General features: G+C 47.4%; 5 protein-coding genes across 6 annotated transcripts; 2 read left to right on the top strand and 3 right to left on the bottom strand.

Moving 5' to 3' along the window:
* The first annotated feature begins 18,012 nt into the window (after window positions 1–18,012).
* On the top strand, window positions 18,013–29,102 carry CSRP2 (cysteine and glycine rich protein 2). 2 transcript variants are annotated; one of them, XM_054173914.1, is made up of 6 exons: window positions 18,013–18,120; window positions 22,302–22,420; window positions 25,428–25,596; window positions 26,594–26,726; window positions 27,669–27,762; window positions 28,814–29,100. In XM_054173914.1, the coding sequence occupies exons 2-6, from the start codon at window positions 22,309–22,311 to the stop codon at window positions 28,888–28,890; spliced, it is 585 nt and encodes a 194-aa protein (XP_054029889.1). In that variant the 5' UTR covers window positions 18,013–18,120; window positions 22,302–22,308; the 3' UTR covers window positions 28,891–29,100. The 2 variants fall into 2 exon arrangements, with proteins under 2 accessions (XP_054029889.1, XP_054029890.1); XM_054173915.1 differs by lacking the exon at window positions 18,013–18,120 and adding an exon at window positions 20,594–20,652 and having other exon boundaries at window positions 28,814–29,102.
* Window positions 29,103–38,586: 9,484 nt separating this feature from the next.
* Window positions 38,587–128,112, bottom strand: ZDHHC17 (zinc finger DHHC-type palmitoyltransferase 17). Its single transcript, XM_054173849.1, has 17 exons — window positions 127,998–128,112; window positions 108,069–108,172; window positions 95,003–95,125; window positions 89,190–89,267; window positions 87,557–87,701; window positions 81,279–81,343; window positions 79,426–79,588; window positions 75,552–75,677; window positions 73,282–73,424; window positions 68,611–68,711; window positions 57,382–57,506; window positions 53,823–53,885; window positions 50,494–50,587; window positions 46,249–46,332; window positions 45,713–45,870; window positions 42,311–42,405; window positions 38,587–39,019 (listed from the first exon to the last, which is right to left on the bottom strand). The coding sequence occupies exons 1-17, from the start codon at window positions 128,058–128,060 to the stop codon at window positions 38,881–38,883; spliced, it is 1,869 nt and encodes a 622-aa protein (XP_054029824.1). The 5' UTR covers window positions 128,061–128,112; the 3' UTR covers window positions 38,587–38,880.
* An 81,505-nt stretch (window positions 128,113–209,617) lies between these two features.
* Window positions 209,618–295,511, bottom strand: PAWR (pro-apoptotic WT1 regulator). Its single transcript, XM_054173916.1, has 7 exons — window positions 295,481–295,511; window positions 294,688–295,345; window positions 247,740–247,868; window positions 224,410–224,444; window positions 214,200–214,347; window positions 211,642–211,746; window positions 209,618–209,887 (listed from the first exon to the last, which is right to left on the bottom strand). Exons 2-7 carry the CDS (start codon window positions 295,192–295,194, stop codon window positions 209,801–209,803), a joined length of 1,011 nt encoding a protein of 336 aa, XP_054029891.1. The 5' UTR covers window positions 295,195–295,345; window positions 295,481–295,511; the 3' UTR covers window positions 209,618–209,800.
* Window positions 295,512–319,291: 23,780 nt separating this feature from the next.
* PPP1R12A (protein phosphatase 1 regulatory subunit 12A) lies at window positions 319,292–471,711 on the bottom strand. The gene is made up of 25 exons (XM_054173838.1): window positions 471,368–471,711; window positions 411,267–411,397; window positions 387,358–387,476; window positions 376,711–376,870; window positions 373,086–373,230; window positions 369,922–369,996; window positions 368,842–368,930; window positions 368,552–368,709; window positions 363,316–363,443; window positions 359,886–360,101; window positions 358,455–358,549; window positions 356,212–356,334; window positions 353,730–353,891; window positions 353,080–353,256; window positions 348,173–348,263; window positions 346,215–346,412; window positions 345,181–345,343; window positions 341,738–341,856; window positions 340,658–340,723; window positions 336,505–336,521; window positions 334,336–334,444; window positions 333,275–333,379; window positions 332,406–332,453; window positions 328,962–329,012; window positions 319,292–319,820 (listed from the first exon to the last, which is right to left on the bottom strand). The coding sequence occupies exons 1-25, from the start codon at window positions 471,602–471,604 to the stop codon at window positions 319,734–319,736; spliced, it is 3,069 nt and encodes a 1,022-aa protein (XP_054029813.1). The 5' UTR covers window positions 471,605–471,711; the 3' UTR covers window positions 319,292–319,733.
* Window positions 471,712–567,538: 95,827 nt separating this feature from the next.
* RPS16 (ribosomal protein S16) lies at window positions 567,539–571,181 on the top strand. The gene is made up of 5 exons (XM_009910503.2): window positions 567,539–567,643; window positions 568,353–568,454; window positions 569,200–569,296; window positions 570,790–570,837; window positions 570,963–571,181. Exons 1-5 carry the CDS (start codon window positions 567,596–567,598, stop codon window positions 571,106–571,108), a joined length of 441 nt encoding a protein of 146 aa, XP_009908805.1. The 5' UTR covers window positions 567,539–567,595; the 3' UTR covers window positions 571,109–571,181.
* Window positions 571,182–576,716: the final 5,535 nt, after the last annotated feature.

Genomic DNA, 576,716 nt, shown 5'->3' with positions numbered 1-576,716 from the left:
GGCTCTCAGTCTTTCTTCACAGGGGAGATGCTCAAGTCCCCTAAGCATCCTCCTGCCTCTCCCTTGGACTCTCTCCAGCAGGTCTCTGTCTCTCTTCAGCTGGGGAGCCCAGAACTGGACACAGGATTGCAGCTGTGGTCTGAGCAGGGCAGAGCAGAGGGGGAGCAGAACCTCCCTAGCCCTGCTGGCCACACTTTTCTTGCTGCCCCCCAGGATCCCATTGTCTCTCTTGGCCACCAGGGCACATTGCTGTCCCATACAGAACTTGCTGCCCACCAGCACTCCAAGGTCTTTCCCTGTGGAGCTGCTCTCCAGCAGGGCAGCTCCTAACCTGTCCTGGTGCCTGCTGTTATTCCTCCCCAGATGCAGGCCCCTGCCCTTGTCCTTGTTGAACTCCATGAGGTTTGCCTGCAGCCAGCTCTCAGCCTGTGCAGCTCTGGCTGGATGGCAGCACAGCCTGGCAGGTGTCAGCCACCCCCCAGTTTTGTGTCATCAGCAGCTTGCTGAGGGTACTCTCAGTGCCCTCAGCCAGGTTGTTGATCACTTTATAGAATTTCATATTTTGGTCACTTTTTGTAAATAGAGCTTCATTTGGTTTCCAAAGCTTTCTGAGCTAATCTGATGATTTATGCTGGAGGTAACTCTCCCTCCTAGGGGTGAATCTCTAGTTGCTGGGGAGGGGAAATCCTAACCCTACACCATCATGGCAGGAGAGTACAGAAAGGCAGCAGTGCTGTTTCTGGGCTGTACAGCCAAATGGGTGACCATGGGGAATCCATGACTTCCATGGAGAACCTCAGACTGAAATCCTCACTCACTGAGACCTAAGCCACAGTGTGGCAATGCCAGCCTGTCCAGCCCACCAGCTGGTGCCTGAGCAGGGACGGCGAATCAAGTCCTGAGGCCACAGCTCTGCTGTGCAAAGCCGCTAAGAGGAATCTACTGAGGATTCATTCCACCTGCTGGGACTTAAGGCGTGCCCTTAAGTGTGCATTTCACCAGGAGGCTTAATTCAACCTTGAGCAAACAAAAGACCACAAACAAACAAAAATCCTACCAAACAAACCAAACCAAACAAACAAACCCACACAAACCAAAACAACCAAACAAACCCAAACAAAACAAACCAACCAACAAACCCAAACAAACCAAAACAACCAAACAAACCCAAACAAAACATCCAAACAAACCCAAACAAACCAAACCAACCAACCAAACCCAAACAAACCAAACCACCAAACAAACCCAAACAAAACAAAACAACCAAACAAACCCAAACAAACCAACCAAACCCAAACAAACCAAACCACCAAACAAACCCAAACAAACCAACCAAACCCAAACAAACCAAACCACCAAACAAACCCAAACAAACCAAACCAACCAAAAAACCCAAACAACACAAAACAAACAAACAAACCCAAACAAACCAAACCAACCAAACAAACCCAAACAAACCAAACCACCAATCAAACCCAAATGAAACAAACTAACCAACAAACCCAAACAAACCAAACCACCAAACAAACCCAAACAAACCAAACCACCAAACAAACCCAAACAAAACAAACCAACCAACAAACCCAAACAAACCAAACCAACCAACCAAACCCAAACAAACCAAACCAACCAACAAGCCCAAACAAACCAAACCAACCAACAAGCCCAAACAAATCAAACCAACCAACAAACCCAAACAAACCAAACCACCAAACAAACCCAAACAAAACAAACCAACCAACAAACCCAAACAAACCAAAACAACCAAACAAATCCAACCAAACCAAACCAACCAACAAACCCAAACAAACCAAAACAACCAACCAAACCCAAACAAACCAAACCACCAAACAAACCCAAACAAACCAAACCACCAAACAAACCCAAACAAAACAAACCAACCAACAAACCCAAACAAACCAAACCAACCAACCAAACCCAAACAAACCAAACCAACCAACAAGCCCAAACAAACCAAACCAACCAACAAGCCCAAACAAATCAAACCAACCAACAAACCCAAACAAACCAAACCACCAAACAAACCCAAACAAAACAAACCAACCAACAAACCCAAACAAACCAAACCAACCAACCAAACCCAACCAAACCAAACCAACCAACAAACCCAAACAAACCAAAACAACCAACCAAACCCAAACAAACCAAACCACCAAACAAACCCAAACAAACCAAAACAACCAAACAAACCCAAACAAACCAAACCAACCAACAAACCCAAACAAACCAAACCAACCAAACAAACCCAAACAAAACAAACCACCAAACAAACCCAGACAAACCAAAACAACCAAACAAACCCAAACAAACCAAAACAACCAACAAACCCAAACAAACCAAAGCAACCAACAAACCCAAACAAACCAAAACAACCAACAAACCCAAACAAACCAAACCACCAAACAAACCCAAACAAACCAAAACAACCAACAAACCCAAACAAACCAAAGCAACCAACAAACCCAAACAAACCAAACCAACCAACCAAACCCAAACAAACCAAACCAACCAACAAGCCCAAACAAATCAAACCAACCAACAAACCCAAACAACACAAAACAAACAAACAAACCCAAACAAACCAAACCAACCAACAAACCCAAACAAACCAAACCACCAAACAAACCCAAACAAACCAAACCAACCAAACAAATCCAACCAAACCAAACCAACCAACAAACCCAAACAAAACAAACCAACCAAACAAACCCAAACAAAACAAACCAGCAAACAAACACAACCCACAACATTATTTGGCAACTCTTTAATAAAAAGGCTGTAAGTAGAGAGCCCAAGGTCAGCAAACTGCTCCAGGCTGTTAATCAGTGGAGCCCACTGAGCTCCTGAGCTGCACTACAGCCTGTCCTAGGTGTGTGACAGGATGCAAGCTGGGATCAAGCCTACAGACCTGGGACTGGGCCCCTGTGTCACTGGGTGGGAGTTGAGGCATAGAAGTTCCACGGATACAGGAGGAAGAATTCTTTCCCTGTGAGGGTGACAGAGCCCTGGAAGAGGCTGCCCAGGGCGGGTGTGGAGTCTCCCTCTGGAGATATTCCAGCCCTGCCTGGATGTGTTCCTGTGTGATCTGCTCTAGGTGATGCTGCCCTGGCAGGGGCGTTGGACTGGATGTACTTCTGAGGTCCCTTCCAGCCCCTGAAATTCCATGATCCTGTAATTCTGTGAAGAGGTGGATGTGCAACAGCTGACACAGGAACTGCTCAGAGCCCTTGCTCAGGACTCCCAGGGCACAAAAGCCTGCTTCTCTGGTCAGAACCCAAGGAAATGGTCCAGACTGGGCTCCTGCAGAGCAAGTTCATGGAGGAGAGCAGATGGAGGAGCCGGGAGGAGCTGTGTGTTTGTGCTGCCCCAGGGTCAGATGTCTCTAATGAGGAAGCCCTGGGCAATTTGTTTGCTGGGGTAACTGCTAGGGTGCTCTTACAGGGAGTAGTCCCTAAGTGATGAACTAAAGTAGCCCTGGGCATAAGGAAGATCTGGGGGGAATAACCCCTCACCCCAACAACATGGGCTCTCCTGCTCTTCTGTGCCCACACCTGCTGCCCTCTCCCAGGACAGCTTGGAGCCTGGTGAGGGGCACAATCCCCTGGGAGCAGTGGCATTCACACTGCCTGGAAACAGAGCTGTAGCTGAGTTTCCCACACTCCTGTTGACTGCTCTAATTGCAAGGTTATCATGCACAATAGCACTGCAAGTTGCCTTCAGGGAAGCTGGCAAAGGTAGTCCTGTGAGAACAATCCTCCCTGTGTACTAAGTGCAGCAATGGCTTTTGGGCAGGAACATTTTGCTTAGGATCCAGCCGCCCTTGGGCATCCTCCAGCTGGCTGAACATGAGCCAGCAGTGTGCCCAGGTGGCCAGAAAGGCCAAGGGCATCCTGGCCTGCATTAGCAATAGTGTAGCCAACAGGAGCAGGGAAGTCATTCTGCCCTGGACTCAGCACTGGTTAGGCCACACCCTGAGTCTTGTGTCCAGTTCTGGGCTCCTCAGTTTAAGAAGGACATTGAGACACTTGAAGGTGTCCAGAGAAGGGCAACGAGGCTGGGGAGGGGTCTGGAGCACAGCCCTGTGAGGAGAGGCTGAGGGAGCTGGGGCTGCTTAGGCTGGAGAAGAGAAGGCTCAGGGGAGACCTTCTTGCTGTCTACAGCCACCTGAAGGGAGGTTGTAGCCAGGTGGGGGTTGGTCTCTTCTCCCAGGCACCCAGCACCAGAACAAGAGGACACAGTCTCAAGCTGTGCCAGAGGAAGTTTAGGCTGGAGGTTAGGAAGAAATTCTTCCCAGAAAGAGTAATTGGCCATTGGAATGTGCTGCCCAGGGAGGTGGTGGGGTCAATGTCCCTGGAGGTGTTTAAGCAAAGCCTGGATGAGGCACTTAGTGCCATGGTTTAGTTGATTAGTTACAGTTGGGTGATTGATTGGACTTGGAGGTGTTCAAAAAGGGATGGGATGTGGCACTTGAAGCCATGGTTTAGTTAGTCATGAGGTGTTGGGTGACAGGTTGGACTTGATGACCTCAGAGGTCTTTTCCAACCTTACTGATTCTGTGATTCCACACCCCGAGGTGCCAGCCATGCCAGAGCTGGGGCAGCTCTGGGGCTGCATACACATGCAGGTCCAGCAACCTTGAAGTCAGGCACTAAAGCAGCTTTGCACTCAGGTACAAACATGCTTTTCCTTTAACTGCCCAAGCTGTCTGCTGGATTTGACTCCAAGCTGAACACAATGAGGTAATACTTATGCATGGAAAAAAAGATGACTCAAGTTCTCCAGGTGCTGTGGCACGATATGAGAATCCTATCTGACATCTCCTGAACGTCAGCAAGAGTGACAGCTGTTGCTCTCAGATGGAGGCAGGAATGCTGACACTGCAATGCCACAGTAAAACATTGCACATTATCAGCATGTGCCCCCCCTCCCACCCACCTGAAATGAAGCCTTCTGGGAAAACATCCAAGAAAGAGCACACCTAATACTCTGGCCCCTTGTCTCCTGAGACAAAGCCCCACCGAGCAGGGCAGACTTAAGAGCAACAGACAACCTGAGGCCAAACAAAGAAAACCATTTTGTAAGAGCTACACTGACTGCCAGAAGGCTAAACAAAGACTTCATCTGCTCCCAGAATAATAAACTGGTGCACTGCCACCAGCAGTCTAGCAGTTCTGGAAAGCACACCCCTTAATGCCAACAACAACAGACACCTTGGGTCAGATGTGAGCCCTGCACAGAAATTCATCATACATGACTAATTCAGACAGAGCCCAGTAAATCCAAAGCCTGTTCCTCATCTCTGCATGAAACTATCTATAGCACAGTGAAATTCTTAACATCAGAGTGTTGCATTGCCCACTCTTCTTTCCTGAAGTATAATTGAAGTGGGGAGAAGAGAATCAAACTACAGGATACTACATGAATTCAGCTGTGAAGTGTGCTGCTAAGATAGGCTAAAATAACACTGAAACTCGACATGAGTCAGTTGAAAAGGTGAGGGCAACAGATGTGGGCTGATGGAAACCAGGCTGTCCTCCCAGTGCACATAAAAATAATGCATTTATACATTTGTGCATAGAATCATGGAATTGTCAGGGCTGGAAGGGACCTCAAGGAGCATCCAGTTCCAACCTCCCTGCCGCAGCCAGGGACACCTCACATTACAGCAGGTTGCTCACAGCCACATCCAGCCTGGCTGCAAAAGCCTCCAGGCATGAGGCTTCCACCACCTCCCTGGGCAACCTGTGCCAGTCTCTCACCATCCTCATGGGGAACAACTTCTTCCTCACATCCGATCTCAAACTGCCCACTTCTAGTTTTGCTCCATTCCCCCCAGTCCTATCACTCCCTGACACCCTAGAAAGTCCCTCCCCAGCTTTCTTCAGATCCTGGAAGGCCACAAGAAGGTCTCCTTGGAGCCTTCTCCTCTCCAGACTGAACAGCCCCAACTCCCTCAGTCTGTCTCCAGAGCAGAGCAGCTCCAGCCCTCTGCTCATCCTTGTGGCCCTTCTCTGGACACCTTCCAGCATGCATGTGCCTGCTCACCTCTGTGCACTCTGTGCCCAGGCAGGAGTAAAATAAGCCAGACAAAGGTTCTGAGGTGGAGGCAGCCAAAAAAAAAAGACAACTGCTAGGCAAAGGGGGAAATAAAGGAACAGGCACCATGGTATACCCTGCACTGTCCATTCCGTGAGCTCAGGAGGAGTGGAGAGGAATGGAAACGAAGGGAGTATCAGGAAGTGTTTGTATAAGCAAGCAAGTCACCCTTAGAAACTACTGCCATACACATTACTCAGGTGATTGGTGAGGAAAGCACCAGAAAAGGTTTACATTTACCCAGATTTGAGCACCAGATGAAGCTGTAGCAGTTACAATAAACAGCTCAGGATCACTGATTCTCCTCACTTGGAAAGGGGCATTGCGTGGTTGTACGAGCCTAGAGCAGCAAGAGCATTGCCTTGTAACAGTCAAACTGCAAACTGCCTCCACCTGCAGGACCAGGAAAAGCCATCATTTCCCCAATGACAAAGGTTCATTTCAAACAGCAAGGCTCTAATGAAGTGCTGACCCCTAACAAACCTACACACACACACAAGTGCAGGGTGTCCAACCTCGGCGCTGAAAGCCTCGCTCAGCTGGCACAGGGTCTGCTCAAGCACATACAATTTCAGGCCTGAGACATCAGCACAGGGAACAAAATGTGGGTGGCCAAGGGTGGAAAACCTCTGGCCAAGTGCCTTGCCAGCATCCAGTTCTGGGCTCCCCAGTTCAAGAGGGACAGGGATCTGCTGGAGAGTCCAACGGAGAGCTCCAAGGATGCTAAAGGGACTGGAACACTGCCTGGTTAGGAGAGGCTCTGAGCCCTGGGGCTGATCAGTCTGAAGAAGAGAAGACTGGGAGGGGATTTAATCAATGTCTATAAGTATCTGAGGGCTGGGGGTCAAGAGGGAGGGCACAGGCTCTGCTCACTTGCACCCTGAGATAGGATGAGAGGCAATGGATAGAAACTCCAGCACAGGAGGCTCCACCTCAACATGAGGAGGAACTTCTCCACTGGGAGGGTCACAGAGCACTGGAGCAGGCTGCCCAGAGAGGTTGTGGAGTCTCCTCTGGAGACTTTCAGTCCCCATCTGGATGTGTTCCTGTGTGACCTGTGCTGGATTCTATGGTCCTGCTCTGGCAGAGGGATTGGACTGGATGATCTCCCAAGGTCCCTTCCAACCTCTTAAGAGCCTTGCACTTATCACCCAGCTGTGAACCAGCAGGCTGGGGCAAGGAAAGCAACTGTCAGAAGTCCCCAACCCCTCCAAGCCCCCGAGGTATGCAGGCACCCTCCAATTACTGGGATTTGATGTCTAATCTGCACGACCAAACCCAAATGTGGTGCTCAGCTGGCCTGGCTGTTCACGTCTCCCAAGGAGAGCTGTGCTCCTGAAGTACACCAGCACTCTGGGAACATTCTTCTGAAATATTTAGGTGGGTGAGGGCAGCCCAAGTGTGGTGACAGGGGAGACAATTTGCACCAGAGACCTTTTGCTGTGTGCCCTGAATTTGGCATGGGCTTCCTGAAAGCAAAACAGCCACAGGCTGTGGGTAAGTACCAGCATTCATTATCCTGAACACATAATTATCAGCAATTATCTCTCCCAATGGATGATTCTTCCTCTCTCAGCTGGTTTTGGCACCAGACTCCAAATGAAGCACAGGCAACAGAAACACCCCATTCCCTTCTCTGATTTTTAGAGAAGACCATGGAGACTATCACCAAATGGTAACCTGCAAAGTCACTTCACCTTGCTTTTCCAAGGACTAAAACAAACCCCCCCTCATCCTCTTCTGTTTTGCATGAAAGGGACATCCAGGAGAGCTAACTTTGCTTTCTGTTAACCTTTCTGCTGGCAACATATGTCAAATTGAAACCAGGATCTGGCTGCAATGGCATGTAAACAAAACAAACCCCCAGTTTTAGTTGTGCATTTTAAGCCCACAGAAAATGATTCTTGTGGCACTAAAAGCTGCATCATGCCCCTGGACTCTGCACTGGTTAGGCCACACCTTGAGTCCTGTGTCCAGTTCTGGACCCCTCAGTTTAGGAAGGACATTGAGACACTTGAACGTGTCCAGAGAAGGGCAACAAGGAACACAAGCCCTAGGAGGAGAGGCTGAGGGAGCTGGGGCTGCTTAGCCTGGAGAAGAGGAGGCTCAGGGGAGACCTTATTGCTACCTGAAGGGACGTTGTAGCCAGGCAGAGGTTGGTCTCTTCTGCCAGGCACCCAGCACCAGAACAAGAGGACACAGTCTCAAGCTGTGCCAGGGGAGGTTTAGGCTGGAGGTTAGGAAGAAATTCTACAGAGAGAGAGTGATTGCCCATTGGAATGGGCTGCCCAGGGAGGTGGTGGAGTCACCATCATTGGAGGTGTTGAGGAGGAGACTTAATGGGGTGCTTGGTTGCATGGTTTAGTTGATTAGGTGGTGCTGGATGATAGGTTGGATGTGATGATCTCAAAGGTCTCTTCCAACCTGGTCTATTCTATTCTATTCTATTCTATTCTATTCTATTCTAGGGATGATAATATGCAGGGGAAAAGGTCTCTGGATGAGGACAAAGCATTGACACTCAGTGCTCTCTGAGGCATGAAGGCTGAACAAGGGAGGCAGAGTCATCAGCATAAGAGATTTCTAGATGAGGTTGAAAACAAAATGGTATTTAAATGTGGAAGTTTATTTAGCTGTGAGCTGGCTACCAGAAATCTGGGTAATTCCTAGATTCCTTGGGCAGTAAGACTTATTTCTGATTTTTTTTATCTTTTTCTGTCCTGAGATTGCTTTCCTGCAGCAGACCAGAGGTGCTGGGTGGGATTGTGCATTGTTCTTGTGCTCCTCTGACCAGAGAATGAGCGCTGGACTCCTGTTTGCAACTGTCTGTAGCAGCTTCATAATAAACAGTTTCACAGTATCACAGAATCACCAAGGTTGGAAGAGACCTCGAGGATCATCGAGTCCAACCTGTCACCACAGACCTCATGACTAAACCACGGCACCAAGTGCCACATCCAATCCCCTCTTGAACACCTCCAGGGATGGGGACTCCACCACCTCCCTGGGCAGCACATTCCAATGGTGAACGACTCTCTCAGTGTACATATAGAATAGAATTAACCAGGTTGGAAGAGACCTTCAAGAACTTTCTCCTCACCTGCAGCCTAAACTTCCCCTGGCGCAGCTTGAGACTGTGTCCTCTTGTTCTGGTGCTGGTTGCTAGAGAGAAGAGACCAACCCCTTCCTGTCTACAACCACCCTTCAGGTAGTTGTAGAGAGCAATAAGGTCCCCCCTGAGTCTCCTCCTCTCCAGGCTAAGCAACCCCAGCTCCCTCAGCCTCTCCTCATAGGGCTTGTGTTCCAAGCCCCTCACCAACTTTGTTGCCCTTCTCTGGAGACCTTCCAGCAAGTCAACCTCCTTCCTAAACTGGGGGGCCCAGAACTGGACACAGGACTCAAGGTGTGGTCTAACCAGTGCAGTGTACAGGGGCAGAATGACCTCCCTGCTCCTGCTGGCCACACTGTTCCTGACGCAGGCCAGGATGCCATTGGCCCTCTTGGCTGCCTGGGCACACTGCAGGCTCATGTTCAGCCTACCATCAACCAGTACCCCCAGGTCCCTCTCTGCCTGGCTGTTCTCCAGCCACTCTGACCCCCAGCCTGTAGCTCTGCATGGGGTTGCTGTGGCCAATGTGCAGAACCTGGCACTTGGGTGTGTTCAATCTCATGCCCTTGGAGCTCCATATCTCACAGGTGCTGCTGTATCTCGGCAGACCGGGGGGTGTGCTGGTACAGAGCGGATGTTGTGTGACAATGACATCATTTGAGTGCAAGCATTGGAAATAATGCACAAACCAAGCAATGAAATCTGACCATCAGCATCTGGTTTTGTGCCAGGGAAAAGGGAGTGCTGCCGAGACTGTGAGAGAATAGAATAGGATAGGATAGGATAGGATAGGATAGGATAGGATAGGATAGGATAGGATAGGATAGAATAGAATAGAGAATAGAGTAGAGTAGAGTAGAGTAGAGTAGAGTAGAGTAGAATAGAATAGAATAGAATAGAATAGAATAGAATAGAATAGAATAGAATAGAATAGAGAGTAGAGTAGAGTAGAATAGAATAGAATAGAGTAGAATAGAGAATAGAGTAGAGTAGAGTCGAATAGCATAGAATAGAATAGAATGGAATAGAATAGAATAGAATGGAATAGAATAGAATGGAATAGAGTAGAGTAGAGTAGAGTAGAATAGAATAGAGAATAGAGTAGAGTAGAATAGAATAGAATAGAATGGAATAGAGTAGAATAGAATGGAGTAGAGTAGAGTAGAGTAGAGTAGAGTAGAGTAGAATAGAGAATAGAGTAGAGTAGAGTAGAGTAGAATAGAATAGAATAGAATGGAAGATAGTAGAATAGAATGGAATAGAGTAGAATAGAATAGAGAATAGAGTAGAATAGAATAGAGAATAGAGTAGAATAGAATAGAGAAGAGAAGAGAGTAGAGTAGAATAGAATGGAATAGAGTAGAATAGAACGGAATAGAGTAGAATAGAACGGAATAGAGTAGAATAGAATAGAGAATAGAGTAGAATAGAATAGAGAAGAGAGTAGAGTAGAGTAGAGTAGAGTAGAGTAGAGTAGAGTAGAGTAGAATAGAATAGACCAGACCAGGTTGGAAAAGACCTTTGTGATCATCGAGTCCAACCTATCATCCAACACCATCTAATCTATTCCTGATGCAGGCCAGGATGCCATTGGCCTTCTTGACCACCTGGGCACGCTGCTGGCATACCACTAAGGCAGTGCCCTGTGCCACCTGTTTCCCTCCAAGGCACTATTAATGAAATATAAACATGTTGATGGAGAGTGTTGCCTTTCTGCCACCAGCAGACTCCATGTCAGATGAGGTAAACTTACTCTATCCTTTTCTGCCTCTGAAAAAACAGGAGACTTCAGAGCATGCTCATGCACTCTCCTGTGACATGTGCTTGCCATTGGTGCTACAGTCAGTTGCAAACTAGGAGTCCAATGCTCAGTACTTTTCTTTGTTCAGATGAGAGCAGGAACAACTCACAATCCCACCCAGCACCTCTGATGACAACCAGGGTACACAAAACTCTGCTGGCTACAAGGAAATCAGCTGGAAGCTACAGCCCAACCACGCTCAATAGCTTAGTTCCCTTGAGGCTGGGTAGGTTTCCTGCCAAAACTTCCACTCCCTCTCCCTAGTTCCTACCCTGGGAAAGGTGAGGCATCATAGCATCTCAGCATGTTGTGCTGCCAGGGGGAGGGGCACCAAAGAGATATTTGGTAGGCATGGTTTCCAGCAGGCATCAGCATGTTGCTGGTTTACTGCTGATCACCTGCCAGCTGTTTCTATGGAGTCTGAAGTGTAAGGATTTGATGTAAGGATGCAGGAAGCTTCATGCAATGGCAGCACAATAAAAGCTGGAAACTATCCACCCTCTTCCTCAGGACAGACTGAGGGAGCTGAGAGCTCTTCAGCTTGGAGAGGAGGAGCCTGAGGGGTGACCTCCTTCACATTGATGAAGATGTGCAGGGTGAGTGCCCAGAGGCTGGAGCCAGGCTCTGCTGGGTGATGCCCAATGCCAGCACAAGGGGCAGTGGTGGAAGCTGAGGCATAGAAACTTCCATGGAAACATGAGGAAGAATTTTTTCCCTGTGAGGGTGACAGAACACTGGAAGAGGCTGCTCAGGGGGGCTTGTGGAGTCTCCCTCTCTGGAGACATTCAAGCCCTGCCTGGATGTGTCCCTATGTGACCATACTCCTGCTCTGGCAGGGGGGTTGGACTGGATGATCTCTCAAGGTCCATTCCAGCAGCTAACATCCTGTGATTTTCTCTCACAACACCCAGCAGGGAGCCCCAGCCTAAAACTACCTTTGGCTCTGACAAGAGATACAAGGAAGCCTCAAACAGAGCTCCATGGCAGGCAGGCAACAGCACCGTCACCACCCCGCCCTGGCAGGACACACCTTGGAGCTTCCTCTTCTTATCAGGACATGAAGCTACATGCAGTGTTGCCAGGGTGGTGTAGATTGCCTTAGGGTCCTAACCATTTCCTGGAAAGGCACCTATAGACAAAAAAAACCACCCAAAGACCAACCCAAACACCTGGACTCTCTGCCAGCCCAGCCACTACTTTGCCCTGTAATGGATTTAGCGAGACTGCTATCTGCGTAGTGCCTTCCCAGCAACTCCCTTGGCAGCTGGTCACCACTTAAGATTTTGGGGGCCAAAAAACCCCACAGGACAGACTTTAGATTACCCCTCCCCCCACTCAGGGAAAAGCTAGGCAGGGGGATTAAGGGGTAAACAAAAAGACTTGCACGGAACTGGAAGTTAAGAAAGTAATTTTAACCAACAATAAAAGGTACTGAGGAGGAAGGGATGGACAGAGAGATGGAGGGGAGGAAGGTACACAGATGTACACTAAACCCAAGGTTGGATGGCAGTGGATTCCCCCACAACACATGGCAGCAGCTCCCAGCCAGCAAACAGCTGCCCACCAGGCAGGAAGGTGAAAAGGAAGAGAGAAAGACCACCAGAACTTCCTGCCCCCTTAAACAGAGGATAGGCAGGAAAGGGGAGGGAATAACATGACCCAGTGACTGCCACCTGTGAGCCATTAAACCACAACACAGCCTGATGGACATGGGAGGCTTTCTGCAGACAGCAGTCAGGCCATTTCACCTTGCTTTCCCCTCTGTGCCTGCTATCTAATATTAAACACATTTCCCTGCTGTTCTCAAGAGTCAGTAACAGTGTGATTGGAACAAGCTGTGTGTGGTTCCTCAGATTTTGTCCTGGGCTGATGAACTCCTGTCAGTCAGCAGCAGAGCTTGTACGTGGCTGAGGTTACTGAAGCTCTTGTCCATGGGTTTTTCCACGGCACAAGGCAAGGGATAATGGAATCATAGACTTGTTAGGGTTGGAAGGGACCTCAAGGATCAGCCAGTTCCAACCCCCATGCCATGGGCAGGGACACCTCACACTACAGCAGGTTGCTCACAGCCACATCCAGCCTGGCTGCAAAGACCTCCAGGCATGAGGCTTCCACCACCTCCCTGGGCAACCTGTGCCAGTCTCTCACCACCCTCATGGGGAACAACTTCTTCCTAACATCCAATCTCAATTTACACACTCCAATTTTTTTTCCCATCCCCCCAGTCCTATCACTCCCTGACCCCCTCAAAAGTCCCTCCTCAGCTTTCTTGGAGCCCCTTTCAGATCCTGGAAGGCCACAATTAGGTCTCCTGGGAGCCTTCTCTTCTCCAGACTGAACAGCTCCAATTCTCTCAGTCTGTCTCCATAGCACAGCAGCTCCAGCCCTGGCCTTGTGAGTGTATGGTGAATAAATAGAGCTTTATTAAAGAAATCAATCCTTCCAGCCTAAATTATGCCTCCTGCCAGGGAGGTGACATTATTACTAGAGCAGGTATTAGTATTCTGCTGAGCTGGCACCTGAAATAGAGCTCATGTTTTGTTAGGCACTTCAGAAACCTCTGCTGAAACTGCTCGGAACTTGAACACAGTAACTTCAGTGTTTGCTGGGCTTTCACTGTGCCCTTGTCTGATAAGATCAACACTGGCAGCCTACACTGTGCTTTACCTCACAAAAACGTATTTAGGATTAGATGCAAACCATGTGGCTGTTTGGTTTTTTTCCTCTTTATGGGGTTTAGGTAAAACCTCACATCAGGCTGAAGTGCTGCACGCAAGACCCTGGAAACAAATGGGAGCTCTCTGCAGAAGTCCAAACCCATCTCCATAGAGGACTCAGGGAGACATTTGGTCTAGAAAGCTTTGCTGAGCTGGAGAGGGGTCTGAGAGCCTCTGAATCAAAACCCTCTGCTGTGTCCCCTTAAAATCCCACCAGTACCCAAACTTCCAGCAGTGGGAAACTTCACAACTGCCACCATTCCTGCTCAGAGACCCTAAAGCAAAGCCCACAGGGAATTGAGACCCTGGAAGACAGATATTGCTCTGTGCCCACTGTGGCACATGCCAGGCATGAGAGGGCATGTGTGTCTCCATCTCCTGAAGGACTTCTTATTTGCAGCACTGGTGCTGGCCACATTAAAACCAGGTACATTAAATCCTTGGGCTGTAACAGGAGTTTGAGTTGCAGCCTCTAGTGTGGTGGGAGACAGCCCTGGCTATCAGGAGTGTGGCTCCCTGGAAGCCTCTCCCCATGGCAGTGTTAGAGAAATAACATGGATTCACAGCAAGGAAAATGATGATGATGATGATGATGATGATGATGATGATGATGATGATAATAATAATAATAATAATAATAAATTCTTATAATAAATAATAACACATTAGAATAATAATACATTATTAGAATAAATAATAATTATTATTACTACTACTACTATTTCATTTAATTAAATAATAGGATTACCAGCAGAACAAGAAGGCCAGTGGGAACCTGGGGTGTATTAAGGGGAGTGTGTCCAGCAGATCCAGGGAGGTTCTCCTCCCCCTCTACTCTGCCCTGCTGAGACCTCCCCTGGAATATTGCAGCCAGTTCTGAGCTCCCCAGTTCAGGAGGGACAGGGATCTGCTGGACAGTCCAACTGAGAGCTACCAGGATGCTGAAGGGACTGGAGCACTGCCTGATGAGGACAGGCTGAGAGCCCTGGGGCTGTTCAGTCTGGAAAGGAGAAGACTGAGAGGGGATTTAATAAATGTTTATCAATATCTGAGGGCTGGGGGGCAAGAGGGAGGGCACAGGCTCTGCTCACTTGCACCCTGGGATAAGACAAGGGGTAATGGATATAAACTCCAGCACAGGAGGTTCCACCTCAACAGGAGGAGGAACTTCTTCACTGGGAGGGTCCCAGAGCACTGGAACAGGCTGCCCAGAGAGGTTGTGGAGTCTCCTTCTCTGGAGACTTTCAGTCCCCATCTGGCTGTGTTCCTGTGTGACCTGTGCTGGATTCCATGGTCCTGCTCTGGCAGCGGGGTTGGACTCGATGATGTCCAGAGGTCCCTTCCAGCCCCTAACATCCTATGACCTTATGATCCTGTGAACAAGCAGATTGACTCTCCCCTAAGCAGACGTGTGGGACTATGTTTACAAGATCAAAGGAGGATAAGATAATCCCAGATGCGTGGAAGGTGCTTAGTGGATGTGAAAGGCCTGAGGCCAGTGATGTGGGACAAGCCTTTTGAGGAGTAACTAGGTCAGAGAAGCAGCATGGGAACGTGGAAAATGACTTCTACAGAACACTATGCCATGGTTAGAACCTCGAGCATTTTGTTCTGAGGTGAGCAACGTGCTTTGGGTCAAGTTTACAAATGGAGAGAACAGGTTTTTTGTAGAGCCTGTGGGCCCTCCCCTGGCCAAGAAAGCAGAAGATAACGGAGGCACACCTGTCCTCTCACAGAGCTCTCAAATCTGCAGTGGGGGAGGAACAAGAGTTGTTAATGCAGCTGAATGGTGCTGCTCAGAAATAAACTGTCCTAATTACAAGCTGCTGATCTCAAAATGGGAGAAGCTGGCAGGCTGCAGGAGTCCAGCTGCCTGCCAGGACCCAGCATGGCAGTGAGGTGGGAGCTCCTCCCCAGGCTCATGAGAAGAGGCAAGATCTTGGGCAGCTGAGCTTGAAACAGGGATTTACATCAGGTTTTCAGGAGGAGCATATGGGAGGATGGGGTTGTGTAAGGAGGATGGGGATAAGGGTGAAGGGGGCAGTGTGGATGCTCAGGCAGTAACAGGGTTAAGGAGTGCAGGACAGCAAGGAGGAATGCAGCAGGGCCAGATGCAGGCTTTACCTTTAAAAAATGCCCTCAGGAAGGATGGAGCAGAAGAGATGTGCTGAGGAGATAGAATATGAATTCTTATAAACAAAGTAAGTCTTTACAGATAATGACTATCTATGTGCATAGAATTGTTGGAAGGGACCTCAAGGATCATCTAGCTCCACCCCCTATACCCACGTTTATACATGGTATTGACAGAAATGGACTTTATCAATAGAAATCAGCACGTGGTGAAGGTTTTCATTCTTGCTGTTGTTTCCCTTCATTATAAATTACTACTCCTCTGTGTTGCAGTAATGTATCCTTTAATATTGTTCCTACAGCAATGGACTTGCCAACATATTTATGCTTCCCTCATTGCTGCTCTGCTTCTGAAAGACATAATAAAATCCATTCTTGCATGCCAGATTGTCTTCTAGCTCACTTAGCAGTGCCTCACCATTGAAGAGTGTTCTGTTTCAAACCAGCAGGGCCCCTTAGGAAAGTGAAAATTGTCTTTTCCTTTGGGAACAGTCAGACCTCCATAGAACCCTTTGGGATCTCTTCATAGGGAGGCTGTAGGAAATGTTATTGAAATGGAAAATCTAATAGCTGTGAAATCTACCTGAGGAGACATAGTAAACAACTTAGCATCATCACATGTTAGCTCCAGCATAGCTGGAAGCAGGACAGGTTGGACAAGAGAGCACAGGCATCTCGCGCAACAGATGGAGCCAGCCTGCTCTGACTCATACGCCTCTTACTTGTCTGACTTGGAGAGATCCTCCCCCTTCATGGAACCTTCCAGTGGTGAAACAATTGCTACCAGTTCTGCTTCTCATTGTGCTCCCTTCCCTCAAAACCTAGACTAAAAGTTTTGCTACGATGCTTTGAGGTCAGCCTCTTGATTTCGCTCACAGCAGCCCCCACCTTGCTCCTCAGGAGCTGACACCTGCTTTGCTCACCGAGCAGGGCTCTGAGATCTGCAACAGCCACGCACAGCCTGGTCGTTCACTGCTCACGGCAAACAAAAAGAGAAAACGAGAAAAGGAAAGGAAAACAAAAGCCCTCAGCGGGTTGTGGCTGTCAGCACGCCGGTCCCAGTACGCTAGGAGCAGGTTTGTGGCGAGAGGACAGCTAGCCCTTGTCGTTCGCATGCCTGACGTGCAGGTCATGCTCAGTCTCGTGGTACAGGCCACCTGGCCTCCAACCCCAACCGCTGGGGAAACACAGAGTGCAATGCCACCTGCCCATCTGTGCTAACAGTCCCACAGGACACGTTTCACACCCAGGCTGCAGACTCCGGGCGGTGCTTGTGCCGAAGCTTTCGCAAGGAGGTGCCTACCCGCGGCTCGCTGGGGTTCGTTTCTGGAGTGCATGAAGTCACTCTGCTGTTGAAACAGAGCAACCTAGCACTTCTATGGGTAATGAGTAGCTGATTTGGTATCTGATTAATAAAGAGCAGGAGTTAAACCTGCATCTCCCTCTAAGCACAAGAAGCCCGGTGAATAATCCTGGAGCGATCCAGCCGGTGCATGACAGCCCTTTGGACTTGGGACCGTGTTTAGAGAGCAGCTCAAGCACTGAGCTGTTTCCTGCAGCAGGAGTGAGCTGGTGCAGACAGGCCTCACTGCTGGCCTTCTGTGAAAACCATTCAAGCCCCTCCTAACCCGCCTCTGCTGGAGCAATGGCTCGGCAGGCAGCCGCAGTGCCGCTTCCTCCCCCAGGGGTGCCCGCAGACGCCCGTGCAAGGCAGCAGCTCCCATCCCAACTTTCTGATGTGCGGAGAAATATATCTCGGAGCGCCTCACTTGTCCTCGCTTGTGGATGGTGGTAAATTTGGAGCTGAAGGAAAAATCCTAAACGTGAATAACAACACAGGTTGCAGTCCTCTCTGAGGCTGCAGTTGGGATACCTCCTGCTGCCTTCCCGCAGGGTCGCACCCTCGCACCTGGACACCCCAGAGACCGTCTCACGGACAGGGTGCCCCGGGGCTCGGGGCTCGTCTCCAGCAGGCATGGATAGCGTCAGGCCAGCGGCGAGCGCACTGCTGCCCGGTGGGGCCGGGGCTGCGCTGCGGGAGCGGGGCGGTCAGGGCTGGAGCCGGACATGGGCTTCAGGAGCCGGGACGGCGGAGCCGGGGCTGGGAGGCGGGAGCGGAGCCAGCGGGGCCGGGGCTGTGGAGGTGGGAGCGGGGCCGGACCGCCATAGCTCCGCCCCGGCTCTTTAAGCCGCCGCGGGGCTGCGCTGGGCTGAGACGCGCCAGGTCGAAGACGAGAGCCGTGGTGAGTGCCGGGGCGGGCAGCGGGGCGGGAGGGCTCGGTGGGAAGGGGCATCGGCTGGGGCTCCTATGCGGCCTGCCGCGGTCCCGGTGGGGGACGGGGAGGCGGTGATCGCTATTGCCGCCGCCCGTGGGGTCCGTCCCGCCCCACCCGTGCGGTCTGCAAGGTGGTCCCGTGGCGGCGGCGGACCGGGAGGAGCGCTGGGCGCCACCGCTCCCTGCTGCTGGTGCTCGACCCTTCTCCCGGAGCACAGCGGCGGCGCGGCCGGGGCGGCAGCCAAGTGCGCGGAGCGGCGGATTCCCGAGAGCAGCTCGGCTTGCTCCACACACTTGGCTCCCAACGGGGCGCTGGGAAAGCGATCCGGGAGCAGTGGATAGCCTGAAATTCCTGTGTCCGTCTCGGGGCTGGTTTAGGTTTCTTGCAGCATTGAAGCACGCTGTCGGCAAACGGGTCGGAAAGGACTTTGCTGTTGCAGTGGCTTGTCACTGGCATTTTGGAGAACACTTACCCAAGTAACACGCTCCCCTCTTGAAACTTAAGTACCAGCTTCGCAGGAGTCGGAGCTTCTTGCTGAATGGGAGCAGTACGTGCCAACAAACCCGCAACCAAAACTCAGAGTTGTTGGTACTAGTAGTGAGATCGTCCGGATGTTTAATTACTGCTCTTAACTCCCTGAAGACCTGCCTGAACGAGATAAAAAGCCTTGAGAGCGGGGCAGGCTTAACACAAGACTGGAAGTCTGAATCTGCTACCTGTGGAGCTCTCAAAGGAGACCTGGGCAGCATTAAGTTCCAGGGTGGTAGTAGGAGAGTGGCTTGTGGGCTTGTAGGCTCTCCTACATGCAGAGCTCCTTCCAGCTGCCAGCCCTTTCCCCCTTCGGTGCCTTCTGAGCACTGCTGATCTTCCCACGTAAGCCATGATGGGAACAGTGTGGGGAGGATAAATGGAAAAATCTTTTGTGGAGGAGACCCAGGTCACCTTGAAGTACAGACTTCAGTGGCTTTTTGCCTTTCTTGTAATGCATTCCCAAAGCCCTTATCAGCAGATTTGAATCAGCTAAAGGCTGCCAATTCATCGAATACTTTGTCTCCCTCGAGAAGAAGGGGTGGAGCTGCACCCCGTGCTGCCCAATATTGCAGTGGAAATCTGGGGCAAAGCTGGAAACCCGACCCAGGTCCTGAGGTCTAGGGTGCATGGAAACGATCTAGTTGTTGACTAAGGAGAAGATTAAAATCCTTTAGACCCGTGTGAATGCACAGAGGAGCACGGGGTCGGTGAGAGGAAAAGACAGAGGTAGTCCTTGTACCCAGTACCATTTACACTTTGGAAAGCATACAAACTGTAAAGGAATCTTGTCTCTCTTGGGTGGTTTTTTTCCCCTCTTGTCTCTCTTTTGCACCTCCCCTTCCCCCACCCCTCCCCCCCCCCCCATCCATGGATTCCTTTTCCAAAGCTTTATGCAGCCTATATTCCCTTTAACTAAGGATGCTCTTTGCCATGATTGATGTCAGCTGCTGTGCAGTAGCACAGCCAAGCACTTGAATAAAAGAAATGGAATCTTAGTTTTTAGGCTCTGCGGAGGGCTGTGCCAAGAATGACAAAGTGGGAAATGTCATAAAACTAATTTTATGAGCTCAGCCAGGGTTTTACTGCTAAACCATGGAGCAGTCCTGGTGTTAATCCCATGGAAGTATTAAACAAAGGGATCTCTCAGTAATTAGTGTCACTGTGCAAATGGCACTGCTCAGCCACTCGAGGAAGTTTCCTAAGCCTTTGCTCAGGAATGTACCTAAGGTGCCCCAATCTAGGTTAATAAACTAATCTTATTTTCCCACATGCCCTGAATAGCCAGGAATATGCTTGTCTTGGACAAAGATCTTCTAGCAGCTACTTGGCAGAGCGTCTTGCTTTGGAGCCATGCAGCCTTCCCTGCATCCCTAGAACTGCTGAGCTTCTGGCCAGGCTGCTTTAGCTGGAGGCTTGTTTCAGCAGCCTTAGCAAGATGGGCCACTTAATCCAGGCTTAGCTAAAACTTCTGCTCCGAGATGTGCTTTGTGAGTCTGCTTTGCTTTGCCTGGGGAGTGCAAGGCAGTCAGACACCCATGAGACCCCTCAGTTTGCACTGAGGTCTCTCCCACATGTTGGTGAGAGCCCCTTTGAGGAAGGGGGATCCTCTGTCTCCCTGATCCACTTGCACTCATGCTCTGTTGGCTAGAGGGACAGCTGGAGACTGGCAGTCCTCTGCTTCTGCCTCAGCTGACTGAAGGCAGCAGGTTGTGGGGATGCTGTCGTGTCTCTCTGCTCCCTATCTTGACAGTATAGGGCAGCTTCTAAGAGTAAATGAAGGCGAGTTGTCCTGAGAGAAGTCAGAAGTTCCTAACAGGTTTCTTCTTCCCCTCCACCATAGCTGAGCTGCGGTGCTGCAGGGAGCCTGCTGAGAGGAAATGATGTTGCTGGTGGCGTAGGGTGGCAGGAGAGTCGACTTGAGACAATCCTTCAACAAACACTGCTTCAAATCCTTCAACAAACCACCAAGTTAGGTTAGCTCGTGGTGGTGGTGGGAGGAAAGTCCCACAACAGCCAGAGTTGGGCAGTGCTCTGCTTTAGTACTTAAACCCAGGGCAGTTAATGGGAGGAGCAGGTAAAGCTCCCAGTTGAGCTGAGTGGGAACTGGCGATGGTGTTTGGCACAGGGGAGCTGGGGAGGGGGCAGCTCAACCTGAGATGAGATGGTTGCTGCTCCTGGCTTAATGCAGGAGATTGTTCCCAAGGCTGTAGTGTGACCTGACGACTGCTGGTGCCAGTCCCACCCCACCAGCCTTCTGAGTGCCCTTTGAGCTAATGCATGAGAGGGAGTTATACTTTATTTTAAGCAGCTGTGACTGTTGGAGCGGTTGCATTTGGTTCCTATACCTGTCTGTTCAAGGCACTGTTCATGTAATAGCAGTGGAGTCCCTGGGAAATAATCCCCCTTAAACTTCTTTGAAGTGCAGGCATGATCTCAAATGAGTTCAGAACGTCCCCACAGCCCTGAGGAGTGGCTCTCTGGTGAGGTGAACTTTGGCTTGTGCTGCATTCCAAGTGGTAGGCCCTGCAGCAGAGCAAAATGCTGTTGTTGGCACAGTTGCTGTGCTTCTATCAGATGAGAGGCCCAGTGTTAACAAAGCATGGAAAGTGAGATTATATCCATCTGGGGGGGGTGCAATTTGCTCAAGGTACAGTAAAGCCCTTGTGCATGAAACTGATTTGTGCCTATCCAATGTATGCAACACTCCAAACATGGGGCAGGGACGGGAGGGCGTCTCGTGAAGGCTGTCTCTCTCTTTTGCTTGCTGTTTGGCAGCAGCAGGCTCTGTGCCCCTTGCCAGTCCATCTGCTTGTACAAATAGCCGTAGAGAGCCTGCCTAAGCCTTTAAACCTGCTCTGGGATCTGTGTGGTGGGTTGGAAATCCCCCTCCCCCCCCCCCCCCCCCCATTAAATTTTGCCCAGCTGGAAGCAAATGAAGCTGTATTTGTAAGCAAAACTACAATCTACAATGGAATGCAATGAATGTGTGCAAATACACAACATCTACACACATTTACTTGTGTTTACAGTTGATAAACAGCACAAGAACCACCCCCTGGCCAAAGAGCAGGGGAGCTGCTAATATCTTTCCACTCCCTACCCCACTGTCCACAAAAGGGAAAAGAGAAAGAGCAGAGAAGTTGTGGTTGATGCCATTCACAGCAGAAGCGATGCATGAGGTCAGCAAAACCAGGAGGAGCATCGGGCAGAGCTGAAGAAGTGAAAAGGGAGAGAGAGAGTGCTCACGTTACCAGCTTCAGTCCTTTATCTCTTCCAGTGGGGGTGTTTGGGGTTATGGTTACTTTCCTTCTCACACCCAGCAGTGATTTGTTTACATTTTGCCACTTTCTGCTCAAGACCTCTGGAAAACTTTTAAAGGTACAGCCTAAAACTGCCCCAGATCTGAAGGGGTGAGAAGTTGGTGATGGAAAACCTCTCTCCTGGGGGCAGAGTGAGGTGTTCAAACAGTGGGTGAGGCTGCAGGCCTGTGCTCAGGAACAGGAACACCGTGGATGAGATTTAAAGGGGCCTGGGACCCAAACGGTCCTTGAGCTGAGGTGGCAGCAGAGGATGCTGTGCTTAACAAACCTCTCCCTTTCTCTCTCCTGGGCATACAGAGCCACCATGCCCAACTGGGGAGGCGGCAACAAGTGCGGCGCCTGCGGGCGCACCGTCTACCATGCTGAGGAGGTGCAGTGCGACGGGAGGAGCTTCCACCGCTGCTGCTTCCTCTGCAGTAAGTATTCCTCCTCTGGCCCCCTGCAGCATCTCCCCCAGCACAGCTGGAGGAGGAGGGGGAATGTCACAACAGCGAGATCCTGGTCCGCAGGCTCAGCTGGCACCAATGACTCTCATGGCCAAGAAGGCCAGTGGCATCCTGGGGTGGATTAGAAGAGCTGTGGTCAGTAAGGTGAGAGAGGGTCTCTTCTCCCTCTGCTCTTCCCTGCTGAGGCTGCATCTGGAGTATTGTGTCCAGTTCTGGGCTCCTCAGTTCAGGCAGGACCTCAGGGAACTGCTTGAAAGAGTCCAGCACAGAGACACAAAGATGATGAAGGCAGTGGAAGATCTTCCTTGGGAGCTGGGGGCTATGTAGCTTGGAGAGGAACAGCCTGAGAGGTGACCTCATTGCTGTTGAAGATGTGCAGGGTGAGTGCCCAGAGGCTGGAGCCAGGCTCTGCTGGGTGATGCCTAATGCCAGCACAAGGGGCAGTGGTGGAAGCTGAGGCAGAGGAAGTTCCATGGAAACAGGAGGAAGAATTTTTTCCCTGTGAGGGTGACAGAACCCTGGAAGAGGCACCCCGGGGGGCTTGTGGAGTCTTCCTCTCTGGGGATATTCAAGCTTTGCCTGGATGTGTTCCTGTGTGATCTGCTCTAGGTGTTCCTGCTCTGGCAGGGGGTTGGACTGAATGATCTCTCAAGGTCCCTTCCAGCCCCTAGCATTCAGTGATTCTGGAACACACAAGAACAGTGCTGGCTTTGTCCATCACATGTTGAGCACCTGGGTCTGGTGGTGCAGAACAGGGAGCTTGTTACCCAACCTGTCCAGTGTGGGAGGCATTGGAGTCGCCTCCCAAGGCTGTTTGTCACCCCCAGTCTTCTCCTCAGGAGTCTAAGGGGGTTTTAGGATGGAAATCTGGCTTAAGCATTGTTCATGCAGGGGAAAATGCCTAGTGGCAGAGCCCCATGGACACTGATTGGAGGTCAGCTGAACTTCTGGTGGTCCCAGGGCTGGCAGCAGCTTAAGTAACAGTTATCAGACCCCTGTCCTGAAGTCCCATGCAGACCAGGACACCAGAATGCCTGAGCACAGCCAAATTGCTGATGCTTTAGGCCAGCCAAAAGCCCAGACTTTCTTGGCACAGGGTGCTGTGGTTTATTGCAGATGAAAGGAGTCCAAAGCATTATTTTCCAGTCCATCCAACAAGCCCAGTGAGGCACTGAAAATCTCTTTCTCTGTTGAAAAGAACTCCGCTTAGATGAAGGGAACAAAGGGTCGCTGTGAATCGGAGGCTCCTGCTTTGCAGACAGCCTGGCTGGCTGAGCCAGAACTTTACCTCATTACAAACACGAGGTCCTGTTTGGTCCCACTTGCTGGTGTTCAATACCTGCAGGCAGAGCTGGGCTTCAGGTCTCCAGACCAGTTACACGTGGCCTCCTCACACTGGCGTGCTGTGTGCAGCACATCAGCGTGCCGTGCTGGTGTGTGGGCCTGGGAGCACCTATGCTCCCATCTCTTAGCTCCACAGCATTCACAGAGAGGGTTGGATGTCTCAGCTGCCCCATTTTCAGCCTTTTATGGGAGTTTCTATTAAAGGAAACCTGGAAGTTGGAGGCAAGCAGTGGCTCTAGTGTCTGTGAGCATTTGCTGTTCCTTAGTGCCTAGTTCTGTTTGGGCTGCAGACTGTAGACTTAACAAACCTGCACGAGTTGAGTTGCTTACTTCATATTTATGTCTTAGAAAAAGAGCTTTGGAGCAAATGGATGTCATAAGCAAAGCTCTCCCTGTGTTTTCAAGACCTTAACATTCTTTCTAAACAAAACATTCATAAGGCTGCTTTTTGGTTGTGGTTTTTTTTGCCCCCCTCCCTTTCCCAAGTTCTTTATCACAGCCATAATGCTGCTGCAGACAGAAGGAGCATGCCAATCAGGACACAAAGGAAGGTTTAAGAAGGAAATAGTTCTGCCTTCCACTGTAACCTTGAGCAGTGCACTTGCATTGTGCTGAAGGACAATGTAGGGATGCCAGAAAAGCACAGTCCCTCCAGTGACAGCTGTGAAACAGTCCCAGCTCTGCCCCAAACCGCTGCCAAGGCCAGGGCAAAACCTTGAGGGTTGTTTTCTTTCCCAGCCTCCCCCTGGCCAAAAGGGCAGGAGAGGGAATCTTCTGCACTGAGGGACTTTTGCTTCATGCTGTATAGCATCTGTCAAGGGAAACTGCTGACTTCACTATCTGGGCTTCTGAGCAGCTTCATTCATCAAACAGCAAGTTTCCAGGCTTTAAGTGTCACAGTCATGAAGAGGTAGGAGGGAATGGAGCTAAGCATAATTCACCAATTCAAATGACAGGCTGCTTCCTCTCATCTCTGGTGGTCCCACAGCCTGAAAGGAAGAGTTATGGATTCTGTGATTCTGTGAGGGAGACAAAGGTCTGCAAGTACTGTCATGGGCAGAGTTGAAGTTGCACCAGGGGTGGTTTAGGTTGGGTATCCCTGAAAGGATTCTCAAAGACTGGCCCAGGCTGCCCAGGGAGGTGGCTGAATCCCCATCCCTGGAGGTGTTTCAAAGAGGCAGAGATGTGGTGCTGAGGGACAAGGTTTAGCATCAGCTTTGGTAGGGCTAGAGAATTGTTGGGCTGGATGATCTTTAAGGGCTTTTCCAACCAAAACAGCACAAGGGGCAGTGGTGGAAGCTGAGGCAGAGGAAGTTCCATGGAAACAGGAGGAAGAAGTTTTTCCCTGTGAGGATGACAGAGCCCTGGAAGAGGCTGCCCAAGGGGGTTGTGGAGTCTCCCTCTCTGGAGATATTCAAGCCCTGCCTGGATGTGTTCCTGTGTGATCTGCTCTAGGTGCTCCTGCTCTGGGAGCGGGGTTGGACTGGGTGATCTCTCGAGGTCTTTTCCCTCCCCTAACATTCAGTGATCCTGTGATGAGGGAACCCAGAGCATCACTTCTGACTCGCTGTTGATGGCCATGGTCCCTTAAAGCAGTTTTGCTGCGTTGTTTTTTGTGTGTCTTCCCCTCCAGTGGTCTGCCGGAAAAACTTGGACAGCACGACTGTAGCCATTCATGATGCTGAAGTCTACTGCAAGTCTTGCTATGGGAAAAAGTATGGCCCCAAAGGTTATGGATATGGCCAAGGGGCAGGCACACTGAACATGGACAGGGGAGAGAGGCTGGGCATCAAGCCTGAAAGGTGAGCAAAATGGGGTTGGGTGGGGGAGCAGCCTTCAGTACTGTTCTCAGAGAAGTCTTTCAGGCTGGGTTTTGTTCAGTTCATGTTGCCTGAAATAGAAATGCTGCAAAATACCCCGGAACAACTGAATACAGAGCATGTAACCTACAGGGCACAAACCTCCCACTGGTGACTGTGAGCAGGAATTAGTGCAGGTGAAAAGGTCCTGACTGTGCATTGGCCATAGGGCACTGGGTGGCACAGGTGGCATGAGCCTGCAGAGGTGACTCTGAGTCTCAGGTTGCTTTCCTAGATAAGCTGCAAGCACAGATGCTCTACAGGGATGGGTTTGGAGAGCTGAGAATCTGGGGCTACAAGAAGAATGATTTATTGGTTTGTTTTAACTGGCAAATGAAGAACCATTTGTGCTTCATCCTAGCCCGAGGCAAAAGGCCTCTTAAACAGTGAGTGTTCCTAGCTGCAGCTGCAAAGCAGAGCCTGTGGAGAGGAGCTGAGCTATGCCTCATACTTGCTTCATCCAGGTTCCCAAATTACTGCTTGACATTTAGATGATGTGTGCTCTCCAGCCAGGTTCAGTGATCAGTTCAGGTGCCAGACCATGATCAGCACACAGGAATTTAACAGCCTTTTTGGTAGCTTGCTGTGTGCTGAATCCATGCATGCCCTGATGCAAAACTCACTTCTCAAGAAGTTAAAAGGTGAAGGCTCCTCAGAAAAGTGGCTTTTAAAGTAGCTTCCTTCTGCCCTCTGGAGCATGGCCTTTCTCTAGGCTGTGTGAGTTTGGCTTTGGTTTTTCTTTTGTTGCTTTTTGGGGGAGGTTGGTTGGTTGGTTGTACCAAGTGTAAGGGGACAGCTTTGCTGGCAATTTGCTCCTCAAGTTTTGCAAAGGTAGTGTTCTCTGTGCTGTGTGTTGGGTGCTGCCCTGGTAGTAGCGCTAAGAAGAGCAAAAAGTCACTTAGGAAGAGAGTAAAGACAGGAACTGTGCCCTTCCTTTCAGCACTCCCTCTCCCCATCGACCTACGACAAGTCCAAACACTTCAAAGTTCGCTCAGAAGTTCGGAGGGGCAGAGAAGTGCTCGAGGTGTGGGGATTCTGTCTATGCAGCAGAGAAAGTAATAGGAGCTGGAAAGGTAAGGAACCCTTGAGTGCCATTTTGTACCTGCTATGTGGACTTCAAAGTGAGCAGGGCATGCAACCACGGGGAGAGCTGCCTTAAAATTGCATTTCTCGGCGCTGGAAATAGTCAGCTCAATCAACTCAATGGAGCAAAAAGCACTTGAAATGCAAGGTGATCACTGGAGGTTTTCAGGAGAAGACTTGACGGGGTGCTTGGTGCCATGGGTTAGTTGTTTGGGTGGTGTTGGATTGGTTGATGGGTTGGACGCGATGATCTTGAGGGTCTCTTCCAACCTGGTTTATTCTATGTGATGAGAGCTCACCTTGGATTCCAGGGGTGAAGCTTCGATATCATCCCATGCCAGAGGTTGAAGCACAGACTAGAGGAGTACTCCTCTCAGAAGAGTGAAGAGTCTTTGTGGTGTGCAGCTTATGGTGGAGGCTGAATGCTTGGGCAGAAGGGGGATACTCTCTGGAAATAGCCTGTATGTGCCAGTCTGCCAGCTGTCTGACTCGCTACAGAGCCACAGTCTGCTCTGAATTGATTAGAGAAAGCTGCCCACCCACGGGAGCAAGGGGATAACAAAGCTCTATGGAGCAGCTTTTGATTTCAGAAGCAATGAAATTAGTCCAAGATAGATTTACTTGATTCTTCCCCTCTACTCCACCCTGGTGAAACCCCACCTGGAGCAGTGTGTCCAGTTCTGGAGCCCCTGTTGCAGGGAAGGATCTGGAGGTGTGGACACTGTGTGGGCCACTCACAGGAATGCAGACACTCTTGTCTGCTACTGGTGCACTTGAACTGCTCTTTCTTGCCCCAGTCATCTATAAACAATGCTGACCCTGGCACAGTTAATGCATTTCTTTTTACCAACTTGGGCGTTCTCTCCTGCTGTGTATTTAAACTATCTCGTTGTGTTTTGTTTTGTTTTATATCCCTCCTTTCCCACCCCCAGCCATGGCACAAGAATTGCTTCCGGTGTGCCAAGTGTGGAAAAAGCCTAGAATCTACAACCCTAACTGAAAAAGAGGGAGAAATCTATTGTAAAGGTGAGGGGGGAAAAAAGCAAAGCTCATCTGTTTGTTGTTCAGGGTGTAATGTGTTGTAAGGACAGACGCTGAGTTTATGCCTGGATATAAGAAACTTCCAAGCTCCTCTCAAGATGGAAGTGCTCTGTAAGTCACAGGAAGAGAGCTGAGAAACGAAATAAACATTACTGAAGCTGCTGCAGCTTACATCTGTGTTAAGCAAAACATTACATACTGCAGCAGTAATGCAGGGAAATGCAGCAGCAGCCTGTGCCCTCTGCCTCAGAGCAGATCAGAGTAAGGTCCTAGGCTAGCAAGCATCCTGCCATGGCTTCCTGCAGCTGGGTCAGGGCAATCCTAAACTCTAATATAGGCTGGGCAGGGACTGGCTTGAGAGCAGCCCTGAAGAAAAGACCTTGGGGGTGCTGGTGGATGAGAAGCTCAACAGGAGCCAGCAGTGAGCACTTGCAGCCCAGAGAGCTGAACAGAGCCTGGGCTGCAGCAAGAGAAGTGTGGCCAGCAGGGCCAGGGAGGTGATGCTCCCGCTCTGCTCCACTCTGCTGAGACCACAGCTGGAGCTCTGTGTCCAGTTCTGGAGCCTCTGTTCCAGGAAGGATCTGGAGGTGCTGGAAGGTGTCCAGAGAAGACCCACGAGGATGAGCAGAGGGCTGGAGCTGCTCTGCTATGGAGACAGACTGAGGGTGTTGGGGCTGTGCAGTCTGGAGAGGAGAAGGCTCCCAGGAGACATTCTTGTGGCCTTCCAGTATCTGAAGGGGGCTCCAAGAAAGCTGGGGAGGGACTTTTGAGGGTGTCAGGGAGTGATAGGACTGGGGGGAATGGAGCAAAACTAGAAATGGGTAGATTGAGATTGGATGTGAGGAAGAAGTTTGGAAGAATGCTTTTAAGCATTGCTTCTGAATGGCTGAGGGGATGTTGTGGTGACTCAGGGGAAGCACTGAGGGGTGCCCAGCCTCAGCTACTGCATGTTCATCCCACCTGGAAGCCTTCCTGTGTGACCTGGTCTAGGTGGTCCTGCTCCTACCCTTCTGTGACTCTGTGCTCTTTCTTTCAGGTTGTTACGCGAAGAACTTCGGCCCCAAGGGGTTTGGGTACGGCCAGGGAGCAGGTGCCCTCGTTCATGCCCAGTGAGGGGTCATGGCTGAAAACCTGTCACAGCTCTGCTGAGCTCCTGCTGGAAGAAAGAGGAGAGCTTCCTATTTGTCACTAACTACTGTGAAACAGAGTAGTTGCTGTAGTGCTTAGGCATCCCTCCAGCAGACCATTATTTTTTGTTAAAGAGGAGCACTGCTTTTCTCCCCCTTGCTTTGTGTATCACACTGTACCACCTCTGACACCGAGTTTTGATTCAATAAAGCTTTGCTTGTGGATGTATCTTAAACCCTAAGTGTCACATGCTTTTGACAGCAATACAAAGAAAGGGAAGAGAGAGGCTGGTGCAGCCTTTCAGCGAGAGGGAAAGGTTACAGCCTTCAGAGAGGTGGATGACTGTCCTGTAACCTCACACCATTGTGAGCTTATGCAAGGCAGGCTGCTGCAGGCTCTGTGCTGCCTTGCACACAACCACAGAAACATTCAGGGTGGAAAAGACCCTCAGGATCACCAAGTCCAACCCAGAGCCTTCCTCTACGAGGCTCACCCCTAAACCATATCCCCAAGCACTATATCCAAACTACCTTTAAACACAACCAGGCTTAGTGACTCCACCACCTCCCTGGGCAGCACATTCCAGTCCCTGACCACTCTTGCCATGAAAAAATGTTTCCTAATGCCCAGTCTAAACCTATCCAGTGGCAGCTTGAGGCTGTTCCCTCTTGTTCTGTCACTAATGACCTGTGAGAAGAGACCAGCAGCAGCCTTTCCACAAGGTCCTTTCAGGTAGTTGTAGACAACAATGAGGTCTCCCCTCAGCCTCCTCTGTTTCACTCTAACCATCCCCAGCTCCTTCAGTCACTCTTCATCAGATTTATTCTCCAGGCCCCTCACAGCTCCCTTGCCCTCCTCTGCCCTGCCTCCAGCACCTCCACATCTCTCTTGGATTGAGGTGCCCAAAACTGGACACAACACTCCAGGTGTGGCCTCCCCAGAGCTGAGTCCCAGGGGACAATCCCCTCCCTGCTCCTGCTGGACAGAGCATTGCTGATCCCAGCCAGGATGCCTTTGGCTTTCTTGGCCACCTGGCCACACTGCTGGCTCACACTCACTGAGAGCCCAACATGACAGAGCACAGGTTATAGCCTTCAGAGGGGGGTGTCTGTCCTTCAATACCACACCACTGTGCCCATGCAAGGCAGCTAGCTGCTCAGTGTGCAGAAATAGCAAATCTTAATCTACCGCTCTGTGCAGCAACAGAGCTCTGAAAGTGATCGGTAAGAAGCTGTGTCCTTAACGGCTGCCTGCCTCTGCCAGAGCTAGTGAATGGACAACAAACCTTCTTCACCATGGTGTTTTGTGGAGCTCCACCTGCTCTGGGACTGAGGTGTTCTTACACACAGGCCTTGCAGTGCAGCACCAAGATAGAATCACAGAATGTTAAGGGCTGGAAGGGACCCTGAGAGATCATCCAGTCCAACCCCCCCTGCCAGAGCAGCATCACCTATAGCAGGTCACACAGGAACTCATCCAGGAGAGCCCTGAACATCTCCAGAGAGGGAGACTCCACAACCCCCCTGGGCAGCCTCTTCCAGTGTTCTGTCACCCTCACAGGGAAATCATTTTTCTTCCTGTTTCCCTGGAACTTCCTATGTGTCACCTTCCATGCATTGCCCCCGGTGCTGTCACTGGGCATTGCCCACAGCTGCAGATGATCACAGTCCTGCTCAGCAGCTGATCAAGCTCTGGGCTGGCACATCAAACTCGGGTTTAAGAGCAGCTTTTGACCTTTTCTTGGCAGTGCTAGGACCCTTAGGTCTCCCGTTGAAGATGGTGGAAGGTTTCAGCCTTGTGAGGAGGGCATCTGACAGGGTGCAGCAGCAACAGAGTGGAACAAAGCACTCTGGTAGCAAACGTGACTTGAACTCAGATTGATGAAGAGTAATGGCAATTAAACACATCCAATGTAGTGGTGATCTGCTCCTTGTGAACACCCCAGCTGGGGGAAAGCTGTAACAGTCAGGGGCCTTGACTCCTGTTAACATAAGGCTTTAGGAACTGCTGCTCATAAAGGTCTTACAATTAGGGGACAATTAATTTGCCTTAAGAGTGATAGGATTAAGGAGGTCAGTGTCTTCACAAAGCAAGAGTGGGCTAGAGGAAGGTGAGACCTGGACCTGAGCAAAGCCTTCGACACTGTCCCACACCACATCCTGGTCTCCAAGCTGGTGACACATGGGTTTGATGGGTGGACCACTAGATGGATAAAGAACTGGCTTGATGGCTGCACCCAAAGAGTGGCTGTCAATGGCTCCAAGTCCCAGTGCAGGCCAGGGACAAGCAGAGTCCCTCAGGGATCAGTCCTGGGACCAGGCTTGTTCAACATCTTTGTGGGTGCCATGGACAGTGGCACTGAGTGCACCCTCAGCAAGTTTGCTGATGACACCAAGCTGTGTGGTGCAGCAGACACGCTGGAGGGAAGGGAAAGGGATGCCATCCAGAGGGACCTGGACAGGCTGCAGAGGTGGGCACAAGCCAACCTCATGAGGTTCAACAAGACCAAGGGCAGGGTCCTGCATCTGGGTTGAGGCAATCTCAGGCACAAATCCAGGCTGGGCAGGGACTGGCTGGAAAGCAGCCCTGAGGAGAGAGACTTGGGGGTGCTGGTGGACGAGAAGCTCAACAGGAGCTCTCAATGTGCACTTGCAGCCCGGAAAGCCAATCAGATCCTGGGCTGGAGCAAGAGAAGTGTGGCCAGCAGGTCAAGGGAGGTGATTCTCCCCCTCTACTCAGCTCTGGTGAGACCCCACCTGGAGTACTGCCTCCAGTTCTGGAGCCCCTATTCCAAGAGGGATCTGGAGGTGCTGGAAGGTGTCCAGAGAAGGGCCACGAGGATGATCAGAGGGCTGGAGCACCTCTCCTATGAGGACAGACTGAAGGAGACTTGATAGGGTGCTTGGTGCCATGGTTTAGTTGATTAGGTGGTGTTGGATGGTGGTGTTGAGGTGTTGATTGGACACAATGATCTTGAGCGTCTCTTCCAACCTATTCTATTCTATTCTATTCTATTCTATTCTATTCTATTCTATTCTGTTCTGTTCTGTTCTGTTCTGTTCTGTTCTATTCTACTTGTCCTTGGCTGCATTGTTTTGGCTAAGTCTAACAAAATACCTCTCTGCTCTTTTCTCCTGTCCCTTCTGTGTACAAGGGAGGAAGGTGAGACAGGGATTAGGAAGCTATTAGCAGCTCCCCTGGTCTTTGACCAGAGGGGTCCTTGTGCTGTTCATTAAGTGTAAATCCCTGTCAATATTGTAACTCCTGGTTATTTTGTACACATTCATTGCATTCCATTGCAGAGTGTAGTTTTGCTTGTAAATACAGCTTCCATTTGCTTCCAGCTGGGCTGGGCTGGCAAAGTGAATGTTGGGGAGGAGTTTTCAACCCATCACAATCACAAAGAGCCTCTGCTAGTGCCTCTCCAGGGGTCTGGCTGTAAATCAGCAGGGTGCACCCCAAGGATAGCAGACACTGAACACAGCCTTGAAGTGAACAGCTTTGAGTGCAGGCTCCAGAGGCTGCCGAATAGTAACTTCTCCACGCAGAGAAGCGAGGAACCTAATTTAAATGAACATAGGAATATGAGCAACCTGCTGTAGTGTGAGATGTCCCTGCCCATGGGAGGGGGGTTGGAACTGGCTGATCCTTGAGGTCCCTTCCAACCCTGACAGTTCTCTAACTCACACAGTGTTCTAGGGTGCAGACAGAGGTTCTGTTTCAACTCTCGTTGTGCCCAGCAGAAGTTAGTTAAAGATGAGATCTGAAACTCCCTCTGGTTTAGGATGCAAGCTCGTGCATTCCGGGGAGGGGGGGAGAGGGAGGGGAAATATCTGCCTGGAGACACATACGAGAATGGGAATGCTGCAATCAAGTAGTAAGCAAATGTGTCAATGGAGTCTAATGTGGAGTTTCAAGCCACGTCTATGACTGTGGTCTGAGGCAGTGAAACAGGGCAAGCCAAAAGCCTAATTAGACAAATATGTACGAGGCAGAACAATGCACAAAGGGCATTTTGTGCAGGGCACAAAGGAACAATGTGGGTGCGAGGAGGAACAGACAGGCGGCTCAAAATGTGAGCCAAGGGCTGCTGCACTTCTCAGAGAGGGAAAGGTCACAAGTGACAAAGACAACAGTGAGGCAGAAGCAGTACACTTCAGCAAGCAATTGCACAGCCCAGGCAGCCTGGGCAGAAACCTATGGTCACAGTATCATAGTATCAGTCAGGGTTGGAAGGGACCACAAGGATCATCTAGTTCCAACCCCCCTGCCATGGGCAGGGACACCCCACACTAGATCAGGCTGGCCACAGCCTCGTCCAGCCTGGGCTTAAACACCTCCAGGGATGGGGCCTCAACCACCTCCCTGGACAACCCATCCCAGGGCTTCACCACTCTCATGCTGAAGAACTTCCTCCTCACATCCAGCCTGAATCTCCCCACCTCCAGCTTCATTCCATTCGCCCTAGTCCTATCACTACCTGAGATCCTGCAGGCCCCCTTCAGATACTGGAAGGCCACAATTAGGTCTCCTGGGAGCCTTCTCTTCTCCAGACTGAACAGCCCCAACTCCTTCATTCTGTCCTCATAGGAGAGGTGCTCCAGCCCTCTGATCATCCTTGTGGCCCTTCTCTGGACACCTTCCAGCACCTCCAGATCCCTCTTGTAATAGGGGCTCCAGAACTGGATGCAGTACTGCAGGTGGGGTCTCACCAGAGCTGAGTAGAGGGGGAGAATCACCTCCCTTGACCTGCTGGCCACACTTCTCTTGCTGCAGCCCAGGATCTGATTGGCTTTCCGGGCTGCAAGTGCACACTGAGAGCTCCTGTTGAGCTTCTCGTCCACCAGCACCCCCAAGTCTCTCTCCTCAGGGCTGCTTTCCAGCCAGTCACTGCCCAGCCTGTATTGGTACCTGGGATTGCCTCAACCCAGATGCAGGACCCTGCACTTGGTCTTGTTGAACCTCAGGAGGTTGGCTTGTGCCCACTCAGGAGAGCTGAGTTACTCTGTCACCTGTGACTGCCACCCAGAGAAGCACTCCTCTTGGACACAACTCCTAGCCTTGTGCTTGCTCTTAGAACAACTCAAGAATTATTGAAGATGTACATGTGGCCACCTGAAGTGCCCCCTAGAAGGAACATGTGCTGGAAGGTGTCCAGAGAAGGGCCACGAGGATGAGCAAAGGGCTGGAGCTGCTCTGCTATGAGGACAGACTGAGAGAGTCGGGTTTGTTCAGTCTGGAGAAGAGAAGGCTCCCAGGAGATCTAATTGTGGCCTTCCAGTATCTGCAGGGGGCTACAAGAAAGCTGGGGAGGGACTTTTGAGGGTGTCAGGGAGTGATAGGAGTGGGGGGAATGGAGCAGAACTAGAAATGGGGAGATTGAGATTGGATGTGAGGAAGAAGTTGTTCCCCATGAGGGTGGTGAGAGACTGGCAGAGGTTGCCCAGGGAGGTGGTGGAAGCCTCATGCCTGGAGGTTTTTGCAGCCAGGCTGGATGTGGCTGTGAGCAACCTGCTGTAGTGTGAGGTGTCCCTGGCCATGGCAGGGGGGTTGGAACTGGCTGGTCCTTGAGGTCCCTTCCAACCCTGACAGTTCTATGGTTCTGTGAATTCTCCCTTAAGGAACACAACCTTGGTAGCATTCTTTGCTCAGAAGACAGGAGTGCCTCATCAGTGAATGGTAGCTCCAACTGGCAGTACAGAGGTGTGCTTCACCAAAAGCTGGTGCAGTGATTCACCAGACACTCAGAGGAATTTTACTAAAACAAGAGGCAAGATAGCCTGGGGCAGTGTGGCTGGAAAGCTGATGGCAGAAAGGGACCTGGGGGTGCTAATGGACAAGCAGCTGAAGAGGAGCCAGCAGTGTGCCCAGGTGGGCCAAGAAAGCCAAAGGCATCCTGGCTGGGATCAGCAATGCTGTGTCCAGCAGGAGCAGGGAGGGGATTGTCCCCTGGGACTCAGCTCTGGGGACACCACACCTGGAGTATTGTGTCCAGCTTAGGTCCCCTCAATCCAAGAGAGATGTGGAGGTGCTGGAGCCAGGGCAGAGGAGGGCAAGGGAGCTGTGAAGGGCCTGGAGAATAAACCTGATAGAGAGCGACTGAAGGAGCTGGGGATGGTTAGTGTGAAACAGAGGAGGCTGAGGGGAGAACTCATTGCTGTCTACAACTACCTGAAAGGAGATTGTGGAGAGGCTGCTGCTGGTCTGACAGGTAATTAGTGACAGAACAAGAGGGAATGGCCTCAAGCTGCCACTGGGTAGCTTTAGACTGGACAGTAGGAAACATTTTTTGAGGGCAAGAGTGGTCAGGGACTGGAATGTGCTGCCCAGGGAGGTGGTGGAGTCCCCGAGCCTGGCTGTGTTTCAAGGTGGTTTGGATGTGCTGCTTGGGGGTGAGCCTTGCAGAGGAGGGTTTCTGGGGTGGGTTTGCTGACCCTGAGGCTCTTTTCCACCCTGAACGCTTCTGTGATTCCGACAGCAGCTATCCTCTCGCGGCACGGCTTCTAAAAGCGGCCAGGACCACCGCTGCGCGAAATCACAGCCCGAGTCAAGACAGACACTGCCGCTAGGAGTCAATATTTATTCGATTAATAACTTACAAAATTTAACAGGTTTTAATTTATGTCAGGAGAGCTAATTTATTAAACATTGTACATATCTGTTTTGTTCACCATGTAACACAGCAAGATCTCGACAGTATTAAAATAAGACTTGGCACAGTTATAAATAAAGAACATACCCCCCACCTCCATCCCCCCCCCCCAAAAAAAAACCCCACCCCAAAACAACCCCCCCCCCCCCAAAAAAAAAAAGAAGTATTAATTCCATAGCTTAAAATGTAGTGATGCTATTTTACACATTAATTGGTGGGAAAAAACAACAAACACCCAAAACCAACCCAAACATAATAATAATAATTTGGTGGACATCAAAGAATACAGAAACCTGCCCCCAAAAAAAACCCAGCACATGTTTAGGGCCAAGACAAAATTCCCATTGCAGATGGAAGTTGTTCTGTACCTGCTGTAGGTCTGGCTCATCTTGGGTAAGTTTCAGAAGCAATGCAGGTTTGGTTCCACAAGTGAATTCTAAGTTTTGATAACTTGACAGAAGAATGCTGCATAGTTGGCTCCCCTCCCCCCCCCCCCCCCCCAGCTTGAGTTGATGGTTTCACATCCAACAATTCAGTGTCACTCCAGACAAGTCATGTTTTGCACTGGGAACTTCATACATCCCACATCTGTGTGTGTGACTGCGCATTCACAACTGCCTGCCGCTGCTCAGGCTCTGCAGGTGGCAATAAAGCTGTCCCCAGAGAGCAATGAACGAGCAAATAGGGCAGAACTGCTGACATGCCAGCAAAGGCCACCTCCTCTCTTGGCACACATCTCTGACCTGGGCTGCAGGACACGATGGATTCATAGCAGCTAATGCCTACTGGGCAACTAAACCCCAAACTTGTATCACACACTGAACTGCTCTCCTGGTGCTAGGTGGCTAGTTCATACAGGGGACTGAAAACTCTTCAAGTCAACCGACCCCCAGCAGAGATGTGGGGGAAAAAAGAAAGAAACACTAAAAAAAAGGGGGGGGTGGGGGGGTGGAATTCCACAGACCAGGGACTGGTGATTAAAATCAACACCACTGTGAAGCCTTCATGCTTTCCCCTTAGTTGAGTTAAAAAAAAACCCAACAACAAAGAAAAGAAAAGGTGAAGAATGACCAACATCAGCTGTTTTCACTGGAACAGAATGCTTCTGTGTTAGGATCACAAGTTTTGTCTGACAAAAATAGCAGAAGCTTCGTGCCACCCCTCCACCCCAACCTCTCCCCTTACAACTGTGTCCAAGGTGATGTTGGGATTTTTTTTTCCTTTCCAGTGGTAGAACATTCAAGTACTCTTAACGCTGCACCCCTGTAAATCCTGATCTCTGGTGCTTGCAAAACTCAAGTGCGTGTCTTGAGATCAATGAACGGCTACGGGAAAAAAAAGGCTTACTTGCAAATACTGAACATCAACTATTTACAGTTTCACTGCTCCTCTTACTAAGGCAAGGGCTGGGAATACCACTAGATTGCTTCATGACCTGTAATCTGCATATTACAGAGAACTCTAATTTTGCCAAGCAGCAAACATGCAGTGACTTTGCAGGGCGGAATGCCTATTAACAGCAATATTGAACATCACTAAAAGCTCATTAGGTATCTTCCTACACTGGGGTTTGTGGGCTTGGGGTTGGTGGGTTTTCTTTTTGGGGGGGGGGGGGGGGGGGGGGTTGGGGGTTGGTTTTTTTTGGTTGAATAAAATGAAAATGAGCAGCTTTCAATACACTAAACACACACTCACAGAGAGAAAAAACTAGTTGATAAATTATTTATATACAGATACACATTCTTTTTACACTGGTCTCGGACATCTGCTTTCAGGTCCCTCCCCAGACTCCCCCCTCCTCACAGATTTCTCGAACCACTGGGGTTGCTACAGCACTTAGAAGAGAACTAACCTGAATCTCTCTGTAAACAATAGTTAAGGAAGCAGTGAACAACTCGCTGGGAGTTTAGGAGAACACCGTAACGAAAACAAAACCCAAACCCAAAGCAAACAAACGAAAGGAATCAGTGCATCACGTTCAAGAAAAGCCCCTTTGGAATGCAATTTCAGGTCCTTCCTTACCTTCCAAACAGATCTGCAGCATGAGAACTTAAACCAAGAAATGAAGGGTGATTTCCACGTGCCAGTGCCCCATCCGCTTCGGAAGGCTGCGGTACCTTCTCTGTTGGGGGGGGGGTGTGGGTGTGCTGTTATGGGCATTTTTATTCCTGTTTACCTTTGGCTTCCAAACAAAATAAGCACTTCAGACTGATTTAGGTTCTTCTGCAGTTGCATTCAACTTCAAAGTATATTGCCTTACCATAACTGAGCTTTTTTTGCTGTCACATCGGGGGTTTCCCCCCCTCCCCGTGCAATTTGTCTTCCAAGAGGTCCTCAATTACACTGCACCGAGAAAGACCAAACCTAACGTTTGAAACATTGCCAGTTCCAAGCTGCTTATGCAATTACTTCAAAGATAAGTAATTTGTCTCAGTTTTTTTTACCTTCCCTCCCCCCTGAACATTATATACTGTGATCTACTTGTACAGGTGTTTCATGCATTTACAGCAGGGCTTTAACTCTGGCAGAAGAGCTTTCCTTATCTGCACAGCTGGGGTTTTTTTCCAGGCTGTGCAAGCCCTGGGACGAGGTTCTCACAAGGATGTCGCCGTGCTGGTGGCAAAAACAATCACCCAAAAGAAAAGAAAATACATGTGGGCCATGCTTTGTCGTGTGTTGCTTCTTCTTTCTTGTCATCTGGCGTGCCCTACTGCTCTCCCTTCAGGGGATTCCCACCACATGATGCTTCTAACGGCGTTGAAAAGCACACGTTTCAACGGGTGTAATGCTACAGAAAACCTGTACTGACAAAAAAAAACACCAATATCACATTCCAGGAACTCTTAACACAGCAATTGGTGAGCTCTGCATCAGGAAGTTTAGTTGTAGAGTCTAGATGCCTGTTTCAGTGGAATCATTCATACCGAGAAAGCGGGTTTCCCTGTCCAGCACAACGTAGCTACTTTAGGTCAATGCTTCAGCAACCTCATGCTCCACTGTGAAAGACCTCAAAGGAAAAACCAACCCAACCAACAGAAAAAAAACCCAACAACAAATACTGTGAATATGCTGTCACGAATAATTCTCATGTTAAGAACTGTTAAAATCCCTTTTGTGTTGATCTTCCTCCTCTTCCTTCTCAGGTGTGGCAGTTTATTCTGTCCCCTTTTTACTTCTGTTAATAAAATTCTGACGAAGAGAAGGCGCCTCCTAATTCATCGCCGGCCCTACACATAGCATGCTACTCTTCAAGGGATGCGGAGGAGAGAGCACATTTTCCAGGCACCACTCAGATGGGATATGCTCAGAGGATGAAGGTGGTGCTACACCAGCTGGTAGCCTGATCCTGAAGTCTGGTCGTATTCTATCGTGTACTGCCTCGTCCAGTCCACGATAACAGGCCGGAACAGACCACAGCATCTGAATTCAAAGAAGTCTATAACGTTCCGTATGCACCCGTGGCTGCAAACAGAACAAACACACGTCAGTAGAGTAGAGTAGAGTAGAGTAGAGTAGAGTAGAGTAGAGTAGAGTAGAGTAGAATAGAATAGAATAGAACAGAACAGAACAGAACAGGTTGGAAGAGACCTTCAAAATCATCGTGTCCAACCTATCAACTAATCCAACCCACCTAAACAACTAAACCATGCAACCAAGCACCCCATCAAGTCTCCTCCTGAACACCTCCAATGATGGTGACTCCACTACCTCCCTGGGCAGCCCATTCCAATGGCCAATCACTCTCTCTGTGTAGAACTTCTTCCTAACCTCCAGCCTAAACCTCCCCTGGTGCAGCTTGAGACTGTGTCCTCTTGTTCTGGTGCTGGGTGCCTGGGAGAAGAGACCTGTCTACAACCACCCTTCAGGTAGTTGTAGAGAGCAATAAGGTCACCCCTGAGTCTCCTCCTCTCCAGGCTAAGCAACCCAGCTCCCTCAGCCTCTCCTCATAGGGTTTGTGTTCCAAACCCCTCCCCAGCTTTGTTGCCCTTCTCTGGACACCTTCCAGCAAGTCAACCTCCTTCCTAAACTGAGGGGCCCAGAACAGGACACAGCACTCAAGGTGTGGCCTAACCAGTGCAGTGTACAGGGGCAGAATCACCTCCCTGCTCCTGCTGGCCACACTGTTCCTGATACAGGCCAGGATGCCATTGGCCCTCTTGGCCCATTGGGCACACTGCAGGCTCATGTTCAGCCTACCATCGACCAGTACCCCCAGGTCCCTCTCTGCCTGGCCGCTCTCACCCCAGCCTGTAGCACTGCATGGGGTTGCTGTGGCCAAGTGCAGAACCCGGCACTTGGATGTGTTCAATCTCATGCCCTTGGACTCTGCCCATCTGTCCAGCCTGTCGAGGTCCCTCTGCAGAGCCTCTCTACCCTCCAGCAGATCAACTCCTGCCCCCAGCTTGGTGTTGTCTGTAGCAGCATCACACTCACCTGGCAAAGTGCAGCCTCCTGGGGCTACCTACAGATTTGACTCACAGGATTAACCAAGTTGGAAGAGACCTCCAAGATCATCAAGTCCAACAGATCACCCAATCCTGTCTAATCAACCAGACTATGGCACCAAGTCAGAGAGTCTTCACTCTTTAAGTTCTTAACTACAGAAAACTGTTTCTCTAACACTGGTGCAGGAAAGAGTGAGAAAGACATTGCTCATCTGTGTGAGTACACAGTGCAGAAAATGATCAAGGGAGGCAAGTAGAGGTTTTCATAGTTGCTGTCCATGATGTGATCAATGCATTGTAGGCTGCACTCATTAATGCTTAGCAACAGCTAAAGGGCAAGTGTCAGGAGGTGGAGCCAGACTCTTTTCAGGAGGTTCCACATAAAGAGAAGGAAAACATTCTTCACTTGAAGGCTGGAAGGGCACTGGAACAGGATACCCAGAGGAGCTGTGGAATCTCCATCTCTGGAAGCACTTCCCATCTGCCTGGCTGTATGTTTTACTCTAGGTGATCCTGCTCTAGCAGGGGAGCTGGACTAGATGATCTTCAGAGGTCCCTTCCAACCCCTACCATTCTGCAATTCTGTTAAACCTATTGAGGTCAGAAGAATTCTATCAGTGCCTGCTGATGAGCAAGTCCTGATACAAGCAGCAGTCACCAGACTGGTGAATGTTTGACCAGTCAACACAAGACACTGCCTTTCTTCTACTGCCTACCAGAACTGTACAGACAGATGTACCAAAGTGTTGGCAGTGTACCACCATGTAGCAAAGCATGGTAACTCACACCCCTTTCAAGGGGAAAGCTGCTTCATATGGATGGAGACAAGGGAAGTCAGCACAAAGTGAATGCTGTCCTAGAAAAGCTTCCATCTGGGTAAGTCTCTCCTTTGTCATGCCTCCTGTCTCACCAGTGGCAGGTCTGATTCAGTCCTTAGACAACACACAAACTAAGAAAGCATTACCTGAATTAAATGAACTCTCCCAGTGCTTTCTGCTGCTGAATCAATTAGCTGTCAAATATTGAACACCTCTACATCAACATTTCAGCACAGTGGGTGGGGTTTTTTTGGAACTTAACTACACATGTAGTGTGTAGTTAGCTGAACAGATCACAGCTTTTGGGAACAGAAGTTTGTGTCACATGCAAGGATAGGCCTACACAACAAGGAGATGACAACTACTTGGTATCAATGCTTCATCTGACAGGTGATGCCAAGTCAGTTATTTTAGACATCTGAGGTTACTTTCAGGAGTCATTTTTAATAACAGCCAGCTGTTTCAGTTTAAATTGTTTTCTGAATGTGAGATTAATCTGGGGATAAACACAGTAGTTTATTTTACTCCCCTGTGCAGTACCCTGGGCCCTTCAGGCAAACCAATGGTATGGTTTTGTTACAATTCTACATCTGTAGGAAGCCTGCAGCCATACAGAGATGCTCACGTGCTTCTGACTACATATTTTGTATGGTGAGATAATTAAAAAGGATCACATCTTCCTCTTCTAGCACAAAACTCAAATTGCAGCAATAACTCCTATCTCCTGCTCCCCTGGGTACCACCTGAAAAAGCAGCGGCTCCCACAGGAGACACAGCATACAAGGCAGAATAAGACATGCTTCTGTCCTTTTGCTGCTGCTTCTGCAATGTGCCCTCAACTCACCAGCCTCATGCTGCTTCATTTATTTCCTGCTTGGGCTCCACAAATTGCTCCTTGCCCCCATGTGAGCACCCCGATGCTATTTCATCCCTGGGTCTCTCTTTTCCAGTTTGCACCCTCATCGCTACAGGAACCAGAATCCCTTTACATCCTGATACCAATGTCTCACCCATGTAACACTTCAGTTCCTGAGACATTCTGCTCCCTTCCCCACAAACAGCTTTGCCCATGCTCTTCCTCCTGAGGAGGAAAGAAGTGCTGAGTCTTTTCTCACAGTGAAGAGAGCAAGGGGAGCTACTGCACAGAGCACATTAACTATGAATCAGAACAAAGTGCCTGGTGCAGAAGTGAAGACTCAGGTCCACACCGAGCACACCTGATTTATAAAGAGGATATTTATTTCCCCATAAACTCTACAGTTTGACCATGTGACCATTACTGGACAGTAGTCTTATCTCTTGATTATGCATCCATGTCTAGAGTCACTGCAAAACATTTATTACTTCCTTAAACCGGATAGAATGTGCTAGTGTAAAAACAGCTGACAGATTCAGCATTCCAAGTAGTGGAAACACCGTAGAAGTATTTAGCTATGCTCTGCTCCAACCAGCTGCACAAACCAGAAATATGTTTACACTTTAAAACTTACTTGAATGGGCTTTCAATAGATGTGGTTGTAACTTTAAAGTGCTTGTATCTTCTTGCATTCATTCTTTCGTTTGTCGTGATCCCCAAGCAAGATATCTGAGGGCAGGAAGAAGAGGGAGAGACTTCATTCACGTGAGAACATGCCAACCAGCCCTGCATGAGTGTGATGGTTTGAGGCTGATGCTTTAGCCTCGTGTCTTAGCTATAAACAAGAACAGAGACTTTCTGGACATCTTTGAGTAATGGGTAAATAAATTACCACTGGATACAGAAGAATAACAACTGCTTTATCTACACCATTCCACTGGCTCGCTGACTGGGAGAGAGTTTGCTGCACAAACTATCCTGTGCTCATTTTTCACTTCTGCTCTGCATTGCTCTCTTATCTCTTCCCTGACCTTCTGCTGGCACAATATTGTGTCTGGGAGGTTAAGGGGAGGAGGCTGCTGACGGTTCCCCTGGGCCCTCCAGGGGCACAATTCTGTACAAGGGGATCCTTGCATCTGTGGTTTTCTGCATGGTAAAGACATGCAAATGCATTCTGAACATAACCATTGCATTTTACACTGCTAGATTTGAGTTTACCTTCTGTAAATATAGCTTTCATTTTGCTTCCAAGTTCTGAGTTGGTTTTTGTTTGAGGGGTTTTTTTTTGGGGGGGGGGGAGGAATTTACTCTGGGAGTAGGTTCCAATTAGCTGGAGGGGAATTTCAACCCACCCCCATGTGCCAGACTGAAAAAGCAGGAAGAAATTTACTGGGTTTATAGTCCTCCTTTGGAAGAGTGAATCTTTGTCTGGGGAAATTATTGGGTCCCAGCATAAAGCACCATACAACAGCCGTGCCAGACTGTGCAAAAGGTTTACCTTTGAAAGCCTTCATAAGTAAGTAACAATCACTGAATAAACTGTGACTCCTTAGCTCCTAACAAAGAGATACCTTTCCTGTATTGTCAGTTGAAGTGTACTGCAAACAATAGGCTCAGGAGTTACTTCACACAGCATTTGCATGGCTTTCTTTTCCTCCTGAGATTCGGGTTATAGCTCCGGTAATATGCTTCCCCATTATAAATCTGGGGCAGTATTGTAACTCTTCCTGTCCACAAGACAAAAAGATGTCCAAAAATGATGGTGGTTTGCTGCTGCTGCTTCCTTTTTTTCCCTTTTTACAGAATCATTTGGCTCAAAGGCTGTGGTTTTCTGTAACACCTTTCTAACTACAGTAGCCTAAAAGAGTCCCTTACATAGAACTGGAGCATACTGCAAGCTGATGTAATTGGAAACACAAACGTCAAGAGCTCCCTTAGCAGCCTTAGACTACAGGAAGATAAAATATTTTAATTCATAGTGAAATACAAGAAGTCAGCTCTTCTGCATGTGCATGTTACACAAGCAAGAACATTCAGACAGTTAAATTTGGACTGTCTTGCCTCAATTGGATGTAACATCTGGAGCCTTTTCTTCGCCTTCCTGAACCCCAGTGAAGTTTCAGGGCTGTGTAAATAAATGGGCTTGCAAGAGCCTCATGAACCCCAGTGAAGTTTCAGGGCTGTGTAAATAAATGGGCTTGCAAGAGCCAAGTAGCCAGTAAAGCTGTAAAATAATTTTTCTAAGATAGTAGGTAGTGTGTTGACAACAACCCTGGCTAGTTAGTATCATAGTATAGTAGTATAGTATCATAGTATCAGTCAGGGTTGGAAGGGACCACAAGGATCATCTAGTTCCAACCCCCCTGCCATGGGCAGGGACACCTCACACTAGATCAGCCTGGCCACAGCCTCATCCAGCCTGGGCTTAAACACCTCCAGGGACAGGGCCTCAACCACCTCCCTGGAGAACCCATTCCAGGGATTCACCACTCGAAGAACTTCCTCCTCACATCCAGCCTGAATGTCCCCACCTCCAGCTTCATTCCATTCCCCCTAGTCTTATCACTACCTGATCTCCTGAGAAGTCCCTCCCCAGCCTTCTTGTAGCCCCCTTCAGATCCTGGAAGGCCACAATTAGGTCACCTCGGAGCCTTCTCTTCTCCAGACTGAACAGCCCCAACTCCTTCAGTCTGTCCTTATAGGAGAGGTGCTCCAGCCCTCTGCTCATCCTCATGGCACTTCTCTGGATACCTTCCAGCACCTCCAGATCCCTCTTGTAATAGGGGCTCCAGAACTGGATGCAGTACTCCAGGTGGGGTCTCAATGAGGACAAATAGTTCAATAAGGACAAATCCAAACTTAAAAATGGAGAGGGGGGAAAAAAACCCACCCCAAAACCAAAAAACCCAAAGCCCAGGAAGAGCAGGAGCTGTGCAGCTGCTAATCAAAAGTTGACTCTTAAGAGAATGTTTTTGTTCATTTCATAATTATGGCAAACTCCACAGAGGTTTTTCAGGAACAAACCTAAGTTCTCTATGCACAAACCTGTAGTAACAGGACCATGTGTTTTTCATTTTCCCAGAATTATTACAGAAGTCAAATGCTAAAAACATTTTGCTTGACTACATCCCATAGTATTTTGTACCATTAGTGCATTCTTCCAAGTGGCAGAGTTCAAAGATTCACCTGTATGTTAGCTGTATTAACAGGAATCCTCAGTGAGGAATGCAGCGGATTATGATATAAACATGATGGAAGGCTCTCTGGAAAGTTACATGCTTGTTCTGCTGGAAGCCTGGGGGGGTTGGACTGCTTTGAAAGCCACCTGAAACACACCCAGTTACCTCTGCTCATCTGTCAGGGGCAGGAAAGTCCTTTCAAAGACTGACACACAAGATTTTTAAATTGGTATATGTTGTAACTGATGAATATGGTAGAGAAAGGAGGATGAAACTTCAATCTTACTGCAAAAAGTTTTACCTAAGCCTTAGGGCATTATTTTTATTTCCAGGATGCCTTCAAGATGAAATCAGGAAGTCTCACAGCTCATTAATGACAAGTAATACCAAAAGACTTTCAAGTCCTATTTAGAGGCTCTCAGTATGACTTGTCTTACCTTCAAAAGAATACAGGAACAGTAGGTACAGTAATGTCACACTGAAGCAGTGCAAGAGATGGTTGCATCTCCTTTTAAGTTATCACCCTCTTTCTGCTAATGGCGTGCTACATGATAATCCCATGCTAGAGCCACAGATCTTATCCCCTATTAGTCTTTACTGCCATTCTCTCATCTGTTTTGCCATTTTGTCATTCAGAAGATGAAGAACAGGAGACAGGCATTCTAATCTCTTGCAGAAAAAGAAAAGAGAGAAGTGAATGATGCTTAATATCCAGAGACCACAGCTGCCTGTCTCCTCCAACGTGGCTGCAAGACTGAACTCTTACTCTTGCATGATGAACATCAAAGCCTAAATGGCAGAACCATTTGCTATTCTTATGTCACTCCCAGTATTACAAATGAAGTGCTCTTCCATACCTGATACATCTGACACATGAGTAATACAGCCACCCACATGAAGTGAAAAACACTGTTTAGAAACATCCAAAACATCCAGGGAGAACAGGTAGCAATCTGGGTAATATAGGTCCAAAAGCCGTCCTTGGCGTAACTCGTCTCACAGTGGAACCCCCAGTCTAGAGAAAGGAAACAAGTGTCAGAAATCATACAGAAGATGTAAGGGATGTTTGCTCTACACCAACCTAATGCCCACATTAGCCTTTAGTAAATTAAATGGGGAAATGACAAGTTTTACTTGCTCTCTCCTCTCCCAACTCCACAAACGCAAGACACACGCTCATATTCGGCTGTGATGCAGAAGGAATCTAGGACAAGAACAACATCACCTTCTAACTTAAAACACCCAATATAGCTAAAAACTAGTATGCAGTTCAGTTCCAGGAGGAAAAAAAAAGGGGCAGAAATCTGCAAAAATCCAAAGCAAGGAGATAAACAAAGTAGTGACAAGCAATTAAAAACAACCAGAAGCAGCCAAACCCCATTCATTTACTCACAAGAGATACATCCATAAATCATCCAGCAGATCATAAAGAGCAGGAAGAACAGGTATCCCATGAAATAGCGGTGGTTCCCTGCTCCTAAAGTTGCACAACAACAGACACCAAATTACTACACTTTCAGAAAGTTAATTACTTGCTTGGAAGTTCTGCTTCTTATTGTACACAGAAACATTCCCCTCCAATATTCGGCCACCACAACGGCAGGACAGGGCCATTAGCTGGTTCGTCTATTTTTGCTTCTCAGACAACAAAGCAATGTTTTATTTGGTTCAATTTCTGTCCCATTACAGCTGCAATTCACACAAATGCACTCCATCTGTGATCTTTTTGATGAGCTAGTGAGAGCACTGATAAACAACATTTAGAACAGTGTTGGTGGCAGGTGTTGAACAGCCAGGAATTCCACATCAATAAATCCTTGGGTTTTAAAAATGCCATTAAAAAAATTGCCAGACTGCAGAGTTTTCTTTCTTAAAAGAAACCTTCCTTGGTAATAAGCTAACTCACTACTTCATTAAGCAGATTTAAACCTAACTAATGATACTATGAACCTGTAAACCAAATACAAGCGCCCGAGCAGAGGAGGTCTAACAACCTCCCTACAGTTATGAATGGGATAAAACTCATTCTGCTTAAGCCAGTTACTGAAGGACTGATCTATTTTTAACACTAATAGAGCTAAAAATGTCTGTGATGCGAGCACATCATAATTCTGAAGTGCTCAGCCTTCCTTTTGTTTGTAAAACATGTCCCATGTTGCAACCTTCCAACAGCTCGAGGCTGCAAATTAAACCCGCAGAGATGATAATGGGCTACAAAAGACTTGGCTGTCATTATCTACCAGCACAGCATTTACTTCTTCATTATGTCATATGTTTGGTGTGCTAAAACAAGAGCATCCTCTGGAGGCAGAAAATAATCAAGTGCTTTCAGCAAGCCAGCTGAAAGACCACATAAATAAGAGATAAGGAAAAATACACACACAAGGCAAGCTAGACTAAACACAAGGCATTTCCTTGAAAAAAATCAAACAAACTCCTTCAGACATAAAATATGTGGTGACACTGCCTTCAATCATCTAAGCACGTGTGAGAAACACTGGGAAAGTCCCCAAGGTATCACTTTCTAAATGTCTGAACTGTTAAGTTGCATAAAAGGCATTAAAAAACAAACAGACCAAGAGAAGTTAAACTGCGACCTAGAGGTCCATCTGAGAGGCATCTGGTAAGATGCTTCTTTCAGCATCTTCAGAGATGCTAAACCAAATTCTGCTTAAGGGGAAACCTGTCTGCACGTGGTGCAGACGTGAATGTGGCCTTCAGAACTCTGAATGAGACAGGCCCAGGCTCAGGTCACAGTTAAAATGACAGATTTGGGGGAAACAAAGCGGAGAAAGAGCTTGTTTTCTGTGCCTTAACAAAGACTGGGCAAACCACAGCACTGCTCTATACAGTTTCACCCTGGACTGGCAGGAACAGCCAGCTATCCTAATTTCTTTTATATGGTTGTGCTTGTATTGTACATAAGCATACATAAGAGAACTGTTTTTTTAATTACTGGAGCCCTATCACATGATGGAGAAGAATTTTTATTGAGGGGGAAACAGTGATCACTGCTCTAAATCATTAAATAGCTTCTCAGATACACCAGACCTGCCTTCTGAGTCACTGCTGTAAGAACGACTCAGTACATTCTCAGTGTAATCCTTGCCACAGAATGGTTCAAAATTTGCCTCCAACTCCTTTCAGGCTATTACTTGGAAACTGAATTTCTGCTGCAAGTCTGAAGTCTGTGTTTGAAAAGTAACTATGAGTTTAAGAAAAATCTGTTAAGCGTTCATTTTCAACCAACCAGTTGTAAAAAACCTTAAGGCCACTTGGACCCTCTGCTAAAAAACAGAGAATCACTTTTAGACATGGGGACATTAAATAACATTTTGCAGGTATGATGAAAATATTTGCCCCCCATGGCCAATTTCTTTGGTTTTTTTCAAACAGTCTATACTTTCTGTCAACCTCTTCAGAATGGTTAAAATATTCTCTCTCTCAATCTCTATGTGCCAGGTTTGATCCCCAAAGGATGGATTTTAGAGTGTCTGTACACACTCTTAAAATATTTCCCAGCCCTATCTTTAGCAAAATTCTTATCCTTCTAACACATCCAAATTCCACCTTTCCAGAGAGGCATGACTCATGTTTCCCTTTTTAGCAAGAAAAGGGAAACACGTGGTTTGCCAAAAATGCTGCTTGAGGAACGGACTCTGCTCGGAAACCCTCTGCTCCAAGCAGCCAGCCAAGAGCCAGAGAAGCCATATAAGGTCATTCAGACCATCAGTTCCTCCATTTCGGGGGTGTGACTTCCAGTGTGACTTCTAATACATTTTTCCTCAGCAAACTTTCAGGTTCCTAACATTTATATCCTTTTACCTCCAGCTATCCCAGCACTAGATTCTGCTTTTTCATCACCACTGCTTTTGGGAAACCATTTTCTTCACCTCACCCAACGTCACTGCTCAGATAATCTCACTGCACACAGACTAACAGCCTTCATAGTATCATAGTATCAGTCAGGGTTGGAAGGGACCACAAGGATCATCTAGTTCCAACCCCCCTGCCATGGGCAGGGACACCTCACACTACATCAGGCTGGCCACAGCCTCATCCAGCCTGGGCTTAAACACCTCCAGGCATGGCACCCCAACCACCTCCCTGGACAACCCATGCCAGGGATTCACCACTCTCATGCTGAAGAACTTCCTCCTCATGTCCAGCCTGAATCTCCCCACCTCCAGCTTCATTCCATTCCCCTTAGTCCTATCACTACCTGAGATCCTGAGTAGTCCCTCCCCAGCCTTCTTGTAGGCCCCTTTCAGATACTGGAAGGCTACCATTAGGTCACCTAGGAGCCTTCTCTTCTCTTCTCCACACTGAACAGCCCCAACTCTTTCAGTCTGTCCTCATAGGAGAGGTGCTCCAGCCCTCTGATCATCCTCATGGCCCTTCTCTGGACACCTTCCAGCACCTCCAGATCCCTCTTGTACTAGGGGCTCCAGAACTGGACTTCCTCCATCTGTTTTTTATGCTTTTCCAGTTACTGATTAAAATATGGAATCTTGCTCTCCCAATAGCAAGCACTCCTCAGCACTCTTACAAAACAGTGACTAAACAGCCTCTAAGGCCTAGGTCCATGCTCTCCTGCCTGTTTTCATTAAAAATGTCTTAGCTCTTAGTTGTAAAGCATCTCATACATACACCAAAAGTAGGCCAGGTAGTAATAACAGCAGGAAATACAGAACAGAAGGTTATGAAGTAAGTCCATCTTACTGAGACTTCACTGGTGCTCTATTGCAAGTCAAATGCCAGCATTGACTATTTCATTCTGAAGACCAAACTACCGTGGGCTATCCCTTATTATATATATTTGGATGGACTACAATGAAACATTTATTGGCTGCCAGCTGTCAACAATTCCAGGTCCCAATTATTCCCCAGGATTAAAGTTCCCTCTGCTTGTGTCCTAAAAAAATAAACAAGTGAAGCAAGCTGCACTGATTTCCTAGCTGTGGAGTCTTCAGTGCTCCCTGCACAGCAAAGGCTTTCAAGCAAGTTTCACAGAAAGTATGACAGGGAATAACAGCATTGAGAGACTTTATTCCTGCTCTGTATCTGTTCCTTTCATCATCACTGGGGAGAATAAATGACTACCCAGGGCATCCATAAGAGGAGAATAACTCAGTAAGAAGTCATTCTGTGTCTAACTGCTATAATCATAACATTTTTAATACATATACTTCCACATTCAATTACTGAAAATTATTAGCAAACACTAATTTATCTTAGGTAATGGGTATTAGTCAGTTGTTGAATCTGCACATGCCTTTAGTATAGACATTAAAAAGCAGCTAAGCTTTGCCTCCTCTAATTACTAGCATTTACAGTAATAAAAAAATATATGCAAGGGAAACCGAATTAGACACAGGATGGTTTTGAGGATGGGCACAGAATTGAAAATACAGATGTGAATTATGCAGGGAACTGTGTGTAGACAACAAAATGTAAGCTCCACACTGAAAATGCTTCTCCTTCTAGCAAAAGTCCTCAATGCTTTTTCTCAGACGTTGGCAGAAGCCAAGTCCCTTTCACAGTGAACAGAGACCAGACAAAACCCTGCACAACATCCAGAGTGGCCTTCCCCTCCTTTATCTGTCAAGGCAAGATTGTATTTCAGCAAACTACTCACCTACACAGTTACCCACCCACGGACAGTGGTGATCAAACTTCGCTATACATCGATTGCACACACCACAGTGCTTGGACCTCACTGGCTTTCGTATCTGCAATGGGGATAAACACTTGTTCAGAAAAGAGAAACATCCAGACATACCCCCCCCAAATACAAAAAAACCTCAATCCTAAATAGAAATGAAAACTTTGCTAATTTTTAAAGCAATTCTAGCTGTGAAGCTTAACCTATGCACTGTTTAACACAAGCATCTACACAACTGCACTGACGCTAGTTTGGCTATCGAAAGGGTCTTTTTTCCATGCACAGTTCTCCTACCCGATGGACAGACTGGGCAGAGAGGAACCTAATGAGGTTCAACAAGGACAAGAGCAGGGTCCTGCACGTGGGAAGGAAGAATAAACTGCAGCAGGACAGGTTGGGAGGGGATCTGCTAGAGAGCAGCCCTCTGGAGAAGCACCTGGGAGTGCTGGGGATAAGAGTTCTGCACGGGACAGCAATGTGCCCTGGGGGCCAAGAAGGCCAATGGGATCCTGGGGTGCATTCAGAGGAGTGTGTCCAGCAGATCCAGGGAGGTTCTTCTCCCCCTCTACTCTGCCCTAGTGAGACCTCATCTGGAATACTGCATCCAGTTCTGGGCTCCCCAGTTCAGGAGGGAGAGGGATCTTCTGGAGAGAGTCCAAGGGAGGGCTACCAGGATGATGAAGGGACTGCAGCACTGCCTGGGGAGGAGAGGCTGAGAGCCCTGAGGCTGTTTAGTCTGGAGAGGAGAAGATTGAGAGGGGATTTAATAAATGTCTGTAAGTACCTGAGGGAGGGGACAGGCTCTGCTCACTTGCACCCTGTGATAGGACAAGGGGCAATGGAGAGAAACTACAGCACCTCAACATAAGGAGGAACTTCTTTACTGTGAGGGTCACAGAGCACTGGCTCCCCCAGAGAGGTTGTGGAGTCTCCTTCTCTGGAGACTTTCAAGCCTCATCTGGATGCATTCCTGTGTGACCAGCACTAGATTCTATGGTCCTGCTCTGGCGGGGGGTTGGATTCAATGATCCCTGGAGCTCCCCTTCCAACCCCCAACAGCCTGGGATCTCCAGCTCCTGAGCTCTGCATAGCCACCAGTTTCATTTAAGCTTTTTAACAATGAAAGCAACAGAATTAGTTTGACTTCCAAGATTCTGTCACTATCATTCATAACTGAGCTCTAACACAAACTCTTCCAGCTTGTTTTCTAAATACAGGAATATGACTCAGTGAGAGAGACTGAGTGGGACTTAAAATGCTGAATTACTCCTGATTTATTTTTAGAAGGTTGTTTTAAAAGAAATATAAAACAGCAATAAAAGAAGAGTTGGTATTAAAGTGTACAGAGACCTACATGGATAATTCTTCAAGGTGCCACCTTTCCATGTGACTTTCCAGATGAGCATTATTCATGTTCTGTGCAGGTCAGTGTGCACCACTGGTAACCCTGATCATTGTATATTTGCCAGCTCACTGGTTAAACCAGAAGCACATTACATTTCCTGTGCTTACTCTTTTTCCTTAAGCAGTGATTTGCTTTTAAATTTTCTGTGGTGAAACCAGTTATTAACTGGTCCAAGAAAAGTATTTGCTTGCAGTTTGGCAAGCTTTACAGAAATTAAGATTCTTTGGGGTTTTTTTCAGAATACAGAATATAGAATTAACCAGGTTGGAAAAAGACCTTTGAGATCATTGAGTCCAAGATATCACGTAACACCATCTAATCAACCACATCATGGCACCAAGTGCCTCATCCAGGCTCTTCTTAAACACCTCCAGTGATGGTGACTCCACCACCTCCCTGGACAGTACATTCCAATGGCCAATCTATCTTTGAAGAACTTCTTCCTAACATCCAGCCCAAACCTGCCCTGGCACAGCTTAAGACTGTGTCCTCTTGTTCTGGTGCTGGTTGCCTGGGAGAAGAGACCGACTCCCACCTGGCTACAACCTCCCTTCAAGGAGTTGTAGAGAGCAAGAAGGTCTCCCCTGAGCCTCCTCTTTTCCCTCAGCCTCTCCTCACAGGGCTGTGCTCCAGACCCCTCTCCAGCCTCATTGCCCTTCTCTGGACACCTTCCAGCAACTCAACAGTTGGCTGTTTCCCTCCCAGTTGCTGCCAAATTAAAAACCAAATTTACTCTTTTGAGGGAGTGGATGGTGAGGAAGGAAATAAAATCTTACTAGAAGCACCACATAATATTTTAAGCTACAGGGGTGTGGAATGACACTTGTTATAACAGTGTGGGCAGCAGAAGCAAGGAGGTGATTCTCCCCCTATACACTGCACACTCAAAGTGTGGTTAGGCCACACCTTGAGTCCTGTGTCCAGTTCTGGGCCCCTCAGTTTAGGAAGGAGGTTGAGTTGCTGGAGCGTGTCCACAGAAAAGCAACAAAGCTGGGGAGGGGTTTGGAGCACAAGCCCTGTGAGGAGAGGCTGAGGGAGCTGGGGTTGCTTAGCCTGGAGAAGAGGAGGCTCAGGGGAGACCTTATTGCTCTCTACAACTACCTGAAGGGAGGCTGTAGCCAGGTGGGGGTTGGTCTCTTCTCCCAGGCACCCAGCACCAGAACAAGAGGACACAGTCTCAAGCTGGTTTAGGCTGGTTTAGGCTGGAGGTGAGGAAGAAATTCTACACAAAGAGAGTGATTGCCCATTGGAATGGGCTGCCTGGGGACGTGGTGGAGTCACCATCATTGGAGGTGTTCAGGAGGAGACTTGATAGGGTGCTTGGTGCCATGGGTTAGTTGATTAGGTGATGTTGGACGATGGGTTGGACGCAATGATCTTGAAGGTCTCTTCCAACCTACTCTACTCTACTCCATTTCCATAGCATGTTAGGTGTATAACCACCCAGCCACCTTGGTAGGCACGCTGGACAGCTGGACTTCAATCCTGGCCACTTATTTCACTTATTTCCACAACAAGTATTTTTTTTCTTTTCTTTTTATTGTTGCAGAGTTTTTGCATACAGATATATTATTATATTACATTCTTATGTTACCCATTTATATGCATGGATGTGGTGGTTTCTTCTTCACATAACTACCTTATTAATGATTTAGTTCTTGTTCAATGGTATTTATTGAACACCACTCACATTAAAGAGTGTAAGTAAATCCTGCCCTTGAAGTTGCATTATTAAGGTATAAAAATGTGTTCAGCCTAGGAGCATCTAATTTTGGCCTAACATTAAGGGGGGGTTGGGGAGGAAGAAAAAAAACCAAACAACAACAACAAATCCACAAAACACCAACTAATCAAAAACAAAGAGTGATGCAACTGATGGAGAAAAAAAATACCCTACCAAGCAGGTACTGCAGAATATACTGAGGTCCAGACTTCCTGTCTCTGCAAGCTCTACTATTGTCTGCAGAAAAAGACAAAATGAAAGCCAAATTAGAATCCAATATATAAACATATGATGACAACCAGTGTAATTGCTGCTTTTCAGTAAATGGCTGTGGACTCAGTCATTTGAGGTACTTTTTACACACAGGAACTACTTAAATTCATCTGGAATGGATTTAATATCTACTTTGTTAATCCAATACGCACATCTGAGCCTAAATTAATTCTAGTTTCTATTTACTCCTAGTGGAGAAGAGAAGTATAGGAAAAAATCAAGCTCACATTAATTTTGATACACCCACAGAGTGATTAGCATCAGTTTGATTAACCTGTTGTTAAATCTGTTAAAATTACTGCAGCCAAATTTCCAAGCAGAAACACAAATAAACCTAGCTAGCAGGATCTGCCAGTCTAAAAAGCAGACTTTTTTAACCCTAGGTATACCATCACAACCTTCACATCTATATTCACCTCTTTCCTCACATGCTAAAGCTTCAAGAAAGAACAGACATAATGCAAACCAAACCTCCTCTTACAGATAATGCTCCACTTCGGTGTGAAGTGATACACAGAAGCAGCTGCCGCTTAAAGCATGCCTATATCCTCACACTCAATGATAACTTCACTCCTTCAGTACTGCATTGTTGGAATAGAAGGAACCTATTTTGCCATCAAATAGTTCCCATAGCTTAAATAGTTTAAAATTCAGCAGCTGCCATCATGCCAGGTGAGACTTCAATGACATTTGCAACATATGGAAAATATCCTGAAAACCTTTATTGTGCCAGAATAGCTTTGCCTGGACCAGAAGGAATTCACTTTAGCAAAAACAGCCTAATGGCAAATAGAGGAAATCTATTGCTCCCTTTCAAACCACATATAGCATATGCACCAAGGGAGCTTCTAACTACAGAAGCAAAAACCAAAAACTAGTCTTCAGAACTATTTTCTCATCACAGAAGCATGAACCTAATTTCCTTAATGACATGATGACCACGAAAGTGGGTATCTTGACTGAAGCCATTGAACTTTTCCTCCACAATACTGCACTCATAACTGCCTAGGAAAAAAATGATGGAAACTTTTCTTCAAAGAAATCACCAAAAGCTACAGTCAACAGTTTGGGGGTCAATCAGCCTTGAGGATTTCCCTGCTGGTCTCAGGTAAGTGAGGAGCGATCTTCAGGTTTCTAGCACTTCTAAACTCGAAAGTTTGTGCTGTTTTCCCTCCTTGCTTGTTGTAATTCCATTTGCTATTGACCTTTGTTTGCACCACTGTAACCTTTCAGATCCCCTAACCAGCCACTGCCACACATAAGGCTTTCCACAGCCCTCTTGCAGCTTGCTAACTTCAGTATCAAACAGCCCTTCTGCACTGCAACACTGCCCAACACAGGCCTCGAGACTCAAGGGCCTGCCTCACAGGTTGGTAAACAAATTCCCTCACTTTTGTAAATAAACCAGATGAACCCAACCACTACCAACAACTGCCATGATTTCAACACTGTGGTTTTTGACACCTTGAACAATTTAATTCATTTGATTTTGGACAATTTCATAAATAGCTCCCCTGTCTTCAGAGGAACTATGCTACAGACTAATGAAAGGATGCACAAAGGATGCTCAACACCATGGAAACTCAGTTCAGTATTGCCCACAAGCAGGATCCCAAAGCTCAACAGAACAGAACCAAACAAGAACAGAGAAGCACCTCTAACATAACTCTTCTTAGAGATGATAGATTTGAGACTCACATTGAAGCCACATTTTTATGGTTTGTAAACACTGACTCTATTTTCTGTGCTTCTGAACTGTTAACATTCTGGTCTGAACACTTAAAATTGTTTAATTATCATTAATTTACTTATTTTGAGAGTCACTTGGGTTATTTTGTGACACAGGAGAAAGGAAATGGCACATAAGCAGAATAAACATCTGAAATGGTTGCTTGCTACACATTTCCAAACATACTTAGCCTGGTCATCTGGAATGAAAAGAAATTTTTGGGTTGCTTATTCCAAAGCCTAATTCAACAGGAAACATTTGGAGACAAAGCAATAAAGCATAAGGAAGGAGTACACTGCACAAAGGGAAGACATGCAGCCTACAGTGGTTCCTGCCCCTGATAATAGATCACTTCACAATCTGATTAGCTGCAATGGAAACCAACCAAAACATTCTTAGCCATGCACATCTGACTGAAGAAGCTGCATTTTACAACTCCCATCCAGATCAGCAAGGCTTTGGTAACCACACTTAAGTGTCTAAGCAAGAAGATCCAATGAACTCCACATTTCTGCAGTTAGCTGAATCCGTACCAAAGTGCAGTGGCTGACTCTTCCACTTAAGTAATTTAGTCCAGCTGAAGAGAATTTAGCATGGGCCTTACAGTGACAAATTTGCAGTAACAGAAAGGCAATTTGCAAAAGCAAAGCTGCACATTGACTACCTACAAACTCAGTAATCATCTATCACAGAAAGCAAAAATCACTAAAGCTGATCTAGTTGAAGATGCTCCTGCAGAGGGGGTTGGACTAGGTGACCTTCAGAGGTCCCTTCTGACCCAGACCATTCTATGATTTCCTCACAATCACCTTTTAAAGGCTTTTATATGTTTATCCCTGCATAAGGCTGTAATTCCAAGCGTGCCATGTCAATCCAAACAGGTGTATTCACAAATGAGCACGAAATAGGAGCACAAAACTGGGTTTTGGCAGGATGGGAGCCTCTAGGAAACTTGCCCAAAACCAACCAAAATGTTTCTGTTGCTTGTATGACATTCAAATATGCAACACTGAGTTTGGCCGCTGAGGATAATGTGCTTTAAAAAAGAAGCAACATTAGGATGCTAAGAGCAGTGCTGGGCTTATAAAGAAATTGTTAGCTCTTTCCTATTTCCACTAATATTTAAATAAAATTAAAAAAAAAAAAAAAAAAAAACACAAAAAACCCCACAAAACAAACCAACATTCCAACCCTATTTTCATATTTTTAGACACAAAGTTACAGCAAACTAGAGGTGCTCTAAAGTCTGAGCATTACAAACCACGGACCCTTAAACCATGGTGTTTAAGCCCAGGCTGGATGAGGCTGTGGCCAGCCTGATCTAGTATGGGGTGTCCCTGCCCATGGCAGGGGGGTTGGAACTAGATGATCCTTGTGGTCCCTTCCAACCCTGACTGATACTGTGACACTGATACTATGACCCCATAATGGACCATTTGTTTCAGTCAGTCAAAACTATGCAACTTCTCATTTCCATTTTCACACAATGTGAGTGGTGATTTTGTTCCTCAGAATGACCTAACTTTGGACCAGTGAGTATTTGAACATACATCCCAAAGAATAATAAAAGAAACAAAGCCAACACCCTGGATGGAAAACTGTTCAGCATTTTAGGGCTTTTTGCTATACAATGGTTTGTTAAAAACCTCACGTAGCGAACAGCAAATCGCTCTGACCCAAACTGGTGGCAGGCTGCTGAAGATCGAGCTTCACATTATCCCGTGGCTTTACCTTTTTCTTTTGTTCTTCTGTGGCTTTGATGATCCCTGGATCAGACTTCCAGGATTTTCCAAAATTGTAGAAAAGTGCAATGCTATTAGCAAGGAATGGAAGATGTATAAAGAAAAAATTGAGATGTGTTTGAAGTCAAGGAATCTAACATTTGAACCCAAACTTGCTCTTGAGAACACTCGTTGATGATGCTGACAGAAAATCTAAACACATTTCTTTTCTATTCAATGTCTTTGAGCCACTGTCTCCTGATTTTTACACAACTCAGTGCCGCTGTAAGAACGAGCTAGGCAGTCAGGACTGGCTGTTGATGGAGACTGGAAACTTTTTAACTTCTCAATGAGGCAGTTCTTACCCTTCTAAAGGATGAATAATGATAGTCCAGGTTTTGCACTTATTTTCTCTTTACATGAATTCCATGAAATTTATCTTCTGAAAGGTATTTCCTGTTTTCACAGTAAACATTTCAGAGCTCTATTTATAAGGCAGCCATTTGATTGCCTAGGTCTTCAGTGGCCTGAAATTCCTGTTAGATTACAGAAAGAACTCTTTCTAGCCATAGAAGGAGCCGTGCTGCAATGAGCACTGGTGCATGGCAATCACATCTCGACACTACTTATCTCCAAGAAGGGCACTGTCTGAGACCTGCTCCTATTGGAAGTCGACACCCACATTTTAGCTCAATGAAAGTTATTTTTAACATCCTAATGCATCCAATACTTACAGACTCACAGCTTCTGTGGAAGTGTTTGTAAAAGCAGTTACCATATCAAGACAGAAAGCAGCCCTGAGTTTTAAAACACGTTTCCTGTGTTGAAGTACTTGCCATAAGGCACGCCTAGGCTTACAACACTTGACATTTCTTCACAGAAGAAAAAAACACCATTTCTTAGCAGTGGTGCTGAAAAAAACCAAGCTGTAGTCGTTTTAGGCTATGCCTTTAAAAATTTTTCACAGATCTGGAACAGAAAATGTAAGTAAATCACCACTGGGTGTAGAAAGGAAAACAAAGATAATTCTAACCAATCCCATTTAGTTCCCCAAACACTTTTTGACTCTTCTCACTTCCTCAGGCTGGGAGATACCTACTTGCTTCTGCTTGACCCTGGCTGCACTGCTTTTGTGACTGGTATTAACTTCTCTGCTTCTGTCTCTTGTCCTTTTTGTACAGAGGAGTAAGGGAGAGGCAGGGAGGAAGAAGCTAGTAGCTTCCCCTGGGCCTCAGCCTGGGGGGGTTCTTCTGCTGTTTATTAATTGTACAAATATGCAGTATTTACAGTATTTACAGATATTTACATATTCCTTGCATTGCATTGTAGATTGTAGTTTTGCTTGTAAATACAGCTTTCATTTGCCTCCAACTAAGCTGGTCTGGCAAACTGAATGTTGGGGGGGAAATTTCAGCCCACCACGTTACAGCATTAATCGGCGCCGATTCAACGTGGGGCATCGCCTGATTGGTTAATTCCTGCTCACAAGCACTTCAGACATGGCTCTGCCACAACATGTGGAAAATGACTTGCCCTGATAAACCTACAAAAGACTTAACCAACCTGACCAAATATATCTGTCAGCTGTTAGTCGTAACTGCATGGAGAGAGAAGCCATATTTCACAAAGCTGTGGTGGCAGGGGCTTCTATCCTGGCTAAAAGGATGCTTATTACTCAGGCACAAATCACTGCACACCCAAATTACACCACAGCTTGAGTCACTTCAATAAATACTTCTCTCTTCTTTGGTAGTCATTAGAACCTCTAATGTAATTGAAGTTTAATATATTGCACCACAAAGCCGTGCATACAGGACTTATACCCAAGCAATTCAGGGCAAGCTGTATTGAACCGGTACAGAGCACTTGAAAGACAACAATAAAACCACTCCAAAAGCAAAACAAAACACTGCCCACCACACACCCCCCCCCAAAAAAAAACCATAGAAACACAACCCCCCCCCAAAAAAAAAAAACCAAACACCTTTTTGCCATGCTTTTGACTTTGAAATTAGAATAGATATGCAAATATATTCTACTATATATCAACAAATATTATTCTGTTCTCTTTAACTGTTCTTGGAGAAAATGTTGATTGAAAGCATTGGACAGTATGACGAAAAATAACACATAAAACCATTAATAAGCAAAACTATATGGTACATATTCAAGAAAATATTAAATGACACACACACACCCCTCCAAAAACAAAAATTCCCAACCACTAGTTCTATAGAATAAGAATCTCAAATCCTTCTACACTGGCAACCAGCCACAGAACAAGAGGACAGAGTCTCAAGCTGTGCCAGGGGAAGTTTAGGCTGGATGTTAGGAAGAAATTCTTCCCAGAAAGAGAGATTGGCCATTGGAATGTGCTGCCCAGGGAGGTGGTGGAGTCACCATCACTGAAGGTGTTTAAAGAGAGGCTGGATGAGGCACTTGGTGCCATGGTTTAGTTGATCAGATGGTGCTGGGTGATAGGTTGGACTCAATGATCTCAAAGGTCTTTTCTAAGCTGGTTAATCCTGTTTTATTCTATTCTACACTGCTCTTCTGATGAGAAAGAACCCTAAAGTATGAAGGGCTCTTTTAACTACAGCAGTGGTGACACAGTCCATTGTTCATTGAAGCAAATCCCAAATAACTTTTGTTTTCCTTCCCCTAGGGGAAGGAATTGGCTGTGAATTTTTAATAAAAACATATAGGCAAGTTAAGTGAAAGCTTTAATCATGCTTCTTATATAGCAACAAATCTTTCCTCTAACCAGCTCTTTCCAGCAAGTTTATAATAGCAAGGAAAAACCCACCAGCTATGCTAGAACCTAAATACTCACTTGATACAGCGCAGAGGAACAGTTTTGACTTCAATATTTATACAATCTAATTTCTTCTTATTTTTCTCCTAAAATTACCTGATGCCAAGAATAAGCTGGTTCAAGTTATTTGTATAGCTAGAGAGATTACTTTTTTTTCTGGATACTGGAAGTATCATCATAGGTTTTTAGCCACAATAATGAAAACTGGGTTTTTGTTTGTCCTTTTTTCTTTTTTCTCCCCACTAAAAATACCTTAATCAGACATCTGTTACAAACACTAAAGGTACAACTAAAGGTAGAGGGATCAGTTCCAGGACCAGGCTTGCTCAACATCTTTGTGGGTGCCATGGACAGTGGCATTTAGTGCACCCTCAGCAAGTTTGCTGATGACACCAAGCTGTGTGGTGCAGCAGACACACTGGAAGGAAGGGATGCCATCCAGAGGGACCTGGACAGGCTGGAGAGGTGGGAACAAGCCAACCCCATGAGGTTCAACAGGACCAAGTGCAGGGTACTGGGTCAAGGTAATCCCAGGCACAAATCCAGGCTGGGCAGGGACTGGCTGGAAAGCAGCCCTGAGGAGAGAGACTTGCGGGTGCTGGTGGACGAGAAGCTCAACAGGAGCTCTCAGTGTGCACTTGCAGCCCAGAAAGCCAATCAGAGCCTGGGCTGCATCAAGAGAAGTGTGGCCAGCAGGTCAAGGGAGGGGATTCTCCCCCTCTGCTCAGCTCTGGTGAGACCCCACCTGGAGTACTGCATCCAGTTCTGGAGCCCCTATTGCAAGAGGGATCTGGAGGTGCTGGAAGGTGTCCAGAGAAGGGCCACGAGGATGAGCAGAGGGCTGGAGCACCTCTCCTATGAGGACAGACTGAAAGAGTTGGGGCTGTTCAGTCTGGAGAAGAGAAGGCTCCCAGGAGACCTAATTGTGGCCTTCCAGTATCTGAAGGGGGCCTACAAGAAGGCTGGGGAGGGACTTCTCAGGATCTCAGGGAGTGATAGGACTAGGGGGAATGGAATGAAGCTGGAGGTGGGGAGATTCAAGCTGGAGGTGAGGAGGAAGTTCTTCCCCATGAGAGTGGTGAAGCCCTGGAATGGGTTCTCCAGGGAGGTGGTTGAGGCCCCATCCCTGGAGGTGTTTAAGCCCAGGCTGGATGAGGCTGTGGTCAGCCTGATCTAGTGTGAGGTGTCCCTGCCCATGGCAGGGGGGTTGGAACTAGATGATCCTTGTGGTCCCTTCCATCCCTGACTGATACTATGATAACCTATTTCAAATTACTGTATGTCATGCCCAGACTGTTAAAGAAGGTAGTGGAAAAGACAGTTTATTTTCTATCCAGTAAAAGGAGGTTTTATAACCATCAAGTTTTCAAACTGTCTTTTCTTACTGGCTAAAATTTGTCAACCTGTGTGCCAGAGAAGCTGTCCTCAGATCCAAGCCACCTGAGAAAAATTCTGCAGGCAGAGTTTTTCCGAACTTAACTCTTCTCCCATTTTACTCCATAAAATACACAAGAAACCTCATGTGACTCAACATTTGCAAGCCAATCTCCCTTTTCACTCAGTGGAAGCTTTGCAAAAGCTCTCCCTCCAGTTCTGCCCAACATAAAAAAAATAATATTAAAAAAAAATCCCTTAGCTTGCAAAAAATATTCTTTCACTGCCACATTCCCTACTCCACAGGTTTTTCTTTGGGGGGTTTTATTGAATTCAGAAAAATTACTTGGACATGGAACAGAAGGTCTGGGTAGCCAGGCCTGGGGTTTCAATTCTTTGGGTCTTTGGCTCTTCTAGAAAGCTGTCTGCCAGCTTCATTCTTTCTGCAGGCACAGCTTTTGTTTTTTTTTTTGCTGTTTTCCTGAAGCTAATTTTGGAGTGTGTGGGCATTAAAAAAAACCCAGGTTTTTAACTGCTTAACTGCACTAATGGGCTTGTTTCAGTTTTTAAAACTGCTGTGGTAATGGCTTTGGGAAAGCCTGGAAAACCACCGTGAATTCTCTCGCACAGAGTTTTTTCACATGATCTTTAATTGAAAAAGTGTGCAGTGCTTGTTTCCTTTCACCTCAACCCCACCATTACAGGAAGGCTAACTGAAATAAAACAATCAAGACAGCATTATAATTTGAGAAATAATTTATCCTTGGCTAAACTGGCTCATATCACCTCATAATCTCAGCACTGCAAGGAGAGCCAAAAAAAAAAAGTTTAATTAATGAAAACTGCATACTCCCATTTGCAGCAAATGGAAGTGGTAGAACAAAATGCAGTGCTACAGGCTGGGGTTGGAGTGGCTGGAGAGCAGCCAGGCAGAAAGGGACCTGGGGGTACTGGTTGACAACACCTGAACATGAGCCAGCAGTGTGCCCAGGTGGCCAAAAAGGCCGATGGCATTCTGGCCTGCATCAGGAATAGTGTGGGCAACAGGAGCAGGGAGGTAATTCTGTCCTGTACTCTGCACTGGTTAGTCCACACCTTGAGTCCTGTGTCCAGTTCTGGGCCCCTCAGTTTAAGAAGGACATTGAGACTCTTGAATGTGTCCAGAGAAGTGCAATGAGGCTGGGGAGAGGCCTTGAGCGCAAGCCCTATGAGGAGAGGCTGAGGGAGCTGGGATTGTTTAGCCTGGAGAAGGGAAGGCTCAGGGGAGACCTCATTGCTCTCTACAACTACCTGAAAGGAGGTTGTAGCTAGGTGGGGGTTGGTCTCTTCTCCCAGGCAACCAGCACCAGAACAAGAGGACTTAGTCTCAAGCTGTGCCAGGGGAGGTTTAGGCTGGAGTTGAGGAGAAAGTTCTTCCCAGAAAGAGTAATTGGCCATTGGAATGTGCTACCCAGGGAGGTGGTGGAGTCACCATCCCTGGAGGTGTTAAAAAAGGGATTGGACATGGCACTTGGAGCCATGGTTTAGTAGTCACGAGGTATTGGGGCATAGGTTGGACTTGATGATCTCTGAGGTATTTTCTAACCTTATTGATTAGAAACCAAAATGATAATCCACTGAGTATTTTGAGTTACAGCAGACTCTGTTGGAAAAACAGAGCAGTGTAAGAACTTTCTGACATAAGAGGCAGTATTTGCTCAGCTGGAACTGAACAGACTGTGTGAACCACTGAGATGTAAACTCAGTACATGTATCCGGAACCTTCACAGGACACAGGAGAATGCTCTACCTATAAATGTAAATGAAAAAGAAGGAAATGTGAAGTTCTTGTTTCATATTATTAATGTTCTTTTAAATAGCAATTCCTGTCCCCCCCTCCCCTTTAAAATTTCAATTAAAACATGGTGATTTAGTGTGTAGGGGTTTTGAGGGTATTTTCCTCCTACTCTGCAAACAGCAGAAGTTAAAAACTAACAGAGAAAGGCAGATCCTTTGCTATGGGTGAAACACAGCTAAAAGGGGAGCAGCAGAACAGTGGTTGGGAAGCACAGGAGCATCAATTCCTATCCATAAATACAGAGATCATAACTTCCTCATTCCCAGCAAAAATAGGATTCCTTTTTAACACATGCACCAGACTCAGAAGCTGCTGAGAAAAAAATACAATGGAAACATTCACACACCAAAAAAAAAGCCTCAGTAAACCAGATCCATCTAAACTGCTGCAATCTACTTTCAGGAATGGTCTTTTAGAAGACACACCATGAAGCCTTAAGACTTATTTTTCACGTGAACATCCTGAAATCAAAAGCAAACAAACAACAAAAAACACCCCACTGCTACCCTTCAGTTTTGTTTGTTCTTGACTGCCCTTTTCTGTCTCATAAGGATTGAGTCTAGAAGACCAGATGGTCTTCCAGACACCTTCAACATGTCTACAAGAAAAGGAAATTCTTACCCAACACCTGAATATTAAAGTAACACTTGCAGCAGTTAAGACCTTCATATTATTTCTGTGATAGAGCTGCAGTGAGGAGATTCATGGCAGGTTTTTTTCTTAGGATTAGAAACTTCTCCCTGAGCAAAAGATGGTCAGGATTTGTGAAAATGACTAGGATGGGTTTCATCACTTGCACATTACAGGGTACATTCTGGCCTGCTCTAAGGAATCACAGAAAGCTGTAAAACTACAAGAATCCTTTCTCCAACCACAATGCTGTGCTTCATGCTATAAAAATAGAGCAGGCAGACAATTTTCTTTCTTTTTTTTTCCCCCCAATAATGCTACAGGGCAATTTTCCAGATGATGAATTAATTTGGAATCTTATTACAAAGCCTTCCAATTAAAAATCACCAATTAAAGGAAGACGGCCTCAAGCACTAAGTATCTAAAACTGCTTGTCAGCTCTAATGACAGCAATTAGTAACTGAAGTTTTAGACTAATACTTCTGCATACAAAAGGATTGTAGCAAAGGTTTTGAGGCACCTACCATAAAGAACAGAAGCAGCACAGTATTTTTGTTGACATTCAGAATTCAGACTTCTCATCAGGGTAACTATTTGTCTATAGTTACTATTTCTAGTGGACAATGAATGTCATTCTGTGACCTCAAAACCCCTCAAACTTCATGTCAATCAAAATGGCTTAAAAAAACCTGAGCAAGTTAGTACAAACAGGAAGAAAACATGAGCTTTGGGATAAAAATCTCACCACTAGGCAGCCTTAAGGGACAGTGCTGTACATCAAGAGAGAGGCTGTCATCAAGGTGTGTTGGCTGTGCAGTCATTTATTTTAGTATGGTCTACGATTTCAGCTGCACATAGTTTTAGCTGATTCAAGCTGATGTTTCTAAAGAAAACCTACAAGGTATGAGGGGCTGAGATTGTCTAGTTGGAATAGAATAGACCAGACCAAACCAGACCAGACCAGGTTGGAAGAGACCTTCAAGATCATCGAATCCAACCCATCATCCAACACCACCTAATCAACTAAACCATGCAACCAAAGCACCCTATCAAGTCTCCTCCTGAACACCTCCAATGATGGTGACTCTACCACCTCCCTGGGCAGCCCATTCCAATGGGCAATCACTCTCTCTGTGTAGAATTTCTTCCTCACCTCCAGCCTAAACCTCCCCTGGTGCAGCTTGAGACTGTGTCCTCTTGTTCTGGTGCTGGGTGCCTGGGAGAAGAGACCAGCCCTCACCTGGCTACAACCTCCCTTAAGGTAGCTTTAGAGAGTAATAAGGTCTCCCCTGAGCCTCCTCTTCTCCAGGCTAAGCAAGCCCAGCTCCCTCAGCCTCTCCTCATAGGGCTTGTGTTCCAAACCCCTCAGCAACTTCGTTGCCCTTCTCTGGACACCTTCCAGCAACTCAACATCCTTTCTAAACTGAGGGGCCCAGAACTGGACACAGGACTCAAGGTGTGCCCTAACCAGTGCAGTGTACAGGGGCAGAATGACCTCCCTGCTCCTGCTGGCCACGCTGTTCCTGATGCAGGCCAGGATGCCACTGGCCCTCTTGGCTGCCCGGGCACACTGCAAGCTCATGTTCAGCCTACCTGCTTCTGAAACTTGTATTTTACTATTTGCCAAAAGTCACGGTTTCTAAACAAAAAAAGAACAGAAAAGCCCCTTCAGTCCCAAAGGCATGACATATTTAGATAGTTCTACTCCATTCCATAAAGACTGGCAAAGTCTACCTCAGTTTTTAAGAGCTGCTTTGTAAAGCGTGTTCCATATGCATTCTGTACTCTCCTCTCCTTAGCCAGTTACTAGTAAATTCAATTGAGTAGAAACCACAGAAAGTCAGGCTAGGCAGAGAGACTGGTAGTGAGACCAGCAAGTCTAAATAACTTCAAGATACACTTGTGTCAATATTGATAACAATATTTTCATGTTTACATAAAGCTCCTAGATTTTAGGGGTTTTAAACATGAAATAGCAGTCCCCTCCAGTCACAGAGAACTGCTGTTATTAACAGCAGCACCTTTGCAAACAATGTCAGCATGCAAGCCAAAGGCAGCATGGAAGCAGGGTCTTCCCTCTGTTCTCAATCCAAAAGTGTGAGGCTTGTTTAGCTAAAGGCTGGAGAACAGACTGACAAGATGATAAAAGGGCTGCACTGCTGCTCTCTTGTTTCGTGGTAATTCCTTTGAGGATGGAAAGAAAACCAGCTTCCAGGAGAAGTCATAGAATCATAGAATCAGTAAGGTTGGAAAAGACCTCAGAGATCAAGTCCAACCTATCACCCAACACCTCGTGACTAACTAAACCATGGCTTCGACTGCCACATCCATCCCCTTTTTGAACACCTCCAGGGACAGGGACTCCACCAACATCCATTAGAAATATTAAGTTTCCAGCTGTAAGAACTTTGTGTCCATGCTGAAGTAGATGAAGGTTGAATCTCTATTTTAGTTTCCTTGTTTATTGCAACTACAATACCTAAGACAGTTGTTTAAAAACATGAATGCCCTTCTCCAAGGTAAACGACCTGCAATGTTCAGGGAACTCTGAATGAGTTTCTACCCTTGTGAGTAAAGAAGGCTTCCTGTCTAGACAGAAAGTCAAAAACATAAAGAGATGGGCATTTGTTGAATCTCCATAATCTAGTGGTGTTAACACATTGTTATAGTTTAAAGGTGGAACTTTAGCCTAGTTCCTAATTGCAAAATAAAAGTAGGGCTTTTCCATAGGCTTAGAGTAAAAAAAAAAGGTAAACCAATTACCACTGGACATGGAATAACAACTACTGATAGGTACAGATCATTCCATTTGCTCCCTGAATAGCTTATACTTGGCTGCACAGCTAGCTCTTGCTGCTTTCTTCTGTTGCTTCTGCTTGCAATTTTTCTCTCTCTCTCTGTCACCTTGCTGGGATTATAATCTTCATTTTGACTACTGTGTGTGAGGTACCAGGAAAGCAAGGAAGAGAAGGGAGGAGGTTGCTAACCCTTGGACTACCCATGAGGCTACTTCTGATGCAGTTGTGTTTCTCTGAGTTGTAAATATAGGTAAATACATTTTGCACACCTTCATTGCATTTTATACTGCTAGATTGTAGTTTACCTTTTTATCAATATAGCTTTCCTTCTGCTTTCTGAGTTCTGAGTTTGTTAGAATAGAACAGAACAGAACAGAATAGACCAGACCAGGTAGGAAGAGACCTTCGAGATCATTGTGTCCAACCTATCATCCAACGCCATCTAATCAACTAAACCATCACAGTATCACCAAGGTTGGGAGAGACCTCAAAGATCATCAAGTCCAACCTATCACCCAACACCTCATGACTAGACCATGACACCAAGTGCCACGCCCAATCCCCTCTTGAACACCTCCAGGGATGGTGACTCCACCACCTCCCTGGGCAGCACATTCCAATGGCAAACAACTCTCGGTGAAGAACTTTCTCCTCACCTCCAGCCTAAACCTCCCCTGGCAGGGGAGGTCCTCTTGTTCTGGTGCTGGTTGCCTGGCAGAAGAGACCAACTCCCTCCTGGCTACAACCTCCCTTCAGGTAGTTGTAGAGAGCAATGAGGTCTCCCCTGAGCCTCCTCTTCTCCAGGCTTAGCAACCCCAGCTCCCTTAGCCTCTCCTCACAGGGCTGTGCTCAAGGCCTCTCCCCAGCCTCGTTGCCCTTCTCTGGACATGTTCAAGTGTCTCAATATCCTTCTTAAACTGAGAGGCTCAGAACTGGACACAGGACTCAAGGTGTGGCCTAACCAGTGCAGAGTCCAGGGCAGAATGACTTCCCTGCTCCTGCTGGCCACACTATTGATGCAGGCCAGGATGCCATTGGTCTTCTTGGCCACCTGGGCACACTGCTGGCTCATGTTTAGGCAGCTGTCAATCAGCACCCCCAGGTCCCTTTCTGTTTGGCAGCTCTCCAGCCACTCTGACCCCAGTCTGTAGCTCTGCATGGGGTTGTTGTGGCCAAAGTGCAGTACCTGGCACTTGGATTTGTTGGTTTTTGGGGGGGGAAATTTTCTCTGAGGGTAAATTCCAGTTAGCTGGGGGAGGGGATGGCGATTTCAACCCACCACATGCATACACCTTTGAAGACTGAAAATGCATTTCAAAAATCTATCTGAAGTTTGTTTGAAGTGGAATGTGCAAAACCTTTGGAGAGAACTACCTGCAAAGCTAATTCCTCTGGAACAGATCGATGCCATGAAATGATCTACTGCTTTTCATAAAAGCACTGTCTATAAAAATACAGGCAATTACACATGGTGCATCACAACCAGGGTGCATTTTACTGTCTGGCTTACCTTTCCACCACTTAGGAAGCTGGTAAAGCAGAGGACAATTTACAGACTACTGAAAGCCAGTTTCAAGGCAAATCTTTCAGACACTGAAGCAAAGAAATAGCAAGTAGGGTTTTCAAAGTGATAAAATAATTTCCATTGGTAAAGTTTAATGGAGACAGCCACTTAACAAATGTCAGTAAGTTTAATTAGCCTTATCTGTAGCACATATCTGGGTATTATCTCATATTGCTACCATGAAGAAAGCATGGTTTAATACTGCACAAGAAAAAGGATATCATTCCAAAACCAGAAGAACCATGTCACATACATCCAGAATTTCGTCGCCAAGTATATTCCGAGAGGCAGTGCGCTGTGCATGGAGTGATCAAAGAATGACCTGTAAAGAAGGAGCAAGGTTACATGGTTAGGGTTCCACTCAAAGTGACAATCCCAAGCTACCATTTCTGTGGAAATAGGTACTAGATGGGGATATTGCAAATCATATCGTAAGAACATTTTCCTCACTTCTATCTTCAAGGTTCACAAGGAATCCCATTTTCAATGGTCCAAATGAGGGGGTCGTGACTGGAAGATAAATGTATACACCAACTCCTGAAATGAATGTCAAGAATTGGACAAGAAAGGTAGAGTGAGCAAGTGTCTTGCTCAGCTGCAGAGATGCACACACTAGAGGTTTAGTGTGAGAAGATCAGTATATTCTATACTATTCTACTCTATTCTATTCTACGCTATTCTATTCTACTCTACTCTACTCTATTCTATCACCTCTTTCTTATAAACTTTCCAAACCAGACAAATTTTGATGTAGCTTAAACAAGCTTGGGATAAAATAACATCATGAGAAGAGTAGCTGTACAGAATCACAGAATGTTAGGGGGTGGAAGAGACCGCCAAAGCTCATCCAGTCCAACCTCCCTGCCAGAGCAGGATCCACCTATACCAGGTCACACAGGAACACATCCAGGCAGGGCTTGAATTATCTCCAGAGAGGGAGACTCCACAACCCCCCTGGACAGCCTCTTCCAGTTTTCCATCACCCTCACAGTGACAAAATTCTTCCTCCTGTTTCCATGGAATTTCCTATGCCTCGGCTTCCACCACTGCCCCTTCTGCTGGCATTGGGCATCACCCAGCAGAGCCTGGCTCCAGCCTCTGGGCACTCACCCTGCACATCTTTATCAACAGCAATGAGGTCACCTCTCAGGCTCCTCCTCTCCAAGCTACAGAGCCCTCAGCTCCCTCAGGCTCTCCTCCTAAGGAAGATCTTCCACTGCCTTCATCATCTTTGTGTCTCTGTGCTGGACTCTTTCAAGCAGTTCCCTGAGGTCCTGCTTGAACTGAGGAGCCCAGAACTGGACACAATACTCCAGATGCAGCCTCACCGGGGAAGAGCAGAGGGGGAGGAGAACCAATCTTGACCTACTGACCACAGCCCTTCTAATCCACCCCAAAATGGCATTTGCCTTCTGGGCCACAAGGGTACACTTCTGGCTCATGGTCAACCTCCCATGCACTGGGACCCCCAGGTCCTTTTCCCCTTCACTGCCCTCCAGCAGGTCAGTCCCCAACCTATACTGCTCCATGAGGTTGTTCTTTCCCAGGTGCAAGATTCTATCCTTGCCCTTTCTGAACTTCATTAAATTTCTCCCTGCCCAACTCTCCAGCCTGGCTAAGTCAGGCTGAAGGCAGCACAGCCTGAGGGGTGTCTCAGTCACTCCAGCCAGTTTGGTGTCCTCAGCAAACTTGCTGGCACTGCACTCTGTGCCCTCATCCAGGTTGTTGATGAATATACTGAACAGCACTGTTCCCAGTAGTGACCCCTGAGGGCCTCCACTAAACACAGGCTTCCAACTAGACTCTGTCCCATTGACCACAGTTCCCTGACTTCTTTCCTTCAACCACTTCACATCCAACTCACTCCCTGACCATCCAGACCACACTACCTCAGTTTAGCTGCAAGGATGCTGTGGCAGACAGTGTCAAATACTTTACCGAGATCAAGCTAAACCACATCCACTGCTCTACCATCATCTATCCACCAGCTTATGTCCTCATAAAAGGCCATCTGGTTAGTCAAACATGACTTACCTTTGGTAAAACCATGCTGACTGCTCCTAATGACTCTTTTGTCCTTGATATGCGACCTGATCTAGTGGAGGATGTCCCTGCTCACTGCAGAGGGGTTCAACTCAATGACCTTTGGAGGTCCCTTCCAACCTAAACCCTTCAATGATTCAACACTTATGATTCTGTGATTCTACACTGTGAAAGTAGCTAGAAATCTGTGAGACTCCTAGCCTGCAGCATGGATACTGGTTGCAAGCTACATTTACTTATGAAATTTCAGGGCTAAACATACTTTGGAAAACCATACAATGAGGATTCCATGTTAAAATCACTTTGGTAAGGATAAAAGTTAAAGCGATCTTGGTGTTATCAGCCTACGTAACTGAAGTATTTCAGACTCTGTTCTGTTATGGCTGCCAATGGAAAGCCAGGGAAAAGCCCAGGTTAATTAGTTTCCCATGGAACTAGATTTGCAAGGATCCAAGATGGAATGCTGCTACTACAAATTTGGAAGGAAAAAACCAACTAACACATTGGAATTATTTTCACCTTCTTATACTCTTGCACTTGAAAGCAAAATCTGAGTACAGTTGAATTAGTTGACACAAACTAGGTCAGTGACTAAGGAACTCCATATTCAAGAAAAACCTGCTAAACACACCAAAAGTCACACTTTAAACTGCTAAGCTCCTTGAAATAAAGCTTCTTATGTCATCTGCCTCAACATCCTCACATTGCTGCATTTTACTTTTTATCCTGGTGGTGCCTTCAGGCCTGCCATGGGCAAATGCCTGCACGAAGTAGTTTTCACTCTACTCCTTTACACCCTTACAGCACTGGCTGCTTCTCCAATGGAGCTTTCTCAAGTCCTCTAAGAAAATCTTGAACAAATGTTGTCCTAGCTAATAGGAGGCATGGTTAAGGATTCACACTGCTGAATAAACTGCCTGTGAGAGGAGGTCAGCAGATTTCATAGCCTCAGAGATGACAAAAAGACTAAAATAGAGCATCTCCAAGATCCTGGAGAGACAACAGCCTGCTATATCACTTCACCATCCTCCCAGTCTACTACATTCATTAGACTTCAAGAAATGGGTTTAATGAGGGAACAGAAGTATATTCTTTTGCTCTTTAAATAGAAGAGTGGTTCTAACAGGAATAAAAAAGCAGAAAGCTCCTGAGGATGGAGATATGTTCACTTCTTCTATGTATGCCACACATGACAACGAAAAGCAAAGCACAGATGAAGTAACCTACAGATCTTGACAATCTCTTTAAGCATGCCTGCCTCTGTGCATAATTACAGATACCTCATCACAAAGGCATCGAAAGTTCTTTATGAGCAGGTAACACATGAAAAGCATTTGGAAAAAAGACTCCTTTCTAGTAAGTCACCCCTTGCCCCAACACAAAACCCAACTTGGACTTCATTGCTTTCTGCAAGCCTCTCCATATGCCTTTGCATCTCTAATTCTGGAATTCTGGGCTTTAAAGCAAACCTACACATACAATTTTTTTTCTTCTGCTCCTTTCTAGTAACTTTTCCCTTGACTGTTTTCTTCAAAGCTCAGGATGGTAACTCTTTGTAGACAGACATTCAGCACCCTCCTCTGGAGAAGGACTGAATTTCTGTCCGGCTGGTAGCTTCTATTAGCTTAGTGATATTCATCCCAGGTAATTCCGTTTCGAGACAACAGAGCCTTACAGGAGCTAAAGCTGCACAGGATCTTGCACAGAAACAGCCAGGAAAACAACTCCAAACAAAAAAATGAATGTTTCATGTCAAAACCCACACACACAAAATACAAAGTTAGTCAGGACTGCCCGCCCGAGGCGGAAGGCAGGCCAGGACTGCCCGCCCGGGGCGGAAGGCAGGCCAGGACTGCCCGAGGCGGAAGGCAGGCCAGGACTGCCCGCCTGGGGCGGAAGGCAGGCCAGGACTGCCCGAGGCGGAAGGCAGGCCAGGACTGCCCGCCCGGGGCGGAAGGCAGGCCAGGACTGCCCGCCCGGGGCGGAAGGCAGGCCAGGACTGCCCGAGGCGGAAGGCAGGCCAGGACTGCCCGCCCGGGGCAGAAGGCAGGCCAGGACTGCCCACCCGGGGCGGAAGGCAGGCCAGGACTGCCCGAGGCGGAAGGCAGGCCAGGACTGCCCGTCCGGGGCGGAAGGCAGGCCAGGACTGCCCGCCTGAGGCGGAAGGCAGGCCAGGACTGCCCGCCTGGGGCGGAAGGCAGGCCAGGACTGCCCTCCTGGGGCGGAAGGCAGGCCAGGACTGCCCGAGGCGGAAGGCAGGCCAGGACTGCCCGGGGCGGAAGGCAGGCCAGGACTGCCCGAGGCGGAAGGCAGGCAAGGACTGCCCGCCCGGGGCGGAAGGCAGGCCAGGACTGCCCGAGGCGGAAGGCAGGCCAGGACTGCCCGCCCGGGGCAGAAGGCAGGCCAGGACTGCCCGAGGCGGAAGGCAGGCCAGGACTGCCCGCCCGGGGCGGAAGGCAGGCCAGGACTGCCCGAGGCGGAAGGCAGGCCAGGACTGCCCGCCCGGGGCAGAAGGCAGGCCAGGACTGCCCGCCCGAGGCAGAAGGCAGGCCAGGACTGCCTGCCCAAGGCGGAAGGCAGGCCAGGACTGCCCGCCCGAGGCAGAAGGCAGGCCAGGACTGCCTGCCCAAGGCGGAAGGCAGGCCAGGACTGCCCGCCCGAGGCAGAAGGCAGGCCAGGACTGCCTGCCCAAGGCGGAAGGCAGGCCAGGACTGCCCGCCCGAGGCAGAAGGCAGGCCAGGACTGCCCGTCCGAGGCGGAAGGCAGGCCAGGACTGCCCATCTGAGGCATATGCCAGTAAAACACTCTATATGCACATTAAACAGACAGTGTCCTGATAAAACACTTACTTGGAAAGAAACTGCACCATAGCCCAAACACCACCATACATCAGCCCCTTAATGAGCCAAGAATCAATGTCCAGGTCTGCTATAAACCCAACCAGCCAAATTACTAGGAAAGGAGTACCCAGCATCACCTTCTGACGGAATTCCTACGGAAAAACAAACAGCAGTAAGTAATTCCACTTTTAGGAACTGGTTGTGCAACAATATTCTACAGCAACTATGGGAGTCACAAAACTTAAACTAGACTTTCAGGAAGCTTGATGTAGGGTGTCTCGGTCCGGAGAGGGAAGGAGACTAGTTCTTTTGAATATTCCCGTGCTGTGAAATTAATCGGCACAAACGAGGCCAAAATATCAACAGCTAGACTATTTATTACATAAATAAAATGGAAATAAGAAGGGGAGAGGGAGAAGATAGAGAGGGAGAGAGATAAGAGAGAGAGAGAAGAGGAAAGGAATCATATTACCACACCCCTCACCCCCCCCAAGGCAGTTTGAGCCTGTGGAGGAGAGGTGCTGCATGAGGTGCTGGGTTTGTGCTGAGGCTTTGGCTGGAGATGTGATGTGATCCCTCTGGGCAGCCTGGGTCTGTAGAGAAAGGGTGCTGAGGCTTTGGCTGGAGAAGAGATGAGGTCCCTCTGGGCAGCGTGGGTCAGCTCCATGAGTAGAGGACATGGAGAGAGGATTCAGTCTGCTTCCTTCCTTCTCAGCGGCATGGTCCTCCTTCAGCGTTTTTCTCTCTGCATTTTTCTTCCCTCCATTGCGGTTTTCTTCCCACTGAGCCAGTAGTGGTCAAGTCTTTTATACAGTTTTTAGTCCTTAGGTATGTGTCCAAGCATTGTCCCTCAGGAATTCAGGAGCCAGGAAATCATAAGTATCCTGATATCGTTCCCCAGGAAGTCTTTCTGTGTATTCATGTGAGTTTGGACAGTGGTCTGGATGGAGGGGGGGCGGGCCTCCGCCTCCTTCCTCTCCATCTCCCTGCCTACCCACTTATCACACATCAGGAGACAGGTGGAGAGTCCATTGACTCATCACCCTCCCTTTCTGGGGGTATCTGATAGCTGTCTGGAAGGCGTGATGGCTGGGTCCTTGGGTCATTGTTATAGGCCAGCTGCAGTCCAGTGTTATCACGATGCAATCGCAAGGTGATTTGCATCCAGGATTGGTACTGTCTGGGCAAGCAGCAAGTGATTTTATCTTTGTTGAGTCACACCAGGAGTAGACTCTTACATAGGGGAAGGACTCTTAAGACAATTTTGTCATCACCTGTATTTATATATCCCTACTATACAGGTAAAAAAACAACCCAAGCTTCCTACAGTTTCATAGCTAATGTTACTAATTCATTTTATTTAGCATAATGGACTTTCAGAGAGATTAGCAGCGTGAAGGCAACAGCCCAATCTGCCCAAGTATATCAAGTACTGCACAGCACACTGCACTTCAAAAACTGAAGTTACAGATGTAATAGAGTCACACTGAAGCACTAATGAAGAAAGGACCTGTTTTGTCTTACACTGTGTGGGTACAGTTCCTGCTGAAGGCGCTGAACTCTACAGATACTAAAAGCACAGTCGCAGTGCACTGCACAAATCACTTAAAGGGCTGTAACCAAGGCTTGACTCATCAAAATACAATCAAGAAGCTGTAACATATCAGTGCCAGCAATACTTAATATCCATCACAAAACTCTGCCTGGTAAGAAAATATGAGTTATCAAACTATAGGCAGGTAGACACTTCCACATGCTAAAGGAATATGCTTCCCTTTATGCCATCATCACTTGCCTCCTACTCTCTGAGCATTAAATAGCCTGAGAAGAAAAAGGCCTCCATATTGGAGATTAGTGTAGGACATTATCCTGCCAAGACTGACAGCTTCTTTCATTAAATACACGATACTACATACTCAGAGGAGATCAGAGTTCAGGGTATCTAAAATGATTCTTTCCTTAGATATCAGAAAGTCAGCTCTGTGAAATACTTGGCTGTCCCCAACAACATCAGACCACTTGGTACTTCCCCAGCATTTAGTATAAGAACTAAAACCAGATGTGTGGAGGCTCTGTGTTTTCTCTTCAGCTGCCCTGAAGAAAGTTTGGTTGTTCTGGTTTTTAATTTTGCAATCATTTTTGTCATAACCAAAAGATGTTTCCTAACACTGAAACAAGGAGAAACCACAATACTGAACTGCTTGCTTTATAGAAACACATGAGCCCAAGCCAACAGCAACAGGAACATTAACACACAGAAGTGCTACACTACTTCTTACCTTATCAGCTTTCAGTTTTCTCAGAAAAGATGGACTGTCATACCCCTTTGCCTGTCTTGCTTCTTGTAGATGATTGATCATCCAAACATTTTTCCTCTGTTTTGCTAGATCAAGTGGTGATTCTCCCTGCCAGGAGCATAGAAGTGGGAAACCCCCAATTCAAAATTGGCAGATAAAAAATAATGCAGTTATAATCAGTTTAAGCTACAGTCTGGCATACATTTTGCTCTGCAGCTTACTTGACACCAAACATCATTCATTCTTTTGGTCTTTAACTCTCTTGTAACAATACATGCACAGACAAATAGAACATTAAATGTGTGATCCTGACAGTACATCCTAACATAGCAGTGATTGTTGCCTTTGGCATAACACATCTGTGCTTCACTCTTCTATACACACAGCCTGCTAGTCTGAAAATGAAGACTGTGCTTCTCCTCCAGCTATTGACAGGCAGCAGAAATCAAGCAAAGAATAAGAACTCGTGACCCACTGGATCATGGAAACTCTCCCAGTCTAAAGTCTGACTTCTCAGTTAGTTCTGTGCCATTTGGGCAGAGTGAAGTTACTCTATCATGGAATGTTTCTATAAGAATCCTTTTCCACAACACTGTTGTTCTTATATTCATCTCAGTTATTGAAATCCTAGCAAGAAAAGAGGAAAGAGGAAACTGATTGCTCCTGTCCAACTTATTCAAGAACTCTTTTATGCTTAGCTTGTGCTAAGCCAGCAGTGGTTCATGCTTTCACCTTTCCTACTCTTCAGAGGTCTGACACAAAGCAAAAGAGAGACAGAGAGAGAGATTCAGCGTCCAAAGGTGCCTACCAAACTGATTCGATTTTATGGCTTTTTAAACATTTAGGAAGAGAGCTAAATGAAAGTGACTGACTGGCTCTAAAATTATAGAGGAGGCAAGAGACAACCAATTGCAGGTACCTCCAGCTTCAGTTTTGCATTTGACTCCTCCTCTCTTCTACTGGAGTTAACTCCCCTCCTAAACAAACCATTCATGGAGGCTTGAAAAATGGCTGTATCCTCCATCGCTCGGCCCCCTCCTAAAAAAAAAGTGAGACAGGTACCAGAAACTGCAATTACCCAGGAAGGGCAATAATAACTACAGACAGATGAGAGTTCAAAGTTCAAAAAGCACAGTTAGCTACCTATGTCCCACAGAAAGATAATGGGAATGGAGTACTTAGCTGCCATTTTTTTGCCTTTCAAATCTTGCTCCAAATCTCTAAGAAGAGTAAACAGCACAGACTACAGATTAGGAGGTGAAGCTTTTTGCTACTTAACAAGATCTTGCAGCTCCTTTTGTGCAAGAAGCCTAATTAGCAAAGTAAGTTAAAAAAAAGTAACTTTTGGACTTGGCTTCAGAGTTGTTTAGCCAGATGTTTAAGAAACACATTAGGTTAATTTCAGCCTCAATAGAAATGCCTGAAATCAAACTACTGTGCCTGCTTCATCACAACTTTAATAGAACCCTGAACTGATAATATCTGGAAAACTCCAGAGATGCTGCTGCTTTACCATCACCTTATATATCCAGGCTGTAAAGGTTACCTGTAGACAAGCAATCCCCTCTGGGGGATCTCCCAAGTAAATCCTGACGTTGTCTTGGGATCCAGCTGAGCATCCCTTCCACTAGAGGGCCATGAGACACCTAGGAACTGCCTAGATGAAAAGATTGAGGGAGCTTTAAAGAAGTCTTTGACTATGCTTCTGACCAGCTGGCCATTTTAATAGTTTTCTGGTGGTCACAGAAGCGGTGAATCCCTGATTTCCTCAGAAAGAAAAAAACAAACCACACCAAATAATCCAGGGACTTAATCTAGTATCACACTTAGCTTGCAGTAAGGCTTCACTAGTACACATTAAAAGCCTTTAGACAGAAAGACTAATCTGAAGAGTCATTACCATAGAGAAATTTCTAAGCAGAATTCCATAGACAAGCCTCTAAACACACTGCCTAATGCAGAAACTATGTCTGAAGTCCATCCAGTGATTAACAGGTTTTGGGTTTTTTTAATTTAAAAATTGTCCTTAAGCCATAAAAGCTCTTTGAGGTCTCTACCACTGTCTAGTAAAAAAGGAACTTCGGTTTACATTTCAATAAAGTGCACGTTTCCCTTCAGCTCCCAGTTTTAAGTTGGCTCCTTGTGAAACCCTGTCCTCATCTGCCTGTTCTGGCTGATGGTGTGGTAAGGTAATGTCCTTAAAAGATGAACCAAGCAAAAAAAACCACGCCATGAAAAAGCAGCTTCCACCTCCAACTGCAATCCACTTCTCAAAAAGGTAAAAGAAAGTACCTTACTACCAAGGCAAAAGCATTATTTTTCCCATACAGCACAACATAAAGAGGATAAATAATGCAGACAGGACAAACTCCCTGCTTGTATCAAGCTTTGTTCTACAGTAAGAGAGCTTTTGTTCAGATACTGAAACTGTCACACAAAGAGAGCACCTTACGGAGATGGCTGGCTCCAATTTGTTCCAAACCTGAGCAGCCAGCAGCACACACCTAAGAGCTGTGTGCAAGGAGATGTCAGACTGTGGTTGGATTCAACAGTCTTGAGGTGTTTTTCAACCAGACAATTCTCACTGGTTAGGCAGACTCCCTAGAGCTTGTAACAAGGTCAAAGCTCACACTGAGTATTTCAGCCTCTTCATAATTCAACAAAGATAGGCAGCTTTCAGACAATACATTGCTTTAACCTTAGCTGCTTTACTACTGGTCTTGTTCAATTCCACAGGCTACCTGAGAAAAGAACTTCACTAGACAGTGCTACAGAAGTCTGAAAGCAACTGCATCATAAAGGATTTTCACTGTTCTTTTTCTTTCTGGGGAAAGCTGAGCCAAACCACTTAGTTTTGGCTCAACAGAAAAACTTCTTTTGCTGAACAAACACAAACCTGAGTTTCTATGTATAGAGGTTTTATGGGAAACCCAAGCAGATTCTTATGCTTTCTATAGGTGTAGTATCACTCAAATCAGCATCTGCTACAAAGCCACTGGCAGGATGGCAAAACTGCCACTGCTAGAATGATCTTCATCCTCTGAAGATCCTAGAAACTTGTGAAGGCAGGCAAGAAGCCTCAGCTCCACTGCAAAGGACAGGCAGTGGCTAATGAAACCAGGCACCTGTCTTCTGGTATGACTGAAAGATACCGTGATCCAGCAGGTTTAAAAACCTATTTTTCTACTGACTGCTGCTGTCTGTCAATAAATAAGGAGAGACCATGAACTCCTTCAGGCTAGTAGCTACTGGTATTTTTAGGCCTACAACTTCCTTTCTGCCACTGGGCAACATACTAGAACATGTCATCTCTCTGGAAGAGAGCAAAGATGTCTCACATCTCACTCCAACAAACAGACAGTCATGTCAGACCTTCACTAGAAGGCACTCAGTCAGATTTGCAATTGTGCATCCAAATGCATGGGTCTTCACTCAGCCAGTTTAATTGCACAGGCCACTTCCACATGCTTGCACACAACCACTGGTAAAGGGTTTGCATGAGTCCTTTTGAAGGTGCAGATTTAGTAGCTATGCATCACAGTCAGGAGAAACCCAAATTAAACATAGTATCATAGTATCATTCAGGGTTGGAAGGGACCACAAGGATCATCTAGTTCCAACCCCCCTGCCATGGGCAGGGACACCCCACACTAGATCAGGCTGGACAGAGCCTCATCCAGCCTGGTCTTAAACACCTCCAGGGACAGGGCCTTGGAGGTCCACATGAGTGGCATGGCTTTTGCTCCATCTTCATGATCCCATCATACACACAATAATCATCTCTCCTGAAGTTTTATCACAGACTCTGTTACTTCTGCCTCAAACCACTCACAACAGAAACAGACCGAGAGTTTACCTTTATGTTTTGAGCATCAACATTAGCTCCAGCTTCTAACAGAAGACTAATAACTGTAGTATTTCCTGCTAGCACAGCCCAGTGCAGTGCTGTGTTTTTGTGGTATTTGTCTCCCAGGTTAACAGAAACATTAAATGTGAGTAGCAATCGAGTTGGATCCACACTAGAAAAGAAAATTCTGGTTAGATCTATGAAAGATGAACTCAAGGATGTACCAACTCACTGTCAATGAGATCAATTTCTGCAAAGAACATTGTCATAGAAAAGTGACATTTTTTTGCTAATGATTCTGAATGGCTTAAATTCCCTTCCCACCCAAAAAAGCAGCCACAGCTCTGTTGACTTTTAAAGGAGCTCAGTCAGACAGCTTGTTCGGGGATGTCATGAAACACATCTGTTAAACGAGCCTGGTTCCACCTTTACCCAAACATAATGGTATTAAACTTGTAAAAACATGCAGATGATGAGGATGATATACTTGGCAGATAACAATCCAGCTTTGAAACACGTTGTATTGCCACCTTAAGCTCCAAACAAAATAGGCTGACAATGTTGGTAGTGACAGGTATTTGTGAAAGCCAGTCTATGCTCCTCTCAAACATCCATAGAGAATAGGCCCTCCTGAGCAGGCATCAAATTCAGACTGACTTGCTCTTGGGAGAAATGTTATTTCACATCTTTTCTTCCTTCCCCCCCCCAATCACCTCCACAGGAAGATGTACTCAAATTCCATATTAATGAGTACTTCTGTGTAATAGCCTCTCCCTTGAATAGGTTGTTGTACTGGCTTTGGATGATATCAAGTTAATCTTCTTCGTAATAGCTCTCATGGTGCTGTGCTTTGGATTTGTGACCAAAGCAGTGTGGATGAAACACCCATGTTCTGACTATTACTAAACAGGGCTTACACAGCATCAAGGCCTTTGCTGTTTCTCATGCTGCCCCGCTGCAGATAGGCTGGGGATGCACAGGAAGCTGAGAAGGGACAGCTGACCTCAACCCAAAGGCATATTGCAGACAATATAATGTGATGCTCAGCAATAAATGCTGAGGAAAATGAGGAGGAAAGGAAGGACATTCAAAGTTACAGTGTTTTGTCTTCCCAAGTAACCATTATGCATGATGAAGTCTTGCTGACCTGGAAATGGCTAAGCATCTGCCTGCCAGTGGGAAGGAGTGAATTAATTCCTTGGTTTGGTTTGCTTGGAGGCACTTTATCTGTGAAACTGTCCTTATCTCAACCCACAATTTTTCTCTTTCACCCCTCCAGTTCTCCTCCCCATCACACTGTGGGAGGACTCAGCAAATGGCTGTGTGGGGCTGAGCTGTCTGCTAGGGTTAACTCACCACTACCATGAATGAAAAAAGATGAAGTGCCAGTTGTGTACAAAACATTGAGTGGTTAAAAAACCCCCAAACAAACAACTGGCTAAACCCCCAACCCAGACACTGCTACTGTGGCAGGTACAGCTGCCCTGAAAAACACAAAAGCCTGACAGACATCTAGCAAACAGCCAAGGGTTGCTAGGAGCTGATAAAGACCAGCTAGAGTCTTGGAAGGCTCTCAGAATCTCTCACCCTATTTTTGTGGCACTTGCTGATTAGAAACTGACCACAGTGCATCCTTATGAGTGAATGCACATTTTAGGTCATCTCTCTAGAAAGCTGAATTGATTGTGCAGTTGGATATTCCCCACTGATATCCAAAACTGGAACTGAATTGTGTCAGCAATAAGTAATACATCCACTTTTTTGGGGGGTGGCTGAAGCTGTCTGTTTTGTGGGGGTCTCTGTGACAACCACATGCTGCTGAGTTAACACCAGGAGAAAGGTAAAAACTGCAGTGAGGTTACCTATGTGTTCTGTATGCTGCCCACATTAAAGGTGTCATTCCATTTTGATCCATCATATCTACATCCTACAAAAGGACAAAAGGACAAAAATAAGCTGGTGAGTTAAGTAAGCATGCTCAAGATGCAGGAGAGGCAAGGGTGCAATCAGGAACAGAGTTTTAGGACTAGTCAATTGATTTAGAAAAAACTGTCAAGCTTGCAGCACCTAATAAGACAGTATTTGAAAAATGAAACCAGATTTACAGAGTCACAGAATCAACCAGGTTGGAAAAGACCTCAGGGATCATCAAGTCCAACCTAATACCTAACACCTCCTGACAACGAAACCATGGCTCCAAGTGCCACGTCCAATCCTTTTTTTGAACACCTCCTGGGATGGGGACTCCACCACCTCCCTGGGCAGCACATCCCAATGGCCAGTTACTCTTTCTGGGAAGAACTTTCTCCTCACCTCCAGCCTAAACCTCCCCTGGAACAGCTTGAGGCTGTGTCCTCTTGTTCTGGTGCTGGGTGCCTGGGAGAAGAGGCCAACCTTCACCTGGCTACAACCTCCCTTCAGGTAGTTGTAGAGAGCAATAAGGTCTCCCCTGATCCTCCTGTTCTGCAGGCTAAGCAACCCCAGCTCCCTCAGCCTCTCCTCACAGGGCTGTGCTCCAGACCCTTCCCCAGCTTTGTTGTCCTTCTGTGGACACCTTCCAGCATCTCAACATCTTTCCTGAACTGAGGGGCCCAGAACTGGACACAGGACTCAAGGTGTGGCCTAACCAGTGCTGAGCACAGGGCAGAATGACTTCCCTGCTCCTGCTGGCCACACTATTCCTGATGCAGGCCAGGATGCCATTGGCCTTCTTGGCTACCTGGGCACATTGCTGGCTCAGGTTCATGAAAGACAGCTACAAGAGAGACAGTTTCAAATTTAAACTGCTTGGACAGTTGGTGCCAGCTCAGCAACTTAACCACATCCTTGGTGCTGAAGGTCACACAAAATCATAGAATGTTAGGGGATGGAAGGGACCTCAAAAGCTCATCCAGTCTAACCCCCCTGCCAGAGCAGGAGCACCTAGAGCAGATCACACAGGAACACATCCAGGCAGGTCTTGAGTATCTCCACAGAGGGAGACTCCACAACCCCCTTGGGTAGCCTGTTCCAGTGTTATGTCACCCTCACAGGGAAAAAATTCTTCCTCCTGTTTCCATGGAGCTTCCTCTGCCTCAGCTTCCACCACTGCCCCTTGTGCTGGCACTGGGCATCACCCAGCAGAGCCTGGCTCCAGCCCCTTGGCACTCACCATTTAGATATGTTTAAACATGAATGAGGTTACCCCTCAGGCTCCTCTTCTCAAAGCTAGAGAGCCTCATCTCCCTCAATCTCTCCTCATAAGGAGTATTTTCCATTCCCTTAATCATCTTTGTGGCTCTGTGGTGGACACTCTCTAGTAGCTCCCTGTCTCTGTGGAATGGCGGGGCCCAGAACATACAACTTCCTGCAACTAAGCAAGAGTCCTTCAAAACCAGTGTGAACCAGATGATGTGGTCAAGGACCTGAGAAACAAAGTGAGGAGCTAACTTACGACTACATAAGGAAGAAGTCAAAGGTTCAAACAAAAATAAAAAGCTCAAGAAAAGTTCCTTTCTTGAAAACCACCAGAGACCACTAAAGACTGTCAAAGACCCATGTGGAAGCCCCTCCCATACCCAGGCTGCATGCATAATGACTATGTATATATGGTAATTAGTGGCAGGAAACAGAATGAATATCTTCAATCATTCCATATGTATGGAACAGAAGGATATGATGCAACACACGATGGACACGTTAGGTGGGAGGATGCCCTCATGCCCCTGCCCAAATGAAGGAATGCCTGTCCCTTTTGTATAGGGGGTAAGGGGTAAGGCAGGGAGGGAGAAGCTGGTAGCATCCCCTGGTCCTTGGCCAGGGGGGTCCTTGTGCTGTTTATTAATTGTAAGTATCTGTCAATATTGTAACTCCTGGATATTTTGTACACATCCATTGCCTTCCACCACTGCAGAGTGTAGATTGTGCTTGTAAATACAGCTTCATTTGCTTCTAACTGACTTGTCTGGCAAAGTTAATGCTGGGGGGAAACTTCAACCCACCACAAGGACACTTAACTTGCAAGGGTCAAACTGGTCCTGTGATACAATATGACCTTTTCAAAACCTCAAGAAGAATCAAGAGATCCCACTCAGAAGTGCATTAAACTGCACAGAAGGGCATCAGAAATGTGGTGCTCTTTAAAACTGTCACTGGTCATTTCACAAAACACAGACCTTCACAGAAAGGCCTGCCTCACCCTTCTTCAGAATCCTGCTCTTCATAAGCAAAAGATCTCTTCCACGTGGGCTGCTGCCCTGGGAACAGGAAACAGGCTTCTGAAGAGACCATGTATTTAAAAGCATACAAAGATTTATCAGGAAGGGAGATGAAACCCTAAAAACACTTCCTAATAAAGGAAAGATGTGCTGATTGTTCACTAGAAGCACAGATTTTACAGGACTCTTCTGGAATTAACCAAGTGCAGACTGACAGACAAGGCATCAAGCAAGGTACCACAGAAGTGAGGTTCACTACAGAAGTGAACCTACCTTGCTCTTTCAAATAACAAAAGCTCTGTTCTGAATACTCTGACCAAACCAACACAGAGTTGGTTCTGTAAGTATTGTGCTGCAGATTTGGTCTAGGAAAATAAACACTTGGTTCAGTGTCTTACCCTGGCCTAAGCTCAGTGGTGAGAATGATCCTCAGTACTCACAGAGCTAACAACGATTAGCAGCACTCATCACAGACCGCAGCACCAAAGTAACCAGGGCTGCTGGTACCATTATTGGCATCTCCTAACCCAGATGCCAGCTACTTTTAAGCCATAGCTGAGAAGGTGGCAATATGTAGCTCAGGGACAGTATCTAAGACATAAAGTGCTAATTCTGAGAATAAAAAGAAATACAGATTTGAAGACTACATGATAGCCAAACTATGAGCATGACAGTTAAAACAGGAAGTATGCAATAGTTTAACTATCATTTTAGCTCCAAATTACTTTTCACAACATGACTTTACCCTACCAGGAGCCTTACAGTCACCCATGAGCCGTGACTGAGGTCACAGGATGAGCACACATCATTCAACCATCCACCATACTGTATCTTATCCTGGGGTGACACGTTTGTGTATGCTAGACCCTGATATGCCTTTGGCATTTTAAGTAGCAAAAGCAGAGTGTCAAGCAGTCAAATAGTACAAGCATCAGCTCTGACCATGTTTCTTAACATTTTAAAGTACCTTCAAGCTCTTTTCTGTTACTTCCTACGTGACTACATTTACATTTACCTGCCCCAGGCTTGACTCTGACCTAAGCAACCTACTGACATAAACAACATGAGCAAAGTATGATACAGTAGTCCTTCAAAATTCAGTGAGAGACACAACTAAATAAAAAGCAACAGTTATTGGCCACTGCTGCCCCTTGGCTGAGTAGTACTTGCTGGCATGGAAATAGATTCACTTCCCACCAAGGCCAAGATGCCTTAAGCTACACTCCAGAAGCTGAAGGACTGGCTGTTAACATTGGCTGCTCCAGAGCAGGAAAAGAGTGGAGCAGTAACACTGAAACTGGTTTCCAGCTCTGTCTCAAAAAGGAGCACAAAACAATTCGGAGCAACTTTTTTATCCACCTATGGATTAAGCAGTTATAAAAGCTGATCCTCCTCTGATCATGCAGGTCCACAAAGGCATCAGGATCAGAACTAACCAAGCAGAACAGCCTACACTGACCTTTATTTCGACATTTATTTAGTTTAGTTTATTTAGGTACTACAACTAGGTTTAGCAGAAGGGTAAGACTACTCTTTGGATCTAAGGCTTGGCCTCTGAAAAGAAAAAAGGCAGAAAAAGAAGAAAAAAATTCCACATAGTATTTAAAGGCCACCTAAGCAAAAGCAGTTCAAGTTTCCAAACCCAACCCATGGCATCACAGATGGGGGGGGGGGGGGAAACAAACCAAAACCAAAACAAAACAGCCCAACGGGATTAATGACCTCATATGTACTTACTGAAGGAGAATAAGAAGCAGAAGCATGAGGTTTTCATGACTACTCCAGAAAACATGTAACATGTAGTATAGCTAGAGGACTAGGAGTTTAGGGATTGTTCTCCTTATCATGGAGGAGGTTCATTCTTGTAGCCCTCGCTACAAGAAAGAGGTTCTGAACCAGGTGCAGAGGAAGGGCTACCAAGTTGGTGAAGGGTTTGGAGAAGAGATCTTCTGAGGAGTAGCTGAGAAAACTGGGGTTGTTTAGTCTGGAAGAAAGAAGGCTGAGGAGAAACCTTATCACTCCCTACAACTACCTGAAGAAGGATTGTAGCAATGCACATGTTAAGTCTCTTCTTCCCAGGAGCATGTGATAGCAAGAGAGAAAATAGCCTCAAGCTGTGCAGGGGAGGTTTAGATTGGCTATCAGAAGAAACTTCTTCACTGGAAGAGTTATCAAAGACTGGAACAGGCTCCCCAGAGAAGTGGTTGAATCACCATCCCTGGAGGTGTTGAAAAGGTGCACAGATGTTGTGCTGAGGGACGTGGTTTAGCACTACACTTGGCGGAGTTACACAGTGGTGTGACTCAATGATCTGAACGGTCTTTTCCCACCTACATGACTCCATGATTCCATTACAGTGCAATTGATACTGTTAGATTTTAAACATATAAACCAACACACAATGCTGAAGCTGAACTTCCTGAAGTGTTTCCAAAAAGTGTTAAAATCCATTCAAACTTATGGCCTGGGGCAGGTGACAAAATCATACTTGATAGCATTTGGAGGATTTAATAAGAGTCATCCATTTAACATCTGTTGATAAGGAGAGCAATTTCCAAGGCAGTAGGTTTTAAAATGTAAAGCAAATGGGGGGGGTGTGGGTGTGGATATGTACACATGCAAAGACACACAGCTTCTTTTGGGCTGCAGCACTACATGTTCAGATAAATAGGACAAGTCCAGATACAAACATGAGGACAAACAAACATTTACAGGCAGATTCCCTAATCACAGTAGAACATTTCAAAGGCCATTTATACATCATTAATGCTATGCTTTAAACAAGTTAGCATTTGTGTAACCTCTGCAAGACTTTTCTGGTATCACAAACCCCACATCTAATTACCCATAAGTTGTGAGCAGAACACAAAACTCATTCCTGATGACAAAGCATTTCTCTCCAGCCACAAGCTCTTGCAAAACAGCGATGGTGTTTGATCAGTCCCTTGACTGATCAAATATCATCACTGTTTTGTAAGAAATCAATCAATCTCTTGATTGATCAAATAGCTTACTCTCTATCATACACTAAACACTGTTTTACCAAAGTTCTCAGATACAAGCTCAATACTGCATGGAGCAATCGTTTATTTTTCACATGCATAGGCACAAATTATTCTCTGCAGCAAACATAGCATTTGTTTCACACAGATCAATCCCACTGACTACATAAGTCACATTCTACCTGACCCATTGGATCAAATCTTACTTGCTGTTTGAAAGAATAAACTGCATACACAGGTGTGAACTGCATTAGCAAGACCGTAAAGTGAGAAGAGAGCCTTGGCTTTTCTATAGGGCTTACACAGTAAACCAAATTTGTGCTTCAGGCACATATCTGTAGGTGATGGAACCTACAAATTACAATGTGGGGCGAGAAGCAAAACATGCTTTTCATCATACAGAATGAAGGATGGGAGACAATGAGAACAGTAATGAATACACAGGCTACATATACACACTTTACATACCCAGCAGGAATGTAAGAAGCTAGCAAGGAGATTTGGGATTGTTTATTCATATTTATTTATACATGCAAGTGATTAACAACAGCAATAAATAAAAGCTGTGGACTAGCAACTCTTTGTCGTTGGATTCTTTACCCCTGAATAACTAGATGATTCTGTGAAGAAGTCTGAAGTATTTGCTGTCATTCTTCACATTTAAAGATTAAATTAGTTAGAAATACAGAATGCTGAAAGAGTAACTGGTAGACTCTCCAAATGCTACCCTCAACCGGCATGAATTAAAGCCAAAGTACACAGAGCACTCTTACAGGCAGTTAAGTCAGCAGATGCCACATTAATACTGTAGTCCACAATAAAAGACATTGCATTACTTTCATGTTTAGACAAGCAATTTGCATTTCCTGAATGACAGGGAGAGATGTCAACTGCTTTTCTACTCTGAGTAGAAGCCATTTAAAAATATTGCTGAACATTTACCTGTCCCTTTGCTATCAGGTAAGCAACAATCGAAGTATGCCCAAACTGGGCAGCCAAATGAATACAGCTGCATCCTTCTCCATCAATTAGCGACGGATCTGCCCCGTATTTCATCAGCTGTACGACCATGGACAAGTGACCCTGCCTAAATGTAACAAAACACACAAAAAAAACCACCAAACAACTGAATAACTAGATGCAGAAAAGCCATTCAAATATGACTATAACAAACACGTTTAGCAGTTAGTTGCAGCAGTGGAGTTGCCACCCTGAGTCCTACTTTGACAGCAACAATTGTCATGACCTGAGTTTTGCCACTTGAATAAGCAAAATTCGTTCACAGGAGCAAATTCTCTGCAGGCAATACATTCATCACATGCAATTCACTTCAGCAAGGGGTATAACAAGAAGTCAGTTAACAAAAATAACTGAGCTATTAGTTTAGAAATCAAGCCTACTGGGACTGTTTTGAATCCAAGTCTGAAATGTGCTATTTTAGGAGATCACAAACTGGCTATCTCCTCACACTTTTTTGTGGGGCATATGGTTTGGGCTTTCCACTATTAAAAACAGCAGTGAAATAAAAATAGGGACAAAAGAGGAAAACTTAAGGCCTACACTTCCTCCACACTATATTAAAAGCCTAAGCACCCTTTTGGTGAAATAAGCACAAGCATATTCCTGCTGTAGACAGAGTGTCTGTTTAGTACAGAGTTTCTGTCATGAGAAAAAAGACTTTTTCCATCAGGCAGAAGCAGCTTTGGACAATGCTCTGCAGAACAATAGATTACATCTGTGACCACTAGGATATTTAATCAAGCTTTTGTGCTGTTAACACTTTTGTGCTGTTAATCATGTGGTTTGTAATAAGAAGAAATATACCAGCTAAAATCTTTCACAAGGGATAACCAATAAGTCCTCATCTTTAGTTAAAAAAAATAATATGTTGATACACTAAATGGTCTAAAAGCTGATTTTCTACATCTCCTTTTGCTGTCTATAGTCAAAAATATTTATATGGGCAGTGTTCCTTTCCTGCCTATCTCCAGGTGGTTGTCTGAAGGAGCAGCTTCTATGCAAAGGCTGTCCTCAGTTTCCCCCCAGCCATTCACTGTTCTCTGCTACACCATAAACCTGATTCTAAGTACATCTTAAAAAACAACAACTCCACAAACATAATAGAACCCTGCAAAGATAATGACACAGAAAATCATCCCAAGCCCAAGTGTTGCTGAACTGCAGCAGGCAGACAAACACAAGATCTCAAAAGTAAGAGAAAGCCAAGGTGAGTATAGAGTCTAATTTTACTTTGCTCCTTTTGCCACCATGGCAACCATCTTCCCCTATGTCAGGAAGAGGCAAGACAAAAAAACCTGAACTATATGCTGAAAGCCACTCCAGCTCAGACACACCACATGCACAGTGTGCCCATTTATGAGTGACTGAATTCATTCTTTTACAAAGCATTCCCATAAAATAGAGCAATTTCATAAATCACTCAGTAGCAGAACCCAATTTAAGAGACAAACCCACAAACCCCAAAACCAAACACAAACACACACACACACACCCCCAAACCAACAAAAAAGCCCCACAACAAACCACAGGACCATGTCAGAAGACTTTTCCCCACCTTGTTGCCCAGTGAAGAGGGGTAGAATTTAGATCTCCTCCAAGCTGATCAACAATAGCACCTTTTGATATATAGTATCTGGAATAAAAGAAATAGTAAACATTATTGCTTGTCTTGGTTGAGTATAAAGGACACACAGTAAGCAGTTTTGATGCTAAGCAAAACAGGCAATTACAGACCAGAACCCTTCCTTGCTTTCATCTAACTTTCCCATTCAGAGGTCACACACATACATTCCATTTTTCACCTCTTACAGGTGGGTTGGGAGAGCATAGCTGCTTCCTACCGTTTTAAACATGCTGCTATTTCCCAGTTTGGTTCTAAGGTAAAACAGAATTAATTGCTATAGATACCAGCACAAGCTGTGCTACCACGAAGTGTCTGATAAAATTAATTCTTCTGCTATATTTAGGGGTTGCTGCCTTAGAAAGAATTCTAAGTATCTGGTAATAGAACATGACACCAGAAAGCTACCACATTTCAAGACTTTTGGCTGCATAGGGAAAAAAATAAGAGAAGATCCAATTCAGACAAACACAGCAATGGCCCTGCTGAATTGTCATTGTTCCAAGACCTCACACTTCAGTTATGCATTTAGCCAAGTCCTAAGATTTTTACATACTTCTCAGTTGATATTACTCCAAGTGCAAACACAATTGAGTATTTAAAAATACTTCTAAATGATGGGCTATAAATTACTTTTCCCTCAAGAAGATCTATGAAGAGATGAGCTCTGTGTGGGAACAAAACAAGTTATCCACATTTAACCCTGGCAACTCATGTACACAGTTTCTATTCCTTTCTTCACAGTACTGTTTCTTCTGCTGTTTTATGTGGGACACTAAACCAGCTATATGACTTTTCCTGTGTGAAAGAAAATGCACATCCTATAAAGAAATAAATGGTTTACAAAAGAGGCCTTCTGAAGAGGCTTCACTACTGTGTAAGTCAAGGGACCTTTGAAAAATACTATGTAGCCACAGATTCCTAAGTGCCTGTGCCTGCAGAGCCTTTGCTTGTTAGTTTAATTTTGTTAGTGGTGATCTGTGGAACTTGTACAAGTAAGCTTGAGTGCCTGATCTGTCTCAATGTAGTTAGGAATTACCAACTTCCATGTCAATGAGGCAGGAGACTAGAACAGGAAAAAATGCTGTTGGTATCAGATCCTCTCAGATACATCTAAGAGAACTGCCTGGATGGTGCTGCTATGTCATTCTGTGGTTATGTTCTGGTAAATGCAATAATTCAATTTTTTATTTCTTTTTAGACATCAGATTAGAGATCAATTGTATTTCTGGCTAGGTTGGTTTTGGTCTCTTCTCCCAGGCAACCAGCACCAGAACAAGAGGGCACAGTCTCAAGCTGCGCCAGGGGAGGTTTAGGCTGGAAGAAGTTCTTCATAGAAAGAGTGATTGGCCATTGGAATGGGCTGCCCAGGGAGGTGGTGGAGTCACCATCATTGGAGATAGAATAGAACAGAACAGAATAGAACAGAAGTTTAGGAAGAGACTTGATGGGGTGCTTGGTGCCATGGTTTAGTTGCTTAGATGGTGTTGGGTGATAGGTTGGACTCAATGATCTCAAAGGTCTCTTCCAACCTGGTTTATTCTATTCTATTATTAATGACTTCTGTTTAAACTTAGTTTTCTAGCACCCATTAACGTGATTTTCAGATATGTAAATGCCTTTGGAACTTGAATGAACTAAGGAAAATAGCTTTGCAACTGTCTGTCAGGTGTATATGAAGGGTGCTTTCCCACCCACAAAAGCTGTCCTTCAGATCTGCAGCACTAAGTTTCTGGCCGCTCAATTTCCCCTAACTGTTTCAAGGCTTGGCAAGAAGAAGGGCAACAAACAGAAGAAACATTACACTAATGATCTCCCCTTTCTTCAGTGCTTATTCAATCAGTGAGAGAAACTTCAAAACCAGCCCAGAAGTTACTCTCAGGAACAGAAAAATGCATTATGTGTCCATGCTAAAAACATCTAAAGGTAAAGCCCTTTTACACAGCTGCTTTAGAGCCATCAGACACAATGAACGACTCCCGCAGACTTGCCAACGACATACAATCTCTGGTTTGTATAACAAACAAGATCTGCTCTGATAGAGGACAGTTCACTCTGGTGCTTTCCAACACCAAAGGAACAAAACTGCAACATCTCTGCTTAAAGTGAAGCTTTTGGATTTCTCAGCGAGGATAACCAGAGATTTGGTGGAAGTCCTGGTTCCATGCAGGTGAAAAGACAAGGTGTATATCAGCTAAAGGGACAACACAGTTTTGTAACTGTGAAGTGAAGTATCAGCCACTAAAGAACAAATTTGAAAAAGACACTGAGAAGCTATTTAATCCCCCTTGGGAAGGAGTTCCCAAGGAAATCTTGTCTAGAAGAAACACAGTACAAAGAAATTCACAGTTAGAGCTTGGATCCATCTCACTGATGTGACAACCACTCATGGGGGAGATGAACACTAAACAGATTGTCTTTGTTCAAACACTGGTCCCCACAGAAACACAGAATATGTTCAGATTCTAGTGAGGAGCAGCACTGCTTACTGCTCAGTGCATTGTATTCAGTAGGAAGAACTTAGTTTGACAACTGGGAATAAACAAGGTGATGATCTCCTGCCAGGTGGCACACTGAAATAACATTTTATGTTTCCTTAAGGGTGTCCTTAGACTAAGTTGAGATTTATCACTGCATTTCAGTTTCAGTACACAAATAGTGAGATTTTTCTGCAAAACCAGACTGAGAACCTCATAAAGGTTGACCTTGCAGATGGAATTTTGTGCTTGGTGAGAATGCCCCTGGAGAAAGGAAGAACAGGGCAACTCTCCTCCGAATGACCTAGAAGATGCAAGGTGTGCAAGTCCTATTTGGGCAATCTACTTATATTCAAAGCAAGCAAATCTGAAAAGAGAAAATAGTGCCAGTGATCTCCACATCAAGATCCCTAGCCATTGCCAGCCATTTGAAAACTGCTCCAGCTTGCCTTCAGTGCACACAGTCACTGTTTCCTGAAAGAGGCAAAGCACAACAGAAATCCTGGTCTGGAGAACATTCAGCAAAAGAGAATGGAGAAATGCAGGCAGAAGGAAGAGATGTAGAGATACAAGCACAATGTTTGCATTTTTACAGAACTGAAATGAAAAGAGACCAACAGATCAGTGTCATAATGAAAAAAAATCATTACATTGTGGACATATCCACATTACATTGTGGATGTATCCCTGAGCCTACACAAATAAGAATAGGTTCTCTTCAGTGTTATCTACACTGAACCTCAAGTCTCACAACAGACAGCATGAGGAAGTACTAAAAACAGGAGAAGTCTAATTGTAATGGCATCCTGGCCTGCATCAGGAACAGTGTGGCCAGCAGGAGCAGGGAGGTCATTCTGCCCCTGTACACTGCACTGGTTAGGCTACACCTTCAGTCCTGTGTCCAGTTCTGGGCCCCTCAGTTTAGGAAGGAGGTTGACTTGCTGGAGCGTGTCCAGAGAAGGGCAACAAAGTTGGTGAGGGGTTTGGAACACAAACCCTATGAGGAGAGACTGAGGGAGCTGGGGTTGCTTAGCCTGGACAGGAGGAGGCTCAGGGGAGACCTTATTGCTCTCTACAACTACCTTAAGGGAGGTTGTAGACAGGCGGAGGTTGGCCTCTTCTTCCAGGCAACCAGCACCAGAACAAGAGGACACAGTCTCAAGCTGTGCCAGGGGAGGATTAGGCTGGAGGTTAGGAGGAAGTTCTACAGAGAGAGTGATTGCCCATTGGAATGGGCTGCCTAGGGAGGTGGTGGAGTCACCATCATTGGAGGTGTTTAGGAGGAGGCTTGATAGGTTGCTTGGCTGCATGGTTTAGTTGATTAGGTGGTGTTGGATAATAGGTTGGACACGATGATCTTGAAGATCTCTTCTAACCTGGTTTATTCTATTCTATTCTAAGCCTGCACTCTCCACAGATGAGATGCTATGCTACTTCATAAGACAGACATTATACAGTCATTGCCTACTAGGCAAGACACTGAGATTTGCTATCACAAGAAATGACCATAGAGACTCCATCTCTGTGATACCAAACTTACCAACCCATGTATTTCATGAAATTATCCACTGCACAAAATGGGCAGAAAGAGTGGACACTTGAGGAAAGAAGGGATACAGTCAAACAAGAAGAAAAACACAGCATCATTTCACTCTACAGAAGCAGAATAAAACAGTGCCTCACAAAAGAGAGAGTGAGAGTGCACAGTACACTGGGAGATATAAATCAAGCCTCCCTAAAGACAGAAGAACTTCAGAGCTTAAGAACTGCATCAGAAGGAATGGATTTTAGATACAGTTAAACACATTAGTAGTCACATGCACACAAGTAAGCAGCAGGAAGAAAATGCAATGCAGCATGTCACAGTGGGAGAGATGCATCAAAATGGGGCAAGAGCTTTGACACTCTTGAGCAACAAGCAAGCATTAAGGAACATTCAGTTGTCAGGGCTTGTACTAAAATAAACTGAAAGGGATATGGCTGGAAATGCTATGTTGAACCAAAATTCTCAGAACAACTTTTCAGCACTCAAATGAGGGTGGGAGAGATCGACCTAACATATAATGAAGGCCTAACTGGAAATTTCAGATAAAAATTTAAGCACAGTCTTCCACTGACCTGAGCCTAACGTTTTGCTTTTGAGCCACCTCTACGTTCAATAGAATTGCTATAGCAGGAAATTGTTAGCAACACACCTGAGGGGGAAAAGAAGGTAAAACAAACCAAAAGATTTGCTTGCTAAATCTAAACATGAGGCAGCAGAGTGCTCAGGTGGCCAAGAAGGCCAATGGCATCCTGGCCTGCATTAGGAATAGTGTGGCCAGCAGGAGCAGGGAAGTCATTGTGCCCTTGGACTCTGCACTGGTTAGGCCACACCTTGAGTCCTGTGTCCAGTTCTGGGCCCCTCAGTTTAGGAAGGACATTGAGACACTTGAATGTGTCCAGAGAAGGGCAACAAGGCTGGGGAGAGGCCTTGAGCACAAGCCCTATGAGGAGAGGCTGAGGGAGCTGGGATTGTTTAGCCTGGAGAAGAGGAGGCTCAGGGGAGACCTTCTTGCTGTCCACAACTACCTGAAGGGAGGTTGTAGCCAGGAGGAGGGGTTGGTCTCTTCTCCCAGGCACCCAGCACCAGAACAAGGGGACAAAGTCTCAAGCTGTACCAGGGGAGGTTTAGGCTGGAGATGAGGAGAAAGTTCTTCACTGAGAGAGTCGTTCGCCATTGGAATGTGCTGCCCAGGGAGGTGGTGGAGTCACCGTCCCTGGAGGGGTTCAAGAGGGGACTGGACGTGGCGCTTGGAGCCATGGTCTAGTCATGAGGTTTGTGGTGACAGGTTGGACTTGATGATCTTTGAGGTCTCTTCCAACCTTGGAGATTCTGTGAATTGCCCTCTTGCATCATATTAATTTTGCTTACTCAAAAATATTTACAGTCATCTAGCATCAAATTTCCTCCCCAAAAAGGGTATCTGGTATTTCAACAAGTATTACCACACTACAGGTAAACTGAATAGCTCTTCTACAGGTGTATCTCATCAGAGATCAACCTGAGTTTGTCTTCTGGACACACATCAACTTTGATTTCTGCTAAGTGTCATCAAACCATTGATGCCAAAATGCAAATTAGGTCTTTAGCTTCTCCTTTCTCCCCCCACATTTCAAGACCAGAAACTGAGATTTTCAGAGAGACTTCAGCTTATTCAACAATGTAAAGAAATCAACGTTTTTAGGGAGGTGAGGAGTCTGTTTCTTAACCTGAAGTGCAATACATACTTCACCAGATCTATTCTGTTGTTGATTGCAGCCCAGTGGAGGAGGGTCACGTTTTCTTTGTCCGGTTGTCGCACATCATAACCTGCTTCCACCAGCTCTCTACACCGTTCGTAGATCCCATACCTTCGAGAAGAACACAGGATTTTACCAAGCTTGCACCTCAGGTCAAAATGCAAACATCACACTTAATGGTCACAATTGCAATACAAAGGCTTAAATGGAAGAGAAATGAAGAAGAAACTTTACTGTCTGGTTCTATCTGACTGCAGATCTCTTGAAGCAAGAAGCTTCCACTGGCAGAAGTTACGTTAGTCATAACGAGATCTTACAGAAAACATGTCTCCTCAGCAAACCATACAGCAGAGCATGGTGAAATATCAGTAGCATACCATGTTTAAATAAAACTCCACAACAACCCCATGCAGAGCTACAGGCTGGGGACAGAGTGGCTGGAGAGCTCCCAAACAGAAAGGGTCCTGGGGGTGCTGATTGACAGCTGCCTAAACATGAGCCAGCAGTGTGCCCAGCTGGCCAAGAAGGCCAATGGCATCCTGGCCTGCATTAAGAATAGGGTGGCCAGCAGGAGCAGGAAAGTCATTGTGCCCCTGTACACTGCATTGGTTAGGCCACACCTTGAGTCCTGTGTCCAGTTCTAGGTCCCTCAGTTTAAGAAGGACATTGAGACACTTGAACATGTCCAGAGAAGGGCAGCGAGGCTGGGGAGAGGCCTTGAGCACAGCCCTGTGAGGAGAGGCTGAGGGAGCTGGGGTTGTTTAGCCTGGAGAAGAGGAGGCTCAGGGGAGACCTCATTGCTATCTACAGCTACCTGAAAGGTGGTTGTAGCCAGGAAGGGGTTGGTCTCTTCTCCCAGGCAACCAGCACCAGAACAAGGGGACACAGTCTCAAGCTGCACCAGGGGAAGTTTAGGCTGAAGGTGAGGAGAAAGTTCTTCACTGAGAGAGTCGTTCATCATTGGAATGTGCTGCCCAGGGAGGTGGTAGAGTCGCCGTCCCTGGAGGTGTACACGAAGGGATTGGACGTGGCACTTGGTGCCATGGTCTAGTCATGAGGTGTGTGGTGACACGTTGGACTTGATAATCTTTGAGGTCTCTTCCAACCTTGGTGATACTGTGATACTGTGACTCCACTCCATTTTCTCCTACCTCTCTTCTCCTTCCTTTCCATCTCTTGAAAACCAAAAGAGCTTAGCCAACTGATCTGACAGTACCTTCCCAGAACCCAGCAGCTGACAAGACCATCAGGTCAATTACAAACACTAAAACCTTACCTACTTACCATTCTCCTTCTCAGATAACAAACAGCAATTTCCCACACATAAGTTAGCAGCATTTTCTTTTTCACACCACTTCAGAATTCTATGCTTTTATAGGACTGCCTATCATCCTCATAAAAGATTTACTATTCAATGGGATCTGCCTGCCTTGAGAGGGGAAAAAAAACACAACAAAAAAATTCTGGGAAGTATAAACATCACTTCCACATCTAATGTAAGAGTGACTCTAGCATTAAATAATGCTTGTTGTGATGCTTGCATTGCTTTACCACCTATTTTAAGCTGCAATAAAAGCAATGCAGAAAGGCAGATAAATGTTACCTTTCAAAGGCTGTACAATCCATAGGGATTTCTCAAGCCTCAAGGACAAGACAGATGTGTGGGTAGTTACCTGTGGTGGTTTAAGCCTTAACTGGGAGTTAAGAGCTCAGATGGGGGCAAGGCTGAGAATCTCTCCCCCGATCTCCCCTCCTCCCTCCCAATAGAGGGGGGGGGGGGGGAAAGGGAAGGAGCAAACAATAATTTGGAGTTGGCTTGAAAGTAGAGAGGTAAAGAGTTTTCTTCAAACAATAACAATAACAGGTAAGGTTCACAAGTGCAAGGAACAAGGATGGATGGGAGGGGGACAAAGAAGAATAATACAAAAACAGTCTCTCTCTGAAGAGGCGTGGAGGCAGCAGGGAGAAGGATCAGGCCCAACTATGTGGCAGAGGAGCAGGAAAGCAGCTCTCATCCAGGAGAGGCAAGAGCCAAAAGGAGAACTAATAGCTGCAATGCCCTGCTTTTTCTACCCTAGCTGGGTAGGGAGGGGGGAGTGGAACAGACTCAGCTTCCCAGGCAGGGAAAAATGCCCTGCAGGGACGGCAATGCACCCGCAAGCCCTCCCCCCTTTGTTTTCAGAATGGGCGTTAACCCACGACATTACCATCCCTACTTTCTCTTTCATGTATTTCACTGGAACCTCAGTCTGGCCAAGGCTCCCACAGTGAAGCCTCAAATGACTCAAATCAAAAAGCCTCGGGGAGGTTTTCCAAGCCCGCCGCAGGTCTGAAGCACGTAAATCAATTTGGCACTGCTGAAAAATAAGTACTGGGCCTAACACCCTACCCAGAGCGTGTGGTTCCCAATTTCTTAGGAAATCTGCACCAGGAACTATGGAAAACGGCAGACATTGCAGTCATAGCCATCACCTTCCCAAACACCCCGAAAATCTCAAAACAAAGACAACTGGAGCAGAACGTGCAACTGGCAACAAGTCAGTCGGTTGGTGGCAGCTGTGAAGAGAAGAGGTTTGGTTAACAAAGACTTAAAAATATAGATGGACAAGTCCTGCATGAGACAGCAATGTGCCTTTGTGGCCAAGAAGGCCAGCAGGTTCCTGGGGTGCATGAAGAGGAGTGTGGCCATTAGATCCAGGGTGGTTCTCCTCCCCTTCTACTCTGCCCTGGCGAGACCTCACCTGGAATATCGTGCCCAGTGCTGGGCTCTCCAGTTCAAGAGGAGCAGGGATCTGCTGGAGAGAGTCCAACGGAGAGCTGCCAGGATGATGAAGGGACTGGAGTATGTGCACTGTGAGGACAGGCTGAGAGCCCTGGGGCTGTTTAGTCTGGAGATGAGTAGGCTGAGAGGGGATTAACAAGTGACTTGCACAGCATCAAGGCCTTTTCTCTTTCTCAGACTGTCCTGCCAGTTAGAAGGCTGAAGGTGCACAGGAAGCTAGGAGTGGACACCACTGGGACAGCTGATTCCAGATGACCAAAGAGACAGCCCATTTCATGTGACACTGCTCAGCATAAATGCTGGGAGAAGGAGGAAAAAGGACAACATTTGGAATTATGGTGTTTGTCTCCCCAAATGTACTGGATTCAGATGGATCGAAGTAAATTTTCTTTCTAGTAGCTGGTACAGTGCTGTGTTTTGGATTTATGCTGAGAACAATGTTGATAACACACTGATATTTTAATTGTTGCTCAGCTGTGTTTATATTAAATCCAGAACTTTTCAGTTCCTCATGACCTCATGCCCTGTGTATAATCAGGAGGCAGTGGGCCTGGAGGCACCATGGCTCAGGGATTGCCTGGGCATCAGTCAGCAGGTGGTGAGCACTTGTATTGTGCATCACTCGTTCTGTATATCACTGTTATCCTTTCCCCTTCCTTTTCTGTTCTATTAAACTATCTTTACCTCAGCCCAAGAGTTCTGTGTTGTTGGGCTTTCCCCCTACCCCAAATTCCCTCCACCATCCCTCTGTGGAGGAGTGAGCAAGCAGCTGTGTGCTGCTCCATTATCATCAGAGATTAAACCTCATCAAGCAATTGCTGGGTGTGATGGGGCATTGCTATCCTCAAGATAGTTGAACACCTGACTGCCAATAGGAAGTAGTAAGGTAAGTCCTTATTTTGCTTGCTTGCAAACACAGCAGTTGTTTTCCCTGTTAAACCATAATGTTTCATTTTCACCCTTCCAGTTCATTTCCCCATCCCACTGGAGGGAACTGAGTGAGCAGCTGTGTGGGGCTCAGCAGTCTACTGCAGTCTGCATGGATGAACAAGATGCTCCTGGACTTACTTGGGCAAAAAAGAAGAGTCAATAAGGAATGGAAGCAAGAGCAGTCTACATGGGAGGACTACAAAGAAGCTGTCCAAGCAGCCAGGGATTCAGGTTAGGAAATCAAAAGTACAGATAGAATTAAGTTTGGCAAGGGGCATAAGGAACAAGAATTTCTTCAGACACAACAGCGACAAAAAGCCTAGGGAAGATGTGGGGCTCCATGGAAGGAAAACTGAGACCTTGTCATGTGGGATACAGAGAATGACTACTTTGCCTCCGTCTTCACCAGCAAAGGCTCTAGCTGCACCACCCAGGTTCCAGAAGGCAAAGGCAGGGAATGGGAAAATAAAGATCTGCCCACTGGAAGTGTAAGTCAGGTTCAAGACCATCTGAAGGTGCACAAGTGCATGGGTCCTGAAGGAACTGGTAGACGAAGTTGCCTGGGCAGAGACTACAGCATGGGTTCAGATACCAACAGAAACAGTAAAAATGGACTCCTTCACCAGGCTTGGCATTGTAGATTTCCCCTCCTCCTCACTGCAAAGCAAACTGCAACTCACACGTACATCCTACTACTTGGCCACAAAACAAGTAATGAAGTCCTGCAATACATCAGAAGAGCTTTCCTAGGAGAACAAAACACTTTGCAGAAGCTAAACAGAGAATGGGCTACACAGCAATTTTAAGTCACCATCACTTTGTCCCTAGCCATTTATTCTGGTATCCTGAACTCAGTCATAACTTAGTACAAAAGATGTAACTCAGAAGATTTATGAAATGATACCTTGTATGTATTAAATACTTACAAGAGGACTTAAGAATCCAGACAGACTCTGCCTGAAAGAAATGTTAAGAATTTATGACAATTTGCTTCTCCTCCTGGAAACAGCAGGTTCTCTACAATTAAATAAAGCCCTGAACCTGACATAGTTATTCTTTCTTGAGCTCTGTCCTAGAAATGCAGCAATTCTTCTCTCACATCCTAGCTACAGCCTTCTTCCATCACTCTGCCGCAGCTGACTTCACCTTGTCTTCTCCAAAGGCTCATGACGCAGTCAGACTACAAAATGAGCAAGTGATATATTGCAGACACTCAGCACAACTGTGTTCAGGATGCTGCTACACAGGGCTCTGTGCCCTTCAAAGAAGAGGAATGGAGGAAAACATTCAAGTTCTCACAAGAGACTGATGTAGTAACCTAACCAATTTTTAGTATCTGGGTGAATTCTAGAGGGTGATGCTGTGAACATCAAGTATAATTAAAGCATACTGTTGAGCTGTCCTTGCAAGATAAAATTTGGCCATGCTGCTAGGAAGGAATCTTCACTGAACACACATCACCATGCTAACAAACAGTAGGCAAGCCAGGAGCTCACTTCCTCATCTCGCTCTCATTGTGTCTCAAATCAAAGCTGGTTTAGCTACAACTGCAATTAGCAGGAAAATTATTGGCTTTTTTTCATCTCTTGAAGTCTCATTCCCCTGAATAATGGTGGTTAAATACCAACAAAACCTTTCATACATTCTCACAGTTTTTTTGTATTAAACAGTATGACAGTTTAGTTTTCAACAGCAAAGGGACAACTCAAGAGCTGTTTAATGAACCTGTAACAGTGAAGCTGAGAAACAAGACAAATCCAGCTCCTACATTGTTCCAAAGCCTCGAACTGCCTGAACAGTTATGGCTATATTGCTAGTGTGGCTACAGAAATCCCACTGTTCCATGTGAGCTTCAGAGACTTTTCAGTGCTGGGCCCAATGCTGTTTAATATCTTTGTAAATGATCACAGAATCAACCATGTTGGAAGAGACCTCCAAGATCATCAAGTCCAGCCCATCACCTTACCCTAATTAATCAACTAGACCATGACACTAAGTGCCATGATCTGGATGGTGAGATCAAGAGCACCCTGTTGAAGTTTGCAGACAACACCAAAATAACTGGGGAGATTGACACTCCAGAAGGGAGAGCCACTCTCTTGGAAGACCTGTTCAGGCTGAATGAGCTACAAGAACCTTAGGAAGTTCAACAGGAACAAGTATAGGGTCTTGCACCTGGTAATACATAACCCAGGAGCACAGTTCAGCCTGGGATCTATCTGGCTGAAGAGCTGCGCTGCGGAAAGGGCCCTAGGGGGTCTTGGCAAACAAGCTCAACATGTGTGAACAGTGTGCTGCAGTGGCAAAGGCAGACAAGAGGATGCTGGGTTGCACCAACAAAGGCATCACCATCAGAGATAAAGGAGTCATTATCCCATTTGGTGCTTGTCAGACCACAGTTAGAATACTGCCATGAAGTTTTGGTCCCTGCTGTACAAAAAAAGATGTGGACAGGCTGAGAAGGGTCCAGAGGAGAGCCAGGAGAATGATGAGAACACTGGAAGACCTGCCACATAAGGAAAGGCTGAGAGAACTGGGTTTGTTCAGCCTTGAGAAGAGAAGGCTTAGAGAAGACCTTATTACCACGTACCAGTATATAAAGGGTGGCTACCAGGAGAATGGAGACTCCCTTTTTACAAGGGATCACATCGAACAGACAAGGGGTAATGGGTGTAAGTTACTCCTGGGGAGATTCCAACTGGACTCCAGAAAAAAAATTTTCAACAGTTAAAAGACTGGAACAGCCTCCCAAGAGAAGGAGTGAATTCACCTACAAAGGTCAGTTTTAAGACTTAGCTTGACATGGTGCTGGGCCATCTCATTTCAACTATACTATTACGTAGATCATCTGGTCCAACCTTTCCCTGGCGTCTCTTCCAACCTGGCAGTCTGCCCCGTGCTCTTTAACATCTTTATTGATGATCTGGATGAGGGCACTGAGTCCATCATCAGTACATTTGCAGACGACACCAAGCTGGGGGCAGGAGTTGATCTGCTGGAGGGTTGAGAGGCTCTGCAGAGGGACCTTGACAGGCTGGGCAGATGGGCAGAGTCCAAGGGCATGAGATTGAACACATCCAAGTGCCAGGTTCTGCACATTGGCCACAACAACCCCATGCAGTGCTACAGGCTGGAGGCAGAGTGGCTGGAGGGCAGCCAGGCAGAGAGGGACCTAGAGGTACTGGCCAATGGTAGGCTGAACATGAGCCTGCAGTGTGCCCAAGCAGCCAGGAGGGCCAATGGCATCCTGGCCTGCATCAGGAAGAGTGTGGCCAGCAGGAGCAGGGAGGTCATTCTGCCCCTGTACACTGCACTGGTTAGGGCACACCTTGAGTCCTGTGTCCAGTTCTGGGCCCCTCAGTTTAGGAAGGAGGTTGACTTGCTGGAAGGTGTCCAGAGAAGGGCAACAAAGTTGGTGAGGGGTTTGGAACACAAGCCCTATGAGGAGAGGCTGAGGGAGCTGGGCTTGCTTAGCCTGGAGAAAAGGAGACTCAGGGGTGACCTTCTTGCTCTCTACAACTACCTGAAGGGAGGTTGGAGACAGGCAGAGGTTGGTCTCTTCTCCCAGGCAGCCATCACCAGAACAAGAGGACAGTCTCAGGTTGTGCCAGGGGAGGTTTAGGCGGGAGGTTAGGAGGAAGTTTTACACAGAGAGAGTGATTGCCCATTGGAATGGGCTGCCTGGGGAGGTGGTGGAGTCACCATCATTGGAGGTGTTCAGGAGGAGACTTGATAGGGTGCTTGGTGCCATGGTTTAGTTGATTAGGTGGGTTGGATTGGTTGATGGGTTGGACACGATGATCTTGAAGGTCTCTTCCAACCTGGTTTATTCTATTTTATTCTAGTCTAGTCTAGTCTAGTCTATGCTATTCTATTCATTTTCACCAATACAATCAAACTCCCTGGGCACCAATCACCAGGCATACAGAGAGTGTGCCCGTGGCAGTCTGCACACCCTCTCCTTTTAATAGCTGAAAAAAAGCCAGGAGTACCATTTAGGCCAGCCCTCACCAAGCTGAATTGTTCCAGGGTTTGGGTTTTTTATTAGCAGTTACCCTATGAATGATGAGAAATAGTGAGGAAAAAAAAGAAGCATGTTCTCAAATGTCTTCAACAGTATTTTTCCCAAGCAAGATCTAGCATGTTTCATATTTCATGCTGCACTGTTTCACAAGCACATGGCTTCATTTTGAAAGATCTCAGTGATTAAAACTAACAGAGAAATTAATCTTTCAATAATGAAATCATAACACTTGAGTACAAGGAATCAATCTTCCAGGAGTCACAAAAGCACTTGCTAATATCATTAATGTTTAATATCCATGTTCATAATGGTTATTTAATGTGCTTCCTGCATAGGTGGAATATGCCTGATTTCTCTACAAGCAGAAGGTGTCTACTGATGCCCAGCTGAACTGAAAATGCTGCAAGCACTTGTGCCTCAGATTGTTCTCTTCATCACAACCTATCACACACTCCTCCATCCTTGAATATTTGCTATTTTCTTAGTTTGATGCATCAAGAGAAGTGTGGCCAGCAGGTTGAGGGAGGGGATTCTCCCCCTCTGCTCCACTCTGCTGAGAAAACACCTGGAGCTCTGTGTCCAGTTCTGGAGTTTCTGTTCCAGGAAGGATCTGGAGGTGCTGGAAGGTGTCCAGAGAAGGGCCACGAGGATGAGCAGAGGGCTGGAGCTGCTCTGCTATGAGGACAGACTGAGGGAGTTGGGGCTGTTCAGTCTGGAGAAGAGAAGGCTCCCAGGAGACCTAATTGTGGCCTTCCAGGATCTGAAGGGGGCTACAAGAAAGCTGGAGAGGGACTTATGAGGGTTTCAGGGAGTGATAGGACTGGGGGGAATGGAAAAAAAACTGTAAGTGGGTAGATTCAGACTGGATGTTAGGAAGAAGTTGTTCCCCATGAGGGTGGTGAGAGACTGGCACAGGTTGCCCAGGGAGGTGGTGGAAGCCTCGTCCCTGGAGGTTTTGGAGGCCAGGCTGGATGTGGCTGTGAGCAACCTGCTGTAGTGTGAGATGTCCCTGCCCACGGCAGGGCGGTTGGAAGTAGATGATTCTTGAGGTCCCTTCCAACCCTGACAATTCTATGATTCTAAAAGATATAAACTAAGACAAAGGCAGCAACTTTAGGCTGTTATGTGTACATAGTTCTCTTCTCAAGGCATTGTACTCAAAGCTGACTCCAGCCTTGGATGACACAGAACTACTAGTGCCACACCAGGCAGAAACATCCAATATGTCTCTATTCAATTTCACTTTTAAATCACTTACGACCTTTTCTTTTTTTCTCACAAGACACCATTCTCTTGCAGCTCTAGTGAGGAGATGCTATCACAGAGGAAGGAAAAAAAGGACACAACCCACTCTTTAATTTTGTAGAGGCAGAAGAAATTAAAATACTTTCTACAGAGTTAGAAGTCAAGTACTTGTTATGCAGTAGTATGCAATGTTCCTCCACTGCAATAGCAAAGGCAAGAATGGATTCACTTTATACTCCTCCTTTGAAAACTGGTTTTCAAATACCTGAGTGGCCTGTTTCCGCTTTCAGAACCAGTGAATCAAACAGTTTTGCTTGATTCCAAGATGCCAAGAGATTACACACATATTGTAACCACTGCAAGATGAAGGGTTAAGAAACCACTCTTTTTAATGCTGCCTAGATACCCTCGGAACTGTTTATAACAAAGCCAGTGAATAGTGGCTTTATATCAATAGAAACTAATCCCAAACATTACGAGTTTTATTCCAGCACAAGTTTCTGCAAAATAAAAAAGACTCCTGGGGGTACCAAGCATGACCAGGCCCAGATGTCTATGGGAGAATTTATCAGGCACATCACAGGGCAAACACTTGGCAATGAGAACCATCAGCTGATTTTCTCTACACCATGTCTTAATCTGATTGTGAGAGGGTATTAGACTGGAGCTCATACTGTATGAGCATGCTAATTCAATAAGTGTCCAATCTACAAATTAAGAAGAAAAAGCACACAAGCACTCAACAAGATAGGAAACAGCAAACAAATATTTGTGGAAAAACTTGTGGAGCTTGCAAGCTCTTATTTTCCCTTGCTGAAAAACATGAAAGGCATTATTTTATTAACACTGTTCTACTGCTCTGTAATCAAGTGTCAGTACACTCAGCATCTCCAAATGGAATCCTACAGTCAAACAGCACATATCAAGTATGTGGACTTGATGATCTTTGAGGTCTTTTCCAACCTTGCTGATTCTATGATTCTATAACTACCTAGTGACACAGAAAAGTACTGTGTCCGGTTCTGGGCCCCTCAGTTTAGGAAGGATGTTGACTTACTGGAGCATGTCCAGAGAAGGGCAACAAAGCTGGGGAGGGGTCTGGAGCACAGCCCTGTGAGGAGAGGCTGGGGGAGCTGGGCTTGCTTAGCCTGGAGAAGAGGAGGCTCAGGGGAGACCTTATTGCTCTCTACAACTACCTTAAGGGAGGTTGTGGACAGGCAGAGGTTGGTCTCTTCTCCCAGGCAACCAGCACCAGAACAAGAGGACACAGTCTCAGGCTGCACCAGGGGAGGTTTAGGCTGGATGTTAGGAAGAAGTTCTACACAGAGAGAGTGATTGCCCATTGGAATGGGCTGCCTGGGGAGGTGGTGGAGTCACCATCATTGGAGGTGTTCAGGAGAAGACTTGATAGGGTGCTTGGTTGCATGGTTTAGTTGATTAGGTGGGTTGGATTGGTTGATGGGTTGGACACAATGATCTTGAAAGTCTCTTCCAACCTGGTCTATTCTATTCTATTCTATTCTATTCTATTCTATCAGCAAACAATTCTGTTCTACAGAGAAATGTACCTTCTACCCAGTAAGAAGCCAGCAATTTTAACTGGCCTTACATGAAATGCTAAATAATTTTGGATAACAGACCAGCTTGACCTGACAGCTTCAGTATCATAATTACCCATCAGATCATTCTCAAGACCACCAGAATTTCCTTTAACTAATGGTAATCATTTTGACTGCATCACACTGAAAATAAAAACAACTTAATAATATTCTCTTGTGGAAGTTTTGAGGTGTTCTGGGGAAAAAAGTAACTGTGCTACCAATGTCATGCTGGGTGCTACATGTCTGGACTTAGGAAAAAAAAAAATCCCACCCAAACAAAGACATGGAAAAGAATTCTTATTCTATTTTGCTACATTTTGCTTGAATTTACTGAAATGCTCAGGGAGGGGACCTCTAGGAGAAGATGAGCAGCTCTTTTTTCTTCTAGAACTTCCCGAGGCATCTTACCCTAGCACTTAGCTAAAAAGTAAACCAAGTCAGCAGGTATTTTAATCTCAGGGAGTGTTGAATTTTTGAGGAAAAGTGGTAGAGGATCAGGTCACCTACTTTAGGCATAAATATATACATCATTGAGGTTATCTCTCTACAAATGTGATTAACTACATAATAGGAACTTTACATTCTTTTAATAACGTTGAATTAATGTTAACAGCATTACATAACCTATTGCAAGTCTTAGGATATTTGGTGGGTTTACCTTCTGCTTTAAATAAAACCCTTTAAAGGCAGGTGTTTTGTATTGCATGGCCTTTGAATCCTAGTAAATTATTAAAATAAAGGGGAGTTCTCCCCCTAGTCATGGAAATGCTCTCTGCATACTACAACTCTCATCATGCTGACAGGCCCTCTTTCCTGTGATATTACCCAGCAGGGCTGTGATAGTATCATAGTATCAGTCAGGGTTGGAAGGGACCACAAGGATCATCTACTTCCAACACCCTTGCCATGGGCAGGGGCACTTCACACTAGATCAGGCTGGACACAGCTTCGTCCAGCCTGGGCTTAAACACCTCCAGGGACGGGGCCTCAACCACCTCCCTGGACAACCCATTCCAGGGCTTCACCACTCTCATGCTGAAGAACTTCCTCCTCACGTCCAGCCTGAATCTCTCCACCTTCAGCTTCATTCCATTCCCCCTAGGCCTATCACTCCCTGATCTCCTGAGAAGTCCCTCCCCAGCCTTCTTGTAGGCCCCCTTCAGATCCTGGAAGGCCACAATTAGGTCACCTCAGAGCCTTCTCTTCTCCAGACTGAACAGCCCCATATATGATATGAAATTACAGTCCTCTTCAGTGAGATGTCATCCTCTCTAAATCACAGTTCACCATGACTGGGCAAAAGCATAACAGGTAACTCACTGCCCTGTGGAATTTTTGTTTGGGGAGACCAGAAAGAAATTATAATTCAGTGGCAAGCATAAATAAGCCTAAATTTAAGGGCTAGCAGTAACAAACATGTTTTAGGGTTTCAAACATGCAATGAGCATAAAAGAATGGAAGTTACTAGCTTGCAAAACAACTTGTGCTGTCACACTTCCATGCTTTTCAGCAGCAGCTAGACTGATGCTATGCCAATATTTCAATTTCTAAAAATACCCTAACACAAGGATTCTAGGCTGGACTAGTACTAGTATTGAAAGCAACAATTGCAGAGTCAGGCAGCATCGATTTCAGGAGCTTAAAACTCTTCACAACTCAGAAAGTGGAAGAAAGTACTTCCTTCCTAAACCTAAATGGGGCCTGTGCCACATGCAGGAGGTGCCTTTTAATTAAAAAGAGGAAAGAAAATTTTCCTCTTCAGAAGAAAAAAGGCAAATAGCTCAGCTAGACACATAACAGTTTAAACATTCAAATTAACAACTGGAGAAAGATAAAACTCTTTAAAAATATAATTGCAGCTCACTGCAATGAAAAATGACAGTGGTTTAGGTTTCTGAATAGTAAAAAGAGCAAGATAAACAGCATCATGACAACTGCTCTAAAAGTCCTGTCAGTTAGTATGTACTACAGGACTGTGTAGAAGACAAATGTGTGTAATAATTCCATTATTAATGCAGATGAATTAACTTTGCACACAGGACAGCAGGAGTAAACTTTCTCAGCAATAAAATTCTGTTTTATAGCAGCCCTGAAACTGCAGAATCAGAAACAATGGACAAAGTCACACTGAGACGTTCCCTCTAAATTATAAATGATGCCAACAATTCAAGGAAACACAATTGTGTTTCAATGTTGCCCACTTCTTTATCATTGCCTAACAGAAACTAAACACCAGTAACAACAGGGAGAAAGCCATACTACTTCAATCTCTCCAGCAACCACCTATATTTACAGCTTACCATGATACCTCCTGCGTGTTTGCATACAGTGCTCTTAAAGTTCTCTCAAGAGTAATTTTTGTAGTGCTCACTATTCTATCTAGAAATACAGTGAGCCTCCCACTTTATGCAAATCCATCCATTTCACTGTTGGCCTAAAACAGAGAAATCTAATCCTCAAAAATAAACTTACTGTGTGGCTTTGACGATGTCCCAAGTGCTGTAATCGTCAATGTGGCTTTTCCGTCCAAGAGATTCACTGTAGCCATGGTTGTAATGGCTCTGAGGCTTTATTTCCTGAAACAGACAAACCTGCTATTAGAACACCAAAAATCAGCATTACTAAAGTAACTAAGAAAACAAGAAAGAAGAATATGGCAACAAGGCTGGGGAGAGGTCTGGAGCACAGCCCTGTGAGGAGAGGCTGAGGGAGCTGGAGGTGTTTAGCCTGGAGAAGAGGAGGCTCCGAGGAGACCTCATTGCTCTCTACAACTACCTGAAGGGAGGTTGTAGCCAGGTGGGGGTTGGTCTCTTCTCCCAGGCAACCAGCACCAGAACAAGAGAACACAGTCTCAAGCTGTGCCAGGGGGAAGTTTAGGCTGGAGGTGAGAAAGTTCTTCCCAGCAAGAGTAATTGGCCACTGGAATGTGCTGCCCAGGGAGGTGGTGAAATCCCTGTCCCTGGGGGTGTTCAAAAAGGGATTGGCACTTGGAGACATGGTTCAGTTAGTGAGGAGGTATTGGGAGATAGGTTGGTCTTGATGATCTTGAAGGTCTTTTCCAACCTTGTTGTTGACTCTATGATATACAAGCAAATCCAACACTAGTATCCAATTCAATACACTGCAAAACTACTCAAGCATGGTAAACTGGCCACGTTTCTTCATTTTGCAAAGCAAGCCAGAACAGACTTCAAACATACTCCAGAAAACACCACATGTGAAGGCAGAGTTCAGCCAAATCCCACACCAGGCTATTTTTATATAAGGTTAATAAAAAGTAGCATCCATTTTAATTTTGCTAGTTCTTTACTTTCAGCAATGCAACACCGCATATCTAAAAAGAAGCTGTTGGCCATAAAGTGCCAATTAGAATAGAATAGAATAGAATAGAATAGAATAGAATAGAATAGAATAGAATAGAATAGAACAGAACAGAACAGAACAGAACAGGTTGGAAGAGACCTTCAAGATCATCGTGTCCAACCTATCATCCAACGCCACCTAATCAACTAAACCATGCAACCAAGCACCCTATCAAGTCTCCTCCTGAACACCTCCCAATGATGGTGACTCCACCACCTCCCTGGGCAGCCCATTCCAATGGGCAATCACTCTCTCTGTGTAAAACTTCTTTCTAACCTCCAGCCTAAACCTCCCCTGGTGCAGCTTGAGACTGTGTCCTCTTGTTCTGGTGCTGGCTGCCTGGGAGAAGAGACCAACCTCTGCATGTCCACAGCCTCCCTTCAGGGAGTTGCAGAGAGCAATGAGGTCTCCCCTGAGCCCCCTCCTCTCCAGGCTAAACAACCCCAGCTCCCTCAGCCTCTCCTCACAGGGCTGTGCTCCAGACCCCTCCCCAGCCTCATTGCCCTTCTCTGGACACATTCAAGTGTATCAATGTCCTTCTTAAATTGAGGGGCCCAGAACTGGACACAGTCCTCAAGGTGTGGCCTAACCAGCGCTGAGCACAGGGCAGAATGACCTCCCTGCTCCTGTTGGCCACACTATTCCCGATGCAGGCCAGGATTCTGCCACTCAGTGAGTTGATGTCTAATCTCTGAGGAACAGTGAAAAAAATTAACTACAGAACTGAAGAGTTGTTTCTCCAAAGTCAGTGTCCATAATCAAATTGACTTCAGTAATTTTCTGACAGAGATCCCATTTTTCTTTACAAAATGCATGCATCTGAAGTCAGCTCAGCAAGCAGAAAGTGAAGGCTGGATTTCATACAGTTTCTAGACAATCTCCCGTTTGTTACAAATACTACTCTCTCATTGCCTGGGTGTATCAACCTTGCAATTCAGCAGCTACACAAAAAAAGTGTGAGAACTGCAACAGTGAAGCAAAAAAAAAAGAACCAAAAAAACCCCAAGCTCTCAAAGGTCTAAAAATGCATTTCAATTGATTGTCATTAAAATGTGCCCTTTACTGTTACCATTTTCTCTAACATTCTCCACAATGAGAAATTTTCTTTCTTTCCTTCTATACCTGGCAACACTTTTAAACACCTCACAAAAAGTGCTTATCAAGATTTCAACTTCCACTTAGTTATTAAAATGAGTGCTCAACTTCATGATTACGCTAGAGCTATTTTTGCTTTTGAAAAGAGAAGTATAGCCTGAGTCCAGGCAACCTTGGCATAACACATGTGGTGGTTTAAGCCTTAACTGGGAGTTAAGAGCTCAGATGGGGGCAACGCTGAGAATCTCTCCCCCACTGCCCCCTCCTCCTTCCCAACAGAGAGGGGGGTGGGAAAAAAAAAGGAAGGAGCAAATCCACCAAACAATAATTTGGAGTCAGCTTGGAAGTAGAGAGGTAAAGAGTTTTCTTTAAACAAAATACATATACATATATATCAATAACAGGTAAGGTTCACAAGGGCAAGGAACAAGGCTGGATGGGAGGGGGACAAAGAAGAAGAATACAAAACCAGTCTCTGAGGAGGTGCAAAGGCAGCAGGAAGAAGGATCAGGCCCGACCACATGGAATAGAATAGAATAGAATAGAATAGAACACAATAGAACACAATAGAACACAATAGAATAGACCAGGTTAGAAGAGACCTTCAAGATCATCATGTCCAACCTATCATCCAACACCACCTAATCAACTAAACCACGCAACCAAGCACCCTATCAAGTCTCCTCCTGAACACCTCCAGTGATGGTGACTCCACCACCTCCCCAGGCAGCCCATTCCAATGGGCAATCACTCTCTCTGTATAGAACTTCTTCCTAACCTCCAGCCTCCACCCCCTCCCCCCCCCCCCCGGCACAGCCTGAGACTGTGTCCTCTTGTTCTGGTGCTGGTTGCCGGGCAGAAGAGACCAACCTCCACCTGCCTACAACCTCCCTTCAGAGAGATGTAGCCTCCTCTTCTCCAGGCTAAGCAAGCCCAGCTCCCTCAGTCTCTCCTCATAGGGCTTGTGTTCCAAACCCCTCACCAACTTTGTTGCTCTTCTCTGGACACCTTCCAGCAAGTCAACCTCCTTCCTAAACTGAGGGGCCCAGAACTGGACACAGGACTCAAGGTGTGGCCTAACCAGTGCAGTGTACAGGGGCAGAATGACCTCCCTGCTCCTGCTGGCCACACTGTTCCTGATGCAGGCCAGGATGCCATTGGCCTTCTTGGCTGACTGGGCACACTGCAGGCTCGTGTTCAGCCTACCATCGACCAGCATCCCCAGGTCCCTCCCTGCCTGGCCGCTCTCCAGCCACTCTGACCCCAGCCCGTAGCACTGCATGGGGTTGCTGTGGCCAATGTGCACAACCTGGCAGGAATCACAAGCACGACATTCAGACAGCATCTGCCTTTGGAGCCTAACAAAACTCAAGATCACTTCCTCCAACCTGTTGGAGAGAAGAGAAAGATCTGCTTCAAAATCCTGTACTGCTCTAGATCATCTGCCCAACATTAACAAGAGAACAGGAATAAACATACAAAAAAGTGAACAACCACAACAAATCACATCACGTTGACATCGTGCCTTTCACAGAACTTTGTGTATTTGTCAACTTAAAAGGCATATGGAGACATTGAAGCTTCCACCTAAAACAGTAAAGAATCTCCCCTACATTCATATGCCCATACATAAATGTTAGGGAAACAGTTAACATTCTTGAAACTGCTATGGTATTTTAAACATATGGCAGACTGATAATGAAGTAACATAACATTTTGAGCCTATATCACACTCATAAATGCCTTCAGCAATATTCCTGAGTGTTAAAATATTTTTCCTTTCATGATGACAATATTTATTCCAGGAAAAAAAAAATTTACAGTTATGATCTCTTGTTTAAAAACACTAACAGCTAATTTGGAGATGAGAAACTGGAATCTAAACATTTATTCTTTGATATTGATCCCTACTGACAATGGCTCCTCCCCAGCTGCAAGTCAGGAACACTAAATACAAGGTAGCAGAGCAAAGGCTTGGTTTCATGCGTGGCAAGCACTAAATCTCTGCTTACTTCATCCTGTTTCAAGAAGTCATTTCCAAGCATGACTTGATCCAAATTAGCAGTTTACCATTGTTAAAAGAGAAGGCCACTTCTCTGCCCAGTCTCCCCCATTGCTCTAGGCTCCACGCTCTGGCTGCCTAACTCAAGCTAGCTTTGGTACTCAGAGCTGTGGCTGCAGTGAGCCCACTCAATTCATTAGAGGAGTAAAACAAAAACCCCAAAACAACAACAACAAAAAGGTTAAATAACAAACAGAAAAGAAATCTTTTCCTAGTACAACAACTTGAATCTTCCTCCTGTGAAAAGACAGGATCCAGAGCCACCGACAGAGGGAAAGCAACCCAAAACCAAAAACACAACACATAGCAGGCACATTTTGGCAGCACTCAATTGTTCATTTGACTAAGTAACCACAGAACAACATACTCCGGCTTTTGAACATTCAAGGAAGTCAGCTGACAGGAGGCAGAAAATGATGCTGCTTCTAGAAACTGGTGGAGCTGGCTGCCTTTAAAAACTGCAGGACAACCAGATTTTACTTATGCATAAAAATCTAATTCAGTTCCCCAAGTACTACCAAGGGTCACTCTTTGTAGACGAGCATCCCCCCTCGGTGACTATCCCCTGACAGTGCCCTAATCACTCAAATGCATCTGTGACTAGTTCACCATTACTCATGAGTCATAAAATGTGCAGATTGCTTCCACAGCTGAGCAAAGTAATGTAGTTAGGGAAAACTCAAGAGTGTGAGAATAAGACTGTAGAAAAAAAAAGGTGTTTTGGCAAAGAGAAATGACTTGGTAAAGGAGAAAAGAGAATCTCTCTCTTCAGGGAAACAAAAAGGACCAATAAGACAGGGAAAGAGAAGATCAAGTGTAACATGAAAAATAAGGAAGTACAGGGGAGTGGGGGGGGAAGTAAGCAGAGCTGCCAAGAAAGAGCACTACTTGCACTCCCCATTAGTTCTCCTCATCACCAAATGCACAACTCAAGACATGCTCATTTCCAAGCAGCACTCAAATCTTTTAATCTTTTCCACTAAAAGAAAAGCCAAAATAAAATAAGCTTTAGGAGAATTTCAAGAACAGTATTGTTAAAAACTAAAAAGAAAAATCAAACCAAAACAAAAAAAGGGGGGTGGGTGGGCTTAAGAAAGAATGAGGCAACCAAGACTGAATTATTCCAAGGCAGAAATTTAGTAATTCACAATTATATCTAGCAGGAGGATATGAATAGGTCAATAGGCCTGCTTGGACATAAGGATGGGAGGAAAATACTGCTGCTTACAGCTGCTACACACGGCTCTAGCAGGCACTAACAGATGGCTAGGACTGCTTCTCCTTTGAACGTTATGCAATAGCACTGCAAGGAAGCAATACTGTCAGACACTACTCCAGTTCTGAGTGGTGACCAAGATGTTTGACACTCAAGAGAAACACTAGCAAGTACAAATAAAAGCATTACCTTATAGAAAATACTGCACAGTATTGCCTTTGTTTCTTAATGAAAACAGAAGGAATTATGATAGTACAGTAGTCAAGGAAATACTGTTTCTGTATGTGGCTACAGCACTGGAAGCCAGTACCTAAAGGATTCCTTCCCTGGAATTTGTTCAAATTCTCCCTTCCTTGTTTGTCAAGAGCACAGTGCTTTTTAGTAAGCTTTCCCAGTTGTCCTTCTACTTCTAAAAAAGTGCAACAATCTACACAGACAAATGTACTTATGGCAACCTGCAGATTAGAAGTACTCAGTTTATCCACACAAAAAGACAAGCCACTCATGCACTGGCATGAATAGAGAAAAGCTCACAAAGCAATTACCAACAAATCAATTCACTGCATTCCTAAAAATAAAGATGCTCTGGGTATTTATTTTAATGGAAGTTCTTCTCCTGGAGTCTATGGTAACTTTCCTGTCCCTACTCCCTCACCAAATTCTGCAACACAGACTGAAGTGTTCATGCCCTACTCTTCGAGATAATCATACTCGGTTCTTCACAGACATAAAATGAGTATCAGAGAATCATAGAATCAATAAGGTTGGAAAAGACCTCAGAGATCATCAAGTCCAACCTGTCACCCAACACCTCATGACTAACTAAACCATGGCTTTAAGTGCCACATCCAATCTTTTTTGAACCCCTCCAGGGATGGTGGCTCCACCACCTCCCTGGGGCCACCTCATTGTGTGCTATGGAGTGCTCAGAAGTATCACAGTATCACTAAGGTTGGAAGGGACCTCGAGGAACAGAACACTCCTGAACACCTCCAGGGATGGTGACTCCACCACCTCCCTGGGCAGCACATTCCAATGATGAACAACTCTCTCTGTGTAGAACCTCCTCCTAACCTCCAGCCTAAACCTCCCCAGGTGCAGCTTGAGACTGTGTCCTCTTGTTCTGGTGCTGGATGCCTGGGAGAAGAGGCCAACCTTTGCCTGTCTACAACCTCCCTTCAGGTAGTTGTAGAGAGCAATAGGGCCACCCCTGAGTCTCCTTTTCCCCAGGCTAAGCAACCCCAGCTCCCTCAGCCTCTCCTCATAGGGCTTGTGTTCCAAACCCCTCACCAACTTTGTTGCCCTTCTCTGGACACCTTCAGTATGCATTTGTTTTAAAGAGTAGGTGATGTGGCCAGATTTGAAAACTGAATGAAGAATCCTAATCTCAGAAAAAGAATTCCCAAACTGTCCTTTTCTGAGAATTTTTGTAAATGAAGTCGTGCTGGGTTGCTTTTTGTTTGTTGAGGGTCAGGATAGAGCTAGGTAGATGCTTAGGTGCATTCTTTTAAGTTCAGAAGTGTGACATTTGTAATGAGTTTTAAATTACTTTCATGAGGACTGACAGTTAGTGCTAGTTCCCAGGGATTATGCTTTTTTTTCTTGTCCTTGTTGAGAGGTGTGCAAGCTCATATTCTGAGAACTAGGCCTGTTAAAATCCCTTGGGGGGGGTGGGGAAAAAGTTTGGTTTCTGTTGAAAACTGAACACTTTGGCTGAGAACACAATGCAACACTCCTTGAAAAGAAAGCCAGAAAAAAAAAGTAGTATGTGCATGTAAGCTGCTGAGTAACCCAAGACTTTAAGCTTTGGACCATAGTATTTAAAGGTTTTATTGTTTGTTTTTAACCTTCTCAAATACAAGGACTCTGAAACACCTATCTGTGAGGATACTGCATCCTGAAGTTTAGCACTGCTCAGTTTAGGAGGATCTCTCAGAAAATTGCTAAAGTCAATTTGATTATGGACACTGACTTTGGAGAAACAACACTTCAATTCTGTATTTAATTTTTTCACTGTTCCTCAGAGATTAGACATCAACTGACTGAGTGGCAGAATCCTGGCCTGCATCGGGAATAGTGCGGCCAACAGGAGCAGGGAAGTCATTCTGCCCCTGGACTCTGCCCCTGGTTAGGCCACACCTTGAGGACTGTGTCCAGTTCTGGGCCCCTCAATTTAAGAAAGACATTGATACACTTGAATGTGTCCAGAGAAGGCCAATGAGGCTGGGGAAGGGTCTGGAGCACAGCCCTGTGAGGAGAGGCTGAGGGAGCTGGGGTTGCTTAGCCTGCAGAAGAGGAGGCTCAGGGGAGACCTTATTGCTGTCTACAGCTACCTGAAGGGAGGTTGTAGCCAGGTGGGGGTTGGTCTCTTCTGCCAGGCACCTAGCACCAGAATAAGAGGACACAGCTTCAAGCTGCACCAGGGGAAGTTTAGGCTGGAGGTGAGGAGAAAGTTCTTCCCAGAAAGAGTAATTGGCCATTGGAATGTGCTGCCTAGGGGGGTGGTGGAGTCACCATCACTGGAGGTGTTCTAAAAAGGATTAGATGTGGCACTTGGAGCCATGGTTTAGTTGTCAGGAGGTGTTGGGTGATAGGTTGGACTTGATGACCTCTGAGGTCTTTTCCAACCTGATTGATTCTATGATTCTCCAGGAGTTTTCATAAATGCATCTTTTCTATTGTGTGTCAAGAAACCACAAAAATCATCCAAAAATTTGAGGGAAAAGCAAACAAGAAATTCTACACAGAGAGAGTGATTGCCCATTGGAATGGGCTGCACGGGGAGGTGGTGGAGTCACCATCATTGGAGGTGTTCAGGAGGAGACTTGATAGGGTGCTTGGTTTAGTTGATTAGGTGGTGTTGGATGATAGGTTGGACACGATGATCTTGAAGGTCTCTTCCAACCTGGTTTATTCTATTGTATTCCACTTTATTCAGCAACTGTTTGCCAAAGCCACTTAGTGAGTTTGTGTCTTGTGTCTGAGGAACAGCTGAAAAAATGAAACAAAGAATTGAAGCTCTGGCAAGTGGGTATCTCAGACTAGTTACTGAACCCTCTTTTGTCTTTGGAAGATAAAGAAAAATAAGTTAACACAAATTGTACTCAGTCCTCACGAAAAACTTCAATTCACCATTCCCACCACAACCTCTGCCCAGAAAAGGGAGCTGTGCATCACCAGTGAACTAAGCAAACTTCCATCCCACTTATGATAAACGTGGGCTGGTTCAGCTGCCACAACTGGGAAGTGCATGAAAGGTGCTACTTATGCTGATAGTCTTCTGCAGCATGAGAGACAGCTTAGTAAGTCTGTGGTTAAAAATAGTCCCACTCCATCTAACACCCAATATTTCAAACTGGTCATGCCAGCTCACCCTCTGCCTTCTGTCAGTACTGTGGTACATTTGATCCTGCAATGCACAGATTTGCTGAAAAATTTATTTGGTTGGGTTTTGGTTTGGGTGGGTTTTTTGTATGGGGTGAATTTTCTACTGCTTTACTTCCAGGACTAGCTCAGCCCAGGGCCAGAGAAGCATCACTGGCAAATGTATATACCTGTTTACAGGTAGGTTTTGCAATCAGCTTAAGTCAAGCTAAAACTGGCTCACCCAGACCTGGCTGCACATTCTCCATTACCTCTTAGCAGTTTTCATAACAGCACAGTAATGACTTCAGTTAGATCAGGTGACATACTCATGAAGCAAGAAGCATCCCAATTTACCTACTGGCCACACAACTGCGAGAGCTAATCCCAGAAAGGGTAAGGAGCTATGCTGGGGTTCCACTTTGGCTTTAGACCTGTTGGCAAAATCACATCCTTCAAAGCCAGCAAGACAAGTGTTTTCAAAGGCCATTCTGGTGTCCTCCTCCTCTTGCTACTGTGCTGCTTCCTTCTTGAGACATCTTCATCTTACCTTGGTCTTGAACAGCCTTACTAGCTCTGACCACACCATTTCCACTGGACCCCATTTTTGGTATCTCTCCTCTTAAAAGACACCATAAAGAAAACACTTCAAGACCTCAGGGCATCCTACAAGCGTAGGAAGAAATTACTAGATTTCAAAATTGCACAAGACAAATTGTAGTCTAATGTTACACCACGCACTGGGCACGGCAAGCCTGAGGGTTCAATTCAGCCAGGCTCTCTCTGACTTCAGAAAAAGCTTTCAGGTTATTGTAACACACCCCAGTGTTTCTCTCCACTACAAGGATGCACATTCCAATGGTGAACAACTCTCTCAGTGAAGAACTTTCTCCTCACCTCCAGCCTAAGCTTCCCCTGGTGCAGCTTGAGACTGTGTCCCCTTGTTCTGGCGCTGGTTGCCTGGGAGAAAAGACCAACCCTCTCCTGGCTACAACCACCTTTCAGGTAGTTGTAGAGAGCAATGAGGTCACCCCTAAGCCTCCTCTTCTCCAGGCTAAGCAACCCCAGCTCCCTCAGCCTCTCCTCACAGGGCTGTGCTCAAGGCCTCTCCCCAGCCTCGTTGCCCTTCTCTGGACACATTCAAGTGTCTCAATGTCCTTCTTCAACTGAGGGGCCCAGAACTGGACACAGTACTCAAGGTCATAGAAGTACCAATAAAAACCAGAGAAGTTGAAAATGTTCAATGTCCAATAAATGCAAAACAAAAACAGTTGAGGAAAAAGGCAGGAAACCTAAGTTATATCCTGTTGCCATGATGAAATGGTTGCTAACATTAACAATGAGCATGATTAAACTTCTCCAGAGTACAAGTTGTATAGGTCATCAATACAGTCCAAAACATAGGAAGACTGGGGTTGTTTTTTCATTAAGCTGAAGAAACTTCAGTGGTCTGGACAGAAGATTGTGGTGGGTTGATAACAGGAGTTATAAACAGCTCCCATTTGAAGTTATTGCTAGCTTTCTCGATTTGATACAGAATTAGCAATAAAGCTGAGCAGTGATGCTAAGTGCCATGGCTTCACAGAAAAATCAACCCAGCGCTTTCAGTTGAGAAAGGAGCAATAATGGTCAAGCAGTTAATGTTCAAAGGGATGGCTTAGTGCTAGCTGATATTTTGACTAAGAAACTGGAATATAAAGAAAGTACAATGTGGGCTATCTTGCATGTTTCAAGAACTAGAGATGTGCAAGCTCTATTCTTATGATTCATTTCGTGACTATTATACATACTGTCTTAATTAAAGATGATGCTGGTCAAAAAAAGGCCCTTTTTATAGTAACTCACATTTTTAAAACCTCAGGGGAGTGCCAATATGAAAATAAACCCTATTCCCTGGCTGCCTGCAACCTAGGAATAAGTAACAGAGGCAAGATTCATAGTTGGGGGAGAGGAGGATAAATAATACTCTGTTTCTGATACAATGTGGCTTATATTACTTGAATAAGGTTGGGGCAAGCCAGAATAAGGTTTTTAGAATACCAACAAAAGCAAAGTCATAACTAAAGATAAAAACCCATCTAGTAAATTACCCAGAGAGCTCTGGAGAGGCTTGGGAGGTAGATACTCAACTGAGCACAAGCTTCCGGGGTGATGCAGTTCCCGACAAGACTGGTACAATGGTCTCTACAAATGTGGAATATGCTGAGTAAGAAAGTGGAAGTTGCTTTACTACCACAACTGACCCTGCTGCAGCTGCCCAGTTCTCAGGTTCACTACTGTGACAGCTACTGTGCTCAGAGCAATGCCATGAAAACAGTTAAAGAATGAAAGTCACCAGTGGCATCCCCCAGGGATCAGTGCTGGGCCCTACCCTCTTTAATATCTTCATTGATGATCTGGATGAGGGGATTGAGTCAGTCATCAGCAAACTTGCAGATGACACCAAGTTAGGAGCAGATGTTGGTCAGTCAGAGGGCAGAAGGGCTCTGCAGAGGGACCTCGACCGACTGGACAGATGGGTGGAGTCCAATTTGATGGCATTCAACAAGTCCAAGTTCCAGGTGCTGCACTTTGGCCACAACAGCCCCATGCAGAGCTACAGGCTGGGGTCAGAGTGGCTGCAGAGCTGCCAAACAGAGAGGGACCTGGGGGTGCTGATTGACAGCTGCCTAAACATGAGCCAGCAGTGTGCCCAGCTGGCCAAGAAGACCAATGGCATCCTGGCCTGCATCAAGAATAGTGTGGCCAGCAGGAGCAGGGAAGTCTTTGTGCCCCTGGACTCTGCACTGGTTAGGCCACACCTTGAGTCCTGTGTCCAGTTCTGGGCCCCTCAGTTTAAGAAGGACATCGAAACACTTGAACGTGTCCAGAGCAGGGCAACGAGGCTGGGGAGAGGCCTTGAGCATAGCCCTATGAGGAGAGGCTGAGGGAGCTAGGATTGTTTAGCCTGGAGAAGAGGAGGCTCAGGGGTGACCTCATTGCCCTCTACAACTACCTGAAAGGTGGTTGTAGCCAGGAAGGGGTTGGTCTCTTCTTCCAGGCAGCCAGCACCAGAACAAGAGGACACAGTCTCAAGCTGTGCCAGGAGAGGTTTAGACTCGAGGTGAGGAGAAAGTTCTTCCCTGAGCGAGTCATTCGCCATTGGAATGTGCTGCCCAGGGAGGTGGTGGAGTCACCGTCCCTGGAGGTGTTCAAGAGGAGATTGGACGTGGCACTTGGTGCCATGGTCTAGTCATGAGGTCTGTGGTGACAGGTTGGACTCAATGATCTTTGAGGTCTCTTCCAACCTTAGTGATACTGTGATAGAACACATCTTAGGGAACGCCTCAAAAGGGTCAGTAGGACTGCAGCCCATGATACAGTGTAGGGATCTAATAATCATCAGCATACTACATAAACACAGACAGGTCTCCACTTGGATAGACATCTATCAAGATGCAAAGAACAAATTAAATTCAGGCTCCAAACAGGTTTAAGACTCAGACTAATTAGAATTTGGAGGCAACTTGCCCAGCTGTACAGTATTATCTGTTATTGTAAGATTTTGATTAGCTTCTCTTATTTTTTACTTTATAAGTAGTATGCTGGCTACAAAAAAACCCACAAAACCAAAACCAAACCCTCATTAAAAACCCCTCAATACCTGCATTAGAAGGTTAGATGAGATTTGCAGCCCCCTCTGGTCTTAAACTATGGAGCTAACCACGATCCACACAGCAAGATTCAACTTGCAACATTAAGCTTGCTAACTTGTCTGAGACCTCCCAGTTCTGTCCTCCTTTTCCAGTAGTACAATAAACAATAACTGATCTTTGAATGAACTCAGAAATATGAGCTTAGCCCCTGGAGTGATCCTGACTAAACTGCAGTCTAAGTCCCATACCTTTACAGACAATTAAGAACAATCTGTACCCCAAGCCAAGCCAAAGAGTATCAACAGAAACCCATAGGGAATAGAGTCAGATGGTAAAATCAGACTTCTCACTGGCATTATAAACAGCAGAAATTAGAGCCAAAGCTATCTACAGTCAGTTAAGCAGCACCAAGGAACACAAGGAGGTACCATGCTTCTTCAAACTTCCCAGGTAATTACAAATTGAACCACAGGAAGGGAGAGAAACAAAGATAAAATGAAGGCCTGCAGCTGGACTAATTCTTGCTAGAGCCCAAAACTCCCAAAAATTTTCTTTCAATTTAGCAGGAAGACTTCTCTCTGACTCGAAAGAAAAAAGAGGGGCAAAAAAAGGAGCAACCCAACTTTCACAGCCAAGACTTTTTTAACAAACAAAAGATCTCTGCAATAACCAGTAGCTCCCATCTTTTTAAACACCTCCACGGATGGTGACTCCACCACCTCCCTGAGCAGCACATCCCAATGGCTAATTACTCTTTCTGGGAAGAACTTTCTCCTCACCTCCAGCCTAAACTTCCTCTGGCACAGCTTGAGACTGTGTCCTCTTGTTCTGGTGCTGGTTGCCTGGCAGAAGAGACCAACCCCCACCTGGCTACAGCCTCCCTTCAGGAAGTTGTAGACAGCAATAAGGTCTCCCCTGAGCCTCTTCTCCAGGCTAAACAATCCCAGCTCCCTCAGCTTCTCCTCACAGGGCTGTGCTCTTTCAAACATATCCCAGACAATGTAATGACACTGGAGGATGCACTACATAGCAGTAACAAACCAGATTTTCCTTCCCTGTCATAGATCTTACCATTTAAGAAGAGCTGCAGCTCTGAACAGATTAAATACCTTTGGCAGTTCAGGCCATACAAGGCCACACATCAAGAATATTTTCCAAACAAAAAAGGAGTGGTACAAACAAAATCAATATGCTAAAGATCTCCCACTTGGATTGCAAATTAAAACATCCAAGCCCATCACAAAACAGCCTGCAAGCCTTCTTGTTTAGAAGATCCAAGGAATTTAAAGCCAGAGGGTCCACTGAAGTCATTTAACCAAAGGGCAACAAGTGCAAACAATATGAGTATGAGCAGCACTCCCATGATAGGGCTACACTGTATAAATGGAAGCAGAGCTTTCCATTGTATCCCTGGCATAAACCAAAACAGTGGAAGAAGGAAACAAACTAGCAAGGTCCAGTGTTCCTAGGCCACCCTAGGGTGCTCTGCATCTCTCATAGTGGAGCTACCATAGCACACTGTAAGACAGCCACTTTCACGTCCACCAAGACCTACACCCACAGGACTTCCTCTCTTTGGTTATCTATGTGCTTCACAAATGTGCTGAGGAACTCATGTGTGTGAAAGAGGTAGTACATCACTCAGGACTCGGAGACTTCTCAACATAGTATCACAGTATCACCAAGGTTGGAAGAGACCTCAAAGATCATCAAGTCCAACCTGTCACCACAGACATCATGACTAGACCATTGCACCAAATGCCACATCCAATCCCATCTTGAACACCTCCAGGGACGGTGACTCCACCACCTCCCTGGGCAGCACATTCCAATGGCCAACGACTCGCTCGGTGAAGAACTTTCTCCTCACCTCGAGTCTAAACCTCCCCTGGTGCAGCTTGAGACTGTGTCTTCTTGTTCTGGTGCTGGTTGCCTGGGAGAAGAGACCAACCCCTTCCTGGCTACAACCACCTTTCAGGTAGTTGTAGAGGGCAATGAGGTCACCCCTGAGCCTCCTCTTCTCCAGGCTAAACTATCCCAGCTGCTTCAGCCTCTCCTCGTAGGGCTTGTGCTCAAGGCCTCTCCCCAGCCTTGTTGCCCTTCTCTGGACACGTTCAAGTGTCTCAATGTCCTTCTTAAACTGAGGGGCCCAGATCTGAACACAATAATCTACACTTCTCTCTGTTCACAGATGTGAAACACCATGCAGTTATCCATACATGGAATTCAAAAGCTTGTATTTGGTCTCTGGAAAGACATTCAACTCAAGATGAAAACATCAACAGCTAGATAATCCACCATTGCCCTCCTTTTTTCATTACCATGATTCCTCACCCTCACCATTTACCACTTGTGCCTTTCAATATGACCCCATTCAGCTTCAATTCCCAGCCACTGGATCTTGCCATGTATAAACTGAATAAAGCACTGTATCTTGGTATAAGAATGGGATAGAGTAAGAATAAAATGGGATAGAGTAAGAATAAAATGGGATAGAGTAAGAATAAAATGGGATAGAGTAAGAATAAAATGGGATAGAGTAAGAATAAAATAGAATTAACCAGGTTGGAAAAGACCTTCAAGATCATCATGTCCAACCTATTCCCCAACACCATCTAATCAACTAAACCATGGCACTAAGTGGCTCATCCAGTCTCTTCTTAAACACTTCCAGTGATGGTGACTCCACCACCTCCCTGGGCAGCACATTCCAATGGCCAATCTCTCTTTCTGGGAAGAACTTCTTCCTAACATCCAGCCTAAACCTCTCCTGGTGCAGCTTGAGACTCTGTCCTCTTTACATTTACAGAAGGAATGACAGCAATAGTAGAAAACAGCGGGATCTGCACTGTCATACCAAACCAAACTCGTGATAAGGAGACAGAATAAATACCCTTTGAGACAAGAGTCTATCATGCAAGTTCAGCTTGCTTTCACATGGGAGTGAGGGAAGCCCACAAACTCAGTCTGGAAGACACAACACAAAACCTACCCAAAGCAGCCCCCCGCTTCATCAGTTTCCTAAAGCATTCATATTTTCAGCAGTGTTTCTGCCTCTTCTTACCAAAGTTATCTGAATCACTTCAGGCTGGGCCTTTCACAAATAAACAGGTCTTCAAGCACTCCAGTACTTCAGTAAGTTTTCACTATTACCAAGACCATCTGTCCTGAAACATTGACACTGTGTTCACATCTCATGGCACAACGCAAAGATGTAGAGCAAGAAACACTCCCCCTTCCAAAAAAGGGCCTCAAAAAACCCCAAACAAACAAAAAAACAACCACAGTTGAAAGCAATCCAAATTACTCAAAAAGACAGTAAGAAGCAAAAGTATCATTTAGAGTAAACTTCACAGTATCACCAAGGTTGGAAGAGACCTCAAAGATCATCAAGTCCAACCTGTCACAACAGACCTCACAGCTAAACCATGGGACCAAGTGCCACAACTGTGATAGCTACTTTCTCCTCACCTCGGGCTTAAACTTCCCCTGGCACAGCTTGAGACTGTGTGCTCTTGTTCTGGTGCTGGTTGCTTGAGAAAAGTATGGAAGGGGTTGGTCTCTTCTCCCAGGCAACCAGCACCAGAACAAGAGGACACAGTCTCAAGCTGCACCAGGGGAAGTTTAGGCTGGAGGTGAGGAGAAAGTTCTTCACCGAGAGAGTCGTTCGTCATTGGAATGTGCTGCCCAGGGAGGTGGTGGAGTCACCGTCCCTGGACAAGAGGAGATTGGACCTGGCACTTGGTGCCATGGTCTAGACATGAGGTCTGTGGTGACAGGTTGGACTCGATGATCTTTGAGGTCTCTTCCAACCTTAGTGATACTGTGATACTGTAACTAGAGCTGGAATGGGGCACTACCAGCAACTCAGGATCTCCATGAATTCAGTCCAAATGTATCTGCCACACTTTGCTGTTGTAGACAAGCAGAAAATGGCCTGAAAAATTTAACCCCCAACCCAAAAAAAAAAAATAAAAAAAAATTAAAAATTCAGATAGACTCAGAGAATTACTTTGGGTGGAAAAGACCTCTAAAATTGAGTCCAACCACTGACATGACAGCACAGCCATTAACCACATCTGTGCATTTCTGGTGCACCTCCAGGGATGGGGATTCCACCGTCTCCATGCCTGCCTGCTCCGACGCCTGATGTCAGGACTCTCGCAGCAAAGAAATTGTTCTAATATCCAGCCTAAAACACTGCTGGAATACTTTGGGACCATTTCCTCTTGCCCTCTCACCTGATACTAGGGAGAAGAGACCAATAATGATTAAAAAAAGAAGGCACCAAAATAAATCTAGGAAGATGCATGACATGGATAACAGTAGCACGGAACACAGGCAACTGGGAAAGACTGTGAGAGTCCTATAAAAAGCCTCAGGTTTATATGTATACAAATGGAAGGACAGATTATAGGCTCCAACGTCACCACTTACATAAGGATATGGTGCTATTTGCTTTAAAAAAATGGAAATCACTGAGTATTAAATGCCTCTGACCTTCAAACGTGACTGCAAACAGATGCACGACATTGTTCAGTGGGCAGGTCTCTGACAGCACAGCTCTGCTATAATGCAGAGTCCTCAAGCTTTTAACAGACACTCCAGAAACACTCCTTTAACAGCTTGTCTCACCACTAACATTAGAAACATCCTTCTCCTTTACAGCTTATCTGCACAAAGGGATTTTAAAAACTAAGGGAACAGCCACTAAAATCATAGAATCATGGAATCAATAAGGTTGGAAAAGACCTCAGAGTCCATCAAGTCCAACCTATCACCCAACATCTCCTGACAACTAAACTAATGGTTCCATGTGCCACATACAAGCCTTTGTTGAACACCTCCAGGGATGGGGACTCCACCACCTCCCTGGGCAGCACATCCCAATAGCCAATTACTCTTGCTGGGAAGAACTTTCTCCTCACCTCCAGCCTAAACCTCCCCTGATGCAGCTTGAGACTGTGTCCTCTTGTTCTGGTGCTGGTTGCCTGGCAGAAGAGACCAACCCCCACCTGGCTACAACCTCCCTTCAGGTATCTACCATGTGAATAGGATACAGGCAGATACTCAACATTTCCAAGAAAACAAACAAATTAAAAACACTTCTCAAGACCATAGTTAGAAAAAAGATATTTATTAGATATTAAACATTTAGGGTGGTGTTACAGCACACAATATATATGAACTTCCTTCCCCGTCTTCTGTTCACAAACTCAACTTCATACTCCACAGTAACAGCATAACATTGCACCAGATAGCTTAACTCCTGAAAAGTCAACATAAACGGTGACATTTTTGTTCACTATGTAGCACCCAAAGTCAGTTTGAATGAATAATAGTCCTCAATCTTTACAACATAAATAATGGGCCCCTCAGTTTAGGAAGGATGTTGACTTGCTGGAACGAGTCCAGAGAAGGGCAACAAAGTTGGTGAGGGGCTTGGAACACAAGCCCTATGAGGAGAGACTGAGGGAGCTGGGGTTGCTTAGCCTGGAGAGAAGGAGACTCAGGGGGGACCTTATCACTCTCTACAACTACCTGAAGGGAGGTTGTAGACAGATGGATGATGGTCTCTTCTCCCAGGCAGCCAGTACCAGAACAAGAGGACACAGTCTCAGGCTGCACCAGGGGAGGTTTAGGCTGGAGGTCAGGAAGAAGTTCTACACAGAGAGAGTGATTGCCCATTGGAATGGGCTGCCTGGGGAGGTGGTAGAGTCACCATCGTTGGAGGCTTTCAGGAGGAGACTTGATGGGGTGCTTGGTGCCATGGTTAGTTGTTTAGGTGGGTTGGATTGGTTCTTGGGTGGGACATGATGATCTTGAAGGTCTCTTCCAACCCAGTTTATTCTATTCTAATGTTTTTTTTCTAACAGACTGTAGATGTTCTTCATTCTGTTTTATAGTTTTAGATGGCCCACCTAAAATTCCCACCAGTTAAGAACATTTTCAAAGAGCATCAACATCCAAGGCTGGATCATGACTGAAAACCTCTGTCACTTCTGAAAAACATCAAGCTTGAGTCTCAAGCTTTAGCCTGGAGAAGAGGAGGCTCAGGGGAGACCTTATTGCTGTCTACAACTACCTGAAGGGAGGTTGTTGCCAGGTGGGGGTTGGTCTCTTCTCCCAGGCAACCAGCAACAGAACAAGAGGACACAGTCTCAAGCTGTGCCAGAAGAAGTTTAGGCTGGAGGTGAGGAGAAAGTTCTTCCCAGAAAGAATAATTGGCCATTACGATGTGCTGCCCAGGGAGGTGGTAGAGTCACCATCCCTGGAGGTGTTCAAATAAGGATTGGATGTGGCACTTGAAGCCATGGTTTAGTAACTCATGAGGTGTTGGGTAATAGGTTGGACTTGATGATCTCTGAGGCCTTTTCTAACCTTATTGATTCTATGATTCAAGAAACATGTGGCATCATTTAAAAAAGGAGAAAATCATTTTAAAAAGATCATTTTTAAAAAAGAGACAATTTTTTAAATCCCAGCAACAATTACAAACAAACAAGCAAGCAACAACAACAACAAAAACAACCACCCCAATCAAGCACCACAAATCCCCAGCCACTTCTTTGGGGCACCTTACTTTGCTACTTAACCTTCAGAATAGATGGGTCTGTTTTAAAGTCCTAAGTGAGCAGAGTTGGGAAAGAGAAAAGAGTGGGTAGTAGATGCAATCACATAGAGAGGCCTATAAAGTCTCTCCAGTCCCCAAGAAAACTAAAAGTGTTTTAAAGATGTTGTTTAAGGAAAAAGAGTACCATCTGTCTAGCAAAAACTGGAGTCTGGCATATGCACTGATCTTTTTCGTAGGCTGAAAAATCAATTCTCAAAATCTTTAATGTATCAGGTGACAAGTCCACATGTAAAAGGTTTCCAAAACAACCATACCCGTCCGCAGGAGCTCACGCATGCCGTTGACAAGAGGAGCGATTGGTACAAGGGCAAAAATACGACGGGAATTTACATGTTGCCGGTAAACATTCCTCCCACCGCCTGACCAACACATCAGAAAAGGCAAACCCTTTCCTTTCAAAATAAACCCCACGCCACTCAGGGAGCACTGAGCTGGACCGGACCAGGCCCGACCTGCAGGCGAACCGCAGGCCGGTACCAGCCAAATGAAAAGCAGAAACGTTTACTCCTCCTCCGCCGAGCCGCTTTCCCCGGGCTGCCGGGCCGCAGCCCCCTGGGGCGGCGGGGGCGGGCGCCGAGCCCGGCGATGCACAGAGCACCGCTGCTCAGGGACACCGGTGTCGCGGGCAGCACTCCCGGGAGGCTCTTCCCGCGGAGGAGCGGCTGGGCCGGGGGCAGGCAGGCCCCCACAGCCTTGCTCACCCCCAAACCCAGTACGGGGCGAGACCGCCTCTGGGAAGGACGACACAGGAGGACCCGAGGCAGACTGCCCTCCCTCGTCGCCACCGACACCCGCATCGTCCTCGTCGTCCCCTTACTCCAGTTCAGATCGGATCGGTTCGGCCCTGCCCTGCCCGCCCCGGCCCATCGCCGCTGCTCACACCCAGGCCGGCAGCGGGGGGCGGCGGCGCACCTCCCGCGCACCGCGCCCGCTGGCCTCATAGCCCCCTTCTCCCTCCGGCGGCGGAGCGTCGTCCCGGCCGCGCCCCGAGCCCGCACGTCGCGGCAGGCGGCGCCCGGCGGGGTGGCCTCACCTCGGGGTGCAGGATGGGGACACAACCCGCTTCTTTCTCGTACTCCTCCAGCGGCGCCGCCATCTTGGTGCGAGCCCGCCACCCGCTGCATGCCGGGTAGTGCGCGCGCGCCCGCCGCCCCTCCTCCCCATGCCCCTTGCGCGCTCGCGTGCACGCGCGCCCCCGGCACCGAGCCGGGGACCCGGGCGGAGTGCGGCGCCTGCGGCCTCGGCGCCTCCGGCTCGAGCCGCCCGGGCGCGGCCGCTCCCCAGCGGCTTCGGCAAGGGCGGTGCCAGAGAGCCGCCTCCGCCGGGAGCGGCGCACGCAGACGGGGCCGAGAGCTGCAGCAGCGGCCTGGCGACGAGCCTGCGGGCGGTTTTCAGGGCGGAGAGCTGGCACGGCAGGGCAGCCGCCCTCCCTCCTCCTCTCCCCGGGAGGCTCAGGGCTTTTTTGCCGGCTCTGTAGCAGCTCTCTGCTTCTCTGTCCGCCTGCCTCCCCGAAACAAGGCAGTGCCCGCACCGGCCGAGGGCCCGGCTTGACCCCGGGGCTGCGACCTGCAGGCAGCCGCCAGCCGAAGAGAAAACTTGTTTCTTTCTGGCAGCTTTATTGCCTGGAGGGCATGTTACTTTCTGAAGATATCGGTATCACTGATTCTGAAATGATTTATCTTTTTTTGGTTGGTTGGTTTTGGTTTTGGTTTGGTTGTTGTTTTTTTTAAAGTATATTTATTTAGGTTAAGTAGTTTAGAAGGACCAGGCTGAATCTTGCCTACCCTGTTTTCCGTGGAAGTTGTCTTCACGCCTACCAGGTAGAACAGAGAGCACAGGAAGAAGTCAAAGAAGTTTTTCCTCAGGGTTTTCACTCTCAGCTGCGAGAATGTTGGTAACCCCTAATGGTTCTGAGGACGTCTGGGAGGGATTCCTTCCGACCATCTGTACCCAGCCGATCTGGTGCCGTCTTGCACCCTGCCGCACGCTGTCCAGATGGCCAGGCTGGCTGCTGCGCTTTCGGGGGGCCGCGGTACATCGTGCGGGGAAAATAGGTTTGGTTCTGTTGAGTTTAGCATTGCTGTTCTTAGAAGTTGTGCGACAAGCGTACAGCCAAGATTTTGAATCCCAAAGCTCTTTGTTTCGCTGGGGTGGGTGGGTTGGTTGGTTTTATAAATGACATTTTTATTAAAGACGTTCAAATAAAATTTGCAGCTACAGAGTGTTATCACTGGTTGGACTGCTGCTTTATATTGCCATGTCTGTGGTGCATTCGTTTGCCTTTGTGAGGAAAGGACCTCTAGATAACACATTTTGTTGTATCATAATACATGAAGCTCAAAAGCCTAAAGCCCCACAACGATACTCTCTTCGCTGTTCTTTCCAGTCTCATACAAAATGCCAAAGAGAAGCACTAATACAATCTGACTAGAGCTGTATTACAGTGTTTAACCATAAATATCTTTTAGCATGTAAATATATTTAAGTTTTGAGATTGTTGAGAGGAAGAATGGCACAGGGTTTGGAAACTGGGGGTGTGAAACAGGTCTAAAAGCACAGACTTGAAACCATAACATACCGAAGTGCTAAAGGAACAGAACAAGACAGGGAATATACAGGAGAGGATCTTTTTTTAGCTGTGTGTATTATTAAATGTACCAAGGCTTGGATCTAATTTGCAATCTGAAGAAGAGCATTTTCAATCCCCTGCAAACTCCAGAAATAGAAATTGTGTCAATCACCACAGTTCCTCACTCATATTTATAATGAAAGTCAGGGTGATAAAATAACCAACAATCTTTGTAGTATTTTTTTACCACACAGATTATTTTTCCATGTAAGTCTAAAGATCTACAGACCTCAGATCCATGGGCTCTGAGGTGCATTGTAAATGCATACCCTGACATGTGTCTAGATATTTATACCCTGTTCTTCACAGGTCTGCACATTTTGACACCAGTTCTATTCTCAGAAGCTTCTGTACAGAGAATTTTGGCCATTAAACTTCGGGGCTCATCTGTGTCTCTAGCTCATGTGCAGCCTATCACATCCTCCTTCAGAACCAAGCGTCCCTTTTACCACCAAGTAACAGCAGAACTAGAATATGTGAATGTGCTAAGGTGTCTCTGCATTAGACCTCTTCATTCAAAAGCTAATAGTGATTCAGAAGTTAACCCACACACACACTATGTCTCCACACGTTAAGCACTCCCTGTCCTCTCCTAATCTGTAAGGAAACATGGTTCACCTTGCAAGGACAGACAAGTTAACTTCTATTCAGAGTAAGTGAACAGCAGATTCTTTCTGGGAAGAACTTTCTCCTCACCTCCAGCCTAAACTTCCCCTGGTGCAGCTTGAGACTGTGTCCTCTTGTTCTGGTGCTGGGTGCCTGGGAGAAGAGACCAACCTCCACCTGCCTACAACCTCCCTTCAAGGAGTTGTAGAGAGCAATGAGGTCTCCCCTGATGCCTCTTCTCCAGGCTAAGTAACTCCAGCTCCTTCAGCCTCTCCTTACAGGGCTATGCTCCAGACCCTTCCCCAGCCTTGTTGCCTTTCTCTGGACACGTTCCAGCATCTCAACGTCTTTCCTAAACTGATGGGCCCAAAATTGGACACAGGACTCAAGGTGTGGCCTAACCAGTGCAGTGTACAGGGCAGAATGACTTCTCTGCTCCTGCTACCCACACTAGTCCTGATCCAGGCCAGGATGGCATTGGCCTTCTTGGCCACCGGGACACACTGCAGGCTCATGTTCAGCCTACCATCAACCAGCACCCCCAGGTCCCTCTCTGCCTGGCTGCTCTCCAGCCACTCTGACCCCAGCCTGTAGCACTGCATGGGGTTGTTGTGGCCAATGTGCAGAACCCAGCACTTGGACGTGTTCAATCTCCTGCCCTTGGACTCTGCCCCTCTGTGCAGCCTGTCGAGGTCAGGCAGCACTTTGCTGCACAGCTGATGCAGAGTAATAGCCACAATGGCTATGTTACATAGTTTCTGAGGGTCACATCCAAGAGCCCAACAATGCTCTTACACCAGTTTTAAAGCCAGGTGTTTCTGAATTTCAGTGTCTATTTATACCATCCTTTACTATTTCTCAAATCATAGAATGGCTTGAGTTGGAAGGGACCTTAAAATCATCTAGTTCCAACCCTCCTGCCATGGGCAGAGACCAGGTTGCTCATAGCCTCATCCAGCCTGGTCTTAAACACTTCCAGGCATGAGCCATTCATAGCTTGTCTGGGCAACCTGTTTCAGTGTCTCACTAGTCTCACAGTAAAGAACTTCTTTGTGATGTCCAATTTGACTCTACCCTGCTCTAGGTTTAAAACCATTGCCTCTTGTCCTATCACCACATAGCTTTATGAAAAGTCCCTTTCCAGCTTTCTTGTAGGCTCCTTTCAGGTACTGGAAGGCTGCTAAAAGGTCTTCCCAGAGCATTCTCTTCTCTAGGCTGAACAGACCCAACTCTCGCAGCCTGTTCTCATAGGAGAGGTGCTCCAGCTCTCTGACACAGCACTGTCTATCATGCCAAGCTGTTTTAAAGACCATACAGTAGGAGTGATCCTCCTGAAAGAGGGGAAAAGAAGTATCTGAAGGGAGCCTGGAGGAAGGATGGAGAGAGACTGTTTACAAAGGCCTGCAGTGACAGAACAAGGGGCAAGGGCTTAAAAGAAAAGTAGATCCTTATGTACACATAGAACCTCCTCTGCTCCAGCTGGCACCCATTGCCCCCTGTCCTATCATTGGACACCACTGAGAAGAGCCTGGCTCTGTCCTCCAGGCACTCTCCCTTCACATATTTATAAACATTAATGAGTTAGCAACTATTTGAAGATACAGAGGTGAGCACTAAAGGTAGGCTCCTCCTAAGCACAGCACCCCTGCTCTTCGGGTTTTGGTGATTTTTGTCATTTCACTGCATATTTCTTTTCTGCCAGGATAATGTTGCTAGAAGCAGATGTATACAGCCCTTGAATGGCATAAAGCAAACATCTCCCTAGGGGATTAATTACCTTTGCTGAAGCAGTCCCACAAGCTCACAAATTCTGCACTGATTGGTAGAGTTAAAAGCACAGACAATGAGTGGGTTCATCCCACTTGATCACTATTTTTGATCTAGATGTGCCCACTTTTTCTTTCCCTTTAAGGTGATGCAATTCCATTTCCCACTCATCAAGTGCTGAATATCTGATGCTGAAATTGTACCATACTCACAGATTACTTTGCTGCTGTCTTTAACGTCGAAGCATCAGCTCCCCTTTCTTTGTTCATTGTACTCAAAATTGCTGTTACTTAGTGTTCTTGCTACTCAAAGTGAATGTATGTAGTCGGTCTAAAGAAATATTTTTAACTTACCTGAGTCTGTTAGACTCTTTTGAGTTCTCCCCTAGAACAGTTGGAGAGCAGTGAAGGGGAAAAGGACCTGGGGGTCCTAGTGGGTGGAAGGTTGACCGTGAGCCAGCAATGTGCTCTTGTGACCAAGAAGGCCAATGGCATCCTGGGGTGGATTAGAAGGACTGTGGTCAGAAGGTCGAGGGAGGTTCTTCTCCCTCTCTACTCTGCCCTGGTGAGGCTGCATCTGGAATATTGTGTCCAGTTCTGGGCCCCTCAGTTCAGAAAGAACCTCAGGGAACTGCTTAAAGGAGTCCAGCACAGAGCCACAAAAATGATGAAGGCAGTGGGAGATCTTCCTTAGGAGGAGAGCCTGAGGGAGCTGAGGGCTCTGTAGCTTGGAGAGGAGCAGCCTAAGAGGTGACCTCATTGCTGTTGATAAAGATGTGCAGGGTGAGTGCCCAGAGGCTGGAGCCAGGCTCTGCTGGGTGATGCCCAATGGCAGCACAAGGGGCAGTGGTGGAAGCTGAGGCAGAGGAAGTTCCATGGAAACAGGAGGAAGAATTTTTCCCCTGTGATGGTGACAGAGGCCTGGAAGAGGCTGCCCAGGGGGGTTGTGGAGTCTCCCTCTGTGGAGATATTCAAGCCCTGCCTGGATGTATTCCTGTGTGATCTGCTCTAGGTGTTCCTGGTCTGGCAGGGGGGTTGGACTGGATGATCTCTCAAGGTCCCTTCCAGCCCCTAACATTCTGTGATTCTGTGATTAGCATATCCAGGAGCATGCCATTCATACCAGTTTGTCCTGCTAACATGTCTGCATGAGCTCATTCTTTAGGAAAACCTGGGTCTGCTCTGATACAGCTCTGTACAACAGCTGGTACTGCTCCACATTTGTAAGGGAGACTTGAAACTGGAGACTAGATTGCACTTCATGAACTTTTTTTTTCTTCTCTGTCTTTTGTTATTCATTGTCCCTATGTCCCCTGGACCTGTCTTTGTATCCACTGGTCTGATTTTTCCAGCTGTCTTTGGAGAAGGTGCAGAAACATCCAAAGAATGGATTTTTTGAAACCCAGGCAGCTGCAGAGGTAGGAGAACACTGCCAAAATATCAGGAGCTATTGCACTACTATGGAAAAGGACTTGGGGGTGCTGGTGGATGAGAAGCTGGCCAGGAGCAGGCAGTGTGAGCTTGCAGCACAGAAGGCAAATCACAGCCTGGGCTGCATCCAAAGCAGCATTGCCAGCAGAGCCAGAGAGGTGATTCTGCCACTTTGCTCTGCTCTGCTGAGACCTCACCTGGAGTGCTGTGTGCAGGTCTGGAGCCCTCAGTATAGGAAGGACATGGAGCTGATGGAGAGAGGCCAGAGGAGGGACATGAGAATGATCAGGGGGTTGGAGCAGCTCTGCTACAAGGACAGGCTGAGGGAGCTGGGGGTGTTCAGCCTGGAGAAGAGGAGGCTCCTAAGAGCAGCCTGCCAGGACCTGAAGGGGGCTACAGGAAGGATGGAGAGAGACTGTTTGCAAAGGCCTGCAGGGACAGGACATGGGGCAATGGCTTCAAACTAGAGCAGAGCAGATTTAGATTAGGAACAAGTTCATTCCTATGAGGGTGGTGAAACACTGGCACAGGTTGCCCAGGGAGGTGGTTGAGGTTCCTTCCCTGGAGATCTTCCAGGTGAGGCTGGAGGATGCCCTGGGCAGCCTGATCCAGCTGGGCATGTCCCTGCTAACTGCAGGGAGGTCAGACTGGATGAGCTTTGGAGGTCCCTTCCTTCCTATTTCCCTATAGGGTTTTTGGTAGAAAACAGTTGATTGGCTGTTTAAAGATTTAAATCATACCATGCAGGTATTTTAGATGTGCTGCATTAGTGGCATTAGAGGCAGACAATTTAAGCCAACACCACTCCTGCTAAGCTTTCAAAATTATGACAGAAAATGTTGCATGAATTACCATCTTATTTAGACTTTTTTTTCCCTGATTTTATGATGAATTATTAATCCTTACACACAGGCAAGTACTCTTTGCATAGGTGCTGATATGCACTAGGTTGTGCTTCAGGGGAAGGAGTGGTAGCACCGAATTATCTGCCCTTGACTAACCAAGGATCTGTATAAAACAGCAGCATGTCTTAATGACTCAGTGATACATTTAAGGGGGGGGGGGGGGGGAGGAAGAAGGTTTTAGAGCATTATGCAATTCATATAATGACTGCCAGAATACTAAAGCTGCTAAATGAAAAAATAATCCTCACAGACAGGCTTTAGAATAATAACTAAAAAGTGGGGTAGTGTTCATAGAATTGTCAGGGTTGGAAGGGATCAGCCAGTTCCAACCCCCCTGCCATGGGCAGGGACACCTCACACTACAGCAGGTTGCTCACAGCCACATCCAGCCTGGCTGCAAAAACCTCCAGGCATGAGGCTTCTACCACCTCCCTGGGCAACCTGTGCCAGTCTCTCACCACCCTCATGGGGAACAACTTCTTCCTCACATCCAATCTCAATCTCCCCATTTCTAGTTTTGCTCCATCCCCCCCAGTCCTATCACTCCCTGACACCCTCATAAGTCTCTCCCTAGCTTTCTTGGAGCCCCCTTCAGATCCTGGAAGGCCACAATTAGGTCTCCTGGGAGCCTCCTCTTCTCCAGACTGAATTGCCCCAAGTCTCTCTTGGATGAAAATGGCCAATCTGGAATGCAAAGATTTATCATTACTATTCAGTGCAAGATATTAACCATCATGCTCCATGACTCAATTTTAATTAAAAAAAAAGGGGGGGGATGTTAAAAAATGTGTATGTTTAGATGTTGTCCTTTGTAATCACTGAAGACAGTACAATCAAGTCCAGGAGCTGTAGGAAGTGAACCAGTGGCACTGTTTTTAGAATAACTGCAGGAGAGCTGAGCTGTCACATTGAAGCTGACAGCCCTGCTACGCAGCTCTGATCTGCTGCGCAAAGATTTGGGTTAGGAGAGGATGGAAATCTACAGCTGCACTCTTGCAAGTCTGCCTTGCTGAGCTTGCAGGTGGAAACCCAAACCCATGCCTGTTGAGGAGCACCATGAAACATGGGTAATGTAGATAATTCCAGCAGGAGGAGGAGGATTTAACCTTCTTTCCCAGTTCTTTTCCCGAAAAAAAAAATACTCTCTAGATGCTAAGACACTTTCTCTGCAATGACTGCTCTGTCTCCCTTCATGTGCTGAAGCAACACAGCCAAAATAGCATCGATGATTCCTACAGCTTGATGAGACAGGCTTCCCTTGAACTCATTCAGCCCCTGTTCTCCAGAGTGCCACCACCTGAGAGATTTCACAGCTCTTTAACTGCACATCCCGATGGTGAGGGGAAGTGTGAACACTTGGCAGCTTTTAGGATCAGGACCTTGATCACCTTGGGCATCACCTACTGCTGAAGCTTTTAAGGGCCCTAAGAAAAGGAGAAGAGAAAACAAGAGGAATGGAAAAGAGGAGGCGAGGAAAAAAGGAAAAAGAAGGGAAGGGAAGGTTTGGGAAGGTTTGGGAAGGGAAGGTTTGGGAGGGGAAGGTTTGGGAAGGGAAGGTTTGGGAAGGGAAGGGAAGGGAAGGTTTGGGAAGGGAAGGGAAGGTTTGGGAAGGTTTGGGAAGGGAAGGTTTGGGAAGGGAAGGGAAGGTTTGGGAAGGGAAGGGAAGGTTTGGGAAGGGAAGGGAAGGGAAGGTTTGGGAAGGGAAGGGAAGGTTTGGGAAGGTTTGGGAAGGGAAGGTTTGGGAAGGGAAGGTTTGGGAAGGGAAGGTTTGGGAAGGTTTGGGAAGGGAAGGTTTGGGAAGGGAAGGTTTGGGAAGGGAAGGGAAGGGAAGGGGAAGAGAGGAGAAGAGAGGAGAAGAGAGGAGAAGAGAGGAGAAGAGAGGAGAAGAAAAAAGAAAAGAAAAGAAAAAGGAAAAGAAAGGAAAGTAAAAGAAAAGAAAGGAAAAGAAAAGAAAAGAAAAGAAAAGAAAAGAAAAGAAAAGAAAAGAAAAGAAAAGAAAAGAAAAGAAAAGAAAAGAAAAGAAAAGAAAAGAAAAGAAAAGAAAAGAAAAGAAAAGAAAAAAGAAAAGAAGAGAAAAGAGAAAAGAAGATGAAAACAAGAGAAAAGAGAAAAGAAGATGAAATGAAAAGAAAAGAAACGAGAAAAGATGAGAAAAGAAAAAAGAGAAAAGATGAGAAAAGAAAAAAGAGAAAAGATGAGAAAAGAGAAAAGAAAAGATATACAAGAAAAGAAAGATGGTTCACTCAAACTTTAATGCAGTGGAACTAAAAGGTTTGGCTCACAGAATGGTATTTAATAGATAAGTATATGGCTTGGTTTTGAAACTGTTACAAATGGTCTCATATGGTATCGTAGAAGCAAGCAGTTTATTATGCTGCAGCCTGCTGCTGCTAATTTCTGAGCTATTTCGCTTAGGTTTCAGCATTTGCTGGAATCACGTACATGCTTCCAGCATGTCTTGGAAACGAAGTAACAAAACATGTCCATAGGGACTGCTGCACCATAAAATTCCATTTTAATAGAGCAGGAGGGGGCTGACAGCAAAAATAATCAGTTTCATCTGCAGAGGTACAGGTTGGCGTCTTGCAGCTGAGAATATCCTGGCTGTTGTGTAGCTGTGAGCTCCCCCGTGCAACGCTGAACCAATCCCTGTCAGACTCAGAAGGAGAGGAGGTAATGCTGTGAAGGGGAAATGAAATGTAGTACAGACCTAGTAGCCATGTGTTTACTTTCTTCTGAATATCTTCATTTTTCCTGACAGCCTGTGTCTCAGTTTTTAACCCATTAGTTACAGAATTATCCAGGTTGGAAAAGACCTTCGAGATCACCGAGTCCAACCTATCACCCAGCACCATCTAATCAACTAAACCATGGCACCAAGTGCCTCATCCAGGCTCTTCTTAAACACCTCCAGTGACAATGACTCCACCACCTCCCTGGGCAGCACATTCCAAAGGCCAATCTCTCTTTCTGCAGCCGGGTGGGGGGGGTGGTCTCTTCTCCCAGGGAACCAGTGACAGAACAAGAGGACGCAGCCTCAAGCTGCACCAGGGCAGGTTTAGGCTGGAGGTTAGGAAGAAATTCTTCCTAGAAATAGAGATTGGTTAGATGGTGTTGGGTGATAGGTTGGACTTGATGATCTCTGAAGTCTTTTGCAACCTGGTTAATTCTGTGAGATGAGGAGCTGCCACACAGAAGCACACCTTGTAGCAAGCTGCATTGTAAAACCACTGTGCTGTTTGGTTGAAACCTCACTCTGTGCTCGTAGCTTGCCCTTCTCAAATGTTGGGTTCCTGTGCTGGACTCTGGGTAGATACAACCAGAAGGCAGAGCAGCAATGCAAACTGCAGCAAATGGAGGCAGCTGCAGCTGTGTTATTCTTCAAAAGAAGGAACACAGGAAAACTGCCAACGTGCCTTGTAGTCATCTGAAGCTGAAGGCAGCTCTCATCAGGCTTGAGCACCTCAAACCTGTGCTTGTGAATGATTTTTTTACCAAGACATGGGTTTTCCCACACAGAGGCAGTTGCCAAAACTGGGAAGCAGAGAGCTGCAAACCCTTGCAAGGCACTGGGTGGAAAATCCCCCCCCAGTAAATTGGGAGCATGACTTTTTTTCCCCTGCTCACCACAAATAATTCTGTCCTCCTCAAATTTGTCACCTGGCAAGAATGAAGCCTTTGAAGTCTTTCACTGGGGACATAGGTGGTTGATGGAGGAGCTGGTTAAACTTCTCCCATGAGCCCTAAGAGATAAAAGACAGTTTCTCTAGCTGATGGGAAAGACTCTGTAGACATCCTGCCTGTGAAAGGCATGGCACGGTGCAGGCATCAGCTCAACGAGCACTGCGGAGGATGGGAGACTATGTGAGTGGCTCCAGCTGAGGCTGCTGCCTCTGGTGCTCCTCACTGCATCTTCTCACTCCTCTGAATGACATCTTATAAAAATTGCCTTGGCTCCCAAACAGTGTAGATGCTTCTGAAGATAATGTGTTCGTGTAAGAGGATGCTTGTGGCCAAGAAGGCCAGTGGGATCCTGGGGCGCATTCGGAGGTGTGTGTCCAGCAGAGACAGGGAGGTTCTCCTCCCCCTCTACTCTGCCCTGCTGAGACCTCACCTGGAATATTGTGCCCAGTTTGGGGCTCCCCAGTTCAGGAGGGACAAGGATCTGCTGGAGAGAATGCAACAGAGGTCTATGAGGATGATGGACTGGAGCACTGCCTGGTGAGGAGAGGCTGAGAGCCCTGGTGCTGTTTAGTCTGAAGTCTGAGAGGGGATCTAATCAATGTTTGTCAATATCTGAGGGCTGAGTATAAAGAGGGAGGGCACAGGCTCTGCTCACTTGCACCCTGGGATAGGACAAGGGGCAATGGATAGAAACCCCAGCACAGGAGGTTCCACCTCAACATGAGGAGGAACTTCTGCACTGGGAGGGTCACAGAGCCCTGGAGCAGGCTGCCCAGAGAGGTTGTGGAGTCTCCTTCTCTGGAGACTTTCAAGCCCCATCTGGATGTGTTCCTGTGTGACCTGTGCTGGATTCTACGGTCCTGCTCTGTCAGGGGGGTTGGACTCAATGATCTTTGGAGATCCCTTCCAACCCCTAACCTCCTGTGATCCCATGATGCAGGCATGAATTTGTGTGCATTTGTTTTGTAGCAGCATGTCAAGTACTTGTCAGCTGCATGGGGAAGAAGGTGCTCAGAATGACAGAAACAAGAAGTGGGATAAACTTGGTAGCAATAGCTTCAAGCTGTGGGGCTTTTGCAGGCAGAAACCCAGTACTTTTTTCACTAGAATCAGAAAAATCCTTGCAGTGATCAGCCTTTAAGTGAAAAACCTAAAGCTACTCTCTCACATGTTTGAGTAAGGGCCCACCGGAATTATGATAAGAAAGTCTGTTTTGGCAGTTTTGCCACTTAATTTCTCAATCTGTTGTTGTTTTCCAGGCTCTCAATCTTCTCCTTTGATCCCAAAGTATGCCAGCAGTCTGTGCTGTACTCTTGGCAAGTTGGCTACTTCATGGCAGCCAGCTGGTGGGACAGCTCCCAACCACTGAAACTGAGAAATCTACTCTGGCTTCTCCACGTGCTGTCCATTTAATTCAGTCTTTAAAAGAGCTGCTTGGGAATGTCCACTCTGGGGATGAGGTATATTGTGTGCAATGCTTCTGAGAAATCTCACATGGCTATGACACTGCCACAGCAGTGGCTGGAGGAAAGACAAGTACTCCCTGCCCTATTGTCAGGATCCCTGCTTTCAGTTACAGTCTTAAGAATAATAGAAAGTGAGGGTTGAAGTGGAAGGCTTAATGTAAATTAGAAAGTTAATTGATACACTTGACACATTTGGTGCTGTCCATATGGCAGAGGGACAGGATGGCATCCAGAGGGACCTGGACAGGCTGGAGAGGTGGTGCCCAGGTGAACCTCATGAGGTTCAACAAGAGCAAGTGCAGGGTCCTGTACCTGGGCTGGAACAATCCTCACTGTCAGTACAGACTGGGGGAGGAGGTGAAAGAAAGCAGTCCTAAGGAAAAGGGCTTGGGGGTGCTGATGGATGAGAAGCTGGACAGGAGCAGGCAGTGTGAGCTTGCAGCACAGAAAGCAAATCACAGCCTGGGCTGCATCCAAAGCAGCATTGCCAGCAGAGCCAGAGAGGTGATTCTGTCACTTTGCTCTGCTCTGCTGAGAGCTCACCTGCAGTGCTGTGTGCAGCTCTAGAGCCCTCAGCACAGGAAGGACATGGAGCTGATGAAGAGGGTCCAGAGGAGGCCATGAGAATGATCAGGGGGTTGAAGCAGCTCTGCTGCAAGGACAGGCTGAGGGAGCTGGGGGTGTTCAGCCTGGAGAAGAGAAGGCTCCAGGGAGAACTAAGAGCAGCCTGCCAGGACCTGAAGGGGGCTACAGGAAGGATGGAGAGAGACTGTTTGCAAAGGCCTGCAGGGACAGGACCAGGGGCAATGGCTTCAAAATAGAGCAGAGCAGATTTAGATTGGATGTTAGGAACAAGTTCTTTCCTATGAGGGTGGTGAAACACTGGCACAGGTTACTCCTTCCCTGAAGATCTTCAAGGTGGGGCTGGAGGAGGCCCTGGGCAGCCTGATCTAGTTGGGGATGCCCCTGCTGACTGCAGGGAGGTTGGACTGGATGAGCTTTGGAGGTCCCTTCCAACCCAGACCATTCTATGATTCTATGACCCCTTTGTCTGAAAGTTGAGAATATATTCCTGTGTCATTTTGCTGTGGAAAATGCAGAACACAACATATGGTTATGAAGCATCATAATCTGTGCAAAAAAGCATTAACATACCTTCACAGAATCACAGTGTCACAGCATATTAGAGGTTGGAAGGGACCGCAAGAAATCATCAGGTCCAACCTCCCTGCCAAAGCAGGATCACCCAGGGCAGTCTGCACAGGAATGCATCCAGGTAGGTTTGGAAAGTCTCCAGAGAAGGAGACTCCACAATCTCTCTGGGCAGCCTGCTCCAGCATGCTGTCACCCTCACTCTAAAGAACTTTCTCCTCATGCTGAGCTGAAACCTTCTCTGTTCAAGTTTGTCTCTGTTGTTCCTTGGCTTATTCCTATGCACTATTGAAAAGAGCTTGGCCCCCTCCACTTGACCCCCACCCCTCAGCTATTGGTAGACATTGATCAGATTCCTCTCAGCCTTCTCTTCTCCAGACTAAACAGCCCCAGGGCTCTCAGCCTCTCTTCCCAGGGGAGATGCTCAAGTCCCCTAAGCATCCTCGTGGCTCTCTGTTGGACCTTCTCCAGCAGGTCTCTGTCTCTCTTCAACTGGAGAGCATTTATGATATTTTGGAGGGTTAAGACCACCTGTCTGCCATCCTGTAGCCTGCTGTTCTGCAGTAAAGAGGCTGTTTAAGACATGAGCCTGGCCTCTCTGCTTCATCATAACAGAGGGGGAATAGATAGGTGTTCTGTTTATCTACCATGAATCAACAAGGAGCAGGTCAGCAGGACTGTCTTGGGTGGCAGATTGGACTTGATGATCTTTGAGGTCTTTTCCAACCATATTGATGCTGTGACTCAATGATTCTAACATGAAGTGCATTTTTATGAGAGTGTTGGACATCCAAACCTGCTGTCTCTTGCCTGGATTATCACTCCAGCTGTGCTTTCTGTATTTATGTTTTTGACTTCTAGTGGGAACAATTAAGAAGAAACAATGGGATTCTGCTGTCCTGACATAAAAGCTGCAATAAAATCTAGCCTCTGGAAGAAAAGCTTAGAATCCATCAGGGAGAGAATGCATCTTCCTGGTAATTGTTCAGCCACGGCAGAGCACTGAGGACACTCTGAGGATAGGAAGCATGTGATTACAGATCTAATCAAAATGCCTGTGAAATGGAGAGTAATTGAGATGTTTTAGAACACATTCAGTAGCCATGAACTGATACAATAGGAGAAAAAAAATTACCCTGTCTGTCTGCTTGAAAGAACAGAAGAACCAGCAGCCTTGAAGGGTTCCCTTCAAGGACATCAGTGGTGGGTTTTGATGGGTTGTGTTTATTTTGCACTATACCTTGGAGGAGTTTCCAGTTTTTAAAGCACAGTAATGCTGGAGCAGTTCTGTCAAACATGAATAATTGAATTTGAGTGGAAATGCAGAGACTCTTAAAATACAACTGAAGACTTTGGAAAGCAGTCAGAAAGTACATGGGTGAGGGTTTTTTTGCTGCTTCTGGTCTTATTTACATCACCACATTTGCCCTGTCTCCACTGGGATCAGCCAAGCTCTGCTTATGCAAAACTTCAGCAAAAATAGCTCTGAACCAGGTCCAGTATTTGCAGGCATCACCTCTTAAGAGAAAGGAGCAGTGGGTACCTTTGCAAGCACTGACACAGGCAGTATGAGTCCATGAATATCAATGGAATTACTTCAGACTTCCAGTTGGTTATAGTCTGAGATCAGAATCTGCTGTTCCCTTTCGCTTCAGTGACAGACCATTACTCTGTGTTTGTGCTTATTGCATTAGACACTAATGAACCTCAACACTGTCTCCGAGGGCACGGTGCAGATTACTGAAGCCTGATGACTTCCCAAATTGCTTGTTCCTTGAAAAGCTCAGCTGAAGATGAGCAGATCCAGGTCCTGTTCCCTGCCAGCAGCCTTGTCTTAAGTTGGCAGCAGTTTCAATAAATAGGTTGAGAAATAAACAGAGGAACAGACTAAGCCAGTGTGCAAAATGAAGGGGTGGGCTACAGGGGGTGGGGGCTCTTGAGAAACCAGATAAAGTCCCCCGAGTAGAAAGGAAAGAATACAAACCAGTAAAGCTTTGGAAGGAGAGAGAGAAAATGACAGAGAAACAAAACAGACAGGGAAAGATAGAGAAAGGAGACTAGAAAAGAAGCAAAAGAAGCAAAAGGTAGAGAAAGGAAGCAAAGAGAAGCAAAAGTCAGCAAAGCTTTGGAAGAAGAGAGAGAAAATGACAGAGAAACAATTAAAACAGGCAGGAAAAGATAGAGAAAGGAGGCTAGAAAAGAAGCAAAAGAGAGAAAAAGGAAGCAAAGAGAAGCAAAAGTCAGCAAAGCTTTGGAAGAAGAGGGAGAAAATGACAGAGAAACAAAACAGTCAGGGAAAGATAGAGAAAGGAGGCTAGAAAAGAAGCAAAAGAAGTAAAAGATAGAGAAAGGAAGCAAAGAGAAGCAAAAGTCAGCAAAGCTTTGGAAGAAGAGAGAGAAAATGACAGAGAAACAATTAAAACAGGCAGGAAAAGATAGAGAAAGGAGGCTAGAAAAGAAGCCAAAGGAGGCTGGGGAAAGAATAGGGACACTCCCTACCACCTTTTGAAACCCAGCGTTTGTTTTCATTGAGTGTTAGTCATCAGGGCACCACACTTGAATTTTTGAGTTGTGCTAAATCTTCTCCCACTGAACGTACACAGCCTGTGGGCTAAGGCCAGGGAACAAGGAAGCCACAGAATTTCATGCCTCTGGAGTAGAGTACCAGCTACAACCTTTTCTTCCTCTGTCATTGAGCAGTGTTTGACTTGCGGCGTAGCTGACTTGGAAACGCCACGAACAACATCAAGGCTTTGGCCTGTTCCTAGCATTCACATATCCCAAGCTCTCAAAAAAATGGAATTTACTTTCTTCCCCAGGGCTTTGCACGAAGAGGGTGTTTCCAAAACGAATGTGTGCAAAACTGGAAAACCAGGCGACAGAACCTTCCTTTTTTTGCCCCGAGCAGCTGCTCTTATTAACGCCGCGGGCTGGGCACGCCGTGTGCCTTCAGTGCCATCGCCTGAGATGTGCATGGTTAAGAGCAGCTTTGCACTCCCCCATGGAAAGCCTTTGCAAAAGAAGCCCTCGTGCAGACAGCTCCTCTTCTACGCTTCTGTATTCTGCATCTCTTACTCTCCCACCCCAGGAGAAGAAAAGCTGTTTATTTAAAATCCTGTTTACTCCTGCTGCCTAGTCTGTTCCACCAGGGCCTGGAAGAGAGCCAGGAAACAGTTCAAGGCACTTAAGATGCAGAAAACATCCTGTCCTGTCCAGAAAAAAATGGCCTGTGTGTTTGCTTGCCTGGCTTGAAAAACCATTGCCTATTGATGACTCAGAATCACCAAGAGCAGAAATCAATGCTGCGTGCCACTAGAAGGCTTCTCATCCAGTCCAGCCTTGCAAAGATGCACAGCAGTTTGCTTCCTAGGCTCGGTGGTTCATGAGATTTAGAAGATAAACAGCACATTACTTACCCTAACGTCCTCTCTGCTTGCACTGATTCACTGGTTCTGACCCAATTTAAGTTGCTGCTGCCTTCGAGTGATTTATGCTTGAAACAATAGAATAGAGTGGAATGGAATGGAATGGAATGGAATGGAATGGAATGGAATGGAATGGAATGGAATAGAATAGAATAGAATAGAATAGAATAGAATAGAATAGAATAGAATAGAATAGAATAGAATAGAATAGAATAGAATAGAATGGAATGGAAACTACAGAACCATAGAATCACAGAATCAATAAGGTTGGAAGAGACCTTCAAGATCATCGCATCCAACATATCATCCAACACCACCTAATCAACTAAACCATGCAACCAAGCACCCTGTCAAGTCTCCTCCTGAACACCTCCAATGATGGTGACTCCACCACCTCCCCAGGAAGCCCATTCCAATGGCCAATCACTCTCTCTGTGTAGAACTTCTTCCTCACCTTCAGCCGAAACCTCCCCTGGCACAGCCTGAGACTGTGTCCTCTTGTTCTGGTGCTGGTTGCCTGGGAGAAGAGACCAACATCCGCCTGTCCACAACCTCCCTTCAGGTAGTTGTAGAGAGCAATAAGGTCTCCCCTGAGCCTCCTCTTCTCCAGGCTAAGCAACCCCAGCTCCCTCACTCTCTCCTCACAGGGCTGTGCTCCAAACCCCTCACCAACTTTGTTGTCCTTCTCTGGACTCGTTCCAGCAAGTCAACCTCCTTCCTAAACTGAGGGGCCCAGAACTGGACACAGAACTCAAGGTGTGGCCTAACCAGTGCAGTGTACAGGGGCAGAATGACCTCCCTGCTCCTGCTGGCCACACTGTTCCTGATGCAGGCCAGGATGCCATTGGCCCTCTTGGCTGACTGGGCACACTTCAGGCTCATGTTCAGCCTACCATCGACCAGTACCCCCAGGTCCCTCTCTGCCTGGCCGCTCTCCAGCCGCTCTGACCCCAGCCTGTAGCACTGCATGGGGTTGTTGTGGCCAATGTGCAGAACCCAGCACTTGGATGTGTTCAGTCTCATGCCCTTGGACTCTGCCCATAGTGCCGTGGTCACAGAATCATAGCTTCCAAGCTATGTGAAGTATTCTCCTCAAGCCCCAGCACTTGGTGGAAATACTGGCCCCAAAGTTATTGCAGGAATTGAAAGATGTGGGTGAAAGTCATCAGAATAATATAGTAAACCATAATCCATTCTTTTAGAACTGTTCTGTTTAGACTGCTAGGTAGGCTCATAAGCAGATAGAGAAGCATGTGTCTGAAGAAGAGAAAACTGAAATGCAGCAGATAAACAGGAAAAGAAGACAGAAAGGGGGGACACATGATCTCTCTGAGCTCACAGCAGGTGAGGCAGAGGGTGGAACTGGAATGGAGCCTCTGGGTCACTGCATTCAGTTCCCTGCAATCACACTGTGATGGCATCAACAGCAGGCTGAGAGGGATGCTCACAGTGTCTGCTCCCCACCTACATCTCATCCAAAAAAGCAGTCTCTGGTACCAAGTAACAATTGCAAGACCATTAGCACAGAAGGCAAAAAGAAAAGCCTCAAAAATCACACTATGGGATCACTTTAAAGAGAACAGGAGAGATGCCATTATCTAAAACATCCCTGGAGAATCCTAGCAGATGGCCCTGCACCATTCCCCACAGGAAGGCAAAAGCTGCTCAGCCTTTGCCAACAGCACATGAAGGGAAAACTTAATCCTCAGATAAACATCAAAGCTGGCAACTGGTTTAGACCTAGAAATGTAAGCAAGATAAGGCAGCCAGCAACCTGAGAAATGTGTCAGACTGTGGTTTTCACCTAACTCTAATTGTGGCCAGTCTAATAGATTTCAGAGAAAGCTGCCCACAGATCTCTCTCTCTGCCCATCCCTGGCAGTGCAATTGCCAAATAGCATCAGGAATCATAGAATTGTCAGGGTTGGAAGGGACCTCAAGGATCAGCCAGTTCCAACCCCCCTGCCATGGGCAGGGACACCTCACACTACAGCGGGCTGCTCACAGCCACATCCAGCCTGGCTGCAAAAACCTCCAGGCATGAGGCTTCCACCACCTCCCTGGGCAACCTGTGCCAGTCTCTCACCACCCTCATGGGGAACAACTTCTTCCTCACATCCAGTCTCAATCTCCCCATTTCTAGTTTTTTCCACAGGCAAGGATAATGCTGTAGAAGAGGTTGGGTTTGTTATGAGGACTTGAGAAGTTTGTTTTTCATCTCACCGAATCAGAATCACAGAATCAACCAGGTTGGAAAAGACCTCAGAGATCATCAAGTCCAACCTATTACTAATCCCTAACACCTTGGCTCCAAGTGCCATACCCAATCCCTTTTTGAACACCTCCAGGGATGGGGACTCCACCACCTCCCTGGGCAGCACATCCCAATGGCCAATTACTCTTTCTGGGAAGAACTTTCTCCTCACCTCCAGCCTAAACCTCCCCTGGTGCAGCTTAAGACTGTGTCCTCTTGTTCTGGTGCTGGGTGTCTGGGAGAAGCGACCAACCCCCACTTGGCAACAACCTCCCTTCAGGTAGTTGTAGACAGCAAGAAGGTCTCCTCTGAGCCTCCTCTTCTCCAGGCTAAGCAACCCCAGCTCCCTCAGCCTCTCCTCACAGGGCTGTGCTCCAGACCTCTCCCCAGCCTCACTGCCCTTCTCTGGACACATTCCAGCATCTCAGCATCTTTCTTGAATTGAGGAGCCCAGAACTGGACAGGGAAGAACCTGGGCTGCCCAGGGAGGTGTGGATCTCTACAAGGGGGACTTTGTATTGTTGACAAGTTGTAAACATATGTCAATATATTTTGTATATGTCTTACCACTTTATATAATTTCATATTTAGCTCACTGTTTTTTGGGGGGAGGGGGTAATAATAATAATAATAATAATAATAATAATAATAATAATAATAATAATAATAATAATAATAATAATAATAATAATAATAATAATAATAATAATAATAATAACAACCACCAGGTTGGAAGAGACCTTCAAGATCATCGTGTCCAACCCATCAACCAATCCAACACCACCTAAACAACTAAACCATGGCACCAAGCACCCTGTCAAGTCTCCTCCTGGCCACCTCCAATGATGGTGACTCCACCACCTCCCCGGGCTGCCCATTCCAATGGGCAATCACTCTCTCTGTGTAGAACTTCTTCCTAACATCCAACCTAAACATTACAGCTTCATTTTGCTTCCAAACCTTTCTGAGCTAGTCTGGTTGTTTATTCTGGAGGTAACTCTCCATCCTGGGGGTGAATCTCTGATGGCTGAGGGCAGGGGGAGGCAGATCCTAACCCTACAACTATAGCCAATGGGGACTCAGTCCTGTGTTACCCCATTGGGAAGCAGTGCATAGCATCAGCAGATATTTCATAGCAGATGTGTATCTAATAAATCTCCCAGCCCAGGTTGGAAGTATGGGGCCAGTTGCACCAGTTCTGAGTTTAATGGGACTGGTATGTTTGCTTAGGGGAAGGGGAGCAAGGCATAACTGATGGGATGAACAAAAGAGCTGATGCCACACTTCCTCAAAGGCTTTTGTGACTGACTCCCCCCCAGACAATGACCTACTCAGAAGGACCACAGAAAGAAATCTACATTGGAAAGCCTGATAGATATACTGCCCTGTCATGAATGAAGACAACCATAGCAATACAACAGGAGAAGAATGGGGTTGAATGTGGAATAAGGAAGTTGTAGCCTGAAAGTGAAACTCTCCATCTTAATACACTCTGGAGGACTACAATAAGTGCTGTCTAATTAGCTTGTGTTTCACTTGGCATATTTATGGATGTTGCTGCATGAGCAGGCCAATATACAAGGCTTTTTATCAAAGGGTCTCCAGAGAGAAGCATCCAAACATGCAAGCCACTGTGTTCCAGAGGTTTAACCTCTCTAACCTTTATGGTTCAGTTAAAGTTCCTCCTCTACACGTGCCAAATACGTCGTCCTGCTGAGGCAGCTGGAAGTCTGACCTAGGCAGATGCCTGCTCTATTTAACATGCAATTGCATTGCTTTCTATATGTGGTTATCTTGTACCTGATTTGCTCATACAATTTTTCTGCTTAGAAAAAAGACCTGATGGCAGAAATGCTAAATCTACCTTCTGAGTCACAGAAACCACAGAGCCATAGAATCATGGAATCAATAAGGTTGGAAAAGACCTGAGAGATCATCAAGTCCAACCTATCACCCAACACCTCCTGACAACTAAACCATGGCTCCAAGTGCCACATCCAATCCTTTGTTGAACACCTCCAGGGATGGTGACTCCACCACCTCCCTGGGCAGCACATTCCAATGGCCAATCTCTCTTGCTGGGAAGAGCTTTCTCCTCACTTCCAGCCTAAACCTCCCCTGGCACAGCTTGAGACTGTGTCCTCTTGTTCTGGTGCTGGGTGTCTGGGAGAAGAGACCAACCCCCACTTGGCAACAACCTCCCTTCAGGTAGTTGTAGACAGCAAGAAGGTCTCCCCTGAGCCTCCTCTTCTCCAGGCTAAGCAACCCCAGCTCCCTCAGCCTCTCCTCAGAGGGCTGTGCTCCAGACCTCTCCCCAGCCTTGCTGCCCTTCTCTGGACACATTCAAGTGTCTCAATGTCCTTCTGTAAGAGTCTACTCCTGGTGTGACTCAACAAAGATAAAATCACTTGCTGCTTGCCCAGACAGTACCAATCCTGGATGCAAATCACCTTGTGATTGCATCGTGATAACACTGGACTGCAGCTGGCCTATAACAATGACCCAAGGACCCAGCCATCACGCCTTCAAGACAGCTATCAGATACCCCCAGGAAGGGAGGGTGATGAGTCAATGGACTCTCCACCTGTTTCCTGATGTGTAATGGGTGTGTGGACAGGTTAGATGGAGAAGGGAAGGCGGAGGCCCTCCCCCCCCCCTCCATCTAGACCCCTGCCTAAACACACAGGATTACACAGAAAGACTTCCTGGGGAACGATATCTGGATACTTATGATTTCCTGGCTCCTGAATTCCTGAGGGACAATGCTTGGACACATACCTAAGGACTAAAAACTGTATAAAAGACTTGACCACTACTGGCTCAGGGGAAAGAAAACCGCAGAGGAAGAAAACCGCAATGGAGGGAAGAAAAACGCAGAGAGAAAAACGCTGAAGGAGGACCATGCCGCTGAGAAGGAAGGAAGCAGACTGAACCCTCTCTCCATGTCCTCTACTCATGGAGCTGACCCATGCTGCCCAGAGGGACCTCATCTGTTCTCCAGCCAAAGCCTCAGCACCCTTTCTCTACAGACCCAGGCTGCCCAGAGGGATCACATCGCATCTCCAGCCAAAGCCTCAGCACAAACCCAGCACCTCATGCAGCACCTCTCCTCCACAGACTCAAACTGTCTTGGGGTGGGTGAGGGGTGTGGTAATATAACTCCTTTCCTCTTCTCTCTCTCTCTTCTCTCTTTCCCTCTCTATCTTCTCGCTCTCCCCTTCTTATTTCCACTTTCTCTATGTAATAAATAGTCTAGCTGTTGATATTTTGGCCTCGTTTGTGCCGATTAATTTCACAGCACGGGAATATTCAAAAGAACTAGTCTCCTTCCCTCTCCGGACCGAGACATTTAATTGGCGTAGTCGGCAGGATTCCCGTGCAGTGAAAGTATCACAGCAAAACTCCTGTATTTCTGAGAACCCCGAAATGTGTGTGTGTGTCTGAGACGTACTCTGAGTACGAAGTGAGTGCGGAGTCCAGATTCGCGTTTTCACTCTCCCGCGAGGGAAGTGGCCGGAGAAGGACGAAGCGAAATTTTCAGAGAGACTGTGTGGGAGTTCTCAAAAGCTTTCTATGTGTGTGCTTTCTCGAGGAAGATTATCTGGGGTACAAATGTTGAATTTATAGTGTGACCTCCTTGAGAATCCTCTGTACCCTGCTTTACGTGTGTGTGCTTTCCCGGGGAAGATTAACTGGGGTACAATCGTTGATTTTATAGTGTGGCCTCCCCGAGGATTCTCAGTACCCTGTTTTGGTAAACCCAGTTTTTTGTGATATTTGTAAAGTGTGTGTTCTCTCAGGGAAACAGAGATTCTTCCTTAAGAATCACAGGTTTCTTGTCCCGGTGTAACAGAAAATTTGAGGTACAAAAGCCGAGAAGCTTTTGCAAGTGTGGGTTCTCTCAGGGAAATTGTGTTACCTCCTTGAGAAGCCCAGGTTGGTTGGTTGTTTTTTCTTGTGTGTGACCTCTCCTGAAAAATCTATTGTGCATTTTTCCTGGAGAAGATTAGTTTGGAGTAAGCTTTTAAAGGTGTACGTTTTCCAGGGAAGATTTTGTTGGTACAAACAGTGTTTTTGATCTGACTCCCTGTGAAACTTAGTGCCCTGTTAAGAAATGCTTTGTGAAACAAAAGAGATGGCCCGGAGTGAGAGGCTTTTTAACCTTTTAGAAGCTCACGGTGCCCGCCCATCTGTACAGGTACTTGACTGGGCCCGTGAAAATTGGCATAATTTCCAGAGTGTGGCTGATAGAATTGTGGCTCTGCAGAAAGATGCAAGAGCAAAAGCCGGAAAAGGCAAAGGTTTTATTTGTGCGGTTTTAGGCGCCTGTTTAGCTGCTTCAGTGAAGGAGAAAGAGGAATGGCATGAGCGGGACAATACAACTATTTCCTCTTTGCAGGACTTAGTTTCGTCACTACAAAGCCATGTTGCCACTTTGAAAGACGTAGTGGCAGACCTTAAAATTCGATTGGAAAAGGAGAGGAGGCAAAATTCGTATTTGGACTCAAAACAGGGTGTGAATTACCTGGAGTCTGCCCCTGTGTACCCTCGGGCAGAATTGGCAACTGCTAAGGAAGCTGCTGTGCATGTGAGACCTCTCATTAAAACTGAAGTATTATATGAGGATGGGGAAACTACCCCCACTGTCACAACTAAAGATGCACCTTTCTCCTACACTGTGCTGGCCAAAATTCGTAAAGAATTTGCACGCTCTGCTGTGGAATCTGAGGTGGAATATGTGTGGCGAGTTTCACAAACTGGAGGTGATCAGATTATGTTAACAGAAGCTGAAGCCATGGGCTATTGGGGTGATAATGTTTTTCTAACCACGAAAAACAGGAGTGGACCCTGGAGCCTTACCCAGCGAGCTGCCTATTGGGCAGGGGGGTTTGATCCAAAGGAGAGAGGAGAACCTGTAGTTCTGCAGGGAGGGATGAATCAGATAATGGAGAATGTGCAAAAGGCTGCATGCCTGCAAATGATATATGAAAGAGAACTAAAACATCATTTTGAATCCCCCCTTTCTCTTCTGGTGGATGCAAACAGAATGACTCCTTTGATCAGGGGTCTCCCTGACTCGCTTAAAATAAGAGGTATCCAGCTCCAAAAGGAAATAGCTAATACCCCACTTTCTTCCAGGACATGGGAAGATTTGGGAAGGGAGTTATTAGATTATGCCAGGCAGTATAATATTCCTGAGGAAAGTAAAAAACCTCAAACTAGAGGCTTGAGACATGTGAAAATGATTCACCCACCAAGCCCCCAGGGCCAGTCGCGCCGTATTCCTAGTAGGCACCTGGCCAGGGGCAGGGAACACTTGAATACCCGGCAATATTGGTGGGGGGTGGGTCAGACGAAAGGTATTCCAAAAGAAGTGGTTGATGGGGTACCCACGAGGCAATTAGAAATCATTGTGAAATGCTGGCCTGAGCCTAAAAAGAGGGCTGAGGCCACTGCTCCTCTCTTTGTGAAACCATTTGGTGAGGGGAGGGGTATGCCCCCCAGGGCAACTAAGGGCTTCACTTCTCAGTGGTGAGTCGGGGGTGAAGCATGAGTCAGAAGATCACCAAAAAAATTGTACTTGGTTCGGGTAAAAGCTTTTGTTCGTGTTTAACTTGGCTTTGAGAGAACCTGAAACAATCAACGATACTTACAGGCCCATTCAAAGTAAATAAGCGAACTCTTTCAGGGACATCACCTGAGAGGGTGTCTGTATGGGAACCTCTGTATGGGAACCTGAAAATACCAGTTTTGTATGTTTTAAGGTTGTGTTTCTTATTTAAGTTCTAATGCTAAATATTACCTGTTATTTAAATTATAATGCTGAAGACTACCTGATGTATTGTCAGAAGGACTTGTCTTGTTACAATATAGAAGACCTCTCAAGTTTTGCATCACAGAAGACATCTCTTCAAAGACTGTACTTTCCATAGCCCCGCAGACATTCAGATCTGGAAGGAAGCTCTCACTTCAATTCCAAACTGAAGGACTGACGGGGTGGGGGGGGTATGGGTTTGTTCTCTTGGCTTCCAGGAGGAACAAGGATGCTTTCACCTTGTGTAATTACCTGTTTAAATTTTGTTCTATTTTGCTAGTATTGTTAATCTTTCACCTTGTGTAGTGTCCAATATGCAATTTGTGTCTAATGATGGTGTACAACATATTTGTGCCATTAGCCAACCAAAACTTATGTCCATTGAAAAATTGTTTAAAACTTCTTTCCTTTCCTTTCTTTTCTTTCTTTCTTTCTTGCTTTTATCTTTGATTGACGGGGTGGTGTAAGAGTCTACTCCTGGTGTGACTCAACAAAGATAAAATCACTTGCTGCTTGCCCAGACAGTACCAATCCTGGATGCAAATCACCTTGTGATTGCATCGTGATAACACTGGACTGCAGCTGGCCTATAACAATGACCCAAGGACCCAGCCATCACGCCTTCAAGACAGCTATCAGATACCCCCAGGAAGGGAGGGTGATGAGTCAATGGACTCTCCACCTGTTTCCTGATGTGTAATGGGTGTGTGGACAGGTTAGATGGAGAAGGGAAGGCGGAGGCCCTCCCCCCCCCCTCCATCTAGACCCCTGCCTAAACACACAGGATTACACAGAAAGACTTCCTGGGGAACGATATCTGGATACTTATGATTTCCTGGCTCCTGAATTCCTGAGGGACAATGCTTGGACACGTACCTAAGGACTAAAAACTGTATAAAAGACTTGACCACTACTGGCTCAGGGGAAAGAAAACCGCAGAGGAAGAAAACCGCAATGGAGGGAAGAAAAACGCAGAGAGAAAAACGCTGAAGGAGGACCATGCCGCTGAGAAGGAAGGAAGCAGACTGAACCCTCTCTCCATGTCCTCTACTCATGGAGCTGACCCATGCTGCCCAGAGGGACCTCATCTGTTCTCCAGCCAAAGCCTCAGCACCCTTTCTCTACAGACCCAGGCTGCCCAGAGGGATCACATCGCATCTCCAGCCAAAGCCTCAGCACAAACCCAGCACCTCATGCAGCACCTCTCCTCCACAGACTCAAACTGTCTTGGGGTGGGTGAGGGGTGTGGTAATATAACTCCTTTCCTCTTCTCTCTCTCTCTTCTCTCTTTCCCTCTCTATCTTCTCGCTCTCCCCTTCTTATTTCCACTTTCTCTATGTAATAAATAGTCTAGCTGTTGATATTTTGGCCTCGTTTGTGCCGATTAATTTCACAGCACGGGAATATTCAAAAGAACTAGTCTCCTTCCCTCTCCGGACCGAGACACCTTCTTCAACTGAGGAGCCCAGAACTGGACACAGTCCTCAAAGTGTGGCCTAACCAGCACTGGAACAGGCTGCACAGAGAGGTTGTGGAGTCTCCTTCTCTGGAGACTTTCAAGCCCCATCTGGATGCATTCCTGTGTGACCTGCACTAGGTTCTATGGTCCTGCTGTGGCAGGGGGGTTGGACTCAATGACCTTCAGAGGTCCCTTCCAACCCCTAACATCCTGTGAGCCTGTGATTCTGTGATCCTGTGTATCGTTGTTCCATTAGCTTTCCTGCCAAAGGCTGCTCAGTCAGACTGGAAAAGGTGTATCTTGCTTTAAAGGCTTCTTCCTCATCAAATGGGAGTACCATCCAGTTTGACTTCCACACATGAAGGCTTTTGTTTGCCTTGTTCCCTCCAGTACAGGTAGTTGAGATTGGCAATGCAACCCTTAGATAAATACCTATTTATAGATAGATAGAGAGATAGAGAGATAGATAGATAGATCACTGACCTCCTGGCCACCCAGCCAAGTCCTTTCCTGACAGAGTGTTGCTTCTTCATGAATGTCTACCTTGGTCAGTCAAGGGCTTCTTGAGCACTGCCTAGCTACTAAACAAATGAGATAGCTGCTCACCATGGACACCTCTCAGCCTCTTTGTTTTCCTGTTCTCCACTGAACTGGAATACACAGATGTTAGACATTTGTATCTGGCACTAATTAACAAGTGCCAGCCATCAGAGTTACTAAGCATAACTTCATTTCCATCCTGTGGAGGCATTCTGTGGTTTTGTTCTGTGTAGGTGCTGTGCCTTCCTTTCAGATTGTTCCTTCACATTCTCCTGTGGTAGAGCAGCATCTTTTTTTATCATTTGCTTTCAGCCAGAGATTCCCTAAAGGAGTCCTTCAGATCAGACATCTCCCTCATGCCTGCAAAGCACAACAGAGCGTGAGGCACCGATGCTGGCATGGAATCAGCTGCACAGAGCACAGCTCAGCTCCCTTCCTGATGGGGCTTGCTCAGATAATTAGCTCTGCTGAGAAACCAGACATTAGAGCCCAGGCAAGTGGCACAGTGCTGCTGCTGCTTTGTTCCTAACACCTAAACCTGCCTTGTGCAGGGGCTTGTTTCCCCTAGGCTCCTCCCTCCTTTTTCCTGTTTGCACATCCAGTTTGAGCAACGACTTACCGAAACTTGTTTGGAGTACTGTCACCGTGCTAGTTGTTTCCAAACCTCTCTTTCTACCCTGGCCACCTCTTTCTCCAAAATAAAATCTTGCTTGGTTGGACTTACCCAAAGCAGCAAACACTTTTGCTTGGTTGGACTTACCCAAAGCAGCAAACACTCCTCCTCTCATGCATGTCCCCTCGAGGAACATTCCGAGTTATCTGACAAGAAGGCTAAGAAAGATCATCAACTTTGTTTCTCCTGCCTATGTTCAAGCCAAGGGGAAATGACAAGGCTATAGGATTAATGTAACAACAATCTCAAATGAGAGCTTTGTTCAGTGGTGATTCAATCAAAAAGAAATGACAAGAGAAGTATGATAAGGGGGGGAAAGTGGAAGACAGTGACTGTAATCAAAATGAGCATGCTCAGGATCCATATGTTATTAATATGGCATTAATCACAGAGTAAATTAGTGGGGGGTTTTCTGAGACAAGAAGCTTCAGCATTTCATTGCAAGAACTGGGTAAAAGCCAAATTGCTTATTGACAAGCTGTAGCAACTGTGTGCAAACAAGAGATGAAAGATTGTAGCTTGTCATTCCTGATCTGTTCTGAAGACACATCGCGAATCGTTCTCAAGCCCTGTGCTGGATAAAGCAAAAAAGGGGAACCATGGAATTGTCAGGGCTGGAAGGGACCTCAAGGATCAGCCAGTTCCAACACCCCTGCCATGGGCAGGGACACCTCACACTACAGCAGGTTGCTCACAGCCACATCCAGCCTGGCCTCCAAAACCTCCAGGCATGAGGCTTCCACCACCTCCCTGGGCAACCTGTGCCAGTCTCTCACCACCCTCCTGGGGAACAATTTCTTCCTTCACATCCAATCTCAATCTCCCCATTTCTAGTTTTGCCCCATTTCTCCCAGTCCTATCACTCCCTGACACCCTGGAGAGGGACTGTTTCCAAAGGCCTGCAGTGAGAGCAAAAGGATAGTGGTTTGAAAACAGAGAACAGCAGAGTGCTGGAGGTTAGGCTGGATGTTAGGAGCAAGATCTTTACCATGAGGGTGGAGGAGCACTGGAACAGGTTGCCAGGGAGGTAGTTGAGGCCCTATCCTTGGAGATATTCAAGGTCAGGCTCAACAAGCCTCTGAGCCACCTGATCTAGTTGGAGATATCCCTGCTAACTGCAGGGGAGTTGGAGTGGATGAGCTTTGGTGGTCCCTTCCAACCCAAACCATTCTGTGATTCTATGTTTCTCAGTCACCACTAAAAGGTCCCCAGTGGGGCCAGAGAGAATAGATCTGTTATTGAGAGTTACAGTTACAAGAAGTCACCTGAATTTCTAACAAATGAAGTAAATCAAAGTGTCTCCTATGAATATCTACAAGTAATCTAGATTTCTACCTATGTTCAAGACAGCTCATGCCAAGATCATAAGAGTAACTCAAGCTAGAAGGGACCTCTCACTCAGCCCAGTTACCTGTTTAAAGAAGGTATGGCTAGGGAAGATTTCTCAAAGTCCCATCGAGTTCTGAGTATCTGCAAGGATGGAGAGTCCATAACCCCTGAGGACAGCCCCATCTTGAGTCTGTGATAGGTGTGACCACCTCCTATTCCCCCTTGACTTGATAGAAGCTGAGAAAGATCAGCAGGATGCCCCCAGGTATTAGTTGTCACCTCCAGGACCAGAAGTCCTTTTATTACTTGGAGAACTCTGTCCTCCTACTAATGAAGACATTGACCACAACCAGACTTGGCAAGGGTGTAAATGGAGTTCTGCTCTGGAGAGAGTTAGGCTGAGGGAGCTGGGGTTGTGCAGCCTGGAGTGGAGGAGGCTCAGAGGAGACCTCATTGCTCTCTACAACTACCTGAAGGGAGGTTGTAGCCAGGTGGGGGGTTGGTCTCTTCTGCCAGGCAACCAATACCAGAACAAGAGGACACAGTCTCAAGCTGTGCCAGGGGAGGTTTAGGCTGGATGTCAGGAAGAAATTCTTCCCAGAAAGAGAGATTGGAGCATATTGGAATGTGCTGCCCAGGGAGGTGGTGGGGTCAGCACCCCTGGAGGTGTTTAAGCAAAGCCTGGATGAGGCACTCGTTGCCATGGTCTGGTCGATTAGTTAGGGTTGGGTGATTGGTTGGACTTGGTGACCTTGGAGGTCTCTTCCAGCCTGGCTGATTCTGTGATTCTGAGATCTCTCCATTTAGCAGCAGCCTGGCACTCAGATCTGCTCCCCTTAGAACAGGACTTCCTCACGTGTCCCTGGTGAGCATATCTGAGTACCTGTGGGGAGTGAACGTGTGCACCTCTTGGTTCATCTCTCTAAACAGTTTGCCTGGTTGGGCAACAGTATTTTCCCAGCTGACTTCTGAATCTGTAATTTTATGGTGTCAGAAGGATGAATTGCAATAATTCCACAGTTTCCAGGTGGCTGTGGCTGGCTGCTTTGTGGGTGCCAGCACCACAGAGTGTCAGAACCAAGCTTTTCAAAGCCTCTGGGTGACTGTAGTCTTTTTATGTTACTGTCCTAGTGTGAGGAACTCTGAATGTCATTCTACACCCACTGGTCCCTACAAAACCAGAGAAGTCCCCAAGGATGCAGTGAGTGGAGCTGGCTCGATCCTGCACCACCTGTCTCAGCAGTGCTCCAACTGCTGATGCAGCATTTTGAGGCTCTAGGTAGCTGCTGTAGTTTAGTTTAACGGCTAAGTCTATTCCTGAGGAAGGCAGATGCAGAGACAATGCACAGGATCACAGGCTCACAGGATGTTAGGTGTTGGAAGGGACCTCCAAAGATCATTGAGTCCAACCCCCCTGAGAGAGCAGGACCGTAGAATCCAGCACAGGTCACACAGAAGCACATCGAGATGGGGCTTGAAAGTCTCCAGAGAAGGAGACTCCACAACCTCTCTGGGCAGCCTGCTCCAGGGCTCTGTGACCCTCCCAGTGAAGAAGTTCCTCCTCATGTTGAGGTGGAACCTCCTGTGCTGGAGTTTCTATCCATTGCCCCTTGTTCTATCCCAGGGTGCAAGTGAGCAGAGTCTGTCCCCTCCCTCTTTATACTCAGCCCTCAGATATTGACAAACATTGATTAGATCCCCTCTCAGTCTTCTCCAGATTAAACATCCCCAGGGCTCTCAGCCTCTCCTCACCAGGCAGTGCTGCAGTCCCTTCAGCATCCTTGTAGCCCTCCCTTGGACTCTCCCCAGCAGATCCCTGTCCCTCCTGAACTGGGGAGCCCAGAGCTGGATGCAATATTCCAGGGGAGGTCTCAGCAGTGCAGAGTAGAGGGGGGAGGAGAAGCTCCCTGGCTCTGCTGGACACACTCCTCTGAATGCACCCCAGGATCCCATTGGCTTTCCTGGCCCCCAGGGCACATTGCTGACTCCAAGGGCCACCATTGTCCCCACATCCTTTTCTAACAAGATTCAGAAGATAAAAATGAAAGCAGAGATTTCTAATGGAGATCTTAATTAAAAGGAGGGGGGGAAAGTAAAGAAAGCTTTAAGAAAAATGATAACTTTCCAACCTTCTTTGGAGCACAAAAATGCACCTCTATAGGGTTTGGAAATAGCCTGATATTTACATTGATGCAGTGTCTTAATATTGAGATCCAAACACAGGGCTTATAAGTACATAGATAGAAGAGGTAAATATAAATAATAGATAAGTACTGTGTTTAATATTTATATGGTGCTTTTCATTCTCAAGAATTTCATCTTGGCTCCTTAGCCTCAGCACACACAGAGAAGGAAAAACCTTAATAAAATGAAGCAAACTCCCAACCAACCATTTCTGCTAAGGATGTGAGGTGCTAAGCATTCATTCACCTGCAGGCAGCATGACAATCTCATTATCATGGCCCTTTAGAGATAAGAAATCCTTTCTGTCCTGGCATACATTTCACAAGGAAGATGGCATCCCCTGATCAGGCAGGGGCAGAGGACCCACACAAGGGCTTTCTGAGACGTCATTCCTCTATGCCTAGAGCAGACCTGTTGATTCCACAACTGTTTTTCAAAAGCTGATAAGAGTAGATCTCTTCCATGGCTTCCCAGAGCAGCCCTTTTCCTCTTGGGCCTGAGTGCTGACAAGCCTCATCCCTGGAGGTTTTTAAGATCAGGCTGGATGTGGCTCCAAGCAACCTGTGGCAGGGGGTTGGAAGTGGATGATCCTTGAGGTCCCTTGCAACCTGTGGTGAGGGCACATTATGCCCAGATATCAAATCTTGTCCCAGCATGTGGACAATTTCCCCCTCCTTCAGGAGGAAGACAAAAGCCAAGGCATTAGCCAGGCCAGCACACACCCAGCACATGCAGTGCTCGTGCAAATACCAGGTATGGGCATACTTCAAGCTTCACACGTTCTATAGGATGAAGCCTGTTGTTTATGAGAGTGCCCATTGGTCAAACCCAGCCTCGAGGAATCTGTAAGTATTGCCCCAGCTGGTAAACAAGTTGCCCCCTCTTTCACTTTGTCTCTGTGCTTGCTTGAGAGAGCAACTCTCGAGCCATAGCCTCTGCCATGGAGCTCATTGTTGTTAGCTTCTGTCATACATGCACGCATACTGAAAGCATCGTGAGAAGCAATCGTGAGGATCATCTCCAGAGGGAGGACCTTTGCTGAGCCCGCGGAGCCCAGCGTCGCCACAGCCAGTCGTACCGACCGGGAGAGCCCACCGTGCCACCGGAGGACTGAACCAGCCCCCGAGGGTAAGATCTGCACAGTTGCCGGGGAGAAGGGACTTGATGGAGACTGAGTCCACATCTGCCTAGTCCCCGCTGTAGCAGGAGAGGAGCCGCCACGTGTGCCGCTCTGTAAACCTGAGGAAAGACTAAAGCACCGTTTGTGCCTATACTGCACCGAACCCAGGACCGCTCTGAGAGTCCTGCTGTTCCTTTAAGCCAAGTAGACGAGAAGCCGCCGCCCGATGCAGCTGCACTCTCTCCCCGAGGCCGGTTAGATCAGCCCCGAGAATCGTCGTAGCGGGGCCGACCCTGCAGCCCTGCCTGCTGCCGCGTCCGATCGGAAACCTCCGAGCCCGCCTACCGGCAACCATCACCCTGCCCTGCCGTGTGAGCCGACTCCGAGGGCTGACCCCATGGGCCGACCCCGACCAGGACCGATCCCTATTGTCTGGAGGGAATCAGCTGTGTCCTGAAGGGAACCGTGCTTATGGGCTAAGCCCAGGTTCCATTATTCCCTCTCCGCTGCTGCAGAGAGGGGAGACAGTAACCCAACACCGCCATCCAGATCGACTAGGAACCAGTCATAGTATCATAGTATCAGTCAGGGTTGGAAGGGACCACAAGGATCATCTAGTTCCAACCTCCCTGCCATGGGCAGGGACACCCCACACTACATCAGGATGGCCACAGCCTCATCCAGCCTGGGCTTAAACACCTCCAGGGATGGGGCCTCAACCACCTCCCTGGACAACCCATGCCAGGGCTTCACCACTCTCATGCTGAAGAACTTCCTCCTCACGTCCAGCCTGAATCTCCCCACCTCCAGCTTCATTCCATTCCCCCTAGTCCTATCACTACCTGAGATCCTGAGAAGTCCCTCCCCAGCCTTCTTGTAGCCCCTTTCAGATACTGGAAGGCCACAATTAGGTCACCTGGGAGCCTTTTCTTCTCCAGACTGAACAGCCCCAACTCCTTCAGTCTGTCCTCATAGGAGAGGTGCTCCAGCCCTCTGCTCATCCTCATGGCCCTTCTCTGGACACCTTCCAGCACCTCCAGATCCCTCTTGTAACAGGGGCTCCAGCGCAGCGACAGCAGTCTGCCGGAACCCAACCTTGCCACAATCAACAGCTACAGAGTATCTCCCACGTGCTTTCCTTCCACTAGCACTCAGTCCAAAGGACCCGCGTCTAGCAGAGTAATCTCTGACGCATAGAAACAGTGTAAGAGCGCTGGATGGAGCCACAAGCCGCCCGCGTCCCGCCGAGTCGCCGTCTAGTGGCCAAGCGGCGGAACTGCACCCTCCGTTCTATAGATAAAAGTCTGTAGAGGGTTCAATTAAGTTCTAATCATAACACTAAGCCACTTACGGAATGTGTTTCACGAGCGTGCACTACAACATGTCTGTAAGTTAGTGATTCATCGGTTGTTAATAATTTTGATAATAAAAATGATGTTTTCATAATTCATATTTCATCTCTATCAATTTAATCACCTCTTCACCACACAACCCTAACAATTCTGTGATTCTCATTTGCTGATTTGGGGGAGGAACTCAGCTCCTGGCACAAGGACTTAAACAGGGCTTTCTCTGCCAGTTATCCTATGCAACTGACTCACCAGCTGCAGTACTAGTCCCAGTCCCAATGGCTCCTCTTGATATGGCTTTGATCTGGAGAATGGAAGCAGTGCAAACAGCTCAGTGCAAACTTTCCCTGTGTATTAAGCACCTCCACCCAGCACAAAGTCCTGAGAAGACTAAGAGGGGATCTGATCAATCTCTATCAATAGCTGAGGGGTGGGTGTCAAGTGGAGGGGGCCAAGCTCTTTTCAGTGGTGCACCATAATAAGCCAAGGAACAACAGGTACAAGCATGAACAGAGAAGGTTTCAGCTCAACATGAGGAGAAACTTCTTTGCAGTGAGGCTGACAGAGCCCTGGAGCAGGCTGCCCAGAGAGGTTGTGGAGTCTCCTGCTCTGGAGACTTTCCAAACCCACCTGGATGCATTCCTGTGCAGACTGCCCTGTGATCCTGCCCTGGCAGGGAGGTTGGACCTGATGTTCTCTGGAGGTCCCTTCCACCCTCTAAAGTACTGTGGCACTGTGATACTGTGAAACCTCTTATGCTTTCCCTATGTATTCAGCATCTCCATCCAGCACAAACTCTCATGCTTTCCCTATGCATTAAGCATCTCCATGCAGCACAAACTCTCATGCTTTCCCTATGCATTAAGCATCTCCATCCAGCACAAACTCTCATGCTTTCCCTATGTATTCAGCATCTCCATCCAGCACAAACTCTCATGCTTTCCCTATGCATTAAGCATCTCCATCCAGCACAAACCTCGCATGCTTTCTCTCCCTATGAAGCAACTCCAGCCATCCCTCAGAATGGTTTTGTACCCAGCACACACCTATCTGTCTCCAGCTCAGGGTGTAGGAGTGGGCTGTGGCAGGCCTCAGTGTAATTACTGTTGAGCAACATCACGAACTGTAGTGTCACCTGAGTGCTGAGCAGTCACTGACCTGGGCGCTGGTTCTTTTTTAGTGTGTGCTGGTCTGATCACAGGATGAGCATGAGTCAGCAAAGACATGAGTGCAGCATCTGCTGCAGAGGCCAAGGGCAAGAAAGAGCAAAGGGCTGTGGGAAACTATCGCACCACAGCAGTGGTGGGGAATTGTGCCTAGGAGAAGCAAGCAGCCTGTCCCACCCAGATCACCCACCTCAGCCTCACCACCTGGCTCAGGAGTGAAGGCTTGCTCCCTGGGCTGGACATCAAACCCAATCCAGACAAGAGCAGCCTTGATTCTTTCCTTCTTTCTGCTGCCCTGAACTGTTTTATTATTGCATCCCACTGCCTTGCTAGACTTCTCCAAATGGCTGCTTCTCTGCTGTGCTAAAGCAGCACCACTGACAGCCTTGTGTCAGTCGCTGTGCAGAAGCTGCTTTCCTGCCTGCTGCGTCAGGACAGGTGGCAGGAGGGAACACATCAAAGAAGCTAGGGAGCCTGGGGACCAGAGGGAGGACAAAAGACTCAGTGGCTTAAAAAGATCCAATTAATATTTTAAGAAAGGGAGGTAGTGTTTGTGAATTGAAGAGGGCTATTTGATTTCTTCCAGCTTTCCTACCCATTTCAGTAGAGCAGAGTAGAACAGAATGGAATGGAATGGAATGGAATGGAATGGAATGGAATGGAATGGAATGGAATAGAATAGAATAGAATAGAATAGAATAGAATAGAATAGAATAGAATAGAATAGAATAGAACAGAACAGAATTAACCAGGTTGGAAAAGACCTTCAAGATCATCGAGTCCAACCTATCACCCAACACCATCTAATCAACTAAACCATGGCACCAAGTGCCTCACCCAGGCTCTTCTTAAACACCTCCAGTGATGGGGACTCCACCACCTCCCTCATTCTCCATATCTATCTCATGCCTTCATAGTAAAGAAGGGAAGAGAACAAAAAGAAGGTACAAGTACAAAACAAAGTCACCTCATCTGAGCCTGTCCTGGGATAAATGCTCTCTGAGAGAACTTCTCACACGCTTCCCCTGCTTCCACAGTGGGCTCTGGGCACTCCCCTCTCCCCAGTGCATGACCCTTGTAGTCTCTGGTGGGCTGGCTCCCTGGAATCTCACACCACAACTGCTCCCTTTGGGATCTTCTCTTTCCTGCCACTGGAGCATCATGTGGCCTCTGGTAAGGAGCAGGTTACAAGAGCCTCCTCTTACAAGCACAATGAGCCCTTTTCATCCCCCTGCCCCTGCAGGATAATGTCCCTGCATTATCCTCTGCTCTTTGGCACAAGTGAACATCTGCTCCTTTTCTGTAAGGGATTTTTTCCCAGCAAATTAGAGCAACCTTTCTTGCACAGATCTAGCAGCCAAAGGGCTGGGGGGGGACAGTGAAATGTGGCAAGGAAACATCCCTCAGTGAAAAGCTGCCTTTTAGCTGGCTGAATTATCAGACTGTGTTTAACAGCAACATGTGATATTTGTGGTAGACAGGAGGGTATGGAGCAGATACTCTTGCAGCAGAATAGTTTGCATATGATATTTTATGAATGAATGCAAAGTCTCCAATCAGTTCTCCACCAGCTAAAAGAGTGGATCAAGACTAAAAGCCATCACTGTAATAATGTTCACAGGCTCACAGGGTGTTAGGTGTTGGAAGGGACATCCAAATATCATCAAGTCCAAACCCCTGCCAGAGCAGGACCATGGAATCCAGCACAGGTCACACAGGAACACAGCCAGATGGGGCTTGAAAGTCTCCAGAGAAGGAGACTCCACAACCTCTCTGGGCAGCCTGTTCCAGGGCTCTGTGACCCTCCCAGTGAAGAAGTTCCTCCTCATGTTGAGGTGGAACCTCCTGTGCTGGAGTTTCTATCCGTTGCCCCTTGTCCTATCCCAGGGTGCAAGTGAGCAGAGCCTGTGCCCTCCCTCTTGAACCCCAGCCTCCAGATATTGATAGACATTGGTCAGATCCCCTCTCAGTCTTCTCTTCTCCAGACTAAACAGCCCCAGGGCTCTCAGCCTTTCCTCCCCAGGCAGTGTTCCAGTCCCTTCAGCATTTTCATAGCCCTCCCTTGGACTCTCTCCAGCAGATCCCTGTCCCTCCTGAACTGGGGACCCCAGAGCTGGATGCAATATTCCAGGTGAGGTCTCACCAGGGCAGAGTAGAGGATGAGGAGAACCTCCCTGGCTCTGCTGGACACACTCCTCTGAATGCACCCCAGGATCCCATTGGCCTTCTTGGCCCCCAGGGCACATTGCTGTCCCATGCAGAACCTGTTGCCCACCAGCACTCCCAGGTCCTTCTCCACAGGGCTGCTCTGCAGCAGATCCCCTCCCAGCCTGTACTGCTGCAGTTTATTCTTCCTGCCCAGGTGCAGGACCCTGCTCTTGTCCTTGTTGAACCTCATTAGGTTCCTCTGTGCCTAGTTCTTCATCTGTCTAAGCCTCACTGAATGGCCACACAGCCTTCAGGTGTCTCAGCCAAGCCTCCCAGTTTGGTATCATCAGCAAATCTGCTGAGCAGACTCTGTCCCCTCATCAATGTCACTGATGTTGTCTCCCAGGCTGCCTTTAAAAATCTTCCAGAAGAGGTTCAGGAGTCACCTCACACCAAGTGACTTCTCTGCCACATTAACCACCTAATGCATGACTTCTCCTTCTCCAATCCCTTCCTGTTTGTTGATATTAATTCAGTTTCTCCACTCTTGTCTACCTTAGTGTCTCCCAGAGCAAGGAAGCTGTGAAGAGAGAAAAGTTAGCTTACGTTACCAGCCTTATGTTTATTATCTCTCCAATGGCACTGTTTAGAACTTATCCTTATTTTCCCCTTTGCACCCAGTGGGGATTTATTTACATTCACAGTCTCACAGTATCACCAAGGTTGGAACAGACCTCAGAGATCAAGTCCAACCTGTCACCACACACCTCGTGACTTGACCATGGCACCAAGTGCCACATCCAATCCCCTCTTGAACCCCTCCAGGGATGGTGACTCCACCACCTCCCTGGGCAGCACATCCCAATGGCGAACGACTCTCTCAGTGAAGAACTTTCTCCTCACCTTGAGACTAAACTTCCCCTGGTGCAGCTTGAGACTGTGTCCTCTTGTTCTGGTGCTGGTTGCTTGAGAGAAGAGACCAACTCCCTCCTGGCTACAACCACCCTTCAGGTAGTTGTAGAGAGCAATGAGATCCCCCCTGAGCCTCCTCTTGTACCTCTTTCTGTTCCAGATCTGTGGAAAATTTTCTAGGCATACCCTGAAACTGCCACAGACTGCCACAGGCGATCCTGCCAAGCTCACATTACTTCTCTGTGTAATTACAGCTTTTTAGTTCAGTGGGGTGTGATTAGCTCAAGCTGTAACTCATTTAGTGCTCTATAATTACAATGCACTCAGCTCTCTCGGTTGGTTTTGACCTAGAAAGGTTTCGTTCCTGGGGTTGGTCTGTAACGTTCTGCTGGCAGTGCTCAAAGGTATTACCAAGCCTCACAGCAAAAAACATCTGAAATTTGACAGGCACTTGACAGTCTTGTTGGAGACTGCCATGGCCAAATATGGTTTAGATATTCACAGGGCCACAGAATCACAGAGTGTTAGGGGCTGGAAGGGACCTCGAGAGGTCATCCAGTCCAGCTCCCTGCCAGAGCAGGAGCACCTAGAGCAGGTCACACAGGAACACATCCAGGCAGGGCTTGGATATCTCAAGAGAGGGAGACTCTACAACCTTACCTGGGCAGCCTCTTCCAGGCCTCTGTCACCCTCAGGGGAAAAAAAAAAATTCCTCCTCCTGTTTCCATGGAACTTCCTCTGCCTCAGCTTCCACCACTGCCCCTTGTGCTGGCATTGGGCATCACCCAGCAGAGCCTGGCTCCAGCCTCTGGGCACTCACCCTGCACATCTTTATCAACATGAAGGAGGTCACCTCTCAGGCTGCTCTTCTCCAAGCTATAGAGCCCTCAGCTCCCTCAGGCTCTCCTCATAAGGAAGATCTTCCACTGCCTTCATCATCTTTGTGGGTCTACAATGGACTCTCTCTAGTATCATCCTGTCCCTCCCGAACTGAGGGGCTCAGAACTGGACACAATACTCCAGATGCAGCCTCACCAGGGCAGAGCAGAGAGGGAGAAGAACCTCTCTCACCCTACTGACCACAGCCCTTCCACAATCCACCCCAGGATGCCATTGGCCTTCTTGGCCACCAGAGCACATTGCTGGCTCCTGGTCAGCCTCCCATCCACCAGGACCCTCACGTCCTTTCCCCCTTCACTGCTCTCCAGCAGCTCAGTGCCCAGCCTGTACTGCTCCATGGGGTTGTTCTTTCCCAAGTGCAAGACTCTCCCCTTGCCCTTGTTGAGCTTCATTCAGTGTCTCCCTGCCCAGCTCTCAGCCTGTCTCAGTCTGGCTGAATGGCAGCACAACACTCCAGTGTGTCCCGAGTATTCTGCATGTGGCTCTCACTTGTATTCCTTTACCTGCCATTGCAGGGCTGCTTTTCCTTTAGCAACAGACACCCAGTGAAATAAGTCTCAGGTAAGTGGTCTGGTGGAGCAAAATGGCTGCAAAGGGTTCTGCTTCAAAATGGGAAGGGAAGGTTTGGGAAGGGAAGGTTAGGGAAGGGAAGGTTTGAGAAGGTTTGGGAAGGTTTGGGAAGGGAAGGTTTGGGAAGGGAAGGGAAGGTTTGGGAAGGGAAGGTTTGGGAAGGTTTGGGAAGGGAAGGTTTGGGAAGGGAAGGTTTGGGAAGGTTTGGGAAGGGAAGGTTTGGGAAGGGAAGGGGGAAAGAAAGGGGAGGTTTGGGAAGGTTTGGGAAGGGAAGGTTTGGGAAGGTTTGGGAAGGGAAGGTTTGGGAAGGGAAGGTTTGGGAAGGTTTGGGAAGGTTTGGGAAGGTTTGGGAAGGGAAGGTTTGGGAAGGGAAGGTTTGGGAAGGGAAGGTTTGGGAAGGGAAGGTTTGGGAAGGGAAGGGAAGGTTTGGGAAGGGAAGGGAAGGTTTGGGAAGGGAAGGGAAGGTTTGGGAAGGGAAGGGAAGGGAAGGTTTGGGAAGGGAAGGGAAGGGAAGGTTTGGGAAGGGAAGGGAAGGGAAGGTTTGGGAAGGGAAGGGAAGGGAAGGTTTGGGAAGGGAAGGGAAGGTTTGGGAAGGGAAGGGAAGGTTTGGGAAGGGAAGGGAAGGGAAGGTTTGGGAAGGGAAGGGAAGGGAAGGGAAGGGAAGGGAAGGTTTGGGAAGGGAAGGGAAGGTTTGGGAAGGGAAGGGAAGGGAAGGGAAGGGAAGGGAAGGGAAGGGAAGGGAAGGGAAGGGAAGGGAAGGGAAGGGAAGGGAAGGGAAGGGAAGGGAAGGGAAGGGAAGGGAAGGGAAGGGAAGGGAAGGGAAGGGAAGGGAAGGGAAGGGAAGGGAAGGGGGAAAGAAAGGGAAAGGAAGGGAAGGGCAAAAGAAAGGGAAAGAAAAGAAAGGGAAGTAAAGAAAGGGAAGGGAAAGAAAAGAAAACCAAGAAGAGTATTTATTCACTGTGAGATTGTTAATTTCTCATTAGCATTATCAAAAAGATGAAACTGCAGGAGCTGCTGGAGTGGTAAAAGGCAGTTAAAAACTACAAGCTGTGCACAGGAAAAGTGTCACTTTATGGTGGGCAATTATACCTTGGAGCAATTAGGGCAGCAGATGCTTAATGCCTGGCATGGAAAGAAAAAGTGAAAATAACTGTAGCTTTCACCAAAAATTGTCATGATAGTTGCATATAAAAGAGTGAGCAACAGTACAGCCTCCCTCTTCTTTGCCCTTCCATTTTATGGTATGTGTGTAAAAGAAGAGTTTATTTGCATCAATAGTGCAAGGTATTACTGCATGGGTTCCACCATCCCTGCCTAGAAGAGCTGCCAATTCACTTGCATCATGGGGATGGCTTGGTGACACACAGAATAAGCTCCCCTTTTCCTCCCTGTGTTTAAAACACAAGTCTTACTGAAAGACTCTCTCCTCTGTGTTGCTCTCACCAGGTCTTTGTGGATGTAAGAATGTTGACAAACTACTTCTGGAGGACTGGAACTGCTTTTCACCCAGCTCCATTCTGCTGAGACCACACCTGGAGCTCTGTGTCCAGTTCTGGAGCCTCTGTTCCAGGAAGGATCTGGAGGTGCTGGAAGGTGTCCAGAGAAGGGCCACGAGGAGGAGCAGAGGGCTGGAGCTGCTCTGCTATGGAGACAGACTGAGAGAGTTGGGGCTGTTCAGTCTGGAGAAGAGAAGGCTCCCAGGAGACCTAATTGTGCCCTTCCAAGATCTGAAGGAGGCTACAAGAGAGCTGGGGAGGGATTTTTGAGGGTGTCAGGGAGTGATAGGACTGGGGGGGATGGAGCAAAACTAGAAATGGGTAGATTGAGATTGGATGTGAGGAAGAAGTTGTTCCCCATGAGGGTGGTGAGAGACTGGCACAGGTTGCCCAGGGAGGTGGTGGAAGCCTCATGCCTGGAGGTTTTTCAGGCCAGGCTGGATGTGGCTGTGAGCAACCTGCTGTAGTGTGAGGTGTCCCTGCCCATGGCAGGGGGCTTGGAACTGGCTGATCCTTGAGGTCCCTTCCAACCCTGACAGTTCTCTGATTCTCTGATTCTATGAATTCCAGAGTTAACCCAAAACTAAATTGGGTATTTCTTCCCAAGGGACCTGGGGGTGCTGATTGACAGCTGCCTAAACATGAGCCAGCAGTGTGCCCAGGTGGCCAAGAAGGCCAATGGCATCCTGGCCTGCAACAGGATTAGTGTGGCCAGCAGGAGCAGGGAAGTCATTGTGCCCTGTGCTCAGCACTGGTTAGGTCACACCTTGAGTCCTGTGTCCAGTTCTGGGCCCCTCAGTTTAAGAAGGACATTGAGACACTTGAAGGTGTCCAGAGAAGGGCAATGAGGCTGGGGAGGGGTCTGGAGCACAGCCCTCACCTGGCACAAGCACTGCTCTGCTCATCTTCTGAGACACCTTGTGAGGAGAGGCTGAGGGAGCTGGGGTTGTTTAGCCTGGAGAAGAGGAGGCGCAGGGGAGACCTCATTGCTCTCTACAGCAACCTGAAGGGTAGTTTTAGCCAGGAAGGGTTTGGCCTCTTCTCCCAGGCATCCAGCACCAGAACAAGAGGACACAGTCTCAAGCTGCACCAGGGGAGGTTTAGGGTGGAAGTGAGGAGAAAGCTCTTCCCAGCAAGAGAGATTGGCCATTGGAATGTGCTGCCCAGGGAGGTGGTAGAGTCCAAGTCCCTGGAGGTGTTCAAAAGAGGATTGGTTGTGGCACTTAAAGCCATGATTTAGTTGTCAGGAGGTATTAGGTGTTAGGTAATAGAATCAATAAGGTTGGAAAAGACCTCAGAGATCATCAAGTCCAACCTATCACCCAACACCATCTAATTAACTCAACCATGGCACCAAGTGCCTCATCCAGGCTCTTCCTAAACAACTCCAGTGACAATGACTCCACCACCTCCCTGGGCAGCACATTCCAATGGCCAATATCTCTTTCTGGAAATAATTTCTTCCTCACTTCCAGCCTAAACCTCCCCTGGTGCAGCTTGAGACTGTGTCCTCTCCTTCTGTCATTGGTTGCCTGGGAGAAGAGACCAACCCCCACCTGGCTGCAACCTCCCTTCAGGGAGTTGTAGACAGCAATAAGGTCTCCCCTGAGCCTCCTCTTCTCCAGGCTGCACAACCCCAGCTCCCTCAGCCTCTCCTCACAAGGTGTCTCAGAAGATGAGCAGAGCAGTGCTTGTGCCAGGTGAGATCTGTGTGAACCACAGAGTACAAAGCCAAGGCACTGCACTTTCCTGCACAGAGAAATGGAAAGAAAACAATCAGCCAGGCCTGCTGAAGGAGCCTGAAGGAGGTGAAACCCCAGGACCTCTAGGAACTCCATTTCTTCAGCCTCTACATGCCTGTGTGCATTGTACAGCCCCTGCAGCTCATGCACAGAACCCACACTGGTTAAAAGAGGAGACTAAAGCAATCCTTCTAAAGTGACATTATTACAGATGGTGGCTGTGGGAAGGCCATTTACCATCCATGATAAATAGAGGGGCTGCTCTTTACACATAATGATGCTGTTCTCACACATCCCAGGGGGCTGCACAGTTCTAGCAGAAAGCTTCTGCTTCTCTAGCCCAGGCTGGGTGGCATTGGAGAGGGTTTTTATGAGCTCTCCTGTGGTTTAATGTGCATATTATTAAGAGCTCAAGTCTGCCACTGGTTTGCCACACTGAGAGATGTTGTGGGCAGTCAGAATCACAGAATGAACCAGGTTGGAAAAGACCTCAGAGATCATCAAGTCCAACCGACCACCCAACCCTAGCTAGTCAACCAGACCATGGCACTGTGTGACTCATTCAATCTCTTCTTAAACACCTCCAGGGATGTTGAGCCCCCTGCCTCCCTGGGCAGCACATTCCAATGGCCAGACTCTCTTTCTGTGAAGAACTTCTTTCTAAGATCAAGCCTAAACTTCCCCCTGGTGCAGCTTGAGACTGTGTCCTCTTGTTCTGGTGCTGGCTGCCTGGGAGAAGAGACCAACCCCCACCTGGCTACAACCTCCCTTCAGGTAGCTGTGGAGAGCAATAAGGTCAAGAGAAAGGAGAGTTGGTAACAGAATTCTTAACACTTGACAGACTTGACTCAAAGTCAAAATATGTTTCCCCTCTCTTTTTGTCCTCTCTGCATACTGGGTGCTTTTAGCTTCCCCCCCTGTCTCTTTTCTAAGCCATTACTTCACAAATTCAGTTTCAGAAGAAGAAAAAGAGAATAAACCAGGTTGGAAGAGACCTTCAAGATCGTGTCCAACCCACCAACCAATCCAACCCACCTAAACAACTAACCCATGGCACCAAGCACCCCATCCAGTCTCCTCCTGAACACCTCCAGTGATGGTGACTCCACCACCAGGACCATAAATTCCTGCTTATAGAAGCAGTTACTTCTTTATGAAGCGTTGCCCAGCTGGTTTTATTACTCAGGGTCCTCCTAAAATGAACCTTTAACTGTGCAGAGCAGGAGTGTTCCTTCCCAGCAGAGGGCAGAGAATATGTCACGAGCTAGTTATTAACACATCCTGTGCGCTGACAGGGAGCTATTCCCCCCTTGGGGGACACTTTGATGGCAGTGGCATTGCAGTGACTTCCTTAAAGCTCCAACTTTCACTTTATCTCGTGGGTTAGTTCCCAAAATGAGAGACACTGAGCTTAAAAAAAATCAGGAGATTGTAATTCCAAAGTTGTACTTTGCAGGGAAAAACCATTTCAATAGGGTCATCCCTTCCCACGAGGTGGTGCACTGAAGTCAGCAGCAGCTTTGCAAGAGCGAGATCTGCCCTCAGATGCTTTGGGGTCTCAAATGCTTAGCATGCTTCTGGAGAAGTGCTCTCTGCTACTCAGCTGCTGGGGTAGCAGAGCAGAATCTATGCAACCTGACTTTAGGCTCTGCTGTTGTCCAGAGCAAACAACCTTCCTCTCTAGCACTGTTCATCTGTGTGCCAGGGCAATGACAGCAAAGAAAAAAGGGAGGGGGAAGGGAAAAAAAAGAAAAAGGGAAAGGGGAAAGGGGAAAGGGGGGAGGGGAAAAGGGGAAAAGGGGAAAAGGGGAAAAGGGGAAAAGGGGAAAAGGGGAAAAGGGGAAAAGGGGAAGGGGAAGGGGAAGGGGAAGGGGAAGGGGAAGGGGAAGGGGAAGGGGAAGGGGAAGGGGAAGGGGAAGGGGAAGGGGAAGGGGAAGGGGAAGGGGAAGGGGAAGGGGAAGGGGAAGGGGGAAGGGGGAAGGGGGAAGGGGAAAGGGGGAAGGGGAAAGGGGGAAGGGGGAAGGGGAAAGGGGAAAGGGGAAAGGGGAAAGGGGAAAGGGGAAAGGGGGAAGGGGGGGAAGGGGAAGGGGGAAAAGGGAAAGGGGGAAGGGGGGGAAGGGGAAGGGGGAAAAGGGAAAGGGGAAGGGGAAGGGGAAGGGGAAGGGGAAGGGGAAAGGGGAAAGGGAGAAAGGGGAAAGGGAAAGGGAGAAAGGGGAAAGGGGAAAGGGTTAGGGAAGCTATTGATAGACATTGATCAGATCCCCTCTCAGCCTTCTCTTCTCCACACTGAACAGCCCCAGGGCTCTCAGTCTCTCTTCACAGGGCAGATGCTCAAGTCCCCTAAGCATCCTCATGGCTCTCCCTTGGACTCTCTCCAGCAGGTCTCTGTCTCTCTTCAACTGGGGAGCCCAGAACTGGACACAGGATTGCAGCTGTGGTCTGAGCAGGGCAGAGCAGAGGGGGAGCAGAACCTCCCTAGCCCTGCTGGCCACACTTTTCTTGCTGACCCCCAGGATCCCATTGTCTCTCTTGGCCACCAGGGCACATTGCTGTCCCATGCAGAACTTGCTGTCCACCAGCACTCCAAGGTCTTTCCCCATGGAACTGCTCTCCAGGAGGGCAGCCTCTAACCTGTCCTGGTGCCTGCTGTTATTCCTCCCCATGTGCAGGACCCTGCCCTTGTCACAGTATCACAGTATCACAGTATAACCAAGGTTGGAAGAGACCCCAAGGATCATCAAGTCCAACCTGTCCCAACAGACCTCACAACTAGACCATGACTCCAAGTGCCATGTCCAATCTCCTCTTGAACACCTCCAGGGACGGTGACTCCACCACCTCCCTGGGCAGCACATTCCAATGACGAATGACTCGCTCAGTGAAGAACTTTTTCCTCACCTCGAGTCTAAACCTCCCCTGGCACAGCTTGAGACTGTGTCCCCTTGTTCTGGTGCTGGTTGCCTGGGAGAAGAGACCATCCCCTTCCTGTCTACAACCACCTTTCAGGTAGTTGTAGAGGGCTATGAGGTCACCCCTGATCCTTCTCTTCTCCAGGCAGCCTGGCAGCTGTCAGCCACCCCCCAGTTTTGTGTCATCAGCCACTTGCTGAGGGTACTCTCAATGCCCTCAGCCAGGTTGCTGATATAAATATTGAACAAAACTGGGCCCAGCACTGATCCCTGGGGAGCACAGAGCAATGACCCACAGCAACTCCTGCACACCTAAGAGCAGAGAATCCTCTCAGACCACCCCAGCCTCCTCGATTTCCCCCATTCTTGTTTCAGCATGTATCTGTGTATTACCCTTAGGAGGGAGGAAGAGCCTGGCACAGCTGCTCTCATGCCTGTTCCTTTTTCTTTGCCATTCTGGCACAGAATACACTCCAGCTCCTCATCTTGCTTGAAGTCACTGGAGTAATGAGCAGTCTTATTCCACATCCCAGCTGTTCCCTGCCTTGAGTTTGCTTCTCAGTGAGAGCAAAGGGTTCGATTTATTAGCATGACCTTGCTCTGGTGGCTGGTCTGACTTTAAAGCACTGCTTCCCTCCTGGTGCCAGTTACAGACATCCTTCTCATTTACTTGTCCTTGCCAGGGTGTGCCCCGCTGCCTGGTGGCTTTTTACACAGTTTCCATGAATATTTCCCCCTCCAGCAGTTTTGACCCAAGTGTGCCCTCATCTTTAGGAGGGTTCAAACATCTTCATCACATCACTGTGATCATCCTCTGGCTTCCTGCAGCATAAGGCACTCCATCTCTTTCTTCATCATACAGGTCAGAGAGTGTGAGATGAGTGACCCCTTTCTCTGGCTCTTCCCTGATGAGGGGAAGTGCAGATGCCTGTGGCACAGGTCAGACACATTTGCTGACCACAGGGATCAAACAATTAATTCTGAGAGAAGGTGAGGTAATAAACTGCCCTCCCCCAGATTAAGAATCACAAATGCTGAGGGACTTCTGAGGGTGTCAGGGAGTGATAGGACTCAGGGGGGAATGGAGCAAAACTAGAAATGGGTAGATTAAGATTGGGTGTTAGGAAGAAGTTGTTCCCCATGAGGGTGGTGAGAGACTGGCACAGGTTGCCCAGGGAGGTGGTGGAAGCCTCATGCCTGGAAGTTTTTGCAGCCAGGCTGGATGTGGCTGTGAGCAACCTGCTGTAGTGTGAGGTGTCCCTGGCCATGGCAGGGGGGTTGGAACTGGCTGATCCTTGAGGTCCCTTCCAACCCTGACAGTTCTGTGATTCTATGTAGGGCAATTAAAAGACCAAAGGCCCCCTCCTTACTTACAGAGTAGAATAACAACATCATCCAGTCAATTTCAACCCGTTTCTGTGGTGTTAGGTTAACAGTAGATGCTGGGGAACAAATAAGCACACAAAAATTAAGAGAGACATTTTCATACAGTTCTGCAACCTAACAAAAATGATTTTGACTAGGGAGTTGGGAGCTAGGAATATTGTACAGATACAACTTCCTCTGCTTGAGTCACTTGGTCTTTAGTTTTCAGTGAAGGAGAAAATATTAGTAGAAGATGATGCTGCTGAACCACAACAAAAGATGTTGAGATGCTGGAAGGTGTCCAGAGAAGGGCAACGAGGCTGGGGAGGGGTCTGGAGCACAGCCCTGTGAGGAGAGGCTGAGGGAGCTGGGGTTGCTTAGCCTGGAGAAGAGGAGGCTCAGGGGAGACCTCATTGCTGTCTACAACTACCTGAAGGGAGGTTGTAGCCAGGTGGGGGTTGGTCTCTTCTCCCAGGCACCCAGCACGAGAACAAGAGGACACAGTCTCAAGCTGTGCCAGGGGAGGTTTAGGCTTGAGGTGAGGAAGAAATTCTTCCCAGCAAGAGAGGTTTGCCATTGGAATGTGCTGCCCAGGGAGGTGGTGGAGTCACCCTCAGTGGAAGTGTTTAAGAGGAGCCTGAAGTAGGCACTTGGTGCCATGGTTTAGTTGATTAGTGATATTGAATATTGAATTGAATTAGATGCTGTTGGGTGATAGGTTGGACTCAGTCTTGAAGGTCTTTTCCAACCTGGTTAATTCTGTGATTCTGTGAAGTGGAGGGGGCCAAGCTCTTTTGGGTGGTGCACAGCAATAAGCCAAGGAACAATGGAGACAAACTTGAACAGAGAAGGTTTCAGCTCAACAAGAGGAGAAACGTCTTTGCTGTGAGGGTGAGAGAGCCCTGGAGCAGGCTGCCCAGAGAGGTTGTGGAGTCTCCTTCTCTGGACACATTCCAACCCCACCTGGATGCATTCCTGTGCAGACTGCCCTGAACAATGCTGCTCTGGCAGGGAGGTTGGACCTGATGATCTCTGGAGGTCCCTTCCAACCTCTAATATACTGTGGTGGTGTAACAGGACCAATTCCTCTCCACTGCCAAAGCAATCAGAGGCATAACTGTCCTACAGCAACAATCAGTGCAGGAAGCTGGAGGGCAAATTCTTCTAGAAAGAACAATTGTATGAGAGAAGATTGATCTGTGGTACAGGCTTGTGGATGTGTAGGAAGTTGCTGTTTCTGGTTTCAAGCCTGGTCTGTAAAGCTCCATGACAGCTCTTGTCATCTCCCTGTTTTGCTTTGTTTATCCACCATCAGCCTCATTTTGAAAGCTACTTTCCTGTTCTGTTCCTTCTGCCCCCTCAGTACCCAAATGTTTTGAGCAACATCTTGGCAGGTTTAGTTCCCTGATACTCCCCCTTCTGGTTCTGGTCTCCTCTACTCTCTGTGTTCCATTACTAGCTAACTGCTGAGAGTTTTGCTTCCATTCTCTTTGGAAGGTGATCAGTGGGCATTCCTAGTGTGAAGTGGCAGGTGGGTCGGAACTGGATGATCCTTGAGGTCCCTTCCAACCCTGACAATTCTATGATGCTGTGACAGTGAAGTTTCTTTTTCCCCAGGAGAAGCTTGTTTTTCTTGCAGTTCAGAGCCTTTTCTCAGAGTACCTGAAGGAGCAAAATGTTTTGTCCTTAGCCAGCATTATATAAGTCCCAGGGTCTGGCCTTTTCCAACGATGCCCTGCTCCAGTTTTCTTTCTAGGCACCTTGCCCCTTTTCACTGCTCCCCAGCACTCCTTCCTGTACTCCAGTTCATTTCTCATTGCTGCCAGGACTGGTGCAATAGGAGGAGCTCTGAAAATCCCCAAGAGCCAGGCTGATTGCTCTCAGCTGTTTGGTCAAGTACCATAAAGTCTGCATCAGGCAGAAGCAGCCACTGCAGGGCTTTCAGTGCCTACATCTCATCTTGGGCAACATATGTGCTTACTGCAGATCAGATTTCCTGAGAAAATGGCCTCTGGCAAGTCCCTGTGGAGTGCACATTAACTGAGCCACCACAGAGATTTATAACCTGGTCCAAAATGGTCTATTGTCAGGGGACAAGAAAATAGCAAGCTTCTGACATAAGGGCATCGCCCTGCCAAGTATCAGCTTCCATCTCTAAAGCCAGAACAGGATAGAATAGAATTAACCAGGTTGGAAAAGACCACAGAGATCATCCAGTCCAACCTATCACCCAACACCATCTGATCAACTGAACCATGGCACCAAGGGCCTCATCCAGGCTCTTTTTAAACACTTCCAGTGGCAGTGATTCCACCACCTCCCTGGGCAGCACAATCCCAATGGCCAATCTCTCTGTCTGGGAAGGATTCCTTCCTAACATCCAGCCTAAACTTCCCCTGGTGCAGCTTGAGACTGTGTCCTCTTGTTCTGGTGCTGGTTGCCTGGCAGAAGAGACCAACCCCCACCTGGCTACAACCTCCCTTCAGGTAGTTGTAGAGAGCAAGAAGGTCTCCCCTGAGCCTCCTCTTCTGCAGGCTAAGCAACCCCAGCTCCCTCAGCCTCTCCTCACAGGGCTGTGCTCCAGACCCCTCCCCAGCCTTGCTGCCCTTCTCTGGACACCTTCAAGTCTCTCAATGTCCTTGAACTGAGGAGCCCAGAACTGAACACAGGACTCAAGGTGTGGCCTAACCAGTGCTGAGCACAGGGCACAATGACTTCCCTGCTCCTGCTGGCCACACTATTCCTGTTGCAGGCCAGGATGCCATTGGTCTTCTTGGCCAGCTGGGCACACTGCTGGCTCATGTTCAGCCTACTATCAACCAGAACCCCCAGGACCTTTTCCGCCTGGCCAGAAGGCAGCAGAGAACATTTGTAGTGTGGACCCAAACTGTATTCTCCATCATTCTTACTCTCAGAAATTTATCTTGCTGATTTTTGAAGGACTGATGAATTCTGCAGATGCTTGTGGTTCTTTGGCACACAAAATTAATAAACCCAGTGACCTCCCTAGGTCTTCAAGCAGTTTTAAACAGCTCCTGTGACCCCAGCTGGTCACACCAAATGCTCTTCACACACTGTTGGTTGCTGGTTGACACCCACTAGTTTGTTGAGGCTGGTGCCAGCCTACCTAATTTAAGTTGTTATATATTTCCATTAAGTTGTTATATATTTCAATACTGCCTCCAGCTGAGAAATGCAGAGAGAACAACTTTTTTTCCCCCCCTTTTTTTTAAGGGTAGCCCAGGAAGCTACTCTAGGCTAGATCATCTCCCTGCTTACCTTCACCTTCAGGCTCTCTCTCACAACATTTCAGGAAGCACTGCCACATTCACCAGGAGGGGTAGAAACAGAGAAGCATGGAGCCAAGTGAGATTTCCAGGATGGGGAACTTCTGTGTGACCAGAAAGTTGGCAGCAGCAGAGTGTCTGTGCCTTCTTGGCACTGCCAGCTGCTCTTCCTAAGTCCATCTGAATGGAGGGGTCCCTTCAACTGAGCACATGCTAACCTGCACATCTGTTGCTTTTAGCCAAAGGAGGCTCTTGAGATCACTGTGAAGGGCCAGAGTGTGACCCAGAGTGGTACTGAATCAAACTGGGGTGGCAGCATCCACTGCTGTGTCACTGCAGCACAAGATTCACAATGCATCCCCAGCACACCACTTGAAGCCCTGAGTTTTGCTCTGCCCTGCTGCTGCTTTTTAGTCCTTTTGGTTTCTGAAGCTGGTGATGGGTGTCTCTCTCTCTTCCTTTCACAGTCTCACAGTACATTGGAGGTTGGAAGGGACCTCCAGAGATCATCCAGTCCAACCCCCCTGCCAGAGCAGGGCAGTCTACACAGGAATGCATCCAGGTGGGGTTGGAATGTGTCCAGAGCAGGAGACTCCACAACCTCTCTGGGCAGCCTGCTCCAGGGTTCTGTCACCTTCACTGGAAAGAAGTTTCTCCTTGTGCTGAGCTGAAACCTTCTCTGGTCAAGTTTGTCTCCATTGTTCCTTGCCTTATTGCTGTGCACCACCCAAAAGAGCTTGGCCCCCTCCATTTGACCCCCACCCCTCAGCTATTGATAGACATTGATCAGATCCCCTCTCAGCCTTCTCTTCTCCACACTAAACAGCCCCGTAAGCATCCTCCTGCCTCTCCCTTGGACTTTCTCCAGCAGGTCTCTGTCTCTCTTCAACTGGGGAGCCCAGAACTGGACACAGGATTGCAGCTGTGGTCTGAGCAGGGCAGAGCAGAGGGAGAGCAGAACCTCCCTAGCTCTGCTGGCCACACTTTCCTTGCTGCCCCCCAGGATCCCATTGCCTCTCTTGGCCACCAGGGCACATTGCTGTCCCATGCAGAACTTGCTGCCCACCAGCACTCCAAGGTCTTTCCCCATGGAGCTGCTCTCCATCAGGGCAGCCTCTAACCTGTCCTGGTGCCTGCTGTTATTCCTCCCCAGGTGCAGGACCCTGCCCTTGTCCTTATTGAACTCCATGAGGTTTGCCTGCAGCCAGCTCTCAGCCTGTGCAGCTCTGGCTGGATGGCAGCACAGCCTGCAGGTGTCAGCCACCCCCCAGTTTTGTGTCATCAGCAACTTGCTGAGGGTACTCTCAGTGCCCTCAGCCAGGTTGTTGGTAAAGATACTGAACAAAACTGGGCCCAGTACTGATCCCTGGGGAACACCACAGGCCTCCAAGCTGACTCTGTGCCACTGATGACACCCTCTGAACTCTGTTGTGGAGCCAGTTTGCAACCCATCTCACAGAGCAGCCATCTGTGCCACATTTCCTAAGCTTTTCTATGAGGATGTTATGGGAGGCAGTCATTAGACTCTATCAGCCTCTTGAACTCAATTACAGAGCATCTCTCCCCCTTACAGAGATATCCTGATGAGATACCATCACTCCAGCACAATCACATCATATCCCAACTCCTGCAGTCATTTCACAGAGAAAAGTTACATTAGGACATGATTGTCTGGCTGTCTGTTGATGCACCTTAATACCTGAGGAGACATAAGCACGAGCACTCCAGTGCTGCTTTCTGTGTGCCAGCCACAATTTCTTGGTGAAATCTGGATACATGACTCTGGCTGTGACAAAGAAGCAGGTGTGAAAAGCAAGTGTGCTGACATCCTTCAGGGTCCCACCATAGGGCTGCTGTAGAGCTCACAAGGTGAAGCACTGAGGAAGGGAGTGCCTGTATGGAAACCATGAGCTACCCACAGCTGGAGGCTGTGTCTCAGGCCTCAGAAAATGTCACTGAATCAATAGCTATTATCTCTTTTTTTGGGGGGGATATTATTCCCAAGACACTTCTGCTAGCTCTGAAAGCTTCTTTCTGTCTCAAATCTTATTCCACCCACCCTCCAGCACATCTACCCTCCCCCCAGCCCTCCCCTCTCTCTGCACCTTGCAGAGAGCTCAGCTGTGCTTGCTGACTTGTTTCCAAGCAGCAGAGAGAGTGGCTGGCCATCTTGCAGATGCCCATGGCCTTTCCCAAGACATGGCAAATTCACTTTCCTCCTCCTCCTTATTCCCAGCTTGCACAGCAGCAAATTGCTTTTCATTTGCTGGGTCAGCTGCTCCTGGTCAGAAAGCAGATCCAAATGGAATCGAGGCTCTGCCCTCTGCCCACCCCAATATGGTGAAGAGACTCGGCTTAACAGCTCTGAGCCTTCTGCTGCCAAGTCCCAGTAGCACCCTTCAGGTTGTGTGTGAGCTTCCCATTTCCCAGGACAAATACATAACTCTGACCATGACCTAACTCTCAGCCTCACCCTGTTCTTCAGGGCTCTGAAGCTGTCAATGCATGCTGCCTGCCTGCCAGCTCCCAGCAGCACCAGCACGCAGCAGAAGGCTCCAAATGTTGCTCTTGCTGTCAGTGAAAGCCAATAAACCTACTGGGGCATATTAGTGCTGCTGGAGGTGAGAAGGCAACAGATGGGAAATAGGTTTAGAAGCTCTGGGGACATCCTTGGTGCTCCAGGGACTGCAGATGGCTGGGAATTACCACAGTAACAGCAAGAGCAAAATTATTCAGGGCCCCTTACCTTACTAGAGTTGAAGTGGTGACTTGGCCACCTTGCAAGCAATGCCCATGACAGATGGGTGAGTGTCCATCTATTCAGATATTGCTAGTAGAGAGAGCTAGCATGGCAAATCCTGAGTTTTGCTAGCCCCTGGATTCTAAACCTGCACAGGACATGAACAATAAAAGCTCAGTCTGAAACCAGAGAGCATAAAAAAACCAACCCTACACATCTGTAGAGATGAAGTAGGATTTCCCTACCTTTGCCTAATCTGGCTCATTGGGAGAACAAGAACAATGAACGGTGACACATCCAGCTGGTGGCCAGGCACTAGCAGTGTGCCCCAGGGATCAGTGCTGGGCTCTTTAACATCTTTATTGATGATCTGGATGAGGGCATTGAGTCCATCATTAGTAACTTTGCAGATGACACCAAGCTGGGGGCAGGAGTTGATCTGCTGGAGGGTAGAGAGGCTCTGCAGAGGGACCTCGACAGGCTGGACAGATGGGCAGAGTCCAAGGGCATGAGATTGAACACATCCAAGTGCTGGGTTCTGCACATTGGCCACAGCAACCCCATGCAGAGCTACAGGCTGGGGTCAGAGTGGCTGGAGAGCAGCCAGGCAGAGGGGGACCTAGGGGTGCTGGTTGATGGTAGCCTGAACATGAGCCTGCAGTGTGCCCAGGCAGCCAAGAGGGCCAATGGCATCCTGGCCTGTATCAGGAACAGTGTGGCCAGCAGGAGCAGGGAGGTCTTCCTTCAAGATCATTGTGTCCAACCTATCATCCAACACCACCTAATCAACTAAACCATGGCACCAAGCACCCCATCAAGTCTCTTCCTGAACACCTCCAGTGATGGTGACTCCACCACCTCCCTGGGCAGCACATTCCAATGGCAAATCTCTCTTGCTGGGAAGAATTTCTTCCTCACCTCAAGCCTAAACCTCCCCTGGCACAGCTTGAGACTGTGTCCTCTTGTTCTGGTGCTGGTTGCCTGGCAGAAGAGACCAACCCCCACCTGCCTACAACCTCCCTTAAGGTAGTTGTAGAGAACAAGAAGGTCTCCCCTGAGCCTCCTCTTCTCCAGGCTAAACAACCCCAGCTCCCTCAGCCTCTCCTCACAGGGCTGTGTTCCAAACCCCTCCACAGCTTTGTTGCCCTTCTCTGGACACCTTCCAGAAAGTCAACATCCTTCCTAAACTGAGGGGCCCAGAACTGGACACAGGACTCAAGGTGAATTCTCCACACACACACTCAAACCACAACTAACTCAGGGAAGCAAAATGGAAGAGAGCTGTATTTTCACAAGCAGGATGAAATGCAATGAATATATATACACAATATACAGTATTTACAGTATATACAAAAATAGACAGGAAAGAATGTAACACAGAAACCTCCCCCCCACCTCAATGGAGGAGGGTGCCCCTCAAAACCCCCTTTTCCCCCCAAAAAGGATTAGAGAGAAAAATGGAGATTAAGGGAAATTTTGTTAGCTCAAAGCAGTTGTTAAGCAAAGAACAGAATGAGTTTCTTATCTCATGAGTCCAAGGGCAGAACTGCCAGGAACACAAGAGAGATTGGCCATTGGAATGTGCTGCCCAGGGAGGTGGTGGAGTCACCATCCCTGGAGGTGCTTAGGAAGAGCCTGGATGAGGCACTTGGTGCCATGGTTTAGTTGATCAGATGGTGTTGGGTGAGAGGTTGGACTCGATGATCTTGAAGGTCTTTTCCAACCTGGTTAATTCTATTCTATTCTTATGGCACTCAGTCTCTTTCTTCATCACACAGATCAGAGAGAGTGAGACAAGGGACTCGGTTCTCTTGCTCTTCCCTAATGAGGGAAGTGCAGATTCCCGTGGCAGAGTTCAGACACCTTCTAAAAGGTCAGACTCAGAAGCTGAAGCATGCTCCTACTTGGCACATCTTGTCTCATCTCCTTAACTGCATGTCCAAGCTATATCAACAACAGTGTCTCTGGACAGGCTATGACAACTCAGCTGTAGTTCAAACCTGAACTATGTGGACTGCTTCTAGCAATCCTGCCAGGTAGGGTCCCAATCTCTTCCAGCAGCTTTCCTTAGTTACTGAACACCACCAGATTCTTTAGGAATCTGCATGTCAAAACAAGCTGGATTGCTTCTTCGGGTTTCCAGGGATCCCTCCTGCTGTTTCCTATCGCTGAGAAAATCCTACCATCTGCTGGAGAGAAGGAAATCTGCTCTGGCTCCTGCAGCTGGAACTGTACCTCCTGTCTCTTGCCTCATTTTTCTTTCAGTAGTGTTTGTTTGCTTGCTTAGTTTAAGGTGGTTTAGTTAGCCTCTGTGCTCAGTGATTTGACTAAGTCACTTTGTGGCACCTTGGACGTTTGCTCTATTGTTTAACTCCCACAGCTGCTTCACAGTGAGGCAAAGAGAGCCTCACTCCATTCATAGCAATTAGAAGCTTCACATGGAGGGGGAAAAAAAGGAAAAAGCCTACTCCTGCACATTTATTTGTCTTCTTTCCTTCTCGAGGTATAAGGTGACTGGATCCAGGGTGTTTCTGGAAAGCAGGCTGGTCACACTGACTAGAAAAGAATAGAAATCAACACAATGGAATCACAGAATCAATCAGGTTGGAAAAGACCTCAGCGATCATCAAGTCCAACCTGTCACCCAACACCTCCTCACAACTAAACCACGGCTCCAAGTGCCACATCCAATCCCCTCTTGAACACCTCCAGTGATGGTGACTCCACCACCTCCCTGGGCAGCACATCCCAATGGCCAATTACTCATTGTGGGGAGAACTTTCTCCTCACCTCCAGCCTAAAATAGCAGCACTCCAATCCAGGACAGCTCTCTACTTAAGACTTTGCAGTTGCCCACTAGGTCACTGCTAGGAAGCAAGGCCAACAGTTCCACTTGTGCCTTTACCTGGGAACAGAAGTGGCTTGAGTCAGCCCTTCACATCCTGGGCAGTACTGCAGAGGGGTTGAGCTGCTTGAGTAAAGCACTCACCACATGGCTTTTATTCTCAGAAGCCATGTTTAGGGACATGGTTTGGTGTTGACCCTTCAGTGCTGGGTCAAGGGTTGGACTGGATGATCTTAGAGGCCTGTGGCCAGTGGTGTTCCCCAGGGATCAGTGCTGGGTTCAGTTTTGTTCAATGTATTTATCAACAACCTGGCTGAGGGCACTGAGAGTACCCTCAGCAAGCTGCTGATGACACAAAACTGGGGGGTGGCTGACACCTGCCAGGCTGTGCTGCCATCCAGCCAGAGCTGCACAGGCTGAGAGCTGGCTGCAGGCAAACCTCATGGAGTTCAGTAAGGACAAGGGCAGGGTCCTGCACCTGGGGGGGAATAACAGCAGGCACCAGGACCGGTTAGGGGCTTCCCTGCTGGAAAGCAGCTGATGGAGAAAGATCTTGGAGTGCTGCTGTTCTGAAGGAACAAAAGCCTCAAAAATGCCCTGAACCAGAGCATGGGGCAGGAGCCAGCAGGTCTGGGTTTTCAGGAGATTGCCCACATGGGCCAAGCTTGCCTGCACGTGCCCTGGGGTCCAAGTGGGCCAGGTGTGTGTGCCTTTGGCCACACTTCAGGTTAAAGTGCCAGGTTTCTCTCTCTTAATCTTTGTTGTTACTGGCCATGGTTGTCTCAGGAAATCTATAAATACCAGCCCACAGAGTGAGTGCTTTGCCTTGCCTTGTCCAAGATCTGGGAGAAGCCACAAGCCTTAACCTTGCCAGTCCTAGAAGCCAAGCCTTGCTTGCCTTGCAATTCGGAATCCAAGCTGTGCTTCACTTTGCCAGAAAGACTGCAAGGCCCCTCACAATAACACAATGTAAAGCCCAGGAGGCAGCAGACAGATGTGTCTTGCTGGGCCAAGAGAAGAGCCCTGGAAGAACCAAGACCCCAGGACAGCTTGGTTTTATTGGAAGAAGCAACGAGAACCGCTGCAAATATTGCAGCTGAGGAACCTCTCCTGGAGAAGAGTAGAGAGCAATAAGGTCTCCCCTGAGCCTCCGACTACCTGAAGGGAGGTTGTAGCCAGGTGGGGGTTGGTCTCTTCTCCCAGGCACCCAGCACCAGAACAAGAGGACACAGTCTCAAGCTGTGCCAGGGGAGGTTTAGGCTGGAGGTGAGGAAGAAATTCTTCCCAGACAGAGAGATTGGCCATTGGAATGTGCTGCCCAGGGAGGTGGTGGAGTCCCCATCCCTGGAGGTGTTCAAAAGAGGACTGGATGTGACACTTGGAGCCATGGTTTAGTTGTGAGGAGGTGTTGGTTGATAGGTTGGACTCAATGATCTCCGAGGTCTTTCCCAGCTGTATTGATTTTATGACTCTATGATCCTGAAACAGTAAATAGGTTTTATTACTATTTTTATTAATGAAGTTATTAACACTTTTATCATTCCACCTATTAAACAGTAATAACCACCCTGCATTCCTAACAGATCCCTGGGCAGGGCTATATTGTGATGATCACATTTTACTCCTGACTGGCTTGGCTTTTTCAGGGTGTCTTATGCCATTTGCTTCACATTTCTGCTACCTCTGTTTCCATGTGTGTAGCTAGGAAAGAAGAACCTTCTTCTCTTGGAGACTGAGAGTTGCATGGGTAGTGTGTAACAGAGCTGCATATTAACAATGCCATTAACAATACCAGCAATTTCCTAGTTAGAAACTTCTGCTACTCTTTGTCAGTGTGCTCTACCCTCCTTGCCTGTCACATCTGAAGGGTTATTTTTAAGTGGTAAGCATTTTCACTCTTCTTCTGTAGGCAGAAATTCAATGCCACCTGCTTGACTTCACGTCAGCAGCATGCCAGACAGGGCTGCAGCAGCGATTAAAGCTTGGGTGCTGACACAGCTCAGACCTCAGGAATATCTGGGCACTGTCACTCGGGCAGAAAGCATCACTGTAAGAGTCCCTAGAGATGTCACAAAGCTGCTCCTGCAGTACCTTGCGGTGAGTCACAGCAGAGACTGGTCAAGGCTCCCTGGTGGTGTGGTGCCCTCCACCAGCTATTTCTGCCTGTAAACTAAACCACTGTTTTGAAAGGCAGCCCTTGCCTCCCAGGAGGAACACATCCTACCCCCCTCTGGTAAGCTTTGTGCCAGGGTAAAGAGGGCATATGTCTTGTGCAAGCAGTACACACACTGCATTGCTGACTCAAGATGAGAAGCCTCTATGATTTCTGGATCTGGGGCACTGCAAGGCTGGATTGATGAATTCTCTCCCCTCCACTGTCAAGCCTCCAAGCATTTTTTTCAGTACAGGGTATTATTTCCTTAGACTCCCACCATTTTTTTCAGTGTGTGTTCCCCATCCCCCACCCCCCTCATTCTTTACTCTCAGTGCAGCTCCAGCTCCACTTTGTGGAAGGGGACAGCAGGGAGTGACCCAAGTATGTTAACTGCAGGATCATGTAGAGAGTCTGAGCCTGGCAGGTGTATAAGAGATGTGGATCTTCAAAGCGAGTCAAAAATGATTAGGCAGGACCATTTCTCATTCTTTTTCAATTTGAAAGGCACCCAAATCAGCACCTTGCTCTGTTTCTGCCTCCTATCTACAAAAAACACCCCAACTGTGAAGTACAGCATGCAAAAACCTGAAGGGAAATGTATATCCACATCTGCAGCCATGGGAACTGCCTGGCCACAGCTTCATTTTCCATAGAGGAGGAGGAAGGGCTTTTGCAACCTGGGCAGTACCCTCTGGAATGTCCTGAGGGAAATTAATTTCAGCAAGACTTGGGCACACTGAGAGCTGGGCAGAGAGGAACCTGATGAGATTCAACAAGGCTCAGTGCAGAGTCCTGAACCTGGAAAGGAAGAATGAACTGCAGCAGGACAGGTTGGGAGGGGATCTGCTGCAGAGCAGCCCTGTGGAGAAGGACCTGGGAGTGCTGGTGGGCAACAAGGTCTGCATGGGACAGCAATGTGCCCTGGGGGCCAAGAAGGCCAATGGGGTCCTGGGCTGCATTCAGAGGAGTGTGTCCAGCAGATGCGGGGAGGTCTCCTCCCCCTCTACTCTGCTCTGCTGAGACCTCACCTGGAATACTGCATCCAGTTCTGGGATCCCCAGTTCAGGAGGGACAGGGATCTGCTGGAGAGAGTCCAGGGGAGGGCTATGAGGATGCTGAAGGGACTGCAGCACTGCCTGGTGAGGAGAGGCTGAGAGACCTGGTGCTGTTTAGTCTGGAGAGGAGAAGACTGAGAGGGGATCTGATCAATGCCTAGCAATATCTGAGGGCTGGGGGACAGTAGGAGGGCACAGGCTCTGCTCACTTGCACCCTGGAATAGGACAAGAAATGCCAGCACAGGAGGTTCCACCTCAGCATGAGGAGGAACTTCACTGTAAGGGTCACAGAGCCCTGGAACAGGCTGTCCAGAGAGGTTGTGGAATCTCCCTCTCTGGAGACTTTCAAGCCCCGTCTGGATGGGTTCCTCTGTGATCTGCACTGGATTCTGTGGTCCTGCTCTGGCAGTGGGTTGGACTGGATGATCTCACAAGGTTCCTTCCAGCCTTAACATCCTGTGATACTGCAGGGGAGCGTTGGTGCTGATGGAAACATGAAGTTCAAGGAGTCAGAGTTGGGAGGGGAAACTGTTTGACAGTATTTTGTCCAAAGAAATTCAAGGAATGAACACAGCTGGTAAGCTACAGCCTGCCCCAGCCCCAAGACACCACGTCCTCAACCACATTAAGATGTAAGCAGGCATTCAGAGCTCAAGCCAAAGCCTTTGCTTCAGGAGTGCTGCCAAACTCCCCATGCCAGCACGGAGAGTTTCAGCCTTTAAATTCCCATCAGCTCTCCACACAGACCATTCATCTGGGGGTTGTTTCCCAAGCAGGCTTCTTTGGAGAGACTGTCTTTCCTTCCAGGACTTCGCTTAACACCAGGGAAGTGAACCATGTAAACAAGTCTGAGCCTCTGAATGAAAGGAATGCAGAGAGGAATGGAGAGGAAGGACTAGAAAGTAATTCCAGTAAACAAAACCATCAGCTCCTTCTAAATTAAACACATACCTATCCTGCCACTGCTTTGTGTGCATCCACACACAGCAGCTCACTGAATTCCTGAGAAATATGAGAGGCAGTGGTCTAGCATCCAAAGAAACATTGCTTGGAGCTTCACTTAAGGAAATGAAACTCCTGAGAGCCCAAAGCCTGCAATGCCATGAGGCTTTGCTGCTACGTGACAGGACTCCCAAAGCTGCAAACACTGTGTTAAAAAAAAGCAGGAATAAAGGGGGGGAATAAAAAGGAGAGTTTTCAGGGTTGCTAAAAGCCACCTCACCTGCTCGATGTTTGTTTCTAAAAGGGCTGCTTCTTTCCCTCCTTTCTTTAAAAAAAACACCCATAAGGCCTTTAAAAACAATGTCATTAAAAACCACCACCTCTGCCAAGGAAACCCAGAGCAGTGGCTGCAGATGTGAGGTGTTTGCACATGGGAATAGGGTGATGAAGCTGAGGTGGATGATGGGGCTGTTCAGACTGGAGAAGAGAAGGCTCCCAGGTGACCTCATTGTGGCCTTCCAGGATCTGAAGGGGGCTACAAGAAGGCTGGGGAGGGACTTCTCAGGAGATCAGGGAGTGATAGGACTAGGGGGAATGGAATGAAGCTGGAGGTGGGGAGATTCAGGCTGGAGGTGAGGAGGAAGTTCTTCAGCATGAGAGTGGTGAAGCCCTGGAATGGGTTGTCCAGGGAGGTGGTTGGGGCCCCGTCCCTGGAGGTGATTAAGCCCAGGCTGGATGAGGCTGTGGCCAGCCTGATGTAGTGTGAGGTGTCCCTGCCCATGGCAGGGGGGTTGGAACTAGATGATCCTTGTGGTGCCCTCCAACCCTGACTGATACTATGATGGCAAGAGTTCTGAGGGTTATGAATCCCTCACATGACAATTTCACAAATCAATTTCTGCTTTTAACAACAAAAATTTAAATTAATATTTGTATTAAAAAAAAAAAAAAAAGCTGTGAGACCCCAGAGCATTCCTGGTTCGCTCCCACCCAGGCTCCGGTGCAGTAGGGAACTGCCACCAGAAGATGTCAGGCACGGAGCGTGGAATGCCTCAACAAGCCCAGGTGCAAGGTCCTGCAGCTGGGGCAGGGCAATCCCAGGCACTGATGCAGGATGAGCAGGGCCTGGCTTGAGAGCAGCCACGAAGAAAAGACCTTGGGGGTGCTGGGGGAGGAGAAGCTCAACAGGAGCCAGCAGTGAGCACTTGCAGCCCAGAGAGCCAAGCAGAGCCTGGGCTGCAGCAAGAGAAGTGTGGCCAGCAGGGACAGGGAAGTGATGCTCCCCCTCTGCTGCACTCTGATGAGACCACACCTGGAGCTCTGTGTCCAGTTCTGGAGCCTCTGTTCCAGGAAGGATCTGGAGGTGCTGGAAGGGGTCCAGAGAAGGGCCACGAGGAGGAGCAGAGGGATGGAGCTGCTCTGCTATGGAGACAGACTGAGAGAGTTGGGGTTGTTCAGTCTGGAGAGAAGGCTCCCAGGAGACCTTCTTGTGGCCTTCCAGGATCTGAAGGGGGCTCCAAGAAAGCTGGGGAGGGACTTTTGAGGGTGTCAGGGAGTGATAGGACTGGGGAGAATGGAGCAAAACTAGAGATGGGGAGATACAGATTGGATGTGAGGAAGAAGTTGTTCCCCATGAGGGTGGTGAGAGACTGGCACAGGTTGCCCAGGGAGGCGGTGGGAGCCTCATGCCTGGGGGTTTTTGCAGCCAGGCTGGATGTGGCTGTGAGCAACCTGCTGTAGTGTGAGGTGTCCCTGCCCATGGCAGGGGGGTTGGAACTGGAGGCTCCTTGAGGTCCCTTCCAACCCTGACTGTTCTTTGACTCTATGGCTCTAATCCCAACCCACAGAGACAGGCACTGGGTTGAGAAGCACAGGATAGGCACAGATGTTGTTGCTAGCAGTCTGTCATTACTTTATACTTCAGGACAATGCTGATTTGGGGAAAACAGAAACCAGTTTCTGATGCTCTTGTACATAATTTTAAACTAAAAGTAAAAACACCTTCCTTGTCTACTCTTACTAGCTCTTGTAATACTTCAGAAGAACAATTCATAGAATCACAGAACAGTCCAGGCTGGAAGGGACCTCCAAAGCTCATCCAGTCCAACCTCCCCTGGATCAGGCTGCCCAGGACCTCCTCCAGCCTCTCCTTGAATGTCTCCAGGGAAGGAGCCTCAACCACCTCCCTGGGCAACCTGTGCCAGTCTTCCACCACCCTCATGGTGCAGAGCCTGTTCCTAACATCCAAGTTAAACACACAGAGATTTTTTTTCCTCAGCTGCAGTGAGGGGGAATGACAAATATTTTAACCTCACCTCATGCAGTGCTACCAGCAATGGTTTCCTGTGCTGTGGTCCCTGTTTCACATGGGCATCCTTCTCTTACAGCCTCCTGTCTAACCTAAACCCTGGTGGTCTCCAATCCTTTCTGTATATTCCAAACCTGTCCTTCCAGCATCTAATCAAAGGAAATATAAAAGTTTGAAGTTCTAGGGGGTGTAAATCAGCCTCTGGCTTCCAGAGGTCAGGAGTCACAACTAAAGGGAAGGAGGAGAGCAATTCTCCAGTGCTGTTTGAGTGCTGGCATTCTGCCTTTCCCTGGCATTAGCTGCTCTCAGAGCAGAGGCTTGGAGTAGATGGTTCTGGGCTTAACCAGGCCTGGCTGCTCTGCTTCCAGCCTATTTATCTGTTTCCATTTTCCACACACAACATCAATCAACTCTCTGCCTACCTAGCCGGGGGGCCACCAGGCCCCCCGGCCTTTGTTGTCACCACCACCATCACCCAGTGTGCACCAGGGGCACTCACCAAGGATGAGAGGAGGATCCTCAGCCCAGATGGGCTCAGCTTAGGGCTGCTGCCCGTCCTGGGGGGGGATTAAATAGGGCAGTGGGTGGGGAGGGCCAAGTGGCCACACCTGGGGTGGGAGGAGACTCCAACAGAGCCCAGGTGCTTTGGGTTTGAGGGGAAAAAGGGGGGAAATGGGGTGGCAAAGGGGCAGATATGGTGGGAAAGGAGAGGTGGTGATGAAAGAAGGGAGTTCTAAAATAACTTTATTTTCCTTCAATCTTCCATAATGCACAGCTGCAGCTCATGGTTTGCTTTGCCTCCATGCAAAAGGAGCAAACCCATCAGTGCTTCATAAAATGAAGCACAGTGGTGGCTACTACAATGAGATCTTTCCAGCAGTACCATTCTGCCTGGGGGGAAAATCTGTGCTTTGCAGATCAGAATAACAAGTTTTAACAACAACAACAAAGTTCTCCAAGAGTGAATGTTCTCCCTGGATACCAGCAGAAAACACCAGGATGCTGAAGGGACTATGAGCATGTGCCCTGTGAGGAGAGGCTGAGGGACCTGGGGCTTTTCAGTCTGGAGAAGAGAAGACTGAGAGGGGATTTAGTAAATGTCTATCAATGTCTGAGGGCTGGGGGTCAGGAGGGAGGTGACTTGCACCCTGGGATAGGACAAGGGGCAGTGGATGGAAATTCCAGCACAGGAGGTTCCACCTCAACATGAGGAGGAACTTCTCCACTGTGAGGGTCACAGAGCCCTGGAACAGGCTGCCCAAAGAGGTTGTGGAGTCTCCTGCTCTGGAGCCTATCAAGATCCACCTGGATGCATTCCTGTGTGACCTGTGCTGGATTGTGTGGTCCTGCTCTGGCAGGAGAGTTGGACTCTGAAGGTCCCTTCCAACCCCTCACATCCTGTGATCCTGTGGAGTCAGAAGCATGCAAGTTTCTGATGCTCCTGTATATAATTTTAAATTAAAAGTAAAAATACCTTCCTTGTCTACTCTTACTAGCTCTTGTAATACTTCAGAAGAACAATTCATAGAATCACAGAATGGTCCAGGCTGGTAGGGACCTCCAAAGCTCACCCAGTCCAACCTCCCTGCAGTCAGCAGGGACAACTGAAACCTGAACATTTGTTCTAACCAACATAGCTGCACACTTGCCTGTGCACCCCCATGCAGACACACTACCAACACCACCCCACCCCAGAGCTCTGGGATCAAGCCTACCAAGTTTGAAATGCACTGGAATGACTTTCAGAGGGGAAGGTTTGTGTACTAGACATGACAAAGTCTGAAATGATGGAATAGGTTGAGGCGCAATCCATTAGCTCTGTATTACCCAGGGGTAAGACACAGAGCACACTGTGTCTGACTTGCACTTTTTATGCCTGCAGATTCCCTTTCAGGGTACTGGAGAGAAGATATTGATTCCTAAGAACAGAACTGAGTTCAGTGTATTCTAAATCTAAAGGCTTATGACATTTCAGATTACAGCAGATAATTCCTCGGCTTTGCTCCCACTGCAAAAGGTTTTACTCCAGTAGGTTTTTGTAACTCCTCTCCTATTTCCCTCTACACATCCACAATCTTTACAGAGTACTGGGATGACAAATGGAGCAGTAACAGCCCACTCCTGTGGATTCATTTCTGCCCAGTGGCTGGGTCCAGGCAGGCAGCAACGAGTCATCTGTCCAAAGACATTCTGCACCAAGGGTACCTGCCAAGTTTTCAGACACCAGATTGCAAGCCACAGGTTTTAAGCTTTAAATCATAAGTGGTCCTGCAGAAGCAGCAAGTGCTTTGCCAGGCTTAGCTTCATATAGATCTGAGAACATGGAATGGGACAGAGTGTCTCACTTTTCCAGCTGGCAAGCCCCAGGTGGCTCAGGTTCACACGAAAAACAAGGAACAGAAGGGTCTGGATTTCAAACGTAGCACCAGAGGCCTTTTGCAGCTCCCCAGGACAGAAAAGGTTTGCTGTCCCAGCCTTCAGCAGAAGTCAGGGCAAGGGTAAAAACATTTTTGCTTCAACTGTTCTTTACAAATGTAGAGCTGAAGAGTTTCTCTCTGTTACAGTTTGAAAGGGGAACTTTAGCCCACCACAATCTCCAGCATCAGAAACGCAAAGTCTACCTCACGTTAAGAAACTACAGTCTGGAAAGTGTTGACAGCCTTAGAAATAAGCAACAGCTCCTGCTTAGCAATGGATCATGAAAACCATTTTCAAATGTAAAATAGTTCAATTACCTTGGAAATTACTGCTCACTGTGTCCAGTTCTGGAGCCTCTGTTCCAGGAAGGATCTGGAGGGGCTGGAAGGTGTCCAGAGAAGGGCCATGAGGATGAGCAGAGGGCTGGAGCTGCTCTGCTATGGAGAGACTGAGGGAGTTGGGGTTGTTCAGTCTGGAGAGGAGAAGGCTCCCAGGAGACCTAATTGTGGCCTTACAGGATCTGAAGGGGGCTCCAAGAAAGCTGGGGAGGGACTTTTGAGGGTGTCAGGGAGTGACAGGACTAGAGGTAATGGAGCAAAACTAGAAGTGGGTAGACTGAGATTGGATGTTAGGAAGAAGTTGTTCCCCATGAGGGTGGTGAGAGACTGGCACAGGTTGCCCAGGGAGGTGGTGGAAGCCTCATGCCCGGAGGTTTTTGCAGCCAGGCTGGATGTGGCTGTGAGCAACCTGCTGTAGTGTGAGGTGTCCCTGCCCATGGCAAGGGGGTTGGAACTGGCTGATCCTTCAGGTCCCTTCCAGCCCTGTCAATTCCATGATGCTCTATTAGGATGGCTTCCTTTGTCCTTTTATTTCACTGCACTTGAGGGAGCTCAAGATAAGCCACACCTAACTTGAGTTTGATTCAGTCACACTCCCCTGTCTACCCTATGCCTAACCAGCCTGGAATTACTTAAAACCTCCACTCCATCCACAGACCTGCACCACTGGAATTTGTAGTGGAGTTCATAAACTAACACTGCAGGTCAAGAGAAGAATGTTGAAAGTGGGAGACAGTAAACAGACCAAGCCAAGAGACACGACTTCATCCAAACTCTGGGTCCTGAGGAATTTGGAGGCTGGGAAAGCAGCATCTAGTATCCTCACACACCTTCAGTGCTCAGCTTTATGAGGACTAGATAGAGCTGTTCCACTTTCTTTATCCCTGTTTTGGGGTTCAGATTTGCCTCTTCCCACCAAAAACAATGAGGTTCACCCCTAGGATCAAAAGTTACTTCCAGAACAAATCAGCAGACTAGCTCTGAAAGCATGGAAGCAAAAAGCAGTTCTGTTTACAAAATAAACTAAACATAAAACTCTATAAGGTGATAAGACATACACAGAATATGTATTTGCATATATTTACAACTCAACAACCAGAACTCCTCCCCCCCTGCCCCTGGGCAGCCCAGGGGGACTGCTAGCAGCCTCCTTCCCCCTTCCCTTCTCCTGGGTACCTCACTCACAGTAGTCAAAACAGAGATTACATCCTGGCAAAGCCACGGAGAGAGAGAGAAGCTGCAAGCAGAACTGAGAGAAAAGCAGCAAGAGCTAGCTGTGCAGCCCAGGACAAGCCATCCAGCAAACAAATGGGATGATATAGACCTAGCAGCTGTTATGGTTCAGCTTCCAATCCCTAATTTTATTTACCTTTTTACACAAAGTCTATGGAAAATCCCTGCTCTTATTTTTCAACTAGGAACTGGGTTTCAAAGCATAACAATCCCTCAGTTAAAAAGCAGTTTGCTGTGAAGACAGCGCTAGAGCCCTTCAGCTCACAGAATCACAGAAATATTCAGGTTGGAAAAGACCCTCAGGGTCACCAAGGCCAACCCAGAACCCTACTCTACCAGGCTCACCCCTAAACCACAGCCCCAAGCACCACATCCAAACCACCTTCACAATATCACTAAGGTTGGAAGAGACCTCAAAGATCATCGAGTCCAACCTGTCACCACAGACCTCATGACTAGACCATGGCACCAAGTGCCACGTCCAATCCCCTCTTGAACACCTCCAGGGATGGTGACTCCACCACCTCCCTGGGCAGCACATTCCAGTCCCTGACCACTCTTGCCATGAAAAAATGTTTCCTACAGTCCAGTCTAAAGCTACCCAGCGGCAGCTTGAGGTCATTCCCTCTTGTTCTGTCACTAATGACCTGTGAGAAGAGACCAGCAGCAGCCTCTCCACAAGGTCCTTTCAGGTATTGGTAGACAGCCATGAGGTCTCCCCTCAGCCTCCTCTCTTTCACACTAACCATCCCCAGCTCCTTCAGTTGCTCTTCATCAGATTTATTCTCCAGGCCCTTCACAGCTTCCTTGCCCTCCTCTGCCCTGGCTCCAGCACCTCCACATCTCTCTTGTACTGAGGTGCCCCAAACTGGACACTCCAGGTGTGGCCTCCCCAGAGCTGAGTCCCAGGGCACAATCCCCTCCCTGCTCCTGCTGGAAGTTTGCTTTTGTTTTGCTGTCTTTCTTTTTTCCCCCTTTCTTTTTTCCCTTTTCACATAGCTCTAGTAGTTAGTAGTTCTTCAAATCTGATGTCAGGGCAGCTCTTATGCCTGCAGAAATACATCTGAAATAAACAACAAATGATCCTGAACAGCAATTCCAAGAGACACGAGAGGCTGGATCGGGATGGGGGCAGCTATGGGTGTGTGATTGAATCAAACATGGCAGGAAATAACCTGGAACCACCACAGGACATTTGGCCTCTTTAAGCCTAGTGATGTGGCCTGGCCTTCAGCAAAAGAAGTCTTTCTTTCCCATTTCAGAATGAGAATTCAAATGGGAAAAAAATCACTACAGATAGAGCTGGGCAGCTGTACCTCACCACGTGGCCTTGACCTCTTCCCATGCCAAGGCAGGGAAGCCCTTCACACCTCGGTACACAGCTCCTCTTTTTACCTCACCTTCACCAAAGGCAGCCACAAGAGTTTGTCTGTTGGATCCCTTTCCCCTTACATAGGGACAGGGCTTTTCACACCACCCCCCCATTTAGGCATGTCATAGAAGCATAGACTTGGAAGGGTTCCAAGCCCTGCTGCCATGGCCAGGGACACCTCACACTACAGCAGGTTGCTCACAGCCACATCCAGCCTGGCTGCAAAAACCTCCAGGGAAGAGGCTTCCACCACCTCCCTGGGCAACCTGTGCCAGTCTCTCACCACCCTCATGGGGAACAACTTCTTCCTAACATCCAAGCTGAATCTCCCCATTTCTAGTTTTGCTCCATTCCCCCAGTTCTATCACTCCCTGACACCCTCAAAAGTCCCTCCCCAGCTTTCTTGTAGCCCCCTTCAGATACTGGAAGGCCACAATTAGGTCTCCTGGGAGCCTTCTCCTCTCCAGACTGAACAGCCCCAACTCTCTCAGTCTGTCTCCATAGCAGAGCAGCTCCAGCCCTCTGCTCATCCTCATGGCCCTTCTCTGGACACCTTCCAGCACCTCCAGATCCTTCCTGGAACAGAGGCTCCAGAACTGGACACAGAGCTCCAGCTGTGGTCTCAGCAGAGTGAAGCAGAGGGGCAGAATCCCCTCCCTGGCCCTGCTGGCCACAGTTCTCTTGCTGCAGCCCAGGCTCTGCTTGGCTCTCCGGGCTGCAAGTGCTCACTGCTGGCTCCTGTTGAGCTTCTCCTCCCCCAGCACCCCCAAGGCTTTTTTGGGGTGGGGTGTTTGGGAAAATCAAGATAACTGCATGTTAATAATTCCCACCTTGTTAGCTTAATCCCAGTAAAAACCCCAAACAGCTGGCTACGGGATTTCTCTTTCCCTGACTCTTCAGCACTGCACCAGTCCTGGCTGCTCCCAAGAGCTTCTTTAGTCACTGTGCTGCTGAAGTAGATTTCACCGACAACTTGATGCCAGTGGTTTCCCTGCCATGGGCCACCACTCACATGCCCTTGATCTGCAGAGAGCTGGCTAGCTCTGCCGAGCTGACTCCACTCATTTTCACTGAGGAAGAGAAACACAAAGCCCTGCAAATGGATTGGGCATTTGTGTCTGTGTTAAATTAACAGAAAAGGAGAGAAAATTGAGAGAGCTTAGGAGCACAGATGCTTTCCCACTGTTGCTTTCCCAGGGAGGCATTTTCTGTGATCCCCACAGCAGGAGTTTTGCAATCCTGCAAGGATCCTCTCTCCTCAGCGTGGTTCTGTTTGGGAGGAAACTGGGGAATTGGGGTTTTTGTTCTTGTACAATGACATTGCTTGTGGTGAGGCTGCCCTCTTCCTGCCTGCCTGGCACACAGCTCTCACAGGAGACCTGCAACATGATGAGGGAAAGTACATGGAGGCTAATTCAGCTTGTGTTGCAGCTGCTTTTAATTCCTGAAGGAGAAATGGATCAAAACCAGATTCTAGAGTGGCCATCCAATGTTCTGGGCATGTTTTCCAACATACCCAGCTCTCCAGTCACACTGGACCCCACTGAGTCTTAGCAATGATTTGAAGGAGCTGAGGTTGCTTAGCCAGGAGAAGAGGAGGCTCAGGGGAGACCTTCTTGCTCTCTGCAACTCCCTGAAGGGAGGTTGTAGCCAGGTGGGGGTTGGTCTCTTCTCCCAGGCACCCAGCACCAGAACAAGAGGACACAGTCTCAAGCTGTGCCAGGGGAGGTTTGGCCTGGAGGTTAGGAGGAAGTTCTTCACAGATAAATTGGCCATTGGAATGTGCTGCCCAGGGAGGTGGTGGAGTCACCATCGCTGTAAATGTTTAACAAGAGCCTGGATGAGGCAGTTGGAGCCATGGTTTAGTTGGTGTTGGGTGATGGGCTGGACTGGATGGTCTCTGAGGCCTTTTCCAACCTGATTAATTCTGTATTCTGTATTCTGATTGAATCTATCTCTCTACTTTTAAGGGAAGTTATTTCCTACTTGAAAGACAGGGGAAGGAATGAGAAGTGCTGTCAGTGTCTGGATAACTAGATTGACAGTGTTCTCTTGAGTACTAAACACAAGTCATAAGGCACACAAAATTCCAGTGGAGGAGTTCTTGTGCCAAACCTTACAGTAGCAGATCTTTACAGGAAAAACACCCCTCAAGTAAAATTAGGATCCTGCTGGAGTGGGTCAGAAGTGAAAAAGGCAATCTTCACTTCCTTCAAACACAGCTGGCACTCAGAAGGACATGATGGTATTCCTCCTTCCTTTCAAAGGCTCTTTTCCAAGGACTACACACAGCTCCTGCTCTTCTTTAGCTTCTCTCACAGGCCCTACCTTTACTTTGCTGTGATTCAGAGGAACAGCTTGTTACTGCTAGTGACACTGTTCTGTAGAGGTTGCAGTGCTTTGTCCTTACCACCACTGCCCACAGCCATATTCCTCATTTCCTCCATGAAGGAAGTCTCACAGAATCATAGAATAGTTTGGGTTGGAAAGGACTTCCAAAGGCCAGCCAGTCCAATCCCCCCTGCAGTAAACAGGGACATCCTCAACTACATCAGGTTGTCCAGAGCCCTGTTGAGCCTCTCCTTGAATATCTCCAGGGATGGGGACCCAACCACTTCTCTGGCCAACCTGGTCCAGTCTTCCACCACCCTCATGGGGAAGAACTTCTTCCTAACATCCAACCTAGATCTGCTCTGCTCTAATTTCAAACCATTGCCCCCCATCCTGTGACTTTGTAAACAGTCTCTCTCCATCCTTCTTATAGGCCTGCTTTGGGTACTGGAAGGTCACCATTAGGTCTCCCCAGAGCCTTCTCTTTGCTGCTACTCTGTTATCTCTTCAGGAACTAGCTTTTAAATCCTGCCTGGTACTTTCAGAGCTTGTAAACTCCCGGCTTTCTCTGTACCTCCACCAAACCTCGCTGCCAGCCAGTATCAGAGACTCACCCACAAGGTAATTCAAGGAAAGACCTAACAGGTTACACAGCACAGTACACACAACTCTCAGAAGCAGAGAATTCTGCTGCCCAGAATTAGCTTCTGCTTCTGCTGAGCCATCCTCATTGCCTGCAGCACCTACAGAATCACAGAATTGTCAGGGTTGGAAGGGACCTCAAGGATCAGCCAGTTCCAACCCCCCTGCCATGGCCAGGGACACCTCACACTACAGCAGGTTGCTCACAGCCACATCCAGCCTGGCTGCAAAAACCTCCAGGCATGAGGCTTCCACCACCTCCCTGGGCAACCTGTGCCAGTCTCTCACCACCCTCCTGGGGAACAACTTCTTCCTCACATCCAATCTCAATCTGTCCATTTCTAGTTTTGCTCCATTCCCCCAGTCCTATCACTCCCTGACACCCTCAAAAGTCCCTCCCCAGCTTTCTTGGAGCCCCCTGCAGATACTGGAAGGCCACAAGTAGGTCTCTGGGAGCCTTCTCTCCAACTGAACAACCCTAACTCCCTCAGTCTGTCTCCACAGCAGAGCAGCTCCAGCCCTCTGCTCATCCTCATGGCCCTTCTCTGGACACCTTCCAGCACCTCCAGATCCTTCCTGGAACAGAGGCTCCAGAACTGGACACAGAGCTCCAGCTGTGGTCTCAGCAGAGTGCAGCAGAGGGGGAGCATCACCTCCCTGTCCCTGCTGGCCACACTTCTCTTGCTGCAGCCCAGGCTCTGTTTGGCTCTCTGGGCTGCAAGTGCTCACTGCTGGCTCCTGTTGAGCTTCTCATCCCCCAGCATCCCCAGGTCCTTTTCTTCATGGCTGCTCTCAAGTCAGTCCCTGCCCAGCCCATATCAGTGCCTGGGATTGCCCTGCCCCAGCTGCAGGACCTTGCACTTGGTCTTGTTGAACCTCATGAGGTTGTCACGGACCCATCTCTGCAGCCTATCCAGGTGCCTCTGGATGGATCCCTTCCCTCCAGCTGTCAGCTGCACCACACAGCTTGGTGTCATCAGCAAACCTGCTGAGGGAGCCTCAGTGCCACTGTCCATGGCACCCACAAAGATGTTAACCGAGCCTGGACTCATGTCTCTTTTTATTGCAGGCCACTGAGGCAATTTTGAAGAGGCCATGTGCCAAACATGCTATCACAATAGAGCTGGAAATCTGGAGTGTGATGTTTACCAAAGATCCTGCAGGCTTAACAGCAGCACACAGACTTCTCATCAGCTAAAAACCCACAAAAGCAGCAGCCTTTAAAAGCTTAGCTGCTTGAAAAGGAAGCACCTCCCGGCTCTCACCTTTCACAGCCCACAGTCTGGATGCCTTTCTAAGTTGACTGGATGCCTTTCTGGTTGACTGCTGTTATTTTGCTGAGCGCTGGGACAGGCTGTCTGCTGGCAGGAGGACTCCAGCCGCCCTCCTCTCGCGTTTGACTTGCCTGTGCCCGTTTTGCTTTAAAGGCTTTTTGCAGCGTCCTGCTCTTTCACACCCCGACCACTCTTTTGTCCCTTTCTGCTTCCTCTGCACCCCAGGCTATTGCTCTCTATTGTGCTAAAGGAATAAAACCCCCAATCAGGACACGGGAGGACTTTTAATAAGAAGAGTGTTTTCCACGGGCTCAGCACAGCCTGGCTACCACTTCCATGCCAACACATCAACCAAACAGCATTGTCTTATCCCCTCCCAAGTCAAATACCATCATCTCCTACAAATATACTCCTTGCAGGTGTACTTACCAGCGCTTCAATCCCTGCCTGCCACCCAGCCTGACCTTTGCTCATGTTCCAGCCTCTTGCTGACACACCCTGACTTCTCCCTGTGACACACAGACCAAAAGCACCGTGGCAGACATGCAATGAGGTCAAGCATCATTAAAAAGTGCAGCGAGTGTAACACAGCCAACAAGCAGAGGCTCGTTTCTCCTGACCTTGCAGCTTCCCATCCTAGGTTTGGGATCCCAGGACCATATCAGGAAGAGGTGCAGCAGTACACATATATATTCTTTCCTATGAGGGTGGTGGAAGACTGGCACAGGTTGCCCAGGGAGGTGGTTAAGGCTCCTTTCCTTGTGATATTCCAGGTGAGGCTGGAGGAGGCCCTGGGCAGCCTGATCTAGTTGGGGATATCCCTGCTGACTGCAGGGAGGTTGGACTGGATGAGCTTTAGGAGGTCCCTTCCAGCCTGGACCGTTCTGTGTCTCTATGATATGGTCTCTGCAAGACCAGGCAGAACAGGACTCACTCCCAACCTGTGCTAAAGAGAAGTGTTGCCTTGTTTATTTCATTTTGGGAAAAGGCCTAACATGTAGTTATATTCTCTGCTCGCTGGGACATTATTTTGTAGAGATGTGAAAGTTCTCAATAAAGATCACAGGATCACAGCATGTGAGGGGTTGGAAGGGACCTCTGGAGAGCATCGAGTCCAACCCCCCTGCCAGAGCAGGACCATGGAATCCAGCACAGGGCACACAGGAACACATCCAGACAGGGCTGGAAAGGCTCCAGAGAAGGAGACTCCACAACCTCTCTGGGCAGCCTGCTCCAGGGCTCTGTGACCCTCCCAGTGAAGAAGTTCCTCCTGAGGTTTATGTGGAACCTCCTGTGCTGGAGTTTCTATCCATAAGACCTCTATAAAGAGAAATACCCTCTAGAATCACAGAATGGTAGAGGATAGAATATCATTTTGTCTCTTTTTGCAAGTGCCAAGAGTGCCTAACAAGTTCAACATTACACAGGGGACTAGATAGTGGGGGGGGAAATTCTGCCCATGATTTCAAATTTGGAGGGTTTATTCCAAGTGATTTAATTGTTTCTTCTCCTAAGAGATGATTACAGTTCATTAGAATCCAAAGGAACTGGCTGGAGGGCTGAGCCCAGAGAGTGGTGGTGAATGGTGCCACATCCAGCTGGCAGTCAGGCACCAGTGGCATCCCCCAGGGATCAGTGCTGGGCCCCATGCTCTTTAGCATCTTCATTGATGATCTGGATGAGGGGGTTGAGTCAGTCGTCAGCAAATTTGCAGATGAGACCAAGCTGGGAGCAGATGTTGATCTGTTAGAGGGTGGAAGGACTCTGCAGAGGGACCTCAACTGACTGGGCAGATGGGCAGAGTCCAACAGGATGGCATTCAACAAATCCAAGTGCCAGGTGCTGCACTTTGGCCACAACAACCCCATGCAGAGCTACAGGCTGGGGTCAGAGTGGCTGGAGAGCTGCCAAACAGAAAGGGACCTGGGGGTGCTGATTGACAGCTGCCTAAACATGAGCCAGCAGTGTGCCCAGGTGGCCAAGAAGGCCATGGGCATCCTGGCCTGCATCAGGAATAGTGTGGCCAGCAGGAGCAGGGAAGTCATTCTGCCCTTGGACTCTGCATTGGTTAGGCCACACCTTGAGTCCTGTGTCCAGTTCTGGGCCCCTCAGTTTAAGAAGGACATCGAGACTTGAACGTGTCCAGAGAAGGGCAATGAGGCTGGGGAGAGGCCTTGAGCACAGCCCTGTGAGAAGAGGCTGAGGGAGCTGGGATTGCTTAGCCTGGAGAAGAGGAGGCTCAGGGGAGACCTTCTTGCTGTCTACAACTACCTGAAGGGTGGTTGTAGCCAACTGGGGGTTGATCTCTTCTCTCAGGCAACCAGAGCCAGAACAAGAGGACACAGTCTCAAGCTGTGCCAGGGGAAGTTTAGGCAGTGAGGTGAGGAGAAAGTTCTTCACAGAGAGAGTCATTTGTCATTGGAATGTGCTGCCCAGGGAGGTGGTGGAGTCACCATCCCTGGAGGTGTTCAAGAGGGGATTGGATGTGGCACTTGGTGCCATGGTTTAGTCATGAGGTCTGTGGTGACAGGTTGGACTTGATGATCTTTGAGGTCTCTCCCAACCTTGGTGATTCTGTGAAGGCTTGCCAAGATCTCAGAGCAGTTCATTGTTTCAATCCTTGCATAGTGATGAGGCAGAATGTTTTGCCCCTCTATCTTTGGGGGCCCTCTGCCAGGAGGGAAAGATCTCCTCAGTGCCGGCGCTTGGGGAACTGCATCCTGTGGCTCACTGCCTCAGTGCTGGAGAGGGCAACTGACAGATTAATAGGTGACCTGCAGTAAAAGCTCCCTGCTTCTGAGCCTCAGGATGTGCTTTGATTTGCAGGGGGAAAGAGGGCTCAAAGATTTCAGAGGAGGGGCACTACATGTTTGCCAATTTGCAAATAAATGGAAGGTGATTCATCCTGCCCTGAGGGTTTCCATATCAGCACTGTTACTGATACTGAAATATGTTTGGTCAGCTGTCTAGCTGCAGCAGCTTAGTGGGGAGCACAGTTATCCAGTGCATGGCCTGAGAGAGGGAAAAAACCAAACAGGAAGGGCTTACCTGTAACTCCTGCTCTCAGTGAGGCACTCCAGTTGTTTACATTGATCCCTGTGTGATCTCAGTACATCAGGAGCTGGAAGGGACCTCCAGAGACCATCAGATCCAACCCCCCTGCCAAAGCAGCATCAGCCAGGGTAGGCTGCACAGGAATGCATCCAGGTGGCTTTGGAATGTGTCCAGAGAAGGAGGAGGGCCAGGAAAATGATAAGGGGTTGGAGCAGCTCTGCTACAAGGACAGGCTGAGGGAGCTGGGGGTGTTCAGCCTGGAGTAGAGGCTGATAGCCTCCTAATAGCAGCCTGCCAGTACCTGAAGGGGGTTACAGGAAGGATGGAGAGAGACTGTTTGCAAAGGCCTGCAGGGACAGGACCATGGCCAATAGCTTCAAACTAGAGCAGATTTAGATTGGATGTGAGGAACAAGTTCTTTCCTATGAGGGTGGTGGAAGACTGGCACAGGTTGCCCAGGGAGGTGGTTGAGGCTCCTTCCCTGGAGATCTTCAGGGTAAGGTTGGAGGAGGCCCTGGGCAGCCTGATCTAGTTGGGGATGTCCCTGCTGAGTGCAGGGGATTGGACTGGATGACCTTTGGAGGTCTCTTCCAACTCAAACTAGTCTATGACTCTACTCAAGCAAATCAGAAGTCCTCCATGTGGTTCTGGCTCTTTAGCAAGGGGCTCCCAACACGTTCTGGGAGTCAGCTCTGTCACATTTCTGCTAAAGATCTAAATGGCTGGGGCTAGCCCTACACATTCCTCAAGCATCCAACACCCTCACCTGTATTACCACAGCAGTACCACCAATTAGGTCATGTTTGGAAAGCAATGTTGGCAATTTCTGCCTACTCACCTCCAGCCCTAGGATGGTCTGGGAACGATACAGTCAAAGCTGTGATTTGAAAGAGTAATTTGGATGTCTTGAAGGGTGGGCAGTCACATTCTTATAAATGTTTGTGCAAAGGGGGAGCAAATGGGGGGCTGGAGAGAAGTCTGGGGTTTTTTCCCCCCCTCATAAAAAACTATATTGCAGTGATAACCAGAACCATCTTTTCACAGAATCACAGAAACACTCAGGTTGGAAAAGACCCTCAGGATCACCAGGTCCAACCCAGAACCCTACTCTACCAGGCTCACCCCTAAACCACAGCCCCAAGCACCACATCCAAACCACCTTCAAAGTATCACTAAGGTTGGAAGAGACCTCAAAGATCATCAAGTCCAAGCTGTCACCACAGACCTCATGACTAGACCATGGCACCAAGTGCCACATCCAATCCCCTCTTGAACACCTCCAGGGATGGTGACTCCACCACCTCCCTGGGCAGCACATTCCAGTCCCTGACCACTCTTGCCATGAAAAAATGTTTCCTACAGTCCAGTCTAAAGCTACCCAGTGGCAGTTTGAGGCCATTCCCTCTTGTTCTGCCACTAATTACCTGTCAGACCAGCAGCAGCCTCTCCACAAGGTCCTTCCAGGTAGTTGTAGACAGCCATGAGGTCTCCCCTCAGCCTCCTCTGTTTCACACTAACCATCCCCAGCTCCTTCAGTCGCTCTCCATCAGATTTATTCCCCAGGCCCTTCACAGCTTCCTTGCCCTCCTCTGCCCTGCCTCCAGCAGAATCAAATAAATTAACTCAGTTTCCAACAAGGATGACACACTATGTGGGAAAAAAAGAGAAAGGAGAAAATCTAGATCTTCCCCATCCTCACACACCTATTTCTCTCCCTAACATTCCATCCTCCACAGCCTCACTCCATATATTTCCTCCTCATTTTCTCCCAGCTTTTAGGCACCCTCATAAACCTGAGACATGAAACTGGCCACTCTCCTTCAGATGGCACTTCTCACACGCAGCCCAGGCAGCTGAAGTGGTAGTTTATTACAAACTCCAGTGAGAAGCAGTTGAACAGGAAGAATGAGTGATTCACTGGGGAGCAATTAGCATTTTCTGTGCAATTGCTTCACAGAGAAATATGAGAGTTATTTCTAGAGAGTCTCAACTTGCAAAGCTGCACTGCTTCCATTGTCCCCACCCACTGAACATAACTCAGCAGCTGGCTGTAACCACGCTTAACACTGTTGCAATCAGAACCCTAAACTCCCCAAAATGCATCATTGTTATGACAAAGCCTTCAGGCAGAGATTAACATTTCTGAGGCAGAGGGAAAAAACCAGACCTCAAAGGTTTCATTCCACAGGTTCTGGGTGTAGAAAATTCCATTTCCAGAGAGAAATACTAATGGAGAACGCAGCAAGATAGAATCATGGAATTGTCAGGGCTGGAAGGGAACTCAAGGACTCATCCAGCTCCAACCCCCTGCCAAGGGCAGGGACACCTCACACTCCCCCTCTACTCCGCTCCGGTGAGACCACACCTGGAGCACTGCATCCAGTTCTGGAGCCTCTGTTCCAGGAAGGATCTGGAGGGGCTGGAAGGTGTCCAGAGAAGGGCCACGAGGATGAGCAGAGGGCTGGAGCTGCTCTGCTGTGGAGACAGACTGAGGGAGTTGGGGTTGTTCAGTCTGGAGAGAAGGCTCCTAGGAGACCTACTTGTGGCCTTCCAGGATCTGAAGGGGGCTGCAAGAAACCTGGGGAGGGACTTTTGAGGGTGTTAGGGAGTGAGAGGACTGGGGGGAATAGAGAAAAACTAGAAATGGATAGATTGAGATTGGATGTGAGGAAGAAGTTGTTCCCCAGGAGGGTGGTGAGAGACTGGCACAGGTTGCCCAGGGAGGTGGTGGAAGCCTCATGCCTGGAGGTTTTTGCAGCCAGGTTGGATGTGGCTGTGAGCAACTTGCTGTAGTGTGAGGTGTCCCTGCCCATGGCAGGGGATTGGAACTGGCTGATCCTTGAGGTCCCTTGCAGCCCTAACAATTCCATGATCCTATGAAAGTAAGTCTACTGTGAAGCCAATTCACTGTGTGGGGAAACAGCACTGTAAGTAACATCCTTCATTACCTTTTCCAGGGAAGGCCTATACTTCAACTCTGACATATGGGAAAAGGGCAGTTCTGTCTAATCCATAGAAGGACATTCACAACAGCCCCCAGAATAGTGGAAAGGAACTCTGTCTCCATAGCAGAGGAGCTCCAGTCCTCTCATCATCCTTGTGGCCCTTCTCTGAACACATTCCTGCACCTCCAGGTCCTTATAGTGTAAATATGCCAATTTCTCTTGTGTGTGTGTGCAAACCTATGCACTGGATGGGCTGAATCTGGATGTAAAACATAATCCTGGCAGCTCATGCTAGGGCAGTTCCCAGTATGGGTGACAAACCCAGTTGGAATGTTAGCCAGACAATAACTCTTCTCCTTTAAACACAATCAGCAGTCAGCCAGGATTAAAAGGAATTGTGTTTTTATTTTGGACAAAGGCACACACACACAGCTTTTATTGTTAGGTTTACACACATCATCTTTTACCTGCAGTGCTCAGATCGTCACCATCATCTTCAATCTGGTACTATCACAACTACCCAATGCTCAAAACTAAAATGGATGTCCAGCCACTCACATCTTAATGATGCTTCCTTGTTGTTTTTAAAGGTAGGAAAGGGATATTTTAAAGCCATTTCTCCTCACTATGACTACAGGACTCTTTTCAGAGCAAAACTCAACCATCACCATGTTCCCCAGAACAGGAAAAACCACAACTGGCCCTGAAGGAGAGCAGTTGCAGCAGCAATCAGAAGCTGAAGGATTAAATTAACCAGGTCATGTACATCTGCTACTGCACAAGAAGTGGTAGGAGGAGATTTGCTACACAGCTGGAGGAAGATGAATGCTACTAGAATGCATAGCAGAGTCCTTTTTTGTCTTGCATACATGTAAGTAAAGAAAAGCTTGATAAGATAGGCAGAAATGGTTCTAGAGATGCTGGTGGCAATACCTTTTGCACCTCCCGATGCCAGAATGACTGGCACAAGACAGACAGGTCATCCAGTCCAACCCCCTGCACTCAGCAGGGACATCCCCAACTAGATCAGGCTGCCCAGGGCCTCCTCCAGCCTCACCCTGAAGATCTCCAGGGAAGGAGCCTCAACCACCTCCCTGGGCAACCTGTGCCAGTCTTCCACCACCCTCATAAGAAAGAACTTGTTCCTAACATCCAATCTAAATCTGCTCTGCTCTAGTTTGAAGCTATTGGCCCCGGTCCTGTCCCTGCAGGCCTTTGCAAACAGTCTCTCTCCTTCCTTCTTGTAGCCCCCTTCAGGTCCTGGCAGGCTGCTCTTAGGTCTTCCTGGAGCCTCCTCTTCTCCAGGCTGAACACCCCCAGCTCCCTCAGCCTGTCCTCATAGCAGAGCTGCTCCAACCCCCTGATCATTCTCATGGCCCTCCTCTGGACCCTCTCCATCAGCTCCATGTCCTTCCTGTCCTTTGAGGACAGAAAATCCCCACTAATTTCCAAACACAGGCTGGATCCTTACAGTGCATACACACATCTGCCCTGAAACAAGATTGCTTCATTACTTACAAAATGAAAAATGAACCATTTTGAATAGCCTGTGCAAGCCACCAACACTGATACAGGACTGAATTCCTTTAGGGCATAAATCATCATAGAATCAGTAAGGTTGGAAAACACCTCAGAGATCATCCAGTCCAACCTTTCACCCAACACCATCTAATCAACTCAACCATGGCACTAAGTGCCTCATCCTGGCTCTTCTTAAACACCTCCAGGGATGGTGACTCCACCACCTCCCTGGGCAGCACATTCCAGTGGCCAAGAGACTTTGAAGATCTTCTTCCTAACCTCCAGCCTAAACCTCCCCAGGCACAGCTTGAGACTGTGTCCTCTTGTTCTGGTGCTGCTTGCCTAGGAGAAGAGACCAACCCCCACCTGGCTACAACCTCCCTTCAGGGAGTTGTAGACAGCAATGAGGTCTCCCCTGAGTCTCCTCTTCTCCAGGCTAAGCAACCCCAGCTCCCTCAGCCTCTCCTCACAGGGCTGTGCTCCAGACCCTTCCCCAGCCTCGTTGCCCTTCTCTGGCCACCTTCAAGTGTACAGGCATTAGTGCATATTATCAATGATCAATATATTTCCACATCTTTCAGCCGTGTGTGCAGTAAAAGTTTTCTGTTCTGTGACCAAGGTACAATCAATCTGTGGGCATTTTTAAGTCCATGAAGAGCTTTACATTCCTATAATAATACACAACAATAATAATAAATGTTCCTGAGGGACTTCATCTGTGAGCTCCAAAAGTTCCTTTGAAGGAAGAGGGACAGGGAGAGGGAGAGGGAGAGGGAGAGGGAGAGGGAAAAGGAAAAGGAAAAGGAAAAGGAAAAGGAAAAGGAAAAGGAAAAGGAAAAGGAAAAGGAAAAGGAAAAGGAAAAGGAAAAGGAAAAGGAAAAGGAAAAGGAAAAGGAAAAGGAAAAGGAAAAGGAAAAGGAAAAGGAAAAGGAAAAGGAAAAGGAAAGAAAATTGTCAGTGTTGGAAGGGACCTCAAGGATCAGCCAGTTCCAAGCCCCCTGCCATGGCCAGGGACACCTCACACTGCAGCAGGTTGCTCACAGCCACAGCCAGCCTGGCCTTAAACACCTCCAGGCACGAGGCTTCCACCACCTCCCTGGGCAACCTGTGCCAGTCTCTCACCACCCTCACGGGGCACAACTTCTTCCTGACATCCAATCAATCCATCAATTCAACACACAATAAAATAAAGAAAACAAACCCAGAAGAAATAAACTAAAACAAACCAGAATAAACAATTCTCCTTTTGGTGCTCCTGCTGCTCAGCTTCAGTCAATACAGCTGCGAACCGAGAGGCCATACGAAGAGAAGCAGTTCTGGTTGATGTCCTTCGTCACTCCTTGTTCTTTGGTTTCACATGCATGTGAAAAGGTTATGAAAGATCACCTTTACAGCTGTGTATCAGCAGCTGTGTGCTCTGCATTCACTCTGCTGGTGCTGCAGCATGAGTGCCATCCCACACTGTCAATCCCTAGGTGTCTTTCCCACCCGGTACACAGAGAAGGAGATGCAGATGTTCTTCCAGACAATGTTTCGTATTTATTCAGAAGGCATACATCTCAACTGGTATTTTTATTAGAACTTTAATCACACTGATCAAATAAGGGACTTCTTCCTGTTTGAACAACATTAAAAGCAACGTTGACAGGTGTGTATTGCAGTTCAGACCATGGAAACCCCATGGGAAAGGCTTTAAAACCGGTGTCCACTGTGAAGGAAAACCATCATGGTGTCCCAGAGTGCGCCTTGAACAGCTTGGAGCCGCTCCTCCTCAGTAGAACACACAACTGCAAAGTAACCTATCCTATGGCCACACCAATCCAAGGTGAAACAGCCAATACTTGGATGTGGAACTCAGGAAGCTCTCAGAGTCATTCAATGCACATCATGAAACCAAGTGGCAGATCTGAGTGGGTGACCGTTAGCAGGTATTAAGGTTGTCTTACAGTTTTAAGGTAACGAGCACTACACGCACGCAGTTTCATCCAGAGACAGCCTGGACTCCCGGGAATGTTTCCATTTCTGGTGGAAATGCTGACTCAAAAGACATGCTGAGAGGGACTGAAAAGTGTGCTGCACTGAGATGAAATGAAGTACAGCAAATTTCAGCCCGACAGAAACTTCAGGAGCATTGCTAACCGAGGCCTGCGGCTAATGCCGAGTGAACGCTTTGTCCACCATCAGGTGAGAGAAGGATCAACAGGCAGACTTCAGTGGATCTGAACATCTAAATAGCCACTTTTTAAACATGTTGTTAAGTTTAAAAAAAAGGGATAGGTGGGGTTTCAAAACCACCTGATGTTTCAAGAGGGCAGGAACTGCTGGTCTCCCCTCTGCTTGGTGCACAAAAAAACCTGTTAATCCAGCTCCGTAAAATGAAACGTCCAAAAACTTCTATGGGTTATGATCACCACAAAGTAAAAGTGACAGCATGAAGAAGAGCCTTGCAAAAAGGTCCTTGCTGAAATGAAAGCTCCAGGCTTTGTCTGCATGCTCAACACAGCAGACAAACTCCCTGAGAAGCAAGCTTGCAGAACCCCCTTGCTGAAGCAAAAGCTTTAAAGCGAAACTGCAGCGCCCAGCTTTGGTATGACTCTTAAGGGCTCATTCACGTCGATGCCACGGGTGGACTCATTCATGTTGCAGCCACAGGTGATTGCCTGGGGTTTTGCTGGTTTTGTTTGTTGGGTTCCTGTCAGAAAACCTCCCCCTCCTGCCAGCACACTGGCACACAGAAAGAAAAAGTTGCTACTCTATGCTATCGTCAGTCTCTCAGATACAGTAAAAAGCCTCAAAGATACAAAAGTTTTACAGCAAATCAGTAAACTGTTCTACCTAAGGCAATAAGGCATCCACTTTACAGCTCTTCCAACAACAAGGAAATCATTTCCCCCCAAAAGAGATTATTCTGGATCAGTGTAAACAAAGCTTGCAGGGATTGCTTCCCATTCCTTTCAAAACCAGGCACCCACGTGGACCGGGAAGGGCTCTTGCCGCTATGGATTCTAAATGACTGCCATTGATCCAAGTGCAGGCTGAAGAGATAACACCAAAACACCTCCCCCTCCCCACCCCCCCCAAAAAATCCAAACAGTTTTGGAACTTTGCATTTCAAAATACATTAAAAAAACACCAAAATCTTGTATTATTCATATGTGAAAGCTTACAAATATACCCCACCCCCCCACCCCCCCCAAATTTGATGCCATTTCATCAAACGAAGCAGAAAACTACTATGAAAATAAACATTCCTCTGGTTTCCTAAACAATAAATATAAAGACAGTTATTATAACATACTGCAACACAGGCAATAGTACTATCTTGACCTCAGTGTTCAATCAGTAGTTTTTAAATCTCTCCTCATTGAGGCTTCAATCTTCTACCTTGTCAGCTGTCCAACAACTTTTAAGAGGGTTTTGTTTTCTTGCTTCAGTTGCTCGTTTTCGTCTTCGATATCATCTAGGTCCTGGGAGGGAAAAAGAGGTAAGGCAAACCCAAACGTTTCACAAGGCATAAATCACAGTATCCCCAAGGCTGGAAGAGACCTCAAAGATCACCAAGTCCAACCTGTCACCACAGACCTCGTGATTAAACCATGGCACCAAGTGCCACATCCAATCCTCTCTTGAACACCTCCAGGGACGGTGACTCCACCACCTCCCTGGGCAGCACATTCCAATGGCCAATGACTCTCTCAGGGAAGAACTTTCTCCTCACCTCACCACCTAAACTTCCCCTGGCACAGCTTGAGACTGTGTCCTCTTGTTCTGGTGCTGGTTGCTTGGGAGAAGAGACCAACTCCCTCCTGGCTACAACCCGCCTCCAGGTAGTTGTAGACAGCAATAAGGTCTCCCTTGAGCTGCCTCTTCTCCAGGCTGCATTGTTTTGGCTAAGTCTAACTTCTCTGCTCCTTTCTCTTGTTCCTTTTGTACAGGGGAGTAAGGGGGAGGCAAGGAGGGAGATGCTAGTAGTCACCATGAGCCACCAATGTGCACTTGCAGCCCAGAAAGCCAACCAGAGCCTGGGCTGCAGCAAGAGAAGTGTGGCCAGCAGGGCAAGAGAGGTGATTCTCCCCCTCTGCTCCACTCTGCTGAGACCACAGCTGGAGCTCTGTGTCCAGTTCTGGAGCCTCTGTTCCAGGAAGGATCTGGAGGTGCTGGAAGGTGTCCAGAGAAGGGCCATGAGGATGAGCAGAGGGCTGGAGCTGCTCTGCTAGGGAGACAGACTGAGAGAGTTGGGGCTGTTCAGTCTGGAGAGGAGAAGGCTCCCAGGAGACCTAATTGTGCCCTTCCAAGATCTGAAGGAGGCTACAAGAGAGCTGGGGAGGGATGTTTTAGGGTGTCAGGGAGTGATAGGACTGGGGGGAATGGAGCAAACCTAGAAATGGGTAGATTGAGATTGGATGTTAGGAAGAAGTTGCTCCCCATGAGGGTGGTGAGAGACTGGCACAGGTTGCCCAGGGAGGTGGTGGAAGCCTCACTCCTGGAGGTTTTTGCAGTGAGGCTGGATGTGGCTGTGAGCAACCTGCTGTAGTGTGAGGTGTCCCTGGCCATAGCAGGGGGCTTGGAACTGGCTGATCCTTGAGGTCCCTTCCAACCCTGACAATTCCATGATTCCCATGGTCCTTGTCCAGGAGGGTCCTTGTGCTGTTTATGAACTGTAAATACCTGTAAATATTGCACTCCTGGATATTTGTACATATTCCTTGCATTCCATTGTCGATTGTAGTCTTGCTTGTAAATACAACTTTCATTTGCTTCCAACTGAGCTGGTCTGGCAAATTTACTGTTGGGGGTGTGTGGAATTTTCAGCCCACCACAACACAAAGGAACTGATAAATACCAACTGAATTGTAGATCCTCACTTGTCTGACCAAAGTCCTGGGTAATAATTGGAGACCACTGTCAGAAACCCAGCACAGCTATTTCTTGGTATGCTACGTGTTGGCTTTGGGAAGAAGAGGCAGAGGCTTTTGTAACCTTTTGTTGCTAACCATTCACAGCAAGGAGAAACTCAGATATTCCCATACCAGACATCAGGAAGGTAACTGTGACAAACAGAAGTCACCTGGAAAAAATAACTTACTGACCTGCCCCCCTGAAAAACTAAACACAACTCTCTTCTGCCCTTGCCTAGTGGATGAGAGTGCCTGAAACACAGTAGAGACAATGCAGACTTTTAGCCCCTCTTTGAGCAGCATGTAAGAAAGTAACTGCTTACTCTGTTTAATAAATCAATTTCTTCCTTCAGCTTCCCAATGAGTTCCTCTTTGTCCTGTGCCATCTTCACCAGTCTCGCGTTCTCCTGTCTCTCCTTCGCCAGCTCCTAAAACCAGAACAGAAAATGAAGTTGGAAAGGTGCTCTTTGGCTTACAGAGACAGGTGGAAGATGCTGCCACTTGAAACAAAGAAAGAACACACACACACACACACACATGCACTTACCTGTGATTCCTTTTCTACAAGTCAAATCTGTGTCCTCAACACCTCACATCTCACAGAATTGTCAGGGGTGGAGAGGGCCTCAAGGATCATCCAGTCCCAGCCCCCCTGCCATGGGCAGGGACACAGACTCACAGAATCACCAAGGTTGGAAGAGACCTCAAAGATCATCAAGCCCAACTTGTCACCACAGACCTCACGACTAGACCATGGCACCAAGTGCCACATCCAGTCCCCTCTTGAACACCTCCAGGGATGGTGACTCCACCACCTCCCTGGGCAGCACATTCCAATGGTGAATGACTCTCTCAGTGAAGAACTTTCTCCTCACCTCCAGCCTAAACCTCCCCTGGTGCAGCTTGAGACTGTGTCCTCTTGTTCTGGTGCTGCTTGCCTGGGAGAAGAGACCAACTCCCTCCTGGCTACAACAACCTTTCAGGTAGTTGTAGAGAGCAATGAGGTCTCCCCTGAGCCTCCTCTTCTCCAGGCTAAACAACCCCAGCTCCCTCAGCCTCTCCTCACAGGGCTGTGCTCCAGACCCCTCCCCAGCCTTGTTGCCCTTCTCTGGACACGTTCAAGTGTCTCAATGTCCTTCTTAAACTGAGGGGCCCAGAACTGGACACAGGACTCAAGGTGTGGCCTAACCAGTGCAGAGTTCAGGGGCACAATGACTTCCCTGCTCCTGCTGGCCACACTATTCCTGATGCAGGCCAGGATGCCGTATCTCTGCTTTTGGAGATAATGTTTTAATAACTATGTAACTTAAGCATGACTCCAAAGTGAGATGGGGGCCCAAACCAGAAGGAAATTAATGTAAAGCATCACCTTCCAAATTTGTTATATTGGGAGGGTCATTCCTTTTTCTGTTTGTTTGGGTTTTGAGGGGCAGGGGAGATGGGGGGTGCTTGCTTGGAGGTGTGGGGGGGAAGGTGTGGAGGTGTTCAAACTACCATTAAGAAGGAATGTAGACTGACTGCTAGATCTGCAGCCCTGCATGTGAGACAAGATTAAAAAGTCCATTAGGAATTCAGAATTGTTTGCATAGAATAGAATAGAATTAACCAGGTTGGAAAAGACCTCAGAGATCATGCAGTCCATCCTACCACCAACACCATCCAATCAACTAAACCATGGCACCAAGTGCCTCGTCCAGGCTCCTCCTAAACACCTCCAGGGATGGTGACTCCACCACCTCCCTGGGCAGCACATTCCAATGGCCAATCTTTCTATGAAGAACTTCTTCCTCACATGCAGCCTCAACCTCCCCTGGTGCAGCTTGAGACTGCATGAAGAATGTATGAAACAACAACCCTTTTGCTTTCAATGTGCATTTAAAATGTTTAAAACTCTACCAACCAACCATTAACAAAGTTTGTATTTCAGGATGTTAAGAAAGAAACCCAAACTGAGAAGTAGAGCAGCAGCAGGCTTGCTGATTTTCTGAACAGCCAGGGAATCCCTTCCTCACCCAAGCTATTTGCCCTGCATTGGTGTCATGAGGTACAGACAGAGAGCAGAGCTCTGTGCAGTTAAGTGTATTAGAGGATCACACAGGATCCTAGGATGCTAGGCACTGGAAGGGAACTCCAAAGGTCATTGAGTCCAAACCCCCCTGCCAGAGCAGGACCATAGCACAGGTCACACAGGAACACATCCAGATGGGGCTGGAAAGTCTCCAGAGAAGGAGACTCCACAGCCTCTCTGGGCAGCCTGTTCCAGTGCACTGGAAGCCTCACAATGAAGAAGTTCTTCCTCATGTTGAGGTGGAACCTCCTGTGCTGGAGTTTCTATCCATTGCCCCTTGTCCTATCCCAGGGTGCAAGTGAGCAGAGCCTGTGCCCTCCCTCCTGACCCCCAGCCTTCAGATATTGATAAACATTTATTAAATCCCCTCTCAGTCTTCTCCTCTCCAGACTAAACAGCCCCAGGGCTCCCAGCCTCTCCTCCCCAGGCAGTGCTCCAGTCCCTTCAGCATCCTCATAGCTCTCTGTTGGATTCTCTCCAGCAGATCCCTGTCCCTCCTGAACTGGGGAGCCTAGAGCTGGATGCAATACTCCAGGTGAGGTCTCAGCAGGGCAGAGAAGAGGGAGAGAAGAACTTTCTTTATTATTTTCACTTGGACTATTTCTCATTGATATACCAAATGGCAGCTAGCCCACCTGTGATTAGGAAGATCCCATCCTTCTCTGACTCTCTGTTCATGTTTTATAGACAGATCTGTGAACACTTCAAGCTTTACATCATTTCTACCACTATGTGCTGTGTTTCAGAATCTCCCCACTGGAGTTTCAAAGGTACCTGGTTTCAGCAGCCTGCCATGCAGCTGTTAGGACTCACCCTCTCAAGCTCTTCAATCCTCTTTTCCAAAGTGTTAGTTGGTAGGGAACTGCCAGAAGAATTTGCATCCCTGCTGTATCTGCTGTAAGCTGTCCTGTCTGTCCGGGAGTATCTGTTTGGAGCATCATCTTCTGGTGCATTAGCTGTGCTACAAAAGCAAAGAACAAAGCAGACACCTATTTACACATTTAACAAAACAAACCTCACACAAGGAACAAGAAGTGCTTTCAAAAGCACTGAAAAGCTCAGCCTAAAAAAACCACACAGGACTCACAACGCAGTGCTCATGCTGATGAGAACTCACTAAATCCACTGCCTCAGGGGGCTGACTGCTTCCATATGCCAGGGACTGGCTTGAGAGCAGCCCTGAAGAAAAGGCCTTGGGGGTGCTAGGGGAGGAGAAGCTCAACTGGAGCCAGCAGTGAGCACTTGTAGCCCAGAGAGCCAACCAGAGCCTGGGCTGCAGCAAGAGAAGTGTGGCCAGCAGGGCCAGGGAGGGGATTCTCCCCCTCTGCTCCACTCTGCTGAGACCCCACCTGGAGCTCTGTGTCCAGTTCTGGAGCCTCTGTTCCAGGAAGGATCTGGAGGGGCTGGAAGGTGTCCAGAGAAGGGCCATGAGGATGAGCAGAGGGCTGGAGCTGCTCTGCTAGGGAGACAGACTGAGAGAGTTGGAGCTGTTCAGTCTGGAGAAGAGAAGGCTCCCAGGAGATCCAATTGTGGCCTTCCAGTGTCTGAAGGGGGCTGCAAGAAAGCTGGGGAGGGATGTTTTAGGGTGTCAGGGAGTGATAGGACTGGGGGGAATGGACCAAAAGTAGATTCAGCTTGGATGTGAGGAAGAAGTTGTTCCCCATGAGGTTGGTGAGAGACTGGCACAGGTTGCCCAGGGAGGTGGTGGAAGCCTCATGCCTGGAGGTGTTTAAGGCCAGGCTGGATGTAGCTGTGAGCAACCTGCTGTAGTGTGAGGTGTCCCTGCCCATGGCAGGGGACTTGGAACTGGGATGATCCTTGAGGTTCCCTCCAATCTTGACAATTCTGTGGTTCTATGGTAACACAGCTCTCATCACATGGGTAATACATTTTGAAGACCTACTTTCATTTTTCAGGACTAAAAGTTTTATGAACTGTTCACACTGAAAACCAAGAACACCTCACTCCAACAGCTCTGTGTCCTTCGTATGATGGAGACACCAGAATTTGACTCAGTATTTAAGGTAGGGCCTCACAAGAGCAGACTGAAGGGGAATAATCACCTCCAAAGACCCCACAACCCCAAGCCCTTGCTCAGCTGTCACCAGGAGAACTCAAAAGCCATCTAGGCATGGTCCTAGGCAACAAGCTGTGGTAGTTTTTGGCTATGCCTTTAAAAAAACATTCACTGATCTTGAGCAGAAAAGTAGTAAAATGTAAATCAATCACTATTGGGTGTAAAAAGGAAAGCAGAGAAAATTCTAAACAATCCCATTGGAAGAGATAAGGCACTAGAAGTAGTTGTCCCAAAACAACCTCTCCTCTCCTCTCCTCTCCTCTCCTCTCCTCTCCTCTCCTCTCCTCTCCTCTCCTCTCCTCTCCTCTCCTCTCCTCTCCTCTCCGAACCTCTCCTCTCCGAACCTCTCCTCTCCGAACCTCTCCTCTCCGAACCTCTCCGAACCTCTCCTCTCCGAACCTCTCCTCTCCTCTCCGAACCTCTCCTCTCCGAACCTCTCCTCTCCTCTCCGAACCTCTCCTCTCCTCTCCGAACCTCTCCTCTCCGAACCTCTCCTCTCCTCTCCGAACCTCTCCTCTCCTCTCCTCTCCTCTCCTCTCCTCTCCGAACCTCTCCTCTCCTCTCCTCCCCTCCAATCCTCTCCCCTCCCCTCTCCCTCTCCTCTCTCCTCCCCTCCCTTCCCCTCTCCTCCCCAGATACTAACTTGCTTCTGCTTGACCTTGCCTGCATTGGTTAAGTCTAACATCTCTCTGCTCCTTTCAATTGTCCCTTTTTTCTTCTGTACAGTGGGTAAGGGGGAGGCAAGGAGGGAGAAGCTAACAGCTGCCCATGTTCTTTGACCAGGGGTGTCCTTGTGCTGTTTATCAATTGTAAATCCCTGTCAGTACTGTAACTCCTGGATATTTTGTACATATTCACAGAATCAGTAAGGTTGGAAAGACCTCAGAGACCATCAAGTCCAACCTGCCACTCAAGACCTCATGACTACTAAACCATGGCACCAAGTACCAGATCCAATCCCCTCTTGAACACCTCCAGGGACGGTGACTCCACCACCTCCCTGAGCAGCACATTCCAATGGCCAATTACTCTTCCTGAGAAGAACTTTCTCCTCACCTCCAGCCTAAACTTCCCCTGGCACAGCTTGAGACTGTGTCCTCTTGTTCTGATGCTGGTTGCCTGGGAGAAGAGACCAACCCCCACCTGGCTACAATCTCTCTTCAGGTAATTGTAGACAGCAATGAGGTCTCCCCTGAGCCTCCTCTTCTCCAGGCTAAACAACCCCAGCTCCCTCAGCCTCTCCTCACAGGGCTGTGCCCAAGGCCTCTCCCCAGCCTCGTTGCCCTTCTCTGGACACATTCCAGCATCTCAGCGTCCTTCTTGACTTGAGGAGCCCAGAACTGGACACAGAAGAGGATATGATTAGTGGGTTCCCTGAAGAGCTCTGCATTTCCTAACTGCAGAAAGCCCCTGCTGACAGCGTGCGCAGCAAGATGGACCACAGCGCAAACCAAAGGCAGGGAGTTCTCTGGCAAAAGGATGTCTTTTCATGGATATAAAAACTGTTTTGCTCCAGTATGTGTCAAGTTTCCAAGGCACACTGACACAATTGTAAGGAATTTTGTAGCTTGATGTTATTACCATATTTAGCACTGTTGATTCTCCATCTAAAAGATCTCTCTTCTTTTTTTTATTCAAACAAAAACATTTCTAGGACCGGATATGCAATGGAGCAACACAGCTTCAGAGAAATACTTTAACTTAACTCTATAAATCCTAACTTGCTCAGCTTTCTGAAAGATGTCTTGTTTCATGCTCATGGCTCAAGGACAGACCACACCAAAGAGGCTCAAGTTTTTTCATCCCCCAAAAATGAAACCTTTGCTAATATCACACGATCACGGAATGTTAGGGGCTGGAAGGGACCTCCAAAGCTCAGCCAGTCCAACCCCCCTGCCAGGCCAGCATCACCTAGAGCAGATCACACAGGAACACATCCAGGCAGGGCTTGCATATCTCCAGAGAGGGAGGCTCTACCCATCCTGAGCAGCCTCTTTCAGTGTTCTGTCACCCTCACAGTAAAGAATATTCTTCCTCCTGTTTCCATGGAACTTCCTCTGCCTCAGCTTCCACCACTGCCCCTTGTGCTGGCATTGGGCATCACCCAGCAGAGCCTGGCTCCAGCCTCTGGGCACTCACCCTGCACATCTTTATCAACAGCAATGAGGTCACCTCTCAGACTCCTCCTCTCCAAGCTACAGAGCCCTCAGCTCCCTAAGGAAGATGTTCTACTTCCTTAATAATTTTTGTGCCTCTGTGCTGGACTCTTTCAAGCAGTTCCCTGAGGTCCTTCCTGAACTGAGGGGCTCAAAACTGGACACAATACTCCAGATGCAGCCTCAACAGGGCAGAGTAGAGGGGAAGGAGAACCTCTCTCAGCCTACTAACCACAGCCCTTCTAATCCACCCCAGGATGCCATTGGCCTTCTTGGCCACCAGAGCACATTGCTGGCTCATGGTCAACCTTCCACCCACTAGGACCCCCAGGTCCTTTTCCCTGCTGTAGCAATTTCCTCTAATATAAAACAAAATCAGTTATTCACACAGGGGCAGGCTTAAGAGCAGTATTACAGAAGGGTGGAATAAATCTTGCTCTTTCCAATGCCTCTTAGGATTTTTTTCCTGCAGCACTGTCCAAACTGCAATTTCATCCAATTAAAACCACCTAGTTAAAACCAGATTTCATTGATTTCAGCTTCAACACATTCACCCTTATTCCCAGAAACCTGTAATTAGACTTGATTTGGAAACTCCTAATTAGTTATGTCACTGAAATTCTGCTAGCTGCCAGCAGCTTCTTTGGAAGAACAATCAGAAGACAGTGTTTCTAAACATGCCACCTTGCATTTCTGTGACTTTGGACTTCTCAGGCAGAGTTTGTGGCTCTCAGAGCTAAGGAAAGGCAGCCTTGTCTTCTCCACAGATGCACGTCCCTGGCCTCCTCTGCTTATCCTGGCTCTGGCCTTCAGGTGGTTTGAGTAGGAAACCATTCATGGAGCTGACGGAGCAAGCTGGCATCCCAGCAAAGGAAGCCACTGACTTTCAGCCCCAGTGGTACCCTGAAGCATTACCCTCAGCCCCAGTGGTGCCCTGAAGCATCACCCTCTCCAGCTGCAGGAGCACTGGCACAAGGAACAGTGAGGAAGTGCAGTTGGCCCAACTTAGATCATCGAAAACTTCCGCACAAACCCTTCCCACCATGTTCCTGACTTCTCATAACAACAGAAGTGGCTGAAAAGGGGATTCAAAAGCCCAGAAAGAAAACCACCTTGGCTGATGCTTGTCTGTTTTACATTTGCACACAGTAGTTGTCTTAATGTTAAGAAGCTAGAGGAGAAAATGCTCTCCAACAGCCAGCCCTCACTGCAAAAATCCCAAACACAGGCGAGCAGGCAAGTCTGGGCATAGTGTTATGAAACCGTATTTTGCAGCTGTATTTTTTGTTTGGTTTTGAGTTAGTGAGCCCCAGGTTAGGATGATGGAATGTACATTATTATAGTTTAAGCTTTGCAGTAATCTAAAACCAAGCAAGAGAATGTCAGCAGTGCTCTACCGCTTCCTTCAGAGCACCTCTAATGAGTGCTCTGAAACACAAAGCTGCTTCTTGTGATCCCTTCTTCTGCACTGACAAAGTAAAAGAAGAAAGAAAGAAAGGGAAAGAAAAAGACAAAGTAAAAGAAGAAAGATAAAGAGAAAGAAAAAAGTAAAAAGAAAGGGAAAGAAAGTGAAAAAAGAGAAAGAAGAAAGAAAGAAAAAAAGAAAAAGTAAAAAGAAAGTGAAAAGAAAGTGAAAAAAGACAGTAGAAGAAAAAAGACAGGGAAAGAAAAAGAGAAAGAAAAAGAAAAAAGAGAAAGAGGAAAGAGAAAGAAAAAAAAGAAAAAGTAAAAAGAAAGGGAAAAGAAAGTAGAAGGAAAAAAGAAAGGGAAAGAAAAAGACAAAGTAAAAGAAAAAAGATAAAGAAAAAAGTAAAAAGAAAGGGAAAGAAAAAGAGAAAGAAAAAAAGAAGAAGAAAGAAAAAAGAAAATGTTAAAAGAAAGGGAAAAAGAAAGTAAAAGAAAAGAAAGTGAAAGAAAAAGAAAGCAAAAGGAAAAAAGATGAAGAAAAAAGTAAAAAAAAAGGGAAAGAAAAAGAGAAAGAAAAAGAAGAGAGAGAAAAAAAGAAAAAGTAAAAAGAAAGGGAAAATAAAGTGAAAGACAAAAGAAAGTAGAAGAAAAAAGAAAGGGAAAGAAAAAGACAAAGCAAAAGAAAAAGTAATAGAAAAAAGAAAGAAAGGGAAAGAAAAAGACAAAGCAAAAGACAAAAGAGAAAGAGAAAAAAGCTGCCAGAAGCAGCTGGTGAAAGCACAAGGATCTTTTCTCCATGCAGGAGACTTTCTTGGCACATCAGTGCCCCAGTCACCCTCCCTGTTTTGCAGCAAGAGCTGAAGAGAGCACAGGAATCAAGTGCAAGGAAATGTTTTATTTCTATGGAAAAGCCCCCAAACACCTTTTCCCCAAGGGAGAGGCAGGGAAGGAGGCAGGGAAAGAGGCTGTTTATGTTCTTGACCGTTCCAGGAACATAAAACTCAAGTACAATGGAATCTTTCAGGATTAGTGGGCAATGATCTCGCCCTTTTCCATGTCAGTGTGCTGTTCTATGCTCAAAGTGAGGGTGCAAAGCTCTCTGGCTTGCTGTCTGGCAGCCATAAAGCCATACCATACTCCATTCACTGCCACCAATAAACAAGCTTACAAGGGGAGCACACACCCCTGAACCACCATGAGATTTTAATCTACCTCCTTCTGTAAACTGATCCAGTCTGATCTGTCTGATCCAGGAACCATGCAGAAATCTTCTGAGCTATTTTAAATCCTGATTTGCAAGGTTGTTGGGGTTTTTTCCCCCCCTCAATTTAAGACATTTCTTTAAAAACAAAGAAAAGCATAACTTGACTCAGAAGCTAGTGGTCTTGAAAACAAGCTGCTAAAACAAACTCTCTGTGCTTACCTTCCTACAGCCACCAACATGCCTTGCTCTACTGCTACTTGCAAGCAAATCTTTTAGCCCAACAGAACACCAGAGAAACATCATTTGTGTGTACATGCAGATCACACTCAAATACTTCTGCTCCACTCTGTTGAGACCCCACCTGGAGCTCTGTGTCCAGTTCTGGAGCCCCTATTATAAGAAGGATCTGGAGGTACTGCAGCGTGTCCAGAGAAGGGCCATGAGGATGAGCAGAGGGCTGGAGCTGCTCTGCTATGCAGACAGACTGAAGGGGTTGGGGTTGTGCAGTCTGGAGAAGAGGAGGCTCCCAGGAGACCTAATTGTGGCCATCCAGGATCTGAAGGGGGCTACAAGAAAGCTGGGGAGGGACTTTCGAGGGGGTCAGGGAGTGATGGGACTGGGGGGAATGGAATAAAACTAGAAATGGGTAGATTGAGATTGGGTATTAGGAAGAAGTTGCTCCCCATGAGGGTGGTGAGAGACTGGCACAGGTTGCCTAGGGAGGTGGTGGAAGCCTCATGCCTGGAGGTTTTTCAGGCCAGGCTGGATGTGGCTGTGAGCAACCTGCTGTAGTGTGAGGTGTCCCTGGCCATGGCAGTGGGGCTGGAACTGGATGATGCTTGAGGTCCCTTCCAACCCTGACAATTCTATGACTCTGTGATTTCAACAAACAAAGTGAACTTCTTCATTCTTGTTTGAAAATTGAGCAGTGACACCAACTCTGCTACTAGCATCAGACCTGAATCAGAGAACCATTAGAATGGAATGGAATGGAATGGAATGGAATGGAATGGAATGGAATGGAATGGAATGGAATGGAATGGAATGGAATGGAATGGAATGGAATGGAATGGAATGGAATGGAATGGAATAGAATAGAATAGAATAGAATAGAATAGAATAGAATAGAATAGAATAGAATAGAATAGAATAGAATAGAATAGAATAGAATAGAGTAGAGTAGAAGTAGAGTAGAGTAGAACAGACCAGACCAGGTTGGAAGAGACCTTCAAGATCATCACGTCCAACCTATTATCCAACACCACCTAATCAACTAAACCATGCAACCTAACAGCAGTGTACTTGGTGCTTTAAAGTAAGTGCATTAACTGTTAGACCCAGCTGCAGTAACAGGAGTTTGGAATGGCCAAGGTGAGGTGCATCACACTAAGGAAAGCTGAGAGGAAAATGACAGGTGAGGAAGTTGATGTGTACTAGGACAACCAAAGGACACACACAGAGAGTTTAAGACAGGAAGCTCACAGACAGGACAAATGGCTGATCACAAGTCCCAGTACTGTCATGAGTATGTCCTCTGGCCTTCAAGTCAACAGGACCTTGAAGATTCTGGTCATGCACTTCATAGATCTTACAGTACCAGTCCAGGTCACAACAGAACCATCACCCTCTTCTGAAAATATTTTATGCAGGTAATCATAGAATGGCTCAGGTTGGCAGGACCTCAGAGATCATCTACTCCCACCTCCCTGCCATGGGCAAGGACTGCTCTCAACTAGACTTGGCTGCTCCAAGGCCTCATCCAACCTGGCCTTGAATGCCCCAGGGAGCAGGCATCCACAGCCTCGCTGGCCAGCCTATTCCAGAGTTCCACCACCCTTGTACTGAAGACCTTCTTGCTAAGATCCCTCAGCTTAAAACAATCTCTTCAGCCTTCCTGTAGGATCCCTTCAGGTACTGGAAGGCCCCCTGGAACCTTCTCTTTTCTAGACTGAACAACCTCAGCCTATACTCACAGCAGAGGTGCTCCAGCCCTTGGATCATCTTTATGGCCTCCTCTGGACTCTGACAGCTCTGTGTCCTTCTTATGATGGGGACACCAGATCTGGACTCGGTATTTGAGGTAGGGTCTCACAAGTGCAGAGTAAAGGGGCAGAAACCCCTCTCTTGCCCTGCTGGCCACACTCCTCTTGATACAGCCCAGGGTATGATTTACCTTCTGTTCTGCATGAGTGCACTGCTAGCTCAGGTTGAGCTTCTCATCAACCACTACACCCAAGTCTCTTTCCTCAGAGCTACTCTCAATCTGCCCTGCACTCAGACTGCATTTGGGCTTGAGAGGCTACCAAAAAAAAGCCCTCCACAGACTTCAGGGGTGTAAATGTGGGCATTTTTAACTTAAATTCAGAGAACAGACTACAATTCTAGACTGAGAGCCTCATCCCAAACTTTTATTTACTTTACTGCATAAGGAACCAGGCTCAGTTTGTCCAAGTCAGCCAGAAGAGAAGTGGAATAACACAAGAGCAGCCAGCAGACTCCATTTGTAAACATGTCTACCACTCAACAGACACTCAGTGAAACTGGTTCCTCAGCAATGTCAGAGAGATGTTTAACCATGGATTGCTGCCTCCATACATGGCAAAGCAGCCAGTGTGACTGATTAAACAGGTAGCACAATCTGTGCCATTCTGTGGTAGTTTTAGGCTATGCCTTTAAACTTTTTTCACAGCTCTTGAGCAGAAAAGTAGCAAAATGTAAATAAATCACCACTGGGTGTAAAGAGGAAAACAGAGTGCTAAACCATCCCATTGGAGAGATACCTCCCATGAGACTGGTTGTACCAAAACAAGTTCTCTCTCTTCTCACTTCTTCACTCTTGAGAGATCCTAACTTGCCTCTGCTTGACCTTGGCTGCATTGTTTTGGTATTAACTTTTCTGCTTCTGCTCCTTTCTCCCCTTTTTTTGTACAGGGGGTGAAGGGGGCAGAGAAGGAGAAGCTAGTAGCCTCCCCTGGTCTTTGACCAGGGTGGGGGGTCCTTGTGCTGTTTATTAATTGTAAATATCTGTCCATATTGCAAATGCTGGATATTTTGTACACATTCATTGCATTCCATTGCAGGCTGCAGTTTTGCCTGTAAATGCAGCTTTCATTTGCTTCCAAATGGGCTGCTCTGGCAAAGTTAATGTTGGGCAGGAAATCTCAACCCACCACAAGTTAGAATCATAGAATCACAGAATTGTCAGGACCTCAAGGATCAGCCAGTCCCAACCTCTCTGACATGGGCAGGGACACCTCACACTACAGCAGGTTGCTCACAGCCACATCCAGCCTGGCCTTAGAAACCTCCAGGCATGAGGCTTCCACCACCTCCCTGGGCAACCTGTGCCAGTCTCTCACCATCCTCATGGGGAACAACTTCTTCCTAACATCCAATCTCAATCTACCCATTTCTAGTTTTGCTCCATCCCCCCAGTCCAATCACTCCCTGACACCTAGGAAGTTCCCCCCCAGCTTTCTTGTAGCCCCCTTAAGATTCCTTGTGTCCTGGAACATACCAAGACAGTAGCAATTCCTTGAGAGCACAAATCACAGATCCTTTTTCTCTTCTCTTCAGTCTCTCATCTTGTTAGGTTCAGGAGGCTGGGTATCTCAACATAGACATGAAAAGAGCTCTATGAGAAGGGAAAAGGAAGGGACTGGAATGCCCAGGATGGCATCAGTAACCCAGGACTAGATGTCAGATAGAGGATGGAGGCAAACCAGGAAAAAGCTCCAAGAAAACAGAACTACAAGAGATGACTATCGCCTCAGTGGTTAAATATAAGTTGGTAAGGGGGAGAGAGGAAAGGGTGTCTAGCTGGGCTGGGAAATGGAAACCAGTGAAAAACAATGGAGAGGTAAGAGATGCCACTTCTGATGAGGAACAACTCTGAAAGAGGGAGAAGGCAAAAGAGAAGAAGCAAGAATAGTGCTCCAGACCCTTCCCCAGCCTTGTTGCCCTTCTCTGGACACGTTCAAGTGTCTCAATGTCCTTCTTAAACTGAGGGGCCCAGAACTGGACACAGGACTCAAGGTGTGGCCTAACAAGTGCTGAGCACAGGGCAGAATGACTTCCACACTATTTCTGACACAGGCCAGGATGCCTTCCCTTCCATTGGCTTTATTTCTGTCACAGTTATACATGTATAGAAATGTGTTGTGCATCAAGATCTCATACCTTTTATACCTGCTTGAAACCATCCTTGAGGAGTCCTAAAAGAAAGAGAAAGGAAAATTAATATTTGGGTTTTTTTTGGTATACATTACCACTGCATAGAAAAAGCAGCCTGCATTTAAAAGCAAGACACTCATGACTCAAACCAGCTGCTGCACCACTCGGGTTTGCTTGGTTTTGCTGCCAGGAAGAGAGAGAATATCAGGATTATCATCACAGTGTTACTGCTGCTGAGCAACAGCTCTGAGTTCAAGGGGCAATGGATGTAAGCTGCAGCACAGGAGGTTCCACCTCAACCTGAGGAGGAACTTCTTCACTGGGAGGGTCACAGAGCACTGGAGCAGGCTGCCCAGAGAGGTTGTGGAGTCTCCTTCTCTGGAGACTTTCAGTCCCCATATGGATGTGTTCCTGTGTGACCTGTGCTGGATTCTCTGGTCCTGCTCTGGCAGGGGGAGTGGACTGAATGATCTCCAGAGGTCCCTTCCAACCCCTAACATCTTGTGACCTGTGATCCTGTGAATCTTTATACAACAGCTTCTGGGTTCATTGCACTTACTGCATCCCCCAGCATCCAGAACATGCAGCCTACCAGCCTGCCAGCAACGCACCTTCACTGCCACTGCCGATACAGAAACGCTTGTGCACTTTACTAGCTGTTCTTCTGCCTGTCCAAGGGCAGAAGAGCAAAACCACTGCACTTCCTTCAGCCTCACTGCTGCCCTTCCAGACAGAACAAAAACTGAAGCTGGCAAAGCAGTCCAGGTCCATTTCTTAGATATCAGCTAGGTGATGGAAGGTATGTTCTTCACTGTGCTAATCCAAGTGCTGCAACCTGGCTCACCTCACGTTTCTCCCAGGCTAAATGAAGTGGCCTTCTCCTGGCATCTGACAGTGAGCAGGTATGCTTATGGTTTAGTCAAGGGGTCTGTGGTGACAGGATGGACTTGATGATCTTTGAGGTCTCTTCCAACCTTGGTGATTCTGTGATTCTCTGCTCCCTTCTTTCTTGTCCCTTTTGTACAGGGGCGTAAGGGGAAGGCAGAGAGGGAGAAGCTGGTAGCTTCCCCTGCTCTTTGACCAGGGGTTGTCCTTGTGCTGTTTATCAATTGTAAATCCCTGTCAATATTGTAGCTCCTGGATATTTTGCACATATTCCTTGCATTCCATTGTAGACTGTGGTTTTGCCTGTAAATACAGCTTTCATTTCTGGCAAATTTCATGTTGGGGGGTGTGTGGAATTTTCAACCCACCACAGACTATATTAGCACCAATAATGCCATGCTTGTAGCTTCCCACTACCAGTCTGATCACACAGGAACACGAAGACGGGTTTCAACTCGCAAACGATGGCTCAGATTAAACAAAGCCCACAAATCCTTTTTAGGCTGCTGCAAGAAGAGGAACCAATTATTTTATTAGTCATAGACAAAAGTCTTCCCAACATCAACAAATATGAGGGAAAGAGTCAGGGGAGAATTTTTAACAGAAAGGGACCTAGGGCTGCTGATTGACAGCTGCCTAAACATGAGCCAGCAGTGTGCCCAGCTGGCCAAGAAGGCCAATGGCATCCTGGCCTGTATCAAGAATAGTGTGGCCAGCAGGAGCAGGGAAGTCATTCTGCCCCTGGACTCTGCATTGGTTAGGCCACACCTTGAGTCCTGTGTCCAGTTCTGGGCCCCTCAGTTTAAGAAGGACATTGAGACACTTGAACGTGTCCAGAGAAGGGCAATGAGGCTGGGGAGAGGCCTTGAGCACAGCCCTGTGAGGAGAGGCTGAGGGAGCTGGGGTTGCTTAGCCTGGAGAGGAGGAGGCTCAGGGGTGACCTCATTGCTCTCTACAACTGCCTGAAGGGTGGTTGTAGCCAGGAAGGGGTTGGTCACTTCTCTCAAGCAACCAGCACCAGAACAAGGGGACACAGTCTCAAGCTGCACCAGGAGAAGTTTAGGCTGGAGGTGAGGAGAAAGTTCTTCCCTGAGAGAGTCGTTCACCATTGGAATGTGCTGCCCAGGGAGGTGGTGGAGTCACCATCCCTGGAGGTGTTCAAGAGGGGATTGGATGTGACACTTGGTGCCATGGTCTAGTCATGAGGTCTGCGGTGGCTGGTTGGACTTGATGATCTTTGAGGTCTCTTCCAACCTTGGTGATTCTGTGACAATAATGACAAAGCAGGAAATTCTGACTCCTTCTGTTACTAAGTACAGAGAAAGGAGCAAGTGAATTCTCAAGATGAAAGAATTCTCTCCACTCTGGGAATCCCACAAATCAGTAGACTACCTTCAGTAGCCATTTCATTAACAGCTTTGTAAGTAAGCACACAAGGTAGAAAATAAAGAAAATAGGATCCAAAGGAGTATTATTTTATTATTGGAAATCTTAAAGGTTATTTGACTCCAGGAAGCATTTTGAAGTTCTGCAGTAGCTGCTACACTTTTCCCTAGCACAAGGAACAAATTCAAGCCCTGGGAGTTTATTTAAAGAAACCCACAAAGGGGTGTAAAATTGCTGCTTTAACACTGATAAACTCTTTTATCATTGCTGACAGCATCTGAGGAGGAGCAGCTCCCAGCTGGGCAACACCAGCCTCGTTTTACCTCTAAAAGGGCAAGGAAACAGAATTTTAAAGGGCATCAATGCTATTTTTAATGTTTACTAAGGGTATGTTATCTTTGAAAGGACACAGCAGCAGGGGGAGGTTTCCAAGGTCTGGCAGGAAGCAAATGCCACTCCTGTCTTCAAGAAGGAAGATCCTGTAAGGCCAGTCCTTACCTAAGCCCCTGAGCAGGATATATGAAGGGGAAAAATCAGGCCTGACTGATCTTAGAGCCTAGTGTAAGAAGCTGACTGGCTCGGTGGATGAAGGGAGAGCAGAGGAGGCTTATCCTGACTTTAAGAAGGCTTTCAACACCTCCCCATATAACATGTATGGGCAAAGTCCTGAAATACAGACCAGGTAAATAGACTCTGAGGTGCAGTGCAAAGTGACTCAAGAGGTTATGATCAGCAGAATAAAGTCCATCTGGATGCCAGTCACTTCGCAGTGGCTGACACAGGGGCCAGCACAGTTTAATGTCCTCATCAGTGACCTGAGTGAGGGGGAAAAGTATGCTCCTAGCAAGTTTACAGTGTACACAAAATTGAAGGTCTCTTCCAACCTGGTTTATTCTATGTATTCTATGTATTCTATTCTATGTATGTGTGTATACAAAATATGGATGTGTGGCTAACTATACATCAGATGCCCATGCTGCCATCCAGAGGGAAACTGATCAGCTGGAAAAGTGGCTAACAGAAGTGCAAAAAAAGGGAAATGCAAAGTCTTGCACTTGGGGAGGAACCACCTCAAGCACCAGGACAGGCTGTGGACCTGTTCAAAAGCTGCTGTGGAGAAAAAGACCTGGTAGTCCAGGTAGATACATCCTGGTGGACACCAAGTTGAACAAGAGCCATCAACGCGCCCTCGCAGCAAAGGCGGCAAATGGGATCCTCAATGCTGTGTTGCCAGCAGGTCAAGGGAAGTGATCATAGAACCATAGAATTGTCAGGGTTGGAAGGGACCTCAAGCATCATCCAGGTCCAACCCCCCTGCCATGGCCAGGGACACCTCACACTACAGCAGGTTGCTCACAGCCACATCCAGCCTGACCTTCAAAACCTCCAGGCATGAGGCTTCCACCACCTCCCTGGGCAACCTGTGCCAGTCTCTCACCACCCTCATGGGGAACAACTTCTTCCTAACATCCAATCTCAATCTACCCATTTCTAGTTTTGCTTCATTCTCCCCAGTCCTATCACTCCCTCACACACTCAAAAGTCCCTCCCCAGCTTTCTTGGAGCCCCCTTCAGATCCTGGAAGGCCACAAGCAGGTCTTCTCAAAGCCTTCTCCTCTCCAAACTGAACAGCCCCAACTCTCTCAGTCTGTCCTCATAGCAGAGCAGCTCCAGCCCTCTGCTCATCCTCGTGGCCCTTCTCTGGACACCTTCCAGCACCTCCAGATCCTTCCTGTAATAGAGGCTCCATGACTGGATATAGTGCCACAGGTGGGGTCTCACCAGAGCAGAGTAGGGGAGGAGAATCACCTCCCTTGCCCTCTGCTCCCCTCTCCCTCTGGTGAGACCACAGTTGGAGTGAAGGATACAGTTCTGGGCTCCTCTCTGTGAGAAAGACATACTGGAGAGGCTCCAGTGAAGGGCCACACAGATGATCAAAGGTCTGGAGCATCTGACATGAGGAGAAGCCCAGAGTGCTGGAGAAGGGAATGCTCAGGAGGTTATCTTGCCAACGTGTATATACACACCTCATGGTGTAAAGAATTGTGCCCAGACAAAGGGCACAACGGAGAGAAAGACAAGAGACAGAAACTAGCACACAGGAAATTCCACTTAGATTCAAGAAATAACTCTTTTACTGGGAGATTAAACATTGAAACAGGTTGCCTAGAGAGGTTAAGGAGTTCCTCTCCATGGAGATAATAAAAAACCCCCAACTGGCCATAGTCCTGAGCAATTTGCTAGAGCTGACCCTGCTCTGTCCACAAGGGTTGGAATACAGACTTCCTGAGATTCCTTCCAGTCTGAATGAGTCTATGCTTCTGGTCTGCTTGTCTTGAGTTTTCCATCTGCATTCTTCTCTCAGCTTAGTGAGTTTAAGGGAACACAAGTCTAACATGTGGCAGCTTGAAAGGATTTCATCCTGCCCTCCACTATTGTTGTTTAAGGATTTGCCTATCAGAGCTTTTACACAGAGGACTGTAACATCCTGAATTTTAGCTTTAAGAGAGTCAGCAATGAGTGATAAGTTGATCTGACTCTAATGTATGTGAAGAGATTCCAGCAGTTTCATCTCATCCTTAAATTTGCTGCCAATACCAAACTGGGTTGGCTTGGCTGAGACATCTGAAGACTGTGAGGCCATTCAGAGAGACTTGGACAAACTAAGAGCTGGGCAGAGAGGAACCTGATGAGGTTCAACAAGGAGAAGTGCACCTGGGAAAGAAGAATAAATTGCAGCAGTACAGGATGGGAGGTGATCTGCTGCAGAGCAGCCCTGTGGAGAAGGACCTGGGAGTGCTGGTGGACAACAAGTTCTGCATGGGACAGCAATGTGCCCTGGGGGCCAAAAAGGCCAATAGGGTCCTGGGGTGCATTCAGAGGAGTGTGTGCAGCAGATCCAGGGAGGTCTCCTCCCCTTCTGCTCTGCCCTGGTGGGGCCACATCTGGAATAGTGCATCCAGTTCTGGGCTCCCCAGTTCAGGAGAAACAAGGATCTATTTGAGAGTCCAAGGGAGGGCTACAAGGATGGTTAAGGAACTGCAGCACTGCCTGGTGAGGAGAGGCTGAGAGCCCTGGGGCTGTTTAGTCTTGAGAGGGAACTGAGAGGGGATATGATCAATGTCTATAAATATCTGAGGGCTGGGAAGGGCACAGGCTCTGCTCACTCGCACCTTGTGATAGGACAAGGGGCAATGGATAGAAACTCCAGCACAGGAGGTTCCACCTCAACATGAGGAAAAGCTTCTAGACTCGCTCAGTGGGATGGAAGCAAATGAAGCTCTATTTACAAGCAAACTACAAGCTAGAAATGTGAAATGTAATGAATATGTACAAAATATACAATATTTACATGTACTTACAATTTATAAACAGCACAAGAACCCCCCTGGACAAAACCAGGGGGTTACCAATAGCTTCCCCCTCTCCTTCCAGTCCCGGCCTGATGTACAAGGGAAAAGAGAGAGAAAAGGAGAGAGTAGCTTGTTAGTACTTAGCCACAACAAGAATGCAGCCATGGTCAGCAACAGCCAAGCAAAAGCTACCAGCTGGTATCTGCTAGAAAGAAGAAGAAGAAAGAAAGACAGAAATAGTTTATACAACTACAAGATTAGCTACAAGAAAGCTGGGGAGGGACTTTTGAGGGTGCCAGGGAGGGATAGGACTGGGGGGAATGGAGCAAAACTAGAAATGGGGAGATTGAGATTGGATGTTAGGAGGAAGTTGTTCCCCATGAGGGTGGTGAGAGACTGGCACAGGTTGCCCAGGGAGGTGGTGGAAGCCTCATGCCTGGAGGTTTTTGCAGCCAGGCTGGATGTGGCTGCGAGCAACCTGCTGTAGTGTGAGGTGTCCCTGGCCATGGCAGGGGGCTTGGAACTGGGATGATCCTTGAGGTCCCTTCCAACCCTGACAATTCTGTGATTCTATGATTCATCTGGCCAATACAGAGATGACACAGACAAGCTGGTCACCAGGCTCTAAATAAATAAAATTGTCTGTGTTTACAAGTGTCCGACAAAGACTCCCAAACATTAAACCAACCCTGCCATTACAAATCTGCTAGTTAAAATGCACCAGCAAACATTGTTTTTAAACATGCACAAACTCTGGAGTTGGCTGGACTGTGAAAACCATTCACTGGAATCCCTGACAAGACTGCTTACAAGTTTCACAAATGATTAAGGCAAACTGCCTGGATTAAATCAGGCTGGTCGAGGACGCTGCCATATGCACTGGCACGGAGCACACAGGCAGTGTTTTATAGCTTGACTACACACTAGTGTATATTATGAGTGCATAATGATTTTCCTTAACATGCAAGGTTAAAACCTGACTGGAATTAGGCCATCAAAGCCCTGCTGAGGCTGCATCTGGAGTGCTGTGTCCAGTTCTGGCTCCTCAGTTCAAGAAGGACCTCAGGGAACTGCTTGAAAGAGTGCAGCACAGAGCCACAAAGATGATGAAGGCAGTGGAAGATCTTCCTTATGAGGAGAGCCTGAGGGAGCTGAGGGCTCTGTAGCTTGGAGAGGAGCAGCCTGAGAGGTGACCTCATTGCTGTTGATAAAGATGTGCAGGGTGAGTGCCCAGAGGCTGGAGCCAGGCTCTGCTAGGTGATGCCCAATGCCAGCACAAGGGGCAGTGGTGGAAGCTGAGGCAGAGGAAGTTCCATGGAAACAGGAGGAAGAAATTTTTTTCCTTGTGAGGGTGACAGAGGCCTGGAAGAGGCTGCCCAGAGGGGTTGTGGAGTCTCCCTCTCTGGAGTGATTCAAGACCTGCCTGGATGTGTTCCTGTGTGACCTGCTCTAGGTGCTCCTGCTCTGGCAGGAGGTTGGACTGGATGGTCTTTGGAGGTCCCTTCCAGCCCCTAACATGCTGTGATTCAGTGATCAAAGCAATCCATTTTTTCATATGTAATCAAATGATGGCCTTGCTGCCAAGTTTCCTGTATGCTCTTCAAGATGTGAGCAAAATAGAACTTCATTACGTGAAGGGAGGAGGGCTGTTGCTGAGGCTTCATGCCTTTTTACATAACAAGAAACAGGTAGATTCTATCTCCATCCCTCCACTGAAGTTAACTCCAACTGCCTTCACGAGCCACATCTCCATTAATTCCATCTACTTCCTCTTCCTAACCCCAGTAACACTTCTCAGTGTCATTTACCTGGAAATGAGAGTTATGTATCTCTGCAATGCAGATGGAGTTTCTCTCTGATATTAAAGTGAGATAACATCTGAATGCTTGGCAACAGAAGGGCAATCTGATCCTAGTATAAACCAGGGATAACTGCAGCTGTGAAAAGGAGGATCAGGATGAAATACACTTCTTCCCTTTCCCATCAAAGCCCCCCAAAAGTAAGCATTAATCAGGACCTATAGTGATACAGGTAACACTTACCTTCCATGCCTGATCCTAAACCTCTTTAAAACTTCTAGAGAGGTTTCTCATGGAATGCAGCACAAGTTCAACCTTGAATGGAAATGCTTTCAACGTGCAAGGGGGAAATAAACCTCTACTTATGATTTCCACAGAAGCCACTCTTTCTAGAAGCACCCTAAGAGGTGTTCTCAGTAAGCATAAAGCATCATTTGTAGCTCTCAGCCACTTGCACCACTTTCTAGACCTTGTCTTAGTTTAGAGTGAGACGGGTTTGCTCTTTTACCTCTTCCAAAAGGGGGAAAAGAAAATTGCAGACACAAAGGACTGGATAGAATGGAAAGTTTAAATGGAAAGGCTATTCACAACTACATGCAACAGTACACAGCATATAAAATACACCAAAATCCATAGGCTGGGCTTAACACAGAGGCTCATTAAGACAAAGCTTCACCCAAACCACTCTTAAACCATGCCAACAATTCTAAAACTTCATTGCCCATTACCCCCCCCAGCCTCTCTAGCCCCCAGACCACACCCTTGTAACACAACAAAAGTTCAGCTTGGCAGCTCCAGGCACAACTGGCAGTACTGCCAAGGACAACACCAGGCCTCTCCCACAAGAGGTTAGTAGCCTGTGCATCCTCCCAGGAGGAGAGAGGGAGGGAAAATGGGAAGAAAACTGAGTCTGCAGCCAGTTTTATAGGGATGCAGGACTTCTGGGAATGAAATACACTTCCTGGTCCAGCTCCTGGACATCCTCTAGCCTCTGGAGGTCTTCAACTTTGTGGTTTCTTAAAGGCACATAGCCCCTAAAACATCACAGACCTCTACTTGGACAGAATACTTTTACAGTATCACAGTACCACCAAGGTTGGAAGAGACCTTGAGGATCATCAAGTCCAACCTGTCACCACAGGCCTCATGACTAGACCATGGCACCAAGTGCCACGTCCAATCCCCTCTTGAACACCTCCAGGGATGGTGACTCCACCACCTCCCTGGGCAGCACATTCCAATGGCGAACGACTCTCTCTGTGAAGAACTTTCTCCTCACCTCCAGCCTAAACCTCCCCTGCCGCAGCTTGAGACTGTGTCCTCTTGTTCTGGTGCTGGTTGCCTGGGATAAGAGATCAACCCCCATCTGGCTACAACCACCCTTCAGGTAGTTGTAGACAGCAATGAGGTCACCCCTCAGCCTCCTCTTCTCCAGGCTAAACAACCCCAGCTCCCTCAGCCTCTCCTCACAGGGCTGTGCTCAAGGCCTCTCCCCAGCCTCGCTGCCCTTCTCTGGACACGTTCAAGTGTCTCAATGTCCTTCTTCAACTGAGGGGCCCAGAACTGGACACAGGACTCAAGGTGTGGCCTAACCAATGCAGAGTCCAGGGGCACAATGACTTCCCTGCTCCTGCTGGCCACACTATTCTTGATGCAGGCCAGGATGCCCTTGGCCTTCTTGGCCACCTGGGCACACTGCTGGCTCATGTTTAGGCAGCTGTCAATCAGCACCCCCAGGTCCCTCTCTGTTTGGCAGCTCTCCAGCCACTCTGACCCCAGCCTGTAGCACTGCATGGGGTTGTTGTGGCCAAAGTGCAGCACCCAGCACTTGGACTTGTTAAATGCCATCCTGTTGGACTAAACAATTCCAGGCTCTTTCATCTCTGCTTTTCTCCTAGCTGCCAAGGTTTTACATCTATTTCTGAGATTCATTGCTCTTTTTTTTTTCCTGGTTTGGATTTCCTAGGAATGACCTTGAACACTCTTTACTCACCTAAATCTCTTTTATAAGCAGTCATTCTAAAAACAAGCTTCTTTTCTACAAGTGTTAAGAAAGCCTGAAGTTATCACCACCCATTAATCAGTTACAAAACAAACTGAAACAGGAACCTGGTAAAATAAAGCAAGACCAAAGCTGACCCACAGTTATTAAGTAGCCTGAGAACATTTTTTTGTGTTTTGATCTTCCTTTGCTTTGCACTCTGGCAAGTTGGAACCAACACATTTTAAAAGAGCCTTGTTTAATTGGCATCCACCTGATCTTTGGTGGTGAATGGTGCCACTTCCAGCTGGCAGTGGTGTCCCCCAGGGATCAGTGCTGGGCCCCATCCTGTTCAATATCTTTACTGATGACCTGGCTGAAGGGATTGAGTCCATCATCAGTAAATTTGCAGATGACAGCAAACTGGGGGCAGGAGTTGATCTGTTAGAGAATAGGAGAGCTCTGCAGAGGGCTCTTGCCAGGCTGGACAGATGGGCAGAGTCCATGGGCATGAGATTGAACACATCTAAGTGCCAGGTTGTACACATTGTCCACAACAACCCCATGCAGTGCTACAGGCTGGGGTCAGAGTGGCTGGAGAATGGCCAGGCAGAAAGGGACTTGGGGATACTGGCTGACAGTAGGCTGAATATGAGCCAGCAGAATGCCTAAGTGGCCAAGGGCATCCTGACCTGCATCAGGAACAGTGTGGCCAGCAGTAGCAGGGAAGTCATTCTGCCCTGTGCTCAGCACTGGTTCGACCGCACCTTGAGTCCTGTGTCCAGTTCTGGGCTCCTCACTTTAGGAAAGATGTTGAGATGCTGGAAGGTGTCCAGAGAAGGGCAACAAAGCTGGGGAGGGGTCTGGAGCACAGCCCTGCGAGGAGAGGCTGAGGGAGCTGGGGTTGCTCAGCCTGGAGAAGAGGAGGCTCAGGGGTGACCTTATTGCTCTCTACAACTACATGAAGGGAGGTTGTAGCCAGGTGGGGGTTGGTCTCTTCTCCCAGGCAACCAGCACCAGAACAAGAGGACACAGTCTCAAGCTGTGCCTGGGGAGGTTTAGGCTGGAGGTTACGAAGAAGTTCTTCATAGACAGAGAGATTTGCCATTGGAATGTGCTGCCCAGGGAGGTGGTGGAGTCACCATCCCTGGCAGTGTTAAAGAAAAGCCTAGATGAGGCACTTGGTGCCATGGTTTAGTTGATTAGATGGTGTTGGGTGATAGGTTGGACTTGATGATCTCAAAGATCTTTTGCAACCTGGTTAATTCTGTATTCTACCTTTTTAAAACATGGCCAATGAATAACACCTACAGAACAAAACTCTGAGTAAGAAAACGTCATTCCTATATTGTGGAGCTGAACATTCAATTGACAGAACTTGTCTCTTTCTGGGCTGTTCATGCTACATGGAAGGACATGGTTCCTGGCACACTGTTCTTTAACCAGTCCCTGGGTATGATGCAGGAAAGCACCAAAACCTTGCCAGCAAACCTTGCTAATATTTAAGAGAGGCTCAGCGCCGCCGCAGAGCTCACACCCAGGTGAGCTTTCTCTTTTCACCTGTATGACCTTATTCAGGCTGCCTCCACCAAATAACTCTGAATTCCAGATTCCTCCTCTCTCCTGAGCCACCATATTAATTACACTAGACTACAAGGATGGAGAGAAGCAGGCTCCCCACTTCATCCTCACACCACTTTGGAACTGGAGTACTCAGCTTCTAAATGCACATCAGAGTAAGGACCACTATGGCATTCTGAGGGGTGGGGGTCAAGTGGAGGGGGCCTACCTCTTTTGGGTGGTGTGCAGTTATAAGACAAGGAACAACAGGTAGAAGAAGGTTTCAGCTCAACAGGAGGACAAACTTCTTTCCAGTAAGGGTGAGAGAGCCCTGGAGCAGGCTACCCAGAGAGGTTGTGGAGTCTCCTGCTCTGGGCACCTCCAAAACCCGCCTGGATGCACTCCTGTGCAGACTGTCCTGGGTGATCCTGCTCTGGCAGGGGGGTTGGACTGGTTGATCTCTGGAGGTCCCTTCCAACCTCTAATGTTCTGTGATTCTCTAATGCAGTAGGAGTAACACAAACATCCCTGCCCATGGCAGGGGGGTTGGAACTAGATGATCCTTGTGCTCTCTTCCAACCCTGACTGATACTACTATGATATGATCCATGCCACAAGAATGTTTGACAACTGTTGCAGTTTACTTCTGCAGAGCTGTCTACATTTCTACCCATCTCCCTGAGCAGGTTGTCTCCTCTCTCTGCCTTGCACAAAGCAGGGATCCTGTTGTCTGCAGATTACTGCGGAAGAAAACCCTACACACTCTGTACATACCCTAGGAGTACTTAAAACTTCATTATCTAGGCTTCAGATTTGTCCCTGGCATGAGAGCAGCACTAATTAACATTCTCCCTATAGAACAGAGTTGCAGAAAAATGCAGTCATCAAGAGTGTTACCATACCTTACAGAAGCTTTTGATGCCAGGCTGTGTCAGCTACTTGTAGAAGCAGACAGGGAAGGAAATCCTTTTTCAGTCAGTGAGTGTTTACCCAAGGACTACTCTGCCCACAGAAACTTTATGCAATCTCCTTCCACTCCCAAGAAATTTTAGGAAGAGACTGGGAGAAGATATCCACTGAGGCATCATCATTTTTGACAGCTAAACAGAATGTCCATGCTGCCTATTTTCAGATGTAAAACAATCTTTCCAAAGCAGCATTCAGCAGCTAGAAAGTGATGCCAGCTCAAAACAAAAATGATTATGGGAAAGAAAATTACCTCCTTCACATGGGCCCCCAAGCTGACTGCTCAAAACATCAGCTGGAAACCTGAAGAACTGCCTCCTATCCTTCTGGCTATGTAAAGACTCCAAACCAGTAAAGGCTCTACCAGCTAACTCCCCAGACTGTGAATCTCTCTTCATGAACTGAGAGAGAAACAGTGAAACAATCATAGAATCAGCCAGGTGGGAAAAGACCTCAGGGATCATCAAGACCAACCTATTACCTAATACCTAACACCTCCTGACAACAAAACCGTGGCTCCAAGTGCCACATCCAATCCTTTGTTGAACACCTCCAGGGATGGGGACTCCACCACCTCCCTGGGCAGCACACTCCAATGGCCAATCTCTCTTTCTATGAAGAACTTCTTCCTAACATCCAGCTGAAACTTCCCCTGGCACAGCTTGAGACTGTGTCCTCTTGTTCTGGTGCTGGGTGCCTGGGAAAAGAGACCAACCCCCAGCTGGCTACAACCTCCCTTCAGGAAGTTGTAGAGAGCAATGAGGTCTCCCCTGAGCCTCCTCTTCTCCAGGCTAAACAACCCCAGCTCCCTCAGCCTCTCCTCACAGGGCTGTGCTCCAGGCCGCTCCCCAGCCTCGTTGCCCTTCTCTGGACATGTTCAAGTGTCCCAATGTCCAATGAAACAAACACCTGCTCATGCAGGCTGAGCAGCCAGTAGCAACACCTGTAAGAGAAGTAAACAAAGCCTCCCAAAAGAAAAATTTTAATAGAAGGATCCCAACTGAACTTGAGAAAAACTACTAAAAGATATCTTAACTTAGAGACTTTGCTTCCCACTTGTTCTACACATGGATCCCAAAAGTACCAGAAGAGCAGGCTGTGCTGAAACCCCTGAGGTTCCCAGGCACAGCCATGAACCTAAAGCATGTGTAAGAGGCCTCCAGACCACCTTGCTGTCACAGATACAGGCTGGATTCAGCATGTCCTGTGCTCTGCAGTTGCACACTGCACACCAAAGGGAGTGCATTCACTTATGAGAGACTCCACTGCTACAGTAATTCACTGAGAGTGAAATGCCTTCCTGAAACAAAAGACATTCATCATTTTGCATTTCTTCCTCAGAAAAGGCAAAAAGTTTGCCTCTCACAGGCAATCAAATTTATGCTGACAACAATTAGACACCAAACACAAATGATGCCTTTCACAAACAGGAAGATGAGGAAGAACTTCTTTACTGTAAGGGTCACAGAGCACTGGAACAGGCTGCCTGGAGAAGTTGTGGAGTCTCCTTCTCTGGATGCTTTCAAGCCCTCTCTGGGTGTGTTCCTGTGTGACCTGCACTGCATTCTGTGGTCCTGCTGTGGCAGAGGGGTTGGACTGGAAGGTCTCCAGGGGCCCTTCCAACCCCTAACATCCTGTGAGCCTGTGATTTCTCTTTTTGATCAGGGTTATGAAGACAAATGTTGATAACCACATACCAGCATTTCCCTAGAAGGATGGAGGTCAGATTAACTCAAAGTAGGGACACCCAGTTTGCATCCTCAAGGCCACACAGCACCAGCCAAAAGCTTCAGCTAGCTCACAGCCCATGTACAGTCACCCACATCCCCTTCAGTCTCACATCAGCAACTGCTAGCTCCCAGCCTCCTGATTTCTTAGGTGCAAAGGGACCATGGTTTCACTCATCCAAGTGTGTGTGCAACAGAGTTGAATCAGATTTGCTGAGCAAGTGTGAAGCCTATGGGAACATAAACTCCACTGAACATGCATGGATCAGCAGCACTACGCACAGGCACTACATTTGGTCACAGGAGAGGAGGAGGATTTTGGCAGAGAAACCTGTGCTGCTACAGCAATGTCTATTACCTAGCCCATTCAGCTGAGAAATCCAGGCTCTGCTGTTGTGAAACTCAGTTTCTGTTAAAACCTACACAACTGAACTAAAAACTAACAATCTCACTTGTGCAAAGCAATTCATTCAGTGTCTTTAAAGCCTCCACTTATATCAGACAAGGCCACCATGCAACATCAGCACTCCCTAAGACAGAGAAGTTACCATGGGGATTCATTAAAAGGTTACTACAAGGGGTGGGGTATTTTGCATTCCCAGCAACACAGATGAAAAGCATTTAAAGTAAATTAAGAGTGCAAAGTCAGCCAGTTCAGAATGAGTCAGGATGCTGCTGACTTATGCAACTTTGATTCAGATTCTTAAGAACATCACAGTCTCACAGCACATTACAGGTTGGAAGGGACCTCTGCCTCCCAGTTAAGGTAGTGCCAAACCATTCCAAGTTGAGGGTTTGAGTCCTGTGTCCAGTTCTGGGCTCCTCAGTTTAGGAAGGACACTGAGATACTTGAAGGTGTCCAGAGAAGGGCAACAAAGCTGGGGAGAGGTCTGGAGCACAGCCCTGTGTGGAGAGGCTAAAGGAGCAGGGGTTGCTTAGCCTGGAGAAGAGGAGGCTCAGGGGAGACCTCATTGCTCTCTACAGCTACCTGAAGGGAGGAGGTTGTAGCCAGGTGGGGGTTGGTCTCTTCTCCCAGGCAACCAGCATCAGAACAAGAGGACACAGTCTCAAGCTGTGCCAGGGGAAGTTTAGGCTGGAGGTGAGGAGAAAGTTCTTCCCAGAAAGAGTAATTGGCCATTGGGATGTGCTGCCCAGGGAGGTGGTGGAGTCACCATCCCTGGAGGTGTTCAAAAATGGATTGAATGTGGCACTTGGAGCCATGGTTTAGTTGTCAGGAGGTGTTGGGTGATAGGTTGGACCTGATGATCTCTGAGGTCTTTTCCAACCTTACTGAGTCTACGATAAATAACCGGTTGCATAGTTCATACATAAATAAACTACTAATACATATTCATTAATATCTTTGCCGCTCATTCCTGAGGGGCACATTTACAGCAGCAGTCTCACCTGGAGGGGGAGAAGAACCTCTGTAGCCCTACTGGACATACTTTTATTTATGCACCCTGGGATACAACCACATCATGATACTGCCTTTCCTTACTTCACCACATGTCATTTTCCACATGATCCCCTAGGTGGAAGGAAGGACATCGAGACACTTGAACGTGTCCACAGAAGGGCAACAGGGCTGGTGAGAGGCCTTGAGCACAGCCCTGTGAGGAGAGCCTGAGGGAGCTGGGATTGTTTGGCCTGGAGAGGAGGAGGCTCAGGGGTGACCTCATTGCCCTCTACAACTACCTGAAAGGTGGTTGTGGTCAGGAAGGGGGTTGGTATCTTCTCCCAAGCAACCAGCACCAGAACAAGGGGACACAGTCTCAAGCTGTGCCAGGGGAGGTTTAGGCTCGAGGTGAGGAGAAAGTTCTTCACTGAGCGAGTCGTTCGTCATTGGAATGTGCTGCCCAGGGAGGTGGTGGAGTCACCATCCCTGGAGGTGTTCAAGAGGGGACTGGACGTGGCACTTGGTGCTATGGTCTAGTCATGAGGTCTGTGGTGACAGGTTGGACTCGATGATCTTTGAGGTCCCTTCCAACCTTGGTGATACTGTGATTAATTATTATTCTTTAATACATACATCTAGATCTCCTTTAAAAGACCTACAGGAAACCTAGATGTAAAACACCTTTGAAAAGCTGTGATGAGGTATGAATAGCTATGAGGGTCTGTAAGACACTAAATCTTGTCTCTCTAGATGTGAATCAACAAAGACAAAATCACCTTTGCTCCTTGCCTAGACAATAGCTGATATGTATTACGCAGACTCCACTGGATACGGACTCTCTGGAATGTGCACAGACAAGATCATCTCTACCCATCAGCTATCCTGGAAAGGGAGGATGGTGCAGTGGACAATGGATTCACCACCTGGACACATACCTAAAAAACCTGTGACTGAGAAACTGTATAAAAAGACCTCAGCAATGCCTGCTCAGGAGAAGAAAAATGGAGACGATACCAGGAGGGAAAAAGACAGACACAGGAGAAAAGACATCACCATGGAGCCTGGAAGCAGCAGACCTGGAGGAACCCTCTCTCTGTGTCCTAAGTTCCACCTGCTGCAACTCATGGCGCTGAAGAGGCTGCTCAGAGAAGGACTTGGGGGTCTCTCCCTCCCCTGCTCCAGTGGAGGACAGCACAGCCAAAAAGGATGACCTCTCCTCCAAGCCAAAGTGGCAGCAGCCTTCCTCCACAGACCCAAACCGGCTTAGCGGCTGACGGGGGAGCAATACAATTCCTTTCTTCTTTTTCTCCCTCTTCTCCCTTCCTCTCTCTCTCTCTCTACTTTTCCCCTCTCTCTCCTTCTGTTCTGTCCACTTTATTCTGTTAATAAATAGCCTTGAGGGCTGTTGATATTCTGGCCTCATTTGTGCCTCTAGTTTCATAACACAGAATGCTCAAAGGAACTGAGGCTCTTTCCCTCTCCAGACCGAGACATTAATATCGGCATAGTCAGCAGTGTGTAGTCAAAGTATCACAGCAAGATCACTGCATATCTGAGAACCCCAAAACGTACTGAGTCTCTTCCCCTATCCAGAGTGAGACAGGCTCTCAATACCACATACTTTGGACAATGAGGGCAACTGCAAAACCCTGCTAGGTGCCACTAGGCTGCTGCGCAGAACAAAAAGCCAGGGAATACAAAACAGAGGTGGATGAACTGCAGGGAGAGTTGAGGTTATTTGGCAGCATATTCTTGGCATAAGACATCAGCACAAAATTGGGGAAGCTTGTGTCAAGCAGGTTTTCAGCTGTGTTTTCTAATGGAGATGCACACAATACCTTAGCTCCTTGCATTCCTCGCAGCTTGTCCCCCAGCTAACAAGTCACTAAGAGACTTTTACTCCCTAACTTCATTTTATTTGGTGCTTTCAGCATAGCTCACAAGTTGCCTGTGTCAAACCTTTGTAACACTGGCACATAGATCACTGTTGAAGGAAATGTCAGTGAGCTGGCTCACATCTAAATCAAAGGATGGTATTTAAGCCATCAGAACTACAACAGAGCACTTCTGGGGGAGTGACTCCGGGCTGCGTTCCTTGCAGAAGTCATCTGCAATGTTATGGTGAAATGTGAAGCTATTTTAGAACAAAAGGTTAAAAAAAGATCAGATGTGGTTTTCCTTCCATCTTCATAGGCTCTTGGATGGCTTTCAGCTAAATGCACAATTTGTAATGAAATGGTCACGCAGATAAATCAGGTTGAGATTACTTCCCCAGCTGTTCACTGCTGAAGTTAACTACAATGAACTCCTCCTGTGGCATGAGTCAATATTGTAGTCTGTAATTATACCACCAGGTGAATGCTGGTTATGAAGATATTTCATCCTGTCCTCACTTGAAACTAACAAGAAGGATTCCTTCAAAGGTAGTGGACAATTTCTACACTGAAGAGAATGATTAGCCAGGAATCTAGGGGGCATGTAGGGAGCCTACAAGAAAGCTGGAGAGGGACTTTTGAGGGTGTCAGGGAGTGATAGGACTGGGAGGTATGCAGCAAAACTAGAAATGGGTAGATTGAGATTGGATGTTAGGAAGAAGCTCTTCCCCATGAGAGTGGTGAGAGACTAGCACAGGTTGCCCAGGGAGGTGGTGGAAGCCTCATGCCTGGAGGTTTTTGCGGCCAGGCTGGATGTGGCTGTGAGCAACCTGCTGTAGTGTGAGGTGTCCCTGCCCATGGCAGCGGGGTTGGAACTGGCTGATCCTTGAGGTCCCTTCCAACCCTGACAATTCTATGATTCTATAATCTATTCACAAGCTAACCTCTTTTAGAGAGCAAAAATCTGCATTGCTGCTACAGAAAAGAGCAATACAAGACATGGCAATGCAGCTGTGTGCAAGTCAGTGTTGTGAGTTGAAAATGGGAGCAACTTCTTCTCGTTGTCTCAGATTAACAGCTCCAAAGGAATTCAGTAATAAGGTCAAGCTTCAGCCTAATAACACAAATAATTTGGATTTATTTCAAGAACATGATACAACATCCTGCATAAAGACAAGGTTCACTGCCACAAATGATGCTTCTTGTCTAGCAAACCTGTCTAATGTTATTAACTGTGCCATGGTCCAGTCATGAGGTCTGTGGTGACAGGTTGGACTTGATGATCTTTGAGGTCTCTTCCTACCTTGGTGATACTGTGATACTGTGACTTTAAGGAGCAATGGTTTTAAACTGCTGAAGGACAGATTGAGATCAGACATTAGAAAGAAGTTCTTTACTAGGAGGTTGGTACAACACTGGAATAGGTTGCCCAGGGAGGCGGTGGAGACCCCAGCCCTGGTGACATTCAAAATCAGGCTTGATGTGGCTCTGAAGAACCTGATCTGATTGTGGATGTCCCTGCTTACTGCAGGGACAGTGCATTCTATGATTCTGTGGGTGCTTAACTGTCTCAAATCTTACAGAACTGTACCTTACATAAAATAATTAGGTACTATTCAACCTCTTAATCTCTTGAATTTCTTGTTACTGCACATTCCAAGAGCAATGCAAGGACTCCAAGAAATTGCACACATAAAACAAATTAGTGGTTGGAAGGAGATGATCACACAAGTTCTAACTAGAGAGCAAGAGTCTTGAACGAGGTCCTGGGCTTTGCAGCAGTATGTCATACACAACCAGGTAGATTAGAACAGTTGGTGTGGCTTAAAATGAGTGAGTCAAGTCTCCCATCAGAGTCTCCAGCTTCAGAATGCTTGAGGAGCAAAACTTCCTTTCTACTTTCACGCCAGCAACACCAGTTCAAAAGCAGGTTTCTAGCAGATGACTGTTGAGGTCAGAAAGTATTTGTAACAGTGATAGTTATGATCTGGAGTTTCAGAACGTGGAATTAAGGAATCAACTGGGCAAATTTTGCTTGTGTGTGGCGCTAGCACATGTCAACCTTTCGCTTCCACAGCAGGACACTCAAAACAATCCTCATTTTTATAAACTGCTATCTTTCACTTGAAGGATTCAGAGTATGTATTTCACCAAGGTTGTACTTCATTTTTGAAGTGACTCAGAGCTTCCCCTTTCCATGCTTACAGGCACAAAACCAGGTATCTCACACTCCAATGGATCCCTATGTCCATTCTGACTTGATTGGTCCAGGTTTGCCTGGGAGAGGAAAGGATTCAGCCCATCTAATTTTAGAGGCCTATATTTGATCTAGTGAGAGCCCTTTTTGCTGTCAGGGGGGAGAAAAACACACATCTCAAGTTGTGCCAGGGAAGTTTAGGCTGGAGGCAAGGAGAAAGTTCTTCCCAAAAAGAGAGAAGGGAGAGAAGAGAGAAAGTTCTTCCCACTGGGATGTGCTGCCCAGGGAGGTGGTGGAGTCCCCATCCCTGAAGGTGTTCAAAAAAGGATTGGATATGGCACTTGGAGCCATGGTTTAGTTGTCAGGAGGTGTTACATATTAGTTGGACTTAATGATCTCTGAGGTCTTTTCCAACCTGGTTGATTCTATGATTGAATATTGTCTTATTTACCACAGTCACAGCAATCACCTATTCTCAAATTTCTTAACAGGGTAATAAACCAGGAAAACTAGTGAAAACACCTAGAAGTACAGAACTCTATTTATTCTGCTTTGCAGGGAGAACCAGAACAAACATTAGTCAACAGCAACTAGAACTGACAGAATTCTAAAGTATAAACTTCACTTTTAAGAACAGAATTAGAGTAGAATTAAAAGGAAACCAAGTCACCAAAGCTGAAAGAACACTGCTGCTAAACTCTGTTCAAATTGGGCAAGTTCTAAGTCTTCTAATAAAAAGCAAGTTGACAGAGTCAGCAATAAACTGATTAAGTCTTAGTAAGGCTCCATCTGTCCTGTATATATACCACCCTGGGTCCTTGCCAGATCTACAGCCTGGGACTCTTTCTCTGTATAGTCAGTGATAGGACATCCCTGCTGTGCTCTGTCAGCAAAGAAGCAGTGCCTGCTGGAATACAGAAGTGACAAACTTGGAGCTGAGTTAGGATACAATTAATACAGACAGCCTGGTAAATAGAAACTGAGATTACTGGTCATGAAGAATAGAAAACATGGATTAAATAAATGGGACATGGGAATGTAGCCAAAGCATTATGCAAAGACACCACACTAAGGGAAAACAAAACTGACAACTTTGGAATATTTGCTTAAGAAATTAAGAGTCAAGACAGTAAGAAAGAGTCTAACAAACAGCTTGGAAAAAGCCAAAAGCATTTCAGAGTAAGGAATTCTGCCAAAGAATCTGCAAAGGCAATAGATCAAGTTATAAGAGACATACTCAGAGAAGAGCTTCCCTGCAGGACCATTTTTGTTGGTGTTCACCATGGAAAGGCATGGTGACAAGTCTCACGTCAGAGCACTTCATGCAAGACTCCAAGAATCTGTTTCAAACAGCAGCACTGATAGGACTGAAAAATAAATCAACAAAATGGAAAGAAAGGAAAAAAGTAGCTAGCTGCCACAACTAGAAGGGTATTAACTCCTTGAGCTCTTCAGAAACTATTGATAAAGTGCTCAGGTTCCATATATAATCTTTCACTTAAAATTGCCCTAGTACCAGTGGTTAAGGTAATCACCACCTTTAAGAAGATTCTAAAGCCAACCAGAGAACTCCAGACCAGGAAGCTTGATATTTGTACTGAATGAAGTGGTGCCAGCAAGTCTGAAACAATTAGGGCTTAAGTGAGTAAATCTGAGTATTTTGGAAGGTTCATGAAGGGGTTTGTAAAGTAGTTACACCTCACAAATCCAGTACATCAAGTGAAAATACAAGTCCAGAAGAGACAGTGGGTGGATAGCCCACTGAATTTCACAAAGGCATTCCCCAGAGCCTCTTAAAAGAAATTAAGCTACAGTAGAACAAGAGCTAATGTTCTTCCAGGAATTAATTGCTGCTGAAAAGAGGAGAAGTAATGGTGCACCCTGACTGACAGCTTTTGTAGCCAATGGGGTACTTAAAAGAGTTCCACAGAAACCTGTTCTGCTTTCTAATGTACCTGGAGAAGCTACAGGCTTGGGGCAGTGTGGCTGGAAAACTGCTGGCAGAAAGGGACCTGGGGGTGCTAATGGACAAGCAGCTGAAGAGGAGCCAGCAGTGTGCCCAGGTGGCCAAGAAAGCCAAAGGCATCCTGGCTGGGATCAGCAATGCTGTGATCAGCAGGAGCAGGGAGGGGATTGTCCCCTGGGACTCAGCTCTGGGGAGGCCACAGCTGGAGTGTTGTGTCCAGTTTTGGGCACCTCAATATGAGAGAGATGTGGAGGTGCTGGAGCCAGGGCAGAGGAGGGCAAAGGAGCTGTGAAAGGCCTGGAGAATAAATCTGGTGAAGAGCAACTGAAGGAGTTTGGGGATGGTTAGTTTGAAAAAGAGGAGGCTGAGGGGAGACCTCATGGCTGTCTACAACTACCTGAAAGGACCTTGTGGAGAAGTTGCTGCTGATCTCTTCTCACAGGTCATTAGTGACAGAACAAGAGGGAATGGCCTCAAGCTGCCACTGGGTAAGTTCTGACTGGACACTAGGAAACATTTTTTCAGGTCAAGTGGTCAGAGTTTGGAATGTGCTGCCCAGGGAGATGGTGCAGTCACCAAGCCCGGATGTGTTTCAAGGTGGTTTGGATGTGGTGCTCCTTGTAGTGTTCTTGGTGGGACTTGGTGACCCTGAGGGTCTTTTCCAACCTGAATGTTTCTGTGATTCTGTGTCCACAGGAACTAGTCAGAACAGAAGAGGTGAGAGCCAACTGTGAAAAGATGCAAGATTTCTCTGTTGGGAGTGCCTGAGGGGTGAAACAGGCAACGAAATTCAGTGTTCATAAGCACAAATCAAGTAAAGAAAAACGGGATATGCTTCAAAATCTACATATGCAAAAGCCTCTGAGCTTATTATCATCACAGATTAACTCCAAAATGTAAATGCTGGAGTAGACACAAGCAACAGCAATAGTAAACTCAGTATGTAACAGACACACAAGCAGATACTGAGAACTGTCAGGAAAGAAACACAGAACAAAACCAAAAAACTCATCATTAAACCCCTCCACAACTCATGCTGTAGCCAGTTCCTCAGTTACGTCTCCTGATCTCAAATAAAACACAGTCAAAGTGATAAAACCCCACACCACTGAATGTTACTGAATGTCTCCTGTAAAAGGAACAAATACACACACCAGAATTCTTCAGCCTAGAGAAAAGGCAGCTGGGAGCGGTTGTGCTCCCTCAACAACACTCTAAGAGGGAACAGTTGTTGCCCATCTCTTCCACTGTGACACCCTGGCAAAACCACATGGCTGTAAAGAGCAAATGACAAATTCAACTTCAAAAGAGATTGTTCTTCACTTTCCAGGCAATTAAGCTACAGGCTTCATTTGCTGCAAGCTCTTCTGAATGTTAAACACATTCAGAAGCATGATAAAGTGGGCAAAGTTTTAGAAGGAAAGTGCATCCAGACCCAAGAAATTCCGCGCTGCCTCCTCTAGTTATGGGTAGTATGAAACCTCTCTCTACATGCTGCTTGTATTCAGACATTTTTCTCCCCTATGCATATGCTGCTGCCTTTGTTCAAGTCAACAGGCAGAGCTGGGTGGCCTCAGTGTGCACAGGTGGGTTTGCATGTGCTGTCAGGTCACAAGAAGATGAGAAACAGGACTGGCCAAAGAGATTAAGGATGCAGAACGAGAGGAACAGAACATTTGCCACTGGTAGCAGAGTATGCAAGGGGAATGCACTGGGCAGAACTGGCAACCATCTGATGGAAGGGGGAGCCTGTGACAAGGAGACTGGAGAATGAAAAACAGAAGAGAGAAGAGGTTTTACAGAGGCAAGGGATGTTTCCCTCTTTGTTTCTATCCCAGGAACACCAATTAGAAGGCTGTTAATTGACACCCCATTCAATCAGGAAATTGGGGCCTGACCTGAAAGCTTTACCTCTAATTATTTGAAAATTCTAAACCTGTGAATATTTTTCACTTGACTTTCCACCTTTCTCTTGCTCTCATTAAACAGTAAGTTCCACGGTGAGCATCAACATTGTTAACTTCGAAGGCCTTACAGACAGGACTGTGCTGTCAGAGCTGGGTCTCGGCAGTGCTGAGTTTGTGGAGTGGAGCCTCATAACCTGTTCTGCATAATGCACCCACCTCTGACCTTCATGCTTGTTTCAAGACAGGGTATAACCTACTGGTAAGCAGGACTGCAAATAAGAGTGTGAGCTTTCAAACTGAGTAAACTATCAAACTGAACAAGTGGCAAGATCTCACCTGTAACAAGTATGAGCCAGAGGTATCTGCACAGGAGTTCTCATTTTCTATTGTGTTCTGCTGGGTAATAGCATCCTCCTTCTTCCGCTCCTTCTGCCCTGCTTCATCATCTTCATACTCATCAAGGCTCTAAAACCAAAAATACTCTGTTACAAGACATATTTCACAGAACTCATGCAGCAGTGACTATCTCAAAGATAAATTCAGCATTTCAAAACAGTTTTAATTGTTTAAATGCTTTCCTTTCCATGGCTACTGAATACTTCTAACACAAGAATCAAGTCTGACAACTAACTGCTTTTTCATAATCAATATGAGATCCAACTTGACAAAGCTTTAGGCAATGTTGTCCTTGTTCAGTGCCAATCCTGTTGGGAAGAACTCTCCTGGTGTGGGCTGCTACACTAAGAGCTTGGACGGGCCATGAGGATGAGCAGAGGGCTGGAGCACCTCTCCTATGAGGACAGACTGAAGGAGTTGGGGCTGTTCAGTCTGGAGAAGAGAAGGCTCCCAGGTGACCTAATTGTGGCCTTCCAGGATCTGAAGGGGGCCTACAAGAAGGCTGGGGAGGGACTTCTCAGGAGATCAGGGAGTGATAGGACTAGGGGGGATGGAATGAAGCTGGAGGTGGGGAGATTCAGGCTGGATGTGAGGAGGAAGTTCTTCAGCATTATAGAGTGGTGAAGCCCTGGAATGGGTTGTCCAGGGAGGTGGTTGGGGCCCCGTCCCTGGTGGTGTTTAAGCCCAGGCTGGATGAGGGTCTGGCCAGCCTGATCTAGTGTGGGGTGTCCCTGCCCATGGCAGGGGGGTTGGAACTAGATGATCCTTGTGGTCCCTTCCAACCCTGACTGATACTATGATACATGACTGTACCTGTAGTCTCTTTTGTTTGAATGATTATACAATTCTATTTTGTTACAAGCAATAGCTTTACCTCTACAAAGAGATTCTGAGGCAGGAGAGAAAAGAATTATACCATTCACTCCAGGGGTGACCTTTCCTGGCACACAGACATCTGCTGAGAGTGATGTGCCAGCCTCACCTTGATTTTTGCCTTAGGAATTTTAGCATTGTAAGAGAGTAACTTTTACATTAGTTGGACAGTCATTAATCATTATCAGTTAACGCATGTATATTGGTCTGATTGTTTAACAGTTTAGACAAATTTGCAGACAGAAAAGAAAACCAAACAACAAACAATCTCATGATCAGAAGACCAACTTTAAGCAGAGAGGAACTCCAAAACAATGTGACTACACCATCATGAGTGGCTTGCTAGCATTCTGCTTTAAAACAAGTTACAAAGCCACAGGGAACTAGCCATTCTAAGACATCAGAAGCAGCTTCTTGAGAGAGGTGCAATAGCACTTGCAGCCCAGAAAGCACACTGTATCCTGGGCTGCAGCAAGAGAAGTATGGCCAGCAGGGCCAGGGAGATGATTCTCCACCTCCACTCTCTGCTCTGCTGAGACCCCACCTGGAGCTCTGTGTCCAGTTCTGGAGCCTCTGTTCCAGGAAGGATCTGGAGGTGCTGGAAGGTGTCCAGAGAAGGGCCATGAGGATGAGCAGAGGGCTGGAGCTGCTCTCCTATGGAGACAGACTGAGGGAGTTGGGGCTGTTCAGTCTGGAGAAGAGAAGGCTCCCAGGAGACCTAATTGTGGCCTTCCAGTATCTGGAGGGGGCTACAAGAAAGCTGGGGAGGGACTTTTGAGGGTGTCAGGGAGTGATAGGACTGGGAGAACAGAGCATAACTAGAAATGGGTAGATTCAGACTGGCTGTGAGGAAGAAGTTGTTCCCCATGAGGGTGGTGAGAGACTGGCACAGGTTGCCCAGGGAGGTGGTGGAAGCCTCATGCCTGGAGGTCTCTGCAGCCAGGCTGGATATGGCTGTGAGCAACCTGCTGTAGTATGAGGTGTCTCTGCCCATGGCAAGGGGGTTGGAACTGGCTGATCCTTGAGGTCCCTTCCACCCCTGACAACTCTATGATTGTATAATAGGGCTTCAAGGGAACAAAAATGAATATCAGATTACCTCAATGGAAGTTTCTAATGCACAAACCCCAAAAATTATTATTACTGAAGCTCAGATACTAACAATCTCTGACATCACTTTATCCAAAGGACATAAAACTATTCAAAAGCATATTATGATGTTGGGTTGGTCTCTTCTCCCAGGCAGCCAGCACCAGAACAAGAGGACACAGTCTCAAGCTGTGCCAGAGGAGGTTCAGGGTGGAGGTGAGGAGGAAGTTCTTCCCAGAAAGAGAGATTGGCCATTGGAATGTGCTGCCCAGGGAGGTGGTGGAGGTGTTAAAAAAAGGACTGGATGTGGCACTTGGAGCCATGGTTTAGTTGTCAGGAGGTATTAGGTTGGACTTGATCTCTGGGTCTTTTCCAACCTTGTTGATTCCATGATTCTGTGATGTCCTGGTTTTACCCAGCCCATGCTCACAAGCTACCTGCCCACACACAGACAGGAGGGAAAGTAACACAAAAAAACCCCAAGATAAGGAGTTTGAGATGACCTGATGTGCAATTACCTTAGCCTATTTTGCAGAGAAGCACAGCAAAATCAGAAGCCCTCCATAAAGCCATCCCCCACCTCCAAGCATGCAAAAATATTTTCAGCAGGTGGTCTTTTCAAATAAAATAAATTGAATTTGCTTCTCTCAGGTCCACTTTTAACAGAGACCTTAAAAACCAGTCACCACACACTCCAGGAGGTGATCATTAGATCAAAATCCTCTACCTTTTCTAAACGGCAAAGCTTAAAAGGTTCAGTAACAAACTTAAGCCTGCAACCTAATTTATCCAGTTATCCTATTAACCCATCCTGAAGGGACAGAATGATCAATAATGAGCCACCTCTGCAACACACAATGATCTCCAGCTCATACAAAATCAGTCCTGTTCAGAAAGAACTACAAGGCTCCTAGAGGCGCTCACACAAATTAAAACTGATGTCAAGCAGAGGAAGAATGATGCTTGTGTTAGAAAAACAGAAAAATCTGTGGGTTGTCCTTCCAGCTTCCAAGTTGCTCACATAAGAGAATGGAGACCCCAGAGAAACCCAAAGGAAAGAGGTAGTTTGACCTGAGTTTGGAAGAACAACTTCCACGTGGGGGTCCTGGTGGGCAACAAGTTCTGCATGGGACAGCAATGTGCCCCAGGGGCCAAGAATGCCAATGGGATCCTGGGGTGCATTCAGAGGCGTGTGTCCAGCAGATCCAGGGAGGTTCTTCTCCCCCTCTGCTCTGCTGTGACCTCACCTGGAATATTGCATCCAGTTTATGGGCTCCCCAGTTCAAGAGGGACAGGGATCTGCTGGAGAGAGTCCAAGGGAGGGCTATGAGGATGCTGAAGGGACTGGAGCACTGCCTGGTGAGGAGAGGCTGAGAGCCCTGGGGCTGTTTAGGCTGGAGAGGAGAAGACTGAGAGGGGATTTTAGAATACATAGAATAAACCAGGTTGGAAGAGACCTTCAAGATCATCGTGTCCAACCCATCAACCAATCCAACACCGCCCAAACAACATTTAATAAATGTTTATAAATACCTGAGGGCTGGGGGTCAAGAGGGAGGGCACAGGCTCTGCTCAGTTTTGCCCTGGGATAGCACAAGGGGCAATGGATAGAACTCCAGCACAGGAGGCTCCACCTCAACATGAGGAGGAACTTTTTCACTGGGAGGCTCACAGAGCCCTGGAGCAAGCTGCCCAGAGAGGTTGTGGAGTCTCCTTCTCTGGAGATTTTCCAGCCCCATCTGGATGCATTCCTGTGTGCCCTGTGCAGGACCCTATGGTCCTGCTCTAGCAGAGATCATCTAGCAAGGCTTGATGATCTCTGGAGGTCCCTTCCAACCCCTAACATCCTCTGACTGGAAAAATACAACTAGGAACAATTCTTTTTTTTTAAAGGAGAGGCAAAGCTCACATTAAAATAGTATAGGCAAAAAAAAACCCCAATTTTATACATATATATATATATAAATCTTTGTAGCAACTAAGCAGACAGGTGTTCCTTTGTTCACAAACTCTCTCCTTCAGACCCTTGCCTCTCCTAAGCTTTCCAGAGACCATCAGCATTCCACAGAAATATTTCAGTCCGAGTACAATTACATCTGTGAGGAAGAATGTTCTTGTTGCTTTCAGGCTAAGATCACCTGCTACTAACTATTCTTCTAGAAGTTTTGGACAGGACCATCATCCAATAGGAAATTTCCAGCCACAGCAGTTTAAGCATTTTCCACGAGGATTTGCCAGCCGTGTCCATTCCCACCCTTTCCCTCCTTCTCAGGAAGGTCCAAGATCACAAGAGACTGCTAATCAATACCATCAGAAAGTATTCAATCCCCTCATGTAACTCATTCTTCCAAACTTAAAGGCTTTCTCCCCAAGCACAGAGCACTTAGTCAAACAGTTTATGTAAATCTAGCTTGAAACAGATAACCTCTGCATTAAAGGCTGCTGGGGCTTGCTACCACTCCAGTTCCCTTGTGGCAGCCAGGGCCAACACAACTTCCAGCAGTGAAAACAGAAGCAGGCTTTTATTAGTTGCTACAGATGAGGTATAAGATTCATGGACAGGTTCACCCTCACCATTTGCAGCCAGTGTGGCACATTTGGCTACGGCTGCCAATGCGTGCCTGGCCTGCATCAGGAACAGGGTGGCCAGCAGGAGCAGGGAAGTCATACTGCTCAGCACCACCTTGAGTCCTGTGTCCAGTTCTGGGCTCCTCACTTTAGGAAAGTTGTTGAGATGCTGGAAGGTGTCCAGAGAAGGGCAACAAAGCTGGGGAGGGGTCTGGAGCACAGCCCTGTGAGGAGAGGCTGAGGGAGCTGGGGTTGTTTAGCCTGGAGAAGAGGAGGCTCAGGGGAGACCTTATTGCCATCTACAGCTCCCTGAAGGGAGGTTGTAGGCAGGTGGGGGTTGGTCTCTTCTCCCAGGCAACCAGCACCAGAACAAGACGACACAGTCTCAAGCTGTGCCAGGGAAGGTTTGGGCTGGATGTTAGGAAGAAGTTCTTCCCAGACAGAGAGATTGGCCATTGGAATGTGCTGCCCAGGGAGGTGGTGGAGTCACCCTCACTGGAGGTGTTTAGGAAGAGCCTGGATGAGGCACTTGGTGCCATGGTTTAGTTGATTAGATGGTGTTGGGTGAGAGGATGGACTGGATGATCTCAAAGATATTTTCCAACCTGGTTAATTCTGTATTCTGTAAACCAGTCACTGTCACTGTCAGAGACCTTCTGCAGTCTCCTAAACACAAAGGTTACATTCCCCTTCCAAATATACAGACATGCACGTACCCACACAGTAATTTAAACAATGTCTGTGACATGCCTGCTGAGCACAATTCCTACAGCTATGGAATTTTAACAGTTCACTGCTTTTGAAAAAAAAGAAGTTATACCAAGTTCTGTTGCAATAAGCATTAGCCCTAACAAGGAAACCCATTCCTTTTGACTCATGATGAAACCAGAGAATCAGAGTTGTCAGGCTTGGAAGGGACCTTGAGGACCATTCCAGTTCCATCCAGTGAGGCAGGGACACCTCACACTAGATCAGACTGCTCAGACCTTCTTATGCCAAACAATAGAGCTGCCAAACAGAGAGGGACCTGGGGGTGCTGATTGACAGTTGCCTAAACATGAGCCAGCAGTGTGCCCAGGTGGCCAAGAAGGCCAATGGCATCCTGGCCTGCATTAGGAACAGTGTGGCATGCAGGAGCAGGGAAGCCATTGTGCCCTTGGAATCTGCATTGGTTAGGCCACACCTTGAGTCCTGTGTCCAGTTCTGGGCCCCTCAGTTGAAGAAGGACATTGAGACACTTGAACGTGTCCAGAGAAGGGCAACCAGGCTGGGGAGAGGCCTTGAGCACAGCCCTGTGAGGAGAGGCTGAGGGAGCTGGGGTTGTTTAGCCTGGAGAAGAGGAGGCTCAGGGGAGACCTCATTGCTCTCTACAACCACCTGAAGGGTGGTTGTAGCCAGGAAGGGGTTGGTCTCTTCTCTCTAGCAACCAGCACCAGAACAAGAGGACACAGTCTCAAGCTGCACCAGGGGAAGTTTAGGCTTGAGGTGAGGAGAAAGTTCTTCACTGAGAGAGTCGTTCACCACTGGAATGTGCTGCCCAGGGAGGTGGTGGAGTCACCCTCCCTGGAGGTGTTCAAGAGGGGATTGGATGTGGCACTTGGTGCCATGGTCTAGTCATGAGGTCTGTGGTGACAAGTTGGACACGATGATCTTTGAAGTCTCTTCCAAGCTTGGTGATACTGTGTGATACTGTAATATTTTACCTTCAATATCCAGCTTACAGCTTCTCTATCAACTTCAGTTAGATTGCTCAACTGCATGTAATTTATAGCCTGAACCAACTTTCAGAGTAGTAAAAGCCATAGGACTTTTTAGTCAGCTGCCTTACAGCGCTGCTGGCATTGCAGGCTTCTCTCAAACCCTGCATTTTGCTTTACAAACTAGTTTCACGTCACTGAACAACACAAATGAAGTAATTACTTTCTCTGTCAGCAACCACCAAGATATAATTCTGACCCATTATACAATTTTCTGTCCTTTCCTCTCCCCCTGCTTCATTCTGCTGCACGGCACGTACCGTTTCAGAGCCTTACTTTCCACTAAGCTCATCTGAGTTGTGTGGAGCAGATATTCAATGTGACATTCCTACATCTGATCCCAATATAAGGAATCCACAGGAAAATTCTTTAGGTTTTCTAGCATTTCAGCAAGTGTTTGAAGCTGCAGTATAAACAGTTCTCTGTAAACCTCTAGTAGGGCAAACACAGGCGGAATAAGATGTTTTCTGCAAGAATCAGACTGATGAAGGAAACAGCCACAAAGCTATCCCTGCATTCCAGAGCACCACCAGCCTGCAGTTTAAGAAGACAGTGTACAGAGAGAGTATTTCTAATGACTCAAAGGTTTGCTTCTTATAAACATTTGTGCATTGCTCAGAACAAACAAAAATTCAGGGGGGGGAGTGACTTCTCGTGACAACTTGTGCTATTCCTACAGGCAAGAGAGCACTCTGAGCACAAGCAAAGCTGCTCTTGCCACAAGAAATGCTGTCCCCACCCCCCCTCCTGCCCCAACTTGCAGTCCTGATGGCTGAGCACATTTCAGATCTTCCCAGTTCGTTTTGTGGAGGGTCAGCCATTAGTTTCGACAGTTTTCATCAGCCCAGCTGGTTTTTGCCCGAAGCAGACAGGAGCCCACTCAAACTCTTGCATGGAACTGCAGGAATGGTTGCACTACACCAGCTTTTTGAAAACAATGAGCACTTCAGGTAATATATATTCACTGGTACAATGAGATGTGCAAGCAGATAAATGTAAAACCATGTTCAGCTTCACACTGGGCAATAAATTCAGCCAGACTTAGCCAGGCTGGAGAGTTGGGCAGGGAGAAATCGAATGAATTTCAACAAGGGCAAGGGTAAAGTCTTGCACCTGGGAAAGAACAACCCCATGGAGCAGTACAGGCTGGGCACTGAGCTGCTGGAGAGAAGTGAAGGTGAAAAGGACCTGGGGGTCCTAGTGGGTGGGAGGCTGACCATGAGCCAGCAATGTGCTCTGGTGGCCAAGAAGGCCAATGGCATCCTGGGGTGGATTAGAAGGGCTGTGGTGAGTAGGTTGAGAGAGGTTCTCTTCCCCCACTACTCTGCCCTGGTGAGGCTGCATCTGGAGTATTTTGTCCCCTCATTGCTGTTGATAAAGATGCGCAGGGTGAGTGCCCAGAGGCTGGAGACAGGTTCTCCTGGGTGATGCCCAATGCCAACACAAGGGGCAGTGGTGGAAGATGAGGCAGAGGAAGTTCCATGGAAACAGGAGGAAGAATTTTTTCCCTGTGAGGGTGACAGAGGCCTGGAAGAGGCTGCCCAGGGGGGCTATGGAGTCTCCCTCTCTGTGGAGATATCCAAGCCCTGCCTGGATGTGTTCCTGTGTGATCTGCTCTAGGTGCTCCTGCTCTGGCAGGGGGGTTGGACTGGATGAGCTTTCCAGCCCCTAACATTCTGTGATTCTGTGAATAAATAGAATCTCTCCAATATGAGTACCATCAGTTATCTTGACTGGTTTTGTTTTAGCTTCTTCACCAAGTTAACAATCCAGGAGAAGGAACAAATATGGGCTGCTTCCTCTTTCCCCAAAATAACTTGGAACAATTAAAAACCTGTTTGTTTTTTTTTTTTTTTAAATCAATTTTTTACCATGTTTGCTAAATGTTTGCACAACTTCCTATCAAGACACTGAAAAGGTGCAAACATTTCCTAAAGGCTTTCATGAGTAGAAATACAAGACAGAGAAACACAAGGCATTTCCAGAGACACTGGAAATAGAAAGGTGGGGGGGAAAGTAACTATGCAATTAACTACTACAAAATACACTCTGGGAATCAACATTTTTCCCCTCAGCTGATGATTCAAAAAAGCCTGGAACTGTTAACTGCAACTAAAAGATGACTGAATGATGACTATTTTATACAGCATTTCTTTATAGTCACTCTTCTTACTGCAGTACTGGAACCCAAATACATCCTTGCTTTATCATGCACAGCTGCAAGAGCTGTCAAACAGCATCTCCCTACTTCTTTCCACAGTATCAATCCTTTCTATCATCACAGAACATTAGAGGTTGGAAGGGACCTTCAGAGATCATAGGGTTCAACCCCCTGCCAGAGCAGGGCAGTCTGCAGAGGAATGCATCCAGGTGGGTTTTGCAAGTCTCCCGAGGAGGAGACTCCATAAACTCTCTGGGCAGCCTGCTCCAGGGCTCCACCACCCTCACTGTAAAGAGGATTCTCCTTATGTGAGGTGAAACCTTCTGTGTTCAAGTTTGTACCTGTTGTTCCTTGGCTTATTGCTGTGCACCACCCAAGAGAGCTTGGCTCCCTCCACTTGACCCCCACCCCTCAGATATTTGATAGACATTGATCAGATCCCCTCTCAGCTTTCTCCAGACTAAACAGCCCCAGGGCTCTCAGTCTCTCTGCCCAGGGGAGATGCTCAAGTCCCCTAAGCATCCTCCTGCCTCTCCCTTAGACTCTCTCCAGCAGGTCTCTGTCTCCCTTGAACTGAGGAGCCCCAAACTGGACACAGTACTCCAGGCGTGGTCTCATCAGGGCAGAGCAAAACCAAGCAACAATTCCAAACTGAAAAGGTTTGAAATTACTTCTCCCTTTCAGAAACACTGTTGTTAAACACACCTTTATTAGTGTCTAGACAGTACCCAAAATACTTAAGTAAAAAGGGTCTACAGTAATACCTTTAATTAGAACAACAGTGTAATTAGGAAAACTGCCCATGTTTCACTACAAGCCTTTCATCAGGTTTAGCCTAAGTGTTTTTCTTTACAAGTTGAAAAACATCCTTATCGAGGCAGAAAGAGCTAATTTTATTCACAGGAGCTATTTTAAACCTACAAACAGCTTTATGGATATGGATTACCCTGTGAAAGACTATTTTCTTAAGAATACTCGAGCCCAATTCTCACGTTGATAGAGCCCAAAAAAGGATACTGAACTTGAACACGTTATCTGAATCCTCTTTGTGCACTTCTAAAAGCCAACGCATCCAAATGGAGCAGTCCAGTATCAACAATTAGAGTGGTCTCAAGCATGGCTTTTTAACCCAGAGAGAGAGTAAAGGCAGGAATCTTTGGTATCTGAGATCAAAAGAGATCCAAATGCAGCTGGTCAGTGACCAGCAGGTGGGCCAGAGCACAGCTGACTGCAGCCTCATCCTTGACCACACTGCCAACAAAGCGATCAAAAAAGACAACATCACTTGAGAGACCAGATCTTGCTCTACAAAACTGATAGCATTTGTGATTGTAAGGCCTATTCCAATTCCATCCTCTTCTCACCCATAAGGAGAATTGACAAGTGCCTACTTTGCATACCCTGGTGCATTTCAAAACCAATTTGCAGTCCTAAAATCCACTTACAGCTATGTTGGGGGAGGGGAGAATCCAACATATTTGCCTGTATTAGAGCAAAATAACAAAGTATTTTGAATGGTTTTTAAGCTTGAAGTAAAGCATCAACTACATCAACACCAGAATGTCAATTATCCCTCATTACAATAACAAAAAGCAGCGATGGCTGCACTTTGTTATTCAGCAAAATACATAGCTTGGCCACCACTGCCTTCAAACATACCACAAGAATGAGTTCAAAAGTAAAATGTTTAGCTTAAGCTAATCACCCAAATACCCTCTACCACAAGGTTTGTCAAGAATGATTGGTGGACATGCTCTATTTAACTATTTAGTGAAACTAATGGTACAGAGAGAGACTCAAATGCCAGGGAGGCAAGGGAACTTGCAAAAGCCAAGCTAGCTAGCATAAAAAACTTCCTAGAAATAACAATTTAAAAGTATGGATTGGCAAGGTACCAGAATTAAGCTGTTTCATAAACCATTTAACAGTCTGCTGAAAGTTAGCATCTTAGAGCCTTTTCTGATTGAGTACCATTCGAGAGCAGGAGCACCAAAGAGCATCACTGACCGAACACTGTCACACAGAGAAGTCAAACTGCTGACACCTGTTCCACAGGGAAAATTATGATTCGATTATCACGGCTCCTTGCTCTTAAGGAGAGAAAAATAAAACCCAACAGCCAGTGAAGGGGCATTAGAGAGCATGCAAACTCTCAGCAATGTAAGCAGTTTGCCGACCAGCTCAAAGAACTACCCACTCGAAGAACAGTTAGGTAATGGAGTTTAAATGCCTATAACCACCACCACTTTGACTTCCATTGCTGGGTCGTTCTGCCAGAACTAAGCAAACAAAAGCAGTGCTCCGAGAGAGAAAAGAAGTGCATTGTCATGCAGATAAAGAACACACAGATTCAGCCCTCTCCCCTTGAAAGCTACAAGAGCGGCAAGAGAAACAAATTTGGGGGAAAGGCTACTTTCCAAACTGAAACGTTCCTTTTAATGGGACAACACAGACGGCATCTAATGGCTGCTCTCTTCCCTAGCACATTGATTGTACTCCCCAGAAGAAATAAAGCTGAGATCAGTATTTAAGGAACGCTCTGAAAGAAGATCAGACAGGTTCATTAGTGTACTGTACTTCTGCCTAGCCCAGCCTCTGAAGTGTGCAAGTTGTCGACATCGATGGTGTCTGGATATGAAGTGGCATTTAAACTGTTTGAAAGAACAAATGTAGTACAATGCCTCCAAAAGTTTCTGCTCTCCTGCTTAGCGAGTTACTTGCCGTTCTTCTTTTTCTACCCAAGTGACTCTCCTTCGGTGTTTACACACAGTGGGTGTGGGATTGGTCAAACTAAACAAAACCAAAGAGGCTGCTGACGAGCCAGGCAAGCACAGCCATGGCATGACAACAGCCTCAGAACCAATCGTCAGGGGAAAACCAGAACTTCAGCACAATGCTTTTTGAGAGTCGTGCCGCATTTCTTGTTTGGGAGTGGGACCTTCCCAATCCCTAGCAAAATATTAACCAGGTTTTATGCTGTCCTAGCTGTTTCTTTTGAGTTCTAATATAAATAGCTGTTCTAACCAGATAGGGACTCCACAATCAGCCATAGGGCAAAAGAGGAGAGCAAGGGCTGACAAAGCACCATAAAGAGGATAGCACACAACTGGATAACGACTGCTGAATTGAACTGGCGAGGCAATAAACAAGCACTTCTGAAGCCTTCAGCACTGATGTCAGGAATAGACAAAACTGATCTAAGCCACGCAGGCAGATAAAGCACAGCTGCAGCACTGAAGCCTGCTAGGATGGCAATACCCAGATAAGAGTAACACAGTTTGAAGCTGCTGCTGCTGCAGTCAATAACTGTAACAACTACTTATACCTACAACTTAGTCCTGGTGAAGCTGTTTCCCAATGCAGACTTCTAAGATCAGTCTTCATTTAGAAGGAAGACCTCTTTCTCAGGGGCTCTGCCAATCCCCATCCCACCCCTTTTTTTTTTTCCCTTTTAATAAATTCATGTCCAAAGCTCCTGATGGAAGTTTGCTCCAGGTTCTCATAGTGCAATCCCATATCCAAACAGCATGAAAAGTCTTCTGTCACCAGCAGCATTCGAACCTCTGCTTCTTATGGAAACACTGCTCAGAAATCCCAGCTCTTTTGTCCCCATGTTTTTGCAGTCATCAGTGGTTAGGGGGGTGGGGGGGGTGTAGCAGTGGTGTGTTCCAGGCAGTCATAAATAATTTTTAGGAACAGATTAGTATCTTTAAGATATGAAAGTTGCACAAGCATGGTCTGCTGGGGGGGGGGGTTATTTATTATTTCAAGTTTGCTAGAAGTAAAAGATGCAGATTAGCTGCCACAGTAATTCAAGGGGCTAGACAAAGCAGGCAGCTACCCTTCCACCTGAGCAGGCAGTGCTGTATAGAACTCTGAACCAGCTCAGCAGGTGTTTGACTCTTACCATTCAAAGGCTCTGTGAGGAACTGAGGGAACTATAGCGCTGACTTCAGAGTGAGGAGGAGAAAGCGTGGGAGACAGGAAGAGCTGTGGGAAAGCACCACAGAAAGAACATGTAGCTGATGCCTGGTGAGAGGGAGCTACTCCAGTAAACTGAGATTACAGCAGCAAAAATAAGCAAGCAAAGGACACGTCTGTTTCAGTCAATCTGAGAAGCAAAACTGTGCACTGTACTTTCTTTCTGGTGTTTGTTACTGTCAGTGTGCCCAAGTTACCCTGCAACACTCACCCAGTATCCTCCCATTTTGATTACCAGGTTTAAGACAGAGCTGGACATACTGTGCTCCCAGAAGGCAAAGGAATATAGGCCTTCAGGATGGAAGCATGAAGACCAATCTTCACCACTCAAGAGCATTTCAGATATACACTTTAAGTCCACAAAACAGTACTGGTAGCTTCAAGCACTTTAGTACAAAAGCAGCATTTGACTCTGATGACCTCAGAACAGACAAGAACATGCATAGACACAAAACCCAATCCACCTAGGTGGGAGAGCATGTAGTGTAGGATTGTAATGGGAGGAATGAGTCACGTCACACAGTGGCTGAAAACAACTGCACTCACCAGAACCCTGCACTGCTGTAACTCGCTGCAAAAGAGAGCAAGGTACTTCCACAGCAAATCAAAGCAGAATAAAGGAGGAGTAAAGAAAGCAGGGGAAATGCTGGATAAATATAAACTTCTATTTGCAAATGCAGAAAAGGTCTGTACAAAAAAGGGGCACTTTTCCAGTAGTGGTTTTAGGGTGGGTGGGTGGGTTTTGGTTCTTTTTTTAATTGAGTGAATGGCACAGTTTTCAGTTTTTCAGCTGTGCCTTTACTTGCCTAAGTCTAGAGCAGGTCTTCAGCAACCAGAAAGCTCTTTGCATGCCAACAGATCTACCTTTTCGGGCCAGACAGCTCAAGCAAAGCAGTCAGATTTCAGCCTCTGACACATTTGCTATCCTGCTTCATAACATCAACTGTAACACACGTTTCTCGGCTGTAAAACAGGAACAAATGGGTAAAGTCATCTTCCCTGAGGCAGTCAGAAACCTGCTCATTAAAGACGCTCAGGAAACTCTGTTACACGCCGATACAGACTGGCTCTGTGCTCCAGACCCAAAGCACTGGCAAGGGTCTCCCTCACTGCAGCACAGAATGAAAGGGCTGTGCCGCCCCTCCCCCCCATTCTCTATTGAGGGTAGAGACCGTGAGGGTGAGGTTATGACAGACACACAAATTAACACGCATGGTCTTCTCCATGGTAACTGCTCACAAGAGTGGTTTTCTGTAGACCAAACTGTGGCAAACAGAAGGTAACTCAAGCTCCACCATCCCCCAATGAGAGGAAGGTAAACAACTTTCCATACCCTGTAGGTACCACAGGGTAGGCACATTCACAGCGTTACCATGGAGCAGCCCTGAGCCATTCATGTGGCCAACCCGACGCGGGCAGCCTTTCACCAGAGGACAAGGAGAGGAATTAGCATGAGCTGACAACACTAGAGATGGGCATTCAGAGCTCAATTCATCAATAACCAATCGCAGCCATTTTTTTAATACATTAAAAAAATAATACTACAAGAAAAACATCTGGGTTTAAGAGCATAAATGATTAAAAAAAACCCCAAACCACTTTCAAAGATAAAATGATGCTCCTTCATGGTGTAAACAGTGGTGGTGGGGGAGTTCCCCCACCAAAACCAAGCCCCACCGCCGCCACCACCACCACCGCGGAAATCCGTCCCCCAGCATTGCTACACGTTCGCACTCCATTCAAGTCAGGGGAATGCAAGCGAGCAAGTACCCCGAAGAGGGCTCAGGGCTGAGGATTCAGCTGTTCACAATATTAAACCAGGCTTTTAATTTCTCAGACTACAATCTAAAGCCTGTAATAATGTCACTTGGAAAACAGAAGGCTGAGTGAGCATCTGAGGGTGAAAAGGAATGTTTTCACAGGCGCAGTTAGTAAATACCACTGGCTCCTGCAGGCATTCTTCCTTAAATGGAAATTAACATTGCTTTAGGTTAGGGGAAAAAAAACCCTCATCTCTTGCTACAATAGAAGTGATGGGCTGGCTGTTAACCTTTCAGCACCTGCACTAAAAGCCACCGAAAGCAGCAGAAGGCTTTAGATGTATACCTGTATTTCCTTTTTGTTCAGGGAATATTGTCAACCCTTCCCCTCCACTGCCCGCAGGATTCTGGGCTGCATTGGATGAGTAAGGAAATAAAAGTCTCTCAAACGCCCCTAAAGCAATGTGGAAATGAAAGCTCTGCAAGTCTATGGCTGACTGTACGAGGCCACTAGACAATTCAAAGGAAACTACTCCAGATAGAATCAGAACTGAACCTTCACCTTAAAGCTGAGCCAAAGCATTTGGACACTGAAATAACTCCGCATTGCTTGGATTTTAGTTCCTATTTTTTTGTTTTCACATGCCCCCCACCCCCCCTTGCAAGTGTTTTCTGCAGCCAAGTAAACAAGACTTTTCCTCCCCCAAGATTCCTAACGAATTTAACAAAGTGAGGGACAAGGGCTGAGGTTCCACAACAGCTTAGAATTTGCCTGTGTCCATTTAGCCATACTCCAACTCTTCTTCCCGCTCCCGCCCGTGGGCATCTACCAGCCCTATGCATCACCTCCCCTGACACTGGCAAGCCACATCAAGTAATACAGGAGTAGAAAACTACCTCTATAAAAAGTGAATCTAGTGTTTTGTATATCGTGGTCTAGGCTAACTACAAGATCACAAGTGCCAGGGTCAGGCAAGCCACCTAAAAGGATCCAAAGCAGGCTGGATACGGAAAAGGGTTTTAAAGTCTCAGAAAAGTCAAACCTCAGCAATTCAAACCAGAAAAATAATGAAAGTACATATTTATGTTATTAACCATGTGGGAATAAAGTGTCCTTGATGGCAGTAAGCAGCATCTATTTTTAAGGGGAAATAAGCCATTGATTCTGCATGGGACAGCAATGTGCCCTGGTGGCCAAGAAGGCCAATGGGACTCTGGGGTGCATTCAGAGGAGTGTGTCCAGCAGACCCAGGGAGGTTCTCCTCCCCCTCTCTACTCTGCTCTGCTGAGACCTCACCTGGCACATAGCACCCAGTTCTGGGCCCCCCAGTTCAGGAGGGACCCCTCTACTTGAGAGAGTCCAACAGAGGGCTAAGAGGATGCTGAAGGGACTGCAGCACTGCCCAGTGAGGAGAGGCTGAAGGACCTGGGTCTGTTTAGGCTGGAGAAGAGAAAACTGAGAGAGGATTTAATCAATGTTTATAAATATCAAGAGGGAGGGCACAGGCTCTGCTCAGTTGTGCCCTGGGATAGGACAAGGGGCAATGTATAGAAACTCCAGCACAGGAGGTTCCACCTCAACATGAGGAGGAACTTCTTCACTGGGAGGGTCACACTGGAACAGGCTGCCCAGAGAGGTTGTGGAGTCTCCTTCTCTGGAGATTTAAAAGCCCTGTCTGGATGCATTCCTGTGTGACCTGTGCTGCATTCTATGGTCCTGATGGGCATGGGGGTTGCACTTAACGGTGTCCAGAGGTCCCTTCCAACCGTAACATCCTATGATCCTGTGAGCTCTGACACATGGCCAAGGCGATGTCTTTAAGCTGCAGGTTGTATGGGCAATGGAAGAGCTTTCTCCTTGTAACCTGCATGTCTGCTATTACTCCATGGAGCAGAAAGAGGACTACTACAGAGTTGCAGAGCTAACCCATCCACACACTGGAAACTTCACCACCATCACACACAGCTGCACGCTTCCAAAGATAAAAAAGTCATATTAGGGGTCAATGACAGTGGATTAACACACTGCTCCTTAAAACTTGGCTCCACAAGCAGCTGGACCATTGTAGCTGAAAAGAACACGGCAACATAACTGTAAATGATCAGAATGGAGGGAAGCTGGACTTCTTAACCTGGTTTTCCCACCATGAGCAGCATGAACTCAAGACTGGTCAAACAGACCATCTTCATCTTCTGCTTCTCCTGGAAACTTGCACTGCTCTTCCTTCTGTCCTCCCACAATGTTTGCTTGTAGAGGAATTGATCCTGCTGTAAATTAATTCATCAAAACTCAAAAATGTTATTTTCAAGACCTGCCACTTCCCCTATTATAAAGCAGTTGTCCACACCGCAAGAGGAACAGCACAAGGACATGAACCACTGGAACTGTGTGCCCAGGTGGACAAGAAGGCCAGTGGCATCCTGGCCTGCATCAGGAATAGTGTGGCCAGCAGGAGCAGGGAAGTCATTGTGCCCCTGTGTTCAGCACTGGTTAGGCCACACCTTGAGGACTGTGTCCAGTTCTGGTCTCCTCAGTTTAGGAAAGATGTTGAGATGCTGGAAGGTGTCCAGAGAAGGGCAACAAAGCTGGGGAGGGGTCTGGAGCACAGCCCTGTGAGGAGAGGCTGAGGGAGCTGGGGTTGCTTAGCCTGGAGAAGAGGAGGCTCAGGGGAGACCTTCTTGCCATCTACAACTACCCGAAGGGAGGTTGCAGCCAGGTGGGGGTTGGTCTCTTCTCCCAGGCAACAGTGACAGAAGGAAAGGACACAGTCTCAAACTGTGCCAGGGGAGGTTTAGGCTGTTTGTTGAATGCCATCCTGCTGGACTCTGCCCATCTGTCCAGTCAGTCGAGGTCCCCCTGCAGAGCCCTTCTGCCCTCTAACAGATCAACATCTGCTCCCAATTTGGTGTCATCTGCAAATTTCTGATGACTGACTCAATCCCCTCATCCATATCATCAATGAAGATATTAAAGAGGGTGGGGCCCAGCACTGATCCCTGGGGGACACCACTAGTGACTGGCTGCCAGCTGGATGTGGCATTCTGCCTTAAGTGAGAAAGGCGGCCAAGAGGCACAAAACCCAACCCTAACACAATTATAGCTGATGGCTGACCAGAACCCCAAGTCCAAAGCAATCAGTTCCTTGCAGCAGGCAAATGCAGCTTCTACTGCAAGCAGGACAGATCCAAGCCAGTCCGTAGGAACACAGTTCTCAGAAACAGACACTGACTGATATGCACTTCCAGAGGAACCACCTGAAAGCCACTGCTGGAACCACCTGTGTGAAACACTGGGGATGTATCTGACTTTACTGGCTTTAGAATAGAATAAACCAGGTTGGAAGAGACCTTCAAGATCATCGTGTCCAACCTATCATCCAACACCACCCAACCAACTAAACCATGCAACCAAGCACCCTATCAAGTCTCCTCCTCAACACCTCCAGGGATGGTGACTCCACCACCTCCCTGGGCAGCCCATTCCAATGGGCAATCACTCTCTCTGTGTAGAACTTCCTCCTAACCTCCAGCCTAAACCTCCCCTGGCGCAGCCTGAGACTGTGTCCTCTTGTTCTGGTGCTGGGTGCCTGGGAGAAGAGACCAACCTCCGCCTGTCTACAACCTCCCTTCAGGTAGTTGTAGAGTGCAATAAGGTCACCCCTGAGCCTCCTCTTCTCCAGGCTAAACAACCCCAGCTCCCTCAGCCTCTCCTCACAGGGCTGTGTTCCAAACCCCTCACCAACTTTGTTGCCCTTCTCTGGACACGCTCCAGCAAGTCAACATCCTTCCTAAACTGAGGGGCCCAGAACTGGACACAGGACTCAAGTGCAGTGTACAGGGGCAGAATGACCTCCCTGCTCCTGCTGGCCACACTGTTCCTGATGCAGGCCAGGATGCCATTGGCCCTCCTGGCTGCCTGGGCACACTGCAGGCTCATGTTCAGCCTACCATCCACCAGCACCCCCAGGTCTCTCTCTGCCTGGCTGCTCTCCAGCCACTCTGACCCCAGCCTGTAGCACTGCCTGGGGTTGCTGTGGCCAATGTGCAGAACCCGGCACTTGGATGTGTTCAATCTCATGCCCTTGGACTCTGCCCATCTGCCCAGCCTGTCGAGGTCCCTCTGCAGAGCCTCTCTACCCTCCAGCAGATCCATGACTTAACCATAACCTTTGAAAAAAGTGACAAGAATTGTAATTTTGGTTCTGTTTTCTTTTCTTTTTTTAATCAACTCAAGGGGGTTATTTCATTTATTACACTCCTACAGTGCTTTAATTTGTGGTTTCCTCCAAATGTCACCCTCCTCTGAGCTGCCCTACTGGCACAGCTAACCATGCTGAGCTTTGTACTTGATTCAGCAGCACAGACCAAACGCTTACCTCCATTGGCCACAAAGCACAAGGACTGCTGCAGCCTATTCTTAAAGGCAAAATTTTAATTGAGGAATCTGTAAAGAATGCCTGTTTTGAAACACAGCTTTCAATTGCTCTGTGAAACCCCTTGGCAAGGATATTGTGCATTCCTAGGAGGATTTAAATTAAGTTTGCTGCAGGACAAAACCTGGGTTACGGATAGGAACTCGGATACAGTCATACAGGCACAAAAAGAGAGGAACATCCTCACTGCTCCTGATCTGTGCCCTTGAAAAACACAACCAGCAAAGGTGCAAAGCACATTTCAATAAGATAACAAGAAGGGGGGGTTGTAAGTGAAAAAAAACTTTGCTTATTTCAAAACTGTTTCTGATTTAAACCTGTTTGCACTTAGAAAAAGTAGAATCAACCAGGTTGGAAAATACCTCAGAGATCATCAAGTCCAACCTAGTACCTAACACCTCCTGACAACTAAACCATGGCTCCAAGTGCCACATCCCATCCCCTATTGAACACCTCCAGGCACCCTGACTCCACCACCTCCCTGGGCAGCACATTCCAATGGCCAATTACTCTTTCTGGGAAGAACTTTCTCCTCACCTCCAGCCTAAACCTCCCCTGGTGCAGCTTGAGACTGTGTCCCCTTGTTCTGGTGCTGGTTGCCTGGGAGAAGAGACCCTCTTCCCCTGGCTACAACCTCTCTTCAGGTAGTTGTAGACAGCAAGAAGGGCTCCCCTGAGCCTCCTCCTCACAAAACTGTTACAGAACCTGACCTGATAAAATCCTGTGACATCTGACATTGAAGCTGCTAGTGTTAAATTGATATATGAAGAGAGAGCTTCACATTAAAGACAGGATTTGTACATCTCTGTTTCAAATACAATGTCTGATTCATTTATTTGAATACACTTTGAGGCATGCTGATCTTACAATAATTCCTTATTTATTTATTCCAATCTGATTGTTCCCCTCAGGGCATCAGAATAAAAAGAGGCCTTAACATAAATAAAAAGAAACTTAAACCAGCCTCCTTCAAATCAAATCCTCTCAGCATTCACCTCCCATCTTCCAGGGACTCTTCATAGACATGATAATGAGTTTCCTGAAAGGCTAAGCCTTAAATGTAATTTCTTTGTGTTGTAAATTCTAATTATTCATAGTAAATAAATTAGCCATACTCTTTTACTGCTGAAAGCAATGCAGACGCTCCAAGTAATCCCAGGACAGGCGAAAATCAGCAGCTCCCAAAAAAGGAAGCAAAACTTCATTCCTCACATTCCAGCAGACTTAAAAAGGGCTCCGTTAACACTAGCGGGGAAAGGGCCAGTGACCTAGAACTTTACTCATGGTCCCAAACTATTAATGAAGCCTGAAGAATAAAGAGTAATGGGCATTCAAACCCCACCGCCTCTGACGGAGCAGGAGAATGAATAAGCTGTGCTCTAATTTACTTTGACGGGCAGCACATCACGGATGCAAAAGCGGTGTGTTAGAACAGACCGTCTCTCAGGAGTCACATTCCTGGCAAATGGCTGATTCCTGGGGATTCTCACACCTCCTTCAAGCTTAACAGCAGACTGGAAAAAAGGAAAGAAGCAAAACCAACCAACCAACCGACCAAACCCCACAGCACACAACACCACCAAACCAAATCCAAGTGCCGGGTGCTGCACTTTGGCCACAACAACCCCATGCAGAGCTACAGGCTGGGGTTGGAGTGGCTGGAGAGCTGCCAAACAGAGAGGGACCTGGAGGTGCTGATTGACAGCCACCTAAACATGAGCCGGCAGTGTGCCCAGGTGGCAAAGAAGGCCAAGGGCATCCTGGCCTGCATTAGGAATAGTGTGGCCAGCAGCAGCAGGGAAGTCATTGTGCCCCTGTGCTCTGCATTGGTTAGGCCACACCTTGAGTCCTGTGTCCAGTTCTGGGCCCCTCAGTTTAAGAAGGACATTGAGACACTTGAAGGTGTCCAGAGAAGGGCAACGAGGCTGGGGAGAGGCCTTGAGCACAGCCCTGTGAGGAGAGAGGCTGAGGGAGCTGGGATTGTTTAGCCTGGAGAAGAGGAGGCTCAGGGGAGACCTCATTGCTCTCTACAACCACCTGAAGGGAGGTTGTAAGCAGGTGGGGGTTGGTCTCTTCTCTGTAGCAACTAGCACCAGAACAAGAGGAGACAGTCTGAAGCTGCGCCAGGGGAAGTTTAGGCTGGAAGTGAGGAGAAAGTTCTTCACTGAGAGAGTTGTTTGCCATTGGAATGTGCTGCCCAGGGAGGTGGTGGAGTCACCATCCCTGGAGGTGTTCAAGAGGGGATTGGATGTGGCACTTGGTGCCATGGTTTAGTCATGAGGTCTGTGGTGACAGGTTGGACTTGATGATCTTTGAGGTCTCTTCCAACCTTGGTGATACTGTGAAATCAAACAACTCCTGCCACACACAAGTCAGAAGGAGAGAACTCGGAGGGAAGGGACATCTTATTTATCCCTTTTTTTGAGGAACAAATAATAGCAAATTGATTTTGTGACTATTTTAACATATTGTTGAACACTACTGAGCCCTCTTTGCAAACTTCACGATCACAGGTGTCATACTAACTGGAAGACAGAGTCAACTTGAATATGCCCCTTGAGAAACTCCTTCAACTGTCAAAGAAAAAGACTTAAGCATGTTCAAGTGGAGGCCGGTGACAAGTGGAGTCCCTCAGGGATCAGCACTGTCATGCTGAGCTTCTCCTTCACCTGCACCCCCAGGGTCCTTTTCTTCAGGTCTGCTCTCAAGCCAATCCCTGCCCAGCCTATATTTGTGCTTGGGATTGCCCTGACCCAGCTGCAGGACCTTGCACTTGGTCTTGTTGAACCTCATGAGGCTGTCACGGGCTCAGCTCTGCAGCCTGTCCAGGTGCCCCTCGATGGATCCCTTCCCTCCAGCTGTCAGCTGCACCACACAGCTTTGTGTTGGCAGCGAACTTGCTGAGGGTGCACTCAATGCCACTGTCTAGGACCCCATATCCTCGCTTTGCAAGTCCACCCACTCCTAAACTTTATTTGTTCTTCCTTAAAAAGCATTCTTATTAAACTACCAGAGTATGCTTTTTTTTTTCCCCTAGGAGCACATGGGTGGCAAATAACTTTTATCAAAACAAACACTACCAGAATGGTTATTTGGTGGGATGTGGAAAATTGCTGCTGCTTTTCTGCTGCTCAGAATAAACATTTAATGCTGTTTTCAAATTTTAACCATAGCCATGGTTTAAATTTGGAATGGTTTGGAGAAGAAGTTCTTCACAGAGTGATTTGCCATTGGAATGTGCTGCCCAGGGAGGTGGTGGAGTCACCATCCCTGAAGTGTTTAAAACCAGACTGGATGAGGCCTTTGGTGCCATGGTTTAGTTGATTAGATGGTGATGGGTGATAGGTTGGACTTGATGATCTGGAAGGTCTTTTCCAACCTGGTTAATTCTGTGATTCTGTCTGTAAATGGAGAACATAGACTAGACTAGACTAGAATAGACTAGACTAGAATAGAATAGAGGAGAGGTTCGGAGAGGTTCGGTTTGGAGAGGTTCGGAGAGGTTCAGAGAGGAGAATAGAATAGAATAGAATAGAATAGAATAGAATAGAATAGAATAGAATAGAATAGAATAGAATAGAATAGACCAGACCAGACCAGACCAGACCAGGTTGGAAGAGACCTTCAAGATCATTGAGTCCAACCTATCATCCAACACCACCTAATCAACTAAACCATGCAACCAAGCACTCTATCAAGTCTCCTCCTAAACACCTGACTCCACCACCTCCCCAGGCAGCCCATTCCAATGGGCAATCACTCTCTGTGTAGAATTTCTTCCTAACCTCCAGCCTAAGCCTGCCCTGGTGCAGCTTCAGACTGTGTCCTCTTGTTCTGGTGCTGGCTGCCTGGGAGAAGAGCCCAACCCCCGCCTGGCTACAACCTCCCTTCAGGTAGTTGTAGAGAGCAAGAAGGTCTTCCCTGAGCCTCCTCTTCTCCAGGCCAAGCAACCCCAGCTCCCTCAGCCTCTCCTCATAGGGCTTGTGCTCCAAACCCCTCACCAACTCTGTTGCCCTTCTCTGGACACGTTCCAGCAAGTCGCGTGTGCACCCAATTTCCCCAAGATCCTGAGTCCTAGATGGCTGCTGCAAGCACTAACAAAATTCTTTAGAATAGCAGAAATATGTGAATACGTATCTGGCCAAATAAAGACTGACTATTTTTGGGACTAGAAATACTTTTGGCTCTGTTAGCAATTAAAATGCTTCAGTTTAAAAAAAATGAGGAACAACCTGAAAACAAAAGGGCTATTTCCTACTTAGTGTCTTGGACATATCCTTGCTGGACCACCATGATGCCATCCTTGAAAGGCCAGATTACATTGAGACAGAGATTTCTGTTTCCTTTTCTTAAAATATAAACAAACAAAATTAAAACAAACCAAAGCCAAACCCCAAACAAACCAAAGCCAACACCCCAAAACCCCAACGAAACAAAACCAACCAACCCCCAAACCCCAACCAAACAGAAAACCAAACAAAATAACAAGAACCCCCCCACAAAAAAACCCCACCCCCCCCAAACCATACTCTCCATGCTTCTAATAACCAGTAACTCCAACAAGAAGAAGCAACAAATAAAAACTTCTCAAATATACTTCTGTGCACCAACAATAAGGGCAAGGAGAAGCAACAAAACCAATAATGCCTTATGCTCCCCTTAGTCCTATTAAAACATGGTAAAAAGCACAAAATGGGAGTTAATTTCTGACATGAGGAACAAATGAACGCAAAGAAAATAAACTAGAGGGACTGTAGAGCAAGAGCAGACAAAGGGATTGTTGGAGAGGAAGCCAAGGATCACAGGATGTTAGGGGTTGCAAGGGACCTCTGCAGATGGAGTCCAAATCCCCTGCAAGAGCAGGAGCAGAGAATCCAGCACAGGTCACACAGGAATGCATCCAGACAGGGCTGCAAAGTCTCCAGAGAAGGAGACTCCATAACCTCTCTGGGCAGCCTGTTCCTGAGACCCTCCCAGTGAAGAAGTTCCTCCTTATGTTGAGGTGGAACCTCCTGTGCTAGAGTTTCTATCCATTGCCCTTTGTCCTATCACAGGGTGCAAGTGCAAGAGCAATTTAGAAGTTACCTACAAGTATTTGAAAGTTAGTTGCAAAGATAAGGCAGCCAGGCTCCTCTTGGGAGCAGCAGATGGTACACCAAAGGGTTGGATGGCAGGCTGGACAGATGGGCGAAGTCCAACAGGATGGTATTCAACAAATCCAAGTGCCGGGTGCTGCACTTTGGCCACAGCAACCCCATGCAGAGCTACAGGCTGGGGTCGGAGTGGCTGGAGAGCTGCCAAACAGAGAGGGACCTGGGGGTGCTGATTGACAGCCGCCTAAACATGAGCCAGCAGTGTGCCCAGGTGGCCAAGAAGGCCAAGGGCATCCTGGCCTGCATTAGGAATAGTGTGGCCAGCAGGAGCAGGGAAGTCATTGTGCCCCTGGACTCTACACTGGTTAGGCCACACCTTGAGTCCTGTGTCCAGTTCTGGGCCCCTCAGTTGAAGAAGGACATTGAGACACTTGAACGTGTCCAGAGAAGGGCAACGAGGCTGGGGAGAGGCCTTGAGCACAGCCCTGTGAGGAGAGGCTGAGGGAGCTGGGGTTGTTTAGCCTGGAGAAGAGGAGGCTCAGGGGAGACCTCATTGCTCTCTACAACTACCTGAAGGTGGTTGTAGCCAGAAGGGAGTTGGTCTCTTCTCTCTAGCAACCAGCACCAGAACAAGGGGACACAGTCTCAAGCTGCACCAGGGGAGGTTTAGGCTGGAGGTGAGGAGAAAGTTCTTCACTGAGAGAGTCGTTCGCCATTGGAATGTGCTGCCCAGGGAGGTGGTGGAGTCCCCATCCCTGGAGGGGTTCAAGAGGGCACTGGACATGGCACTTGGTGCCATGGTCTAGTCATGAGGTCTGTGGTGACAGGTTGGACTTGATGATCTTTGAGGACTCTTCCAACCTTGGTGATACTGTGAGATACCAACTCCAGCAGAGAAGCAATGCTAGATGTGCCAAGACTGTATGGACTGAATTCCTGACAGGTTCTTTTTGAATCAGCTGATGGCAACAGTAGACATCTAGCCATATTTCAACCATAACTGGCTCAACCATAGTGCTATTTTCAAGCCCACCACTCCCTAAAAATGAAGGTATTCAATCCAACTGCTCTGTGTAAAAACTTTCTAACCAGCAGATTAAATATTCAGTGGACAAAATTATGCTTGGGGCACTAAGAGCCTGCTGGAGATAAACTGCTTTTTATGAAGCTCTTAGAAATAAATCCACCTTTCAAAGACAGTTCCTTCTTTTGAAGAGGATTGGTCTTGAAAGTAAAAAGCACTCATCTATAAACTCATTACAGTTATAAGCAGCCAATGCATTTAAGCAGAAAACAAGCACATTCTTGAAAAGCTTCCCAACACAACCCCCCCCCAGCAAAACCAAGCTCAACATCCACGATTACACTTCCACCTATTTACCTTGGAGACTTTCAAAGGTGTTAGAACATTTTAACACTAACAATAGCAACAAAAGCCTCAGACAAAACCAACTGTTTGTTCTGTTCAAAGCCAAACCATTTTGCAACTAATCAGCTGATTCCTAATTTAAAAGTAAAATACACATACACACACACAGAGTGTTTCACCCCAACTTGAGCAGTTCCCTCATCCCATTGCCTGTGCTGACTGAAATGTATTTGAATTCTCCAAAATATCCCACTCCCTCTTAGCCACATTCCTTTCTCCCCCTCCTCACACTTCCAACTAATACTTTTGACATTACTGGCCTCGCTAAACTCAATCCTGCAAATTCCTGACATTCATGTCGCCTTAATCTGCAAGTAACTTGAGGAGATGGTTAACATTTGACCTCTGCTCTACCTCAGACATACCTGGAGACAAGGGGGGAAAAAGAAAAAAAGAGGCCAAGGCATGCAATATGCATTCAGGGTCTGAAAGGATGTTTTATTGTGGAGTTCCCAGAACAGGGTCTTGAAAAACAAACACAGAGAAAAGATTACAACTTCAAAAGGTAACTCAACAGAAGTTCCCCTAACGAGCATAGTTTTGCATACACATCACCAACTCACACTAAGAAAGGAGAGCTGAGTAAGAAATAAAACCCTAGGAATATATCCCCATGGGACAGGGGGAAATCTAAGAATGAAATGGCTAGTGAAAACACACTCATTTAATTCAATTGGATGCTGTGGCAGGGAGTGAACCACAATAAATCACGCATTTACCACAGAAGCAGACACAGTACCTAACAGGCTCGTGTGGAGGGTTGAAAGACACAGCCTAAAACTACCACAGCTAGTTAAATATATATATATATAGTCAGAAACAAATTACTGAGATAGATGGAGGATCAGGTTAACAGCAAAAGCAGAAATCAAAACCTCAAATGACTTCTGCAAAAGCCCCAAAATGTATCTGCTTGCTCTAAATCAAGCCAAGCAAAGACTCAAATGCAAGGGAAAGGGGCAAAGGGGACAGTAAAAAAAATGGTTTAGACTGAAGCTTAAAGATTATTCTAGCTTTTTATCCACTCTCCTACATCCCTTCATTACACACATTCATAAAGAGTAAGGACTTCAGGAGCTTGCTAGCTGCACTTTAAATAGGTTACTTACTTTGCTCCCCTCAGGAGAGGGTTTTGTTGTTGGGATTTTTGTGGGTTTGGTTTGGTTTCCTTGGGGGTTCATTGGTTGGTTCTTGGTTTTCTTGTGGGGGGTTCTGTGGGTTTTTTTGCTGTTGTTTGGTTTTGTGTTGTGGTTGGTGGGTGGGTGTGGGGTTTTGTTGGTTGGTTGGTGGGTGAGTGTGGGATTTGGTTGGTTGGTTGGTTGGGGGTTGTGTTTTTTTGGTTGGTTGGGGGTTGGTTTTTTTTGGTTGGTTGGTTGGGGGTTGGTTTTTTTTGGTTGGTTGGTTGGGGGTTGTTTTTTTGGTTGGTTGGCTGGGGGTGGGTTTGTTGGTTGGTTGGTTGGGGGGTGGGTTTGTTGGTTGGTTGGTTGGTTGGTTGGGGGTGGGTTTGTTGGTTGGTTGGTTGGGGGTGGGTTTGTTGGTTGGTTGGTTGGGGGTGGGTTTGTTGGTTGGGGGTGGGTTTGTTGGTTGGTTGGCTGGGGGTGGGTTTGTTGGTTGGTTGGCTGGGGGTGGGTTTGTTGGTTGGTTGGTTGGTTGGGGGTGGGTTTGTTGGTTGGTTGGTTGGTTTGTTGGGGGTGGGTTTGTTGGTTGGTTGGGGGTGGGTTTGTTGGTTGGTTAGTTGGTTGGGGGTGGGTTGGTTGGTTGGGGGGTGGGTTTGTTGGTTGGTTGGGGGTGGGTTTATTGGTTGGTTGGGGGTGGGTTGGTTGGTTGGTTGGGGGTTTGGTTGGTTTGGGTGTTGGTTTCTTTTGTTGGTTGGTTGTTTTTGTGGTTTTGGTTTTTTTTCTGTGTGGTTTTTTTTTGTTGGGGTTTTTTTTATATTTTGGTGGGGGGATTTTTTTGTTCGGTTTGGTTTTATTGTTTTGTTTTGATTGGTTTGTTTTATTTTGGGTGTTTGGTGATGTTTTGGTTTTTTTTTACTGCTGTTCTATTTTAGGAAAAACATTTACTATGAATTAAATCCTTTCCATATTCAAGGAGAAACGTTGGACTGGTATCACAAATCTTTACCTTGAATGAACTTGTTTGGGCATATAGGCTTCACATCCTTTCTTTTCTTAATTACTAGTGCACACTGCTGCCAGCATTTGACAGTGCCAGAATTTTGAGGGAAGAAAGAAATGAAAGGGTTGGAATACCAGGGATGAACATGATTGTTTAATGAGCCAGTGTCTCTCTGCTAGGAGATAGTCCCCAGTTGCTGTTATCTCTCTTGGCTTCAGGCATTGTGTTTGTCATACAGTTAAGGCATGACTGAACATGCCATTTTCAGATTGTTCTTGCTGAATAAAACCTGCAGCTACAACTGATTAAGGGGAATGTTGCCTTGCAGACAGGATGGTGTGACACCTAACATTTTAATCAAGTGAAAAAAAGGGAAAATAAGGTGAATAGTTTTCTTTTGTGTTCAGGAAATGTGCACTGTTGCTTACACTTGCACTTTTCAAAACAGCCTCTATCAGCAGCTGCTGACTCCTGAAAGCACTGAGTAGAAACTTCATCATTTTCTCTGACCAAAAGATTTGAAGGTACAGATTTCCATAACTGCAAGCCAGGTGAACTGCAAAAAATGTTGTTTTCAAACAAGCTCCCCCCATGTGTAAAAAAAAGAGCAGCTGGAACACCCTATTTGAAGTCGTCTTTGGAAGGGCTGCCTCTCACACAGAAAGTGTGCCCTTCCTTGCACCCAGAGCTGATTTAAAGCTGAAGTCCTCCAAATCAAATCAGCTACACTTACTTTGATTCAAGCCTGGATGTGGAGTCAATGTCAGGCTCAGGTAGCTATCACCATGCACAAACAGCTGATCTGTGCTGGAACACATCCAGAGAAGGGCCACGAGGATGAGCAGAGGGCTGGAGCTGCTCTGCTATAGAGACAGAGTAGGGGCTGTTCAGTCTGGAGAAGAGAAGGCTCCCAGGAGAACTTATTGTGGCCTTCCAGTATCTGAAGGGGGCTCCAAGAAAGCTGGGGAGGGACTTTTGAGGGTGTCAGGGAGTGATAGGACTGGGGGGAATGGAGCAAAACTAGAAATGGGTAGATTAAGATTGGATGTGAGGAAGAAGTTGTTCCCCATTTGGGTGGTGAGAGACTGGCATAGGTTGCCCAGGGAGGTGGTGGAAGCTTCATCCCTGGAGGTTTTTCAGGCCAGGCTGGATGTGGCTGTGAGCAACCTGCTGTAGTGTGAGGTGTCCCTGCCCATGGCAGCAGGGTTGGAACTGGCTGATCCTTGAGGTCCCTTCCACCCTAACAACTCCATGATTCTATGACCTACCACGGAATCCCTTACACTTCACTGGACAGTCTGCTTCCCACCTCACCCAGTCCATGCTCATATTTCATTCCCCACACCAGTACCATTCCCTCTAAGCAAACTTCTTACACTCATCTATGAAGTTCCTAATAGCATGCTGACTTACAAGTAGCTCATACATGTGAAGAGAGCTAGAAAATTATGGTGCAGGCTAAATTCCAGATCTAAGGCACCATCTGTTACAAAGATAGAATACATAGAATAAACCAGGTTGGAAGAGACCTTCAAGATCACCGCGTCCAACCCATCAACCAATCCAACACCGCCCAAGCAACTAACCCACGGCACCAAGCACCCCGTCAAGTCTTCTCCTAAAAACCTCCAGTGATGGCGACTCCACCACCTCCCCAGGCAGCCCATTCCAATGTGCAATCACTCTTTCTGTATAGAACTTTCTTCTAACATCCAGCCTGAACCTCCCCTGGTGCAGCCTGAGACTGTGTCCTCTTGTTCTGGTACTGCTTGCCTGGGAGAAGAGACCAACATCCATCTGTCTACAACCTCCCTTCAGGTAGCTGTAGAGAGCAATAAGATCACCCCTGAGTCTCCTCTTCTCCAGGCTAAGCAACCCCAGCTCCCTCAGCCTCTCCTCGTAGGGCTTATGTTCCAAACCCCTCACCAACTTTGTTGCTCTTCTCTGGACTCGTTCCAGCAAGTCAACATCCTTCCTAAACTGAGATCCTTCAGAGCAACATCTTTATGGTGCCACACAAGCTCCCACATCTATGCAATTCCTATAGCTGTGTCCCAATGAAAAATCAGCCTTTCCTTCAGCATCTTCCAAACAAAACTGAACCACCAACAGTTAACTGGAGCCTTGCTCTACTAGAAGATCCCAGCATAACATAGGAGTACTAATTTTAAGAGAAGAAATCACAGAATCACATAACGTTAGTGGTTGGAAGAGATCTCCAGAGGTCATCGATTCCAGCCCCCCCTGCCAAAGCAGGATCACCTAGGGAGACCACACAGGAATGCATTCAGATGGGTTTTGAAATTCTCCAGATAAGGAGACTCCACAACCTCTCTGGGCAGCCTGCTCCAGGGCTCCATCACCCTCACCATTAAAGAAGTGTCTTTGTGTTGAGATGGAACCTCCCGTGTTCTTACCTTATACCTGTTGTTCCTTGTCCTTTCACTGGGCACCACCAGAAAGAGACTGGCACCTTTGTGACTCCCCTGTCAGATACTCCTTTCATATTTCACTAGTCTCTGCCTGCTTGTGTTCATGACTTAAAACTGCTTTGGCACAATGTATTTGTAATGGTAATGACATTTCTGGTATTAATCCTAGCATCAGAAATAACTAAGCTGCACTTAGAAGAATATAAAATACTTGGATTAATTCCTAAAGCTTTTCTTTAAACACAAATCCTAAGTGTAAAACAACAGGCACCCATCCCCCACTATACTGGGATATATTAGGGGATTACTTGATAAGTGGATAGATGATGGTAGGGCTGTGGATGTGGTCTATCTTGATTCCAGTAAGGCATTTGACACTGTCTCCCACAGCACCCTTGCAATTAAACTGAGGCAGTGTGGTCTCAACAATCAGGTAGAAAGGTGAATTGTAAACTGGTTGAAAGGAAGGAATCAAGCAGTTGAGGTCAATGGGACAGAGTCTAGTTGGAGGCCTGTGTCTAGTGGAGTCCCTCAGGGGTCAGTACTGGGACCAGAGCTGTTCAGTATATTCATCAACAACCTGGATGAGGGCACAGAGTGCACTGGCAGCAAGTTTGCTGAGTACACCAAGCTGGGTGGGGTGGCTGACACACTAGAAGGTTGTGCTGCCATTCAGGGAGACTTAGCCAGGCTGGAGGACTGGGCAGGGAGAAACTGAATGAAGTTCAACAAGGGCAAGGGTAGAGTCTTGCACCTGTGAAAGAACAACCCCATGGGGCAGGATAGGTTGGGGACTGAGCTGCTGGAGAGCAGTGAAGGGGAAAAGGACCTGAGGGGCCCGGTAGACAGGAGGTTGACCATGAGCCAGCAATGAGCTCTTGTGGCCAAGAAGGCAAATGGCATCCTGGGGTGGATCAGAAGGGCTGTGGTGAGTAGGTTGAGAGAGGTTCTCCTCCCCCTCTACTCTGCCTTGGTGAGGCCACATCTGGAGTATTGTGTCCAGTTCTGGGCCACTCACTTCAGGAAGGACCTCAGGGAAGTGCTTGAAAGAGTCCAGCACAGAGCCACAAAGATGATGAAGGCAGGGGAAGATCTTCCTTATGAGGAGAGCCTGAGGGAGCTGAGGGCTCTGTAGCTTGGAGAGGAGGAGCCTGAGAGGTGACCTCATTGCTGTTGATTTAGATGTGCAGGGTGAGTGCCCGGAGGCTGGAGCCAGGCTCTGCTGGGTGATGCCCAATGCCAGCACAAGGGGCAGTGGTGGAAGCTGAGGCAGAGGAAGTGCCATGGAAAAAATGAGGACATTTTTTTTCCCAGTGAGGATGACAGAAGCCTGGAAGAGGCTACCCAGGGGGGTTGTGGAGTCTCCCTCTCTGGGGATATTCAAGCCCTGCCTGGATGTGTTTCTGTGTGACCTGCTCTAGGTGATCCTGCTCTGGCAGGGGGGTTGGACTGGGGGATCTCTCGGGGTCCCTCCCAGCCCCTAACATTTTGTGATTCTGTGAAAGGAAGTTGTAGTGAGGTGAGGTTTGGCCTCTTCTCTCAGGTAAGAAGTGACTGACCGTGAGGAAATAGCTTCAAGTTGTGCTGGTGGAGGTTTAGATTGAATATTGCAAAATAATACTTCACTGAATGAGTGGTTAAGCACTGGAACAAGCTGTCCAGGGAAGGGGTGGAATTGCTGACTCTGGAAGTGTTCCAGAAACATGCAGATGTGGCACCTGGGGACATGGTTTAGTGGTGGACTTACCTCCAAGATCATCCAGTCCAATTGTTTACAGTTTTAGGTTCTTTCCTACTTTCATGCTTCTCTGATTCTCACTCAAATCCTGCTGCTCCTTCTCTTTCCCAGATGCTCACCTCTGCTGTTCCAGTGCAGGTTTTGTCCATCATACAAATTTTGGAGCCATTGTGTAAAGTTGATGGAAAATCCAAGTTTTCTAGTCATTGTAGATTTAAAGCATTTAATGCTTACTGCAACCCTCTATGCACACAAATCAATACATAACCTGTGCTAATTTAAAACAAAGCTGTTTAATGCAACATAGTGGCAACCCACTAAACACTCTTGGAAGTGGGAAGCAACACCCTCATCCTAATGTCCCCAGAATCAACTTGAACATCACTGCATCACATCTCCATACCCAGAGTTTCCAATACCTCTAGACTGAGACAGATTAGGCTTACAGGATGCTAGGGGTTGTAAGGGAACCTCTGGAGATCATCGAGTCCAACCCCCTGCCAGAGCAGGAGCAGAGAATCCAGTACAGGTCACACAGGAACACATCCAGACAGGGCTGGAAAGGCTCCAGAGAAGGAGACTCCACAACCTCTCTGGGCAGCCTGTTCCAGTGCTCCAGGAGCCTCTCAGTGAAAAAGTTCCTCCTCATGTTGAGGTGGAACCTCCTGTGCTGGAGGTTTCTATCCACTGCCCCTTGTCCTGTCACAGGATGCAAGTGAGCAGAGCCTGTCCCCTCCCTCTTGACCCTCAGCCCTCAGATATTTATAAACATTGATTAAATCCCCTCTCAGTCTTCTCTTCTTCAGACTAAACAGCCCCAGGGCTCTCAGCCTCACCAGGCAGTGCTCCAGTCCCTTCAGCATCCTCACAGCCCTCCACTGGACTCTCTCCAGCAGATCCCCGTCCTTCCTGAACTGGGAAGCCCAAGAGGGACCATCACAAGGTCACCATGATTTCCTAACCACAAGTTCAGCAATGCACAAGCACCATGATGGTGCTCCCTCACTGACCCAAGTGGGATCTCAAATGAAAACAACAACCCTCAACCTAAAGCTTATCACAAGCGATAAGGATGTTTACGCTCATCATAATGGAATAGATAATTAACTGATAGCTTACAGTGTAAAGAGTTCAGGCTTCAGATCTCAGTTTCCAGTCTCTCTGAGCCAGCTAGCAGCAAGTGCTGAAAGCTTCAGAACATATCAACACACAACCAACCTGCAAATCTTTCTAAATAGTCAGAACGCAACAAAAAATGATGATGAACCCAAAGAGGAAGGAGCATCGTAGCTGGGAGCACTTGATGTGTGCATGACCCCAGTGAAACAGCCATGCTGAATTTCTTGGTTTGAGTCTCAAACATTCTTGCACCTTATAAAAAATGTAACATGCCATGAGAAGTGGTTTCCAGTGTTAAGCTGCTTAGCAACACCTGCATTCAAACAGCCTCCAGGCAAGTTTGACAAACACTGATCTGACAGCTGACTAGCCCTTAAGAGAGGAAAGAAAGAAGCAAACCCACAAAATGGGATTACATTAAAACACCCATTGAAGCTTTAGGCTGAAGAGGACTGCTAAATAACAACATGCTCCTCAGGTTCTGCCTCAGGCTACAAATAACTTGTAGATTTTGCTGTAGAAGTCAACTGCCCCAGGTGCCCATTTAATGCAAGATAATTAGGCTGCATGTAATCTTCAGCAGGATACAAGATAACTTTCATGAGTGCTCACAGAAAAGCTCAGAAGTCTAGGAGGTGGATTGCAAACTGGCTCCACAACAGAGTTCAGAGGGTTGTCATCAGTGGCACTGAGTCAGCTTGGAGGCCTGTGGCCAGTGGTGTTCCCCAGGGATCAGTACTGGGCCCAGTTTTGTTCAATATCTTTACCAACAACCTGGCTGAGGGCATTGAGAGTACCCTCAGCAAGTTGCTGATGACACAAAATTGGGGGGTGGCTGACACCTGCCAGGCTGTGCTGCCATCCAAGTAGGGCTGGACAGGCTGAGAGCTGGCTGCAGGCAAACCTCAGGAACTTCACTAATGACAAGTCTGGATGTGTTTAAAGGTGATTTGGATGTGGTGCTTGGGGCTATGGTTTAGGGGTGGACCTTGCAGAGTAGAGTTCTGGGTTGGACTTGGTGATCCTGAGAGTCTTTTCCAATCTGGAGGTTTCTGTAATTCTGTGGCTTCTTTGCAAAAGGAGTACTTATTACATGTACCAGCCTTATGGTCAGACTTCCAGCAATGCCACTGCCCACTGCAGTATCAACTTCCCTAACACTCAGTTCTGTAACTTGCATGCTGCTCTTGCCTCTTTTTCTTCTCAAAGCACAGAATCACAGAATGTTAGGGGCTGGAAGGCAGCTCAACAGTCCAAGCCCCCTGCTAGAACAGGACCACCTAGGGCAGGTCACACAGGAATGCACCTAGGTGGGTTCTGAATGTCTCCAGAAGAGATTCCACAACCTTGCTGAGCAGCCCATTCCAGTGCTCTGTCACCCTCACAGTGATAAAGTTTTACCTTATGTTTAAATGGAACTTTCTATGCTCCAGCTTGCACCAGTTGCCCCTTGTCCTATTGTTGGACATTACTGAGGAGAGCCTGCCCTTTGTTGTGCTCAGCTGTCATGAACAAAAATGAAACTATGAAAACTAGTCATGGAGCAGGGTTTTGGCATCAAATGCTAATGTGGAGCATCTCAATTCACCATCACTGGCACAGGTTGCCCAGGGAGGTGGTGGAAGCCTCATGCCTGGAGGTTTTGAAGGCCAGATGGATGTGGCTGTGAGCAACCTGCTGTAGTGTGAGGTGTCCCTACCCATGGCAGGGGGGTTGGAACTGGCTGATCCTTGAGGTCCCTCCCAACCCTGCCAAGTCTATGATGTTGCCTGTTGGTTGTTGGTTTTTCCTTCCCAAAGGAATGCTCTGCAAAACCTCTCTCTGTGCATTACAGTTTGAATCATTCCACGTGTCTCAGCATTTCACAGATGTTTGAATCTTTTGTCTAACTGAAATGACACCACTGTACAATTCTTCTGAGACCCAAAACATCACATAGGGAAACCTACATCTTTCATCCTGGAATCAGTACATTCGTGTCAATAGCACTTGGTCACATAAGGACCTGAGAGGTTTCATAGGAAGGAGGTGAAAAATGGTAATGCTCACTATGGCTGTGTTACAAGTAAGTTAAGGCATTCACTTAAGAACACAATTTGCTACAGGACCAGCCACTTGCAGGTTCCACTCCATTTCTCCCATTCCAAAACACCCAGATCTTGACTCAGACCTCACAGAAAACACTCAGTAAGAGCACCTAAGAAATTACATGACTATTCACAGCAAAGCCTGCAAAACTCCTGAGATAGGAGGCATGACTTTTTGTTCTAGAGGCAACACCACTAGCCACCAGCTTCAGGGAAAATTACTCATCATTAAATGCTACATCTGAGAAGATGTACTGAGAAGATAATTGTTACTACATCAGTGTGAAGAACAGAGCAGGCTTGCAAGGAATCTCTGCTGGGTTTCACATTGGCAGCTAGTCACTAGTAGTGTTCCCCAGGATCAGTATTGGGCCCAATTCTATTGAGTATCTTCATTGATGACCTAGATGAGAGGATTGAGTCCACCATTAGTGAGTTTGCAGGTGACACCAAGTTGGGAGCAGGAGTTGATCTGTTACAGGGTAGGAGAGCTCTGCAGAGGGACCTTGCCAGGCTGGACAGATGGGCAGAGTCCAATAGGATGGCATTCAACAAATCCAAGTGCCAGGTGCTGCACTTTGGCCACAACAACCCCATGCAGTGCTACAGGCTGGGGACAGAGTGGCTGGAGAGCTGCCAAACAGAGAGGGACCTGGGGGTGCTGATTGACACCCGCCTAAACATGAGCCAGCAGTGTGCCCAGGTGGCCAAGAAGGCCAATGGCATCCTGGCCTGCATCAAGAATAGTGTGGCCAGCAGGAGCAGGGAAGTCATTGTGCCCCTGTACACTGCACTGGTTACGCCACACCTTGAGTCCTGTGTCCAGCAGGAAGAGATTACTACAGATGACCAGAGGTCTTAACTGAAATCTCATTTCCTACAAACACTAAACTCAGTATGTCACAGAAAATAAACCATAAAATACACACCAGTGACTGCAGTAGACAAGTAGGACATGCACAGATTCCTGTGACTCATAACCAGAATTAGCAAGGTCAGAAAGTGCCAAGAGGAGGAATGGTGAAAGAGGAGAAATCCCAATTCCTGCTTGCTTAGCTTCTGCCTACCACTCTGGTCATTGATGCCAGAGAATCACAGAATGGTCCAGGCTGGAAGGGACCTCCAAAGCTCATCCAGCCCAACCTCCCCGCAGTCAGCAGGGACATCCCAAACTAGATCAGGCTGCCCAGGGCCTCCTCCAGCCTCACCTGGAAGATCTCCAGAGAAGGAGCCTCAACCACCTCCCTGGGAAACCTGTGCCAGTCTTTCACCACCCTCATAGGAAAGAACTCCCTAACATCAAATCTAAATCTTCTCTAGTTTGAAGCCATTGTCCCTGGTCCTGTCCCTGCAGGCCTTTGCAAACAGTCTCTCTGCAGCCTTCCTGTAGCCCCCTTCAGGTACTGGCAGGCTGCTCTTAGGTCTCCCTGGAGCCTCCTCCTCTCCAGGCTGAACAGCTCCAGCTCTCAGCCTGTCCTTGTAGCAGAGCTGCTCCAACCCCCTGATCATTCTCGTGGCCTCCTCTGGACCCTCTCCATCAGCTCCATGTCCTTCCTATACTGAGGGCTCCAGACCTGCACTCAGCACTCCAGGTGAGGTCTCAGCAGAGCAGAGCAAAGTGGCAGAATCACCTCTCTGGCTCTGCTGGCAATGCTGCTTTGGATGCAGCCCAGGCTGAGATTTGCCTTCTGGGCTGCAAGCTCACACTGCCTGCTCGTGTCTTTGGCTTAAACACCATAGATGCAGCGGAACAGTTTCCACAGCAGTGTTTCCACAACTGAGTGGCTGCCTCAGTGCCTCAAATCTAATTGTAGCACATTATTTCTGACAAGTAAAGCACTCCTAGGCTGTGCCAAAAAAAATAATAAAAAAAGGTAAAAGATGAAACCATTCTTTTTCCAGCTGTCCCAGGCAGCCAGAGAGTATAGACAGGCTCTTTGCAGCAGTGTATGGCAGGAGACAACAGACTCAGAACCTCAGACACAGAATCTCAGAGATTTGTGAGGTTCTGACAAAAAGGGAAAAAGCTTTCATTGTAAAGAGAGTCAAATGCTAGAAGGGCTGCCCAAGAGGCTGTGCTGTCTTCATCCTTCAGAGGTTTTCAAGACCTAACTGGATAAAGTCTTGAGCAACCAGATTGCATTAGAGAACTCCTATGGCTCCTTCTGGCCTTAAATGCATTTAAATTCAGTACCTACAACACACAATGCCCTCAGTGCTGCCCCAAGAAGGCCAAGGGCATCCGGGCCTGTATCAAGAATAGTGTGGCCAGCAGGAGCAGGGAAGTCATTCTGACCCTGGACTTTGCATTGGTTAGGCCACACCTTGAGGACTGTGTCCAGTTCTGGGCCCCTCACTTTAAGAAGGACATTGAGACACTTGAACGTGTCCAGAGAAGGGCAACCAGGCTGGGGAGAGGCCTTGAGCACAGCCCTGTGAGGAGAGGCTGAGGGAGCTGGGGTTGTTTAGCCTGGAGGAGGCTCAGAGACCTCATTGCTCTCTACAACTACCTGAAGGGGGGCTGTAGACAGGAGGGGGTTGGTCTCTTCTCCCAGGCAACCAGCACCAGAACAAGAGGACACAGTCTCAAGCTGTGCCAGGGTAGGTTTAGGCTGGAGGTGAGGAGAAAGTTCTTCACAGAGTTGTTAGCCATTGGAATGTGCTGCCTAAGGAGGTGGTGGAGTCACTGTCCCTGGAGAGGTTCAAGAGGGGATTGGATGTGGCACTTGGTGCCATGGTCTAGTCATGAGGTCTGTGGTGACAGGTTGGACTTGATGATCTTTGAGGTCTCTTCCAACCTAGGTGATTCTGTAATTCAGATTCTGCTTCTGCATGTCTCTTGCCTATTAAAAGTCTCAGACTTCAGTCTTTGTAGGTAACTGTCTTTTTGAACCTTGAAGACTGAGAAAACTAATGGTATCTCCTTGTTGATAATGTTCTGCAGAACAGTGAAGCCTGTGCCTAGAACATATTTCTGTTTGAGGATGGACAAGAGTCAAGATAGGGAAGTTTGCAGCTGACACTTACTTTGTTCCTCTGAGGGCTTTTTGTTCTTTGATATGTTTTGGTTTGGTTTTTAAGCTCACCTCTACCCATGATGATGTACTCACATGTACTCACACTCTTAGGCACCATGCCTAAGGTATATCTAAGGTGATGTGCTTATTGCATGCTAATGGTATACAGTAGCAATGAATATGACATTTGCAGGCCTGGAGTAAAGAGACCTAAATGTTCCAGGCTTTCCTAGCAGCATGCAAGCAGATCAAATGCAGAAAAACCCAGAAATAAAACATCAGGGTTGTGGGGTTTATTTTACTTTCCCATGACCTTGTGAAGCATGGGAAATAAGTCATCCACCTACAGACTTCCAACTGGAAAGTCTTTAAATACACAATTCCAACTTAAAAAAAAATGGGGGGGGGGGGGGGGGAGGGGGGCCAAAAAAAAAAAGCATAAAACAAAAAGTAGCAGACAAAAACCTGTGTGAGTTTGGATATGTGCAATAAACACAAAGCAGATAAAGGTAGGTTTAAGAAATCAGAGTATCACAGTATCACCAAGGTTGGAAGAGACCTCAAAGATCATCGAGTCCAACCTGTCACCACAGACCTCATGACTAAACCATGGCACCAAGTGCCACGTCCAATCCCCTCTTGAGCACCTCCAGGGATGGTGACTCCACCACCTCCCTGGGCAGCACATTCCAATGGCCAATTACTCTTTCTGGGAAGAACTTTCTCCTCACCTTCAGCCTAAACTTCCCCTGGCACAGCCTGAGACTGTGTCCTCTTGTTCTGGTGCTGGTTGCCTGGGAGAAGAGACCAACCCCCACCTGGCTACAACCTCCCTTCAGGTAGAGAGCAATAAGGTCTCCCCTGAGTCTCCTCTTCTCCAGGCTAAGCAAGCCCAGCTCCCTCAGTCTCTCCTCATAGGGCTTGTGTTCCAAGCCCCTCACCAACTTTGTTGCCCTTCTCTGGAGACACTCCATCAAGTCAACCTCCTTCCTAAACTGAGGGGCCCAGAACTGGACACAGGACTCGAGGTGCGGCCTAACCAGTGCAGTGTACAGGGGCAGAATGACCTCCCTGCTCCTGCTGGCCACACTGTTCATTTGCTCTTGTCCTATCACTTGTGAGAAAAGGCCAACACTCATCTCATTACAACCTCCTTCTGTGTAGTGTAGAAAGTGATAAACAGGCTGAACAACCACAGCTCCTCACAGGCTGCCTTCTCTAACCCCTTCCCCAGCTGTAGGAGCAGAGGGCAATGGCACAGACTGTATTTCAGTCTTCAGGAATGGAGAAATAGCCTAGAAAGGGCACAAAGAAATGCTTCTCTTCAGCCAACAGGCATGTACATTATTCAGGGTTACTGGCTACATGACAGACTGGCTAGAAGAGGCCATACCTGGCAAGGCTGAATGTTAACAAGAGCTTCCAGCCATCCATTACAACCTAAACTAAATACTTCCCTTACTTGATGTAGAATTCAATACTTAACAGAAGAGGAAGTACTTTAGATTGCATTTATTTTCCACCTAGTAACTGTATCACATTTCAGATGATTAACCCCAAAACCAGGAGAGTGAAAAAAGCCCCAACCATTCAATAGGTTTTCCAATTTTGCCTGATCATTAAAAGGTCATTTTAAAACCCAACCTTCCCCTACCTGCACTTAGACATAAGTGCAAAGTTAAATGAATCAGAGGGGAAATTAACAGCTTCAGTTATTTCTCCATCACCCTCCTTCCCATTTTAGTAGCAACAAATGCTGGAATTAAGAACTACTTATTGCCAAGGAATCAGTACTCTCTGGTCAAGTCATGTGAAATCCAGCCATAGGCACTGGACTACAATCTGTTTCTTTATGTAAACAACCTGATTAAATTCAGCAAGAATGAAGTTGTCCATTTCACCTCTTCAAGAGAAAAATGACTTCTATGTATCTTTTCCACTGGAAATCTACTGCACTGCCCCAGTCTTACTCCAAAACACCATACCCTAGAGCACAGAGACCCTGGTTTTGTAAAGTGCATGTGCTGTGATTTAGAAGCTGTTAAATGTCTGGAAAGTTTTCAATTCCAGAATTCTAAGTTTATTATGTGCTATATTTGACCAAACAGCTTCCCTTACCTAGCTAACTGTTGATATTAAAGCATACTCTTAAAATAAACCCCAACCACACAACAACAAAAGAAAGGAGATAAGTTTATCATGTGCTGAAAAAAAAAGGATGGAAAGAAAAGGCAAAAAACCATGGCCTTTGAACAGGTACTGCCCATAGGCTTGGTCAAAAACCAGAAGTCACAAAGGCATCTGTGTCCAGTTCTGGGCCCCTCAATTGAAGGAGGAGATTGAGACACTTGAAGGTGTCCAGAGAAGGGCAATGAGGCTGGGGAGGGGTTTGGAGCACAGCCCTGTGAGGAGAGGCTGAGAGAACTGGGGTTGGTTAGGCTGGAGAAGAGAAGGCTCAGGGGAGACCTTATTGCCACCTACAACTACCTGAAAGGAGGCTGTAGCCAGGTGGGGGTTGGTCTCTTCTCCCAGGCAACCAGCACCAGAACAAGAGGACACAGTCTCAAGCTGTGCCAGGGGAAGTTTAGGCTGGAGGTGAGGAGAAAGTTCTTTCCAGAAAGAGTAATTGGCCATTGGAATGTGCTGCCCAGGGAAGTGGTGGAGTCACCATCCCTGGAGGTGTTCAAAAAAGGATTGGAAGCGGCACTTGGAAACATGGTTTAATTAGTTATGAGGCGTTGGGTGATAGGTTGGACTTGATGATCTCTGAGGTCTTTTCCAACCTTATTGATACAATACAATCTCCTTTTCAAAACCTGAAAAGGCTTTTACTTCTTCCTTCACCTTGTCATGTTTGAAGGGACAATGATAAATGGAATCATAAGATGGATGTGCTCACCACACAAAGACTAATATATCAAGAATAGTCATTCACCTCAAATAAACATATTTCAGACTTCTGCCATAACATGAATACCTCTGCAAAGACGGTGAGGGTATCAGGGGTTAGAAATAGGAAGGTTCATGCAGTGCTCTGAAAAACACTGCAGACTTTTTCCACCCCCCAGCAGATACAAAAAGCAGCAAGCAGTGTGCCCAGGTGGCCAAGAAGGCCAATGGCATCCTGGCCTGCATTAGGAATAGTGTGGCCAGCAGGAGCAGGGAAATCATTATGCCCCTGGACTCTGCACTGGTTAGGCCACACCTTGAGTACTGTGTCCAGTTCTGGGCCCCTCAATTGAAGGAGGACATTGAGACACTTGAACGTGTCCAGAGAAGGGCAACGAGGCTGGGGAGGGGTTTGGAGCACAGCCCTGTGAGGAGAGGCTGAGGGAGCTGGGGTTGTTTAGCCTGGAGAAGAGGAGGCTCAGGGGAGACCTCATTGCTCTCTGCAACTACCTGAAAGATGGTTGTAGCCAGGAAAGGGTTGGTCTCTTCTCTCTAGCAACCAGCACCAGAACAAGGGGACACAGTCTCAAGCTGTGCCAGGGGAAGTTTAGGCTGGAGGTGAGGAGAAAGTTCTTCACTGAGAGAGTCGTTTGCCATTGGAATGTGCTGCCCAGGGAGGTGGTGGAGTCACCATCCCTTGAGGGGTTTAAGAGGGGATTGGATGTAGCACTTGGTGCCACGGTCTAGTCATGAGGTCTGTGGTGACAGGTTGGACTTGATGATCTTTGAGGTCTCTTCCAACCTTAGTGATACTGTAATATAAATGCAAGGGCACTAACTCATTAATATGAGCAGATGGCCAGAACTGCTCTTTCATTCAGCTTAATCCTTAGGTGACTGTGGTGGTTTTAGGCTATGCCTTTAAGATTTAGTTACAGATTTCAAGCAGAAAAGTACAAAAATATAAATAAATCACTATTGGGTGTAAAAAGGAGAACAAAAGATTATTCTAAACAAAATCATTGGGTAAATATCTAGAATAAGAGGAGCTGTACCATAACAATTCTCTGCTCTTCTGAATCTCTGGCTGGTTTTGCTTCACTCAGGAGAGATAATCTGCTTGTTAGCTGGCCTTGGCTAAGTCTAACCCACTGCTTCTCTCTCTGCTCCTTTCTCTCTTGGGACAGGGAGGTAGGTGGGAGCAGTGGAATGGCTTCCCTGGTCTCTGACCAGGGGGATTTTTGTGTTGTTTGCTAATTTTAAGTATCTGTATAATATTGTAACTCCTGTATATTTTGTACATATTCATTGCATTCCATTGGAGAGTGGAGGTTTTGCTTGTAAATACAGCTTCATTTGCTTCTGAGTTGGTCTGGCAAATTAATGCTGGGGGGAAACTTCAACCTACCACAGTGAGGAATCACTAAGATGAAGGACAACTTCTGATCAAGAACAAATAGCACAGGATTGCACTCCTCTTCATAGCTTCCAGTCATTCAGAGAAGGAGTTCAGTTCCTTTACAACATACTCACTAACTACTATGCTTGACACATTTGGCATTTAAATTTTCCTTAAGTTTTTGCAGCTGGAACACAGCTACTTTCTGTCACTCTACACAGCTCAGCACACTTTCTTGCCCCACAGAAAGAGCTCATTACTCTCCATTTACTGAAAACACTGTTTGACATCTGCCAAACACCACCTTCTAAAGAGGCAGGCAGACTCTTGGTGTCAAGCCAACAGCATGGTGTCAAGAAGTCATACTCTTACTGCTGTTCATAAAGACTAGAGATTAACATAAACTGGCTAAATATCCTATGCAGATTCCTGCATCACTTCTACCTAAAAGCCCTGGGGCTGTTTAGTCTTGAAAAGAGAAGACTGAGAGGGCATCTGATCAATGTCTATCAATATCTGAGGGGTGGGCATCAAGTGGAGGGGGCCAAGCTCATTTCAGTGGTGCACAGTAATAAGACAAGGAACAGCAGGTACAAGTTTGGACATAAAAGATTTCAGCTCAACATGAGGAGAAACTTAACAATGAGGGTGACAGAGCCCTGGAGAAGGCCGCCCAGGGAAGTTGTGGAGTCTCCTTCTCTGGACACATTCCAAACCCACCTGGACACATTCCTGCGCAGACTACCCTGAGTGATCCTGCTCTGGCAGGGGGGTTGGACCTGATGATCTCTGGAGGTCCCTTCCAACCTCTAATGTACTGGGATACCTTTTCCTCTATTAGTATCTTCAGTACTTCCCACACATACGTCAGGAGACTGTTGTCTTGAATTTGGCTGCTTCCTGTGCAAAACACACAGATCCAGGTTTCTACACCTTTTAAAATCATTCATCAATCTTATTAAGAGAGGAGCTCTTCTGAATTTAGATGACTTCCATCTGGTTAGCTGAAAAAGTAAACTTTGTATATAACCACACTTCAAATAAACCCCAGCTATCTCACTGTTCTTAGATGAACCAAGATTTTGACTGTATACACCCCCCTCTTTAAAAAAGGTAACCACAAAAAAGAGTTGTAATTCAGGCTGGGGTTCAGAAACAAACAAAATGTCCCCACACAGCTATGCCAGCAGAACTCTCCAGTGCAAACAGTCACAAAAGCAAAGCTGCACTTTCACCAGGGCAGCTTGTTTTGCCCACAGCAGCACAGAATTGCTTTAACAATATAAAGCAACCCTCTTCCTATATGTGGAGCCTCTCAAAGCACTGTCAGCGCAGGGTAATGGGAATTCTGTTTCTTGGAGAGATAAGGAGCACAGCGGTAAAACTGTTACAACTAAACTAAACAACTGCATCAACTGAGTAAGCACAAACTGAGAAATGCATTCTCACATAGCTAAAAAATGGTTGCAAGGCTTGATTTTTAAGAAGGAAACTTAGGTGGTACAGATAATTACATACAATTTAGTTCTCTCTCACAACCTGAGAAACTGTTAGGAGGTAACAAAACCTAAACACCACAGCACTTTAAAATATTTACAGTGAAATCAACTTAAGATTCAACAAGCTATCAAAAAACTACTTTTTATAAAGGAAAATAAACCAACAAAAACCCCAAACCCTGCAGGTATTTCAGAAGCCATTTTCAAAAGCCACCATTACTGAGATAAGCATTAGTGCTGAGAAGATACTTCTATCACAATGCTCTCTATGTATCAACACCACTACCCCCAGCCTGTCAGCATCTGCTTTCACAGCTTTCCCTGTACTGTGGTTTCTGTCATCCACTGACTTCAATACAAAATACACATGCAAGACACAGAACTGTTGAAGACCTCGCTCTGTTACCCTGCTATTGAACAGAAATCAATCATTAATGAATAACGATCTGCTTACATTCGTCATGCCAGCTTCAAGATAACCGAGACAACACAAACTCACTTTCCTTATTCCACCGCCTTTCATTCCATTAAATTCTCCAGCTGCACTGCAACTGAAATAAAGCCTTCACTTCTTTGGGGTAAAAACGGGTTTTCTAGTCCATTTTGGGTATAGAAGTTTCTAGACACTATGTCTCCTGGAAGTGTATTTTGTTGACAGTTACCCATCCACTTTCAGGGTTTCAGGGTGTAAGCATCTCCCTTGAGCATCATTCTCCTCCAGGGGCATGCTGATCATAAAAGAGACATATTTAGCATAGAACAGCAGCTGCACTCTAGAAAAAGACTGTTTTCTTAGACTCACAAAATTTTTAGGGTTGGAAGGGACCTCATCCAGTTCCAACCCCGCTGCCATGGGCAGGGACACCTCACACTACAGCAGGTTGCTCACAGCCACCTCCAGCCTGGCCTGAAAAACCTCCAGGAATGAGGCTTCCACCACCTCCCTGGGCAACCTGTGCCAGTCTCTCACCACCCTCATGGGGAACAACTTCTTCCTAACATCCCATCTGAATCTACCCATTTCTAGTTTTGCTCCATTCCCCCCAGTCCTATCACTAGCTGACAAAAAAAATAATAGAACAAAACACCCAGTGAAGCTTTAAATGAGACCCCCCTGAAAAGTGATTTTACAATGCACACCACACAGAGCTACAAGTGCTAAGTGGTTAAATTCAGCATGTACTAAAACCCAGTCACCACTTACAGCACGTGGTAAAGCTACACACACCTAGCATCTAGTGAGAAAGACAGCAGAAGGGAGCTTGATTATTCCAACAAGTCATCTATGTTGCAGCCTTCTCACATCCAAGAACTTCAACTGAATTAGTACTTCAGAATTTTCTGATGAATAAAGAGATCTGTGAAAGACAGTAAATGTTCCACAAAACATTCATTGGTAAGTAATGGTGTTTGGCATCAGGCACAGTCTTTGAAGCTGTCCACCACCAGATCCAGTGCTCCCCAGCTAAATTAATTCTTAGGAACGCACGTGGGAACGCTCAGAAGTATTTAAGCAACGTTAAATTGTGCAAAGAGAGAGCTCTGCAAAAGCAGGCAAGAATGAAATACTGCTAGCAACTCTTCCCCAACAATACCCTGTGCAACAGGTATCTGTTTATTAATATTTGACTCAGGAAAAAAATGTGATAGAATGCTTAATTGCTGAAGAAGCAACGCCTACAGGTGCAGGTTTTCAAAAGTGCCAACACATGCTGGCAGGCAGCAAAGTTATTAGGCCCCTAGAACGGTGGGAATGGGCCAGAACTCGCTTTTCAATGCCTAAATATGTTAACCTTCATAAATACACCACCCTTAAAGCAGCAGAAACTACACTAGCAAGTTCATACAGAATCGTGTGAGAGATTCTAACGGCTGCTGAGCCAAGCAGTGTGTTTTCCTGGAAAGCAAAGCATCTGTGGAGCAATATTCCAACAACACAAACAAAAACCCCAACCACCACAAGACCCACAGAACTGGCAAACCCCAAACCACGGCACTCAAAACTATACCAAAGGAAGACAAGTTCAGAAAACTCATTCAAAGAGCTGAGACACTAGCCTCAAAAAGGTTAAAAAAGAAAAACCAAACCCACAACACCCCAAAACAAGAGAGCGACTGGAGATGAAGGACACAGAAGCCACCCCTAAAAGGTGATGTGGTCCAATTCTTGCTGCAAAGCACAAAACCATGAACAACGGGGCCAGGACTGATTTGTTCCTGAAAGGAAAGATACACCCTTGTAAGAGTTCCTATGGAAGCACAGAGTGCAGGTATTTTGAGAGCTCTGTATAAAACAAACCAACCAACCACAGCCTAGGAAGCTTGCACGCTCTGAGGCCAAGCAATTAAAGCACTCATTTGTATTCTAAAGCGAGAATATTCAAGAGCTATGCCAAAACACTTCACCTCAAACAAAAGATTATGCAAGTAATCATTCTGAAAAAAACCAAACAAAACACCGCAAAATTAAAACGTTTCTACTGTTCCTAAAACTCACTCCTCACCTTCCAATACCTTCTGCTATTGAAAGCGCCTAGGACGTCACACAAAAAAGGATTAGTGACTTCAAGCATGGCGAACGTACTTTCATCTGCTGCTGCTTCGCAAACAATCATCTTACTCTCTGGTGTTAACAATCCATGCCGTTAACCAAAAGAACTACAAGTTCTTCTCACAGTGATGGTGGTCATCAGTGCAAAACTGTAGACTAAACCCCAGCTTTATTCAAAGTTTTCTGAGCCTTTCTTATTAAGTAAAAAGAAAAAATACAAGAAAAATGAAAAAGCTGAAGACTTTAGTTATCATTCTTCTAAATTCCTCTAGGAGCATTATAAATCAATGCCAGACGTTCATGCTAGTAGCAAACCACAAAGGACAGTGGTGCTGGCTGATAAAAATATCCTCCCCTGCCTTTGAAAAAATGCCTTTTAAACCACTGCATTTTTTCCAGCGCAGGAAATTCTTTTGGGTTCTAAGCTGAATAATATTTACACCTTAACATCTACCCAGAGCTGATAAATCAGCTTTCTTGCCTTACTATTGTTTTTGATCATACTTTAACAGGCACGTGTCTCAGTTTGATGTCCAAAAAGCCTAGAATTTACCCTCTCCCACCAAAAAGATACAGAAAGAAGTCGCAGGTCAGGGCAGGTCTAACTTATACAGAACAAACGGCACCTTGCCCGTTCGGAGGCCGTCCTGCAAGCTCCCTGGACCGCCCGCCAATCTTCGCGCTTCTCCAGGCGGCGCAGGGAGCACACTTCCCCCACGCCGCCAGCCCACGCGAGCCGCTCAGCCACAGCCAGGAGCGCTCCGCAGCAGCGCGCCGATGCGCACGGCTGCGCCCCCCCGGGCTGAGCCTCCCAGCCGCACGCGGCTCTCTCCTCAGCGCCCCCGGCAGTGACTCAGGTGCGGCGGCGCCCGCCCCCCTCGGCCAGCGGGCTCACCTCGGCAGCCGGGATGTTCACCACACCTGTCGACCTCCTCTTCTCCCTCAGCTTCCTCTTCTCGATCTGCCCTTTCCCCTTCCTGGCACTGGGACCCGAGTTTTTCCCTTTGGCGGCCAGCTTCTCTTCACCCTCGGGGGAGCCCGGCGCGGCGGCAGGAGGGGGCTTGAGGGCAGGCTCTGCCCCGCGACCTCCGGCCAGAGCCGGCGGAGGCTCCTTGGCGGGGGCGGCCCGGCCCAAGGCGGCGCTGGAGAGGCTGACGCAGTTGACGGCCCCGCCGGCGGGGGGCGCCGCGCGGTCGGGCGGGGCAGCCGGGCCTCCGGGGGGCAGGTTGTTGTTCAGCTCGGCGGAGGAAGCGCCCGCCGCCGGCCTGGGCTCCCCTGCAGTGGCCACCCCCGCGGGGGCCGGCGGCGCCTGCTTCGCCCGCATCTTCTCCCGCTTGGCTTTCCACTCTTCCAGAAAGTCCGTGGTGCTGCCACCGGCGCTACGGTAGCCGCCGGTCGCCATGTTCCCGGAGGACTGGACGGTAAGAGCGCCACACCAGCCCCTCTGCCGCCACCCGCCCTGAGGCGGCTATGCTGCCGCCCGGCGAGAAGTCCCGGTGGGGCGGGCGGGAGAGACGGAGGCGGGGAGAGAGACTCGGAGAAGCACCAACACCCTGCAGAGAAACAAAAGGGGAGATGTGAATCGTCCCGTAGCACTGCCCGTCCTGGTCGCGTCGCAACTTCCCGGCGCCCGGGAACGAGCCCCCATCACAGTCCGCCCTCGCACGCCAGGCTCCCGCGGCTCGCACCATGCGCCCGGCCTCGGCGCCGCACTCTGCGCCCGCCGCAGCTCACCTCGCCCTTCGGCGCGGCGCGGTTCCACTCCCCCCTCCCCGGGCGTGTTCTCCACCCCTCGATCGCCGACGCCCGCCCGCGGTCAGGACGCCCACGAAGCGGCGTCCCTCGCCCCCGGGGCCGGAGCGTGTACCATCCCCCCGACGCCCGCTTGCCTGCCGCGGGACAGAGCTTCCGCGCAGGGTGCAGGCGTCCGGCGCTCACCTCCCGCCCGGCGGGGCCGCAGCTCGGGCGCTCCCCAGTGCCAGCGGCACCAGGTGAGCGGCACCGCCTCCCGCCGTCCCGGAAGGAGCGGCGCGGCCCCGAAGCTTCCCGAGCTCCCCCCTCCCTCCCCTTTCCCCATCGCGGCGCGGCCAGAGCCGAAGCTAGGGCGGAAACTGCCTAGATGGCCTCAACAATGGGGTTGAGGGCGGGGAGGCCCCGCCCGGCCCGGCCCGGTGCGCTGCTCGCCGAGACTTGACCTCGCCGGGTGCGGGCCTGCTGCGGGCGCTTGTCACCTGTCCCCTGTCCCGCCACCTGCCTCGCGTAGCGCCGGCACGGGAGGGAGCGCGGCCCCTGCGCTCTCCACGAGTGGCAGCGCGGCCGCCTGAGGATCGGAGCGGGACGGGACGTCGCCAGCCGCCGCGCTCCCTCTCCACTGGCCGCTTTAACGGGCGGCGGGCGGGGGCTGCCGGAGCCCAGCCGCGAGGGGCCGGAGGAGGCGGTCTGGTGTCACCTCCCCCGTGGCCCTCGCCAGGGGCTGCGCCAAACCCACCTCGCACCTGCTGGGCAGCCCCCGGTGGAGGGAGCGGAGGAGCCCGCCGCGCCCTGCCGGCACACCTGGCCTGGGGCCGCCTAGCCGCGGGGCAGGTGCCCGGGGGGTTGGCTCCCGGGTGGTGCCCGGTACCGCCGGCGGCTGTCACCGGAGGGAAGGCAAGAAGCCGGGCGTAAAGCCCGCCACGGCCACCCATCGGCTGTCATCGGCGAAACGCCGCGCAGAAGCGAACTCTCGGCCTCAAAACGCGGGGACTGCCGCGGCTTTCGCTCCGCCGTTTAACGGGGTCGGTGCGCGGCGGGAAGAGCCTGAAGTTAATTGCTCTCGCAGCATAATAACTTCCTCTCGTCCGCTCCTCTGCTGGGGAGAGTGAGGTTACTTCGTGGAGTTTGGTCCGCAGGCAGAAGGTTGGGAAGAGTCTTGAGTTTTCGTGATGTTACAAGAAACAAGCATTCGAGGGGTTTCCACTAGTCGAGCAAAGGCTCGAAAGGTGTCTCGTTGGTAAATGACACAGCATTGAACGGGGAAAACCAACTGGGTTCCTAATACTTGGTGTATAGGGGAAAACGCAGATGCAGGCAGTGCGATGGGCGTGCGCAGCGTCCGTCAAACGCTTTGTGTGGGTGATCAGGGGGCTAAATCTGCACGGAAAACTGCCGGGTTTGGTTTGGTCGAACTCACTATCGAGAGGAGGAGGCTCAGGGGAGACCTTGCTGCCATCTGCAATTACTTCAAGGGTGGTTGTAGCCAGGTGGGGGTCGCTCTCCCATGCAACCTGTGACAGAACAAGAGGACACAGTCTCAAGCTGTGCATGGGGAGGGTTAGGAAGAAATTCTTCGCAGAAAGAGCGATTGGCCGTTGGAATGTGCTGCCCAGGGAGGTGATGGGAGTCACCATCACTGGAAGTGTTTAAAAACAAGACTGGATGAGGCACTTAGTTGATTAGATGGTGTTGGGTGATAGGTTGGACTTGATGATATCAAAGGTCATTTCCAACCTGGTTAATTCTGTATTATAGCAGGCTGAAATTTTAGGGTATTTTAGGAAATTACAGTTTTCAACAGGTTTGCAGCTTTCTTAACCCTGCTTTATAAGGGTTATGTGGAGAGAAATGAAGGAGCCTATCAGTGCTACCTTTCCAGCATGTTCAGGACAGGATACAAGCTGATGGCAGAGGCAGAGGAAATTCGTAGAGCCTAGACTTGAATAGCTGTGAGCACTTTCTGACTTTGTCATCCCCTTTTCTCCTGCAGCTCTGAATGTGTCTGCCTGGTTAGTAAAATTCATTAGGACTACAGAATAGAAACTTGGCAGGTTTTTGTTTTCTCAGATAAAACAACATAGATGCTACAGATATAGATTCAAAATACTTAACAAAGTGGGGCCCCAGATACCTGGCATTAAGCTCTCTGCACCCTACAGTACACATAACAGGCTTAGTCCAAGCAAGTTCTCTTCCACAGCAGTGGACACTATCTCACCCTACCAACCTTCTCTGCCTTTCTGGTGATCATTCATTTACTTGGACTTTTCACTTAACTCATACCTGACTTCTACTCTGGTTTGAGCTTAGGGTTTGTGGGTGTTTTGGTGTGGCAAGTTGGTTCTGCAGGAGTGATTAAGTGTTTGTGTACATGGAAGTTACGGTATCGGGACCCACAGTTGCAGATGTAACCTCTTATCACTCAAGCCAGGGGAAAAATCCCAAACCAAACAGGCCAGTTTGTTCTGCTGGAAAGCTGCAATGGGTAGAAAAACAGATGGTGGGAAGGTATTTCTGTACTAACTCTATTTAATGCTTGGTAGTACAGAATCAGTGAATCAAGTGCTTAGCAAAAGTTGACCTAACAAAAGTTTTGACTGTGCACTCTCCTGAAAGAAAAAAACAACCCACCACACACAAACTGCACTCTTTATCTGTGGAGTTTTTAAGTTAGGAAACTATTATATATTTTTTTTTTGGGTAGAAAACACAATGTAAAAAAAAATAAGGCTCTTATTCCTATGAGTTCTTGTCTGTCTTTTCCCATTCTGCCATTTTTCCCCTTCCTTGAAAGATGAGTGTCAGGAGCATGGAGCCAGGCTCTGCTTGGTGATATCCAGTGTTAGGACAAGGGGCAGCAGATGCCAGCTGGAGCATAAGAGGCTCCACATGATCCTGAGGAGAAACTTTTTCCCTGTGAGGGTGACAGAGCACTGGAAGAGGCTGCCCAGGGTGGTTGTGGAATCTCCTTCTCTGAAGACATTCCAAACCCACCTGGATGTGTTCCTGTGTGATCTGCTCTAGGTGATGCTGCTCTGGCAGGGGGGTTGGACTGGATGCTCTTTCCAGGTCCCTTCCAACCCCTAACATCCTGTGATTCTGTGAAAAGGAAATCATTCCTCTCTGGCCATACCATAAGGTCTCTTCCAACCTGGTCTGGTCTGGTCTGGTCTGGTCTGGTCTGGTCTGGTCTGGTCTATTCTATTCTATTCTATTCTATTCTATTCTATTCTATTCTATTCTATTCTATTCTACCCCTCACTATTACACCCTGTGAGCAGCAGAACTGACTAAAGATGGGTAAAAAGAAAGTCACTACTTACAGCACATAGTGTATATGAAGATGCCTTGCACCGTGTTTTAGCTCTTAGGATACCCTCAGTTCTCTCTTAAGTGTCCCCAGCTGCTGCCTGGACCCATCTCTGTGACAGCCCTGAGCAGCTAGCAACGCCTGGATGTGCTTACCCCACTTCACATCTTATCTGTCCACCTTTCCTATGTCTAGGAGGTGCTCTTGCCAAGCTTTAGCTGCACCTACTGTTGGACTAGTAGGTTTTTTTTTGCTCCAATTGTCTATAAAAAACATTGTGGCATTTTTGCTTTGGTTGTTTGGGGGGGTGGGTTGTTTGTTGTTGGGTGGTTTGGGTTGGGGTTTTTTTGGGGGGGGTGGGGTGGAGTTGAGTTTGGCTTTTTTTTTTTTAAGTGCCAAAAAGTCTGTATTCCCTGCAGCCTGTTACAGATTAACAGCAGTTATGTTGTGGTGAGGGAGGTTGGGCTTGAGGGCCCAATGCAAAAATGCTGACTGTCAGATGTTTGCATCTCAATAAGCTTGTCTGCTAGAGAGTTTTTGGGGATAAAGTCCCAAACTGTTTAAGTGTAGTGCTGGATGTTTTCCTCTGCCACAGTGGAGGACAGCTTAATAGCTTGCATGCATTTTTAGGGCAGCAGTTTTCTCTTATTACCAATAATAATAATAAATCTTCAGGATATTCTTAAGGCTTAGAAAAACAATTCATTTCATTAGCTATGTTTTAAGCTGGCATAAGGACAAGGGTCCCTAAACCTTCAGATATCGGCGTTTATATACTCAGTATTACAGAGTGAGACTTGACTCTAGAGGTAGAATTACCACCAGGGTTTGGGGAGGATGATCTTGATTTCCTTGGCCAGGCAAAACCCCAGACCACTTCATTTTTCAATTTAGAATGAACTCCCATCATTGCTTCTGGAAAATCTTGAGGAAATTAAGTGCCTTTTGGGGTTGAGCACTTCAAAGCTGGTTCCTGTGTAAAGGGTTGTAATTTCTTCTAGAGATTGGATAAAATTATCTGACTTTCATAAAGTTCTGCATTCAAGTTTATCTGAGCCAGAATCTTTTCTGCACTGGCAAGTTTCGAGTGCTTGACAATAATGTCATGAACAAAATAGCCTGTTATTGGCTGAGGAAATGAAGGACAACATCCAAATTCTTGCCCAGTGTTTGTTTCCTCACTATTGCTGGGCTTCAAGCTTTGCTGCAAACTTTTGTTACACCCACTGGTGCAGGTGTGCTCTCCACTGAATATGTTACCTCCCTGCCACACTCTTCACAGGATGTCAGAAGTTGGAACTGACCTCTGGAGATATTGAGTCCAATCCCCTTGCCAGAGCAGGGCCGTAGAATCTAGTGCAGGTCACACAGGAATGCATCCAGATGAGGATGGAAAGTCTCCAGAGAAGGAGACTGCACAACCTCTCTGGGCAGCCTGCTCCAGGGCTCTGGGACCCTCCCAGTCAAGAAGTTCCTCCTCATGTTGAGGTGGAACCTCCTGTGCTGGAGTTTCTATCCATTGCCCCTTGTCCTATCCTAGGGTGCAAGTGAGCAGAGCCTGTGCCTTCTCTCTTGCCCCCCAGCCCTCAGATATTGATAGACATTGATCAGATCCCTCTCAGTCTCTCTCCAGACTAAACAGCCCCAGGGCTCTCAGCCTCTCCTCCCCAGGCAGTGCTCCAGTCCCTTCAGCATCCTGGTAGCCCTCCCTTTGGCTCCCTCCAGCAGATCCCTGTCCCTCCTGAACTGGGGAGCCCAGAACTGGATGCAGTATTCCAGGTGAGATCTCAGCAGGGCAGAGCAGAGGGGGAGGAGAACCTCCCTGGCTCTGCTGGACACACTCCTCTAAATGCACCCCAGGACCCCATTGGCCTTCTTGGCCCCCAGGGCACATTGCTGTCCCATGCAGAACTTGTTGCCCACCAGCACTCCCAGGTCCTTCTCCATGGAGCTGCTTTCCAGCAGATCACCTCCCAACCTGTACTGGTGCAACTTATTATTCCTTCCCAGCTGCAGGACTCTGCACTTATCCTTGTTCAGCACCTTTGGAAACTCTTCCCAAAGCCTCTGCTGAGATTACTGTATTTGTCTGCCAGTCTCTCAAACACAGGTTCTCTTCCTTCCACTCTAGACTTCACCCGTCCTATGCCTGTCTCACCTGAACTTCCATGAAATTAGAATCATAGAATCAATAAGGTTGGAAGAGACCTCAAGGATCATCAAGTCCAATCTGTCACCCAAGACCTCATGATGACTAAAACATCGAGTCCAACCCTCCAGCCAGAGCAGGACCATACAGTCTAGCTCAGGTCACAGAGGAATGCATCCAGATGGGTCTCCAGAGGAGGAGACTCCACAACCTCTCTGGGCAGCCTGTTCCAGTGCTCTGTGACCCTCACAGTGGAGAAGTTCCCCCTTGTGTTGAGGTGGAGCCTCCTATGCTGCAGCTTACATCCATTGCTCCTTGTCCTATCCCAGGGAGCAAGTGAGCAGAGCCTGACCCTTCCCTCCTGACCCCCAGCCCTCAGATTTTGTGCTCAGAGGTGTACAGACCACTGCAACCTTCTACTGACTGATTCTCCAGTACATCCCAAGAGGCTTGTTGCAGTATTTTTGGTGCACCTATCTACTGCTTCTCTTACCTGATCCCCTTTGAACTCCATTCCACCAGCATTCTGCATGTTTCTTCTCCCAACTCCACTTTTTCAGTCACATACTTGTTCTGCCTGTTTTATCACTTGTGCTTTATTAAACTAAGTTTATTAGGCTTGCTCAGTGCTGTCCCATTATATCTTCCTTCTCCTGCTGTCAGATGCTGGAGGATGATCCTCACACCCATCACTGCACCCCTGCTAGCCTATCTGCCTGCTCTTTTCTGCACTATCCTCCCATAAATGCTTAAAATTGCTCATGACAGTGCAATATCTTACTGCCCTTTGCCCATACAGATTAAATCCTCTCTTTTTAAACTTTTCACATTAAATCTCTTACCTTAACTTCCTTCTAACCTTCCTTTAAAATTCCCACCTGTGCTCCATGACATTTTCAGTGTAAAACCTCTCCCTAATAGTAGAACAATCCTCAGACACAGTACTACCATTGTCCCTGTTGATTCTTCCTTTCAAACTCTTCATGCTAGTGCTTTTCAAGCCAGTGCTCTGCTGTCCTGTGGCAATACTTCTCTTTGTCTCCAACCACTCAGGCTGCCTTAGCCCACATGCCTAGGATGATAAAACCTAGTAAAACCTAGTGCCACACCTTGAGTACTGTGTCTGGTTCTGGGCCCCTCAGTTTAGGAAGGACATTGAGACACTTGAATGTGTCCAGAGAAGGGCAACCAGGCTGGGGAGAGGCCTTGAGCACAGCCCTGTGAGGAGAGGCTGAGGGAGCTGGGGTTGCTTAGCCTGGAGAAGAGGAGGCTCAGGGGTGACCTCATTGCTCTCTACAACTACCTGAAGGGTGGTTGTAGCCAGGAGGGAGTTGGTCTCTTCTCTCAAGCAACCAGCACCAGAACAAGAGGACACAGTCTCAAGCTGTGCCAGGGGAAGTTTAGGCTGGAGGTGAGGAGAAAGTTCTTCACTGAGAGAGTCGTTCGTCATTGGAATGTGCTGCCCAGGGAGGTGGTGGAGTCACCGTCCCTGGAGGTGTTCAAGAGGGGATTGGATGTGGCATTGGTGTCATGGTTTTGTCATGGAGAGGTTGGACTGGATGATCTTTGAGGTCTCTTGGTGATTTTTTTCCCCTCAGTGGTGCTTGGTGTTACAGCACTAACCTCGTGGAAAGCTTTTCCTCTGTAAGGTTGTCACCATTAGTTGTGCTCTAGTCACTGCAGTCAGTGGTTTAACTGGATTACTTTCTTATGAGTTGTGCTGGGAGATGCATACAAATCTCACAATCTCACTTCTCGTGAAATATCAGAGAGTCACAGATTGCACTGGGTTGGAAGGGACCCTCAAAGGTCATCTTATCCAACCCCCCCGCAGTGAACTTGAGCAGGCTGCCCAGGGCCGCATCAAGTCCGAGCTTGAATGTCACCAGGGACCAGGTCTTACCCACATCCCTGGGCAGCCTGTTCCAATATTTTATCACTCTCATTGTGAAGAACTTCCTCCTTATGTCCAGCCTAACCTACCCCATTCAGTTTAAAACCACTTCCTCTCATCCTATCCCTACAATCTGTTCTGAGCAATCCTTCCTCTCCCCTTCAGGTATTGAAATACAGCCACAAGGTCTCCCCAGACCCTTCTCTTCTCCAGGCTGAACAGTCCCACTTTTTTCAGCCTGTCTTCACAGGAGAGGCGCTCCAGCCCTCTGATCATCTTTGTGGCCCTCCTCTGGACCTGCTCATTGTTATCCTGTGTGCTGTGCTACTGAATTTGGTAGTTAAAACTCCTTCTTGTTTTTTTTTCCCAAGGGCAAGGGCCTGAAGTCTTGCATGTAAACATGAGAGAGCTTTGGGAAACAGCTGGATGTATCAGGAGGTATTAGCCTTCAAGATCAGTCCTAGAGTCCATTCCTGAACTCTGCTACCATTTGACCAAAAATAACTATGCAGTTTCTCCAAACTAGTTTGGCTTGACAGAGAAACTAGTATTATTTCTTGCAGCAAAGTTCATTCATCCAGCTGATGGAGGAGTGCAGAGTCTTGCATCTGGGAAAGAACATCCCCATGGACCAGTGTAGGTTGGGGACTGAGCTGTTGGAGAGCAGTATAGGTGAAAGGCACTGTGCTGTCCCATTGGACAGAAGGATAGCCATGAGCCAGCAATGTGCTCTTGTGGCCAAGAAGGCCAATGCCATTCTGGGGTGGATTAGAAGGGCTGTGGTTAGTAGGTTGAGAGGGGTTCTCCTCCCTCTCTGCTCTGCCCTGCTGAGGCCACATCTGGAGTATTGTGTCCAGTTCTGAGCCCCTCCGTTCAGGAAGGACCTCAGGGAGATGCTTGAAAGAGTCCAGTGCAGAGCCACAGAGATGATTAAGGGAGAGGAACATCCTTAGGAGGGAGGGCTGAGGGAGCTGGGGCACTTCAGCTTGGAGGAGACTGAGAGGTGACCTCATTCATATTCATAAATATGTGCAGAATGAGTGTCAGGAGCATGGAGCCAGGCTCTGCTTGGTGATATCTTGTGCTAGGACAAGGGGCAGCAGATGCCAGCTGGAGCATAAGAGGCTCCACATGATCCTGAGGAGAAACTTTTTCCCTGTGAGGGTGACAGAGCACTGGAAGAGGCTGCCCAGGGTGGTTGTGGAGTCTCCTTCTCTGAAGATATTCCAAACCCACCTGGCTGTGTCCCTGTGTGATCTGCTCTAGGTGATGCTACTCTGGCAGGGGGGTTGGACTGGAAGATCTTTCCAGGTCCCTTCCAAGCCCTAACATCCTGTGATTCTGTGAAAAGGAAAAAAGTCCCAAACTTACAGAAAGAAATTGGCTTGATTTGTCAAGTATTTCATCTTAATAGTATGAGAAATGAATGCAGAGCTGCCCTCTGTCTCCAGCTGGCAGTTGTGGGAGAAGAATGGCAGTGGGGATGGGACTGGATTCAGGACCCATGCTGATGATTTCAGAAGCATGATGAGAAAGTTTTCTGCCCCAATTCACAATCTTGCTCTGTAAGATGATCTGTTGGTGCTGTATGAGGGTGCAAAGGGATGACTTGGCTTGTCTTGCTACTCCTTGCTGTTTGTGGTGGAGTTCAGTTAGCATAGCTTTGAAACCATCTACTGAGCAGCTAGGCTACCTCTTTTTCTGCCCAAAGAGGTACTCTCTAGGGCCAGATCTGAACAGTGAACTGGGTGAGCATGCCGTAGAGCAACCTGTTCAGGAGTTGAGATACAGCTGAGACATGGAGTCAAAATGTTACACAGTGAGGTATAAGAAGGTAGAGAAAAAATCATGCTGGCAAACCTCACAGTGCTTGGGAGAGAAGTGAGGAGAGGGCAGATGCTGTAAGGCAGGCTATAAAGCAGGGAAGTCATTCTGCCCCTGTGCTCAGCACTGGTTAGGTCACACCTTGAGTCCTGTGTCCAGTTCTGGGCTCCTCAGGTTATGAAAGATGTTGAGATGCTGGAAGGTGTCCAGAGAAGGGCAATGAGACTGGGGAGGGGTCTGGAGCACAGCCCTGTGAGGAGAGGCTGAGGGAGCTGGGGTTGCTCAGCCTGGAGAAGAGGAAGCTCAGGGGAGACCTTCTTGCTCTCTACAACTCCCTGAAAGGAGGTTGTAGCCAGGTGGGGGTTGGTCTCTTCTCCCAGGCAAGCAGCACCAGAACAAGAGGACACAGTCTCAAGCTGTGCCAGGGGAGGTTTAGGCTGGATGTTAGGAAGACATTCTTTCCAGAAAGAGAGATTGGCCATTGGAATGTGGTGCCCAGGGAGTCACCATCACTGGAGGTGTTTAAGAGGAGCCTGGATGTGGCACTTGGTGCCATGGTTTAGTTGATTAGATGGTGTTGGGTGTGGCTGTGGGCGACTTGACCCAGTGTGAGGTGTCCCTGCCCATGGCAGGGGGGTTGGAGCTGGCTGATCCTTGAGGTCCCTTCCTGACAATTCTGTGATTCTGTGACCTCTAAAGAGCTGTCTCCTTACAAGTTTCAAACATTGGTAAGACAGATTTTGGTTCACACCAGAGACAATTCAGTTCCTGTCTTTATGTGTTTCTAACTACAAAGAGGCAAATGAATAACTGGAACCCAAATCCAGTGGTGCCTGGCTCACTGTCAGCTTGTGTCTTGGTGCTGCTTACATTACATTTCACAACCCTTCAGGGCTCTTGTGTAGTTTGGGGTTTTCTTAACTGACAGACCTCTGTCTCTGAAGGATTGTTTTGACTTTGTGAAGAGCCAATCACTTAGGGCACAAATCACTTAGCCCTCTCAGTTCTCACTGTGTGCCTCTTGGTTAAGCTGTTCCCCTTTCAGTCTAACCTCACACAGGTGATGCACACAGCAGTGAGCTGCAGTGGGCACAAAACTGTGTCCCCAAAGGATCATAGCTAGGGCTGATGGATCTTCCCAGAGAGCTGACTGAGAAACTTGGCCTTCACTGAACTGCAGTAGTTGATGCATGCAGAATTTGGTGTGATGGCTTTTTGCAGTGCTTTGTCTGAGCCATCTGTTCATCTGGGGGTTGTTTTTCTCCTGCACCACAGTATTCCTAGGGCCTACCCTGTTGCATGTGATGGGCCATAACAAAGTTGCCTTGTGTGAAAGGAAGGAATCAGGCAGATATTTCAGGAATGTAGTACTGGTTATTAGTAGCAATCATCTGTAAGTGTCCAAACCAAACACAAACAGCAATCCCTCAATGGCAGTGGCAGTTCGGTGACTGTAAGCAGAGGAGAGGGAAGCACGTGGAAGAGGTCAAGTCAGTGTGCATGAAAGGTTGTGCTGCCATTCAGGGAGACTTAGCCAGGCTGGAGGACTGGGCAGGGAGAAACTGAATCAAGTTCAACAGGGGCAAGGGTAGAGTCTGGCACCTGGGAAAGAACAGCCCCATGAAGCAGTACAGGTTGGGGACTGAGCTGCTGGAGAGCAGTGAAGGGGAAAAGGACCTGGGGGTCCTGGTGGATGAGAAGTTGATCATGAGCCAGCAATGTGCTCTGGTGGCCAAGAAGGCCAATGGCATCCTGGGGTGGATTAGAAGGGCTGTGGTGAGTAGGTTGAGAGAGGTTCTCCTCCCCCTCTACTCTGCCTTGGTGAGGCTGCATCTGGAGTACTGTGTCCAGTTCTGGGCTCCTCAGTTCAGGAAGGACCTCAGGGAACTGCTTGAAAGAGTGCAGCACAGAGCCACAAAGATGATGAAGGCAGGGGAAGATCTTCCTTAGGAGGAGAGCCTGAGGGAGCTGAGGACTCTCTAGCTTGGAGAGGAGCAGCCTAAGAGGTGACCTCATTGCTGTTGATAAAGATGTGCAGGGTGAGTGCCCAGAGGCTGGAGCCAGGCTCTGCTGGGTGATGCCCAATGCCAGCACAAGGGGCAGTGGTGGAAGCTGAGGCTTTGGAAGTTCCATGGAAACAGGAGGAAGAATTTTTTCCCTGTGAGGGTGACAGAGGCCTGGAAGAGGCTGCCCAGGGGGGTTGTGGAGTCTCCCTCTCTGGAGATATTGAAGACCCTCCTGGATGTGTTCCTGTGTGACCTGCTCTAGGTGCTCCTGCTCTGGCAGGGGGGTTGGACTGGATGAGCTTCCAAGGTGCCTGCCAGCTGTGAAACCAAAGAGACTACCAAGGGAGACAACAGCTTAAAGAACAGAAAAGGGTAACATCCTTATGAAATATTTCAAGATGGTTAAATTTGACAAGTTAATAAAATGCATGATTGAATTGCTAAAACTTAAACACACTGAAATCATGGTGATAGTTCATATTCTGAAATCAGACATGGCATCTAGGATGAAAGCTTGGGACTGAGTGCTTGTGTGGCCGACTGGAACACAATCTACCTGCCTGTATTGTGATGATTTGGTGTCTTGCTCCTAGCATTTGCCATTTCAAGGGGAAAACTGCAAAGCTGTTCTAGATGGCAAGCTTTAAGTGCATGTTGAAAAGAAGTTGTAAAGTTTGAAAGTTAGTTGAAACAGGGACAAGTTGTATCATCCTGCACTTGGGTCACAACAACCCCAAAGAGGTTTGGAGCAGTGTGGCTGGAGAGCTGCTGGCAGAAAGGGACCTGGGGGTGCTGATGGTCAAGCAGCTGAAGAGGAGCCAGCAGTGTGCCCAGGTGGCCAAGAAAGCCAAAGGCATCCTGGCTGGGATCAGCAATGCTGTGTCCAGCAGGAGCAGGGAGGGGATTGTCCCCTGGGACTCAGCTCTGTGGAGGCCACACCTGGAGTGCTGTGTCCAGTTTGGGGCACCTCAATCCAAGAGAGATGTGGAGGTGCTGGAGCCAGGGCAGAGGAGGGCAAGGGAGCTGTGAAGGGCCTGGAGAATAAATCTGATGAAGAGAGACTGAAGGAGCTGGGGATGGTTAGAGTGAAACAGAGGAGGCTGAGGGGAAACCTCATGGCTGTCTACCAATACCTAGAAGGACCTTGTGGAGAGGCTGCCGCTGGTCTCTTCTTACAGGTAATTAGTGGCAGAATGAGGGACTGGCCTCAAGCTGCCACTGGGTAGCTTTAGACTGGACAACAGGAAACATTTTTTCATGGCAAGAGTGCTCAGGGATTGGAATGTGCTGCCCAGGGAGGTGGTGGAGCCCCCAACCCTGGATGTGTTTAAAGGTGGTTTAGATGTGGTGCTTGGGGCTATGGTTTAGGGGTGACCCTTGTAGAGTAGGGCTCTGGGTTGGACTTGGTGATCCTGAGGGTCTTTTCCACCCTGAATGTTTCTGTGATTCATCCTGACACTATCATATGCACAGCCAATGCCCACTTTGCAGTGTTTATTCCCAAATTATGCATTATGACCCAACAGGCATCCCCCTTATTTGTTAGTATATCCCCTCATGTTATTGTGTTTATTGTTGGACACTCAAAAAGTGATGGAAGGAAAGAGATGAAGAAATAGTGGTCACTCATGGTGCAAACACCTCAAAGGGCTGAAAACAAGGGAAGAAGTGTAAGACACTTCACTGCTTTCACCCTTGAGCCATTTAGAGGTGGTAATTCCTGAGAAGAGGAGCAATTGCTGAAGTGGGAACAGGTGACTTCTAGAGAAGCTTATGGTAAAACGTGTCCAGAGAAGGGCCACCAAGATGAGCAGAGGGCTGGAGCTGCTCTGCTCTGGAGACAGACAGAGGGACTTGGGGCTGTTCAGTCTGGAGAAGAGAAGGCTCCCAGGAGACCTTCTTGTGGTCTTCCAGTATCTGAAGGGGGCTACAAGAAAGCTGGGGAGGGACTTTTAAGGGTGTCAGGGAGTGATAGGACTTGGGGGGAATGGAGCAAAACTAGAAATGGGGAGATTCAGATTGGATGTTAGGAAGAAGTTGTTCCCCATGAGGGTGGTGAGAGACTGGCACAGGTTGCCCAGGGAGGTGGTGGAAGCCTCATCCCTGGAGGTTTTTGCAGCCAGGCTGGATGTGGCTGTGAGCAACCTGCTGTAGTGTGAGGTGTCCCTGGCCATGGCAGGGGGGGTTGGAACTGACTGATCCTTGAGGTCCCTTCCAGCCCTGACAATTCTATGATTCTATGAAAATCACCTTCCTGGGTTAGAGAGAAATGAGAGTAGAAGTATAGGGCTGGGTAGAGATATTCCTTCTGAGCAAAGATTACATTATCAGTGTGAAGAAAAGAAAGTAATCCAATGGTCAGGGAAAGATTAGTGGGGGCTTTGGAACCATTAAGGATGTGTGCTTCTGAGGAGCTCAGGGTAAAGCAGTGTGATGAAATGAGAGCAGGAGGTGAACGAGAGAGGTGGAGGGGAGTGCACGCTGTGTTGAGGCTATTGGAGCTGTGGAGAGAGGAACTGTGGGCAGCAGAGAATTTGCAGTCAGTTCAGGAATAAATGACTAGTGGTTAGGCCTGAAAGGGGAATGAGCCTGGAGGGAGAATCAACCAGTGAGCAGACAATGGAAGAGAGAGGGATAGGAGCCGGTCCACGGGGGCAGAAATTGGCAGCGGGTACCAGAAACGCTGAATAAGAAGTGCTAGGAACTGAACGTTCGAGGAGGGTCTTGGTGGTCCGGGCGGCACACGGGAGCAGCCGAGAAGACTGCCGGCTGGGACGAGCAGGAGAGGGAGGAGAGCTGTTCTCACCCGCAGCTGTGGCACGTCCCGAAGCCTGTGGGGACTTGTTAGTGAAACACGGAGTGCCTGCTCGGTGTCTGCCTGTAGCAGTGCTCACTGCCGCTCCCCCAGAGCCGGGGAGATTCAGGGGGGGCTCAGAGTCCCGGGGGAAGTGGCTCCTGGGGTCTTCTGTTTCTGCTGTAGCTGTCACCAGGAATAACAGCACGTGTAATGAGACCTCGAAGCCCTCTCTTGCACAGAAAGTTATTATATGTGGTGGCTTGGAAACAGGGCAGAACCCTATCCGTGCACAGCTGAGGAGAAGCAGCTGAGAAGCCTGGGGAAGTGCCTGTGGTGTGCTGCACAAGTTTCACAGCAGGGAACAGGGAGGAGAGACTGAGGAGGGCCAAGGGAAGGATACTAGTGCTCTGGTTATGAGGTGAAGCAAGAGGCTTACGCAGTGATCAGACTGCAAGGGGGCTGAGCTGCAGGAGTTAACCGGTCCTTGGGCATCTCAGCCAAGGGCTGTGCTGCCAGGAGCTGCTTAACAACTTCTGATATAGAATCATAGAATTGTTAGGGTTGGAAGGGACCTCAAGGATCCCTTCCCTCCAGCTGTCTGCTGCACCACACAGCTTAGTGTCATCAGCAAAGGGTGCACTCAGTGCCACTGTCCATGGCACCAACAAAGATGTTAAGCAAGCCTGGTCCCAGTGCTGATCCCTGAGGGACTCTGCTTGTCCCTGGCTTCCCCTTGGACATGGACCATTGACAGCCACCCTTTGGGTGTGGCCATCAAGCCAGTTCTGTATCCACTGAATGGTCCATCCATGGAAGCCATCCTGCACCAGCCTGGAGACCAGGATGTGGTGTGGGACAGTGTCAAAGGCTCTGCTCAGGTCCAGGTAAATGATGTTGGTTGCTCAGCCTTCATCTATGGTGGATTACTTTGTTTTTTGCCCTGTTCCCCTCTCTTGGCTGTATCAGAGCTATCCTGTGGTGCTTGGTGTCTATCCTAGTCTGTAAGTCTCTTCATAGAGGATGGGAAGGGTAGCTGTCTGTGCTCAGTGAGGGCTATCTTCCCCCAGACCCCCTGGCCAGCCCTGCTCGGAGTACAGTTTCTGCCTGACAAAGGGATGGATTTCAGCTCACCAGCCACGCCAGGAGCTCTGTGCCATTCCCAAGGTGTTAAAACCTGCAGATCCTTTCGCAGGCATCCAGGACACAACATTTAACAGAGGTTCTAGCCGTGTCCACACTAACTGCATCCCTCACGTCCAAAATGGATTAGAGATTGCCCTTCTCCGCCACGCTTCATCTGCCCTGCAGGGGCTGGCTCAGCTTACAGCACAGGCAGAGTTTCCTCCAGTCGCTGCCGTCTGAGCCATTCCTGCCTACTGTTGGAAGAGGAAGAAAGGGATGGGGGGAGGGGGGAAACAAGCCTAGGAACCAGGGCGCGCCCCCCGACAAACGCGGGGCGGGGGTCGGGGGCTGTGCCTGGCTGCCAGCGCCTGCCTGCCCCAGGCGGCGTGGAGAAGCGAAGCCGTCTGGTGCCACCTCCCGGCACGGCCCTGGCCCAGCGCCGCTCCTCCGCGCCCTGAGAGCCAATCTGACAGCATCACAGGGTGTGAGCGGTGGGAAGGGACCTCCGGAGAGCATCGAGGCCAACCCCCTTGCCAGAGCAGGAGCAGAGAATCCAGCACAGGAACGCATCCAGACAGGGCTTGAAAGGCTCCAGAGAAGGAGACTCCACAACCTCTCTGGGCAGCCTGTTCCAGCGCTCTGTGAGCCTCCCAGGGAAGAAGTTCCTCCTCATGTTGAGGTGGAACCTCCTGTGCTGGAGCTTCTATCCATTGCCCTTTGTCCTGTCCCAGGGTGCAAGTGAGCAGAGCCTGTGCCCTCCCTCTTGCCCCCCAGCCCTCAGAAATTGATAAACATTGATTAAATCCCCTCTCAGTTTTCTCCAGCCTAAACAGCCCCAGGGCCCTCAGCCTCTCCTCACAGGGCACAGGTTCCAGTCCCTTCATCATCCTCACAGACCTCCCCTGGACTCTCTCCAGCAGATCCCTGTCCCTCCTGATCTGGGGAGCCCAGAAGGTGATGCAGTATTCCAGGTGAGGTCTCAGCAGGGCAGGGTGGAGGGGGAGCTCTCGGTGTCGTTGCTTGTAGGCAGAAACCTGTCAAGGAACATTAGCACTGCAGCAGGGAAGCAGCACTGGAGATGATGCAGCAGCTATAGCCATAGACGAAGTGGGTGGAAAGAGCTCGGTGTAATTTGCTGGGTTTCATACAGCTAAGAGCAGAGAGGAGAGCTGGGAAGGGGCAGAGAGCGAGGGCCACGGTGTCAGCTGTGGGTGTAAATGTGGGTTCTGTTTGTGCTCTGGCCAGTGACTGAGCCCTGCAGCTGGGTGTGCGTTGTGTCCCGGCTGATGGGACGAAGCCACGCTCTTTTCTTGCCTGGGACGCAGCCCCAGGTAACCACTGACTGAGAGCAGTAGCTTTATTTTAGCTGTGATGCAGCAACTCCCTCCTATCAGGCCTGCTCGTTTTTGAGCCAGAGACATGTGATTAGAACAGGGCTACAGAATGGAGCTGTAAGTGAGAGCAGCAGGGCTGCCTGCTCTTTTGAGAAGAGATGAAGGGGCAAGGGCAGGCTGTGCCAGGGATCCCACTGGAGATGGTGCAGGCAGGCAGGATGCAGACAGGGAGATCTGCAGCAGCTTCTCCCTGCACTCCTTTGCTAAAAGAGGAATCCAGCCCAGTGAGCCTCTGCTCAAAGCACTTTGTAGTGAACTAGGTGGAGGGCAGAAAGATAGCACCAAGGAAATAAACAGGTTCTTGGCATCCCCCAGCCCTCCTTGTGGGTCTGTTTGTGGTTTGGTGTTTTGTTTTTTCCCCCCCTCTAACAAACAGAGGGGGGAAGACCACACTGGAAGATTAATTGTGCTGTCCTGACTAACTACTTCTGCTAAGCTTTAATAGGTTTGGAAAACAGACATTTAGAACCCAAGTCAGAAGGCTGAAATAATTAGAGTTGGAATGTGGGGCTTTTGTCCTTGCTGTAATTATCCCTGGGCCAGATGAGAAACACTAGACACCCAACAGGTGATGTTTTGAGAGGCAAGAACTGAACAGTTCCTCCTTTCTCTAAAGGCTACATACTTTTCCTATCTAATCAGCAATACAAAATGGGGAGGTGCTGACACAAGCAGGAATAGCTGATGACTTCATCCGTGTGGCAGCAGCTCTCCCTTTAAAGTGTGAGCAATTCAGCCTGGGTTTGGGAGGTTTTGTTGCCTTTCTTTCTCTAATTTTAATGCTGTCTTCTCTGCAGGAACCTGCAGTCACCTGTAGGACTGTTCTAGTCTTGTTTAAGTCTATGCTGAGGCAGAGCACAAAGAATATTCTTTGTTATTACTTACTAACAAACCCCAACTGCTGTTCTTGCAATCAAAAGAGATGTAAAAGCAAGTAACTCTAAGTCAGCAGCACTTTTTACTCTTATTAGTGGCTTTGAACTAAGAACTTGAGGAAGATGAGTCATCATAGCTAGATGTTTGGCTGCTGCTGGTCTCTTCTCACAGGTGATTAGTGATGGAATGAGAGGGAATGGCCTCAAGCTGCCACTGGGTAGCTTTAGACTGGACCTTAGGAAGCATTTGTTCACAGAGGGAGTGGCCAGGCACTGGAATGTGCTGCCCAGGGAGGTGGTGGAGTCCCCAAGCCTGGATGTGTTTCAAGGTGGTTTGGATGTGGTGCTTAGGGATATGGGTTAGGGGTGCACCATCTCTGGAGATATCCAAGAGCAGCCTGGGTGTCTTCCTGTGTGATCTGCGCTAGGTGATGCTGCTCTGGCAGGGGGGTTGGACTGGATGATCTCACAGGGTCCCTTCCAGCCCCTGACATTCTGTGACCTTGTAGAGTAGGGTTCTGGGTTGGACCTGGTGATCCTGAGGGCCTTTTCTGTGTACATAACATTGAGTAGCAAGAACTTCTGGGAAACTGAAGCAAATCATTTCTTCTGTCCCCCAACAGTCTAGGGGTGGCTATTCCTGCATAGGGAACAAAAACTTCACAGGGGTGACCAGCAGAGCTGCAACAAAACTGTTGCAAGATTTAAAGCAGCACAGTTACAGTGGTTTCTCAAACCCCAAACAGTCTGTGGCATTTGTGTGGCCCTGGGGTTTGTTCAAACTGTAGGGGATGTAGTGAACTTGTGTGGTGGTTTGCTGTGCTGGATTGCAGCTTGAAATGAAATTGCATCTATAGAAACATGTAACCTCTTGGTGGCACAACTTGGGTGCCCACACTGCAGCTCATGGAAAGTTAGAGAAGCTGAAGCTACCACTGGGAAGAAAAAAAAGAAGTGAATTTCAGGGTAACTAAAAGTATGGAGGTCCCTCTAGGACTGGGGGGGAATGGGAAAAAATGGGGAGATTCAATTTGGATGTTAGGAAGAAGTTGTTCCCCATGAGGGTGGTGAGAGACTGGCACAGGTTGCCCAGGGAGGTGGTGGAAGCCTCATGCCTGGAGGTTTTTCAGGCCAGGCTGGAGGTGGCTGTGAGCAACCTGCTGTAGTGTGAGGTGTCCCTGCCCATGGCAGCAGGGCTGGAACTGGCTGATCCTTGAGGTCCCTTCCAACTCTGACAGTTCTCTGATTCTGTGATTTTGTGGTGCCTTCCCTTTTGACTGCAAAGCTCATGGTCAAGCCAGCTAGCAGAGGTAGGAGCCATCTGATATGTAGTCCATTTCTGTATGATAATAGTGAAGGAAATAATTAGTTTCTCTCCTAAAACAGGCATCCTCAGCTACTCAACAGCATGGGCTTTTTCTCTTCTGAAAAGAAGACAGGTAAATAGTTACTCCTCCTAAAAAAGAAGTGAGAAGATGCTTGTTCTATGACCACACATTTGCTCTTAGAAGACCAACAGACAGTAGCCTCCTAATCATTGCACAGGAATGCATCCAGGTGGGTTTTGAATGTGTCCAGAGCAGGAGGCTCCACAACCTCTCTGGGCAGCCTGCTCCAGGGCTCTCTCACCCTCACTCTAAAGAACTTTCTCTTGTTGAGCTGAAACCTTCTCTGGTCAAGTTTGTCTCCATTGCTCCTCGGCTTATTGCTGTGCACCACCCAAAAGAGCTTGGCCCCCTCCACTTGACCCCCACCCCTCAGCTAGTGATAGACATTGATCAGATCCCCTCTCAGCCTTCTCTTCTCCACACTAAACAGCCCCAGGGCTCTCAGTCTCTCTTCACAGGGGAGATGCTCAAGTCCCCTAGCATTCCCCTGGCTCTCCCTTGGACTCTCTCCAGCAGGTCTCTGTCTCTCTTGAACTGGGGAACCCAGAACTGGACACAGGATTGCAGGTGTGGTCTGAGCAGGGCAGAGCAGAGGGGGAGCAGAACCTCCCTAGCCCTGCTGGCCACACTTTTCTTGCTGCACCCCAGGATCCCATTGTCTCTCTTGGCCACCAGGGCACATTGCTGTCCCATGCAGCACTTGCTGCCCACCAGCACTCCAAGGTCTTTCTCCATGGAGCTGCTTTCCAGCAGGGCAGCCTCTACCCTGTCCTGGTGCCTGCTGTTACTGCTCCCCAGCTGCAGGACTCATGCAGTTTAATACCACGTTAAAAAAATGGGTCTGAGATTCTGCACACAGAGAGGTTTATGTAAAATATATAAACATTTGTCCAAGTTGTTACAGATTGCATAAATATGGCATCTTTACTGTTGCATTTACAGATGTGCATGTACAAGGATGTGCAAATCATCACAACTTGATTACAGTCTTCCAAAGCTCCTTGGGACCTCGCAGCCGAGTAACGCCAACGGGCGAGTAGAAACAAAACGCCCAACCAAAGGAGCTGGAATGCCTGACGGATTCCAGTGCCTTCTTCTTCTTCAGTAAGACTTTCACACATTTAAAAGAGTTTGTATTTGTTTTATTTGTATATGTCAAAATACAATTCTGTTTGCCTTTTTTTTTAATTTTTTTTTTTTGCCTCTTGTTCCAAAATAGCGGGGGGGGGGGGGGGGGGGGGGGGGGGGGGGGGTTTGCAACTAGTTTCATGCAGATACAAGGTCTGCTCAGTACTACCAATGAAATCAACATAGCACAGTAGCCACTCAGCTTTTTATGTTTTCCTCTCCTTTTTTTTTTTTTTTTTAAGATATAAAGAATAAATAACCTAAATATAAAACACTAAAATATTAGAAACACGTAGTTGAATCATTCACAGGCACCCAAACTTTCCCAAGTAGAACCCAGAGCACGCCCCGGACCGTCTTGTAACAAGGACTCCGCCACGCCGCGGCCGTTCCGTTCCTTGTGGGACGTGAGCCGGGGCCGGGGTGGGGGGGGGACAGCGGCAGCCCCCCCCCCCCCCTCTGGTTCAGACCCACCTCTCAGACAGATCAGTTACAATAACAGAAAAGAAAAGAGACCTCCCCAACTCTCTGTGTACCTTTTAAAAACCAGAATCCCGAGCTTGGTAGTCAGAGCATAACCTTACATCTTCACAAAACCAATCGACAAGAAGAGAGAAGACATCATCTCTGCTTCACCAAAACAGAGCCTGCCCCCGGAAAAACTAAACCCTCCCCCGTCCCCAAGCCCCCCCCCCGCTCCCCCCACCCCCAGTAGGTAGTAGAACACAATGACCTTTTTTTTTTTTTAACTGAAGGGGTACAAATTCACATTTAATATTGTATACAATATAATCAATAATACAATAGCTACTACAAGCTTTTACAATGTACAATTTCATCTCCAATGGCCGATGCGTTCAGTGGTTCTCTTTTTAGGCGGTCAGCTACGTGCCGCCAGGATGTTTTGTTCTTTCTGAATGGTTTAGTGAAAATATAAAAGCTGTTCCTGACAAAAAGCCATCTTCACTCCTTGCTTTGTTTTGTTGTTTGTTTGTCTTGTTTTCTTAAAGGCCACTGAAATGTATAAAATGGTCTGAGAGAGGATGGTGGTATCAAACCGGATGCCTTCTCATCACATGGCAGCAACAGTGCATATAAACACGAGTGTGAGTGTAATTGGGTTATGCTTCTCAAAGGGTTTTTAGTCTATTACTTTGGCTAGCACAACAGATTTGGACAGCACTCAGATAAATACAGGTATGTGAAATGTAGTGAAGCAAGTTATAGTTAGGCAGGGCTTTTCTTTTTTTGTCTTTTTATAACGATGGTGAAGGGAAAAAAAAAAACCCCAACACAAAAACCCCCCACACAGACAAGAAACAAACAAAAAAACACAGCCACATGAAAAAAAACCACACCAAAAAAAACCCCCCACAAGCAACAAACAAGCAAACAAAAAACCAAAACCCAACCAAAAAAACCCACAGACAAAAAAACCCCACAAAAAGCCAGCCCAAAAAACCCAACCAAAACCCCCCACAAACAAAAAAAAGGCAGACAAAAAAACCAACTCAACCAAAAACCCAACCAAAACCCCCCACAAACAAAAAAAAGGCAGACAAAAAAACCAACTAACCAAAAACCCAACCCAAAACCCCCACAAACAAAAAAACAACCAAAAAAACCAACCAACCAAAAACTCCCATAAAAAACAAAAACCCCAACCAAAAAACCCCCACAAACAACAAAAAAGGAAACAAAACCAACTCAACCAAAACCCCCAACCAAAACCCCCACAAAAAACAAACAAACAAAAACAAACAAACAAAACCCCAACAACCAAAACAACAAAAAAGTAACCAAACAAAAACCCAAACAAAAAGCTGGCCCAACAAAAAACCCAACCAAAAACCCCAACAACAAAAAAGCAAACAAAAAAGCAATTCAACCAACAATCCAATTAAAAAAAAACAAAAACCCAAACAAAAAAAACCAAAACAAAAACCCAACCACAAACCCCTCACAAACAAAAAAACCCAAACCAACCCAAAACAACAAAAACCCAACCAAAAGCCCCCACAAACAAAAAACCAAACAAAACCCCAACCCAATAAAAAAACCCAACCAAACCCCCCCACAAACAAAAAGCCAAACAAAAACCCAACCAAAAACCCCACAAAAAAAGCAAAGAAAAAACCAATTCGACCAAAAACCCAACCAAAAAACCCCCCACAAACAACAAAAAGGCAAACAAAAAAAATCAAAACCCCAACCAAACACAAACAACAAAAACCCAACAAAAAAACCTCTACAAACAACAAAAAGCAAACAAAATCCCAGCAAAAAAAAACCCAACCAAAAACCAAACAAAAAACCCAACAACAACAAAAAAACCAAAAACCCCAACCAAAAACCCCCACAAAAAAGCCAACCAAAAACCTAACCAAACCCCCCCACAAACAAAAACCCAAACAAAAAAACCAACCAACCCCCCCACAAACAAAAACCCAACCAAAAAACCCTCCAAACTAAAAGCCAAACAAAAAACCCAACCAAAAGCCCCCACAAACAAAAAGCCAAATAAAAACCCAACCAAAAACCCCCACAAACAAAAACCCAACCAAAAACCCCCACAAACAAAAAACCCAACCAAAAGCCCCCACAAACAAAAAGCCAAACAAAAACCCAACCAAAAACCCCCACAAACAAAAAACCCAACCAAAAGCCCCCACAAACAAAAAGCCAAACAAAAACCCAACCAAAAACCCCCACAAACAAAAAACCCAACCAAAAGCCCCCACAAACAAAAAGCCAAATAAAAACCCAACCAAAAACCCCACAAACAAAAACCCAACCAAAAACCCCCACAACCAAAAAACCCAACCAAACCCCCACCAAGAAAAAACCCCACCAAAAAAACTAGCAACAAACCCCCAAACCACGAACCTCCAAACAAAACAAACACAAAGCCTCACCAACCCCAAGCCAAAAGCCAAAGAAAATAAAAACCAAAAACCCACCCCCAAAAAAGAATCAAACAAAGCCACAAACAAAGCCACAAACAAACAATCCCAAGGAAAGGAAAAAACAACGCAAAAGAGAGGGGGGAAAAAGATAAGGGAAGGGGGAAAACAATGCAGAGCCTAGCAGTATTGGGTATCAATCGTTTAGGCCTTTTTGTACAGCCCGGGGCTCCACACCATGCACAACGTCTGACTCGTTTAACACCATGAAAATGAATGAGCTTTTGAGAAACGGCTATGCATCTTCTCTTGTTGTGTTCAACCCTACGCTGGAGTAGCCTGATTTGCATGGAACAGAGACATCATTTGCCAGGGGCAACTATACTCGAGCATGCCACGTGGTGGTGGTGGTCCGGAAACAAAACCCCGATGGATCAAGCCGGTCGCGCGTTGATATATACAGCATCACTCAGTACCTGCTCTGATGGGTGTGGATGGTTACAGGAGCTAACATCTCTCACTACAAACTCTTTTTTTTAAGGTGACCAATAAAAGCAGGGCAAAACAACAAAAAACCAACAAACCAAACAAAAAACCCCAACCAACAAACCCCCCGGGGCTCTTAAAACCGTTCTAGTTCCCACCGAGTTCTTAAAGCCTTTTGTGTAGGGACTAGGATGCGTATTGCACGGAACGAGTGAAAGCAAACCTTCCACCAACCAGCTCCCTTCCAGGTGGGGTGGACAGGACACTTCTCTAGGTAGCTAACACACACACAGACACACACAGAGGTAAAATCCAAAGGGGGGTGTGGTGGTCTCTGCAAATGGTCAAGCTGTGAGAACGCTGTACGACGACATCTGGTACGCGAATCGTTGTTAGCGGAAGGGAAGAAATAAAAGAGGGCTTGAAAGAGAAACTGAGTAGGGGGGGGGGGGGGTGGGGTGGGGTGGAAAAAACAACAACCAACAACAAGCAAAGAAAAACCAAAACACAAAACCAAACCAACCCGGGAACTGTGGCACAACAAAAAGGTTATTGAGTAACTGTCTTCTGTGAGAGCTGAAAGCTTTTGTTGATGTCAAAGTGTTTTATGTACAACTAAGGCTTACTGGTTAAATATCTGAGGCGTATTCTGGCCTTGAACACTTTCCTTATTATGCTGTAGCTGTAAACAAGATTTCTCAGTCATTTCATCTTCTCAGCAGCTGCGCTTTAACAGAAACAATGATCTCGATACGAAAGAAACCACACACAGGTTACGAGGGTGTTTGGCAGGATATCTGAAAGTGACAGTCTCCGAGGGATCTCTTCCCACACTGCCAGGGGCTGCCACGGGCCGGGCCGCCGCAGCTCCTGGCGACGTGCAATGCCGGTGTCTGCTGCTGGAGGAAACCCTTTATTTGGAAAGTTTGCTGATCACTCTGATCAAGGCCCCGTTCTCGTCTTTTAGCCTCTGGTTGTCTGCCTTCAGGTCTGGTAGCATCTACGGAAAGCGAAACACCATGGTTATTCACCGGTGTGCCAGGAGGGAACGCCAGCAAGCAAGGCCAGCCAAGCGCAGGGGAGAAAGAAAGCCTGCCCTCAGCTTAAGCAGTTCTCCCCCTTCATGTTGGCAGTTCAGCAAAACCTCACCTCTGAGCAGGATAGGGTTAAGAGTTACAGATCAGGAGGCTTCCTTTGCTTGGACTTAGGTGTACTAGAACTTGGTGCTGCAGCTGACAGGCCTCTTAACAAAAGCATTTGCAGGAGCATGAGAAAAGGAATGCAATGCTTCCCATTTCAGTGGGGGGAGGGGAGGGAAGGGGGGAGGAGATGTTAATTCCCAACAGTTTAAAGAGGCTTGTCTGTGCTGCACTTGCACAGCTTCAAACAAACATGCTGTGGCTAAGCAGATCTTTGCACTGTGCTCTTGGAAGGTTTCATCCTTATCAGCTACAGCGTGATTCAGGTTGTTAGCTCATAGCATTCATCTTCCAACCGCTTCCACGCTCGCGCTGGAGCACACAGCCTGCAAGCTGAGATCATGTCCCCACAGAGCAAAGTTCACCCCAGATCAGATCACTGGAACTGCAGGCTGCACACTCGGGCACACCAGTTAGGAGATGGCAAGTTAAGGTTGCCACATGAGAGGAGTGACACACAAGCACAAAAGCTGGAAGGCAGGAGCCAAGTGAGGTGAGAGCTGGGACAGGATCAGACAGGAAAGGAGGACAAGTCAGTGCACAGAGGTTTGGACTGGGGCAGTATCAGGGAAACCAGAAGTAATCTCAGCAGCTCTTGGCATCTGTATTCACACACTGATAACAAACCACCTACAAGACTCATGGCTATGTTACCTGCACGGTTTCTAGCAGCAGGTTTACACAGGAGGTGGTAAACAGCCTATTCCTGCACAGCAGTTACTCAGTAACCCCAGGTGCAAGTGCATGCAAGAGGTCCAAGTCCAGCTGGTGACTTCTGTAACAAATGCTACAACATCTTTCAATCATGCAGGCTTGCCACCAATTTTGTTTGGACTTTACTGGAGCAAAAACATAGTTTTAACTCCATTATAGTCACAACACAACTACAGACAGAAAGAACTGAGACAGTGCAGGGTTCATTAACTGTGCATTACACTGGAGGCTTCATTTAGGCCTCTCCTCTAAGGGACTCCTAGCCACGTTCCATTCATGGAACAGCAGAGCCTCTCACAGGGACAAACAGGATGGTGCACTGAAGGTGATGGAGGTTACAGGATCTCCAGTTATTTACCTGCAAATATCTGAGCACCTGAAAGGAAGATGACAAGAGACAACAAGAGGGGAAAAGGAAATCTCCACAGGTGGAGTAAGCAAAAACTATTCTGCTAAGCTGGATTCTAACTGCTCCATGGTGGAGCTTAGGGCAAGCCACCTAAACTGAGCTCTTCAGAGTCAAAGGGAAGCCTCCACTACAGCTGGCCTGAGAGCTATGCTCTGAACAGAAAGTGCTGTAGAATGCTGGCTGCTTTCAAAGACCACATCAAGGTGTCTGGGACTGGACACCACAAGTAGCCATTTAGCACTTTTCCAGTATCACCTGTGTTAAACTTTGCAAGCTGTAAAGCAGAGCTGCAGTCTGAGGCACAGTGGCAAGGCTGATACCCAGGTAAGAGGCACATGTACCATGCCTTTGTGCAAGCATCTGGGAGTGCTGGGATAAACCCAGGGCCGTCGCTTTGTTATGCAAAGCAATTAACACCTTTCCTTCCTCCTCCTCCTTTTTTGGACTCCAAAGATACTGGATGAAAACTCAACAGCCTTTACCTAGCCAAGCACAAGGAGTCAAGGGAGTCTGATTTGGTTCTTCTAAATGGTACATCTAGGCAAATGCTGTCTTGTGCGTGGCTTCCCACAAAGCCTCAGAGAAACTCCAGGAACATCGCAAGTCCCCTTTCGACTCGCTGACTAGGCCAATGGCATCCTGGCCTGCATCAAGAATAGTGTGGCCAGCAGGAGCAGGGAAGTCATTGTGCCCCTGGACTCTGCACTGGTTAGGCCACACCTTGAGTACTGTGTCCAGTTCTGGGCCCCTCAATTGAAGGAGGACACTGAGACACTTGAACGTGTCCAGAGAAGGGCAACCAGGCTGGGGAGAGGCCTTGAGCACAGCCCTGTGAGGAGAGGCTGAGGGAGCTGGGGTTGTTTAGCCTGGAGAAGAGGAGGCTCAGGGGTGACCTCCTTGCTCTCTACAACTACCTGAAGGGGGGTTGTAGCCAGGTGGGGGTTGGTCTCTTCTCTCAGGCAGCCAGCACCAGAACAAGAGGACACAGTCTCAAGCTGCACCAGGGGAGGTTTAGGCTGGAGGTGAGGAGAAAGTTCTTCACTGGGAGAGTCGTTTGCCATTGGAATATGCTGCCCAGGGAGGTGGTGGAGTCACCGTCCCTGGAGGTGTTCAAGAGAGGATTGGATGTGGCACTTGGTGCCATGGTCTAGTCATGAGGTCTGTGGTGTCAGGTTGGACTTGATGATCTCTGAGGTCTCTCCCAACCTTGGTGATACTGTGATACTGTGACTAGGGAGCTGCAGCCTACGACTCTTAATTACCTGCAGGCAGCCCCACAGACTGGAGTGCTTTCTGCTGAACTAGTTTAATAAAAGAGCTGTTGTTCCAATTTAGAGCTTTATCACAATCCAGCCTGCAAATCTCTGCAGATAAATTTTAATCCTGATGAAACTGAGTGGTGGAACAGGTAGCATGAAAAAGATTTTATCTTTTTTTCTTTCTGAGTCTTCCAAAGCCTAGGGAAGGCTGGTAGGAGACAAAAGCAGTTCTGAGTAATAGGAGACTGACCAGGAAGGCTAAGCTCAAGTAACCTGAAATACTTCTGCTTCTCATCTATACTAATTGTAACACACTAGCCAAAGGCATCTGCACAATCTTCTTGGAGCACTGCAGCACTGCATTACTGTGGTGCTCAAACTCCTCCTGAGGTAACACCACACATCTTTAATGTGCAGAGGCAGGACAAAAAGCTTTGGAGTAAAATCACAGAATCATAAAACTGTCAGGGTTGGAAGGGACCTCAAGGATCAGCCAGTTCCAACCCCCCTGCCATGGGCAGGGACACCTCACACTGCAGCAGGTTGCTCACAGCCACATCCATCCAGTCTGGCCTTCAAAACCTCCAGGGACGAGGCTTCCACCACCTTCCTGGGCAACCTGTGCCAGTCTCTCACCACCCTCATGGGGAACAACTTCTTCCTAACATCCAGTCTCAATCTCCCCATTGCTAGTTTTGCTCCATTCCCCCCAGTCCTATCACTCCCTGACACTCTCAGAAGTCCCTCCCCAGCTTTCTTGTAGCCCCTTTCAGATACTGGAAGGCCACAGCAGAGTGGAACAGAGCGGGACAGTCCCCTCCCTGGCCCTGCTGGCCACACTTCTTTTGCTGCAGCCTGGGCTCTGCTTGGCTCTCTGGGCTGCAAGTGCTCACTGCTGGCTCCTGTTGAGCTTCTCCTCCACCAGCACCCCCAAGGCCTTTTCTTCAGGGCTGCTCTCAAGCCAGTCCCTGCCCAGCCTGTATCTGTGCCTGGGATTGCCATTCAATGAAATTCCAGTTACCTGCTGGACCCCACACTTGGCATGCCAGTTTGCTTCTCACTAAGAGAGGAAAGTATCTTCCTGTGATGAGATACTTGAATGAGATTACTGATGCAGTATTTTGCCTGTCTGTATCACAGGACTAGGCAATAACTCTTCAGTGCTGGCATTAAGCAAATTATTCAGTAATCACCTGAGATGCATGGAATCCACTGACAGATCTGTAAAGTAATGATCATGGCTGTGTTTGCTGGAGGATTTCAGTCTTTCTCTACAAAACAGCTTTAAATAGAGGCTACCCAAAGCTCCTGAAGTGCTAAGGTACCTGTTCAGATTAAACCAGGCACACTGCTGTGGTTAAGCTATGATCATAACATCAAATCTCCTCGCTCTGTTCCCAATTCCTTTTGCTAGCCGGGCTCCTCAAGCTCCACAATGATGTGCCATTGAAAACCATCCCCTGCAAAAAGGAACAGTGAATAGTGTTCTGTGGGCTCACACCCTGACTGGATTACCACAGCTAAAGGAATGCCAGTGCTAGCAAAAAACCCAACCAACCACAGTATGGCTGTGTGGCTGTGGCCAGCAGTCATTAGATTAGCTCAGTTGTGTTGAAAACCACATTGTTAGCCTAAGCTGACGTAAGACAGGGCTGCCCTAGAGGGACAGCTCTCCCTCCTGGTGCAGCAGGATGCTCCTCCTGCTTTCTGTGTGTTAGCTGAGTGACTCAGCAACAGTGGGGTGAGGTGGATCAAGTAACAAATAAAAGCTTTGGTTTTCAGTGAGATGACTTGAATCAAGTCAGCAAGGGTTAACACAAGGGAACACTGAGGAATGCAGGGCCTGGATCAGGAACAACCTTTCTATCCACATCCTATTGTTAAGCAATCTCCAGGAAGACATTAAGCCAAAGGATAAATCCCCTCTCTCTTTCCTGCCTCTTACTGGAGCAAACCTGAGGCTGGACTCTGAGCAGGAGGGGAAAAAAACCTCACACTCATCACCTTGCTTTGCAGTGGAAAGGCAGGCAGGCGAGGGGAAGCAGTTTAGCAAGTCACTGTTTGTTTGGTTTGGGGGCTTTCTTTTCTTCACCTACACACCTTGAAAGCTCACTGAACCCTCCATCCTGCCAGTGTTTTCCAAGGTGGAACTCCAAGCAGTTTGTAAGTTAACAGAAGAAGACTGAACCAGATGACCCAGTAAGTATGAACCAATCTCACACTCCAGGCAGCTTGTGTGTGTGTCTGTCTTTGCACAGCCTGTGCGTTATGGGATTCTGGTCCAGGACTAGAACGCCAACACACATAGCAACCACCTTGACTCAGTGCTAAAATGAGGTCTTTTAAGCTGTCCAGATACCAATAAAGATTAGCCAGAACCACACAGGAAGTTAATACATAAAAATTATTAATTAACTGGAAATTCCCATACAGTCCTGAAGGTAAAAGACTTTGGTCCCTTCTAAACACTAAAATACACAAATACAAGAAAGTTCTGAATACAACTGTTCAGGAGAGCACAGTACTATAAACACTTCTCAAACACTCATCAGTTGAGACTAGATCTCTGTCACAGGCTCACAGGATGTTAGGGGCAGGAAGGGACCTCCAGAAATCATCCAGTCTGACCCCCTGCCAGAGCAGGACCACGGAATCCAGCACAGGTCACACAGGAACACAGCCAGATGGGGCCTGAAAGCCTCCAGAGAAGGAGACCTCTTTGGGCAGCCTGTTCCAGTGCTCTGTGAGCCTCCCAGTGAAGAAGTTGTTCCTCATGTTGAGGTGTGTGCTGGAGTTTCTATCCATTGCCCCTTGTCCTATCCCAGGGTGCAAGTGAGCAGAGCCTGTGCCCTCCCTCTTGCTCCCCCAGCCCTCAGATATTGATAAACATTAAATCTCCTCTCAGTCTTCTGTTCTCCAGACTGTACAGCCTCAGGGCTCTCAGCCTCTCCTCACCAGGTAGTGCTCAGTCCCCTCAGCATCCTCATAGCCCTCCCTTGGACTCTCTCCAGCAGCTCCCTGTCCCTCCTGATCTGGGGAGCCCAGAACTGTATCAAATTCTGGATGCAGTAAGAAAGCTCAGTCCTTAACTTCGCTTTGTTAGAAAACTAGAGGCCAACGAGGGAGTGACTTCAGCGTATCCTAGGGCACACTCAAATCCCTGCAGTTGTTGCTAGGGTTGTGCCATGCCAAAGGCCTCCTGGATCAGGGCCAATTTATTCTCAAGTAAGCCAAGCCAAGCTTCTGTGCTAAGGAGGCCAAGAGCAGACCACACCAAGGACACCTGCGGGCCGGACCCCACACCTCATGCTTTAGCCACACTTCCAGGACCGAGCAGCAGTAAGTCAGTTTCTGACACACACACACACACAAGTGTTAATAGTAAAATTCTACCCAAGCACAAACTGGATGTCAGCACCTGCCTGGCTACACAAAGGAGAGGCAGAAATTACAAGTCCACAGAGCGCAGTTGCCTACAGGACCCTGACAGCTTGGCAAGCACTCGGGTCAAGGCCCTATTCTCAGTCACCAGTCGCTCATTTATGTGTCTCAAGGACTGAATCTGCTTTATTTGTTGCAGGTTCTGCAGGAATCAAAGAAATAGAGGAGTGAAAACAAGAAAAAGAAACCCCACCACCCCCCACCCCACCCCCCATGTACACTGTGTTTAAAAGAAGTAGAGAGGAGCAGAACTGAAAGAAAAGTGAGAAGAGAGTTTGGAGTCGATAAGTCACTGTGAAAGGAAAGTATCAAACAAGTGGCACATTCTTGAAGAGCAATCTAAGAAGCAGCAGTGATTAGTCACAGCTTTCCAAAACAGCTCAGGATACATTAACAATGAGAGCTATTCCTGGAATTCTTTGCTTAACATCCTAATTGCCCCAAGCAAATCTCCTATTCAAAAGCCTGTAAATAATGGCACGTTTAACATATGCTTTTAAACCGCAGGTTAACAAACCATGGGAAGAGCATTTCAGCTGGGCTCCAAAGCTTTCACAGGGTGCTCACTGAAAGGGAGCTTTTGGAAGGAGGCATTACACTTGCATTCTCTGTTGCTCCTGAGAGCCCAGCCTTCCCTAAGCAGGAATTTGCAGGCTGATGACAGAAGCTCACCTCCTGCCTTCCACTCTCAGACACAACTATTCTTCCTCTACCATAGTTTAGTTTCTACGTTATTTCACCTCTAAAGACACCCCCCCCAAGGAATCACTGTGCACAGTCTCTTGGTTTGAGTCCAAGAGAGCTGGAGGCACCGTGGTTGCCTTCTGCCTACCTCTGCCTGTCCCCTTCAATGATTTCAACAGAACTTCATGCAGGCGTTTTAGCAGAAAGCGTCTGGAAGTTAATGCCACTTCCAAGCACCAGAGGGAGCTGAGAAATGAGCTTCAAAGGAAGTCTTTTAGCAAGCAGCAACACTCCCTCCTGTGCACTTTCTGCTGTGGGTAGCTTTATGTCCTGCCCAGGGAGGTGGTGGAGTCCCCAAGCCTGAATGTGTGTAAAGGTGGTTTGGATGCGGTGCTTGGGGAGATGGTTTAGAGGTGACCCTTGTAGAGTAGGGCTCTGGGTTGGACTTGGTGATCCTGAGGGTCTTTTCCAACCTGAATGTTCCTGTGATTCTGTGACAAAGTGTCAAAATAGTGGTGGTGGTCCTTTAAAATTTTGGAATGCAGAAGTATTTTCTATTTCATCATCTTCTGCAGGCTTTCTGCTTCGATCCTGTCGGTTTGGTTAGCTCTCTTCAACTACTGTATTGAAGGACAGAACACAAAACAAATCTGCCAAATTTCTCACCCTTCTTAATCCTATCAGAGGACTGAACACTGCTAAACTAGGAAATGAGCCAATCAGATCCTGGGCTGCAGCAAGAGAAGTGTGGCCAGCAGGTCAAGGGAGGGGATTCTCCCCCTCTGCTCAGCTCTGGTGAGACCCCACCTGGAGTACTGCGTCCAGTTCTGGAGCCCCTAATACAAGAGGGATCTGGAGGTGCTGGAAGGTGTCCAGAGAAGGGCCATGAGGATGAGCAGAGGGCTGGAGCACCTCTCCTGTGAGGACAGACTGAAAGAGTTGGGGCTGTTCAGTCTGGAGAAGAGAAGGCTCCCAGGTGACCTAATTGTGGCCTTCCAGTATCTGAAGGGGGCTACAAGAAGGCTGGGGAGGGACCTTCAAGATCATCATGTCCAACCTATCATCCAACACCACCTAATCAACTAAACCATGACACCAAGCACCCCATCAAGTCTCCTCCTCAACACCTCCAATGATGGTGACTCCACCACCTCCCTGGGCAGCCCATTCCAGGGGAGGTGGTGGAGTCAGCATCATTGGAGGTGTTCAGGTGTGTGTGGTTGCTGTCTTGGGGCCCTTCGTCCCCCAGAGGGGAGGAGGGGGCAACCTGTGCAAACTGTTAAACCCTCTGTGTGTGTGTGTGTGTGTGTGTGTATATATATATGTGTAAACACACTCTGTACAGGTTTATTGCCTTTTATACTGTTATATTTAGTTTCTTTTGTAAATACAATTCCATTTTTAATTCCATTTTTACTGCCAAGTTCTGAGTGTGGTGAGATTTGCTCTCTGGGGCAGATTTCTTGGTTGCATGGTTTAGTTGATTGGGTGGTGTTGGATGATAGGTTGGATGTGATGATCTTGAAGGTCTCTTCCAACCTGGTCTGGTCTATTCTATTCTATTCTATTCCATTCCATTCCATTCCATTCCATTCTCAAGAAAATAAGTTCCTGGGGGGATCTAATTCAACCCATAACACCTATTCAGTTATATGCTACCATTACAGTTCATGAACTATAGTGTATCATGTAAGAATCACAGCCTGCAATCCCATCTTATTAGACTGAGAAACCTTTTCACTTCAACCATTTCTGAATGTTCCTTGCCAGCCACTCACTGTGTTGTAGAAGGAGAAGTTTCATCACCTTGTTAGAAGTTCTGGGTCTGCTTATGCTGGTGTAAAAACTTCACTACAAGCTGTATCACAGTACCACAGTACATGACAGGTTTGAAGGGACCTCCAGAGATCAAGTCCAACCCCACCTCTGCCAGAGCGGGGTCAGCCAGGGTAGTCTGCACAGGAATGCATCCAGGTGGCTTTGGAATGTGTCCAGAGAAGGAGACTCCACAACCTCTCTGGGCAGCCTGCTCCAGGGCTCTGTCACCCTCACTGGAAAGAAGTTTCTCCTCATGCTTTGCTGAAACCTTCTCTGGTCAAGTTTGTCTCCATTGTTCCTTGGCTTATTGCTGTGCACCACCCAAAAGAGCTTGGCTCCCTCCCCACGACCCCCCACCCCTCAGCTATTGACAGACATTGATCAGATTCCTCTCAGCCTTCTCCTCCAGACTAAACAGCCCCAGGGCTCTCAGTCTCTCTTCACAGGGGAGATGCTCAAGCCCCCTAAGCATCCCCGTGGCTATATGACTGAAGTGAATTTGAACTGCAGTGTAACTGAGTTCTCTTCTGATGAGCTTACAGGGACCAACATCACTGTTTACCGGCACGGTTATGCATCTCGTTATTCACAGCTTTAACGTGCAAGAGTTTACTTACTTTCAGTTCCTCTTCCATTTCAGATATCCTTCTTTCTAGAGCTCTTTTTTCCTAAATCAGAAGATGCATGTTAACACTGAACAACACCCATTCACAAACAATTCAACATTGCTGCTTGGCAAGACTGTGGCATCAGTGAAAATACTTCAAGTTTCACAGGTCATACAACCAAAAGCGTAGTGTGGACAGGACACTCGTGATGGCAGTGCTAGAAATTTTGTCAACAGGGACTTTTTAAGGTCTGAGGAGGAAGAGAGAGAGAAATTTACATCAAGCCCTAAAAGCAAATGTAACCCCTTCCTTGGCACAAATTGAAGCTTACTGCAACTACCATTTCTTTGGGTGCATTTTTTTTCCCCACGAGCTAAGTTTCCCTAGCAGCTTGGGTGTACAAGAAATGCAGAAAATCATCAGAAACAAACAAGACTCTTGAAAAAACCCCAAGCACCAAAGGGCTGAAACACCTGTCTGAGCTCAGTGGGGTCTGTCCACGCCACAAACTGCAAGGTGGGTGCAAGATCCATCCACATTCCCATTGCAGGGGTTCGTCTGCACACCAAAGAAACCCAGCTACGTGATTTATCGCCTGCTCACGGAGCATGTCCTGAGTATTTTCTGCATTTCTAGTTCAGTTTTATTCACCCCCCACACCCCCTTTTTTTTTTTCTCTCCTCTCTTTTTTTTTCCTCCAATTTTACCTGAGAAGCAGGAGAAATTATCCTTTGCAGAGAACTTCAGGGTGTTTGGATTGCACTCATTACAATACCTGAGCCAGAGCTCACCGGGAAGGTAGCTGAGGGCGTTTTGTACACTGTGCTGCAGGCTGCAGTGCAGACACAGGTTTGTAGCTGTCAATGGGGTTACTCTGTTCAAACCTAGCTTTCAACACATCTGCCAGAGGAATGAGCTAATGCAATAGACTTGGGAGGGTTTACAGCCCATTGCTTTGCTGTCCTGTCTCAGACAACGCGGTTGGGTCTCATTTAAAAGCAGCTGCAGCTGTCAGTAGGTCTACATTCAGACTTTTCCAAAGTGTGAGAGGCAAAAGCAGCAGATTGTTGCAAAGTGGCCATAGGCATCTGCATACAAGAGTGCTGTGCAAAGAGCAAGCAGCATGGACTGAAGTGTGTAAAACTTTGGTTAGATCATACCGCCCAGGAGATACTGACTCTTGCCGGTCACCTTTCAGATACAAATCATTTGCATTTAGTTTCATCACAGTGCACTCACCTCCCCACATTTCCCCAGTTTAGAAAACAATGTTAAAGCTTTGTCCAAGTAATAGATTACTGCAGTTCTAAGTCCTCAAGTCCTTCAATCTTTTCCCATACTGGTGCTGACTGATAGTAATGGGCATGGACAGCAAGCACCAGAAGTTAACTGCAGTAAGCAAGTGACTGACAAAGACCCCCGTGTCACCTGACACCACTGGGAATTGCATCAGTTACCTACAAGCTCTGCAGGACAACAAATACTGTCAGTGCTGTTATCATAAGCAGGATTTGACACTTCCTGCCATCACCAAGGGATAAATGATCACATAAATCCCAAGCCTTCACACGGTTGGAAATCATTAGTGTCCTTACGATGCATTTGCTTAACTAGGACACTGAGCTGCTCTGAAAAGAAGTTTAAAGTGATGAAATCCAAGGAACATTTCCTAAACCCTGGGTGAATTCTTTTAGCCATACAGCATTACCACTGCCTTTATGCTTTAATACTGATGCATTCAGGAAAGGTAACATTTTGCTGTTGGGCTGAATGCCTTTAGGGAAACATAAAGAAGGCAAAAATGTCTGCTACAGGCAACTGCTTTGATGCAAGGGCCTGCCCTGGGAAGAAACAAAGCAGTCATTTCAAACTGAAATAATACCTAGCTCTGCAGCACTGCATGGCACCCACACAATCCTGGATATAGCTGCATCTATGAAATAATTAGATGCCCTCTTGGGTGGCCTTGATAACACCCAGGAAACCAATTAAAGCTGCTGATGAAACTTGTCGACTCATGAAATCACTGTCTGCAGCAGGAGGGCAGAAAAATCAAGGAGAAAGAGATGCTAAAAGGCCACTGCAGTTATAAGGAGAGATTAAGATAACAGTCTCTGCCCTCATGAGACCCCACCTGGAGTACTGCATCCAATTCTGGTGCCTCCAGCACTAAGAGGAACACAGAATGATGAGGGGCAACAGCTTTAAGCTTGAGGAGGGTAGACTTAGATTGGATATTAGGAAGAAATTCTTTACAGTGAGGGTAGTGAGACACTGGAACAGGGTGTGTGCAAGTCCCCTCCCTGGGGGTGTGTTCAAGGCAAGCCTAGATGAGGCCCTGAACAACCTGACCTAGTGGAAGGTGTCCCTGCCCATGGCAGGGGGGTTGGAACTAGATGATCTTTAAGGTGCCTTCCAACCCAAACCACTCAATGCATCTACGAACTTCAGGAAGTCTCTAACAGTATTTCTGCAACTCCAGGTACTCCTGCAAAACCCACCAAGTTTTAGTTTATACAGCAGGCAGGTTTGTAGAACTAAACATTCTTCCAGGCTTCAAATACTGGAAAGTAAACACAAAGGGGTAGTCCATGTGATGTTTGCTAACTAGATACACCATGTCACTTATTACTGTCCAAGGTAATTTAGTTGCCTTCCTGCTGAAGTGTCTTGTGCCATTCCAGGATCAGGGGAGGAGAAAGCAACAGGTAGCCAATACCAGAACAAAAACCAATGTAATTTACATTGCTCTGGAACTAAACTTGTATAGGGATTGATTTGAAACCAGCCTAAAATCATCACATGTCCAGCTTCTGAAATGACTCCTGTAGCCTGCCTCACAGACGGATTCACTACGCGACTCCCTTCCCACTCAGTTCGGGTTTGTTTCTGACCCTTCTTCTACCACTGCTTACTCATTCTTCCCCTCCACCCCAGTATCATATTCCCTCTGGAGAAATTTACAGTACAAGGGAAGAGACAGATTAATTTTGTATCATCAGCAGGTTTAAGGTCTCCTTGCAGTGAGGCAGAAAGTGCTACTTCACTGCCAACAACAACTAGCAGAATGACAGGAGTGCTTCTGGAAAGCTCTGAGGAAATGAAAGTCTTAGACTCTTGGAAATGTATTAGAAGCTGAGGCACTCTGAACCTACCCTCTGGAGTGCCAGCATTGTTTTGGATGAGTTAGAACAAGTGGCAGACTCCTGGAGGACAGTGGGCTTTGGAACCTGATTATCACCAACCAACAGGCAACCTGAAGGCAATTCCTGAGACTAATTCCATCTCACAACTGATTGCCAACTTGAAACCTAAAATCCCCAAACCTTCTGCAAAAATGCAAGTTACAAGAAAGGCTTCTGCTCCCACCTAAACAGATCCAAGCCAGGAGTTGCAAAACAAAATAAATCAAAGCCTGAGCTGGAGTGCTTGAGATCTCTGGCAGAAACTCACCCTTTTCTCCATTTCCAAGAGCGACCTGTCGGCAAATCTTTCTTGTCTCTGGAACACAGAATTGATAAGGACATTGCCACTTAAGCAACACAAACCAGAGGGAAACCAACTCAACTGGGTCATTTAGCATTCTGCCTTAAAGCCTGCTCAGGGAGGTAACACTAACATAAAGAATCAAGAATGAGCTAGATGTATCTCACACTTCCTCTGTGACTATCCTTGTGTGATTTTATTCACCACACAGCCTTTAGCAAACAGCAGCACTGGCAAATGCAGCGCTTCCAGCTGAAAGTAAACAACTTTTAAATGCACTGAACTGATGTCTAACATGGGAGACACTCAAGTACAAGTAAGCCATAGCAATTGTGATCTGAGAACAACAAAACACTGTTTCTACAGCAATTTCAGACTAATTTAACTTGTGTGTATGCCACACTAATTTAACAGTGTGCAGCACTGTTATCTGCCAGCAGTTACCTGTAACTACAGTACACTATTTGCTCTTCAGTGCCAAGATTAAGCTATCTAAGCAGCCAGGAAAGAGCTGTCAAGCTATGCCAGCAGGTTCCTGAATTAGCCAAGCCCAACTGACAGTTGGAATAATAAGAATAACAGTGTAGAAAGTGTTTACCCCTACCCTGCAGAGAAGCTTCAGGTACATGCTGGCAAGGACCACTACTACTTAAATGAGCAGGAGGCAGTCTCAGCCATTTTATTTGCAGCTGAAGACCAGAATCCTGTGTTCTTTTCTCTTGATAAACAGAGATGTACCCTGATGCCTGTCAGAGGGCTCCCCATAGCCTGGGATGTTTCTAGTTTGCCACCTGCTTTGCCACCCAAGGACATGCCTCGCTTTGTTTTATACAAACCTGAGTGGTCTTCTCCAACTGTAGCTTGAGATCTGTAAGTTCCATGTTGGTATCATGTAACTGTGCTTTGAGTTTCTCATTTTCAGCTAGAATCTGTTCATAAAGCTAAGAGAAAACAGTCAGTTTTATAAAGTGCTACAGCAGAATTCAGTGAGCTTAGCTGAAAAATGTCAGTGCCACGACTGAGCTGCATGTCAAATGAACAAACACCTTCACAGTCTACAAAGTCAATGACAGATTTTGAAGATGTTTAGAACAAGCAAGCACTGTAAAACACACCCTCTTACCAAATGTTTTCAGAAACAAACAGCTTTGCATAGGGAGCACACAACTTGCCCTGCTTGCATTCGAAAAAGAATAACCCCTCCCCCCGTTTTTTGCTTCAGACTTGACAGATCAGACACCACAGTCAACTTTCTGACAAACTCCCCCTCTACCTTAAAGCAAGGTCTAAAGGAATGTTGACACTGGAAGCATGTGATCTGGAAAGCACATTAAATTGAAGGCCTTACAGATACACAAAGCAGTTTCAGTGACACAACGAACGTGTGTCATTACAAACAATGGATCCTGGCTCTCCTGGATTTCTCCCTTGTGGGTTCTCTGAAGCTGGGTTTTGTAACCTGCATTTCCACCCACTGTAGTGAGTGCTCTGCTCCTCCCATCAGCTAAACTGCCTTAAGCAGATTTTAGACTCACAGAATGGTCCAGGCTGGAAGGGACCTCCAGAGCTCATCCAGTCCGACCTCCCCACACTCAGCAGGGACATCCCCAACTGGATCAGGCTGCCCAGGGCCTCCTCCAGCCTCACCCTGAAGATCTCCAGGGAAGGAGCCTCAACCACTTCCCTGGGCAACCTGTGCCAGTCTTCCACCACCCCCACAGGAAAGAACTTGTTCCTAACATCCAATCTAAAGAGCAGATTAAGATTGGATGTCGGGAAGAAGTTCTTTACCACAAGGGTGGTGGAATACTGGAACTGTGATGCAACGCGAGGCTACAACCAGACAATTTATGACACTAAAGTCCTATTTTCACACCAGAATAGTCAGCTCAGATACCTTCTTAAAATCAGTGCTATCTTCTTTTTCTAGTCTACTGCAGTGTGACTGCCCCTGCGCGGAGTCAAAACGTTCACCTGAAGACATGCTGAGGGATCCGGTGTCATACCTGCAAAAGAAAAGGGCCCCTTTGAATCTGTCTGGGTGTTCAAACTGAGACCACTCACTTCATCCAGGATGGTGAGCTTGCTGTGACCCATCTGAAAACAGCCAAGTGCAACCACAGGTTTCAGTTAAAGGCACTGCCTTTTCATTCCATCCACCTGTAAGTTTTCACGTTCCCTCAACGCTTCAGGGCTCCCTTGGGAAAAGATTTGCAGATCGCTCAGCCCAGTGAGTAGCTGCCTTGTGTGCAAAGGAACTCAGCCACAATTTAAAAATGTAGCATTAAAGCAAATAGCTACAGATCTTAAAGGACTTCATGTTAAAGACCACCTATTAAAAAATATCTCTCTTGATCTCTCTGTCTCTATCTCTGTCTCTCTGTGTCTCTCTCTGTCTCTCTCTCTCTCTCTGTCTCTATCTCTCTCTCCATCTGTCTTTATCTCTCTCTCTGTCTCTGTCTCTCTGTACGTGTCTCTATCTATCTGTCTCTCTCTCTGTCTCTGTGTCTCTACTCTATTTCCCTCCATCTGTCTTTATCTGTCTCTCTCTCTGTCTCTGTGTCTCCATCTCTGTCTCTCTTTACCTGTCTCTCTCTACCTGTCTCTCTCAGTCTCTGTCTCTATCTGTCTCTATCTCTGTCTCTCTCTCTGTCTCTCTCTCTGTCTCTATCTCCGTCTCTCTCTTTGTCTCTATCTCTCTCTGTCTCTATCTCTGTCTCTACCTCTGTCTCTCTTTACCTGTCTCTCTCTACCTGTCTCTGTCTCTCTCAGTCTCTCTGTCTCTATCTCTATCTCTATCTCTATCTCTATCTCTATCTCTATCTCTATCTCTATCTCTATCTCTATCTCTGTCTCTCTCTCTCTGTCCCTACCTGTCTGTATCTCTGGCTCTCTCAGCCTCTCTCTCTCTCTCTGTCTCTCTCTCTGTCTCTCTCTATATCTCTGTCTCTACCTGTCTCTATCTCTGGCTCTCTCAGCCTCTCTATCTGTCTCTCTCTCTCTCTGTCTCTATCTCTGTCTCTACCTCTGTCTCTCTTTACCTGTCTCTCTCTACCTGTCTCTGTCTCTCTCAGTCTCTCTGTCTCTATCTCTATCTCTGTCTCTCTCTCTCTCTGTCCCTACCTGTCTGTATCTCTGGCTCTCTCAGCCTCTCTCTCTCTCTCTGTCTCTATCTCTGTCTCTCTCTATATCTCTATCTGTCTCTACCTGTCTCTATCTCTGGCTCTCTCAGCCTCTCTCTCTGTCTCTATCTCTCTCTGTCTCTATCTCTGTCTCTACCTCTGTCTCTCTTTACCTGTCTCTCTCTGTCTCTGTCTCTCTCTACCTGTCTCTGTCTCTAGCTCTATCTCTGTCTCTCTCTCTCTCTATCTGTCTCTACCTGTCTCTATCTCTGGCTCTCTCAGCCTCTCTATCTCTCTCTCTCTCTGTCTCTATCTCTATCTGTCTCTACCTGTCTCTATCTCTGGCTCTCTCCCTGTCTTTACCTCTATCTGTCTCTATCTCTATGTCTCTCTCTCTCTGTGCCTCTCTGTCTCTCTCCATCTGTCTTTATCTCTCTCTGTGTGTGTCTCTCTCTCTGTCTCTCTCTCTCTGTCTCTTTCAGCCTTTGTACCTTTTGTGTTTAATTTACTTTTGTAAACAGTATCTCACTTTAGCCTCCAATTCAGTGTGAGTGTGGTTATTCACTCCCTTGGGGTAAAGCCCTTCTGTCCTCAGCCTGCGCTGTTTGGGCTCAAACCACGACAAAGAGGGGCAACAAAGAAGAACGCTTGCGCAAGAATTCTGTAGCGAATGGTGCTGCATCCACTGTGCCCTAGAAAATGCCCAACCTGCCTTCAGCATGCTGCAAACACTTAGCCCAGTGCACTCCTCAGAATGGAGCATCCCACCCACACGTGGCAGAAAACAGTCAGCAGTGTAACTACACAGTTTCACTAACGCCTTCTGAAGCTCAACCCTTCTACCACCAGGGTTAAGTTCAATCTGTATCTGTCCAGCAATAACTTCAAATGAGAATATGCAAGCAAAAGCTGTAACCATGCAAATGTGTTTAAGTTGCACATACCTTGAAAGGCTCTCACTCTGAATTGGGGAGGGGTAAAAAGAGAGAAGAAGAAGAGAAGATCAGGTTAGTAATTAACACATGTAACAACCTCTACACAGTATAGCTGAACAGTTCTGTTAAATGCTTCCCAACAGTACACAGTATCTGAACACTGTCAAGTTTCAACGTTGTTATGTCTGAAACAGGAAAGAAATATGTGCTAGAGTGTGCTTGCCAAAGTGTGGTTTACAAGGATGCTAACGTCCCACTCTGGAATTCCTAAACACTGGCATCATTTCAGCGGTTGGTGCATTCTGCCATTTGCCTGCCTGTTATCAAAGGTGTTCCCTGAACTCCCTGTTCCTTCCTCCACTTCTTGAACATAAAATCATAGAACTGTCAGGGTTGGAAGGGACCTCAAGGATCATCCAGTTCCAAGCCCCCTGCCATGGCCAGGGACACCTCACACTACAGCAGGCTGCTCACAGCCACATCCAGCCTGGCTGCAAAAACCTCCAGGCATGAGGCTTCCACCACCTCCCTGGGCAGCCTGTGCCAGTCTCTCACCACCCTCATGGGGAACAACTTCTTCCTAACATCCAATCTCAATCTACCCATTTCCAGTTGGTACCCATTTCTAGTTCAGTGCCTGGGCAGCATCAAAAGATGCAGCAGATCCAGAGAGGTGATTCTGCCTCTTTGCTCTGCTCTGCTGAGACCTCACCTGGAGTACTGTGTGCAGCTCTGGAGCCCTCAATATAGAATCATAGAATCAATAAGGTATCACAGTATCACCAAGGTTGGAAGAGACCTCAAAGATCATCCAGTCCAATCTGTCACCCAACACCTCATGACTACTAAACCATGGCACCAAGTGCCACGTCCAATCCCCTCTTGAACACCTCCAGGGACAGTGACTCCACCACCTCCCTGGGCAGCACATTCCAATGGTGAACGACTCTCTCGGTGAAGAACTTTCTGCTCACCTCGAGCCTGAAAGGACATGGACCTGATGGAGAGGGTCCAGAGGAGATCCACAAGAATGATCAAGGGGTTGGAGCACCTCTGCTACAAGGACAGGCTGAGGGAGCTGGGGGTGTTCAGCCTGGAGGAGAGAAGGCTCCAGGCAGACCGAAGAGCAGCCTGCCAGTACCTGAAGGGGGCTACAGGAAGGATGGAGAGAGACTGTTTGCAAAGGCCTGCAGGGACAGGACCAGGGGCAATGGCTTCAAGCTGGAGAAGAGCAGATTGAGATTGGATGTGAGGAACAAGTTCTTTCCTATGAGGGTGGTGGAACACTGGCACAGGTTTCCCAGGGAGGTGGTTCAGGCTCCTTCCCTGGAGATCTTCCAGGTGAGGCTGGAGGAGGCCCTGGGCAGCCTGATCTAGTTGGGGATGTCCCTGCTGAGTGTGGGGAGGTCGGACTGGATGAGCCTTGGAGGTCCCTTCTGGCCCAGACCATTCTATGGTTCTACAATTATTGCATGTTTAACTAAGACAGGTGTGAGGTGACAGAACCCCACCACCTAAACAATGACCACCACTTGCTTCTCACCTCAAGGAAACGGAGGAAGTTTTGTACAGAAAGCCTTGAAGGCATGCTGTATGCTAAGCAGGTCCTTTTAACCTTCAGCTACAATCTAGGGCAGCCACCACAAGGAAGTAAACCACTCCTGCATTATTTCTCAGCAGCTGCTCTTTCTAAAGGTTGTTTTTCTTTGCTCCTAGTGGACTCCCCAGGGTGCTGTGGGAATGTGCAAATCTCCCAGCTCTCTATTCCCCTGCTGCACTGACGCCTCCCAAATGGAAACTCAAGGAGTTACACACAGACCATCTGAGGAGCAACATTTTCCAGCCACACACAGGGAGACAACAAATGAGCTGGTGAGGGAAGACAGCACTAATTGCTAGAGGCAGGAAAACATTCCCATCCTCCTGGCTGAGGCTGGGAACATGAGAAGCTGGAAAAGGTCTCTGTGATCTTTGGAAAGCTAAGCAGCAGCAGTTTCCGTTCCCTGAAAGCTGTGCAGCCCTGCTGCTGCTGCTGCTCAAGCACCACCCAGCCTCCACACCTCACTGGAAGAGCAGCACATTTCTCAAGCACACAGCTGCTCTTGCTCCCCTCACTTTTCACAGAACAGCTTTTGGGGGGATTTTTTCCAGCATGGTCTTTACTCTATTCTCTTCCTTCATCTGCCCTTCAATTTCTGGTAGCTCAGCTCAGTCATCATTTTTGCCATTAAAAAAATAGACATGCATAAGGCTTGAGAAGAAATGATGCCAGTAATTTAGAGCAGCTTCCAGTGCCTGAAGGGGGCTACAGGAGAGCTGGGGAGGGGCTCTTTGCAAGGGCTTGTAGTGATAGGACAAGGGGCAATAATTTCAAGCTGGAAGAGTGGAGATTTGGATTGGATATTAGGAAGAAATTCTTTACAGTGAAGGGTGGTGAGATACTGGAACAGGTTGCCCAGGATGCCCCCACCCTGGAGGTGTTGAAGGCTGTGGTTAGATGGGGCCCAGAGCAACCTGGACCAGTGGAAGATATCCCTGCCTATGGCAGGGGGTTGGAGCTGGATGATCTTTAAGGCCTCTTCCAACTGAAACCATTCCATGAATCTATGACATCAGTTCTACACTTCTCCACCATCACACCCCAACACATCCATCCTTTTAATCCTAGCTCATGCTCTTCATTTTGGGCCTGATTTTAAACTATTTCCCTCCAGTTTTATCAAAGTCTAATTCCATCAGAAGCACCACACACAGGTTCTACCAGAATGGAATCTGGAGTCACTGCAGATCTAAGGATAAACGACACGTACTACTGGCAGGAAAGAAAATAACTATGCTTGGTCATGGGACATGGAAGTAAAAACGCAGCAATGCAGAATGGTTCCACATGAATGCCTTAACTATTTGAGGAATGTGCAATGGAAGCTTTTGCAAAAAGGAGAGAAACATCACTTGAGCTTTATTCCTTAAGAGTGAACCTGATTCAGCAGTCTTTTACTCCAGGGTATTGGTCCATAAGAGATACACCCTGCTACACCATTTTACAGGACATATTAAGTTACTGCTTCCCTTTTCTCCCCTCTTCCTCACACAGTCACAACCCATTCTGTTTATAAGGATTTTTCCCATCAAACTCAATGGATTACACTGTTTTCCACTGGCTGTTTAACATAACTAACAATACTGAGTTGGAATGTTCAGAAACCCATTTGCACAGGACCACAGGATGTGAGGGGTTGGAAGGGACCTCCAGAGATCATCAAGTCCAACCCCCTGCCAGAGCAGGACCGTAGAATCTAGTGGAGATCACACAGGAATGCATCCAGATGGGTCTGGAAAGTCTCCAGAGAAAGAGACTCCACAGCCTCTCTGGGCAGCCTGCTCCAGGGCTCTGTGACCCTCCCAGTGAAGAAGTTCCTCCTCACGTTGAGGTGGAACCTCCTGTGCTGGAGTTTCTATCCATTGCCCCTTGTCTTATCCCAGGGTGCAAGAGCCTGTGCCCTCCCTCTTGCCCCCCAGCCCTCAGATATTGATGGAGATTGATCAGATCCCCTCTCAGTCTTCTCCTCTCCAGACTAAACAGCCCCAGGGCTCTCAGCCTCTCCTCATAGGGCAGCGCTCCAGCCCCAGTCTCCTCAATGGAGAGATCAGGTACACTGTGCTCTTTGACTTTCAATGCTTGCATTACATTAGCTTCTCATATTCTTTGTTAATTACATTATTGATAGCACTGGGGTTAACATGAAAAGGTTTTCATTAGTGTGCATAAGTCACTGGACATCATCTATCTGAAAATACCAGTACAGGTGGAAGAAAGACTTTTGCAAGGTACAAACTGAAAGCTTCCTCCAGCAGCTTCCTGCAATGTGCCCCTGACCCACATGTCAGAAATTTCACCTGCATGCTGTGGATGCTAATTCTACACAATCAGAATGGAAGACAAACCCAACTGTGTTAACCACTGCTACTCTGTTAAACATGGTTACTAATGCCTGCAAAGGAAATGGCACCGAGTCACGGCCACAAATGACCAACCAGAAAGCACTCCTGAGAGCTCTACCCTGTGCCCTTTTCCAACTGCACCCCACAGCCACACAAATTTTACATTCCAAATGGATCTGGTAGCCAGGCAATACAGTAGTTAGTGGGGATTTTTAATTACCTGAGTTTCTTTTTTGTTTGTTCCTTCTTCTGAATCAGACTGGTGCTCCTGCTCGTTTTCATCGCTCTGGTGGAAGAAGTGGGAGAGGAAAAATAACTGAGCTGCTGAAAGCTCACTGAGATCTTCAGGCATTGGAGACTTCTGCTACTGAAAATGCTAAGAGCAGCAAAATTCCACCTAACTAAAATGAGAACATGTTGGATGTATGATGAAAACCCTCAAACAAGTACATTTTCAGTACCAGGAGGAGAGGAAACAGAACTCTGCACCTGGCCCACAAACATCTTGCTTTTACAGAACTGCATACTGATCCTATGTCAAAGAAGAAGGAAACACCAGCTGCAGCCCCTTGAACCTGAAAGCAGTTTCTTCACTTTTTAGTACATGGCTGCCTGTGAAGTGCCACATCACTCTAGGCCATTGGGATGTGCTGCCCAGGGAGGTGGTGGAGTCCCCATCCCTGAAGGTGTTCAAAAAGGGACTGGATGTGGCACTTGGAGCCATGGTTTAGTTGTCATGAGGTGTAGGGTGACAGGTTGGACTTGATGATCTCTGACCATTGGAATGTGCTGCTCAGGGAGGTGGTGGAGTCCCCATCCCTGGAGGTGTTCAAAAAGGGACTGGATGTGGCACTTGGAGCCATGGTTTAGTTGTCATGAGGTGTTGGGTGACAGGTTGGACTTGATGATCTCTGAGGTCTTTTCCAACCTTATCGATTCTATGACTATGACCTTTGGTATACATGCAATAAAAACAACTAAATAAAGAGTTGTTCACTGATTATGTTTTCCTTAGATGATGGTTCATGGCTCTCAAGTCATGATTACAGTATTCTAGAATTCCTTTGAGCATTATCAACATAACTTGGGAACCAATTTTGCTTTTGCTTTTGGAATCCTCTTGACAGAGAAGAAGAGAGTAAGTAACTCGAACTGTCTTCTGCCAGAGTAATTAGTTCTAAACTATTAAACTGCCAGAGTAATTATTCTAAACTATTCCCTGTTTTAAGACTACATCATGCACATTCCATATTGCTAGAAGCTAAGGCTGTCACATCAGCAGGAGCAGTTTTTCACTTACATCTTGAGTCCAAAAAGAAACTCCTGTAGATCGCCGTTTTTCTCTTGGTCTCCTCCTTTCCCTTATGGACTTGGGCTGGGACTTATCTTCTTCCTTTTCTTCCTCTCTTTTGCCCCCTTCTGTCAATAACAAGTTTCTTATTAAGGTCAATATGACACAACCTAATTTTCTGATTTATTTTCTAACAAAGAATTCTCAGTCTTTACAGAGCTTGTGATTTGGGTTTTTTTTAACCTGGAATAATTTCACTAAAGTATTTCTTACCACAGACAGGGTTTGCTGTAATATACATTTCTCTAATACAGCTCTAATATGCTGTGAAATATTGCTGCAGGACTTGAACAGCAACTGCAAAATGCTACTTTCACAGGCTCACAGGATGTCAGGGGTTGGAAGGGATCTCCAGAGATGACAGAATCCAACCCCACTGCCAGAGAAGGAGCAGAGAATCCAGCACAGGTCACACAGGAGTGCATCCAGAAAGGGCTGGAAAGTCTCCAGAGAAAGAGACTTCACAACCTCTCTGGGCAGCCTGTTCCAGTGCTCCATGACTCTCACAATAAAGAAGTTCCTCCTCATGTAGAGGTGGAACCTCCTGAGCTGGAGTTTCTATCCACTTCCCCTTGTCCAATCACAGGGTGCAACTGAGCAGAGTCTGTCCCCTCCCACCTGACACCCAGCCCTCAGACATTGATAGATATTGATCAGATCCCCTCTCAGCATTCTCTTAAGATTAAACAGCCCCAGGGCTCTCAGTCTCTCCTCATAGGAGATGTTCAAGTCCCCCAGTCATCCTCACAGATCTCCATTGGACTCTCTCCAGCAGAACCCTGTCCCTCGTGAACTGGGGAGCCCAAAACTGGATGCCACATGCCAGGTGAGGTCTCACCAGGGCAGAGTAGATGGGGGGGAAAACCTCCTTAGCCCTGCTGGCCACACTTTTCTTGCTGCACCCCAGGATCCCTTTGGCCCTCTAGGCCACAAAGGGTACATTGCTGTCCCATGCAGATCCTGCTGTGCACCAGGACTCCCAGGTCAGCCCCCTAACCCAACTGTTTCCACCTAACAGTAGTACACTACGAATACACTGCACACTTCAAATTCTACTTCCAAGCACCTGCCTCAGCAGATGTACAAAAGCACAAAGTAAGACAAGGCAATTCTTCACCATTCTCCATCAAACAGGCTTTTTTTCCTTTTGCTTACATCAACTATTCAGTATTAAAACCCCCAAACTTCTAAAACTCTCAAGTCCTCTTCAGAGTCCCCCTTTTCATCACAGCCCAGCTGCACCTCTGCTCCAAGGAAGAACAACAGTGGAATCTCCTAGATTAAAGAAATGCTGTAGTGCTGACTTCCTCTTTCTTGAAACAGAAAAGGCATTGCAGTGTTAAAGTGACATAGTATCTCAAGGTTTTGTTTGCTCCCCTATATGCTTGCAGGTAATCTGTACCCAACAAGCCCTGCAAAACCAAAACCCTTGCCCAAACCACAGTTCTTTGCCTATCATCATGCAGCCTATTCAGTCTGCTGTTCTCTTATAAAACAAACCAACCACAGATTTGAGTTCAGCTGGAAGCATCACTGGTAACTTTGCCATCACTGAGACTTCAGAGGTAAAGAAACGTGTTACTATGAAGCAAGAGTCAAACAGAAAAGGGAAACCCAAATGTTCATGATGAACATACACCTTTCCTAATTAAACAGATGGTGATGTGGCCATCTAAGCTGTGTGCCTCCAAAAAAAACCCACCAACAAAAGAAGCCCCAAAGCTGAGCCCTCCAGAGTGGCCAGCCCAATGGGTGGACACAGGCAATAGTCTGTTTCTGCCCATAAATCCTGCACCCTGGCTGCAAAGTTATTGTCTCTCTCTTTCTTCCCTCTCTGATCCCATGGGAGAGAGACCCTCTCTTATCTGGTACCAGTGGGGGAGTATGCCAGGCCTCTTTGGCCTGAGTAACCTTTCTTTCCTGTGTAATCTTGGCCTATTTAGGCCTAATGCCAGGGTAAAAAGGTAGGGGACAGGTCAGGCCTGGACAGCCTGAAACCACCCTAGCAATGGGGAGTGGGGGAAGAAAGAGCCCTGAGGTCTTTGGTGAACCCCAGGTGGGGAGAAGGGAAGTGTTTGGGTTTTGATCTAGAGTTCACTTGTGTGCAAAGCTTAGACTGAGGATTTCCTCTGAGCTTTGTATGCTTTGCTGTGCTCACCCCTATGCTTTGTAGTTTGTGTAGTACATGAATTGCTTTTCCATTGAAACTTTCCATTGCTATCCAATCCATTGGTGTGAGCCTGATTCTGTTGCCCCCCTTTGGGAGCAATGGAGCAATCTGTCCCACTCCGAACTAGATGATTTTGTCCCTGGGCTTTCAGATGGGAATGTATTTCTCCTCCTGAAGTCATAATTTGAAAACAACAACACAACCAACCCTGCTGTATCAGTATTCACCCCTGACAACAGCTTCCATAGAACAGTCTAGACAGAGGTTCCTACAGTAAGCATGTATTTCTGAAGAAGCTTAATGCAAATTTCAGTCCATGTTAGGTCAGAGGGGAAAACTGACTCAGCATATCCCTGAAGCTTGGCCCCAACATCTCCCTCAGAAAACACCAGCCCAGGGACCATGGCAATACTGCTACACAACTCCTGGAGATTTGCATCAATGGGTGATTTAATCTGATCCCTTCTATAACAAAATTATGGATTTCAATCAGTAGTTCTATCCAAGGTGCTGATCAGTGCAGTCTTTGGGAGACTCCCAAGTCATGCCAAGACTGTGGCATGCCTCTGAGAGAGAACAGATGACAGCATGCCAACAGCCTCCTCCTTTGACAGGCTATTAATCAGGCACAACACACTGAGAACTACAGCAGGTGAATCACATTTGAAATGAGGGCAAAAAAACTCTGCTGACATCAGAGGAAAGCATTTTTCTGCCCCCTGAATCACACATCTCATCCTCATCTGAAGATTACATAAACTAAGTATCCAGAAGCATGGTTCCATCAAATACTCTTCTAAATATCCTCTTCCCTTTGTTTCCAGCTGCTCATGAAACTCTGAGAGGTCCTTAAAGCATTAAATCACCATTCTAATCCTTGAGTGCAGAAGGACTGAATCAACACCTCAGCTACTCATCAGTTGTTCAATCAAGTAAGAAATCCTCCTCAACACCTACAAGTGTTTATACTCTGACATCTGCTATTTTACTTCTAGCTGTTTCACACTAACTGCATACCAAATGCCTGCAAAACACTGAGCACAGAAAACTTTTTGCCCCCTCCAAATGTTTTGTAACTTCTTACAGAGGATGGGAGTAAGGCACATCCCCAGTGGCCTCCCTGCCACGGTACTGCATCCCAGCTGGCCTTACCTTTAGGAAGGTAAGCTGCCCTGTGTCAGCTAAAGGAAGAAGAAAGAAGGCTTCACAAGCATCCCCCTACCTCTCTCACTCTCCTTCGTTCCGCTCCGGGAATAGGCAGATGTGATACCTATAAGGCTGTTTGGTCTGTTCAGCTGACTTGAAGTGGAAAGAGAGCTAGTGGTGGTGGAGAGCGAAGAGGTGGATGATGATGAAGTTGAAGCTGGTCTGTAGCGGTGGTAAGGCTGTTCAGCAAAACACATCACAATTAATTTCATACAGTCAGAGAATTGTCAGGGCTGGAAGGGACCTCAAGGAGCATCCAGTTCCAACCCCTCTGCCATGGCCAGGGACACCTCACACTACAGCAGGTTGCTCACAGCTGCATCCAGCCAGGCCTTCAAAGCCTCCAGGCATGAGGCTTCCACCACCTCCCTGGGCAACCTGTGCCAGTGCCTCACTACCTTCATGGGGAAGAAATTCTTCCTAACATCCAATCTCAATCTACCCATTTGTAGTTTTGCTCCATTCCCCCCAGTCCTATCACTCCCTGACACCCTCAAAAGTCCCTCCCCAGCTTTCTTGTAGCCCCCTTCAGATACTGGAAGGCCACAAGAAGGTCTCCTGGGAACCTTCTCTTCTCCAGACTGAACAGCTCCAACTCCCTCAGTCTGTCTCTACAGCAGAGCAGCTCCAGCCCTCTGCTCATCCTCATGGCCCTTCTCTGGACATGTTCCAGCCCCTCCAGATCCTTCCTGTGACAGGGGCTCCAGAACTGGACAGAGTACTCCAGGTGTGGTCTCACCAGAGCAGAGCAGAAGGGGAGAATCCCCTCGCTGGCCCTGCTGGCCACACTTCTCTTGCTGCAGCCCAGGCTCTGGTTGGCTTTCTGCGCTGCAAGTGCTCACTGCTGGCTGCTGTTGAGTTTCTCATCCCCCAGCACCCCCAAGTCCTTTTCTTCAGGGCTGCTCTCAAGCCAGTTTACCAAGATTAAATGATGCTTTAAAATTTAAATGTAGAAAGAGTTCTTGTAGTTGTACCAACATTAAAACACTACATTTGGAGTTAAGATTCGTGTGATTTCTCTACCTAAAAAGGACCCATCATGAAAAATACCTCTTCAACAGTTCGGGAGTATCTTTGTCTATAATCATCATCTTTAGTTTCAGATTCTTTCTTCTCTTCTTGTTTTTCTTTGTCCTGTTTTTCTTTCTCCTCTTTCTCTTTCTCTTCATTTTCCTGCTCTCTGGTTCGCGTGGGACGACTTCTTCCCATAGTTTTCTCCGCCTCCTGAAGGTCTGTCAGCGTTACACCCTGCAAAGGCAGCAGGCAGCAGACAACTTTTCAGTGCATCACTCACATGAATGTAGAGGACCACATTCTATAAACAACAGATTTTGAAGAGAAAAATTGAGCTGAAGAAAAAGCCTAACCACTTAGAAACCAGTTTCACCTAGATGCTCTCCTGGAATCAAACATCCCTCTTTGACTAGTGGTAAATGTTTGCTGCAGTGCCTTCTACTGCAGATTCTCCAGCAGCACCCTAGTGAGTTGGTTTAGGACATTCCAGATCACGGAGAATATGATTTAGAAATCACTTCAGGACCCCCTAGATCCTTCCAGTTATCATCATAAGGGTAGTAAACATTTTGGAAAGAGCCCTCCAAAAGTCTGACGGTTACCAAATGTCCAGGAACGGTGATACTTCACAAATCACTCACTGCAGCTGGACTTCCCCTCAACAACACAAAAACAAATGGCACCAACAGGACCAGGGAAAGCTGCCACCCAGTCTGCATTTCCTTGTTACTCTGTGGCTGAAAAACATGCTCAGAAAGCAAACAGTTCTCTGAAGAGAACTGCGTTTTTGTAGCTTACTGAGACACTGCTCCAAACACCTCAAACCCTTTTCTTCAAAGCCAGCTTTGCAGCTTGATCAGTTAGTTATTTCTTGGCTGATTTCCTCCCCCCCCTCCTTGTATTGATAAGGTTTTAATAAACCAGTTCCTGGCAGCTTCTTTTCTGTGAATACCCCATGGCTGGCCTGTGGTTTGACCATCTCTCAGGGCTCTGGATTATTAATCAGGAGGTGAAATAGAACTCCAGGATGTTGTATGAAGCAGAAATAGCTGAGGGGTTTAAAACTGCAAAGATTTGAAAGCAACATCAGCACACAATATAAAGAGTCAGCCTTAAAGCAGACAAAGATTATTGCTAGAGTATTTCTTTTATTGCTAGAGTATTTCTTTGTGCTGTTTCATCCAGAGGCTACTTGCTAATTATCATCAGTTTGTCAGCAGACACAGGAAGACACACTGCAGGGGAGAGTGGTTGGCAATTGCTCCACCACCCAAAAAGAGTTCAAGTACTGGCTGGAGATAATCGATTTGGCTACTGTCACATCCATGTTAGGATTGCCCTGGCTGCAATTCAGTGGGGGAAAAACCCACCAAATACTCCAGTATGTAAACTGAGAGTAAAGCTGAAAGGAGACCTGCAGCCAGGTTCAAGGTTAACAGCAAGTTACAAAAGTCTCTTCCTCACAGAAATGAGGCTGGATGCATTTTCTTTTTTCCTATGCCATGGATCTTATTAGCTACCCACACATTGGCTAGCTCAATCATGGTTATCTTCGATAGCCTACACACAGAAAGAGAGACTCAGAAATGGAAGCAAACACAGCATGCTAGGCTCATTGCTCAAATATTAAATCTTCAGCCAGAAAATCATAGCCATAAAAAAATTAATTACAGGCATAAATACTACCTTACTTCAGAGAATAAAACATTTTACCATGAGGAAATCAAAATCCTCCTTTCAGTGGAGATGTTTGTGCTTTCAAATGTAGATTAAAGTCATTCTTCAGTGACCATTAAAAAACCAGCTTTCAGTACACACTGAAGGATCTTAAAGCTTTTAGGGAAGAAAAGGGAAAGCAAGCAGCTCTGTTTCATTTGGTACAAGTTCTTTTACACCATGAATTTAGAGTTTTACTGGGAAACAGAAATGCCACTGTGCTCAGAGAGCTACAGGAGTATGATTCCATGCATGCAGAAGAGTTAATACAACTGTACCTGTGTAGATCTTCTAGACTGTCTTGCTTGCCTAGATCTAGCTTTTCTTTGGGATTCTGACTCTTCATCCCGTACTGGAGTGAGGTATGATCTGAAGAGTTAATTACAAACAAGATTGTCAAGCAGTAATTTTGGTACAAATGTATGAAATGGTCAGAAAACCTCCCCAGCAACATGTAAAACCAGAACAGAAGAAAACTTTGAACTACATAGGATGGATTACTTTTTACACACTTCATCCTCCTCACTGATCTGTGACCAAGGTAGCACCCTCAGAACTCAAAATCATAGAATCATAGAGTTGTCAGAGTCGGAAGGGAACTCAAGGATCAGCCAGTTCAAACCCCCCTGCCATGGCCAGGGACACCTCACACTACAGCAGGTTGCTCACAGCCACATCCAGCCTGGCTGCAAAAACCTCCAGGCATGAGGCTTCCACCACCTCCCTGGACAACCTGTGTCAGTCTCTCACCACCCTCATGGGGAACAACTTCTTCCTAACATCCAATCTCAATCTACCCATTTCTAGTTGGTTTTTTTTTTCAGTTGCCCCCAGTCCTGTCACTCCCTGACACCCTCACAAGTCCCTCCCCAGCTTTCTTGTAGCCCCCTTCAGATCCTGGAAGGCTACAATTAGGTCTCCTGGGAGCCTTCTCTTCTCCAGATTGAACAGCCCTAACTCTCTCAGTCTGTTTCCAGAGCAGAGCAGCTCCAGCCCTCTGCTCATCCTCGTGGCCCTTCTCTGGACACCTTCCAGCACCTCCAGATCCTTCCTGGAACAGAGGCTCCAGAACTGGACACAGAGTTCCAGGTGTGGTCTCAGCAGAGTGGAGCAGAGTGGGGGAAAATCCCCTCCCTGGCCCTGCTGGCCACACTTCTCTTGCTGCAGCCCTGGATACAGTTGGCTTTCTGGGCTGCAAGTGCACACTGGCAAATAAAATACACAGTGTTTTCCTGCTTAGATTTTTAAAACCATTTTCTCTAAATATAACTTCTTTTTTTGTTTGTTTTGGTGTTTTAGTGACCTACTGACATAGGGGTAGAAGATCACAGAGATTCACACAAGTGCATCTCTCTACATAAATATGTCTGTGCAGTAACACTTAGCTTGCAGACCTTTAGAAAAAGCTAAATCTGCTGCTAATTCACAGAGCCACAGAATCACCAAGGTTGGAAGAGACCTCAAAGATCATCAAGTCCAACCTGTCACCATAGACTAGACTAGACTAGACTAAATAGAATAGAATAGACCTTCAAGATCATCGTGTCCAACCTATCATCCAACACCACCTAATTAACTAAACCATGGCACCAAGCACCCTATCAAGTCTCCTCCTGAACACCTCCAATGATGGTGACTCTACCATCTCCCCGTGCAGCCCATTCCAATGGGCAATCACTCTGTGTAGAATTTCTTCCTAACCTCCAGCCTAAACCTCCCCTGGCGCAGCCTGAGACTGTGTCCTCTAACCCCAGAACCCGTAACTAAACCATGGCACCAAGTGCCACGTCCAATCCCCTCTTGAACCCCTCCAGGGACGGTGACTCCACCACCTCCCTGGGCAGCACATTCCAATGGTGAACGACTCTCTCAGTGAAGAACTTTCTCCTCACCTCCAGCCTAAACTTCCCCTGGTGCAGCTTGAGACTGTGTCCTCTTGTTCTGGTGCTGGTTGGTAGAGAGAAGAGACCAACTCCCTCCTGGCTACAACCCCTCTTCAGGTAGTTGTAGACAGCAATGAGGTCTCCCCTGAGCCTCCTCTTCTCCAGGCTAAGCAACCCCAGCTCCCTCAGCCTCTCCTCACAGGGCTGTGCTCAAGGCCTCTCCCCAGCCTCGTTGCCTTTCTCTGGACACATGCAAGAGTCTCAATGTCCTTCTTAAGCTGAGGGGCCCAGAACTGGACACAGGAGTCAAGGTGTGGCCAAACCAGTGCAGAGTCCAGGGGCACAATGACTTCCCTGCTCCTGCTGGCCACACTATTCTTGATGCAGGCCAGGATGCCATTGGCCTGCTTGGCCACCTGGGCACACTGCTGGCTCAGCTCCTGTGGGCCGATGCACCAGCTCTGTCTGGGCACATACTGCTTTTCTCACAGCCTTTGTCCGAGTAATAGCCATGACTCAGGGCTTTATTGAGAGTTACCAAAAAAAACATTAAAACAAAATAAATTATATTCCCCTGAAGTTCTATAATTGATCTGAGCTGCCCCTGAGGCGGCTGCCCCGGCACCTGCAGTTGGGCAGAAGGCTCTGCAGCCAAAATGGCCTTGCGCGCACAGCTCCGGTGGGTTTTGAACGTCCCGCAGCTGACCTCACGATCCCGAGCCGGCTCGCCAGAGGACGACCCTGCTGCACCTCACTGCCAACCAGACACCCTCATGAAAAGTCCCTCTCCAACCTTCTTGTAGGATCCCTTCAAGTACTGGAAGGAAGCCATAGTGTGCTCCCTCAGCCTCTCCTCACGGCAAAGCTTGTTCCAGCCCTTGGATCATCTGTGTGGTCCTCCTCTAGACTTGCTCCAACAGCTCCGTGTCTTTCTTACGATGGGGAACGTCCTTATGACGTCCCTCCCCAGCACACAGAGGCTGCTCCATGCAGCATTACTTATGGCACAAAGGTTTCAAATTCCAAGTCTGCCATTCACCTGCCTGTTTCTCTAAACCAATCCTAAACACCCAGATAACGAAGATCCCTTCTGCAGCTGCTTCTTTGGCCCCCTTCACGACAGAGCCTGACGTGTGACGCCTTGCTTGTCAAACATTCTTTGAGAGACCATTTCAGACACACTTTCTGAATGGGCAGTTGCAGTCTACATCTAGAGATTAATTTCTGAACAAAGTACTCCTCTAATACTTCACACACAGACAAGTTTTTCATGTGCATATAAACACACACAGATACACACAGGCACATGTACATGTGTAGAATGTATCCGTATAGATACAGATAGAGAATGCATGTGTGACTCCGTATTTAGTACCTTCTCACATGCATGCAGTAATTAGTCCAGGCTTGCTGATCTGTAGGATCTAACTGATGCTTTAATATGCAGTCCAAAATGCATCTGCAACAGTATACTGTACAGCTGGCCCAGAGTCAGACAACAGAAGGCATTTCAGGCCAGCTGCAGGTATCTAGAACATCTGTTGGGTATGTGCATTAGTATACACACACTAGCAAGAGCAAACAAGACAGCAAAAGCCTTAATTCTAAATGTCTTTGCTTTTCTAGCTCCTAGGAGACTGAAATGGTATTTGCACTTTAAAACAGGAACTGCTTTTGAGAAGAAGATGCATTTGGCTGGGTTTGCTTTGAATTTATCATAGAATCCCAGAATTGTTTCCTTTGAATTTATCATAGAATTGTCAGGGTCGGAAGGGACCTTGAGGATCATCCAGTTCCAACCCCCCTGCCATGGCCAGGGACATCTCACACTACAGCAGGTTGCTCAGAGCCGCATCCATCCAGTCTGGCCTTCAAAACCTCCAGGAATGAGGCTTCCACCACCTCCCTGGACCACCTGTGCCATGGGGAAGAACTTCTTCCTAACATCCAATCTGAATCTACCCACTTCTGGTTTTGCTCCATTCCCCCAGGTCCTCTCTGACACCCCAAGAAGTCCCTCCCCAGCTTTCTTGTAGCCCCCTTCAGATACTGGAAGGCCACAAGAAGGTCTCCTCAGAGCCTTTGGCAGATTTCACTATGGAAAATGCTGGTTCCAACTATGGTTCTTACTGAAATGAGTTGTAAGCACGTGGGCAGCTTCCCTGAATCATAGTGGGGCATTTAAAAATAAATAAATAAATACCCCCCCCCCATTTCCTAGAAGTTATTTCTTCCCAGTTTGGGGTATAAAAGGAATACTTTTGAAAAGAGACTATTTTAAATCAGCCTAGAGCTGTGAGGCATCTTTAAATGTTGTTGCTGCCTTGAGAGAACCAAATGAATGCAGGCTACTTCTGTACCTATGAACAGGTTGATCATCTCTGTGAAGGTACAGAGAGGGACATCTGGTACAGAAGGTACATCTGGCACCCATAGAGGTGTTACAATCCAGAACTACTACAGGAGCAAGACAGAAAGCTGAACTTGCATTTCAGTGGAAGGGTTCAAGGGTGAACACACTTGTAAATCCCCAGAAGAAGAAGAACCCATGGAAAGCTAACAGAAACTGACAACCTATTGAAATCTTAGTTCTGCTTCCATATAATAGCAGCTTACAACTCTTTCTGGAAATGAAAATATCCATCAATCTTAACCCATCCTCCATGCAATTTTAACAGAAAAAAAACCCCCCATGAAGCAAGATTTACATTGGCTTCTTACTCATTTCTCCTATTGGATAGCTCTTAAACCATTGCATTTACAACTGCAAGGTTGTGTTTTAAGTAGCAGAGGCCCTATATGATGCAACAAAATAAACAGAATGTGTTGGGTTCAGTAATATTTTTCTCAGTAGTGACTGGCACACAAAATTACTGACAAAGTGCTGCCTTGTTAGCATACTGCCAGCGGCACAGCAGCCCAGTGTACTGGTAGTAAGTGATTGATTATTGATTGTCTGATTTTTTAATTCAGTGTTTCACCACAGTTCTGTTTTCAAGACAACTCATTTGATCTGTCAGTGGAACTACAGGCATGAAAATGCCTCATACTGCATGATAACCTAAGGCCAGTATCAAAAGCTCATGAACGGTCTGCACTGGTACTAAGCTCTTAGACAAACCGAGGCAGGTTGCTAGGTGTTCTCAACACACAGCAAGCAAGCAACACTGCTTCCCATCCTGCACCATCCAGATTGGTGGGAACCAACAACACATTCCTTTAAATAAGAAAAAAAAAAACCCAAACAGACAGAAATAGAACTTTCATATGAGAGCAACGTTACTCTTAGGACCTTTACACACCTCCGTCTCTCCCTGACCTCTGATGTTGAGGACACAGTGCCAGAAGTAGCTGTAGTCATGGCTGTGGTAGTGGCTGCAGCATTTACAACAGATGGTGCAACAGGAACGGTCACTGCTGTAGAACCACTGTCCTTGTCTTTCTCAGAACTATCCTCAGCCCACAAACGATTTGAGGTACTACAGCGTAACAAGCAGCAACACAAAAAAAAAAGAGAGAGAAAAGGAAACAGCTAAACAATGAAAGCACTTTACTAAACAACTAATAACATGTACATTGAGGGATGGATTTTTCATTTCATTTATGGATTTAGTTTTAAAAGGCAAGACTGAGAAATGTCTCTACTAGGAAAGCTCAGCCTGGAGCTACTGAGACTCCAGCAGCTCGCAACTGAGCTTTTATCCTTCGCACCCTTCCGACGTCAGAGTTATGATCTTCCACGGGCCTGGCTTTCGCTTTGCAGGGGAAAGCCAGGCACAATTTTGGAGCCAAATTGTATAAAAAAGTCAAAATGAATTGAACAGGAGAGTGAAACAAAAAAAAATCCAGAGCCCCAGATTGCACTACACAAGAACACATGCACGTACGTAAGCACGCAGGAAGCACAACGAGGAAACTCCAAGACAAACAAGAAGGCTGCTGCAGCCATTACCTGCTTGGTACACCTGCTGAAGTAGAACCCGTTGTACTCTTTGTAGTAGTGTTGGTGCTGGCAGGCAGTGTTTTCTGAAGGCCAGCAGAAGAGGTAACTGTTGATGCAGTACTTGGAACGTTAGAACTAATCAAATCGTCTTGCCTTCTACCAAAGGAGCCACTAAGGAAGAGACAAGCACAAGGCATGCATCTGTGTTACTTCTCTCTGCTCATTAAAACAGCACAAAAGCTATCAATGATCCTTTAAACTCCTGGCCTTGCATTCTGTAGCTCCTCTGTCCTATAGTTTTGATCCATTGCCCCTTGCCCTATCACAGGGTGCAACTGAAAAGAAGCTGTCCCTTCCCCCTTAACCACCAGCCCTCAGGTATCACAGTATCACAGTATCACCAAGGTTGGAAGAGACCTCAAAGATCATCAAGTCCAACCTGTCACCACAGACCTCATGACTAAACCCTGGCACCATGTGCCACATCCAATCCCCTCCAGGGACGGTGACTCCACCACCTCCCTGGGCAGCACATTCCAATGGCAAACGACTCTCTCAGTGAAGAACTTTCTCCTCACCTCCAGCCTAAACTTCCCCTGGTGCAGCTTGAGACTGTGTCCTCTTGTTCTGGTGCTGCTTGCTAGAGAGAAGAGACCAACTCCCTCCTGGCTACAACCTCCCTTCAGGTAGCTGTAGACAGCAATGAGGTCTCCCCTGAGCCTCCTCTTCTCCAGGCTAAACAACCCCAGCTCCCTCAGCAGGTATTTATAAACATTTACTAAACCCCCTTGCAGTCTTCTCCTCTCTAGATTAAACAGCCCCAGGGCTCTCAGCCTCTCCTCATCAGAATCACAGAATCAATCAGGTTGGAAGAGACCTCAGAGATCATCAAGTCCAACCTGTCACCCAACACCTCATGACAACTAAACCATGGCTCCAAATGTCACATGCATTCCTTTTTTGAACACCTCCAGGGATGGGGACTCCACCACCTCCCTGGGCAGCACATTCCAATAGCCAATTACTCTTCCTGAGAAGAACTTTCTCCTCACCTCCAGCCTAAACTTCCCCTGGCACAGCTTAAGACTGTGTCCTCTTGTTTTGGTGCTAGTTGCCTGGGAGAAGAGACCAACCCCCACCTGGCTACAACCTCCCTTCAGGTAGCAAGAAGGTCTCCTCTGAGCCTTCTCTTCTCCAGGCTAAGCAACCCCAGCTCCTTCAGCCTCTCCTCACAGGGCTGTGCTCCAGACCCTTCCCCAGCCTCATTGCCCTTCTGTGGACACATTCAAGAATCTCAATATCCTTCTTAAAAGGAGGGCCCAGAACTGGACATAGGACTCAAGGTGTGGCCTAACCAGTGCTGAGCACAGGAGCACAATGACTTCCCTGCTCCTGCTGGCCACACTACTCCTGGTGCAGGCCAGGATACCCATTGGCCTTCTTGGCCAGCTGGGCACACTGCTGGCTCATGTTCAGCTGCTGTCAACCAGTACCCCCAGGTCCCTCTCTGCCTGGCTGCTCTCCAGCCACTCTGACCCCAGCCTGTAGCACTGCCTGGGGTTGCTGTGGCCAATGTGTAGAACCTGGCACTCAGACTCGTTAAATCTCATGCCCTTGGACTCTGCCCATCTGTCCAGCCTGGCAAGGTCCCTCTGCAGAGCTCTCCTACCCTCTAACAGATCAACTCGTGCCCCCAGCTTGGTGTCATCTCCAAACTTACTGCTGATGGACTCAATCCCTTCAGCCAGGTCATCAATAAAGATATTGAACAGGATGGGGCCCAGCACTGATCCCTGGGGGACACCACTAGTGCCTGGCCGCCAGCTGGATGTGGCACCATTCACCATCACTCTCTGGGCTCAGCCCTCCAGCCAGTTCCTAACCCAGCTCAGAGTGCTGCTGGCCAAGCCAGGGGCTGACAGCTTGGCCAGGAGTTTGCTACTGGGGGACCACAGCCTGCCCCATATCAGGCAGTGCTGCAGTCCCTTCAGCATCCTTGTAGCCCCCTGTTGGACTCTCTCCAGCAGATCCCTGTCCCTCTTGAACTGGGCACCCAAAACTGCATGCAATATTCCAGGTGAGGTCTCACCAGGACAGAGCAGAGCGGGAGGACAACCTCCCTGGATCTGGTGGACACATTCCTCTGAATGCACCCCAGGATACCATGCACCAGCACTCCCAGGTCCCTTTCCACTGGGCTGCTCTTGAGCAGATCACCTCCCAACCTGTACTGCTGCTGTTTATTCTTCCTTCCCAGGTGCAGGACTCTGCACTTAGCCTTGTTGAATCTCATTAGGTTCCTATCTGTCCAGCTCTCAGTCACTCCAGCCCTCAGTCTGTCCAGGTCTCGCTGAATGGCCTCACATTTCTCTATGATACCACTCAATTTTAAATCACCCTCAGTGTATTGCATTGATCCAGTTCTTGATTTGTTTGTTTAATTGATAAGCTTATTTTGAGAACAAAACAAAAATAAGAGGAAATCCCACACCTCCTCTGATAACTTGTGTTTAAAGATGCAGGACCTTCATTCAAACTGTTCTTCTTGGCATCATCCTCCCATTTTCTCCTGGTGTAGGAACTGCCACTACGTATTGAGCTAGCAGATAAGTCCCTGTGAAAAAAAACAACATGGAGTTTAGCAAACTCATCTTACCAAAGGTTGGTTTTGATTAAACAGCCTGAAAGAGTTAAAGATGGAGAGGTGGAAGAAGGAAAATTAAAGGAAAAAACTGGCACATCGAGGACATACACCTCAAAACTGAAGCGAAATGTAGTCCCTCTCTTACAAGCAATAGCAGCTTCTCCCTTATGAGGAGAGCCTGAGGCCTCTGTAGCTTGGAGAGGAGCAGCCTGAAGGGTGCCCTCCTTCATGTTGATAAAGATGTGCAGGGTGAGTGCCCAGAGGCTGGAGCCAGGCTCTGCTGGGTGATGCCCAATGCCAGCACAAGGGGCAGTGGTGCAAGCTGAGGCAGAGGAAGCTCCATGGAAACAGGAGGAAGAACTTTTCCCCTATGAGGGTGACAGAACCCTGGAAGAGGCTGCCCAGGGGGGTTGTGGAGTCTCCCTCTCTGGAGATATTCAAGCCCTGCCTGGATGTGTTCCTGTGTGATCTGCTCTAGGTGCTCCTGCTCTGGCAGGGGGCTTGGACTGGATGAGCTTTTGAGGTCCCTTCCAGCCCCTAACATTCTGTGATTCTAAATAAAAACTGCAATGAACTATTTATCCCAATCTTAAGGCATCATCTAGTTAAGACATTTTTGGAGAACTGGAGTTTTCAAGAATCTCTCAGAAGAATAAAAAAATACCTTGAAATAATCTCTCTTAGAAACAAACCAAACCCAGTGAACTTGAGCTCAAAGAATACAGTACTCCCAAGAATGATAAACAGAAACTCCAAACATTCCTGTTACAGAGAGAGAGACTGAAAAAAAACCTGGCCAAGGAACATGAGAGATGCTAACAAACTAAGCTGAACTTTAGGGGAGCTCAAGAGCTGGAATATCCTCATTTCAAAACAAGACATTTTTACCCAGAGACAATATATTCTGTATGAGAACAGTACTTCATAAGGAAAGTTGGTATTTATCTTGCATTTGTGCCAAAATGAGCCATTTTCAAAAGCTGCAGCAAAGCAGCTTCTATCTTCTTCAGATAGAAGATTTGCCAGTCTCACCCATAACAATTACAACAGCACACTCTGACCTATGAGAGGATTTTCAGTTCAGGTCATCCAACACTCAGTTGTCTGGAGGTGATCCAGCAGAAAGAAGACATTAGGGAGATGTAAAACTTTTGTACCATTCATGCTGCATTAACTCAAGATGTTTATGTAGAACCTCAGTAAAGGAAAAAAAGGAAGAACTGGGAGATTCTCAGGCTGCACCAGGGGAAGTTTAGGCTGGAGATGAGGAGAAAGTTCTTCACTGAGAGAGTTTTTAGTTGTTGGAATGTGCTGCCCAGGGAGGTGGTGGAGTCACCATCCCTGGAGGTGTTCAGGAGGGGATTGGATGTGGCACTTGGTGCCATGGTTTAGTAGTCATGAGGTCTTGGGTGACAGGTTGGACTTGATAATCTCTGAGGTCTTTTCCAACCTTATTGATTCAATGATTCTGGCCATGTCAATACACCATGAAGTCACCCAAACCTTAACAGGCAACAAGCCAATGCACCACAACTTTGGGGGCTTTCAAACTGCAAGCTACAGAAGAAATACCAGCAAAGGAAGTAAAAAAAGTCTCCAAAAGACAGCAAAAGTTCAACATGTAAACACAGAACAATTGCTTTTGTAATTTAACTGTCATTTCAGCAAGTTATTGCTGCTCCTCCACATGACTTTAAGGCAAGATTGTGAGAAAAAACAGCATTTAATTCTTATCTGAAGTAGTGAAGGGGCCAGACAGCAGCACTCCATGGCTCAAGACAAAGCAGAAAAATGCTTTTAGTAGTTTAAAGTTTACTGCTTCATATTTTGGCTTTGAATTTATTTTTCTACATTCATTGCATAGTTCTGCTCTTGTCACAGAGTGATTGGGATTTTCTAAGGGGCCACCATCATTTACAAGGCCAAAAATCGTCAGGAATTGGGTTAGCCTATGGATTATGGGGTAGAATAACCTACAGAGCATGACGATGATGCCAGGAATTATCCTTGGTTTGAAACCTGTCAGGTTGCTAGCCACCCCAAGATCCTGCAATTTCATCTTTAACAGAAGTTGTTAAGTTCAGAGTCACCTGTTTTCTTTCTCATCAATGTCAGAGGTACTGGCCAGTCGTCTTGGTATCGTAGGTGCAACGTAGGCTAGTCGGGTTCCTTTCCCATCTTTCTCCTGAAAGACATGTACTCGGTATTAGCAGTGTCATTGCTGTTGAATAAACTGCCACTGGCTGGGAAACCCTCACTGGGACAACTTCACCTGTATTTGTTGCTACCTGATCATGTGAACATGGTAATGCAAATAACTTCCCTTCTGTTTTGCTGCAGTACAATTCCAACACAGATTACTGAAAGCAACTGCACTTGTGTTTTCCATAGCTTCTTATCATATAGTCTAATGTATTCATAATCCTCATCACATTTAAACCTTTATACTTGAAATGGAGCCATTCAGTTACCTGTTCCAAATGTGCTCTTGGATTGGTTCAGTGCATTCAAGTTTAATTAAAGAAATAACTTGTTGTAAACAAGACCCTCTGTTAGAGGGTAGGAGAGCTCTGCAGAAGGACCTTGCCAGGCTGGACAGATGGGCAGAGTACAAGGGCATGAGATTGAACACATCTATGTGCTGGGTTCTATACATCGCCCACAACAACCCCAGGCAGTGCTACAGGCTGGGGACAGAGTGGCTGGAGAGCAGCCAGGCAGAAAGGGACCTGGGGGTACTGGTTGACAGCAGGCTGAACATGAGCCAGCAGTGTGACCAGGCAGCCAAGTGGGCCAAAGGCATCCTGGCCTGCATCAGGAACAGTGTGGACAGCAGGAGCAGGGAGGTCATTCTGCCCTGTGCTCAGCACTGGTTAGGCCACACCTTGAGTCCTGTGTCCAGTTCTGGGCCCCTCAGCCTAAGAAGGACATTGAGACACTTGAACATGTCCAGAGAAGGGCAACGAGGCTGGGGAGGGGTCTGGAGCACAGCCCTGTGAGGAGAGGCTGAGGGAGCTGGGGTTGCTTAGCCTGGAGAAGAGGAGGCTCAGGGGAGACCTTCCTGCTCTCTACAGCTACCTGAAGGGAGGTTGCAGCCAGGTGGGGGTTGGTCTCCTCTCTCAGGCAAGCAGCACCAGAACAAGAGGACACAGTCTCAAGCTGCACCAGGGGAGGTTTAGGCTGGAGGTTAGGAAGAAATTCTTCCCAGCAAGAGAGATTGGCCATTGGAATGTGCTGCCCAGGGAGGTGGTGGAGTCACCATCATTGGAGGTGTTTAGGAGAAGGCTTGATAGGGTGCTTGGTTGCATGGTTTAGTTGATTACGTGGTGTTGGATAATAGGTTGGACACTATGAACTTGAAGGTCTCTTCCAACCTGGTCTGGTCTGGTCTGGTCTGGTCTATTCTATTCTATTCTATTCTATTCTATTCTATTCTATTCTTCTACAGTACATCATAACCATCTATACTAAGTAAGGTAGATCAGTTCCTCAAGCTATTGTTTCACACTAAAAACTATTACCTTCTCTTTGTTGTCCAATGAAGAAGAAAGTCTGGGACTTGAAGCAGAACGGATAACACCTGCAGAGTCCTTTTCTTTCTGAGCTTCTTTGGAAGCAGTAATTTCTGCAAGAGCCCCATAACTACCAGTTTTTCGAAGACCTGACCTCCATGTAGCAGGAGATTCATCTTTCCTCTCTTCTTCTTTGGGAGAAACCTTGGTTGTAGATGTTGGAAACTATAACACACACGTGAACGGATTTAGGTTATTCACTTGCATCAGCTGTGGCAATTCACGCTCCTCGTGGAGACTTGAGAACACAACCAGTTTTAATCATCATAGGAGTGTTGAACTTGGAGGGGAGTTGTGGTGAGAGACAACCTACAGACTCTTCCCTTCAATTAGTTAATGAGATAAGAAATGTAAGACTGGTCAAGGCCTGCTGCTCCTCTAAAAGTTAGCTTAGAAAAAGCCACACTTTGTCATACACACTGCGATCGCCAGATGCAAGTCCAGAAACATGCAAATCCAGTTATCAGTATCTTGATTAAATAGGTTATTTTGCAACCTGTACACAAAAGTGTGCACACCAGAGCCTCACCATCAACTTTTCACCCTTACTGGGCACCAGAACAATGCCAGTTTTGCGCAAGCCCTGCCTCCATGATGCAGGATCTACTGAATCCACGACAGGCAGGACAGGAGAAATGAAATCACACTAAAGCCAGTTAAGACAAGATGAAGATTGAAAGGATGGGAAACAGAAACAGTGAGTTGGATTTTTTTTAAACCAAACAGTTTGTTCCTACATTTATGTTATATGCAGTTTTTCATTATGTTACAACATATCAGAGAGCAGTAAGAGACTTATAACTTCAGTAAAGGATTCTTATTAAAGGCAACACAACACACTTAGATAATTCAGAGAGAGGATTACAGTCTGCATTGAAAAGGACAGCAAGGCCTAACAAAGGTCCCCAGCCTAAATCTTCACATGAAAGATTCATATTAACATACATCTCATATTCTTATCATATTTCATTCCTGTTCCTTAATCACGTCCCATGCTAGCTTAGCTATCAGACTTGCACCTTTACTCCCTTACTGTTTTACTCTGTCAGAAAGCAGCATTACTGAACGCCACACAGACAGAAGAGTACCCAAATTCCAGTTCAGTACACTGAATGTGCACCACTTGGTTTGGCCATCTCTGGTTTAAAAGCAGAAGGGCAGCTGCAGTAGCACAGATGGTGCAAACCTGCAAAGGCAAGGTCACACAGGCAGTGTTGTTTTACCCCCACTGGTAAAAGGCATTTAAAGCCTTTATGTTCACTGATATGAACTGTGACTGCTGCTCTAGATGACATGTACATGCTGCAAGGTAGTTTTGATCTACCTGTGCATCTGTTTTGTAGCTACAGAAAACTCTGCATTTTCCCACACACAACAGCAGAACGACAACTGAAGTCTACTTCTAACCTGGCACCTTTCACCTTTCAGACCAGAAGAGAATCCATTAAATAAAAATTATTTAAGAAGTTTTACCTCCATGCATCATCATCATCATTTAATCCCACATCAAAAAAGCCACATCTATTGATCACTCTGCTCAGGAATTTCAAGTGACACCCCAGCTAGTAACAATTTGGTAACATCCTATTGACGAAGTGCCTCTGACGAAGGTCCTCTCGCCCAGAAGGCTTTTGCATAACATGCAGTAAACTGATTCTGAAGCTAGGAAACTTTTAACTTCAAGACAAAAGTTCAGACAAAGCAAAGTTCAGGAAAATGAAGTGTCTGCAGTGTTAGATGTCTTTGAATCTCAAGCGTGCAAGATTAATTATGTACAGTAATGAAACGAACGAGCGCAGAGCGCATCAGTGCAGCTGCTCAACTGTCACAAATGTTTGTGTTACTGAAGTGGTTTCAAGAAATAAAAACAGGCTCTTTGCCTTGCATTAGAATTCACACCAGACTGGAATTCACTGCAGTTAGCTAACCAGTGATTACTCACAACTTCTTCCCTCCCTCACGCGTTTGCTGTGGTTTGTGCGGAGAACTTGTGGCCCTCGAGTTCTGCACAGCTCCTGAACAATGCAACTGCAGCTCCCATGATGAACAATAATCCCTCACTGGGCCAACAGCAGCTGTTTAGATTAATGTCACCCTGCAATCTAAATGCCTGCCCAGCCACAAAGCTCAGCACAGGAAAGCTAATCCTTCCTGGCATGCCCAACAGCTCCCCTTTTGCTCTGATGGTTTTTGGATGGGTTTGGAGATAAGTCTTGTGGACATCAATCACAAGTATGTTTGTAAAGCACCTCCTAGGATCAGGGAGGTTGGCCCAACCCCATTGCACATATTACATAATATGATGCAGCTGGGCAATATATTCCCTGCATCTGTAAGTTTGTAGTATACTTTGTATGATGAATCATCACTAGGTTCAAATGAGAATATGCAAGTGTAACTCCCAACAAGCTTCTGGAGCTAGGTGCAGCATCTGCTGCTAGCCCAGCAGCAAGTCTTCCTCTCTCCACTAGAGCTTCAGTATATCATGGCTACCAATTCCTCTGAACTGATGCTTTCCAGAAGCATCAGCAGAGGGCTGTGCTTTGATGATGATGGTGTATTCAGCAAAGCTGCAATGGCTGATGAATGAGCCTTACCAGCCAGTCTCTTCCAACCTTAGTGATACTGTGATATATTCTAGAAGTTTGATTTGTATGCCACCTTCTGACTATGCATTACTGACTGTAATTTTTTTCCACTCAAGCACACTTATCTTTCCTTTCTCAAGCTAAACTACAATTCATTCCAATTAACTTTCCACATCAAGCTGTAAAAAGCTTCCTGCATGCAAAATGCATTTGGAAGGTGTCATTTTGAGCTGTGCATTTGAATACATCACAGGTCCCAGATTCTCCAGCTCTTCCAGGGCACCCTAAATTCATTGAAATCTGGGGGGAGACACACCTACAGCATTTCCTACTTCTAATATCAGGTATCATTTCCAATTTCTATGTCTGAGCACTAGCTGAATGCTTCTAAGGACTCCTGAAAGTACAGTAAGCCATGCCTCTCTCCCTTACCTTAAGTGCATCACAAGTACAGGCACGGAACGACTCTAAAACTTCTGGAAGAGTCTGGCATGGAAAACGCTTTCAAACCATAAAATTTAGCTTCAGAAAGACAAGAGCTCCCACTCACTGTGCAACAGATTGGTTTTCTTTAGAAAAGGCTCTTATGTCCAGGCTATTTTGCAGGTTTTCATTTTGGAGCTCTGTTTAGAACTTAAATCACTCAAGATTTAATGAAAATGAACACAGATGCCACAGAAACAAACAGAGAGTATTTGAGGAACCTCTGCATATTCTCAGCAGTTAACTGGATAATCCAAGCTGCTTTTTATAGAAGAACAGAAAGGTGAGATCACAAGAAAGGCCTTTACCTTCTTAACAGGGGATGAAGGTGCCCCTTGGCCAACAGCTACTGAAGGCGCTGTCACCGCTACCGATGCCGATTGTGTACTTGTGGTGTTGGAGTTGTTAGTTACAGCTGCCAAGGATTTGGTCTTATCTGCAAAAGTATGTACAACATTTTAACTTGCACATTTTTAGTCACAATTTCTTCACTTCACCAAACACCAAAACCCCACCTGAGAGTCAACTTTCCTCAGTGTTTTCCTGCCTCGCTCCCAGTCTGTACTGCACAGTTAGGTCCAGCCTTTGCCCACAATGGTCATACATGTAACAGCTGTTTGCCTGTTATTCAACAAGTGTTGAACACTGAGCAGCAGACACAGAACCAGAGAATCCAGAACAACCCTCACTATCAATACAGTCTAGGGGATGAGGTGTTAGAAAGCAGCCCTGAGGAAAAGGACTTGGGGGTGCTGGTGGATGAGAAGCTGGCCAGGAGCAGGCAGTGTGAGCTTGCAGCACAGAAGGCAAATCACAGCCTGGGCTGCATCCAAAGCAGCACTGCCAGCAGAGCCAGAGAGGTGATTCTGCCACTTTGCTCTGCTCTGCTGAGACCTCACCTGGAGTACTGTGTGCAGGTCTGGAGCCCTCAGCACAGGAAGGACATGGAGCTGACAGAGAGAGGCCAGAGGAGGGCCATGAGAATGATCAGGGGGTTGAAGCAGCTCTGCTATAAGGACAAGCTGAGGGAGCTGGGGGTGTTCAGCCTGGAGAAGAGGAGGCTCCAGGGAGACCTAATAGCAGCTTGCCAGTACCTGAAGTAGACTACAGGAAGGATAGAGAGAGACTGTTTGCAAAGGCCTGCAGGGACAGGACAAGGAGCAACGGCTTCAAGCTGGAGAAGAGCAGATTTAGGTTGGATGTGAGGAACAAGTTCTTTCCTATGAGGGTGGTGGAACACTGGAACAGGTTGCCCAGGGAGGTGGTTGAGGTCCCATCCTTGGAGATATTCAAGGTGAGCTGGACAAGATCCTGGGCAGCCTGATCTATGTGGGGATGACCCTGCTGTCTGCAGGGAGGTTGGACTGGATGACCTTTGGAGCTCACTGTATTTGCTTGAGTATCTTATACCTCACTTCTGTTTCACTTACTCAAATTGCATTATTTGGAGTAGGGTGCAACATCTGTGCAGTATGGAGCAACATGGGGTTCACAGAATCACAGAATGTTAGGGGTTGGAAGGGACCTCGAGAGATCATCCAGTCCAGCCCCTCTGCCAGAGCAGGAGCACCTAGAGCAGGTCACACAGGAACACACCCAGGCAGGGCTTGAATATCTCCAGAGAGAGAGACTCCACAACCCTACCTGGGCAGCCTCTTCCAGTGTTCTCTCACCCTCACAGGGAAAAAAAATTCTCCCTCCTGTTTCCATGGAACTTCCTATGCCTCAGCTTCCACCACTGCCCCTTGTGCTGGCATTGGGCATCACCCAGCAGAGCCTGGCTCCAGCCTCTGGGCACTCACCCTGCACATCTTTATCAACAGCAATGAGGTCACCCTTCAGGCTGCTCCTCTCCAAGCTACAGAGCCCTCAGCTCCCTATCCTAAGGGATAGATGGGCATAAGGGAGATGTTTCCCATTGGCTTTGGCCTCACTATAAACACACCTTTCCATCTCCACCTACCCTTACAACATAGAAGCAGTTAATTTAGAGAGCAGGCAAAGTTTTCATACAGTGTTCTCACATCTAATGTTCAAATTCAAAACACCAATATGTGATTGGAAATCTCACAATGAATGGCATTGCTGTTAGACACTTGTTTTAGTTACAGACAGAGCTGGACAGATGTTTTGAATAATTTCTTAAGCAGCAAACAACTACAAATACTGAAGTGATCAGCTTACATGACTCTGCACTAAATGGAAAGCTCTTTGCAAGCACAAGTGAAAATAAGTGATGGGAAACTTTTAGGTGTTCAACAGGGCAATGCATTACTGACAGTATCATTTGAGATGACACTGCTGGAAACTTGCAAATGAGTAATACAGCTTTAAAATAAGAAGAAGAGGTTCTAAGGAGTGTATTCTGAAATTAGTTCAAGGGCCCCAAGAAGATAGTGGTATGCATGCAGCGTACTCAGCACTGGTGAGGCCACATGTTGAGTATTGTGTTCAGTTCTGGGCCCCTCAATACAGGAAGGACATTGAGGTGCTGGAGTGTGCCCAGAGAAGGGCAATGAGGCTGGAGAAGGGCCTGGAGCACCTAGCCTACAAGGAGAGTCTGAGGGAGCTGGGGTTGTTCAGTCTGGGGAAGAGAAGGCTGAGGGGAGACCTCACTGCTCTCTACAACTACCTGAAGGGAGGTTGGAACAAGGAGAGGGCAGCCTCTTCTCCTTGATGACAGTGACAGGATGAAAGGAAATGGTCACCAGCTGTGCCAGGGGAGGTTTAGGCTGCATATTAGGAAACACTTTTTCACTCAAAGGGTTATTAAACATTGGAATGGTCTGCCCAGGGCAGCAAAGTCACCATCCCTGGGGGTGTTCAAGCACTGTGTGGACCTGGTGCTTAGGGACATGGTTCGGTGTTGACCCTTCAGTGCTGCGTCCAAGGCTGGACTGGATGGTCTTTGAGGTCTCATCCAACCAGACAGATTCTGTTTCAAGCAGCATTAAATTACTTCAAATAAAGTAAGTTCAAACACCTGAAGTGCTGAACATTTTAAACTGTTCAGTTTGTTTCTCAGTCCCTTTAGGAGATGCTAGCTTCATACTAACTCATTTTTAAACTGCATCCTAACATCCTCAATAAAGCAGAAGGTAAGTTTTAGGAAAACAATTTCCTAAATAACAATTATCATTTCCTAACAATTTCCTAAATGAAAGAATTTCAAATAACCTCAGCAGAATGGAAATCAGAGTTTCCAGTACTTCAAAATACTGGACACTGGGAAAATATCCCTTATAATCTCAAGGTTTATTTCAGCAGAAAACTACATTAAGCTAAATAAGGTGGGGGGGAGGAAAACAGAAAGTAGAAGCCTGGAATTTAGAGATGCAGGTCTAAGCAGAAGAGCTTAAAGTCTAGCTTGCCAAATAAAGTATGATAAAGTCTTGTTGATATTAAACCCCCCTAAAGTTTATATAAATTAATTCTTGTCTCACAGTCAAATTTTCCTGGCACAGGCTGTTGGTGATGAAGAGAGGACAGTTACCAGAGCCATGTCCAACAGGATGGCATTCCACAAATCCAAGTACTGGGTGCTGCACTTTGGCCACAGCAAACCCATGCAGAACTACAGGCTGGGGTCAGAGTGGCTGGAGAGCTGCCAAACAGAAAGGGACCTGGGGGTGCTGATTGACAGCTGCCTAAACATGAGCCAGCAGTGTGCCCAGCTGGCCAAGAAGGTCAATGGCATCCTGGCCTGCATCAGGAATAGTGTGGACAGCAGGAGCAGGGAAGTCATTGTGCCCCTGTACTCTGCATTGGTTAGGCCACACCTTGAGTCCTGTGTCCAGTTCTGTGCCACTCAGTTTAAGAAGGACATTGAGACACTTGAAGGTGTCCAGAGAAGGGCAGCGAGGCTGGGGAGAGGCCTTGAGCACAGCCCTGTGAGGAGAGGCTGAGGGAGCTGGGGTTGTTTAGCCTGGAGAAGAGGAGGGGCTCAGGAGAGATCTCACTGCTGCCTACAGCTACCTGAAGGGGGATTGTAGCCAGGAGGGAGTTGGTCTCTTCTCTCAGGCAACCAGCACCAGAACAAGAGGACACAGTCTCAAGCTGCACCAGGGGAAGTTTAGGCTGGAGGTGAGGAGAAAGTTCTTCACTGAGAGAGTCGTTCGCCATTGGAACGTGCTGCCCAGGGAGGTGGTGGAGTCACCATCCCTGGAGGTGCTCAAGAGGAGATTGGATGTGGCACTTGGTGCCATGGTCTAGTCATGAGGTGTGTGGTGCCAGGATGGACTTGATGATCTTTGAGGTCTCTTCCAATCTTGGTGATACTGTGAAGGCTCTGGAGATAATACTCACTGCCTGAGCTCACTGACTGAGAAATTACTACATGTTATATATGTTATGTGCTTTGAGTTCATCAAAGTTCAGCCTGAGTAAATAAGGGATGCAATAAATAAATAAGTAAGGGGAAAGGCTAATGACAAGGCCTGATGGACTTCCTTCCAGCCTAACACTGAAATGCAGAGGGAGTTTTTGTTTTTAAACAAAAATGAAACCATAACAGGCAGCTCGTTCTTGCAACTTGTTTTCATTTCTGCCTTCATCAAATAGATTATTTTGGTCAGCTCTGCAATCCCTCCCTAATATTATCCTTTTCAAGTGAAGAAATTTGAGTGTGAAGACTGAGAACTCATCAGAAAGTGACTTATTTTGAAGACTGAGGCTGAGGGAGCTGGGGTTGCTTAGCCTGGAGAAGAGAAGGCTCTAGGGAGACCTTCCTGCTCTCTACGGCTACCTGAAGGGAGGTTGTAGCCAGGTGGGGGTTGGTCTCTTCTCCCAGGCACCCAGCACCAGAACAAGAGGACACAGTCTCAAGCTGCACCAGGGGAGGTTCAGGCTGGAGTTGAGGAGAAAGTTCTTCCCAGAAAAAGTAATTGGCCATTGGAATGTGCTGCCCAGGGAGGTGGTGGAGTCATCATCCCTGGAGGTGTTCAAAAAAGGACTGCATGTGGCACTTGGAGCCATGGTTTAGTTGTCAGGAGGTGTTGGGTGATAGGTTGGACTTGATGATCTCCCTGAGGTCTTTTCCAACCTTACTGATTCTATGATTCTATGTACCAGTGCTATATGAATACCTGAGCCAAGACTGACATACTAATTGATATTTAGTTCAGGATGGCAAGAACAAATGAGAACATTTGCACTTCTATTGTTCAGATCCCTATACCAACTCCACAAGCAAACACTGGTATGAAGCCTTCATTTCTGAATTGAACTTCTGGCTTTTTGGAATGTTTTCTGACATGCTGCTTAAGGTTTATATTCTTCTACCTACTGCATTAAATTATCAATTGTTAAGAAGCCAAACCAATAAGTAGGTCAATTGGTTTAACCTAAATAACCACCAGTAAAGATCTCCCTGTAATGCTTTGGCTTCAGCCATACAAAAACTTGCTTTCAAACGATGTGAAGCTGTGAAGCTTAGTGAAATGCAGAGGAAAAAGCAAAGTTTTAGCTATTTGCTATCAGATGTTAGAGAGCAAATAAGTACATTTATGAAGTAAAATCTTAAGGGCAATGCTCTGAATAACTCACCTGTCTCTGCTTCAGATTCTGAGTCATCATCCTCTTCCTCTTCACTAGAACAACTGGATTCATCCTTCTTTCCCTCTTCCTCCTCATCTGCTTTTTCTTGCTCCAGGGACTCTGTACTAGATGTGATCTTTTCTTGCTCCATAATCAAGGTCTCCTTACTGAGTTTGAAAAGAAAAACACTTACTAGGTCCTCAAAAAAGTATTGACTCCTGTCAAGTACAACTTGATGACAGCTTGTCCAGTTACCTTCCTTTCATTAAAAAGCTTCTAGTTTTTCCCAGTTTACTTACTTTTTGAATGTCTTCTGTGTCTGATTATTATCCATGTTGGCTGTGGATTCAATGAGGGGAGATTTCTTCTCTCGTTTTTCACTATGAAGCTTCAAAACAGAACAGAATCATGCAGTTAAACTGCCAGAATTCTATCAGAGGGACAAAATCACAGCTGGAGGGCAGCCTGTAACTACTACAAACCCTAAAAGGTGGTGCAAGCTTTCAGAGTGCTCAAAGTTCAAAAGCCTAAAATCTTAGAAACTGTTAGTCCCAGTAAGCTGCTCACTGTTGATGCTTCAGATCACAAAATGCCCACTGGACAAGGCAAGTGAAACACCACATTATTTCTCCTTAGGCTTTTTGGTCAGCTGAATTGACCAAGTAAGGGCAGAGGTCATCTTTTGAGATGACTGTGGCATCACCTCAATTGAAGCCAAAAATCAAACTTTGTTTCTAACTCATATGCTGCTCTGAGCTGTTGTCACAGTGAATAGGCTGACACCTAGGAAATTTCCAGAGGCACTGAGCAGAAAATAGTTAGGGGTAAATAACTGCACATTGGATTCAAAAGGACAATAATGATCAGGTCTAAAGAATTCCATTGGCTTGTTAATAGCCATAAAAGTTAGTTGCATATACAGTTCTTTCTCTTTTTAGCTTCTTCACTTCAGCTGCTACTTGCTGGTGTTTCTGCTTGGCTTTGCTGACCTTGGCTGCATTCCTTGCTGTGGCAAAGTACTAGCACGGCTATACTAACTGCTTTCTCTCTTTTCTTTGTACAGGGGGGGATAAAAGGATCGGGGGTGGGGAGGAGGAAGCTACTGGTAGCCCCCCTGGGTTTGTCCAGAGGGGTTCTTGTGTTGTTTCTAAATTGTAAATATATGTATTTTGCACACATTCAATGCATTTCATGTTTCTAGCCTTAGAATGCTTGTAAATGTAGCTTCATTTGCTTCCAAACCTTCTGAGCCAGTCTGGTGATTTATCTCGGGGGTAATTCTCCACATTTATGTTGGGGGGTGATAATTCCTAAACCCACCCCAGCTGTAGGCCTATTCAAGTACAAGATAGAGATTTCTTTATATGCAAAAGGCCTACCAGATTCTGCTTCTTTTGTAATTCTTCTAAGTATCCTAGAATGTCTTCATCTGCCACATCAAACGCTGTCTGCCCCTGGAGAGGGGGAAAAAGCAGAACACCAGAGTCGTACAGCAGAACTGAAACGCAGCGGATTTTGATGCCGTAACACGTGAGGATGCAGGGAAGGACCCCCCCCCCCCACTCAGGGAGAGAAACTGGGAAGTGTAGGCCAAGCTCTACTACAAACTGTTAGTCTGCCAGCAGCTGAAAACACTTTTGCAATCTTGCATCTTTTTGAAACAGGAACATCTACACCTGATTGCTCAGGAAGAGTTTCAGGAGATAAAAGCATGTACAATGTTGCTGTCCTTTGGAAGGAAAAGAAGCCACCAAGGAAAAGAAATGTAGATTGAAAGGCTATGGTGAGGCTGTTGGTTCCAAACAGCTACTCCAACCAATGCTCAGATCCTGAGCATTTCATTATCCTACCCATCTCACAATATGAGATGCAACTTGGCTTTTTAAAGTTGAAATTGCTTAAGCAAGAGATATCAAATTGAAGCACTCAGGCTTTCACATTCTTACAGTAAAACTGCATTTGACATTTTATATGTTGTTTAGAAGAGATCTGCTACAACCATTTGTTCTTATCCCCCCTTCAGTGTATGATTTCCATGGCATATGTACTTGAATTAACAGATCATGGATGTAAACTGCAGCACAGGAGGTTCCACCTCAACATGAGGAAAAACTTCTTTACTGTAAGGGTCACAGAGCACTGGAACAGGCTCCCCAAAGAGGTTGTGGAGTCTCCTTCTCTGCAGACTTTCAAGAGCCATCTGGATGTGCTGGATTCTACGGTCCTGCTCTGGCAGGGGGGGTGGGCTCAAAGATCTCCAGAGGTCCCTTCCAACCCCTAACATCCTGTGATCCTGTGATTCACTAACACCAAGTGATGCTGTCAGCTGGCACTTCTTCAGCTTGCCATACCTACATAGTCACTGCAACTCTCAACTAGACCAGATGCCCACAGGATGTGAGACTCCGTTTTTAAAGCCTGAATTGGTAGCTATTCCAAAAATTCCCTTTCTCCATCTCTACCTGGACATGAGAAGGGATGAAGTTCACACAGTTTCACCCAGGAGTCCTTCATTCCTTGCAATACAACATTTTGTGTTTGGGAGTTTGCCTTCAAATACAAGGAGGCTGGAATCTAGTCAGAGCCCTAGATCCCCTGCTACAAAAGCAGCTGCATCAACACGCTGTGTGAACATACTGAAGTGTTGGGAGGATCAGGACAAGATCAGTCAAGTAAGTTCTTCTGCACAATGACCAGCAGGAAGGGCAGAGCTGTCATTTAAAAATGGTCACAGCAGCCTATTATAAAGATGATTAAAGGTATTCATGTTTGCCTCTGCTTATTTCAGTTGCTTGAAATGTTAACCACGGGGAAACATTCCAAATTACCCTGTGAAGGCTACCTTAACTGGTTAGAAAGGAGGGAGCTTCAAATGACTGATTTTCACAGCCATAAAACTTCTGACCATAAAGCAGAAGCACAGGCAGCTTTCAACAAGCATTACCCAAACCAGCTTGAGGTCCTCTGACACAGGAAATATTCCAATGAGTATAACCCAGCCCTAACCTGGAAACTGAACAACAAAATTATCTCATGTTTATAATTGCATTATGGCTACGGTTTTTCAGCTGGCCTTCTATTTTTAGGCAGCTATGAAGTGGGTTCTTCAAAAAAATAGGAGTTAGAGCTACCTTGACCATAAAAAAAACAACATTTTGCAAAAAAAAGATCTGGTTTAGTTGGAAAGTTATAGCTAAGCCAAATTCATAGAAGTTAATACCTGAAGTCAACTTCCTAAACAAAAATGGCTGAGTTCCCAGCTAAGCACCTACAACTGAAACCAGAGTTTTCAATCTTCCCATCTCCAACAGTAAAATGCCCACCTGCAATTACAACAGGTAAGACTTTGACTGCCCTAGCTTGCACAGACATCAAATAAAACAGCTTGTAAGTCTCCCTCTCTCTCTGTACCTCCTTCATTCTTACTCTTGCTGAGGTTAAGTTAGTGTCACGGGAGTGCCCTCCTGTCACTACCCTTCACATCTTCACAACCCCAGCAGGTAGTGTAACAGATAAGCTGATAAACTGGGTTTAACTAATTACATCAGCTTTTGACTGCCTGATGCAAAATACCAGGTATACAGCTGGCATTTAATGGTTCTATAAGCAGTATACAGAAACAGGGTCAAAACTATTTGAAATGTGATTCCAGATCTCACTGATTTTGTTATAAGCCACCTTGGTCTCCATGAAAGAAAAAGTCAAAGACTAAAAATGTTAAGCAGACAGAGTTTTGCCTTTAGATAGAGTAAATCCTTGCCAATTCATAAACTCCAATCTCCAAATTGATTTTTAGGTGTATGAAAACACTCAGTGCAGAATCTGTCTCTGAAGCCGGGCAGGTAAGTCACAGGCGTCGACAGAAATCAGCTGAGAATCTGCCGGTAAAACACACTGCGGGGAGGCAATAGAGAGCTTTGGTACTCACACAGCTCAATGAAACATTTTGCCTTCCTGTGCTGCCTATGTGCATCATGGCCATAATTCCTATCAGTTGGGAGCAAGAGCTTGCAAAGCCAACAAGCTACACGTGCCTTTGCTTATAAATCAAAGCAATATAGCTCATGAAGCGTTCGAGGTATGTCTAAGGAGTCCAGAGATGGCTACAAGTTTCTTCCAGCACACCAAACCCAGCGTCCAGCGATTGATCTCTCTTTAGTATGCCAACACAAGCTGATTGCAAGAGCTAAAACGCTGCCTAAAGGCATCCTCATTGTCATCAATGATCACTTCAGTGATCAAATGAGAGCCTGGATGCAAGTTATTCATTTTGCACCTCTGAAATGTCTGCAAACCCATTCAGTTTTGAATTTCCATGGCAAAGACTCCATGGAGAGTTAGAGCTAAGCATCAAGTGGCTCTTCAAACCAATTTAGGCAGAGACTTTAGTTTGGAACACAAACATGCTGCTTTGACAGAACATGCAGGAAATAGTCCATGTACAGTAAACAGCGGTTTATCGTCACTTTTCTTACCCTGGCTTCTAAAGTCACTTTAGAGACCAGAACTTTGTATCTTGACAAGGATTACATAAAAATCCTACCACTTTGTTGACAGCCTCCATATCACAGAGGTTTTCCACTAAAATGCGACATGCTTCTTCTTTACCCCAGTGAGCAGCAGCATGAAGTGGTGTCCAGCCATCATAGTCTTTAATATTTACATCGTAGCGAGCCTGAATTAAAAGCCTGAAGAAATCAAAGGGGTTAGAACTCAATACTCTTTGACAGGAGAAACAAACTGCTGCAAAAAAAAACCCCACAAAATTATTCTACAGCAATATTCTGTACAGCAATATTGAAAACTGATACATTATTTCCTCACAGGAAGATCTGACTTTTCATTCCTCAGTAGGGAGGGGTGTACATATATAGGTATATTCATTTTTTAAAGGTGTATTCAAGAAAAGCAGCCTTTTCCATTTGCTTCTTTCCTTGCTCTCTCTTCCCTCAAACTCTGTTCACAAAATAAGTCTGATTGGAAGAGATCTTGAAGATCATCCAGTCCAGTGTCGCTTCTACACAGCTAGCTATTTCCTCGTGGTTTCCTAGTGGACAACCAGTTCTGCATGGGACAGCAATGTGCCCTTGTGGTCAAGAGGGCCAATGGGATCCTGGGGTGCAGAGGAGTGTGTCCAGCAGAGCCAGGGAGGTTCTCCTCCCCCTCTACTATGTCCTGGTGAGACCTCACCTGGAATATTGCATCCAGCTCTGGGCTCCCCAGTTCAGGAGGGACAGGGATCTGTTGGAGAGAGTCCAAAGGAGGGCTACCAGGATGCTGAAGCAACTGCAGCACTGCCTGGTGAGGAGAGGCTGAGGGACCTGGGGCTGTTCAGTCTGGAGAAGACTGAGAGGGCATTTAAAAAATGTCTATCAATAGCTGAGGGCTGGGGGTGAAGACAGAGGGGACAGACTCTGTTCACTTGCACCCTGGGATAGGACAAGGGACAATGGATAGAAACTCCAGCACAGGAGGTTCCACCTCAGCCTGAGGAGGAACTTCTTCACTGGGAGGGCCTCAGAGCGCTGGAGCAGGCTGCCCAGAGAGGTTGTGGAGTCTCCTTCTCTGGAGACTTCCAAGCCCCATCTGGATGCATTCCTGTGTGACCTGTGCTGGATTCTCCGGTCCTGCTCTAACAGTGGGGTTGGACTCGATGATCTCTGGAGGTCTCTTCCAACCCCTAACATCCTGTGAGCCTGTGATGTACAGCAATAGACAAAAGCCCTTTATAAGGAAAGGAGAGCTGTAAAATGTCCAGATTTGTTAGACACAGTGCCCTTATCCAGGAAGTTATTAAAATCTCCTCCTATTCTAATATTAGTTGCTTGAAGCTTGCATTTTCTGCTGTCATTAACGAGCAATGACTTAACCTGTTATTTACATGCTTCAGTTGCTATCTGGGAGGGAGTAGGGCTCCTCAGAGGACCTGCTTTTTAGCCCTCATTCAGCATGGTTCTGATGTGACTTGTCAAAGTAACAACTGAGTCTTAACTTGACAAACAGGTTTTTTGTGGGGTGTTTTTGTTTGTTTGTTTGGGGTTTGTGTGTAAAGGGCTATCAGCTTTATTCACCCTTGTTCATGATTACTAAAACCCCAAAAACTCTTAGTTTCTTCAGCCAATATATTCATAGCATAATCCTCCAATGAGTCAGCTTTCACACATGCTCAGCTGCAGTGTCTTGCATCCTACACAGAGTTTTGGTAATTGGAAGCCATCAGGAAAATTGCCTGCACATGTATTTTCTCCCCCCTAGGTAAAGACACAGACTAGAGTACAAAAAGACACTAGTTATACATCAAACTCCTTACAGAGGCATGTGGTATAGTTTTAGGCTGATGCCCAGGAATTTTCCAGAGGCTTTGAGTAGAAAAGAGTAAAAAGGTAAATAAATTACCATTGGATGCAGAATAATACCACAGGTATGTCTACATCATTCCATCCACTTGCTAACTGGGACAAAAGTTAGTTGCATAAACTATTCTCCCTCTTTTCACTTCTTGCTCCCTTATCTCTCTTTCCTGACCTTTTGTTGGCTGAGCTCACTTTGTGTTGTGTTTCTGAAGGTACTGGGGGAGGGAGAAGGAAGGAGGTTATTAGCAGCCCCCCTGGACTGCCCAAAGAGGTCTGGAAACAATTCAAGAGGATGCTTGTGCTGTTTCTAAGTTGTAAATATATGCTTTGTGCACATTCATTGCATTTTATATGTCCAGGTTTTGCCTGCTTTGTAAATACAGCTTCATTCAGCTTTCAAACCAACTGAGCTAGTCTGGTGATTTATTTGGGGGGTGGGGGGCAATGCTCCAAGTTTGTTGTGAGGGGGAGTCTCAACCCCCTACACCATGCTACTCTAAACCAAGGGGTTTTTTTTCTGCTTCAGCTGGATAATGTCTCTTCACCATGTTGAAGCATGATGGGGTTTTTTTTGAAGCAGAACTCCCATTCAAGGCACTGTATATAATGGTTACAATGATTAAAGAAAGCTCTGTCATTCAGCTTCTGTTGACAAAACATTGCAAGGCTCTGCAGACATTAAAGGTGCCAATACCTAGACAGTCAGGGTGTGGGCTCAGTTGCATTCACATTAAAATACATACAATTATTCCTAGTACAGCTAAAGCAGTCAAATGCATTGCTTTGCTGTGATTATAGATGTGTTATTAAGTATGCTTTCCTTCAGTAAGAACAGAGCTTTGATGAAAACAAATTAAACCTCTGTGGCAGCATAAACTTGTACTGTGTTAATGAAAAGCTGCCTGTGAATTACAGGACACCAAAAGCCTGATGCTTTCCAGGAAATATTTCAAGACTAATGATTTGTGGACTTGGGGGTGCTGGTGGATGAGAAGCTTACCATGACCCACCAGTGAGCAGTTGCAGCCCAGAAAGCAAATCACATCCTGGGCTGCATCAAGAGAAGCACAGCCAGCAGGTCGAGAGAGGGGATTCTCCCCCTCTGCTCTGCTCTGGGGAGACCCCACCTGGAGTACTGTGTCCAGTTCTGGAGACCACATTAGAGGAAGGATCTGGGGGTGCTGGGGGAAGGGGGGTTGGAACTGGATGATCCTTGAGGTCCCTTCCAACCCTAACAATTCTATGATTTTCAACACCAAGTTCTGGAGACCACATTAGAAGAAGGATCTGGAGGTGCTGGGGTCAGGGGGGTTGGAACTGGATGATCCTTGAGGTCCCTTCCAACCCTAACAATTCTATGATTTTCACCACCAATATCAGAAAAGCAAAGTTCACTTCTCTATTCCTCAGGTCTAAAAAGAAAAACCAAACCACATTCAGTGTGAAGTGCAAACTCTGCTTTGTGTATGCAAACAAACAGGGAGTCTTGAAGATATTCACCAAGAGAATGCTAACAGGCATTTCCAAGGATGCATTCAGCTTGTTTACACAGTGAGCTTCAAAAACAAAGCATGGGTTTTTGTTAACTTTCTTCTTTTAAGTAAGTATCCAGGTTTTAATGACTTCACATAGCAAGCTAACAGCATCATGGTTTCTGAGTACTTGAAAACATGAAAGAAGACAATTCCAGAGAGTGCTGTTTTCCAGTGCTGGTTGTTGTCTAGCAGTTACAAGTGGCCAAGCCTATCAATTCCAAGCAGCATTACAACAGCAAGAGAAGCAAATATGCCAAGCTTCCATTTAAGCCATACTTACTTTAAGACTTCTGTATAGCCCTTAGCAGCAGCTACATGAAGTGCTGTACCACCAGATTTTGCATGCCTGACATCATTTATATGACCACTGTTGAGCCACTGCCTTGCATCTCTCAGCATTATTCGTTCCTCTTCTTTCCGAGCTGCCTCTATATCAACCCCTAAATTCAGGGAGCAAAGGGGAGACGGGAAGAGAAGACAAAACATTTCAGTTTAACTGCTTAACTCAGTTGTGCAACAAATAATACACTTTGTTTACAACACAGTAAGAGTAAAAATGTGAACAACATTCAGGGTTAGATATGAATACCTCTTGGAAGATGAATCCCAAGGGCTTCAGGAAGCCCCCATTCTTGCATGATGTTTTGCATACATAATGCAGGGTTTTTTTCCCCAAAGGAAAAACAAAACAAATCTCCAGCTACTAAAATGTTAGGAGTGTCTACCAGCACAGTAATAATCATTTAAGTGACTTGATTAGAAGAGGGAAAAAAGTATATAGCCAGCAGGTCCAGGGAGGTGATTCTCCCCCTCTGCTCTGCTCTGGTGAGACCCCACCTGGAGCACTGCATCCAGTTCTAGAGCCCCTAATACAAGAAGGATCTGGAGGTGCTGGAAGGTGTCCAGAGAAGGGTCATGAGGATGAGCAGAGGGGCTGGAGCTGCTCTACTGTTGAGACAGACTAAGAGAGTTGGGGCTGTTCAGTTTGGAGAAGAGAAGGCTCCCAGGAGACCTTCTTGAGGCATTCCAGTATTTGAAGGAGGCTACAAGAAAGCTGGGGAGGGACTTTTGAGGGTGTCAGGGAGTGATAGAAGTGGGGGCAAGTGAAAAAGAAACAAAACAGAAACGGGTAGATTGAGACTGGATGTTAGGAAGAAGTTGTTCCCCATGAGGGTGATGAGAGACTGGCACAGGTTGCCCAGGGAGGTGGCAGAAGCCTCATGCCTGAAGGTTTTGAAGGCCAGGCTGGATGTGGCTGTGAGCAACCTGCTGTAGTGTGAGGTGTCCCTGGCCATGGCAGGGGGGTTGGAACTGAATGATCCTTGAGGTCCTTTCCAAACCTAACAATTCTATGATTCTATATTTTAACCTTCTAAGCACCAAAATGTAAGCTTGGTTTGATATATCTGCAGAAAATAGATAACCACTACAATTTTAACAAGGAGATAGCTATGGGAAGAGGAACACTCTAGCTTCTCATTATTGACGGTAAGAAAAACAGAGCTGCCATTTTTTTTTTACTTTGTAAAGAATTTTGGGGTTGTCTTCCACCACTGTGAAAGACACACACACCTTATATTCAAACTTCTGGAAATCTTCACAGAATCGCCAAGGTTGGAAGAGACCTGAAGGATCATCGAGTCCAACCTGTCACCACAGACCTCATGACTAAACCATGGCACCAAGTGCCACATCCAATCCCCTCTTGAACACCTCCAGGGACGGTGACTCCACCACCTCCCTGGGCAGCACATTCCAATGGCAAACGACTCTCTCAGTGAAGAACTTTCTCCTCAACTCCAGCCTAAACTTCCCCTGGTGCAGCTTGAGACTGTCCTCTTGTTCTGCTACTGGCTGCCTGCAGGATCAACACTTGAAAGATTGAACTCAAAAACCAAGCCTGAGATGGGTCCAGCTACTCATCCCTTCTAATTCATTTACATTTGGAATGAGCACCTACCAGGATGCTATGCAAATGGTCATTGCATTTTCCCAGTCAGCTTTTTGTAGCTGTCTGTTGAACGTGGCTGGTTTGCAGCAAGTGAATGGCAAAAGGCAAATGCAGAGGTGCTATACCAAAAGGTGGGTGTTTTTAAGTAGGTGGGAGACTGCACTGCATCAAACTTTGCAAAACCACAGGTTTTTCTGGCCATGGGATCAAAGGCCATCACAGTACAGTAGAGATTGGAAGTCCCTTCCAGAGAGTGAGTCCAACCCCCCTGCCAGAGCAGCATCTCCCAGGGCAGTCCGCACAGGAATGCATCCAGGTGGCTTTGGAATGTGTCCAGAGCAGGAGACTCCACAGCCTCTCTGGGCAGCCTGCTCCAGGGCTCTGGCACCCTCACTGCAAAGAAGTTTCTCCTCAAGTTGAGCTGAAACCTTCTCTACTCAAGTTTGTACTTGTTGTTCCTTGGCTTATTGCTGTGCACCACCCAAAAGAGCTTGGCCCCCTCCCCCTAACACCCACCCCTCAGCTAGTGATAGACATTGATCAGATCCCCTCTCAGCCTTCTCTTCTCCACATTAAACAGCCCCAGGGCTCTCAGTCTCTCTTCACAGGGGAGATGCTCAAGTCCCCTAAGCATCCTCCTGGCTCTCCCTTGGACTCTCTCCAGCAGGTCTCTGTCTCTCTTGAACTGGGGAGCCCAAATCTGGACACAGGATTGCAGCTGTGGTCTGAGCAGGGCAGAGCAGAGGGGGAGCAGAACCTCCCTAGCCCTGCTGGCCACACTTTTCTTGCTGCCCCCCAGGATCCCATTGTCTTTCTTGGCCACCAGGGCACATTGCTGTCCCATGCAGAACTTGCTGTCCACCAGCACTCCAAGGTCTTTCCCTGTGGAGCTGCTTTCCAGCAGGGTAGCCTCTAACCTGTCCTGGTGCCTGATGTTATTCCTCCCCAGATGCAGGACCCTGCACTTGTTCTTATTGAACTTCATGAGGTTTGCCTGCAGCCAGGATGACACAGATCATTCTGATCTACAGATCAACAGATTCTGGGGAAGTAATTCTCTTGAGTACTATCCTTTATTTGCTAGTTTTGCATGAAAAGCATTACTACACAATGAATAGGTTATAAATCTGTTAGTCATGTTTATGTCCATCCCCTCTTTGCATGCCCAAGGTCTAAGTGTGAATCCTTACCAGTAATGAGTAACCTTCTCCATCTGAGGAATCTATGAGATGTTCTACCTGGACCTCAGCAAGGCCTTTGACACTGTCCCTCACAGCAAACTCCTGGCCAAGCTGTCAGCCCCTGGCTTGGACAGCAGCACTCTGAGCTGGGTTAGGAACTGGCTGGAGGGCTGAGCCCAGAGAGTGGTGGTGAATGGTGCCACATCCAGCTGGCAGCCAGGCACTAGTGGTGTGCCCCAAGGATCAGTGCTGGGCCCCATCCTGTTCAATATCTTTATTGATGCTCTGGATGAGGGCATTGAGTCCATCATCAGTAAATTTGCAGGCAACACCAAGCTGGGGGCAGGAGTTGATCTATTAGAGGGTAAGAGAGCTCTGCAGAGGGACCTTGCCAGGCTGGACAGATGGGCAGAGTCCAAGGGCATGAGATTTAACACATCTAAGTGCCAGGTTCTACACAGTGGCCACAACAACACCAGGCAGTGCTACAGGCTGGGGACAGAGTGGCTGGAGAGCAGCCAGGCAGAAAGGGACCTGGGGGTACTGGTCAACAGCACCTGAACATGAGCCAGCAGTGTGCCCAGCTGGCCAAGAAGGCCAATGGCATCCTGGCCTGGATCAGAAATAGATGGCCAGCAGGAGCAGGGCAGTCATTCGGTCCCTGTGCCCAGCACTGGTTAGGCCACACCTTGAGTCCTGTGTCCAGGTAGAGGAACTGAACATAGACCTCTATGGATATCATAACCAATCCAGCACAAGAACAAGAGGACACAGTCTCAAGCTGTACCAGGGGAGGTTTAGGCTGGAGGTGAGGTGAAAGTTCTTCATAGAAAGAGTAATTTGCCATTGCAATGTGCTGCCCAGGGAGGTGGTGGAGTCACCATCCCTGGAGGTGTTCAGAAAAGGGTTGGATGTGGCACTTGGAACCATGGTTTAGTTGTCAGAAGGTGATAGGCTGATTTAGTTGTCAGAAGGGTGATAGGTTGGACTTGAAGATCTCTCAGGTCTTTTCCAACCTTATTGATTCTATGCTTCCAACTGGGTTTCTGAAGCCCAAGCAAGATCTAAGATACATCCCCCATGCATTGGTAGCGGGGGTGGACGCAGTGGTCTCTGGAGGTCCCTTCCAGCCCCTAACGTTCTGTGATAACAGCTGCAGAGGACTAATGCCTTGCAGCCATTTCCATCATACTTCACCAGAAGGCAGCACGAGAGTTTTGCCAATCTGAATAAAAGATCCTGGCACAAAAATGGGAATCAAACTTTCTGTCATAAAAAAAACAACCCAAAGCTGCTCTGAGCTGTCAGATGCAATTCCCATGATTAACCAGAGAAAACGGAATGTAAACAGCCTTTTATTACACCTTGTAGGGCCCTTTCTCCTCGCTTTTGTTTTGCAGACTCTGTTAAGAGACCAGGGGAAGGGAAAAGGCTCCGCGCCCGCCTCCAACACTTCCTTCGTCCGGCCCATAGATGGCAATGCGCTGCCTCCTAGCTCGGCTGCAGCCGGAGCCTTCCCTCTCACCACCAGTTGCACACTTCGCCTCCCTGGCAGCACGACAGCTTCTTAAATCGTTAATAATTTATTGCTCAATGCTTTATTTTCTTTCTTCTTCTCCCCCCGCCCCGATTCTTCTGATCAACAAGTGTTATTCAACAGCTCCGAGCAGGTCTGAACGCAGCGTGCCGGTCAGGGAGCATTTCATGAGATTCAGCCCAAGTGTAAATGCTGAATCACTGTTTCAGGCCTCCTCAGCCATATAAAGGCATGTTTTATAGATACTGCACGGGAGATCGACCCACTTTTGCTTGGTGTAGTGAATGTTTATATACAAATGTAATAGTTCACATTTCATCCACATAAGCAAAAGCGACTGGAGCAAGGCACCCCAGAGAGTCTCCTTAGCTTCACCTATAATTAAGGGTGAGGAAATTTTGCTCTTCCTTGTAAAAGCGGTGACCTTTGCTGTAGCATGAACTCCTGCTTCACCTCACATCACCTATCCCTGCTCACTCACCTCCCAAGAATGTTTCCTATCATTCAAAATAACTACTTAGGCAGTTAAAAATAATTTTCAGGGGACATCTGATGATAAACAGCTACAAACTGGTTTCTAGCCCATTACACGTAACCCTACCCAAGACCTAAGGAGAGGCAACGTTTAAAATGGGCCAGGACTAGCTGGGACCAAAGCCACATCTCTCAAGTCAAGAGAAGTGTGGCCAGCAGGTCGAGGGAGGTGATTCTTCCCCACTCTTCTGCTCTGGTGTGACCCCACCTGGAGCACTGTGTCCAGTTCTGGAGTCCCTAACACAGGAAGGATCTGGAGGTGCTCAGATGTGGCTACGGCAGGGCCATGAGGATGAGTAGAGGGCTGCTCTGCTCTCCTATTGAGACAGACTGAGGGAGTTGGGGCTGTTCAGTCTGGAGGAGGGTCCCAAGAGACCTTCTTGTAGCCTTCCAGTATCTGAAGGGGGCTACAAGAAAGCTGGGGAGGGACTTTTGAGGGTGTCAGGGAGTGATAGGACTGGGGGGGAAGGAGCAAAACTAGAAATGGGTAGATTCAGATTGGATGTTAGGAAGAAGTTGCTCCCCATGAGGGTGGTGAGGGACTGGCACAGGTTGCCCAGGGAGGTGGTGGAAGCCTCATGCCTGCAGGTTTTTCAGGCCAGGCTGGATGTGGCTGTGAGCAACCTGCTGTATCACAGTATCACAGTATAACTAAGGTTGGAAGAGACCTCGAGGATCATCGAGTCCCACCTGTCTCCACAGACCTCATGACTAGACCATGGCACCAAGTACCACATCCAACCTCCTGTAGTGTGAGCTGTCCCTGCCCATGGCAGGGGGCTTGGAACTGGGTGATGCTTGAGGTCCCTTCCAGCCCTGACAATTAATTCTATGGTTGTAAGTTTGCTAGTTTTCACCAGTGCAGGTGAAAACTGTGCTACTGGCAAGAGACAACATCCACCACTATCACAGGTTGAAACACTGCAGAGGAGAAATGCAGGGGATAGTATCAGAAATTGCCATAATACTACTACTCTAAATCAAGATACTGCCCCATAACAAAGACATCAGCCATATGGAGAAACAACAATACAGGTCCAAAGAGAAGTTTTGTGTATAACACACAAATCAGTCAAAACACACAGCACACACAAAGAAGTTCTTCAACACTGCTCCGAAATCATTTCCACAAAACACTTTGTTTTGCTATGCTTGCAGTGCTTGTAACTGGGCCAAAAGATCTTTATACCTCACCTGAGCATGGAGGGAATTTATTTCCTCAAAGTATGAAAGTAAAGTAGGTTTTAGGCTTAAAACAGAAAGCAAGTGATCCTGCTGTGAAAATGAGGGTAGAAAAATGCTTTCCCTACTTTCAGAGTGCTACGGCTTCCCTCACAGGACCCTGAGTGCATTAGTTTAGAAGTACTGCATAGCCCATTACACCAACAGGGTCCTGATGTATGCTCAGGAAAATAATGGTGGCCCACACAAGAATACACATAAAAAAAGACACCTGGTCACAATGTGTAAGTGTCAAATATGGAGATGAGAATAAATGAAAGACAGGCACTGGGTAATATCACTGCAAAAACTCTTCTTTCATGTCTAACACTTCTTACAGCAGAACTTGAAAAACAGCACAGGAGGTTCTCACCTCAACATGAGGAGGAATTTCTTCACTGGGAGAGTCACAGAGCACTGGAGCAGGCTGCCCAGAGAAGTTGTGGATTCTCCTTCTCTGGAGACTTTCAAGCCCCATCTGGATGTGTTAGTGTGCAACCTGTGCTGGATTCTATGGTCCTGCTCTGGCAGGGGGGTTGGACTCAAAGGATCTCTGGAGGTCCCTTCCAACCCTAACATCCTGTGAGCCTGTGAAGGTTAGTCTGGACCACTGGCATCTCATTTCTAGTCAGATCAGGATGAACCAACACTGAAGATCTTTCATTTTATTAATGCTGTAACTTCTCATAGAGCTGAACTGTGCTGCATTAGTCACTTCTATGACTCCATCATTTCCAGAGGCTCCCATTTCTTGTCCTGTTGTTAAACATCTCCTTAAAATATCATTTGATACCTGCAAAAAGTGTGCATAACTACAAAGTGATGATCTGTAGAAGGCTGAATAGTTACACAACTGGAATGCTCCTGGAAGTTTTCCCATAAAGGCTGAAGGTCTGCTAAAGCAGCAAAAAAGGTGACTTAATATGGTGATGCTTCTCAGATTTCTAACAGAAGCAAGCACCAAAATGTCATCACTACCATCTACTGGAAAGCACAGTGAACATCACTGCTGATGTCAATATGTAGGAAGCCACACTCACAGTGTTAACGATGCAACACCACAATGAAACTAATCAATGTAGGGATAAACATGAGTGGCAAGGTTGCAAGGCAAGAATGCTGCAGAAAACATCTGCTTTCCTTTCCTGTGGCATGCTTTACCTACACAGAGGTAACTGTTTTTTGGGCTCAGGTTTGTTCCTTTTCAAAACAAACAGGCTGATCTTCCATGACTGGTAACACTGAGGTTCCCCAGAGCCTCCAGTTGGCTTGTGTGACCAAAACTGCAGCACTGCTTTATTCTATACAGGGAGCGATGCTAAAGCTGGAAGGGTAACTGCATTCAGCTACATGCACCCAAGAAGAGGTTGTAGACAGGTGGGGGTTGGCCTCTTCTCCCAGGCAACCAGCACCAGAACAAGAGGACACAGTCTCAAGCTGCACCAGGGGAAGTTTAGGCTGGAGGTGAGGAGAAAGTTCTTCCCAGATAGAGTAATTGGCCATTGGAACGTGCTGCCCAGGGAGGTGGTGGAGTCACCATCCCTGCACCATCCCTGGAGGAGTTCAAAAAGGGATTAGATGTGGCACTTGGAGCCATGGTTTAGTAGTCAGGAGGTGTTAGGTATTAGGTTGGACTTGTTGATCTCTGAGGTCTTTTCCAACCTTATTGATTCTGTGATTCTATAGGCAGAGATGAAACTGTCACAACACATCAGCGCTGACTCCACAGTAAGACAAGCAATTAACTTCCTCTTCTAGAGCCATTAACTTTGCTAGGCATGACATACACACAATTAGGCACTTTCCTAGTGGTCATGACAATGACTAAATAACCAGGTCTTTACATAACAGCAACTCTACTTGCAAGTTAAGGATGCCATGAAAAGCAGATGATTAAAACATTGGTGCTGAGACAACTGCATCATGATTTAGTAAGATACAAGCTCACACTGGGGTTCATAGCCTTTCTGTTCCATTCTAATTCATAATCATTAAGCCTTTGCTATTATTTCATCCCTGCAGGTAAAAACCCCCTGAGTTCTGACACCTTCAGATACAAATTGAGAAGGAGGGATAGCTACTTGCTTTCTGCTCTGCTTTCTGTGATACTGCAACTCCTGTGAGGTCGAACAGCAAAACAAGCCAGGGATGATACACATAGATAAAAGCATCTGTATACATGTGTGTGCAAATATATACACACAAACCCATAAACATATATATATATAAAAGATTATTTTAAAAAGCTTTTTTTCTTCTAGAAGAAACTTAACAGTGAGATTTTGGAAGACCAAAATCTGTCAATTTAACAAGCAACTACTGCAGTTAGAGTAACACATCAGTAAAGTCAAACACTGCAAAATCACCCTTGAAGAATTTAGGCTGAAGAACAGACCAGAAACAACTGTCCAGCAAAGAATGACACTACTATTGGGGGGGGGAAAGAGGTGTTTGGAGGTTTTTTCCAAACTAATTGAAAAACTGTAGCACTGCCCCAAAAAATTAACAATAAAATCAGAACTACCTAACCTGATGGTCTTGATGTGTTCATGGTTTGAACTGTTCAATCAAAACCCTGTTAAAGCTACCAAGGGGTGGAATAGAGCAGGGTAGGGTAGAACAGAGCAGGGTAGGGTAGAACAGAGCAGGGTAGGGTAGAACAGAGCAGGGTAGAACAGAGCAGGGTAGGGTAGAACAGAGCAGGGTAGGGTAGAACAGAGCAGGGTAGGGTAGAACAGAGCAGGTTGGAAAAGACTTTCAAGATCATCAAGTCCAACCTATCATCCAACACTATCCAATCAGCTAAACCATGGCACCAAAGCCTTTCTCACATCTGTAGTCTGCTCCTGTCTATCAGTAGACAGCTCTTATTTCCCTGCATATTGTGTCATCCACTTTCTTTTTACTATTTGCTTTGGCCATTACGTAGGTTTAACCATACAACTGATAGCAAGGCAAAGCTGGAAGCAATCACTATTTTACTCTTAAATTGTGTAACTCTTGCCTTAAGAGAGAAATCCAGTGCTGCAAAAGAAAGCAAAAAGCAGCCTTTTCAAGGAGGGAGAAGCCTTTCAAGAGGCAGATGGGGGTCTCAAAGCAATGGAGATGCAGTCCCCTAGCAGGACCTCCCCAAAGGCACCATCTTCACTCTGAGTGTCATCTTCCTTCACTATAGAAATGTAACTCAAACCACACCACCCCAGTTCTTGCACTGGGAGTTCTGGTACAGTAGAGCATTTCTACTGGAGTCGGGGTGGTCAGTCAACCACAACTGAATATTCTTTCCTCTGTGGAATGGAAACTTTGAGAGACCTTTCACTGGAAAACCCATCTGAGGAACCCAGGAAACAGCAGTGTAAGGAAGGGAAGGAAAAAGCAGAGAAAGGTCAATCAACTTGCCTTTTTTTAAATGCTACCTTCTCTTGTAAAGACAGCAGCTGAACATGAGCCACCAGCATGCCCAGGTGGCCAAGAAGGCCAATGGCATCTTGGCCTGCATCAGAAATAGAGTGGCCAGAAGGAGCAGGGAAGTCATTGTGCCCCTGTGCTCAGCACCACACCTTGAAGACTGTGTCCAGTTCTGGGCCCCTCAGTTTAGGAAGGCTGTTGAGTTGCTGGAAGGTATCCAGAGAAAGGCAACAAAGTTGGTGAGTGGTTTGGAACACAGCCCTGTGAGGAGAGGCTGAGGGAGCTGGGGTTGCTTAGCCTGGAGAGGAGGAGACTCAGAGGTGACCTTACTGCTGTCTACAACTACCTTAATGGAGGTTGTAGACTGGCAGAGGTTGGCCTCTTCTCCCAGGCAACCAGCACCAGAACAAGAGGACACAGTCTCAAGCTGCACCAGGTGAGGTTTAGGCTGGAGGTGAGGAGAAAGTTCTTCCAAGAAAAAGTAATTGGCCATTGGAATGTGCTGCCCAGGGAGGTGGTGGAGTCACCATCCTTGGAGGTGTTCAAAAAAGGACTGGATGTGGCACTTGAAGCCATGGTTTAGTTGTCAGGAGGTTTTGGGTGGTAGGTTGGACTTGATGATCTCTGAGGTCTTTTCCAACCTTACTGATTCTATGACAGTACTGCCAGCAGTATCAACATTCTAGGAGCAAGCTGCATCCATTTAAGGGATAGACTTTTAAACCTTACTGTCAAAACTTGATACCTACCCATTAACTGTTACATGAATGCTCATCTATATAGTGCCCTCAGAAGAGTACACAAAAGCAAGGAGGAACTTAAGGGTCATCATAAGTTTGCAGGCCTAAAACAAGTGCAGTGTAAGACTCCTTATCCCAGAGTGAATGCACAAATCCAATATTTCTGATCTCTTTCTTCACGAGGGGCCAGGCTGAGTAAAAACACCTAGAAGACAGCTTGAGCACTGTGCACTGTGTTGACAATTGCCTTCAGAAAACAAAACTGAGTGACTTAAAAATTCCCAATTCAGTGTGAACTTGCCAAAATGTGTGTAGTGCCCAATACACAAACCCATCCCTCCGTATTCAGAATTACCTTGTCTATTTACTTCATTCTGGAGCAGCTCTTCCATTGCCTCCTCTTCAGCAATATGTAATGGAGTGTCTCCTTCACTATTTACAGCCCCTACATGTGCTCCTTGACTAATTAAATACCTGCCCATAGAAAAAGAAAAACAGAACGTGAGCAACACGGGAAAGCTGATGCAACAACAACAACAAGAAGTAGTCAGCAGCCACTAGGACATTATATGCCATGGTTATATACATGCACACATACAATTAATAGAGACAACTGTATTAGGTATAAATAAAACCACCTCCTGACTGTCTGCAGTCCCTGAACACCAGCAGGTCTTCTCATCATAATACTCATTAATACCAACAGCCCTCGGTTTGCTCTTTGCCTTGCCACAAGGGCTCCTGACGTTTTAATACATACTTCCAAGACAGGAAAGAAGAAAGGGGTTAGATGATGAACAAAAGTGAATACGGAGTTGGTTACCAGGGGTTGAACCACCATTTCCCATGAGCTACCTCTATTAAGCCACTCCTCCCAGAGCTTCCACATTCAGTGGCACACTGTGCTGCTACACTTCGGCACTCCTGGTCTCTGAGGCAGATTCACCAAGTTAAATAAAACCAGAATCATCTCTGCTCCCAAGTATTCATGAGGTCTGCTTTCACTGGGGGAAGAGGTGAGGGGGAGAAAGGAAGCAGTACTTTATACCATTGCAGCCCCACTAAGTGTATTTGCAGCGTTTCAGGAGGCAACAATCAGGACCCTGAGGAATTTACTTCTAGATTTCCAGGTTAAGTGGAATGGACTGATTGCAACAAGGAGTCACAAAAGGACAAAGTTATCTCATTGTATTAAACCATAAGCCTATAGTTATTGAGAGCACACTGAATATTACATTGTCTGTTTCTAAGGAGACAGTGAACAACAACTAAATCATCAATAGTTACCAATCTTAACCCTTCTGACCAAAACACTTCCACTTCCCTTACAAAAAGCCAACAGTTTCGACCACGACAGGACTCGATACAAATAAAACACTGCAAACCTCCCTCCTGCCTTGCAGTGCTAATTTACACTTCCCATACATTGGAGAAAAAAAAAATAGCCATCAGAAAGTACTCAGACCTGAAGAGCTAGTGAACCATTTGGTAGTGGGTGTATGAAATCAGAAGTGCTTTCTTAACCTCCCTATTGCAGAAGGCCAAATTACGCAGGAGCCAGTCACAAAGTCAATCCAAAACTAAGACAAATGCTTTGAAGTATTTCTGCTGAAGCACTGCCCATGAAAAATAACAGATAGAATAGAATAGACCAGATCAGACCAGGATGGAAGAGACCTTCAAGATTATCGCGTCCAACCTATCATCCAACACCACCTAATCAACTAAACCATGCAACCAAGCACCCTATCAAGTCTCCTCCTGAACACCTCCAGGGATGGTGACTCCACCACCTCCCTGGGCAGCCCATTCCAATGGGCAATCACTCTCTCTGTGTAAAACTTCCTCCTAACCTCCAGCCTAAACCTCTCCTGGCACAGCCTGAGACTGTGTCCTCTTGTTCTGGTGCTGCTTGCCTGGGAGAAGAGACCAATCCCCACCTGGCTACAACTTCCCTTAAGGCAGTTGTAGAGAGCAAGAAGGTTTCCCCTGAGCCTCCTCTTCTCCAGGCTAAGCAACCCCAGCTCCCTCAGCCTCTCCTCACAGGGCTGTGTTCCAAGCCCCTCACCAACTTTGTTGCCCTTCTCTGGACACGCTCCAGCAAGTCAACCTCCTTCCTAAACTGAGGGGCCCAGAACTGGACACAGGACTCAAGGTTTGGCCTAACCAGTGCAGTGTACAGGGGGAGAATGACCTCCCTGCTCCTGCTGGCCCCACTGTTCCTGATGCAGGCCAGGATGCCATTGGCCCTCTTGGCTGCCTGGGCACACTGCAGGCTCATCACAGTATCACAGTATAACTAAGGTAGGAAGAGACCCCAAGGATCATCGAGTCCAACCTGTCTCAGTAGACCTCACGACTGGACCATGGCACCAAGCGCCACGTCCAATGTTCAGCCTACCATCAACCAGCACCCCCAGGTCCCTCTCTGCCTGGCCACTCTCCAGCCACTCTGACCCCAGCCTGTAGCACTGCATGGGGTTGCTGTGGCCAGTGTTGATTCCACATCTAGGACTGTATTTTCTTGATCTTTATTCAGTTACACAGCATCAAGTGGACGTGGCACTTGGTGCCATGGTCTAGTCATGAGGTCTGTGGTGACAGGTTGGACTTGATGATCTTTGAGGTCGCTTCCAACCTTGGTGATACTGTGAAAAAAGTGCTCTCATACATTTGTCTTTGCTCTCTTTTCCCAAGTAACTACTGACAGGACATGAAGAAGAGGGTTTAAGTTGTGGCAGAGAAGGTTTAGATTGGCCATTAGGAAAAACTTCTTTAGAATCATAAAATTGTTAGGTTTGGAAGGGACCTCAAGGGTCATCTAGTTGCAACTCCCCTGCCATGGGCAGGGACACTCCTGAGAGAGTGGTGAGGCACTGGAACAGGTGGCCCAGGAAGGTGGTGGAGTCATCCCCCCTGGGGATATTCAAGAAGCTATTACTGTGGTGGCTTCAGGATATGGCTTAGTAGTGGTGGCAGTGAGTTTTGGCTGGACTCCATCTTGAAGGTCTTTTCTAGCCTTAGTGTTTTCTATTTTCCAGTGTAAGATTTCACTTGTTATTAAACAAGGAGGTGCTTGGTGCCATGGTTTAGCTGATTAGGGGGGTTGGATTGGTTGATAGGTTGGACGCGATGATCTTGAAGGTCTCTTCCAACCTGGTTTTGCTCTATTCTAAAGAATGTATTGGCATTTCACTCACATAAAGCTATCTTATTCTAAACCTTTGTATTTATGTCAGAAGAACTGACAGATGACAAAATGGGCATGAATTCCTCAAAGTGTCACTGTATCTCCTGGGATATGCCTCAGCAGCTACCATCACTAACACTCTGCTGCTGCTGGGTGGTGCTGGTTTTATACTGTTCCTCTAAAAAAAAAAGAGTTCCACTGTGACTCTCATCCCTCTTCCAGACACAAAAGATTTAACCTCTGCAGGAATGAAAAATGAACACAACATTTCTCACCAGTACCAGCTGTACTGATTTGACAGTGACCCACAGCCTTGCAGATAAGGCAAGAGCTATGCGGGCTGCCTGCTGAACAGGCAAAACCAGCAGAGGGCAAAGGAACTTTCCCACAAAGCAAAAGGTTGGTTTCAAACTGTGAGTCAGCCACTGAGGAAAACATCCACATTCATGCTCTTGCCACACACTTTTTGTTGCTACAGACAAAAAGAGTGGTGCTCAAAAAGCATGGGTTTTACCTGTTTTCCAAGAGAGCAAAATTAACTCTCGTAAGGAAAACGCAAGCACCTAATTGAAGCAGTTGTGTGTGGTTAACAACTTACAGGCATGATAAAAAGAGCAATGCCTAAGAAAGCATAGGCAATGCACAAAAGGTCACAGGAGCATTTCAGAAAGCTACCATTTAGATGTGGTCCTTTAAAACAGACCCCCACAACCAAAGCTCCTTACAGACCAAAATCAGCTCAGCAGAGCTAGGGGGATTAGCAGGGCTGGAGAAACAGAGTTATCCGAGTTCCCCTTTGCACGTGCTCACAGGGCTGTGGTTCTCCCAGGTCAGCAAGGGAAGGATGGGTGAGCCTGCAGTGAGTTCACAGGATTTAAAGGGATGGAAGAAACAGAAGAAAGGTGAAAGGGGGACCTTGATGGACTGCAGAGCTGGGCCCATGACAACCTCATGAAGTTCAACAAGACCAAGTGCAAGGTCGTGCAGCTGGGTCAGGACAATCCTGAAGAAAAGGCCTTGGGGGGTGCTGGTGGATAAGAAGCTCAGCATGAGCCAGCAGTGAGCACTTGCAGCCCAGAAAGCCAACCAGAACCTGGGTGCAGAAAGAGAAACATAGCCAGCAGGGCAAGGGAGGAGATTCTCCCCCCTCTGCTCCACTCTTCTGAGACCACACCTGGAGCACTGTGTCCAGTTCTGGAGGCTCTGTTCCAGGAAGGAACTGGAGGTGCTGCAATATGTTCAAAGAAGGACCAGGAGGGTGATCAGAGGGCTGGAGACAGACTGAGAGAGTTGGGGCTGTTCAGTCTGGAGGAGAGAAGGCTCCCAGGAGACCTTCTTGTGGCCTTCCAGTCTCTGAAGGGGGCCACAAGAAAGCTGGGGAGGGACTTTTGGGGGTGTCAGGGAGTGATAGGACTGTGGGGAATGGAACAAAACTAGAAGTGGGTAGATTGAGATTGGATGTTAGGAAGAAGTTGTTCCCTATGAGGGTGGTGAGAGACTGGCACAGATTGCCCAGGGAGGTGGTGGAAGCCTCACGCCTGGAGGTTTTTCAGGCCAGGCTGGATGTGGCTGTGAGCAACCTGCTGTAGTGTGAGGTGTCCCTGCCCATGGCACAGAGCTTGGAACTGGCTGATCCTTGAGGTCCCTTCCAAGCCTAACATTTCTATGATTCTGTGGAAGGCAGTACAGACCCCAAGTGGAAAGCAAGAATGATCCTTTCCCAACCTTCCTTCAGCCACTCTAACTAGGCCTCCTCTCTGCTGTTCTCACCAACAAGTTAAGAGTGAGCCACCAAAGCAGATTAATAATGCAAAAGCAGTACTCAGCAGAAACCAAACTATTCTAAATCCAACTCTTGTAAAGATACTTTTGAAGCCTGGTAATAAAATCCACACTTGTTCAGTTTTTCCACATACTTCAATAACAGATGAAAAGAAGTTTAATATTGGCTCAGCTTCATTTACAGTAAAAACAGTTACAGCTAAACAGTGACAGGGTTCAGGTGGTGGATGAAGTCACCCTAGTGCCTGTAGGAGCATAGCTTTCATTAGCAAATCTTGGGCTACCAAGGGAGAGGAGATCAGTCACTTCAGATGTGTAGGTAACTTGACTCCACAGAAAAGGGGAATGGATTTGGTAAAGAGGACCCAGAGAATGATGCTCTGATTTTTTAAGGCATAGCTGAGCAGAAGCCAAAAGAATCCTAAACATTAAAGATTTGTTGGTTTGTTTCATCCTTTTTTTCCTTCTTCTTCTTAAAAGTTAACTTTCCAACCAAATTGTACTTCAACCTAAATATTCATTACAACTTAAGGTATGGCATCATGTGTAAGTGTATTGGAGACTCTGGTTGCTCTGGCACCTCATCCCAAAGTCTCCCCATGAAACAGCATATTATTGTAGGCAAGCATGCATGGATATATTTTAAGTCAGCCATGTGTTGGGGGGGAAAAAAAATACCTGCAAATAATTGGTTGCATTTTATCTTTATTAGATAGCAGTTATCTTCACCTTGAAATTTCATCTTTTTAAATACAACATAACTTCCTGTTCCTCAGGTGATATTTAATTGATACACCTACATGGAAGCAGTGAAAAAGAGACATGTAATAAAAGGTCCAGAGCTGCACAGGCTGAGAGCTGGCTGCAGGCAAACCTCATGGAGTTCAATAAGGACAAGGGCAGGGTCCTGCATCTGGGGAGGAATAACATCAGACATCAGGACAGGTTAGAGGCTACCCTGCTGGAGAGCAGCTCCACAGGGAAAGACCTTGGAGTGCTGGTGGACAGCAAGTTCTGCATGGGACAGCAATGTGCCCTGGTGGCCAAGAGAGACAAAGGTGACCTAGGGTTCAGCAAGAAAAGTGTGGCCAGCGGATTTAAGGAGGTTGTCCTTCCCCACTGCTCTGCTCTGCCCTGCTCAGACCACAGCTGCAATCCTGTGTCCAGATTTGGGCTCCCCAGTTCAAGAGAGACAGAGACCTGCTGGAGAGAGTCCAAGAGAGAGCCAGGAGGATGCTTAGGGGACTTGAGCATCTCCCCTGTGAAGAGAGACTGAGAGCCCTGGGGCTGTTTAGTCTGGAGAAGAGAAGGCTGAGAAGGGATCTGATCAATGCCTATCAATAGCTGAGGGGTGGGGGTCAAGGAGAGAGGGCCAAGCTCTTTTGGGTGGTGCACAGCAATAAGCCAAGGAACAACAGGTACAAATTTGACCAGAGAAGGTTTCAGCTCAACATGAGGAGAAACTTCTTTGCAGTGAGGGTGACAGAGCCCTGGAGCAGGCTGCCCAGAGAGGCTGTGGAGTCTCCTGCTCTGGACACATTCCAAAGCCACCTGGATGCATTCCTGTGCGGACTGCCCTGGGTGATGCTGCTCTGGCAGGGGGGTTGGACTCACTCTCTGGAAGGGACTTCCAATCTCTACTGTACTGTGATGGCCTTTGATCCCATGGCCAGAAAAACCTGTGGTTTTGCAAAGTTTGATGCAGTGCAGTCTCCCACCTACTTAAAAACACCCACCTTTTGGTATAGCACCTCTGCATTTGCCTTTTGCCATTCACTTGCTGCAAACCAGCCACGTTCAACAGACAGCTACAAAAAGCTGACTGGGAAAATGCAATGACCATTTGCATAGCATCCTGGTAGGTGCTCATTCCAAATGTAAATGAATTAGAAGGGATGAGTAGCTGGACCCATCTCAGGCTTGGTTTTTGAGTTCAATCTTTCAAGTGTTGATCCTGCAGTTAAAAGTAACTCTTTTAAAGCAGAGAGTTGTAAATATCACAGAAAGACTCAGAAAGGCCAGAACAGGAAAATGAAACCATCATTCCTGACACTTCTGCCCTGATGTTTCCATGACAAGCATTACACAGTCTGAGTAAGACTGGATGAAAAACTTTGCTTTATGACACCATGGGTTTATGAAGGCAGAATTACTCCCACATGTAATTTTTCTTTTAGGCATCACTGCTGTGTATTCCTCAACAGCTATGAGAGAATTCACAACCTTGAAAAACAAACATGAAACATTTCTCTGCAACTGTGAGCCTCACATTCTCCATCAGTTTACAGAAAAATACATTTCATACCTTTCACCAAGGGTTGGAATTTCAGTGTCTCTAATACAACAAAGAACAACCCTCTAAATGGCTGTCCAAAAGCCAAGGAGTCCACACCAAAACCAGTCATCAGTAAATTTGCTGATGACACCAAGCTGGGGGCAGGAGTTGATCTGCTGGAGGGTAGAGAGGCTCTGCAGAGGGACCTCGACAGGTTGGACAGATGGGCAGAGTCCAAGGGCATGAGATTGAACACATCCAGGTGCCAGGTTCTGCACATTGGCCACAACAACCCCATGCAGAGCTACAGGCTGGGGTCAGAGCGGCTGGAGAGCGGCCAGGCAGAGAGGGACCTGGGGGTGCTGGTCGATGGTAGGCTGAACATGAGCCTGCAGTGTGCCCAGGCAGCCAGGAGGGCCAATGGCATCCTGGCCTGCATCAGGAACAGTGTGGCCAGCAGGAGCAGCGAGGTCATTGTGCCCCTGTACACTGCACTGGTTAGGCCACACCTTTAGTCCTGTGTCCAGTTCTGGGCCCCTCAGTTTAGGAAGGAGGTTGACTTGCTGGAAGGTGTCCAGAGAAGGGCAACAAAGCTGGGGAGGGGTTTGGAACATAAGCCCTACGAGGAGAAGCTGAGGGAGCTGGGGTTGCTTAGCCAGGAGAGGAGACAACTCAGGGGTGATCTTATTGCTGTCTACAACTACCTGAATGGAGGTTGTAGACAGGCAGAGGTTGGTCTCTTCTCCCAGGCAGCCAGCACCAGAACAAGAGCACACAGTCTCAGGCTGCGCCAGGGGAGGTTTAGGCTGGAGGTTAGGAGGAAGTTCTACACAGAGAGAGTGATTGCCCATTGGAATGGGCTGCCTGGGGAGGTGGTGGAGTCACCATCATTGGAGGTGTTCAGGAGGAGACTTGATAGGGTGCTTGGTGCCATGGTTTAGTTGATTAGGTGGTGTTGGATGATAGGTTGGACACGATGATCTTGGAGGTCTCTTCCAACCTGGTTTATTCTATTCTAACCTCAGGACCTGGAAGTTAAAGATTCTAACTAGAATCTTGGCCTACACTCTGAATTAAAAATGCAACCAACCAAAAACCCAAAAGAGTATCACAGTATCACCAAGGTTGGAAGAGACCTCGAGGATCATCGAGTCCAACTTGTCTCCACAGACCTCACGACTAGACCATGGCACCAAGTGCCACAACCAATCCCCTCTTGAACACCTCCAGGGATGGGGACTCCACCACCTCCCTGGGCAGCCCATTCCCACAACAAATCCAACAACAAAAATCTAACAAAACAAAACCCAAATCAGTAAACCCACAGCAAAAAAGGTGTGTGTAAATCTACTGCCAAGATGCACACAGAGAGGAACTCAGTGATGAAAGGGACGACTGCCTCTGAAGATAAGTTACACACAAACTGGAGTCTTGTTGGTCAATTCAGAAGTTCAGCATCTGGAACAGGCTCAAACTTCATCTTCACCACAGCATGTCAAGCCCCAACAGCAAGATATGCTGCAGATACCCTTTCAGTATCATTTATCTCAGCAACAAAAAGAGAGGCCTATGTGTTTATACTCAGACCTTGCCCTGCTTCACAATATCTGGAAACAAGTTTGCAGAGTCATTAGGCATATAATTAACTTGAAGTACTCACTGAACATAAAGGTCACCAGAACAGTGGCAAGCACAAGGCGGGGCAGAGAAGCTGCTGCTGAACCGATTCACTTCATTACAAATTGCTTACTGAGCTTATTGGAGACTCATTAGGGAAAACAAGAGGCTCCTGCAGACTCCCGAGAAGAATGCCCAGCAGCCTCCAGCGCTGAAATGTTAGGGGAGAGGCTCTCCTAAAAACTCCCTTGCTGAACGGAGGGTCCGTGTGTTGCACATACTCCTAAGATCTGCTGGAGGGTAGAGAGGCTCTGCAGAGGGACCTCGACAGGCTGGACTGATGGGTGGAGTCCAAGGAACACATCCGAGTGCCAGGTTCTGCACATTGGCCACACCAACCCCATGCAGTGCTACAGGCTGGGGGCAGAGTGGCTGGAGAGCTGCCAGGCAGAAAGGGACCTGGGGGTGCTGGTCGATGGTAGGCTGAACATGAGCCTGCAGTGTGCCCAGGCAGCCAGGCGGGCCAATGGCATCCTGGCCTGCATCAGGAACAGTGTGGCCAGCAGGAGCAGGGAGGTCATTCTGCCCCTGTATGCCGCACTGGTTAGGCCACACCTTGAGTCCTGTGTCCAGTTCTGGGCCCCTCAGTTTAGGATGTTGACTTGCTGGAAGGTGTCCAGAGAAGGGCAACAAAGTTGATGAGGGGCTTGGAACACAGCCCTGTGAGGAGAGGCTGGGAGCTGGGGTTGCTTAGCCTGGAGAAGAGGAGACTCAGGGGAGACCTTATTGCTCTCTACAACTACCTGAAAGGGAGGTTGTAGAGAGGCAGAGGTTGGTCTCTTCTCCCAGGCACCCAGCACCAGAACAAGAGGACACAGTCTCAGGCTGTGCCAGGGGAGGTTTAGGCTGGAGGTTAGGGAGAAGTTCTACACAGAGAGAGTGATTGCCCATTGGAATGGGCTGCCCAGGGAGGTGGTGGAGTCACCATCCCTGGAGGTGTTCAGAAAGGGACTGGATGAGGCACTTGGTGCCATGATTTAGTTGATTAGGTGGTGCTGGGTGATAGGTTGGACTGGATGATCTCGAAGGTCTTTTTCAACCTGGTTAATTCTATTCTGTAACACATCAAATTTGAACACTGGAAAGGTAAAATTGGAGCCAACAGTGTTTAAGTGCATCAAAACTGCAACAACTGATGCTTTTCAGACCTTCTATTTGTTTGTGCATCTGCAAATGTTCCTTGAACCATTTTCTGACTACAGAATGATTTCACTTCAAGTTTTAAAATTTTAACTCTTAATGCTGTTAAGAACCCAGAGGGAAGTAGAAATGCTACCTCAAGTTCCCCAGCCCTTCTCAAAAGTTGTTTTGGTTTGGGTCTGGTTTTGGTGGGTTTGTGTGGTTATTTTTTTTCATTTTATTTGGAAACTTATATGTATAGATAAGAAATTGCAGCAAAAATAATACTTAAAAGGCCAAGCACACAAAGGTCTATCCACCTGCATATACAACATATCAAGAGGGAAAATGACAGCTTTTATCCAGAATCATTGAGAAGTTTGGGCTGGAAGAGACCCCCAATGTCATCTAGACAAACCCCCCTGCAGGGAGCAGGGACATCCTCCACTACCATCAGCTTGCTCAGAGCCTTCTCAAGTCTGCCCTTGAAACTCCAGGCATGGGGCCTCAACTATCTCCCCAGGGCAACCTGTTCTCGTGGTTCATCACCCAAATGCTAAAGAACTTGCTCCTAACATCTAGGTTATACTCTCTTCCAATTTCAAACCATTGCCCTTTCTCCTTTCACTGCTGGCTTTTACAAACAGACCCTCTCCAGCCTTCGTGGAGGCCCCCTTCAAAGTACTGGCAGGCTGCTATGAGGTCTCTCCAGGCTGAACACCCCCAGCATCCTCAGCCTGTCCTCACAGCAGAGCTGCTCCTGCTCTCAAGTCATCTTCATGGCCCTCCTCTGGACCTGGCTCCATCAGGTTCACATCCTTCCTGTGTTGAGGGCTCCACAGCAGTCCCTTTCTGCCTGGCCGCTCTCCAGCCACTCTGACCCCAGCCTGTAGCACTGCCTGGGGTTGTTGTGGCCAAACTCCAGGTGAGGTCTCACCAGAGAAAAGTGGCAGAATCACCTTGATTTTTTTAAGGTGCTCTTCTCAAAATAACCTCTGAAAGAGGCCATTTTCTCTTTCTTTAAAACAAAATAAACCCTAAAGAACACACACTTGAAGCAAGTACAGTCACATGAGACTAACACTGTGCTAAGCTCTGGCGCGGCACACAGTAGGCAGAGTGTCAGTGGGCGAGTTTCAAGGCACAGTAACTGACAGCTAAACACAAGTTCCCTGAGCTGTCTCTCCAGCACTCACGTGTCCTCACACTGCCATGCTTGCTTTTAAACACGTTATTCAGAGCCCACATGCAGGTAATGACAAAAAGGCACAGCTTCAGTGGTGCTTAAACATTTGTCACAAACCCAGGGAGTGTCCGGTGTAGAGCGTTGAAATGCGCGCAAGGCGGGCTGGGTGGCTGGGCTGGCACACAGAACCACAGAAGCAACCAGGTCGGAAAAGACCTCGGAGATCATCAAGTCCAATGTGTTACCTAACACCCAACACCTCCTGACAACTAAACCATGGCTCCAAGTGCCACATCCAAGCCTTTTTTGAACACCTCCAGGGATGGGGACTCCACCACCTCCCTGGGCAGCACATTCCAATGGCCAATTACTCTTTCTGGGAAGAACTTTCTCCTCACCTCCAGCCTAAACCTCCCCTGGTGCAGCTTGAGACTTTGTCCTCTTGTTCTGGTGCTGGTGGCCTAGGAGAAGAGACCAACCCCCACCTGGCCATAACCTCCCTTCAGGTAGTTGTAGAGAGCAATGAGGTCTCCCCTGAGCCTCCTCTTCTCCAGGCTAAACAACCCCAGCTCCCTCAGCCTCTCCTCACAAGGCTGTGCTCCAGACCCCTCCCCAGCCTCGTTGCCCTTCTCTGGACACCTTCAAGTGTCTCAATGTCCTTCTTAAGCTGAGGAGCCCAGAACTGGACACAGGACTCAAGGTGTGGACTAACCAGCGCTGAGCACAGGGCAAAAGGACTTCCCTGCTCCTGCTGGCCACACTATTCTTGATGCAGGCCAGGATGCCCTTGGCCCTCTTGGCCAGCTGGGCACACTGCTGGCTCATGTTCAGCTGCTGTCAACCAGCATCCCCAGGTCCCTCTCTGCCTGGCAGCTCTCCAGCCATTCTGACCCCAGCCTGTAGCACTGCATGGGGTTGTTGTGGCTAAAGTGTAGCACCTGGCACTTGGACTTGTTGAATGCCATCCTGCTGGACTCTGCCCATCTGTCCAGCCTGTCAAGGTCCCTCTGCAGAGCTCTGTTACTCTCTTAACAGATCAACACTTGCTCCCAACTTGGTGTCATCTGCTAACTTACTAATGACGATGGACTCAATCCCTTCATCCAGATCATGGAGAAGCCCTGCTTGCTTGGGCAGAGGGCACCCTGCTGGGCACAGGGCATTGCACAGTGGGGGATCTCCTTGCCCTCTTTAATTACAACCTACAGATAACTGCCCTTATCCTCCTTTCTCCACAGCTGACACACTTTTGCGATTGTCTTTACTCCTCAATCTATGATTTACAGAAGAACAAAGATACGCAGGTTCCATGTTGGATACTGGTGGCAAAACCTTACCTAGGAAAGCATACTTTCTCCTCTAGGATTTCAAGTGCAATGCAGAATAAATCAAATTATTCACAAAACCAATTAAGTCAAACTAAGGGGGATGTCTTATTCAGTCTCTATGCAAAACACCGTCCCACGCTGTCAGTTGCTGCTGTGTCTCAACCTTCTGCCTCTAAACACTTAGAGCTGAACAGAGACTGACATGAGAAGACAGGCTTCTGTGATGGCATTTACATCGAAGTCAAAGTATGACAGAACTCACCAATGTTTGAGGTTGTGTTTCCTTGCAAACTGCAGAAGGTTCTCACTCACACATCTTTTGCTCTTGGGACTTTCTAAATAGCAATGCTGCCCTTAAGAGCAGCACAGCCAGCCAGCAGCTACACAGGGCACCAAGTTACAAAAGGCCAATTAGGTGCATTTGGCAAAACTAGGTAATTATTTCTCCTTGAGTGTTGTGAGTGATGGTTTAAAGACAGCCAATATCAGCAAGTGAATGTATTATTTCCTCCTGTAGAACGCAAGAGTTGAGAATTTCAGCTAGCTAGAGATGGTTTAAATACTTCATTCAAAAATAGCCTAAGAAAAAATGGCCAAAGGGGAAGGGATAATTCCATTTTCACCAGTCTGAAATGACTTTTCCTATCTCCCAATATATGCAAGAGCTCCTCCAGACAGCAGCAAATCCAGCCCAATTCTCCCCTGTGCAACTGTTACAGAAGGCATCCCAACAGACACTCATCTCTGCTTTGAAACTGTCAAATACTCCCTGAACTATCAAAGCAGGATACTACAAATAAGGGGAAAAAAAAAACCAAATCACACAAACTCCACTTTCTTTGAATTCTAAACACTATACTGACATGAAAATTGTGTCCCTGTTCATCCCCATGAGGGTGGTGAGAGACTGGCACAGATTGCCCAGGGAGGTGGTAGAAGCCTCATGCCTGGAGGTTTTGAAGGCCAGGCTGGATGTGGCTGTGAGCAACCTGCTGTAGTGTGAGGTGTCCCTGCCCATGGCACAGAGCTTGGAACTGGCTGATCCTGGAGGTCCCTTCCAACTCTAACATTTCTATGATTCTGTGGAAGGCAGTACAGACCCCAAGTGGAAAGCAAGAATGATCCTTTCCCAACCTTCCTTCAGCCACTCTAACTAGGCCTCCTCTCTGCTGTTCTCACCAACAAGTTAAAAGTGAGCCACCAAAGCAGATTAATAATGCAAAAGCAGTACTCAGCAGAAACCAAACCTTCCAACACTGACTATTCTATGATTCTATGTTTATGAAGCCAGCACTCCACAAGTTAGCAACACAGCCCTGAGCTCTGCAAACCACAGGCTATCCCTGACCTCCCTGCAGCTTGCATGTCCAAGGACGGACAGTAAGTAGAATTGCATCTGTTTTCCTTCTTGCAATAGAGGAACATAGAACAAAGTGTAGATAATAGTATCTGGTTAATCTTAGTGCTCCTGTGTTCCAAGAAACCTCTGAAAGAAGGCGGCAGTAAGCTCTAGAAATATTTGTCTGTAGGCGTCCAACTAAACATTAACAGTGCGAAGAGGCAAGAGGGAAAATTCCTACTCACAGCACACCAAAACCAACTGAGGTTTCAGATTTTACCATATCCATATAGAGAAAAGACACATGAGAGGCTGCAGAGCAATGTTTAGGTGAAAGTAAACAGTGGGCAGCGAGGGGCCACAAGGATGAGCAGAGGGCTGGAGCTGTCCTGCTACAGAGACAGACTGAGGGAGTTGGGGCTGTGCAGTCTGGAGTGGAGAAGGCCCCCAGGAGACCTTCTTGTGGCCTTCCAGTCTCTGAAGGGGGCTACAAGAAAGCTGGGGAGGGACTTCTGAGGGTGTTAGGGAGTGATAGGACTGGGGGGAATGGAGCAAAACTAGAAATGGGGAGATTGAGATTCGATGTTAGGAAGAAGTTGTTCCCCATGAGGGTGGTGAGAGACTGGCACAGGTTGCCCAGGGAGGTGGTGGAAGCCTCATGCCTGGAGGTTTTTCAGGCCAGGCTGTATGTGGCTGTGAGCAACCTGCTGTAGTGTGTGGAGTCCCTGCCCATGGCAGTGGGGTTGGAACTGGATGCTCCTTGAGGTCCCTTCCAACCCTGACAATTCTATGATTCACTGGTTGAAAAGAATAAGTTCCAAGAGCATGGAGGTGGAGAAGGAGGAGGAAGAAGCAGGGGGGGTAGGGGGGGCGGGTAAGTCAAGCTGCTGCCCACCCACCCTGTTTAGCTAATTCTCAATCATAGAATCACAGAATCAACCAGGTTGGAAAAGACCTTAGACATCATCAAGTCCAACCTATCACCCAACACCTCCTGACAACTAAACCATGGCTCCAAGTGCCACATCCAATCCCCTCTTGAACACCTCCAGGGATGGTGACTCCACCACCTCCCTGGGCAGCACATTCCAATGGCGAACGACTCTCTCAGAGAAGAACTTTCTCCTCAACTCCAGCCTAAACCTCCCCTGGCACAGCTCGAGACTGTGTCCTCTTGTTCTGGTGCTGCTTGCCTGGGAGAAGAGACCAACCCCCTACTTGGCTACAACCTCTCTTCAGGTAGTTGTAGACAGCAGTAAGGTCTCCCCTGAAAGAGCTGATCACACCATTAGCTCACTGTGCCTCCTGCCTTGTGCCCAGAGCAGCGTTGCTATAGCTGCCTCCAGCAGCACCACAAATTCTGATTTTTAACTGCTGCTTTCTATTTCAGTGGAAGTTGTAAGTATTGACCTGACTTAACCACCTTTATCTCACTTCAGCAGCCACGTGCTGGCACTTGCACCAGGAAACAAAAAAATCAAAGCATGATCAATTATTTGACTCTGCTTAAAGAGATACTAGCATAGATACAATCACTACATCAGAGAACTTATCTTGTTTGTAATTACATTGTGCAATGATGCAGTGACTAAATGTGCTCCACAAAATAACACTACTATTCTATTCTATCACACTGCAAGGTTTAGCATCACCCAGTAGTACTGAACTCAGCCTCACCCCTCATGACCTATCAATCTGCAATTCCCAGCAGTTGTTTGCCTGTCCAGTCCACATTGAGCTGCCTTGCAAACACACTTCTTAAAAAGGAACTATTACTCTTTATTCAAATTTTATAAGCAGCACCTCATCTGTAACCCAGATGTGTCGAGGAATGCCTTTTCTCACACCTTTTCCTGTCAGACCTGCTGTTTATAGCCCTCATTTTTTGTGTCTTGGTATTCAAATCGTAACCAAGGAACTCTCGGCAATGCACAGCAGCCTCATGTCTCTAGAGATACCATGCTGGATTTACATGGATCTCAGAAGAATCATGGAATTGTTAGGGCTGCAAGGGACCTCAAGGAGCATCCAGTTCCAACCCCCCTGCCATGGCCAGGGACACCTCACACTACAGCAGGTTGCTCACAGCCACATCCAGCCTGGCTTTCAAAACCTCCAGGGATGAGGTTTCCACCACCTCCCTGGGCAACCTGTGCCAGTCTCTCACCACCTTCATGGGGAACAACTTCTTCCTAACATCGAATCTCAATCTCCCCATTTCTAGTTTTGCTCCATTCCCCCCAGTCCTGTCACTCCCTGACACCCTCAAAAGTCCCTCCCCAGCTTTCTTGTGGCCCCCTTCAGAGACTGGAAGGCCACAATTTGGTCTCCTGGGAGCCTTCTCTTCTCCAGACTGAACAGCCCCAACTCCCTCAGTCTGTCTCCAGAGCAGAGCAGCTCCAGCCCTCTGCTCATCCTCATGGCCCTTCTCTGGATACCTTCCAGCACCTCCAGATCCTTCCTGGAACAGAGGCTCCAGAACTGGACACAGTGCTCCAGGTAGTGTTTCACCAGAGCAGAGTAGAGGAGGAGAATCACCTCCCTGGCCCTGCTGGCCACACTTCTCTTGCTGCAGCCCAGGCTCTGCTTGGCTCTCTGGGCTGCAAGTACACACTGCTGGCTCCTGTTGAGCTTCCCATCTACCACCACCCCCAAGTCCAAGAACTCAAGCAGATTTTATCCTGCCTCTATCAGGGCTAAGGCAGGAAAATACACCCAGATCAGGATCATTTGCACGAAATGACGTAGTTTAGGGTAGCCAACAAAAGGCACAGTTGTTAAGAAAGGGTAAGTAGGTCATAGTTGCTTTAGTGTCATTAGAAAGTCTACTGTACATGGCAGAACAGGGTCAAACTCATAATAGAGAAACACTGAAGGAAAGGCTGACAGAAAATAAAAGCTGAGAGGCTCAGAGGTGACAAACTGCATCCCTCACACCTTTTCTCCTAGAAGATAACTCAAAGCCAACTCCACAGTGAATTAAACTATTTTTAAATCAGCTAAGGGAATAACTAGTACCTCCAATATTTAATGGCACTAACAACTCCATACATTTCACAGTCTAAGAATCTGCCCCCCTCTAAAACAGCAATCTTGAATTAGTTGATAAGGCCCTGACAAGTGGCAAGATCTTCCTATGAACACAATAGAATAAACCAGGTTGGAAGAGACCTTCAAGATCATCACATCCAACACCACCTAATCAACTAAACCATGGCACCAAGCACCCTAGCAAGTTGCCTCCTAAATACCTCCAATGATGGTGACTCCACCACCTCCCCGGGCAGCCCATTCCAATGGGCAATCACTCTCCCTGCATAGAACTTCCTCCTAACCTACAGCCTAAACCTCCCCAGGTGCAGCTTGAGACTGTGTGCTCTTGTTCTGGTGCTGGGTGCCTGGGAGAAGAGACCAACCTCCATCCATATACAACCTCCCTTAAGGTAGTTGTCAAGAGCAATAAGGTCACCTGCTGAGCCTCCTCTTCTCCAGGCTAAGCCCCAGCTCCCTCAGCCTCTCCTCACAGGGCTGTGTTCCAAACCCCTCACCAACTTTGTTGCCCTTCTCTGGACTCGTTCCAGCAAGTCAACCTCCTTCCTAAACTGAGGGGCCCAGAACTGGACACAGGACTCAAGGTGTGGTCTAACCAGTGCAGTGTACAGGGGGAGAATGCCCTCCCTGCTCCTGCTGGCCACACTGTTCCTGATGCAGGCCAGGATGCCATTGGCCCTCCCGGCTGCCTGGGCACACTGCAGGCTCATGTTCAGCCTACCATCGACCAGCACCCCCTGGTCCCTCTCTGCCTGGCCGCTCTCCAGACACTCTGACCCCAGCCTGTAGCTCTGCATGGGGTTGCTGTGGCCAATGTGCAGAACCTGGCACTTGAATTTGTTCAATCTCCTGCCCTTGGACTCCGCCCATCTCTCCAGCCATAACTCTCAAAGCAGGATGGGCAACCTGTGCCAGTCTCTCACCACCCTCATGGGGAAGAACTTCTTCCTAACATCCAATCTCAATCTACCCATTCCTAGTTTTGCTCCATGCCCCCCAGTCCTATCACTCCCTGACACCCTCAAAAGTCTCTCCCCAGCTTTCTTGTAGCCCCCTTCAGATACTGGAAGGTCAGATAATAGGTGACAGCAAAAGATTTCAGATTAAAAACACTAAGTGATGGCTACTGATGACCAAGATATTAAAACTGAGAGAGAACTGTATTAGAAATGTCTACTTTGAAATGTATTTTGTGGCACCACCACCCTCAGATATCATGGAGGAACATTCAACGGCACCAGATGGTCCACACTCATGAAGTGGGAGATGGAGAGGACTCCGTCTCAGCACAAGCAGCTCTCTACAGCCAGGCTTCTGAAAAAAACATTCCAGACCTTTTTTTCCCCTCCATAGGCATGTATTTATGCCAACTGCTGCCAGCAAGTTAGATCAGCTCACTGATCCAAAAGAGAATAAACCCTCCAAAGCCCCTGAAGGCCAGTGTTCACTACTAGTTCCCACATTGCTGTGTGATCATTAGAAATGCAAGAGGAAAGGGTAAAAGCATGCAGAGGACAGGGAAAAACAGGAGGGAAAGAGTGCCTGTTTCTGGAGCAGTCCCAAGTTAAACCACATTAAGCATATTGTGAAATGGCACTGAATTCCCTTTACTAGCTGCTGCCAAATGAGCACTGGTCCCATCCTTGTACCACAGGCAGGAGTCATCATCCAGTACCTGCAGCAGCCGCCACGGGGTAATTAGACCTACATATAAACCACCCATCCCTGAGCATCTGTGTATGCAACCACAGGTTTGCAGCACTGCCTCTCCTCCAGACACCAGACTATAATCACTCATTTAATCATAATGGACTGTTACTAAAATAGAGAGATCCTGGGACAATGGCTTGCTGAGGGTTCAGCAAACAAGTTTGACTGCATTCACTTTCAGGTGTCTGGAGCCGGGAAAAGCAGATGGGCAGCAGCAGCAAGGCAGTGGTTATACACCAGCCTTTTCAAGTCACCTGTAAGCATCAGGGGAAGGAGGGGATACAATGCAGGAAACTCTGGGCAGGAAGGGAAGCATGTGAGCTAGGTTTTAGAGCAGCAGATTTGGTCAGGATTCTATTCTCTTCCTAAGTGATCCAAGGGAGGTTGCTCTGACCTTAAAAACTTATTGTCTAACTATAATCATATGCTTCAGCCTTTGAAACCTGGAAAATACAGAAGGTGCATGCTGAAATCATGCTAAGCCTTAGGGCCTTTGTAACTACATGTATCAAACAAGCCTCCCCAGCATAAAAGCAACCATTCTTAGGTATCCATTTACCACCTGAACCTGCCTCTAAAAGTGAGCACATCTTCAAGAAGAATAGAACTGGAGCAGACACATACTCATACTCTTGTAGCACCTTTGTTAGTCTCCAGCTCCTTGAATGGCTTTGCTGAACCAGATCCCATTTATATTCTGCATTTGTTTTTTATGCATGTGGATTACCCATCCCCTGAACCCAAGAACTTTTAGCATCTACAGTAACATGTGGCAAACTTTTCACAGGCTCACAGGATGTTAGGGGTTGGAAGGGACCCAAAGAGATCAGCAAGTCCAACCCTCCTGCCACAGCAGGAGCAGAGAATCCAGCACAGGTCACACAGGAACACAGCCAGACAGGGCTGGAAAGTCTCCAGAGAAGGAGACTCCACAGCCTCTCTGGGCAGCCTGCTCCAGTGCTCTGTGACCCTCCCAGTGAAGAAGTTCCTCCTCCTGTTGAGATCGAATCTCCTGTGCTGGAGTTTATACCCACTCTCCCTTGTCCTGTTCCTCACATTCAGTATCTACTGCACAAAGGGTTGGGTTGGGGTTTTTTTCCTCCACAAAAGCCTAACTATCAGCCCCTGGCTTGGACAGGAGCACACTGCGCTGGGTTAGGAACTGGCTGGAGGGCTGAGCCCAGAGAGTGGTGGTGAATGGTGCCACAGCCAGCTGGCAGCCAGGCACTAGTGGTGTGCCCCAAGGATCAGTGCTGGGCCCCATGCTCTTTAGCATCATTATTGATGATCTGGATGAGGGCATTGAGTCCATCATCAGTAAATTTGCTGACAACACCAAGCTGGGGGCAGGAGTTGATCTGCTGGAGGGTAGAGAGGCTCTGCAGAGGGACCTCGACAGGCTGGGCAGATGGGCAGAGTCCAAGGGCATGAGATTGAACACATCCAACTGTGTCAAATTCTAGACTGTAGACAAAATTTCTAGACTGTAGTTTTGCTTGTGAATACAGCTTCATTTGCTTCCACTGAGCCACTCTGGCAATTTTATATTGGGGGGAAATTTTCAACCCACCACACTACAATTAATAACCACAACCTTGCAAGAAAACAGCAAATTAATGGATGTCCTGTGCAAAATTGCTAGTTCATATTGCATAGGGCAGGAAGATGACAAGCTACTAGCTGCTGTCTCTTCAGAACTGTGTGTGCTTCATAATTCACCTCCATTAAGAGCTCCCATCCATGAACCAGAAAATTTAGTGTTCAGAATGAAACTTCTCAGATTCAGCCAGAGAAACATGCAAACACATTCTCATGATTCCCAAGTAAGATGCAGATGCTGGATGGCCAAGAAGGCCAATGGCATCCTGGCCTGCATCAAGAATAGTGTGGCCAGCAGGAGCAGGGAAGTCATTGTGCCCTTGGACGCTGCACTGGTTAGGCCACACCTTGAGTCCTGTGTCCAGTTCTGGGCTCCTCAGTTTAAGAAGGACATTGAGACACTTGAAGGTGTCCAGAGAAGGGCAACAAGGCTGGGGAGGGGTCTGGAGCACAGCCCTGTAAGGAGAGGCTGAGGGAGCTGGGGTTGCTTAGCCTGGAGAAGAGGAGGCTCAGGGGAGACCTTCTTGCTCTCTACAACTCCCTGAAGGGAGGTCGTAGCCAACTGGGGGTTGGTCTCTTCTCCCAGCCACCCAGCACCAGAACAAGAGCACACAGTCTCAAGCTGCACCAGGGGAGGTTTAGGCTGGAGGTGAGGAGAAAGTTCTTCCCAGAAAGAGTAATTGGTCATTGGGATGTGCTGCCCAGGGAGGTGGTGGAGTCACCATCCCTGAAGGTGTTCAAAAAAGGCTTGGATGTGGCACTTGGTGCCATGGTCTAGTCATGAGGTCTGTAGTGAAAGGTTGGACTGGATGATCTTTGAGGTCTCTTCCAACCTTGGTGATTCTGTGATGCAGTCTGAACTGTGTGCCAAACAGAAGTCAGATTTCTAAGGTCTGGTAACTTACTGCCTCATTCTCTCATCTTCCTCCAGTTTTGTCTCAGCAGCAAACTCTTTTTTGTAAATTATTTGAAGCTGAGCTCCTGAAGCAGCAGCCTGAAGAAGATCTAAACTCTGTGGGCCTCAACAGATATAAATATCCCTCCATTTAGGTCAGATTATCCTTCTCATCTCTACAACTCTCTGCAACTTGCTCTCCACAACTACCTGAAGGGAGGTTGTAGACAGGCAGAGGTTGGTCTCTTCTCCCAGGCACCCAGCACCAGAACAAGAGGACACAGTCTCAAGCTGTGCCAGGGGAGGTTTAGGCTGGAGGTGAGGAGGAATTTCTACACAGAGAGCGATTGCCCATTGGAATGTGCTGCCCAGGGAGGTGGAGGAGTCACCATCATTGGAGGTGTTGAGGAGGAGACTTGATAGGGTGCTTGGTTGCATGGTTTAGTTGATTAGGTGGTGCTGGAAGATAGATTGGATGCAATGATCTTGAAGATGTCTTCCAACCTGGTTTATTCTATTCTATGGGGAAATTTCTTCCAACAGCTTTCCCCCCCACAAAACCCTAAAACACACTGCTCCTCCCACAGCTCAATGTTCCACATCCCACAGAATTATAGTCCACTAATCTACTTTCTTTAAAAGCTATCTGTAGAAAAAGGCAGACAGGTCCTGTCCCAGGCTGAGAGGAAAGAACACAACAGGTGATAAGTCTTAAGTGATAGTCTACATTTCTGATACTCAGGTCAACAGTGAAAAACTGTCCTGTGGGCAACAGGAAGGGACCTGGGGGTGCTGGTTGATGGTAGGCTGAACATGAGCCTGCAGTGTGCCCAGGCAGCCAAGAAGGCCAATGGCATACTGGCTGCATCAGGAACAGTGTGGCCAGCAGGAGCAGGGAGGTCATTGTGCCCCTGTTCACTGCACTGGTTAGGCCACACCTTGAGTCCTGTGTCCAGTTCTGGGCCCCTCAGTTTAGGAAGGAGGTTGACTTGCTGGAAGGTGTCCAGAGAAGGGCAACAAAGTTGGGGAGGGGTCTGGAAGACAAGCCCTATGAGGAGAGACTGAGGGAGCTGGGGTTGCCTGGCCTGGAGAAGAGGAGACTCAGGGGTGACCTTCTTGCTCTCTACAACTGCCTTAAGGGAGGTTGTAGCCAGGTGGGGGTTGATCTCTTCTCCCAGGCAACCAGCACCAGAACAAGAGGACACAGTCTCAAGCTGCACCACGGGAGGTTTAGGCTGGAGTTTAGGAGGAAGTTCTACACAGAGGGAGTGATTGCCCATTGGAATGGGCTGCCTGAGGAGGTCGTGGAGTCACCATCATTGGAGGTGTTCAGGAGGAGACTTGATGGGGTACTTGGTTCCATGGTTTAGTTGATTAGGTGGTGTTGGATGATAGGTTGGATGTGATGATCTTGCAGGTGTCTTCCAACCTGGTTTATTCTATTCTATTCTACCATTTGCCTCCATTAGGCTGCAAAACCAAACCAGGAACATCTTTGCAATTTTTTTTCCTATTGTGGAAACAAGAAGGGCACGTGTTTCACCTCCACTAAGCTGAAGAAAGGCTTCTGTTATCTCAGTTTGTAGGGAAATGCTTCTCATAGTATAGCTAACAAGTAAACACTTCCAGTGTGCATGCAAGAGAGATTACAGCATCAAGCATCTGCAGAGTGTAGCAAGGCAGATTACAGGAGCTGCTAGCCACACAGTGCCCCACTTTAAAAAAGGTATAAAGATTTCTATGAACACCCAGGGAAATTTTTTCCCCCCATTGAAGGTAATATACAAGTCTCCAAAAATGTCTCCTTTCCCTTAAGATTCAAGGAGTTAAACCTCCAAAACTCATCAATACATGATCTTCTCAAGGTAAAAGCTCCATATTTCACCCCTGCAATTAGTGCAGCAACATAATTATATGCTTAAAACCCCCACTGCAGGCTTTCTCCTACTACTGTGTGTTTTACACTCATTCACACTGAGTTTAGCAGAATTAACTGAAGTCTGTGTTTACCCAAAGGGTCTTTAGAATTACTACTCTTGTTGCCTTCTTTACTGCAGAGCAGCATGCTCAACAACATATGTTACACAGTTTCTCAAAGCAATCATTATTTCCCATCAAAATAGACAACCTCTGGACAAGAAATGGATTTGAACATATCTTCCTCAGGGGCCCTCAACAGGCTTCAAGAAAAACAAGAAAACTACTACTGGAATTTGGTACTGAGGAAGCTTTAGTTGATACCATAACAGGCATTTGACTGTAAGATTTTGCTCCATGGCCAAAAGATTTAGTGAGAGTCACCACTTCATACCACACCTGAAAAAGAGAGGTTTCAAGACCACACAAAAAAAAAAAATCACAAAATGAATCTCCTATACATAAACTTATCCCATTCTAATGTTTCAGTCTGCTAATAAAATGCAAATTTCTTCTCCCTGTGCACCACTCCCCATAGCAAAATTTTTATCACAGGCTCTCAGGATGTTAGGGGTTGGAAGGGACCTCCAGAGATCATCAAGTCCAATCCCCCTGCCAGAGCAGGAGCAGAGAATCCAGCACAGGTCACACAGGAACGCATCCAGATGGGGCTTGGAAGTCTCTAAAGGAGACTCCATAATCTCTCTGGGCAGCCTGTTCCAGTGCTCTGTGACCTTCACAGTGGAGAAGTTCCTCCTCATGTTGAGGTGGAACCTCCTGTGCTGGAGTTTATATCCATTGCCCCTTGTCCTATCCCAGGGTGCAAGCGAGCAGAACCTATCCCCTCCCTCTCGACCCCCAGCCCTCAGCTATTGATAAACATTTATCAGATGCCCCCCTACAGAATAAAATAATTAAAAGAAAGATAAATCATTGGACAGTCATGAACAGTCTCAAATGTTTACATCTTACAGCTACCTAAGCTACAACAGGAGAAAATCAGGAAGAGATAAGGCAAAGCATCAACAGTTCACACCCAATACACGACATACAAAACCATTCTCTCTCACTGCATGCTCAGGGGCAACCACAAAAGACAACTGAAGAATGCCATCTGCTTCTAGAGCCCCCTCTGCCAATGTATTAGCAAAACACATGTATTTCAAAAATAAGAGGAGAAAAACAAAAAGGCTTACTCTGCTATATCAAGATATCCACAGGAAGCAGCTGCATGTAGAGGTATCCAGCCTTCATTATCTGGTTGGTTAATATTTGCTCCATTTTCCACCAGAAATTTCACCATATCTACGTTATCATCTATACAAGCCTACAAAGAAAGAGATTCAAGAAGTAAGTTCAGGTCAAAGCTGTTCTACAACACCGTGTATCTTCAGGCAACGCTTTTGGGGAATGGATCCTCAGGTCTGAGCAGGGCACAGGGTTTTGTTGGAGTTTGACTGCAGGACAGGAAGAATTTTGAGAGAAAAGCAGCAGCTGTTAGAGATTTGCAGAAAGTCCTTAAGTAAACAGATTCAAACAGAGTTTAGCAGAACCAACAAATATGATTTCCTCAGGTAAATTTGGGCTGGCTTTCGGAGAAGCCATTTACAACACACCCCCCCACAACCCTGCTCTCTGGTACACAGTGGTTCCCTTTATAAAGCCCCCAGGCCCTCAGCTCCATCCTGGACCTGGCTGAGTCACTCGAGTGGATATTGCAGTCCAATAAACAGCCACACCACCAAGCAGAGCTGTTGTGACCAAGAGATGGGAAGCAGTTAGGAAAACAATACCATAATGTGATTTTCACTAGCATGCAGTTTAGACCAAGGAACAGGGGGAGAAAGAAGGGGATGCTACATTACATTTGAACATCCCCCTGCTGCTTTCCCCTGCAGCATATTCTGTATCACCATAAGCCTTTGAAGAGCCTAGTAATCACTGCTGCTTACAAACTTAACTTATCCACCTGGCACGTTGCAAAAGTGTTACAATTTGTGCACAGCTCTTAATCAGCAACCAAACAGCACTGCCCAGATGTAGAACTACTGCAGGTCTCCATCTTGTCTGGCTCCTGTTTTGCTTTTCTTCCCTGCCTTTGACTAGTTTTCTCACAAGGGTGCTCAGGGAGTTTTCTTGCCAACTTCCATACTGCTGCCCTTAAAAGGGCAGAGCAACAGAGAGAAAAGTCCCTCTGCCTTTCAGGACAGCAAGGGCTCAAAACAGCTAGATCCCACAAGACTGGCATTCATTTTTGGGCTTAATAAATCAACAATGCTACAAAAGCAGAGGGCTGAAATACAAACTTTCACTGTTTGGGTCCTAAATCCTTCCAGAGCATTATGCCTGCAGCTGTGGCATACATTTGCCTTTTCAGACAACTCCTACAGCAATATGGACTAAAAAATGCATACTGCTTCATTATGGCAGATTGCCTTATTTAAGCAATTGGGCCTTCCAAAATTAATTCAGAAACTTTAGAATAGAATAAACCAGGTTAGAAGAGACCTTCAAGATCATCACATCCAACCTACCATCCAACACCACCCAATCAACTAAACCATGGCACCAAGCACCCTAGCAAGTCACCTCCAGGGATGGTGACTCCACTACCTCCCTGAGCAGCCCATTCCAATGGGCAATCACTCTCTCTGTGTAGAACTTCCTCCTAACATCCAGCCTAAACCTCCCCTGGTACAGCCTGAGACTGTGTCCTCCTGTTCTGGTGCTGGCTGCCTGGGAGAAAAGACCAACCTCTGCCTGTCTACAACCTCCCTTCAGGTAGTTGTAGAGAGCAAGAAGGTCACCCCTGAGTCTCCTCCTCTCCAGGCTAAGCAACCCCAGCTCCCTCAACCTCTCCTCCTAGGGCTTGTGTTCCAAGCCCCTCCCCAGCTTTGTTGCCCTTCTCTGGACACATTCCAGCAAGTCAGCCTCCTTCCTAAACCGAGGGGCCCACAACTGGACACAGGACTCAAGTACTCCTCTGCTCTGTAGCGCTGAGGCAACAGCTACACCGCGAGGGATCTGTGCTGCTGCTCCCTTTAGCCGGCCAAACAAAAATAGCAACAAGTTATCGCTCTCTGACCCCATCTGCTCCACTTAGGTACAAACTTCAGGCTTTGTTTAGAACGCAAGAGAGAACTGCTTTAACAACGACTCTCATCTGGGCTTGCTCATCTACAGACTTGCAGCGGGGCTGCCCTGAGACTGCAGCGCACTGTTTGCATTGTTTGCTTTGCAGGGTTTTTTTTAACTGAAAAGCATATTCTGGAGTGAAAACATTCCAAGGCCTTCCTACCTTACCAGGTTTTCTTGAAAACCATCTTCCTAAAAGATTTCTTTTGAAGAAAAATAAATTATCCTTTTAGTCATACCCATCCCTAAAAATCAGCAATTCTTTGAACAAAATAATGGATGAACATCCTCTAACAATAAAGATTACAATTTCCTCAGGCATATTGTCTTCACTGTGTTCCACTGATCATCATCATTATCTTCACTGATGATCTGGATGAGGGGATTGAGTCAGTCATCAGCAAATTTGGAGATGACCCCAAGTTGGGAGCAGATGTTGATCAGTTAGAGGGCAGAAGGGTTCTGCAGAGGGACCTCGACCGACTGGACAGATGGGCAGAGTCCAACAGGATGGCATTCAACAAATCCAAGTGCCAGGTGCTGCACTATGGCCACAACAACCCCATGCAGAGCTACAGGTTGGGGTCAGAGTGGCTGGAGAGCTGCCAAACAGAGAGGGACCTGGGGGTGCTGATTGACAGCCACCTAAACATGAGCCAGCAGTGTGCCCAGCTGGCCAAGAAGGCCAATGGCATCCTGGCCTGCATCAAGAATAGTGTGGCCAGCAGGAGCAGGGAAGTCATTGTGCCCCTGGACTCTGCATTGGTTAGGCCACACCTTGAGTCCTGTGTCCAGTTCTGGGCCCCTCAGTTGAAGAAGGACATTGAGACACTTGAACGTGTCCAGAGAAGGGCAATGAGGCTGGGGAGGGGTCTGGAGCACAGCCCTGTGAGGAGAGGCTGAGGGAGCTGGGATTGTTTAGCCTGGAGAAGAGAAGGCTCAGGGGAGACCTTCCTGCTCTCTACAACTACCTGAAGGGTGGTTGTAGCCAGGAAGGGGTTGGTCTCTTCTCCCAGGCAACCACCACCAGAACAAGAGGACACAGTCTCAAGCTGTGCCAGGGGAAGTTTAGGCTGGAGGTGAGGAGAAAGTTCTTCACTGAGAGAGTCGTTCGTCATTGGAATGTGCTGCCCAGGGAGGTGGTGGAGTCACCATCCCTGGAGGTGTTCAAGAGGGGATTGGATGTGGCACTTGGTGCCATGGTCTAGTCATGAGGTCTGTGGTGACAGGTTGGACTCTATGATCTTTGAGGTCTCTTCCAACCCTGGTGACACTGTGATCAGTGTGCAATGCTGCTATGCTGAGAACAACCTCTGGAAGAAAAGAAAGGCCTCTTTCTGCAAAGCATGTTCTCACTGAAAGGAAAAGGAACAATGCAAAGCATCACACAGGCACCTCTGGAGATCACTGAGTCCAACCCCCCTGCCAGAACACAGGAGTAGAGTCCAGTGCAGGTCACACAGGAATGCACCCAGGTAGCTCTGGAAAGTCTCCAGAGGAGACTCCACCACCTCTCTGGGGAGCCTGCTCCAGTGCTCTGTGAGCCTGACTAAACAGTAACATTAACCCAGCCATGCTTTACATATGCCATCCAGCCAGATTTTCAGGATACTGAATTTGCCTGACAATTGCTATCCTATCTATATCCTAACATACACCAGTTCATTATAAGGAGAATCAATTTATCAGTAAACTCTGGAATTGCCTAAGCATTTTAAAATACACATCTTTTAATATTTCATTTCAATGGGTGGCACACTTGAGAACCTTAAAATCCTCTATAAATTCATCATCTGTGAAATAAAGATAGATATCTTTGTGGGTGCCATGGACAGTGGCACTGAGTGCACCCTCAGCAAGTTTGCTGACAACACCAAGCTGCGAGGTGCAGCAGACATGCTGGAGGGAAGGGATGCCATCCAGAGGGACCTGGACAGGCTGGAGAGGTGGGCACAAGCCAACCTCATGAGGTTCAACAAGACCAAATGCAGGGTCCTGCAGCTGGGTCGAGGCAATCCCAGGCACAAATCCAGGCTGGGCAGGGACTGGCTGGAAAGCAGCCCTGAGGAGAGAGACTTGGGGGTGCTGGTGGTGGAGAAGCTCAACATGAGCTCTCAGTGTGCACTTGCAGCCCAGAAAGCCAATCAGAGCCTGGGCTGCAGCAAGAGAAGTGTGGCCAGCAGGTCAAGGGAGGGGATTCTCCCCCTCTACTCAGCTCTGGTGAGACCCCACCTGCACTACTGCCTCCAGTTCTGAAGCCCCTATTACAAGAGGGATCTGGAGGTGCTGGAAGGTGTCCAGAGAAGGGCCACGAGGATGATCAGAGGGCTGGAGCTGCTCTCCTATGAGGACAGACTGAAGGAGTTGGGGCTGTGCAGTCTGGAGAAGAGAAGGCTCCCAGGTGACCTCATTGTGGCCTTCCAGTATCTGAAGGGGGCTACAAGAAGGCTGGGGAGGGACTTCTCAGGAGATCAGGTAGTGATAGGACTAGGGGGAATGGAATGAAGCTGCAGGTGGGGAGATTCAGGCTGGACAAGAGAAGGAAGTTCTTCACCATGAGAGTGGTGAAGCCCTGGCATGGGTTGTCCAGGGAGGTGATTGAGGCCCTGTCCCTGGAGGTGTTTAAGCCCAGGCTGGATAAGGCTCTGGCCAGGCTGATCTAGTGTGGGGTGTCCCTGCCCATGGCAGGGGGATTGGAACCAAATGATCCTTGTGGTCCCTTCCAATCCTGACTGATACTATGATACTATACTTTGATATCTTCAAGTTGATCAGCACTTCTAAAACAAGAAGGCCTGATCACCACTTCATATTTCAATATATGGCCCACATGAGTACCTTAAAATCCTCCATACATCCATACTCTGTGGAATAAAGATATCTTAAAAGCTGATGAGCCCTATTAGAAGACCATCTGGTTGTTCATACAGCACAATCCTTGCCCATTTTTTGAGTGTACATAAGAGAAAACTGGCAAGAGACAGAAAAAATACCGTTGCTAAGTGAATCAAAAGCTTACATATGCAGCACATTAAAAGACATATGACTAAGTGGCTAAAAATATTTGACCAAATTTGGGCAGTTTATTGTGCCATACATGGCAAGAAGCAGGAGGGCTCAAAGACACTTGGAGTCTTACTGGGGATTGCGTATTGACGACAAACAAAGGTCAACAATCTGTGGGATTCGTTTTAGATATGTATTAGGAGGACAGGAGAATTCAGATAATACAAGGATCTACTTGCATCTGCACACAGCAGAGTTCTGCCATGACTGGAGATCATACTTGGGACATGTCAGTAATGTTCCTCAGAAGTGATTCTGAACAGCTCTAACAACTGTCTTCTGGCACAGTGGAAGCCACAGAAGCTGATCAAACAGAAGAGACTTGTCTAGTTTAAAAGGCACAACCACCCTTTGAGCTTCTTGAAACAAACACAAGAGAACAGAAGAGAACAGAAGAGAACAGAAGAGAACAGAAGAGAACAGAAGAGAACAGAAGAGAACAGAAGAGAACAGAAGAGAACAGAAGAGAACAGAAGAGAACAGAAGAGAACAGAAGAGAACAGAAGAGAACAGAAGAGAACAGAAGAGAACAGAAGAGAACAGAAGAGAACAGAAGAGAACAGAAGAGAACAGAAGAGAACAGAAGAGAACAGAAGAGAACAGAAGAGAACAGAAGAGAACAGAAGAGAACAGAAGAGAACAGAAGAGAACAGAAGAGAACAGACCTTCAAGATCATCGCGTCCAACCCATCAACCAATCCAACCCACCTAAACAACTAAACCATGGCACCAAGCACCCCATCAAGTCTCCTCCTGAATGAACCTTGCACCCCAAATATTTTATAGTGGCTTCCAAGATGGTTACTACCTGTCTTAAGATGAAGAAAATTGAAGGAGGACATTGAGATACTTGAGTATGTCCAGAGAAGGGCAATGAGGCTGGGGAGAGGAGGGGCTGAGGGAGCTGGGGTTGCTTAGCCTGGAGAAGAGGAGGCTCAGGGAAGACCTCATTGCCCTCTACAACTACCTGAAGGGGGGTTGTAGACAGGAAAGGGTTGGTCTCTTCTCTCTGGCAACCAGCACCAGAACAAGAAGACACAGTCTCAAGCTGCACCAGGGGAAGTTTAGGCTGGATGTTAGGAAGGAGTTCTTCATAGAAATAGTTATTGGCCATTGGAATGTGCTGCCCAGGGTGGTGGTGGAGTCCCCATCCCTGGAGGTGTTCAAAAAGGGATTGCATGTGGCACTTGGAGCCATGGTTTAGTTAGTCAGGAGGTGTTTGGTATTAGGTAATAGGTTGGACTTGGTGATCTCTGAGGTCTTGTCCAACCTGGTTGATTCTGTGAAAAGCAAACACAATTGATCCTATTGCTGAAGAACACATATGAAAGACATCCCACTTCTCCTTGTCCCCTTCTCCCCCTCACTAGCCCTGCAGGAAGGTGTTTGACAGCCTGTATCAGTCTCAGCACTTCCCCTATGAAAGACACCTCAGACAATCAGCAGGTACCTGAAGTCAGAAAGCCAAGAGACAAATCTCATAAAAGAAGTTTTATCTCCATGTTTTTCCATTCCTACTCTCCTTGTCGTTGTGCTATCTTTGCAGTCACTTCTGAAAGCAATATTTATCAAGTGCCAGAAGCGCCTCTGTTGTTGGAGGCTGACATCTCAACCCCAAAAGGAAAGCTTGTCAGAACAGCATGATAAACTTAAAGCAACAGCCTCCAAAAAGTCTGCTCTTCTAGACCTCAGCCTGAAAGTCACCAGGAAGGAAAAGGCAGCATACATGCAAGATTTAAGCAACAAGAGTTCCACTGATTTTACAGTGACTCCAAGCCAAAAACTCACACCATGCCTTCTGTCCCAGTCCCTGCATGGAGGCTAGACAGCCACAGGCCTTCCTCTCCCATGTCTGCTACAATCCTTTTTCTTGGTTCTTGGCATTTATCTTCTCATCCCTGCTCTCCACCTTCACAGTTGTGAGGCTCAGCTAGACCTTCAGTTGCCATTTAGTCAAACCACAGGTCAACTAAAGCTCCTTCCAAGCGCTTACTGACTGCTGCGTCTGGAGAGCACACACACCAGGCAGCTGCTGGGGCAAGCAGAAGAGCGCCACAGGATCTCACAGCCAAGATTCCCTTCATCCCATGCACTGCTTCTGTCTCCCAACCCCATTCCCACTCTCCACAGACCCTGCCAAATTTGACAGAAGTTAGCCAATGGGCTCCAACCAGAACAGCTGGAAAGTACAAGCATATAAACCTTGGTTTTAAAACTAGGTTAATGAGATGTAAAGGAAGCAACACAAAGTGAGGATGATAATATAAAGTCTGGTTAGCTCCTGCAGTAAGAACAAAGATGAAATCTCAAAGGAAGTAAACAAAAGCCACAAAAGAAAAATGCTTTGTGTGTCTGGACAGCAAAGACTGACAGCAGCCTGCTCCCACACAGACCAACACTATGTAGGTCCAACTTGTCCTGGAAACAGCATGCCTACATGACACATCCTGGTGAGGGACTTTGGAGGGTGTCAGGTACTCATGGGACTGGGAGGAATGGAGCAAAACTAGGAATGGGGAGATTCAGATTGGATGTTAGGAAGAAGTTCTTCACCATGGGGGTGGTGAGAGACTGGCACAGGTTGCCCAGGGAGGTGGTGGAAGCCTCATCCCTGGTGGTTTTGAAGGCCAGGCTGGATGTGGCTCTGAGCAACTAACTACAGCCCTTCTAATTCACCTCTGGATGGCACTGGCCTTCATGGCCACAAGAGCACATTGCTGCCTCATGGTCAACAACCCATCCACTAGGACCCCCAGGTCCTTTTCCCCTTCACTGCTCTCCAACAGGTCAGTCCCCAACCTGCACCGACACCTGGGGCTGTTCTTTCCCAGGTGCAAGACTCTACACTTGCCCTTGTTGAATCACACTCAATCTCTCCTTGTCTTCACAGTTTCTTTCAATTTCTCCCTCACTTCACAGGCTGAGCTCCACAATTACCACTTCTACCTGAAGCATCCCCCTGACCCTCTCCAGTAAGCTCAGCACCACCAGATAATCCCCACACTTTGAATGACTGTATCAATAATTTTTGCCCTCAAGAAGAAAGGTTTTGTTAGGGCAGAGGACATTGACACTTCACTCGTAGCACTGTTGATTAACAAACAAATATAGTCAAAGGATTTAAAGCAACCTTGAGCACCACTTCTCACTTCCATCAGGTCACAGGTGTCTTCTGCACATTCATTAGGAATGCAGCACAAATAAGCAATAAGACACAGGAAATGAACACAAAAGCTCCAACTTCCATGTTACAGATTCAAGGGAAGCTGGCAGCTACAACCACTGGAACAGAAGAGGAGTGTTTTTCTGCATCTTACATTTGATCACAGTCATTAATCCAAGGTTTTGGTACTAAATGAAACATCCTAACCGTCTAATATTAGTGATGCCAGTGTCCTAAAACTCAAGAGCGCTTGGGAACACTACCAGGATCAAGGACAACAGGAATGACCAACAAATGAGGCCAGGAGATATTAGCAATTACAATTATATGCTATTTCATGAATCATAGAATGATAGAATTGTTAGGGGTAGAAGGGACCTCAAGGATCAGCCAGTTCCAAGCCCCCTGCCATGGCCAGGGACACCTCACACTACAGCAGGTTGCTCACAGCCACATCCAGCCTGGCTGCAAAAACCTCCAGGCATGAGGCTTCCACCACCTCCCTGGGCAACCTGTGCCAGTCTCTCACCACCCTCATGGGGAAGAACTCCTTCCTAACATCCAATCTGAATCTACCCATTTCTAGTTTTGCTCCATTCCCCCCAGTCCTATCACTCCCTGACACCCTCAAAGTCCCTCCCCAGCTTTCTTGTAGCCCAATTCAGACACTGGAAGGCCACAAGAAGGTCTCCTGGGGGCCTTCTCCACTCCAGACTGAACAGCCCCAACTCTCTCAGTCTGAATCCATAGCAGAGCAGCTCCAGCCCTCTGCTCATCTTCGTGGCCCTTCTCTGGACACCTTCCAGCACCTCCAGATCCTTCCTGGAACAGAGGCTCCAGAACTGGACACAGAGCTCCAGGTGTGGTCTCAGCAAGAGTGGAGCAGAGAGGGAAAATCCCCTCCCTGGCCCTGCTGGCCACACTTCTCTTGCTGCAGCCCAGGATCTGATTGGCTTTCTGGGCTACAAGTGCTCACTGCTGGCTCCTGTTGAGCTTCTCCTCCAACAGCACCCCCGAGGCCTTTTCTTCAGGGCTGCTCTCAAGCCAGTCCCTGCCCAGCCTATATCAGTATTTGGGATTGCCCTGCCCCAGCTGCAGGACCTTGCACTTGGTCTTGTTGAACCTGATGAGGCTGCCATGGGCCCAGCTCTGCAGCCTGTCCAAGTCCCTCTGGATGGATCCCTTCCCCCAGCTGTCAGCTGCACCACACAGCTTGGTGTCATCAGCAAACCTGCTGAGGGTGCACTCAATGCCACTGTCCATGACACCAGCAAAGGTGTTAAACAAGACTGGTCCAGGACTGATCCCTGAGGGACTCCACTTGGACATGCAGCCATCATTACAACAGCATGTATTTTACATTTGCTGTGTATTAATACAGTACATAGAGGGTTGAAAGCCTATTGCTGCTTGTAACACTCACAGCAAGAAACAGGACAGTTCTGGTGTTGTAACACAACTTCAGGCAGCAATCTAGTATTACACATGACATGTTGCTCAATTATGAAGTGAAGTATAATCTTTCCAGGGTTCATTGGGCCAACTCACAACTTCCATTTTTCAGTCAGCTGGGCAGCTCAGCGTACTGACAAAGCCTAGGGTTGAGATTCAAGAGTTCACTTTCTTAAAGCATGCTTAAGAGTAAAACATGGAACAGTTTAACATGCATATATTAGGATATATGCACTAGGAATATTCCATTTTTGCTACACTGGTGTTATTTTCACAGAATCACAGCGTGTTAAGGGCTGGAAGGGACCTTGAAAGCTCATCCAGTCCAGCCCCACTGCCAGAGCAGTATCACCTAGAGCAGATCACACAGGAACACACCCAAGCAGGTCTTGAATATCTCCACAGAGGGAGGCTCCAACCTGCCCTGGGCAGCCTCTTCCAGGGTTCTGTCACCCTCACAAGGGAAAAAAATAAATTCTTCCTCATGCTTCCATGGAACCTCCTATTCCTCAACTTCCACCACTGCCCCTTGTGCTGGCATTGGGCATCACCCAGCAGAGCCTGGCTCCAGCCTCTGGGCACTCACCCTGCACATCTTTATCAACAGCAATGAGGCCTCCCCCTCAGGCTCCTTTTCTCTGAGCTACAGCCCTCAGCTCCCTCAGGCTCTCCTAAGGAAGATTCCACTCCCCTAAATCACAGTATCACAGTATAACTAAGGTTGGAAGAGACCTCGAGGATCATCGAGTCCAACCTGTCTCCACAGACCTCATGACTAGACCATGGCACCAAGTGCCACATCCAATCTCCTCTTGAACACCTCCAGGGATGGTGACTCCACCACCTCCCTGGGCAGCACATTCCAATGGCGAACAACTCGCTCAGTGAAGAGCTTTCTCCTCATCAAGTCTAAACCTCCCCTGGCACAGCTTGAGATTGTGTCCTCTTGTTCTGGTGCTGGTTGCCTGGGAGAAGAGACCAACCCCTTCCTGGCTACAACCACCTTTCAGGTAGTTGTAGAGGGCAATGAGGCCACCCCTGAGCCTCCTCTTCTCCAGGCTAACAGTATCAAATCATCTTTGTGTCTCTGTGCTGGAATCTTTCACGCAGTTCCCCGAGGTCCTTCCCGAACTGAGGGGCCCAGAACTGGACACAATACTCCAGATTTGGCCTCAGCAGGGCAGAGCAGAGGGGGAGGAGAACCTCTCTCAACCGAGTAGCCACAGCCCTTCTAATCCACCCCAGCTTGCCATTGGCCTTGCTGGCCACAAGAACACATTGCTGGCTCATGGTCATGTTTAGCTTGTTTGTAAATGCTGTGTGTATGCTGCACCTCTGTGTGTTATTTGCAGTTAAGAATGGCCTACAGTTTAAAATCCCAGAGAGCTGGTCCACACAAAGCTGTTAAAACCATAGCTGCCATATCCAATAACTTGAAGTAACAAATCACTTTCAGAGTACTTAATTGCTCTTGCAGGTTTCAGCAGTTTCAGGTTTATGGCCTGTATTTGTCTCACCCCGGAATATGAGTCAATCCTGGCATAAATTTCAACATCAAACTGTTTCCTCCACTGCAGGGCAGAAAATTTTAGTCCAGAGAAGTTTCTTGTGTGGAAAATGAGAATCCTTCCAGGCTCTTGCAAAAGCAGGTGGGCAAGACACCTTCTCCTAAGCAGAAACCCCTCCTGGAGGCTGATGCAATGTTTCATGTCCATTCTAGTCTCATGGGGAAGGCATGCAGAGACTATTGAAAGTGAGCACCCACTATTTAATCCGTATGCTGCAGGGCTGTCAAACACAGACACAAAGAGGCAAATCATTCCAGAAGTCAAACTTCTCTAGCTGTTAATTCAATTGCACATTAGCACCTGGTCATATGCAACAGCTCGCTCAGAATTTCTCTCAGCTCCAAGAGGTAGATAAAAACCAGGGGCTGCATGGGATCAGCACAATGCAATTTTCAGACTGCAAGTTTGCCTTGTTTCCACTGGCACGCCAGTTTGCAATCTATAGTAAGACCTGTGAGTTTAATTAAGGGCAGCATTCATTACAAACACTACAATCTATTGCTGCTGAAACTGATACAATCTATGTGAGCAATCTGCTCTAGTGTGAGGTGCCCCTGCCCAGGGAAGGGTGGATGGAACGAGACAATCCTTGAGGTCCCTTAAATCTTAACAACGCTATGATTCCACGTGTTATACAACTGATTTCAGAGGGACTTCCCACTATTGGAACACTAATGAATGCTTAATCCTTGTTCTTAATCAGGAATGTAAGAGAACACATATTGAAATGGTTCTAGCATGTTTCAAGTACATATGCAATTATTCTTGTCCTCTAACCTCCTGCCAGGATAAATCATTGAATCATAGAATCAAGCAGGCTGGAAAGGACCTGAGAGATCATCAAGTCCAACCTAATATCGAACACCTCCTGACAACGAAACCATGGCTCCAAGTGCCACATCCAAGCCTTTTTTGAACACCTCCACCACCTCCCTAGGCAGCACATTCCAATGGCAAATCTCTATTTCTGGGAAGAACTTTCTCCTCACCTCCAGCCTAAGCCTCCCCTGGTGCAGCTTGAGACTGTGTCCTCTTGTTCTGGTGCTGGTGGCCTGGGAGAAGAGGCCAACCTCTGCCTGTCAACAACCTCCCTTCAAGTAGTTGTAGACAGTAATAAGGACTCCCCTGAGCCTCCTCTTCTAAACAACCCCAGCTCCCTCAGCCTCTCCTCACAGGGCTGTGCTCCAGACCCCTCCCCAGCCTCACTGCCCTTCTCTGGACACATTCAAGTGTCTCAATGACCTTCTTGAGGAGCCCAGAACTGGACACAGGACTCGGAGTGGCCTAACCAGTGCTGAGCACAGGGCAGAATGACTTCCCTGCTCCTGCTGGCCACACTATTCCTGATGCAGGCCAGGATGCCCTTGGCCTTCTTGGCCTCCTGGGCACACTGTTGGCTCATGTTCAGCTGCTCTTAACCAGTACCCCCAGGTCCTTCTCTGCCTGGCTGCTCTCCAGCCACTCCGACTCCAGCCTGCAGCACTGCATGGGGTTGCTGTGGCCAATGTGTAGAACCTGGCACTTGGGCTTGTTAAATGCCATCAAGCTGGACTCCACCCATCTGCCCAGGCTGGCAGTGGGCTGTAACATGTTATTTACTATAACCAGAGATAATACCATTCCTGTTAGCAATCCCCAGTGATGGATTAAGACACTCCAAGAGACACTAGATGCACAAAACCACCTCCCTATGCGCTTGATTTCCTGGTTTTGCTGGGAAAAAAATGTATCTCACCTAACCCAGCATTACATGCACATTACTGTCAAATAATTATTTCTCTCCTTTTTCAAAGCCATGTGCAGATCTATCTACAGAAATGCCTGAAATTCTTACACCAAGAATTCTCTCTTAATTTAAGCTACCATAGAAAATATTAATGGCATTATTTCAATTAGTAGGGAAAAACCCTCAAGAAGACTTGCCAAAAAAAATGTGGATGGCCTGCCAAAAAAAACAAACCCCAAGACCCAACAACCCCAAAAACCCTAGAAAATGAGATCTCATAGAGGAAAAAAAGAATGCTAGCCCTTACCAATTATTTTAGAAGGGATCCAATCAAAGGACTTTCAAAGACTCAAATACTGATACTGCAGCAGATCTATTTGCCCCTTTGCCTCTTTTTCCTGCTGGCTGAATATATTGACATTGCTATCAATATTAATTATAAAACCACAGAATTGTCAGGGTTGGAAGGGACCTCAGGGATCATTCAGTTCCAACCCCCTGCCATGGGCAGGGACACCTCACACTACAGCAGTTTGCTCACAGCCACATCCAGCCTGGCCTGAAAAACCTCCAGGCATGAGGCTTCCACCACCTCCCTGGGCAACCTGTTCCATTACTATATGTTACTATAGGTTGTCAACATAGTGAAGATACTGCATGGGAGAGGCTAGAGAGCTGCCAAACAGAGAGGGGTGCTGATTGACAGCCACCTAAACATGAGCCAGCAGTGTGCCCAGATGCATTAGGAATAATGTGGCCAGCAGGAGCAGGGAAGTCATTCTGCCCCTGTACACTGCACTGGTTAGGCCACACCTTGGGTCCTGTGTCCAGTTCTGGGCCCCTCAGTTTAAGAAGGACATTGAGACACTTGAACGTGTCCAGAGAAGGGCAACGAGGCTGGGGAGAGGCCTTGAGCACAGCCCTGTGAGGAGACATTCACAAACTGCCTTCAACCCTGAGGGCTTCAGTAGGTAGGTATGCACAAACCATGGGTGACAGATTCTCATTTCAGCTATATGCCATTGAAACCCACATTATTTGTCCTGTAGTCAGTGACTTTAGGAGTTAATTCCAGAGCCACATTTCAGACTCCCTCATTTCACAAACGGCTTTCTTGCTCTTCTGGCCCTGAGCTTTCACAGTCTGCTTTCTGAGACTGTTTCAACCCTTGTGGCTGATGCACCATCCTCAGTAGGACATGGACACGTGAACTCTCCACATCTGCCTCCTGGCATGTACAAAAACAGATTTTACTCACTAAAAACAAACATTTGAAGGAGTAAGGATAATTTTCATACCCTAAACATGCAGCACCATTGAAGAAAAGGCCTTAGGGGTGCTGGTGGAGAGAAGCTCAACAGGAGCCAGCAGTGAGCACTTGCAGTCCAGACAGCCAAGCAGAGCCTGGGCTGCAGCAAGAGAAGTGTGGCCAGCAGGGACAGGGAGGGGATTCTCCCCCTCTGCTCAGACCCCACCTGGAGCACTGTGTCCAGATCTGGAGCCCCTAATACAAGAAGGATCTGGAGGTGCTGGAAGGTGTCCAGAGAAGGGCCACAAGGATGAGCAGGGGACTGGAGCTGCTCTGCTATGGAGACAGACTGAGGGAGTTGGGGTTGTTCAGTCTGGAGAAGAGAAGGCTCCCAGGACACCTTCTTGTGTCCTTCTAGGATCTGAAGGGGGCTGCAAGAAAACTGGGGAGGGACTTTTGAGGGTGTCAGGGAATGAGAGGACTGGGGGGAATGGAATAAAACTAGAAATGGGTAGATTCAGACTGGGTTAGAAGTTGTTCCCCATGAGGGTGGTGAGAGACTGGCACAGATTGCCCAGGGAGGTGGTGGAAGCCTCATGCCTGGAGGTTTTTCAGGCCAGGCTGGCTGTGGCTGTGAGCAACCTGCTGTAGTGTGAGGTGTCCCTGCCCATGGCAGGGGGGTTGGAACTGGATGCTCCTTGAGGTCCCTTCCAACCCTGACAATTCCATGATTCTCAGTATTTATTGCTACCATCCTAGAAGATAGTTACTCATTTTCCACATCCCTGAGATGCAGAAGGCTGTGTCACCTACAATATGTATTTCTGACAGGGTCAAATTAAAGGATATATCATATTGAAGACACATTGTTTCCAGGAGTGCACATAACCTGCTTTCAGCACAGGGGCATTTTCAACTGAAAATACTCCATGTGCTGGTTACCCTTGAATTCCTGACCAAGTTAATCATAGAGCCAAACACAAAGGCACCAAGAAAACTTACTAGAAGGATCTCTTCACATAAACAAACAGCTTTGTTAAAACCAATTGTGCCAGGCCTCATTTCTTTCTTCCCCTCTGCTTCAGATTATCACCTAAATACAGGTTTGAGTTGTTGGGAGAAAACAACTGAGCTGCCTTGGAAGGAAGCAAACCTGACCACAGCTATCAGTGCTGTAAACTCTTACAGGCTACGCTGGTGATCTTGTCATCAACTGACATTTAATCCTTTGCTTCAAGAGGAGATAGGAGAAGTTCTCAGTGCTTTCCAATTTGCCAAGTGAAGTGGCAAAGCTGAGCAGAATAGAAGCAGTAACATTGAATTTAATAAAAGCAATGATAATCTTGCATCCCACCAAAGGAAAACCCCCCCCAACATATTGATAGAGAATACTAAAGCAACCCAAAGATAGAGCTTCTGCATGCTCTCTTTCCTACTACATGTTACTATTGACAGCAAAGAGCATTTTTAACAGCAGAAACCAAGACTACAGGTAGGAAAAAAAAACAACCACCACACAAACCCCAAAACACAACACCAAGAAGAGGCAGTAAGACATTTTCACACCTAGGAATGATTCACTCAATTAGCACTTGCCAGGAGTAGTTTTCTATACTATACAGAATCAGAGAATTGTTAGAAGTAGGAGGAACCTCAAGGATCAGCCAGTTCCAACCCCCCTGCCATGGCCAGGGACACCTCACACTACAGCAGGTTGCTCACAGCCACATCCAGCCTGGCTGCAAAAACCTCCAGGCATGAGGCTTCCACCACCTCCCTGGGCAACCTGTGCCAGTCTCTCACCACACTCTTGGGGAACAACTCCTTCCTAACATCCAATCTCAATCTACCCATTTCTAGTTTTGCTCCATCCCCCCCAGTCCTATCACTCCCTGACACCCTCAGAAGTCCCTCCCCAGTTTTCTTGGGGCTCCCTTCAGATCCTGAAAGGCCACAATTAGGTCTCCTGGGAGCCTTCTCTTCTCCAGAACGAACAGCCCAAACTTTCTCAGTGTCTCCCTAGCAGAGCAGCTCCAGCCCTCTGATCATCCTCATGATCCTTCTCTGGACACCTTCCAGCACCTCCAGATCCTTCCTGGAACAGAGGCTCCAGAACTGGACACAGAGCTCCAGGTGAAGTCTCAGCAGAGTGGAGCAGATGGGGAGAATCCCCTCCCTGGCCCTGCTGGCCACACTTCTCTTGCTGCAGCCCAGGCTCTGCTTGGCTCTCTGGGCTGCAAGTGCTCACTGCTGGCTCCTGTTGAGCTTCTCCAACAGCACCCCCGAGGCCTTTTCCTCAGGGCTGCTCTCAAGCCAGTCCCTGCCCAGCCTATATCAGTGTTTGGGATTGCCCTGACCCCGAGGCAGGACCTTGCAATGTCAGAAGTGCAAGTGTGTTTTTTGTAAGCTGTCAATGCTGATGTTATTCAGGGCTTTCAGGGGATTCTCTGCAAATAAACAACTGGTTTGTGCAAGTCACTGAGATAAGAATGGATAAAAAAAAGGTACATGGTGTGACATAGGAATTATTGACATTTAATATGCAACAAAACTTATACAATCCTGTACCTGGATGGTAACAAGAAATAAGCTGAGAGCAAAAGTGGCATTTTGAATGGTTAAACATTAATCAATTTACCTGAAGTGTGGAATACATGTTAATCAAAGCTACATTTAGTACACAAACCAAATTAACCAATGGTGGTACTACATACTGACTAATCTGTTAGCAGAAAGATCAAGGGGTCTTCAAATAAATTGTTCTAGTGAGATTACCCAAAAGCAAATGAGCCAAACTTGTTACAGAAAGCATCAAACTGCTGTCCCCTCTTAAAGCTGGAATTTTTAATACACATTTTGGCTATTCAGTTAGCAACAATGTGAGAAACCTGCAGCCTCCAGGCCCCACAACCCTGCAGGTGTCAGACAGCTTTTGCCAGGGATACCAGAAGTTACACCTCAGCGGTTCTCAGGGCAGCCTTAGCTTCGAAGCAGAGCAAGAGAGCCATGTTTAGAAACCTCCAGGATAATCCTGTTAGCATTTTAAACTGCTACAGACAGTGTAGTGTGCTTTGCACTCATCAGTGATGCATATGCATTTTACCTTCTCAAGAGAAAATACAAGGAAGCAGTTCTCCCATTTCCCTTCCTAGGAAGGGTTGGCTGTGGTCCACACACATACATAACCACATTGATAAACAGCTCAGTTCGTTTTTGACTTCAGAAATATATATTCAGCACAAACCCCAATGTATCCAGGGCCTAGTTTGCTGTCTAATCTGCTGAAAGTATGAAGAAATAGCTCAAGGGAGCACACAAGGCATAGACAATGCTAAAAATTTCAGTGTTGGGCAATTTCCATAATACACATTTTGGTGAAGGGCCTGGAGAATAAATCTGATGGAGAGCAACTGAAGGAGCTGGGGATGGTTAGTGTGAATCAGAGGAGGCTGAAGGGAGACCTCATGGCTGTCTACCAATACCTGAAAGGACCTTAACGAGAGGCTGCTGCTGGTTTCTTCTCACAGGTCATTAGTGACAGAAGAAGAGGGAATGGCCTCAAGCTGCCCCTGGGTAGCTTTAGACTGGACATTAGGAAACATTTTTTCAGGGCAAGAGTGGTCAGGGATTGGAATGTGCTGCCCAGGGAAATGGTGGAGGCACCAAGCCTGGCTGTGTTTCAAGGTGGTTTGGATGTGGTGCTTGGGGCTACGGTTTAGGGGTGACCCTTGCAGAGTAGGGTTCTGGGTTGGACTTGGTGATCCTCAGGGTCTCTTCCAACCTGATTGTTTCTGAACTGTAAGCAAAAACACAGAATCACTTGGAACAATCTGTCCAAAGCCTCTTTCCTCCATTAATCAGCACAGAGAAATGTCACCCTGATCCCCAAAAGGTAAAGTACTTGCACCAAAGGTCACCAAGTCTCAAATAAATCCTTTGCAATGATAAGATCAACTCATAATATACCTAAAGCCAAAATTCAAGTAAGCCTGGGCACTTGAGGAATTCCTTAGGAATTAAATAAGGCTGCATTCATGCTGTACCTTTGATAAACAATCTGCTAAAATAACAGAAATGAAATGTTTTAGTGTAGCTAACAAAACTTTATCCAAACAGAAAGGAGATGATAATCAAACACACACTGAGCCTCTGTTAGAGTAACTTCAAAAAGGATTCCTAGAATCACAGAATGGTCTGGGCTGGAAAGGATCTCCAAAAGGTCATGTAGCCCAACCTCCCCACAGCCAGCACAGACATCCCCAGCTAGATGAGGCTGCTCAGGGCCTCAATTCAACACCAAACTCCCTCTCTCTCAGAAGCTATCAATGCAGCTGTTCCACCTACATAAATGTGGCATTCAAGTTAGAATAAAATAGAATAAACCAGGTTGGAAGAGACCTTTGACATCGTGTCCAACCTATCATCCAACACCACCTAATCAACTAAACCATGGCACCAAGCACCCCATCAAGTCACCTCCTGAACACCTCCAGTGATGGTGACTCCACCTCCCCAGGCAGCCCATTCCAATGGGCAATTATTCTCTGTGTAGAATTTCTTCCTAATCTCCAGCCTAAACCTCCCCTGGTGCAGCTTGAGACTGTGTCCTCTTGTTCTGGTGCTGGTTGCCTGGGGGAAGAGGCCAACCTCTGCTAGTCTACAACCTCCCTTCAGGTAGTTGTCAAGAGCAAGAAGGTCACCTCTGAGTCTCCTCTTCTCCAGGCTCCCCAGCTCCCTCAGTCTCTCCTCATAGGGCTTGTGTTCCAAGCCCCTCACCAACTTTGTTGCCCTTCTCTGGACACCTTCCAGCAAGTCAACATCCTTCCTAAACTGAGGGGCCCAGAACCGGACAGAGGACTCAAGGTTTGGCCTAACCAGTGTTGAGCACAGGGCAGAATGACCTCCCTGCTCCTGCTGGCCACACTATTCCTAATGCAGGCCAGGATGCCATTGGCCTTCTTGGCCACCTGGGCACACTGCTGGCTCATGTTTAGGCAGCTGTCAATCAGCACCCCCAGGTCCCTCTCTGCCTGGCAGCTCTCCAGCCACTCTGACCTGTAGCAGACCTGTAGCTCTGCATGGGGTGTTTAAGACCAGTCTAGATGAGGCTCTGGCCTGATCTAGTGTGGGGTGTCCCTGCCCATGGCAGGGGGTTGGAACCAGATGATCCTTGTGGTCCCTTCCAACCCTGACTGATATGATGACACTACTATGATACAGTTTCTAGGCTACCAGTCATAACGACAAATGCAACCCCCCTCCACTGATCACTATTTAACTCAGCAGATCTCAGTCATACAAATCACAAGGATGCTTAGGCAGGTCTGTAGCCACTACTCAAGAACTTAATACAGCTTCAAGTTTGCCAATATTTATTTTTCTAGTCAGATCTTGGAATACCTGGGAAAAAGTAGAGGACTCCTAAGACTGTACCAGCAATGCAAAGCAGAAGCACAGGTGCCTGCACGAGTTCTACTGGATAAAACAAATAACCACACACACAGACAAAAATCCATGTGACAGATCAAGATAAGTGATGCTCATTAGGCTTATTAGCAGGTAGGCAATACCATGCCAACACAGTTATAGTGTTTCAAAGGGTTCCTCAGTTCCACCAACAGCACCACTGCTCTTGGTTTTGCACCATGGAGCCACATCTAGTCAACACTGAAGGACCCCAGCTGACACACACTCATGAGACCTGGGGCATCAGCAAACAGAGCTCTGAGTCCAATTAGCTTTTAAATCCTTGCCATATGAATTTAAACTGACTCCACACAGGGCAATACCTCATGAAAGAACAAAGGCTGCTAGGTGAAGAACTTGGAACAGGCTTCCTCATCAGAGGACACCTTAAAGATTTTTTTATCTGGTGACAGCAGCCCCTCATGACATCAGGTGGTCTTTTCCAACCTTATTGATTCTATGATTCTAAGTATCAAAGACTAACTCTACTGTTTTGGCACATGATGCAGAAGAAGCCAGCAGAAGTTGAGAAGCACTGCTCTAGCCCCATCTGCAAGCAGAGTTACTGCTCCTCTCCACATGCCATTACAGGGCAAAGCAAGCCAGTACCCCTCTCAGATCCATACTTAATGTGATACAGGAGGAAAGGAACACACTACATTGACTTCTGGTCATTGGATTAAGAAGTACTCTACTGTACAAAAGCAGCTTCTTTTGCTCCAGTCCACTGTGTGTGCTCCACTACCATCTTCAACACTGCCATCAAACACTTAACAGATCCACAGCACCTCACATGGCAGGACTTAAAGACTCTCCAAGTCACAGTTTTGGTCACTGCCTGCTCTGCGTGGCACAGCTTGAGCTGCCTAAAGATGTCATGCCTGCCATCACCTAGTTCTCTGTAAGAATCCAGAAGAGAGCTGACAAGAAGGGCAAGGACACGTCTAGCACAGCCAGCAGGTCAAGGGAGGCGATTCTCCCCCTCTGCTCCGCTCTGGTGAGACCACACCTGGAGTACTGCGACCAGTTCTGGAGCCCCTGTTACAGGAAGGATCTGGAGGTGCTGGAAGGTGTCCAGAGAAGGGCCACGAGGATGAGCAGAGGGCTGGAGCTGCTCTGCTATGGAGACAGACTGAGAGGTGGGGTTGTGCAGTCTGGAGAAGAGAAGGCTCCCAGGAGACCTTCTTGTGGCCTTCCAGTCTCTGAAGGGGGCTACAAGAAAGCTGGGGAGGGACTTTTGAGGGTGTCAGGGAGTGATAGGACTGGGGGGAATGGAACAGAACTAGAAATGGGGAGATTGAGACTGGACGTTAGGAAGAAGTTGTTCCCCAGGAGGGTGGTGAGAGACTGGCACAGGTTGCCCAGGGAGGTGGTGGAAGCCTCGTGCCTGGAGGTGTTTAAGGCCAGGCTGGATGTGGCTGTGAGCAACCTGCTGTAGTGTGAGGTGTCCCTGCCCATGGCAGGGGGGTTGGAACTGGATGCTCCTTGAGGTCCCTTCCAACCCTGACAATTCAATGATTCTACAGCTGTATTTTGCCTGTCCTCTACAGAGCCTTTGGTCCACACAAACCAAGTCACCTGTGTGTTGAAAGGTGAACCTGTAGCTTAGTCACCTCTAAAATTCCTGCTCCTCAGTAACCTTCTGAAGAGCCATTTTATCCAAGCAAGCATCAGAAAAATACTGTACCTAGATGATCCATTGTAACCCCTAGCACACATGCCAAAATCAGCAGAACATTGATGTCATCAAGGAATTCACAAAGAATTCATAGTTTCTTACACACAGTGCAGCAGTTCATCTCTACCTCTCTCAGATTTTGCCAGCTCAGACATCAGTTTCAAGGAGAAAAAAGACACTAGAGAAAGCTGACAGAAACCCAAAATGTTTCTTTAAAAAGGATAAGTATTTGTGCTCATTATTTCATCAACAGTTGTCACTTTGTGGGAAGCTTTCACACGAGTCCAAGTAAGGCACTGAGGTATTTCTTCCATTTTTAAGAAGTTGGCAGAAGGTACCTTTGGTAGAAGTTCTTGCAGTGAAATGCTGATAAAAACTCATTTTAAGGAAGGATTCTAGTTGAGCTTATAGTATCTTCTTCCCTTGATAGACTGGATTTGTAAGCAGTTATACAAAAATGATATCCCAGTTGGCACCAATTAGAACCTCAGCCTGGATGTTCTGTGCTAGTATCTGGGACAGCCAGGAGATGACAATGTTGCAAAGTACTCAAATACCATTCCAGTTGGGTAATTTACACCTTTATGTTTGAAGATTAGTTTTAAGCAATATTCTGTTCCCTGCAGGAGGTAGTGCTCTAAAACCAGCATTCCCTAACTCCTTTGAGCTAACACAGGCTAATCACTCAGGGCATGATTCTACAAGAGCTCACTGTTGACAAACAGGGAGGTCCCAATCTCCCTCATTCTCAGCTGCACACTCCCAAAAGCATTTGTCAGACTCTCCATGAGCAAATTCGACTCACCAGCGAGGTAGAAACAAATCTTTCCCCCTGTGGACCTCATGAAATAAATAATAAAAAGGAGGGAAGGAAAAGAGAATGGTGAGAGGAAGAACTAAGAGAACCCCCTTCCAAGGCAGCGAAGCACAGGACTGTCTCAGCCGTACCTGGCGCTGCAGCCACTTCTCACTTTCCTTCCCAGAAAGGTCTCTGGACAAAATGCTAAGAGCCTACACTGCTAAATATGTAATAATCCATTTCTGTTGACATATAACTTCTCAAGGGAGGAGAGGCTGAGGGAGCTGGGGTTGCTTAGCCTGGAGAAGAGGAGGCTCAGGGGAGACCTTATTGCTCTCTACAACTACCTGAAGGGAGGCTGTAGCCAGGTGGGGGTTGGTCTCTTCTCCCAGGCAACCAATGACAGAAGGAGAGGACACAGTCTCAAGCTGCACCAGGGGAGGTTTAGGCTGGAAGTGAGGAAGAAATTATTTCCAGAAAGAGATATTGGCCATTGGAATGTGCTGCCCAGGGAGGTGGTGGAGTCATTGTCACTGGAGGTGTTTAGGAAGAGCCTGGATGAGGCACTTGGTGCCATGGGTGAGTTAATTAGATAGTGCTGGGTGATAGGTTGGACTTGATGATCTCTGAGGTCTTTTCCAACCTGGTTAATTCTGTATCCTGTAATTCTATGATTCTCAAGAGACTGCTGACATCTTTGAATTGCACCAGGATAAAACACACCCTGGCCTTCTCTTTACTAGAACTCAGTCAGCCTGAAAGAGGTAACAAGAACACAAGTCCGTTTCTTAGGGACCTGACCTTAGCACCACGCACATTATCAGGAAATTCACTGTAAGAGCTTTCCAGGATGATTTTTGTGGATCTGGTTAAAGGTATCATCAAAAAAGCACAAAAATAAAAGCCTGGGTGAAACACACATTGGCTTCACAGTCAGCCACAGCCATGGGACTGACACTGCTGACTGAATTTCCCCCACAAATACGTAAGAACAAGTGCTAAACAGGTGGCAAAAGACAAAACAGATTTGTATTATTTGGCAAAAGCATATACACTGCCCAAGGAGATGAGAAGCTGACATGCTGCAGAGTTCTGGCCAGTAGCCATTTAGTGGCAGGGGCAGAGGAGTGGAAAGGGCAAGGGTAGGATGTGACAAGGAGTATTTCAAGTTTCCTCACTTCAGACAAAGGCTCATCCACCTTCCACCACTGTTCAATCATCCACTGTGCATGCTGCAGAATGAAAGCTCCTGCAAGGCAAACTCCTTTTAAAACTGCTTCTCAGTTTTCATGAAAGAATCAAAGAATGGGCTGGGTTGGAAGGGACCTCCAAAGCTCATCCAGTCCAATCTACCCACAGTCAGCAGGGACATCTCCAAACAGATCAGGACCTTGTCCAGCCTCAACTTGAATACCTCCAGGGAAGGAGCCTCAACCACCTCCCTGGGAAACCTGTGCCAGTCTTCCACCAACCTCATAGGAAAGAACTTGTTCCTCACATGCAATCTAAATCTGCTCTGCTCTAGTTTGAAGCCATTGCCCCTGGTCCTGTCATTGCAGGCCTTTGCAAACAGTGTCTCCCCATATTTCTTGTAGCTCTCTTCAGATACTGGCAGGCTGCTATGAGGTCTCCCTGGAGCCTCCTCTTCTCCAGGCTGAGTTACCCCAGCTCCCTCAGCCTGTCCTCATAACAGAGCTGCTCCAATCCCCTGATCATTTTCATGGCCCTCCTCTGAAAAAGACCCTAGTTAGGGGCTACACTCCAAATACCTCAGAGTGCACAGCAAGAAACTGCCACCAAGTTAAAGGGAAAAGAGAAATCCACTTCCTGACATACCAGAAAACTACCTTTGCTGCCTTGAGCTTGCTTTTTCTCCTCTATGGTGCACACCCATACAAGAATTCCTGGAGGGAAAAGCCGTTCTGCCAGCTTAATTTACACTATTAAATTAGCCAAAACATGCCTAACCTTTATGCTTCTCCAAGGACTCTTATTTTTCCATTAAGCATTCATTTATGCACAGACCATGTCCAGAGAAGGGCAACAAAGCTGGGGAGGGGTCTGGAGCACAGCCCTGTGAGGAGAGGCTGAGGGAGCTGGGGTTGTTTAGCCTGGAGAAGAGGAGGCTCAGGGGAGACCTTGCTCTCTACAACTCCCTGAAGGGAGGGTGTAGCCAGGCACAGGTTGGTCTCTTCTCCCAGGCACCCAGCACCAGAACAAGAGGACACAGTCTCAAGCTGCACCAGGGAAGGTTTAGGCTGGAGGTGAGGAAGAAATTCAGTAGAAAGAGATTGGCTACTGGAATGTGCTGCCCAGGGAAGTGGTGGAGTCACCATCACTGGAGGTGTTTAAGAAGAGACTGGATGAAGTGCCATGATTGAGTTGATTAGATGGTGTTGGGTGATAGGCTGGACTCGATATCGAAGGTGTTTTCCAACCTGGTTAATTCTATTCTATTCTACCTATCTATAAGCAATAGTGATGTCACCAAAAGGCCAAAGAGCCAAACAGCCCAGAACTAGGAAATGCATTAATAAAAGCTGCCTAAACCAAAGCAACTGGCCACACAAAACATGTCTTGTGTACAAAATCCTACACGATTTGGATTTCCCTGGGGCCAAAGGAACTTGTTCCCTTCAGTCTGTGGAATGAGCAGTGCTTGTACAATGTGCAGCTATTTAAAATGACACAGGTTTCTTCACTGCTTAGTGTTCAGCCTGTAATATTCAACTCTCATTCCAAACAGAGCTCATTTCCCCCTGGGCTCTTCTGCCTATCAGCACTCAGCACCATTCACGTACATCAGCAGGGTTTTCATGAAAACTCCACCACAAGAGTGATCATTTCACAGGTAGGCAAGAGCCAAAAAGGTCATCATGAGCCAGGACCATACAACTTGAAATGCCATCAAACTCAGGGTTTAGGATGGACACCATTTTGTAAGCCTAAAGAAAAGCTCCCTTTCGCTACACTTCAGTGCATGTGTTTCTCCACATTCCCCTGCAGTCTCCCCCCCCTTGCACCATCCTCTTTCACCTCACCCACCCTGATGAAGCAGGATTCCCACACTCAGCAGCATCAGAACTATTCCAAGAGCAAATCTATGCAGGTCCTATTATCTCAGTATGAGGCTGTAACAGCCTCAAAAGGTTAATGCACATTAAGTCCAAACACAGAGTTCACAGGCAGCATTCATTACCTGACACCCAATACCCAAACACTTGAGTTCCATTATTTCAGTATTCCCTGGATCAGCCTTTCCTTCCCACTTGCTTTTCCACACCACCATTTAATTTTCCTAACCCTCAGTTTCATCCTGACAGTCAGCCCACATCTGACAGCTTGCTTTTGCCTCCACTCTCTGACTCATTCCTACATCCCTCATCTATTTCTGCATTTTACAGTTTCCTCCTCTGTGCCAGTGGAGGCAAAAAGGTCACAGCACAGATAGAGCCAGCATAACTCTAAATTAATTTTACAAGGCCACAGCCACCTGACATCTGTACTGCTTCCATGCTCTGAATTGCCATATTCAAAATGAATTTGAAGTATATGACTGTAGAATCATAGAACTGTTAGGGTTGGAAAGGACCTCAGTGGTGCCTGTCATGGGCAGGGACACCTCACACTACATCAGGTTGCTCAGAGCCACGTCCAGCCTGGCCTTAAAAAACCTTCTACCGCCTCCTTGGGCAACCTATTCCAGTGTCTCACCACCCTCATGGTGAAGAATTTCTTCCTAACCCCCCCATCTGAATCCAGACTGGATGGCATTGCAGCTTTTCTTTGGGTCTTGGTAAATTCTGTTGGGTATCCACTTGGGTTGGGTATCCACTTTTCTATGAAACACTCTTTTCCAGCACTCTGCCAGAGTAGTAAAAAGACACAGATTCACCCAGCAAAGCTTTGTCTTCGCTCCTCACAATCTGATGAAGTATACATACATACAGTATTTTATACATGCACAGATACAGACATAAACACAAAAATCCATCCTCTTTCCCAGCTCTTAACTAAAAAAGAACAGCCAGAACAGGTTTTGTCAAGATCCCTGGTTATCATCAAAGGTGTGGCCTGTCTTCCAGAAAAACAGCAGCTCCACACTGCTTTGATCACCACAAAACAAACAGCTGGAAACCAATTAACAATATGGGGGAAAGTAAATCGGAATCAGCTGATCACCTTTCCTGCTAACACAAGAAGTTAAGACATTGCATGAAGCTAGTAAGAGCTGAAACCAAAGGCCATAAGGAAACAAAAGCTGCTTTTCTGAAAGCTGGTTGGAATGTCCCATATCAGCAGAAGCAAAGATGACTTATTCCTGAGCTCAGTAGAATGCCCTTTCCTTCTCACACATACCAAGCACTGGAACTGTATGATTAACAAGAGTCCTTAGGCAGCCCAAATCTAGGGGGGGGAAAAACCCTCTTCAAGACAAATCAAATAAAGCCATTTTATGGCATACAATTCTCATCACAGCAGAGAAGGGACAAAGTGCTCTGTGCTAGTCTTTGCTGCCAGTATTCCAAATAAAGACACTAACCTTAGAATAGACTAAACCAGGTTGGAAGAGACCTTCAAGATCATCGTGTCCAACCTATTATCCAATACCACCTAATCAACTAAACCATGCAAGTCCTGCCTGACAAACCTGGTGGCCTTCTATGAACAGGTCACAGCATTGATAGATGAGAAGCGAGCAACTGATGTCGTTTACCTGGACCTGAGCAAAGCCTTCGGCACTGTCCCGCACCACATCCTGGTCTCCAAGCTGGTGACACATGGGTTTGATGGATAAAGTACTGGCTTGAGGGCTGCACCCAAAGAGTGGCTGTCAATGGCTCCATGTTCCAGTGGAGGCCAGGGACAAGCAGAGTCCCTCAGGGATCAGTCCTGGGACCAGGCTTGTTCAACATCTTTGTGGGTGCCATGGACAGTGGCACTGAGGGCACCCTCAGCAAGTTTGCTGATGACACCAAGCTGTGTGGTGCAGCAGACACGCTGGAGGGAGGGGATGCCATCCAGAGGGACCTGGACAGGCTGGAGAGGTAGGCACAAGCCAGCCTCATGAGGTTCAACAAGACCAAGTGCAGGGTCCTGCATCTGGGTAGAGGCAATCCCAGGCACAAATCCAGGCTGGGCAGGGACTGGCTGCAAAGCAGCCCTGAGGAGAGAGACTTGGGGGTGCTGGTGGAGGAGAAGCTCAACAGGAGCTCTCAATGTGCACTTGCAGCCCAGAAAGCCAATCAGATCCTGGGCTGCATCAAGAGAAGTGTGGCCAGCAGGTCAAGGGAGGGGATTCTCCCCCTCTACTCAGCTCTGGCAAGACCTAACCTGCAGTACTGCCTCCAGTTCTGGAGCCCCTACTACAAGAGGGATCTGGAGGTGCTGGAAGGTGTCCAGAGAAGGGCCACGAGGATGAGCAGAGGGCTGGAGCACCTCTCCTGTGAGGACAGACTGAAGGAGTTGGGGCTGTTCAGTCTGGAGAAGAGAAGGCTCCCAGGTGACCTAATTGTGGCCTTCCAGTATCTGAAGGGGGCCTACAAGAAGGCTGGGGAGGGACTTCTCAGGAGATCAGGGAGTGATAGGACTAGGGGGAATGGAATGAAGCTGCAGGTGGGGAGATTCAGGCTGGACATGAGGAGGAAGTTCTTCAGCATGAGAGTGGTGAAGCCCTGGCATGGGTTGTCCAGGGAGGTGGTTGAGGCCCTGTCCCTGGAGGTGTTTTAAGCCCAGGCTGGATGAGGCTGTGGCCAGCCTGATATAGTGTGGGGTGTCCCTGCCCATGGCAGAGGGGTTGGAATTAGATGATCCTTGTGGTCCCTTCCCACCCTGACTGATACTATGATACTATGCAACCAAGCACCCCATCAAGTCTCCTCCTAAATACCTCCAATGATGGTGACTCCACCACCTCCCCAGGCAGCCCATTCCAATGGGCAATCACTCTCTCTCTGTAGAACTTCTTCCTAACCTCCAGCCTAAACCTCCCCTGGTGCAGCCTGAGACTTGCATTCTCTATCACTTTTAGACCAGGGCTCTGTGTATCTGAATAAAGAGGTACAACTAAGCCTAACAGTCCAGCCTCTCACTCAGGATTGTTTTTAAAAGTATAGGTGTGTATGTTACCAACAGATGAATAATAGCAACGTTTGTGTGCATCATAATACTTGAGAGTAAATACAGGGCAGCGTCCTTCACTGCAAACACAGTCATTTGCAGTGACTGGGGCTATCATATTCAGATGCTCTTTCCAGAGGAACCTGTACCAGATCTCTGAAGTAATCCATTAATATGCAAGCCTCAACAGGCACTTCTTTAAACTGCTAGTATCTATTCAAGAAGTTAACCAACAGGTCAAACAGAACAAAAAGAAGAAATACACCACGCTGGATTCTGTTGACTACACTTTCTTTGTAACAACTGCAGGAATTATCATCAGTTTACAGCAAGCTTGGGCAAAGTTCTGGAGCCCATGTTCCAGGAAGGATCTGGAGGTACAGGAAGGGGTCCAGAGAAGGGCCACAAGGATGAGCAGAGGGCTGGAGCTGCTCTGCTCTGGAGACAGACAGAGAGTTGGGGCTGTTCAGTCTGGAGAACAGAAGGCTCTGAGGAGACCTAATTGTGGCCTTCCAGGATCTGAAAGGGGCTACAAGAAAGCCAGGGAGGGACTTTTAAGGGTGTCAGGCAGTGATAGGAGCAGGGGGATGGAACAAAACTAGAAATGGGTAGATTCAGATTGGATGTTAGGAAGAAATTCTTCCTCATGAGGGTGGTGAGAGACTGGCACAGGTTGCCCAGAGAGGTGGTGGAAGCCTCATGCCTGGAGGTTTTTCAGGCCAGTCTGGATGTGGCTGTGAGCAACCTGCTGCAGTGTGAGGTGTCCCCGGCCATGGCAGTGGGGCTTGGAACTGGATGATCCCTGAGGTCCCTTCTAACCCTAACAATTCTATGATTCTAAAGGCACAACAGCTTACTTGATGGCACAAGTTCCTTTATGCAACAAAGCTGTGTTATCAATATGAGCATTGACTCTATACTAAAGAGTCCCTGCAACCAAAGGAATTTCTTCCACTAGCTACATAGGCTCTTGCCACATTTTCAGTTTTAATAATTAGCTACTGTGCTACTGAAGGAAGCCAAGAAAGAGGGTATTATAGACAAAGCTAAAGCCAGCTGGGCTGGGTTTTGTTGGCTTTTTTTTCCCCCCTCCTTTCTGTTGGATGGCTGCCTTCATTTCACTGCACCACTACAAAGCAAGTTGACCATATAAGGCACTGGGATTCCCATGGAAAATGCTTACACAAATCAGATCCCTGGAGTCTTTTTAGTTTATACATTATATTTAATGCCAACACTTAGAGTACATTTTTAGAAGACACTTCAGAATTAAATCCTACAGACAGAGCATTTATTTTTGCCTTAACAGAGTTGATGTAAATTGCCTTTCAGAAGAAACCACAAGTTAACATTCAACAAAAGAAATTGCTTTATACCAGCCCAGATCAACTTCAGATCTGCAGGCGACATTCATAAACACAATGTCCTTGATTTTGGTGCAGATGAAGCCTAATTCACAATTCAGGGGTCTTACAGCAAATGAAATCTCCCTGCCAGTTGCTGGCTGCAGCCTGCACTTATCATGGAAAGATTATTTGTAGCCTAGATTCCAACAAGAGTAACTCTAACAAGCAAGGGCTTATAAGGAGATGGTAATGCACAGCCTACAGAGAAAGGAGAGGGAGAGCTGGAGAAAGCAGCACTCTTGAACAGGAGGGGGTGCAGAATGAAGACAACTACAGGGCTCCACTTCAGAAAGGCAGGGGAGCTTTCTAGACTATGGAAGGAAAACACTGTCAGTCTTGAAGCAGGAGTAAGAAAAACACAAAAACATGAGGAGTTTGAGGCTAGACAGACAAGCACAGCAATACAAAAAAGGCTTAGTGAGAGGTATGTGCCAGCATGACAACAGCATCTCCCTAGCTCTAGGACTGATTCTTCAGGAGGAAATCAAGCACTTCAAAGGCTGGGAAATAACACTTCCAGCACACTACCAACATTGCTAGAGAATTCTGCCATTTGTTTTACATCCTTCCTTCACTTACTATTTCCTGTTATTAAAAGGTTGATAAAGTTAACACTTCTTTTGGGGTATGAATTAACAAAATTAAATCAGTGCAGAGTTTTGCCAACACATTGTACAGTTTGGTCAACTTCTGGTTTCCTTTTCAAACAGCCAGCCAAGGCCTACAGCATTCTGTACACCAGGCTACCTGACCTGTTACATTAACAGGGGCGTTTGCACCTACTGTAGCTGGGGCTAGAACGTGGTTTTTCAACCAACAAGTAGTTTACTCATTCACAAGGTCAACAGAAATCTTCCTTCCTATAGATTCCAGCTGGTGCCAGATCCAGCTGCCATCCTGCACCTCAGACTTCATCAAACACAGGCATCTAACATCTGTACCAGTATTAAAAACAATACTCAGCCCTTTTTTAAAAGCATCCCTACGACAGCAAGCTGGGGGCAGGAGTTGATCTGCTGGAGGGTAGAGAGGGTCTGCAGAGGGTTGATGGGTTGGACGCGATGATCTTGAAGGTCTCTTCCAACCTGGTTTATTCTATGTATTCTGCTTCCTCATTGCTATATACATTAATTACCAGCTGCTAGTATGTTCCAGGCCCATGTGGCACCATGCTGGAAGTTGGTATTCTCAATGCAGAGCTCTCCATCTGAAGCATTTCATCTCCTAAGGGAAATTTTAGGCTGTTGCTCTCCTGTCTGTCCTGGGAGTGAGATACATTCAGTGAAACAATGTGTAGTAATAACTAGCAGCTAGTATCAGTCATCCACAGTTCTCCCCCCTAAATGCTCAAATGTAAGGCTTCTATTGCATATACCTTATGCAATTCAGCTTTAACAGCTGGCTTGGGATTTCTTTCTGCCACAACCCAACTGCTCACAAGCTCAGCAACCATGTCGCTGATCTATTAGCGACTGCTCCAATCACTCCCATCAAAGGACTTCTAACATGACAGGTCATGAGATTTGCTTCATATACCCTCCATGAAAGCACAGGGGGTTATGATTAATGTAACCATTTTCTACTCTTCTCTAATTTCAAACCATTGGCCCTTCATCCTGTCCCTGGCAGGCCTTTGCAAACAGTCTCTCTCCAGCCTTCCTGCAGCCCCCTTCAGGTAACGGGAGGGTGCTATTAGGTCACCCCAGAGCCTTCTCTTCTCCAGGCTGAACAACCCCAGCTCCCTCAGCCTGTCTTTGTAGCAGAGGTGTTCCAACCCCCTGATCATTTTCATGGCCCTCCTCTGGACCCACTTCATCAGGTCCATGTCCTTCCTATATTGAGGGCTCCAGAGCCGGACACTATACTCCAGATGAGCTGATCTGGAAAAGCAAAATCCCCTTACAGAAGGGGTTTTGGATTTGCATTTGTATCCAGAACGAACACAACAGCTGTAACTGATAAACAACCCTCATTAAGGACTTTAAGCACACTTCCAAGTACTAGAAGAGCACATGGTGTTTTTTCCTCAATGCAAATAAACAGGTTCAGAACAGACTGGGCTGACAAAAAGTTTTGGAGAGAGAGACTTCAAGGGTCAGGACAGAAGATAAAAGCAACAAGATGCAGAAATCTGGCTTCTTTCTGGGAAAAAGGCTAGTTTGGGCATCCAAAGAACAGACTCTTCAAGCTCTGCACCTACAAGGCAGCTTGGGATGCATACCTTAGACCAAGTAAGAGTTCACCTACAGATTCAATAGTTATGGATGGCAGTATGGTCTTCTAAACATGAAGCTTTAGAAAGGATAAACAAATCCACTGCTTTTCTCTTCCCATATGATATTTATCTAATACACCCTAGCAGGGGGGATCTTTTCACAGTCATTTAATACAAAATGCTGGCTGCCACTCTAAGTGTGAAGTTTAAGCCAGTCTTACAGCTCATAGGCACATAGATTTGCATGATGAATAGTAGAGGCAGAGGAGACAAATAAAAAGTAGTAAGAGCTGTTGGAAAGGAAATGTGGTAGTAGCCAAACAAGCAATGAGAGGGGAGGGAAGTTGTGGCCAGGTGGGGGCTGGTCTCTTCTCCCAGGCAACCAGCACCAGAACAAGAGGACACAGTCTCAAGCTGTGCCAGGGGAGGGTTAAGCTGGAGATGAGGAGAAAGTTCTTCCCAGAAAGAGAGGTTGGCCACTGGAATGTGCTGCCCAGGGAGGTGGTGGAGTCACCATCACTGGAGGTGTTTAGGAAGAGACTGGATGGGGTGATTGGTGCCATGGTTTAGTTGATTAGATGGTGTTGGGTGATAGGTTGGACTTCATGATCTCAAAGGTCTCTTCCAACCTGATTAATTCTATTCTAAAAAGCAGCAGGGTGTAGCCAAAAGGGACACAATCTGTTCTATAACAGAAAGTGAGTCCACATGTGCCCATGGTATAAACACACACACACAGAGATGACATGGAGCATGCCACATGAGTACCACAAGCATACTGAAGTCTGCTGCAGCGTGCTAGAAGGCAAGAGGGAAACAAGAAGGCAGATGAGATTTTGTCATTCCAAGTTACATCTGGGCTATAGATTTCTTTCCTCCCATGAAAACAACTGATGGGAGGCAGAACAGGTTGCTAAAATAGCCAAGTACTTTTCATTTAAATATCCAAAGATGCAGTGTATAAGGAATGGGGTTCTAAACCAACAACAGCTGATGCTGCACTATCACTCTGGACTCCCTCATCCAGTCACCAGTAGCCATGAGCCCAAAATCTTAGCCCTGGTTTGTATCTTGTTCCATCCTCACTCCTCTCCTGCTGCCTAGGAGCTGTGAGAGAAGAGGATAACTACCAATAAAATCCAGCCCAGAAGCCTTTATGATCACTTAGGAAGAGAATGAAGGTCAGGGCAAAACAAAAGCATACACCCTTCTTAGTTTAATGAGCGACAATTTAGAAGTCTTAAGCCTTGTGAAGTGGCAAAGAAAAACAAGCACTCCTTTCAAAAACAGCTGACCTTCATCACATGCTGGGGCAGTGCCCATCCTCAGTCTTACCACAAAGGTGCACCTCACGGCTGTGGAGGACAGCTGTAAAAAGATGATGTTGCAGAACCCAATCATTGCTTTCTGAAGTCAAAGGGAAGACAAATTCAGACTCATGTCACTTTCTGGCCAAGAAACCTGCAGAAACTCTGCAGTTTTTCCTCTGTATCTTCACACGATACCCCATGGTGGATACACTCATCAATAAACCAACCTGTGTATATATCTGCATTAAAATCAGCTTAGATGTTGAGGTCCAGAAGAAAAGGCTTTGCCTTAAGATGAGAATCAATTCTCTCAGCCCTAAGGAAAAGCAACATGACACCAGGGACACCAGAAGCAGCACGCTGATGAATCAGGTCCTGATCCAAGTGGCAGAAGACAGCCCAGTTGTGTCAAACTCAAAGTTTCTCCACATGAATATGGCAAGCAGAAACACTGGTGAGACAGAAGAAACACCACCTTGCTGCTTTAAAGGTTTGTGTTTAACCACACTGTTCCAAAAGCAGAGTATATAATTATCCAGCAGACCAGAAAAGAAGTACTTTGATACTGTCTGCAGTAAAACAGGTTTAGGGATTACCATAGATGGCTCCTTTTGCTAAGCAATTCCTTCAGATAAAACAGATGCAAACTGTGTGCTTAGATAAGAGTTGTTTATAGTGCTAGGGATGGGGGAAACAACGTCTTTACCAACTGGAAAGCTGCATTAAAGTTACAGATACAGCTTGAAAAAATCCAGAACATAGGATTTTAAAACATGAGCACTGACAAAGGATGTGCCAAGTATACCAAGAATGGGCTGCAGAATCTGGCCCCAGCTGGGCAAGCTTTATGGATAATGTTGTGGCATCTGAAGGGGGGCTACAAGAAAGCTGGGGAGGGACTTTTGAGGGTGTCAGGGAGTGATAGGACTGGGGAGAATGGAACAAACCTAGAAATGGGTAGATTCAGATTGGATGTTAGGAAGAAGTTCTTCCCCAGGAGGGTGGTGAGAGAGTGGTACAGGTTGCCCAGGGAGGTGGTAGAAGCCTCATGCCTGGAGGTTTTGAAGGCCAGGCTGGATGTGGCTGTGAGCAACCTGCTGTAGTGTGAGGCATCCCTGCCCATGGCAGCGAGGTTGGAACTGGCTGATCCTTGAAGTCCCCTCAAACCCTGACAATCCTATGATAAGTTCAAATGCTTTCAGGTGTAGAAATAAGATTGAACTGTTGGAGCTATGCTCACTATTGTCTTAGAGTACAGTCCTATGAAGACCTGTAAGCCAATTAATGATGGTTTCTTAGACCAGCCTTGATAATTAGCATTTTCAGATGGTGTCAGACTTGAATCAGTAGTGTTCTTACAAGGATTAGCAATATTTAAGAACTTACCAAGTGTAAGTGGAAGACAGTCACAAAAATAGACAACAGGCAAGTCTGAATTGCATTTATTTTCCTGATGGTTTAAATCGCTGCATTCAGGTGACTGCAGAGCCTAACAGCAAGGCCAGGAAACCTCGAGGGACTCAAACATGGCAAATGGCTACAAAGGTAACCCAAAGCCCTGCTTCAGAACTTCCTCATTCTCAATTGGAAACCTAATGCTATCTAGGGAAGTAGTCTACACACGCTTGTGCCTTAAGCCACTTACATAATAGACATCATTCATGCAGGAGCCGACATCCTCAGAGATTGGATGTGGGAAGGTAAAAGAGTGTCAAAGTGAGAATTACCACCTTGAAAAAAAAAAGAAGTGATAAAGAGGTGCAAGAGCAAGTTGTATAATTGTCACTTCCTCTTGGGAAACCAGGCACCAAAGCCAGTTTTCTGTAATTTGGAGCTCATTTGGATGTCATAAAAGAGTAGTTCCTCCTGTGCTATAAGCATAGTTAGGGAGCATCGAGGCAATAAACTAAGTGTCTATAAAATAAACGTCTACCCCAATTGCAACACAGATTACACCACCAGCTCCAGGTACAGTTCTGCTAGGCAGCTGTTACATGTCTAGCAATGCAGAGTATAACAATGCAGACTGTGTTGTTTAAGCAGCATATTCTGGCTGATGGTTTTACTCTGGGCAAAGGTACAGTTAGAACAGCTTGAAACAGACAGGAATCTAAGGAAAGAAGCACCTTATTGTTAACTTGATGAATACCAGCCTTTTGAGACATCTATGAACCAGCCTCACTCATAACTATGAGGTAATGAGTCCCTAATTACAGCAATCTTCCCTATTAATGCTTAATATTTAAAATTAGCCTATACTTAAGGTCTTGAACTAAAGATATGAGGTCTAAATGAACGTTGTGGAACTGCAAGACACGCTTTGCCTTGCCCATAAGGAAATGGGTTTCTTTCTTTCATTTAGGATTTATTTGATCTAAATCTCCCCATTCTGGCATGTAGACAGAACAGCAGAAGCTGAATAGCTGATGGCCTCATGTCACCACCAACCTCCTCATTACTCCAAAGAGGTATGCACCTACTAGCAGAACCAGAAGACGAGCTAACTGGCACCACCCTTAATTCTTTGTTTCCTCAGATAAACTGCACCTTAATCTCAGATGACTGCACTTCCACTGGCTTATGGTTCTTGAAATAAAGTAATGATTGACCAACTCTAACAATACTGAAGTGTGAAATCTGGAAAACAACAGGGAAATTTTAGTTAAAATCCAAGGGAGAGCCAGGAGGATGCTTAGGGGATTTGAGCATCTCCCCTGTGAAGAGAGACTGAAAGCCCCGGGGCTGTTTAGTCTGGAGAAGGCTGAGAGGGAATCTGATCAATGTCTATCAATAGCTAAGGGGTGGGTGTCAAGTGGAGGGAGCCAAGCTCTTTTGGGTGGTGCACAGTAATAAGCCAAGGAACAATGGAGACAAACTTGAACACAGAAGGTTTCAGCTCAACATGAGGAGAAACTTCTTTGCAGTGAGGGTGACAGAGCCCTGGAGCAGGCTGCCCAGAGAGGTTGTGGAGTCTCCTGCTCTGGAGACTTTCCAAACCCACCTGGATGCTTTCCTGTGCAGACTACCCTGGGTGATGCTGCTCTGGCAGGGGGGGTGGACTCGATCTCTGGAGGTGCCTTCCAGCCTCTCTCATACTGTGATACTGTGACATGAATGCTATGACTGAAGTGCTTGCGTAACTGGAAAGCCAGCAGACTCATTTTCAACCTAGTTTATGAGGTCCTTAAACTTAGCTTCTGTTTTAAGGATTACTGTCTGCATTTCAGCTAATTTCTGTTCTCAGCTTGTACTGAATCATCTTTTCCATTACTTCAAGCTACATTGTTTTTATTGGATGCTTTCAGTCTACGCATGTTCGGAACATCCCAGCTTCGGAACTATGGTTAAAGCAAGGTAAAATTTGCTGAAATTAACAATTAAAATGGGCCTGAAGCAAGAGTTACAGCTAAGCTGCTTAAATAAAACCCTGATTAAGACTTAAATAGCAAAATCCAAATTTAACCCATTCCTTCTATGTCATCAAGTAACTCACAGCAACAACTTTTTCAACACGGATAGGTTTCAGGAACCCAACATCCAGACTGATTTTGTTTCACCACCAGAGATCTTCAGTTAAAACCATCACAGCTGCCAGAAGGTAACCAGTTGTGTTGTTTTTACAGAATCACACTGAATTAACCAGGTTGGAAAAGACCTTCAAGATCATCAAATCCAACCTATCACCCAACACCACCTAATCAACTAAACCATGGCACTGAATGCCTCATCCAGTCTCCTCCTAAATGCTTCCAGGGATGGTGACTCCACCACCTCCCTGGGCAGCACATTCCACTGGCCAAGTTTTGATACTTTAGGACCTGGGCTTTATACAAATGAAAACTTAAAATCCAGTTTGTTCTAAGCACATCAGAGTCCCAGAGCAGCAAGACTGCAATACCTGTTTCTTTAATAGCTACTGCAGTAAGTCTGTGTATACACCATTAAAAAAACAGTTTATAGGAGCAGGTAATTCCACACATGACAGCATTTCAGTTTTAAAGACAAGACCCACATTTTACAAGATCCAGTAAAAGTTTCCTAAAGAAATTGTGAATAATTACAGGATACAGAATTAACCAGGTTGGAAAAGACCTCAGAGATCATCGAGTCCAACCTCACACCCAGCACCATCTGATCAACTAAATCATGGCACCAAGTGCCTCACCCAGGCTCTTCTTAAACACCTCCAGAGATGGTAACTCCACCATCTCCCTGGGCAGCACATTCCAATGGCCAATCTCTCTTGCTGGAAATAATTTCTTCCTCACCTCCAGCCTAAACCTCCCCTGGCACAGCTTGACACTGTGTCCTCTTATTCTGGTGCTGGTTGCCTGAGAGAAGAGACCAACCCCCACCTGGCTACAACCTCCCTTCAAGTTGCTGTAGACAGCAATAAGGTCTCACCTGAGCCTCCTCTTCTGCAGGCTAAGCAACCCCAGCTCCCTCAGCCTCTCCTCACAGGGCTGTGATCCAGATCCCTCCTCAGCTTTCTTGCCCTTCTCTGGACATGTTCATGTGCCTCAATGTCCTTCTTGAATTGAGGAGACCAGAACTGGACACAGGACTCAAGGTGTGGCCTAACCAGTGCTGAGCACAGGGGCAGAACAACTTCCCTGCTCGCCACAGTATTCCTGATACAGGCCAGGATGCCATTGACCTTCTTGGCCACCTGGGCACACTGCTGGCTTATGTTCATCTGGCTGTCAACCACTACCCCTAGGTCCCTTTCTGCCTGGCTGCTCTCCAGCCACTCTGACCCCAGCCTGTAGCACTGCATGGGGTTGCTGTGGCCAATATGCAGAATCTGGCACCTAGATGTGTTAAATCTCATGCCCTCGGAATGGGTTAATTATGCCAACCTATTCCAGATTCATTAAGGGGGGAGAGGGGGGGGAAATCATCCCCACACAACAAAACACTGCACAGCATAGGAAGAGCAGGCAACTCCCCACCTTCTACCCCAATATTATCATTGTGCCCCTCAATCTACAGATACAGACAATGCACAGCTTACCTCTGACAGAATGGTATAAGCCAACAACTCAATTTTCCTTCAACAAGAAACTGGCACTGAAATGCAAGCCAACCTCATTTTATCTATTTGGATTTTACTTTTCCTCTCCAAACTTCATATGCACCTTCCACTGTGATACACTGTAGAGTGGGAAGGACATCTCCACAGGTACGTACAAAGCCTAGCAAGAAGTGAAGCCACTGTTTTCATAAGGACTTTTTTCCTGGGTCTGCATATCAGGAATATCATGGAAGAAAAAGTACTGAATCCAGCAGCTGCCATGTAACTCCACTCCCTGTATTCCTGCAACATCTAGGAGCTCTAGAAATGAGCCAGGAGAACCTCAGGTTTGCTGGAAAAGGCTTCTGCTTCAACAGCCAAAACTCTGCCTGAGTGCAGTTAATGAAAACATGACAATCAGCTGCCACCTCAGCGAAAGTCCTGAGCTCCTCAAACACTGCTGCTGAAGAAGGAAACTGTGCATCTAAATTTCCTGCATCCAAGTCAAAAAAACAATTACTCAAAAACCCTACTTACATGAAATAAAACCTCTTCTGCTCAAACTCATTTCTGATCAAGCCAGAGCTCTCACCTCCTCTTACCTCTTATTGGTGACTTCTTTTGTTTTTTTGAAGAAAGAAGTCAAAAGCCAATCTAAGGCATAGATTGCTGCAGACTCTAGGAAGGCAACACAAGATAAGCTGTGTGTTAGGTAAATAACCACTTACACAGCACTGAAGTTAAGAACTGCATTTTATAGTGCTGCCCCGGGGAGCAAAAAATAATTGGTTGTAACAAAACCTTTTTACTCTTCTCACATCAAACCTCTTCTCTTCCACATGCTGCTGCCAGCCCTCTCCTCCATTAGTTTCTCTGCCTTTCAGTATCTAAGACCACTTAAGATGAGCACAACTTCTGTCCAGCTAACTTGGCAGTAGATGGGAGGACTGTAACTCAACCACCTGCTAAGCAAATCTCAGGCCTGGGGATAGGTTCAGCAAAGGCATTAATGCTTCTCAGTGGACTGAAGCTTAGATGTTTACATTTAGACTGGAGAAACTGAAGACAAACTCCTTGCTTGGACTTACTGAAACCAGGAAGACCATGTCACAAGCTACTGAGGTCAATACAGCACAAAACAGCATCCTAAACATGTCTGCTAAGTGTACAGAGTTAAAAGATCAGCTCATTCCTCCTTTCTTGAGGGGAGGGGGGAAAAAAAGAGGGCCAGGAGAAAACAGCAGGAAAAAGAAGACTGTTTGGTGCTTCAGTGCAGCAAGTGCCCAGTCTCCATAAATTTACTTGCCTCCCATGGCCAAGAACTTGAGTATGTTAGAATTCCTTAGCCCCTATAAATCAAAACCCATGTAAATCAGGTTTATGTTATAGAATAAACCAGTTTGGAAGAGACCTTCAGGATCATTGTGTCCAACCCATCAACCAATCCAACCCACCTAAACAACTAACCCATGGCACCAAGCACCCCAGAAAAACAGAATATATTCTTCTGAGGTAGAAGACAGCCCTCCCAGTTTTATTTCATCTAAAAGTACTCAGACAAAGCTTAAGCAAATATATTTCAGCAGAAGTTAGCACAGCCTTCCATTAGGCACTCAACCAGCCAGCATCTAAAGGTACTTTATGTACCTCAAATACAGCTCACCTCCTAACAGAATGTAGGACCATGTTCACTGAGTCTGCTCCTTGACAGCTCAGTCAGGATTCTGTGAAACCGATGTGACAGCAGCTTCTTGTCCTCAAGGGCCACAAGATTATGGTTGGTGGATTTTTTTCCTTTTAATGCTTTTAAGCAAACCACAGCTCTTTTGTCTTCCACCTTCTCAATGGTCCTCCAAAACAGCACTTCCCACCAAAAAGAATTCCCAGTCTGGCCTGGCTATTAGCAAAGGATCCTAACCACTCTGCAGATGGATGCCATTGTATTAGGCTTTCTGTAACCCTAGGGCACAACTGCAAGGGCCCTCTTTCTTTAAAGGCAAGTTTTCAATGGCTACCAGGATTGCAGTTGAAGGAGGTTGCATCATTTTTCTTCCAGTTTATGTAGGACCTTTGTGAACTCATTCCCAGAACTGTTTGGTAGCTTGCCTGTGCATATTCTCAGCTCTGCTATGGCAGATTCTGAACAAAAACAAAACCTGACATTGTGCTACTTGCAAGCCTCCATCAAAACCTGACATATACTGCAGGTTTCCACACCACACTGAGAATTTCTACATCAGCTGGGTGATGGGTGTGTTAAGTTTAACTCAGCAGCCCTCTAGGAACAGCACAGAACACTTGCAACAGTAGTAAATGAGCATTTCATCGAGAACTTCCCAATTTAAACCAAGGATGAAAGAGCAAACCTGGACAAGAACATTTACACTGAGCCACAGAGGAGCAGGGATTCATGGAATTGTCATTTGTAAGCATGCAGCTTCTGACTTCTCTTTTAATCAGCTCTTTTAGTTCAGCAGCTCTCCACAGACCTCTCAAGACTGTAGGTAACCAGAGTCACTGCTGCTCACACAGGAATGTACGCACACAAACTGGTCAAACTACCCCTGTTTCCTCTCATTCAGACTGAAAGAACTGATTCCGTGCAAACTGATAACAGCTCCCTAAAACAACACCCCAACAGTGCTGGGGGAGTAATGAGAGCTTGTTGTTTCAGGCAAGGAAAGGGGAGGAAGCTAAGGAAAGTGAGTACTATGAAGCACTGACTTCAAAACCCAAAAAAGCAGTGTCAATGTCTTGGGCTGCAGGCTTGAAGCGAGCAGCAAATACTGGAATCCACTCTAATTTAGTTGTTGAGCAGCAGAACAACGTTATGAATCTGCCTCAGGATTTGTCTCGTGGAATTCACAGCTGCTTGGCTCCAATTTCCATCTGCAAAATGAGTAATTTCCATTTTAGGAGATCAGGCTCTCCTTGATTACACAGCACAGTAGGTTACAGGCTGAAGGACCTGCTTGTGCCAATACCTGCACAAAATACTCAAAGCAAGCATACCAGAACTTCATTAGCTGGAGTGGGAGTTGCACTAAACATTACTACTGCTGAAATACAGCAAGTATTGATGAATTCAGCCTATCTTCCCAGCAGTTTTATCTTAAGTGCTGGATGGAAATACAAATTCTGCAGTTAAAACAGGAATGGTGGGTGAGTATTTTGGCTTCATGCATTCAAAAACTTCTCCATCTTCAAATTCAATGTGCAATTCAACACATCTGCTGATTAGGAAGTGCAGCACACACATCCTCCTTTGCAGTCTTTTGAATAAACACAGGAGAAAAGGAATATTTACTGGCTTAGGGCACTTAGTGCTACAACAGTGTTGTAATGACTGGCATAATATAGGAAACCAAGTGCATAATATAGGAGACCAAGTGCAGGGTCCTGCATCTGGGTCGAGGCAATCCCAGGCACAAATCCAGGCTGGGCAATGCCTGGCTGGAAAGCAGCCCTGAGGGGAGAGACTTGGGGGTGCTGGTGGACGAGAAGCTCAACATGAGCTCTCAGTGTGCACTTGCGGCCCGGAAAGCCAATCAGATCCTGGGCTGGAGCAAGAGAAGTGTGGCCAGCAGGTCAAGGAAAGGGATTCTCCCCCTCTACTCAGCTCTGGTGAGACCTCACCTGCAGTACTGCATCCAGTTCTGGAGCCTCTATTACAAGAGGGATCTGGAGGTGCTGGAAGGTGTCCAGAGAAGGGCCACGAGGATGAGCAGAGGGCTGGAGCACCTCTCCTATGAGGACAGACTGAAGGAGTTGGGGCTGTTCAGTCTGGAGAAGAGAAGGCTCCCAGGTGACCTAATTGGGGCCTTCCAGTATCTGAAGGGGGCAAGAAGAAGGCTGGAGAGGGACTTCTCAGGAGATCAGGGAGTGATAGGACTAGGGGGAATGGAATGAAGCTGGAGGTGGGGAGATTCAGGCTGGACAAGAGGAGGAAGTTCTTCACCATGAGAGTGGTGAAGCCCTGGCATGGGTTGTCCAGGGAGGTGGTTGGGGCCCCGTCCCTGGAGGTGTTTAAGCCCAGGCTGGATGAGGCTGTGGCCAGCCTGATCTAGTGTGGGGTGTCCCTGCCCATGGCAGGGGGGGTTGGAACTAGATGATCCTTGTGGTCCCTTCCAACCCTGACTGATACTATGAAATACAGAAAACTCACAAATCTTTCATTCTATGTAGTTTATATATTGAAGTCACAGATCAAATCCAACACAAACAAGTTAGAGGACAAAAGTTAAAGCCCGACAGTTGCAACACCCTTCTTAAAGTCAATGCTGACATACTCACTTCAATTCTCAAGCTCAAAGAATGCTGTGAGAGTCTACTGCAGCAAAGATTCAGATAAACAATTCCAGTCAAAATTTGCACTATTTGTTTTGTGGCTGAAGAGCACTGTCAGCCAGCTACGCACCTGTGCTGTTTGTTAGTCTAGGCAGCTAAAAACTAGTAAAACCAGTCTGAAGACCTACTAACAACATGGAGATATTGCAGGCTAATTATATCACTACCATACACCTGAAGGATCTAGAGCACACCTCCTTATTCAACTCTGAACTCAAGGGGTGCCACATGAGAGTCACACTACATGGCAAGGAAACACTTCCTAATCCTGCAAAGGAAAGTCACTCAGAATGTCAAGAATTATTAACCATGACTGTAGTTCATACTGGGATTGGGAAGGGAGAAAAACACATACACTTACACCATAACTATCACAGCACCTTGTTTTAAAACCACACTAACTCTCTGGGCTAGAAACTGAAAGTTCCTGAAGTAGAACAGATCAGAAAGATGCCTCCAAATACTTTGAGAAGTAGACAAAAATCCTAACACTGAGTTTGCTCTTGGCTACAATCTCTTGATACTTCCTGATAAAGGAGGCATTTTCCTGCTGTAAAAATAGAACTCTTCTTCTCCACATGTGCTTGTAACTACAGCATCTTCTTCACAAGCTTTTCAGCAAGCTTTACTTCCTATCACTACTCCTACAGCCCTTGCCATAACCAGTGCAATATGACATTTTGCACCCTCCTTCAGCAAGACGCAGCACTTCCCTTTCTTTCTTGTTTCTGGGGCCAGTATCTGTGTCAGAGCCAAAGGGATAATCCTGATCACAAGCCAAAAGCTTCAGGTCAAACAGGCCTCAGAGTACATTTTCTAGTACCAGAAAGCAAAGTAGCCAAAGCTAGCTACTGGTTCAACTGCAGCAACATAGACCCTGCTGGCTAGATGGATCAGTCCATTTGGCCAGCAACTTGCTGCCAAGTGGTGTCTTTCAGTTTAGGCACTGTGCCAACCTGAAGGTGTGATTGGACAAATTAAGTGCTGCTCTCCTTCCCTCCAACCTGACAAAGCAAGTGGGGCAAGTAAATAATCTCTCCCTAGTTATTCCAGCAGGCCACCAACAGTGTGCTACTCACCCTTCATCTATGAGCATAATCTTGTAAGCAGCAACTTCCCTTCATTCAGCATCCTCCTCTGAATTGGCAGCAGTATTATTGTTGTATGACTAAAGTGTTTCAGGTAAGGAGGGAATCATGTTTTCCTCCAAGAGCCTGACAACATTTTGCAGTAGTCACTACAGCAGCTAATAACCTTTCCCCCCCCCCTCCAAGTATCATGTTACCATGGAGTGAAGTTCCACTGGCTGATAGAATTCACTCACTGAAGTAGCTGGAATTTCTATTCAGAATGTCTTGCATTCAGAACTCAAGAAAACTGCAGAGAACCCACACACCACATTGTGCCTAAAGCAGGAAAGTTATCTGCATCTTAAAATAGGAATTTAAGAGGAGGAAGAATTCTTATAGGCAACTTCTAAGGCTGGGGTATTACTAACAGTGGACTTCACCTAGAAATATTTTCCAGTAAGGAAGCAAACAGCCTAATGGAGTCATTAATATTCTCAATGAATCAAGACCCACTGGAAGTGCCAGAAACATTTCCCAATCTACACACTGAAAGGGACAAAAGCAAGAGCTCACAGAAATCTCTGCTTCACATAACAGGCTTTACAGGAACAACTCCTCACCTTCCGCTATCCCTTGCTTTAAGCAGAGCTAAAGCATTCCAGAGAGAAATTTATAGTGGGAGGATGCATGAGGTGTCACCTTAGGCATCCTCATGAAACCAAAAGGAGCAGCAGTGTAAAGATCTTATGTCTCAATAGTTGCTGATACCCCCAAAGCAAGTAAACAAACCATTCATAGACTTGTAGAACAGCAGGGGACCTCTGGAGCTCTCCTTGTACAACCCCCCCTGCCACAGCAGGTTCACCTACAGCAGGCTGCACAGGATGGCAGCCAGGCAGGTTTTGAATGACTCCAAAGATGCAGAATTCACCAGCTCTCTGGGAAGTCTGTTCCAATGTTTTACCACCCTCAAAATAAAGAGTTCCTCCTTATGCCTAGATGGAACTTGCTATGTTCGTGCCTGTTACCTCTTCTCCTATCACTGGGCATCACTAAAAGACGACTGGCCCCATTCTTCTGACACTTGCCCTTTAAGTATCTATAAGCACTGTTAAGATCCCTCCTCACTCTTTTCCAGGCTAAAAGACCCTCAGACTTTCTTCATAAGAGAGATGTTCCAGTCCCCTAACCATCTTTGTAGCCCTTTTCTTTACCCCCTCAAGCAGTTTCCTGTCATTCTTGAACTGGAGAGCCCAGAACTGGACACAATACTCCAGATGAGGCCTCACCAAAGCTCAGCATGGGTGGAAGACTTGCTGGACACACTTTTCTTGATGCATCCCAGGATGCCATTGGCCTTCTTGGCCACAAGGACACATTACTGGCTCATGGTCATCCTGCTGTCCACCAGGACTGCCAGGTCTTTTTCCAGAGCTGCTTTCCAGCAGGTCAGCCCCTAACCTGTACTGATCCACAGGGTTTTCCCTTCCTAGGTGCAATATCATACACTTGCCCTTGTTGAACTTCTTATGGTTACTCTGCCCAACTCTCCAGCCTGTCCAGGCCCTGCTGAATGGTAGCACAGCCTTCTGGTGTGTCAGCCACCCTTCTCAGCTTTGTGTCATCAGCAAACTCGATGAGGATACAGCCTATCCCTTCATCCAGGCTGGTCATGAATATATTGAACGGGAATGGACCCAGTACTAAACCCTGGGGAACACCACTTGTTACAGACCTCCAACTAGACTCTGGGCCACTAACCAAAACCCACCAAGCTCTCTCTTTCAGCCAGTTTTCAAACCACCCCACTGCTCATCTAACACCTAGTTCCTAAGCTTGTCTATGAAAATGCTGTGGGAGATGGTATCAAAAGCCTTGCTGAAGTCAAGGAAGACAATGCCCACTGCCCTCCCCTCATCTATCCATCCAGTCGTGCCTTCATGGAAGGCTATCAGATTAGCCAGACATGACCTCCCCTTGGTAAATCTATGTTGGCTACTTCTGATAACATTCAGTTCCTCCACATTCTGCCTTATGAGACTCCTTGGAAGCAAAAAGATAATAATAAAAAAAAATTAATCAAAGTAGGGTACATGCTGTGTTTTTACAAGCATCTTTCTTACCACTCTACAGATCAGACTTGACTGCAGAGGCTTCTTTATAGCTCTAAAAGCACAAATATCTAACCACTGCTACCCACTTATGAAACCTTAGAGGGTGAAAATTTGCCAAGATCCAGTTTGTAAAACACAAGCAGAGCAAGGAGACAGAAGAACAGAAAAATGGACAACTTACCTAGATTGGGGGAAAATATATCCTTCTCATTGTTCTAGCTTATGAACCAGGGAATATTTCCTGCTGTCTTTCCTTGTGCCCACCTTTGTCTAGGACTAGGAATATCTTCCAAGAGCAACTTATGCAACTGTACAAGGCAGCATGGGTCTCATGAATCACAGGCTGCTACCAAAGGCTAGTAGAGAAGTGTATTGATATCAAAGCCAGTGATGTCATTCCCAGTTAAATGACACTCCTCAGTTTTACAGTCTATTACATGAGCTCAACTGACAAACATCTGAAACCAGCTTTGAAACCACCTTTGTTTCAAAAATGGAAGGCTCTGGCTTAAGGTTTAAATGGGTTTAATAGCCAAGTGATATTTGTAATTTAAGTCACAACAAAGCAGTCCAGATCAGTTGACTTAGGCTGCTATTTAAACTCTGCATAAACTCCAAGTACTACTAGAATGCAAAGAATGTTATCAAAGACATTATCAGCAGTCAAACATGACACAGCAAAATGAAGAGGGAAAGAAAAAAAAAAACCCCACCACCAAAATTCTCCCATATTAAGTCATTTAACTAGGATATAGAAAATAGCATTGGATAATTATAGAGAAGAAATGCAAAGTGCTCAAAAACATGGAGGAAAGACAGCAAAGCCTTCCAAACAATCACAAGACTTTCTATCTAGAAAAGACTAAGAACTTGCTACTCTATGGGCAGGTAAGCAAAGAGGTGCTGAGACACAGTCCCTGGAGGATCTCCAAACAGAGGGAAACTGCATACCAGTTCAAGAAACACTTTGACTCATACCTCTGGGTAGTCAATGATAAACTATAGAATAGAATAAACCAGGTTGGAAGAGACCTTCAAGATCATCGCATCCAACACCACCTAGTCAACTAAACCATGGCACCAAGCACCCTATCAGGCCTCCCCCTACACACCTCAAATAATGGTGACTCCACTACCTCTCCAGGCAGCCCATTCCAATGGGCAATCAATCTCACTCTGTAGAATTTCTTCCTAACCTCCAGCCTAAATCTCCTCTGGTACAGCTTGAGGCTGGGTCCTCTTGTTCTGGTGCTGGTTGCCTGGGAGAAGAGACCAACCTCTGCTTGTCCACAATCTCCCTTCAGGTTGTTGTAGAGAGCAAGAAGGTCTCCCCTGAGCCTCCTCTTCTCCAGGCTAAGCAACCCCAGCTCCCTCAGCCTCTCCTCATAGGCCTTGTGTTCCAAGCCCCTCACCAATGTTGTTGCCCTTCTCTGGACACCTTCCAGCAAGTCAACCTCCTTCCTAAACTGAGGGGCCCAGAACTGGACACAGGACTCAAGGTGTGGCCTAACCAGTGCAGTGTACAGGGGCAGAATGACCTCCCTGCTCCTGCTGGCCACACTGTTCCTGATGCAGGCCAGGATGCCATTGGCCCTCTTGGCCGCCTGTGCACACTGCAGGCTCATGTTCAGCCAACCATCAACCAGTACCCCAGGTCCTTCTCTGCCTGGTCGCTCTCCAGCCACTCTGACCCCAGCCTAACTATGTCACTGAAGAACCTATGGCTCCAATGCCAACAAGGCTTCACTTTTGAGTGCTTTATTGGAATCCTCACAGTCTGCATGCCTTCCATTTCTACTGATGCTTTACTTATATGTTGGGGGGGGGGGGAAGATGAAATAGAAAAACACATCATAGTAGTCTTATTAAAGATAAGTTTTTCCACACCAGAATTTTCTGGGTTTCATGTTTTTACCCAACACACACACCTGGCATGACAAGTCACTATCTTAAAAAGAACATCAAACAATCAACAGCATCAACAGCTTTTGAAATCTGCTATCTCAATCAAGTATTTTGTATCTCTGGCTTTCGTAAAGTTTTACCAAGTCAAACTGAAGCTTGCACCTAACTGCTGACCTTCCCCAGAAGGAACCACTCCATACACATCCAGAAAAGCTCTCCTATTTCCATGTTCCTTATGCTGGAGAACCTACCAATTATTAGGCTTCAGAAAGCAATGGCAACTTCTTCACAAGTACAGGGAGTCTCACGTGGGTAGGCTTCTTGGAGCAAAACCAGATGACAGTTCTAGGTACACCTAAATTTATTTTACTCCCTCACAAATGTGTCATCCAGCTAATTTGTCTGCCACATCACAATAAAAAAAATCTTGAACCAATGCAGCATGCCCTCTTTATTCCCAGTTGTCCCTCTGCTGCAGTGAAAATGGAGAGAAGCATCATCTCAGGTTACAGTACTACTCCTGCCTTGGTGATAGGATAGATGATTAGGCCAGAACCAAGAGAGTAGTCCAGGCAAATGGTTAAGGTAGGCTTATCTGAGTTGCAGTTGGAAATCTGTCATCCTAGGCAGAAACTGGGAGGTTCTGAAAAGAAGTCCTCCCCCTCTACTTTGCCCTGGTGAGGCCTCACCTGGAACACTCCATCTAATTCTGGGCTCCCCCAGTTCAAGAAGGACAAGGCACCACCGGGAGGAGTCCAGCAAAGAACTGCTAAGATGATTAGGGGACTGGAACACATGCCTTATGAGGAAAGCCTGAGAAAGCTGGGTCTGTTTAGCCTAGAGAAGGAGACTGAGGTGGGATCTCATTAATGACTATCAATATCTAGTGCATGAGTGTCAGGAGGAGGGAGTCAGCCTCTTCTCACTGGTGTCCAGGACACGGGGAAACAGACGCAAGCTGGAACACAGGAGGTTCCATGTAAAGGCCAGGAAAAAAAGCCTTCACTTCAGAGGTATGGACTGCTCAAAGAGGTTCTGCCATCTCCATCTCTGGGGGCATTCACAAGGCACCTGGATGCCTTCCCATGCGATTTCCACTGGGTGACCCTGCTCCAGCAGTGGAGTTGGGCTAAACAATCTCCAGAGGTCCCTTCCAACCCCTACCCCACGCTGCATAACGGCACTTGGCATCAGGAACCCGCAGTTACTGCAGCGTTCTGGACACCCCACACCAGCTATGTACAAAAGGTGTTCACGTGTCAATTTCAGTTGTCAGATGCAAAACAAAGGACCTACTTAAAGGAACTGGTTAATCAGTTCTAGGCCTCCCATCACCTCCAGAAACACAGCCAGCTACTGAAAGCTGTGGCTGCTACGTAGGTTTACTTTTCCAGAGCACAGGCTGCAAATGCTGGTTAAGGAAAAATAAAGTTTAAAACAAAAATCAGAATTCCAAGAGTCACAGAATGTTAGGGGTTGGAAGGGACCTTGAAAGCTCATCCAGTCCAGCACCCCCCCCCGCCCCAGAGCAGATCACACACTCATTTTACTGAAGCACTGCATTCAACCACACTCCAAACCGCATTAAACGTTTGCACTAGTCCTTAATAAACCCTGTCAGGGTGGTACCCTTGAAGGCAGAAGGGAAATAACACATCTGAGTATGGACTTATTCAAAGCAGTATGATATGCAAATGCTTTGGGGAAAGTTTGGGCATTAAGACCAAAATGAACAAACCAAATCTGAGTAGCAGCTCACCTGTCACTAGCAAGAAGACAAATCAAACAGACCTCCTCAGGAATGAAAATAACTCAAGCAACCTGTCTCAGGCACGCTAAGGAAGTACCACAGACCCACCTAGCACCTCTGTTTCTTGAAGCAGACTTTCCATCATCTGTGCTATACTTGCACCTGTGAACACAGTATACCTTTGGATTCTGAGGGACTGTGGGGAGCAGTAGCATTTCAGAATTCAGGTACACTGAATGGACTCCAGCAATTAAGGTTTCAATTTTTGTAGCCCTAAGGAGCAGTATCTCAGGCTGCCACAAAAGAGCTGCACTAGAAAAAAGGCAAAGAGGTCAGCTACATGGAAATAGGCTTCTGCTGCCAGTGACATCAGTATCTTCATCCCTTCATGAAAATGGAAGTTAGATCTGACATGCTGGTAATGCCAAAGAGGCAGAAGTAAACTACATCACCATCACAAACTGAGTAGCTGACACCAAGTATTTTTTTCCTCCAATCAACAGTACTAAACTAGCTACAATTATCACCCCATGATACTCAGGCTCCTGGGTGGGCAGAAAAGGAGTAAAGTGCCCAGTCTGCACTGAGCTTTTTGGAAGTATCATAGTATCAGTCAGGGTTGGAAGGGACCACAAGGATCATCTAGTTCCAACCCCCCTGCCATGGGCAGGGACACCCCACACTAGAGCAGGCTGGCCACAGCCTCATCCAGCCTGGGCTTAAACACCTCCAGGGACAGGGCCCCAACCACCTCCCTGTACAACCCATGCCAGAGCTTCACCACTCTCATGGGGAAGAACTTCCTCCTCACATCCATCCTGAATCTCCCCACCTCCAGCTTCATTCCATTCCCCCTAGTCCTATCACTACCTGATCTCCTGAGAAGGCCCTCCCCAGCCTTCTTGTAGGCCCCCTTCAGATCCTGGAAGACCACAATTAGGTCACCTGGGAGCCTTCTCTTCTCCAGACTGAACAGCCCCAACTCCCTCAGTCTCTCACCATAGCAGAGCAGCTCCAGCCCTCCGCTCATCCTCATGGCCCTTCTCTGGACACCTTCCAGCACGTCCATCATACAACAGCAGTGTCTTTAACACTACTCAGACACTGGAACAGCACACTGAACTCAGCAGTCCTATGAAATTAGACTATCATTGCTATTCATTAGTGCAAAGCTAGGCCATTAGCAAGGACTTAGGCAGGAATTACTAGTTTTAAGTGAAGGATAATGACATATAGAGGTCAGCATTAGGATAATCAAATTCAAGGGCAACTCCCTAGAGGAAATGAAGGAAAGGATAAAATCCCCCACACCTCTCATCCTACTTTCAGCAAAACAAGTAATAACTCTTTTAAACACCAGTTCCTATATACAAGCAGTCAGAGACTGCCAGCATTTCTGTACTTCATATCAGCATCTGCAGTTGCATCCAGCACTGGTATGTGTTACCAAGACAGCCTCCCTTCTGGAACCCAACTGCAGCTCCTCTAACTTAGGCCTGTCTTTTCGCAAACTACTACCATCTAAGTCCTTTAGATCCCCCACTAGGCCTTACAGTCATGGTGGAGAGTAACAAACAGCACTCTAAAACCCCAAAACCCTGCTTGAACTTGCAAACACAGAGCTATGATGGCAACCAGCACTTTTTTACTATGCTATATGGAACACAGCATCCTCTTCAACTGCTGAGAAAACAATCTGAAAAGCTCTTGGGTAGGCTGCCCACAAGCAAGTAGAAAAACCAGTGACCAGAAAGCCATGCCCAGGGAGATTCACAAACAAAACCCCACTGACAGCCACAGTGTTAATACAGCCCACCCTCTCTGCTCAGAAGCCAAGAAACTGACATTGCACAAAAATCCTTTCAGAGCTGAAGTGTTAAACTTTTGTTTTCTGCTGAGTAGGAGAAAAAGTGCAAAGTCCTCAGGAACAAAATTCGTAGCATCGGGACCTAAAATAATTCAAGTTGCAGCAGCTGAACAAATAAAAGTGGTAGAAAACTGTGAAGTTTGGCAAGGTTCCTAAAAAACACTGGTTTATATGGCTTGATAGAAATGAGATTACTACTAAACAACAGGAGTCACAATTATCAGTGTTGGGCCTAATCCTGTTCAGTATCTCTATTGATGATCTAGAGGAGGGGATTAAGTCCACCACTAGTAAGTTTGCAGACGACACCAAGTTGGAAGCAGGTGTTGCTCTGTTGGAGGGTAGAAGGGCTCATCAAGTCCAACCTATCACCCAACACCATCTAATCAACTCAACCATGGCACCAGGGGCCTCATCCAGTCTCCCCCTAAACGCTTCCAGTGATGGTGACTCCACCACCTCCCTGGGCAGCACATTCCAATGGCCAATCTCTCTTGCTGGGAAGAATTTTCTCCTCACCTCCAGCCTAAACCTCCCCTGGCACAGCTTGAGACTGTGTCCTCTTGTTCTGGTGCTGGTTGCCTGGAAGGAGAGACCAACCCCCACCTGGCTACAACCTCCTTTCAGGGAGTTGTAGAGAGCACTAAGGTCTCCCCTGAGTCTCCTCTTCTCCAGGCTAAGCAACCCCAGCTCCCTCAGCCTCTCCTCATAGGGCTGTGCTCCAAACCCCTCCCCAGCTTTGTTGCCCTTCTCTGGACACCTTCCAGCAACTCAACATCTTTCCTAAACTGAGGAGCACAGAACTGGACACAGTCCTCAAAGTGTGGCCTAACCAGTGCTGAGTCCAGGGCACAATGACTTCCCTGCTCCTGCTGGCCACACTATTGCTGATGCAGGCTAGGATGCCATTGGCCTTCTGGGCCACCTGGGCACACTGCTGGCTCATGTTCAGGCTTTCTCAGTGAAAACTTCAACCAAGTTAAGCATTTCAGAAAGCAGCACTGTCCATGCATGTGCATCAGTGTAACACACCAGACAGCTGTGTTCACCTTTGCCACCAGGTAATTTTTTGGTTTATTTTACCTTAGCCAAGTGCTCAAAATTCAACTGTGCCATTAAGGAAAATTCTGTTAGGTAATTTCATCCTGGAAGTTTGAAGCAGAACCCTTCAACAGGTTTCATGTTGCTAACACTCACCCCAGTCGCTCTGTGAAAGGAAACCAAACACACCAAAACCCAGGAGAATTAAGTTGACATGGAAAAGGGCATACACCTATGCATATGCCATTTTTCATGTCAATACATATACATACCTATTTCAAGTCTACAACACAAGGTCAGGACTGTAATGTAATCCCCTGATGTGCAAGAAACCTCAAATACCTGAGTATGTGTACAGAAGACACTTGGGTTACTCTTCTAGCTTCACTATCAGAAGGGTAAAATAACAGTAAAACTACATAAATCATTACACTAAGATTTGTGTTGTAATCACCACTGACTGGCTAACTGACTGCATCAAAGCAAGCTCTGATAGCCTGAGCTGAAGACCCTAAATAACAATCATAGCCTGGGAAAAATAAATGATGTTTCAGACTGACTTTAAAATAGAGAAAGGAATAAAAGAAATCAACAATCCCTGGCTCCTGCAGAATGGCTTAGATCTGGAACCATTCATAACCACCACAGTTTACAGATATTTATACCAAAATAGATGGCTATGTCTTAGTTATAGACCAGATGCATTCAGAGGTTACAGGACTACAGGAATGATTTACTTGCAGCCTTGAAGACAAGCCTGCTTCTTTGTGTAAGCCCAAAGTGAGGCTGCATTTGCTAGGCAAGTGGTTTTTTTCCAGGGGTTTCACCCTCTTCCTAAAGCCCTCTCTCCACTAATCAATTTAATGTAGCTTTAGAAGCCATTAGTCTCTGAAATGTATTGTTAAGGGGGTAAGTGCTAACACCACTCAGGCACAAATGGGGAAGTCTTGTTCAAAGACTGCTTCATATTGCTCTAATTTTGGTCTTATAAATGAGTTGTCAAAGATTGCCTTTATCCAGGATAAGCACTGTAGCTGCTGTGGTACTCTCAAAAGACAACTGAAACAGAAAAGCTGTCTTGTCAAAACAGAGCACCTATAAAATAAACCCAGAAACATTCCCCCCCGCCATCCCACAAACACCCTGATCATTTGCTTTCTTGCTCTATCCCTACAGTCTTGACATTACTAGAAAGGAAGCAGCTGAGGAATGCTGCCACTCTTATGCCATGCTTTCCATTCACTGTCATTTCAGGAATGTATATAGCAAAGTAAAGCAGCTTGGAATGTCTCCACCCATCCAGCAGCATCAGAAGCTGCCCAGCTTACTGACAGTTCCACTGCCTTGCAGCTGCATTCCAGTTTGCACTTCTTCCGTTGCCCAGATCAATGAATAAGATACACTGTTAAGCAACAATATGACATAGGTTAGCTAGATTTCCACACATACTGCATGTCCTACATGTATATACTCTATACTGATACCACAGTGTTGCAGTAACAAGGCATAATTCACTATTTCTCAGTTGCAAGAGTCCCAGAAGGGGATGCTCATGCTACAGCTGTCCAAAACTGCATTTCTTCCACACCATGTTAGTTTCTCTACCTCTAACCAGTCTGAATATTGTCAGGGTTGGAAGGGACCTCAAGGAGCATCCAGTTCCAACCCCCCTGCCATGGCCAGGGACACCTCACACTACAGCAGGTTGCTCACAGCCACATCCAGCCTCACATTCAAAACCTCCAGGGATGAGGCTTCTACCACTCCCTCGGCAACCAGTACCAGTGTCTCACCACCCTCATGGGGAACAACTTCTTCCTCACATTCAATCTCAATCTACCCATTTCTAGTTTTGTTCCATTCCCCCCAGTCCTATCACTCCCTGACACCCTCAAAAGTCCCTTCCCAACTTCCTTGGAGCCCCCTTCAGATCCTGGAAGGCCACAAGAAGGTCTCCTGGGAGCCTTCTCTTCTCCCGACTGAACAGCCCCAACTCCCTCAGTCTGTCTCCATAGCAGAGCAGCTCCAGCCCTCTGCTCATCCTCATGGCCCTTCTCTGGACACCTTCCAGCACCTCCAGATGCTTCCTGGAACAGAGGCTCCAGAACTGGACATGCAGATGATATTGCTTGGGATTGCCCTGACCCAGCTGCAAGACTTTGCACTTGGTCTTGTTGAACCTCATGAGGTTGTCATGGGCCCAGCTCTGCAGCCTGTCCAGGTCCTTCTGGATGGATCCCTTCCCTCCAGCTGTCAGCCGCACCACAGAGCTCGGCGTTGTCAGCAAACTTGCTGAGGGTTCTACTCCTCTACTCTTACAAGACTTTTTGGATGATTTCTCATGAAAAAAATGTTCTTGAAAGTATCAAGAATATGTCAAAACACACAGGAAACAATGGATAAAGCTTTAGTGTAGAAGCAGCATTGACACTACAGTGAAATCCATAGGTATAGACAGCATAAACTGTCCCTGAAGATCAGCCTCTGTAAGCCCTATAAGCTGGATTCATTCTGACATTGACTATAAACTCTACCTCCATGACTAGGTAAAGTCAAGAAATGTCAGACTAACATGGAAATATGCTTTAAACACTTAAAATAATTCCTATATGCTAAAAGTTGCTTGGGTTGTTCTCTTTGAGCAAGAAATAGTCCTCGTAATGAACACTGCTAAGCAATCAGACACGGAAATCCCAGGTTCAAACTTGACAGGCCACGAAGAGGCCAAGAGACACTTGGAGATAACAAACCTTTAAAAGAGTGAACAGATTGTTACTTGTTTCTCCTATAAAACACCAAGCAGAACATCATTCTTTTGAAGGCAGCACTAATAGAGTATCTTACGATGAATCACGCTGTTGGGGTTTTTCCCCCGCTCTTCTTGCCTCCGTTTCAGAGGGTTAAAACGAAACAAAAACCATCCTGAACCAGCAACTTGGATAACAAGATCAGAAGGAAGTTGACAGGTACTTATTGCAGAATCTGAACCTAGCTACTGTAACTATGGAGAGAGAGCTCCAGCCCACACAAGAAACAACTCCTATTACAAAGGGGATTTTGAACAAGCGTGCCTCTGTAGTCTAATCGCCGAGTGAAGTCCACGTTACACTTAATTCAGGACTAATTTTTCTGTGCTTGGTTGTAGTTAAAGACATAAAAATAATACTATAATAATTAAAAGAAACCTCACACAAGCTGAAAAAATGATTCCCAAATTGTCAGCTGTGCATCATCTACGATGACAACGTGAAGGGATTTGGCAGGTCAGAAGTTACCTCCCCTCCGAACAGCAAGGTTTGGACATCAGGCTCGTAACCAAGTACAAAGCTTTCTGCATGCAAGGAAGATCTCCTACTTAACAGTCTGGAAAAATTAACAGATTTACCACAAGCACCAGCATGATCACTCTCCAAAAGAAGCAGTGCAGAAGTGATAGCTAGCAGGTTATTAAGCCAGCTTTGAGCTACTCCCCCATACTCTTCCTACCCTTGGTGGCTGGGTGCTGCTATGATGCAAACACCCCTAACAATTTAAGACTGTAGCAACCTGTTCTTTGCTCTCGTGTCTTAATATGCTCCACAGGCTGTGGCCCCAGCTCCCACACACAACCTGTGTTACCACTCACCAAAAAAGATCCCAACAATGCAGCCTTAATGCTCTCTATCAAGTTCCAAGGCAAAGGAATCCAGCGGCGGTAGGTTTTACACCCCTTTTTCATCACGTCTTGCTGTTTGAAAGGATGTCATAACAAGGAGGACAGTCCATGCCAAATGTAACAGGATCCTTTACCAAATCAGGTACTGTGAGCATGCCACCAGGAGTCCTGACAGAATGTTTCACATAAACTACTGCAGAAACTCCCACGAAGGAAGGTACTTTTTAGCCAAGAAATAAAATCCTGCAGAACCCACGGGAAATATTAAAACAGCAATAACTGTCCTTAATCAGTTAGAAAGAGTTAAGCCTTCAGGGAAGCACACTTGTGAAGGCTTTCTCAGCATCTTAATTACTACTGAGGGATCAATACAGCAGAGTCCTACAGCAGTGGCATCAAATTAAAATTTCTGTTGAATACCACATACTGCTATGCTTGCAAACTGAGCAAATGCACTGGAATAGGTTGCCCAGGGAGGTGGTGCACCCACTGTACCTGGAGGTGCTCCAAAACACGTAGGCATGGCACCTGGGACATGGTTTAATGGCCACGGTGGTGCTGGCAGTTGGACTCAATGATCTTAGAGGCCTTTTCCAACTGAAACAATCCTGTGAATCTATAATACCCAAGTATCATGTCAGTAAAATAGTTTCACCGTTGTACACAGCAGAATAATACTGGTATTATATAGCCTTCAGGGAACTTTGCTTAATTCAGCTGTACTTGTCCTGGATAAGGAAAAAGACCACATGAATTCTTCATTAAGAATTAGAAGCTTCCCTTGCTCTTCAGCCTTCAGCAATGGCAACACCTATAGTACTCAACAAACTCCATGTGCAAGCAACCAAGACAATTTCCCGTATCTTACCTCCAAAGCAGCACCTTCCCCAGGGAGAAGCAAGATCAATACAGCAGAACACATTACTTTTGTGCTACGTGGTGGAATTAGGCTGCAGCACCCAACCTTCCTCACCCAGAGAGAATGAGGCCAAAAACCAGGTTACCCCCTTCCAAGTCTGAGCAGCCTCAAAGTAAAAGGGGAGCTAAAAAAGCAGGCTGCATAAACTGTCATACCTAACTACAGTCTCATTTCAGCTGCCTTTTTTATCAGGAGCTTGCAGGTACTCCACAGTGCACACCCTGTGCTCCCAGGGGAGAAGTATGCACAGGAAATCCAGCCTTACAGGAAGCTGGTCACATCATGGTCCTCCCCCACCACATGCAGCCTTCCCATGGTGCTGCCCAGAAAGGGTGGGCTCCTCTTTCCTGTACAAAGCTCTATGTGAATTTTAGACAAACTACTTTCAGTCACTTAAGCAATAAATTCCAATGACAGTTGACAAACCAAGTCCTCTTTCACAGAAGGCCAGGAAAAAGAGGGAGTCTGAACTTTGAGGAAGAACAGGTGCTAAGGTTTTGGGATGACAGAACTGAATCCCACTCCAAATAGATATGCCTGCCCTAGAAGGGACCAGGTCTACTGGAATTATTATATAGGCTCTTTATTTCACAACATGCCACTTTGCTCCTGCCTCTGCAGAAACTATTAACCTGTGAATTCACAGCTTACCTTGGGGCTTCTCTTTCTCCCAAATTCCCCTCACGTTCAATTGTTAAGGCACAGTAGAAAAGCTGCACTATGTGTAAATGAGCTCTCACCCTGCATGTCTTAGAAGGTCATATTTTAAAGCCATTTCAACCTCCACTAAGCTGTCTTACACCCGACTGTAAATTTCAGATCTAATTTAGAAGTTAGAGAGACAAACACACAGAGCATGTTTACAATGCAGGATACTGCAGCAGAATATACACTGCCCTGCTGCAATATCATGCATTGCACCTATAGCCCACAGAGAGAAGAACAGTGCATCCAGTTTCTTCCTTTGGGCTAAAGGCCTAGCTCCAGCATATGCTAAAACAAGTCTTTAACAAGACTGACACCTGAACCCAACATTACATACAGAACTAATAATCCAATGACAACGTTTTTTCCCCTTCTGCAAGAACTTTAAGAAGCTTCACTGATTTCAAGCTTATTTTTCCATACATCCAAACATAAAACAAAACCCTTCAGTGGCACTGTCAAGAGATGAAGATGGGCTGGTGTGATGTGTGTGCACAGTAGAAAAGGGAAGGGGGAGAAGGAGAACAAGAATGTTAGCAGCAGTGTAAATCTTCCACCTCTGTTCCCTTAAACTTTGCCCTTCCAAACTGCAGGCTGACTACAGGTAAAAAAAAAGGGAGAGTAAGCTCACAATGATCTTGATTGAAGTTTCAGTATATAGTATACTATATACAGTATAAAAGACACTGAAAACACCATGTGGACTTCATACAGCATTCATCTCTTATTCTAACAATAGAGTTAAGCCAAACGTCATCCCTTCCTACCAATCACTGGAGTACAGTAAACTCACAGACCGAGCCATCTAACCAGTTAAGGTGTAACTTCTAATACAGAGCTCCCTGGGAAGAATGAAGCAATCCTAACTTGATTAGAGCAGGAAAAACACATAAAAGCTCTCTATGAAGTGACAGGCTAGCCTGAAGTCAGGTAACTGCTGTGGTAACATGCTGACAGGCTTAACCACAACACACGTTCATTCTTCCACTTCAGCTCACAACTGAAAGTAAACCTTTACAGGGGAGCAAGTGATGACTTATACACAGGAAACAGAGCAAAGAGTGGTAAGAGCTTTGTATCGTCTGTTGAGGAGGGGATTCTATCCACTAATACCGGGTAACTTGGTAGAGCCTCACATCCCTGAAAGAAAATCTCAACGGGATGAAGGGGGAAAAAAACGAGGTGGTGGATTTAAGAAACACACCATGTAACAACAATGTCCTAATTACCTTACTTAACCATTTGGGGAAGATTTCTACCCGCTCAACCTACATCTCGTCAACGTGAAGATTTTTTAACTTAGCTCCATTTGCTTGGGGTGGTTTTTGTTTTTTTTACACCTGAACAACTTCTAAACTTAAGAACGAGAAGCCAGCCCGTTAGAGATACTTTTCTTTTACTTTCTGGCTACCCAGCGAGTCCAATATTGTGCAGAAGCTTTTGGCCTTCTAGAGAAGAAAAAAACCGTTCAGGCAAACCCGCATTATCTCCGGATTGCCACAGCCTTTCCTTATTTGGCTAACGTTTTGAGATTCCAATCAGAATGCTATGAAGTTCAACATGCACAAAGCATCCATTTTGAGGAAACTTCACAGCTAGTTTCCCTTCCATTGCCCCCCTACCCCAAGAGAAAGTTACCTCCCTCGGCACCAACTCCCCTCCCACGTATCCACACCAGAACAAAGCAATATGGATTCGGTTTTTAACCGCTCTCCAACGCACGGGAGCAAAATGCAAGAGCCCCGCTCCCCCGAAAGTTCAGCTCCCACACTGCGGCAGAAGCCGTCAGTGAAGAAAGAAAGCAAGCTTTTATTGATACGCGTTTCTATATTCGGAACAAAACACTGGCTCCCCTTAGAAACCGGAGAGGAATAGCTGATCCATCTCTCCACACGGCCGCCCGCACACTCCAGCGGGGTTTAATCGGCTTAACTGCTGCCAAAACGGGGAGACGGGGGGAGCAGGAAACTGCTGCCGGGATCCCGGGCAAGAGGCTGCCGGACGAAGCGACCCTGGAGGCGAGTCCGCTTCCCTCACCTGCCGGCGGCCGCCCCTCCGCCGGAGGGCACTTGTCGCGGTCCCCGCAGCCGCCTCCCCGGCAGCGCGGGGCAGAGCCCGCTGCCCCCGTCCCTCCCGAGGGAGGCGCTGCCAACAGGGGAAGCGAGGCGAGCGGGGAAAGCGAAAGAGGGTCACCGGCACCTCCTCCCCGGCGAAGGAGAGGCCCAACCGCCCCCTTCCGACAACCGGCCTGCGGGGAGGCAGCGCAGCCTTCTGCCTCTCCAGCCCAGCCGGCCCAGGCCGCTCCCCCGTCGCTTCCTCCGGCCGGCCGCCCCCGAGCCTGACCTCGGTCGCCACCGCCTCCCGCCCCACGCTCCCGGCCCCTCCCCGCCCCGACACCCCCCAGCGGAGGGGAGAGCAGCCGCCTCCGGCCCCTTCCTCCTCCATCTCCTCCCGAGGTGGGGGGGCACTTCGCCGGCCGGCCTCACCCCCTTCCCCGCCTGCCCAAGGCCCCCTAGCTCGGCCAGGCCCCTCCCGTAGGAAACGGCTCCGAACCAACCTGGTGGAGCGCGGTGAGCCCGTCCACATTGGCGTAGTTGATATCGGCGCCCCGCTCCAGCAGCCGCAGCACCTCCTCGGTGTCCCCGCTGGAGCAGGCGGCCAGGAAGACGGCGCCGTCGTCGAACTTCACCTTGGTCTTTTTGCGCTTGACCACAGGCGGCTCCCGGTCAGTCTCGGAGCCGATCCAGCGCTTCAGCTGCTCGTTCCGCTTCTGCTTGGCGTCCGCCATCTTCATACCCCGCTCCTGCCTGGCCCCCTTAGCTAACGCAGCACCGAGGATAGACTTTATACCGCCAGTATCCCACAGCGCACCGCGGCCCGCACTCACCCTCGCTCAATCGCTCACCCACCCAGATGGAGGGCGCAGGGCGGGAGGGAGCCGAAGGGGCGGGGCGGTGGCGGCTCGTTAGCATAACCGCGCGAGATTCCCGGCTGGCGGAGGCCGCGGTACGAGGGCGGGCACGGGCGCGCGAGCGACGCGGGGCGGGCGGTAGCGGCGGCGGCGTGCCCGGCGGGGCGGGGCGGAGCGGAGCGGCGGCGAGGGGGGACGGGGGGCTGGGTGTTGCTGCGGACGCTTCTGTGGTGGCCAGGGCGAGACTGGTTTGATTTGCCTCATCTCGGGCCCGTGAGTTCAAGAGTTCAGCTGAAGGGTCACCGGCTTCCCGTGCCCCGCCGGGGCGGAAATTCCTGCGGCCGCGGCGGGAGAGCCCGGCCGGGAGACGTCCAGCGACGCGGTGCCGCGCAGCACCCGCTGCCAGCCCGCACCTCGTCTCGGGGGGCGGCCGGGGCACCGGGCGGCCTTCTGCGGCCCGTGCCTGCTGTCAAGGCTGAGAAAAAGGCGCTGGAAAAGCGATGAGAGCTTTGCCCGGCCAGCGGCCGCCGCGCAAGGGTGGGGACCTACTCCTCCAGAAAGTGTGCGGGGACAGTAAGGGTTCATTGGGGCACCTGGGGTAGGCCTGAAACCCCACCACCTAGGCCAGGTTTCAGGCGTGGGGCTCCCGGGGGCTCCTGCAGCTGGAAGCACGGTGTGGAAGTTTTAGGCTATGCTTTTCCATTTGAACTTTCCATCACTTATCAGTGCATTTGTGCGAGTGTCATTCTTTTGTCCCTCCCTCCGTCGTTAAAACCAGGACACACGGTGCTCTTCCATTGCCGCCGAGCAGCTTGGTGAGAGCTACTCGCTGACTGTCACTGCCAGGCGCTTCCGTGTCACATGCGGCATCGGCGTCTCTGCCTGCGCCGGTGATCGGGGCAAATGCAGCGGCTTCGAAGGAAGAAGGAAAGAAAGGGGGCAACTTGCTACTGAGGAGTCTTTCTTTGGGGAGGTTAGATCTGTACACGTTAGGGCAGCTTGCTGCACAAAAGTGTCATCTCCCATTTGCCCTCCTGCTCCTGCCTGGCAGTGGACAAATCATAGAGTCACAGAATGTTAGGGGACCTGAGAGACCATCCAGTCCAAACCCTTGCCAGAGCAGGATCACCTAGAGCAGATCACACAGGAGCACATCCAGGCAGGGCTTGGATATCTCCAGAGAGGGAGAATCCACACCCCCCCGGGCAGCCTCTTCCAGTGTTCTGTCACCCTCACGGTGAAATAATTCTTCCTCCTGTTTCCATGGAACTTCCTCTGCCTCAGCTTCCACCATTGCCCCTTGTGCTGGCATTGGGCATCACCCAGCAGAGCCTGGCTCCAGCCTCTGGGCGCTCACCCTGCACATCTTTATCAACATGAATGAGGTCACCCTTTAGTCTCTTCTCCAAGCTTAAAGTTCACTTGCATTATCTGAAAACCTGACGTAGCACATCCATCTTCTCTGCTGGGAGAAAACAAGTAGTTACAAAGCATACAGCAGTTGAGGTGAAGACTATGTGCATTTGCTTACAATTGCAACTTCTAGGAAACCAACTACTACACCTAGTAAAGTTCTTTCCAAGTGCACCATTTCAGCTAAGAGTTGTACTTCAAATGGAATCGTTTCAGGGCCTAAATGTGGTTTTAATTGGGGAAAAAAATTGCTTTGTTTTTTAACTAACGATGGGAAACAAAGTACAGTTTTGAGAGACTAACCAAACTATCACAGAACCACAGAAACATTCAGGTTGGAAAAGACCCTCAGGATCACCAAGTCCAACCCAGAACTTTACAAGGGTCACCCCTAAACCATAGCCCCAAGCACCACAGCCAAACCACCTTTAAACACATCCAGGCTTGGTGACTCAACCACCTCCTTGGGCAGCACATTCCAATCCCTGACCACTCTTTCTGGGTTTGTTTTTTTTCCCCTAATGTCCAGTCTAAACCTACCCAGTCACAGCTTGAGGCCATTCCCTCTTGTTCTGTCACTAATTACCTGTGAGAAGAGACCAGCACCAGCCTCTTTACAACCTCCTTTCAGGTAGTTGTCGAGAGCAATGAGGTCTCCCCTCAGCCTGCTCTTCTCCAAACTAAACAGCCTCAGCTCCTTCAGTCACTCCTCATAAGATTTATTCTCTGGAGGGGAGTGGCAGAACAGAGAGCAAAACACTTGCAACAACAGCAGGTTATTTGAAAGATTGTACCAACTATGCACTTCAAATTTGGCATGGTTTGTGCTTTCCTCACTACAACAGGTCAGTCTGCTTAGGCTTCTTGCTTCCATTTTTATTGGTAAAAACATCAGCAGCCTTTCAGGAGAAGCACTTGCAAGGTACCTGGAGATACTTGCGTAGGGTCCATCAGATTTAGTCATGCAGCAGCGTATGAGATAACAACACACTGACGGTTTGCAGGTGCGGTGTGGTTGTGAGCAAAAGACAACATCTTGCAGTCAAGACAAAAGGTTTGCCAGAGGTTTTGCAGGCTAAGCACATGGATGAACAACTACCTGGCACCTGATTTATAGCTTCCTATTGACAGCCTGTGTGACTATCCACAGGTACAGGTCGGGCTCCCGGGCTTGAAAGCATTTCTGCCTCTTCACAATGGACTTCAGAAGCAGTCTTTGCAGCTGTGTTGTATTGTAGCACTGGCACCATCAGCCCAGTATGGGCAGTTGCCAGCTGGGGAGCTTGGCTGTGTAGGTGCACTCACATCTAAGGTGGGGATCTGTGCAGGCTCCAGCTGCCTGCTGTGCTCTTGTCCTTATGGATGGACTTCGGTCTTGTCCTCATGGGCGGACTTCCCTGTGGATAGATTTTCAGTCCATTGCCACTTTCTAAGGAGCTAAAACCTATAATCCCCCAAAAAGTAAGCTGATGAAAGCTGAGTCCTCCTTCCCCAGATGTCTCCCATATTTTACTTGTATGCTCCCCAACATGCTGCTTCTCTCTTTCTCTCAGCTGGCTGTCTACAAATTTGTCTCTTCAACAAAACCATGTAGATGGAAGAATGTAATACACTGATTTCAGCAGGCAACACTTAAACCCAGTGCTTTATTAGCAGCAAAGTCACTCTAGGCAAGTTGATAGGCACTCAAAACACACATTCTTAGGAATGTCACTGTCAGGGAGCAAGTTTGCAGATTTCCATCAGAGCTCCAGTCCCCTCTCCTTCACTTCACTGTGATACTTCATTTCATTACTCCAGATCAGCTCTTTTATTTCTGGACACAGATCCTCCTTTAACTCCTTCAGATCAGTCTCTTTGGCTTGTTACAAAATGGAGAGGTTTTGCAGTTCGGAAAGCAAGCTCCTTTCTGTGTCATACAGTCCACTCTTAAAGACCAGATCTCATACTTTCCTTTTGCTCTTTTCTCCAGGGCATTTTTTACTGATTCAGCCCCAGCTTTTCAGAGAACTTCAGCAAACATCTCTCCTAATGCTCTAGCTATTTGTGTATTCCACGTTCTTGACTTTTATTTTCCCTTGACATTTTCATATTCTTCTTTTTTTGGGGGTTGCACCTCATTTGAGAGTCATGTTTGAGGTTTTCTGCAGGCTCCACAGGCAATGTGCAGCCAGCTGAAATTCAGATATTCCATACACACAGACATATATATGAAGGATATGTGCCTTTTCTGGATAGCTCTGTGCTCTGCAGTAAATCATCTGTAGCCCTTGAATATGATCTAGCAAAGCAATTGGCCTTCCTTAGGCAAAAAAGGTAGAGCTGTCTATTCTTGTCAGCTTGGTGAATAGAATAGAATAGAATAGAATAGAATAGAATAGAATAGAATAGAATAGAATAGAATAGAATAGAATAGAATAGAATAGACCAGGTTGGAAGAGACCTTCAAGATCATCGTGTCCAACCTATCATCCAACACCACCTAATCAACTAAACCACGGCACCAAGCACCCTATCAAGGATCCTCCTGAACACCTCCAATGATGGTGACTCCACCACCTCCCTGGGCAGCCCATTCCAATGGGCAATCACTCTCTCTGTGTAGAACTTCTTCCTAACCTCCAGCCTAAACCTCCCCAGGTGCAGCCTGAGACTGTGTCCTCTTGTTCTGGTGCTGGTTGCCTGGGAGAAGAGACCAACCTCTGCCTGTCTACAACCTCCCTTAAGGTAGCTGTAGAGAGCAATAAGGTCACCCCTGAGTCTCCTCTTCTTCAGGCTAAGCAGCCCCAGCTCCCTCAGTCTCTCCTCATAGGCCTTGTGTTCCAAACCCCTCACCAACTTTGTTGCCCTTAATCACTGCAGTTGTTCACATTGCCTGTATTCAGCAAAATTCAAGAAGGGAGTAATAATAATCACAGTATCACAGTATCACCAAGGCTGGAAGAGACCTCAAAGATCATCAAGTCCAACCTGTCACCACAGACCTCATGACTAGACCATGGCACCAAGTGCCACATCCAACCTCCTCTTGAACACCTCCAGGGATGGTGACTCCACCACCTCCCTGGGCAGCACATTCCAATGACGAACGACTCGCTCGGTGAAGAACTTTCTCCTCACCTCCAGCCTAAACTTCCCCTGGTGCAGCTTGAGACTGTGTCCTCTTGTTCTGGTGCTGGTTGCTGGAGAGAAGAGAGCAACCCCTTCCTGGCTACAACCACCCTTCAGATAGTTGTAGAGAGCAATGAGGTCTCCCCTGAGTCTCCTCCAGGCTAAACAACCCCAGCTCCCTCAGCCTCTCCTCACAGGGCTGTGCTCAAGGCCTCTCCCCAGCCTTGTTGCCCTTCTCTGGACACGTTCAAGAGTCTTGATGTCCTTCTTAAACTGAGGGGAATAAAAATAATAGTGATAAAAGTAATAGTGACAAAAGTAAATAATAATAATAATTTTTCTAAACCTTTTTATAAAATTGTCTGCATTTTCCTATTTCATCTCTCACATCAAAGTTTATAACTTCAACACAAAAGCAACATCAAGCCATACACTTTAGTCCATCCTACCAGTTTAATGTAATTTGATGTCACTGTAAACTCAGCATAGCTGAGAGGAGATGAGACTGTCTACAGCTTCTGACTCAGGACTAACTGAGATAAACATATACAGTTACCAAAAATATCTGGTATTCTTTTCCAATTATCTACCTAATTGTGGCCTTCCAGTATCTGAAGGGGGCCTACAAGAAGGCTGGGGAGGGACTTCTCAGGATCTCAGGTAGTGATAGGACTAGGGGGAATGGAATGAAACTGGAGGTGGGGAGATTCAGGCTGGAGGTGAGGAGGAAGTTCTTCAGCATGAGAGTGGTGAAGCCCTGGAATGGGTTGTCCAGGGAGGTGGTTGAGGCCCCATCCCTGGAGGTGTTTAAGCCCAGGCTGGATGAGGCTCTGGCCTGCCTGATCTAGTGTAGGGTGTCCCTGCCCATGGCAGGGGGTTGGAACTAGATGATCCTTGTGGTCCTTTCCAACCCTGACTGATACTATGATACTATGGAGGGTAAATTTCATCAGTTTGGAAGGTCAAACCAAATTCTGAAGACCACCTTGAAAGTGAGCATAAGATTTGTTCTAAAACAGTCATTGCTGCAAGACAGTATCACAAGACTGAGTCAGAGAACTGCATAAATGTCTGTGTGTGTTTACGATAACAGCAGTGTGCTAGCAACAGACAATTAGCATTTTCTTGGTTGCACCCTATGACAGGACAAGGGGCAGTGGATATAAACTACAGCACAGGAGGTTCCACCATGACATGAGGAAGAACTTCTTTACTGTGGGGGTCACAGAGCACTGGAACAGGCTGCCCAGAGAGGTTGTGGATTCTCCTTTTCTGGAGACTTTCATGACTCATCTGGATGCATTCCTATGTGACCTGGACTAGGGAGGTTGGACTCAGAATCACAGAAACATTCAGGTTGGAAAAGACCCTCAGGATCACCAAGTTGAACCCAGAATCTACTCTACAAGGGTCACCCCTAAACCATAGCCCCAAGAACCGCATCCAAACCACCTTTAAACACACCCAGGGTTGACGACTCAGCCACCTCCCTGGGGAGCACATTCCAGTACCTGACCACTCTTAAACCTGATGATCTCCAGAGGTTCCTCCCAACTCCTATCATGCTGTGATCCTGTGATTTTAGGTACCAGCTGTGTTCAACTTCAGGGCACACTGTGTGGACCAGACTGTTTCGGTGTGTCTCTACGAGACTACCCCACACACTGGAGGTGCTGCAAAATCCTGTGGATATACATAGCACTAAAGGTGATCAAATGCCTCATGTTCCACGTGCAAATACCAGCAGTAAATTCAGCAGGAACTGTGCTTCTCTAGAGAAAACCATCTAAGCATTTGCAGAGATAGTATCTATGGCTGTCTATCTTCTCAGTGAATGTAATGACACGTGTCAAGTGAGCCATACAATGATGCAGCAGTGAGATCGTTGTCAGAGTGCTTTCTGGTTTTCCACTTTCTTAAGAGCATTGCACCTATTCACCTATTTCACAGAAGTAAACAGATGAAGCTTTTGCATTACTCAAAATAGTTCCTGGGATGTTCTGACCTCCTAAGGATGGTTGTTGTCTTCTCTTTCATCTTGAACACAGAATCACAGAATCACCAAGGTTGGAAGAGACCTCAAAGATCATCAAGTCCAACCTGTCACCACAGACCTCATGACTAGACCATGGCACCAAGTGCCACATCCAATCCCCTCTTGAACACCTCTAGGGATGGTGACTCCACCACCTCCCTGGGCAGCACATTCCAGTGGCGAACGACTCTCTCAGTGAAGAACTTTCTCCTCACCTCCAGCCTAAACTTCCCCTGGCACAGCTTGAGACTGTGTCCTCTTGTTCTGGTGCTGGTTACTTGAGAGAAGAGACCAACTCCCTCCTGGCTACAACCTCCCTTCAGGTAGTTGCAGACAGCAATAAGGTCTCCCCTGAGCCTCCTCTTCTCCAGGCTAAACAACCCCAGCTCCCTCAGCCTCTCCTCGTAGGGCTTGTGCTCAAGGCCTCTCCCCAGCCTCGTTGCCCTTCTCTGGACATGTTCAAGTGTCTCAATGTCCTTCTTAACCTGAGGGCCCCAGAACTGGACACAAGACTCAAGGTGTGGCCTAACCAGTACGGACACAGTGGGGCTTCTAAAAATTCGGTGCTAACATTTTTCTCTCCCCAGTGAAGAAGAAAAGTATTATCTCAAAGTTAATTTCTTCAACTCTGCCTCTGGGAAAAATGAATAATTTAAAGAGAGAGGGACAAATACTGTATCCATTGACAAAAAGCTTCCTAACAAATCTTCCAGGTTTTTATCAAGTATCCTTTGAAGCCATGGTTTAGTTAGTCAGGAGGTGCTGGGCGACAGGTTGGACTTGATGATCTCTGAGGTCTTTTCCAACCTTATTGATTCCATGATTCTATGATCATAGACTGTAAAAGGGGAGATGGGCTAAGAAAATATGGAAGCCTTTTTTTAGCATTGAAAGGCCTTGATGGGGATACTTGCCCTAGGAATAAGAAGGCATTTCTATCGCTTTATTTGTTAGTCACAGTCCTTGCTATTTTAAAAATCTGGTGTTTTCTCTACTCTGATTGTGTGACAAACCCACACAAGCTCAAGTGAAAACTCTGGTACATTCCTTATCCAGAAAAAAAAAAAAAAGAGAGAGACTAAAAGATGCTGTGCAGAGCACCATCAAAAGTGTAAATGAAATGATGGAAGAGGCAGACTTTGACGGAGAAGCTCTCTGACATTGTCCGTCCGGAGCAAGATCCTCGCACAGAAACCCTCACAGTTCAAGGTGGGTTGCTTTTCTGATGCTGCATAAACCTGAGTCACCAAACCCAAACTAAAACTACCATAGCAACCAGGGGACACGTTACAGGCTCTGCAGTTCTGAATCAGGTTTGCCAGGCTGCATCCTCCCAATGTCTTCCGTGAGCTTTACACAGATTGCCCTCTCCATATTCTTGGATGGCAACGCCAGGCTTAACATTTAAACTTGATTCCCATAGAGATGCTTTCACATACTTCTACGCATACCCATCTGTTAAAGCAGCATTTGGTGTACTGACAATTTCAGCAGTGCATGGGTTAGGCTAAAAATAGTTGTCTTGGTGAGAGAAAAATATCTCTGTGTCCTTCAGCATCAGGGAAATGCACTTATTTAGAAAACTGGCTTTACAAAACCACTCCTTTTTCAATTAAAGTTTCACCTGGTCACTTCATGAAAAAAACCAGAACTGAGCCCTGTGTTGTGTGGCAGAAACACAGGTGCTCTGCTGCTATCTAGTCTCTGCAGTCCTGGGAGTGCTGTGTGTGTATATAGAATCAGAGAAGCAATAAGGCTGGAAAAGACCTTGGAGATCTTTACGTCCAACCTATCACCCAACACCTCCTGACAACTAAACCATGGTGCCAAGTGCCACATCCAAGCCTTTTTTGAACACCTCCAGGGATGCTGACTCCACCACCTCCCTGGGCAGCACATTTCAATGGCCAGTTACTCTTTCTGGGAAGAACTTTCTCCTCACCTCCAGCCTAAACTTCCACTGGCATAGCTTGAGGCTGTGTCCTCTTGTTCTGGTGCTGGTTGCATACACCCAAAGGTCCCCAACACTTGCCTTCTCCCCACCAGAGGGTATACCCAAAACCCTCAGGGCTCTTTCTCCCCTCCCCACTGCTAGGGTAGTTTCAGGCTGGACAGGTCTGAGACTGCCCCCCTACTTCCCCCCCGCTTCTCCTCCTGGCATTAGGCCTAGCCAGGCCCTAAGAGCCTTGAGGTACTCCCCCACTGTTACCCAAAAGGGAGCATCTTCCATGGGAGCAGAGAGTGACTTTGCAGAGGGATTTATGGGATGCAGGATTTATAGGTATGAAATGGGCTGCTTCCTGTGTCCACCTACTGGGTTGGACACTTGGGACACCCGAGGTGTAGCTTATGTGGCAGTCCAGGAAGCACCCAGCCTAAACTGCCACACCTTGCACTTCCAACTGCCTATAGCACCTCAAGACTTTCAGAAGCAGCTGTCTCTTTTGAAGTGTCTCATCAGATGCATTCTTTTTAATGTCTATTGAGAGGGTAAAGGCTGTAATTACAGAATCATGGAATCACAGAATCACTATGGTTGGAAGAAACTTGAAGATCATCAGGTCTTTACTATGAGGGCAGTGGAACACTGGAACAGGTTGCCCCATATATGGATGTGTAGGCACAGTGTTAGACGTTCTGCCATGACAGCTGGCCCCTTGCTGTGGCAAACAAGTCACTTGGCTTTGTTGTCCTGTGCAAAAGGCCCCACCACCTTCCCATAGCTTTTATGAACCTCTGCTCAGCATTCCTGCAGGTGAAGTGTTTCTCTGTCACCGCTGTGTGTGGCTCAAGTTAAGGACTGTACTGTTGAACGGTGCAATTTAAATACTGAGGGGGACGGGAATGACCTGTCCTTCTGCAATGTATGCAAGATGTTCCCTCTGAGCTGCATTCTGAACATATCACAGCTGAGAAACATATTTCCAGGGCTGCAGGAAGACAGCTTGCCCAAAGAGCAATGAAAGAAATCCTGTTCCAGCTTCTCGCTCCCAATGCAAATACCGACAGCCACGGCACTTAGGCTTCTGCCTTTCTGCTCTTTGTTTTGATCTATGCAAGTGTCTGTTCCCTAACGTGAGATTTACAAATCCTGTGACCTCTGGGAGTGAACAGGCATGTGCCCTGCTGCCCATGGTCCCCACAGGCCGTGTTTAGGAGCCAGCAGAGCACATGACCTAACTGCATGCTCGCATCATGTTTAGTCTTCGCAGTGTAGTGACATGTGTAACATACCTAGCTCACTGACAAAAGTAATGCCATCCTTTAGCCCATTCAGCCAGCCACCAAGAGGAAAACAGAGTGTTGTAGGTTTACATCTGTTTTGTTTGTTTAAAAGGATGCTTACTTACAAAAATATTCATCACAGCAACTGAAATGAGAAACTGGATGCAGTTTCCTGGCTTAGAAATCACTTTTTCCTAGCAGTCCAGAGTCCGAATAAATGCTTCCACTACTGGCTTTCTGCCTCCTGTGTTTGTTACTAGCCTTGTCTTTGCTATGGAAAGTTACTACTTCTTCTGTAGGGAACTCCTCAGGCTACAGCTTAACTGATCAGACTTCATCCCAAACCATCAAGTGATTCACAGAATCACAGAATTAACCAGGTTGGAAAAGACCTTTGAGATCATCAAGTCCAACCTATCATCCAACACCATCTGATCAATTCAACCATGGCACCAAGTAAAAGGTGCTGGATGATGGGTTGGATTTGATGATCTCAAAGTTCTTTTCCAACCTGCTCTGCTATATTCTATTCTATTCTATTCTATTCTATTCTAACATCCAGCCTAAAACTCCCCTGGTGCAGCTTATGACTGTGTCCTCTTGTTCTGGTGCTGGGTGCCTGGCTACAACCTCCCCTCAGGTAGCTGTAGAGAGCAAGAAGGTCTCCCCTGAACCTCTTCTTCTCCAGGATAAGCAACCCCAGCTCCCTCAGCCTCTCCTCACAGGGCTGTGCTCCAGACCCCTCCCCAGCCTCATTGCCCAGAACTGGACATGTTCCAGCATCTCAACATCTTTCTTAACCTGAGGGGCCCAGAACTGGACACAGGACTCAAGCTGTGGCCTAACCAGTGCTGGGTACAGGGGCAGAATGACCTCCCTGCTCCTGCTGGCCACACTATGCCTGATACAGGCCAGGATGCCATTGGCCTTCTTGGCCACCTGGGCACACTGCTGGCTCATGTTCAGCTGCTGTCAACCACTACCCCCAGGTCCCTCTCTGCCTGGCTGCTCTCCAGCCACCCTGTCCCCAGCCTGTAGCACTGCATGGGATTGTTGTGGGTGAAGTGTAGAACCAGTCACTCAGACTTGTTAAATCTCATGCCCTTGGACTCTGCCCATCTGTCCAGCCTGGCAAGGTCCCTCTGCAGAGCTCTCCCACCCTCTAACAGATCAAATCCTGCCTCCAACTTGGTGTCATCAGCAAATTTACTGATGATGGACTCAATCCCCTTGTCCAGATCATCAATAAAGATATTGAACAGGATGGGGCCCAGCACTGATCCCTGGGGGACACCACTAGGGACTGGCTGCCAGCTGGCAGTGGCACCATTCACCACCACTCTCTGGGCACAGCCATCAGCCAGCTCTAAACTGTGCTCAGAGTGAACCTGTGCAGGTTATGGGCTGACAGCTCGGCCAGGACTTTGCTAAGGGAGACAGTGTCAAAGGCTTTGCTGAAGTCATAGAATCATAGAATTGTCAGGGCTGGAAGAAACCTCAAGGATCATCCAGTTCCAAGCCCCCTGCCATGGGCAGGGACACCTCACACTATAGCAGGTTGCTCACAGCCACATCCAGCCTGGCCTGAAAAACCTCCAGGCATGAGGCTTCCACCACCTCCCTGGGCAACCTGTGCCAGTCTCTCACCACCCTCATGGGGAACAACTTCTTCCTAACATCCAATCTCAATCTACCCATTTCTAGTTTTGCTCCATTCCCCCCAGTACTATCACTCACTGACACCCTCAAAATTCCCTCCCCAGCTTTCTTGTAGCCCCTTCAGATACTGGAAGGCCACCAGAAGGTCTCCTGGGAGCCTTCTCTTCTCCAGACTGAACAGCCCCAACTCCCTCAGTCTGTCCTCATAGCAGAGCAGCTCCAGCCCTCTGCTCATCTTCGTGGCCCTTCTCTGGACACCTTCCAGCACTTTCAGATCCTTCCTGTAATAGGGGCTCCAGAACTCCAGGTGGTCACAGTACTCCAGGTGGGGTCTCACCAGAGCAGAGTAGAGGGGGAGAATCACCTCCATTGATCTGCTGGCTATGCTGTCCAGGCAGACCACATCCACAGCCTGCTCCATGTCCACCAGGCAGGACACCTGGTCCTTTGGTGGCCTCCTAATGTTGCTTAGCATGAGGCCATAAGGAACTTGAATTGCTTCATCCTGTCAGTTTGAAAGAACAATTACTTAATTGAGACAATTAATCTAATGCAATGTTAATCTTCATCAGCCACTAATGTAATGGTGAGGAACTCCAGAATCTTTTATGTCTGTACTGTGAATGCACGGAGATATACACTTCAGGATCTTCTTAAATGGCTTCTGGTTGGACAGGCTTATGATTTTCAGCTCTTAGCTGATGAAATCACATTTCCTAACCACTCCTAAATTGGCTTCCTGGCCTGCAACTCCCCCATTCAGTCGTCATTAGAACTCAAAAGGTCCCATTGAAAAGGGACCTGTAAAACTCCTTCTCCTTCAGCAGTCTTCTCTCCAGACTAAATAGCCCCAGGGCTCTCAGCCTCCCCTCACCAGGCAGTGCTCCAGTCCCTTCAGCATCCTTATAGCCCTCCCTTGGACTCTCTGCAGCAGATCCCTGTCCCTCCTGAACTGGGGAGCTCAGAACTGGATGCAATATTCCAGGGGAGGTCTCAGCAGGGCAGAGTAGAGGGGGAGGAGAACCTCCCTGGATCTGCTGGACACACTCCTAAACATACTTAGGACTGTGTTAACCAGAAATAGAAAGTTGGATCTTTTCTGGCCTTGCATCTGGATTCTGGCTTTATATGCAATAAATAACTCTTAAGTTTTTAATTTTGCCTTTCTGAACTCAGTTTGTATTCAAACCTCAAGACTGAACAAAGAATTACAATCACATTAATTCTGCACAGGAATGCATCCAGGTGGGCCTGGAAACTGTCCAGGGAAGGGGACTCCACAACCTCTCTGGGCAGCCTGCTCCAGGGCTCCGTCACCCTCACTGCAAAGAAGTTTCTCCTCTTGTTGAGCTGAAACCTTCTCTGGTCAAGTTTGTCTCCATTGCTCCTTGGCTTATTACTGTGCACCACCCAAAAGAGCTTGACCCCCTCCACTTGACCCCCACCCCTCAGCTATTGATAGACATTGATCAGATCCCCTCTCAGCCTTCTCTTCTCCAGACTAAACAGCCCCAGGGCTCTCAGCCTCTCTTCACAGGGCAGATGCTCAAGTCCCCTAAGCATCCTCCTGGCTCTCCCTTGGAGTCTCTCCAGCAGGTCTCTGTCTCTCTTGAAATGGGGAGCCCAGAACTGGACGCAGGATTGCAGCTGTGGTCTGAGCAGGGCAGAGCAGAGCGGGAGCAGAACCTCCCTAGCCCTGCTGGCCACACTTTTCTTGCTGCACTCCAGGATCCCATTGTCTCTCTTGGCCACCAGGGCACATTGCTGTCCCATGCAAAACTTGCTGTCCACCAGCACTCCAAGGTCTTTCCCTGTGGAGCTGCTTTCCAGCAGGGCAGCCCCAAACCTGTCTTGGTGCCTGTAAATCTTATGATCTTGGTAAGATCACAGTGTTACTCCAAAGAACATAAATGGCAAAGGGTTAATTTCAAGATGAGAAGGATGTGGCCCTACTCTCTTAGCATTTTACATTTAGATAAGGTTGGAGAAGAGGCCTAACTATTGCAAGAAAAGGAAACAATGTAAAAGATGAATAGCTTAAAGTGCCAGTCTGATGTATTTTCTTCTTCCCCCTGTAATAAGTAGCTAATCCATACTTAAAATTCAAAATCTATGTCCCTGCTTTTCTGCATTGTGCATTTCAGGGGATCCTTCTTGTGGCCTTCCAGTATCTCAAGGGGGCTACAAGAAAGCTGGGGAGGGACTTTTGAGGGTGTTTCTAGGGAGTCAGGGACTGGGGCGAATGGAGCAAAACTAGAAATGGGGAGATTCAGATTGGATGTTAGGAAGAAGTTGTTCCCCATGAGGGTGGTGAGAGACTGGCACAGGTTGCCCAGGGAGGTGGTGGAAGCCTCATCCCCGGAGATTTTTGAGGCCAGGCTGGATGTGGCTGTGAGCAACCTGATGCAGTGTGAGGTGTCCCTGCCCATGGCAGGGGGCTTGGAACTGGATGCTCTTTGAAGTCCCTTCCAACCCTGACAATTCTGTGATTCTTATTTGCAATGAGACACTCGCCAGTTCCTCCCACAAAACAGGAATATCCTGCAACCATATCCTGCATACAGTCACCATCACATAACTCTCACACTTCCTGCTGCAGCAGAAAGAACTAAGGAAAATGCATTTCTTAGTATTTTTATATCCAAAACAGATGTAGTAGTTTTAATGTAGTAATTAGTAGTTTTAATGTAGTAGTTTTAAGTTTGTAAGTGATATGTGCATAGGTCACATTAGACACTTGCTCTCTCTAGGCAATGTCTAGATGCATTAATTTATGTTTGTTTAAAACAGCCAAGGCTCCATTTAGGCTCCATTTAGGAGTTCTTACTTGGTTTAGTGAGTTTGCATTTGGACTCACTCATATCCCCCTGAATGCCACAGGAGTTACTGATGCAAATAAATGATTTCCAGTATACTGATGGAGCAGGTCCAGAGGAGGCCACATGAATGATCAAGGGAGTGGAGCAGCTCTGCTACAAGGACAGGCTGAGGCACCTGGGGGTGTTCAGCCAGGAGAAGAGGAGGCTCTGGGAAGACCTAAGAGCAGCCTGCCAGTAACTGAAGGGGGCTACAGGGAGGATGGAGAGAGACTGTTTGCAAAGGCCTGCAGGGACAGGACCAGGGGCAATGGCTTCAAACTAGAGCAGAGCAGATTTAGATTGGGTGTTAGGAACTATGAGGGTGGTGGAACACTGGCACAGGTTGCCCAGGGAGGTGGTTGAGGCTTTTTCCCTGGAGATATTCCAGGTGAGGCCCTGGGCAGCCTGATCTAGTTGGGGATGGACCTGCTGACTGCAGGGAGAATACATAGAATACATAGAATAAACCAAGTTGGAAGAGACCTTCAAGATCATCACGTCCAACCCATCAACCAATCCAACACCACCCAAGCAACTAACCCACGGCACCAAGCACCCCATCAAGTCTTCTCCTAAAAACCTCCAGTGATGGCGACTCCACCACCTCCCCAGGCAGCCCATTCCAATGGGCAATCACTCTTTCTGTATAGAACTTTTTTCTAACATCTAGCCTGAACCTCCCCTGGCGCAGCCTGAGACTGTGTCCTCTTGTTCTGGTACTGCTTGCCTGGGAGAAGAGACCAACATCCGTCTGTCTACAACCTCCCTTCAGGTAGTTGTAGAGAGCAATAAGGTCACCCCTGAGTCTCCTCTTCTCCAGGCTAAGCAACCCCAGCTCCCTCAGCCTCTCCTCGTAGGGCTTCTGTTCCAAACCCCTCACCAACTTTGTTGCTCTTCTCTGGACTTGTTCCAGCAAGTCAACCTCCTTCCTAAACTGAGGGGCCCAGAACTGGACACAGTACTCGAGGTGCGGCCTAACCAGTGCAGTGTACAGGGGCAGAATGACCTCCCTGCTCCTGCTGGCCACACTGTTCCTGATGCAGGCCAGGATGCCATTGGCCCTCTTAGCTGCCTGGGCACACTGCAGGCTCATGTTCAGTCTACCGTCGACCAGTACCCCCAGGTCCCTCTCAGCCTGACTGCTCTCCAGCCACTCTGACCCCAGCCTGTAGCTCTGCATGGGTCGGACTGGATGAGCTTTGGCCTCCAGCCTGGCCCATTCTATGGTTCTATGCACAAGATTTGGGTCTCAGTAACAGAAAGAGGTGTTTTGAGGAAGTCCAGCCTCACTGCTGAGACAAATAGCTGCACCTAGTTCACAAAAATGTGCTGGAGACTAGAATTAGGTTGATACTCATATGTAATGCAATGCAGTTGGTACACTTCACCTGGATGGCAGGGTGAGCACAGATCATGTTCTCAGGCAAGGTAAAGCCAGCTTTTAGAAAGTTCAGGAGAAATCTTCTGCTTCATCTCCCTCTGCCCCCCACAGTAGGTTTCTCTCTGCCTGTGTGCCACAAGGGATGCTGCTCAACATCTGGGGAAACAGTTGGTGCATCTGCACAATATTTAGTATTGAAATTTACTCTGTACCCTTAAAAACGAGTATGGGTTTAGGCAGTCTAAGTGAGCAAGTACAGGCAGAGATGGATTGGGTTTGTCTGTGCTCCAAGCTGCTGTGCATCATGTCTGCAAATGAAAGAGCTCTCCCGTTCAGCTAATGGAGGTGCACAGCTCCTAGACCAAAGCTGGCTTGTTTCTGCCCAGCTGGGAGCACTAGTGAAACAAGCTGCTGTCTGTCTGCACCTGTCCATGCAGACTGTTATGACGGGACGTGGGTGTTGCAAGCCTCAGAGTGAAGCCCCAGGCAGGAGTCTGGGTGGAGGCAGGAGCCAGGTGATGTAATTAAGGCAATCTGAAATCAGGAACCAAAGACACATAATAGTCATTAGGCTAACAGAGCGAGGCGAGCCTGCGTATGGAGGTAAGAGGCCAGGGAGCTTGCACACACCTTGAGATGACTGTAGCTGAACTTCAGATGCAGCCAGGAATCCAGGATTCATGAGGTGGGTCTAGGAGAAGGAGCGGACGGAGCGGCGTCGAGGGCAGGTGGCTCGGGCCAGAGCTACAACTGAACAGGTGACAGATCCTGAGTGGTGAAATGAAAGACAACAGAGACTAGACCTAGAGGCAGGGCAGAGAACAGAGTTCAGGCCACTGTGCTTGCTCTCAGGACATCTTTTGTGCACAGCCTGTGCTCTCAGCATCCAATGCCTAGTGTCTAGTGGCCATAACACAGCTTTGGGAGCTGGGTCTGCTTCCTGAGGGCACAAGCACTGGTCAGGTGAGGGAAGAGTCTTCTTCTTCCTTGGCTAGTCAATGTATAATCATACACAGAAGGAGCTACATTCATTAATTTAATTAAGTTAGAGCAGGACTGAAAAGAAATCTGTGCAACATTTGTTTCCACACAATATTAATCAGTATAAATGAGGTGCAATCATGTCATCAGTCCCACTGAAACCCATGAGGCCTACCAGGGATGCATATGCTTGCATGTACACTCAGTAAGTAGGCATAGACTTATTAAGGCCTTCAATTCAATATAAGCAGGAGCCTTAATTTTTAAGGGGATGAAAGGCTGTAATAAGCACTGGAACTGGGCATTTCAGTACCCCTAGGGCTGAAGGTGGTGCAAGTAGATGGGACAGACTGAGAGCTGGGCAGAGAGGAACCTGATGAGGTTCAACAAGGCTCAGTACAGAGTCCTGCACCTGGGAAGGAAGAATAAACTGCAGCAGGACAGGTTGGGAGGGGATCTGCTGCAGAGCAGCCCTGTGGAGAAGGACCTGGGAGTGCTGCTGGACAACAAGTTCTGCATGGGACAGCAATGTGCCCTGGGGGCCAAGAAGACCAATGGGATCCCGGGGTGCATTCAGAGGAGTGTGTCCAGCAGATCCAGGGAGGTTCTCCTCATCCTCTACTCTGCCCTGCTGAGACCTCACCTGGAATATTGCATCCAGTTCTGGGCTCCCCAGTTCTGGAGGGACAGGGATCTGCTGCAGAGAGTCCAAGGGAGGGCTATGAGGATGCTGAAGGGACTGCAACATTGCCTGGTGAGGAGAGGCTGAGAGCCCTGGGGCTGTTTAGTCTGGAGAAGAGAAGACTGAGAGAGGATTTAATAAATATTTATAAATTTCTGAGGGCTGGGGGTCAAGAGGGAAGGCACAGGCTCTGCTCACTTGCACCCTGGGATAGGACAAGGGGCAATGGATAGAAACTCCAGCACAGGAGGTTCCAGCTCAACATGAGGAAAAACTTCTTCACTGGGAGGGTCACAGAGCACTGGAGCAGGCTGCCCAGAGAGGTTGTGGAGTCTCCTTCTCTGGAGACTTTGAAGCCCCATCTGGATGCATTCCTGTGTGACCTGCACTATGGTCCTGCTCTGGCAGTGGGGTTGGACTCTGTGATCCCCGGAGGTCGCTTCCAACCCCTGACACCCTGTGATCCTGTGCTAGCTTTCTGCTATGTGTGGCAGTCATAGTAAAACATTTTGCTGCAGAGATGCGTAGTACATCTTTGCACAGTGCCTGTGAAATAACTGCTAGGAGGTTAGTTACAGTATTTATGTTAACCCAGCCAAAGACATATAACAACAACGATGTCCCTGCACCCACTCCTCCCCTGCAGTGCAACAGAACTGCATACAGAATACAGAATAAACCAGGTTGGAAAAGACCTTCATGTTTTGGGTTTTGGTTTGCTTGTTTGTTTGTTTTCCTTGGTGTGTCTGCTTCTGGCTAGGAAGCTGTGAAGGTTCCACACATCTGTGAGCAGCTGGTCTTCTGCCACGGTGCTATTTGACACTAGGCCAGCTTTTGGTCATTGTCATGTAGGCAGCACAGCAGTTCATCCCCAGCTTGTGAACAACTGTTAGCAGGACAAATTGCTGTCAGCAATGAGCTGGGGTTGTAGGATGGGTTGTTCTTACTTCACTATAAATGTAACTATAAACTTTAACTATAAATGTACCTGAGCAAGCCTAAGCTAAAGGAATTAACTCTTGAGCTGAGTTGTCCACATTGGTTTGTTTCAATGTTAGGAACAGGTTCTTTCCTATGAGGGTGGTGGAACACTGGAACAGGTTGCCCAGGGAGGTGGTTGGGTCCCCATCCCTGGAGATATTCAAGGTGAGGCTCAACAGGGCTCTGGGCAGCCTGCTCTAGTTGAGCATGTCCCTGCTGACTGTGGAGGGGGTTGGACTAGATGACCTTTGGAGGTCCCTTCCAGCCTGGACCATTTTCTGACTCTATGATTCTGTGATGCTGTCAGATGACTTTTTCAGAATTTTCTTCTTCCACTAACATACCTCAGACTCCAAAATACACTGACAGTAACTTACCTTCTTGATTTGTTCACAGTGATCATTGTTTATCCCAGTGCAACAAAAAACCCCCACAAGAGCAACAATTTAAAATCATAGAATCACAGAATTGTCAGGGTTGGAAGGGACCTCAAGCATCACCCAGTTCCAACCCCCCTGCTATGGCCAGGGACACCTCACACTACAGCAGGTTGCTCACAGCCACATCCAGCCTGGCCTGAAAAACCTCCAGGCATGAAGCTTCCACCACCTCCCTGGGCAACCTGTGCCAGTCTCTCACCACCCTCATGGGGAACAACTTCTTCCTAACATCCAATCTCAATCTACCCATTTCTAGTTTTGCTCCATTCCCCCCAGTCCTATCACTCCCTGACACCCTCAAAAGTCCCTCCCCAGCTTTCTTGGAGCCCCCTGCAGATCCTGAAAGACCACAATTAGGTCTCCTGGGAGCCTTCTCTTCTCCAGACTGAACAACCCCAACTCTCTCAGTCTGTCTTCATAGCAGAGCAGCTCCAGCCCTCTGCTCATCCTTGGTGGCCCTTCTCTGGACACCTTCCAGCACCTCCAGATCCTTCCTGTAATAGAGGCTCCAGATCTGGACACAGTGCTCCTGCTCACTTTAAATAAGAGTCCTCCAGCTCAGAACAGAGAGGTCTGGCAATGAAGGTACGTGTTAATGCCTTAGTGATGAATGATTTAAAAGAGGTTATTTAACTTGGCTGGTAATAAAAGTTATTTTCCTGTAACTTTCAAATTGTAAAGTAAATAGTAGAAACACCTGGTCCTTGTGTAGCCTCTGTATAATTTCACAACTGCTTTACAGAAACTGCTGTGTCTGTTAAATGCTTGTGAACAGCAAAGTTTATTGAGAAGGAGCATCCCTATAATGAACAGAGTTTGAGACTCAGAGTTTGAAACACACAGTTTTGAGGCTCATTGAGCATATAATGAGACTCTTTCAGAAGCACTGGGGATGCTGAACATGAATCAGAGCCCAGCTTTCTTTACCACATTTTCCTCAGATAATATGTGTGAGGTGTCTGAGGTAGGTGGTGTGAAAACAACTCCTCTTTTGTTCTGCTGGTTAAAGTCCTAAATCTACTAAAATATTGTAGCAGGTGTTGAGCTGTTAGAGGGCAGAAGAGCTCTGCATGGGACCTTGCCAGGCTGGACAGATGGACAGAGTCCAAAGGCATGAGATTTAACAAGCCAGGTACTACACACTGGCCACTGCAACTCCATGCAGTGCTACAGGCTGGGGTCAGAGTGGCTGGAGAGCTGCCAGGCAGAAAGGGACCTGGGGGTGCTGGCCGATGGTAGGCTGAACATGAGCCTGCAGTGTGCCCAGGTGACCAAGAAGGTCAATGGCATCCTGGCCTGCATCAGGCATAGTGTGGCCAGCAGGAGCAGGGAAGTCATTCTGCCCTGTGCTCAGCACTGGTTAGGCCACACCTTGAGTCCTGTGTCCAGTTCTGGGACCCTCAGTTGAAGAAGGACATTGAGACACTTGAATGTGTCCAGAGAAGGGCAACGAGGCTGGGGAGGGGTCTGGAGCACAGCCCTGTGAGGAGAGGCTGAGGGAGCTGGGGTTGCTTAGCCTGGAGAAGAGGAGGCTCAGGGGAGACCTCATTGCTCTCTACATCTGAAGAGAGGTTGTAGCCAGGTGGGGGTTGGTCTCTTCTCCCAGGCACCCAGCACCAGAACAAGAGGACACAGTCTCAAGCTGCACCAAGGGAGATTTAGGCTGGAAGTGAGGAAGAAATTCTTCCCAGAAAGAGAGGCTGGCCATGGGAACGGGCTGCCCAGGGAGGTGGTGGAATCACCATCACTGGAAGTGTTTAGGAAGAGCCTGGATGAGGCACTTGGTGCCATGGTTGAGTTGATTAGATGGTGTTGGGTGATAGGTTGGACTCGATGATCTCAAAGATCATTTCCAAGCTGGTTAATTCTGTATTCTGTATTATAATACAGTAATTGGCAGTAGAGGAAGACCTTGCTTTAAATTATAGTGCATGGAGGTGCTTGCTCACTGCAGGGATTTGGACATCTCTCTTTAGAAAGAGCTAGAGATTTACTTTTGGTGTAAAAAAAAAAGTCTTTCCAGCATTCCAAAGATGAGTTTTATTGCAGAGGAGTTTGTTAAGTCTTTAGGTGGAAAACAGCTACTTAAAAAGGAACTGCTGCTGAGGAGGTATTGTTTATGCCTTTGGTGCAGAGAGGCCTTGATTGCTTCTATGGAGTTATGGTGACTCAAAATGATTCAGTTCCATCAAGAGAGTCAGGGAACTACTGGAGAGAGCCCAGTGAAGGCCTGGAGCATCTCTGTGAGGAGCAAAGGCTGAGAGCCCTGGGGCTGTTTAGATGGGAAAAGAGCAGTCCCAGAGGGGGTCTGATCAATGCTCAGCAAGAGATAAAGGGTGGGGGGCAAGAGGCTGGGGCCAGACTCTTTGCAGAGACAGGACAAAGGGCAATGGGCACAAACTGGAACTCAGTAGTTTCCTACTGAATGTGAGGAGAAAATTCTTTGGTGTGAGGGTGCTGGAGCCCTGGAGCAGGCTTCCCAGAGAGGTTGTGGAGTCTCTTTCTCTGGAGAGATTCCAAACTTATGTGGACATTGTGATTCTGGGCATGCTGCTGTGGGTGGCCCTGCTTTAGCAGGAGGGTTGGACTAGATGACCTAGACTTGATGACAGAGTCACCGTCCCTGGAGGTGTCCAAGAGGGGATTGGATGTGGCACTTGGTGCCATGGTCTAGTCATGAGGTCTGTGGTGACAGGTTGGACTTGATGAACTTTGAGGTCTCTTCCAACCTTGGTGATACTGTGATACTGTGATCTCCAGGGGTCTCTTCCAACCCACACCATGCTGGGATTCTGTGATTTGTTTTCCCTTTCCCCAGAGCCAATGTATGTGGCATTTAATTTACTCTGGGCCAAAACCTGGACTTGAGGCCTTGAGCAGCTGAGTCTAGCTGAGAGGTGTCCCTGCCCATGGCAGGGAAGTTGGAGAAGGTGCTCATTAAGGTCCCTTCTAACCTAAACCATTCTATGACTGCATTATAAGCAGAGACTAAGAATAATTGATTTTGCTTTTTTAGAAGACCATTGCTTGAGCTGCCTTCCACTGATTCAAATTTCAACAATCATTCCATGTGGATTTGTAGGCTAAGGCTGTCTTTATTGAATGCTGAAGACTTAAATTAGAGAAGGTTGCAAGAATTCCTATGATCTTGGTGTGTCTTCACTGCTAAGTAGTGTGGGCTTTATATTTGCCCTGCAAGTCAGACATAATCCTTTTTCCAGAGGCACCTTCCTGGGCACTCTGTTGAGCTGGGAAATGAGGTATACCCTGCCTTTCCTTGTCTCATAAAGCAGCCCTTTGGCACCCAGACATTCAGGGACCTGGAGAAAGGCAAGGAAAGAGTTCTCTCTGTGTTGGGCTGTCGAAGGAGATCCTTAATAAGGGCTGATCCTGAGGAGTGGTCACATAAAACTGAGATAGGAGGACAGGTTTCCTGATAGATGGAATTAATGTGCAAGAGACTGTAGGCTGTAGCCTGCAAAGACTAGAAGCAGAAGGAGATCTTGGCAGTTTGCTTGGCAGCAGCCTGTTTGCTGGCTTACCTATAGTTTCTATGGCATCACAGTACCACAGGATCCCAGTCCTTTAGAGAGGTTGGAAGGGAGCTCCGGAGATCACCGGGTCCTGCGCCCCTGCCAGAAGCGGGATCACCCAGGGTGATAAGTAAAGATTAGCATATTGTACATGCTGCCAAAATTATCCTGAAGTCTGCTAACATCTGGCAATCTGATGTGGCTGCTGTTAGATACAGGTAGGCAAGGTCTAGCCACCACAATCCTGACAGCAGAGCTACCCTTGGTTTGGCTTTTCCTTCCGGGTTGCATTCTGGAGCGCAGTTGGCAAACCCCGAAACGTTTGCTGGCTGGAAAAACCTCTCTGACACACACTGCCTTTCGATCCTCTTCCATTAGTGTGCATGCCTGGCTGCTCCATTAATCCCCAGTGAAAGCACACCACTGATGCCTGTGTTCCTACAGCTAGGACTGCTCATCTTATTGACTTGTACTGCATGGCCCAAAGTCACAGCCATTATGTCTCAAAGCTCTCCGCTGTAACCCCCAGTGTGGTTTTAAAAGTGCTTCTTTCCCAGTACTTCCTTCCACCTCCAAAGCATAAATGCATGGCTTGGTGTAGAACAGAATAGAATTAACCAGGTTGGAAAAGACCTTTGAGATCATCAAGTCCAACCTATCACCCAACACCATCTGATCAACTAAACCATGGCACCAAGCGCCTCATCCAGTCTCTTCTTAAACACCTCCAGTGATGGTGCAGATGCAAAGGAGACAAAAATGCCATTCAAAGTCTGCCCCCTTGACTTCCTCAGGAAAGAAGCCCTGAACTTCCTCAGCCCTTGTGGAGAAGAATCAGTGATATGTCTGGCTGCAGAGCAACCCCAGGAATAAGGATGAAACTGTGGCAGAATTATCACTCTGAAATACCCCACAGCACAGGCTCTTGATCCATTTCAGATTATTCCACTGACACTTTGGCACCCTGACAAGACCAATATCAGTCAGAATCACAAGTATAGTCAGTTATGTCATCACTGTTGACATCCAGCAGTCATGTCCTTCATGTGTTCATTATACTGGGATTTGCTGAACTATTCTGAATGAGTCATCTAAAGCAAATTAAATACTTCTAAGAATATCCTTATGGAAAACTTGAAAGAGTTTTTCTCATCTAAGGTTTTCTCCTTGCTCATCAGATACTTCTCCGTGGCTTTCCTGTGCTGTACTTCACAGGCTCACAGGATGTTAGGGATTGGAAGGGACCTCGGGAGATCATCAAGGCCAATCCCCCTGCCAGAGCAGGATGATGGAATCCACAGGTCACACAGGAATGCATCCAGATGGGGCTTGAAAGTCTCCAGAGAAGGAGACTCCACAACCTCTCTGGGCAGCCTGCTCCAGTGCTCTGTGACCCTCCCAGTGAAGAAATTCCTCCTCATGTTGAGGTGGAACATCCAGTGCTGGTGTTTCTATCCACTGCTCCTTGTCCTATCCCAGGGTGCAAGTGAGCTGTACTGTACAGGTGGTTTTGTGCTCTAGGTTACAGCCATTTTCTGCCCTGTGATGGCATACTGTGACCAACCCAGGTCATGGAAACATAGAATCAACCAGGTTGGAAAAGACCTCAGAGATCATCAAGTCCAACCTATTACCCAATACCTAACAGCTCCTGACAACTAAACCATAGCTCCAAGTGCCACATCCAATCCTTTTTTGAACACCTCCAGGGATGGTGACTCCACCACCTCCCTGGGCAGCACATCCCAATGGTGAACGACTCTCTCAGTGAAGAAATTTCTCCTCACTTCCAGCCTAAACTTCCCCTGGTGCAGCTTGAGACTATGTCCTCTTGTTCTTGTGCTGGTTGCTTGAGAGAAGAGACCAACCCCCTCCTGGCTACAACCTCCCTTCAGGTAGTTGTAGAGAGCAATGAGGTCTCCCCTGAGCCTCTTCTCCAGGGCTTTCCCCTGGAGCACACTGCACACTAAAAGGAATCATTCTCTAATCCATGAATCATTTAAGGATGGTCAGTACCTCAAATCTTCTTCATTCGTGGCTTAAAATGTCACAGAAATGTCTGTTTGCTATGCTTAGCCTGGAGAAGAGGAGGCTCAGGGGTGACCTTACTGCTCTCTACAACTACCTGAAGGGAGGTCGTAGCCTCCCTGGGGGTTGGTCTCTTCTCCCAGGCAACCAGCACCAGAACAAGAGGACACAGTCTCAAGCTGTGCCAGGGGAGGTTTAGGTTGGATGTTAGGAAGAAGTTCTACACAGAGAGAGTGATTGCCCATTGGAATGGGCTGCCTGGGGAGGTGGTGGAGTCACCATCATTGGAGGTGTTGAGGAGGAGACTTGATAGGCTGCTTGGTTGCATGGTTTAGTTGATTAGGTGGTGTTGGATGATAGGTTGGACACAATGATCTTGAAGGTCTCTTCCAACCTGGTCTATTCTATTCTATTCTATTCTATTCTATTCTATTCTATTCTATTCTATTCTATTCTATTCTATTCTATTCTATTCTATTCTATTCCATTCCATTCCATTCCATTCCATTCCATTCCATTCTATTTCTTATATAGCTGATGATGTACTTTGTCCTTCAAAACTAATATATCCTTTTAAAATCAGCAGCTCCCTTAGAGTCTGTTTGCAGACCAACGAGGGTGACACAAATGAGCACAAAGCAGACATTCCTCTGATTCTGACCTATCCTCAAAGCCTCCCCTTGAGGCCTCCTTCAGGTGTACCTCTCCACAGTCTGCTCTCATAATTGCCTTTGTGTCTGGCAGGTTCAGAAGCAGCAGAGGTATTTCTCTCCCTGTCTCCTCTTCTGGTAACCTTTTCCTTCCTGCTTAAGAGGTGTTCTGTAAAACGCAGCCTTCAAATAGCGCCACAAACACATTTTGTCCTCCTTAGACACAGTCTAATGACAAGGCCTTTCCAGCATCATTGAACAGTCATTTTTGCATGGCAGTGCCAAATGCTCAAGCTCTGCTCACATCCACCTCTGCATCCTCGTGATGAATAGGTAAAATAGCTAGTAAGCTGGTCTGAGCTTTACATGGAGTCTAAAAGCCCAAATGGTAACAGATTGAGATTCCTTCCCCCCCTCCCTCTCCCAGTGAAGGGAAGGAAATTAGGCAGGGGAAAGCAGAGGTAAGGTTACAAAAGAAAATGGTCTGGAATCGATTTGGAAGTAAAAGAGGTAATTTTAAAACTATATCTATCATAGAATCACAGAATTGTCAGGGTTGGAGAGGACCTTAAGGATCAGCCAGTTCCAGCCCCCCTGCCAGGGCCAGGGACACCTCACACTACAGCAGGTTGCTCACAGCCACATCCAGCCTGGCCTGAAAAACCTCCAGGCATGAGGCTTCCACCACCTCCCTGGGCAACCTGTGCCAGTCTCTCACCACCCTCATGGGGAACAACTTCTTCCTCACATCCAATCTGAATCTACCCATTTCTAGTTTTGCTCCATTCCCCCCAGTCCTATCACTCCCTGACACCCTCAAAAGTCCCTCCCCAGCTTTCTTGCAGGCCCCCCACTCACCCAGTCCAACCCCCCTGCCAGAGCAGGATCACCTAGAGCAGGTCACACAGGAACACACCAAGGCAGGTCTTGAATATCTCCAGAGAATGAGATTCCACAACCCCCCTGGGCAGCCTCTTCCAGGGATCTGTCACCATCACAGTGAAAAGGTTTTCCTCATGTTCCCATGGAACTTCCTATGCCTGAGCTTCCACCATTGTGCCTTGTGCTGTCATTGAGCATCACCAAGATGCCAGTACTTAAGCCAGTAAGATCCAGGAACTCATTTGTTGTCCATTGCAGTTATTCTCATTGCTTCCCAACCAATCATTTTAGCAGTTGTTGAAATTCTGCCAATAATAAAGCAACATCAACACAAGATTCCCAACTGTTCCATGTCTGGAATACCAAAACATCTATTGACCTCCCCAGTTCAGGTGGGACAGGGATCTACTAGAGAGAGTCCAAAGGAGGGCTATGAGGATGATTAAGGAGCTGCAGCCCTGCCTGATGAGGAGAGGCTGAGAGCCCTGGGGCTGTTTAGTCTGGAGAGGAGAAGACTGAGAGGGGATTTAATAAATGTTTATCAATATCTGAGGGCTGGGGGTCAGGAGGGAGGGCACAGGCTCTGCTCATTTGTGCCCTGGGACAGGACAAGGGGCAGTGGATAGAAACTCCAGCACAGGAGGTTCCACCTCAACATGAGGAGGAACTTCTTCACTGGGAGGGTCCCAGAGCCCTGGAACAGGCTGCCCAGAGAGGTTGTGGAGTCTCCTTCTCTGGAGACTTTCAAGCCCCATCTGTATGTGTTCCTGTGTGACCTGTGCTGGATTCTATGGTCCTGCTGTGGCACCTGTGATCCTGTGACCTGCATAGCACCTGTATTTCTATGCCAATTGTTGAAGAGAATGAACTGTGACAGAAGAATATGGAAGTTACAGAGGAAATGCAGAATAAAAGGCAGGAGAAGATTACAGAAAGCACAGAGTGAATGTCAGAACTTTCCCCATCACAAACCTACAAAAGGGATTTTGGACAGCACTCAGCTGTTCTCTGGGGCTACATCACAGCAGACAGTGTGGTGAGGGGCACTGAGGCACATCACCCTGCAGCCTTCCCAGAGGGAGGTCACCACAGGGAAAAGCATTGGCTCTTCAGCTACTCAATCCATGCTGTGGTGCTGGCAGCTGTGTGAGAGCAGTGTCCCTGGTGGTTAAATGTCCTTGTGCTGACATGACCCCAACTGTCTGAAACTCAGCCAACTATATATAGCTCCTGGTCACTGTGGCTGAGAAGCTGAGCTCTGCCAGAGCAAAGAATAGGTGTTCCAGCAAGCTTTTGACTACCATGTTCTTATGGCCTCTCCCCAAAGTGCATCTGCAATGGCAGCTTGCTGGGACAAGTGCTGGCCTCACAGGCCCCAGGGTGCCTTTCTGAAGTGGATGTATCTCACCTCTCTCCTACCACATTCTGGAAGTGAGAGTTTCTGCCATTCTAATGATTAATTTCCTACTTAATTTCATATGTAATTCCTGGAAGGACAAGGCTGGTAGGTAATTCAGGGAGTGTTCTTTTCCTCAGCCAGGGGCTATACAGCTGCTGCTAATTGCCCCAAAGGGCTACCACAGTCCAACTTCACCACTCAGAAAAGTGAGTATTTAGATGGCTTAAAATAGATTTAGTTTGTTTGTTTGTTTTTTGTTTGGTTTGGGTGTGTGGGTTTTTTTTGTAACAGTTGCTTCTAATGAAGTTTCTTTAGGTTTGAAGTCTGAGCTGTTTGCAATTAGCATGGGAACAGTTGGAGCCAGTCTGAGCTCCTATGTGCTTACCATGTTAGCAACAATGTAGTGATTTTAAGTTCAACAAGACAAAGTGCAAGCTCCTGCAGCTGGGCTGGGGCAATCCTAAGCACTGATATAGGCTGGGCAGGGACTGGCTTGAGAGCAGCCCTGAAAAAAAGGACCTGGGGGTGCTGGTGGAGGAGAAGCTCAACAGGAGCCAGCAGTGAGCACTTGCAGCCCAGAAAGCCAACCAGAGCCTGGGCTGCAGCAAGAGAAGTGTGGCCAGCAGGGCCAGGGAGGGGATTCTCCCCCTCTGCTCCACTCTGCTGAGACCACACCTGGGGCTCTGTGTCCAGCTCTGGAGCCTCTCTTCCAGGAAGGATCTGGAGGTGCTGGAAGGTGTCCAGAGAAGGGCCATGAGGATGAGCAGAGGGCTGGAGCTGCTCTGTATGGAGGCAGACTGAGAGAGTTGGGGCTGTGCAGTCTGGAGAGAAGGCTCCCAGGAAACCTTCTTGTGGCCTTCCAGTATCTGAAGGGGGCTACAAGAAAGCTGGGGAGGGACTTTTGAGGGTGTCAGGGAGTGATAGGCCTGGGGGGAATGGAGCAAAACTAGAAATGGGTAGATTGAGATTGGATGTTAGGAAGAAGTTCTTTCTCATGAGGGTGGTGAGAGACTGGCACAGGTTGCCCAGGGAGGTGGTGGAAGCCTCATGCCTGGAGGTTTTTGCAGCCAGGCTGGATGTGGCTGTGAGCAACCTGCTGTAGTGTGAGGTGTCCCTGGCCATGGCAGGGGGGTTGGAACTGGATGCTCCTTGAGTTCCCTTCCAACCCTAGGAATTCCATGATTCTGTGATTTTTACGTAAAGATGTATTTTGTGGGAAGAGTGTCATTCTGAAAACCAACCTGCACTTGGTCACTTAAGCTTATGCAGCATTACCTACATTAAATTTCCAAAGCAACAGGAATGAGAAAGGCTTTTAGATTTTACTCAAAATTGTCATCTTGGAACAGTGAGCAGCACCCTGTCTTTACAGAGGATCACAGTATCACAAAAGTTGGAAGAGACCTCAAGGATCATCAAGTCCAACCTGTCACCACAGAGATCATGACTAGACCATGGCACCAAGTGTCACATCCAATCCCCTCTTGAACCCCTTCAGGGATGGTGACTCCACCACCTCCCTGGGCAGCACATTCCAATGGCAAACGACTCTCTCAGGGAAGAACTTTCTCCTCACCTCCAGCCTAAACCTCCCCTGGCACAGCTTGAGGCTGTGTCCTCTTGTTCTGGTGCTGGGTGCTAGAGAGAAGAGATCAACCCCCACCTGTCTACAACCTCCCTTCAGGGAGTTCTGGAGAGCAATGAGGTCTCCCCTGAGCCTCCTCTTCTCCAGGCTAAGCAACCCCAGCTCCCTCAGCCTCTCCTCACAGGGCTGTGCTCCAGACCCCTCCCCAGCTTTGTTGTCCTTCTCTGGACACCTTCCAGCAACTCAACATCCTTCCTAAACTGAGGGGCCCAGAACTGGACACAGATCTCAAGGTGTGGCCTAACCAGTACTGAGCACAGGGGCACAATGACTTCCCTGCTCCTGCTGGCCACACTGTTCCTGGTGCAGACCAGGATGCCATTGGCCTTCTTGGCCACCTGGGCACACTGCTGGCACATGTTCAGCTGCTGTCCACCAGTACCCCCACATCCCTTTCTGCCTGGCTGCTCTCCAGCCACTCTGCCCCCAGCCTGTAGCACTGCATGGGGTTGCTGTGGCCAAAGTGCAGAACCTGGCACTTGGATGTGTTCAATCTCATGCCCTTGGACTCTGCCCATCTGTCCAGCCTGGCAAGGTCCCTCTGCAGAGCTCTCCCACCCTCTAACAGATCAACTCCTGCCCCCAGCTTGGTTTCATCTGTTATATGTCCCTACCGCTGTTGCTGCCCAGCAGCCTGGCAGGGCCATCAGGAAGATCATGATGCAGTTCTCAGTCCTTCTCTTTATGGACTAAGTCTGCCCATTCTTTTTCTATACCATTACAAGAACAGTGTTTTAAAAGATGAAAGATACTGCACTGATCTAAGCCCAGTGTTAAGAAATGGTGAAATTGATTTTGTAGTGGATATGGATGAGGGCAAAGAAGTCTTTGCTCTTAGAACATCATAAACCAGAAAATAAGTCAGTTGATGACTGGATGAATGGAGCAGTGCTTTGGTACATGGTTAGACAGACTGCAAGAAATAAAAGGAATAAAAAACTTCTTGCATTGATGGCTAACAAGACCTTGTATTTCAGCCTCTAGAAAGGCCTCAAAGAAATTTTGTATCACATATACCAGTTAGTATCATAGTATCAGTCAGGGTTGGAAGGGACCACAAGGATCATCTAGTTCCAACCCCCCTGCCATGGGCAGGGACACTCCACACTAGAGCAGGCTGGCCAGAGCCTCATCCAGCCTGGGCTTAAACACATCCAGGGACGGGGCCTCAACCACCTCCCTGGCACCCATGCCAGGGCTTCACCACTCTCATGGGGAAGAACTTCCTCCTCACATCCAGCCTGAATCTCCCCACCTCCAGCTTCATTCCATTCCCCCTAGGCCTATCACTACCTGATCTCCTGAGAAGTCCCTCCCCAGCCTTCTTGTAGGCCCCTTCAGATCCTGGAAGGCCACAATTAGGTCACCTGGGAGCCTTCTCTTCTCCAGACTGAACAGCCCCAACTCCTTCAGTCTGTCCTCATAGGAGAGGAGCTCCAGCCCTCTGCGTATCCTCATGGCCCTTCTCTGGACACCTTCCAGCACCTCCAGATCCCTCTTGGAATAGGGGCTCCAGAACTGGATGCAGTACTCCAGGTGGGGTCTCACCAGTGCTGAGCAGAGGGGGAGAATCACCTCCCTTGCCCTGCTGGCCACACTTCTCTTGATGCAGCCCAGGATCTGATTGGCTTTCCGGGCTGCAAGTGCACACTGAGAGCTCCTGTTGAGCTTCTCATCCACCAGCACCCCCAAGTCTCTCTCCTCAGGGCTGCTTTGCAGCCAGTCCCTGCCCAGCCTGGATTTGTGCCCAGCCTGGATTTGCTTACCACTGAAAATTTTTTCTGCCTTAGCCACCTCTAGAGTCCACCTAGGTGCATAACATTTCCCATGTTACAAACAGGAAGTGAAAAGATTCTTCAATCTACATACTTATTTATCTTGTGAAAGGGAAAATGTGATCCAGACAGGTACAAATGGATGGATGGGTGGATGGATGTGTCAGCAGGCCTTAGCATAGCCTTAGTATATGCCTTGACAGACTGAAAAAAAAAATATGAATTGGAATTTCAAGGCACAACATTCGTGATAGAAAATCCTTTAAAGCTCTGAGGTTTGCATGTAGGGGCAAATGTTTTCCCAGGGGCAAGATCTGAACAAAGAGGAGAGGTGCAGGTGTCAAGGTGGGGCTACAGTAATGATCCCCAAGGGCCATTGCATGTCTGTTCAAACAATACCATGTTGGTTTTTAGGATTAAAGCTGGTTCCAAAACTTCCATCAGGATAAATTCCCTCGAAAAGAAAAAGCCCTGCTGATAAAGAACCTTTGTGAGAATGCTCCTTTTGCAAAGAGAGTTTCAGCTCAAAACATTTCCTGACCATCTCGACTCAGGAATTCACATCACTGCAGGCTGCCTGTGTAAGGCAGAGTGACCTTTAGAGCAGCATAGTCCCAGGCTGAGCTGTTTCCCACTCCCTTCTGCTACACAAAAGCCCTGGCTGAGACAGTAAGAGTGCAAGGCTGGTTTAGCTCTGCTTGGCGCTTGGACTCGAGATCTGCAGAAGATGCCAATTGGAACTCGAGCTGTTATCCAGAGTTAGATTCCAGGTTACCTTGATTTTCATAGAATCACAGGGCTGTCAGGATTGGAAGGGACCTCAAGGATCATCCGGTCCCAGCCCCCCTGCCATGGGCAGGGTCACCTCACACTACAGCAGGCTGCTTACAGCCACATCCAGCCTGGCCTGAAAAACCTCCAGGGATCAGGTTCCCTGGGCAACCTGTGCCAGTGTCTCACCACCCTCATAGGGAAGAACATCTTAACATCCAATCTGAGTCTCCCCATTTGTATTTTTTTTCCATTCCCCCCAGTCCTATCACTCCCTGACACCTTAAAAAGTCCCTCTCCAGCTTTCTTGTAGCTCCCTTCAGATACTGGAAGGCCACAAGAATGTCTCCTGGGAGACCTTCTCTCTTCTCTTCTCTTCTCTTCTCTTCTCCTCTCTTCTCTTCTCTTCTCTTCTCTTCTCTTCTCTTCTCTTCTCTTCTCTTCTCTTCTCTTCTCTTCTCTTCTCTTCTCTTCTCTTCTCTTCTCTTCTCTTCTCTTCTCTTCTCTTCTCTTCCTCTTCTCTTCTCTTCTCTTCTCTTCTCTTCTCTTCTCTTCTCTTCTCTTCTCTTCTCTTCTCTTCTCTTCTCTTCCTCTTCTCTTCTCTTCTCTTCTCTTCTCTTCTCTTCTCTTCTCTTCTCTTCTCTTCTCTTCTCTTCTCTTCTCTTCTCTTCTCTTCTCTTCTCTTCTCTTCTCTTCTCTTCTCTTCTCTTCTCTTCTCTTCTCTTCTCTTCTCTTCTCTTCTCTTCTCTTCTCTTCTCTTCTCTTCTCTTCTCTTCTCTTCTCTTCTCTTCTCTTCTCTCTGCTTTAACCTGTCAGTTAAGTGAGTTTAGCTGTTAACCTCTTGTTTCCCTATAGAGATGTGGTGAAAAGTGTAGCCTGTTACCCTTTCAGTGATCACCTCATACTGTTTCAGTCATGCAACTGCTTCCCAGGGAAATTAATTTCAGGAAGGTGCTTGTTGTATTCACATGCATCTTCTAATATGGTTTTGATGTGGAAACAAGGAGGGGCCAGCATCTCCCAACCAGCTCCTTGCTGACATGAATAAAATCACTACAAAATTGAAAGCTGCTGCTCAGTGTGCAGCTGAATGGACTCCTATTGACCCTCCCCTCTTGGAGTGTACACTTCTGTTGGAAACACACAGCAGTTCTTTTTCTTCGCTGGCACAGAGGTTTCCTCCTGCTGGAGGTTTCCTCCTGCCTGTAACCCACTCTCCTTGAAAGATGTCTGAGTGAACCTTCCACCATAAAGTTTACCTAAATGGTAGATGAAGGGGGAGGTAACTCTGCTGACAAGAGGCTTCAGAGTTATTCTACAAGGTAAGGAAAGTAGCAGCAAAAATCCTATGAGGAAACTTTTAAGTGACAGCCATCTAGAAGCCAGACTCACATTTTCCTGTAGCACCACTGAGGTCAATGGAGTTGCTTCAGATTGTGCTGATATGAAAGCAGATGCCTTTCACTTACACAAAAGCAGATGCCTTCCACTTTAACATGAAAGATGTATCCCTGGTAAATATACATAAACAAAGCTGTTTCATAGTAAAGGTCTCAGGGAGGTAGCCCTACCTTTTGGTGAGAGCACAGAACTTAACTGAAGGTGCAGAGGAATGCACTAAGTTAGATGTCTTGCTCACTTGCAGTGTTCTAGGCTGCCCTAGAGCAAGGTCAGACTCACAGCTATGCATCAGTGTGATTTGTTATGAGAAGTGGCATTTAAATATTTAAATGTACCAGGTCCTATGTGTTTAACTTCATTGTTTAATCATTGCATAGTTTCCCAACTAAGTAGTAGCTGGCACATAGCGGTGGGCTGCTCTATATTTGTGTGCTGCTGCAGCTCCCCAGAGGCTTTCAGGGCTGGTGAGGCATTCCAGCTATACATTGTGCCTTTTTTGCTTTGAAAGCTGGACATCAGGATATGAGCAAATTTCACTTCCCTGGAACATCCACGAGGATGAGCAGAGGGCTGGAGCTGCTCTGCTATGGAGACAGACTGAGAGAGTTGGGGTTGTTCAGTCTGGAGAAGAAAAGGCTCCCAGGTGACCTAATTGTTGCCTTCCAGTATGTGAAGGGGGCTACAAGAAAGCTGGGGAGGGACTTTTTAAGTGACAGGACTTGGGGGAAAGGAACAAAACTAGAAATGGATAGATTGAGATTGGATGTTAGGAAGAAGTTGTTCCCCATGAGGGTGGTGAGAGACTGGCACAGGTTGCCCAGGGAGGTGGTGGAAGCCTCATGCCTGGAGGTTTTTGCAGCCAGGCTGGATGTGACTGTGAGCAACCTGCTGTAGTGTGAGGTGTCCCTGGCCATGGCAGGGGGGTTGGAACTGGATGCTCCTTGAGGTCCCTTCCAACCCTGACAATTCTATGGTAGAAAGTAAAACAGATATCCATCCCTGTATACATTCTACAGCACCTACATATAAATCCTTGGGTCTTTTAGAGTGCAGTTATAAATCCCCAGTGAATGTATCCTGCCAAGAGTGAAGCACACAGCAGATATATATCCTACTGATAATGGCAGGAGTTGCATTTATATATATGCCTTGCACCACGCTGAAGCTGCACTTTGAGGCACTTAAGCAGCACTCATCAGGTTGTAGCTACTGTAGAAGATAAGCAGCTACAGCAAAAAACCATAGATGGCATCCTAGCTGCCTCCTTGTTGTGCACACTGAGAAACCTTTCTACCATCACATGTTTTATACAAAATAGGCATCCTGACTGGAGGAACAGGACTGCCTGCTAAGGATTGCAGCCATGCTGAGCTCCAATTTAAACAGGCAGCTGATGAAACAATGGAGAGCAAACCGTAAAGCCAGAAAGGGTTATATTAGTCTTGCTGAGCACTGACAGGAAGCCATAGATGCTCCCACATTTAAATTTACTATGAGGTGCAAGAGCAACAAGCTCCAAGCCTGAGAGATGGAAGGACCAAATAACTAGAGGCAGAGGGCAAAGACAGAGCATGATTCAAGACAGAGGCTGGGATCAGGGTGGCTGGAGAGCTGCCAAACAGACAGGGACCTGGGGATGCTGATTGACAGCCACCTAAACATGAGCCAGCAGTGTGCCCAGGTGGCCAAGAAGGCCAATGGCATCCTGGCCTGCATCAGGAATAGTGTGGCCAGCAGGAGCAGGGAAGTCATTGTGCCCCTGTACTCTACACTGGTTAGGCCACACCTTGAATATTGTGTCCAGTTCTGGGCCCCTCAGTTTAAGAAGGACATCAAGACTCTTGAATGTGTCCAGAGAAGGGCAATGAGACTGGGGAGAGGCCTTGAGCACAGCCCTGTGAGGAGAGGCTGAGGGAGCTGGGATTGTTTAGCCTGGAGAAGAGGAGGCTCAGGGGAGACCTCATTGCTCTCTACACCTACCTGAAAGGTGGTTGTAGACAGGAAGGGGTTGATCTCTTCTCTCAAGCAACCAGCACCAGAACAAGAGGACACAGTCTCAAGCTGTGCCAGGGGAAGCTTAGGCCGGAGTTGAGGAGAAAGTTCTTCCCTGAGAGAGTCGTTCCGTCATTGGAATGTGCTGCCCAGGGAGGTGGTGGAGTCACCATCCCTGGAGGTGTTCAAGAGGGGATTGGATGTGGCACTTGGTGCCATGGTTTAGTCATGAGGTCTGTGGTGACAGGTTGGACTTGATGATCTTTGAGGTCTCTTCCAACCTTGTTGATACTTTGATACTGTGATACTGAGGCAAGGAAGGAGATCCAAACATCATAATGCAAACATGCAGCAAGCATTGGGAAGGAAGCTCCTTGAAAAATCAATGCTAAGCAGCGAGGTTTCAAGGACTTATTTATTTCTGTTCCTACTTTCCCTACACACTCAGCAAAAGGCTGTTCAACAGGTTGCCTTCTGCTGGAGCTGGACATAATGGTTCTGAGGCAATGTTGTTCTTCCCTTGGTTCGGGGGCTGCTGGGTGATGAATGAAGGCAGGAACCCTGTTGCCATACAGCAAAGAGATTCCAGAAGTGCAGAGAGCAGAGCATCTCAGAAGTCCTCCCACAAGTCCTTTATTGCTGCACTGTAGAACCCCCAAAATTACAGAGTCTCAGAGTGTCCTTAACAGCACATGTCCTGGAAGCCCTTAACAGACAAAGCAGCTAACAGAAGTCCTGAGCAGATCCCTAGCAGCATCCCTGCACCCAAGCCCTAGCCAGAAGTAGCTAACTGACAGAAGCAGAAGTCCCTAGCAGCCCAACCCTCCCAAGCTGTTCCTAACCTAAGTCCCTAACCCAGGTAACTCTAGCTCAGAGTGGCTGTTTCTATACTCTTTGTTATCAATCCCTTAAGCAGTAAAACCCAACCACATCTGTAAGCTAAAATCTTTTCCCAATGAGAGGTTCCAGCGTGTCAAAGAAGTGGCTTCTCCAGCATGTTCCAATCCAAGGCTGCCAATGTGAGGCTGCTGTTCTTGGCCTCCTTGGATTGTTTTGCTCTAGGCAGTGTGCTAAGGAATTGGTCAGCTAAGGAGTCCTCCATTCTGCAGGTGGCCAGCAGCTGCCCTCAACACAGTGGCTGCAGCAAGGCAAAGCAGGGTATGTATCACCTTGCCTTTGCAGGTGTAGGTTTGTGTTTGTCTGCTGCTTGCCCTTGAAAAAGCTCCTAAGTAAGCCTACTTTCTCCCCCCCCTTCCTTTTTCTTTTCCCCAAGAGGATTACTTTAGCTTTCCAGAGGAAAATCTGGCAAAAACAAACCCAAACCCTCAACCAACCAAACTACCTACCCTGAAATCCACCCCTACTTGTGCTTTGTGTTGTGGATGACTGTTTCTCAGCACAGTGGGGCACGCTGAATTTACTCTTGCAGTATTGACATTTGCTTACCTTAGGACTGCTGCATGCCTTGGCCTAATAAAAGGGGTACTTTAAAAAAACCCCAATTCATTAATAATTTCAAATGTCACCTAAAACATACATAAATTCATGCTGTAATTCTCTCTCCCTCAGTTTATGTCACCACAACAGCTACCCACAGGGAATTACAGGCATCTCATGCATAGTTCACATAAGGGCAAGCTCTTTTCTCCCCTCCCAGGGAATGCTTGATTGCACTGTAACTAATACAGCCTGCTGCATAGTTTTCTATAAACTCTGTGCACAGGCACAAGATTTGGGTAGAGACAGGGCTTGCTTTCCCACAAATGTTGGTTGATGCAAGCCAGATGAAAGGACAGGTTGGACTGTCCACAGATAGGTCAATTAAAAAACCATCTTGGGTACAATTTGTTGACAACCAGGGACATGACTGAACAAGGATCCAGCTCTGGATCCCTGAGAGAGTGTTTGTGTAGGGGGTGAGCTCATTGCACAGCCCTGCACACAGGCTTGTCCATCCACATTCAAGGCATACACAAACTTACAAGGAAAGTTATTTTCATCTATCTAGGAAGATGGAGCTGCCCTGCAAGTGCACAGCAAGACAGTTCCAACTGCATCAGCCACATGTGGCACTAATGGGGAGACACTTCCCCCCCCCCCCTCCTTTCCATTGAAAACACAGCACTGGAATAACAACTTTCCTTCTATTTGTAACCACATGGATAATGCAAATGGCATAAAATACCTTTTATTAACAAAAAACAACCCCAAAACAACCCAGGCTGTTATTAAACATCTCACAAATTATGCTTGCAACTGGTACATTCAGCTCTTGTGAAGATTACTTTTGTTTTGTCTCTGCCTAAACAACATAAAGAATTAAAAGGATATGGTCATAGAAAACAATGTCAGGCATAGGAAGTGCCATGGAAACAGGAGGAATTTTTTTTTTTCCCTGTGAGGGTGACAGAACACTGGAAGAGGCTGCCCAGGGGGGCTGTGGAGTCTCCCTCCCTGGAGATATTCAAGCCCTGCCTGGATGTGTTCCTGTGTGCTCTGCTCTAGGTGCTCCTGCTCTGGCAGGGGGGTTGGACTTGGATGAGCTTTCCAGGTCCCTTCCAGCCCCTAACGTTCTGTGATTCTGTGACAATGTTGTTTCATTATTATCCATATTCTCTTCAAACCCAGAATTAAAAGTGTTCATCAAACCCAAGCTATCCAGCCTTTGGGGACCTAGTAGTCCTTGTATCCTGCAAAGATCGACCCCAGAAACATTCTTTCAAAGACAGAGAGTTCTGCTTTAGATTAGATTGCCCAGGCCTGGAGCTCACAACAGCCCTACTGAAAACAATCAAGTAATTTATACTTAGAAGCAACTGTGACCTTATCCAGACAAATAATTTCCCATTATTAGGACAAATATTATCTGCTGGAGTGGTGTTTTTTATGGGAAATCAGCTTAAAAATTATGTGTTGTCTAGCAACAAGGAAAACAGACACAAATGAATAGAATAGAATAGAATAGAACAGAATAGAATAGAATAGAGTAGAGTAGAATAGGAGTAGAATAGAATAGGAGTAGAATAGAATAGAGTAGAATAGAGTAGAATAGGGTAGGAGTAGAATAGAATAGAATAGAATAGAATAGAATAGAATAGAATAGAATAGAATAGAATAGAATAGAATAGAATAGAATAGAATAGGACCAGGTTGGAAGAGACCTTCAAGATCATCATGTCCAACCTATCATCCAACACCACCTAATCAACTAAACCATACAGCCAAGCACCCTATCAAGTCTCCTCCTAAACACCTCCAGTGATGGTGACTCCACCACCTCCCTGGGCAGCCCATTCCAATGGGCAATCACTCTCTCTGTGTAGAACTTCTTCCTAACCTCCAGCCTAAACCTCCCCTGGCACAGCTTGAGATTGTGTCTTCTTGTTCTGGTGCTGGGTGCCTGGGAGAAGAGACCAACCTCTGCCTGTCTCAACCTCCCTTAAGGTAGTTGTAGACAGCAATAAGGTCACCCCTGAGTCTCCTCCAGGCTAAGCAACCCCAGCTCCCTCAGCCTCTCCTCATAGGGTTTGTGTTCCAAACCCCTCACCAACTTTGTTGTCCTTCTCTGGACACCTTCCAGCAAGTCAACCTCCTTCCTAAACTGAGGGGCCCAGAACTGGACACAGGACTTGAGGTGCAGCCTAACCAATGCAGTGTACAGGGGCACAATGACCTCCCTGCTCCTGCTGGCCACACTGCTCCTGATACAGGTCAGGACGCCATTGGCCCTCCTGGCCACCTGGGCACTCATGCTCATGTTCAGCCTACCATCAACCAGTACCCCCAGGTCCCTCTCTGCCTGGCTGCTCTCCAGCCACTCTGCCCCCAGCCTGTAGCACTGCATGGATTTGCTGTGGTCAATGTGCAGAACCCGGCACTTGGATGTGTTCAATCTCATGCCCTTGGCCTCTGCCCATCTGTCCAGCCTATCGAGGTCCCTCTGCAAAGCTCCTCTGCCCTAAGAGAGAGAGAGAGTGACAATTCTGCCTTTGATAGTGTATATTTCTATTTTCAGGTGAACTCAAGTAAAACACTATAACAACAAACAAGTTAAAATCACCTGCCAAATCCACCTCCCCACTGTGAATTGATATCAGGGCCCTGGGTCACTTCACGTGTTGGGGGCTTTACCTTCTTGATTTCAAAACCATCTGAGATCCTTTAAGTTCTTTTAAGGATATTTAAGATCATAACTCTCTTTTGAACTTGATCATTACCTTACAGAACAAACATCCATTATTTTAGCCACTTCTTGCTCTTGAATGAAAAGCCTTCCACTTCTCAATTTAGTTGGTGCAGCACAACGAAAAATCACAGAATAATAGAATGGTCTGGGCCAGAAAGGACCTCCAGAGCTCATCCAGTCCGACCTCCCCACAGTCAGCAGGAGCATCCCCAGTTAGATCAGGCTGCCCAGGGCCTACACCAGCTCATCTTGAAGATCTCCAGGGACGGAGCCTCAAACACCTCCCTGGGAAATCCAGGTGATCCACCACCCTCACAGTAAAGAACTTGTTCCTCACATCCAATCTAAATCTGCTCTGCTCTAGTGTGAAACCATTGTCACTCATCCTGCCCCTGCAGGCCTTTGCAAATAGTCTCTCTCCATTCTTCCTGTAGCCCCCTTCAGGTACTCAAAGGCAGCTATTAGGTCTCCCTGGAGCCTCCTCTTCTCCAGGCGGCACACCCCCAGCTCCCTCAGCCTGTCCTTGCAGCACAGCTGCTCTACCCCCCTGATCATTTTTGTGGCACTCCTCTGGCCCCTCTCCATCAGCTCCATGTCCTTCCTGTATTGAGGGCTCCAGAGCTGCACACAGTACTCCAGGTGAGGTCTCAGCAGAGCAGAGCAAAGTGGCAGAATCACCTCTCTGGCTCTGCTGGCAGTGCTGCTTTGGATGCAGCCCAGGCTATGATTTGCCTTCTGTGCAGCAGCAGCCCTGCTCTGTGCTCTACATTAAAACTCAAGCATGTTCTGGGTCTTAGGACCATGCCAGAAGACGCCATTTGTTGATCTTGGTGATCATTGGTTTAGGAGTGGAAATTGTATGAGTAGGACCTAGAGAAATCCTTTTTACACATTGCTCCAGGGAACACAAAACACCCAAGCAACACTTCATGCTTTACTAGACTATCTTCCTTGTACAGGAAAGCTCCTATCGTTACAGCACATTCTTTATCATCTCAATATTGAATCAGAAAATTAAAGTCCTAATTTCCCCACCCCCAGCCATATACTCCTAGAAACAATGCAAGTTTCTTCTTCTTATTTCCTTCCTGAAGAGTGGCCTTGGGGCACTTGCTGAGAGCCTTTAGAACTCAGTGTGGACTCAGAGTCCACTGCTGCCCCTGCCCAGAGTGGCGGGGGACTCGCTGCTGCAAAGGGGTTCAGCAGTGCAAAGACCATGGGAAGCTCTGTCCCTTTGTTTTTAATTCCCCACCCCCCCACCTCCCCCCAAGGGCAATTTGTTCTAATTAGTGCCTCAGCTAGCAATTATTGCTGCACAGTGCTCTGACTTACTTCTGTCTGAACCAGCTGACTCAAACTCAGCGAATCTCATGTGTGATGTAATATATACCCTGGCCAGGTGCCCTTGCCATGAAGAAGATGCTCTGCCAGGGCTCATGGGAGTGCTCTCTGGAAAAGGTCTTTCATCACCACTGGACTTGGTTCCTTCTTCCATGGATTTACAGGAATCTTTTTGAATGATAGCCTTCCTTTAGACTGGACATTAGGAAACACATTTTCAGGGCAAGAGTGGTCAGGGACTGGAATGTGCTGCCCAGGGAGGTGGTGGACTCACCAACCCTGGATGTGTTTCAGGGTGGTTTGGATGTGGTGCTTGGGGCTATGGTTTAGGGGTGACCCTTGTAGAGTAGGGTTCTGGGTTGGACTTGGTGATCCTGAGGGTCTCTTCCAACCTGAATGTTTCTGTGATTCTTGCTGTCAGGGTATCTGTACCTAATGCATATGAACAAAACAACCCACCGGGAAGGTGTAGGGATGATTACTGCTTGTTACTGCTTTGTCTGGCCTGCGTGCTGACCCCTCCTCCCAGATGAGCCTCTTACCACTTCCAGCAGACGGCTGGAGGGAGCAGAGTGCTGCAGAGAACACGGGTGTGAGTGTCTTTCTCACAGCATGTACCAGCTCCACTTGTTCTGTTTTCCTAAGTAAGGACAAACCCACCCCAGAGAGTTATGCAATAGCTGCTGATTTCCCCCCACATAGTTGAAACTCAAGATGCATCAGTACACACAGCTATTTCACCCCCCCCCACCCCCCAAATCTTCATTTGACTATAAAATGCAGATGATGCAATGCAGAAGGTCTTGCCAGGACTTTATTTGCTGTGTTTCACTTTTCTGACATGGCACAGTTTATTTAAGGGAAGAGACCACGTGCTCAGGGAGAGCTAATCATGGCTACTAATCAGTTTCCCCTAGAAATAGGGATGGCAGAAATTCAGCTTCTGTGATTGTCTGAAACTCTGCAATACAGCAGAATTTAATTTCCCAAAGGTACACTTGCCTCTCATTTCTTTGGCTACCAGACTGTGCAAAATACCTCCAAACATCACCAAGCAATGGCCCATTACCTGAGTTCCAGCGCAGTCATGGTTCTACCCTTCTCATAAGTACTCATTAAGAAAACTTATCAAAACCCACAGCTCCTGAATCTTAAAGCTTTCACTTAGGAAAAGGTTAACAATATTCCATCAATGTTCTGTACCTAATCCAGTTTTTAGGGTGTCTGTGCTATGATTTTAGAATCACAGAGTTGTCAGGGTTGGAAGGGACCTCAAGGAGCATCCAGTTCCAAGCCCCCTGCCATGGCCAGGGACACCTCACACTACAGCAGGTTGCTCACAGCCACATCCAGCCTGGCCTGAAAAACCTCCAGGCATGAGGCTTCCACCACTTCCCTGGGCAACCTGTGCCAGTCTCTCACCACCCTCATGGGGAACAACTTCTTCCTAACATCCAATCTGAAGCTACCCATTTCTAGTTTTATTCCATTCCTCCCAGTCCTATCACTCCCTGACACCCTCAGAAGTCCCTCCCCAGCTTTCTTGTAGCCCCCTTCAGATCCTGGAAGGCCACAATTAGGTCACCTGGGAGCCTTCTCTTCTCCAGACTGAACAGCCCCAACTCTCTCAGTCTTGTCCGCATAGGAGAGCAGCTGCAGACCTCTGCTCATCCTTGTGGCCCTTCTCTGGACACCTTCCAGCACCTCCAGATCCTTCCTGGAACAGAGGCTCCAGAACTGGACACAGTGCTCTAGGTGGAGTCTCACCAGAGTGGAGTAGAGGGGGAGAATCACCTCCCTCGACCTGCTGGCCACACTTGCTGCAGCCCAGGATTTGCTCAGTCTTGCTCAGTTACTTTAATAAAGTCAAAGGACATTAGGAGACAATGAATGATAGATATTAAGCCAAAATTGAAATGAATAAAAAGAAGTGTAAGAGTTGTTGCCACTATATAGTAGAAAATTAGAGGATTTCATCAAGGGGGTATTGTTTTGATACCCAAAAAGACAGACGATGGCTATAGGCTCAATTTTTAGCTATCTCTTCCTACACATTTTTAATTACCTTTTTCCTACAAATTTTTGGATCAAATTTTCTACACATCACTAGAGTTTTATATAGATGCCATACCAGCATTTAAACAGGGAGGTGATGAGTCCCATCAGCAGCATTTTTGGCTGCATAAGGAATGAGCACTGCTACACACAATTAATATTATCACAGAATCACCAAGGTTGGAAGAGACCTCAAAGATCATCAAGTCCAACCTATCACCACAGACCTCATGACTAAACCATGGCACCAAGTGCCACGTCCAATCCCCTCTTGAACACCTCCAGGGATGGTGACTCCATCACCTCCCTGGGCAGCACATTCCAATGGCAAACGACTCTCTCTGTAAAGAACTTTCTCCTCACCTCCAGCCTAAACCTCCCCTGGCACAGCTTGAGACTGTGTCCTCTTGTTCTGGTGCTGGTTGCTTGGGAGAAGAGACCAACCCCCTCCTGGCTACAACCTCCCTTCAGGTAGTTGTAGACAGCAATGAGGTCTCCCCTGAGCCTCCTCTTCTCCAGGCTAAACAACCCCAGCTCCCTCAGCCTCTCCTCACAGGGCTGTGCTCAAGGCCTCTCCCCAGTCTCGTTGCCCTTCTCTGGACACATTCAAGTGTCTCAATGTCCTTTTTAAACTGAGGGGCCCAGAACTGGACACAGAACTCAAGGTGTGGCCTAACCAATGCAGAGTACAGGGGGCACAATGACTTCCCTGCTCCTGCTGGCCACACTATTCCTAATGCAGGCCAGGATGCCCTTGGCCTTCTTGGCCACCTGGGCACACTGTTGAATGCCATCCCATTGGACTCTGTCCGTCTGTCCAGTCGGTCGAGGTCCCTCTGCAGAGCCCTTCTGCCCTCTAACTGACCAACATCTGCTCCTGACTTGGTGTCACCTGCAAATTTGCTGATGACTGACTCAATCCCCTCATCCAGATCATCAGTGAAGATATTAAAGAGGATGAGGCCCAAATGTGGAACTTGAAAATAAGATTCTTGAGCCAGCATCAGAGACGTGTTTGGTGAAGGCACGCTCAGGTCAGAGAAATAAAATCTTGAGGTTGGTTCTGATTCATAGTGGGAAAATTTCAGCTGGCCTAATGCAGGGATCAAAAATAGCTCTTAGTCCTCTGCTAGGAAATGAAATAAAAGGGCCTGAGAGCACAAGACTCTCAAAATACAAGGGAGCATCAGTACCACACTGTACATCAGTCTGTTCCTGCAGTTGCTCTGTTTGTACAGGACATGTTGAAAGCATACAGAGGTCAGAGAATTTCAGGTTAGATACCTTTCCCAAAGGCACACTTACAGTCTCTGGGAATTTGTTGACTTCAAGCAATGAACTGAGGAGATATGACTCTCATCAACTCCATCAAGTGAGGAGGTCCATAGCTCATAGTGGAGCATTGATCCTCACTAGCATTAGCCCTTAATCTCTTTGGTTCAGCAGCAGCATGATCCTTCTTTGTTGGTCTCCTCTCCCAAGTAATTATTGACAGGACAAGAGGAAAGGGGTTTAAGTTGTGCCTGGGGAGGTTTAGATTGGACACTAGGAAAAACTTCATTACTGAGAGAGTGGTAAGGCACTGGAAGAGGCTGCCCAGGGAGGTGGTGGAGTTGTCATCCCTGGAGGTATCACAGTATCACAGTATTAACTAAGGTTGGAAGAGACCTCGAGGATCATCGAGTCCAACCTGTCACCACAGACCTCATGACTAGACCATGGCACCAAGTGCCACATCCAATCCCCTCTTGAACACCTCCAGGGACGGTGACTCCACCACCTCCCTGGGCAGCACATTCCAATGGCCAATGACTCTCTCAGTGAAGAACTTTCTCCTCACCTCCCTGGCACAGCTTGAGACTGTGTCCTCTTGTTCTGGTGCTGGGTGCTTGAGAGAAGAGACCAAGCCCTTCCTGTCTACAACCACCCTTCAGGTAGTTGTAGAGAGCAATGAGGTCTCCCCTGAGCCTCCTCTTCTCCAGGCTAAACAACCCCAGCTCCCTCAGCCTCTCCTCACAGGGCTGTGCTCAAGGCCTCTCCCCAGCCTCGTTGCCCTTCTCTGGACATGTTCAAGTGTCTCAATGTCCTTCTTAAACTGAGGGGCCCAGAACCAGAAATGTGGTTTAAACAGTGAGGATTGTTCCAGCCCAGGTGCAGAACCCTGCACTTGCTCTTGTTGAACTTCATGAGGTTCACTTGGGCCACCTCTCTCTCCAGCTTGTCCAGGTGCCTGACTGCATAAGAATTCCTTGTACAGAGTAAGTCACTAATTATCTGTTTAAAGAAATGCATTGAACCAGATCAAGCAGACATGGTTTCAACTCTTCTCCATGCAGACATTGCCTCAATGCCTACAACCCTGTGTAGACAGGGGGTGGTTACAGAGTTCTCACTGGGAAATGAAGTTTCCAAAACACCAGGCTGCCCTTTTAAGCTACCATGGCCCACTGGGCCATTCCATTTACTGTCATGAACTCTGACTGCTGCACAGAGTGGTGGAACTGAACCTCACTTCTCGTTATGCAAGCTGCTGACAGTTCAGAGGAAATCCAGATGCATCTGCATGGAGTAAAGTTCTGTAAACATGTTCTGCACCCCAGCAAAGAAATAAATGTCAAGGTAAGCTTGGCAAGCAACTGAACAGGATGAGTCATATTTCTGCAGTCTCATTCCAGAGATGCTATCTTTCACCTTCCTCAGTGCTGTGGTCACAAGACTGACAATGTTTCTGCTCCTTTATGGGAAGCAGTATTCAAACACTGTGGGTAAATGACTTAGTGGAGCCCCACAGTCATTCTTCACACAATGTTTTCATTATCAGCATCTCCAATGAAAAATGTTCCATATGCAGCAATCAGTGTGCAGTTGCCTAGCTCAAATGTTTGATAAAGTCACTCATGCTTTCAGCTGATCTATTTATACCCAAATGTATAGGATGCAGTAATTTCACTAAAGGCTTCTTCTTAAGTAATTAATGGAAATTTTTCTAATAATTTTGCAAAAAGGAAGAAACTAAAGCAGCATCTCCAAGAGCACATGGCCAATGGGATCCCGGGGTGCATTCAGAGGAGTGTGTCCAGCAGAGCCAGGGAGGTTCTCCTCCCCCTCTACTCTGCCATGGTGAGGCCCCACCTGGAATATTGCATCCAGCTCTGGGCTCCCCAGTTCAGGAGGGACAGGGATCTGCTGGAGAGAGTCCAAGGGAGGGCTATGAGGATGCTGAAGGGACTGGAGCACTGCCTGGTGAGGAGAGGCTGAGAGCCCTGGGGCTGTTTAGTCTGGAGAGGAGAAGACTGAGAGGGGATCTAACAAACATATATCAATATCTGAGGGCTGGGGGTCAAGAGGGAGGGCACAGGCTCTGCTCACTTGCTCCCTGGGATAGGATAAGGGGCAATGGATAGAAACCCCAGCACAGGAGGCTCCACCTCAACATGAGGAGGAACTTCTTCACTATGAGGGTCACAGAGCACTGGAACAGGCTGCCCAGAAAGGTTGTGGAGTCTCCTTCTCTGGAGACTTTCAAGCCCCATCTGGATGTGTTCCTGTGTGACCTGTGCTGGATTCTCTGGTCCCACTCTGGCAGGGGGGTTGGACTGAATGAGTTGGGGAGAGGCCTTGAGCACGAGCCATATGAGGAGAGGCTGAGGGAGCTGGGATTGTTTAGCCTGGAGAAGAGGAGGCTCAGGGGGGACCTCATTGCTCTCTACAACTACCTGAAAGGTGGTTGTAGCCAGGAAGGGGTTGGTCTCTTCTCTCTAGCACCCAGCACCAGAACAAGAGGACATAGCCTCAATCTGCACCAGGGGAAGTTTAGGCTGGAGGTGAGGAGAAAGTTCTTCACTGAGAGAGTCATTCGTCATTGGAATGTGCTGCCCAGGGAGGTGGTGGAGTCACCATCCCTGGAGGAGTTCAAGAGGGGATTGGATGTGGCACTTGGTGCCATGGTCTAGTCATGAGCTCTGTGGTGACAGGTTGGACTTGATGATCTTTGAGGTCTCTTCCAACCTTGGTGATACTGTGATACTGTGATCTCCGGAGGTCCCTTCCAACCCTAACATCCTGTGAGCCTGTGATTTTCAAGCAATCATTAGCTTTGAGTTCTTTAAGAAGAATAGTGAAGAAGTGATTTGGAACAGTCAGCATGGCTTCACCAAGGGCAAGTCCTGCCTGACAAACCTGGTGGCCTTCTATGAACAGGTCACAACATTAATAGATGAGAAGCGAGCAACTGATGTTGTTTACCTGAACCTGAGCAACGCCTTTGACACTGTCCTGCATCACATCCTGGTCTCCCAGCTGGTGACACATGGGTTTGATGGGTGGACCACTAGATGGATAAAGAACTGGCTTGATGGCCACACCCAAAGAGTGGCTGTCAATGGCTCCATGTCCCAGGGGAGGCCAGGGACAAGCAGAGTCCCTCAGGGAGCAGTCCTGGGACCAGGCTTGTTCAACATCTTTGTGGGTGCCATGGACAGTGGCACTGAGGGCACCCTCAGCAAGTTTGCTGATGACACCAAGCTGTGTGGTGCAGCAGACATGCTGGAGGGAAGGGATGCCATCCAGAGGGACCTGGACAGGCTGGAGAGGTGGGCACAAGCCAGCCTCATGAGGTTCAACAAGACCAAGTGCAGGGTCCTGCATCTGAGTCGAGGCAATCCCAAGCACAAATCCAGGCTGGGCAGGGACTGGCTGGGAAGCAGCACTGGGAAGAACTTTCTCCTCACCTCTAGCCTAAACCTCCCTTGGTGCAGCTTGAGACTGTGTCCTCTTGTTCTGGTGCTGCTTGCCTGGGAGAAGAGACCAACCCCCACCTGGCTACAATCTCCCTTCAGGGAGTTGTAGAGAGCAATATGGTGTCCCCTGAGCCTCCTCTTCTCCAGAAGATTAAGTATTCTACAGGCATCTGAGAGAAGTCTCACCATCATTAGCCTTTGTTCTTGTGGGGGACTTCAACTTCCCTGATGTCTGCTGGCAATAAAAGAGAGCAGAGGAGCAGTCCCAGAGGTTCCTACAGTGTGTGGAGGATAGCTTCCTGATACAGCTGGTGAGGGAACCAACCAGGGGAGGTGCCTTGCTCTTTGTGAACAGGGAAGGAGTTAGGGATGATGCAATCGTTGGGGGCCATCCTGGACTCAGCAATCACGAAATTATAGAGTTCCCAGATGTTAAGTAAAGAGGGGGTCAGCAGAACTGCCACTCTGGACTTCTGGCAGGCACACTTTGGCCTGTTTTGGAGACTGGTTGTCAGAGTCCCTAGGGAGGCAGTCCTGAAGGGCCAAGGAGTTCAGGGAGGCTGAACATTCTTCAAGAAAGAAGTCTTAAAGGCACAGGAACAGGCTGTCCCCATGTGCTGAAAGACAAGTCAGCAGGGAAGGTTGGCCTGGCTTAGTAGGGAGATTTGGTTGCAACTCAGGGTAAAAAAGGAGAGTTTATGATTTTTGCAAGGAGAGGCAGTCCACTGAGGAGAACTACAATGGTACTGTGAGGCTGTGCAAGGAGAAGATTAGAAGGACCAAAATGCAACTGAATCTGAAAATGAATCTGGCTTCAGCTATTATGAATCTGGCTTCAGCTGTTAATGAAAACAAGAACTACGTTACAAATGTATTAGCACTAAAAGGAGGACTAAGGAACATCTTTGTCCTTTGTTGGATGCAGGGGGAAACACAGCAGTAAAGAATGAGGCTGAAAGAGTCATCAAATACTAGGACAGGCTCCCCAGGGAGGCTGTTGAATCATGCCTGGAGGTGTTTAAAAGGCTGAGGTGATGAGGAGCAGTGTGGCTTGCAGGAGCAGGGAAGTCATTCTGCCCTGTGCTCAGCACTGGTTAGGCCACACCTTGAGTCCTGTGTCCTGCTCTGGGCCCCCCAGTTTAGGAAAGATGTTGAGATGCTGGAAGGTGTCCAGAGAAGGGCAACAAAGCTGGGGAGGGGTCTGGAGCACAAGTCTGGGGAGGAGAGGTTGAGAGAGCTGTGAGTGTTTAGCCTGGAGAAGAGGAGGCTACAACTACATGAAGGGAGGTTGTAGCCAGGTGGGGGTTGGTGCCTTCGCCTAGGCAACAGTGATAGAACAAGAGGACACAGTCTCAAGCTGCACCAGGGGAGGTTTGGGCTGGATGTGAGGAAGAAATTCTTCCCAGACAGAGAGACTGGCCACTGGATTGTGCTGCCCAGAGAAGTGGTGGAGTCACCATCACTGGAGGTGTTTAGGAAGAGCCTGGGTGAGGCACTTGGTGCCATGGTTTAGTTGATCAGATGGTGTTGGGTGACAGGCTGGACTCGATGATCTCGGAGGTCTTTTCCAACCTGGCTAATTCTGTGATCCTGTGAGGTACATGATTTAGCACCATGCTTTAGAGAGTTAGACAATGGTTGGGCTTGATGACCTTAAGGGCCTTTTCCAACCCAAACATTTTTGTGATTCTATGATTTCAGATTTCAATTAAATCTCTTAAAACCTTAAATGCACAGGAAAGCCAGGCCATTTGAGCAGTTACATGCCTAATATCTCTGGGCTGTGGGGTTGGGGTTTTTTATGCTACCCAGGTAAGGTATTCAGATAAAAGAGATTCCAGATTGCTGTTTCTGAAAAATTACATTTATTCTTGGCCCCATTCTCCTACCATTCCTCATGCAAATGCTAATCCTTGAAGATGCAATGGAAATGTTCAGATGACACAGTGTTAGTCTGCCTGCTTAACGCTGCAGAATACAGGGAGGTTTGTTTGCTTTGTGGTAAATTTATACCTAGGCTAGATGATATAATCCAGATTCCCTCTGGATTATCAAAGTATTTGTGGTCTGTTGAATTCACCAGAAGTCTGGAGATTTTAAACTATGTCTATATAAGACAATGTAAGTCTAAAGAAAGGTCATCATTTACAGAGGAGGTGGAAGCTATGCTTTAATGCATTCTTGATTACTGCTTACATGCAGCAATCTGCACGCTGATGCACAGAGAGGACACTTAGCTCTGTGCCAGTGAACAATATCAGATGCATTTGGAAAAAGCAAAGTCACTGCATTTTCACTCTGTTTATTGTCCTAGCAAAGTGCAAAGAACAAGTATCCTGAAAGTCTATTTGGAAACAGAATCACAGGGCTGCCAGGATTGGAAGGGACCTCAAGGATCATCTGGTCCCAGCCCCCCTGCCATGGCCAGGGTCACCTCACACTACAGCAGGTTGCTCACAGCCACATCCAGCCTGACCTGAAAAACCTCCAGGGATGAGGCTTCTACCACCTCCTTGGGCAACCTCTCACCACCCTCATGGGGTGTTCTTTCCTAACATCCAATCTCAATCTACCCATTGCTAGTTTTGTTCCATCCCCCCCAGTCCTATCACTCCCTGACACCCTCAAAAGTCCCTCCCCTGCTTTCTTGTAGCCCCCTTCAGATCCTGGAAGGCCACAATAAGGTCTCCTGGGAGCCTTCTCTTCTCCAGACTGAACCACCCCAACTCTCTCAGCCTGTCCTCATAGCCCTCTGATCATCCAACTTTGCGGCACACATCTCTAAGCTGGTGAGAGAAACATTTCTGAGGCAGAATTTTGCTATTATTACTTTAGAAATCTCCCCAAATCAGGTTTCTGTATTTGGGAGTGGCTTTTTATTCCTCTTAGTTATGAAGAAATCAGAAAGGTTTCTTGCAGTGCTGGCTGTGGGAGCTTCAGTTTTACAGTTCTCAGGCTTCGCAAGTAAGCAGAGATAGGTAAGAGAGAAAGGCTGAAAGTAAGAGTTGCAGTTCTGGCTCTGATCTTATCTGCATGGATTCATTCAGCTTTGCTTTAACCACACTTAGCAAGGTATTTCCCTCCTGTGCACAGCTGTTCAGATGACCTGTTCAGGTGAGAAGACCCCAGGACACTAGCAGCTCCTGTGTGTTAACAGCCAAACATGATCTTCCCTTACGTCTTCTGTCGCTCATCACCTTCTCTCTCCCTTCACATTTCCATATGTCAGTTGTTATCAGTTCCCTGCTTCCTGCCCCTCTCCCTCACAGTGTCTTTATCTTTGGGTTTTAAAACTTGGAAGAAACAGTTAACTGAATCAAACTTCTCAGATCCATGCACATTGTCTAGCCATGCCCTTTAACCATGAGAAGTGTTTACTGTGTCCTCCCTCTGTACCTTTCCCCCAGTTACTCAGACTCAGATCAGACTTTCAGGGTGGAACTCATCTCTCCTGGCTTCAGCCATGAACCCCTGAGCCAGCCTCTCTTTATTCTGCCTTACAGTGAAAAGAAATCATAGGATCATAGAACTGTTAGGGTTGGAAGGGACCTCAAGGATCATCTACTTCCAACCCTCCTGCCATGGGCAGGTACGGGGAGATGTGGTTCACCTCATGTATTTCAGATTCCTACCTTAGGATGAAAGTTCTTTAATCTTGGAAGGCTCTCTTTCATTCCACTGACTAGAAGGGGAGCCCACCTAACTAGCTCAACAGCTGATAACCCCACTTGAGATACATTTGATCATTCAGATCTGTAGTTGTCCTACCTCTTGTAGACTGGAGGAAGCCAGAGGGAGATGGTGGATACCACAATTCCAGCTCTAAACAGACAAAACCAAAAACTAATTAGAGTGGGCAGTACCACACAGCTGCATACTGCTACATGTTTTTCATGCAACTGGCCTTCTTAAGCTGACATTTTGTATGTTATATGTAAAACAAAGCTCAAAAAAGGAAAAAAAAAAAGTCCAAATCATTGGAGACTGGAACTTCCAAAATAGTCTGGTAGAAAAAACCCCACATCTAGACTACAGGTTTGGCTTCATGCTGTAGACATTTTTTTTTCAGGGAGAAATGGAATGAAATTCAACAAGGGCAAGGGTAGAGTCTTGCATCTGGGAAAGAACAACCCCATGGAGCAGTACAGGTTGGGGACTGAGCTTCTGGGGAACAGTGAAAGGGAAAGGGATCTGGGGGTCCTGATGGATGGGAAGTTGACCATGAGCCAGCAATGTGCTCTGGTGGCCAAGAAGGCCAATGGCATCCTGGGGTGGATTAGAAGGGCTGTGGTTAGTAAGTCAAAAGAGGTTCTCCTCCCCCTCTACTCTGCCCTGGTGAGGCCACATCTGGAGTATTGGGTCCAGTTCTGGACACCTCAGTTCAGGAAGGACCTCAGGGAACTGATTGAAAGAGTCTAGCACAGAACCACAAAAATGATGAAGGGAGTGGAAGATCTTCCTTATGAGGAGAGCCTGAGGGAGCTGAGGGCTCTGTAGCTTGGAGAGGAGGAGCCTGAGAGGTGACCTCATCAATGTTGATCAAGATGTGCAGGGTGAGTGCCCAGAGGCTGGAGCCAGGCTCTGCTGGGTGATGCCCAATGCCAGCACAAGGGGCAGTGGTGGAAGCTGAGGCATAGGAAGCTCCATGTGAACATGAGGAAGAATTTTTTTCCCTGTGAGGGTGACAGAACACTGGAAGAGGCTGCCCAGGGCGGGTTGTAGAGTCTCTCTCTCTGGAAGTAATCAAAACCCACCTAGATATGTTCCCTTGTGATCTGCTCTAGGTGATCCTCCTCTGGCAGGGGGTTGGACTGGGTGATCTTCTGAGGTCCCTTCCAAGCCCTAACATTCTGTGATTCTGTGATACTACAGCTGCCACTCTTCATCCAGTTTCTGAACACCGAAGATTGGCTTTATGGCCCTACAAGTATGGAGACGAGGAATCATAAGAAAAACAAGCCTGCTGATTCACATGAAAAGTATGTGCCAAACAAAGCCTTAAATCATTTTCTGCAGCCTGTCATTCAAACATATTTGACTCTCATCCAAATGGTTGGAATTGTCTTTCATACAGAAAGAAGCAAAACCAACCCAAACCAACAAACATCTGTTTATTTTTAGGATAATTGGAAAAGCAACAGATGATCTTCAAATTGATGAGTAGGTCAAGTTGGTTTTGTAAGCTTAATAAGATTTTCCATTGTCCTTCCCTCCTCAAACCTATCTCCATTGCCTAATCATTCACACACTTCATTTTCTTTTGCGTTCGGGTGAGTCATGAAGCGCACACTGTGATGATAAATGCTTCATCCCTGCTTCCTCTTACTGTTAACTCTGTGGCATGATTCACACCATAAACCATGCTCATTCTCTCCTGTGTTGTACATAACTCTGACATCAGGAGTACTGCTGGAATGACTTAGTGTTTACTTAAAAGATAACATAAAGGTGTTGTGTGGCCAAGAAGGCCAATGGAAGCCTAGGGTGCATTCAGAGGAGTGTGTCCAGCAGACCCAGGGAGGTTCTCCTCCCCCTCTACTCTGCCCTGCTGAGACCTCACCTGGAATATTGCATCCAGTTCTGGGCTCCCCAGTTCAGGAGGGACAGGGATCTGCTGGAGAGAGTCCAACAGAGGGATACCAGGATGATGAAGGGACTGGAGCACTGCCTGGGGAGGAGAGGCTGAGAGCCCTGGGGCTGCTTAGTCTGGAGAAGACTGAGAGGGGATCTGATCAATCTCTATCAATATCTGAGGGCTGGGGGTCAAGAGGGAGGGGACAGGCTCTGCTCACTTGCACCCTGGGATAGGATAAGGGGCAATGGATAGAAATTCCAGCACAGGAGGTTCCACCTCAACTTCTTGACTGGGAGGGTCACAGAGCCCTGGAGCAGGCTGTCCAGAGAGGTTGTGGAGTCTTCTTCTCTGGAGACTTTTTACCCCCGTCTGGATGTGTTCCTGTGTGACCTGCACTAGATTCTATGGTCCTGCCCTGGCAGGGGGTTGGACTCTGGAGGTCCCTTCCAATCCCTGACATCCTGTTATCTGCTTTATGTTTTATCTACTCAGTCTGGCACTTTTTTTTTCCGTTACACCTGTTCTTCACAGGAAATCACACATGCTAGCATAATGCAAGCTGACAAAATTCCCTTTGTGTATGAAGGTGAGATTTCCCCTTCATGCTGCTATTTCCCTGATTTATTTCAGTTAATTAAATGTTCTAAGGGATATTTTAGAAGCTCTTTTACAGCTTAGGCCACAATCACAATTTCAAGCTCAGCTGGGACTACTTTCCAACGCTGTGTTAGAAACTTGGTGCACTCTGTGTATGTCCCCAGTAGAATCATACTGGGGGACTTTCTTGCCTGACCCCAGAGACTATACCCACGTTCATGCCACCCCTGAAATCTGGAGTATGTGCTTTGCTTCTCTGATTTCATGTCAGCAACAAATGAATGTGTGGTAGTTGTGAGAGTACAGCGGTCGATGATCTGACTGAGGGCAATTATGTGTGGTGTCATTCAAGCAATGCGTAACTGAGATGTAACAATCTAAAGATAGCGAGACATCATTACGTGTGCTTGGGACCGAAGAGCAGAGGAGCAGAAGATCTTCCTTAAGAGGAAGCTGTTGGAAAGTGAATTAAGAAAGCACGACAATCTGAGCTGTTTTCCACGCAGTCCTTTCAGAGATGAGAGGCTCAGTCTTGAAATCGAATCACTGATTCACCATGTTTGTGAGCTCAGAGGAAGAAAGGATCACTGGAAGGCACAAGTTAATGATGAGATGGAGAGAGAATGATGAGATCTGTTGGAAGCGAACACAAAAGCACACACACAGGCTGTGGGAGCCTCCAAAAGCAGAAAGATAACCATTTTCAGCTTCCAGCCTTAGCCTGGAGAAGAGGAGGCTCAGGGGTGACCTCATTGCTCTCTACAACTACCTGAAAGGTGGCTGTAGCCAGGAAGGGGTTGGTCTCTTCTCTCTAGCAACCAGCACCAGAACAAGAGGACACAGCCTCAAGCTGTGCCAGGGGAAGTTTAGGCTGGAGGTGAGGAGAAAGTTCTTCACTGAGAGAGTTGTCATTGGAATGTGCTGCCCAGGGAGGTGGTGGAGTCACCATACCTGGATGTGTTCAAAAAAGGCTTGGATGTGGCATTTGGAGCCATGGTTTAGTTGTCAGGAGGTGTTCGGTATTAGGTAATAGGTTGGACTTGATGATCTCTGAGGTCTTTTCCAACCTGGTTGATTCTGTGATTCTATGAAAATATTTTGCCCACTGGTAACCACCAGCCAGTGGCCTCTCTTTTCCCAGTCAGGGCTGCATACCAAATTTCTTTGCAAGGGGCTTTGCAGAGAAGTGATGTGGGAGCATGTGCCATGAAGTTGTTACAAGATGGGGAGAGCAAGGAGAAGCAGGAGGGGTTAGCACCTACCTGCAGCTTTTTTCTTTTTTTCCTATCAGGATGACCACTGCCTGCTCAGCCTGGTTTCAGAGTGCAGCATGCCAAAGCAGCTGTTTCATGGAATCATAGATTGCTCTGGGCTGGAAGAGACCTCCAAAGCTCATCCAGTCCAACCTCCCCGCACTCAGCAGGGACATCCCCAACTGGATCAGGCTGCCCAGGGCCTCACCTTGAATATCTCCAGGGAAGGAGCCTCAACCATCTCCCTGGGAAACCTGTGCCAGTGTTCCATGACCCTCATAGGAAAGAACTTGCTCCTAACATCCAATCTAAATCTGGTCTGCTCTAGTTTGAAGCCATTGCCCCTCGTCCTGTCCCTGCAGGCCTTTGCAAACAGTCTCTCTGCATCCTTCCTGTAGCCCCCTTCAGGTACTGGCAGGCTGCTCTTAGGTCTCCCCAGAGCCTCCTCTTCTGCAGGCTGAACAACCCCACACCTTCCATACCCTCAACCTAAACCAGCCCTGTGACACCTCACTGGCCTCTCCTCATCCCACCCTTTCTGTGATGGGCTGGGACTCCTTCCCTTCCTCCATCACTCCTCAAGTAGAGACTTGGTTTTCTCACTGGTGGCACACAGCCACCACTCCGCAGCAGGTCTGACAGGATCTGATGTCTGCCAGAGACTCCCCTTCAGTAACCAGGCTTGAGGAGGTGAGCAGTGTGACTGAGAAAGGCTTCTCCCAAGGCTAATATGACTTACTCATAGGAACAGAGCACATGGGGAGAAAACTCTTCACCCGAGAGGAGACACTGTCTCACTGGAAAAGTAGCTGGGTCTAACTCTTACTTGGCCCCTCCTTTCTGGGTGAAAATGCCTCTGAAGAACTTCAGTTTTCTTAGCTTCAGAGCATATTTGTTTGTTTGCCTTTTTACTTTCTTTTCTCTCTTTTCTTTTCTTTTCTTTTCTTTTCTTTTCTTTTCTTTTCTTTTCTTTTCTTTTCTTTTCTTTTCTTTTCTTTTTTGTTTTCTTTTCTTTTCTCTTCTTTTCTCTTCTTTTCTTTTCTCTCCTTTCCTTTCCTTTCCTTTCCTTTCCTTTCCTTTCCTTTCCTTTCCTTTCCTTTCCTTTCCTTTCCTTTCCTTTCCTTTCCTTTCCTTTCCTTTCCTTTCCTTTCCTTTCCTTTCCTTTCCTTTCCTTTCCTTTCTCCTTTCCTTTCTCCTTTCCTTTCTCCTTTCCTTTCTCCTTTCCTTTCTCCTTTCCTTTCTCCTTTCCTTTCCTTTCCTTTCTTTTTTCTTTTCTTCATGATCAGGCAGCCCCTCTGGTTTGTGTGTCCACAAGCTCCTCTTGCCAAGCTCATCCGGTGAAGAAACTAATGGACAACGGAAACATTCCTCTGCCTGCCCTGCTTCATGTACTGCAGGATGCACACCAGCACGAAGAGGACTGCCTGTTTCTAAAATTGAGCTGTCTTTTTATTAACAGCCTCATTTACTGGGACACTGAGCTGGCAAATCAGATGCACACTGCCTGCCTGCCCGTGCTCCTTTCACGTTCTGCCCTCCTGTAACATGTGCTCGTCCCTCCGAGTTCACTGCAGGTAATTCCATCTGTAAGTACTTGGAGGTGAGTGCCTGTCTACTTTTACGCTGCTTAGCACAGTGGGAATCTGAGGAAGACTCTGGAAATTATTGTCTCCTTGCTGCTTTGCCAGACCATGCCATGAGAAAGGAGACAATGAAGTATCAAAGGGATAATGAAGTATCTCTCCTGATCTCCGTAGATGATTTTTAAAGCTGCTGAGGAATCCTCTTGCTTTTTGCTTTTCATTTACTTATCAGTTGACAACAGATTGTATACTCTACAATCTGCACTCAAAGATTAATCTGTAATGTGTTAATTAATGCAGATTAATATTTTAAAGAGGTGTGTATGTATAAATAATAAAACCAAAACTCTTCATTTTGTGTGTTTTAAACCCCTGCTCATGAGATGTGAATGGCATCATCTCAAAACACAATCTAGGGATTCAGTCTGTCTTTCTTTCCTTCTTTCCCTCTTTCTTTCTTCCTTTCTTCCTTTCTTCCTTTTTCTTTCTTTCTTTCTTCCTTCCTTTCTTTCTTTCTTCCTTTCTTCCTTTCTTCCTTTCTTTCTTTCTTTCTTTCTTTCTTTCCTTTCTTTCTTTCTTTCTCTTTCTCTCTTTCTTTCTTTCATTCTTTCTTTTCTTTCTTTCTTTCTTTCTCTTTCTTTCTTTCTTTCTTTCTTTCTTTCTTTCTTTCTTTCTTTCTTTCTTTCTTTCTTTCTTTCTTTCTTTCTTTCTTTCTTTCTTTCTTTCTTTCTTTCTTTCTTTCTTTCTTTCTTTCTTTCTTTCTTTCTTCCTTCCTTCCTTCCTTCCTTCCTTCCTTCCTTCCTTCCTTCCTTTCTTCCTTTCTTCCTTCCTTTCTTCCTTTCTTCCTTTCTTTCTTCCTTTCTTTCAACCAGTGACTGTTGTCTTGGTTCATGAAGTAAATGAAAAACTTCAGAATATAGGCAGTCCTTCTAAATACAGAAAAAACCTGGTGGGACCAATATTTGATGCATCTTGCATTATTCATAGGGAGTGGCTGCTTTCCTTGTGTCACTGTAGGTGCTATAAATGTGTTATTACTATCTTGTGGGCATAGAGGCTAAAAATACACTTGTTATCTGTTTAATATATGCCCTTCCTGCTGTATCTCAGGTTTCTGTCCAATGAACCCAAGAGATACTCTTAGCTTTCAGGCTATGAGCTAAATCTCAGCCCTGCAGTGGGAGGTTTACCATTACTTTAATTTGGACCAGGATTTCATTCAATGAGGGTTTCTTGGAGAGGGTCTTAAAGACTATGCTAAAAATCAAATGAGAAAGAAACTCTAATGTACAAGTATGGAAGGCATTCATTTCTATCCTGATGTAAAATGATTTGGCCAATACCCAGAGGCAGATGCCTGGTTAGAGCTTTTACTTGCTGCTAAAAATGAAGCAGCTCACATCTAGAATAGATTTTGGTCCTTATTAAGAGAGAAACAGACTGAAGTTATCTAGCTTGTGACATAGCTATGATTTATTGCAGACCCTGCATCAGTCTAGAGTCTCAAGCTGCCCATGTCAAAGGCTGATTGTCATAGAAGCCCCTCTAATTGTGCTAGAAGGTTATGCACCCAGTTGCAGGCAATTGTGCATAAAGCTCTGTGGGTGGCACAAGACAGAGGCGTTCTCCCTGACAGAACAGGTCAATATGTTAGCCAAGGGTCTTCTGCCTTAAAAACCTTCAGTGACAGATGATGTGTAGTGCTCTTTAGCTAAAGAAATCCAACTGCCACTTGACAGCCTGAAGATTAGTAACTTCTTAATACACCAAAAACCCCAGCATCAGCAATACTATAGCCAGTGTGTACTACACAGTAATACAAAACACTTCACAGATGCTACCCTCCCCTGCTGTTAGGCTTTCAGCTGGAGCAGGGAGAAAATAATATAAGCTCACTAAATAAAAATACAATCTGGCTGTCTCTGAATAAACTTTTCAACACAAAAGCAAGCTCAGCTCATTGCAGTGGTGAAGAGAGGGTTCATTGCAGCACCCAGGCTGTGCAAACTTGGTTTGAAGCCAGTTTCATTTTCTCCTGGTTCTGGAACCCTGTTGGGGCTGGTGTATGACAGAGAGTTTAAAGGCTAGCCACCTCAAAAGGACTATTTTCATAGCCAGGATTATTGGGGCATAAAGGAACCACAAAGGCTTTGCTTCCTGACTGCCTTGTGCCAATAGCACACAGGGAGAGAGCTACAGAAGATGCTTATAGTATAGGAGGTTCTCTTCTCAGGGAACCTCTTTCTGGCCAATTGCTCTGGGATCCCAGGCTCACGTGGATCTGCCGTGGCTTACCAGTGCCCTGGTTTTATAGTTTGGGGGAGACAGCTGACGTGCTGCAGATTGCATTTTGAAGACACAAAGCTGACAAATGAAGTTCAAAGTCTTAGCAGGGCCCTTCGAAGTGGCAGCAATCCAGAGCTGCACAGTTATAGCAGTAACTTCTATAAATCTTTTCAGAAGCTCCTTGGGCTTCAAATACCTCCAACGTTTCGTCATTGCCTTTAAACAGGGAAAATTGCCCAATTCCTTTTTGGAGGCCAGCATAATTATACCCTTGGAAAATAACAACAATTAAAAAAAAAGGTTTCAACCCCAGAACACTGTAGTTCATGCTACATAATGGAACTGTTGAATTCTCACAGGAAATACTGGCAGAAGAATCTAATAGAATGGCTTTCTTGGGTGCACTGCTGTAAGCTGGTGTTGATGCAAAGAAGGGCAAAAAGAGTTTTTAGGAGATTTCTTTGGGAGTCTTCTTTGTAGCCAGAGAACAGCTTCATTTCAGCTATAAAACCTCTGCCAAGCTGTGTACATTTCTCAGTGTGCAGTGTGCCTATCTCTCTTTAAACATGCCTCAAACAAAACCAATTGGGCAAAATGTTTGTGCTGCTTTACATCTACTGCCTTTTCCTCCATTGTATTTGCTTGCTACTGCTACCTCTGTGCTCTGGAATGTCTTGGAGGAAAGAAATGGGAACACAAGTGTCAAAGAAGTCTCTGCTTTCTATAGCCTGATTATATCTGATCATAAAATCACAGAAGTGTTAGGGTTGGAAGGGACCTCAAGGATCATCTAGTTCCAGCCTCCCTGCCATGCTTGGAGCCATATCCAGCCTGGCCTTCAAAACCTCCAGGCATGAGGCTTCCACCACCTCCCTGGGCAACCTGTGCCAGTCTCTCACCACCCTCATGGGGAGACAGCTGAAGTGCTGCAGATTACATTTTAAAGCCACAATGCTGACAAATGAAGTTCAAAGTTCTATCCATTTCTATTTTTTTTTTCCATTCCCCCCAGTCCTACCACTCCCTGACACCTTAAAAACTCCCTCCCCAGCCTTCTTGTAGCCCCCTTCAGCTACCTGAAGGCCACAAGAAGGTCTCCTGGGAGCCTTCTCTTCTCCAGACTGAACAGCCCCAGCTCTTTCAGTCTGTCCTCATCACATTATTACAGCCAGAAGCTCCCAGAACAGCTCACAAAGACAGCATGAGCTATATGCTCAGGCAGCTGGATGCCACCACGAATGATTTAAATAGTCTCAATTGTCTAAAAATGAAAACTCTCTCTGCTGAACTCACCCTTTGCAGTAAAGCCCCCACTGAAGACAATACTTTTTATCTGAGACTGAAGTGATGCTAACATGTAGCATCCATTCTCACATACTCTATGTGTAACAGAACAGAGCAAACCAAAAAGAAATCAGATGGAACCTGGGGCAACTTCACGTGGGTTGAGAGGAAGAAAAGAATCAAACTGATGTAGAACCAAAAGGAAAATAAAAGACAGAAATCAGTCTGGCAAACTGAACAACTGTGATGCACTGTGTTTGAACCCTGTTATCTTTCAGAGCCTCAGAGCACCTTCACTTGCCAAGGTACCACACTACCTATCATTCTGATTATTTTTTTAGTGATGCATCATGAAGGTGATTTTGGTGCTCAAAAATGTCTTAAATGGATTAATAAAGCTGACACAAAGTCTGGAGCCCTCAATATAGGAAGGACATGGACCTGATGGAGCAGGTCCAGAGGAGGGCCACGAAAATGATCAGGGGGTTGGAACAGCTCTGCTACAAGGACAGGATGAGGCAGCTGGGGGTGTTCAGCCAGGAGAAGAGGAGGCTCCTGGGAGTCCTAAGAGCAGCCTGCCAGTACCTGAAGGGAGCTACAGGAAGGATGGAGAGAGACTGTTTGCAAAGGCCTGCAGGGACAGGACCAGGGGCAATGGCTTCACACTAGAGCAGAGCAGATTTAGATTGGATGTTGGGAACAATTTCTTCACTATGAGGTTGGTGGAACACTGGCACAGGTTGCCCAGGGAGGTGTTTGAGGCTCCTTCCCTGGAGATCTTCCAGGTAAGGCTGGAGGAGGCCCTGGGCAGCCTGGTCTAGTTGGGGATGTCCCTGCTGAGTGCAGGAGGTTGGACTGGATGAGCTTTGGAGGTCCTTTCCAGCTTGGACCATTCTGTGATTCTATCTCCATTTCATACATCAATAAAAGGAAACAGAGTGAGTGCCATTTATTTATACCACTTTAATGGAACACTCACATAGATGTGTAGCTGGGTTTACACCAGCAAGGTTTCAGTAAGGTGACAACCACAGAAAGGGGAGATCCAAAGCAGTACTGGCTGTGAGAGAATTTCCTAAAGCACAAACTGTTGCAAGTTCATAATTTCAGTTCAAGGAACATCTTTTGATTTCTACTTGTAGGTGTGATCTAAAAAAAAAACCAACCAACAAAAAAAAGGCAAAAGAAGCTTTTGTGATTCTACTAAAAAGAGAAACCTGGTATCTAGGAGAAAGCAGCTTGTAACTGGAAGAAGCCCACAAGTGTGGCTGGGATGATTGTGTGGTTTCCATTTCAAGGCTGGTGAAGGCATAAGAGCAGTGGGACTGAGGCCCTTCCAGGCAAAGCATGTGGTAACCAAGGGATGGAGCTGAGGTGAGGGACACTTTTGTGATGTAAACTGTGGGTAATGGCCTTGCAGGGAGAAGAGCAAAGAGCAGGGCCAGACCAGAAGAGATCAAAGGGCCTTAATTTTATCAAGCTCTTCATTATACATATGTTTTTGTTGTTATTGTTGTTGTTTGGTTTAATTTTTGTGGATGAAGAAATTGTATGTGCTTCTATGAACAACAACAACAAAGCACATTTAACAAAGTCTCAGCATGGCTTGCACAACACCTTGAAAGCCAATACCTCTGTTTACAGGAGGAATATTCAGAGAGCCAAGGTGTGAGGCCTGTGAGGAAGGAGCTCAGCCTGCTACAGCACTTAAATACTGAATCACTTCCAGTATCCCGTGCCAGATAATCACTCTGGTGCATGTAGGCTGTACCAGTATGATCTGATCTGTCAAGAGGCAAGCAGGTTACATCAGTCATTTTGATCTTATCAGAACACAAACCCCATGTATCTTTATTTTTGTGCTCAGTGCCTCATTTCCCAAACTGTTTTTCTCCTGTTCCCTTCCCAGGTGAACTTTTCTGTTTGTTGCCTGCTAATTCCTTGATGCAATCTGCATGTCTCAGCATAATTCCTTTGGTTCATTATCTGCTGCCTGAGCATAACCCCAGAACTTGTTTAGCTGTCATTCTAGTAGCCTGAAGGCTATTTCAGCCCCAAAGAGAGCAATTCAATTGCCTAACTTGGCTGCCTGATGCTATTGGAGAAGTTCTGGTGGATCTAAGCTACCCATCAGAGCTGGTAGTACAAATTCTGTGGGATAACTCCACTCTTGTCTAGTGGCTGGCAGAGATGAGGGCAGATGACCTTTGGCTCATGTGATGTTGCCTACATTTGGGTAACTGTATTGATCTCCAATTGCTGATCATAAACATTGTGCTGTGGAAGGTTCAGTTTCAACTGATATTTAGATGCCTGTTAACTTTTCCTGGTGCTGTAGAATAGAATAGAATAGAATAGAATAGAATAGAATAGAATAGAATAGAATAGAATAGAATAGAGTAGAATAGAGTAGAATAGAATGGAATGGAATGGAATGGAATGGAATGGAATGGAATAGCATTAACCAGGTTGGGAAAGAACTTTGAGATCATCACGTCTAACCTATCACCCAACACCATCTAATCAACTAAACAATGGCACCAAGTGCCTCATCCAGGCTCTTCTTAAACACCTCCAGTGATGGTGACTCCACCACCTCCCTGGGCAGCACATTCCAATGGCCAACCTCTCTCTCTGTGAAGAACTTTCTCCTCACCTCCAGTCTAAACCTCCCCTGGTGCAGCTTGAGACTGTGTCTTCTTCTGGTGCTGGTTGCCTGGGAGACGAACCCCCACTTGGCTACAACCTCCCTTCAGGGAGTTGCAGACAGAAATAAGGTCTCCCCTGAGCCTCCTCTCCTCCAGGCTAAGCAACCCCAGCTCCCTCAGCCTCTCCTCACAGGGCTGTGCTCCAGACCCCTCCCCAGCTTTGTTGCCCTTCTCTGGACGCCTTCCAGCATCTCAACATCTTTCCTAAACTGAGGCGCCCAGAACTGGACACAGGACTCAAGGTGTGGCCTGAGCAGTGCTAAGCACAGGGCAGAATGACTTCCCTGCTCCTGCTGGCCACACTATTACTGATGCAAGCCAGGATGCCATTGGCCTTCTTGGCCATCTGGACACACTACCGGCTCATATTCAGCCTACTATCAACCAGCACCCCCAGGTCCCTCTCTGCCTGGCTGCTCTCCAGCCACTCTGACCCCAGCCTGTAGCACTGCATGGGGTTGCTGTGACCAATGTGTAGAACCCAGCACTTGGATGTGTTCAATCTCATGCCCTTGGACTCTGCCCATCTGTCCAGCCTGTCGAGGTCCCTCTGCAGAGCCTCTCTACCCTCCAGCAGATCAACTCCTGCCCCCAGCTTGGTGTTGTCAGCAAATTTACTGATGATGGACTCAATGCCCTCATCCAGATCATCAATAAAGATACTGAACAGGATGTCTCTTCTTGCAGTCTGTTCTCCAAAAAGCAATTAACAAGTAGTTATGGGCTACCTCATCTTCACCTCCTGTAAAGCACAGGAAGCCAGAGTAACTTTCAGAACTGTTATTTACACATTTATTCACTTGCCATGTCAAACACATGTATCACTCAGTTTCTGAGCCTGGGTTTCAGTAGCCATAGAAACTGAAGAAGACTAAAAATGGCATCTCTTATTTCCTTTTTTACTGATCTTGAAAAGAATGCCTGGATCTGCAGTCCCATATTGTATTTCATGTCTAACTGCTTCCAATCCAATTTATGTCCAATACTGTACATAACTTAATGAACATTATCAGCTACATCATTTTAGCATTTCCTATTGAAACTGAAGCAATAGTTCCATTGTGGTACTGGTTCACAGAAACACAGGATGTTAGGGGCTGGAAGGGACCTCAAAAGCTCATCCAGCCCAACCCCTCTGCCAGAGGAGGAGCACCTAGAGCAGGTCACACAGGAACACATCCAGGCAGGTCTTCAATATCTCCACAGAGGACCACTCCACAACCCCCCTGGGCAGCCTCTTCCAGTGTTCTGTCACCCTCACAAGTTAAAAAATTCTTCCTCATGTTCACATGGAGCTTCCTATGCCTCAGCTTCCACCACTGCCCCTTGTGCTGGCATTGGGCATCACCCAGCAGAGCCTGGCTCCAGCCTCTGGGCACTCACCCTGCACATCTTGATCAACATTGATGAGGTCACCTCTCAGGCTGCTCCTCTCCAAGCTACAGAGCCCTCAGCTCCCTCAGGCTCTCCTCATAAGGAAGATCTTCCACTGCCTTCGTCGTCTTTGTGGTTCTGTGCTGGACTCTTTCAATCAGTTCCCTGAGATCCTTCCTGAACTGAGGGGTCCAATATGTCAGTCCCCAACCTATATTGATACCTGGGGTTGTTCTTTTCATTAACTTAAATATATTTACTGCCCTTGGTGGCTCTGTTCTCCTTAGCTGTTTTCATATACTGTGTTTCTACTTCATAGTCCTACCATTTTTTCATTGCTTGCTACATATACCCTCCTTTGTTGCTGCTAAGAATGATGTTTGCAGAAGGAAATCGATGGTAAAGTACTGATACTAGAAAAATACTTAGCACCTCAAAGCTGTTCCCATGACAACTGAGGCCTACAGAAGTAGCAGAATATCTATGAAACCTCCAGTACCCAAAGGGGGCTACAGGAAGGATGGAGAGAGACTGTTTGCAAAGGCCTGCAGGGACAGGACCAGGAGCAATGGCTTCACACTAGAGCAGAGCAGATTTAGATTGGATATGAGGAACAAGTTCTTTCCTATGAGGGTGGTGGAACACTGGTACAGGTTTCCCAAGGAGGTGGTTGAGGCTCCTTCCCTGGAGATGTTCAAAAACGGATTGGAAGTGGCACTTGGAGCCATGGTTTAGTTGCCAGGAAATGTTAGGTATTAAGTAATAGGTTGGACTTGATGATCTCTGAGGTCTTTTCCAACCTGTTGCTTCTGTGACTCTATGATACGGACCTGATGGAGCAGGTCCAGAGGAGGGGCATGAGAATGATCAGGGGGTTGGAGCAGCTCTGCTACGAGGACAGGCTGAGGGAGCTGGGGGTGTTCAGCCTGGAGAAGAGGAGGCCCCAGGGAGACCTAAGAGCAGCCTGCCAGTACCTGAAGGGGGCTATAGGAAGGATGCAGAGAGACTGTTTGCAAAGGCCTGCAGGGACAGGACGAGCGACAAGGGCTTCAAACTAGAGCAGAGCAGATTTAGATTGGATGTTAGGAACAAGTTCTTCACTATGAGGTTGGTGGAACACTGGCACAGGTTGCCCAGGGAGGTGGTTGAGGCTCCTTCCCTGGAGATCTTCAAGGTGAGGCTGGAGGAGGCCCTGGGCAGCCTGATCCAGTTGGGGTTGTCCCTGCTGACTGTGGGGAGGTTGGACTGGATGAGCTTTGGAGGTCCTTTCCAGCCTGGACCATTCTATGGTTCTGTGATTCCATGTTGTGTTCAAGCATGGCATTTTTGCAGATGCTGATGATTATGAAAATGCCACCTTATCCCACTTCATATGTTTTTTTTTCTGTTCTACTTCCTAGGCCTACATGTTTTAGGAATAGATTTCTTCTGATGTCAGGGCTAATTCCTTGTTTAATTATGCTTTTGGGATGTCAGTTGCTGGTGACAGTTTGGACTTGATCATCTTTGAGGTCTGTTCCAACCTCGGTGATACTGTGACACCACATCAGTACAGGGTTGGTCAAATCAAACCTTGTGAATATGTAAAAAAGGATACTCTTAGTCACACACATTCATGTATGTCATCTTGAATAACCTTTTTAAAAACTCTATTAATGAAATGTAAGCATTAAAAATGTTCTTTACTTCTCTTAACAGCCTTATGAGTCTATAAATCTAGCTAGGAAGTTAACTCATACTCCAGTTCCTCACTGAACACCCCACAGGAAGGGATGTGGATTATGGTCTCTCACAGAAGGTTTGCTTCCTTGGATTTTCTTACAGGTTCTTTTGCCACTGTTATCCTCAGTTACCATGATGAGATGCAGAGGAAGGGGTAATTCTGAGAGAGTTTTGCCTGGAAATCAAGACATGAAACACACCAAGTGTCACGCTTGATGACCACAAGCACTGCATCAATGTTAAAATCAAATGGCCTTAAAATTAAAGTTTTGCTTTATAAGCGTAAACCAAAGTGACATCCAGTGGCCTGCAAATCCAGACATTGCTTGGAGTTCCTCCTGCAGAAGCACTGCAGAATTTCTCAAAGGCAATTTCATCTTCTTTGCTGACTTTCATGAATTTGCTCCATTAATCCTCTCCAAAAATCTTACAATTTGACTCAAAAATTTCAATCATTGTGCTGGAGTGGTGAAGAATCACAGAATCACCAAGGTTGGAAGAGACCTCAAAGATCATCGAGTCCAACCTGTCACCACAGACCTCATGACTAAACCATAGCATCAAGTGCCACGTCCAATCCCCTCTTGAACACCTCCAGGGATGGGGACTCCACCACCTCCCTGGGCAGCACATTCCAATGGTGAACGACTCTCTCAGTGAAGGACTTTCTCCTCACCTCCAGCCTAAACTTCCCCTGCCACAGCTTGAGACTGTGTCCTCTTGTTCTGGTGCTGGTTGCTTGAGAGAAGAGTCCAACCCCCTCCTGGCTACAACCACCCTTCAGGTAGTTGTAGAGAGCAGTAAGGTCTCCCCTGAGCCTCCTCTTCTCCAGGCTAAACAATCCCAGCTCCCTCAGCCTCTCCTCGTAGGGCTTGTGTTCCAAACCCCTCACCAACTTTGTTTCCCTTCCCTGGACACACTCCAGCAAGCCAACCTCCTTCCTAAACTGAGGGGCCCAGAACTGGACACAGTACTCGAGGTGCAGCCTAACCAGTGCAGTGTACAGGGGCAGAATGACCTCCCTGCTCCTGCTGGCCACACTGTTCCTGATGCAGGCCAGAATGGCATTGGCCCTCTTGGCCACCTGAGCACACTGCAGGCTCATGTTCAGCCTACCTTGGGACGCAGCTGAACTGGTTCTAGCGGCTCCGTTCCCGATTTGGGGAATAACAGGAGCCTGAGATTGCAATGGTTCTTCTGCGGTTGCCACCGCAGTCACATCTGCTGCACCAGAAGCACATTTGATGAGGAATTGGTACTTTTCCATCACAAAAAAAAATATAAATCACATTCCCCTCTCTACTGCCACAACAACCAGGCACCTCTGTAATCAACCTTTCTGTCCAGGGACAGTCTTGTTTGGGCACCTTTGCCTGGTAATGCAAAGCTAAAAGAGGAGAGAGAGTTCAGCTAGGACACAGCCACCAAATCTGGCAGCGTTCCCTTTTGAATATTTTTCTAAGGATTTTGTCCATATGAGTTCTGAGTCCAAATGCCAAATGACATTCAGAAGAAAAAGATTAAGCTGATAAAACTGTGCAGCAGGGTGTTTTTTTTTCTCTACTATTTTGGCTGCCTGTGGCACACAAATTACGTAGCATCTGTTTCTTTCTTTTTCTTGAGTAAAATGCAAGGAAGTAGAAGCAGGTACTAGCCTCCCTTTTTAATTACACTGATTAAAAATGATCATCTGGGTGTTTGGCCTTTCATATTCCACTAGCTAAATGGGTTCTCAGAAGAGCTGTGCTGCAAGATAGGATATCTCTAATGAGGTAGCACGGTTTTGTTTGTGTGGGTATCTGCTCACTTTATCAGGATGCCTCATTGTTAATAGCCTCCTCTGCCCAGACAACTGTGCCTGTGATAGCAGAACAACATGTTCCCTCCAGTACAGCCTGTGGAGTTATTTCATGTCCAGCCAGAGATAAAAGGTAGGCTACTCAAAAGGGACTTCCAAGCCACCCTGTAAAAGGAAACTGCAGAAAGACAAGCTGCTGGCAAGGAGAGATGAAAGGGTTATGCTAAGGACTTTTTGACCATATTTCTCTTTCAGCAGGCTGGATTATGCAACCTGCCAGGTGCAGAATGCCTGCACTTTCTAAGAGCTGAGCAAGTATTACAGATATGTGAGGAGCAAAGACCTTAATTTAAGTGACACACTGGGAAAACAAAGTCATTTTGCATGGAGGTCAGGATGTAGAGGGAACAGGTGCCAGACACAGATATTTTGGAATGGTTCTGCCACACTTTTGGACCATGCAAGGGAAAAGATTTAATCTGCATTGTTGCAGGGGTCAGTAGATATTTACCTTCCTTATTTAGGCATATTTACTGACAAGGTAGTGAGACCACCTGGTAAGATATTTTTAAGTTTAAGTATTCCTGCAGGGCAGGGCTGTGGTGAGCTGGGGACCGATCCTACTTCAGTGTCTCTGCAACGTGGACAGATGGCCCCAGGGGACTGAAATGGTGTCCTGGACTGTGGGCAGAGTAGGGAGAGCCCTGGGGAGGCAGCAGGGACCCCTAAAATGAAGAAGTGGTTTGCACTGGATGCTAAACTTTTGGCTGGCTACTTTTGAATGAGGTTAATCTCCCATAGCACATTTAGGCTTATGCTGTCTAATGCTTCAGAAAGTATTTTATCAGGCAACCTTTCACTGGCTGATTTGGAAATCTTTAAGTTACTTAAGTGCTTGTGTTTTCTTTACTTTAGCCCTTTGTCACTGGGGTGATTTGTGCCAGTCACATGCAGATGCCCTTTGCAGAGAGATCTGCAGCAAAAGGGAACTAACCACTGGCGTTCTCAGCATCATCAGTTTAGATCCTTCCTCCTCTCAGTGCAGCAGACCAAAGCTTTCTCAGGCTTCCTCTATTAGTGCAATTACAGAAGGATTTCCTGTTGCTCCTTCCAGCCACAGCCTTTCTTCTTTCCCCCTCCCTAACAGCATGCTGTGCTCTGACTGTTGCAGACAAGCTTCTTCTGCACCCAGAGGGGTGACAGAGCCTTCCACAGCAGTGGCTCGCTCTCCTAAATTCACAGTATCACAGTATCACCAAGGTTGGAAGAGACCTCAAAGATCACCAAGTCCAACCTGTCACCACAGACCTCATGACTAGACCATGGCACCAAGTGCCACGTCCAATCCCCTCTTGAACACCTCCAGGGACGGTGACTCCACCACCTCCCTGGGCAGCACATTCCAATGGCTAACGACTCTCTCAGTGAAGAACTTTCTCCTCACCTCCAGCCTAAACTTTCCCTGGCACAGCTTGAGATTGTGTCCTCTTGTTCTGAGACCAACTCCTTCCTGGCTACAACCACCCTTCAGGTAGTTGTAGAGAGCAATGAGGTCCCCTCTGAGCCTCCTCTTCTCCAGGCTAAACAATCCCAGCTCCCTCAGCCTCTCCTCACAGGGCTGTGCTCAAGGCCTCTCCCCAGCCTCGTTGTTCTTCTCTGGACATGTTTAAGTGTCTCAATGTCCTTCTTAAAGTGGGGCCCAGAACTAGACACAGGAGTCAAGGTTTGGCCTAAATAATGCAGAGTAGAGGGGCACAATGATTTCCCTGCTCCTGCTGGCCACACTATTCCTAATGCAGGCCAGGATGGCATTGGCCTTCTTGGCTGCCTGGGCACACTGCAGGCTCATGTTCAGCCTACTATCAACCAGTACCCCCAGGTCCCTCTCTACCTGGCCGCTCTCCAGCCACTCTGACCCCAGCCTGTAGCACTGCATGGGGTTGCTGTGGCCAATGTGCAGAACCTGGCACTTGGATGTGTTCAATCTCATGCCCTTGGACTCTGCCCATCTGTCCAGCCTGTCAAGGTCCCTCTGCAGAGCTCTCCTACCCTCTAACGGATCAACTCCTGCCCCCAGCTTGGTGTCATCTGTAAATTTACTGATGATGGACTCAATGCCCTCATCCAGATCATCAATAAAGATGTTAAAGACCATGGGGTCCAGCACTGATCCCTGGGGCACACCACTAGTGCCTGGCTGCCAGATGGATGTAGCACCTTTCACCACCACTATTCTTCTTAAGCAGAACCCTTGTAAGTGAGCACGTGCAGGGATCTTGTAAAAGGCTGGCTGCACAAAATGTCCCTCTAAACCACAATTAGTGGTTTAGCATTAGCTTGAGCTTCACTGTCCTGAGTAATTCCTACTGCTTTAAAAGCTTAGCAAACAACTAAAATAATCATGATAAGGGACAAAGTACCAAACCATGGGGGGCAATTCTGTACAAGCATAATTTACAGCTAGGAGAAGAGGAGGAACAATGGAGGCAGTAGAGGACTATTGTGTTTTATCTTCTCCTCACCCAAAGTGTTTGGAAGAGAAGACAAAGCAGTATTTTTATCTCCTGCTCCTGATTTTCCCAGCTGAAAGAGAATTACAAGAGAAATGTCAACTGTCATCTGCAAGGCTCTGAGCAAGGCTTGAGTGAAGATTTCCAGAGTGCAAATGCATGCATTCCAAACCCAGTATCTGGATGAAAAGGAAAGCATATCAGTATTTTTATGAAAAGAAGATCATTGATATTAAAATACTGACCAGAAGCAAAAAGTGTTTCTAACATGCCAGGAGCTGCTTGCATCTGTGGGTGGAAGAGCAATGGCAGCATTCACTATTCCCAGATTTTTGCTTGTTTATTTTGGGAAATATATTGCAAATTGAACTTGCACCATTCTGGGTAGAGATGAGGCCAAAGATGCAGGTCCTGGGATGCCCTAAGAAACTGTTTGATCCATCCTTGGAGAGAGATGCAGCGTTTATAAAAGGCACTTTGACAAGGATTTGGTTGAGGCCCTTTCCATAGAGATATCCCAAGGTGAGGCTGGAGGAGGCCCTGGGCAGCCTGATCTAGTTGGGGATGTCCTTGCTGACTGTGGGGAGGTTGGACTGGATGAGCTTTGGAGGCCCTTCTGGCCTGGACCATTCTGTGATTTTGCTCAGAAACCACAGAGCGGTGAAGCATCTTAGAGAGTTCATCCTGAAGTAAAGCAAAGGGAAGCTGGTGGATGAGTAGCCCAGCAGCTATTTGCCACTGTGCAAGCTGTAGCCCTGCCATGTGTTGGCATTCCAGCTCCTGCTCCCAGACAAAAGCAGCTTTCATGTAAACTGAGAGGTATTGAGTAATGACCCTCCATAACACAACAAACTGAACACAACTGTCTCACACACGGTCTCTATTAAAGCACTGGAAATTAACCATAGCCCCATAGTTTATCACAGCAAAAGAAACCAGACAGGTTCCACTGATGACTGCAGAACAGAGCTGCAAGAAATGTATGTTTTTCTTTACCACAGAATCACAGGCTGGAAGGGACCTCCAAAGCTCATCCAGTCTGACCTCCCCACAGTCAGCAGGGACATCCCCAACTAGATCAGGCTGCTCAGAGCCTCCTCCAGCCTCACCTGGAAGATCTCCAGGGAAGGAGCCTCAAACACCTCACTGGGCAACCTGTGCCAGTCTTCCACCACCCTCACAGGAAAGAACTTGTTCCCAACATCCAATCTAAACCTGCTCTGCTCTAATGTGAAGCCATTGCCCCTGGTCCTGTCCCTGCAGGCCTTTGCAAACAGTCTCTCTGCAGCCTTCCTGTAGCCCCCTTCAGGTACTGGCAGGCTGCTCTTAGGTCTCCTGGAAGCTTCCTCCTCTCCAGGCTGAACACCTCCAGCTCCCTCAGCCTGTCCTCATAGCAGAGCCCTGATCATTTTTGTGGCCCTCCTCTGGACCTGCTCCATCAGGTCCATGTCCTTCCTATATTGAGGGTTCCAGACCTGTAGATGGTCAGGAGAGGGAGGAAATTTGTTGGCTCATGCCTTTTATTCCAATTTTCTTTTTTTCCTCTCAAGAAATGATTGTTGGAAATAGGAAATAGAAAATAGGATTGTTGAGAATAGAATCCCAGAATCACACAGAATGTTAGGATTTGGAAGGGACCTTGAAAGATGACCTAATCCAATCCCCCTGCCATAGCAGGATCACCTAGGGTAGGTCACACAGGAACACATCCAGGTGGGTTTTGAATGTCTTCAGTGAAGGAGACTCCACAACTTCTTTGGACAGCCTGTTCCAGGGCTCTGTCACCTTCACAGTGAAAAATTTTTTTCTGATGTTCATGTGGAACCTTCTATGCTCCAGCTTGCACCTATTGCATCAGCATATTTGCAGATGACACCAAGTTTGGAGCAGATGTTGGTCAGTTAGAGGGCAGAAGGGCTCTGCAGAGGGACCTCAACCGACTGGACAGATGGGCAGAGTCCAGCAGGATGGCATTCAACAAATCCAAGTGCCAGGTGCTGCACTTTGGCCACAACAACCCCATGCAGAGCTACAGGATGGGGTCAGAGTGGCTGGAGAGCTGCCAAACAGAGAGGGACCTGGGGGTGCTAACTGACAGCTGCCTAAACATGAGCCAGCAGTGTGCCCAGGTGGCCAAGAAGGTCAATGGCATCCTGGCCTGCATTAGGAATAGTGTGGCCAGCAGGAGCAGGGAAGTCGTTGTGCCCCTGGACTCTGCATTGGTTAGGCCACACCTTGAGTCCTGTGTCCAGTTCTGGGCCCCTCAGTTCAAGAAGGACATTGAGACACTTGAACGTGTCCAGAGAAGGGCAACGAGGCTGGGGAGAGGCCTTGAGCACAGCCCTGTGAGGAGAGGCTGAGGGAGCTGGGGTTGTTTAGCCTGGAGAAGAGGAGGCTCAGGGGAGACCTCATTGCTCTCTACAACTACCTGAAGGGTGGTTGTAGCCAGGAAGGAGTTGGTCTCAGAACAAGAAGACACAGTCTCAAGCTGCACCAGGGGAAGTTTAGGCTGGAGGTGAGGAGAATGTTCTTCACCGAGAGAGTTGTTAGCCACTGGAATGTGCTGCCCAGGGAGGTGGTAGAGTCACCGTCCCTGGAGGGATTCAGGAGGGGACTCTGGACGTGGCACTTGGTGCCATGGTCTAGTCATGAGGTCTGTGGTGACAGGTTGGACTTGATGGTCTTTGAGGTCACTTCCAACCTTGGTGATACTGTGATACTGCATTGCCCCTTGCCCTATAGCTGGACATCACTGAGAAGAGCCTGACTGTGTTTCATTTACTATACATAAATTGAAAGGAGAAGATAAATATCTGGATTTCAACCACTACAGATAAAGCACATTTGCATTGTCATGAGAGGTCAGAGTGCTCACACAGCTCAGCTGATAAGCTGTCATTTTGGAGTGATGAACCATCTCTGGTTTTGATTGTCTTCCCATATCCTTCACTGTTGGAGCACGGGAAAGATTAAATTTTACTTCTTTAAGCTAAACTTGTGGCCTGCCCCACATTGATTGTAATAAATTTAAATAAATCAAGACTAATTGAATTAAACAAATGGGGGTTGATTAAAAAATGTCTATCAATATCTGAGGGGTGGGGGTCAAGTGGAGGGGGCCAAGCTCTTCTTGGCGATGCACAGTAATAAGACAAGGAACAATGGAGACAAACTTGAACAGAGAAGGTTTCAGCTCAACATGGGGAGAAAGTTCTTTCCAGTGAGAGTGACAGAGCCCTGTCCAGAGAGGTTGTGGAGTGTCCTTCTCTGGCCACATTCAAACCCACCTGGGTGCATTCCTGTGCAGACTGATCTGGGTGACCCTGCTTTGGCAGGGGGTTGGGACTCGTTCTCTAGAGGGTTCTTCCAGCCTCTAACATTCTGTGATTCTGTGAATGTCACACAGAGACACCAGACCAATCAAAACACCCTTTCCTAGAGTTGTGTTCCCCTCTAGTCCTGGGAGAGATGGAATCTGAGTGTGTAATATATCATGATTAAATCAATTTCTGTTAATAATTTAATCAAAACCAGTTAGTGGTACACAGTAGGCTAAAGGGTAGGACACTGACAACTGCTGTCAGGGGTTTCCTAAGTAGGAAATCAGGAAATTGCCAGACCTCCCTTCTTCCACATCTCTGATGCACAGGGGACAGAGAAGAGGTATCTTTTTCCCATGGAAAAAAAACAACAACTTAAATTCTAAACTACCTCCTACACTTTCCTGTGAGTTCAAACTCCAAGTGCATCCTGACCAGCTCTTGGCTCCTCACTGTTAACTCAGAAATCTGCAGCACATTAAGAAAGCACAAGTAGAGGACAGCCCAAAGTAAAGTGAATTAAAATTATGACAAACATCAAAGGAGTATGATTTTTAAGTCAATAAAGCCATTCTCTTTTCCTTCGAGGCTTTAGCAGAGTTTCCACCCTGAGATGCAAGAGAAACAGGAAAAGAAGGAAAAGCCAGCAAGAGGTTACACTGAAATATGATGCACCTTGGTTTCACAGAGTCATGGAATCACAGAATCAATTGTTAGGGTTGGAGGGGGAGTGAGGAGGAGGGAAGGGACAGGGAGGAGGAAGCTGTTGGAAGCCCCCTGGTCTTGTCCAGGGGAGTTATTTTGTTGTCTATAAATTGTACACATATCTCAATATTGTATATTTTGTACATATCCATCACATTTGGTATTTTAGATTGGAGTTTTGCTTTTAATTACAGCTTCAGCTGCTTTCAATTCATCTGGTCGGGCAATTTTATGCTGGGGCTAATTTTAACCCACCACAACCTTAAACAAGATACTTTCACAGAATCATAGAAGTGGAAGGGACCTCAAGGATCAGCCAGTTCCAACCCCCCTGCCATGGCCAGGGACACCTCACACTACAGCAGGTTGCTCACAGCCACATCCAGACTGGCCTTCAAAACCTCCAGGGAGGAGGCTTCCACCACCTCCCTGGGTAACCTGTGCCAGTCTCTCACCACCCTCATGGGGAACAACTTCTTCCTCACATCCAATCTGAATCTACCCATTTCTAGTTTTGCTCCACTCCCCCCAGTCCTATCGCTCCCTGACACCCTCAAAAGTACCACAGTATCACGAAGATTGGAAGAGACCTCAAAGATCATCAAGTCCAACCTGTCACCACAGAGCTCATGACTAAACCATGGCTCCAAGTGCCACATCCAATCCCCTCTTGAACACCTCCAGGGATGGTGACTCCACCACCTCCCTGGGCAGCACATTCCAATGGCGAACGACTCTCTCAGTGAAGAACTTTCTCCTCACCTCCAGCCTAAACTTCCCCTGGCGCAGCTTGAGACTGTGTCCTCTTGTTCTGGTGCTGGTTGCTAGAGAGAAGAGACCAACCCCTTCCTGGCTACAACCACGTTTCAGGTAGTTGTAGAGGGCAATGAGGTCTCCCCTGAGCCTCCTCTTCTCCAGGCTAAACAACCCCAGCTCCCTCAGCCTCTCCTCACAGGGCTGTGCTCAAGGCCTCTCCCCAGCCTCGTTGCCCTTCTCTGGACATGTTCAAGTGTCTCAATGTCCTTCCTAAACTGAGGGGCCCAGAACTGGACAAGTCCCTCCCCAGCTTTCTTGTAGCCCCCTTCAGATACTGGAAGGCCACAAGAAGGTCTCCTTGGAGCCTTCTCTTCTCCAGACTGAACAACCCCAAATCTCTCAAGTCTGTCCTCATAGCGGAGGAGCTCCAGCTCTCTGCTCATCCTTGTGGCCCTCCTCTGGACATGCAGCAGCATGTCTTTAAGGTATTCTCTGCAAAATGCAAGTGTAATGTGTGTGGATTGAGAGAAAACAGTCAAACAAACAAAAAATACATCACATCAAGTATAAAAACATGCCACATCAGTCCATCACTATCTCAGGAAGTGATGCAAAAAAGGTCTGCAGCCAAGGGTGCCTCTCAGAAATACTCTGCCACCCACAGCATTGTGCAACTTTCCTTTTGCATGAAACAGGGTTGGGCTTTAGCTGCTGCTAGCACCAGCTAGTTGTCCCCCCTGTAACCTCACTGCGAGTGAAAGAAAACAACAAGCAGATGAGGTTCTTTCCCTCCCTCTGCAAAAGTGGGTCTGATTAAAGTCCTCTTACAAAGCCTTGTGCCCCTGTACTCTGCATTGGTTAGGCCACACCTTGAGTCCTGTGTCCAGTTCTGGGCCCCTCAGTTTAAGAAGGACATTGAGACACTTGAATGTGTCCAGAGAAGGGCAACCAGGCTGGGGAGAGGCCTTGAGCACAGCCCTGTGAGGAGAGGCTGAGGGAGCTGGGGTTGTTTAGCCTGGAGAAGAGGAGGCTCAGGGGAGACTTCATTGCTCTCTACAACTACCTGAAGGGGGGTTGTAGCCAGGAAGGGGTTGGTCTCTTCTCCCAGGCAACCAGCACCAGAACAAGAGGACACAGTCTCAAGCTGTGCCAGGGGAAGTTTAGGCTGGAGGTGAGGAGAAAGTTCTTCACTGAGAGAGTTGTTCATCATTGGAATGTGCTGCTCAGGGAGGTGGTGGAGTCACTGTCTCTGGAGGTGCTCAAGAGGGGATTGGATATGGCACTTGGTGCCATAGTTTAGTCATGAGGTCTGTGGTGGCTGGTTGGACTTGATGATCTTTGAGGTCTCTTCCAACCTTGGTGATACTGTGATACTGTGACAACAGAAACGGGTCCTGCAGCTTCTGAGGGGAAACTCCTCTGCTCCACGTCCCACCTCAGGAAGGCTGGTTGGCTTGACAGCTGACTGTATTTTGGTTCTTGCCTCTCTTGCACCCCTGGTGCCTTGCTAATTTCAACTTCACAGGGTTTTGTTTCATTTCTCTTATTTTTCTTTCCCATCAGCTAGTTTTCTTTTTGTTCCTTTCTAGTCACAGTTTCCAAAACTGAAAAAATGTCAGGTCAGGTGATGACAAAATTCAACACTTGACAGGTACTTTTAAAGCAGCCCTGAAGAAAAGGCCTTGGGGGTTCTGGGGGATGAGAAGCTCAACAGGAACCAGCAGTGAGTACTTGCAGCCCAGAAAGCCAACCAGAACCTGGGCTGCAGCAAGAGAAGTGTGGCCAGCAGGGACAGGGAGGGGATTCTCCCCCTTTGATCCACTCTGCTGAGACCATAGCTGGAGCTCTGTGTCCAGTTCTGGAGCCTCTGTTCCAGGAAGGATCTGAAGGTGCTGGAAAGTGTCCAGAGAAGGGCCACGAGGATGAGCAGAGGGCTGGAGCTGCTCTGCTGTGGAGACAGACTGAGAGAGTTGGGGTTGTTCAGTCTGGAGAAGAGAAGGCTCCCAGGAGACCTAATTGTGGCCTTCCAGTCTCTGAAGGGGGCTACAAGAAAGCTGGGGAGGGACTTTTGAGGGTGTCAGGGAGTGATAGGACTGAAGGAAATGGAGCAAAACTAGAAGTGGATAGATTCAGATTAGATGTGAGGAAGAAGTTCTTTCCCATGAGGGTGGTGAGAGACTGGCACAGGTTGCCCAGGGAGGTGGTGGAAGCCTCATGCTTGGAGGTTTTTGCAGCCAGGCTGGATGTGGCTGTGAGCAACCTGCTGTAGTGTGAGGTGTCCCTGCCCAGGGCAGGGGGGGCTGGAACTGGCTGATCCTTGAGGTCCCTTCCAACCCTAACAATTGTATGATACTCTGACAACACTGGTGCAAGGATCACAGCTGACAAATGACTCTGCTACATCCTTTTTCAGTTTGGCAGACACCAGAGTTCTGTTGTGCATATTGAGCATCCCACTGCATTACCTCCAGCCCAGTGCTTTCTGTGCCTATCTGCACAGGCCTCTGCCCCGCAGAGTAACTTCTGCCTCAACTATTGCACAAGCAAAGTGGAGTTAGGAGACAGCACATTATTTGACATAACTTATCCTGCCTTCAGGACATTCAGTTGTGTTCGTCAGTTGCCCTGTTCCTGTGAGGCCACAGCTTCCCACCGCGGCTGCAGTAAACGGTTCATCTGCTGCTGCTTTCTTGCTCTCTGAGCAGGGCCCGTGGCAGGAAGCCACAATTGCTCCCTGTGTTTATCTCTCCCCATCTCACAGCCCTGACAGAGTGAGTCTATTTGGATAGCAAGAAGCTGTGGTAACTAAGCAGCCGCAAAATCTACAAGGGACATTTCCCAGCTACTTGCGCTGCTAAGAGTAAGAGCAAAACAAGTCCTCTGCAACAGAGCAAGTACATTTTCTTAGTGTGAGTGGAGAAACAAGGAAGAGCAGGTTTTGTGGGGGTGCTTTACTTACATAACCTTAGTGTTCCTGCTCTAGAATAAAACCTCTTCTTCTTCCTAGAGACTGTTTTCACTGACGAGGATATTACCAGTAACTTCATATTCTAGTTTCAGCCTCCATGCAATTAATGTCGAGCCTTCCTGTGGGTAGTTCAGAAGCTGCACAACCCAAGTCCCTTTCCTCCTCTAGAAAGTAGCTCCCATTTCCCCAGGGGATAACAAAATGCCTGCCTTTATGCAGCAGCCAGATCTTCTTAACCCTTTCCTGGCATATTTAACACCTAGCCTTCAGAAGAGGCTTTTCAAGCAAATAGTACCAGATAGTTAAGAGAAAACATCTGAAGGGTTAGGTTTAAAATGCAGTCGGAAAACGCAGACCTCAGCTTTCCCAAAGAAGGTAGTGCTCAGACCTAGGACTTCAGTTCAAGGTCATCTGGGGGCCAGGAGCAGACTCAGCGAGTGCAGCTCAGTAGCGGCATTGCTCCCAGACCTGCCTCCCGTGCTCAGACTCCTTCTGCTATTTTCATGTTTTAAAGAAATAATGCTAGTGACCACAACAGCCTCTAAGATAGACTAACAAAACAGTGATAAGACTGCTAGCAGTCAAGCTATTCTCCTACTGCCAGTTGGGCTAACAGAAGCAAAGACAAAATGTACCTCAGCAGTGCTGCTGAAAACATCGTGACAACTGTCAGGAGGGTTTCAGCTCACACACCGCCTAAAGGTTTTGATGGCAATCAGGGTCCAATTATTATGCCTCAAGCACTATTACCTTCAGTGGGCTTGCATTCTAAACAATGAAAAGTACCTTTTGAAGCAGCAGCAATGCCTGCATTTCTGCAAAGTAAACTCTGCCTCAATGCTGTGCACGTCTGTCCTCTGGACATCCTGCAGCCAGCACAGCCCAGCTGGGCCAGAGGTGATGCTCAGCCTTTCTGCACACAGGCTGATTTGAGGAGGTGTTTGTGCATCCTAAGTTGTTCCAGCTGATGGGCAAGATTTCTTGGTGCACTCTGGCTGCCTTTTAGGGCTTCAGGGATGCAGAGCAGTCATAAAGTTTAATTGCCTAATTAAGCAGTTGCTTTGCTTGCTGGAATGCCAAAAACCTGCCCCCCTTTTTTGTTTCTCTTTTTGAGAGGGGGGAATGTCAGCAATATGTGAGCTGAAGTAACCTAAATACAGAGGTGGTTATAGCTTTATACAGGAAGATGTGTTTCAGTGTTGTGGAAGGAGTTACAAGTAAGAACCCTAGTCCCTTCTGCTCTCTTTACAAGATGGTAGAGAGAGCATTGAATGTGCAAGTAAAGCTGGCTCAGCCAGGGCTCTCTTGGGGCTGTGAGATAAAGGGGGAAACAGAGTGGCTGGGGCTTCCTGCTGCTTCCCTGGGGCAGTGAAAAATGCAGGGGAAAGCAAAAAACAACAACAACAAAAAGCCATAAAAACAAATGGAAGAATCTCTAATGAGGAGTGGAGTTCAGTGCAGGCAGTTGAGGGTGAGAGCTCAGACCAGCTGAACCTGCACTTCTGCCTCTCACCACCTGCTCTCCTCTACTGGGTCTCTTGGGCAGCACCCCAGCTTCCCTCCTCACCCAGCACTGGTGAGTTCCTGTTTCTTTTCAAAGCTCTTGGCTGTGGGCTGAGGCCGGAAGCGTGTGCCCAGGCAGAGGTGACAGCAAACACTTCAGGCTGGTGGAGGCCTCTAGAGACCATTTCACTGCAAAGAAATCGGACGGTGCTGGCAGCAGGCATCTCGGTGTTCAAGGAACCTGCCTGATGACTTCAGGCAGGGGACAGAGTGGCTGGAGAGCAGCCAGGCAGAAAGGGACCTGGGGGTACTGGTTGACAGCCACCTAAACATGAGCCAGCAGTGTGCTCAGCTGGCCAAGAAGGCCAATGGCATCCCGGCCTGCATCAGGAACAGTGTGGCCAGCAGGGGCAGGGTACTCATTCTGCCCTGTGCTCAGCACTGCTTAGGCCACACCTTGAGTCAGTACTGTGTCCAGTTCCGGGCACCTCAGGTTAAGAAGGACATTGAGACTCTTGAACGTGTCCAGAGAAGGACAACGAAGCTGGGGAGGGGTTTGGAGCACAGTCCTGTGAGGAGAGGCTGAGGGAGCTGGGGTTGCTTAGCCTGGAGAAGAGGAGGCTCAGAGGAGATCTTGCCCTCTACAACTACCTGAAGGGAGGTTGTAGCCAGGTGGGGGTCGGTCTCCCAGGCAACCAGCACCAGAACAAGAGGACACAGTCTCAAGCTGCACCAGGGGAAATTTAGGCTGGAGGTGAGGAGAAAGTTCTTCCCAGCAAGAGAGACTGGCCATGGGAATGTGCTGCCCAGAGAGGTGGTGGAGTCGCCATCCCTGGAGGTGTTCAAGAGGGGATTGGATGTGGCACTTGGAGCCATGGTTTAGTCATCAGGAGGTGTTAGGCATTAGGCAATATGTTGGACTTGATGATCCCTGAAGTCTTTTCCAAGCTGGTTGATTCTATGATTCTGTGACATCCAGCTTAGCATCCTTTTTATTTAACAAAGCAATTTGCTGACAATATAGACTATTGCCTGGAGCAGTGCTTCTCATACTGCCAGCTGCAGCTACCAGAGGAGCCGTGGGAGAGTTCAAAAAAAGGACTAAAACTCACAGAAAGTTAATCAATTCCCAATATTGTTGTAGGAAAATCTAACAGCTTAAAGCAGGAAGTATTTTCATTTGGTAAGCATAGTATGTCCAGGGCTTGCAGGACTGTCACACAAACAGACAGAAAAGCAAGCAATATTTGCAAAAAGAAAAGGATACAAAATGATGCAACAGCCCCCAGCACCAGCCCCCAGCTCAGCCCCCTTGGGATGCTTCATTTTGGGGAGGCCCTGGTTGCACATGGAGTCACCCTCAGCACCTGGCTCATCCCACCTCGAGGAGCAGTCCCTCCCCTCCTGCTCCCTGACAAAGCTAGCCTGAAATGTGTTGGGGTTTTTCTTGTTGTTGTTGTGTGATTGTTTGGTTTTTAATCTGTGTCAAAGTTTCTCCAGCATTATTTTTGAGTGAAGAGAAAAGCAGGTAAATCAGCTGATTTCTAGTCATTCTTTAGTAGGGATTGGTAAAGACACTTCAGTTTACTTCATCTGCTGGGTAATGATGGGGCTTGAGGTGCAGTTTTCACTCTCTGATGCTGGAAAAGCTAAGGGAGCTTTAGCATTCCCTTCTGTGGAAGCTGACAGTAATGCTGATCTGCTGTGATTCTCCCATTCCATGTCCCAAGAGCACCCACAGCTATGTCGGGCTTCACAGTGGCCCAGTCTCACCCTCCCTATCCCCTACCACCCACATGTACTTAGGTCAGCACTGAGTCTGTTCCAGGCTTGTCACAATCCTCTGATAAAGTAAAGAGAGGCAGAGGGATAAAGCATAATGAGTGAGTTAGCAAGGAGGGGAGAGATGTAAGGAATACATCTGTGGAGTGGGAAAGGGATGAACAGAGCACTGGCTGGAAAAAAACCAACTCCTACTGCAGTTTTCAGTTGCATTTGAGAAGGCCTTTTAGTAACCATCTGATTCTGCAGGACCCCTAATAGATGACAGAAGCTGCAAAGGTCATTTTAAGTTAACTGACTTCAAATCTAGCTCAAATTAGAAGGGCTGGAGGCTCAATCACTAGAGAGTTATGCAAGTCACATGTGACATAATCAGTTGGTCCTTACAGGGTAGTTTGAGTGGAATGAGCTGGCACTGGAAAAGGAGTAAACCCTGGCTGACCTAAACCCTTTGTACCCTCTGCCTACTCTTTCCTCTGGAGAGGTAATACAGGAATGGTAGAAAGAAAGTGCAAGAAAGTGCATTTCAAAATGACTTTCTCGTTCTCAGAACAGCTCATAAAGTCAATGTTTCTTTTGGATGTGCTTGGGAAAGAATCACTACAGCTATTCTTTAGAGCAGACAGAATGTACTACATATATCAGTCTGGAGAAGAGAAGGCTCCCAGGAGACCTTCTTGTGGCCTTCCAGGATCTGAAGGGAGCTACAAGAAAGCTGGGGAGGGACTTTCTAGGGTGTCAGGGAGTGATAGGACTGGAGGGAATGGAACAAAACTAGAAATGGGTAGAAGAGACCAACCCCCACCTGGCTACAATCCTCTTCAGGTAGTTGTAGACAGCAATGAGGTCTCCCCTGAGCCTTCTCTTCTCCAGGCTAAGCAACCCCAGCTCCCTCAGCCTCTCCTCACAGGGCTGTGCTCAAGGCCTCTCCCCAGCCTCGTTGCCCTTCTCTGGACACATTCAAGTGTCTCAATGTCCTTCTTAAACTGAGGGGCCCAGAACTGGACACAGGACTCAAGGTATGGCCTAACCAGTGCAGAGTCCAGGGGCACAATGACTTCCCTGCTCCTGCTGGCCACACTATTCCTGATGCAGGCCAGGATGCCATTGGCCTTCTTGGCCACCTGGGCACACTGCTGGCTCATGTTTAGGTGACTGTCAATCAGCACCCCCAGGTCCCTATCCAGGTTGAAGAGGCATTTACAATTTAGGTGTTGTCCTTCAGGGAAAAAGTAGATTTTTCAACTACAGTCAGAAAGCAAGCACAGCAGTTTATTTTGCTGCTTAGAAATCTTCTGTGCACAGTGTATGTGTCACTGTGGCACACCTACACTGAGACTGTAGAAATACACTTTCCAGAAAACTTTCTAAGATCAACAAGAAAAAAAAATAAATAATAATAGCTTGGGTCAAAAGCTTCTGGGAAATGGTGAAATAAACACTGAGAAAAGAGTTACAACCTTACAGATGACAAACTGCCAGGACTGTTGCTGGAGGCTACTGCCTAAGAAGTAGAAGCTAGTATATGGGTTTTAGCCTAAGATGTTGGCTTTGCATCAAAATGATCAGGAGTCCACCCACCCAAATTTGCCATTCTGACAGAGAACTTACCCCACCACCCCTCCCATCCAGCCCCCTCCCAGGTTGGGGTAGCCTTTTCTTGGAGTGGCTGAAGCGCTGCTGAATGAGATGAGAATTCAGGAAACAGGGCACTTCATGGCACCTGGAGATTTCAACAGGTTTTGATGAAGTGGCTTTGAAAACAGAAGGAATAGTCAGTGTGAGTGCATTTTATAGCTAAGACAAATGTACATGCCTGATCTACAGTAAAACTAAAACCAAAGGACCCTGAAGAAAAGGACCTGGGGCTGCTGGTGGATGAGCAGCTCAACAGGAGCCCCCAGTGTGCACTTGCAGTCCAGAAAGCCAATCACATCCTGGGCTGCATCAAGAGAATTGTGGCCAGCAGGGCTAGGGAGGTTGATTCTGCCCCTCTGGTGAGATCACACCTGGAGCTCTGTGTCCAGTTCTGGAGCCTCTGTTACAAGATTGGGTTGGATGCGATGATCTTGAAGGTCTCTTCCAACCTGGTTTATTCTATGTATTCTATTCTATGTATTCTAAGAAGGCTCTCGAGGTGCTGGAGTGTGTCCAGAGAAGGGCCACGAGGATGAGCAGAGGGCTGCAGCTGCTCTCCTATGAGGACAGACTGAGGGAGTTGGGGTTGTGCAGTCTGGAGAGGAGAAGGCTCTGAGGAGACCTTCTTGTGGCCTTCCAGGATCTGAAAGGGGCTATAAGAAAGCTGGGGAGGAACTTTTGAGGGTGTCAGGGAGTGATAGGCCCGGGGGGAATGGAGGAAAACTAGATATGGGTAGATTCAGTTTGGATGTTAGGAAGAAGTTGTTCCCCATGAGGGTGGTGAGAGACTGGCACAAGTTGCCCAGGGAGGTGGTGGAAGCCTCATCCCTGGAGGTTTTTGCAGCCAGGCTGGATGTGGCTGTGAGCAACCTGCTGTAGTGTGAGGTGTCCCTGCCCATGGCAGGGGGATTGGAACTGGCTGATCCTTGAGGTCCCTTCAAACCCTGACAATTCTGTGATTCTATGAGTAGGTGATCAGTGTGGTTAACTTCATACTGAAAACGTTAGTTCCCAGCTGGCTTGCTTACTTTCCTCTGTCACTGGTTAACTCCTGTGTTACATTTCATGCTCCTTAGCAGGGCCTTAGCAATTCCTCTGAGCAGGGACCGTATCTTCCTACGCAGTTTTACGACACATGAACAGAAGCTGCTCATAGCCTTCCCTGAAGCCTTTGGATGCTACTGCAGCAAAAGGAAGAAACACCAAGTAGAAAAGCAGCCAACAAGCATCCCAGTGTTGTAATAATGATGATCTTTCTATTGAAAGGGACAAGAAGAGCAGTAGATGAGACTTCCATGTGTACAAGTGTTCCAGTCTATCATCACAGGACATGCACATAATGCTTTGCATGCAGAACCTTCTCTGGAAGAACAAAGTACCTCACTAAAGGCGAACTTTGTCTGCATAAATAAAACCATCTGGGTTGCTGTCTAACCATCTGGTTTGTCTAAAGTTTATAGTCTCCTGAGTGCTATTCACAGGCCCACATATGATCAAGCCTCCACAGACATTTTTATTTGGTAAAAGCTTTCCCACAGCACTTTGTTTTTTCTCTGTTTTTGATCTTGGGAAAAAAAAAAAGACAAGAAGTCATTTTAATACGTGTGTTGTAATACTGCATGTGTTTGTGTTTCTCTGAACTGCATGCAGACCTCCTAGTGGGCAGATATGAGGGGTTAGATTCTCTTGGGAACAGTGGAGGAAAGAACTAGAAATCAGCCATGTGGAGATAGCAGAGCCTGTGACTTTTTTACCACTGCTCCTAAACAAAAGGCTAGGTGAAGACAGACAGGTCACTTTAAAATGCAGCAGCTAGTACCAGGTGACAAGGTACTGAGAACTGACCTCTGTCTCAGTTCAAGAGCTACAGCTGGGAACAGGTAACAACCACTTTGTCAACCCTACAGCAGACAGGGACTCCCCTGGGTTCAACAATGCCAGGATTCCTGGCACTGTGCAAGGGTCCAGATATATCACCCAGCTGTATTCAGCATCGTGTGAATAAACTGCAGTATTATTTTCCCTTCTTGCTACAAGCTGGACAGTCACTACGCTTCTGCTCACTCTCTCTGCTTCCTAAACACAAGATTTTCCACCCAGAGCTCTTACAAAGCCTTGCCAAGAGGGTTCATTCTCCTTCAGAGTTCAACTGCTCCAGTTTCTGGAGGAAAAAGCCTCAGTTCTCTGGTGGGTCTGTAAGCATACAGCAGTTCACGAGCTCTGATACTTCTGCCTTATCTGCCCTCATACAACAGGCAATGGAAAATGTTTCACTTGAAACAACAAACAGATTCAAAATCAGAAATAGAAATGACCTCAGTAGAGATTAATATAACTTCACAGCAACCCACCTCTTTCTGCTCTAAACCACGACTGATGCTTCAGCAAATTAAGTGTGTGCAACGGGCTGCTGCTGCAGTCACTAACTGCAATTGCACCTATTCAGCCACCTAGAGGAGAGCAGCTTTCTGTATGTGTGACATCAAAAGTGAGATTTAGAGAGAAATGCAGACCTACAGATCATGGAGCTCAATGTTGTGTTTGTAACCTGGACATCAGTAAAGCAACAGGGACAAACTGTCTGTAGTTTAAAGAAGTGCAAACCAGGTGTCTGTTTCTACGCTCCCTCTCTCCCACATCCCTTTAACACAGAGAAGCAGAAAGGATCCCTGATGAAACCAAGACCCAGGAAACCTCCTCTCTCTGCAGAAGAGTTGAGAGAGGGCAGCTGGATCCCACTGGACCCTGCTGTGTTGTTTCTAAAAAAGGGAACTAAACCAAGCTGTAGCCTCCAGGGGCAGCAAAATACAGCAGGAAGCTTGGAGATGCTGTTCTGCTCTAAAAAAACCTCAACAAACATTTACTTGTTAGCTTATTTATGTAGCTGTGGGTTCTGGGTTGTTGTCCAGTCAGCTTCTTACAACTTGGATTCCTGTGATACACACACACATACTCCAGAGCACCCTCTGTGGATGTACAAGAAAGAGTTCTGAGTCATTCCAATCTACTGTCAATACATTTCACCAAAGCCCTGCATACTGCAAGAGAGGTTGAATTCAAATGCAGAGGGTAGTGCTCAATAGCTTGAAGTCCAGATGGAGAGCAGTGACAAGTGATGTTCCTCAGGGCTCAGTACTGGGACTGTTTAGTATTTTTATCAATGCTATATAGGCAGTGGGATGGAGGGCACCATCATCAAGTGTGCACATGACACCAAGCTGAGTGGTCCTGTTGATAAACCAGAGGGATAGGATGGCATCCAGAGGGACCTGGACAGGCTGGAGAGGTGGGACCAGGTGAACCTCATGAAGTTCAACAAGAGCAAGGGCAGGGTTGCACCCGGGCTGGAACAATCCTCACTATCAGTACAGACTGGGGGAGGAGGTGAGAGAAAGCAGCACTGAGGAAAAGGACTTGGGGGGTGCTGGTGGATGAGAAGCTGGACAGAGAGCAGGCAGTGTGAGCTTGCAGCACAGAAGGCAAATCACAGCCTGGGCTGCATCCAAAGCAGCATTGCCAGCAGAGCCAGAGAGGTGATTCTGCCGCTTGGCTCTGCTCTGCTGAGACCTCACCTGGAGTACTGTGTGCAGGTCTGGAGCCCTCAGTACAGGAAGGACATGGAGCTGATGGAGAAGGGCCAGAGGAGAGACAGAAAAATGATCAGGGGTTGGAGCAGCTCTGCTGCGAGGACAGGCTGAGGGAGCTGGGGGTGTTCAGCCTGGAGAAGAGGAGGCTCCAGGGAGACCTAAGAGCAGCCTGCCAGTAACTGAAGGGGGCTACAGGAATGCTAGAGAGAGACTGTTCGCAAAGGCCTGCAGGGACAGGACCAGGGGCACTAGCAAAAAGCAGATTTAGACTGGATGTTAGGAACAAGTTCTTTACTGTGAGGGTGGTGGAACACTGGAACAGGTTGCCCAGGAAGGTGGTTGGGACCCCATCCCTGGAGATTATTTATAGTGAGGCTTGACAGGGCCCTGGGCAACCTGATCTAGTTGGGGATGCTCCTGCTGACTGCAGAGGGGGTTGGACTGGATTACCTTTGGAGGTCCCTTCCAACCCAGACCATACTATGATTCTGTGATTTTCAAGTCTTGTCCTGTCATATGCAGTTAGATTCTAAAGAGAGCAGTTCACACACTACCACTTTCCAGCTAAACTATGTTAAACTGGTAATATGGATTTCCAGACATTGCCAAGAGGAATCATGCTGTAGATTTAAGTGACAATGTTTATAAAGATTCCAGCACCAAGTCAGGTAGCAGAGCTGAAACACTGAGCCTTCATGTCTGGCTGTCTGTTCAGATTCAAGATGGGCCTTTGCATTTCTTTTGTTTATTGTCCTGAAACAGCAATCCTATTCATTCAAAACTCAAGTCTCCAAGACAATTGGTAACTGTGATTTCTCCCAAGCAGCAATGCTGAGAGTGGGTCCTGAGTAAAGTATTGTCCTGCTAATTACTTTCATATAAGGAGTCTTATGTGAATGTGCCAAATGCAGTGACAACTGGTGACTCACACATTCCTTTGTGTCCTCAGTCTCAGTGTGAAACTAACATAGAATCATCACAGAATCAACCAGGTTGGAAAAGACCTGAGACACCAAGTCCAACCTATCACCCAACACCTCCTGACAACTAAACCATGGCTCCAAGTGCCTCATCCAGTCCTTTCTTGAACACCTCCAGGGATAGTGACTCCACCACCTCCCTGGGCAGCACATTCCAATGGCAAATTACTCTTTCTGGGAAGAACTTTCTCCTCACCTCCAGCCTAAACTTCCCCCTGCCACAGCTTGAGACTGTGTCCTCTTGTTCTGGTGCCAGTTGCCTGGAAGAAGTGACCAACCTCCACCTGGCTACAACCTCCCTTCAGGGAGTTGTAGAGAGCAATGAGGTCTCCCCTGAGCCTCCTCTTCTCCAGGCTAAGTAACCCCAGCTCCCTCAGCCTCTCCTCACAGGGCTGTGCTCCAGACCTCTCCCCAGCTTTGTTGCCCTTCTCTGGACACCTTCCAGCAGCTCAACATCCTTCCTAAACTGAGGAGCCCAGAAATGGACACAGGACTTAAGATGTGGCCTATCCAGGGCTGAGCACAGGGCCACACTATTCCTGATGCAGGCCAGGATGGGTACACTGCTGGCTCTTGTTCACCTGCTGTCCACCTTGTGCCCACGCTTGAGACCTCCCACATTTAGAACCTGCAAATGAGAGTCAGTATTCACATCAGCCAGGATAATCCACATCTTCAAATTCCAGGTCCTATGCTCATAGAGCTTTCTTAGAGAAGAATAATGAGCAGTGCCTGGCTGGAATGCATCCATGAGGAGAGAGACTTGGGGGTGCTGGTAGACAAGAAGCTCAACAGGAGCTCTCAGTGTGCACTTGCAGCCCGGAAAGCCAATCAGAGCCTGGGCTGCAGCAAGAGAAGTGTGGCCAGCAGGTCAAGGGAGGGGATTCTCCCCCTCTGCTCAGCTCTGGTGAGACCCCACCTGCAGTACTGCATCCAGTTCTGGAGCCCCTATTACAAGAGGGATCTGGAGGTGCTGGAAGGTGTCCAGAGAAGGGCCATGAGGATGAGCAGAGGGCTGGAGCACCTCTCCTGTGAGGACAGACTGAAGGAGTTGGGGCTGTTCAGTCTGGAGAAGAGAAGGCTCCCAGGTGACCTCATTGTGGCCTTCCAGGATCTGAAGGGGCCTACAAGAAGGCTGGGGAGGGACTTCTCAGGATCTCAGGTAGTGATAGCACTAGGGGGAATGGAATGAAGCTGGAGGTGGGGAGATTCAGGCTGGATGTGAGGAGGAAGTTCTTCAGCATGAGAGTGGTGAAGCCCTGGCATGGGTTGTCCAGGGAGGTGTTGAGGCCCCGTCCCTGGAGGTGTTCAAGCCCAGGCTGGATGAGGCTGTGGCCATCCTGATCTAGTGTGGAGTGTCTCTGCCCATGGCAGGGGGGTTGGAACTAGATGATCCTTGTGGTCCCTTCCAACCCTGACTGATACTATGTTACTATGAAATCCCAAATTTTGGGTTAGATTTTAAATATTTCCTGAGGAGAAAAAAAAATACCTTTATTAATGTGAAAAATCTTGTGAGATTCTTATTTGTTTTCAGAACATATTTCCAAGAGCTGGGAAGATTTGTTTTCTGGCATGCATCAAGCATTTTTCCATTGGTCACAGCATTCTTGCACTAATTGAGTTTAGAAAACTCTTCAGCTGCTGCCTGGATGAAGACAAAGCCAGAACCAGGGATCCACTGGCTTGATCATCAAATGTGCATCACTTGCAAAATGCTACATGAGAACTGTATTGCAGCATCCTACATCTTTCACATTGGAAGAGCTGCCATTAAAAAAAAAACCACATTGGTTATCTCCTGAAATACTTCATTCTTGGAGTACTGTGCCCAGCACTGTGTCCCCTATTACAGGAAGGATCTGGAGGCACTGGAAGGTGTCCAGAGAAGGGCCACAAGGATGAGCAGAGGGCTGGAGTTGCTCTCCTATGAGGACAGACTAAGAGAGTTGGAGCTGTTCAGTCTGGAGAGGAAAAGGCTCCCAGGAGACATTCTTGTGGCCTTCCAGTATCTGAAGGGTGCTCAAAGAAAGCTGGGAAGGGACTTTTGAGGGTGTCAGAGAGTGAAAGGGCTGGGGGGAATGGAGCAAAACTAGAAATGGGTAGATTCAGATTGGATGTCAGGAAGAAGTTGTTCCCCATGAGGGTGGTGAGAGACTGGCACAGGTTGCCCAGGGAGGTGGTGGAAGCCTCATGCCTGGAGGTTTTGGAGGCGAGGCTGGATGTGGCTGTGAGCAACCTGCTGTAGTGCAGTGTGTCCCTGCCCACGGCAGGGGACTTGAAATTAGATGATCCTTGAGGTCCCTTCCAAACCTAACAATTCTGCATCTGTCACTGAAGGAACTCACAGATTTTCAAGGGGAATAAATATATACAAGAAAGAAGCCTTTTGAAAAGTATTGTGATGACTTTGCTGCCTGAAGTAAAAACTTCAGGGAATATCCTTCGTTTATCCTGATAGTATTGGTGGGCAGTGGACTGACACACAGATTTTGTCCTGAGGTTTTCCAGATGCTTTGCACCAGCAGACTTCCTAACAAACAGATACAATGCTGCTCTGATTCTCCTTAGTCCAACTTTGTCCATCTCCTGCCATTTTCTTCCTGCCCTGCTCACAGGATGTTAGGGGTTGGAAGGGACCTCCAGAGACCATGAGTCCAACCCCCTTGCCAGAACAGGACCAGAGAATCCAGCACAGGTCACACAGGAATGCATCCAGATGGGGCTAGAAAGTCTCCAGAGAAGGAGACTCCACAACCTCTCTGGGCAGCCTGTTCCAGTGCTCTGTGACCCTTACAGTAAAGAAGTTTTTCCTCATGTTGAGGTGGAACCTCCTGTGCTGGAGTTTCTATCCATTGCCCCTTGTTCTACCCCAGGGTGCAAGTGAGCAGAGCCTGTGCCTTCCCTCTTGCCCCCCAGCCCTCAGATACTGATAAAAATTTATTAAATCCCCTCTCAGTCTTCTCTTCTCCAGACTAAACAGCCCCAGGGCTCTCAGCTTCTCCCCATAAGACAGGGCTGCAGTCCCTCAATTGTCCTCACAGCCCTCTGTTGGGACTCTCTAGCAGATCCCTATCTACACATTTTTGCTTCTCTCACAAAGTGTAGAAACAACTGGGAGATACTCCTCTGCAGCACTGTACCTTGCTGCCACAGCCCAGCTGTTTCCAGCAAACTGACAGAGCAGCAGAGGCTGTGGCTGGTCTGTGAGAGGAGAGCAGGTCACAGTAGCATTACACCACAGCCTGCAAAGAAGTCAAAGCAGCTACAGTGGAGGACATCAAGCAGTGAGAGACTCCCAATCCCTGAAAGCTTCACTAAACACCCATGTAAAAGATGTAATAGCTTTAAGATACTTGTTGGCACACAGACACACAAGAGATCATCTGTGAGTACAAAACAAACTCATTGTGAAACTGAGGGCTTGGACAGGATATCAGGTAGTGATAGGACTAGGGGGAATGGAATGAAGCTGGAGGTGAGGAGACTCAGGCTGGATGTGAAGAGGAAGTTCTTCAGCATGAGAGTGGTGAAGCCCTGGCATGAGTTGTCCAGGGAGGTGGTTGAGGCCCTGTCCCTGGAGGTGTTTAAGCCCAGGCTGGATGAGGCTGTGGCCAGCCTGATCTAGTGTGGGGTGTCTCTGCCCAAGGCAGGGGGGTTGGAACTAGATGATCCTTGTGGTCCCTTCCAACCCTGACTGATACTATGATACTATGAAAATCCAGGTATTTTTCCTCCTGTAAAGGAATAATGCCCCATCAGGACGGCTTCAAACCTGATTCCTCCCTGTTTTGCACACTGTGTAACTCTTCACACTGGTGCAGAGCAAGGTCAAACAAACAAAAAGAAGAAGAAAAAAGGCTGCCAAACAAGTGCCTGACACTCCACAGGTGCAATTATTTGACAAACACAAAAAAACCCAGAAGTGAAATGAAGAGTTTGTAGCTGGTGCTTGAAGATGCTTACTACTTACTCTTTTCAAAATCACAGATACATTATAAAGCTTTCTGTGTTCTGTAAAATTAAGTTGGGATCTTTTTCTTCCCCACCCTGGTATCATTAAAAAACTGGAAACTGGCCAGTGTGGTCCCCATCCACAAGAAGGGACGGATGGAGGAACCTGGAAACTCCAGGCCAGTCAGCCTGATCCCAGTGCCAGGGAAAGTGATGGAACAGATTATCCTGGCGGCAATAACTGCGCACCTGAAGGAGGGCCAAGGGCTCAGGTCCAGCCAACATGGATTTAGGAAGGGCAGGTCCTGCCTCTCCAACCTGATCCCCTTCTATGATCAGGTGACCCGTCTGGTGGATGTGGGGAGGCCTGTGGATGTAGTCTACCTGGACCTCAGCAAGGCCTTTGACACCGTCCCCCACAGCAAACTACTGGCCAAGCTGTCAGCTCGTGGCTTGGACAGCAGCACTCTGAGCTGGGTTAGGAACTGGCTGGAGGGCCGAGCCCAGAGAGTAGTGGTGAATGGTGCCACATCCGGCTGGCAGCCAGGCACCAGTGGCATCCCCCAGGGATCAGTGCTGGGCCCCATGCTCTTTAACATCTTCATTGATGATCTGGATGAGGGGGTTGAGTCAGTCATCAGCAAATTTGCAGATGACACCAAGCTGGGAGCAGATGTTGATCTGTTAAGAGGGCAGAAGGGCTCTTCAGAGGGACCTCGACCAAGTGGACAGATGGGCAGAGTCCAGCAGGATGGCAGTCAACAAATCCAAGTGCCAGGTGCTGCACTTTGGCCACAACAACCCCATGCAGTGCTACAGGCTGGGGTCAGAGTGGCTGGAGAGCTGCCAAACAGAGAGGGACCTGGGGGTGCCGATTGACAGCCACCTAAACATGAGCCAGCAGTGTGCCCAGGTGGCCAGGAAGGCCAATGGCATCCTGGCCTGCATTAGGAATAGTGTGGCCAGCAGGAGCAGGGAAGTCATTGTGCCCCTGGACTTTGCACTGGTTAGGCCACACCTTGAGTCCTGTGTCCAGTTCTGGGCCCCTCAGTTTAAGAAGGACATTGAGACACTTGAATGTGTCCAGAGAAGGGCAATGAGGCTGGGGAGAGGCCTTGAGCACAGCCCTGTGAGGAGAGGCTGAGGGAGCTGGGGTTGTTTAGCCTGGAGAAGAGGAGGCTCAGGGGAGACCTCATTGCTCTCCACAACTACCTGAAGGGTAGTTGTAGCCAGGAAGGGGTTGGTCTCTTCTCTCAGGCAACCAGCACCAGAACAAGGGGACACAGTCTCAATCTGTGCCAGGGGAAGTTTAGGCTGGAGGTGAGGAGAAAGTTCTTCACCAAGAGAGTCGTTCACCATTGGAATGTGCTGCCCAGGGAGGTGGTGGAGTCACCATCCCTGGAGGTGTTCAAGAGGGGATTGGATGTGGCACTTGGAGGTCTGTGGTGACAGGTTGGACTTGATGATCTTTGAGGTCTCTTCCACCCTTAGTGATACTGTGATTATTTTCCCTCCTGCTGTGGATGGTGATATTTATGATCTAATACTCTCTTTACACATTACAGTCTAATTTCTCTGGCAGGTGGTTTCTAAATGCCTTTTAGCTCCTATTCTGCTTTTTATGCTAGAAAGCAAAGGTAACAAGAAGCATGAAGTTTTTAACCTTCTCTTCCAGGCAACACTGTCAATATATGTTTTGTTATCTTCTCATTTTGGCAACAGAAAATGGAAAGAGAGACACATGGAGGCATATCACTGGGTTTATATGCAGGCTCTTCTAGAATGAGTGTTTTCAGTTCCAAGAAGAGCATGCAGCAGATGAACGCCCACCCAAAGGAGGCTGAATTCTGAAGGACCTAAGAAAGCATGCTCCCAAAATGTAAGCTTTAAGGGAGCAGGCACTGAAGACCCCCTATTTAATGGTGTACTTGGTATTAAAACACAGGTCTCCATCAGCAGACCTCAGATAATGCCCATAAAAGGAACAGATCTAGTTCTGCTTCCTTTTCAAGTGCCCTGAACATGCATCAAAACTCGCTTACAAATGCTTTACCTTTGGGCCTTAGCTGATCCCTTTGGTGCTAACTGGGTTAATTAGGTATTATGCTTTCTCTTTTCTTACCTAAAGGTTTTGTAATGTCTAATAGTTCAGCTCCAGTGGCTGCTTTCATTATGCAAGTGAAAGATCACAGAATCACAGAATGTTAGGGGCTGGAAGGGACCTCTGGAGGTCATCCAGTCCAACCCCCCTGCCAGAGCAGGATCACCTAGAGCAGATCACACAAGAACACATCCAGACAGCTCTTGAGTATCTCCAGAGAGGGGGACTCTACAACCCCCTGGGCAGCCTCTTCCAGTGCTCTGTCACCCTCATAGGGAAAACATTTTCCCTCCTGTTTCCATGGAACTTCCTCTGCCTCAGCTTCCACCACTGCCCCTTGTGCTGGCATTGGGCATCACCCAGCAGAGCCTGGCTCCAGCCTCTGGGCACTCACCCTGCACATCTTTATCAACATGAAGGAGGTCACCTCTCAGACTCCTCCTCTTCAAGCTACAGAGACCTCATCTCCCTCAGGCTCTCCTCATAAGGAAGATCTTCCACTCCCCTAATCATCTCTGTGGCTCTGTGCTGGACTCTTTCAAGCAGCTCCCTGTGGTCCTTCCTGAACTGAGAGGCCCAGAACTGGACACAATATTCCAGATGCAGCCTCACCAAGCAGAGAGGGAAGAGACCCCGTCTTGACCTACTAGCCACAGCCCTTCTAATCCACCCCAGAATGGCACAGGCCACAAGAGCACATTGCTGGCTCATGGTCATGATGTCTCTTAAACAGAGGCACCTATATTCACCAAATATGTTCACTCTAAATAGGTTTTATAATTTCCATCCTCCTGTGAAAACTGAAACTGACCAACAAGCTGTCAGCCTGACGCTAGGGTGAGAGTGGATGATAGATGTGCGACTACATAAACACTGTTCCTTAGGAAACAGCCTTAAATAAAATCAAATCACTTTCCAGGTCACATGTTCATGCTTTGTACAACTGGGGGTTTGAGATGTGCCAAACCTTACATCTTCTGCACAGCACTATTCACTTGAATAGAACTAATCACTCAAATCGCAGAAAGCTAAGTGCTTGTTTAAATCCTCACATGACTGATGACTAATGTGCAGCATTTAAAACCCTGTCCAAAGACAAAGGATCCAATTGTTTCATTGGAGCAGTCAACCTTCCAATTAATCACAGTCATTTAAATCTTCATTGCTTAAAATATCTGAGCAGTGTGGCCCTCCCTTCATCAATAGATTCTGCTTCTGTCCTTTGCAAAAATTTTGCATACTAAATACCAAGTCTTAGAAGTGAAATGTTTTCTGTCTGAAAGTGACTTAAATGCCATGTTTTCTGACAACCATTAAACAAGGAAAAGAAAGATAAAAAAATAATCAAATTCATGGTGCTTTGTGGATGCTCTGAAGAATTCCCTGATCTTATACATAATTGTTGCTGTTTAAGTGGGTATTAAAGATTACCTGAAGATGCTTCCATGCACAATGCTGGCATAAAACACAGGGTTTACTGCTGGAGGGTCTTCTGCTGCAGACTTTAAAACTAAAAAAAAGCCATGTAGTTTGGATGCTTCATCTCCAGGAGGTCCAAAAGTGACTGCAAGACTCTTAGAAAAGGCATTGCTTTGTATTCTTTGTAGCTAAAACTACGTTTGGTTCTGCTTGTCACTGGGATACCTAACAGAAGGTATGCTGTGGTGTCACTATTAGATGCTAAGTAACTGAAGAAAAAGCCTCTCGCAGGTTGTGAATCCTCTCTATCCCTCTCAGGAAGTCCTCCAAACTGCTGTCATCCATGCCAGAACTCCGGCAGCGAGTATGTAACCTTCGCTTGCCCCACTCTGACCTCACCCGTTTGAGCACGCACTGTGCTTCTCCCAGGGCAACGCGCCGGTCACCTGCTGCAGGCGGGCAGGCACCTGGCCTCCTCCGGGCGGCGCTGGGGCTCCCTCACGGTGGGAGGCGGCCGCCTTCCTCCCGCGGAGCCTCGGCAAGTTCCGTACGGGCAGGTTCCAAAGCAGCAGCGTTAAGCCAACGTGCCAGATTCAGGTGACAGCAGCTGGCTTCCGACAAGGGGACAACGCCTGCCTAGCGTTTAGGTAGTCTAATGGGGCGCCATCTCTTTACATAAAAAAAGAGGCAATTCTGCGCGACGAACGTTAAAAACACCCCACAATAAACCCACAAAGCAACATGGAGAACGAGAAAAGGCTGGGGTGCCCCTGCACCACCAGGAGGTCGAGGCGCAGCGCCTTACAAAAGCTCCCGTACGCTCCGCTTAGCGCTCCCCAGCGCCTAGCCAGCCTCTCTGGTCGGCCGCCAGGTCCGGGGGATGAGCATCTCTGCCATCAGCGGCTGACACAGCCACTGCAGAAGGAGACGGAGAGACAGGCACGGTGCCCACACTGTGCTTCGTCAGCGCCAGGCCTCTCCTGCCCCCCCCGAGGCCCGCAGAAGCCTGAAGGGCGGCAGCTAGCCGAAGGCGTACAGCCTGCCCCCTCACAGCTCCAGGCTGCCGCAAAGCGCGGCCGGACGGGGAAGGGAAAGAACGGTGGAGCCTTCTGTCGCACTGCCGGAAGACGGCGTTGCGCTTTACGGCTCGGCTGCCCCTGAGAAGCGGCTAGGAAGCCCCGTTCGGCCTTTTCCTGCTGCCGCCGCCGAGGGGAGGTGAGTGCCTAGCGGGCTCCGGCCTCCGTCGTTCTGCTTGCGCTTTTTTCTTCTGGCGGTGCTAACACCACCTTCCTGTCTTTTGCAGGAGTCATGCCGGCCAAGGGCCCCCTGCAGAGCGTACAGGTCTTCGGGCGGAAGGTGAGCCCGAGGCGCCGCAGCCCGCCTCGTTTATCCCTCGCAGTCGGACCGGGCCGCGTCTTCTCGTCTGAAGCGTTCGGGGCCCTTCGGCCGCAGATCAGGAGCTGCGAGGCCGGCTCTGTGCTAGGGCTGTGTGTGGAGTGGTTGGTGCGCGGGAGGGCCGGCAGTGGTGAGGCCTGCTCGGCAGCTCCACGTGTGCAGCGCCGTAGGTGCCGGGGAGCGCCGCTCATGCGGGCCCGAGAGGGAAGACATTCTTAGGGAGTGGGCCCTAGCCCTCTGACTCGGAGCACTGCTCTGGGGGGAACTTCCCAGACTGGCGTGGCCTGTCTTTTTGCCCATGTCCGAGAACCGCGTTTCGATGTGGGACGCGTAAAGCTCGCATTGTTGGGATCCCGTGGCACGAATTCATATTTAAGAGGCTCTTGTAAGGAAATACGGCTTAAAAATACCGTGTTGCAGAACCAAGAGGAAATATTTTCCTAACTTCTAAGTTAATCTTTTCAATTCTATATAACGTCTAATTCTATGAAGAGGGTACCTCAATACTACAAGTCAGTTTCTGGAAACTTTATGAAGAGTGTACTGTCCTACTGCTCAGGGAGAGTTGTTAATTTTAGGCATAAACTAGAGATTTTTAGATTGTTAAGTAGCCATTCACACTGCTGGTACAAAAGCAAAGGGCTGCACTAACACACATTTGGATTTTTAGAAAACTGCAACTGCTGTTGCCCACTGCAAGAGAGGAAATGGCCTCATTAAAGTGAATGGAAGACCTCTGGAAATGATCGAGCCCAGAACCCTGCAATACAAAGTAAGCATCCACTTAGCCTCCTTCATCACCTCCACCTTGGAGGCTAAAATACCATTAGGTGCAGAATTGCTTTGATAGGAAGAAAAGTTGCTGGTGCTTTGGACAGTACTAAGGTTTTGGTTGTGTTTCATGATTGCAAGAAATGTGGACACTGATGAAAAATCCATAAAGCTGTCCTATGATTGTCTTGTCAGCAAGAGTGGGCGTGTTGCTTCACTGGATTCATGTATGTTAATGGAAGTATGTGAAGTATTTTCAACACTGCATGTCTCTTGTTTTAATTGAAGTGGGAGATTTTAAAACACTCTCATGTGAAAGATTCTTTGGATTTGATCAAGTAGTTGTTTGAGCCCTGCTGAGAGAATATGAAGCTGCTGCGATAAAGTGAAACAAATAGTGGGGGAAACTACCCACGAATTACTCCAGCTCTTCAATTTTAATAAGCAGCATTTATTTTTGTAATCTCAGTGCAGTTAATGACACTAAAAGCTCTTAATTCCCATGTGCTTTGCTTTCCCATGTGATTTTTGAAAGCTAACTGTGATTCAAGGTTTCAGGAAGTTCATTTTAAAACAGCACTGGTGGATGGCAAAGAAGGCTGCAGGAGGTGTACTTGGGTGTGTGCTTGTAAAGTCAAGGCTCTATCTTTTCAGAACGTGCAGTAATTCACATCTGGTAAACCTGCCATGAGCTCTTAGCCTTGTTCTTCATCACAAATTAATGTTCCTACTGTTTTGTTTTGCAGCTGCTTGAACCTGTCCTCCTCCTGGGGAAGGAGCGGTTCGCTGGGGTCGACATCAGAGTCCGAGTAAAGGGTGGTGGCCATGTAGCACAAATCTATGGTAAGATTTTGTGTGAGCTCTTGGGAGTGTGGGCTAGAACAGGCTCTTGCCACGTAGCAAAGAGCTTGACTTCAGAGTAGTATCTTGTGCATCGTGACGTTCTGTTTTCTTTTGCATTGCACAAAGGTAGTTTGTCATGAGGGCTTACCTGCAAAGCTGTAACACGGATGAGGTACAACTGCTGAAGTTTTTGAGGGCATAGGATAAAATAGTCTTTGTGTCTTGCAGTGTGACAGTGCAGTTCAAGTGCAGCTGAGAGCAAATATTTTAGGAGAGGGAAAGGGGATTTATCCTTAGAAATGATAACTAGCTTGAAGTTTCCAGGTTGTTTGGAATCATCCTTCAGCTGACCTGCTAAGCTAGGCATTTTTTTCCCCCCTTGCAGAGATGCTTGAGAGTGTTCGTGGTTGATACAGAGTTGCTCTTTACAAGTGATGGCTTTATTCTGCAGTTCCAGTTTGGGTATAGGCTAATGAAGCAGAGCAGAAGCTGCATGGAGACATGTTTCAGTCTTAAAGTTCACTGCATTCTTTCCTCAAAAACCTCAGGTTTTCCTCAAAATCTGGGTCTTGATATTCTGACAGATAACAGCCTAACAGCATCTTTAGAGTTACTCTCATACTCCTGCTCTGAGTTCTGATTACAGGCTTGTTTTACTGCTTGTGCCATCCTGTTGCCACTTTTGCCACCTTAGGCACTGAACACTGAACATTTTTATCCTTGTTAAAAAGGACAGACGTTTCAGAGGTTTTGGAAGCTAACTCCCTGTAGGTAGAAGATGCACCTGTGTTAATACTCAGCAGAAGAGGTGATCAGGGTGGCCTGTACAATTCCTTGTTTAGCTAGCAGTTGTCAAATCAACAAAGGAACTGTGGGTGGTTTCTTGGTAGAGTTTTCCTTGGATTTGCTGAAGTACAGACCATGTTGAGTGTTTTGGAGGGGAGATTAGGGAGGGGAAGGACTACCTGGCAGGAAACAAGACAGCAAGTCTACAATAACCTTGTGCTTTAAGTACATCTGCAATCATAGAATCAGAGAATTGTTAGGGTTGGAAGGGACCTCAAGGATCATCCAGTTCCACCCCCCCTGCCGTGGGCAGGGACACCTCACACTAGATCACGTTGCTCAGAGCCGCAGGAAATTTCTCTGGTCTTGTCCCTTTGCCATCCTCCCACCCTCGTGCCCAGACACTGGTTGCCCAGGGATACTTACCTCTTTGAGGTGAAGCAAGGTGACCTTCCCACTGCCTTCATCCCTCTGGCTGCTGCCAGGAGGGAGGGCACAGCCCCTGTCCCTGACCACCACCCACAGGGTCCCCTCAGGTAGGCTGCTGTGAGCACCCCTCGCTGCCAGCAGTGGGGTGAGGGCTCAGGGAAGCCAAGCGGGGTAGCCTGGCGGCCACCTGCCACCGGCTCTTTGCAGCCAGCTAGGTGCTGCCAGGGTGCAGAGCCGGCAAACCTTTGCTGACCCGCTGTCTTTGTGTTTTTTAACAGCTATCCGTCAAGCGATTTCCAAAGCCTTGGTGGCTTACTACCAGAAATGTAAGTTGCCGCGGTTGTTCTCTTAGCCTTAAGTGCCAGTCTCTGGCGTGTGGATGGGTTCCGTCTGAAACGTCCTAAACTGAAGGCTTTTCTGGTGTGTTTGGCTTTTTGTTTTTTTCAAACAGATGTTGATGAAGCTTCCAAAAAGGAGATCAAGGATATTTTAATTCAGTATGATAGGACTCTGCTGGTCGCTGATCCTCGCCGCTGCGAGTCCAAGAAGTTCGGAGGGCCTGGGGCTCGTGCGCGCTACCAGAAGTCTTACCGTTAAAAGCTGTTCCACGCTCGTGTGAAATCAATAAACACAAAGAGAATGGGGTAAAATTCGTGTTTCTGAATGGCATCTTTCTCTTTCCATAAATAGATGTGATGTTTTTCACTGTGTGTTAAAATTGACACACAGATTGATTGGCATTGAAGTCATGTTGGCAGTTCTGTCCCTTCTTAGTAAGTCTTGGGAGTAAAGAAAAGCTTTCACCTTGTTGAATGTATGGTGATCAGGTGTGTTCAGTCACATCCTGGGCTGCATCTAAAGCTGTGTGGCCAGCAGATGGAGTGAAGTGATTCTGCCTCTTTGCTCTCCTCTGGTGAGACCTCACCTGGAGTACCATGTACAGGTCTGGAGCCCTCAATACGGGAAAGACATGGACCTGATGGAGAGGGTCCAGAGGAAGCTCACAAAAATGAGCAGGGGGTTGGAGCAGCTCTGCTGCGAGGACAGGCTGAGGGAGCTGGGGGTGTTCAGCCTGAAGAAGAGAAAGCTCCAAGGAGACCTAATAGCAGCCTGCCAGTACCTGAAGAGGGCTATAAGAAGGCTGGAGAGAGACTGTTTGCAAAGGCCTGCAGGGACACGACAAAGGGCAATGGCTTCAAACTAGAGCAGAGCAGATTTAGATTGGATGTTAGCAATAAGTTCTTTACTGTGAGAGTGGTGGAACACTGGCACAGATTTCCCAGGGAGGTGGTTGGGTCCCCATTCCTGGAGATACTCATAGACTTGACAGGGTCTGGGCAACTTGATCTAGTTGGGGATGCCTCTGCTGGCTGCAGAAGGGTTTGGACTAGACCATTGGAGGTCCATTCCAACCCAGACCCATTCCAACCCAGACCATGCTCTGATTCTATGTTCAAAACATTCTGTGTTCAAAGCATACAGCCTGGTTTTTGGTGGGTACATGCAATGGTGTAGCAGCTCCTGGCATCCTGGCCTGTATCAGGAATAGTGTGGCCAGCAGGAGCAGGGAAGTCATTCTGCCCCTGGACTCAGCTCTGGTTAGGCCACACCTTTGAGTACAGTTCTGGGCCCCTCAGTTTAAGAATGATGTTGAGTTCCTGGAATGTGTCCAGAGAAGGGCAACAAAGCTGGGGAGGGGTCTGGAGCACAGCCCTGTGAGGAGCAGCTGAGGAAGCTGGGGTTGCCTAGCCTGGAGAAGAGGAGGCTCAGGGGAGACCTTGCTGTCTACAACTCCTTGAAGGGAGATTGTAGCCAGGTGGGGGTTGGTCTCTTCTCCCAGGCAACCAGCACCAGAACAAGAGGACACAGTCTCCAGCTGTGCCAGGGGAGGTTTAGGCTTGATCTTAGAAAGAAGTTCTTCCAGAAGGAGTAATTAGCCATTGGAATGTGCTGCCCAGGGAGGTGGTGGGGTCAGGGTCCCTGGAGGTGTTTAAGAAAAGCTTGGATGTGGCACTTGGTGCCACGGTTTAGTTGAGTAGATGGTGTTGGGTGATCAGTTGGACTTGATCTTGGGGTTTTCTTCCAACCTGGTTGATTCTGTGATTAACAAAGAGTTCAGTCTTTGCCCTTCTGGTAAAGGCAGTCCTTTCCCAGTGCCTTCATGCTCACTCTTAAAACATCTCCCTGAGCCTTGTTGCAGGCTTGGTGCATAATGTGTACCAGCATGGATCTGTCCTGTAGCTGGTAATTTCTGTATCACGTGTTTGCCTCTCGCTGTAATGTGCTGCCCTGGCATCACCCAGCACATGAAGCATCCTTCCACATGCACTTCAGCACTGGCCATTTTTATTCTTGCAAAGGACTTTTCATGTCCTGTGTGTATTCACCCAAAATACCACACAGTCAGGTTGCAAACACCACTGCAGGATTTCATGTGGCTGTGAGTGTTGTCCATCTGCCTGAAGTCCTTTTGTTTGACGCTGCTTGGGCTTGAGGGTGACTCCCTCAACGCAGTGCTAAAGCAGCTCTTCAGGCAGCTGTCCTGAAGCTACAAAGTTTACCCTCTCAAAACCAAAGTAATTGTGGGGGCAGGGGAGGGAGGTTTATTGAACTCTTGCCATACAAAATAATAGGCAGAGTTTGCTGGATTACTCTGTCTAAAGGTAAGGGGTTTGGGTTTTGGTTCTTTTTTAATATCAAGCCTCATGCATTCTCTTTCAGAAACTGTTTTGTGAATGTGCTGGAAGTAAGATAAGACCTAAATCACTCATCCTTCAACCATGTGTTCACACAAAACAAGCAGAGAGGGATGTACTCCTGGAGAACAACATTCAGTGGTGTAATAGAAATCCCTGTGGAAGCCACACACAAGGCTTGTGCTTGAGGCCTCAAGGAAGTAAATGGGAAATACCTGGAGCTGAAAACACAGCTAATTTTCAGAGTGTTTGTGTGTGTGTTTGTGTGTGTGTGTCGAATACACAAAGAGCTGGGAGGTGTTCCTTTTATTTTTGTCCACTGAAACGGAAGACCCTCATTCTGGAAGTGATCTCCAAGGCACAAAAAAGAAGAGTGATCTGAGCTAGAGAGGGGTTGTGCTGTCAAAAGGCTGTAGGAAAGGCTAATTCTGTCCCTTGGAATAGTTGCAAGTAACCAAGCGAGGCCTCGAACATGAGCTGACCCTGACAGGCACGGGCACAGCCCTGGGCTGTTATTTCATGTTCTAAAATCAGGCTGGAGAGGAACTGGGAGAACAATTGAGTCTCAGTAACAGAGCTGAGCTTCTGCTGCATTGCTCTCTAAGCCTGGTGTTTCTGTGTCTTGCCAGTACTGAAATTATCACAGGAGCACCTCGATACTTCAGGGTTTTATTGGGCTCTCTCTTCATGTGGTATTTCTTCTTGCCCTTGCTTAATGGTAGTTCATTCTAATGTACAAAGTGAGCACAGATTTAGACCATCTTTGTGAGCTGGGGGACTGGCAAGAATGGTACACTTTTGCCTGTTTGCTCTAGCTTAGAAAAATAGGTTCTTGTGGCTTTCTGTGTGTTAGCATCTGTTATGATGTCTGCTTTCTCTCTTGAAAGGTATTTAAGGCAAATTCATTGAAGTGTAGTTATTCAACAGTTAAATGTTTAGCTTGAACAAATTCCATCTGAAAAGGAATTGTCCACCCATCTCCCAATTTAGCTGACAGGGTCTGCCACAAAATACTGTTACATGACCTGGCTAGGACACTGATTTAAGCCCCTCACACTCCCATGGGAGCAGAGGGGACTAGATTCTATCACATTTACACAGTGAGATTTTTTGTCTCACCTTAAGCAAATGAGATCATAGAACTGTTAGGGTTGGAAGGGACCTCAAGGAGCATCTAGTTCCAATCCCCCTGCCATGGGCAGGGACACTACAGCAGGTTGCTCACAGCCACATCCAGCCTGGCCTCCAAAACCACCAGGGATGAGGCTTCCACCACCTCCCTGGGCAACCTGTGCCAGTCTCTCACCACCCTCATGGGGAAGAACTTCTTCTTAACATCCAATCTCAATCTACCCATTTCTAGTTTTGCTCCATCCCCCCCAGTCCTATCACTCCCTGACACCCTTGAAAGTCCCTCCCCAGCTTTCTTGTGGCCCCCTTCAGATATTGGAAGGCCACAATAAGGATATTCTGTTCCTGGCACTTCCTGTCTCTTTAGCAAGATGCATGGTTTGCTTTCCTCAGCACCCACTTTCTACACCCTCAGATCTGATACATTTTGTATTCAGTGAGTTCTTCAGAGTTTCTGCCTTGTAGTAGAGTTGCTCACAGATTATTCTGGCTCCTGGGCTGCTGAAAACTGCAATGTTTTACCTCTTAGCCTGGCTTTCTAAGAAGAAGAAAAAAAAAATGCTATGCAGGGCTAACTTCAAATGTGATTCCTGTGAGTTTTGGGAAAACTGGCATCTTGATAGATGGTAATTAGCTTCAGCTGTGGAAAAAATAAGCCCTTTAGTTGCTTGACTTGTGTGGTGACTGAAAAGCAATGCTCATTGCTCAGGAACTGTGTGCTGGCCTGACAGCTGGCACATACACTGTGCTGTGACTTGTTCAAAACTGACCCCTGCCTAGCTGTTAGAGCAGCCCAGTGGAGGGGGAAAGAGAGGACACAAAATTGTGGTGAGGTAAAAGTCAGGGAAGCTGTGGGAGAGGCAATACCTGGTGCCAGTAAGGGTGGATTTTGCAGTTAGGGGGAATATATATGTACCAGGTTTTCTGCCCACAGGACAGTTTGTACAACACTGGAGGATTTTTGTCTTACTGTTCTTTTATGGAAAGGCTGAAAATAAAACCTCCCATTGCTACTAACATATCCAGAGATGCTATCTGCGTGTCATTTCTCCAACCAAAAGGCTCTGAGCATAATGAAACATGCTTGAACTGAACTCTGACCCTATGAAAACGCCCCACTGTTTTTGCAGAGTGATGTCATCCCCACGGACTTGCTCTCTACATGAGAAATCTTCACAGAATCAGGCTGACGTCTGCCTTGGATGGCTGAAGGTTTCCATACTAAATAGGGATTTACTGATCACCCACTAGAGGGCTTCGCTTCCCTGGGGAAGCTTTAACTACCGGGAGGCTTGAAGGTGTAAGGAGAAAACCTGTTCATAAAAATATCTCCTTTTCCTGATGTGCTGATTCTGCAGGGATGCCAATCAAGCTCCTGCTCTGGCCAGAGACATACTTCCACAGTTCAATCTTCAAGCCCCAAGTGAGGTTCTTGAGCAGCAGTGGAGCTGGTTCTCGGAAAAGAGGGAATACTCCAAAGCTTTTATTCTCCTGCTCTTCCTTTGGGTTTGCTAATCCTTAGGAAGTGAGGAGAGCACAACAAAATGTGGCCTGACTTGAATTCTTAGAATCATAGGATGGTCCAGGCTGGAAGGGACCTCCAAAGCTCATCCAGTCCGACCTCGCTGCAGTCAGCAGGGACATTCCCAATTAGATCAGGCTGCCCAGGGCCTCCTCCAGCCTCACCTGGAATATCTCCGGAGAAGAAGTCTCAACCACCTCCCTGGGCACCTGTTCCAGTGCTCCACGACCCTCATAGGAAAGAACTTGTTCCTAACACCCAATCTAAATCTGCTCTTCTCTAGTTTGAAGCCATTGCCCCTGGTCCTGTCCCTGCAGGCCTTTGCAAGCAGTCTCTCTCCAGCTTTCCTGTAGCCCCCTCAGGTACTGGCAGGCTGCTCTTAGGTCTCCCTGGAGCCTCCTCTTCTCCAGGCTGAACATCCCCAGCTCCCTCAGCCTGTCCTTACAGCAGAGCTGCTCCAACCCCCTGATCATTTTCGTGGCCCTCCTCTGGACCCTCTCCATGAGCTCCATGTCCTTCCTGTATTGAGGGCTCCAGACCTGCACACAGCACTCCAGGTGAGGTCTCAGCAGAGCAGAGCAAAGTGGCAGAATCACCTCTCTGGCTCTGCTGGCAATGCTGCTTTGGATACAGCCCAGGCTGTGATTTGCCTTCTGTGCTGCAAGCTCACACTGCCTGCTCCTGGCCAGCTTCTCATCCATCAGCACCCCCAAGTCCTTTTCCTCAGGGCTGATCCTAGAGCAGATCACACTGGAATGCATCCAGGTGGGTTGTGAATGTCCCCATGACTTCACAGCCCCTCTGGGCAGCCTGCTCCAGTGCTCTGTCACCCTCAGAGCGAAAAAGCTTTTCCTTA

The sequence above is a fragment of the Dryobates pubescens genome, chromosome 27, assembly GCF_014839835.1.
Source record: "Dryobates pubescens isolate bDryPub1 chromosome 27, bDryPub1.pri, whole genome shotgun sequence".
Lineage (NCBI taxonomy): Eukaryota > Metazoa > Chordata > Aves > Piciformes > Picidae > Dryobates > Dryobates pubescens.
Note: the sequence above shows the minus strand (reverse complement) of the source record. Positions and strands in the feature narration are given on the sequence as shown.

Excerpts from the sequence above, each read along its gene's own strand:
- CSRP2 (XM_054173915.1), top strand. The coding sequence starts at position 22,309 with ATGCCCAACTGGGGAGGCGGCAACAAGTGCGGCGCCTGCGGGCGCACC. Across the intron at positions 25,597-26,593 it reads CTGGGCATCAAGCCTGAAAG|CACTCCCTCTCCCCATCGAC; the intron begins GTGAGCAAAATG and ends CCTTCCTTTCAG. Across the intron at positions 26,727-27,668 it reads AAGTAATAGGAGCTGGAAAG|CCATGGCACAAGAATTGCTT; the intron begins GTAAGGAACCCT and ends TCCCACCCCCAG.
- ZDHHC17 (XM_054173849.1), bottom strand. The coding sequence starts at position 128,060 with ATGGCGGCGCCGCTGGAGGAGTACGAGAAAGAAGCGGGTTGTGTCCCC. Across the intron at positions 95,126-108,068 it reads GACATCGTCAAAGCCACACA|GTATGGGATCTACGAACGGT; the intron begins GTAAGTTTATTT and ends TTCTTCTCGAAG. Across the intron at positions 89,268-95,002 it reads AACAGAATAGATCTGGTGAA|ATACTATATATCAAAAGGTG; the intron begins GTATGTATTGCA and ends CTTTTATTCCAG.
- PAWR (XM_054173916.1), bottom strand. The coding sequence starts at position 295,194 with ATGGCGACCGGCGGCTACCGTAGCGCCGGTGGCAGCACCACGGACTTT. Across the intron at positions 214,348-224,409 it reads GTTTCAAGCAGGTATAAAAG|CACAGCTAATGCACCAGAAG; the intron begins GTATGAGATCTT and ends TTGCTTTTGTAG. Across the intron at positions 211,747-214,199 it reads GGATTGAAGAGCTTGAGAGG|GAGCTGGCGAAGGAGAGACA; the intron begins GTGAGTCCTAAC and ends TTCTGGTTTTAG.
- PPP1R12A (XM_054173838.1), bottom strand. The coding sequence starts at position 471,604 with ATGAAGATGGCGGACGCCAAGCAGAAGCGGAACGAGCAGCTGAAGCGC. Across the intron at positions 373,231-376,710 it reads GGCTATACAGAAGTCTTAAA|GCTTTTAATTCAGGCTCGCT; the intron begins GTAAGTATGGCT and ends TGATTTCTTCAG. Across the intron at positions 353,257-353,729 it reads TCAGCAGGTGTACCAAGCAG|TACCTCAAATCGTTTGTGGG; the intron begins GTAATGGCTGCA and ends GTTACGCTGTAG.
- RPS16 (XM_009910503.2), top strand. The coding sequence starts at position 567,596 with ATGCCGGCCAAGGGCCCCCTGCAGAGCGTACAGGTCTTCGGGCGGAAG. Across the intron at positions 567,644-568,352 it reads TACAGGTCTTCGGGCGGAAG|AAAACTGCAACTGCTGTTGC; the intron begins GTGAGCCCGAGG and ends TTGGATTTTTAG. Across the intron at positions 570,838-570,962 it reads GGTGGCTTACTACCAGAAAT|ATGTTGATGAAGCTTCCAAA; the intron begins GTAAGTTGCCGC and ends TTTTTCAAACAG.